The sequence below is a fragment of the Lampetra fluviatilis genome, chromosome 25 (assembly GCF_964198595.1).
Source record: "Lampetra fluviatilis chromosome 25, kcLamFluv1.1, whole genome shotgun sequence".
NCBI lineage: Eukaryota > Metazoa > Chordata > Hyperoartia > Petromyzontiformes > Petromyzontidae > Lampetra > Lampetra fluviatilis.
In genome coordinates this window covers 3,768,995-4,345,710 of record NC_136299.1, presented here as the reverse complement: position 1 = coordinate 4,345,710, position 576,716 = coordinate 3,768,995, and the positions used below count along the sequence as shown (strand labels likewise).

The window sequence follows — 576,716 nt, the reverse complement described above, 5'->3', positions numbered from 1 at the left end:
TGTTAAACACAGCTGCTATTGGCGCAGGGAACTGCGATTTGATTGACAACGCGTGAAATTTTTTTACGTGTTAAGATGCAAAAATATCAATTGGGCCAGCCTGTTCATGCAAGCGTACACGTGTACACCAAGCATGAGGCCGAACACAAACACAAATGCGTCTTAAGTTAAGCAACAAACACTCTTCCCTTCTCCCTTGCTAAACAGAAAATGTATCTCGATGGACTCCGCCATGATTGAATTGACGTTGCGGGCGAGGCCTGGCTTCTCAAACGTCAACTGCGACGAAGATCCCACAACCTATCTAGCCAGCCGTAAGCATGCTCATCAGTAAGGCGACCTATATGTCTATAGGGTGATCCATTTATAGGTACCCCACTAAAATAATTAGGTAGTAAACGTAAAAAAAATGTTCTATTTCAAATTCTTTTCCTGCCCCCCCCCACACCAATGTCGGTACACTCTTCAAATCCGTTAAGATGCTTGACCGCTGTGCTTTACGAGTAAGGCAAATGTATGTGAGATTAAGAATGAATTACTGTGTGTGAAAGAGGTCAGAGTTGTGAACATCTGCTGAAAATTAGTTAAACCACGCAAAAAAAGATACGACGCTGGGTGTTCGCGGTTAAGTGGTAAGGCAGATACGCGATATATGACGTCGTACTGTACACAATAACTGCGTAATTGTTAAGATGTGTTCAGCAGGGCTGAGTTCTTTAAGCTGCTGCCGGGTGGCATGATATTTGAGGCAGGTTTAGAATTTGGTGTACGAGACTTAAGACTGCAAAGATTTCGGGACTATATTTTTAAGTGAAAAAAAATCAACATGAAATGAACGGGGACTATTTATTTACCGTGTCTGGCTGCATGCTACAGCCGTACAGTTGTTACCGAGTGATGTAATTCAGTGATCAAAAAGTACTCTTAATTTTGAATCTATAATTCGTGATGTGGCCTGTCATTAATTTTGACAATGATTGCTCGAAGGATATACCAGGTATATTGCGAATGTCGAAAGAATCTCCCTGCTCACGTGAGTGTGAAAATTCCACATTTCTATTGCAGAGGACTCGGTTTTCTCTTTACACAGGCACAACACATCCAGGCATATTTTGTTGTTGTTGTTTTATAAATGGCTTAAGCGTATATAGGACTGTTAAATCTGATAGGTCTATAAGCACATTTTGTGACTGAAATCCAAATGCAGTGTAACAAATATAAAACCAATACTTCACGTATAAAAAAACATGTAAATTAACCACAAAAATAAGAAGCAAATAACTAACATTAAATTGGCGTGCTATTTTTAACAGTTGTCATTTTTTTCAAACTATTTTAATTAAATTAAAATGTCGGCATTTGTTCACACGTCTGTGTGAAATTATGCAAAGAATGTATTATACAAGTGACCGACAGCCTGGTCTACATGAGCATGGTTTCTGAAACTGTTGTACGAGGTGATACACTATTTTATTTTATCGGGTAAGGCCCACTGAGCTATGTAGCTCTTTTTCAAAAGCGACCTGGCCACAAATGATAGCTCAACGAAGTGGCTTATCACGTGGACATGTATAGCAGCCAAATACTCGAAACGCATGATTCTAGATGTGGAGAGAAAAACCGGATGACCCGGAGAAAAATCCACACGACCACGGGGAGAACACGCAAACTCCAAATATACAGGCATCAGGGTCGGGATCGAGCCCACGTGCTCCTGCATACCAGGCGAGGTAGTTAACATCTCGCCACCGTGGCGCCAACTAAAAGCCTCCATTCTCACTAAACTTTCCTTCCTCGAGCTCTTATTTGTAAAACAAAATATCGAAGAAGCATTTCTCTTTGTCCATGCGATCCTAAACTATTCATAAGGAATTGCATTATCATAAGGATATGAAATCAATACACTGATTACTAAGCCACCCATGCAGATTACTCCCAAAAGGACATCTGCAAGTTGCCATGCACATACAAAACATGGTCACAATCACAGCACTCTCCACTTGCTACAGATGTTTCAAATCTTCTTGTCTTTCTGTCTGATGTCATCACATATTCTATATGCATCTGTTCCACAACAGCTGTAAAATACTTTTCCGTGCCATCACAAATAAAATACCAATGCAACTACACGCAAATTGTATGTATCGCACGCAAAGACAAAAATCCCCCATATAGCATTTACAGACTGTTGGGGCAAGTGCTGTTAGTGACCATCTATGAAGGTCGGCATGGCACACGAGGTGAGTGGTCAACACGGCTGACTTTGTTTCCCGAGTGGCGATGTTTACACATCTCACCGGGTACTCATTTGAGGCTCAGTCGACCTAGGGGAGGCCCAGGACCGGTTCAGATATTCGTCACTGGTGTTAGCCGTCAGCAAGAATATAACTCGGGTCGCAGAGTTTGTAGCGTTTCGCGCTAACCGCTACACCACCGCTCACACACACGTACAAACACTGTGTGAAATCAAATATCTTGTTTTATATTTCAGTTAAACCGAGTTATATTTCCACACAAAGAGACATATTGTCGTCTGGCTTAATTCTCACATGCAGCGCATAAATCTACTGGGTCAAACCTAAACTTGTGGCGACCAGATTGTGCTGTGATGTTGAAGCAACTCTTTATACCTGCATTGTAATTGCTTTTTAATTGTGGTAGCAATGCCAGTAAAACTGAGCTGCGGTCAAACTAAAACCGTCACCTCGACAAAACACCAGGTCAAGCGCTATTAAAATGTTCATGTGAAGCCAAAGTTGCGTCAAACGTTTACGACAGCTCTGATATTACAATAAGATCTACAACCTTCAAACGATCTATAGCTCATTAACATTACTGCAGTGGTACGGATACATAAGATTTAGATAAACACCTCTAAACATTGCCTGGCACATCCCTAGGCTCAACATTGAACTTTTAATACCATGGGCAGTGCAATGGACCATAATGGTACTCTTAAAATAAAAATGCATGTTAAAAAAACTACAATGGGTTTGACAAATGTAAAGCTTACAACGCAGCATAACGGACAACTGCCAACATAGCATATTCAGAGATGAAGATGTCATTGGTAGGCCAAAGCTAATGAAGCCACCAACACGATCATCTCCTCGTCACTGCCCAACGCTCCCTACCCTCCACCGGATCGTGCAGCTGCTGCGCAGTAGACAATCATTGACCTCCAGGACCTGCTCCAAACACATGGTCATTCGCAATCGGACGGATGTCTTAAACTTTACAACGAATGCATCAGCGCTGACAACTGCTAAAATCCTTCCCCCACCCCCGACCCCAGTTTCCTTATCTCTCCATTCAAAATTACACTCGATTATACATGGTACAAGAATACAATGATGTTCAAATTAATTGATCAAACAGTTGGAGCAGGCTTTGCCTTCACTGAAACAAATTGCTGGAGAGAATTACTTTTAGATTTAAAGCTTTCGTGACTGCAGGGATTCATCTTCTTGGTTCTTTCGGTAAAGTCACGTAAAAGGGAAATAATAAAATAAAATTTAATAATGTTTTATTTTTATTATTTTATTATTTCCCTTCTACGTGACTTTACCGAAAGAACCAAGAAGAGAATTACTTGTAAAATGTAATACATTTATTGGTTACTGGTTACTCAATTATTTTAAAATGTAATCCTGTATTTTTTTAAGTTGAAAGTAATCTGGTTACTGTTAATGATTGCTTTTAAAAAAACCTTTGTAGACTGTTGTAAAATAACCACAACGTGTTGCGTAACCTGCAGGACTTGTCGCATCATTGACACGCATTGACGACTATTTTCCTCTCCATTCCATGAACCAAAAGCTCGTCATATAATTTTCCCATTTTAAATGTCATTGTATGATTTTCAAAAAAAAAAATAAGCGGCTACATTCAGAGCTATTGTTAAACCCCGAATACAAGTCTTAAAAATCGAGTGAAATTGGATTACTAATATCTGCCTTGATCATCTAATTACAATTACAGCACTCAGATGGTTCGATTGTGAAGTGTCAGAGATGCTTAATTGTAATGGGCAGCGTGCCAAAAGTTCCATTTGGTTAATACCTGACCTTCTACTGGGGCAAGCACTTAACCAAGGCAATAATTGTCTTTACCTGGTCAGGTGAAATTATGAGAACCATCGCAAATTTGTTAATTTTTGTCACAACAACAGGAGGAATTTGTGTGCGTGTACAACTATTTGTATTGTCATAACAGTGTGTGTTGTTGCCCAACATGGTTGCGCTGGATAAAGATAGCCATCCGCTGTGTGTTTTCGTTGCACCACGTGTCGTTTTCTGCATGATGCGCCTGAAGAAGGTCCCAGCAAAACACGTGCAGCGAAACGTCGGACATGGTGCCGAACAACACTCAGTAACAATCCGACAAAGACATCAACGCTCTCGCGTCGACCTTGCGGTGTCATTGTCGAGAAGCCCAATTTGCGTGCACAGTACGAGACTGACCCTGCCATACGAATGTGGATTTTACACCACTTTAGCTCAGGACTGTCAACAGAAGAAAAAACTGTCCCCACGCTTATTTCAGCATGGAGATGCTTAGACCATTTTTATTTATTCATGAGTTATAGTATAGCACTTATAAAACAGCGTAAATGTAACACAATGCTCGAGATTAATTTTTTAAACGAACAAAAATAATAGTGCAAATCTATGCCTACTTTCACTTCCCCATTCTAAAGAGTGTTGACCTCCTCGCACATTCGGTCTCTTGCTGAATGGAATTCGCCGGTGTTATGGACGGGCGCGGAGAAACGCTCACCTCCCTGCATTCAAGCGCGAGTTGGAACAACGTTTACGTGCGTTCCAGACGGCCGCAGAAGCGCATCTGAAAGCGCGCGACGCAGTGACCGCCATCGAGCAAAGAAGGTCGCTGCGTCGCGTGCTTTCTGATGCGCTTCTGCGGCCGTCTGGAACGCTCTTCTATCCGATATTAGGAAGCCACTGGAGCTATGCACTAGATTGAAAACTCATTTATTTAGAAATGCTTTTTGTATTTAGTTTGTTGTCCTTCCCCCACACCTCCGATTAGCACGTTTGGCTACATACGGTGCAAAATAAGTTCAAAATATGTACGTACTTGAACATATTTCAGCATTAAAAAAACCCTTATCCAACAACTAAAACGCACGCTCTTAACTTTACGTGGAAAACATTACACGGACGTAATTTGTTAAGCAACTATTACCATTTCACTTGATTTAAGCCACATCTCCTTCCAGGCATTTGAATTCGTTTTTTAGTTTCTTTTTCAAAAGTTTTTTTTTTCAAACAACTGTCAGCTATTATTAGAAGCCAAGGTTAAACACAGCTTAAGCACAATGCACACAGAGGAAAAAAAAATATTCCCAGCAAATCATTTCGGCCTCAATAACCCTCACAACGGCTCCCTCTTAACGGCCACAGCCGCGGGCAAGTAGTGAGTGGCGCTGCGTTATTTCAGCTGTCGAGTTTTACAATTTCACACAAACAATACGTGAGTTGTTGGCATTGTCTCTTCGGAACGCGGCTGCAATGTTTATTGCACCCATGTCAGCTATACTGGGAGCCCTCCCCCTCGCTCCGACTCATGCTAGTTCCTTCAATAACAGCTGCTTCGTACACTGCAACTGATCAGGCCAATCGGGGTGAGACCATTGTAATAATTATCATCATCAAGCGGGCATTTATTCCAGACCAGGCAGCACAGATGGATTAATTGCATGACAAGTATTGACGTCGATTAGCTTAACCCCACCACCTGTACACTTGAATTGACATTATCAGCGATAGTGATTCATTAATCACAATCGACGCTTAATCAGAAATCAAATTAAATTATAATCAAATTCAATGTCAATTCTATGCTTATAATGTATGCACATAGTTTTGCAATAATCAAATAAGATTTTTTGCGTATAGTTTCCATACCACTATATTGCCTATAGATACATAGATTTCACTTGCATAGCAAAGGCAAAAAAAATATTTGTCGAATAAATTGTGATTCTGAATCGTGATAATCCACCTCCTAGTAGAGGGGGCAAATCATTATATCCCTAGACGTTAAAAATGTTAAGTCAGAGTTTCCCAAAGATATTACAACACTGTATATATTTCCGAAAAGGTACAGTGTAAAAAAGCCACGAAAAAACTAAACTAAAAACACTTAAAGTAAATATATTTACAAAAAAAAACATCCCTCTAGGTTTAAAGATAATGCACAGAAAGTAAATGATTAGAAAGTCCTATCTCTCAGAAACATCTTAAAAGTGTGTACTAAATTGCCGCAATATCAAGGTTGCTAATGTAAATGTTATTAAAACAACGAAAGGGTCTGGTATTAATTCGATCCCAGAGTTACCCACAGAAGGAAAACTCAAACTATATTCATCCAGAATAAAATAAAGCCATCCAGTTTCTATACAAAACAACAATCTGCACTCGATTACTGCTACACCTTTGACAAGAGTTCCTGAATCACGAGTGTAGTTTTCACACTGGAGACTGGCAGATGTAACACAGTTTGTGATTGCCCTGCATTAATAATGTGCAGGTCATCCGGGCAAATGAAAGGACGGCTTGCGTGCTCTCGCAACGGCGGGCGACTCTTACAAAACCAGCCTCTCTGCAGCCTCGGCTGCGGCATGTCAACAACCCCGCCACGGACCGCACCGCTCTACATCCACACGGCTCGACATGAGCAAATGGCGCACTTAAAATCGGAACACGATGGAGCGCGCTGACGATAGATAGCCAGGAACAACAACAAAAAACAAGGAAAATTTCAACGCGCCGTAGTTCAATGACTTTGCGCTGCGCGATTCGAGCGGGCAGACAGATGCCGCCAAACTTAACCGGAGCATGAAAGCACAGCTAATGCGGTGATACCAAAGAGTGGAGTACAAATTTGCGTTTGCGGCACTTTGCTTGCGGTTTGAGACATTTTATCTCTGTGTCGGGAAGACACATGTGTAAAGGAGTCATGATGATGCGAAGGGGATGACATTAAAACCACCGCAAAGCTGGCTCGCAATTAGGGAATGAGTCTTTTTATAAACGAAGATGGCAACACATCCCTCAACAGTCACTGCCGCACTAGTTTCGTAAACGCATCTAGATTCACGCACAGACGATTGCACTCAATTCTCAGTGATTGTTTGTGTCTGCTTAGAGGCTGATGGTGAGGAATTTCACACCCGTTTTGTTCCGTGTAAAGACGGCTGCTAGCTAGTGAAGCGGATTGTGGGGATTTCAAAGACTCGCTCAATGGATGGAAAGGAAAATTATGATCCACATCGGATCATGCAGGCAGTAACCTCAAGAGGCCAAAGGTGTAAGCATATCCTAGATGCATCTGCTGCTATTGGACACAGCAGAAATGGATGAGTCTAGTTTTCAATGTGTTGTGGTTGCGCATTTATTCTAGGTTTGTAAAATCCCAAGTTACTTAAAAAATGTATATGTCACAAAGAAGCCTCGTCAGATGCACCATATGTAGTCAACCGGGGTAATCAGAGGTGCACTCACACACGTGATGTGAATGGTAGATTCAAGCAACTCCCTTGGATACGTGCACTGCTGACGTTTAGACTCAAAATTGTCTGAGAAATTTTTAATTTCGATTTAAAGCTTTCGTGACTGCAGGGATTCATCTTCTTGGTTCTTTCGGTAAAGTCACGTAGAAGGGAAGTAATAAAATAATAAAAATAAAACATAATAAAATGAAATATTTCTCACAGAAATATTTCAAAACATAATAAAATGAAATATTTCTCACAGAAATATTTCATTTTATTATGTTTTATTTTTATTATTTTATTACTTCCCTTCTACGTGACTTTACCGAAAGAACCAAGAAGATGTCTGAGAAATGTTTACCGGGCGTTAGTTTTGTCTGATTATTGAGCAATCGCCTTGGGGTTCAGAGAACTACAAACAAGTACCATATTTGAAGAACGGACGTAAATTGACACTGCTGCTGTACGCTCAATCACGACATAGGTAGACACAGAACACAAAAAAGCAGATGAGGTGTAAAGCTAAAGGCATGGAATGCAGGATGGATGTTCCATGCAAGATCGGGCCGAAACGTCATACGGCAAAAAACGAAGTGAACATCTGTAATAATTGGCTTAGCACGCGACGCCGAATAAAGACGGGCTTTTTGATTACGCACTCTAGCACTCTCCAAGCGTTTAATAAACACTCATGTCTGCTTGCAGAAGCATTGTTCCAAGACCAGAGGATCATAAACTAAAAGCACACGCACGCGCGAAACAGATGCGGCTAACCTCGAAGTGGAGACGCCACCGAGGCACGCTCAGAGCACGCGCGCAAGCACACACGGGAGCGCGCACGATAGCGCCAACGCACGCTGAGTCCACCCACAAGCGTGGCGGGGCAGACCGCACCTCGTTTGGTGATGCCACCGTTAAGTTTTTTTATATCTATTTTTTTTTATCATATTTTTTTTTTACGCGCCACATACAGAACTCGTGGCAAGTCTTTGTTCGCCCGCACCAAGGCCTTATCTCGGGCAAAGAGAGGTCGGCATCCTGAGTCAACCTTTGACCCCTCGCCCCGGGCAAGCTTCTCGGTCGGTTCGGTCGGTGGCCTAGCTGCACTTGCAGGACTTGACCACCATGTTGGAGAGGTGCTCCACCTTGGGCGTCTTGTTGACGTAGTAGAGGATGGGCAGCGGCTCCAGGTCTTGCGGCACGCAGCACGGAGACACGGACGCCTCTGGGTTCAGCGTGTTGTACAGGCTCAGCACCTGCTCAACCACACCGCCGGAAACTCGGGTTACCCCCCCCCCTCCTCCCCACTCCCGAGTACAACAAGAAAAAACACGATGAGTTATGACAAAATATTTTTTTGGAGTTAGATCGCGTAAATATTTACACGATTTAACCCCAAAACACCTTGATTATGGATAATTTTGGTCACGAAAGGCTACACGTTAAACAAAGCAGAATATATCACGGATAAAGATGCCATCGTGCACAGCAAGGTATTGAACCACAATTTTGAACCACAATACCTTGCTGATCTCGTCAAGGAACATGAACCATCACGCGAACTCTGGTCATCCTCGCAGCGGCTTTTGGCTCAGCCATCGAACAAAGACAGTTGCCGCATCGCGCACTTTCAGATGCACCTCTGCGGCCGTCTGGAATGCTCTTCCTTCCAATATTCGGAAGCCACTGGAGTGATGGACTTTTACAGGTAGGAACAACCGTTCCACACTGCCCACCAGGGCTTATTTGTCTGTCTGTCGTGCCACGCCCTCGATTTGTATTTCATAAAGCGCTTCGGGCGGGCTCAGCACCACATGACGCGCCGCCCCACGCAGCTTGCGCCGCGTGACACGAATCGCACGAATGCGCTGTCTAACCAAGTTCCTACCTGCCCACTCCGAAGGAACGTGTTAAATCGAGATTGAAAACTCATTTGTTTAAAATTGCGTTTTGTGATTAGTTCGTATTTCTCCCACACCTCCGATTAGCATGGTTGGCTATGTACGGTACGAAACAAGTTCAACATAGACAGGTCCTTAAGTGGCACCGTGCTGCGATCGCGTGGCGCCTGCTTGCCTTGCTGTGCTGGGTGTCGGTGCTCCAAAGATAAGGGCAGGGTCCGGCGCAGAAGTTGGCCTGGTAGCCACGGGGCTCGTGAATCCACTTCCAGCCAAGGTCCCTCCTGAAGTCGATGTAGAGTTGGCGCAGACAGCAGCTGTCCTCGACGTTGCTGCGGTTGCGATTTGACAGCGCAGGAGACACTTTCACTCAGGACATCGTCCGGTCGTTCTGTATTCATTTGTGTTACGTGGTACGTGTGCGAATGTGTACATGCTATCCATAGTCATGATAAACGTTTGTTTAAAAATGTGTCGTAACCCTCCACCACCCGACACGGCCAATCAGCAAAAAAAGTGTCACGTTGACAAAAGACAAAGAGTTCACTACTTTAGCCTACCGGTTGTGTTGCAGAGTGAATTCACAACATTTACAATTTTTGAGTCATCGGGCAAATTGCCCGATGATGCTGGATGTAATTACCAGCGAAACGTCATACTAAAAAATTGTAAATGTTGTGGGTTCACTCTTCAACACACCGGTGGGCTAAAGTAGTGAACTATTTGTCTTTTGTCAACGTGACACTTTTTTTGCTGATTGGCCGTGTCGGGTGGTGGAGGGTTACGACACATTTATAAATAACGCGATCTAACCCAAAAACGTTTATTATGAATAATATTGGTCGCGAAAGCCTACGTGTTAACCTGAGCTATCCATAGAGTTCTGTAATCCCTTAGGTTTACCGCCCAGATATCTGACTTGCTGGCAGATGCAGTTATTCCACTGTCAGACCACAACCAAGTTCACGATTAGTTATGACAATCGATAAAAGGTACAAAGCGATGTATGTCCTAGGGCAACCAAAATAACAAGAAGAGCCATTTCTTTCCAATTCGGTACAAAATTCAGTATTTCAAGAGCCGCAATGCATCTGAGTACATACTGTACATACGTACATATTGTCAAGAAGCAGCCCGTAAAGAGCCGCATGCGGCTCCGGAGCCGTAGGTTGCCGACCCCTGTCCTAGGGTATTAAAGGCCACTGTGTTTAAAGCTTAAAGTGTTAACCACTTCATCATAGATTACTATAGTTTATGGAAAGTTATTAAGCATGAGTTGTGGACTTTAATGATCGAATCCATTAAATATCTTTTACTGGCCATCATGTAATCAAACGAATTTCAAGAGGTTCTGTGAACATACTGCGGTCGATTTTCTTGTGCCTCCTGCACTTTGGTAAAAACACCTTGAGAAAGTCTTAGTTGGCCTGCGTTTTTGTCCGAGTATACAGGGATGTCCAATGGATGCTAAACATAAATCGTGTCGTTGTGCCCAAATCAGCATAATTCAATGAACCAGTTAGATTTCTCCACAAATCTGGCTGTCGCCTGATTAAGCTAGTTGTAACTACCGGCGAAACGTCGTACTCAGATGGTACATATTGTGGCTTGGCTCTCCAACACACCGGTGTGCTGTACTAGTGACGAATTGGCACGTTCTGTTTACGTGACAACCCTTACTAGTTGGCCGTGTCGGGTGGTGGCAGGTTTTAACGACACATTTATATATTTACGCGATCTAACAAAAAAAAAACCTCTATTATGGTTGATAAGACTTAATAACAACAAGGCACAATGTGTTCAATGTAAGCAGCCTCACAGCAGCTCATCTATAAGGGGGACAGGCATTGCCAGCTAAAGGCATGCGAAAGCAATTTTCAACAGTTTACCGTAATGGTGTGGAATCGCAACAGGATTCCACGCATTTTTAGGGTTTTACAATTTTAAGAATGGCTTTCATATGCATTGGCAAGAAGCCCCACGTCGGAGCAAACGACACCACCCCAAATTTCCATTCCTGCAATGTTTAATTTTCCCAGCATGGTGACGGAGAGTTCAAAGTATTTCAGCAACGCCGAGACTCAACAAAGCGGAGGGAAAGAGGAAAAAAAAACACGTTCAATTAAATAAAGCAAAAGCGTTTCCGTTGAATTTTTTGGCTGTTTTATTTGCACAGAAGCAAAGGCCTCCTATACCAACACAATGCCCAGAAGGCCAATAAAAAAAAAGTGCATGCAGTGAAAGTGAGAAAATAAGTGGTTTTTTTTACTCGAGCAAAAAAAAATATGTTCTTGTTTGATGTCAAGAGCACTCAGCCGAATACTGTCCGTTGATCTGCTTCAAGTTAGCCTTGTTTCATTGGAAGTGTTTAAAGTGCTTTCTGGCACGCCCGCACCGCCGTCGCGCAAATATTCAAGCCCCCCCCCCGCTTCTGCACAATGAATGCCCCCGACTTTATTTGTTTAAAAAAAAATGCGCCGAAGTCTTCCGATTGCTGCTGTTTTGTGGCATTTAAAAATGCCCCCTCCTCCCCCACCCCGAGGTTTCAAAGCTGTATTTGCTTTGCGTTCCGCGTTGCTCTGACGGAATGGGTATCTCCCTTCCCCCCCCCATCACACTTCACCACCCCCCTGCACAATGAGGGTTGTAATGTACGTACGTTTAACTTATTTTGCATCGTAAATAGCCAACCGTGCTAATCGAAGGTGCGGAGCACGCTAATCGGAGGTAACAATCACCTAGCACGAGCGTATTATCACAAAATGCACCGTTATTTTTGCCCACCCCCCAACTATGACAAATGAAACAAGCTGGGCCAGCTGCTGGGTACAGTTGTTCATGGCCTTTTCATCGTAAAATAAAAGTTGGAAACGCAGAAGGGCCTCGTCTTGTTGGAAAACGAAGCCGCCGTTTAATTACCAATAGCTTGCGCCACGCAAAAAGTGTTTTCCTCGAACGTAAGACGCTGCTACTTGTATTAAAATACGTATGGCTGCAACTGATCCGCATTGTAATTGTGGCCACGCGTGGGTAAAAAAGTCAGAGGGCACAGTCAAATCAGCTACGGGGGGGTGGTACTCAAAATTACCGGCGGTTCTGCAAAAGTGGAGGAATTTACAGATTCATATGGCAGGGATTCAATCTATGAGATGACTGCTGTGGATTTATGTCAGGTAGGTAGAATGGTAATTTACACAAAAAAACCTCTTCTTGAAAATCAACAGTATTGTAAATGCTGCATATTTCCGTGTCTTGATGTGAGGGAAAAATTGTCCACGATGGCATGCAAAAAAATAAAGTAAAATGTTTAAATGGAAGAGCTGCCGGTATAATGGTGGATAAACAAGATATACTTGAATATCTGTTGCGAAAGAAACATTGTGTTTTTTTACTTCGTTTAGCAAACACGGTCAAGAGTCAGCCAATGAGTGGCAAATGTTCAACAAGCCTGCCTCGCCTCTGCTAATGAGAGCCTGGACGTTGAGTCAAAAGTTTCCTCGCTTTAACAAATGAACCTCATGGCGAGAACCCGGGGTCCCGAATAAACGGAAGTTAAAATCGTAATACACTCATTTATTTTTGGCGACTCCGTCCCACCGCGCACATAAACGCCGTGACCCACCTGGCACGGATCATTCTGTTGTCATGTCGTGCAAGCGAGGACAGATGCGCAGAAGAAACACAACTTTGAAACTTTGATTAGCGCATCGTGTAGAGCTCGTCGAGATAAATAGATTGCTGTATCGTTCGCCTTCAACAGAAATAAAATAACGTCGCAACGCAGATTATGCGAGTCGGGGGCTTATGGGACCCCGGGGTCCCGCCATAAGGTTCAAATGCCGCTGAATGATATGGGTCTGAGAAAGTGGATAGACACGGAACACAGTTTATGCTGACGTCTTCACACATGACGCCCAACAACAACAACGCAAAATCAGTGTGACTACAATCATTTGAGAGGGATCGTTGAGTTAGCAAGCCATTTATTGGGAGGGAGTGGTAGTTATTGGCAGAGTAAATGTGGACGTTGTTAGCCTAACAATGAGTGGTACCATTGATTAAGTTAAGAATTACTGAATTATTGAATAGGTTGGTGAGTGATTGAGTGCTTTTTCTTGAGGGAGGGAGAGTATACAAGAGTGTGTATAGCACACTAAGTGAATGGCATAATAGAGCAGAACCTGTGAGTGAGTGAACAAGCGAGTGATGGAGTGGTAGCGTGAATGAGCGATTGTGTGAATGAGTGAACCAGTGATTGAGTGTTCCCATGCACTTCATGCCTTCACACCTCCACCCGTGTCATTGAATGGTTCTGCTCGAGTGAGCGTATAAATGGGTGAGCGAGTAATTGAGTGAACACTTGAGTATTTGGGTGAGTAATACAGCGTACGAATTAATGAGTGAGCAATCGTTGTTGTAGGTCCAGACTGTAAGCAGTAGGCTGTCTCAAGGAGTGAGTGAGTGAGTGAACAAACGTGTGGGTGGGTGGGTGGAAGAGGCTCACGAAGAACACTCCTGGGCAGTTAGAGGCAGTCACCCTCCAGCTACAGTGGAGGGCAGAGGGGCGACGCTCACAACAACGAGCGGAGTTCCAGGTTACTACAACGCAGCAAATTGGCACAGTGGGGAGCACGGGTGATGTATTTGCCAGTAATCTCAGCCAACCCAAGGTACCTGGGTCTGCCCGTGACCTCCTGCACGTAGCCTGACACATCAGTTAACCCATAAAACCTGAGTTTGCCCAGTGACTTCCTGCCACTTCACATGGGCTCAAGCTGCACTTAGCCAGGTGCAGGTACAATGCTGACTCCACCACTTAGTGGCGAACGGCAGTCGTTGTTTCTGGCGTAGGAGAGTGTGTCAATTAACTCTTTCTCATGATGATGACGTACGTGTACGTGCATGTACGTCATCGGAACGGAACCGGAGGAAAACCCAAAATAAAATAACTTCATCGATACCCGAGGCTTCCACAAGGCCATGCGGGAGGGTGCGTGGCACAGTTTGGCACCAGCGGTTCTCTGCGGTGAGTGCAATGTCTTCGAAAACAACGGCGCTACGCCTTGCAACTTGCAGACGTCCCGCAACGGAAGAGGCTCAACGGGTGACGTGACTGCAACGGGCAGGTACAGACCGGAAGCAGTAGGCCGCGTCGAGGGCACGTTTGCGCCGCTTGCCCTGGGGCTGAGTCTCGAGTCGATACGAGGGCAGCATCATGAGTAGCAGGTGCGCTCCCCGCACCAGACCCTGCTGCTGCTGTTGCTGCTGCTGTCGGTGTCCACCATCCGGCCCTCTCACTACCTCGTCGTCGATGCCTGAGGAGTACGACACTCATCAGAATCATCATCATAACTGTAATCTGCGCTCCTGCAGTGGAGGAGGAATAGCAAAAACTTGCACAAACTCTCTCCCTTGAAGCCCTGCCGTCCATGGCTGGCAGACCTTGGCATTTAGCTCCTGGACATACGCAACAGCGGAATCATCATGAACAACATGAATAGCATAGAGTAGAGTATTGGATATCCGACTGTCACGTATCCACCCTGGCCAATGAATTTCCCACACCAATGCGATGCTTGTGCACGGTCGTTGTAACCAGAATCTCATGTAATTTCATATTTATGAAGTGCCTTCAATCACGACGCATAACAGTAAAACAAAAACGGCGAGAAAATAGAATGATTCGAGTGGAAGGAGCGTTAAAGGGTTGAGAAATGAGTGACTGCATACATTCTAAAGTACTGTCAAGCATTTCCACACATGTAAAGCAGTTTGTGCTTTATATGTTACACGTACCTCAATTGTCCACAGCGGGTCGGATATGTGATGTAGCACCGCACTTTAATATAACAGTATCTGTAATTCTTTAGATGTTTGCTCGTGCTCCAATTTGTTTGCTTAATGAGAGCCCCTTGATTTGGTGTGATTAGTGCTGGCCGCTGGTCAATGCTTGTAAAAATATAAAATTGTCTAGACATGGTAACAGGTAAGCAACATAGGGTGAGGGAATAGGCAGATAGTAAGTGTTTTAATATCAAAATGTGCTTCCATACCATGAGCCTCAGATACTTTTCACAGTTATTCAAAGTCAAAGTTTCTTCCTGTGGAAAGCAGGACTCATTCCTCTTTGGCAGCTATTAACCCTCTTTATTCCTATGATGAGGGGCGGTCTCTTTCCATAGGATGGACACTATTTACGTCCCACAAAGACGCACACATTTTACCAACTGCGAAGGTGCTGACGGCAAAACTGGAATATACGTGCAAAATATAAAGGAAACCTGGCCGCCAATTAGCAGTAAAAAAAAATGTTTCGAGAGAAATTCCTACTGGCATTACTCTGAGAGATGAAATTCATAACTATATCGAATTAACGATGTGGAAAACAACTCGACGTAGCACGAAAGAGTGATCCTGGTGTCCAGTGTTGGGCCACAAAAGCCCCACTGAACTGGCTGAAGAAGAAACCTCAGCGGTGTTATATATCAGCGTTATGCTGTTGACAGAAGGACTGCCTGAAGGACATTGATTTAGCCTCATGTAAATATGACTTAAATGTGAAAAGAAAACACAAATTGAATGTGACCGCGTAGTTTTTTTTGCGGTTTTAGCTGCACAGCTCTCCGAAGTGTTTCGGCGTTCATAGTGGGTGTTGTTCGGCACGATATCCGACATTTCGTCCCACGTGCTGGTGCTGGGAGCTTCTAATTCAATTCCTGCAGAAGCTCCCTCGTAGGTGAAGCGAAACGTTGGACATCACACAGCACGAAACAGTACAATCTCCGAAACCACAAACTCGGAAAATTTTGGGAGAACAACTTTAAAGTTTAATCTAAACTATTGAACTATATTTATACATAACCACGTAATGCCCACTAAGATATATATCTTTTTTTCAAATGCGACCTGGCCACAAATTATATCCCAACAAAGTCGCTTATCACGTGGAAATGTACGTCAGCCAAATACCCTAAACGCATATTGATTCTAAATGTGAAGGGGGAAACCGGAGGACCCGGAGAAAAATCTACGCGACCACTGAGAGAGACACGCAAACTCCATATATACGGGCGTCAGGGTCGGGATCGAACCCACGACCTCCTGCATACTAAGCGAGGTAGTGAACATCTCTCCACCGCAGCGCCCCAAGTTATATTTTAAGTAAATGGGTGAGCAGAAACTCAAGAGACAAGGGACGAGTCTCATTTGCAATGGCTGCTTGCGTTCCACCGTTACCTGCGAACCGAGCGGCGAGCTCCTCACTCTTGTTGGGAACGATGTTGTTCGTGGATGTGACGAAGGTACAGCATGGGCAGTGGATGCTGATCTTGAGTCCCTGATTTTTCACTGTCAATGGCAAAACAAGCACAGAAACGCATTCGACTTTCAATTGTTTTACTTTTACACGTGACCAATGTGATTCTAAATTGTAAATATCGGGTCCGCTCGCGAGAGTAGAATGTGAATCGTGCACCCTCATCCACCCGAAACAGCCAATTTCTCTCCTTGCCCCCTCATCTGCGATTAGCACGATTCACTATGTACTGTGCGAAAGAAGTTCAATATGCATACATACAAACATGTTGTGGATTCACTCTTCAACACACCGGTGGGCTAAATCAGTAAACTATTTTGTATTTTGTCAACGTGACACTTTTTTACTGATTGGCCGTGTCGGGTGGTTGAGGGTTACGGCACATTTATAAATAACGCGATTTAACCCAAAAATGTTTATTATGAATAATATTGGTCGCGAAAGCCTACGTGTTAAACAAACATACAGCCAATTAATATCGTTGTCACGTGAACAATCGCGCCAATGTATTGCTGCTTCAGCGTCACCATAGTGGTGGACCCCCCCTCAAATATGACGTCACAAAGCTCTGCTTCCCCCCCAAAATAAAACATGCTTCAAATCGCTTTAAACTATTGTCATTGTAGTGCGTATTTAATGTGGCGCTGCACTCTGATGTTGTAGGAGAAAACATTTATTACACAGTCTATTTAACTAAGTAGAACGTGTTGTCTAGATTTCTTTAAAATTGCGCATTTTGATGTGATGTCACATTTCTCAAACCCCCCCTCCCCTGGTCAGACATCGTCACAAATGTCTGACCCCCTCCCCCCCCCCCCCAGGTGCGTGACGTCATTTATGGACGGCCCCTAAAACACTTGCCGCATTTGAACAATCTATCTCCCGACACGTGCCCAAGCAGCGTGAGGCACAAACCGAAAAACACGTTCGGGACATCCTCCGTGTCACAATTTGGGCAGAGAAGAACACGCGCGCGGGGATCGACCTCGTGGGAGCCAAGGTGGCTACCTCGGTGCTGGAGCCACTCAGAGACGGTGTCCGTGATGTCAAAGGAGAGCCACTCTTCCTCCGACTTGGGCCGCACCACCTTGCTGTCGATGTACCGCTGGGATGGGGCCCCCGGGTCCTTGAACTCCAGCAGCTGCACGGCACAATAATCATGATCGTCGGCTTCATTGTCATCATCATTGATCGTAAATCGCCATCATCATTGTCATCGTAAATCATTATAAATCATCATTGTTGTCGTTTCAAAAAGTGATAATCATGAAAAGCATCATCATAAAAAACCATCATCATAATTCACCATCATAAATTACCATCATAATTTTCATTAGAAATCATCATAAATAATCATTGCCGTCATAATAATAATCATCATCATAAATTACAGCCATCATGAATCACCATCGTCATTATTATCATCATCATAAAGTGCCATCATCAAAATAATTATCATTATAATAATAAATAATCACCTTCATAAATCACCATCGCCAGCATTGTAATTCACCATCAACACCAACCATCATCACCGCCATCATCATTGTAAACCATGATAAAACCCCATCAACATCGTGATAAATCACCATCATCGTTATCATCATTATAAACAATCATCATGAATCACGATCATCAATTATCCTCGTCATCGTCGTTGTGAACCGGCATTTTTTTATTACACGCTTTTATTTAACTCACTCTGTCTGTTGTTGTTGTTGTTGTTGTCGTATCCTCAAATCTTGTAACTCAATTTTAACCCACTTCCCAATGTGGTATCGACTGCAAACTTAGTATACTTATGTCATACTGATGACAATACCATATTCTATCATAAAAAATAAACAAAACAATATAAAACTATCTTTTTACACGCTTTCTATGAACTCACTCCGTCTGTTGTTGTCGTATCCTCAAATCTTGTAACTAAATTTTAACCCACTTCCCAATATGGTATCGACTGCAAACTTGTTATAATTATGTCATATTGATGACAATACTATATTCTATCAAAAAATTATGAAAAAGTATTTTTAAACATTCATTTTTATATGTTATGTTTCGGCTTGGCTCTAATTGTCCACGCTCAACTGACGTTGGCTGTAAATCACCATGGCCCCTTACGCTATGGCAAGCTTCGGGGCCACTTCCTGGAGTTGTGGAGTTCTGCAATTACGAGTAGGGTACATTTCATTAAAGCGTGTGTAAAATTAAATATTTTTTTTAATATTACTCATTTAACATTGCGCTGTAACCAACAATTTGGAGGAGTCTAAAGGAGTGCAGCGGAAAGCATTCTGCACACCCCCTCCACCATGTCGCGTTCGCTATTTGATTGTTGATTTAAAGCTTTCGTGACTGCAGGGATTCGTATTATTGGTTCTTTCGGTAAAGTCATGTAGAAGGGAAATTATAAAATAATACAATATAAAACAATGAAATTCTAACGACGTTTCGACTGCAACACAAGCAATCATCATCAGGTGTGAAAAACACAGCAAGAAAAAACCGCCACTTTTTTCAAATTTCCTTGCCGTGTTTTTCACACCTGATGATGATTGCTTGTGTTGCAGTCGAAACGTCGTGAGAATTTAATTGTTTAATATTTTTTTTATTTCATTGTTTCTTTTCTACGCGACTTTACCGAAAGAACCAAGAAAATTTGATTGTTGTAAACGAATCTCCACATTCGTTCGTTTGTCCATCTGTGGAGACAAAGGCGTACCTGGTAAAGCTCTATCCTCTGCTCGTTCTGCTTGGCTTGGTAGTTGGGAATACGTAGAATCCTAAATTCCGCCTTGACTAGATTGGAGGCATTCTTTTCCATTGACGTCACATCAAAGTTGAAGATTCGGAAGTAGTCGTTGTAAGGATTTCGCCGCACCTTATCTGCAAGGCAGAGCAAAAACATTAATCGTCGATTAATTTTCTCATTTTGCACCCCTTACTGCGTTTTCACAGCTCAAATCATACGTCCCAGAAATGATATTCAAAATGAAACGAGGTGTGAATGCATTGTGACGACAACAACTCATCACGGAAGTAATACATTACGTTTTAAAAACCCACAACCATGTCAGGATTGCACAAGTAATCAAGAGACGCCTACACACACACAGAATGGTCCCAAATAATAAAATAAAACGTACACGTACTTTATTTTCAATCAAATGCTGGATAACGGCATTCTCCCTACCGCGTCGGTTATGGAGATTTTTTGACCATACTTTACCATGCTGGTTGGTGAAAGTGATTGAACATAGATGCGGGAGCATTGAGGTACAGTACAACAATGCATTTTTCCAGCACTGCCCTCTGCTGATCCGCGCGTAGCACAGTGTAGCCGCTGCCTAGGTCAACTTGGCTGCAGTGGTCGCTCATCCAAATGCTATCCAAACTCAACTCTGCTTAGCATCTGACGTCTGATGAGATCATAGGTAACCGAGGGAAACGCGTTAATAGGAAATTGGTAAATTATCCCCAAGCGGGACCTTCCTAAAGGGCTTGGGGACTCGTTCAAAATTCCCCGGGTCAGTTTAAAATTAAACATTCAAAGAGTTTAAATTTCGATTTAAAGCTTTCGTGACTGCAGGGATTCATCGTATTGGTTCTTTCGGTAAAGTCACGTAGAAGGGAAATAATAAAATAATAAAAATAAAACAATAAAATAATTCTCACGACGTTTCGGCCACAAAGCAAGCAGCCGTCCTCAGGTGAAGAACAGGTCTGTCGGGAAGACAGACAGCGTCTTCACCTGAGGACGGCTGCTTGCGTTGTGGCCGAAACGTCGTGAGAATTATTTTATTATGTTTTATTTGTATTATTTTATTATTTCCCTTCTACGTGACTTTACCGAAAGAACCAAGAAGATGCAAAGAGTTTGTTTTGTTCCAATGAAGCAATGGCACGGCCAATCATATCTTACTGAGACATGCCACGTATTTTATTGAAGTAAACAGCCTCTCCATGGATGGCCAATGTTGACTCCCTACGCACAATTTACGATAATTACTGCAGGTCAAAGGGACTTCCGTGGTCAAACACAGGCGGCTCTGGGCCAATAATAAAAACTAAAAAATTCCACAACACTTTGGTGGGGTCCGGTCTTACGAAACGACACGAAGTGACTCGGTTTTGGCGACCGTCGGGCAAAATGCGTTCATCGTGCATACGCAGGGAGACGATTTGAACACAAAGCATCGTTGAGGTTACACACGGTTTACCACGTGCTCCTGTTGTCATTAATGGGAGCCAGTGCTGTTTTTATTTTTTACAATTTGGCGAGTGGGTTACAACCACAGCTGCTTGAAAATTACCAGGGTCGTATAACACAACCCAAAACACTACTATTTTCAGTTTGAATGTGTCATGTTAACAGCACTGCAGCTTGCCCCAGGATAAGTAATGTATAACAGCTATAGAGCTATTTCTATATTCAAGTTTAATTGCAAATAGTATTATACACATGAGTAAAAACACATGGCAATGCAAGCCGCCTTCTTATTTGGCAACATTTATCAGGTTGTTATTCAATAATGAACATAACTCTTGCTTGGCAAGCCTTACGTCAGGGGTCCTCAAACTTTTTAAACAGGGGGCCAGTTCACTGTCCCTCAGACCGTTGGAGGGCCAGACTATAGTTAAAAAAAACTATGAACAAATTCCTATGCACACTGCATATATCTTATTTTGAAGTGAAGAAACAAAACGGGAACAAATACAATATTTAAAATGAAAAACAAGTAAAGTTAAATCAACAAACTTTCCAGTATTTCAATGGGAACTATGGGCCTGCTTTTGGCTAATGAGATGGTCAATGTCCGGTTCCATATTTGTCACTGCTAGTCGTAACAAGTGATGCAAGTGTGCATCCGTTAGTCTAGATCTGGTTGGAGATTTCAAATGTTTCATTCTGGAAAAAGTTTGTTCACAGACATAAGCGCTGCCAAAGATGGTTGCCATTTTGAGTGCATGGTTCCTGAGATGAGGATATGTCTCAGAGGGGAGAAATGCATAGAAATTATGAAGGCTGCTTGACTTGAATGCGTCTTTCAGAGAGTCACAATTCTGCAGTTCAGCCAGTTCCATTTGGTAAATTGTATCCACATTTTCAATGTCAATAGAAAATGGGTTACGGAAAAGCTGTATGTCCTGTTCATGGAGATGAAGCTCTTGAAATCTAAATTGGAACTCCTTTTGCAATTTTTCCAGTGAATCCACACATGTTTTGTTTGGGAATGCAACCAATGGTTTTTCCGCTAACAGATTTTGAGTTGTGGGGAGATGGCAGAAGTTTTCCTCCTTCACTTGTTTGATGAGGAGGCCTAATTTTACTTCAAATGCTTTGACATGTGATTGCATATCACAGATGAGCTTCCCCTTTCCTTGAAGTTGCACATTGAAACTGTTGAGTAGCTCTGTTACATGTGTCAGAAAGGCAAGGTGCCATTTCCATTCTGCATCATTGAGCTCTGGTACTTCTTTGTTTTTTGAAAACAGAAAAGCTGTAATCTGTGGAAGTAAGTCATAGAAACGTTTCAAAACTCTCCCTCGACTCAGCCAACGGACTTCTGTGTGGTACAGAACATCTTCATAGTCAACATTTAGCTCAGACAGAAATTCCTGAAATTGTCTGTGGTTTAGTGCATGAGCTCTAATGAAGTTAACAGAGTCCCACTTCAGTGATTTACTACACAGCGCTTGTTGGTGGATGAGGCAGTGTATGGCTATTGGATGAGAATGGTTATGTTTGTCCATCTCTTGGTTAATGCGAGCAATTACTCCTTTCTTAGACCCCACCATGCTAGGAGCACCATCAGTTGTCACACTGGCTAGTTTAGCCCAGTTCAGCTCCAAACCATTCACAGTTTGGCAAACCTTTTCATAGATATCCTCTCCTGTAGTTGTTCCTTTGATGCTTTGCAGTGCAGCAAGCTCTTCTGTGACTTTGAAATAGTCATTCGTCCCACGAATAAAAATTAGAAGTTGTGCAGAATCACGAACATCATTGCTTTCGTCGAGTGCCAAGGAAAAATAGGAAAGTTTTTTTGTGGAGTTTTGCAAATGCTGATGGAAATTGTCCTGAAAGACTCACTGTACTAAATAAATCGGCCTTCTCTGGACACATCTCTTTGGCAACAGAAAGAAGGCATTCTTTAACAAATTCTCCCTCCACGAATGGTCTGCCAGTGCACGCTATTAGCTTGGCAACTTGAAAACTTGCTCGCAGTGATGAAATATGTAGCTGCTTCTGCTTCACAAAAGTATTTTGCTGAGTTGTTAATGTATTTTTCAGTTTTTATATTTTATCTTTTCTCACTTCTCCGACCAAACAATCATATTTATCTTTATGTTGAGTTTCATAGTGTCGACGTAAATTGTATTCTTTGAACACAGACACTATATTCTGACATATCAGACACACAGCTCTTTCCTTGTACTGCATGAAAAAGTAATCATAAGTCCACTGTATTTTGAATATCCTACACTCCGAGTAAATTTTTCTCTTTCTTGACATCATTGTTTCCTAGGGAGTCAAAATTGCTATTAGTAAAATACCAATATATATACAGCGCTACAAAAACAATATTCCAGCAATAACTTTGCCCACACAGAGACATACAGACTGCACTGCCCATCAATGCAGTCTGATTGGGGGAACTCCGCTTTTACCCCAGGCTCACACTGGTGCGGGTGCCATTAAAAAGTTAATTACACCTGCAGTTTTGTTCACAGATCGCAGCCCAATGAGTGCTCACCAGCGCAGCCCAATTAGTGCTCACCAGCGCAGCCCAATTAGTGCTCACCAGCGCAGTCCAATTAGTGCTCACAAGCGCAGCCCAATTAGTGACCATGGGCCGGATAAATGCCCTCGGTGGGCCGCATGTGGCCCGCGGGCCGTAGTTTGAGGACCCCTGCCTTACGTAATAAGTGGTGCGCTATAATATTAATATGTAAAACAATTCAGTCCAATGACCTTTACTTAATCAAATGTGAGTCCATCGGGATTCATTATCTACATCTTTAATCGAAACCAAGGGAACCACAGTTACATATAGATACATCATTATATTGAAATTCATTTCAGACAAAAATTTCACATTCGGGATTTTGGCTAAGCCACTGGCACGCAATTGGCAAACGCTTCTATTTAATGTCCAGGGTTATTTAACTTTAACGCAGAAAGACTACTTTGGTGACATCCTACAAACGGTGACAGACTGGGACGAAAACAAAAGATCGGCCCAGGTATTTGTAAACATAGCGGCCCAAATTTCTGTGCGATCTCAGTGGCCCATTTGGGCTGGGTCCAAAAAACAAATGGGCCGGTGATGAAGAATCTTTGGGGCTGCCGAATAAATAATCAATGAAGCGTGCGCATTCGAGGTACAACATTTTTTTAATAACATTTTTTTCCTCTGATCACGTTTGCAATTTCCCCACACAGACCGGCCCACCTGCCCTCGGAATGGACCGGCCCACTGACCATTTGCCCGGACTGCTCCCCTATGGCCAGTCGGGGGTCTGCCTACAAAAATTGAAGAACAGTGAGAATCAATTAAATGTTTTCATGAAATCTGGCTGAGTAGCATGTGAATAGAAAGGCAGACTATCAGGAAACCAGTTGACAGTTTAAAATGTCGTGTCTTCTTCTTCAATTGAGAGAAGGGCAGCTGTCATTCTCCATTGATGCCTCTGAGCTTGTGGTAAAAATCCCACACGAACACGGATATATGAAAGCGTTCGATATATTAACATCGAAAGAAAATGACCGTTAAACCATCCACAAACACTGCACTGGATGTGGTCGGTTAAATGCTGAAAACATGCGACAGTCAGATATGTGACGGTCAGATTCACAAACGTTACACTCTGTCTATTTTAGAATACAATATGTCACGTGACATTCACAGAGAAACCTCAACGCCTACAATGCACGGTGCAGGAATAGTTAATTATCCAGGGAGATACTTGCGGGAAACAAATCCATCACAAATCCATCACACGAACTTTGGTCTTCCTCGCAGCGGCTTTTGGCTGGCCATCAAACAAAGAGTGGCACTGCATCGCACGTTTTCAGATGCGCTTCCGCGGCTGTACGGAAAGCTCTTCCGTTATTAGAAATCTATATTGAACACTAATTTCTTTATAACTGCTTTTTGTCTTTAGTTTGTTGTCCTTCCCCCACACCCCTGATTAGCACGGCTGGCTCCCTCTGGTGCGAAAGAAGTTCAACAAAGGCATAGAAATCAATTTTGCTTGTGGAGTAGCGGCTCGTTTCAAATCCAGCACCCACAATACTGCACTCAACCCTCCCAGAACACCTTCCTAATCTCCACCAAGTCTACTCAAATACAAAAACAAAGATCCCTCGTATAGCCTGAACAGACTCTATGGGCAAGTGCTGTTAGCGAGCACCTATGAAGGCCGGAAAAGTACACGAGGGGGTAGGTGGCCAGCACCACGCTCGACCGCCTTTGTCTCCCCAGTGGCGATGTTTACACATCGCACCAGATACTCATTTGAGGTTGAGTCTACTTAGGGGAGGCCCAGAACCAGTTCAGATAATCGTCACTGGTGTTGGTCATGAGCGGGAATCGAACCCGGATCGCCGGGTTCATAGCGCAACGCACTAACTACTAAACTACAGCACAGAACTTCAGATCCATGCATTATTAGCAAATGGATCGTGTCTGAAATATTAAATACATCGCTAACCCGTCGTGTGCACTCCCAGTTCAACAAAAATACCTGAATTCACTCCCGTGCAGGACTGGAAACGCACAATGAATATGTGTTTGCAAGGAGGCATTCCCTTACGCAAACGTTGGCTTAAGAAATGCGCCATAAAAGTTATGGGCTTTGAGAAAGGGTGCTGGATCGGCAGGCGCTATACGTGCGTACGTGCTCATGACGGTAAAGTTTCCCGGCAAGCGCATTACTCAAATCACAGCTTGCCGCTGCCCTGGCGGCTCGCGGTGGAAAACTTGCCTCCTGGAAATGAGCACAACCCCTGTCCCCCCCCCCACCGCAAAAAAAAGACTGTACGTTTAACACCCTTGTTTAAAGCATTTTAATGACGCGTGCTCTGGTACGTTACAGTTTTTTTTTGTACATTTCGGCGACTCCAGAGACAGAAGTAAAATCGAGGACAATGTAACTTGCGTAACACGGCTCATTTTTTACAATGTAGGTGGAGGGGGTGGGGGGTGCTATTCCCCTGCTCTCATCCCCCCACTCACACCCCCCTCTCCCTCGTGAGAATTGAGGCTGCCACTGCTGCACGTACTGGGGGTGGCCATTCGCTCAGGTGATACCCAGAATTCCCAGCTCACAACTTTCCATTGCCCAGCTCCCAGCTCGCTCACTCATCACTTCGCCTCGTTTCAGAAACAAATTTGTACGTTGAACTGCATGTATGTACAGTGTGCTTAACTTCTTTTGCACCGTACGTTGCCAAACGTGCTAATCGGAGGTTGCGATTTTCACAGCGAAGTGAATTGTAAACCTAGTCATTTGAAGCAACTTACCTGCGGAGTACGTGTAAGCAGTAGTACTCCATTCTGTGAATAAAATGTGTTTTAGTCACTCAGCCTGTTGGCTATGCAGACCATTATTAGCCAGCATAATATTTGTAAGCAAGCACAGTCTGGACAGCAGTAGTTTCGACTTTCTGGATCTCATCAGCAGCGTCAGGCTTGTTTAACAAATTGTTGCTGGTTACCAGACGTTATTGGCAAGAGCACCCCATCGCGACTGTGGGGTCCTGTTTAACACACGAAGCAGTATTGTAAACAAGGCTCATTATTCGATCAGAGTCGTCGTGAAGAGACACATTTACGATTCGGTAGCATATATAATGCTTATATAACAAATGTTAGGGGTGGAGTGTGGTGGCGCAGCGGTTTGCACTGCGAGCACAGTGACCTGAGTTTTAATCCCGACCATGGCTAAAATCAGTGGCGAGTGGTGTTCTGAATCGGTCCCAGGCCCGTCCTTCAACAACCCGCACTGACAAGTGTGGTGAAGTATGGCCAAGGAACACGGCGACATGAGGGTGTGAACCTTGTCCAGCAATTTGCAAGTCTAATTCATGTCTACTTTGTAACATTTTAGCTTTTTGTTCGAATGATCCGTCCACGTAACTTCCTGTGCGATATTCCACCAGTGCCGGTCCCGACTAGGGCTGGACACCTGTGATTTAAAAGAGATTCACGGCTCATTGAGTTATTCCAGCTTAAATCAAATGTCTACGGCCAAACGGGTTAATGGAGGGCTGTAAAATAATTGTTTTAAATACCGTTTTTTTTATTCGCAAAATGTGATTTGATGTTCTGCTGTCCGTCGGAAAAAGAAAAATCTGGAAAGAAAACCAGGAGAACTGTGGTGTGTGACTAATAATAATGGTACGTGCTTGGAACGGCCAAAGCAATAGCCGTGTAAATTCCGTGAAAGTGTCAGATCATTTACTGATGATCACCGAGTTTCCAATGGCAGGTTTCTTGTGCACTCATGTACACAGTCCTGTGAATAGACTTTGAGTGCTGTACGTGCAGATCACAGTAGGGCATTTGAATGTGCGCTGTGAAAAATCATAGTATCAATAGACTCATGTATGCAGCACCAAGCCACACGGCAGTCTAATAATGCTTATATAACAAATGTTAAGCTCAAAACATTTATATCGAGTTTCACTGCCAAGCATCTTTAAACATGCGTATATACATTATTTTTTTTATAGTATATCAATTACTTTGAATTCATTCAGTTTTTTTCAAATTATTATTTTCATTTGGCCATTTCACCACTGGATGGGGGCCATACGGATTGTTGGGGTTATTTGACCACACTTCACCGCGCAGGTCCATGAGTGTTGGTGTCGGCGGGTAGCATAGACGTTGGACCATGGTATAGTACAACATTTATTTTTTTCTTCCGCACTCGGCCCCTGATGGCAACGCAGACCCGCGGCAGCATACATCACCCGCTGTACCCCTCGACAACCTGCACAGGACTGTATTGGTGTTGCCACATTTTTTTCCCCATCACTAATCATTTCACGTGTACGTATCACTCTCAATGTGGCCAGGTGGTAGCTGCAAGGCAGAGCGCGTGCCTCACTCGTACGGATGTGATGGAGTTCAAATCCCGTCCCAGGGAGTAGACTACGCCCATTATCGCTCTGGGGCGGGGGGGGGGGTCAATAAAATAAAGTACCACATTGTTGGAGTAAGGCGACATTAGTTGTTGTGTGGAGGGATTAAGAATGTACTTTTGTTGGTTCACCACAGATGACCACCGCCAGAATGCTTGGTTTTGACACGTAGGATCATTTGCCTTTGGACTTAGTGACTACCGAATGTTTAATAATGAAATAATAACTGAGTGTGGTACAACCAAGCCCTGGCATGAGGTCAGATTAGGTTAACATGGTGGATAGAAAGAGCCTCTATGCATGTGAATGTGCTATTGCATGACATTGTCGGTATATCTCATCGAGCCTCTTAACTCATCATCTTGAGATCCAATCACGTGCACACACAATAAACGCATCCGCTTACTTTCCGTTTCATGTCTAGGCACATGTTCGAAAATACGCGCACACGACCAAACACAATGTGCAGCGTTAATGCATCACAATCACCCACATGGCATACGAGTCTATACACCCGTAACAACGCGTTAATGCAGAAGTAATGTGTTGTGCGCCCATATCAGACGTCAAAGTTTATTGACCATATTTCACCACATTGGCTGATGCAGGTTAGTGATGGGCGGGTACCCTGGCACCATATGCTAGCTATGGCAATGCACTGAATTCACTGGGCCACCACTCCATCCACCCCCGCAGAACGACACCACGAAGCAATACACATGTGGATTTACGGGACATTAAAGGGAGAATGAACACATTGAAATGCAATAACGTAACGCATGCAGACTCACATCGAATGACGCAAATCATGCAAGTGTGCAAGTAAGCACATACGCGCGTATACTGCACAGACGTATTGTACTTCTGGAAGAAATTTTTCTCTTCCTCTTCATACCTACACCTCCCCCAAACTGTTTACATCCTGACTAAATACCTACACAATCCGAAAGTATCTTCGCATAATAACCTCGATTGATCATGTTTACCTTGCTCCGTTTCCCGACAAGCCACGGCTTGCACAACACCCTGCTTTATACGTTTCATTGCACGCTCGGTAGAAATCGGCTGATATAAATTTCCACGCGATAAGCCACTTTGTTGAGCTAAAACTAGTTTCAGTTTCAATGGACGCACTTTCTATATGTGCACTGCTATCGTAGACCACGTGGAGTGACGGTGGCCCAGTGGTTAGCGCGCCGCTGCACAAACCCAGCGACCTGGCCATGACCAACACCAACTCGCACTGACCAGCCTGTTGAAGTATGGTCGTAGATCCCCCATAACCGATCGACGCGGCGTGGGGGAGGTCTCCATCCAGCTGTGTATTGTGCATTATATAATGGTAAATCAATGGGCCCACGGTAATGAGGCTGTGAATTCTAATCCAAGTCAAGGCTGACTCATTTTCCAGAAGCCCGCAGTGAATAAAATGGGCACAAAAGTCACTTTACGACCCAGCCTTACTCTATCCACGTTTTACTTTTGGATTAACCAGCAGCCTTGGCAGCCATCACAATGAATACCTTAATGTGTAGATATTTTCCTATTAACTGCTAAATATACCGTTTCACATAACTGTGTTTTTCATGTTTGTTATTTTAAAAAATCCATATTTAAACAGAAAACATACTTTCCATTTTACTCAAGTGACTTTACCGGTAAAATAGAGGAATTCCGGCACACCTCAAAGGGCAGCGATTAAAAAACAATCTGCCGGGGCTCATGCAGATGCTATAAATGGTCTCTCTGCGTGCAGCTGACTGAAGTAGCGCCAGGCTGTGGCATTGAGAGTCCAGAGCCTGGCAGAATGGGACCTCTGTGCTGTGCGGTGCATTGCCCTGGGCGTTCAGTGACTACCGACCGTACAGTAAGACTCTTCTCACCCGTGACCCAATTACCCGCAGCGCCACGTAACTATGGGCAGGAGTTCTTTGCCGAACGAACACTTTGTAAAGGTCACGCTCAATGCACACAAGGTGCTTGCCACAAATGAACCACAATACGTTGCTGATCTTGTCAAGGAGCTTGAACCAACACGCCGCGAGCTCCGATCATCCTCGCAAGCAGCGGCTTTTGGCTCGTCATAGAACAATGACGGTCACACTGCATCGCACGCTTTCAGATGCGCTTCTGCCACCATCTGGGACGCTCTTCCTTCCGATATTAGGGAGCCGCTGGAGCTATGCACATTGATATCTAGATTAAAAACTCATTTCTTTAAAACTGCCTTGTCGTGTTTAGTTTGTTGTCCTTCCCCCGCACATCCAATTATCACGGTTGGCTACGTACGGTGCAAAAGAAGTTAAACATACATGCATGCATAAGTTCCATGAAAACTCGTATTATCCAATTTTTTCACGGAATTAAGTGGGGGAAATGTTTTGGATCATCCCACGGATACTAGGATATGTAATGTCCACATTCTACTTTCTCGCGCATAAGAGGAACTTTTCTGTGTATGGAAATGTGCGAAAAGGCCTTTGTTGTATTTGGAGGCAAGAGAAACGCTTGATGATTGATTTATAGCAATAACAGCTGATCTCAACACCAGCTTACATATGTTAACAATGTGTGTGTTTGTGTTGTGTGCGCGCGCGCGTTCGTGTGGAAAAGACGACGCATATGGCAAGCGGTGATGCAGTGTGGCTCACGCACTCTGTTGTGAACCCGGTGACCTGGATTTAATTCTTGGCGATTGATAACATCAGAGAAAAAAGTCCCTTGGCTCACTCGCACTCAAATAAGCACCTGATGCAATGTGTAAAAACTGTACCAGCAATGGGTAAACAAAGGTAGTGCTCATCTTCTTGGTTCTTTCGGTAAAGTCACGTAGAATGGAAATAATAAAATAATAAAAATATGTTTTATTTTTATTATTCGAAAGGTAGTGTTGTTGTACCAATGCCAGGTCTAAATAGGTGCTCACCGATACCACGTGTCTCATTGGTGGTTCATCGACTGATTTATAATCCAGGCAAACTGGCATTGATTCCCGACCATTTGCAACGTCAGTGGCAAATGGTGACGAAACTAACCTTGTGCTTCCCCCTGCTTGACTCAACCATGAAATCGGTACACGGTTATGGTGCATGTTAATATCAAGTTCAAGTTCATTTATTAGGTATAGCCCTGTGAGCCATTCGGCTCTTGAATCGGGTGCTACCGCAACAAACAAAAAACAAAAACATGAACAAAAAACATCTTAAAGTGAATATGTGATTGAGTGCAAACAGAAAATCCAAGAAAAGACAGCAAAATATTGCAGAAAAAACACCGTACACCAACGCTGTGTGCAAAAATCCCAGTGGGATGCAAGTCAAATAACGAACAACAACCACAAGACAACTTAGATTAAGGCCATCGGTCTAACTCTGTACTACAACACACATGGCTAAACCAATACACTTTTCGAAATCACCAAAATAAAGCCGTCCCCAGGAACCCGCGGGCAGACACCAACGGGGGGGCCGGGGGGCGAGGAGGTCATCGGGCGACGCCAACATTTGGCTGGAGAGGCACAAGTGAACTAATTCCTGCTTCGAGCTAACACCATCCTTGCACGTGCTGTCATGTCATCACCATGCGTGTTCGCTTACAGAACCTGCCCCTATTGGTCTTTGCAGATACATCGTTTTTATTCTATATGCACACACACAAATACTGGACTGCACGTACATGTTATAGTGTAATCTACGCTATATAGGTGTGCGACTTTTAGCTTTCATAAACTGGAGGGAATTTGTGTCGTTTGCGAGCACCTATTAAGGCCAGTATTATCGCGTGAGTGAGCGATGTGTCATTTCTTGGTGGTGTTTCATTTTTTTTGTCTGGCTCAACGAGTGTGAAACCTCCGCCAAGACTGAGATAACATTTTCCACTGCCATTGTGCATGGCCTGAAATTGAACTTGGCTCACTGGGATTATACTGCACTGATCTAACCATTCGCAGCACTGCCCCCATGCAAACAGATAATCCAGACAAAGATATCCCACATAGCCTGTTACATACTTTTGGGGCAAGTGCTGTTAGCGAGTACCTATGAAGGCTGGCACGGCACACGAGGGGGTGGGGGGCCAGCACCACGCCCGGCGGGCCTTTTGTTCCCCAAGTAGCGATGATTACACATCGCACCAGGTACTCATTTGAGGCTGAGTCGACTTTGGGGAGGCCCAGGAGCGGTTCAGATAATCGTCACTGCTGTTGACCGTGAGCGGGTATCGAACTTGGGTCGCCGGGCTCGACGTGCAGCGAACCCAGTGTTGACATTGACACACACACACGCACGCAACGTATACTGCAGTGTATTCCCACACGCATTACATAACCTGCTCCACATTATAAATCCTGTCGGTGAGTGGCTCAGCCAGTATCCATTGTAACTCCCCAGTGGGTTTTTTTTTTTTGAACATTTGACACAAAGAGACTCTTTATTATATTTTCTTGGTTCTTTCGGTAAAGTCACGTAAAAGGGAAATAATAAAATAATAAAAATAAAACAATCAAATAAAAAATTCGGACGCTGTCTTTCCGACAGCCCTGTTCTTCACCTGAGGACGGCTGCTTGTGTTGTGGCCGAAACGTCGTGAGAATTTTATTTTATTATGTTGAATTTTTATTATTTTATTATTTCCCTTCTACGTGACTTTATCAAAAGAACCAAGAAGATGAATCCCTGCAGTCACGAAAGCTTTAAATCGAAATCTTTATTATATAAAAAAAAATAAACACGCAAATAAAAATAAAGTTACGCAATCAGCAGGCTGGGCTTAGAGCACAGAGCAATAGATACACGGTAAAGGTGCAGTGGTGCAATTTCTCACTCACTCCACTGCTGGCGGAGAGGCCTCCACTAGATGTGAAGCTTTTGTGACTGCAAGGATTCATGTTCTTAGGTTTTTTCGGTAAAGTCACGTAGATACAGCTATCGTGCTGTGACGGTTCCACCTGAAGACGGAGGCTTGTGTTGCCTCCGAAACGTCGTGATTATTATTTTATTTTTATTTTACTTTTATTAATTTAAATTTTTTTACCTACGTGACTTTACCGAAAAAACCTAAGAATATAGGCCTCCACTAAGCTGGGGTCTCCAGAGCCCCTCCAGGAGAAGGTCTTTCGGCCTAATCCTTCACGCTGACAAGGTGTCTTGCAAGAGGTGGCGGTGCCCACACTTTACGCCACCACACGCGACCTACCTTTCTATTCCTGCTGGGTGGACAGAGGTGGCGGGGTGGTGAGCTGGGTAGGGGAGGTTAATTTTAGAAACGTGCCCATTTAATAAACTTGTCCGTCGGGAAATCGGTTCAAGCGGCAACCTCTGGATTGCAAATGCATCATCAAGATGGTCACGTTGGTGGTATAGTGCTTGTCAGCCGCTCTCACGGCTAACATTAGCGAAAATTCATTCGTGTCCAATCATTAGACTTCTTTTCAAATAATTTATCATTACAAAAAAACTACACGAGCTCCTACTTCATTCTAAAATCGAGGCTCAAGTCCTTCAATTTAGTATTGCTTACGACTGCCTATTTTAAATTTAAATATATATTTTAAAACCTCCTATTTTTACTCCGTTACCCACATGCTCCACTGTTTTGTACAGCATAGCGAGAACTGGCTGCATGTAGATGGCCCTGTGTATCCCAGTTGTAATTGAGATGCTCGGGGGAAAAATACGAAAGAAAAGAAATCACATGCGGAGATAATTTTCTTAGCGGTTAGAACACCGCATTACAATCCCAGGAACCACCGTTTGATTCTTGGCTGTGCTCAACACTGGTGGGTAATTTAATCTGATCGTTGGCCCGTACCACTTCATAGCTTGACTGCTTAAAATCACCATCTAGTTTCGGGGCAGGCATCATCGGCAAATGGAGGGAGACAAATGTGGCCAGGCAGGGGAAGTGCCCTTACCCACACCGCTCCCCACCCCCTCCGGCATGCGCCGTGCCAGCGTTAATAGACACTTGTTAACGGCGCTGGCCTTAACAGAATATGGAAGGGGAATTTTATCTTTTTGTACGTGCATGATGGAATGTTCCTTCTCTGTCGAGAGAATGCTTTCCGGTGACCCTCTTTACTAGCGGTTGAAATATTAACTTTGGTGGTTTTGTCAGCAAATTGCAGGCCGCGCCTTTGCAAGCCGCGCACGAATGTCTTCCTGAATACATCAAAGGGACCCAAATAGATGTCACAGATATGAATGTCTGCAATGTTTCAGTAATAAATCATGTTGGAAAAAAACAATTTGAAGACGATAATTGAATCAACTTTCCACTTTGAAGTCTTATACAGGGTACATATATATGGACACATATATGATGCCTGCAAATATATGGCATATTTCCACATGTATACACTCTAACTGCGATAAAATCACTACGTGGCAAGCCTAATTGTTAGTACATCTGCCAGTCGGGTTAAGCTTGCATGGGCTGGATAGAACCAATTCCCAAAGCCTCTCTCTAATACTGTAGTTCCTGTATCACATTTCAAAAGCAAGTCATATATTATTTGCAAGAGCAAATTAATGTTGGCCGATACTTAATTACAACGTTTTACAGGCAATATGTACTATGAAGTAAACCAGTTAAAGTATCGGCCTAACACATTACCTCTTCTTCTTAGGTTTTTTCGGTAAAGTCACGTAGAAAGTAAAATAAAATAAAAACAAAAATCACGACGTTTCGGAGGCAACACAAGTCTCCGTCATCAGGTGGGACCGTCACAGCCAGATTAGCTGTATCTACAGCTGTATCTACAGCTAATCTGGCTGTGACGGTCCCACCTGATGACGGAGACTTGTGTTGCCTCCGAAACGTCGTGATTTTTGTTTTTATTTTATTTTACTTTCTACGTGACTTTACCGAAAAAACCTAAGAAGATGATTCCTTGCAGTCACGAAAGCTTCAAATCTAGAACATTACCTCTTCACTATGCCTCTTTGCCCTACTTTGCCTATCTTGGCAGAACTCTTCCTTACCTAATCACTCACCCACAATCCACACCCCCCCCCCCCCCCGAAAATGAAAGGCCCAACCTCTGGAAATATACTTCTCTGCTTCGTAATGAATACATTCCAGTGGGATTTGACTACACCCATCACTGATCGGTGTCTATAAAGTGAGCACCAAGCACGTTGTGCAGCAAAGTCGCCAGTGGTCGTCATATGAACGTACTTGGCCTTGCCATGAAATGTGGAATTCCATTCCAATTGCTCATTTCAGAATGTAAGATAAATGTTTTTTTTTGCACATTAGACATATTTTGTTTCACTTCAAAACGCCGTTTACTCTGGTCATTACATTTTAACAAAAGCGTAGTATTACAATTATCCATTGCGTGACTCAAGCGAACACAGCGACTCTCATGCTAATGCAGTAGTGTAACCAGTATACCATGGTTTCTAAACGGTGGTGTGGAATCGATACCACGGCATTCAAAAGCCACCTGTGTAACTCTTGTCGCCACAAGAGGGCGCGTGTAAGAATGGATACACAGACACACAGACAATATGTAGAGATGCAGCCCTGCAATTTCTTGTTCACGCCACTGCTTGTCGAAGGGCGTCCAATTGAGGGCGATCTACAGAGCCCTCTAACGAGTACTATTGACCTACCCCTCCATACTGGCAATACATCTTGGAAAGGATGGGAGTATTTACCAGAGGTGTGGACTCGAGTCATGTGACTTGGACTCGAGTCAGACTCGAGTCATGAATTTGATGACTTGCGACTCGACTTGGACTTGCATAACAATGACTTTGTCCCACCTATGAGATGTGGACTCGAGTCATGTGACTTGGACTCGAGTCAGACTCGAGTCATGAATTTGATGACTTGCGACTCGACTTGGACTTGCATAACAATGACTTTGTCCCACCTATGAGATGTGGACTCGAGTCATGTGACTTGGACTCGAGTCATGAATTTGATGACTTGCGACTCGACTTGGACTTGCATAACAATGACTTTGTCCCACCTATGAGATGTGGACTCGAGTCATGTGACTTGGACTCGAGTCAGACTCGAGTCATGAATTTGATGACTTGCGACTCGACTTGGACTTGCATAACAATGACTTTGTCCCACCTCTGGTATTTACGCTTCACTCCTCCACACGCAATCTGTCAATCGACTAACTGTGGTGTAGCCATCGCTGGATGGACAGGCACGGGGGAGCTTAAGAAACGTCCCGTATCGAAAGATCGAACGTACAACTATCTTGGATTGCAAGTCCAGTGTGCTCACCCATTGCACCAAGGCAGCATTCCAATGGAATGCAATACTCGGCTGTAATATACACTTATACAGTATATATATAAAATGTATATTAAACATATTAAAATATAGAAATATCAATGTGCATGTTTTTTTTTACACGTGCACAGAAACACTGCGCTATATTGACCACAATTCAAATTACGCAGTCATATGTGTGCTGCGATAATTGAAGTTGCTTTAAACAAATATTGTTTTAGCCCTGCACCAGATGTGTTTTTTTTTACTTTTCAAACCAACGAACCATTTTAACGATATTTTTGTTACGTGTCAAATGATCGCCGGTCAAAGTCGGCCCCGGGTTTAAACGAATGAAATGTCAAGTTTCAACAGGCAAAGGCTGCTGCTGTAGTTGTCCCATATTCTGACTTTAAACCACTGTACAGTATATGCTGTCCCCTGATCCTGGTCTACAGAGTGGGTGGGAAATTACACACCCTGTCATAAAAAAACACTATTATGGCTTTAGGAGAGGTGAATATGAAGTGATGCACGGAGTGGGGGATATTCATCCCCTTGTAACACTAGGGCAGGGCTAAGTGCTGCAGTGGATTAGTGGTCAGTGTGTTTTTTCTCTCCTTACCATTTGGCTGCCGTTAACTACGGCTAACACCAGCTCGAGTCCACATTGTGGGCAGACATTCCTGCGGGAGATTAACAAAGTTGTGTGGCTTATCTAGTTGATTTTAAAGAGTCTCAAAACTCACTTTGCCTACCGGGGCATGTGCATCAAACGTACAGCGTATATGTAAATCCACTGCTGGATGATGGACTGCCCCCCAAAACAGTGCAGACTCTATGTGGATTACTTAACCATACTTCACCACACTGGTCAGGTGAGGGGGGTGGTGGGAAGGTTGAAAGCGGGTAACATAGATTTGAGGAGCACACAGAAGTACTGTACAACAGATGTTGCTACATTGCCATCTGCTGCCTGCTACATCACCACCTATCACAATCTGACATGCACGAGACGAATGACGCCTGTGGCTATTTTCCCACGTCGCCTACGTACACATTACTCAGTTATTGTGTTTATTCCAGCGGGCATATTATGGCGTTACAGTCCATGTTAACGTCACTGCAGTCATTTGTATCAGGAGGAAGTTCTGTGAGCACTCTGTATGTCAATTAAAGTTGAATATGGTGCATGAGTGGTAAAAGGGGGAGTCATCACACAAACATAGCCGTCTCTGTCTCCCGAGTGTTGATTTTCACACCCAGCACAAGTGGTCATTTAAGGCTGAGTAAACCCACAGGAGTCCAAAGATAGGTCCGTATACAATGACTACATACTGCTGATGCTGCGCATAGCCAGGAACTCAACCCAGATCACTGGGATTACAGTACACTTACCGCTACACCATCGCTCCCAAAACAAATACAAAGATCCCCCATACAGCCTTCAGCTGGCTGTTGGGGCAAGTGCTCCCCACACACCGACACACAGAAACACAGCGAAACTCAGGGTATCCTTAATCGCCAAAGGCATTGAAGGTTAAATAATCATCTTGTTGGTTTAAGATCAAAGTCTTTCCCAGCTCCTAATGAGGGTGGGTTGGTCCCCATTTCCATTAACAGCAGGCTTGGTAGATGGTCTAAATTCAAGATTTTTTTTTTATCGTGAGAACCCAAGCTGTACAAAATATTAATAATTGTATCCGCTTCTATAAGAATGATATACTGCGTCAACCCCCGCCAACGATTTGAACGTGTGAGCTTCTGTAAGCACAGAGCTATAACCACAGTGTTGTTACTGATCTAGGCTGATCTAGATGAGGGCTTTATGCCACAGTTAGCACGGACTCTACCGAATGAACGTCATGACTCACATTCAGAATGTTACAAATTCAAACCTCAGCCGGGAGTCAACTCAGCAAAAAGTTCCTCCGGTGTTGATACAAAAAAACCGAAACGCCACAAATTGTAGAAAGCCAAGAGCGACCATGGCATGGAGAGGCTCGCCCCTGCTGCCATGGGAAAATTTCCACGACGGTGTTGGCTCAGTGCTCGTGCGAGCAGGGACAGAGACACTGCCACTCTTTGACTTTGGCGTCTATCACGCACCCGAGAAGAGCCCGCGAGAGCCCATCATCATCATCTCTCACGCACGCGTCGCCACCCTGCTGCGACGCCGAGACGAATGAATGGGAACCCCCGGTGGGATGTTACTCACTGTCGGGACGCAAACTTATCATGTGGACCTCCTTGGCGTAGTACTCCTCCTCGCTGCGTTCTCGCTCGCACGTGGCTGCCCGCGCGTTCGCCTGCTCCACCAGCAGGTCTCGGGTGCTGTTGAAGAGTGCCAGCACCTCGAGGCTGGCCGGGTCCTCCGAGCCCGGCAGGTCGGGAGGACTCGTCATCTTGAGCTTGCTCAGGATCTGGCCACGGATGGCCTCGATCCTCTTGCGCTTGAGCAGGTCCATGTCCATCGAGGAGCAGTAGGAGAGGCACAGGCAACGCAGCACGTAATCCATGAGGACAATGCAGAGGAGGCTGCGACAATGCATGGTCTCCTCGAAAACGGTGCTCCGGTTTGTTATATTCGCTTGTCGGTTGATGCTGCTGTTCTATTTAAATTCCGTGGAGCGTTTGTTGTGTGAAATAGAGGCAGCAGAAAATGCAGTGGGCCCCTTACACAACTGGGCTGGAAGGCAACTCGCTAACCCTGATAAATCTATTGCTGCAATTATACGTCAGGCTTTATCACAGTCGAGGTAATTGCCACTGGCTGGCTGCGGTGCTATGTCATGCCAGAAAAAGTGTTTGAAATAACTTAGGGGATCAGCCGTAAAGTTTCACAAATTGTGAGGTCTATAATGTGCTACAGTATATGTACGGCGATATCCGTGAAGGGTACAGATGCCAGAGTGACTAGTGTATAGGCTATTGATTTGTACTTCCATAAAAGTTAACGTCTCAGTTGGGATAACTTATTAATGTTAAGCCTAAAGCTCGAGAGATATCCAAAACTTCCAAAAGGAAAAAAAAACCCTAAAATAACTCCACACTTTTAAGATATGATAATAATGAAAATAATAAATACAAGTCGCTGTTTTGCCCTGACCGGCAGCTTAAGTCTTCGAGGCATGGGTTTGAGCCACAGTGCGACTCATTGTGTGCGGCCGCCTTGCTGAGCAGCTGAGCAACGGCGGTCCCAGGCAATAGAATATTTCTCCTTTTGACCGGGGTCCTGAGCAGCCGCAGCAGCAGCAGCAGAGAGAGAGAGGAGGCGGCTGGGTTTGTTTGGGCTGTCGGGGCTGGGTGGAGACTGCGAGAGGGTGGCGCTTCACTCAGAAGAGAAGGCTCGCAGGGGCTGGGTTTTATGCTACAGTCGTGCGTGGATGGGGTGGTGGCAGAGTTGAGCTTTCGGAGGGAGAGAGTGTGTGGGTTTTTTTTAATCGCGTGGTCTCGCCAGTTGTTGCCAGATCAGAGGCTAGCCAGTGAATCTAGAAACTTCATTCGGGGAATTTGAGATTTTTGGATGGGCTTTTTGACTTTGAGGATTTTTGTACAAATCTGTTAAGTGAGTTTCAACAGGGCTGGATGATTTTGGTGATCGATTGACACTTTAAAAGGTGTTTTGAAGATGCATAGGCATTTTCCCCGAAGTTTTAGTTTTACATTTTCACTCCATAAACGTTTTTGTTTACTTAATCCAGAAGATTTGATTCAGTGTAGCTGGCATCGAATAACTCACAGAGCAGAAACACTTCCGAGTGTTGGAATAAATCCAACCGTGGGGCCCAGCACAAACACGCACGGATACCAGTATGTGTAATATACAGGGTGATCCATTTATAACTACGCCACTGATTTCTAACAATTTCACCATGTAATATGACGCTCAGTGATCCATCACGCTTGCAAAGCGAGAGATAAAGAATCAGAGGCATGGACATCTTCGAAAAAAAGTTTCATAGCTCATCGAATTCCTCCAGCCTAAATACAAATTCTTCTGATTCTGAACCACAGACGAGCGGGGCAAGGCAGCAGCCAGGCAAGTAAGCCGACGCTACCAAGCAATCGTCCAAGCTCTGCTGTCCTCTCTATATATACAAATGAGTGTTTACATATGGGAGGAAATCGAATAACCCAGATAAACCCCATGCGTGAGCGAGTGGGGCAACGCTTCATCCCACGCAGATGGAGTCAACATCTGCTGTACCGCCGTCTCCTGACTTGCCAGGGTATAGCAGCCAGCCTCGACGCTCATTGGAAGGGAGTTTCGCAGCGTTTGTGCGATTCGCCAACCGTCGTCTCCACAGTGCTGGGCTAAATTCCCCTCTTAGGGGCCGTCCATAAATGACGTCACGCACCTAGGGGGGAGGGGGGGTCAGACATTTGTGACGATGGGGGGGGGGGGGGTTGAGAAATGTGACGTCACATCAAAATGCGCAACTTTGAATAAATATAAACACGTTCTACTTAATTAAAAATACTTTTTAATAAATGTTTTCCCCTACAACATCAGAGTGCAGCGCCACGTTATATACGCACTACAATGACAATAGTTTAAAGCGATTTGAAGGATGATTGTTTTTTTTTTGGGGGGGGGGGGGGGCAGAGCTTTGTGACGTCATATTTGAGGGGGGGTCTGACTTTTTGTGACGTCGTGTGACGAAGGGGGGGGGGGGGTAAAAAATCGTCCAAAATAGCGTGACGTCATTTATGGACGGCCCCTTTACTTTCTTCACAACAGCCGATTGAATATTGTGAAAGGAGACAGCTCCGAATCTTGCAGAGGGCAGTGAAAAATTATCTACTCCGCATGCTAAGATTGCTGATGCGAGGCATTTAGAAATTGAAATAAACTGTTGTTTTCTTTATAATTTCTCACTTATTTTTAATGGAGTATCTGTAAATGGATCACCCATATGTATATTTTTGAAACCATGTGCCGTACCACAGATGGGATGGGGGTGGTGCTTACAGCCGTACATGTGTAATGGCCCGTTTGGATAACTCTTCACCATAATCTTAATTAGGAGCTTTCTTCACCATAACCCGAAAACAAATGGGTCATTCTACAATTTTGAGATGATAAAAATAAGTTGTGTAAAAACATGTTTGCTTTAACATTCTTTAATGGATCTCAAAACATTGCTATTATCTCATATTTATATAAAAAAAACTTATTTACAACCCAGTTCAGTGGTAGTAAATACAACAGCAATGTTATTATGTTTACATGCTTTGCACACAGTACCACTTATAATACACTTGGATTACTTGCATTGCAAACAGCATCCCTCAAACAGAGTTCGAGCCTGTGAGTGTTTTTTATGTTAATTTAACCCACCTTGTGTCCCATCCCATGAGCCACAGCGCCCCCACGTGCGAGACACATACACCTCTTTTCCACTGCATAACCGAGCCATGCCGTGGCTGTGGCGAGCCAGCCGCGTTGCGGCTCACCAGGCGTCAGGTTGTTTTTCCACTGCAGAATCCGACCCGTGCCGCGGACGTGGCATGCAATGATCGAGTCAGGGCGCGTTTGCGTTAAATTCAACTTGCAACGTGCACCGCATTATCTCACTCTTGTAGACCGAGGGCGACTCAGAGGTGCGAGGAAAACAGTGCCAACAATTGCTCAAGCTGTGGTCCTCGATATGTCAACATGTATTCACGTGGAAGGGAAACTGGAGCACCCGGAGAAAACCCACGCATGCTTGCAAGGGGGCACCAATCTATCCCAAAGAGATGAGATCCATGATAATTGTTTTTTTACCCTTCTATCTGGCAACAAAACTGACACCTTTTTTACAAGGAGTCATGTTTGCATACACCACAATACCTGCAGTCATAATGCAAACAAAAAACATAACTCTGATAATGTATGCACTGTCCTTGAAGTTGATTGGTCCACACCCGACACAATTTTTTTTGCATTATGACTGCAGGTATTGTGGTTTGTGAAAACATGACTCCTTGTAAAAAGAGGTGTCAGTTTTGTTGCCAGATAGAAGGGTAAAAAACCAAATATCATATTTTTTACTGGCAAATGAGGTTCCACTTGGTGTAGATGAGATCCAGTTTAACACGTAGTTGTTTTCGCGACCAATATCATCCATACGATAGGTTTTTGGGTTAGATCACGTTGAACCCGCCACCACCCGACACAGCCAATTAGTAAGGTTTGTCATGTAAACAGAACATGGCAATTCGTTACTAGTGTTACTAGTGTAGTGACGTACGACGTCACTACTGTGTTGGGATTATACGAGCGTAGGGACATATGACGTCACTACTGTGTTGGCTCGGTATGGGTGTCACGGAGGTCATGTCACTGCGTGAACCCAACAGGACACGTGACCGGACAAAGCGGGGCTAGGGGCCGCAAGGGGGAGCTTGGGGGTCACGTGGTTGCGGGCCCGGACCTTCCCGAAGGATCGAGAAGGGGGGCGTGGCCTGAGGTGGAGCCGGCCACGCCACGGGAGTTATAAGCGGGGTGTGAACAGAGAGCTGGGCTGTTCAACCCCGGGATGAGGATGCCATCAGCGGTCCTCGAGTCTCCGATCGTCGTCTGTGACCAAGCAGCCCGTCACCTGCCCTGGTCACGCTGTGTAGTATTCCTCGAGTGTTAGTTAGATTATGAACGGTGGTCACCACCTTATGTATAGTGTTCACGTTGGTTGTTATGTGTTAATAAATAGTGTTGCCTTCAAGTTGAGCGTGCGCCTCAATTTAAACCCACTACACTAGTACAGCACACCGGTGTGTTGGAGAGCAAATCCACAACATTTGCAATCTGAGTACGACGTTTTGCTGGTAATTACGATCTTCATCAAGCGACAGCCACATTTGTGGAGAAATCCTCCTGTTTCGTTCCTAAAATAGAGTTCTGGATGTGATGTTGTCACTTGTGAGCCCTTCTTGTGCGAAAGGGGGGTGAGGGGAATAAATGAATGCGTATCAATTACAAGTTTTGGGTTATTCATATGATTGTACATCGTCCAAATTTGGTGGCACTGTCTTCTGCCGGGAAACCAGGGTGTGGCACCTCAATATCCACTAGAAGGGAGTTCCGCAACGTTTTACTGGTAGGAACCTCCTGGTTACACCAGCCCACAGGGGATTATTGTGTCCGTCCGTCCGTCGTGCATCCAAAAATGGAAGGGGTGGGGCTGGGTGGAGAGGGGGGGTGGTGAAGGGCTGGGTGGGGAGGGTGGGGAGGGGCTGGGTGGGGAGGGGAGGGTGGGGTGGGGCTGGGTGGGGGGTGGGAGGGGTGGGGTTGGGTGGGTAGGGGCTGGTCACCCCGTGGTGCCCTTATAAAACTCAACGTTTAACCTACTCACGCCGGCTTGTGCCCGCCCTCACAGTTGGCCATATTTGCGGAATACACCACGCCGCCGTTGACCCTGGCCATTGACCGAGCAACCCAACGTGTTCCTACCAGCTCCCTCCGCAGGAATGTGTTTTCTTTTTGTGTGATCCACCAACCTTCACCCTCCACAATGCTGGATCGCAGGCGTACGCCACCACCGCAAGGCTCGTGCAGGTGACGTGGTGACGCTGTGTCCCCACAATGCACTTGGCTTCGAGACAGTTGCATGTGCCTCGTGAGCCTTAGCGTATCACAGTTTGGGTCAACTTCTTTCGCGCCGTAACGTGGCCAACCACGCTAATCGGAGGTGCCGTGATGCCATCCAGCACCCTCATTGGCCAAATGACAACGCCCAAATTGTAAACAGCAACGTGCTTGCAGAGGTACACGAAACTGGGGAAGACTGTAAATTAAGGACATCTAAGAAATTTGAATAATAGGATAGAACTGACAACTGCTTTTTGTGTTCAGTTTGTTGGCGTTTCCCCGCACCTCCGATTTGCATGGTTGGCTACGTACGGTGCGAAAGAAGTTCAACATGCATACATGAATTTAACGCGCCGATTGCTGTGGATAATAGGATAAATTTGTTTCGACTTCTGGATCACAAATTGGTGTTATTTGCAAATACAAACTGTTAAATAATGTTTTTTATCTACGTCCAATAGGACATTATGTGGAATATTTAGAGCCATGGATAATAGGAGTCACAGGTCATGGTTCTGAGGATAAGAGGAGATTCGCTTTACATAACATACATACGTTTGGAAAGGTAAATGTATCTTTGTTGAACTTATTTCGCACCGTACGTGGCTAACCGTGCTAATCGGGGGGGGGGGGGGGGGGAGTTCACAGAGGCAATACGTAGGAAGTCACGTAAAAAAATAACTAAAATAATAATAAATGAAAATAACGCAATTTAATCACATTATTATTATTTCATATTATCATTGTGACTTTACCGAAAAAAACCTAAGAGTACGAATCCTTGCAGTCACGAAAGCTTCAAATCTAGAATACGTAGTAATGTTTAGCGAGCACCTATTAAGGTCAGCACAGCACACACAAAAAGGCAGTGTGACCATTACATTCCCGGCCACGGCAGTATCCCCCCTCTTCCTGGAAGTGCACACACTGTACCAGGCCCCCGCATTTTATGCTGAGTTGACCGAGGGGAGCTGGGGTTCTTGACAGGTTCAAATACTGCTTGCCACTCGTGTTGTGCTTGGCTAGGAATCAAACACGGTTCATCGAGATCGTAGTGCGGTGTGAAATTCAATGTACAGCTGCTTCCCACACGCATAATTGCCTTTTTGGCCAAATACAGCAACCCTGAATGTGCCCGATCTCGTTGCATCTCAAAGCTAATGAGGGTCGAACCTTGCTTACTATTCGTTGGGTGAGTGACCACCGGTGCCACACCACGTGTTGTAGACAGCGGAGCTACAATGGCTGCGGTGGAAGACAGCGGGAAAGTGATGCATGCAGTCTACATACACATTTAGTCCGCTGCATGTATGTATGTTGAACTTCTTTCACACGGTACGTAGCCAAGTGTGCTCATCAAAGGTGTGGCGGAAGGACAACAAACTAAACACGAAAAGCAATGCGTTTTCAATGTACATTTATAAGCGCACAGCTTCAGTGGCTTCCCAATATCGGAAGGAAGAGCGTTCCAGACGGCCACAGAAGCACATTTGAAAGTGCGCGGTGCGGTGACCGTCTCTGTTCGATGGTCAGCAGCCAAAAGCTGCGCGGTTGAGCGGAGTTCGTGCGATCGTTGTATGCTCCTCGACGAGAGTTGATGTTCCTTGACGGGACGGACTGCTTTGTATGTACCATGTCTATGCCGAACTTCTTTGCCGCCGCACGCAGTGAACCGTGCCAATCGGAGGTGTCTGTGCATTGAACGCATCCCTGTGGAGCTTTGAGCGTTGCCCTCTCATGCGCATGTGTTGTATCCGTGTTCTTCAGTTTCCCTCCACACACAGGCCAAACACATAACACTTATTCGTGGGATTCGCCGCACGCCAATATATATAAATTGCACTGTGATATCTGTGACCTTGATTCCGATTCCCCGCCATGCGCGCCGCTGGCCCGTTCTACCCGAACCTGTCCTGAGCCTCCCCTAGGTTGACTCAACCTGAAAATAACTCAACCTCGATGCACAGTGCAAGCGTCAGCGTTGGGGAGACAAAGACGGCCAAGAGCAGTCCCGGCCACATCACCGGTCTGGTGCAGCGCTAACATCAGTAGGTGCTTGCATGCAGCACGTCCCCTTACAGTCTGCCAGAGGTGTGGACTCGAGTCATGTGACTTGGACTCGAGTCAGACTCGAGTCATGAATTTGATGACTTGCGACTCGACTTGGACTTGCATAACAATGACTTTGTCCCACCTATGAGATGTGGACTCGAGTCATGTGACTTGGACTCGAGTCAGACTCGAGTCATGAATTTGATGACTTGCGACTCGACTTGGACTTGCATAACAATGACTTTGTCCCACCTCTGCAGTCTGCTACGGTCACATGAGGGGGCTTTGTGCATTGTATGTGTGAATGGTTTTGAGCATTGTTGAACGTCGAACAACACCAACAACATCCGCCGCTTGCCGCTTAAGGGCAGTGATGTCACCACGGCGCTTGCGACAGGCGAAGTGTACTTTGAGGCCAACGTGAAGTGTCGAAGACTCAGTGGCAGAAAGTCATGGGAGAGACACAGCAGATGGTCCGGGTTAACGGACTCAGATGAATTGCAGATGCACCACCTGTGCGCTGCACTGTGCCAATTATTTATAATGTATATGCCAGGCTCTTCTGCTTATTGTTGTGAGCGTCAGTCCTTTACCACTTCCTTGTTGGAGTAAGAACGCCTACAACTGGCCAGCAGCATCCTTGATGAGCCTCCTCCAATGAGGCCGATCATTGACACTGCTCCTACCAGCTTCAACACACATTTGCCCCCAATGTGATGGGGGCTGTAGGCTGTATTTCACAAACTTGCATCATCCTATGTTCTGCCATACCACGCTCTATTCTCAAGGGAGAAGCTATGAAATCGTGACTTTTAGTCCGTTAATTCTTTTAATATTTTTTTAATAACTGTGCAATAAGTTTGCCTTGGTATTTCTACTGAACAATCATACATATGCAATATTGTGTATTTGTGTGTATTTAAAGCCCGGGCGATTCCTGCTGGAATCGTGTTCGAGTGCTGCAAATCTACCCTGACATATTACAAGTCGACCAATGGTCAGCCAGAGTGACTGCTCATTGGTCGTACAGCACGAACACACGCCAGACAACTGTAGAGATGAACACTGCCCATTGCTGATTGGAACGGCGATACATTTTGACTTGACTGCAGCGTTGTCTATGTTCTAGAGAATAAAGCGTGGCATTCTATGAAAAGTGAATTGTGAAACGCGTTTAAGAGGTTACATTTTGGAGTCTGAAAAGCCTCGAAGAGATTCAGTTCTAGAGCCTGTAACAGAGTCCTGTACCCCAGTACTCTCTGATGACACTCTGCAGACCGCACACTTTAGGCTGCAAAACATTTTAAGCCCTTGCCATTCATCAATGCAATTGTTAGCGCTTGTTTGTGGTGCTGGTTTTTTTTTTGGAGGATGGAGCGGGGGAGCCCACGTGTGAGTTATTAGGTTGGTCTCTGCCAGGCTAAACGATTCAAGCGGGCTTCGTTGCAGAAACCTCGTTGTGAAAGTGCTCCCTTGCTGGTTAGGCGCTGCCTGTTCAACGCTCATTCCACGAGCTACTGTATAGATGTCGCTGTCAGTACATATTCAACATCACTTTATCTCTGCAACAAAAAAAAATGCTTGAGCCCCCTTTCAGCGGGCGACGGAGTCTGCGCGCGTGAACATTATATACGGCGCTATGTGTATGCGTACCCAAAGGGGATATCAGTTTGGCAATTCAGGGAAATTTGTTTTAAGCGGAATTGCGAGGTCTGTACTCGTAAACCCACCGCTCTTTCGTTCAACCCAGAGGAATCAAAGGCAAAAAAAGCCTAGTTCGTTGCCAACAAATTTAGTGTTCGGCTTGAAGGACCATTAACATCGCTCTCCATAAGCAAAGGGCTATGGCAACCGTTAAAAGAATACAGCGAAAGATAGAGTTAGATTTCGGTAGGAGTTGCGGCAAAGTCCCATAATCCCCGACCCACAACGCCTTTCATTTATTTATATTAAAAGTCGCTGACGAAACGTCTAGACCCATTGCGAACACAATCGCCGCCTCGAGATGCACTGATCCAAAAATGGGAAGCGATTGACCGCAGGCGTGAAAGATTGCAAGTCGTGATCAGTTTTCGACGACAGCGGAGGGTGATGAGTTTCAGAGTTTAACAGCACAGGGGTGCAGGGGGGGGGTGGTGTGTAAGATGAGTAAAAACTCTCTGTGTTGCAGGTCAGCAGTGAAAGACAGTTTCTGCATGTCAAGATGAATAAAGACGATAATCACGATTGGGTCGACGGACACGTGCGTGGAGCACTGTGAGAGACTTCGAAAAAGTCACGCCCTGTTTTCCAGCGCTTGGAAAACCAGGCGATGCCGCAACAGATGTGTTTGTGAAAGTCCAAAAAAAACATGCTGACATGCCAAGTGGCAATGAGTAGGCAGTACAGCAAATGGATTCCGAGTGAACCTGTCTGTGTAGACCTCTGAGCGATAATCCCTCACGGGTTTTCTCCATATACTCAAGTTTTCTCCCACATGCAACACACTCCTTAAATATGGAGTTGATCAAATATCGAAATGCACAACCCACCCGAAAGTTTATTAAAACCCAACAATTATTTCCTGGATATATATATACTTTTATCATCCAGCAATGAATAGATCCACTGTTGCTGATGATGATAGCTGACAGAAGAGTAATGGCAGTAGTGCAGCAGTGATACATGTATTTAAAAGACAGACAATACTGGATGATAATGAACTAATTCACAATTATAATACGTACATTTGTTTACAAACGGCAGATGCACAAACCATGGCAGATGCGGATACCTGATGCACAAATGGAAAATGAAATAGACCATACACAACGTACAACGACCCAATGCCCCGATCCACGAATTTGACGGAGGCATCGCAGTGATACACTCGGCTGCCCCTGACGCGGGTTGTCTGGGCTTCACCACCTAAATGTGAAATTATAGTTGTTGCTCTGCATCTACATCAGCAGCCATAGGAAAGAAGACGCACATTACAGTTCTGTTGATAAATGATACGTGCTTACAACAACAAAGTGGTCATCAAATTGTCTTCCTGCTCAAATGGACATTGGTGCAGCGCTCATCTTTGTGGCAGCTGAAGAAAATCCAGGGCCAATCAGCTCCACAGGACGGGCCATTGTTGATTTCTGACAACTTTCAACTACTATTTTGTATTCACCCCCTGGAGGAATTTCGTGTGCTGCATGAACCTCTGACAATGATTTGAACTCTCAACCTTCCGATTGCGAATCGAACGAAGTTACCAACAGCGTCGTGCGGACGGATGTATTATTGTACATGCAGTAATTGGGAAAACGTTATTCAATTACTTTTTTTTATGTTGCAATTTGTTTCCTATCTCTTATTTCTTTAAATAACCTTCCCAACCCCCCTCCTCTTCCTCCGTGCCTTCCAGGAATCAGCTTGGTTCTCGATACACCCCCAGCTCATGTGCCCTGCTAAAACACACACACGCACTCTCCCACTCTCCCAGCGGAAATTAACCGAAAAAAAAACCCGCTATGAAAGAACACCCCACCTTGTTATGCCAGGCTTTCAAATTAGGCAGGTTATTAGACTCCGCATAGCCCTGCAGAGTCACGTCTCTGCTTTTTAAACCTATTATCCATTGCCAGGTGTGGCGAACAGAAAGGATTGCACTTTTTTGGGTGCACGTAAATGCGCGCACGATTACAGGGGGTTATCAGAGCTTTGGAAAACACCACAGGGTCGTAGAGTTTATTGACACTTTATTGAAACGTGCGGTTGAGACAGGTTTTTCCATTGCACGCTCATCCGTAATGTGTGGGTTGTGCCGATGTCAACCCCCCCCCCTTTCGTATCCTCTCGTGTTGTATACCAGAATCGTTTTGCGATTAAAATACTTTTGGAGAAAGGGGGAAAAAAGTGCACCCACTGTGTCAGCTCCTAGCTTCGAATAGTCTTGGGATGGTTCCACGACCCGAAAAAACACACGAGGCAGCAAGGCAGCAATGTATATTATGACATCGGCGTTGTGCTTGAACAACACAAACCATCGGGGTGGGGATATGATCGGAGCTGAGAGGAGGCAAAGGAGAGGCGGAGGAGGGGGGGAATGTGGGTAAGGGTTGGATTCCAAAAGCGAAATTATACCGAAATAAAATGGTAGGTTCCGAAGTTAATTACCAACACGTGTGCGCTGTGTTTCCCCCTCCCGCCCGCCTCACAGGATTTTACAGCATGCTTACATACTGCATGCGTAAACACTGCTTGCGAAGCATACAACATGTGTTTTTTTTTGTGGCGATACAGGCATTTGGAGTTTGCTTAATTCCCTCCAAAAAGTTCATTGTAAACATTTAAAAGTGGCGTAACTTTAATCGTTTTTTTTGTCGTGATCACATTGCCATTTATTGGTCTTTCAAATAGAGAATGCAACCTTGCGATGGGGAACGAGTCCATTGCTTTGCCAACCGCAACGCCCTGTCCAATGTAATCCCCAAACGCTGATCGTGTTGTGTAAGCCTCTACAGTATTGTCCCAACACCAAATTCCCAGTGCTTATTGTTTTGCCTCTTCGCATATGTTTCCCATCATGATTGTGTGAAATGTCTCGAGATGATGTTGCATTTTGGCGCATGCTATCTGCCTCGTGACGGATAACCACCGTCCACACACAGGCTGCCATGTGTGTGCACGTGCGCGCGTGCATCTCCATGTGTGTGTTAAAACTGCCCCGTGGGGATACGTGTGCAGATGTGTGTATATGTGCACGTGTGTGGTGCTGGTCACCCACCTCCTCGTGTGCTGTGTCGGCATTCGTAGGTGCTGGCTAACGGGGGGATCTTTGTCTTTGTGTGCCAAGGCTGTCCGGTGTGTGGATAGATTAGAAATAATGACTTGTACTCTGTGCTACATTGTGCAGCAGATATGTGAAATACCAGGGGGTACTGTGGGTTTGGGGGATACAAGCATGAAATGTGGCATGGAGCTAGGATATGGCCAACGATTTTTTTTTTATCTATTGAGCCATCACAGATTTTTCTTGGAGCCGAAGTGGCAACCATTTTTTTAAAGATGTCCTTCATCCGTTGAAATGTTGACTTCAACGCACAGTTAGACAAGTCGAAAAGCTGGCCAAAAAACAGGCAGCAGAGGTGGTGTCAGCCGACTGTCCGCCGATGTTTTTGTGGTCAGATAATTAATGGTCACGACCACGGTAAAGACACCGTTAGACAAATTGAAGAGTTGGCTATTTGCACGCCAACCAGTGATAATAGGAAACTGGATAGGTGCCACTTATCACTGTGGATCAACCTCTGCACACTTAGCAAAGGAACTCGAGCATTCTGTGCTTTTGGTAGCTTCGCCAGAGTCCACGTAAGACTGGTTGTCGTCTTGTTGTATGACCGTACCAGCAGGCAGGAGTGTGTAAACCAGACTCGCTGAGAGCTCTTCACTCACAAGAGTAGGAGCACTTGACAGCCTTCTACCGACAAATGGAGCAAACTCATCAAGCACACGAAGAGAGTTTTGCGTGTCAGGCCGGTCGCTGCTGCTGGTCCCAGGTGATGATCGCGGCTGCTGAGCTTGCATCTTCCAAGTTGAGTGGCCATGGAACGAGATTGACAGAGTGTCTCCTGGGAAATAAGCTGGACAACTCCCTCCGGGAGCTACGGAAATTTGCCGGCGAGTTAATGCCCTGCAATTGCGAGAAGGACTGTTGCAGGGAACAGTGCATCTGACGTAAGTGAGGTCTCCATTACCACTGCCCAGTGGTCATTGTACAGGGCCTCCTCTGCTTACAAACATTCGACTTACGAACTTTCAGAGATACGAACAAATCTGTCCGTATGTCCAGATGGCTGTTCGGACTGAGAGTCGTCTGTTCAATCGCCGCGCAATAGATGGCGGTGGTGGCATTAGTATCTGAAAAGCATGAAGAACCAGTGGCATCTACATCTACAGGAGATGGTACAACGTTTAAAGTTATTCTCCGTGTTTAGTGTACATGCCAAACAACATGTTTGGAATCGACAGGAGTAAAGTTGGACTTACGTCCCGTTGCAGAAACAATGCATTTAATAGTTTGTTATACTATTGTAATTGAAAAAGAAAAATAGGTTTTGCACTTTCTGGCAATAAAACCGGTGTTAAGATGTTCAAACACCAAGTCGAACGTTTTGCAAGGAATCAAATCTGCATTGACCACACGTACGTTTTGGCGAACATGCAAACAAACATGCTCTGATAATATATTGCATTGTCTTTGAAACTGATTGGCCTACACCAGAGACATCATTCTTTATGGCCTAGTCTCACTGGTGTCAGAGCAGAGAATGCCAAAAGGCAAACTGTACAAAGATAATGCATGTATTCTATCCTTATTTTTCCTACTTTGATACTGGCAAAAACGTCCCATAATACGTTTGTAATTGATGGATATACACGTGTGCTTTTGCCCCATACATTGTCACATTTCATATGTTTAAACCATAGAATACGAAATGTATCAATGATATTATCTCATATGATCCTTGTACAATTACCGTATTATTTAAATAATACAATTTAATGAAGTTTTCAACCCCACAAGCGGACCGAGTCTACCCGATTAAGGGAAACAACTACACGGATGGTGGCCCTCTTGAAAAATGGCTGCCATATCTGCCCCAGGCAAAATCTGCGATGGCCCTCTTAACTGTACATCCTTCTGAGGACATACCCCATCTCTGTGTCAAACGCAATGATTGTGTCACCACACTCCCAGTGCATTCGCATATTTGCTGCACTCAGAATCTCAGTGGCCTGGATTCGATCCCCAGTCATTCCACAACAGTGCCAAGTGGTATTTTACAAGTCTTGGGCATTCCATTGGTCAACTCAGCCTTGAATGGATACTTGGTGCAGTAATCATTAGCAATGGAGATAGATGAGGGTGGCTGGGCATTGTGCTGACCATATCACTCCCTTGTGTGCTGTGTTAGCCTTAGTAGGTGCTCTCTAACAGTCCCTACAAGTGTATGGGGCTCAAGAGTGGATCTTTGTCTTGTTTGTTAGCTCAGTGATTGTGTCGTGCACATCAAGTATAGAAGCAGGCAGACGAAATCTCACAGAGAACACGATGCCCTCTGCATCACCCACAAACTCCACGTCCAAAGTGTATAATTACAAGCACGATCCGCAACATGCATGTAATGCGAAAAAGTTGAATAATAAAGGTGCAGACCTGCAATTACTTGCTCGCGGCACCGCTGATGGAAAGGCCTCCACTATGGGATTCATATATACAGGCCCTCTTGGAAGAAGTGGTAGTACCCACACTTTACCCCTCCGCCTGCCCTTTGTCAAGCTGTAGAATACATTCTAAAGTCTGCGAATATCAATCAGTTCTCAGGAGGTGAATGCGGCCAGCACTGATGCTGCATGGCGTGCGTCCCCGTACGCGCCCCGCCGCTATTATCAGTCGGTTGCTAACACTTGCACCAAACAGTCTGTAAGCCTAAATGGGTAGGTAATCTTTGTATCCTTCTTTGTGTGTGTCTGTGTGAGATCCATTGCTCTTTTCCGAAAAGAATGGGACACCGGGCCAATGGGAAATCTAACACCTGCATGAGGGATTTCTAAGCGCATTGATGCGACCACACGGGTGCACACCCACCATTGAGTCCAAGCCGCCCCCTTAGCCAGCACTAAAACGTCTATTGGAACAAGTTCAAACGCCCGAGTTGAAGGTGCGCGTTTGGCTTCCTGGAATCTAACGTGACTGCATGACGACTGCGGGGAAACTCTTTAGTAAAAGGGGGAATTCACAACAGGCGTTTTTTTTTCGTCGTTGTAAAATCACGAACAGCTCGGATGCTGTCATTCACCTGCATTGTGTCAGAGAATAGTTCTTGCACAGGTGTCCTTTGAACATTTACAGTAATGCACTCTGTTTTGAACAACACGCAGCTTAGTGTCTGCCCTCTTCTCTTCAATGCACACTGCCGATTTGGTCACCGCATATGTGACTGGAGGCTTTGGTTTTGACTTTGGCAAAGAGAAAGGTGCATTGTTGTGTTTCTCAAGTTGCCAAAGAAAATAATACCATGATAATGAAAATGTTGTTGCATTCCTTTGGCAACCATCATATGGAAGCTACCAAAGAAATGTGGACATTTCACCCTTAGCTAAAGGTCACCAAGCAAGACAGGCATTTCCCTCCAAATTCGTTTGATCAGGGAGACAATTTATCTTGACTGTTACGTTAAGAGTCCTTAGACATAGTGTATTTGTACAGCCAAGATATCAATGTACATAAGCAAGGCTGGGAATTATTTGTACAATATTTTTCTTGCTTTCAGACAATTGCGTCAGCGCATTCAAGGGAACTTCCGACACCGACTGCGCAAACCTACGGTTACGGTAGACGCGCGTTGGCCTAACCATGTAGAGATGCTCTCACGAATGTGTCCGCGGCATTATTAACCGTGACACTAATTTTTCACTTCTCATGCCGAGCCTCCGGAATCACGCAAGGATGTAAAAATGCGGCTGTTTACAGTGAGCCCGGGATATGTGTGGCGTAGCTGTGGGTGGACAAGGGTCCGTGTTCTCAGCCGAGACTATGAACAAAAACAACAAACACACTCGAGTATGTAATTGCTGGGGTGGTGTGTTTGGCGGGGGGAGGGTTTGCTGAGTTTTCTGGCCATTGGCCGATGCAGGAAGCACGCACTTTATAGGTTCGCCTTCCGACAAACATGGGGCACCAGTTGTTGCCCGTATCTCGCTCGCTATATCTTCCAAATGCACGCCTATCTCGCTTACATCGGCATTTTTTTTTTTACCCGCACATAAATGACCACGGCATACAAATTAGCTATCCTATGTATGCACATAACGGGATAGAGTTCGACGTTTTTGGAGAGACAATTACGGGATTTTAAATTAAATGTCTCTCTCTCTCTTTAAATCGAACTCCCCGGCCTCATTGTGGGCAAGGGGCAACATCGCGAGTCAGAGCCATCTGAAAGCGATGCTCAATCGGGCTCTTGTCCACATTCATAGGAACTTACAGTCGTACAACACATTCAGAGGAAGACCCCGGATGTCAGTGGTGTCAGCAACTAGGTAGCGAAACCCCGGATAACAATAACACAAATCGCCGATGGGCAGAGCCGGCCCAGCCACTAAGCGACCCTTGCAATTGCAAAGGGCCCCGTGGCCAGCAGAGTCACTGCTAGCTAGTGGGTGAAAAAAATCATACATCAAAGGGGCCTCCAACCAAATTTTGCTTAGGGCCCCCAAAGGTCTAGGGCCGGTTCTGCCGATGGGCCACCAGGAGGCGAAGGCTGCAACCACTGGGAGAGGAGAGGCTACTCGCTCAAGCATCCAGCAGCCACCAAACAAACCACCACCGGGCGTGACACGAGCTCTGCTAATTATTTTTTTCCCGTGGCGGATGAAGCGTTGCCCACGTTGACCGGGGTCACGTGCAGCGCTGTAAGAACAGACCTTTGGGTGTGCGGTGTCGACCGTGGGACAGTTGCAAGATCTGGCACGGGGAAGGCAAGTCACGGTGAGATACAGCGGCATCGGGAGTGGTGACCTCGTTGGGGTCTGATCGATGGAATTGGTCATGTGTGCCACTGATGCAACAACGTAGAGCCGTTATAAAGGGAAGAGGGGGGGGGGGGCGTGTGAGGGAGGGGGGCGCAATCAATTAGCAGTTGTCCTGGGATCGTTTAAATCAAAATGACAGGAAGTGACACGGCATGACCACTTACTCCGTTTCGGGGATCAACAACCGTGTGCCCCAAAACTGGTGGTTCTCTCCACAACAGCCGTGTGCTAGAAGGCTGCGTGGGTGTGTGGCGATGGGGGGGGTGTGTGGAGGAAGATTGTTCCAGTGACCCTCCGGCAAGGGACAAAAAAACCCAGAAACGCTTTACAATTACAAGCCAAAGTGTGGGGGTCTTCGTGGTGTTTGCGGGGGGAGAGAGGGGGGGGGGCAGTTTTTGATTTATTGTTATTTGCCGTGCATTTTTTGTGGAACGCTCGTAATTAATCTGTGAGAGAGAGAAAAAAAAGCGCGCGATATTGTTTGTTTTGGAAAAAACGGTCGAGTGCGAATACAAGTCGATTCGAAAGGGGACTTCTTTCCACTTGTAAGCCCTTCCCATGGCAAAGAACTGTTTACATTGTCCGACTAAAACTCTCTCTCTCTCCTTTCTTCTTCTTCGAGACAGAATGTTTTCGAGACTTTTGGATGAACGCGCAAGCACTTCAGCACGACTCTGTGGCGAAAACAAACGGCGCGATTTTTTTTCAATAAGCGGCCTGCGCACTGTGCAGTGGACGTGAGCGGGGAAAGAAAGTAACGTCCAATCGTGAGCCAAAAATATATTTCGTTCGTAAAAACAACGATGGAGGCAGTGCAATGTGTGTGTGGACATTGGAGTTGGAGAGACAACTGTATCTTGGGCATAGTGCTCGCTACATCAAACCTCCTGGGTGCCACGGTGGCCTTAATAGGTGCTCACGGACAGAACGCGTGTATACGTGTTTCATGAGCGGAGCGGTGGCAAAGTGGTTAACGCACTACCCCTACGAACCCAGTTCGCGGCTACTGCCAATCTTAGTAGCAGGAGGTATCAGAATAAACGTCAACACTTGGAAGACAAAGATGACCGGGCATGGTACCCGTCACACAAAACAACAAAAACAAATATCCCCCGTGTAGCCTTGAGCAGTCTCTGAGGGCAAGTGCTGTAAGCGAGCCTTTGTCTCAGGAGCGGCAATGTTTACGCACCGCACGAGGTACTAACTTGAGGCTGAGTCGACCTAGGGGAGGCTCAGGACCGGTTCAGATAATCGTCACACGTTTTGGCCATGAGCGGGAATCGAACTTGGTTAGCCGGGTTTGTAGGGTAACGCGCTAACCGCTACACTACCTAGATTTGAAGCTTTCGTGACTGCAAGGAATCATACTCTTAGGTTTTTTCGGTAAAGTCACGTAAGTAAAAATTTAAATTAATAAAAGTAATAATAGAAATAAAATAAAATAATAAATCACGACGTTTCGGAGGCAACACAAGTATCCGGCATCAGATGGGACCGTCACAGCTAGATTTACTGTATCGGTCCCACCTGATGACGGAGACTTGTGGTGCCTCCGAAACGTCGTGATTTATTATTTAATTTCATTTCTATTATTACTTTTATTAATTTTTATTGTATTTTTTACCTACGTGATTTTACGAAAAAACCAAAGAGTACGCTACACTACCACTTCCCCTGCTTGCCAATGTGATCACTGTGGTGGCTATGATAGGTGCTTGGTAAAAACACATCCCACCAACAGTTTCTAAGGCATCGTGTGGTCCTTATTGTAGCGAATCAGATACGATTAGTTGAATATAATTCAGTCGTAAAGTGAATGTTCGAGCAGGGAGGTTATTTTTAATTGAATTTTGCTTCGCTTATATTCGCTGTTACTGTACGGTATTATATCACTGAGCCAGCACTGCTGAGATCCATCATTTGAATACACAAGCGGCTTCTGGTGATGCAGCTACATGCAAGTAAACCGGACAGATAATGACCCTAAAATTTAACTTTCATTTTATTTAGAACTCTTGGCAATGGAGGAAAACTGGCTTTTTTACAAAAAATGTATATTTATAAATGTTAATTTTCATACGGATATTTTAATACCTCTGTAGTGACATGGAATGGGTCACTATGGCGCGTAGCGCTGGTTGCGGACAGAAAGGGAATCTGCTGTTGTAGCAGCCCTGTCTGCCAGCAGGTCACGTGATAAGCCGGAGAAAGGGATGTGGGGCAAAGGTGATAGAGGGGGCACGTGAGGTAAAGCCCCGGAACATTCTAGTGGGTTCTAGCAGGGGGGTGTGGCCGAAGGCGGAGCGAGGCCACGCTGGGTGGATAAAAGGGGGGGCCCTAGCAAGATTTGGGGCTGTTGTTTTGAGTGGAACCCGCCGTGCTGCTGGAGTCTTCGTCACCGTCTTCACCTCCTTGGCGTTGTTAGTCAGGAAGCCTGTTATCTGTCCTTACCATAGTGTAGTTACTCCCTGTACTATAATAAATAGAGTGCCTCCTACTAGTATTGTCTCTGAGTGACTAACCTCACCTCTAAACCAAGCTGTTCCGTTGCCCTACATCAATAGAAATATTCTGATTCCGATGATACCAAAAAAGCAAAACCTGCATTCATTTCTATATGATGTATATATGTATGAATGTTGAACTTCATTTGCACCGTATGTAGCCGACAAACTAAACGCAACAACAAGCAGTTCTAAATAAAGAGTTTTCAATCTAGATTTAAAAGTGCATAGCTCCAGTGGCTTCCTAATATCTGAAGGAAGAGCATTCCAGACGGCTGCAGAGGCACGTCTGAAAACGTGCGATGCAGTCACCTTCGCTCGATGGCTAGCCAAAAGCCGCTGCGATGATGACCGGAAAACAGCTTGGACAACAGCGATGTGGAATTTATACTCGTGATTTATGTGCCATAAAAAAGACAGGTCTAGTTTCAAAGAGTAGGAGAGATTCATAAATATATACAGGGAGAAGGTGTGACAGATGTTATGAATAACGTAACAGAGGGGGTAAACCCCGCCAACTTTGGGTGTTCGTGCTGGGTGGTATTGTGGAAGATTGTTCGGCTCATTGTTAAAAGGTTTGCGAGTTCAAATTCCAGTCACGAGGTGACTCTGTCCATCATCCATCCGAGGCAAATAAATTAACAGTTGTAAGAACACAACAGCAGTTTGTCTAATGAAAAGAACAGCCCCAGGCCATGGGAATGTGGACTTTTAAACAACAGGCTCGTAGCTACAAAATGGAGATGGGCACTGCGGCATGCTCATTTGGTCAAATAGTAAATTTTGACTTTGACCTCTGTATATAAACCGTGTACATCTGTAGCCACTCGCTGGGACCTGCAAATTTCCCAACTAAATCAGCGGCAGTATTGAAGCACTATTGAAGTTAAACGTTGTTTGCGTGACAAATTACTCCCGTAATTCCACGGGCAGATGCAAGCCGATATCTCGCATGCTAACCTTTCCTCGTGCAAATGTGAGTAAGTTCTACGAATCGCATTGAAGGTGTGGACATCTGAACTGACAGGAAGAAAAAAAATGCAAGTTACTTTTCCTTTGTTTTGTCTCCGATTCCACACAATGATCATTAAAGGACTGCAGAGCCATCTCTGTTATGGCCAGTTTGTAAGTTCACATCTTGGTTGGGGTTCACCTGAGCCCATGACATTTCCAAGTCAGATTAAATTAGTACGGTAATATTTAATTTGGTTTAAGGCGTAGGCTTTCGCGACCAATATTATCCATAATAAAGGTGTTTTTTGGGTTAGATCGTGTAAATATATATAAATGTGTCTTTCAGTTTCAGTTTCATTTATTTGGTAAAGCCCTGTGAGCCATTCGGCTCTTGAATCGGGTGCAACCGCAACGAAAAAAAAGATGAACAAGAAAACATGTTAAAGTGACTATGCACAAGCAGAAAAATCCACCACCCGACACAGCCAACTAGTAAGGGTTGTCATGTAAACAGAACATGCCAATTCATCACTAGTACAGCAGACCGATGTGTTGGAGAGTCAAACCACAACATTTACAATCTGAATACGACTAAAAGAACACCAAATAAATATTAAATACTCCCAAATACAATTGTCAGCCGGAGCAGAACATGCGTGCCAACAAGGAAACTCAATTGATTTTGATGTTGAAGTTCTGTGCACAACTAGTTACTACTTCCCAAGACAAATTAGATAATCCATTGAAATTGAAAGAAATAAAAATAATGTTAACCCTTCGGATAGCTACCGACTTAGTGCTGCTTGGAAGCGAATCATCAAATAATACATGGTTTAAATGCGTACCTATACGCTATATATTTCTATAAAAATTGCATGCATCATATAGGCGAGTGGTTTCGCGGACACAATCTGGCGAATGCTCAAGACGCGCAGGCGTGCATTTTGCACATGCTAACGGTGTCGGCTTAACAGTGGTGCAGCTGATGTGTGGACACTATCTGGCGAATGTGCAACACGTGCGTGCGGGTGTATTTTTCCACGTGTGGAAGAAGCACTTTTGCATGTGTGTGTGTGTGCGTTACAGGAGAAACCGTCAAAGGGACGTATGAAGGGGGGGGGCGGCATGAGGTTTTGCGAACCGAATTTTATTAAATTTACAAGTCACGCAACGACAAAAAAAAACGACTTAACCTTTCAAGACTCTTAGCTGAAATATTGCACCGCGTGGTCAGTTCAAAAAGAAAAGCGGGGCTCAACAACGAGGGTTTTATTACATCAACAGGACTTTTCTTTTAGATACATAACGCTCTCGGAATATTTGCCTTGTGTTGCATTTTCCCCGTGCGCCAAAAAACTCGTGCATCAAAGCCACGTCAGATTTTCTTAAAATTCAAATAAAAGGTGACTCCTCGCTCAAACGAGTAATCGGAGCTGCTCACATCGGGTTGGGGTCCTAAGTCGTTGGTGGAGTTCCACAGTCCTGTGGCGATGACCAGACTCATCGGAGAACTTCTGTTGGCTTCCATCATCATCGTTTTGTGTTTTTCGCCGCACCTCCCATGCGGTAAGTCTCGAGGTGCAAGAACAACGTGGCATTTGAGACAATCGCTCAAGGAGAAAACGAGCGCAGATCAAGTACGATGTTTAAAGACAATACTTAACAAATAAACAAGATTGAATCGCTAAATTTAGCTTGAAACTAGATTTTAAGCTTTCGTGACTGCACGGATTCATATTCTTAGGTTGTTTCGGTAAAGTCACGTAGGTAAAACATCAAAATTAATAAAAATAAAATAAAAATCACGACGTTTCGGAGGCAACACAAGTCTCCGTCATCAGGTGGGACCGTCACAGCCAGATTAGCTGCATCAAGTGAGGCAATGCTTTTAAGGGATTACAATGCTTTTAAGGGATTACATCTTGAATCATTGACATTCACGATACATCCAAATAAAATTCACAAACCCATAATATTTTATTTCTGAGTCAATGGCATTCAAGCCATGTCTGAGCCTCCTAAAGAATACGATCTATTTTGCAAAAGAGCCGGAAGAGTGTATACGCGACTCAGATTCGTATCAACCACAAATCAGAATTGTCTATATACCGTGCGATTCTATCTCGAGTCGCATCCGTTGTCATCGTATCTCGTTCCACCACATCCTTCCACTTCATCCTCGGTCTCCCCCTCTACTACCAGAATGTCCTGCCATCTCGCCACTCACCTTGCCTGCATGTCCCCATCTGAATCTGCCACAGTATCCAAGTACGGAGCATGTTTTGAGCAAACAAAACTGCCGGAACAGTCGCCCTTCTAGCGTCCTCTCTCAAACGTAACTGCTGCACTGTTATTGCAATTCGTCAGCGGTGGCCAATGCGCGGATGGCAATCCAGGGACGGATCGCACAACATTTTGTCGTGAATCTCAGGACAAATCAGAATAAACACCAACATGTTGTGGGCTAACACACCAACGCACCGGCGTGCTGAAGTAGTCATTCATTGACACGTGTTGTTCACGTGACAAACCGTACTAATTGACTGTGTGGGGTGGTGGTGGGTGAACGGCACATTTAAATTTACGCGAACTAACTAAAAATAAACCTATATGATGATGGCTAATATTGGTCGCAAACGCCTACGTGTTCAATCAACATGAGCAGACGACAATTGTCGTCATGAGTGACGGCAAATAAATGTCCCTGACTAAGCATTCATGTTAACAAAATCACCTCTACGAACAGACGTCACTAGTTCTTGACGTCTGAAGTATATATCACATGGTTCTATCCGAGTAGTTGTCGGTCAGCTTGACGGTGGATCTTGACATTTTATTGAGGTACTACGACTGTGTGGTGTTATATTGGTGTGGTCTAAGACTGTGTCGCCGTTGTTTTTGCTGCCTCGTCCAAGATTGAACATTTGGACTTATATAATGCAACATTTATTATTTATTTAAATTGAGCGACTTGCTTACATTTTCTCTATTTTTAACAATCCAATCGGGTTTTTGTATATTTTTCTGCTGTGACTTGCTAACCCGCCACAACTGGACATCTGTGAAAACGAGCTTCAAAGCACATGAGATTCTAAATGAACATTCTGATTACGTGATCCGCGGATCACATTGCTTGGTGTATTGGCCACTGCTGCAGTATATCACGAAACATCGTTTTGAAAATTTGCTTTTCGGGAACGGCAAAGGACTTTTTTAAAACAAATTACTTCTTAAATGCCTTTTTTCACCAATTGTATTTTGAATTGTTACCACCATCATCATCGTCATCACGACACCATTGAGAACAGTTTGTATCCTGGGCCTTCCGTGCAGAATATAATATTGCGGTGCTTATCAGTGTCGTAAGACAAACACACTTCCATCTGGAATGACCGTTCTCTCACAGAAAGCAGAGAACAGCACCTGTATAAGGTTCCTTCAATGAACGAAAACAATGCATTGGATTCTTACGTATGCCAATATGGTATGAGCTAAAGGCCAATGTTGAGGTCTGTTAGCCACAGATATAGAGGACTTTAGGTTGGCTATTAACAGAGATCAGGGACCTCCTATTGTTTGAGCACATAGACGCAAATTTATTGTAATGCATAGCACATTTTTAATCTGTACTCATGGACGAATTTTAAGAATCATCAGGTTTCAATGTGAAGCAATTTTTGTTATTTCAAAATCAACACTGCCATCTCATGGTTAAGTTGGATCACTGAAGTTTACAGGATGGCAGTTCTACGTAGGAGTTTCCATAAATGAAACTGAGCACGTTCAAACAAGTTTCTATATTTATCATTAACAGTGCCTTATAATGTGCCCCTCTATATTCCCGTTCTTCTGTAATGTGCACTGATGCCTACTTTATTGAGGGCGATGTTGGCACGTGAAACACAGCTTTATTGATTTATATAATTCAGATACGAGGATGAGAAGAGAGAGATCGACAGACTTAAAGTTACATGTAAAGAATGGTACGTGTTTGAGAGGGCGTACCACTGAGGATATGTATTATGCATGTTTTAGCTTTGTTCGCATCGTACATAGCCAACCGTACTAATCGGAGGTGCAGGGCAAAGACAACAAAGAAAAGACGAAAATCAGTCCAAAAGAAATACGATTTCAATCTAGATTTAAAAGTGCAAAGTTCCGGTGGATCACTAACATTGGAAGGAAGAGTGGTTAAGATCGCTCCAGAAGCGCATCTGAAAGCGAGAAATTCAGTGAACTCGATTGCTATCAGCTCGTGTGCAGGTGCTATAGGTGGATCCTTGCATCGCAAGATAATGATCGAGAGATGCCAACGACTTGGGGAGGCCTTAAACCAGCAGCGGATAGATCACGGCTGGATATAATAATTGGACGTTACACTGTGGCTCCATAGAAAATCTGGGAATTTAGTTTTAAAAAAAGTATAAATTATCGATAGTAATTGTTGTAATGCTTAATAACTCATATACGACAACATTGGTAAATGTTTGTATTTGACGAATTATGAGAAGAAGGCTATTATTGGTTTGCTGTTTGTGATAAGATTAGGTATTTTATTGTATATGTGTTCATTATTTACATTTTGTGTTTGCATTTCATGCAAGGGTGCGTATATAAATTGACTCTTACCTCGTGAAAATGAAGACATTCCCGTCTATTGAATTGCATTTCTGTCATTGCAAACGTCAAATACTCCACAACGTAAACCGAGTGGATGCCCTCAGCGTAGAGGCTCTTAGTTGTGCCGTACAGCTCTCCGATGGGTTGCTTGAAAATAATAATCTCGAAAGCACGTGGAAACAAAGACGTGAAATATCACACCCAAAAATATGCGTACAACCCGGAGGCACCAGACGTACCCTGACATGAATGTGACGGTCCGATTTAAAGATGTTTACATCCGCAGTTACAGGATTTGTGAAATTTTATGTGGCCCTCGTGACCCATGGGATTGAGGGACAAGAGGTAAACACAGACACAGCTCACGATGAGCAGCAGCAGCAGCTGCACATGTGATGAACGTGGCCACGTCACATCCACGCTGCCCTCCACAACTTGCTGGCAATTATGTTTGAAGACGTCCATGTCGAAGTCATATTTAACTCGTGTGACACGTGACTCGGGCCCGTGATCGATGTATCCAACGTTGAACCACGCGTATTAGTTGATGCGATTATTGAACTGAGGAGCAGCCGAGAACTGGATGTGTTGCTTGAGGTGCCAAAACTCCGAGATATTATCCACCCCTTGAAAGAGCTTTACATCTCACACGCCGTTTGGCCTCTTCTGGTATAACACCGTTTGAGACTAGACTCGAAAGGAAGCTGTCTCTGGTGTGGACCAATCAGTTTCAAAGACAATGCATATGCTATCAGAGTATGTTTTTTGTTTGCAATCTGACCACAAGTATTGTGGTTAATGCAGACATGATTCCTTGTAAAAGGTTTCAGTTTGGTGTTTTAACATCTGAACACCTGTTTTGTTTTTCTTTGGGTCTTTCGGTAAAGTCACGTAGATAGGTTCAAAGAAAATAACAAAATGACAAAAAAACTACGACATTTCGATCGCAACACAAGCGGTCGTCATCAGAAAAAATGGGAAAACCTATTCTCATATTTTGGTACTGGCAAAGGAGTTCCCATGATGTAGCTTTGCATCTCGATTATCTGTTCCTACCCTGTGGTCCGCAGACGCCTGGTGGTCCACGACGCTACTACAGGGGGGGGGGGAGGTGGTCCGTGGAAAAGATGAAGAAAACAATGATAACATTCTCACCAAGGATATGTACAATTTCAAATAACTAGTAGTCGCGTGTGGTGGCCTGTGACATGTTTGAAGGTTGAAAATGGATCCGCACCCTCGAAGTGGTTGGGAACCGCTGGTCTAGATGATCAAACACATGGCATGATTTGATTAAACGTTCAGGACATATCCTTTCCATGTGTGAAATAAGTAAAAACACCCAATGGGCCGCACCTCGAATTTCTGTCGGCGTTGCTTGTGGTCGTAACCAAATGAGGAGATTTGACCTCCAAAAGCTCCATCAAGTTGGCAGGGTGGTTGATCGCCACGGTTAATAGAAGAAACGGCAGCAGCTCAACTTCACGCAGTGTGTGTGTGTGTGAAGGGACATTGTATTTGAGGGGTAATTGAGGGGCAATTGCTAAATTACACCTGAAAGAGACAACGAAGGTCACGTGGCATTTCACCGACGATGTTCTATCGCCGCGTAACTGTTCATGTGGTCATGTTGGTTGATGTTGCTGGAGCGCTCACACTCCGCGAATGTTCCCTGTCAGTTTTGCTGCTGGCGTCCTTGCTAGAGCTGTTGTTCCAACGTTTAGCCACAAGGGGGAGCCGGCCACACATTTTTACGTCAACGCTACTCGTACCTGAACTTTCAACCCGCCAGCTTGTAATGCAAACATTGGCTCATAAGCTGAAAGTCGTAGCGACTACAAAGGCTTACGTACTTTTCACGAAATGTCCCGAAAATAATATGTAACCACGTGTTTTTTGTGACGTTTATTTTTGATAAATGATTGATGAGACGTTTATTGAAATGTACTTTTTTCCCATAACCTTTCTGAAAAGGTAAAACCAAACTATAATGTGTTTGAAGAGTGACTGGTCTGTCAGTGTGTTGTCTGAAACATTTCCAGGAATATTATCGTTACAGCACGAAGAGAAAATCAATAAAATTGTAGATTTTTAATCTTTTTTTATCACTGCACTTTGCAATATTCTGGGGGATGGATAACCCCCCAACCAAAAAAAAATGATTGTGATGGGAGAAATAAATTGGTAAGATAAATATTAATCCAAGTAGAAAAGATATTAAACTGTTACATATATAATGTCAACAAAGGTCAGTGTTTCCCTGATTATGGTACTGACCATGGACCAGTGTAAATTCCACATTCAAACAAACTTCTCACAGGCCAACCACTATTGCTACTCATGTATCATCTCCATATGCATGATGGTCTGATACTCTTTGGATATTTCGGTAAAGTCACGTGGGTAGAAAAATAATAGATCACGACGTTTCGATCGCAACACAAGCAATCGTCATCAGGTGGGACAACCACAGCAAGAAAAAACTGCTGAAGTCGACAGTTTTTACTACTTCAGTATAAGCGTATGGATTCCTGCAGTCACGAAAGTTCCAAATCAAGAATGATAGTCTGAGTTAACCCTTGACCTGTGGTCATTCTGACGGCACGAGCTGAGTGCTCGAGCTACGGTTTTGAGGTTGAGAACTAATATTTGAATTAAGCTCGCAGGCTGAAAGTGCACGTCATGATACAATTAACCGCCTTAAGTAACAGCAACCCACATGCAAAGTAAAACGTGGGTCTTTCGGTGACTGTTAGTGCACAAATACATTTTAGACATTTAGGGCCGATTCCCTGCAGAGTTTTCACAACATTGCAAGCAGAGGATTTGTTCTCTTTGTAGCAGAGGTCGCAACTGGGTACCCGATACCCGTACCCTACCCGATACCCGGCTACCCGTACCCGGCCGGGTACGGGTACCCATTTGCGACCCTGGTGCGGCCAGGTACGGGTAGGCCGTGAGTCACTGGTGAGTAACCGTTTGTCACTCATTTCCCAACGTCTTGTCTCTTCTCACAATTCAAGTTCCTAGAATCAACCCACCCGCGCCTGCAGCATGGCTTCATCCCAGAGGTCGCAATCAGGTATCAGATACCCGTACCCTACCCATACCCGGCCGGGTACGGGTAGGGTACGTGTACCCGTTTGCGACCCTGGTGCGGCCGGGTACGGGTATGGGTAAGGAATCAAAACCCGTTTGCGACCTCTGCTTTGTAGTGATATTAAAAGGATCACTATGGCGTGTAGCGTCAAGTGGCGTAAGATAGGTGCAGAGGCTAACGCACCATGCAGTACCATGCAGTAGGCCACTAGGGGCATGGTACTGGGTGCTAGCAGGAGGAAGTCTGACGAGTCCTACCGACAGAGTAGGGGATTGCAGCCTCCACCAGCGCCGCAGGGAATCACCACAGAGTGCGCCCACTGTAAGAGTGTGGTGGGGGGGCGGCTGGTGGGGGGGCGGCTGGTGGGGGGGCGGCTGGTGGGGGGGCGGCTGGTGGGGGGGCGGCTGGTGGGGGGGCGGCTGGTGGTAGGGGCCGTGTGAGGACATGTAATGTGGTCCAAAGGTGAACGAGGGGGCACGGGGGGGAGTAGCTGAGTACGTCTAGAGAGTTCTCTATAGAGGCGTGGTTGAAGGTGGAGCCGGAGAGGGAACAGGTGCGGTGTAGCCTGGAACCGTCGAGAAGATTCTAGACCTAAGGCGCAGCCGAGGGTGGAGCCAGGCCGCGCCGAGAGGGATTAAAGGGAAGCCCCGATCACAGATCCGGGATGTCTAGTGTGAAGAGGAACCCAAGAGCTACGTCTTCGTCCACGTCTTCGACATCGTGGTCAGGCAGCACGTGGATGCACTGACCTGATTATAGATTGTCCTGTAACAAGAGTGAGAATAGGTGTGTTGTATTCATATGCGTTGCAAGAGTGAGAATAGGTGTATTTAGACCGGTGTGTAACGGTGGTACGTAAGTGTGAAATAAATGTTGTTGCCTCCTAAATAGTGTCTCAGAATAACTCAATAAACCTTCATAGGTCATTTGACCTTGTTCATCCAAAAAGACCAAATTAATTTGCAAGTGATGAGGGTAGCATACCCACACTTTAACCCACCAAAACAACCTCACTAATTGCCCTAATGCAGAGAAGGCACCTTACTGTTATGATGAGTGGCAATAGTACTGTTATAATGAGTTGCAATAGTGCGATTATGATAAATGGCTATAGTGATGTTATTAAAAGTGGCAATAGTGCAGTTATTATGAGTGAGAATAGTGCTGTTGTGATGAGTGGCAATAGTGGATGAAGCTGCTTGCTCAATGTTTTGACCACTTCCGTCACCTTGATGCAGTATTCATATTAACAGATTGCATATGAACACATTTCACTTGCAATAATGATGTCAATGCGAGCATTAATCATGTCAAATTAACACATTGCCACAAAAAGGAACTTATAAATATTTATGCCGGTCATTTACGTTTGGCCCAAAAAAAGCACGTGGCCTCATTACACGCTTTCATAATGGCACAACGCAGCATGTGGCTACAACAACAGCTTGAATCCTGTTGCCAGGTAGAGTAGCGTCCAATACCTATATGACAATGCATCTGTTTGCTCACGCTCAAAGATTAAATTCCTATCACTACTCTGCAATGCTGTGTTGAGTTACTAAAATGTGTCATCTATTTGTGAAGTAGATATTAATGCTACGTTCCCACGCACTTGAGAAACGGCGATGGCTAGCCCACAACTTAGGCCTTTTTTCTACCGTGCAACTAAGTGGCACCAGAACCGTGCCAAGCCAGCCAGTTGTTGTTCCACTGGAGGCAAGGTTGGATTATGGACCGGGCCAGTGGGACCAGTGCCCCAGGGCCTCAGACTGCCAGGGGGCCTCCAAGCCTCAGGCCGTGCGCGGTGCGTGGCCCAAGACTTCCGAAGGTAGTTGAACGCCAGGGCCCTCAATGGGCACAGTGCAAGCTGACCACTAGGCCCCTGGGTGCTTATAGCGTGAGCTAACAACTAGGGCCCCCCAGATCCCTCAGCTTTAACAATATAAGGGCCCCCAGGCACCTTGGTGTTTAAAATGTGAGCTCACCACTAGGGCTCCCCAGACCCTCAGTGCTTACAATGTCAGGGCCCCCCAGACCCCTCGGTGTTTAAAACACAAGCTGACCACTAGGGCTCCTCGGTGCTTAAAGCGTGAGCTACCACTAGGGATCCCAGGCCCCTCGATGCACACATCGAGCGTAACACATGAGCCCCTTGGTACATACAGTGCATGCTTAAAACGAGAGCCTCTCGGAGAGTACAGTGCTTCTGTACAACTGAGCAATGTGTTTGGCACGCTACAATATGCTGTGACATGATACAATATTCACCAACAAGTCAGTTTATTCTGCATAATAGGACAGTTTGAAGGGCGTCATTATGGCAAGCCATTCGTTATTTGACTTGCCGTAACTAACTATCCCTTTATTTTAGCTAGCTGCCCATTTTCTCTTGCTAGCTGCCCATATGATTCAGCTTGTTAACATAAATTAGTTAGCTAGCTGCCATTTTTGCCAGGTAGCTGCCCTTACAACCAAAAAAGCTGCACTAAAAAGCCAGCTAGTGAGACCGAGGGCTCATCGTTTGATGAGAGCTTAGTTAGCCGTTGACAAATCAATAATTAAAAATACACCGCGATTTTGTGAAACATTAAAAAATCTGCCAAAAGCTATATTTTTTCGTACAATAACGCATATAAAAGGGACCCGATCCATATTTAAAGATTAAGAAAAACCCCATTAAATGTTTTCTATAGACCATCTGTTTTTAGTTCCACGGAAGTAGATAATGCTAACGTTGACATGCAAATTGTCGACTGCTCTTACGAGGCCTTTTTTCCCCCTCCCTATCGATGGGGTGTGACCTATGTGCAAAGTCTCCACCAAGTCATTGTGTTTGCTCATGATTTTTTTTTTATATCTTTGGTAACCCCTGCTATGTATGGCAAGGTGATGGTTTTGATTGGGTCCTCAGATGGTTATTTCCCAACGGTTGGGGTGATAGCTTTACAAATTGTGTAGTCCGAATATCCATTCATCTTGAGGGCTTGTTGTACGTACTCTAGTTCACTGGCTGGATGGTGATGGTCGGAAATTGGTGTAGAGTTTTGATAAGGGAATTCTTCTGGGCTGGATGGTGGTGGGAGTCAGGTTTCGTTCTCGTTTTTTAACAGGCAAAATGTCTCACTAACACAGCCACCGTTGCGGTGGTTCTCTTGCATTGACATGCTAATCTCTCACAATGCAATGGCCACCTCCACAGCTTCGTAGTTATGGAGGTACATCAGCTCTCCGATTTTACATTCACACGCAAATTCCATCTCGAGCCCCACCTACTTTACCCTTGGGCTACACCCATCTCAAACCTATATAACATCCTGCTTCAGCTCTTCCGCTATATTATTTTCCTGCCTCAGCAGCTCTCCCACTATATTTTTTCACCTGATGGCGATTGCTTGTGTTGCAATCGAAATGTCGTGATTTTTATTTATATATTTTTTCTATCTACGTGCCTTTAGTTCTGTTTCCAGTAATGTTGTCACTCCCCCAGAGCCATCCTTTGAAGGCGAACTCACAACAGATAATGGTATACAAGAACCATCATTTCCACCTCAGGAGCAGTTGGGCAGTTAACAAGAATCAAATCAGCAACCAAGCCATTCCTGGTGCTATGAGGTCACTGACCCTGCATTATGGCAAAGCACTTCCAGTGACATTGTTAAGTCAGTGCTTATTGAAAGAGGAGCAGTCTCCTTCCAAAACCGCAGTGAAAAAGTACCCAGCTTCAGTCCGAGATAGAGCGCTTGGTGGAATGACTAGAAGTTTCAACAATGAACTTCTGAACTGTGTATTGCCAAATGGGCAGAAGGTTTCTAGACAGTGGCTACTGTACTCACCCTCAACAGGTTGTGTGTGTACTGTTTTGCATGCAAACTGTTCTCCAGCAAGCTCGGTGGCTTTAGTCAGGGGTTTAGTAACTGGAAGCACTCTGAAAGAATAGGGGGACACGAAAAGAGTGCAGAACACAGATCATGCATGCTTACCTTGCACCAGCGGACAAAGGGCAGTGCTATAGATGCAGATCTCATGCAGCAACGTGATGGGGAGCGTAAATACTGGAGGGACATTTTTAAAAGGGTTGTAGCAGTGATCAAGTTATTGGGTGAAAGAGGCCTTGCGTTTAAGGGAGATGATGCACGGTTTGGATCAACCCATAACGGTCATTTCCTTGGCATCCTAGAATTGCTATCACAATTTGACCCATTCTTTGCTGAACATGTTAAAAAGTTTGACGGAAAAGGAAGAGGCACAGTGTCATATTTGTCATCGACAATATGTGAATAACTGATTGAGCTAATGGGTCAGAAAACTCGCCAAACAATAGCCGATGAGATTCGGGATGCCAAATATTTTTCAATAATCGTTGACTCCACCCCAGACCTGTCACATGTGGACCAATTGACGTTCATATTCAGGTTTGTTAACAGCAGCGGGAATGTGGTGGAGCGATTCCTCGGCTTTGAGCCAATTGAGAGCCACACTGGTAAAAGTTTAGCAGACTGTGTGACTTTGATGGTGGAGGGCCTTGGGTTGGACCTCTAAGACTGTAGCGGTCAGTCATATGACAATTTAAGCAACATGTTAGGAAAATACAATGGGCTACAGGCCCACCTGAAACAAAAAAAACCCTCTGTTAGAGTATGTGCCTTGCGCACCGCATTCATCTAACTTAGTTGGTGTTAACACATTAGACGGCAGTAGCCCAGAGGCTGACGAGTTTTTTAACATGTTGCAGTCATTGTACACATTTTGCTCTTCATCCCCACACAGATGGGGGAAAGTTTTTCGGAAGACAGATGTCAGACTGACATTAAAACCGCTGTCCAGTACTCGGTGGAGTGCTCGGGCAGAGTCAACCAAGGCGATAGTGAGAAAAGAGATACTCAAATTGAGTCCACTGGACTATGTGCCAAATTGGACACCTTAGAGATGGTGTTCATGGCACATTTCTGGGACGTCATACTTGACCAGTTCCACACTACAAGCATTCACCTACAGAAAAGTGACATTGACATCTCTGTAGCAGCACAGCTTTTGTCTTCGTTGACGGATTTTGTGGCGGGACAGCGAGACCAGTTTTAGGCTTTTGAAAGGACAGCCTTAAATGTGACAGGTCTCTCAGTCATATAAGCACGATCTTCAGTTAAAGAGGAAATGCAAAACATTTGCAGATGAGAGCTCAGAGCCAGGTGTAACACTTGAGGGAAGGGAGAAGTTCAAAATAGAAACATTTTACGTGGTCACTGATAAGCGAGTGGCATGCCTTGAACATCGCTTGGACGCTTACAAGCGTTTGAGTAGTCTCTTTGGAGTTCCGTTTATGTCAGATCAGGTGTCTAACAGTGATGTCAAAGTGGAAAAGGTAAATGCACTCTCCGCTGCATATCCATCAGTCCTGGACATGAAATTTGCCAATGAACTCATCCAATTCAAATCTTTCATGTCTAACTCTGAAGGTGAGACGTTGCAGGCACTTAATCTCAATCAGTGTTCCCCAATGTTTTCGTGGCACTTCGGATTTTTCTAACTTTGCCAGTGACAAACTGCCAGGGTGAGCGGACATTTTCCCTTTTAGGCAGAATGAAAATGAGCTTCAGAGTAGCATGTGCCAAACACCTCGCAGCTCATTGTCACTTATGTCAATAGAGTCAGACCTTGTCAGACAGCTAGATTTTGACGATCTAGTAGATGATTTTTCGAGGAGGTCGGCAAGAAAGACACCAATATAGAAAAGCGGGGGGGGGGGGGGGGGTCTCCAAAAGACATGTGCCTAGGGGCCTCACGGGACCATGATCCGGCCCTGCCTCTCACGCCGTGAACGCACCGTTAGCCACGTCCATTGCCCTGCTTGGCACCAAACTAGATTGAGATGTTTTGTGAGGCCAGAGTAGCACAGTTTGGTTCTGGTTTGACTCGGAAAATAGCTGACAGGAACAGGGGCTCGGGTGTGCTGATTCTGTGCCAGTACAGGGCCAGCACCCCTTTTTAACATGCATGGGAGCACGGCATTAAACGTTCCCTCGTGAAATAATTGACAGGAACGGTTCGCTGTCGCATGGTATTAAGGCACAAATTCTTTCGATGTGTTACTTTGAATGCAAGGTGAAAGCATTGTTCATTTGGTAAAGCAGCAGAACTCCTAATTTCATCATCACCATTGTCTCTCTGGGATTAGGAAAATAAACACGTTCTGATGAGGCTGCTCCACTTCATGAGAAGTCACCAATGCTTGTTATGCGCAGTCACCAGGTTCCACCATAGACACGTGGACTTTCTAACCACCGGCTGAGCACAATCGAGGGAGATGTCCAACATCCAATGATTGATAGGATGTGAGGACACTGCCTTGCTTATTTCACCGCGTGCAATTCTATTTCCTTCTCATCCTACTGATACCAACCGCATCCCCAGTTTATTTCCGCCAATTTGGCATCCAGTTTAACGTGGTTTCATTCACCCGACAGAGTCAACGAGAGTGGCGATGAGAAGACGATTGGACACATTTGGCATGGGGATAATTAATAAATAAATCCGTGGACAATACGTCGTTTTGTTGATAAGTAATACGGCAGATTAATCCACATGCCCGTCGAAATGTCCGACCTGACGGAGGCCGACATAATCGCCCACACAAATGACTCGCGCACATTTTCACATTGGGGGGGGGCGAGGGTGAAACGTTACAAGCCACATTTGTCAAAACACATTACCCGACGATATGTGTGTGATGGCTTCCTCTGCGTGCGTGTCCCGCTCACTTTGGTACATAAACAACTTCTGACATCGATCTATGGCATGGAACAAAGTCGCCTCCTGCAACGGCGTCTTGAGATACTTTTGTATATTGACCGTGCACGAAAGCAAATCCATATTGCTTTGTACATCCTCTACAAACCCCATATAAAGCCTCACTGACTCCCAAGGCTATATTTCAGAAGGGCTACGCATTGGGTTGTTTGGCAAATCCTTCGTTGAGCGCTCTGCATGTGTGTGGAATCCCGTGTCACTGGGCAGAATCCACGATTATAAGGGGGTGTATGTATGTATGTATGTTGAACTTCTTTCGCACCGTACATAGCCAACCATCATAATCGGACTTTCGAATGACAGTCAGTGAGTAAATGAATCCCACTTGCTCTGCTTTCATCTAGTGGGCACCTCACATTCGAGCAGATTGGGGAGTGTGACAGCACACGTGATGGTCTCCGCGTGATGTGCGATGCCTCCACAGCACTGGATGACAGTCGTGCAGCGCCGTGTCCAGGCGCAGGTTGTACGTCGCCTCTCGCTGGCGCTGCTGCCGGCCAGGAGACGTGTGGCTCAGCTCTTGGTAGGGGGATTCCCACAGTGGGATGTAGCTTTTTTTCCTCTGTAAGCTGATGCCGGTGGCAATTTTGGCAGGCACGTTGACAACAACAAGAAAAAGAAGTGACCGGACCAAACGATACAGGACTCGATTTAAAGCTTTCGTGACTGCAGGGATTCATCTTCTTGGTTCTTTCGGTAAAGTCACGTAGAATAGAAATAATAAAATAATCAAAATAAAACATAATAAAATAATTCTCACGACGTTTCGGCCACAACGCAAGCAGCCGTCCTCAGGTGGAGAACAGGTCTGTCGGACGTTGCGACGGGCATCTGGATTAATCTGTCTTCTCGACAGACCTGTTCTCCACCTGAGGACGGCTGCTTGCGTTGTGGCCGAAACGTCGTGAGAATAATTTTATTATGTTTTATTTGTATTATTTTATTATTTCCATTCTACGCGACTTTACCGAAAGAACCAAGAAGATGATACAGGACTCCTTCACATTTGTTTTTAGCAAATCATTACTTTATTTTGCATGCACATTCACGAATCAAGTGTGAAATCAGATGTCAATGTGCCCTACGAACACGAATTTCAGCGAAGGCTGCGTAGTCACAGGGCCTTGTTTAATTGTAATGGGGTGAGAGATGCCTGTCTCTGGAATGTCAAAGCAGTCAAGTCAAATTATCTCTCCACTCAGGTAAGCGTGGTCGGTGCTCACTGCCATTGGCAGCCCTGTGCTCATGGTGAAACGTCGGAATTCCTCTGGTTCGGGCCACTTTATTTATGTACTAGTTTTACTACCCGGCTTCGCCCGGGACTTGGATTCACCACGCCCGGCCGCCTTTGTCTCCCCAGTGGCGATGTTTACACACCACACCAGTTACTCGTTTGATGCTGAGGCGACCTAGAGGAGGCCCAGGACCGGTTCAAATAATCGTCACCGGTGGTGGCCGTGAGCGAGAATGGAACTCGGGTCGCCGGGTTCGTAGCGCAGTGCGCTAACCACGACACTACACTGCGTTACGCTACCACATGCGCGGGTCACATGACAGATGTGACGTCACAGCTCACTTGCCGTGCAAAAAAATATGCATTATTGAGCCCCCCCGCCCAAAAAAAAAATACAAAAGTCTATTTTTCTATTTTGTGCATGGTGTACAGTCTGAAAAGTACCCACATGGCAAATTTCAAGTTTGTTGCATGTCGGGAAGTACGCTAAACATTTTGAACAGACACACAATCACAACTTTGCTTTTTATATATATGGAGATGTATGTTGAAGTTCTTTCGCACCGTACGTAGCCAGCCGTGCTAATCGGAGGTGCGAGGGAAGGACAACAAACTAAACACAAAAAGCAGTTCTAAAGAAATGAGTTTTTAATCTAGATTGATCACAAAGTGGTACACGTTTATAATTATGATTATTTACTCACCCACTGAGTCCAAGGACACATCTTCATACGGGTCCCGCGTTGGATTTTATTTGAAGATGTTTTAAGCCAATTTGTGGAAACAGATGGAGATGAGTTCACTTGTTCTTCTGCCTTCTCCTGGTGAGCCAGTGTATGGCACATCCTTGAGGCCCACGGGAATGCAGTTTCATACCATCTGTGTGGTCCACTTACCACCGTGGCGTGATGTTATCTTACTCGCCTGTTATGCAGGAGGTTGGGGGTTCGATCCCGACCCTGACGCCTGTATATTTGGAGTTTTGCGTGTCTCTCTCCACCTGATCACGTGGATGTTTTCTTCGGGTCCTCAGGTTTATCCCTCCACATTTAGAAGCATGTGTTCAGATTATTTCGATTATTTGGCTGCGATAAATGTCCACGTGATTAGCCACTTTATTGAGCTATCATTTGTGGCCAGATTGCTTCTGGAAAAAAGCTACGAGCTCAGTGTGCTATACCTAGTAAAATTAAATAGTTTTTTTTGTGGTTTGCTTACTTTTCCTATAATTTGCACTATCGTGTTTTTGCATTGTTTGTTTGTTGTAACTTCCTGAGCCACCCCTACGAGACATCTGTGAAGAAGAGCTTCATAGCTCCAGTATAAATAAAGATTCTGATCGATCAACCTTGGAGAGATCAGGAGTTGCGTTACCTCGACCGGGGATTTGACTCGAGCGCTCTGGCACAATGCCAACATTCCTGCAACTAAGTTGTGAACTACGTTGATGCAAGGTTCGTAAATGGCCTCCTCTCCCACCACTGCCTCTGTCCACCCAGCAGTGTAAATGGGCACTGTTAGTCGTGTATGGTCAGGCCAAATGCGGTTACTACAGGGCCGGATTAAGCTAGTGCGGGGCCTGTAGCGTATATGTTATGAAGGGGCCCTAAATGGAAAAAAAACAAGTAAATATTAAAACACCAATTTTTTACTTGCATAGTAAAGTAATTGTATTTTTTTCATTTGATATACAGCCAGATAATACAACAAATCGCTAACCTTAAACACCCAGTCGTTCATAAAAGTTGAAGGCAGTATAGTACTATAGTAATAGGAGCAAGTACAGAATCACTGAACCGGAATTGATAACTTGAAAGCATTTAGCGCGGGGCCCTTGAAAGTGTGGGCCCGTAGCATATGTAGCTACTTTTGCTACTGAGATAATCCGGCACTGGAGTACTACCACTTCTTTCAAGTTCTATGGCAAACATGGTTGAGTAGGCCAAAAAACATTCAGTCGACCTCACTCCAGTAAAGGCCGCACTGCCAGCAGTGAAGTGAGCTAGCAATTGCAGGGCTGCACCTTTATCCCAGCACATCTTGCATAAATAATCATCTGCAACTTCAACTCCATGGGTTTTTTTGTTTTAAGGGACCAGCCAAATTGAATGCTAGATTTGGGGAAAATGTCAAATCTAGTGAAAATGCAATGTTTTGGGACATTATAAAACAGAATGTTGTATTTGTGAAAATTCAACAAAAGGGGAATCACAAAACGAGGTTTGGTTGTGTATAATTTAAACTGAAACAAAACAAAACAAAAAGTCTGCAACTACTGTAAATTAAATATGAAGGTCCTGTATACAAACCATAACATCTGCCGTCATTGAGTAACTACGTGGCATGGCAAGAATTGGCAAGAGAAACCAGCACCCCATGGCTTACCCACTCAGTGCTCGCAATCGGTTTAGTACTCACAGTCGGTACAAACAAACGCGTCGTGCCTCTCCGTGGCTGGAGCACTGGACCGGACGACAAGCGAAAAACAAACAAAACACCACTGGCGCACATAAAACACTGACTGTCAAGGGAGCCGAGCGATACCCAGGCAATAAGCGTCACTGCTGGCACCATCTGGAACTCTCGACAGCCAGTTCTGCCACGCTGCCATCGCCACATGGGGAAACGCATTGCGATGGGAGGAGCACTGCTGGGGCAACTGCGCCAAATCCATCGTCGCAAACCGCCAAGCAGCGCGGTATTACCGGAGAAATCCTCCTTTCCGATCAGCCACAACTCCTGTCTCGCGGTGGCGAGATGGTAACTACCTCGCCTGGTATAAGGAGGGCGTGGGTTTGATCCCAACCTAGACGCTTGTATATTTCGAGTTTGCGTGTTCTTCCTGTGGTCATATGGATTTTTCTCAGGATCCTCCGGTTTTTTCCTCCACATTAAGAATCAACGTGCGTTTAGAGTATTTGGATGCTATACATTTCAACATGATTAGCCACTTCGTTAAGCTATCATTTGTGGCCAGATCGCTTCTGGAAAGATAGCCATAGCTCAGTGGGACTTACCTGGTCAAATAAAATATAGTTTAGTTTAAAATATTTATATTACCTGTGTAAGCTGTCCGCAAATACATCCAATTATTCACAGGTGTATTCCTGCTATTATCAGGAAAGCGAGTTGGTAGCACTTGAGCCCGGCAGCAACAAGGACCTGGGTTAGATTCCTGACTCATGCGCCTTTGTGTGTGGAGTTATAATGTTCCCCTTCCCACCCACCCCACCCCCGCCCTGTGCTGCATGGGTTTCTTCCAGGTTCTCCAGTTTCTAACCATGGCTAAAAGCAAACATTAAACGCAAGTGGTGTTGGTCATTCATACCTCCCAATGCCGGACCCTCAATGAGTCTTCCGACTCAGTGCGGCTTTTCTAAGAAGATAAATACTTATAAAAATAGCCAAGTTTTTTGTTTGTCCCTTTCTAGATAAGATAAGCTGAACGCCTTTAGGCGTCCTCTGGTCTAACACCATAACACCATTTGAGGCTAGGCTCGAAAGAAAGCTGTCTCTGGTGTGGACCAATCAGTTTCAAAGACAATGCATATATTATCAGAGTATGTTTTTTGTTTGCATTCTTACCACAAGTATTGTGGTTAATGCAGACATGATTCTCTGTAAAAGGCTTCAGTTTGGTGTTTTAACATCTTAACACTTGTTTTGTTGCCAGAAAAAATTGGGAAAACCTATTTTCACGAGTGGAGTAAAGTTGCAGATAACTCCGCGGATAATGGGATCCACGATACAAACCCGAATCACCACCACGGATAAGAGGAGCTCTGTTATCTGGGGTAGTGTTGTGGCACGAGTTATGTGGCAAAATAACAGCCGGGTGAAAGGTGGACGGTGTTGAGAGAGTTACCTTTAAAAAAACGAAACTGGGTGCTGCTGTGTTAGAGTGCTTGGGATCGGGAGATTGTGGATTTTAATCCCAATTGAGGATTGTATCAACCTGTCATACGTCTTAGGCCAATACATGTAAAAGAAATGTGTGCGAAGTCAACAATGTTTAATTCATGGATCAATTTCCTCCCTACTATGGGAGTGCAGAATTTGCACTGTCGGCGAAGATACATTCCACCACGCTTTTGTTGTGTCGATGGCCAAGCGTTCACCTTGGCCTTTGATGGCAGTGGCTGAGTGCGTTTGCAAGCCACCTATGTGAACATTTGACTTCCGTGCAGACGATTTATCCCTCAACATTTTCTGACCAACTCCCCCCCCCCCTACATTCGCGTCTCTGAAAGTGACCTGCCGATGTCCTCATTGTATCTCCAGCCGCTGCCTGCACCGGAGCGGCTGTTTAATAATCCCGCGATGGACAAGTTGATGCGTGATTTTACGAAGTCAGGCATTGTGACCGGAATGTTCGCCACTTTTACTGGCGCAGTGCGAATTACAGAGCAAGCTGTTTTCGCACGCGGTTTTTTGATATCGTCGTTGTTACAAGCATATTTTATTGCCTTGCTGCGATTAAAAATAAACAAATATGCACGCGATAGTTAAAGCAGCAAAAGTAACATAAAACTTGGACAATGTAGCTAATTATATGGTGTTCGTTTGGGGAAAAGGTTCGCCGCAAATACACGCAAACAGCATTAACAACGTATTCTCGTGGAATGATTTATTTAATCGCTGCATTGAAGTGGCAACACGGTGTAGCGCTGTGTTGTGCTTATATATTCGCATCTGTTTTCATAAATATTCTCCCGTTTAGAATACTAATGCATAGTAACACGCACTGAAATGTTGCCAAAGTGTCTCCCTGCTCAAGCGAAGCATGCGTCTGTGTTCATCTCTGTCGGATGTGCTGAAACCAGTGGTGGCAATCCAACGTTCTGATGGTGGCGATCAGTCTGTCTAACAGACGACTGCAACAACAACAACCTCCCCATCACGTTGTAGATTATCTCTGAATTGTGGCCATGCATTTGCCTTCTCAGCAATCTAACTAAATTCAAAACCCTCAATCAAACACTGACTTGTGGCGAGTCGCCCATTGACAAGCTATGGATAGACTGGTTCCTGCCATCGGAATGTGTAATTTCCAAGAGTAGCACGGCGCTGCCGGTGAATAAGCACGTTGACTTTGACTTCATTGAGCAGGGAGACTGGAGTATTGCTGCACTACTGCCTTATACAGCAGGGCAGCAAGGTGTCTGTCGCCCTCGACGTCTCCCTTCCTCTGTGATCTACCAATCCCACGCCGACATCACCGGAGGTGTGCATCATCACGCCACCTCTCATCATTGAAGGCCGTCATAAAGACGCCAGGAACTTGCGGCCGATTTCATGTTATCAATGCGTGGAAGTGAGCCAACTTGGCAGAACAAATGTGGGCCAGCCTGGCTCTGGTGATTTTTTGCGTTTAGTTCGTTGTTACTTTCCCCCTCGCCCGCACCTCCAATTGGCACGGTGGGCTACGTGCGGTGTGAAAGAAGTTCAACATGCATGCACACACACACACATACAGAGGTGAAGATTATCGCTTCGGCAAAAACAGCGGCGGCTTGGTTTCCCTGCACTGGCGAGGCGAGCGCTTTCCACCGGTATTAGGACAAGAGGACTTACAGAGCCCCGAGCAAGGAGAGCGTTGGTCTCTCTGGAGTAACTTCCGTGCAACACTGGCGCCTTGGCAACAAATTAAGCGGGGCATTTATTTATATTTTTTGTTACTTTTTTTTTACAGAGGGGGGACATGGTTTTCAGGGTACACACACAAACACGCACCGCAAAGACGGGTATCTATCTCACTTTTCGCCTTGACGAGCGCAGGAGTGAGCGCTGCGAGTGGGCACCTGCTAATTCCAGCACACGGGAGGAGTGCTGTCAGCACCACGCACAACTACCTTTGTCTCAGCGGTGATGCTGTTCGTACACTCCACAAAGCACTCGATTAAGGTTGAGTTTATCCGAGGGAGACCCTGGACAGGTTCAGATATCACACGGTACCGACCTTGCCACCGGTAATTTCAGCTATGTTGTCGGATTTCACGACACTTTTAACGAACTGTTACAAGGGCAAAATCAAAGATTTTACTAATTGGGCAAGTTATGTTAGTCAGCACCTATTCAGATATGAATGACACGTAAGGTGGTGGTGCGCCTAGCATCGCGCCCGGCCGTCTTTGTCTCCCCTGTGCTGATGTTTATATTTTGCACGAGGTACTCATTTAAGGCCGAGTGAACCCAGGGGAGGCTTAGGTCTGGTTCAGATATTCGCCGCTGATGTTAGCCGTGAGCGGGAATTGAACTCGTGTCACCAGATTCGTAGCACCGTAAGCTATCCACGTTCACCAAATATTCAGACAAAGATCACCCGTATAGCCTTAACATATTGTTGGGGCAAGTGCTGTTAGCGAGCACCTGCGAAGGCCAGAAAGGCACACAAGGGGGTGGGTGGCCAGCATCATACCGGGCTGCCTTTGTAGCCCAAGTGGTGATGTTTACACATCGCACCAGATACTCATTTGAGGCTGAGTCGACCTAGGGGAGGCCCAGAACCGGTTCAGATAATCGTCACTGGTGTTTACCGTGAGCGGGAATCGAACCCGGGTCGCCAGGTTCGAAGTGCAGCTCGCTTACCGCTACACTACCGCTCCCCCAGCTCTCCACATACACGTACACACACGCACTCGATCATATATTCATACAATGACAACAAAATTAAAAAGGTGAGGCTGAGCATATGCTCAAAGATTGCAGGGGTAAGCAAGCCATGTGGTAATGGGATATAAATGTCCCTTTCCTATCTGCTGACCACAATTAACCAAGGTCCAGGGAGATACACAGGTTGGGCAATGTGGGCATATTTGCTCGCAAGGGGGGGAGGAAGCAGTGGTGGGGCTGTTAGAAAAGAAGATGGGGGGGGGGGGGGGGCGGCGGGTGGGAGATGGGCATACAGAGAAGGGTTGAGAGCTTGGGAAATTACAAGCGGCGAGTTACAATGTGAAAGAGAGTGAGGGAGAGTGAGAGAAAAAGAAAGATGATGGATGGTCACAGCCTAGAGGGATGGGAGATTGGGGCAGGCCAGAGTTTAATATGGAAAACGTGTTAAGGAAATGAATAGGCAATTTATATATCGGCTCACACGTGCTTTGGGAGCTTGCTTAGGGGTATGCTTTGGGGTTGGTGAAAAGGAGGCCCAAATATTTATATATATACTTTTTTTTAACTAGGGATGGCAGAAAAGGGAACAGGGATTTGGGAGAGGGAGTGTGACTGTTGGTTTGTTGACCTGCAGGTTAAAGTGGACACAAGTGCCATTATGTTTATTGATCACAGAATGCGTTTGTTGCCCGTTGCAGGCGTGGGTTGCTGGTGGCCCGTGGAGATACCGAGCAGCGAACAGCTATACCGCTCACATTGCTTTGTGGGTGCTATTCGTTTAGTGTAGGTGCGTCTCCCTTGCGTGATTGTATGATTACCCACAATCGCACTCCATGATTGTGACTATTAGTGGGAAATACCGGTGATGTTGGGATGATGCTATGAGCATAGATCTTGGAGGTCGCGTGCCAACTGTGCAAGAGCTGTGGAAACTGGCAGAAGGAAGGTAGAAAAGGCGCGATTTCGTGGCCTTTACATACAGTATGGTGACCTTTTAACCTTGACTTTCGTCTTCATGCTTTGTGGGAAATGTTATCAGTCAGTGTATTTACTAACATCGAATCTGACAAGTGCACCGTATGTAGTGTTGCAATAAAATGTCGCTGGCACATTGCATTGTGGGAACAATTCCACCAATCAATGCATTCCTGGGCCAAATTATCACCAGGTAAGGCCCACATTTGTAGCCAGCGACCTGGCCACAATTGATAGCTCAACGAAGTGGCTCATCATGTGGAAATTTATAGCAGCAAAATATTCTAAGTGCATGTTTCTAAATGTGGAGGGAAAAACCGGAGGACCTGGAGAAAAATCCACACGACCACAGGGAGAACATGCAAAATACAAATATACAGCAGGCGTCAGGGTTGGAATCGAACCCACGACCTCCAGTATACCAGATAAGGTAGTTAACATCTTTCCACCGTGGCGCCCAAACAAAGACCATTGGCCGTAACATCACCCAACATATATATATTATTTTTAGGCCACAATGTTGTAGACAAATGTGTTGAGTTCTTGTTATTGTTGTTGTTATATGTAGTGTTGAGGCAGTCAATTTGTAAAGTAGACATGAAATTCCCATTATTTGATTACAATTATTAATTCTAATTAACATACACTCGGTTAATTTTCCCTGATAAATAACATCATTACATTATGATTGTTGGCCTTGTAGTGTGATTTACTGGATACACACTTTGGCTAATATTATCCTCACATTAACCCAAGCTGCTGACATAATCATTTTACGATTAAATGTGATTTGACTCAGTTTGAATAAGCGTCCATGTACAGCTCTTCATCAATTCACTGCTGTATGAGGGCCTCCCCATGCCATGCAAATCATGGGGGCTCTTGGACCATACTTCACCACTTTGGTCAATGTGTGGGTTGGTGAAGGCGTTGAGCGGAGTAATTGGGTTAGCACTGCCCTCTGCTGGCAGTGTCGTCCCGCCGGAACCTATCGCACCTGTTATGTATTGCATGATGGTCACCCATCCTAAGTCGTCTCCAAGCACAACTGAGATTGGGTGCATTCTGGGTGATTTGTTCATTTGCGTAAAAAAATGTCAAATTAGATCTTCATTTTACTTTGTATTACTTTTTGTTTCAACAGGAAAGGTCCACTGAGCTATATCGCTTTTTTTTTAGAAGCGACCTGACCACAAATTATAGCACAATTCAGTGGCTTATCATGTGGACATTTACAGTAGCCAAATACGTACTCGAAACGTTGATGGATGCGTGACACCTAGTCTGATTTCCCACTTAATCTGCAATGTGCCACTTTCTTGAAATAATATCAGTGTGTTTTTTCTTCTTATATGACTGTCCATGGCTTTTATTGAATAGGAATAGGTTTTATATTAAGCCGTGGTTTGTGAGAGCTTGGATGACTATAGCAATGCAATTTTTTACCAAGTTAAGTGAATTTTCATCATGTGCAAAGGCTAAGGTATAATGCCATTTGATATTCATTGGTCTTTTACAAAATGAGATTGATAGCATGTGTGTGGTCGATGGCAGAAAAAACTTTTCATGAACCCTGGTATATATTTGGACGCTATCAAAGAAGAGGGGCCAATTGGTGTAACAACGCGAGCAAGACCTCTTCAGTAAACGTGTACACGTACATTAAATACCTCAATTGTGGAATGTGCCTGCGATGGTTCCTCTACTGTTGAATGGTGATTAAAAGCTCACTTGAAATAACTGCAGCCCATTCGACCCTCATCACACGTATACAAATTTATCGCGAGGATGATGCATTTAAACATGCTAAACGATTTTATGAAAATGTGGCGAGTGAAACAGCGTCAACTTACGTGGGCTACATTTGTACGCAATATAGGCTAAAGCAGAAATAACGGTATACATGAGCTGAATGATTGTCTCAACCAATCATCACTCTCTGGGGTTAATAAAATAAATACCAATTTTTGGGAGCGACACGTAAGAATGTGGAATTTCCGCGACAAACTTGATCCTGCAAGCGTGGCCAGCACATCTCATTGTTTAAGCTGGGAGAAAGTGACCTCTTTTAACTTAAATTACTCAGGGGCCAGATGCATATCTTGTATGATAAATAGCAGTGTACGTGTAAAATCATGATCTTTTTTGGCAAGCCATCAAACAGAGACGGTCACCGCACAATGCGCGTTCAGGTGTGCTTCTTGAGCCGTCTGGAACACTCTTCCTTCCAATATTAGAAAGCCACTGGAGCTATGTATTTTAAAATCTAGATTGAAAACTGATTTATTTAGAACTGCTTTTTGTGTTTCGTTTGTTGTCCTTCCCCGGCACCTCCAATTAGCACGGTTTGCTACGTACGGTGCAAGAAAAGTTCAACATACATCGTCATCGTCAACCATGGTCAATCCACTGCTGGATGAAGGACTCCCCAAGCCACCGCTACCTATCACAACCCTGCGATGCAACCCACCCAGCGCCTGCACACCACTAGCTGATTTCATGGCTCCATCTCCTTAGTGGACGTAGCATTGGCCGCGTTCCCCATAGGATAGTGCACCTAACATTGTAATTTAGCATAACACGTATATATATATTGGACCCAAAAAATAAACAAATAACATTTGGACAAAAGCTTCATTGATGTAAAATATCATGCAAATGACGTACAAAATATCATTACACATATAGTTAGGATGAGATCAGGCTATTAAATCAAACATCTGTGATGTCTAGGCGTTTTATATTAATGAATACAATTTCAGCGTGACATTTGCCATTTTATCAGGACGTTTAATGACAACTTAGGCACATATAACGCCATACAAAATATTCTTATCACAGCTCTGTGATAGGCAGAACAATCAATCACCTGCTTCCTTTGCCTCACCGGCCGAGGCCCATTGAGATTCATTATCTCTTTTGCATGGAAGACATAAGTAACTGTTGTAATGTGGGAAGATCATTTTTTTTGCCAATTTTACAACCGTGAAATTTCTGGCTTTGACAACCGTAGACAATCATCCACGGATGCAAACGGTACTACGGGTCCCGTCAACAGCGGCACGCCCATGGCAATTCCTTTGAAAAGTGTCGAAACTAAAATCACTCTGCATGAGGTGGCTGGGCAGCTCAGGGGGGCTAATGTGTATGAGTGTGTGGTGTTAAAGCTCCGCGTCAGCACCCAATGAGAACGAGGGTTCAAATGTGGGCAGCCACCCGAGACGTTGACTACCTCGCCTGGTATGACGGAGGTCATGGCTTGGATCTCGACCCTGACGCCTGCTGTATATTCGGAGTTTGCGTGTCTCTCTCCGCGTGGTCGCGTGGATTTTTCTATGGGGCCTCCGGTTTTTACCTCAATATTTACGGAACGTACGTTTAGAGTATTCGGCTGCTGTAAATGTCCACATGATAAGCCACTTTGTTGAACTTTCATTTGTGGCCAGGTCGCTTCTGAAAAGAGCTATATAGCTCAGTGGGCCTTACCTGGTAAAATACAAAAATGGTTTTAACAACAAATAGCAATCATTGCAGGCAAATACCAAATTTTCTTACATATCTCCATCCTGCATCTGTAAATGTTTTGGCCATATATGAACATACCACCAATGTTCGTTCACTCATCATTATTTTATTTCTTTGTTCCATTTCATACTTGCCTATATTTCTCCTGTAATAAGACAATAACGTTGCACTAATACAATCTGCACCATTAACCATGGTCTTCAAAACATACAAATATTACCATTGAATTATGTGGCAGGGTGTACTACAGATAGAGTATGTTGACCAGGCTTCTGAAAAATAGCAATATGGCTCAGTGAGCTGTTACCTGGTAAAATTTAAATAGTAAGAGTCATTTTACTAGTTACTCTTAGTAGTACATAGTAAAATCACATTCTCAAGTGTGGCGAGTTGATGTTCTCAGCTCGATCACCGACGAATGCACGAAAGAATGACCAACATACGTTCACTTTTCTTTTTTACTTCATTTGATCCGGCACAACCTCATAGGTAAATCGTGATCACACATATCGGATGAGCGATATTTCATGGAACAGCTCTTTGTAGGAGTAAACATCAAGATTTGGCAATATAGTCCTGCCAAAAGTGTCTTTCAGAAACATGTTTGTTGAATAATCACCGGGGTTATTCCCCCACGCTGGCTACTGCACACTGATGGAAGTGGACGTGCCAGGACCAGCTCAGATATCACTCGTCAATTAAACGCCGTGCAGCTCGCTAATCGCTGCACCACCACTCTCCCCCCTCCAACCCACTGATCTAACTAGTGGTGAATATACACAAATACACCACTGAGTATGTGTTCGAGGCTGCGCATGTAGCTTTGCTACTCAATGTTGTTTCCTGAAGAAGCTCCCAGCTCGTGCGGCGAAACGTCGGGCCGCCGCGTTGAATGGCGCGCGACACAACCCGAAGAAAGAAAAGAAAACAAACAAGATCGGAGAGCTTCACTGCGCGAATATACCTTAAAAAAATCCGGAAAAAAAATAAGTGATGGCAAATTTTGACGTAAAACTTTCGTGACTTCGGTACAATCACGTAGATAGAATATAAAAAGAACAAAATACATTTTTTAAAAATGAAAAAAATTTGTATTAATAAATTAAAATGTCATTTATTTTATTTTTTATTTTATTATTTTAATTATATCTACGTTACTTTACTGAAAAAAATCAAGGATAAGTGATGGCAAACGACCGCCTGCACCAACATTGTTGTTGCCCGGCCTCCAAAGGAGAACGGGATGGGGAGGTGCTGCGGCTCCTCCCATCTGACAGCTCTTCCCGTTTGACCTCGAGCACATAATTCATCTTCATTTACCCCCCCCCCCCCCCCTTTGGGCGCGCTCTTGCGCGTGCGTGCGCGCGCGAGAGGGAGCGCGCGCGTAGCCCGGGCGAGCTGCTTCGTGAGCCTAAACGGACGGGCGCCCCGCCGGCCCAGCTGGGCGCCTTTCGGGAGCAGCAGATTTCCCGCTGCTAACTTTCACGCGCAACCTCTGAGCGATCACTTTCTGGCGCGAGGCAGGTAAACGACTTTACGGCTGTGACGCCTGCCTGCTCGCCTGCCCGGCGCGCCGTTTGCGCTTTCGTAAAGAGAGTCCGCTTTGAGAGAGATGCTTTAAACAACAACAACAAAACACGCTTTGTTTTAGCGGCGCTTGCGAGGTGGAAGAGGGGGGGTATGTGTCGCAGTAGAAGGCGGACAGCGAGGGAGACGGTCGCCGATTGAAGGAGGGAGCGGTGGGGTGATGGGTCTCGCTTCATCGCCAAACTGCATCTGCTCAAATTGTTTGTCGCTTCTGACGGCGACGGCCCCGTTTCGCCTCGACGTCGCGCGGCTCGAAGCTTTGAGCTTCTCGGCGAACGGAGATTGATTCACGGCGCTCAGCGGATGTCACAGCGTTTAAGCTTCCTCCGCGGTGGCGTCGCGTCCTATCCAACTGTTTTGCGCGCAGCGTTTGCAAGCGCTGCTCCACGCGTCACCGCGCTGCAAAGCGTTGCCAATGGAACTCAACCCCTTGCAAATAAATAAAGCGTTCCGTTCAGGCGAATGTCGTATTACGTGCGCAGTCGCAGTCAGCCACCGTGCGGCAGCAGCAGTGACACATGCACTGAATGTTGGGTTTCGGGTGAGGTGTGCAGAATTGTTGAGAGGCGAGCACGATTTCTGATGAAAGTGCTGCCGAGACATTTTAATGCGCCTTGATTTACATATGTTTAAATCATGATTCAGGAATTCGATGATCAGGCTCAAAAATTATGTCTCCCACCACGAGGAATGTGAAATTTTCACCACTTACTCCTGACCACCAAATGGAAATGAGGACTTATCCCATGGTCTTTGCGGAAGGACATGTGAATTTAGATTTTTATATTTACATTGTCATCGTAAATGCAGACAGGCCCCTGCCATGGGAATGTGGAGTTTCCACCACTGCCTCAGGGTGGCTAGTGTCACCCCATTACCAATTTGAGCTCGGAGACACATTGACTTTTGACTTTTAATTATTATATTTTGCATTTAATTTGGTCCAAAGTCTACCAGCGTCTGATTTAACAACCACAATGTACATCAACTCAGGGATTTTCCCAGTAATTCACAGGAATTAACAGCCCAGCATCCTTCCTCCAAAAATACACCCCAGAGTTTAGGTTATGTTGCTCTACATAAAAACAAATTAACATTAAACCCTTTCCAATCACAGCAGTGAAACAATGTTTATCCGGTAAAGTTTCATTTCTTCCATTTGTAAGTGGAAACATATTCATCACGTAAAAAAGGGTTCAGAATAAATTACTGATTAAAGTCTGTGTAATAAGTGTACCTGCTTTCTGACGAAAGTTACGCCGAATGCCTAAAAACGTGTTGGAAGTTTTTTTTTTTCTGAGACTTATTTGTAATAAACTAACCCGATTTTTTTTCAATCAGATTTAGTTGTCTAATTTAACATACAAAATAAAATTAGATGTTGCAGTCAACACACCCTTTGAGGCCTGGTGAGATTAACTGTAAGCGGCCAAGGTGTAGCCCTGGCAACTGCTTGCTTATGCCATTGCTGATGGAAAGATCTCCCCTCGGCCGGGCTCTAGAGAGCCAGTCTAGAGGAGATTTGGTCTACAAATTCCACTCTGGCTAAATACCTTAAAGGAGGTGGATGTACCCACAATTTACCCCACCCACTCGTGACTTGCTGGGTAGACAGAGGCAGTGGTATTTTAGAAACAATTCAAATGTTGTGCCGGGAGATCGATCCGGCGACCTCTGCACAGTTACACCACGGCAGCATCCCCACTATGTCGCTCTTTTGTTCAGAAGCGACCTGTCCACAAATTATAGCTTAACGAAACGGCGTATCGAGTGGTAATTTATAGCGGCCAAATACTCTAAGCGCATGTTTTTAAATGTGGAGGGAAAAGCCGGAAGACCCAGAGAAAAAAAATCCACGCGACCACGGGGAGAACATGCAAACTCGAAATATTTAGGCGTCAGGGTCGTGATCGAACCCACGACCTCTGGCATAGCAGGCTATGTTAACATCTCCAATTTTATCCTTCTTTAGATGCACGCATTACGTAAATATTTGCATTGCCTTCCAATTGCTGAAGGAATACTCTTATATTAGCGCGCAACTTTATCTGTGATGAACGCTACACTTTCCATCGTTTTCATGCAGGGGGCGCTGCAAACCTACTTGCCCCCTGCATGAACGACGGTTACGTTGGAATCGATCTGCAGACGGCGGTCTTTTCGCACGGCCAGCAGCTCCATGTCGCCTTATCTCGATCCCGCAATCCCAAACAGGTGAAAGTCCACATCGAAACGAACCCCCAGCAAGGCCATCTACTTAAAAACCAGAGAAAATTCACACGAAATGTCGTTTTCAATTAAGTCTTCCAGATGTAAAATGATATAAGCTTCATTGAAGAAATGCAATTATCTAATTAAAAACAAAATACATTTCTAAGATGTTTAATTTTAAAACTTTAAAACGGAGCATCGGGTGCTTGCGTGAATGCCTTGTTCGTGTGCAATCTTTTTAGTGACTTTCCTGGCCGAAGGCCGTAACTGGTTGTGATCAGTGCTACAGGCACCCCCGAACAACCCCAAGTACACTATAAGGTTGCAAATCATAGCACACAAAGTGCTCCCAACAAATGAAACACAACACCCAACTGATTTCATCAAGAGGCAAAAACCATCACGCAAACTCCGGTCCATCCTCACAGCACATTTGTTTAACCATTGGAGAAAGACAGGTGCTACATCGCGCACTTTCATATGCGCTTCCGCGGCCGTCTGGAAAGTTCTTCCTTGTTATATTAGGTAGCTACTGGAACTGTGCACTTTTAAATCTCGACTGAAAACTCATTTCTTTAGAAATATTTTTTGTGTTTAGTTTATTCTCATTCCGGTGTGAAAGAAGTTCCACGTACATACATTATTCTATTCTTGCGCACGATTGCAGAAATGTTCAGGAGTGAAATAACCAATGTCGAAGTCTGCTATTCATGAGATGGCTTCAGGAGAGAGTTCGCGTTGTTCTGAAGGAGTGCAAACTACAGTGGTGTAAATCTTGATTTAAAGCTTTTGTGACTGCAGGAATTCATACTCTTGGGTCTTTCGGTCAAGTCACGTAAATAAAAAATAATAGATCACGACGTTTCGATCGCAACGCAAGCAATCGCCGATTGACCGGAAGACCCAAGAGTACAGTGGTTTACTCTAAGATCCATAGTTTGGGTCGCGTGGCCACAGCCGTAACAACTGTGGTTTGCCTTTAATTCATCATTCATGATGGAGACGTGATGTTCTGATGCAGTTGTCTTCAAGGGAACGTCAAAGCCAGGATGAAAATTGTGAACGTTCAAAGGTAATTGCAAACGGCCGGTCGCACACGCAGCATACAGGGGGTTCTATGAAACTCCCGTTTGCCCATGCAACCCGAAACCGCCGCCGTTTACGTCAATGTTCTGCCATCGGGAAAAGGAAAATGATCGTGGAGACATCTCGTCCTCCTGACCGCTGGCTGGGATGGGGCTCAGCTTCTGTTTAGCAGCCACTGGCTGCCTCTGCGACACGAGCTCACGCTGGCATTTTAATTGGAAAGGTGGGTTCCTTCACTCTTAACACTTTTGCACGTGGCACTGCTGTCGGTCTGGCTGCTGTGTCTCTTATCCATGACTGGTAAGTCACACTGCAGTCCTATCAGATGGCCCAGTCGAGCTCAATTGAGTATCATATCCGAGTGTTATATTTAGCCGCAAAATAAACACCCTCGAATTCTTTATTAACAGGTGAACAGACAGCGAGTTTTTCTTTTGGACAAAATTAATAAGGCTGTGCATTTCTGTACTATGGCTTAGTCAAAAAAAGACTTTTTACACAGAATGGAGGAATTACATGCATTGCATTACTTTTAAAGTATTGCTGTATGCATGTTTATGACAATGTAAAGAAATTTGGCTCTTTTGTTGTTGTTGTTGTTATGAGTCGATGTAATGTATACATTATTGAGTGTATGAATTACAACAACAAAATGTTTAAACTTGACCTCTCAGGAATGCAAAGAAGTCGACTGTATTTAGTTTCGCGTTATGCTTGATACACACAAAGACAACGATTCCCTCGATTAGCATGTAAGAGATTGTTGAGTTGGTCAATTACTGTTAGCAAGCACCGATGAAGGCCGGGCACGGCACTCACACGCACGCATGGACACACATTTAATTGTGCTTTGCCGTATTTTTCAGGATTGTTGACGAATGGGTTAAGACTGACCACTCCCCCTCATGGGTCCTGACAAACGATTAATTAAAACATGAGCGCCGAATAATATAGACGAGTCTGGCTAGCCCAGAGGGTCTGCCAGGGATAATAATGCAGTTTAATGCACGTGGGAGTCGGTGATGGAGGGGGGGGGAGGCAATGGGTGGGGGGGTGGGCTGGAGGGACACGGGGAGAGAAAGAGGGCAGGTCACACTTATTTCCCTCGCACAGTAGCACACTCACCAAATTACGCAACGCTCGGGGTAGCGATGCCCTCCCTCATTGTGGCACGGGGCAATCGTCACATTGTGATTTCTGCTCTTGCGACGCGGCGCAAGTCAGTTTCCGCTCTCTCTCTCTCTCGCGTGGGCAGGGAAATAACCCAGAGGCGTTGGCGTGAGTCGGTGTCAACAATTTCCCAAGCTCTGCCGTCCTCTATACTTTAAGAGTTTTACCGGCCAATTAGTGAGTGTTTGCACGTGGAAGGAAACCAGAGCGCCTGGAGAAAACAGCACGCGAGTGAGGGGGAAACAGCGTCCTTCTTGGAAGAGATGATGTTTGCCCGCTGCTGTGGGTAATCTGCAAGGCAGAGTTTGACCGAGGGAAGGCCCCACGACACGTTGAGATACCACCTGCCACTGACGGCGCAAGGCCAGGAGTCCGACTTGGTATACGCATGCGCGCTCAAACAGAAGCCCACAGTACCAACACAGCGTTCCTCTCTTGTTTTTTTTTCTCTTACATTTTTAAGCAAAACAGTGCATACATAATTTGCCGTGAACAGAAGCGTGGCGTTAACAGCAACGTATGCTGCTAACGGCAAATGTGCTTTTGGCACGATCGGTTACACAGTCCTCATTGGCAGAGACTGTACCCTGGCAAGAGTTCCCAACGGTCATCAGCGGAGGAGGCAGGGGCAACGTTCGTGTGTCACAGGTCTGGCTCGTTTCAATGAACTATACGACGTTTTATTTTTATTTGACCAGGTAAGGTCTATGTAGCTCTTTTTCAGGCGCTACCTTGCCACAAATGATAGCTCAAAGAAGTGGCTCATCATGTTGAAATGTATAGCAGCCACCAAATCACCGAAACGCGCGTTGATTCTAAATGTGTGACGGGAAAAACTGGAGGACCCGGAGAAAACTCCACACGACCACGGGGAGAGAGAGAGACGCGCAAACTCCGAATACACAGCAGGCATCGTTGGTCGTGATTTGAATCCACGACCTCCTGCATACCAGGCGAGGGAGATAACATCTCGTCACTGAGCCCCGCCAAGAGCAGCGTTCGACGAAACCCCACAAGGAGTGCGGTGATTTACTCTGCAGCTCTCACAAAAGCCCGTGGGCAGCCCGGGAGCCCTTTGTGAAACAATGCTGCACCTTCTTGGTTCTTTCGGTAAAGTCACGTAGAAGGGAAGTAATAAAATAATAAAAATAAAACATTTTTATGTTTCGATTTAAAGCTTTCGTGACTGCAGGGATTCACCTTCTTGGTTCTTTCGGTAAAGTCACGTAGAAGGGAAGTAATAAAATAATAAAAATTAAACATAATAAAATAATTCTCACGACGTTTCGGCCACAACGCAAGCAGCCGTCCTCAGGTGAAGAACAGGTCTGTCGAAGAACAGGTCTGTCGAGAAGACAGACCTGTTCTTCACCTGAGGACGGCTGCTTGCGTTGTGGCCGAAACGTCGTGAGAATTGTATTTTATTATGTTTTATTTCTATTATTTCCATTCTACGTGACTTTACCGAAAGAACCAAGAAGATGAATCCCTGCAGTCACGAAAGCTTTAACTCGAAATGCTGCGCCTGTTTAGCATGACCGCTGGCACAATTTGTCGCCTCCAAGATGACAACAGCAAGTTTACCCGGCGTAAGATGATGTTGATGATGATCATCATCATTAAAATGTGCTCGATATGTTCTCACCAATATAGGCAAGTCCTTGATGTGGAAATCACTAAGTGGACCTCCGATTGTCGCAAGAAAAATATTTTAAAGTGATTTAAAATGTCACTAGATGATTTTCGCATGCTCGTAACGAAGAAAAACGGAAACAGAATCATTAAGAAATATTAGAAATCGCTATCAAATGTGGATCATATGTTGAACTTTTTGGCACCGAACGTAGCCAACCGTGTTAATCAAAGGAGCGATAAATACAATTATCTCAAAACGTTGATAGCACTGGCAGAGCCAGTGGGGGGGGGGGGGGTGGCACTTGCCCCCCAATGATCCGATCGAAATCCCTAATTTCGATCAGATCATTGGGGATTATTAGTAATAAATCGGCATTTTGCGACCCCCACTGCCACCGTGTTGCATATTAGTACGTGCCAGGGACTCTATGAGATGATAGGACAATAGTCTGAGTCCATAATTTGCAATAAGTGACGGCAAAGCAGTTATAAGTGACTCAAAGAATTGTGCGCAGTTGCGTATACAGGACACGACTTCCCTGAAGACATTCACCTTCAGCGAGCGCGATGCTGATCACACACGATACGAATTCGGCCCTCGATCGATGGTTGCACCATCGCCGCACACGCGTCGAATGAAAAGCAAGGGACTAGTCCTTACTTACTAACAACTCCTCTATCATTTTTCATTGCTGGAGGGGTTGCCCCCCCTACCTGAAAATCCTGGCTCCGCCGTTACTTGATAGGTATGTCGCTAGGAGCTTTGATACACATGTTGCCGTTAAATAAATACCAAACCATCGCTCGACCTGGCACCAAAATCTCTGAGTTGTCAACACTGGTGTATTACCTGGCTTAATGCTGCGTTTACCTACCTACATATCCACACATCTTCCTGCCGTGTAGATGACGAACTACTGAAACGTTGTGAGTTGAAATTACAGTCAGAGGTTAACTCAAATCTTTGTCTCCTTCTGGAGTTATCAGTTTGTCGAAAGTCGGGAATTGTTGTCCGAAGGAGAGATGGGCACCCACGAAAGGGAATATGGAATTTCCATCGATAGCCCTGAAACAATAAGCACGCATCGGCATTGCCCTCCTGCACTCATTTGGACGGGGAGACATTTTGACTTGTGACTTGAATTTAATTTTAGTTTCAAAATCGTTCACGAGTTGCAACAAAAGATCCTGCGGAGCAAATTCAATGCAAACTGGCGCTGCATTCGCTTTCATCGCCCTCTTTAATGTAAACTTTTTAATAATCAGAAAAGAAAACTATTTTCTCACCTCTTAACACTTTGCCAAATTAGTGGCCAGCCCTCCTTTAATCTAAAAGAAAAAGTCGAGTGGTTCATTCCTTGATTGTGCAAAGCTACTTCTATATAAAAAAAAAATGTCCTCTGTAGTAAACCGCATTGATGATAGGTGTATGCAAAGGACGAGAGCATATGATCATACACTCCTTCCCTTCTTTGCTCGTCGAGTTGAAGCGCATTGTGCCCTCTCCTCCCGATTGATTACCGATGTTATATGTTCTGCAGTCACCACCTACTGTCGGTGGGATGCCATCCCCCGTTCACGCCTTCACGCGTGCGCGTGCAATAACACAACGAGGGATGAAAAGAATCCGAAATCAATTGGTCACCTTCATCAAGACCGGGTGTCTGCCACCAAGATATTTACATTTTAAATGTCTGGGGGCCAGTGGGTGTCACGAGACATACCTTTGTTGATTGGGGGTAATAAGACCACACGGACGATAATGTGTGTTCTGCTTCAAATAACATTTCTTCGTGATGTGACGAGACCGGAGCTAATTAGTAACCGAGTAAACTCAGCCTCGTGTGACTGCCTGGAGTAGCGGTGGCGCATTTGCACTGGACAGGTAGAGGTGGCTCGTTGGGTGTCTGGGCAAGCGTGGGGTGTTGGCCACAACACGCATCTGTGTCACATGTACCTGAATAGGTGCTGGTTAATGTAACAAAAACAAAGTCAAATTGATTCCTTGCTGAAATGAGCAGAGGGAATATGATCGTCTCTTCTGCACAGCGCTGAGGCCAGTCGCGGGAATTACACGTCCCTGTGGAATGTTGACGTTGTCACAAAGGTGGTATTTATTGTATCGACCTTTTGCGACCTTGGAGGGATGATGGATCGAGTCAACCACCCAAACCATAATTTGAACTTGAACCCTTCTGATTGCGAGCCGCTCGTACAGTGAACGGTCTTTGGTAATAAAACAGGAGGTGTCAAGATGTTACAACACCAAACAGAATCCTTATTCAAGGAATCCTGTCTGCATTAACAACACGTGCTTTTGGTGAACATGCAAACAAAAAAGACATGCTCTGATAATATATGCATTGTCTTTGAAGGTCTTTGTATTTGTCAGTGTGCTGCTATGTGATCGCGCGTGTATGTGTGCATCTCCATGCATGTGTGTGTGTGTACCTTTAGTATTAATCATAAATGGCCTATTACCCCAAAAAATCCATACAATTATTTCATCTGTTGTTATTGACTGTCATTAAATATGAAGTCTGGCTTTTGGCAGAGTATTAAACTGGTGTCCATATGGATTGTAAATGTACTTTCCATATTTATTTATTTCGCCAGACAGTCATAAGTATTGCTCTTTACAAAAGCGTGGAGATTAAGACAGCTATTTGCTTCACATTATCTTATGCCATATTCATATGCCTTCAATGCTACTTCCATTTATATGCCGTTTCTTTTCGGTGGTTAAATATTAACAAGTGTAGAAAGGAAAGAAGATGAATGACTAAGTCTAACACCGCCGCGCGGATTTAGTGAATCGGATGTAGGCATCTACCTTGAAAGCTTTGTGCAATAAAATCACTCACGAATAATGGTAAATACGACTTAATGGCTCGCGTAGAATGAATAACACCGGGCTGAGTATTGAAAGACGGAAAGAGTGGCCAAAAGTTCTGTTGCGAATTTAGCCCGCTCCCCTCCTCTGAACGCAAATGTACTCTTCGCTATTAGCAAACACACGCACACACGCAATTATTCGTCACATACTGAGTCATATTATAACTGGCGGGACGATGTCGCTCGGCTGGCCTGGGAACGCCTGGGAATTTCCAAGAAAGCACTGGAGGCTGTGTATAGTAGTGTATAGTGTAGTGTATGGTATAGTAGTGTATAGTGTAGTGTATGGTATAGTAGTCTATAGTGTAGCAGTGTATAGTGTAGTGTATGGTATAGTAGTGTATAGTGTAGTAGTGTATAGTGTAGTGTATGGTATAGTAGTGTATAGTGTAGCAGTGTATAGTGTAGTCTATTGTATAGTAGTGTATAGTGTAGCAGTGTATAGTGTAGTGTATGGTATAGTAGTGTATAGTGTAGCAGTGTATAGTGTAGTGTATGGTATAGTAGTGTATAGTGTAGCAGTGTATAGTGTAGTGTATGGTATAGTAGTGTATAGTGTAGCAGTGTATAGTGTCGTGTATGGTATAGTAGTGTATAGTGTAGCAGTGTATAGTGTAGTGTATGGTATAGTAGTGTATAGTGTAGCAGTGTATAGTGTAGTGTATGGTATAGTAGTGTATAGTGTAGCAGTGTATAGTGTAGTGTATGGTATAGTAGTGTATAGTGTAGTAGTGTATAGTGTAGTGCATGGTATAGTAGTGTACGGTGTAGCAGTGTATAGTGTAGCAGTGTATAGTGTAGTGTATGGTATAGTAGTGTATAGTGTAGCAGTGCATAGTGTAGTGTATGGTATAGTAGTGTATAGTGTAGCAGTGTATAGTGTAGTGTATGGTATAGTAGTGTATAGTGTAGCAGTGTATAGTGTAGTGTATGGTATAGTCGTGTATAGTGTAGCAGTGTATAGTGTAGTGTATGGTATAGTAGTGTATAGTGTAGCAGTGTATAGTGTAGTGTATGGTATAGTAGTGTATAGTGTAGCAGTGTATAGTGTAGTGTATGGTATAGTAGTGTATAGTGTAGCAGTGTATAGTGTAGTGTATGGTATAGTAGTGTATAGTGTAGCAGTGTATAGTGTAGTGTATGGTATAGTAGTGTATAGTGTAGCAGTGTATAGTGTAGTGTATGGTATAGTAGTGTATAGTGTAGCAGTGTATAGTGTAGTGTATGGTATAGTAGTGTATAGTGTAGCAGTGTATAGTGTAGTGTATGGTATAGTAGTGTATAGTGTAGCAGTGAATAGTGTAGTCTATGGTATAGTAGTGTATAGTGTAGCAGTGTATAGTGTAGTGTATGGTATAGTAGTGTATAGTGTAGCAGTGTATAGTGTAGTGTATGGTATAGTAGTGTATAGTGTAGCAGTGTATAGTGTAGTCTATGGCATAGTAGTGTATAGTGTAGCAGTGTATAGTGTAGTGTATGGTATAGTAGTGTATAGTGTAGCAGTGTATAGTGTAGTGTATGGTATAGTAGTGTATAGTGTAGCAGTGTATAGTGTAGTCTATGGTATAGTAGTGTATAGTGTAGCAGTGTATAGTGTAGTCTATGGTATAGTAGTGTATAGTGTAGCAGTGTATAGTGTAGCAGTGTATCGTGTAGTGTATGGTATAGTAGTGTATAGTGTAGCAGTGTATAGTGTAGCAGTGTATAGTGTAGTGTATGGTATAGTAGTGTATAGTGTAGCAGTGTATAGTGTAGTCTATGGTATAGTAGTGTATAGTGTAGCAGTGTATAGTGTAGTGTATGGTATAGTAGTGTATAGTGTAGCAGTGTATAGTGTAGTCTATGGTATAGTAGTGTATAGTGTAGCAGTGTATAGTGTAGTGTATGGTATAGTAGTGTATAGTGTAGCAGTGTATAGTGTAGTGTAGTGTATAGTAGTGTATAGTGTAGCAGTGTATAGTGTAGTCTATGGTATAGTAGTGTATAGTGTAGCAGTGTATAGTGTAGTGTATGGTATAGTAGTGTATAGTGTAGCAGTGTATAGTGTAGTGTATGGTATAGTAGTGTATAGTGTAGCAGTGTATAGTGTAGTGTATGGTATAGTAGTGTATAGTGTAGCAGTGTATAGTGTCGTGTATGGTATAGTAGTGTATAGTGTAGCAGTGTATAGTGAATTGTATGGTATAGTAGTGTATAGTGTAGCAGTGTATAGTGTCGTGTATGGTATAGTAGTGTATAGTGTAGCAGTGTATAGTGTAGTGTATGGTATAGTAGTGTATAGTGTAGCAGTGTATAGTGTCGTGTATGGTATAGTAGTGTATAGTGTAGCAGTGTATAGTGTAGTGTATGGTATAGTAGTGTATAGTGTAGCAGTGTATAGTGTCGTGTATGGTATAGTAGTGTATAGTGTAGCAGTGTATAGTGTAGTGTATGGTATAGTAGTGTATAGTGTAGCAGTGTATAGTGTCGTGTATGGTATAGTAGTGTATAGTGTAGCAGTGTATAGTGTAGTGTATGGTATAGTAGTGTATAGTGTAGCAGTGTATAGTGTAGTGTATGGTATAGTAGTGTATAGTGTAGCAGTGTATAGTGTAGTGTATGGTATAGTAGTGTATAGTGTAGCAGTGTATAGTGTCGTGTATGGTATAGTAGTGTATAGTGTAGCAGTGTATAGTGTAGTGTATGGTATAGTAGTGTATAGTGTAGCAGTGTATAGTGTAGTGTATGGTATAGTAGTGTATAGTGTAGTAGTGTATAGTAATGTAGTGCTGGAGTCTGTCGCCAGAGACAGGGAGGTCTGGACCGCCCTACTCAACACGCTGCCGCCGCGACCCTCACCAGGACAAGAGGACTGTGAAACGAACGAACAAACGAATATATGTACAAGCGGGAATTTTATATATTTAGCATTTCCACAGGTTACTCGGTAACTTTCTTCATATTAACAACAATTAGCAATAGGGGTGCAATAACTCACGATTCCAGCCAACCTGTGATGATGATGCTGGTTGGAAGCAGCAGCGAAACGTCGTGAATTGCTGTCCAACAGACCGGTGGTGCTGAAGCAGCACAAAATGAGCCCGTTCGTTGATCACGTGACAGCTTTGTTAATTGGCTGTGTCGGGTGGAGGAGGGTGTACGACACACATTTTACTTACTCACGCGGTGTGACCCAAACATTAATTGCGATTCACGACTCAACCCCACTCCTGACTCAATTGTCACAACTCTGGGTCGCGATTCGATCCAAGAATCAATTACGATCGAACACATTGGTGATAATATTATTAAGCGATGATAATTTTATTTTATATAGCGTCATCCATGTTAATTGCATCCCACAACGCTGTACATTAATTAAATATATATGGGCCAAATGCTACATACAGCTTCGAGCAAGCAAATGAAAACACTCGAAAAATAAAAATGAACAAATAAAGAAATGGCACCAACGTATAAGGCGCAAACATCACAAAAACGCGATCACGACATGTCTGGAGGGGCCAGCGTGAACCCATTGCACAGTTACAAACAACATGCACCAATCAAATGTGTCCTCACGCATACGTGACTCGTCGCACAAATCGTGACCTTAAGAATCGATATTAATTGATGCGTTTTGCCCTCGAGTAAATAATACATCTGAGCTTGTCCGTGTGTAGGCAATAAGTCGTGGGTCCCCGAGACCACTCGTCACCCTTGAGCAGGGTTTGCGTACAGAGCAAGCCCAGACAGACCTCTCGGTCTATTTTAATATGCAGCGTTATCGAGGGACCGTGTGTTGTCTTGGTGTGGTCTGAGACTCATTCTAGATTTGAAGTTTTCGTGACTGCAAAGAATATGCTCTGAGACTGTTGTTTTACTGCCTTGTCCAAGCTTGCATCGGCAAGAATGTGTACCTGTGCAATTTGTTCTTCTGTACTTTATTAATGTTTATTATTTACGGTTAGAGATTTGCTTACCTTTTCTCTATCTTGCTTTTATATAGTCTCTGTATTGTTTGTTGATGTAACTTGTAGACCCGCCCCGACTGAACATCTGCAAACAAGGGTTCCATCGCTGATCGGATTCCTCCAGTCTAAACGAAGATTCTGATTCTGTCTTTCAAAACCGCGCGGTCAACCGTGAGGAGGTTGAACCCAGCTGGGGCCGCCACTAGCGGCGGCTTCTACGGGTAACGGGTTGACCGCTTTCGACAACGCTGGCGCGTTTGAGTCAGCGAGGGCCCGTGTCCGTGGGGTCTGAACTCCCACCCCCAAGCGCTCACGTGAACTGAAGTGTGCGACCGGCATTGGCGGGGGAGTCTGTGCATTGCATCCGAAAGGAGCATCTCACTGCCGGGGCGCCTCGGTTGACTGATGTATTCTCACCGCAAAGTGCCCTTTAGAACTTCCGGTCACCACATTCAATCTTAAAAAAAACACGGCCTCTTATTCCTGAGCAGTGAATCACCACCTGTTCGCGCGGTTCTTATAAATGGTTTAAGCATTAAATGAAAGTGGAAAAAAACATCTATGCAAATGGCCCTGCGCATTGCGCTCCTTCCACTGTGTCTGTAATGGTTATGATACGTCTTCGGTGGTCGGCTGCCTGGGTCACCCAGTGGATAGAATCCTCAACTCACAATAGGAATTCTAGATTTGAAGCTTTCGTGACTGCAATGATTCATCTTCTTAGATTTTTTCGGAAAAGTCACGTAGGTAAAATTTTTAGATTATTTTATTTTACTTTTATAATTTTTAATTTTTTACCTACGTGACTTTACCGAAAAAACCTAAGAATATGAATATCACAATAGGAAGATTATCATTTCTGGGTTTTGAGCATCAACATAAAATACATTCAAGATTGGTTGATGAAATGGTCCACTGTGTGCAAAGTCAACAATAGTCATCCTGTGGATAAATTAGCCCCCAGCTCAAAATAATGGAATTTACACCATCGGATTAGGGCTTCCATCACAGTACTGCCCGTGCTTGTTAGAGTTGGATTTTAATTTCACCGGGAAACCACGTAGAATCTCGATGTGCCTGCCATATGTGCTATGTTAGGACCTTCTCGAGTCATTTGCGTGAGTAATATTTGCTTGAAAGACAACATGGCAATAATGTGCTTTACCCGTCACTGGGCTGAAAAGGTACCTGCCCACTAGACCGCACAGTACACAGTACTGAGTTTCAAAGTATGTTGAACTTCATTCGCACCGTACGTAGCCAACCGTGCTAATCGGAGGTGCATACCACTGTGCCCCCCCCCCACAATCCTCCCCCACTGCAAAAAGGCTAATATATTAAATAGAACGTCTTATTGAGAGTTTAATTACACCCCACTATCTGCTTAGTTGTAAACATGCTCGTTGGATTTTTCTAAATTTTACACTTATCTCTCCATCGATTTCCATCTGCCTGCGTGTACGGTCCAATCATTAAATAGAGTGAGAGAGAGAAAAAACTATCATTCATCGTATATCTACCAGATTCTTGTCCAAAGCGAGAGGTGCAAATATGTAATGCAAAGGGAATTGGTGTCATTTGGTTAAATTGCTGTAATTATCATATTTACAATTCCGTTTGCAAATAGTTAAGTGATTTGCAGGCATCTGCTAACAGCATCTGCTCCAATAGTCAAGCACATTTGTCGCACTTTGTAAAATTGCATTCCCCCCCCCCCCTTCCTTGCAACAGCACAGTGCCGGCAGTGACTGGGCCTCCTGGCACGGTGCATCAAAGCCACAACGCTGTCCTCGCATGCTTTATTATGATCATTACTACGACGCTTGACTACACAGGTAACCCTCGCTGAGTGTCGCGACTCTTTTTTTCCAGCAGGATTCTGCCAGGTAGGCGGTGATGTTTTCACTCTCGGAGGCGATGCCACGTGTCATCTCAATCGAGTCATTTGCAGGTACATTTCCAGCGTTGGGATGTATGGCCAATAACAGTAACATTGTTTTTCTTTACTGTGGGAGTAAAACCGGAAAAGCCAGAAGAAACCCATGCAGAACAGGGGGAGAACATACACACTCTACGTAGAAAGGTGTCCGAGTCAGGAGTCGAACCCAGGCCATTCTTGCAGTGAGTCACAAGTGTTACCACGATGCTGACTGCCCTCTCTAATGAGGGGTTATGCATTTGCGATTCGTGTGAGGTCATTGGGCCACTTAAGCTTGTCGGATTGCTCCAAGGGAGCGACTCCTGTTATTCAGAAAGTAATGACAAATATCTAGAGGTTTTTTCTTTTTTGTTCAGCTCATATTAATGCATATTATTAACTCAAAAAGAACAGAGACCGAGTGACCAACTGGGATCAAATTGCACTCTGCTGCCAACTTGTATAAAAGGTAAATGTCCAGCTCTGAAATTACTTGCTCATATCATAGCTGGAGGAAAGTCTCCCCAGTAAAGGGAGCTCTAAAGAGCCATCCCAGAGGGAAATTTGGCCTACTCTTCCGCGCAGGCCAGATTTCTTTATTCGGTGGGAGTAACTACACTTCACCCTACCACACGTGAACTGCCGATGGACTAACAGCCGTGAATCCATCAACACTGCTGGCTATACCGAGGCGGGGTGGATTTAAAAAACAAAAATGTCCCATTGTTTCAACTGCGACTCGAGCGTGCTCACCATTACACCGCGGCAGCATTCCCAACTCGCGTGTGGCAACCAAAGTGGCTCTTCGCTCGGTGTCGGCAAAGGAATTGAGCAAATGTTGTCAACTCCAAGGGGTAATTCTCTCCACGGGATTATCATGGGGGATTTCCCAGAGGGTGGTGAAAAGTCAGCGGCGTCTACAGGGAATCCTCTACTTACGAACCTTCGAAATGTTGAGAGATACGAACAAACCCGTCCTGGACCGAGAGTCATATGTACCGCCGCACAATAGATAGTGGTGGTGGCATCTCCATATGCAGAACATGAAGAACCAGTGGCATCTACATGTACAGGAGATTATTCAACTGTTTAAAGCCATTCCTCGTGTTTAGTGTACATGCCGTACAACATATTTCGAATCGGCAGAAGTAAAGTTGTAAATTGACTTACGAACAGACCTCTGGAACCGAACTCGTTCGTAAGTAGAGGAGCCCCTGTATCGGTGTTTCTGAACTAAAGTCCTTGTGCCTGGTCAGACAAATTGCATGAAAGCAGCTCATGCCCACGATCAAATCACGCGGAATGTGCCCGATGCCATCAGTTCTCTGAAGTTAAGCTAGGGTTTGATCCTGGATCGTGCTTGTATGGTGTGACCACGATGGAGAACATGTGCTATAGGCTGCTGCTGGACTGTATTATGGACAGCAGAAGGCAGTGCAGCATGGTTCGCCAAACCCACACCCTGAGCGGCGTGACAAGGTATGGTCAAATAACTCCCCTTGATATGCACGCTCCCTTAATATTTACATCGAGTTAAGTTAGAGGAGCAGATTTACATATCTGACGAAATGGCTGAATTGTCAGGCTTGAGGATTTTTCCCGACCATGATGAAGATATTTGTGGTTCCACATTTTTTTTTTTGCTAAAATCAGACAAAACCCATCGTTTGTCAGCATGTGAATCGGGCAAAAAAGTGGTCTCTGGTCAAACAAGTATAGGTGGTGGGCATCTCAGTTGGCAAGCTCTTAGGCAGTCGTTTTGGCAGTCCCTCCACGTCGACTTCACGCAAGATTTGGCTCTGGTTGATCTACCCCGAAAGGAATCCTGGGCTGAGTTGATCCCGAAACAGGATTTGAACTGAAAGTCAAATGCTCCAAGCACCGCAACCAGCCGTGCCGATTAAAATACCCCAGGGGCATAAGAATAACTCCGTTAAAACACAACTGTATGCTTGTCTGCTTCCGAATGATGAATTAAAAGCTTGCTCATTTTGGAGCTTGGCACGTGCGGCCTTCATCTCGTCCAAGAAACTGATTAGAATCTGGCTTTTCAGGAGGGGTTTTTTTTTTGTTGGATCAGGGACTGAAAACGGCAGTCCAAAAATTTGGAGTAAAGGGGACACTCTACCATTCCATCACCTCTTCCCCCCCCCCTCCCACCAGCATCCACCCCCCCACAACCCAACCGTGGCACGCGCCACCGTGAAATATGTGGCTTTATCGCACGCCGCCACATCACGGTAAATCAGCAACGGTGCGGCAAATTACACGCGATTTTTCACTGACGATGGGCAAGATGCCATGGAAAAAATGACAACATACCCATATTTTTGCTCCTCGGGGGAGTCACGAGTCATTTTCATATTGCCGCACGGAGCATTAATTGTTCTATAAATCTGCGAAACTTTTCCATTTCCACTCATCTGTTTCCAATGAAGGCAATTTTTTTTTCTCTCCAAAGCTTGTTAACTCTGTGTGTGTGTAACAAGTGATTGCTATGTTACAACCAGATGCGTGCGAGGCATCTGGTCGTGTGGCGCCGAGTTCAGATCACTCAACTGGAAGGTTGGCGAGTTAAAACCCTGGTTGGGTGTCGAAACGGCCTTTCTTCCCTCGACAGTCAATAAAGGGAGTATCCGTTTACTACTGCGGAGGAGTTCGTGCCTGTGCTGTACTGGTGCGTTTTTTGCGTCGTATTGTATTGTAGTCTGACGTGATGTCCGACGTTTCACTTTACACCCTTGGAGCTTCATCAATAAATGTATTGACGCTCGTTCGCAACGTGTGCAGTAAAACGTCGGACAACCTGAACACAGATTGGAGAGGATTATCTGTTTGTTCGAAACCCAGCGGTGGTTGGTCCTATCTAGAGACTGGCTCACAGAAATTTAGATTTTTCTCCAACTGCACAGCATTGTTCCATGCTTATTTGACCAGGGAGGCATTTCAACTTTTTTGGGCTGCTGTGGTGTAGGTATGAATGTAGATTAATTTGGGAAAGCCACGAGTTGACATCTTAGAACATCTTTGTGATACTGTGATGGCCAATGGTAGAGCCAGGATTTTCAGGTAGGGGGGCAACCCCTCCAGCAATGAAAAATGATAGAAGTTGTTAGTAAGTTAGGAGTTGTCCCTTGCTTTTTATTCGACGCGTGTGCGGCAATGGCGCAGCCATCGATCGAGGTTCGAATTCGAACCGCGTGTGATCGGCATCGCGCTCGCTGAAGGTGTTTGCCTTCAGGGAAGTCGTGTCCTGTATACGCAACTGAGCACAATTATGTGAGTCACTTATAACTGCTTTATCTTTACTTATTGGCAATTATGGACTCAGACTATTGTCCTATCATCTCATAGAGTCCCTGGTACGTAATAATATGCTACACAGTGGCAGTGGGGGTCGCAAAATGCCGATTTATTACTAATAAACCCCAATGATCCGATCTAAATTAGGGATTTCGATCGGATCATTGGGGGGGCACGTGCCACCCCCCCCCCCGTCCCCACTGGCTCCGCCAGTGGTGATGGCAGTGTTACTTAAGTACAAATTAACAAAAAAATCAACACATTCGTTAATAACACTGCCTTAAAATGGAAAATTTAAATGTACATATTGACAACCTTGTTGGGCTATGGCCCCTCTCTATAACATACGCAAGCAGGGTTTGCACGATATCGATGGTGTGCTATAGTTTGCGAAATAAAATCACTTGGAGCCGGGTGTTTTTTCACCCAGTTATCCAACTCTCGTGAGCTGATTCATTGCTGATTCAATTGTGCGTGAATGCCTGCCGCTGGCAAACAGGTAACACAATCCGCACACTTGCATGCGGGATGTAGGAGTCACGGTTGTGCTTCTGGTGTGTGCCACGCAGACGCCTCAGCCCACACACGTGCGGCGAGGGATCGTGTTTTATCGTAATATCGGCCTCTATGATACGCATTGAGCAAGGCGTTCATAAAAACACGTTGGCTTGTTTGTTTAGTGTTTACTCTTCTTAGAAATTGCTTGTCTGATCATCTCGGGTTAGTTTTTGGAGGCAAGCCTAATCGTTTGGCTTCACGGTTGATTAATGCATGGGTTCCTCCAGAAACAAATCTATGCCACTGCGAGCGGCCACGTGGATTGTTCGAATGCTCACTGTGGAGGAAAGGTTACCACTCCTCTGTTGAGAGCTGTACCGGGACCGCCTGGACCTCTGTGGAATACAGGAGGTCCCGAGACTGGTTCTGGCTCCAGTCATCATGACGGGTGGACAGTCCTCCACTCGGGGCAGAAAACTGCCATACAGGCGTGAACATCTGCTGAACTGTGCAGAACAGCGAATGCGGGCCCGTGTCCTTGACACCAGGACCTACTTTAGAGGTGATCTGGTCATGTGACCATCGGCTTGTCTGTCAGATGTGCTTGTCATCGAACACTCCACCCCCTTAACTCCCCCTGAGTGATGCAGCAGTTGTGTAGAGAGTGGAGAAGTGTCCGTATCTGGGCAGTGTGTGCTTGTGACCAGCTCCAGTTTGGCAGCAGACGTCTCACTCCGATTCAGTCGAGCGGCATTATCTTAATCAGCTATTTAACGCTGTGCGGAAGCTACCTGATCTGACCTTCCAAACGAAGCTTCAGGTCTTTTCGGCCACTGTTATGCCCTCCCTTCTATATGCTTATGAAACACGGACTCCTCTAATTGAACAACTGCGCCGATTGTTTCAGGCTGACCTTAACTATGATGCGTCCTGGGTTTAACCAGGCTGGATGATGAGAGGAGCTCACAAATCTGTGAAAGATCTGGACACAGTCCCATCATTGATAGTTAATCAAATATAGATTTATTAGAGGTATGTTAGTAGTATCTTTCTTAACCCTTTCCTCTTCCGAGACGTCTGCAAGTTGCAAGTTACGTTGACCGGTGAACCTCGGAACGCGCAAGCGGTTTCCATTAATTTGATTTAGAGAGGGCATAGTGCTGCTGCTAACAACCTCAAGTTGCTGGATTTAGTCTCTAGAAAAACGCCGTTACCCATTTACACGTTGTGAGGTTACTCTTCAATAACTATGCCGGTGCTGCCACTGCTGAATGAGTAATATCTTGGCATGTTTGATTCACGTCTGCAAGTTGCAGGGTGGGTGTTCCATTAACCTCTGAAAACTTTGGACACACAAGGGGCTCAGAATTAATTTGATTCAGAGAGGCGTAGTGCTGCTGTTTAAAAAAAAAAACATCGCACTCACCATAGAGAACTGTAGAGACACGACTGCACTCTTTGATAGCTGGCGACAAACTGTGCCACACGCACTCCCGCATGACCTTTTACTTCCGATTCCGTTCAGTTGACGTACACGAAAACGTACGTGTACGTCATTGGAATGGGAAAGGGTTAAAGGGAAAGAGTAACCATTGCTGAAACATTAACCTGTCTTCCATTGGTAGCCAGTATCCGATTGGTAGAGATGTTATTAGTGGATTTGATTTTGCTTCGTCAAAAAATGAATGCACTATGCTGTGTGAACGATTACGGACAACCATATCCCTTAACTATTCTTGGTTCTTTCGGTAAAGTCACGTAGAAGGGAAATAAAAAAATAATATGCTGTATTGTTTTATATTTATATTACGTGACTTTACCGAAAGAACCAAGCATATGAATCCCTGCAGTCACGAAAGCTTTAAATCAAAATTTAAAATATCCCTTAACTGTTTAATTTATTTTGTTGGGGTAGTTCACTGTCTTTTAGTGGTCTATCAAATACCATGAGCGACATCAAGCACATCCTTTATGCTGTGGCGAGCATTCAAATCAAGTCGAGATCAGCTTGTGCCTTCTCTAAACAAGCAGGGATGGTGCTCAACTCTATTGGAACCAGCTCCAAGACGGGGCCAGTTACTCCCTAGAACAACCACCGTTGACATCCCAGAACGTGGTACTCACTTAACCACCATGAAGGGATGATGTGCCAAGTCGTACCATGATCATTGTTTATCCTGAGATGAGCACGTGTTTAATTCGTACCTTTTAAATTGAATGAATGATAACGTGCAACGTGCTCGCACGTAATTTGCCCATTAAAGCGTCAATGTGTTGTTTTCACACGTGGTACAACTTGCAACGCGATAAGGATTCGTAAGTAATTTACATATGACCACACCTCAAGACACGACGTGTGGTGAAGGTGACATAAAGACACTTCATAGAGAGAGAGATGGGCATAGGGGTATAGACAGGCGATAAAAAACCCGTGTTGTACCTAGATTTGATCAGGCCCTACATTATTTAACCCCAAAGTGGAAGGTTCATTACGGTAAAATTTGACAGACACCCTAAGGAGAGAAATTTTATTTTTCGATGCCACTTTTGCCAACGTTGCTTTCTGACGTTTTCGCATGTGAGAGATCGTGTAGAGCATCTCAATACTCCCTGTGGGGGCCAGAGTTCCAGGAGAAAACACATGTACGAAGGGTTTACCACGTAATGATCCAGATAGACTGTTCAAGAACTTCAGACAAAACAAAAACTCAACTCTTTTTTAATTTTACAAGATGTGGCCCACGGGAGCTATGTTTTTTTTCAAAAGCGACCTGGCCACAAATGATAGCTCAACGAAGTGGCTTATTACGTGGAAATGCATTGCAGCCAAATGCTCTAAGTGCACATTGATTCGAAATGTGGAGGGAAAAACCGGAGGACCTGGAGAAAAATCCACAAGACCACGCGGAGAGAGACACGCAACCACAGGCGTCGGGGTTGGGATCGAACCCACGACCTCCTGCATACCAGGCGAGGTAGTTAACATCTCGCCACCGCGGCACTTTTGCTGTTCCGGCATACCATGGCTACATCACAGCGCAGTAGGTATAGGAACATCGCAGGGAACATGATGCTCTCTGCATGATTCGCAAAGCCCACGTCCAAAGCGTGTGGTTATCGGCGTGATCCACCACATGTCTGGAAAGTTAAACGCTAAAAAGGTAAAGGAGCAGTTCTGCAATTTCTTGCGAATGCCACTGCTGCTAGAACTCCCCTCAACAGTATTTGATCTACGCTTCCACACCGGCCAGACGTCATGGCATTGGTTGGAGTACCTTACAATTCAACCCACCACCGTTTCAACTGCCGCGCTGGGAAATCGAATCGAACCTTCGACTTCTGGATTGATACTCCAGTGTGCTCACCGTTGCACCACTGTGACAGCATCCAATCTCTCAACACACTCATCAATCAGCAATAGAGTTTTTTTTCTCTCACCAGGAAAAGTTTTAATACAACATTCATTATTTATTATTGTAAAACTTTTTTTCGTAAGAAGCGTATATATTTTACTGAATGTCTCACATGTGTACCGCATTATGGCCTGGTTGCTCACTTTGATGTGTTACTAATACGGAAACGGGGCCGCCGACAGCTCTCGCGAGTGCACGCCACGGCCATCTGTTCCACCTTGTCTGAAGGATAAAGCTGCTCCCCTCGGGATCGCTTGACAGACATGTACCGCTCTCCCAACCTCCCTTCTCTGCTCGCCTCCCTGCTTCCCTCCATACCCCTGACCCCCTCCCCCGACTGCCGCCCAACTCACTGGCCAACGTCCCCGTACCATGCGGAGGAGTTGAAGGCAAAGGCAAAGGTGCAGCCCTGCAGAGGAGTATGTGGGTTCAATCCCGACCACTGACGCCTGTATGTTTGGAGTTTCCTCGTCTCTCTCTCTACCCGTGGTTGCGTGGATTTGTTTTTGTATTCGGGTCCTCCGCTCTTTACCTCCACATTTAGAATCAACTTGCGTTTCGAGCATTTGGCTGCTATGAAGTTTACACGTGATAAGCCATTTCCCTGAGCTGAAATAAGAGCTATATAGCTCGTGGGCCTTACCTGGTAAAATAAAAAAAAATAGTTTAGTTGTTTTAGTTTTGATATCCTGTTCACGCCTCTGCTGGCAGAAGGGCTTCTGCTGGAGCGAGCTCAAGAGAAGCTGCCGCAATGGGACATTTGGCCTACTCTTCCACCCTGGTTAAATACCTTGAAATTGGTGGATGTACCCACACTTCACCGCACCACACACGACCTGCCGATCGACTAACTGTGGTGTACTCTCCACTGCTGAATCGACGTGGACATCAGAATTCAAGAAACAGTCTCATTGCATTTCTCAGCCAAGGAGGAGTTGTCTCGCAGAGCACATGATCATCCACAAACCTCATGCCAAAAGTGCGCGATTGCGGGTTTGTTACATCAACTATCTCTTCTTGTTCTTGAACCAAGAAGATGAATCCCTGCAGTCACGAAAGCTTTAAATTGAAAAATATATCTTCTCGATAAAAGCTGAAGTGGCCAAGGTGCGGCCCTGTAATGACTTGCCCATGCAGCCACTTGTAAGAAGACCCTCCAAGCCTGCCCCTCTAGAGGAGTTACAATTCACGCTTCTAGTATTGCCACAAGGCTGGTGATGTAGCTGCTGTTGGCCATGGCTCTCGACTCACAATCAGAGGGGATCCTGGGTTCAAATCCTAGTCAGGAGTCAAATTCAACTCTTTGGGGGGGGTGAATAACGAGTCAACCACTCCGTGGAAAGTCAACGGTGGTTGTCGTCATGGACAGCCTGGCCCACTGTCAGAGGAACGAGGAATTTCCACCGCTGGCTCAGAGCTAACAGGGGAGATGAGCACTGCGGCTCCCACCCTTCGGTCGTTTGAGCAGGTAAACTCGTTGACTTTGCATTGTCCCCAAATTTCTGCAACTTATTTTTGGTCCCCACCTACACAAGAGCTAATTAATCTCAAAGGGATTTCGCATGGTTGATTAGAGGACATTGAATTGCATTGGATGCATGGTGGCCGATGGGGGAGGGAAGAGCACGAAACATTCACATGTATACGATTACAATAAATCATGGACAAATATGAAAAATGCTAGGTTTGAAAAACAAAACAACTTAACGTTGCTGCAATGGCATAAGCACAAACGCATCTTCAAAGTCTCCGTATATAGATGGAGCTTGTGCTGCTTGTGTGGCCTCCTTCTGTCTTAAGGCATACGCATGAGAGACAGTTTGAACCCCTGCCAACAATTGACACTCGCTCAGACCGCACTCATTTGAAGTAGGCAGTAAGCCACACTCGCTCACTCGCTTCTGCCAGGAAATGCTCGCTTTACTTCAAGAGTTATCAATGTGCTCCAACTACCCCGGGGAGACGAGAGACACTGTAGACGAGTCTGGAGGTGAGTCCAGTAGATGAAAATAACTGGTGGGTGGAACCCGGGTTTGGATACTCACTCGGACTGGCATGCTATTGCATTCACAAACAAATATGCACAGTTGCTCTGATGCTCTGTTAAATGTAGGCTGTTAGATATACATGCAGAGTAAAGGCAAATGTGCGGCCCTGCAATCTCTGTACAGGGACTCCTCTACTTACGAACGGATTAGGTTCCAGAGGTATGTTCGTAAGTCGATTTGTCTGTAAGTCCAACTTTACTCCTGTCGATTCCAAACATGTTGTACGGCGTGTACACTAAGCACGGGTGATGTCTTTAAACGTTGTATAATCGCCTGTAGATGTAGATGCCACTGGTTCTTCACGTTCTGCAGATATAGATGCCACCACCGCCATCTATTGCGCGGCAGTTGAACTTACGACTCTCAGTTCGAACAGGCAACTCGACATACGGACAGGTTTGTTCGTACATCTGAAAGTTCGTAAGTTGAATGTTCGTAAGTAGAAGAGTCCCTGTACTTGCTCACGCCACTGCTGCAGAACTGCTTCCAATAGAGGTAGCTCGAGTTGAGAATGTTTGACCACCTCTTCAATGCTGGCCTGACCAGACATCTTAGTACACCGCAGTTAGTTGATTTGGCGGGGATGTCGCGCGTGGTGGGGTAAGTGTGGGTATCCCCCCCCCTTCAAAGAAGCCTAGCTACCGTAGAAAAGTAGGCCAATACCTACTAGAGGTGGGGGGGGGGGGTCTCTAGAGCTCCTTCGAGTTTAAGGTCCTTCCTCCAGTAGCGGAGTGAGCAAGTAATTGCAGGGCTGCACTTTTACACGTATTTATTTATCAGCATTTGGTGGCTCATAGCTGCAATCGCACACTCTGTTTGTGTGTCGAGGACCATGCAGAGCGCATCGTGTCCTCTGGGAGACTTCCCATACCCACTGAGCTGCGAGTTCGTCAGGATATGGCAGTAGAGCAAGTAGGTTCGCATCATAACTATTCACATAAATTACAAGGTTGCTACAAGAAACACATTGAAGGGCTCACTGGAGGGTGTGCTGACCGTTGTGATATAAGAGCGTGTTTGTGTGCGTTTGTGCATCTGTGTGTGCGTGAGATGTACATATATGAAACAAGCAGCGTTTCCTTAAGTGCAGGGAGGATGGAAAAAAATGTAAAATGTCAACATAAGCCTGGCTGTCAGAATGTGCATATCTGAACATGGGCAGCAATTTAAGCAGGTATATCAGAAAATAATAACAACTTGCAGCAATATACAACCTGTCAACAGAAGCATATGCACATGCACACAAACGGGTGCACTTTTCCAACATTTAAGTGGCGTAATTCCCTTTCCATTTGCTTACAGACTGGGAATGCTTGCTGGCCCTCATACATAGTCCCAATTTTCATGTTTTATCATGAAAGTTGGAATGTCAATTTCCGTGTGAATAACATACTTATACTGTGTATAAGATAACAAGTCCATCTTCTTGGTTCTTTCGGTAAAGTCACGTAGAAGGGAAATAATAAAATAATAAAAATAAAACATAATAAAATACAATTCTCACGACGTTTCGGCCACAACGCAAGCAGCCGTCCTCAGGTGACAGCGTCTGAATGAGCAACACCAAGCTTGGCAGCGTATATTTAAGCTAGGTTAGACGGGGAAGGGCGCCTTGACAAGGGCGCTTTAAATCGAAATATAACAAGTCCAGTAAATATGAACGTATTGTCTTCAAAATGAATATTTATTCATTGTCATCACCAGCAGTAGCCATGCTCAAGCCACTGGTGGATGAACGTCACCCTGAACTGTCACGATCCTCTCCTTGTCCTACGATGTAATCATTCACCCAGCACCTGCATCAGCATCATCAGCATCATCACAATCCATCGGCAGATAGTAAGTAGGTGTCCACAGCACATTTCGTAATTTTTTTCCACTTTCCTCTGTCTTTGTCAAAATGCTCAAGTGGTAGTGGCCCACATCTTTGTGGCACCAATCTCTTATGTCTTCGTCAAGCCAAGCTCTGTTTGGTGTTCCTCTCTTTCCGGTCGCTTGCATTTTTCTGAAAAAAAAACGCACTTTGAATGGTCCTGTTGTCCATCCCACGCGTCTCCAAGTAGTGCCAGCTCCTGCACGCGAACTGATTTCATCACTCCACCTACTCGGTGGACATCCTCTCGGATAATAGTTTTTTTTACCCTTTTTTCTGGCAACAAAACTGACAGCTTTTTACAGGGAATCATGCTTGCGTTAACCTCAACACCTGCGGTCAGAATGCAGACAAAAAACAGCACACTGATAATGTATGCATTGTCCTTGAAATTGATTGGTCCACACCAGAGACAGCTTTTCTTAGAGCCCAGTCTCATATGGTGTTCGACCAGATGACGCCAAAAGGCGCACAATTCAAAGATAACGCACCATTAGAGTAATGAGGGCTCAGGGTAAGCATTTACATCATGATGCCTCCTCTCGGATGTGTCCCATCCATTGGCTGCCACTCCGTTATTATTCCCGACCTTCGGGCACAATCCCGTCTGGCCATGATATTGTCCTGTACAAGCCTACCCATTTTACTTTTCGCAACACTTTAAATGACGTCACTAACCTGTACAGTATATATATATAAAAATCATCGTGTTCTTCTTGCTGCATCTCAATGTCATTCCAATTTCAAATATGCTTAAAAAAAAACTCACAGCAAATAATACGCGCTAATTAAGTTGCTTTTCATAGTCAAGTTCAACTTAACAAAATCACACCAACCCACTCTCATCCGCCTCTTTATTTAATCAGTTTGACATCGGTCCACCTTCAATAGCTGCACAAGGTTCACACACTCTGCTGTGTCTCCCGGTTGTGTCCCTCTTACCAGAGGTGGGACAAAGTCATTGTTATGCAAGTCCAAGTCGAGTCGCAAGTCATCAAATTCATGACTCGAGTCTGACTCGAGTCCAAGTCACATGACTCGAGTCCACACCTCTGCCTCTTACAGATACCGCCGATTGTTTAGCGTACACTAAACACGGGGGGTGGCAGTGTTCCCTCGTTATTCGCGAGGGATAGGTTCTGGAAATGCACGTGAAGAGCACATTTTTTGCGGATGATATTGGCCGATGAATGAATCACCTTAAATAAATACGTAAATAAGCTATTAAATACGTGAACATTACCATCATCATTACACGAACAAATGGTTATCATGAATATAAAGTAAATCATAATAATAAATATTAAAGTACTAAAAAATACTTTATACGTGAATTTACTTTCAATCATGATAATGCATCATCACTTTATCTCATCACATTCTCTCTCATCATTTCATCTAATCAGTGTATTTATTTCTCTCTCTTTTTCTCTTTCTCGATGCAATCGTGTAAAGTTCCCGGAGCGATTCGCAGATAGCCAAAATCGCGGATAGTAAGTTTGTGAATATCGAGGGAATTGTTTTGCTCCTATTTATCATTTCATTTCGCTTTTGGGACGTGGACCAAAAGTCTCCGACACGTCTCCACTCGAGCATCACCACTGCTCTCGGCCTCGTCACCGCGTCTCTCAAATAGACGCATGAATGTGCTTATTATTATTATTGAGTCCAACTCTACAACCTTCATTCATGAAGTTCTCATTACATTCCTTGCACTCCAGTTCCATTCCAAAGTTTGACGACATCAGCAATTTTGAAATGGTCAATGTTTGCACCTTTGATGTTAACGTCTGAGTTTCCCCAATCCAATGATCTACATATGTAGTTTAATTTTAACACGTAGACTCCACTCTTAATGTCTACGTTGATAGTATGTAGGTTGGCCCAAAAGTCAGGACACATGGGGTTATTTCGTTTATTTTAACACTGGCATTAATATATTTTCATTGGTTAGTCTTTAATTTAACATGCTCATCTATTATCATTATTAATGTCTAATTTTCTTCTTCCTGTGGGGTCATCTAAAGTCAATCGCTTACAAAAACTCGACCAAAAACCCTGAATGTATTGAAACTAAACATAATTGAAGAATGTTCAAAGATTATACCTGTAATCTGAAAACGTCCCAGATGCATTTCAAAAGAGAATGTATGCATGCATTCATGTAAATGGAAGTCCGTTGTAATATTTGTTAAAATAGATTAAATAACCTGATGCGATTTGTTAAAGTGAATATAATATCAAAATCTGAATATGTATTTATAACCCTATATGTCCTAACTTTTGGACCACCTTGTATATAAACTACTTTATCAGCGTAAATATATTTCAGTAATTTGTCAAGCTACTGTTGGATGAAGGCCTCCCCGTGCCTAATCAGTATTTTTGGTGGTTTGACCATAGAGTTGCTATCGACCATAAAGTAAATCACTGCAGCCTGCACTCATTAAACCAACGATTCCCAAAACTACACAAACTTTCTTCTAAAGCCCTCTCGTGGCCAGCAGACCTCGCCATTGGCATGTATCTCCTGAACATATTATTCCCATCATGCACAAGAGTAGCATGGAACCACACTGGCCACTGCTGGTTGATCAAAGGTGATAGTGGAGGCCAGGACGGGTTTAGATATCACTCTGATTGCACCTCCAATTAGCATGGTCAGCTACGTACGATGTAAAAGAAGTTCAACATACATACTCTACACCGAGCTTAAGCTTGCAGGACTTAAAGCTCAGTGAGTCACCCACGGCACCACACGTCCACCCGTAATCATGTATTATATTAATTATTATGTATGCTTTTATTAAAACTGGCTCATGGGGTCTTGCAATCCTGTACTAATTAGGCTTAGAAGTCATATTTGTGAATATCCATTTTCTCTGCAAGTGCATAATTATGCACTTATTGAGCGTGTTTACACTCAGTGTCATATTCACATAAACAAGCATGTTTACTCGGGGAATTAAATGCTCATTTACTAAATGCAGTTTAATTACATAATAAGCTATCCACAATTTTGGAGCATGCAACAGAGATAATTCGCGTGCTCTCTGCTAAGTTAAACGATCCGGCTGGGTGGTGCTGTGGCGAGACATTTGACTCAGCATCAGAGGCCTCGAGTTCAATTCTGAGATGAAAGGAGGGGGGGGGGGTCAATGCAACCCATCACCTTCTGGCGGGGTTAGTTGGGGGTCAATAAAATAGGTACCATTTTGTGGGACGTCAACAACAGTGAGACTGGCCTCCATAATAGGAGCGCCAAAAATATGTTAATCCTCTTAAATGCTGTAATAATGCCGCAATCACAATAAGAAATACAGAGTCTTAATAAAAAACACATGAATCCACACACCAATTACTGCGCGTTTTTAATTTGTCTGCACACGAAGGTATAGCTGATTTCACTTGCTTGCTCTTTCACGGTGTGTGTACACTCTCCTAATTGCGCTTGTATATTTATTCATGTTTCTTTAATTACTCGTTGCATGAATTTGTTTTCCACCACAGTATAACGAGACACGCGCATGTTCGGGGCTGCTTAAGGCTCCCAAATATTGCGGCCAATGCGAGGTCCCATTACCACCACCCTGTGAAGTATGACGAATCTGTGCACCGTGTCAGCCGCGCGCATTTGACTTGGCGGTGAGTGTCAGAGTGGGTGGCTCGCGCAGGGACGCAGCCACTGCGATCGTCGTCCATGTCCAGACAAAAACCCCAACATGTTAAAAAAAAATGAATCTCGACACACTCGTCGACAACATCATATGTATATAATCGACGATGCTTCAGGCAATGTCCCGTCTTCAGAGCACACAGACAGAGAGATCAGAGCGGTGGGGTTAATAAGGGTTGGAGACTGCACGTAACAGCACGTGGACACGAATGTTGATATTTCTGAAGAGCCTATGGTTTGATGGGAATTTGTTTTTTTACATACGAAGACGAACGTAAGTCTGTATATATTCATATTTTTTTCCAGCCACTTCAAAACGCTTTGCCTCTCTTATCCAACAAGCAGACAGCGCTCTTTCACGCCGTGTAAATAATCATTCACCAGCACTGCATGTCGGTCACCTGACATTTATATATTTTCATATCTGCAAATGATATCCCTCAACAGTAATATGCTGAATCAGTACAGACCTGTACCGAACATCACCAATTCCTTTTCTCCTTGTAGTCATTTGTGACGATCTAGCTGCAGTGACAAGTTCCAGAGGGCACTTGACTCTCAATGAGAAGGTCATTTTTTCACATTCTGGCTGAGAGCTCAGCTCATCGACCATTTCTGTGGCCAAATAAAGGGAGTACCACTTCCTGGGCAGTTAACAGTTGTACGTCTCGTGGGGAAATATACCCCCACCCACCCGCCCCGTCCATAGCAATGTGGAATGTCCACCCAATTCGCTCGAAAGTGATCACTATTCTTCTCTCGCTTGAGCGGGAAGACACTTTCCCTTGACTTTGATACTTTTGAAGGCAATTAACTAAGGGTAGGGTCTCATTGGCTACGCTGTCGTGGGTTTTAAAGCAACACAAAAACGGGGACGTGGGGGGGGGGAAGGTTGGAAAAAGGCAGCTGGAGGCTGGGCCACCTTTGTGACGGGGGAGTGAAGGTTGCAAGGTGCATTGTTCGATACACGCTGAGGATACAAGGTTACGGGAGCCTTTTGGCCGCATGCTGGCTCGCGAAAGGCACCCGCGGAGAGGAATGCGGCTCCCTGCTGCGCGATCGTTCAGAGTGGAATGGTGATTAGTTTGTACTTGGTAACACGTTCCCGGTATGAAGGCCACTTAGAGTTCATAATGATGCAAAGTGTAGTTAATAGAGGTTTTTTTTTGAGCGTGTTAAATACGTTTTTGAAGTGGATCCTTTTTTAAGGTTGAGTGCTCTCTGGTACGTGAGGCTGAGCGGTTGTTGTCAACGCCAATTCGTCAATGATCACTTCCCAGCGAAAGTGGACGTCTGATCGTTTTGGGTGAGACCGAGTCCATGGCAATACGGAGCCTATGCACGTGGCTTGCGGATTCTCATGATCTTGTGGCGAACTTATTTCGCACCACACGTAGCCAACCGTACACATCGGAGGTTCGGGGAAGGAGAACAAGCTAAACACAAATTACGGATACCAAGGCGTTGGTGCACAATAATCAAATGCCATTCCAATTAGACAATTAAGTTTGAATGTTCAATGGAATGGCCAACAAATGGCAAAGCAATGTTTCTAGTGTATACATGTGTTTGCACTTGCACATACTGGAAAACGTATCATGGCTGTGGATTAAGAAACTAAATGGATGATATTTTAGTTTACACTCTCATCGTTCGAGAGCTTCATTCACATTCAGAAAGTTGCAGGTTCAAGTCTGGGTCAAGGGGCAACTTAGCTCTCTGAGATTGATAATACATGGAGTATTCTACATACGAACGAGTTCGGGTCGAGAGTTATGTTTGGAAGTCGATTTGTTCGTAAGTCCAACTTTACTCCTGTCGATCCAAACATGTTGTACAGCGTGTACACTACACATTAGGGATGGCTTTAAACGTTGTATAATCTCCTGTAGATGTAGATGCCACTGGTTCTTCACCTTCTGCAGATGTAGATGCTACGCTTGGTCCGAACAGGCAACTGGACATACGCACAGGTTTGTTCGCATCTCTGAAAGTTCGTAAGTTGAATGTTCGAGGAATCCCCATAGAGAGCCACCATGTGGCATGTGGACCGGTGGTCTTAACAGTTTTTTTTCAGAAGCGACACCTACATTCTTTTTTTTTAAAGACGTTTTCATAAACTGGTCCCTGCCACATGAAAAGCCACTTCGCTTATGAAAACGAAACCAATCACTCGGCGAGCTTTACCTGGTAAGATACCAATAGTTTAGTTTTCTTTGTATTTTTATTTTATTAATTTGATTACCTTTCCTATACGTTGCACTCCTGTTGTGCTTTTGTGTTGTTTGTTGTTGAAACGATCTGACCCAGCCCTACTGGACATCTATGAAAAAAGAGCTTTATAGCTCATGGGATTCCTCCAGTAAAAATACATATTCTTATTCTGAATATAGAATTCACGGAGGCAATAGTGGACGAGTGCCATTACTAGGCCCATTTCAGAAGGTAAAGCGACTTACTTTTGCCTTGAATTTGACGAGCATGAGTAGTTCGTTATGCGAGAAACTTCATGCTACATTCCCGAGCTATCGTTTAACATTTTGGTAAACAAAAAACCCAGCGCTATAAAAAAGAAAACGTTAATTTTTTCACCGGTAAAAAATAATAATCGTTCTTTGTATGTTAAACTTTTTTCGCACCGTACGTAGATGCTTCAATATCACTATGAATATGTGAACGCTTGCACCGAGACTCTCACGCAACCGCAACGTTCATTTCCGAAACGGGGATGAACAAAGAGAAACGGTTTCAAACGCAAAGCTTCGTGGCGGCGACGGTGACCGTTCGAGCCGCCTGTCAGGATCCCCCCTCATCGCTTCGCCGCATCTGCTCCTGCAAGCGCGGCGACGCAAGCACAACGAGCTCTGGCAGAGGAATCAGAAGTCGCCCCGGTGACCAGCCCCTCAGGACTGCGGTGCAGCTGGGCTCGGTGACGCAACGGCAGGAGACAGATGTCGGGCCCGTTAAGGACCGGTGTCGCGGCGTTTATTAATTTTTAATGGCCATGCCACCCCCTTCCGGGCAGAGCTTCTGCCCGTTGCACTTTGGGGGTGGCGCGGTGGCTCGGATTGAGCACTCGGCGCACGCATGCTAAGGTCAAGAGCTCGAATCTTGGTCAAGGTGTGGACTCGGCCGATCAAAACATTGTGGGTTGATAAAACAAGTTGCGTTGTGTAGGAAGTCACCAGCGGTTGCCCTGTGTGGATATTGAATCCTGCAACAGGAATGTGGACTTTTTTGTGTTTACTCTGAACCAACACCGCTGATCTCATAGATTCGAATCCAGGTAGACAGAGCACAAAATAGGCAGTCAAGGATGAGCGTCTCCAATAATTAAACGAATGTCGAGTGCGACTCATTGCCAGAAGCGCCCAACGTGTTCCGATTGCGCTGCTGAGATCGTCAGAGGAAGAATTCATTCGGCGCGCCGCGGGTCACAGCACATCTGCCGAAGAGACTTTTCACAACAATTCTCGCGAGCAAAAAACCTCCCAAGTGGCTTTCCTATCATTTAAACACGAGAGGTCGCACTTTCTCACACGCTCTGCAGCTATGAGAGTGTTTTTTCACGTGATACAGCGAAACCGATGTTTTTAATTCTCAAAGATATTCGCCAAATGCTGTTGAAAAACCCAAATTTGATCACGGCATATGTTTTTTCGTGTGCAGCCATTGGTGCCTGGGCTGCGATCATCAACCCACTACACATCAGAACCCAGTTGAATCCCGGGAGTTCAAATGTATGCGAAAGCAGGAGATGAGCAATTCTGACTCAGATTGAAGTGTCACATTTCTATGGAAGTGTTCAACATCTACAAAATAAAACCCACTGTCGACTTCCTAAAAAGTATTTATTCAAACAAACCACAATGTATGATAGCGTGTTGTCTCATAACCACACATGTGTAATTCTAGTCTGGGAAAACAGCGGTGTCTGCTTTCTACCTGTTATATCTTAATTCCCTTTGGTTCTTTCGATAAAGTCACGTAGGCATAAACAAATAATAGATCGCAACACAAGCAACCGTCATCAGGTGTGAAACAAACACAGCAGGAGGAAGAACCAAAGAGTATGGATTCCTGCACTCACGAAAGCTTCAAATCAAGATTATATCTCAATACTCCTGCATTAATGTTGCTTCGTTTTTTTTTCTTCCAATAAACGAGCACTGCCCGCGCATTCGTGCTGGATACATATTTGCGATGGAGGGTGGGTGGTGGTGGAGGCGTGACGTCGGGAATGCCATCACGCGGATGTGCGCGGTGACGTCACTCGTAGGCCAGCCAGCCGGCAAAACTTTTTCTTTTTTCTCGTATAGTGTGAAAGAATATCTGTTCGTACAATTTGGACGGTTCCTTCAATGAAAAGATGCTCAATCGATTGTCCAATAGGCCTTGGTGCAAGGCAGTGTCAGCAAAGCATCTTGCAATACGTTCGTGCATTTTTGTGTTTAAAGACTGTCCGTTTTCTACAGCCAAAGAATTGCACGGATGTAGCTCGGAGCAACCATGAAGCTGAGTGCATCTGCCTCTGCTTGCTAGCAGCAGTTCCAGGATCAAGCCCGTGCAGAGGAAGAATGGTGATTGATGCTATCGGGCGGCTGTCACTAGCTACCTGCTTGGTATCAAGTTGACAGCGGAAGAAGCACGCTCACGACATTGAAGCGACACATTCCGCAGATCAGCCTCGGAAAGTGGGGTGGTTGGGGGGGGGAGAATCGTCCGGTCATCTGTATACGTAAAGAGCCTGTGTCCCTGCCTTGAGCAGCTGTCAGCGAGCCTGTGCAACTCCGTATAACTGTGCTGAGCACCCATGTGTGGCATTTGGTATCAATGTTTGGGCACATCGCATAATAATGGCGAATGACCGCTGTGTGGATCACGTGCGTAGATTTGTTATTATAAAACCTCTCAAGTTGTAACTCGCCGCTGCCCAGTATTCTTTAAACTAAAACTGAACTATTTGTTTCTATTTTACAAGATAAGGCCCACCGAGCTATATAGCTATTTTTTCAGAAGCGACCCGGCCACAAATGATAGCTCAACCAAGTGGCTTATCATGTGGACATTGAGAGCAACCAAATGCTCGAGCAGAGGACCTGGACGAAAAAAACACGCGACCACGGGGAGAACATGCAAACTTCCAATATATAGGCGTCAGGGTCAGGATTGAAACCCACGACATCCTGTATACCAAGTGAGTTAGTAAACATATCGCCACTGTAGCATCCTCATGCCTCTGTGTCATTATAAATGACACAGAGGAAACCCACGTGTTCCAGAGGGCAACACAATCTCACTCAGGTGGGAAAGATGCAGATTGGTCGACACTTTGCCTTCTCCTGGAAATCCAGGTCATGGCATCTCGACGCAACATTTGCGTGGTCCACCAACGCTCGCCTCCACAGCGCTGGACTACAGGCATGCGCCACCACTGCCTGGTGTTGGAGGGGAGTAGGTCAGGGGTAAACGGTGACACGGTGAGTATTGAATTGTTATAATCCCAGCACACATGAGTTGAATTCCCAGCCATGGGTAACTGCACAAGCAAGTGGTATCTGAGCCTGCCCTGGGCCTGAAATGAGGATGCGGGATAGTATATGAATGTGTACTGTATGTATGTTGAACTTCTTTTACCCCGTACGTAACCAACAGCGCTAATCGGATGCGTGGGGGAAAGACAACAGACTAAACACAAAAAGCAGTTTTAAAGAAATCCGTTTTCAATCCAGATTTAAAAGTGGATATAGCTCCAGTGGCTTCCTAAAATCGGAAGAAAGAGCATTCAAGACGGCCGCAGAAGCGCCTCCGAAAGCACGCGGTGCAGCAGACCGTCTTTGTTCGATGGTCAGCCAAAATCTGCTGTGAGGATGACCGGAGTTCGCGCGACATCAGCTCATGGGAGAGAAGAAAATGGTGCTGTGCCAGTCTGGGCACGTGCTTGATAACAGCCTTTCCCCCTCTTCATGGTGGTTAGCACACTGCTACAATCCCAGCAATCTGCATTCAATTCCTGGCTGCGCACACCCCTTGAAAATTGGTGTCTGATCCTCGCCTGGATCTCCCCGAAGTGAACTCAGCCAAAACAAAAGAAAGTGGTTTCTGCTACAGTGCATCAAATGCAAACGTGAAATTTGTGTTCGGCCACAATCCTTACAACCTGTAATTGCGCGAAACAATTTTTTTAGAATTTTACCTGGAGGGGCCGAGACAAAAAAAATGTAATTGCGCCTTGTTTAAACACTGATGCACCAAGCGACAATTCCATTATTTGGCAGGTGGTGGAGGGTTTTTAACGACACAGATTTGGTCAGATTCTTGCCTAGTGGCCTAACCCCCCCCCCCCAAATTTTTTTTTTATAAATTATAAATCTCGTAATACCGACCGGCCGGTTTCAGTGCATCTAAATTACCAACGTTAGTGCAGGCGTGACACAGGAGGCTGTGCACGGTTCTGTCCACACCAGCTCTTCTTCGTACGTCACGCCTGCTCGAATAGATGCACACTCATCGCCATTAAATGAACAGCCTACAAACCTACACGTGTGATCACTAACTTCGTACATGTGCGTGTGCTTGCGCGCATATAAATGTGCGACACAGACGCATCACCAGGGCAAAGACACTACAAAACCGCGAACACCTTTTTCTGCAACCATCCATCAAAAGTTCGGACATTTAGAATAAAAACTGATTGTTTAAATGTTTCGAGTGTCGCCTGATGAATGTGCTTATATGCAAATGAGTGTTTAAAAAATCATTGATGAATGCAATCTGTTTTCATACAAAAACAAAGACTCATAATTGATGGGAAATGTTAACAAGTCTTGTAATCGTGTACAAATGGGACACGCTGCACGGTGCTTGATGAATGTCTTCCAGTACATGGGTAATAACTTATAATGCTTGTTGATCAACAAGGACTTAGGTACTGGCGTTCTGCGAAGACATTGTTCAGGTGGATTATTACATGGCAGGAGCATGAGAGTTGTTAACAGCTTGAGGGGGTGGGGGGGGGCTTCATCCAGCAGTGGATAGAACGCGGCCGATGATTATGATGATAAAGACAAGAGTTCAAATTAATACAATTTTGCTGAACTTCTTATGGAACGCGAAATGAAATTTTTCCGTGGCATCTCTTGAACTCGAGAAGTTTGTGTTTGACCTAGTTGCAATCTGATTGACTGGTCCCATCATCCCCTACAAATAACAAATTGGTATCACTTTGTTGGGAATTGAACAGTTGCTGTAGCTGTCCAATGTTCAATGTACTCGTTACACACAAAGTTCTCGCCACAAATGAACCACAATACCTTGCTGATCTCGTCAAGGTGCATAAACCATCGCGTGAACTCCAGTCATCCCCACAGCGGCATTTGATTAACCGTAGAACAAAGACGCCCACTTCTCAGGCCGTCTGGAATGCCTTCCTTCCGATATTTAGAAGGAATAAAACAACTGGAGATTTGCACTTTTAAATCTCGATCGACAACTAATTTCTTTAGAAGCGCTTTTTGTGTTTAGTCTGGTTGGCTACGTACGGTTCAAAAGAAGTTCAACACACACATATACATACAATGTAAAGACAGGCTTTCCCATAGGCAATGTAGAAGTTGACCCTCTGGCCCAGGGTCACCAATGTTGATAAACAATTTCCAATGCTCGTTTGAGCGGGGATATACTTCTTTGAGTGGAGGTGATTGGAGAAATCTTCGATTCTGCCTGACCAAAGGTCTAATGATCTCTCTCCTTCGGTGAGTAATGGATCAGCACTCATCTCCATTCGCAGCGTCAGCCAGTGCTGCAAAGAAAATCCACATTTCCATGGCAAGCTAAGGAGATTCAGGTATGTGATCCTGTAGGACATGTGTTTAAAATGTATTGGTTTTTATGCAAGGAATGGAAAATATATTGCAATGTGTGCATGTTAACAACGTGGACCCATCTATATATATATACTTTATTTTATTTATTTTTAAACCTTTGCCCCACAACCGTTGTATGGCCTGCATTGATTATTTATATTGTAGCCAATATAAGTTATGTAACAGGTCCATTTCTTATTGCATTTTAAACAATATAATTCTGTTCATGTAATATACTGTTACTGCATTTCAATACAGTGATTAATTATGAAAAGGTAGCATTGTGCAACTGCATTTTGATGAACATTTAGAAATGCATCTGGCCGCTGCTTTGGTCATACGCTCGACTCAACATTTTATCGGTGACGCTGACTGGAGGTTAACTCGGCCCATCATCTCTCTACGGTTGATACATTGCATACCGCTTTGTGAGTGGCCAACAGTGGTCATTCTATGGATTAAGCTGCCCGTTAGGATTAAGAGGCGAAATTTCCACCACTGGCCCAGCGACAACAATGACAGAGCATGGATACGCTCTGACTTGAGTTGAAAGGCTGCGTTGACCTCAACCATAATTTGGATTGGAGGTTAAACTCACAGACTTCTAATGACGGTACTACCCAGCCATACACTGCGTTAGTCGAGTTATTGGAAGTTATTGGATTGTTATTTGAAAACTGTACAAGGAAGAACCTCCCACTCGACGAAAGTAAGGCTCGTCACATGATAAGTGAAAACAACATTTGAACTCTCAGAGGTGGAATTTAGCCAAACCCAAGTGCAGAGCGATATTGCGTGCAGCCATTGGTGACCGGGCAGAGACCATCAACTCACTACACTTGAGAAGCTGGTTAAATTCCATGCAGCTGCATGGATTTCAGCGGTGTGAGCTCAGTACTCTTGAACCTCACCGCGGTGGCGAGGCATTAACTACCTCGCCTGGTATACAGGAAGTCGTGGATTCCATCCCGACTGGAGTTTGGGTGTCTCTCTCCCCGCGGTCACGAATCTTTTTCTCCGGGTCCTCCGGTGTTTCCCTCCACATTTAGAAACGTGCGTTCATAGTATTTGGCTGCTACGAAATGTCCATGTGATAAGCCACTTCGTTAACCTATCATTTGTGATGGGCAGGACGCTTCGGAATCAAAGCTCTATAGCTCAATGGGCCTTACCTGGTAAAAAAAAAATTTTGTTTAAAATAGACCTCCGTGCCACCCAATCACCGCTCGTGTTTTCTCATTAAGGACTGAAACTCCAATTTCGTGTTCCGGCTCATACTTTATCTGTTCGCATTTACCGATCAGCCCACATGTGTGATGCGTGTGACAATGATTTGCAAATATACTGGAGGTATGTTTGCAAAGATTGTCTCTGGGGAGTCATAAATTTCAATTTCAGAGGCGATATACTTGTTCATAATCAACGATTTTTGGGTTTAGATCGCGTTATTTATAAATGTGTCGTAACCCTCCACCACCCGACACGGCCAATCAGTAAAAAAGTGTCACGTTGACAAAAGACAAATAGTTCACTGCTTTAGCCCACCGGTGTGTTGAAGCGTGAAACCACAACATTTACAATTTGAGTACGACGTTTCGCTGGTAATTACGTCGTACTCAAATTGTAAATGTTGTGGTTTCACGCTTCAACACACCGGTGGGCTAAAGCAGTGAACTATTTGTCTTTTGTCAACGTGACACTTTTTTTACTGATTGGCCGTGTCGGGTGGTGGAGGGTTACGACACATTTATAAATAACGCGATCTAAACCCAAAAAATCGTTGATTATGAACAATATTGGTCGCGAAAGCCTCGCACGTGTTAAACTAGCGATATACTTGCGTTATTTAAATGAAGATTTCTCAAAAGAATCAACCATCCTACGCACCCATAAGATGCACGTTGCCAAGCCTTGTGTCACCATCGCTAATTATTGCCGCACATCCCCCATTACAACAAAACGAGCCCGGATACATCGACTTAATGAATTCGTTTATTTATGTGCGTCAGTTGACTTAGAGTGTATATTTTTAAACAAGACACCTTGGTATGAAATGTAGGATCATTCTGGGGGGTAATGGTTGCTTGGCTATGAGCAAGTGTGTGTAATATTTAAATTAAGCTAATAATGCAAATTTGTAATTACAATGCATTTCAATTAACCAGACCGTGTGATAAAACCGCATTAATTTATGCTGTCATAACCACATATCCTTTCATGCCTGTTTACTCCATGTGAAAATCATTGGCAGATAAATTACATTAATTGCACTGAAGTGTACATTGACGATCATACGATATAATTTCCAAGAGTAGGATGCTGTGTCTTGGTGTCATCGCCGAAATGAATAAAAAAATAAATCTAAACAATTAAGCAGAAATAATATATCTGCATACCGACCTGTTGACTCAGTGGGAGAGCGGGTGGCTTTCAATCGAATGGCTTGCGAATTAAAATCCTGGTTGAGGGTTGACTCGACGCATCATCCCTCCGGGGTCAATAAAATGAGTGCCACTTCATGGGGAAGTCAACCGTTGTTGTCCTGTGGATAGCCTTGGCCCTGACATTAGTGGGGGGAGGGGGTCGCCGTGGTATTTTAACTCCCTCGCCTGGTATTGTGGAGGTCGTAGGTTCATTCCCGAACCTGACGCCTGTTGTATATTTGGAGTTCGTGCGTCTTTCTCCTCATGGTCACGTGATCACGTGGTCACGTGGATTTTTTCCGGGTCCTCGGATCCCCCCCCCCGCTCCCCCCAGATTTAGAATCGAGGTGTGTTTTCGAGTATTTGGCCGCTATAAAATGTTAACGTGAAAAGCCACTTCGCTATGCTATCAGTTGTGGCCAGGTTGTTTCTAAAAAAGATCTATAGAGCTCAGTGGGCCTTACCTGGTAAAAAACAATCTCAGCTAGGTTGATAAAGGAACTACCAGATTGTGGGAATTCAGTAGGAGTGTCCCTGTAGATATTTTGGCCCCACCATAGAAACATTGAATTTCCACCAATGACCTTCTGCCACCAGCAGAGATCAGTCACTGCCCAATGCCCGCTTGAGAAAGAAGACTTTGACTTTTGAAGGGAATTGTAATAAATTATGAATGCTGTTGAAACTTTCAGATGCCCCAAAGTTCTTGTGTGGTCTCTCTATCCTCATACCCACTCTGGGCACAACAATGCAGTCTGTATGGCAAGCCGATGAGGCATTATAATACAAAATATAGCAAGATCTCCTATGCTATGCTGCCGATTGCCAAGTGCTTTTCTGGATGATCAGTTGTACACAAGATTTAACAGTATTTGACAGCAAGTAAGAGCGAATTTTGTTGATCTGTGTCAAGATTCGAGAGATGAAATGAGAGTTTCCTGTTTATTTCGCGATGTTGCTGCCACTGCATTTGCCGTGGTGCGCGCACACAGATAACGATCAGCTCAACACACTCGTCATCAACAATGCTGTAGCTTTAAAATGAAAAATATTAAATACGTGACGTTTTGGGGAATGACACTTCTTCATAGCTCATGACTCAATTCACGTGCTATGTAGAAGGTTTTTTTTATTTTAAGGCAGTATCATTGACGAATGTAGTTGCGTGTTTTTTTCCCCTTTTATTTACGAGAATAGAGTTCAATTACAGCATTGCCAATATCGCTCCGATGCGCTTCTGCGGTACCGCTCGTGCAGTCCCACTCCTGTGCCCAAGCCCGCAGTTGCTGATCCGTCCGAGACAATGGATGGGTGAGGGATGGCGCGTAATCCTAATTCTCTGTCTATCTCTCTCGTTCTCCATCCCAAGTGTCGTCTTTGTTCAGGAGTTGACAATGCTCCCAGCAGAGCATGGCAAACGCTTGAGAGAAGATATGCTCAACACGCGGCCTAACCCTGAACGCCATATGCTTGTATTTAGGAGGGGTCGCGAAAATCTGCGCTTGAAAAAACCCGAATCTCTCCTAACATTGCCCAATATACACTCACTTGGAGTCTTCACTCAATGTCTATTGCTTTTGTCACTCGCAGATGGCAGTGAGGCAGAGGCCACCCAGCTGCAAATTCTCTATATTATGCATTCTCCAGTTCAGATAACGCCCCATTTAAAACAAAAACGTTCATTTTCGATAAGTTGATACTCTTATCAGATAAATATATATATATTTTGGTGTATTACACATCTCCTCGTATTACCTTTAATTCTCGAGCTGTAAGCAGAATGACTGACAGAGGAATTTCAAATCGTGGGATGATACTGAGGTCAAATGACACCCGAATTGCGCTTGCATTGCATCTTTCCTTCAAGCAGGGGAGCAACTTTGTGGAGCAACTAACAGCGGTTGGGCTAAAACGCTTGATGAGGCAAAGCAGCTTGGCATGGTGCGATGTTGATTGAGTGATTCATGACTCCGTAGGCTAATGGCTTGTTCATGCAATAGCTCCCAGCTGAGCACTGGGGTGACATTAACCGAGCTCTTCTCATTCGTCCCAACCACTATTCCTCGCTACGAGACGTCTCATTTGCCTCCAACAATGCACCAATGTCGTCTGGCAATACTAACGATGCATGTTATATCACGGCCCACACCGTGTGCATGCCCAAAGCTCCCCGCGAGTGTTGATTTTTGGTATGTTAACGCACGTTAAACCTGTCGGCCTGAGTTTTGTCCGTGCATGGACATCGTTTCTGTCCACCGACCTCTCAAGCAAACGGATGACCATTATTGAATGGCTTGCAGCTGCAAAGGGGTTAACCTTGCCAACATTCAGGTACGTGGGATTTTGCCGTTATGATGCGATGATTTAATTGCGAAGCAAACACAACTTAAATGATGTGAGCGAGGGCGGAGAAACGTCCAGAAATAAAATAATGCACACCGAATAAAACACAGAGTTGTTGAAGCGGCCCTGTTCTTGTTTTATTTTACATAGTGGCCAAAAGGTGTCTGTTTGCAGATGTAATTTGATACAGAGCGACAACTGACTCTCATGTAATTTAAATGATTTCACGTATCGCTGCTTGAATGCAATCGGTGAACGATAAAGCCATGCCGCATATGATTGCCCAATTTTCAGGACGCAATTGGATTATAAATCACTTAGAATGTCATCAATGTAAACAAACAAAAAGAAAAATTACTGAACTTTGACAGTCCTGCTGGATGAAGGCCTCTTCACACCGCGTTGGCTTCTGGGACTTTTGACCATACTTGGCCACGTTGGTCAGTGTGGATCGGTGAAGGTAGGCAGCACTGGTTCATATAGCAGTAAGCACTCATGTTAACCGTGGCCCGTAATTAAACTCAAGCAAATATATTCGTAAATTGTATGTAAATTGTGGTCAAGTCGCCTCTGAAAAAATTGCTAAAAGCTCATTGGGCTTTACCTGGTAAAATAAAAAAAAGTTTGCCATGGCAGTTGAAATAATAAGGAAAGTTTCTCAAATAACCTCCCCCAACATCTGTCCACCCAGCACTATAAAGGGGTGCACGAAGCGTGGTGGGATTGTCACATACACTGGTCAATACACTTTATCTGGTATAAGGTATTCCAACGGTTTTAATGTAATTTTAGGGTGCTGATTCCAAATCTGGCATCAGTTTTTGTGTATCACATCAGGTTTTTGAGATATCAAATATTGCATTTTCAATAAAAACTGCAGAAGAAAAATATTAAATAAATGTGGATATCTACATAAAATGATATTATAAACACACTATCCTAAAAATACAGCACCATATTTTAACACTAAAGCAGTCACTGACTCGCAACAACTTGCAATCATAAGTGACAGAGTTAATTTCGGGTAAATTCAATGAAAATGGGGTATGCCGATAGCATAAAAATGAGATGTGATAGAGCAAATCTGAGATCAGATTTGGAATCAGCACCCTGAAATTAGTCTAAAACAGCTGCAAAAGTCCAGGCCAGAAAAAAATGTGTTTTTTTTGTTGACCATTGATATCTTCCAATACGTCTGGCCAGCATGGAAGAGTAGGCCAGTTACCCTCAAGAGGAGCCTCTCAAGAGCTCCTCCTAGTGGAGGCCCTTCTCACAGGAGTGTCCTAAAATGAGCAATCCCAGGGCTTGCACCTTTGCCTTATTAACGTGATTATCATTCAGAAGTAGAATATGTGTTTAGAGCGGGTGAATCTGATGATCTAAGAAGCTCTTTTTCACAGATGTCCAGCATTAAAAAAATCGAAGAAAGCAGTTAGTGATGTAACCACGCAATCCGATTACATTACTTGTGAAAATACCAAACACGAGACGACACCGTTACATTATTTACACGCCTCGGGTAATCGGTAGAGACCCATTACTCTTCCGAATCAGCCGTCCCACCGCAGCATTGCATTAGCCGGCCTTGACTCTCCCTCTCTCTCTCCCTCATTGCCACCAACACGGCACTTATTCCCCCCCCCCCCCCCCCGTTCAACAGTACCCTCCATTGCCGCCGCTTCGGCTGTCGTCTCTTCGGATTTCAAACGGTCAAACAAAACACACTTTTCCCTTTGTTCCTGTTTCCCTAATAAAGAGGCACGAGGCAAAAACAAAAAAAAACTGTTCAATAGCCCTTGGCATCAATATGCCCAGTTTTTGATTATAAGCAGTCGCCGCCTGCAGGCTTTAAGCTCTTGAACCCTGGCCACGTGAGAAGATTGCTTTTTTACCCTTCACTTAATTACTTGCTGCCTCTGTTCCTGCGCCACATGTGTGAGCTTGCGAGTCCACTCCTATTAAAGCGAGACAGAAACAATTTGAGTCTGCGCGCCACCTAGGGATGGTGTCTCCCTCCCCTCCGCTCACACGCGTCTCTATTGTTGCTGCTGCTGCTGGAGGCATTTCTCCCTCTCGCTCTCTGTCGACACTTACCCAGCCCAAGTTGCTCAGTGGCTCCGGTGTTGCCAAGAAAAGCAGCTGTTGATTCCAGCATTTGTATAAACACACGAAAATAACACTTCGTTTTTGACTGTGCCTGGAAGAAGTCCTTTCGAGCAAGTTTTTTTTTAATTTTAACGTTTAAATGTTTTGAATATCCATTACAGATTGAGCTGCGAGCCTGCGAAACACATCCTCAATCGGTGTGCGCTTGTGTTATGTGTCCACCTCCCCCCCCCCTATTAATCGGTTAACGATTCTGATACGCTCTGACATGTGAGGCGGTAACGCTCATTAAAGGTTCAGCCCTGCAGTTTTTTTGCGCGTGTCAATGGTCTCCTTCCACACCGGGCAGATGTTTTGCACCCCTCCACCTTATTAGGCTGTCGCCATCCTTCAACCTCCTTTCGTTCCTCTCTGAGAGTCTCGCCTCGTCTCCCCCCCTCCCTCTTCCATCCCCTCGCCCCTCCCCTCCGCCTCGTCCCTCCCCTATAGCCCTTTCGTGACCCACACGTGCCCTCTGCTACGGTCACTCACTCCTCGGCCCTTGCACCGTCCCTTGCCATCTAAATCACTCTGTGTTGCCGCTTTTAAACGATGCAAAATGCCTTGCGGTAAGGCGCTCCGTGAATATCAAATGAAAGGTGCAAGTTCCCCACATGTTTACAGCACCACGCGCGATCTGCATCCATCTAAGACGCTGGATGGACAGAGATAATGGGAGCGGTTTCAGAAACTTGCACTATTTTGTCCACGGTCGGAGATTTCAATTGTGACAATTGTTTTCCTGGTTGCCTTGCTCGATGGCACGCACGTATAATTGTATACCGTGCTCTGCGTTGATATATTTGTTATTGTGTCAAAACACGTTCATATATACCTTTTTTTAAATAATCACCTGGCAAATATTACTGCCATAATGTTTGTTTGCGGACAAATCATTTTCTGTTCCTTGCTTCTTCCGCTAAACTTGTGTACATTGAAAGTGTGTGTAAGTCGATGTGTGTGTCTGTCTTTTTCGCCCGGACAACGCCGGGTACTTACCGCTAGTAATATATATCACATCATCAAAAAGAGTAGTGCCCTTGCACAAATGCACTTAGAAGAGCAGTGAGCCGTGCGTTGTGTTTGTAAACAGGTGGCGAAAAGACGAGTTAAGTTCATCGAATGATGAAAAAATGGTACGAATGTTACCAAATTCCCTAAAGTTTCTCGACTTATTGAAACATGCTCGTGTACGATGCTTGCACACAGTCATTGATAGCTGAGCCGTTTGCACTGCTAACACGAGAGGACCCAGTGGGTCACAATGGACTGCTCAGATACATAACCAAAGCCCTCTGAGGCATCCAGCAACCGTGAGTTGCTATTAAACACTTCTACACATTGTAATGAATGAATAGAGAGTACGTGAACACGTGTGTATTCACGCTATTACAAAATAGAATGTGCAACATTGAAATTTGCTAATATGAAGAACATAACCTGTCTCCTCCTTACATCACGCTTACCCGATTGTGACAGCACACATGGACTTCGTTACATATCATGATGTCATGATTATTGAATATTTGAGTCGAGTTGCTAAATTGTAACTATTCAGTGGTTGGGTGGCTCAGAAAACTAACGTCATCCCTGCATTTGGGTGTTGAACTATACATTGAGAGTGTTGGCTAATCCCACGAGACATAGCAATCTATGTGTCGTGGGTTAAACGGTCTTAAAAAATAAACCGCAATTGTAATGATAACAAATTACGGTCCTTTGTCAATCCACTGCTGGAAGAAGGCCTCCTCACACCCCATCAGTCCTGGGGGTTGTTCTACCAAACTTCAACCAAGCTTGGTGAAGCAGAAGCCCAGGCCTTGTTCAGATATCAGTCACCCCCCACTGATGTTGGCTGTGGCTTGGAATACAATCAAGGTCACAGGATCAGAGAGCACAGTGGAATAGTCGCCGTGCCACCGCCCTCCAACCAAATGGGAAATAATAAAATAATACAAATAAAACATAATAAAATAATATAATAACATTTACTATTTTATTATTTCCCTTCTACGTGACTTTACCGAAAGAACCAAGAAGATGAATCCCTGCAGTCACGAAAGCTTTAAATCGAGGTCTAAACCCAGTCGCCAACGACCGGGCTTTTCAGTCTCTTTAGATTAAGCCCGGTTTTGTGGACCATTTCGCTGGGTAGGCACAGAATAAGCAAGCAAACTTACTCCTCCCTAGGTGTTCGCAGTAGTGCCGTACATCTCTCCGACGTTCGGGTCGTACCGCGTGTTGTTCGGCACGATATCCGGCATCTTATTCACCTCCTGATGAAGGACGCTGAATGTGGAGTGAAATGTTGAACATTATAATGAGTAGCCGGCCCTGTGCGACTGAAAAACGCATCCGAGAGGAAATGGTTAAAGGGCACGTCCGAAGCATGGTTGGCTACGTACGGTGCAAAATAAGTTGAACATACATACGTACGTACGTACTTAGCTGTATGTATGTTTAAGTTAAGTTTGCTAGTCCAAAATAGGATGACCACCGGTCAAGTGGTCATCCTATGGAGATAATGGCCCCCATCATAGAAATGTGGAGTTTTCAACGACATACTGGACTATCCCATTGATCGGCTAAGCAAGAAGATGCTTTGACTTTTTTACTTTTATTTCGCGAGGCGAATGCCATGTGAGATTATCGTATGAGAACCCGGTTATTTGTCGGTATGTAGGGACTATCCAAAAACGATGAAATAATCTAGTTTTAAAACAATCGGCTTCCTTTATTTAGCCGGGTGAAAACAAGTTCAGATGCATTATCTCCTTTACAATAAAGAAACCGATTGAGAGTAGCTCCATAGGGACCGAAACGAATTTGCAATTCAGCTATAGGTAATTTTACAATTTTTGATTTGGGCCACGACACGAGCACATGATGGCCCACTCTTGTGAACGAATGAATGTAAATGCATGCTTCGGAAAGTAAAAAAAATATAAATATGCATTAGTATATGAGAAATTCCTAATTGCATCGCAAAGTGATTTATTACCTGCAAATGAAAAAAAAGCACAGGAGTTTAATACGATTGGTGGAAACGCTTCATTGTCCATATCTTCTTATGCCTCGGAAATGCCCAAGGCTTTGGAAGGGCCAAATCGGGTCCCTCTTTAAATTCGCTAAAATAGCCGACCAATCAGCCCTGCTGTCAATCTCGCAAGCATAGCTGTATTTATCAAATGGCCTATTTAAAACGTATTGACTATACATATTATATGCGCCTATATATGGCGAGGTTTATTAAAACATGCGAGCATAAATTTTGCATGCACCACATATTGCTGCAAGTCTGCTTAATATTAGATTATAACCTTAAGCATTGGTCACGCAATCATTTATACTCTATTTATTATTTATATATGTCTCAAAAATGCTATTTACATCATCACTGAGTTTATGTTTATTTTAACATTTCAACGTGGAACGTTAAAACGATCGCGAGACGCAGGCAATTGGCTGAGTTTGTGTCACTCTGTGTGCTCACTTTTCCGAGCATTCGGAAGACGCCCGTTGTCCCGGCTTATTGCGATTCTTTTTTTTATTCGTTGTAGGAAGAAGGGGATATTTATTTTTTTAAACGTAGAAGACACTTTTTTCCTGAAAAATCATAAAAAAATATACGTCTATTTATTTTAACACAAATGTAAAGACATTCAATTGTTTTGTCTGTAGCCCTCATATCACTACATAGCAACGTGTCTATCATTTCCAAATATATCAATAGACTGCTGCCCATCACAGCGATATGACATTTCTACGATTGGCTCAGGTCTACAATTCATTTTTCTCATGCCACTGCTGGGGGAAGGACCTCCAGTAGAGGGCGCCCTAGAGAGCCCCTTCTAGAAGGGGGCCTTGGCCTACTCTTCTAATACGGGCCGGAGCATGTGACACTCGACAAAATACTGTCGTTTTTTTACTACGTGAAATTATTACGTTAATATTCATATTATCGCATGTATTTGACACCAAACGAACCTTTGAAAATAATGCGAAGAGTTATGCCAGTACATTAAACAGAAATAAACCGTCGTGTAAATAGATTGCGTGCTCAGCTATGCAACCGTGATTCAATTTTGTGGATTTAAATTGGTTTATTTTCTAATTGTAATCCTTTTACATTTGTGTATTTTCAGCTATTACAGTAATTAGAAAGGTTTGGTTACACTTGAAATCTGCTAATATGAAACTGTTCATACACCGTGTCTCATAACACACACTGTCTCATACATACTAATAGAATTGTGTTCACATATCAACTGCCTTCACATGTCCCAGTGTATTCGAAGGGCCGCAATATATAAATTGTAGACACCACCTATGCAGCTGTCAAACTGGAGGCTCTCTATCTGCTCTGAACAAGGGCCATTCCTTACCCGCACCTCCGATTAGCATGAACAAACATACAAACTCACCACCGAGACGAAGGTTGCAGGGCTGATAGCGCAGTGAGCCACCCACTGCACTACACCTCCACCCTTAATCGTGTATTATATTAATTCATACGCATGCTTTTATCAGAACTGGCTCATGGCGTCTTGCAATCTCGTACTAATACATGCATACCATTTACATTTATGTTATAAGGCTTTATCATTGCCAGAAGTTTTTTTTTGTTATTGCATAACACAGTAGTCTATTTATTAAAGAGGAACTGCGTTTGAACATTTATTTAAGAGGTGGCTGTGTGACTCGGAGGTCTAGAGTGCAAAGATGGCACTACTCAGAATCTGGATTCGAATTGTAGAAGCTGCCTGTGGATTAAACTGGGTTAGCAAGTTCAGCGAGAAGAGGTGACTCAGCAAAGATCATCAACGACTGCACGTGCACACTTACGCACAACATCGAATACAACATTGGTTCTGCACGTCATTTGGCCATTTTCCAGCCATGAGAATTCAAATATCAGTTGGACTGTCGTGCGTCGAACATTGATCTCGTATGCACAGCGAGTGGGAGAAGCGGTGCCCACTACTGTGTGGACCAGAGATAGCTCTGCGATTTCCACTTCAGTGGGCCGTTCTCTATGCACGAAAGGGTTGCAGCGATGTATGGGAGACTCGAATGAATACTTCATTGCATGACATGATGCCCATCAGACAGTTGGGGTAATGTTGGTAACAAATTACTCCAAATGTTGAAATAATAAGCGGCAAGAAAAATGCTGCTTTAACTAAACCGTTACATCTCCATGAGGTCCCAACGTTTCCACGAACTCTCTGCAGTGCACGAGTGGTTTGCACGAAACAGGTTGCTCCTTGATCCAGGACAACTGCAGTTTCTGCTGATTGGCACTCAGACTCAGGCGGAATCATTTTGCGGGAGGATTACGCGTGGCGGTCGCAGACTCCAAGATTCAGTTGTCGACCCACGGTACCACACTCGACCAGAATACGTCGCTGCAAAATATAGTCATGTCCTGCAATTTTCATATCAGTGCTCCACTACACATTTCGTCATGTAGCCAACCCGGTGGCGTGTAGCATAGCATCGACAGGGCTCGATTATTGCAACTCACTACTCTTCGAAACGTCTGGCAAAAAACACCATGACCAAGCTGCAGCGTGTATGAAATTACTTTGTACGTCTCGTGACGGGCCCGACATCGAGTGCTCGCCGAGCTCCACTGGCATCTGGCTGCTGGACGAATATGTGAAGAGGTCGCGCTCATTACACACAAAGTGCTTGCCACAAAAGAACCACAACACCTTGCTGATCTCGTCAAGTAGCATAAACCATCAAAGCGAAGTCCGATCATCCTCGCAGCGGCTTTGCCTGGACATCGAACAAGGACGGTCACTGGCTTGCGCCCGTTCAGATGCACTTCCTTCCGATATTAGGAAGCCACTGGATCTATGCATTTAAAAAAATCTAGATTGAAAACTCTGTTATTTTGGACCGCTTTTTGCGTTTAGCTTGTTATCCTTCCCCCGCACCTCCGAATAGCACGGTTTGTCTAAGTACGATGTGAAACAAGTTCAACATCACGAAGATACGCCCGTGCCAAAACCTTAGCTGACGCATTTCACCCATAACGGCGGCAAGCAATAATAGAAAGGGGGTAAAATATTTTATTTTTGTGTTGTTGCATACGTGCTAATAGGTTTTTAACATTGTCCTGGTGTCTTACTAAGTTTCTCGCTTCCCACGCAGTGGAGGTGCGTTCGCGTGCGTCCCGCGTCGCGCGCGTGCAGCTGAGGGCAAATGAGCTGTAAAGTCGTCATTACCAGCAAGTCATAAGCGGCATCCTCTTAGGATATGGAATGGTATTATCGCACCAGGCAGGAACACACAGTTATAAACCCCCTACTCCGTACTGAGACCACGGCGACCTCCAGTTTGACTCCTTTCATAATGTCACCTTGCTTAACTGCTTAGCTTAGGGATACTTATTTAGTTTCTCGTCCATCTCTGGAGAATGGACGAGACAATATGATAATTAATTGACTTATTGTGGGGGGGGGGGGGGCGGGGATGGGAGTGCTGCGTGCACGCGTGCGTCCGGCACTGATCGACACGTCGCGGCACCACTGCCACGAGTAACTCATCGCTATGTCGACGTGAGCCGCGGTCAATCCACTGCTGGATGAAGGCCTCCCCAAGCCTGCCACCACCTCTCAGTTCAGTTCAGTTCATTTATTAGGTATAGCCATGTGAGCGATGCGGCTCTTGAATCGGGTGCAACCGCAACAAACAAAAACATGAACAAGAAACATCTTGAAGTGACTCCAGTCACCCAACACGTGCAACTACGCGAGCCGATGACCTCGCTCCGTCCGACCTCGGCGGATATGACTATATTGCGCTGCATTATGCATTTCAAAGTCTATTGAATTATATTACTGTTATATATTTTTGGGGGGGCTAAATAGGGTCGATTAATCTCTTCACTGGCCTGATTGCTGCCCCCTGTGGCGTAGGATCCTATTCGTGTCGTCAAGTTAAAGATTTCAAATCACAGCAGTTGAATTGATTCAATTCATCGTATTTTTCTGAGGTCGATAAAGTAGGTACCACTTTGATGGTAAGTCCGCTCGTCACTAGGATATGCAGCTAATAACCTCTAGGCAGCTGTGTGTGAATGAAAGGCACTTTAATGCTTAGGGTCAATGTCTGATGACAATTGAACGTAGATTAGTTGAGCAAAGGCAGGCTTCAGATGACCTTTTCAAGAAAATAGGGTCTGTGCGTGTGGACTCCATATAAAAAAGTGACAATACAGCAGCAAGTCTTTCTGTGGGTAATATGCTTATGCATAATGCATTCTAATGGCCCACCCCATTTAATAAATGATTCACATATTAACAAAAAAACAGAAACGTGAATGAACAATTTGATCGAGGCCGTGCATGCATCTAAAAGTAATAAAATGCTCTTTTTATAAAGTTATCGGTTATTGACTTGTGTACGCGTTTTACGTTGTTGCGCACTATATTTAGATACGAGATCGATGGGGGCGGGTTTAACACACGAGTCTATTCCGTCGATAAGTTGCGGCGTGCATTCTCAACGACTCGCATTAAAATGCACATTCCAAAGTAGCCATTCTTGAGTGATAAACGGGTAAATTATTTCGCGGGCAATAATTTCAAGGCATAAAAATGTCATTTAAGTGGCTGAAGCGACAGGAAATTGGAAAAGTGCAAAGGGGCCCAAAATGTTCACGCTACGATTTGTTTCGCCGGAACGCGTCTCGTCCCTTCTCTCTCGCTCTTTTTTTTGGTTGCAATTACTGGGGAACGAGAAGGCATCAACGGACCGCAGGTTGTGCAACGTCGAAAGAGGGAATATCCATTTAGTGTCGACCGAACGGCCGTGTTGCCCAAGTGAACCGACGGCTCTCGCCGCCACCACCAACACCGCCGTCGAATGTTGATTTACATTAATTAAGGTCACCAAATTGTAACACGCTTTTGACAATGACACGACTGAAAGTATATTCAGCCTTGGGTGGCACTGTGGGGTAAAAGCACAGTGCACACGCACGCAGGTAGGAGGGTCAAGAGTCACGAGATGCAGTATGATCATCCCTCTATATTACTGGAGGTCAATTACTTTCTGATGCTTTCCCGACTAAAGGCTTGCAACTGTGCATGCACTCGCGGTCTGTTTGTTTGTATTTTTGTTTGCCTGTTTATTTGTCTGTTTGTTTGTCTGTCTCTCTGTCTGTTTTTGTCTCTATTGTTTGTATTTTTGATTGTCTGTCTGTTTATTTGTGTGTTTGTTTGTCTGTTTGTTGTTTGTCTAACTGTACAGGGAGGCGGGCGGGGGGGGCACGCTGATTCTCAATTAATAATAATTTCTGATAGAATGTGAAAAATATGTTATTTTGTGTTGCTGATATTGACTTATCAGCACAGAAAACTGGGGTAAATTGATCAAAGAATACGCCAAAATCTGAGCGATGAAAAAAATAGCGACTTCATAGCAAAGCCTTTGTGATGGCATCACATGTACGCATGTACGTACGTTGAACTTCTTTCGCGCCGTACGTAGCCAACCGCGCTAATCGCACATCCTGATGGCACCATTCACCAGGGCGTCGCGTGCCGCGTGAAGCCATCTCGTTACGGGAAGCGAACATTAGTAATCGCGTTGAACCGTGACGAATCCACTGCTGGATGAAGGCCTCGCCAAGCTGCTGACATCTAAATGTAACGATCCACCTAGCACATGCACTGATTTCATCGCTCCATCTCCCAATGGACGGTAAAATTCTCAGACACGTTCCTTACCGTGGATGCGACTCCATCATTATTCTTGACCATCGAGCCTTCTAGCGACGTGTCCTGCCCAACACTTGTATACCTTTAAGTAAGTTGGGGCATTTTGTTCATAGCACTATGCAGTGTTCCCTCGTTATTCGTGAGGAATACGTTCCGGAGATGCTCGTGAACAACACATTTCGCGGATAATTATATTGGCCTACTAAAACCTATCTTTTTAATGAATGGCCTTAAAATATGCAAATAATCTATTAAAGACGTGGAAATGATCTCGTAACTTTATCTAATAACTTTATCTCTCATCACGTTCTTGCATCGCATTCTCTCTCATCACTTTATGTCTTCGCTTTATTTATTTCTCTCGATGCTGTCGTGTCGAGTTCAAGATGCGATTCGCGGACAGCCAAAATCTCGGATTGCAAGTTCATGAATAACGAGGGAATACTATATGTGGGTATTATCATTAAAATCTGGGATTCTAGCTAAAGACACTGGCACAAAGAGGTGACGATGATTTAATCTTGCAAATTGTATATTTTATTAATCTACCATATTCCTAACATCAAATATGTTCAGGCTGGTAAGTGCAAAAAAGTCCAATGAATGGTTTCTGAAGAAACAAAAATGAGGAATTAATAAAACCACTCGCAGATTATAACAAAATAAATTGTTACAATTCAGTTCACAAGAACATCTCACCCATTAATGTTCACGTCCTCCAAGAAAGAATAAAATACAAAGTTAAAGCGAGGGACGATACCAAGTGTGGCCTTTCGGCATTCGCTGAGACATCAATGGCCAGTAGAGGTCAGTACAGATCTGTGTTGGGTCAGTCAGGTCCAACCTATATACAGTATATAAAGAGCAATGCATGTGTATCTGTGCTGAAAATATTGAAGAAAAGTAAAGTTGCCACCAGTCCTGCTTTTCCCAGAATTATTCTCTTGTTGAGGCACCACTCCAGACAATGCATTCACACCTGTGCCGAGCTGATGCCGGGTCAGGAAGCACTGGGTTAGTTTTTCTACTGCGCAAGCCGAGCCGTGCCACCAACGTCACGTGCTAGTTGTGACGTTGGTGAGAGTCCATTTAGAGGGTATTTGGCCTACTCTTCCATACCGGTCAGACGTATTGCAAGACGTGAGAGTACCCACACATTGCAACGCAAACTCCTAAGCAGTTAGCTGTGGTGGCGTGCGCGTTTATACTACTGAGTGAGATGTAGTAAGAAACTTGCAGCATTGTTTTAATTGCTCTGCCAGGAGATCAAACCGGTGACCTGTGACATGCAAGTCCAGTGTGCTAGCAATGACACCTTGACAGGTATAAACAAGAATCATATTTTATTTGGATGAAAAATCTGATTCAATGCCAATGCAGGTAAACTGAATGCAGCCTTTTCACCGCACGCTTTCTTTAGAACTGCTTTTTTTTATTTCAGTTTGTTGTCCTGTCCCTGGAACCTCCGATTCGCACGGCTGGCTACGTACAGTGTGAACGAAGTTCAACATACATTGTCCAGCAGCATGCCTCAGGGCATCCCTCGAGTGTATGTCTGTGTGTTCAACTTCTTTCGCACCGTACGTAACTAACTATGCTAATCGGAGGTGTGGGGAAAGTACAAGAAACCAAGCACAAAAAAGCAACCCACTAGCTTCCCGTGTTATCATAGATCGTCCCCCCCCCGCACCACCCATTCGTTTACCACGATACCAGAACCTTCTGGGAATTCCAGCAAATCGTGGGAAACGCGTATCTCCCCATCCACAAAGGGTCTCAATAACGTCCCTCACCACCGCCGCTTGAAGCCACGCAAGCCCCCCCGTGGACCGACGCGCTTAACCTTCGACAACGCAACTTGAACCCCTGGCGAGGATGCTTGCAAAGCCGAACGGGAGGTTCACGAGGAGTCTGCACACCAACGCCTGCTCGTGAAAGACCCAACGGCGTAGAAGATCTCTGGCCTAGGTCGTCTGGGCCGGCATCCACTGCACAAACCCATGGCAATGGCAGCCGATGCGGATGTTTGATGCACACGTGGACAATAAAAAAAATTAACCCGTAAAAACAAAGTTTTTCACTATAAATCCTTTATATGCGTGGCGGCTAGAGTCCTCTCGTCCTCTGGCTTGAGATGGCTGCCACCTATGGGTCAGATGATTGCCTGCCACCATTAAGCAATTAGTAATTAAATATTTAAAAAAAATTCCTAAAAAGTGTAAAGTTATGGAAAAAAAATTTCACTAAAATAAATTGTCACGCACAACGAGTCTGTGTGCAAAATGTGAGCTCGATTGGATCATGGGAAGTGGGTTAAAAAACGACCGAAAGATTTGCACGGTCGTAAGCGCGCAAGCAAGTTAACTTAATATAAAGGATTTAAAAACTCTCCTGTCTGCGACTGTTGTCACGCAGTACATAGAAGGACTTAATGCCTGATTCACAATGCAAAGGAGGCATTGTCGCGGCGATTCACTCCACTAACATCTCACCACAGTGGTGAAATTTTAACTACTTCGCCTGATTTGCAGGAAGTCGTGGGTTCGATCCCGACCCTGCACGGCTGTTGTATATTTGGAGTTTACGTGTTCTTCCTGTGGTCACATCGAGTCCTCTGGGTTTTTCCCTCCACATTTAGAAAAATACGTTTCGAGTATTTGGCTGAGATAATTGCCACACGATAAGCCATTTCATTGAGCTATCATTTGTGGCCAGGTCGTTTCTGAAATAGAGCTATATAGCTCAGTGAGCCTTACCTGGTAAAATAAAAGAAAAATATTCATAGTTTAATAAACAGTTTTACTCCTGACACAAATTATCTGGTACAATCACCTGAATGTTAAAATTATAGCTGTTGCTCTACACCTACATTAGCCATACGAAGAAGAAGAATACCGCACAATCGCAATAGCCCTCCGATCAAACGTGTGAGGAACACAGCACTGACGTTCGCCCATTTCACATACGTTCCTGCGCTTGCTCAAAGGTTCGCGAAGACTAACTGACGCGAACATGAAACTTGCTCGCACGTGACGAGTCGCGGGGGCGAAAGAATGCATCTCCGCATATTAAATTCAAAGATTCATCAGTCCAAGCCCGTGATATTTTAGAAGACCACGGCAGAATATTGCATTTTGCTCATTGCTGCCTGACAAACACATTCTCATTATTTGTAGATTAGTGTGAAATTACATTTCTTCCCCCCAACCCCCCACCCCCGACCCTAATACCGGTCAGCACATCTGGCTGGTGACAAAGTTACATGGAAATCTATTCGTCTGCGATTATGTTAACCCAGGCTTGGTGTTTGTCCGAAAGCACAATTATTAGTTCACAGGTTTATATATATACACTTCCCACCTCCTGTTTTTAGAATTTGCTCCAGTCGAAAAACGCCTCTCCCAAATCCCCGACAAAACAGACACCGATTTCTCATTAAAAACTCCATTAAGTAGGCGCCAACAGCATTGGAAACAGACTACACAGTATAGCTGGGGATTTGTGTGATACAATCTAACATCCAAATGGTCGGCAGTGCATCATGGTCGGTAATGAGCTAGATTACTAATAGCAGGTTGTATGCAGACGCCAGGCCAGTAATAAGTGTGCAATAATAGGGCACATTTTAAATCATTGCCTCTCACTTTTGGGCCAAAAACTCGGGGCTGTGCATGATGAAACGCTTTACAAAAAATTAAAGGCACGCGCATGTGTGAAATGACTCGGTCAAGACAGCGTCGTATTTATTTCTTTGTTATGACCGCGGTGGAGCTCAGGTGGCAGAACGGCTCCGAATCCCTCGATAATGAGTTCAAATCCCACTTGTCAGCATTGCAGTGTTGTGTCGCGTGAATGAGGTGCGATGTCGTGGTTTACCGCGCTGGACTCTTGATCAAGAGTTCGCCGGTTCGATCTCCCAGCGTGGCGGTGAAATAGACGGTGCCAGCTTTCTTAATCTACCCGCCTCTGTCAACCCGCGGTATAAACGGGAACGCCACTATTGGTCAATTGGCAGGTCGCGTGCGATGGGGTAAATGCGTGCGTACTACCAACCCTCCCAAGACGTATGACTACCGAGAAAGAGCAGGGTGGACTGTCTCTCGAAGTTTCTATGTTGGAGGCACTTCTGCCAGCGGCGCTGTGAGCAAGCAATTGCAAGGCTGCACACATTCAAAATTATCATGCCACTAAACAGGAATCCAGAAAAAGCTAATGGAGATGTCAGTGGAAGGCAACAGAGGCAGAGGACGATGTAGAAAAAACACGGACCGGTGGAAGAGAATGAGGTGGTGGTGGAGGAGGAGGAGGGGGGGTGAGGATGAGCGAGCTAGCATGGAAAGGAATGACACGAGAACGTCAGCTACAGATGGGACATCGGTGATCATCTTCTTCTTTCGTATGACTGATGTAGATGCAGAGGCTACAATTTCACATGCAGGTGATCAAGCCAGATCAGCGGAGTGTATCGCTGCGATGTCTCATTCGTACTCTTAGGTTTTTCGGTAAAGTCACGTAGGTAAAAAATAAAATTAAAATTAATTAAAGTAATTTTAATTTAACTTTTTTACCTACGTGACTTCACCGAAAAAACCTAAGAGTATGAATCCTTGCAGTCACGAAAGCTTCAAATCTAGAATGTCTCATTCGTATTTGTGGATCGGGCATTGCGTCGTCATACGTTTTAAGGTCCATTCTTGATAACCTCAGTCACACACCGGGGAGTTTTTAATTTTCCATTTGTGCATCAGGTATCTGCACCTGCCATAGTTTCTGCGGATGCGTAACCCGCATTGATGATCCTGATTGAAGATCATGATGATGACGATGATCGCCAAAAGTAGAGAATTGCTGTGACTGCTGATGCCGGAAGTTCATGGACCCAGCAGCCTCCATAAAGAGGCTGCATTGGAAGGAGATGTTGAGGACCTTGGGGCAGCCAATGGGGACCTCGCACAAAGTAACGGGGACCCCCCATCCCATTACAAATGTCTCACCTACAAGTGACGTTATTTCACAGAGCACACTTCTTCGTCTTCCCATTGCAAGCAGCAGGAGGCTTCTCCCAATTGACGGTCTTCAGTAGGGCAGGTATTTTTAGAGCTACAGATAGACAGCTGCGTTATTCACAACATTTCCTCCGTGGCACACAAGAACGTATGTTTCACATTAGAATGGTGCATGCCCATAATTAGACGTGAGGTGGCGGCAATGCTAAATACCCCCCCCCCCCCTCCTACATTAATTGGTTTGTGCCTGCAATTAGTGTTGCCTGTATCTGTCCAAAATGCCTGAGCCATAATTGAGCGGCAGAGGCGCGAGCCACCAGTTTGCGGAACGGTCCATTTCTGGTGTGGACCAATCAGTTCAAAGACAATGCATATACTATCAGAGTATGTTTTTTGTTTGCATACTGACCACAAGCATTGTGGTTAATGCACACATGATTCCTTATAAAAGGTTTCAGTTTGGTGTTTAAACATCTTAACACCTGTTCTGTTGCCAAAAAAGGGGAAAAACCTATTCCAATATTTTGGTACTGGCAAAGGAGGTCACGTGATTGTTAACTCAGGTAACCTCGAGGAGGTTCAGAATCAGTTCAGTAACGACGTAAGAATCACTCATGTTGGTCATTACCGTGAATCGAACTCGGGAAACTGGGATAATCGTGCAGTGTACAAACCGCTACATTCACATTCTACTTGCATGTATTTGCATTTAACTTCTTTTACGCCGTACGTAGCGAACGATGCTAATTAGAGGTGCGGGGGAAAGACAACAAATAAAACACAAAAGCAGTTCGAAAGGAGTGAGTTTTCAATCTATATTTACAAGTGCATAGCTACAGTTGATTCATAATATCGCATGGAAGGGTGTTCCAGATGGCCGCAAAAGCGCATCTGAATGCGTGCAATGCAGTGACCGTCCTTGTTTGATGGCCACCCAAAGCCGCTGCGAGGATGACCGGAATCCGAGTGAGGATGGATTCTTTTTGACGGAGATCATCAAGGCGTTGTGGATCACGCGTCAGGACGACAGTCGCCATTCACCAACAAGTGGCGGTGGCAGTAACCTGCCATTTTTTTTAAAGCCACTTGGAGTAGTGAAGGCTCATCGATTGGAGGCCATTGGATGGGTGTTGTCGGTTCACACGGAATGGTGACTGTTCAACTCCATGCAAATTTACAAAGACAAAGACAAGTTCAATTTCAATTATTAGGTATAGCCCTGTGAGCCATTCGGCTCTTGAATCGGGTGTAACCGCAACAAGCAGAAAACAAAAACATGAACAAAAAACATCTTAAAGTGAATATGTGACTGAGTGCAAACAGAAAATCCAATAAAAGACAGCAAAATATTGCAGAAAAAAGCACCGTACACCAACGCTGTGTGCAAACATCCCAGTGGGATGCAAGTCAAACAACCAACAACCACCACAAGACAACTTAGATTAAGGCCATCAGTCTAACTCTGTACTACTACAAAAAAACATGGCTAAATCAATACACTTTTCGAAATCACCAAAATAAAGCCATGAAAGCAATGAAACAGTGATCATAGGAACTGTGACGGAATTTTCACAATAAATGCCATAAACAACATGTACTACCAAAACCCTGCAGCCATAGCTGGCTGCAGGAGTCACTCCACAACAGCAGAAGCATCAATCGGAGTATTATAATTTTTCAATGCACCTTTAAGATCAGCACACTAAATCAAAACACAGGGCATACTTTGTAGCGATCAAACGGAGCGAAACATTTAATTTTAGGCCACTGAATAGCACTGGCAGCTAGGGGTGTACAACTCCTCTAGAGCAGTTTTGAGTGAAGATCTCATAGGTAGTGACTCAAGTTTCAATGTATTGGCGACAGCATTCCAGACCCTGGGGGCATCAATAGCAAAGGCCCTTCCTCCAGTATATGTACGGCAATAGGGAATATGAAGCTGGTACACACACAACCACATGCAAGCATGCATACGCACAATACACAATCAGTGTCTGCCATTCAAAAGTGAAATAAGTACCCTGTGAAGAAACATTCATGTGATCGAGTCAAAGCTGGCGACAGTGGCCATGATTTTTATTCAGTGTTATTCCTGCATTATCGAATAGGTCCTGTACCCAGAACATTGCAATGGAAATTCTTGGTATTTGCTGGCCTAACAATGGGCCCTTGAATTCACACTTAAAGAAACTTAAGATAGTGTTTGGAATTTGTTGAAAATTTCTCTCATGTCTCCTACTTTATTGATTTAAACTAATTCAGATTATAATCAAACAAATAACCAGGTGAGAGCTCATTGAGACCGACTGTATAATTAAAGGAAGACTTGGGAAATATCGGTTTTAAAATAACACTAAATTGTAGTGGTGAATGCCTGAAATTGAGTGTCTTGGAGGCACATTTGTTGGGTAACACAAAGATGTAGATGGCATCACGTTTCTGGCACTCTGTTTTTGCTTGCTCACATCACGGCTGGCAGAAGGGCCTCCAATTGTGTGAGCTCTAGACTGTCCCTTCAGGGTGTATTTTGGCCTACTCTTTCACGCTGGAAGAGGTGGGAGAACCCACATTTGAGTCTACCATATGCAACCTGTCGATTGACTAATTGTGGTAGCCTATCAATGTTGCTGGGTGAACCGACATGGGGGGTGGGGAGATTTAATAACTTTTGACCGATATTCCAATTGCCGGGGCCAGGAGATTGAACCGGTAACTTCTGGATCACATGCCCAGTATGCTGACCATTAACACCGGGGCAGCATCCCTGTGTGCCTATTAGAACTTGTTGAGACCTTTATACTTAATAAGACATGTTAAAACCCTAACACCGCAGTCTCGTCGCATACATTATACAAATGAAAATGTAATTGATTTATCCAGGAAAGCATCGCCTCGTCTCGAGACTCGATTTCAGCTGCAAGCCGCGTTGAGATTTTTGTTTGCCAATTCCATTCCACTGAGCGTTTTGTGCGCCCATTGTTGTAAGAGCGCACACCGTCGTCGTTGTTATTGTTGGTCGAAGTTGTGGTGGCGTTACCGCTGTTGTTTATGCACCTCTTTGTTCCTCCACCTCTGTCTCTTTGTCTGTACGCATCGGCTCCCTCTGCCTCAGTCCCTCCCTGCTCTCACTGTGTCCTCCATGCTTGGCCATCCGTCTTTACGTTTCATTAAATGAGCATGAAATAATAAATGATTACCGCTTGAAATGTAATATTTGCCACATTTGGTCTTTGCACAATTCTAATAGCGCAAGGCTATCACAAAAGCGCTGTGTTCCACTGATGAGCAATGTCTACCGTGAAGAGTCAATGTCGCTATGCAGTGTTACCAAAGTAAGTACTTTCGCAGGCATTTTATTTATATTTGTCAAACTTGAACACTGACACACAGGGTTGACTTTTTTTCAAAGTTATAACTGGATCTTTAACGCTAAACAGCAATCTATTTTTCATGAATACAGTTCACCCACAGTATTGACCAGGGCGGCCAATGGGTTGAACCGTGAATCTCAGCAAAAAATTGCTTGGCCGTGCCACAAATTGTCAAGTTATATATATGATACGATAAAAAAACAAATAATTAAAACATTAAAACATGTAATATCCGAGTATATTATAAAGTATTCAATAATTATTATTAAATGCGCATTTATTTTTAGTTAATGCAATAGATAAATATTGCACCGTGCTAAGGAAGTTGTACTCTAGTTGCCAGGCAAGCTGTTGACGGGTGTCACAACACAGGATTCCGCATGGTATATAAGAACTTTTTTTTTGCAGCAGAATTTTTTTACTGATAATTTGCACAAATTATGTGCACAGGCAATCCTCTTTACCAAATCACCTGGACTAATCGAGATCTTTCATGAGATTTCAGAAGCTCAGTTGTGGTGAGCCATGATAGTTCTTTGATGGGTGACCACCATGCGTGCCATGTTTTCATAGGCAGCTGTGGAGTTTTGTTAAAGAGTAGACCAGAGGTGCCGCAGTGGCGAGATGTTAACTCCCTCACCTTGTACAGTATGCATGAGGTCGTGGGTTCGAACCTGATACCGACCCTGATGCCTGTATATTTGGAGTTTGCATGTTCTTCCCGTGGTCACGTGGATTTTTTTTCAGGGTCCTCCGGTTTTCCCCTCCCCATTATGAATCAATGCACGTTAAGAGTATTTGCATGAGAACTAGATTCGAAGCTTTCGTGACTGCAGGAATTACTCTTTGGTTCGTTCGGTAAAGTCACGTAGGTACGAATTTGTGTCTCTGTGTGTTCTCTCTATATTTGTGTGTCTGTCTATGTGTCTCCGTGTCTGTGTTTTGTCTCTCTCTAAAAATTAGCATTCTTTGGAAGAACGTTAACCGATTATCTGGGTTGTATTGCAATAGATTTCTACGTTTGCTATGCTTTCTTCTCATTCGTTCGTACCTGATGATGGTTGTTTGTGTTGCAAACGAAACGTCGTATTCTATTATTATTCAATTTATTTTCTTTCTACGTGACCTTACAGAAAGAACCAAAGAGAGATATTTGCATGCTAGGACGTTTCCATGTGATAAGCCAATTCCTTGAGCTGTAATTTGTGGCCTGGTCGCTTCTAAAAAGAGCTGTATAGGTCAGTGGGCTTTACCTGGTAAAATAAAAAAAATGTTAATAATTGTAAGAGTGCTGCCATTGTGGTCCAAATTTTCCTAAAAAACGATTTAGTTAATTGGAAAACGCATGTTAATCGTCCCCACCCAACCCACCTCCCCTTACTGCGAAAACTTGGCAGGGCCCACCTGAAAAAGAGTATTGGAACTCGCTGAGCCTTTCCTGGATAACCAAGCGTAATTATAATAATGGACCGATCCCCTACAATTAATGAATCTCTGAAACTTGAATGATGATGATGATGTTCCCAAACCCCCATACAATTATTGACGAGGTCTTCGACACCGGAGGATATCGGCGTCATGCTTTGAGTCCATCTGTGTCTGTGGCAGCACTCCCCGAAGGAAAGAGGTGTGCTCATCATCACAGCAAAGGCAGAACTCAAGGCCTATGGAATACAAAAACAATCCTTTCTGACTGCTGATATAAGTACAGCCAGGTGGCTCAGCGACAGAGTGAGCGATTCGCAATCGGAAGGTTGCGAGTTCAAATCCTTGTTGGGGTTGACTCAACAAATCTCATCTAAAACTATATATTTATTTTACCAGGTAAGGCCCACGGAGTTATGTAGCTCTTTTTTAGAAGCGAACTGGCCACAAATGATCGCTCAACGAAGTGGCTTGCCATGTGGACATTTATAGCAGCCAAATACTCTAAAGTCTAAACACACGTTTCAAAATGAGGACGGAAAAGCCAGAGGACTCGGAGAAAAATCCACACGACCACGAGAAGAGAGAACATGCAAACTCCACATATACAGCAGGCGTCAGGGTCGGGATTGAACTCCAGACCTCCTGCATACCAAGCACGGGAGTTAACATCTCACCACCACGGCAGCCCTGCGGACCACTTTGTTGGAACCACTTCGTGGGGAGGTGAACAGTCGTCGCGCTGTGAACAAACTCGGCCCTGTTATCGGAATGCAGAATTTACAGCAGTGGTTCTGGGCTGTAAGTGGGAGATAGAGACAGCCTCAATGCTCACATGAGTAGAAACATATTCATCAATGGCCCTTCTTCATAGCACAGGAGGAAGGGTCATTGGCAGAAATGCCACCTATTATATATTTTCTTTAAAGTGGTGTTATGGACAAATCTGTTGAGTTATTTGTTATATGAGTTTGTGTACTGCTGCCAAAGCAGCATCACCATATAATGTTTCATTTGTTAAGGAAAGTAAGTGAGCCTGGGCAGGACAAGGGAGGCACGAGACTGGTGACAGAAAGTATGTATGTTGAACTTGTTTCGCACTATACCTAGCCACCAACCGTGCTAATCAAAGAATGGCAACCAAAGGAAGGGATTGCGCCTGAGATGAATTGCGGCATCTCTGTGGGATGGAGACGGCACGGGGAGGTCTTCATCCGGCAATGGATAGAACATAGCTCCTGTTCACGATGTTGTTGCTAATGCACGCAAATGCTTTCCTGTGTGATCTTTTCTTTCTTTTTTCCACAATGACCTATCACCGTCCATCAGCAAAGAAAAGCATGGGTGCAAGTGGCAACGGGCATGGGTACACGAATTTAAAAAATGTACTCGAGAAAGCCCACAGGGAAACGAAGAAAAGTCACCGGAAATCTGCGGCCACCGATGGAAACATCGCCGCCGTAAAGCACGAAAATAACCTCCAGCCTTACGAAATGAATCGGCTGGCGATTTGGCATCGACGTGTCATTTACATCCCACGCCCGGAGCCTGAAGACTTCGAGTAAATCGATCCGACTGGCAAAAACGATTATAAGAGATGAAATTATTTTTTTTTCCCACCACCACAACAACAACAAAAAAAACCCACCCAAGTGAACGAATACGCACCCGTTCATACATTCGGCCACAAAAAACCGCACTTTGAACGTTCCAGAAAGATTCAACACCCGCGGGAGCACCGTTACACACCACGGTGCTTGGCCGCATGAAGCGAGACCAACGTGGGGGGGGGGACATCATCTGTGCAATTTGACAAGAACAGCGAAAGCAACACCCAACACCCGCACGATGCGCATCCAACAGAGTTCGCAACGGGCAAGAAGCCTCCCAAGTTTACATAGTCTCCGTGCCCACAGCCAATCGGCCATTAGATACACACACACACACACACAAGTGTCGGATTCACGTGGTGATCGGCTTTGCCGGTCCCGCTTTACAGCCAATGGGGGGAGAGCCTGGGAGCATGGCCTCGGCGTGATCACGGGATGTCAGCTAGGTGATTGGTTTCGCTGGTCTTGGCCTCGGCCAATGGGAAGACAAGTCGGGGGCGTGGTCCCGGGAGTTGATGGGGAATCTGGAACATTCGGCGCAGGCTATTGAGGATTGGCTGGAGTGTACCACGTGACCCAGGCGTTAAATAAGGGGAGAGAGGAGAGACACGTGGTCAGACACGGAAAGAAGAGAGAGAGAGGCCACGCGCGAGTGGGGCTCCGGGTGCCACGTGGCGGTGTGTCTCAGGTGGATGTCTGCCCGCTTCCCGTTGCCTGCCAGCAACGGGGAGTGTTTGTGAACTGCAAAGAAGTGAAATAAAAGGACCGATTCCACAAGCCGTCTCCAGCGTGTTATTACACAAGCATAGATATATATATACGCAAAGATCCCCTGTATAGCCTGTAACAGACTGTTGGGGCAAGTGCTGTTAGCGAGCACCTATAAAGGCCGGCACGGCACACGAGGGGGTGGGTGACCAACATTACGCCCGGCCGCCTTTGTCTCCCCCGTGGTGCACCGGCTACTCATTTGAGGTTGAGTCGATGTAGGGGAGGCCCAGGACCGGTTCAGATAATTGTCGCTGGTGTTGGCCATGAGCAGGAATCAACTCAGCTTTTCCATGTTCCTGCGCCTACAACAGAGGGTGTGATGTCATCAATGTCGACCACAAGGGAGCGAGAAGTGGCATGACGTGATACCTAGATGTTCATGCATCAAATAAATGACGTTATTTTCTTATGATAAAATCTATTAAATATGGGTATCGGGTGAAACAGAATAGGCAAAATAATAGTTACACGACATGGTTGTGTTAGATTATAATACATTCTGTTGGATGTTATGAAATACAGTACACATTTCTACATGGTAATAGAGGTGAGTTATAGTTAATTCGTTATACAAAATGTGTTGTCAGAATGTTGTGTTAGTGTTCACTTCTAAATACACTTTTACGGTTAGGGGGCATGATTATGGTTTATGGTAAGGGCTAGGATCATTAAGTTATATTTTCTGATTGTGTTCCTCCAATAATTAGTTTGTTGTCTTTTCCTACACCTCTGATTAGCACGGTTTGTCTACGTACGGTGCGAAAGAAGTTCAACACCATACATCGGTGCAAGCTTTTGTTTTCTTTAACACACTTGTTGTAGACGACACTTGCTTTGCTCGTGTGTATCTTTGTCCCAGCTTTGCAGATCGCTCTGTTAAGTTCTTCCATCAGTTCCTTTACAGTTTATGGATCGGAGACAAGGACATTGACCAATAAAGTTGCATCTAAATCTGACAAAGTACACAAGAAGATGTGCATGCTGCGAGAGACAGAAAGATGCAACGCAATCACGCGCAAAGTGCTTGCCACAAACAAAGCACAACACCTTGCTGATCTCGTCAAGGAGCATAAACCATCACGCGGACTGCGGATATCCTCGCAGCGGCATTTGGCGAAGCAACGAACAAAGACGGCCACCGCATCGCGCGCTTTCAGATGCGCTTCTGCGGCCGTCTGGAACGCTCTTCCTTACGATATATTAGGAAGCCACTGGATCCAATGCACTTTTAAATCATCTAGATTGACAAACGCATTTCTTTTAGAACCGCTTTTTGTGTTTAGTTGGTTGTCCTTCACCCCGCACCTCCGATCAGCACGGTTGGCTACGTACGGTGTGAAAGAAGTTCAACACACACACATATGGGTCAGAGAAACACGATCAGCGATGCAGTAATGGCTGTTCATTCAAGTAAGTGTGCATGGACATCAAAATCAGAATATGTATTTATACTGGAAGAATCCGATGAGCGAGAAAGCTATTTTACACAGACACGACCCCTACCTAGCAGAATATGTGACTGATGAATGAGACTGGTGACGGAATGACAGCCAGGGCAGGGATTTTGCCCGACAAGATCACCACTCTGGTGATGGAGCAATGAGATTAGCTCATGTGCTTGAGCATAACGGATTGCAACATCGCAGGGCAGTCGAGAGCTGTGACGATGTGGGGAGGCCTTCATCTAACAGTGGATAGAACATGGGTGACGCTATTGTGATTATGATATCAACACGCAGTGTCAAGAGGCGATGATTTTTCTATATTAAACTTTCACAGCGGGAACATTATAACGCAGAACTCCCTTTTTAGGTCGCTTCAAATGGTTTTTACCCAACACCAAGACACTAAACGATACGTATTTCCATACACCGAAAAAAGCGTTCATCCTATGACAGCGAAACCATGTTTTTTAACTGATAAAGATGGGGTTTGGTGAACCGAGCAAGTAATTAATAATTTAACTTGAGGGTTTTTTGTGAAGTCATTGGTGATCACGCTAAGATGATTATCGCTCTCCACTTGAGAGCCCATTGTAATGACAGGCGGCTGAATCCTGGATTCAAACCGTAGGACTTAGCGTTGCCAACTCATCCGTCTGATGTATCAGCTCACCGAGCCAGCCAGCCACCTCACTTCTACAATTCTTAAAGCTCATTGTTAATGTGAGGTCTAAAGAGACAGTTTCAAGAACAGCTTGGGCATGAGCAACCAGCACGTGTAACGCAATTAAGGTCAAGGAGGACGGACATTTAGACCGTTGCTGTTGATGACACATGTAGCTCGCCATTGCATCATTGCTTCTGCGAGAGCAATCAGATGTTGTCCAGTCAAGACCCATCTGCTCTGGCAGTATCCCACCGTCAGTTTTTTAGATAAGCAACCAGCCTCTGCGTGTCACGCCAATGCCCTTCCTCCTCCAGCCTATAAAACAATTGCCCCACCCATCACAACCTCCTCTTCCCCGATTGCATCCGCAAGGCTTTCGCAGCGAATTCCATTGTGAACTTCTACGTCGCTTATACCCCCCCTCAGCCCCCCACAGTCCCCCACCCCTGTCCTGCCACGAAATTCCTATCATCCTCAGCATCCCAAAAGGTCCCTTGCTTAGCATCGTTGCCGGTCTCTTAGCGAAGGTCCATCTCCGTGACCCCGCGCAGAAACTCGCACTCCCCCCCCCCCTACCTCCCCGCCCAAAGCAGGGCCCGTCTGTTAGCGGCAGAGGAACTAAATAAATAAATAACCGTGCACCCCCCCCCCCTTCCCCCCCCCGTGCTCGCGAGCCGCTCCCGGTCTCTGAGAAATCTGTCGACGTCCGTCCGTCTGCACGGCGGAGGGAGTAACGGGAGCCAGGGTCCGGGATGGCTCCGTCCGTCGTCGGCCCTCGGAGCGAGCGAGCGAGCGAGACACAGGCCAGGGAGACTCGACCCCCGCGTCTCCTCCTGTTGCTCGCACTGTGGCGATTGTCCGAAGACAAGTCATCCCAAACGTCAGATAGCTTGGGTGGCTCTTCAAAGGGAAAGGCTACACCGCCGCTCCTTCTGACGCATGCCAAGCGGGTAGAGTTTTTTTTTCGTGCGGTCAACTTTTTTTCGTGTTGTTGGTTCGTTCCCCCCTACGAAACGAGTATTCGCTTTGCGGGACGTCACCGGCCTTTGTTCTACGGTCACGCTAACACATTCCTGCGGAGGGAGCTGGTAGGAACGTTGGGTTGCTCGGTCAATGGCCAGGGTCAACGGCGGCGTGGTGTATTCCGCAAATATGGCCGACTATGAGGCCGGGTACAAGCCAGCGTGAGTAGGTTAAACGTTGAGTTTTATAAGGGCACCACGGGGTGACCAGCCCCTCCCCACCTAGCTTCACCGCTCCCACCCCCCACCCAGCCCCACCCTCCCTCCCCACCCAGCCCCTCCCCACCCTCCCTCCCCACCCAGCCCCTCCCCACCCTCCCCAACCCACCCAGCCCCACCCCTCCCATTTTTTGATGCACGACGGACGGACGGACGGACACAATAATCCCCTGTGGGCTGGTGTAACCAGGAGGTTCCTACCAGTATTATTCTACCACCGGCTCGGGGCTTTACAATGTAAAACTAACACCGCGGCATACGCCTTCGTACGACGAGGGTGGCACTTTTGCCTTCCGACTTTGTAACAGCGGGAGCGGTGGCACAACGGGGGAGTTGCGGCACAGTGGTTGTTGTTCACGCACTGCGCGAAGAAGCCGGCGACCAGAGTTCGATTACTGGCCACGGCAAACATCTCCGACAAGTGATATCCTGGTCCTGGACCCGGACCCCCCCTCCCTTCTCCATCCCACACTGAAGCGCTCATTACACACAAAGTGCTTGCCACAAATGAACCACAATACCTTGCTGATCTCGTCCAGGATAAATATAGGCAAATATAAGTGAAAAAAAACCGAACTAAAATAATGATAATGAATGAACAAACATTACGACTCGCGTGATATGTTCATAAATGGCTCAACCATTTACAGATGCAACGAGGCTACAACAGGATGGAGATATGTAAGAAAATTAGGTATTTGCATTCAATGATTGCTATCATAAACTAAGACTATTTGTTGTTTAAACATATTTTTACTTTACCCGGTAAGGCCCACTGAGCTGTATAGCTCTCTTGCAGAAGCGACCTGGCCACAAATGATAGCTCAACGAAGTGGCTTATCATGTGGACATTTACAGCAGCCAATTTGTCTAAACCCACGTTGCTTAATGTGGAGGGAAAACCCGGAGGACCCAGAAAATAAATCCACGCGCCTATGGGGAGAACGTGCAAACTCCAAACACACAGGACTCAGGGTCAGGATCGAACCCACGATCTCCTGTATATCAGGCGAGGTAGTTAACATCTCGCCACCGTGCGATTTGGCCCTAATGGTTAGCACAGCCGACTTTACATCACAGGTGCGATGCGATCACACCTGGGACCCCCACTGCCTCTTTCCACCCAGCAGCGTCACGCACCTGGGGGGGGGGGGTCTGACATTTGTGACGATGTGTGAAGAGGGAGGGAGGGGGGTTGAGAAATGTGACGTCACATCAAATTGCGCAACTTTAAATAAATATAGACAACACGTTCTACTGAATTAAATATACTTTTTGATCAATGTTTTCTCCCACAACATCAGAGTGCAGTGCCACATTAAATATGCACTACAATGACAATAGTTTAAAGCGATTTGAAGCATGTTTAAAAAAAAATGGCGGGGGGGCAGAGCTTTGTGACGTCATATTTGAGGGGGGGGGGGGTCTGACTTTTTGTGACGCCGTGTGACGAAGGGGGGGGGGGGGTCAAAAATCGTCCAAAATTGCGTGACGTCATTTATGGACAGCCCCTAAGGTGTGGGTGCTCTCTCCTCTTCCAGAGTAGAAGAGTAGGCCAAATACCCTCTATAGGGGCTCAAATTCAGCTCCCTCTAGTGGAGGTCAAGCCCAAACAACCGCGTCACGTGCAGCGGAGCGTATCGCTGTGATGCCTCCTTCGTATGTGTGGATCGTGCATTGAGTCGTCATACGTTGTACGGTCTGTGGATGACCACAGTCGCACGCTGCTGGATAGTTTTTTTTTACTTTCAATTTGTGTATCGGGTGTCCGCATCTACTGCCATGGTTTTGTGCAGGGCATGCGGTTTAGGGTGGAGGCACTAAACCCCCATCAGCAGCGTGAGCATGGGATATCGTTGCGTCACCGTTACCCGTACTCTTGACCTAACCGTAAAAACACAGGTGTGATCGCATCACACCTGTGATTAGCTTGATTGAAAGTCCGCTGTGCTAACCGTTACACCGGGTACCGAATCCCACGGTGGCGAGTTGTTAACTACCTCGCCGGGTCTACAGGAGGCCGTGAGTTCGATCCTGCCCTCGGTGGTTTAGCACTGCAGCGGACGTCGCTTCGCATGCTCGTTAAGAGACACGAAACTTTTGGTGGGCACTCACAAGTAATTTGCTGCTGGTTGAGCGAGGATCAAGCGCATGCACAAACTGCGTGGTCCTGTGGTGTACCGCGAAGGTAAATAATTAAAGTTTGGCTATATATCTTCCTAACTAGTTTATTTCATGCAGAGGCTGCACCATTAGCCTTTAATCTCTTTGTGCTAAATTGGTTAGGATATTTACTTACAACAGCTGCAGGGTAGAGTGCTCACGCTAATGATACACTGCCGTTTTCGCCGCTGCGTTTTAACCCTCTTTCGACTCGCGAGCATCATCTCCTCCCCTCTCCTCCCGCCCGTTGAAAAGCGCGTCGACCCCGGCCAACAAAACCATGGCAGCTCGGTGGGGGGACCAACGGCCCCCCACGGGGAGAGCGGCGACGCGCACACGTGACACAGCGACACGGGCAGTCGGTCACTCGCTGTGAGCAGTCGCGGAACGGACTTCGGGGGAAAAACAAAAAAAAATGTGGATCAGACCGTCACGTGCGTGTGCACGGACCAGTGGCGGCGGTTAAAAAGGGTTAAACATTTAAAGCTGTTCATTTGCCTTTTAATGTTCTATTCATTAGGTGGTAATTCCGACAACCTTCTTTACATGCCTCTTTAACGCCTGACACAGCACTGCCATTGCTCTAGGCATTACGCCATTTCCGATACGCGGAGAGGGGACTCACGGATGGATATGCCGCTCCGTGCACCGAAGTGCTTTCACTCTCTTTTAGTCTACAATAAAAAAGAAACTTTGTGTAATGATTATTCACATCCCAAAAAAGGAGGCAGCTGCCTGCAAAAATAATATTCGTGCGAGATCTGTGCCATTTGCTTCATGCATTTCGTCAAATTATAAGCACGTTTTATCACCTGTTCAACGTACGGCTCTCTACACACACACACACAGCAAAGCAATTGTAGTATCCGGTAAATAGCATTCGTGCTCACATTGAGTATGGGGCAGTTGCTTGGCCAAGTCGGCTTTAGTGATGTAGCCGAGCAGCATCACGTGAGCAATTTATTGCAGAGAGAGGTACGTGGTTCACACCCATGGGCCGCCCTGGTTAATACAGAAAGTTAAAAACCAATACAAAAAAAACAACGCACTATCTGCTTGACAGTGGACGTTAAATGTTCGGTGATGTTCTTAATAAAAGAAGTCGGCCAAATGTGCACACACTTAGTAAATATTTAACAATTAATCTAAAACCATCACATTGGGTAACACCCAATGCTGATGGATTATATTCGTCGGGAAAATGTGTGCCTTCGCCTTGCGCTACAAGAATTGCGTGAATATTAACGATGCCAACAATTGGATTGGATTAGATCTCTGTTAGCAGCATTCAACCAGAGTCAGAAATTCCACATTTCTATGGCTTCAAATCAATCTCTCCGCTGTGAGATCACGATTATCTTCTTACAAACCGGTACCTATTTTATGAATCCTGGGTGTAGATGATGGGTTGAGTCGACCCGCGTATTTCTTTTTTTACCCAGCTTGACATATGACGTTCACGGACAAATTAATGAAATCCCGAAAAGTTAAGTTTTATATCTCTTTTTTTTAAATAACGACCCATACGGTCACGGGATTCATTGTGACAATTGCCGACTGTTCACGATGACCAACTTGGCTGGAGTAAAAACGTGGCCCTGTATTTGTGTTGAACGAGTTACCTACCCAGCTCGGAGTTTGGGTGCACAGTATCCGATCGGTTACATCAGTTCACTTTAGTCCAGTAAATGATTATTGACTTCCCAGCTCTTGCTAAAGAGGCGGTTTGCCGGTGAAATTAATTTTACGAGCCAAATTATATATATATATTTTTTTCCCCGCGCGCATTCTTTAAACGCGCTAAATCACGTCAGGGGAAACTTTATCACCCTCATCTCCAGGGAAGTCGCAGCTGTAATTTGATTCGAGGCCACGACAGACTCGTGTTTATGGACACCAGTATATCTAAAACTACAATTTATTTTGAAAAATCCTCTAGCCATTTGTTTTTTGTTGTTGTTTGTCGCGAGCCTAGCATGGTCTCATTTTAAGCCAATAAAAGCACAATAAAAAAAAAGCTGGTTATTTAATTTAATCGAAATGTGATCCTTTGTACGAACGTGTGTATACATTTACTCATGGGGTTATTTCTTTATTTCCCATGTTGTTCTTGTTTTTATTTAATAACTGTACACGCTTCTGGTGATCACGTCATGGCCCCTGTAATGTACGTTTAAAAACAGGAGTAAATTGGAAATCATTTACGAACCGTGTACACACTTGCGTTGCAAAAAAAAACAATTTTCACAAGATTTTCACACATGGGTTACCAACCTTCAGAAATTGCGATGGGAATATACATTTTCTGAGAAAATGTGCCTCCTCCGTGGCTCACGGTCCATCAATGAGGAAAGCCCCTAACGTGTAACCGATGAGCGGTGTGTGGTGTGTGCATGCGCATTAGGCAACTTAATATATATATTTTTTTTTGTGTGTGTGACTCATGTTGTGTTTTTGAACCGATGGGCCACAGAGTTACCGCAGGTTAAGCGTGTGAAAAGCTTGACATGTATTGCGTTAATCATTTAAGGTTTGCCTCTACACACACACATGTATCAGTACGAGTGTGCAGAATGTTTCCAAGATATATGGATCGTTCATATACCTTCAAAGTCAAATAGGTTTACAGCTGAATGACAATAATACTGTCTGAACTATCATCGTCATCGTCAGCCAGAATCACTCCACCGTTGGATGAATTCCTCTCAAGGCCGTCACCATCTCTCACAATCCTGCGATGCAACAATCCTCGTCGCTCCATCTCCTCGGTGGACGTTCCCTCTCAGACGCGTTCCATTACTTGGGTGTCACTCCGTAATTTACTCTTGACCATCGTCCGCAATCCCCTAGAGCAGTGGTTCTTAACCTTTACTGCAGCCTTGCAATCCCATTGGTTCTCAAGCGTTGAACAGATGTATAATGTGAATAAACAAGTTGGGTTTGATGAAACAAAGTAAGTTGTTACTCACGAGCCCGTGCTTAATTTGTGTTTTCGACGATTTGCCTTTAAAAAAATAATCTGGCCCTGTCTCGCACCCCCAGAAAGGGCATCTCGCACCCCCAGGGGGTACAACGTGCACCCCAGGCTGAGAACCACTGCCAAAGAGCGACGTGTCCAGCCCAAGCCCACTTCATTCCAGAAGCAAATTGAATGGTGTCTTTAACCTGTACCGTATATCTATGGGACCTCTGTTGCCAGTATCAAGAATGATGAAAAATAAGAATAGGTTTTATCCTTCCTGGTAATAAAACAGGTGTTAAGATGTTCAAATACAGAATGGATTCATTTTATTTTCCAAGACATCAAGTCTGCATTAACCACACATACTTGTGGCAAAACATAATGCCTTGTAAAAGTTATATTATTTGGTGTTTGAACTACTTAGCACCTGTTTTATTGCCAGCAAGGGTCAAACTTAGTCTTATTTTTTGTATGTATTACATATGTTGAAGTTCTTTAACACCGTAAGTAGCCAACCGTGCTAACCGGAGGTGCGGGGGGAAGGACAACAAACTAAACACAAAAAGCAGTTCTAAAGAAATCAGTTTTCAATTTAGAAAAAAAAGTAAAATTCTCTAATCCACGTGTTCCACTTTGTGGGTCTCATTTGTAATTACAACCATTTTATTCGCGCACCTTTACGTTTCTTTTCTGCGTGTATATTTCTAAGTATGCATGTATATGGCTTGGTCTTAATGTGTGCAGAGTATTTGGCTCATGACATAAAGGCTGTGAATTCAAATCATGGTTGGTGTTCAGCTGCTCATTCCTCCAGAAGTCATAAAAATGAGTACGTAATCACTTTGTGGATAATCAGTAGAGGTTGTCCTATGGAGAGACGAGGCCCTGACATGTGAATGAGGAATTCCCACGACTGCTTCACAGAGCCATCAACAAAGATGAGTTCAGCCATGAACTAGTTTGACCATTCAGACGCCTCGATTTTTTTTATATATATTTGTATGTATGTATGCGTGATATTCATTTGTGAAAAATATGTTTGGTTGCAACCAGACTAAAAAACAAGGAATAGAAATAATGTAGTAAAATTAATAACAATCATAACAAGTATCATACACCTTGAACATACATTACAGAAAGTAAACAGTATTTACATTTAATTTTAAACGGTTAATTATCTTAAAATTACTTCACACAGTTCAGCTTGGCAGTAGCGATAATGCATGCATGTAAAAGAGTGCCACCATTGTCATTAACGGGGTTCTGTAGCTGATAAGGCTTCTTCAGGCTATAGCCATGCTCTTCACGGAGTGCCTGTGCACATAACACGAACACACGTTGCCTTCTTACACATTTTATATTCTCCATCGGTCTGCCTGCGGTGGCACAGTAGCTCGAGCGCGTGACTCCAAAATGGAAAGGTGTAAAGTTTGAATGCTGGTTGCTTCGTTGATTTATCCCATCATGCCACCTCCTGGGGTAATAAATGAGTAACCACTCTGCACAAACTCCGTTGCGTTTGATAATTGGTTCTTTACCCTTCTATCTGGCAACAAAAACTTGCCAGATAGAAGGGTAAAGAACCAATTATCATATTTTTACTGGCAAATGAGGTTCCCATAGTGTAGATGCTTTCCCCGAGCTCTCATACTCTGATGGTGCATTGTCTTTGAGTTGTGCGCCTTTTGGCGTCATCTGGTCCAACCCATATGAGACTAGGCTCTAAGGAAAGCTGTCTCGGGTGTGGATCAATCAACTTTAAGGACAGTGCACATTATCAGAGTTATGTTCTTTTGTTTGTATTATGACTGCAGGTATTGCGGTCTATGCAAACATGACTCCTTGTAAAAAGGTGTCAGTTTTGTTGCCAGATAGAAGGGTAAAGAACCAATTATCATATTTTTACTGGCAAATGAGGTTCCCATAGTGTAGTCCGTTGCGTTTTTTTCTTCTTCTTCCGATGGATGGACTGCCCCCACCAAAGTAATGTGGAACTTACGCCACTCGTAACACCCAATAGGCCAATACTCATTCGAACGTGGGACTTTGACTTTTTAATACCGATGACGGAGGTTTCGGTAAATAATTTAAGCCTGCGCTCGCATAGAGCTTTGTACTGCAGTATTCTATCCCTCACATTAACGTCTCTGATAGAACGCATAAGAAGGCCCCATCTCGCACATATATAAAAAAAAAAGTCAGTGACAGAATTTTACTTAAGCGCCAGATTTAGGGTTAATAACAGAAATCACAGCTGCGGCAGCCACTAAGGCAATGCCCAACCACCGAACCAGAAAAAGTCATTTTGAGAAAGAAATCATATGCAATAAATATTTAACTCTGGCGCCGACCGAGATTTTATTGATTTCTGCAATTTCTGGCCCTGCGCTTGATTGACCGCTGCTTTGGTGCAGGCGCGGGGGTTTTAAATGCACGCGGTTACGTATCGAGCAGGCTCACTTGAGCTTCAGGTTCATTTTTGGAAATGTATCTGATACGGAACTTTAATTGCGTTGTTTTTTCTCCCCGTGTGCTGTTGTGCTTGATTCTCTCTGCGATGAGATGTGTCCAAGCCACGTTTCTCATGCATGTTTAAAAGTGGCTGAGATTGCTACGAACGGGAGCAACTTGTTCGGAACCCGAAGGCTTTTCGAACAAATTAGATTTTTTTTGGGAAGACCTTTTAGAATACCAGTATAGCTTGGGACATACTGTAAATATCTTACCTATATAAGTCATTTTTTGTATGTCTGTGTGTCCGTCTGTGTGTGTGTGTGTGTCTCTCTGTGTGTGTGTGTGTCTCTCTGTGTGTGGACGAAATTTGCAATGGATTTAACTCGCGAACTGTGGGGTTTACAGTAAAAATAAATACCCAGGTACCACGCGATAAGCCCCGTGGTGGGCCGGCGCTATTCGTATTTAACATCCGTCAACTTTAAAGTAGTTAAATTCACTATTTAGTACTATGAATTATCATATTACTACGTTTGGTCGTACACATCGCGGACATCACGTATGTAGCGACATCGTGCATGTCACTGGGTAATGCCGGCTCCAGTGAAGCACGGCGTGCGATGTATTGCCATCGCGGACACCCCGTATATATGGGTGTAGTACCAGCCCTGGAGGGGGCTCGGTGAACGCTGAGCGACAGTGCTGAGCAGAGGTCGCAACCGGGTACCCGATACCCGTACCCTACCCGATACCCGGCTACCCGTACCCGGCCGGGTACGGGTACGGGTACCCGTTTGCGACCCTGGTGCGGCCGGGTACGGGTACGGGTAGGCCGTGAGTCACTGGTGAGTAACCGTTTGTCACTCATTTCGGGTAGGGTACGGGTACGGGTAGAGAACGGGTACCCATTTGCGACCCTGGTGCGGCCGAATACGGGTATGGATAAGGAATCAAAACCCGTTTGCGACCTCTGGTGCTGAGTGGCACCATGCTCTGCGTGTAGTGCTGACCCCTATAGGGTAGGGTGTGAGAGTGCAGGCCACGGGAACGAGGTTACTGTGGGCCATGGCACTCTGGTTGACCCCGAAGGACACGTGACCAGTAAAGTGTACATGGAGCCCCCAGGTGGGGGCTAGAGGGTGGTCACGTGTCGGGGGAAAGATCCTACGGGAAGGGTCGAGATGTGACTAGAGGTCTCTCGAAGGTGGGCGTGGCCAAGGGCGGGGCCAGCCACGACCCGGGAGCATATAAACCGGGTCCCCACAGAGACCGGGGTTCAGCGTTGCTACCGTCACCTGAAGATCTACGTTCTACGTCCAAGAAGAGTCACCAACACGTGGACCTGTACCCGAGCCGGGGTCCGGTCCATTGTAGCTAACTCCCAGTGTGTTAGCCTGGTGGTCCACCAAAATAGGCTGTTATCTGGTAAAGGGACAGCTACCCCTTTGTGTTTATGTGTTGGCACAAATAAATGTGTTGCCTCCAAGAAGTACGTCTGCGACTCAGTTGAATCCACCACACTACACTTAGAGTCAATATATACTACTATAGAGTCAGTAGAAACTACTATAGTCAGTAGATACTACTATAGTCAGTAGATACTACAATAGAGTCAGTAGATACTACTGTAGAGTTAGTAGTCACTGCTATAGTCAGTGTATACTACTATAGAGTCGGTAGATACTACTATAGAGTCAGTAGAAACTACTATAGTCAGTAGATACTACTATAGTCAGTAGATACTACAATAGTCAGTAGATACTACTGTAGAGTTAGTAGTCACTGCTATAGTCAGTGTATACTACTATAGAGTCGGTAGATACTACTATAGAGTCAGTAGATACTACTATAGTCAGTAAATGCTACTGTAGAGTCAGTAGATACTACTATAAATTCAGTAGATACTACTATAGAGTCAGTAGATAATACTGTAGCGTTAGTAGGTACTACCATAGTGAGTGGATACTACTATAGAGTCAATAGATACGACTATAGATTCAGTAGATACTACTATAGTCAGTAGATACTACTGTAGATCCAGATACTACTTTAGAGCCACCGAGGTATCTGAGGACACGGTTATTGTTGTCGTGGCATTAAGGGGGGGGGGGGGGGGTCGTTAAGAGACATGACAGGTGTTAGGGGTGACGGAGGACGCAGGCCGGTGATTGGTCAGGAGGGTGAGTGGTTAATGACCGACGCCGGCCTGGCGGCAATAACATGGTCACGTGAGGCTGGGGGCCTGGGGGCGAGCAGCAAAGCGGGGGATGAGATAATTGATTGGGACTGATTGGTGCGGGGATATAGGGCACAGCGTAACGGAGAGACGGGAGTCTTGGTTGGGATTGGAGCTGGAGTGGTTGGTGCCCGGGAGAGAGACGGAGCAGCAGTGAGCAGGGATAGGTAGGGTAGAGTGGATAGAGAGAACACAGTGTACGGTTAGCAGTGGATAGAGAGAACACAGTGTATGGTAGAAACGGGGAGACATGGAATGTTGTTAATGGCGAGTTGTGCATCGGAGCAAACGGAGAGACACGGAGCGATGATGAGGTGTGAACTCTACGCGTGAATAAACGAGACGAGAAAGACAACGAGAGTACGAGTCCTACATATACACGCTAAATGTCTCACTAACACCGCCACCGTTGCATTGGTTTGTTTACATTGACATGCTAATCTCTCACACTACAGTGGCCACCTCCACAGCTGCGTCGTCATCGTGGAGGTACATCATCGATCTTACATTTACATGCAAAGTCCACCTCTAGCCCCGCCCACTTACCCTTGGGCTGAGCCCATCTCAAACCTATACAGTATAACATCCTGCCTCGGCAGCTCTCTCGCTATATTTTTCACCTGATGACGATTGCTTGTGTTGCGATCGAAACGTCGTGATAATTTTATTATTTTTCTATATACGTGGCTTTACCGAAATACCCAAAGAATATGAATTCCTGCAGTCACGAAAGCTTCAAGTCAAGATTTAGCAAACCAATGTTGACTTCCCACAAAGTGGGATGTTAGTCTGAGTCCGCACACAGCTGGGATGTGACTTTGACACTTCATGATTGCGAGATTAACTGTCATGTCATCCAGGCTGATGCTATCATATTCACCAAATTATGATACCCCCCTCCCCACGCCCGCCCCCCGTGTATTTTAAATACAGAGTCGGTGCATCTTATAATGCGGTGTGCGTGTGTGTGTGTGTGACCAGATTTGTATAACTCTTAATGACGCTGGCCACAAATGTGTTGTTCGGTTTTACTTTCCGGAGCATCATGTCATCTGGACATGGAGAACACGGTACATTTAAGGGGGTAGAAAATTGAAATTGCACAATTTATGATGCCACTTGAGATGTACTCTCCCGTAACATGCTGAGTTATACTCAATGCACGTGTTTCTCACTTCATGCTGTCGGGTTTATGCTCAGCCAAACGAAAAATCGGAGTTCCCTTGAAAAGTTGGACTTGTCGGAAGGAGCATTTAGGGGGCTTCCATAAATGACGTCACGCACCTAGGGGGGGGGCGGGGTCAGACATTTGTGACGATGTGTGACGATGGGGGGGGAGCTTTGAGAAATGTGACGTCACATCAAAATGCGCAACTTTAAATGAATATAGACAACACGTTCTACTTAATTAAATGTTTTAATAAATGTTTTCTTCAACATCATCAGAGTCTAGCGCCACATTAAATACGCACAACAATAACAATAGTTTAAAGCGATTTGAAGCATCTTCTTGGCAAGAACAGGTCTGTTGGGAAGACAGCGTCTGAATTCAGACGCTGTCTTCCCAACAGACCTGTTCTTCACCTGAGGACGGCTGCTTGCGTTGTGGCCGAAACGTCGTGAGAATTATTTAATTATGTTAGATTTTTATTATTTTATTATTTCCCTTCTACGTGACTTTACCGAAAGAACCAAGAAGATGAATCCCTGCAGTCACGAACGCTTTAAATCGATTTGAAGCATGTTTTATTTTCAAAATGGAAATATGGTTTTGGGGGGGGAGGGGGGGCAGAACTTTGTGACGTCATATTTGAGGGGGGGTCTGACTTTTTGTGACGCCGTGTGACGAAGGTGGGGGGGGAGGTCAAAAACCGTCCAAAATCGCGTGACGTCATTTATGGACGGCCCCTTATACCAACAAGCTTGGCGCCTACGGTTCTGACAAAGAGACACCCTCTCGAACGTCCACACAGATGGGTCACGAACCCACTTTCCGCCGCTGTCATTTTCCGTCCACCTCGGAGCCCAGCAAAGTGGGAATGTCACACGCACTGTGGAGCTCGTCGCAATCCCAGCCGCAACAGCGCTGCATTGCAAGCATGGCGCTGCACCTTCAGGCCCCGCAAACAACAAGTTTTAAAGGTGCAGCTCTGCAACGCACCGCTGCTGGTGGAAGGGTCTCCACTAGAGCCAGATCTATGCGGTGTTTGGCCTACTCTTCCTTGCTGGTCAGATGTCTTGAACAGGTCGGGGGGGTGTAAGGGGGTTGGGGGGGGGGAGTAACACAATCCCCGCCGAATGCTACCTGCCGATTTCAGGAACTTGTTTTAAATGCCGCAGAGGGAGATCAAATGGACCCGTCAGGTCCAGTCGGCGAACCATTGACACCACCACGACGGTGTGTCCCCCAGCTCTGTTAACGGTCCTCAAACAGCAGCGCCATGGGCGGCAACCCTTTACCATCTTTAAAAGGGACACCGGTGGTGATGTTAACTGGGCTCACGGCTCGCGGGCTCACTGCCCCCAACAAAGACAAAGATCCCCCGTATAGCCTGAACTGACGGTTGTGGCAAGTGCTGTTAGCGAGCAGCACCTATGTAGGCCAGAACATGCCCACAAGGAAGTGGGTGGCCAGCACCACGCTCGACCGCTTTTTTTCTCCCCAGGGGCGATGTTTACACACTGCACCGGGTACTCATTTGGGGCTGAGTCGACCTAGGGGAGGCCCAGGACCGGTTCAGGTAATCGTCACCGGGTGTTGCCCGTGAGAAGGAATCGAACCCGGGTGGCCAGTTTCGTAGCGCAGCGCGCTAACCGTTACACCACCGCTCTCAACTGCCCCCAACACACACACACGCACTTGCGCGTGTGTGTGTGTGTGTTTACGCCGCTGGCACAATCTTTTTGCCGTACAACTCGCAGTCTTTTAACTCGCAGCGCTCGGTGTCTCCGCGGTTTTTTTTGTAATGAAACGTTACCAAACGAAATTACAAACGATGAAAGAAAAAAAAAACCGACCGCGTTCAAACATTCCCATCACTTGGACCAATGTCCGGTGGGAACACGTAATGTTCAAAAGAGGATCTTCAGGGAAAGCGTTTTCTTCTTTTCCGAGTGTTAATATTTTATTACAAGATGTCTTGCGCGTACTGACAGAGTGCTGAGTCATGGGGACCCATCTTTGCTTTACCATTCAAACAACATTACATTCTAGCACAAGGGCATTATTTAATTTCCCCTAGCCTCCGCTGTGGTACACAACACTGACACAAAAGCCTTTTTTTGGGAAGCCACACGCGCTGCACAGGAACCTGTAATAATCCTGCCCTGTGGTTAGGATTTGGCTGCGTTTTTTTTTTCTATAGGTGACAAAAACAGCCCCTTATAAAAGGGGAATCTCAGCTCATCCTGTCACAATTATACGTCACAAAGATGTCCTGCCCTGTCAAACGATCAGTTTGTAACAATGTGCCTGACCCCTTTACCCGAAATAAAAAAATCATCTGGACAATTTGGTGGTCTAAGGAGCAAAGGTGGGCTGGAACTCGTCTACGCTCGTAGGCTCTGAGCTGGTGATGTAAATTCCAACAGCACCATGGCATTTCCGTTTCTCTCCGTGAGGAAGACCCGCAAATTACATCTCAAAAAGCAGTCTTCATTTGTTGACCGCAGAGGAATGAGGGCCTGAGTTGACTACAAGACCGGAATTTGGGCTTGCCAACTTTCCGATCGTAGTGATTTAATGTAGCAGCTCCACTTGACCCTAACACTTTATTCAGATGTATTTAAGGTCGCCGCGGTGGGGAGATGTTAACTCCCTTGCCTAGTATACAGGAGGTCATGAGCTCGATCCTGGCCATGACGCCTGTATATATTTGTAGTTTGCGTGTCTTTCTCCGTGGTCGTGTGGGTTTTTCTCCAGGTCATCTGGTTTTTCCCTCAACATTTTGAATCAACATCCGTTCAGAGTATCTGGCTGCTATAAATTTCCACTCGAAAATCCATTTCGTTGAGCTCTCATTTGTGGCCAGGTCACTTCGTAATGAGAGCCATATGGCTCGGTGGGCCTTACCTGGTGAAACAACAAGAGTTTAGATTTAAGTGTTTAAGTGATTGAATGGAAAAACCCCAAAAAAACTGGCACCTTCTGAGCCGTTCCAGGCATGATCCTGGTGAAACTCGGTTGTACAATAGCAATATCTGACCTGAGAGCATAGAAGAGCAATTGCAGACCTGAGTTAATGGTAACACGGCAATGACTAATGTATTGATGGAATACTAAAGCGACTTCCTAGAGAGCATCAAGAATTGCGATGACTCCTTTGTCAACCATTCAGAGATCATGCATTGTGATACCTTAGTGGGCTTACACGTCCAAGCTTCAACAGTTGCATCCTCACTGTTCAACATAATTATCGACACGTATAATGGGGCCTTAGCCAAGGGATGCCCTCTTGGTGTAATCGTGAGCACACTGGCCTTGAAATCCAGAAGTCGACAGTTCTCCGGGCATGGGAAGGTTAAACAATGGGTACGTTTCTTAAATAACCCACCCGCTCCCCCCTCAAAGACAAAGACAAAGATTATCCACATAGCCTTATCAGACTGTTGGGGCAAGTGCAGTTCGCAAGCATCCAATGAAGGCCGGCACGGCACATGAGGGGGTCCGTGGCCAACACCATGCCCGGCCGCCTTTGTCTCTCGTGTGGCGATGTTTACACACCGCACCAGGTACTCATTTGAGGCTGAGTCGACCAAATAATCGTCACCGGTGTTGGCCGTGAGCGGGAATCGAATCCGGGTCGCCAGGTTCATAGCGCAGCGCTAACCGCTACACCACCGCTCCCCGCCCCACCTCTGTTCACCGTGCCGTTCGGTGGGGTAAAACGTGGGCGATCCCATCCCTTACGAGACGTCTGTCCCGCAAAATAACCCGTTTATAAGGAGGGCTCCTGTGAGCTCCCTCGAGTGGAGGACAACACATCTGCTATTTCCCTCCAATGGAGACCCTTCCACCAGCAGTGGCATCACCATGACATTGCAAGGTTGCACCTTTATCGTTCAGCTAATGGTCAGTGGGTAATGCAGTGTGTAATGGTCACACACCTATATACGTGAGACAGACATGAGTCCAAACAGAAGCGAGAAACAAAATCCCTGCTGGGACAAAAATGCTTACGTGTTTAATACGTATTTTCATTACATGCCTTTTGTAGCTATACCCAGAGGATACGGTGGAAATTAGAGTAATTTATGGCTCATTTTTCTTGACATATGTTATTTACCGTGGAATTTCATTTTTAGTTCTTTCCATAATGAGATGTCTGCTATGCTTAATTGCATTTATGTGTGTTTGTGTGTGTGTGTGTGTACATGTCTGTACGTGAGTGTGCATATGCTTGTGTGTGTGTGCTTGTCTTTGTGTGTAACTGTGCGTATGTGTGTGTGTATTTTTGTATGATTCTGTGAATGTGCGTGCTTGAGTATGGTGTGAGTGTATGCGTATTTTGTACATTAGTATGCAGTTGTGTATGTTTGAGTGTGTGTACCTAGCCTGGAACAAGCACTGTAGTACATAATCAACGTTTTTGGGTTTAGATCGCGTTATTTATAAATGTGTCGTAACCCTCCACCACCCGACACGGCCAATCAGTAAAAATGTGTCACGTTGACAAAAGACAAATAGTTCACTGCTTTAGCCCACCGGTGTATTGAAGCCACAACATTTACAATTTGCAGTGAACTATTTGTCTTTTGTCAACGTGACACATTTTTACTGATTGGCCGTGTCGGGTGGTGGAGGGTTACGACACATTTATAAATAACGCGATCTAAACCCAAAAAGTTGATTATGAATAACATTGGTCGCGAAAGCCTACGTGTTAAAGCACTGTAGTAGCATGACCACCACGTCGTGGCATAAGGCGATTTTTGCATGATGTTGAACTTCTTTCGCACCGTACATAGCCAACCATGCTAATCGGAAGCTGTTGTTGTTGATGTAGTGGTGTGCATGTGTGTGTTTGAGTGTGTGTGTTGTTGTCATCTCAGTCAGTGAACCCATAACACCTGGGTCTGTCCCGTGACCTGCCAGCGACCCTTTGACAGTTGACATAGCCTGAAGGTGCACCTAGCCTGGCACAATCGCATTGATGACGTCGCCACCACTTAGTGGCGAACGGCGGTTGTTGTTTTGTTGTCAGGGAGCGATAGTATAATGGTTAGCGCACTGCACTACAAATCTGAACCGGTCCTGGGCCTCCCCTAGGGCGGCTCGGCCTTAAGTGAGTAAAAATCAGCATTGGTGGGAGATAGCTGGTCGATTTTGTTGATGGCCATCCACCCACTCGTGTGTGCGCGAACCGCACTTGCCCCACGACACCCTCTGAAACGAATTATGGGAGATATGTTGTCTCTTTTGGTATTCATGAGGGGAGTGGTAGCATGGTGGTTGAGGTAATTATGCTCTGATCCCAACTACGAGATGGTCAATTCTCTGGCACCCACAGCCACCGCCAAGTGGTTACAAAATGAGCATCTCCTGAAACTCCCCGAGGTCAACTCGGCCTTCAACCGCTACCTGATACAATGTGTAAAACCTTAGTCAGCACTGGACTGGAAATAAAAATAAGTCGAAGATATTCCTTGACTACACCTCCTCCGCACGAGCTCGATAGGTGCTCGCTACGAGTGCTTGCCCCAATGGTCTATATGGCTAGAATGAGGGGGCTTAAGTGACAGGAGTGGGAGCAGTGGCAATTGACATCGAAACAAGCAAACCTGACGTAAGTTGACAAGCATGTGGTCTTACTCTCGTTAAGGTTCCTTTCGACTGCAGAAGAGGGAAGCGGGGCAGTGGTGGTGCAACTATGAACCCTGGCCGCAGAGGTTTGATTCTTGGCCATGGCGGACATCGGCATTGAGTGACCTCTCAAAACTGGGCCTGGGCCATCCGCTCCACCAACCAGCACTGACCAGCGTGAGGTCCAATGTTCAGATACCCAGTAGACATGTCAACGTTGGCCCAACGTTGACATGCGGTTGCAACAGCTGGACCAACGTCGACTCAACGTTCCATGTTTACCGGGTTGAAACCCACGACCCACACGGCATGGAGAGGGCCCTCATCCAGCAGTGTAGTGACAGCGAGGCCTGTGCATGTACACGTGTTGCTACTTCCCATTTCTTCGAATAACGGATAGGACCCATTTTCCAACTGTCGCCCGTACTTGACCTTGATGGACAAACGGTTAAATTGCTTTCATTTGCGGATATTTTAGCCCACGTGGCACAAGTAGATTACTCGCTTGCTCTGCCCAATTACCTTAACTCAACAGGCCACTGATAAATCCGTACATCAAATTAACTGGCACAAACAGCAGGCAGCTGCCTGTATCTCATCCAGCCTTTCAACTGCATTTGCCCAACTGCCCATTACCTTGAGGCCCTAAATAAACAACCTACTCAGGCATACAAATCACCGATTCAACCGCTTAATATGTGGAGATAAAATTTATTTCAATGGCTCTCCAAGCTTGATTAATGAATGACATTCTACCTTAAACTACCCTTATCCATTCCGAGTACAGTCTCTGTGATTAGGATGATAATTCATCCCCAATTGTTATACATTTTGAATGAGTCCTTTTTTTCCAATTCCGGCTGACCCGTTGAGCCCTTTTCCACCTGCTATTAACTCGCTCCCATCATCAGGGAGCTTCTCGATCGTCCGCCAATCATCATCAAAGTGAACACTTGTGCCCTTTGCGCCGGTCTGGCCCATGGAATCCCCAGTTATTCCCAGCTCGGCGCGCACTGAGTGTCCCACTCAAACATTCTTAGGAGGCACAAATCAGTCGTACATTTGAGTCATTCTCACCAATGTTACCATGACAATGCCATACACATTTAATCCACGGCATGCAGTCAGTGTTGATTAATAACACGATGTAAGACAATTTTTGATCCTGTGTAGTAAGTGTTATTTCCTAATTGCGTATGTCTAAAAATATAGAAAATGGCTATTATTCCCCACAAACTCTGCTTTTGTGACCAGGACATTGATATTTTGAAATTTACCTGTTTTCAATGAGAAAACGGGCGAATTTGTGTAAAAAAAAAACTACGTATGAATCAAAATGAACATGTATTTATAATAAAGTAATACAAAAATGACTACAAAAGGTTTAGAAGTGAGTAGTTTTTCGAGATTTACGATTATACTGTAAGTCACTTTCACGAACCAGCCCCCAAATGTAGTCTCCCATCATGGTATCGTTATATTGTCCTTGGTAGCGCCGTTCAAAATCCAGTATATCATGGTGGAAGCGCTCGCCTTGCTCCTCCGAGTACGCTCCCATATTCTCCTTGAATTTATTAAGATGAGCATCAAAGATATGGACTTTGAGGGATATCCTGCAGCCCATTGTGCCGTAGTTCTTCACCAGTCTCAACCAGCTCCACATGGTTTTCGACCTTGTGATTGCCCAGGAAGCCACGAACCACTGCGATAAACCTGTGCCAAGCCGCTTTCTCCTTACTCGTGAGCTTCTTGGGGAATTCATTGCACTCTAGGATATACTTTATCTTTAGCCCGATGAAGACACCGGCTTTGACCTTTGCCTCAGACAGCTTAGGGAAGAAGTCTTGAAGGTACTTGAAGGCCTTCGACTCCTTAACTACAGCTCTGACAAATTGTTTCATAAGGCCCAATTTGATGTGCAGTGGTGGCATCAGCACCTTCTGGGGGTCCACCAGTGGCTCCCACTTGACGTTGTTCCTCCCCACAGAGAACTCGGTCCGCTGTGACAAGTCCCGCCTGTGGTAGTGCGCCTTGGTGTCCCTGCTGTCCCAAAGGCAAAGATCGCAGGGAAACTTGGTAAAACCGCCATGGAGAGGCATCAGAAATGCCACCATTTTGAGTCTCCGATGACCTCCCAGCCGAACTCATCATACTTCAAGGCATCCAGCAAGGTCTTGATGCTGTTGTAATCTTCTGAGGTGCACCGAGTGAGACAGGGTAAGAGATGGGTACTTGTTACCATTATGGAGCAGCACGGCTTTGAGGCTCCTGTGTGAGATGTCAATGAAGAGGCGCCACTCATTCTGGTTACAGGCGATTCCGATTGCCTCGCACAGACTGGTCACATTGTGGCAGAAGTAAAGCCCATCTTGATAGGGAAAGAAGCTGCAAAAAGGTTGGTGACGCTTCCTCTAATCTGCGACTTGCACACTTTCACCCAACAAGTTCCACTGCTTGAGTCTAGACGTCAAAAGCTCAGCATTGGACTTGGTGAGACCAAGATCTCTGATCAAGTCGTTGAGGTATTTTGGTTTGGGTAGTATGGGTTTCTCTCCTCAGCTCCACCTTTGAAATTGTCATCTGGATCGACAACGTCTTCCTCACTCTCTGACTTGCTGCTCTCTTCTAAAGACGGCTGCTCTCTCCGGAGGAGTGGGTAAGGGGAGCTCATGGCAGTGTGGCACCAAGGCGATGGATGAAGGAAGGTCCGGATGTGATAGCAGGTACATTTTTTGCCAGTCCAACGTTTGGAAGGGTCCACCATGCAGAAGTAGCAGTTGCTTGAGTGGTCAGTAGGTTCCCGCCAAATTATTGGGATAGCGAACTTCATGGCTTTTTTTCCCCTCTGTACCATCCTACAAAATTACATTTATTTTACCCATGACTAATTTGTAAGCGATCCTCGCAACATTTTTTTTTCAATAAAATTGAAAACTGTAAAACATTTAAAAATCAAAATCTTTTACAATAAAAAAATGTTGTAACAAATTTTGTCATAGAAAATTCCGAGCAACAATTGTTCATCTTACCTTCCAGAATTGTTTTGCATTGGTCGCAGGTGAAATTAGGTGCCCAGGGTTTGTCTTGATCCCCGAAAGGCATGTCGAAATATGCCTTGTAGGCGTCACACATCTTAGCAGATGCTTCCACAGAGTACTCTTTCGCTCTTGTCTTGATAAATTGGCAGACGTAGCAAAATGCATCTGCCGGATGTTTGCAGTCTCTTGATGCCATCTCAGAAAAATGCAGATATGTATCCACTTAGGAACTAAACTGAACTGGTGGGCTTAAGGCCCCTGTATTTATACTACTATTTATAATACTGGAAAGTTCCAGACTGTTCTAGAAATTACTCAGCACTGAATCTATCTGGAATCACCTGAGTACGGCTGCTTGCGTTGTGGCCGAAACGTCGTGAGAATTGTTTCATTTTATTATGTTTTATTTTTATTATTTTATTACTTCCCTTCTACGTGACTTTACCGAAAAAAACCAAGAGGATCTATCTGGAATGTTCTGGAAAATTGTTCAATTTCAAAATATCATTGTCCTGGTCACAATAATAGACATTTTCTGTACTTTTAGGCAAAAGCAATTAGGAAATAACATTTACTACCCAGGAACAAAAAATTAAAAAAATAATTGTTACGCAGTGTAATCCAAGAGGCACTCAATCAGTCTCAGCGTAAGAGCAATAAGAAAGTTTCGTGTTCCAATCCGAGTTGGGCATTGAGTCCATGATCCCTCCGGGACGCAAATAATGAGTATCACTTTGCGTCAACAGCGATGGTCTTATAGATAGATTTACCCCGCCACAAGAATATCTAATTCACACCACTGTCTCACGGCTGTAAAACACGAGATTAGCACCACATCAATAGCACATTTGGGCAAGAGATCACTTTGACTTTTGATTTTCACTCACTGATTCACCCCAGCCATTCATCCCCTTACTTCCTCGTCACTCCACGATAGCTACTACAATGGCAACTACTGTGTCTGTGGACTTGGCTCCTCCACCCATGTTGAGGACTCGGTCTGCCTACACTGTTTCCTCTCATCCGCACTGTGTCAGCCACCGCACTGCAGGTTACGACATGCCTCTTTCCACGTCTTTCCATCACACTGCTCGACTTTGAAATTCCCTCCCATAGTCTCTTTCATTCCCCAGGTTCTAGCAATCTTGCTCAATTCAAGAAACAGTGTGAACGCTTACCTATTGCACCTGCGATGGTGCTGCTTGTTGCTGACCACCTGCCATTGTTTGGGCCATCGGGCCTGCGCTCAGCCACTGTCATTGAAATGCAAGACAAACAAAGACAAAGGTCCCCTGTATAGCCTGTAACAGATTGTTGGGGCAAGTGGTGTTAGCGAGCACCTATGAAGGCCCGCACGGCACACGAGGTGGTGGGTGGACGAGACACCACGCCCGGCCGCCTTTTTCTCCCCAGCAGCGATGTTTTTTAAAATTAATTTGAGGCTGAGTTGACCTAAAGGAGACCCAGGACCGGTTCAGATAATAGTTACTGGTGTTAGCCGTGAGCGGGAATCGAACTCGGGTCTGCCGGATTCATAGTGCAGCGCGCTAACCACAATACTACCACTGACAACACACACGGACACACATACTCCTCTCTTTAAGAGAAGCCTTGTGGTGACAGCGTTCTTCTCAGTCACCAGAGAAAAATGCACATCTGCTTTGGGACTGGAGGCTCTACGTGTTCATAAGACTGCACCTAAAATATTTTCAGCGGTACACACTCGTTTAAATCAAACCCACTGCTGGTATATTAAGACATACCCCTACAATCTGCCTCGAATCGCTCCAAATTATAGGGGTGCATCCAAATCCGACCCTCGTGTTTTAAAATTTGACGGAATCCTAGTTGGATGTTTGCCAGTCAACAGTTGATTTGACACCACCTTTGAAACTTTATGGATCTTAAATGTCAAAGTGTTTGTTTCGACAAATAAAGGATAACAGCGTTGATTATCAACGTAATCCAATGTCATATTATTCACCTATCCCCGTCCACATTATTTCAACTGTTTATTAATATCCTGGAATTCATCCTCTATTTGGTCGGTAGAAGTAAAGCAAAAATCCAAAACTCAAAAAAAAACATCGCATCAAATAATAAAATAGCCGATTTAAAGCTTTCGTGACTGCAGGGATTCATCTTCTTGGTTCTTTCGGTAAAGTCACGTAGAAGGGAAATAATAAAATAATAAAAATAAAACATAAAATACAATTTTGTATTTAAAATACAATTTTGTATTTTTTTTATGTTTAATTTTTATTATTGTATTATTTCCCTTCTGCGTGACTTTACCGAAAGAACCAAGAAAAATAAAATATTCCTGAAATAGGCTACGGCAAAACTCGTAATCACGGTCGTGACTCCCACAAATTCCTGGCCCGTGACTATCAAAATGAATATCGAGTACCACTCGGGGACTACCAATACCCATCCCATGACGACCAATGTCCAAACCCTTGGCCACCTGCGACCACCACGAACACCAGCTCCGTGACGAAATAATTCTCACCAATCCCGAGTCTCGTGACTAACAAGAGCATTTTCCACGACCAAGCTGGGGCTATTAATACCAGTGCCGGTGACTGCAAACTAGCAGAGCTACGAACACCAGGATTAGCCAGCACCGTGATAATCCCAGTTGTGTGTACGTGCATCTTTACCGGTGGTGTCCTATTATGCAGGGGCGGTTTCTTCATTAGGGCGATTGGGCGACGCACCACCAATGTCATTCAACCACAGAGGCACGCTAGCCGTCACTGTGCCTCCGGGTATAGTCCAATCAGCGTCATGCTACGTTCTGTGGAGTACCGCCTCTTTTTGGGCGATTTCCCTCCAGCTGAGAATCGCCCCGAGTGGTCCCATAGACTTACATTCAAAGATGTTTTTTTTCGAACGGGGGCGGTGCAATGCATTCTCTATGGCTTCCGGGAGGGCTCGCCCTAACGTGCTTACGTCATCATACGTAAGCACGTTTCATCCAACAATATAATTTGTCGCCACCTAGTGGAATCTTTAATAAAAGAAACTTGAGTGGTTTGTTTTAATAGTGAGTATAGAAACAAACAAGATGTATTGTAAGAGTCACTTTATTTTTCATTAATATTAAAGAAGTGAATTTGCCTTTACATGCTTAAGCTGTTAATTTATCCATTGCATGGGTGGACCTTATCCTTATCAATCATCCAGACATTTGCCCCCCCTGAGAGATTTTGCAGGAGCCGCCACTGCTATTATGTAATGTTTTTGTTTCTTTTCTTCGCATTGTTATGTTGTTTTCTGAAATGTTTTGTAAGTCGCTTTCAGATGTACCAGAACATGCAAACGTAACGGCGGTAAAGGTACAGCCCTGCAATTGCTTGCTCGTGTCACTGCTGGCAGGAGGGCCTCCACTCGTGAACATAGCCAACACGGTGGCGTGCAGCAAAGTAAGGCTCGATTATTGCAAACTCACTACTCCACAGGACGTCTGGAACAAACAAAAAACATTAGCAAGCTGCAAGGTGTACACAATTATTTGGCGCGTGTCGTGACCGGTACTGCAAGATCCGCCCATGTCCGTCCAGTGCTCGCCGAGCTGCATTGGCTTCCGGTTGCCAAAGGAATATATTATAAGGTTGCACTCATCACACACAAAGTTCTCGCCACAAATGAACCACAACACCTTGCTGATCTCGTCAATGAGCATAAACCATCACGCAAACTCCGGTCATCCTCGCAGCGGCCTTTGGCTGGACATTGAACAAAAGACGGTCACTGCGTTGCACGGTTTCAGATGCGCTTCTGCGGCCGTCTGGAACGCTCTTCTGTAAAATATTTTTGAAACCACTGGAGCGATGCACTTTTAAATCTGGATATCAAACTGATTTTTTAGCACTGCCTTCTGTGTTTAGTTTTTTGTCCTCCCCCCCCCCCGCACCTCCTGATTAGCACAGTTGGCTACGTATGGTGCAAGAGAAGTTCAACATTCATACACAGAGGTATCTCTCGAGAGTAGTTCATCTCGTCGTGCTAAGGAAGCCTAGGTTATTGAACAAACGTGTTGGAAGAGATGGGGAGTACCCACACTTTATCCCACCACACGCAACCTTCCGGTCGACTAACTGTGGTGTGCCTATTTAAACTACTGAGTGGACAGAGCCACGGGGGATTAAAACGCAAACATGTCCCATTGTTTAAACTGCCGTGTTGGGTGATAAAATAAAACAGCCACATCTGGATTCTAAGTCCCAGTGTGCTGACCATGAACACGGCAACAGCAGCAGCAGCATCCTCACGATTGAAATGATCCATTCGAATTGATGAACTGATTACTTGTTACAAGCCCGCATTGAATGTGTCGGTAGTCATTTATTTCATTGGCCAAGACTCGAAAACGTGGAGTGACTCATTCGCTCGTGCCGCACGTTTGACGGCAGAGGAATTTTCCACTCCAGCAGTGCGCCAGCCAGAGTGCGGTAGTAATCACGAGCACTGCCAGGCCACTCGTTTAAAGAGTTAGGGACCAACCAGGTGGATTACGCCGAGCAAACTGCGCCTGATCGACGCAGCTTTCATTCCCAACATAGAAATAACACGGACGGATGTACAAAAGTTCCACTGACCTCTCAGTGCTCAATTAAACAATTACACAAATCAGGGTATTCATATACCCAGTTTTACACGTTGACATCTGTTTTGAACTGTCGTTAAAGTGCTTGATCACAATGATTATGTTTTTTAATTCGTGCTGTTTGCGAGAGGTGACAGTCCATTACGCCCACAAATATAGGGACCACTTTGTGGAAGGCGACCAACGCTTGTTCTGTCGGGAAACTGATCCCCACTCTGGAAATGTAGAATTTCCACCACTGGGTGAGGGCCACCAATTGGCATGAGCACCACGCCAATCGCCGTCGTTTGATTAGGGATATACTTTGACGTTTTTCGTCTTTAACATCCACTCGTTATGTTAGAGGCTATTGTGATAAATGCCCTCTCAAACAGGGGTCGACATTCAGTGTCTCTTAAGCAGAGGCATGCTTGCTTGAATCAATGCTGGTCAAATGCCTCGTGTTGTTAGGCAAGGAATTTTTTTGTAATAAACGGGATACACATTACATGGAGTTTCATGGAGCCATCTTCTCTTTGTAAAGTGCCTTGGTTTGGTCTATCCGGCCGTCTTAACATAAAGGGCAGACGTCTATACACCTAATACGATGCAGTATTAATCAAAAAAGAAAGTACACGTTTGTGCTGTTATTCATGAAGCCCGGTATGGTGCTGTAGTTTGTCTGGGTGGAACTGTGGCAACAGCACTTGACTCACAATCGCAAAGCAATACAAGTTCAACTCCTCAGCCCACCATTTTTCGTGGATCGAATAAAATAACTGCTACCTATTCACAGGAAGTCAACAGTGGTCATGCCATCGTCACCGAGGCTACCACTAGGGACATGCACAATTTCCAATAATGGCTTAGGAGCCATCAATGGGGATGAGCAGGGAGAAACACTCCAAATTTCTGAGTCCGCATTGAAGTGTCGCGAAGGATATATTCGCCCGGAATACACGAGACCTTGTCACATCTCGGAAGCCAAAGCAGGCTTGAGCCAGGATCGTGCTTGTAAGGGTGACCAGCAGGCACAAAGGAAGGGTCTCATAGGCGTAGCGGGCAGCCGAGGGGCAGTGAAGACATATCCTGTTGTTGTTGTTGTTGTTCTGCACGCCAGCCCGCACCTTCACGAACCTGCACCGACCAGCCTGGTGAAGTACGGTCAACTATTTCCTCACAGCACCCCAAGGTGTGGAGAGGCACTCAATCGTGCAGCAGTGGATTGACAAATGGGCCGATCATTTTGCGTGTGCATCTGTAACCTGTTAAAACTGTGTGAACCTGCAGGCCAAAAATCCGGACTTTGTTTTATTCTTCCCTTTGTAAACAAGTCTTATCTCTATCTTTGTCACTCTTCTCCTTCTCGCCTTATCTCGCCTCCTTTCTCCCCTCCTATCTGTGGGTGACTTTCAGTGGCAGAGCCCACTTGAGGCATTCGAACAATTTTTGGTGGGATATTATCTAACTTGTAACGCTTATCATAGTTTACACACGCACACCACCTGTCTTTATTGACGCTGTCGGGGAATGACAAGAGAAGTTGTGCAATTTGAATAAAATGTTAGCCATTCATAAAGCCTTGTTTGAGTAAAGGAAAGTTTATTTTTTATTTAATACCAATGTGGTATTACATAATAATGACGATTCCAATCTCAAGCCTTCTGACTGTGGCTTTGATCCAGTGGAAAAATACGGGGCTAATAGGTGTATGCTAATTTGAGCGACGGCGTGTTAAGGAATTCTAAAAATATATATTGCAATAATTATACATGTCCGTTTCATTCATGTTGTTGGTTATTCATGCTAAAATTATTCGCAATGCGTGAACATTGTGCATTGTTTGTCTCATTGTATTAGGTGGTCAGAAGCTTATTTTCAGTAGATCAATTTAGCACCACCTGAGCAGCACGATTGCGAATGAACTTGGCCCTGCCATAGGAATATGTAATTGTCCCCAACAGCTGACTGCCAAAAGAATGGAGCACTCACCAGTTGCAGGCTTTTTCTCTGCATGATGATCAATCTGGAATATTTCGCACTCAGCTTTTTTGTCCTCTTAAAAACTTTATTCCGTTTCTGGAATAGTCAAATCATAAGTGTCTCCTCGTTTAAAGGTGCTTATTTTTGACATCTCTGAGTCAGTAACGAAAAAATCCACATTTCTACGGCAGGGCCCAGGCGAGTAATGAGGATGATGATGATGGCCTTTGAGCCATTATCATCAACTATTGGATGAAGGCCTCGCCTGGTTTCTAGGAGGTCGTGGGTTCGAACCCGTCCCTGATGCCTGTATATTTGGAGTTTGCATGTTCTCCCCGTGGCCGTGTGGATTTTTTCTCTAGGTCATCCGAATTTTCCATCCACATTCATAAACGTGCGTTTAGAGTAATTGGCTACTATAAATTTTCACGTGACAAGCCACTTCGTTGAGCTATCATTAGTTTATAGGTCGTTTCTGAAAAAGAGCTATGGTGAAATAAAAATAAATAGTTGAGTTAGTTTAGTAAACCAAATGCCATATCTTACGGCTTTGCAATTGGAACAATTCACATAGCTCCTACATATAGGTTGATTTCATCACTCCATCTCCGTGGTCCATGTCCTTTCAAGATTGTTTACTTCTTTGCCTGCGACTCCATCATGAGTCTCGACCACCCTTGTCACACTTTCTAACATGTCATAATCCATGCGTCCTTCTTCGTTTCTTATGGCAGGAGCCAGTCTTTCGATATTACCACCAAATTGTAAATTCCACAAGGTGGTGATAATGTAATCAAGCTCAGATGAATGCTATCTGAGTCAAAGCAAACCTCAACGAGAATTTGAACTCACAACTTTACAAATGTTCATCAATTGTTTTAACTTGAGCACCCCCCTGTTCATCAGAAGAAATTGTTCATTGGGTGACTGCTATAGAGGGCTCGAACCTAGGTTATCTGTAACACTGGCATGGTGCATTGACATGGGCATTTTTGTCTGATGAGTCACACAGCAATCCTTGGTCGTCACAACTTAAAGCTTGGTATTTAAAATCTACTCTTTGGTTTTTTCGGTAAAGTCACGAAGGTACACATTTTAAATACATTAAATCACGTGACTTTACCAAACAAACCAAAGAGTATGAATCCTTGCAGTCACGAAAACTTCATATCTATAATTATTTAAAATATGTTTGTATCCGTCTATATATATAAAACATTGCTTGTCCATGCATAAATGTGTACATGTACAGCCCTTTATCAATTCACTGCTGGATGACGACCATGCAGGTCATGGGAGTTAATTGACCAAACTTTACCACACAGGTCAGCGCGGGTTGGTGAAGGCGGGGCGCATAGAAATGGGCGCATATATAAGTACACTCCAACGATTTAAAAACGTGCGCTGCCCACTGCATACTTCCCACAACCTGTGATAACAACCCATTGCTTCGTGCATGCCTCTAGCGCATCCGAGCTTCATCCAGCCTCAACCCTGCTCAGGCTTTTTGGCCACGATAAGCTGTAGTGACTGTCACGTGTGGAACAGCCGAGTGTAAAAATGAACACGCGCGCGCGCACGCACCACACACGAATTTAGACCAAACACCCCTCGAGATGGCCTCTCCAGAGCTCCCTCTACTGAAGGTCTTTCTGCCCGCTGTGGAACGAGCACAAGTTATACGAAGCAACGGACCAACCATGCACTCACACAAAGACAAAGATTCTCCCCTCCCCCCATGTAGCCTTAACAGACTGTTGGGGAAAGTGCTGCTAGCGAGCGGGGGTGGTGTGGCCAACACCGCGTCCGGCCGCATTTGCCTCCCCAAGAACGACGTTTACACACCGCACCAGATACTCATTTGAGGCTGAGTCGATCTAGGGGAGGCCCACGACCGGTTTAAATAATCGTCACCGGCGTTGGCCATGAGCGGGAATCGCACTCGCGTCGCCGGGTTCGTTAGCGCAGCGCGCTATCCACGACGTTACCGCTTCCCCCCACACTCGCACGCCCTCTCGACACGCACGCGCGCGCGCGCGATTGCGATTGTGCCGTTTGACAATGAGCAGCACGCGCGCCGTGCGGCCACGCGCCTACATGGAGGGGGGACGGGGGGCGGGGCTGGAGAGGGAGGGGGGGTCACGGAGCGATTAACCCGGTAAACACGGCTGAGCCTACAGATAGCGCGGCCAAGATTTGGAGCAGGGCTGTTTAGACAGCATTAACCATCTCCGGTTTCTCACCCGAGCCAAGCCTACGGGCGTGCGCCAACCGTCCCCAATTGCACGTAATCCCGCCACCACCTGTTGGCGAAGCATTCGTGATGCAGACTTTGCGACGGGGGGGGGGGGCTGGAGGGAGAGAAACCTCGCCTCCCTCCTACTCTCCCCCCTCCTAAAAAAAAATGATTACAGAGACAGAATCGCTGGTGTGAATCTGTCCAGGGGTGGATTGTTTGCTCTTTGCAACGACTGAAAACATTGGTGGAAATAAATGGAAGGCGCTGATAAATGTGTACAAACAACATCCTAACCTCTGTGTGGTGGCGGCGTTTTCTTTCTCATCTGCTGCTTTGCTGTTCCCATTGTCAATGCGTCCAATTGTGTTTCATTCGCAACAGCTAAATACGATTTAATGCCCCTGTCTCATCATCATCATCAGCCCTGGTCAATCCATTGCTGGATGAAGGCCTTTCGAAGCTACCACGTTTGCTCGTGACCAGTGAAGGACTGGGACTAAGCATCGGCCCAGGCATTTGTAAACACGCCGGCCCAAATTCGGGTTTGGGGCAATTTGGGGCCGTCCATAAATGACGTCACGCACCTAGGGGGGGGGGGGTCAGACATTTGTGACGAGGAGGGGGGGGTGAGAAATGTGACGTCACATCAAAATGCGCAACTTTAAATATAGACAACACGTTCTACTTAATTAAATAGACTTTTAAATACATGTTTTCTCCTACAACATCAAAGTTCAGCGCCACATTAAATACGCACTACAATGACAATAGTTTAAAGCGATTTGAAGCATGTTTATATAAAAAAAAAATTGAGGGGACAGAGCTTTGTGACGTCATATTTGAGTGGGGGGGGGGTTTGACTTTTTGTGACGCCGTGTGACGAAGGGGGGGGGTCAAAAATCGTCCAAAATCGCGTGACGTCATTTATGGACGGCCCCTTTAGATTTTTTTTTTTAATGAGTTGTTGCGACAAATGTTATACTAGTAGCTGGATTTGCGATGTGTGACGACGTATTAGCGTGCCGTGCGATCTCATTGGCGCATTTGGGGCTGGGCCCAAAAACACAAATAGGGCCAGTGAGAAACAATCGTTGGGAGCTGTCGAATATGGCAGACTTAATGCCAGACTGAGGGCGTAAATAAGCAATGCAGCTTACCCATTAGAGGTAACGAAATCTTTTCATTGAAATATTTTTTGTTTAACACGTAGGCTTTCGCGACCAATATCACTCATAATAAAGTTTTTGGGTTTGATCACGTAAAGTATAAATGTGTCGTAACCTGTCACCACCCGACGTAGACCAGAAGCAGGGTGGATCTCTTCACAATTCTCGCAAATCGCCCGATGATGCTGGATGTAATTACCAGCGAAACGTCGTACTCAAACTTCAAATGTTGTGGATTTACTCTCCAACACACCGGTGGGCTGAAGTAGTAACTAACTGCCACGTTTGGTTTACGTGACAAACCTTACTGGTTGATCACACAGACTGGCTCACCGGCCCTCAGAATGCAGTGGTCCACTGGGCATTTGCCCGGACTGCTTTTTTATGGCCAGTACGGGCCTGCTCGCGACACTGCAATGTGAAGCTCCTACAGTATAATTAATTATATGACCTTACATATGTAGTGGGTTCCACGGAGACACACACTAGAACGTGGAGGCAAGACGTTTATTATAACACCCCAACAGGGTAACTGCATGAACGTACACTTGGTCAACTAGACCACAACGGGGTAACTACATAACCGGGTTAGTCAGCAACATTTTGATTGGCCCACGATGCCGAGCGACGACCAAAGATCGAAGAGACGTAGCACCGAGGGTTGATTCCAGATAACCGCGATCGCTCTCGGGACTTCCCCTTTATGCTCCCGAGTGTGGCCTCGCTCCGCCCTGGGCCACGCCCCCTTCTGGATCTTACCAGAAGGATCTCGTCCAAGCTTCACGTGTCCCTCGAGCCCCTTTTTGGGCCCCCTTGCTACCCTGCTCCGGGCACGTGCCCTCTTGGGTTCACCCAGACTGCCATGTCCTCTCTCAGACCATCACCAGAACTATGCCCCCTTGGGCACGCTTGCATGACATACTTATTCTGGTGCCAGAGAGAGGCTCAAGACACACAGTTCCACTCTTGTGGCAGTAGCTGGCGTTACGCACCATAGTGACTCCATTTACGTCACTACACATATGCTACCTTTCAACACTCTCCACGTTGCCATTTGTCACCATCCTTAAATGAGCATTAAGGGTGGCTCTCATTTCCATTTGTCGCTCAAAGCCAATAACCGTAATATTTGATCTGTGCAAGAAAGGACAGTCACATCAATCACACACACATTTTACAATCATATGTAAATCCCATTATGGGAATGTGGAATTTCCACCACCGTCTCGTGGCCACCAAAGGTTATGCTCACTGCTGAATGCTCGTGTGAGCAGAGAGACTCTTTAACTTGAGATGTATGGCTCTTTAGCTGCGCAAGTGGCACTATTCCAGAGCGCTTAACTCACACTCGGAAAGGCTGCAAATACAAATCCTGAAAAGGGGATTAAATGAGCCAATCAACTCTCTGTAGTCGATAAAAATCGGTACCACTTTGTGCAAAGTCAAAAGTACCTGTCCTGTTGCAGAGACTGGTCCATGTCATGGGAATATTGAATTTCAACGAAATGAAGCGTCACGAAAAATTAACACCACCGTATAATCTAGATTAGAAGTTTTCGTGACTGCAGGGATCCATATTCTTTGATTCTTTCGGTAAAGTCACGTAGGTATAAAATGTAATAAATTAAATCACGACGTTTCGAGCGCAACACAAGCGTCCGTCATCAGGTGGGACAACCACAGCTGTGCCCTGCAATTGTTTATTTCTGTGGTTGTCCCACCTGTTGACGGACGCTTGTGTTGTGCCCGAAACGTCGTGATTTAATTTATTTTATTTTATACCTACGTGACTTAACACCACCGATTGCTTATTGGGAAATATTAACTTTTGTCCACTCAGCAGCATAAATAGGTACAAGTACAATCAGTCGATCGACACGTCACATGTGGCGCGGTGCCGTGTGAGTACTCCCACCTTTTCAATGGTGTCTTGCCAGCATGAAAGAGTAGGCCAAAATATTTCTCTACAGGACCTCTCTAGAGTAGATGCCCTTCCCCTAGCAGCTTTAGGAACAAGCAATTTCAGGGCTGCACTTTTACTTGAGCTTACACGCGCTGCAGTTTTGACAACTGTGAATTTGCCAGAGTAATTTTACCTTTCTTAGCATCATTGTTATCTCTGTCTGCTGTCACATATATGTCTAAATTATTCTGTTGATGTGTTTTGAGTTTACGTACGTTTATTTCATCTCTAAACCCGGTAGTTTTCCACTGTTGCCAAGCAGCTTTCGGTGGGACAGCTTTCGGCTTGGTTCTTCCAGCCTCAATAAAATGTCTCATGCAGCGCTTAACGGCCAGTGCACATGAACCACATCACATCTGCCCACGTGCCACAGTTTAGGTGGCACTCGTAATTGGATGCCAACGATTAATGTGATCACTTATTCGAGGTTGCCAGCTTGGATTTGCATGTGCGCAAAAGCTGCTTATGCCGTAGTGGTTTTAATATTGGTGGTGGGGGGGGGGCTTTATTGGGCATCTGATGTACCCATGCGGCGGGTTGAAGCTGCATTATCGTGTCGTCATGACGGCTGTACAGAGGATGTTGGCATGCGTCAGCCGCGGCTGCTAATGAACCAATGGCCTTCTGTCATTTCGGTTAATGAGGTGTTCTGAGGTGATGGCCCAAGGAGGTTATGAACTGAGGGGGCCAGGAGATGGCGTTTCCGAGTGTGTAGGTTTCTTCCTTCCCACATGAATCCAAACTCTCATTAATTGCATTGGGCAAACATCCCAATGCGGGACAAGGTACATATTATGCTGGCCAGGACATCTTGGAATAGGTGGGAGTACCCACAATTCACCCCACTGCTGTACACGTGGCCTGTTGATGGATATGTCTGTTGTTGTACCGTATGCTGCTTGGGTTGAAAGAGGCAGCAGGGTGGATTTGGGATTCAAGACGTTTGTAGTGACGTGGAATGAGGCACTGGAGCACGTGGCGCTGGGAGATTGGTAGACGATAGAATTAGTGGTAACAGCTCGTTCTAGTTGCACCTGTGGCTGTGGGCAAGGCACGGAGCCATCTGGGGGATCCAGAGGAGTGTGGGGGTGCCGAGGGCGGAGCCTGGTCGCGCTGTTCAGGATATAAGGCGAGCTCGGACTAAAAGTCGAGGCTGCTGCGATCTAGAGTGAAACGCGTTGTGCCTCGTCGGCGAGATGAGCGAGATGAGGCAGCTGAAGGATAAAATCTCCTCGGCGCTGGAAGAAAGTCCTGCGCAGCTCGTTTTTAGGGCAGTGGAGGAGGGGGAAAGATGCACAAGGTTAATTTCCAAAGGAAATGAACAGACGAATTCAGATGGAGAAACTAGATGAGGCGATGAGAGGACTACGTTGGCACAAAATGCCAGGGCATGACCGGATACCAGCAGAATTCTATATCACATTCTGGGACACCATCAAGCACGATATGCTGCGGATGTATAGAGTAATCTTGGAGGGCCCAGTGCCAGAATCCATGAGTAGGGGAGTGATGATAACCCTTGTATAAGGGGGATCGCAGCAACCTGGGGAGCTGGTGCCCGATCACCCTGCTAAACTCGGACTACAAGATCTTGGCTAAGACCATCGCGGCACATCTGGGGAAAGTGGTAGGGGAGGTGGTCGGACCCGATCAGACGTGTGCAGTCCCGGGCAGGCGAATTTCGGACAATCTTGTCCTGTTAAGGGAGGTCCTAGAATCCGAATTGAAAGGGGATGGACCCCTGTGACTACTGAGCTTAGACCAGGAGAAGGACTTTGATTGCATCTCACACGATGTCTTGTTTTCAGTACTGATGCGAATGGGGGTAGGGGAGCAATTGGTAGGCTGGGTATGACAACTGTACCATAAGCTCACAGGCAGACTGTTGATAAACGGGGTCCTTTCGGAGGTGATACTAGTTGGGTCATGAGTGAGACGCGGGCGTCATATGTCATCGGTTTTATTCATAATGTGTATGGAGCCCTTTGCCCAGGCAGGCTGGCCAGATGGACGAACAGTTTCCTTACAACGGAAGAGATCCTGGTTATTAAAGAGGAAATGCTACCAGCACTCAATTATCTGGCCTCCGTATTCCTGCCGGGCGCGCTAATAGCGAAAAAAAAGAGACAATGTTCTTCAGGTTCATCGAGGGAGGTGGGATGGACCGGATGAAAAGGGAAACAATGTACAAAAGTGTCACGAACGGTGGGAGGGGTGCCCCAAATGTCACGTGTACCCTCACCACGATTTTTGCTTGTGATACATTACGCTTGTTTTTTTCCAATGGGTCCCCGGTGAAGGCCTATTGTTTAGAGTACAGACTGGCATGGCTACCTGTGGAGACTAGGGATGGCCTCATTGCTGCGCGGCATGCCCCTTGCTTGGATGCAGGGATGGTTGAGTGCCGTGGTCAACAAATATGTTACAGAATATGAGCCGGTACGGGAGTCATGCCCAAGAGGAGTCCTGGCCGAGATGAACAAGAGGGAGGCTTGTGCAGAGGTGCCAAATGCATGGACTGCCATGCACCAACGAATTTGGAAGAATATGACATCGGAGGCCCTATCAAAAAGGCAATGGGACTTATCCTGACTGGTGGCCTGGGACAGGTTGGAATGCAGGATGTTCTTGTATTCCCGCCATATGGCCCGTACCCCCAAATGCCTGAGAGGCTGCGATTTGGATGAGTGTATGGATCGCGCCCTTGTGCAGTGCCCCTTTGCACAGGAAGTGTGGGAGCTATGCCAGCCTCTACTGACTCGTTTTTATTCGGTTAAGGCTACAATGCCAAATATTATTTGGGGAATATTCTGACAGAAGGCAGGAGGGGCTTGGGCTCAGACATAGGCCGTCTAAGGGGCCATAAACGAGGCCCTGTGGAAGGTGCGTGGACGGGTCATTAAGGGTGCCTATATGACACCCCTCGAAATATGCCACCTAGCCAGGAGGCTGATCGATAGGGTGGTGGAGGTAGAAATAGAAAAAATAGGCAGTAAAGCCGCAAATGAGAAATGGCGATGGCCTCCACCCACAGGTGGCACGGGATGAAGTGAACCAAGCTTGGGAAAGTCCTCCGCCACTGAGAATAGACGAATTCGTGTTTTTGATTCTACAACGACCGCGAACTCTTGCTCCAAAATGTTGTGGTTAATTTTCCTCCTTTTTCGTAATCGGTGCACTTGATGTGTAGGGGAGTGGTAAGGGCTCCTGATATCGCGGAAAGATCCCTTGTGCGGGTTGTGGTCATGTTCTTATTGGCTGTCCAGGACTGTGGACTGTCCATGGTTGAGAAATTAATTAACTTTTAAATAGTCGTGATCCTTACCCTCTTCAAGCTGTGGGTATGGCAGCATGTTGACTGTCCAGACCCGGTGTGTGGTTATCCCCGAAGGCTGTGAAGGCTGGGATGAAAGATAGAGAGAACCTCCTACTAGTGTCTGTGAATTAGCACACTACACATTTACTTTCCCATTGTTTAAAACTTTAGACTGCCACATCAGGAGACCTATTGGTGTCAAACAATATACAAACAGCCTCTGTGCATATGCAAATGCGATCAGCAGTTCCTGAAAGAAGTGCATTCTGGTGCGTGACGATTGTTTTTTCTCGTCGTTTACAGATTTGACTTGGTTTGCAGGTTGTGTGCGAACCAACGCACCACGGGGAGTGTCCAATGTATACGGTATCGTTGTGCGTGTTTTACTCATATATATGGTACATGTGTGTCCATTCAAATCTCACGTATTTATGGCAGTATTTAGAGCTATGCGCGGTGATCGTGCTTTAGCGAATTATAACCAGTGTGAAAAATAAGTGTGCCCCATAGAAAATCAACTCGTCTGAATTAGGGGGGTGGGAGCAGGAAGTGGGGGGTGGGATTCTAGAAATATAATCAAACGCTCCTTATGCACAGCGAGCGAAGCCGGCTTGAGCCCCCTCTATGTCAGCTCAGCATAGCCTGAGTTAAATATGGATATGAGGACACATATAAGCACAGTGCTTACTTGTAACTTCTGATAAAAGCACACTACTTCGATGATAAGCACAATTGACTATATTCTCTAGGGGGATGCTTGTATCCGGCTCCCAATGTATCTAAATTCATTGGTATAGAGTCCTAATATGCCTGTTATTTATTACCTATACCCAAAGCCTTTGCACCACCCACCCTTGCCCAATGTGAGGAAATAAAAATGCGATGTGCAAAGCAGCGCGTCAAGGTTTAGCGTTAAAGCGATCAGAGATTTTGCAAGACCAACCGGGATTTACAACTATGGGGGAAGCTGCTTAGAGTGATGTATTAATATTGCGGATTTATTGGTGGGGGGGGGGGCAGGGGTGGGACAGGTCAGCCCAGCTAGTGGACACAAGTTGCAGGGCAGTCATGCGTGCAGATTTCTAAGAGTCAGCATTTGAGTCATCAGAGAGGCCATGGCGAGGTCAAGCAGGGTCAGCCGGCTCACGCAAAGTGACCATCCCGTTTGAAATCAGGGGAACGAGTATACACGCAATGTGTCACTCGGTCACGGCAAACGGCAGTTTGTTGTGCATATAAATAACACCCACGCAACTAAGGGCGTTCGGTGTAAGCGAGGATGCCGCCGCAGCGTATTGGTTAACTGAACTTTGCAATCCCAGAGGTTACCGGTTTCCAATCTCCCGGCGGCGGCGGCAGTAGATGCACCGTTGCGAGTTTCCTCCATCGCCCTGGCCGCCTCTATCCACCCGGCATCGTGGTCACACCACAGTTCGCCAATCGGCAGGTTGCGTGTGGCGAGATAATGTGTGGGTACTTCCAACTCTTCCAAGATGATCCTCTCGAAGGGGCTCTCTAGAGCTCTATCTAGTCGAGGCCCTCTCACCAGCAGTGGCGTAAGTAATTACATGGCTGCACCTTAACATCTGTTCAACTATATTTTGTATATATTTTTTTGATTTAACGAGGTAAAGCCCGCTGAGCTGTATAGCTATTTTCAGAAGCGACTTGGCCACAAATTATAGCTCAACAAAGTGGCTTATCACGTGGAAATGTATAGCAGCCAAATGCTCTAAACGCAAGTTGATTATAAATGTGGAAGGAAAATCAAGAGGACCTGGAGAAAAATCCACGCTATCACGGGGAGAAAGACACGCACACTCCAAATATACAGGCATAAGGGTTGGGATCGAACCCACGACTTCCTGCATACCAGACGAGGGAGGTAACATCTTGCCAGAGATGGTATATGATACAGATACTATACTATCTGTCGAAAGTAGATGGGAATTTTGGCCAGGTGGCAATGTGGTTGGGTCATTTGCCTCACAATAGTTGAATACCCGGTTTCGGCTCAACTCAACCCATGAACCCTTTGGGATCGAACAACGAGTCCCCATTTTCTGCGAAGTCGTTGGTGACCATTATGCACTTTGTGAGAACTGATCATCCTACGGTGCGATTGGCCCCAGCAATACCAGTGATTGGGCATCTCCCGAAACCACTCACTCAGGGCCACCAACAGAATAACACATTCCTGCGGAGGGAGCTGGTAGGAACGTTGGGTTGCTCGGTCAATGGCCAGGGTCAACGGCGGCGTGGTGTATTCCGCAAATATGCTCGACTGTGAGGGCGGGCACAAGCCAGCGTGAGTAGGTTAAACGTTGAGTTTTATAAGGGCACCACGGGGTGACCAGCCCCTCTTCACCCAGCCCCACCCCTCCCACCCCACACCAGCCCCACACAGCCCCTCCCCACCCAGCTTCTCCTCACCCTCCCCACCCAGCCCCACCCTCTCCACCCAGCCCCTCCCCACCCTCCCAGCCCCTCCCTCCCCACCCAGCCCCTCCCTGCACGAGATGATTATCCTGAAGATTAAAAGCCATCCACAGAAGACAAGGGTTAATGGAGTTTATCCAAGACTTGCTACTACAATTGAAACGACTGTGAGCCAGTTGGTTCGTGAAACGATGTTAAGCAGCAGAACACTTGACGAACAGTTTCTGAAACGTGCTGCATCTTGGTATCTGTAATACAATTTAGGAGACAATACAATTCAGATTGAGTTTCCATAAAAAACACGAGTTTATCAAAAATACTTTAAAAAATGCATTCGTAAATACCTTTAACGTCCGTGCAAAAGTTATTTGACCATTGTGGTATTTGACATACGATTGTAAACAATAGCACAACTGGGGCAGTGCTGCGATTAAAACACTTTTAAATCTAGATTGAAAGCTAATTTCTCTAGAACTGCTTTTGTGTTCAGTTTGTTGTCCTTCCCAGCACCTCCGATGAGCATGGTTGGCTACGTACGGTGCAAAAGAAGTTTAGCATGCATACATACCCGACTCGCAGTCAGAAAGTTGGAAGCTCAAATCCTGGCTGGGGTGACTAGACCGACGCGATCATTCCATTGTGTAAAGTCAACAATTGCCAATCGATATAGAGAGACTGGCCCCTACCATAGGAATGTGTAAAATGCTTCACCAATTGGATATCACCATGGGGCCCTATTCTGATGTTTAAGCAGCGACGACGCTCTTTGACTTTGACTGTTAAAGTCAAGGCATGCTTTACGGAGATGGTGACGGTGATTACCCACTCTTGTTATGACGATTGCATCTTGAAACCAGCATAAACGCTCATCGTTTTCGTTATAAGCGTGCCTTAACAACAGCGCAAAACATTGATCCCATATGTGGCCACACACTGTAAAATTCCTATTTGCCATCGACTCAGTTTATGGCACCGTGCGTCACCCTGCATGCGGCATCCTGGCGATCGGATGACGCCGAGAGATCGGATGACAGGGGACCACAGAGCGTACCGGTCACACCTGGCAGGGCGAGGAGGGGGGGGCATCAGGGCATGGCACATGGCTCCTTTGCCGGGTGCAGCCGTGGCAAGCCAGATTTGTGCCAAAGATTGTACGCAATCGGGACCTCATAATGGTTGCAATATCAGCAGAGATATCAAAAATACTTTGGAAATGTACACAAGTGTATACCAAAACACACATACGATGTGTGTGTGTGTCAAAATATAATGGGGAATAGTAGTGCAGGGGTCAGCGTGCTGCGCGTCGAACCTGGTGACCCGAGTTCGATTCTAACTCGCGGCCAAGGTCGACTCGGCCTCAAATGAGTACCTGGTGTGGTGTGGAAACATCGCCACTTGGAAGACAAAGGCGGCCAGGTGTGGTGCTGGCCACCCACCCCCTCGTGTACTTTGCCTTCATAGGTGCTGCTCGCTACGAGCACTTGTTTCAAAAGTCTGCTTTATGATTAATTTTTGTCTTGTCCTTGTCTTGTGTAAAAGTATAACAACAACAAATAAATAATTTACGGGTGTTTGCCAATCCACTATAGGATGAAGGCCTCCCCTTTACGCGTTATTTCAGTGTTTGTTTGACCATATTCTCTTCTTGCGGTACCAATATGTTCAGGAGCTAAATGCCAATGTCGAAGTCTACTCGCTTCAGAAGAGAGTTTGTGCCGTTTTGCTATTCCTCTGTTGGCCATATTTATAATTATGGACTACGCACTGACATGTATTTGTGAACTGCATCATCCCCAACCCTCGCCCAGCTTCGATTCCTGGAAATGAGTGCGTGGTGTGATGATTTGTCAGCAGTGGGGAGACAAAGGTGGCAGGACACTGTTCCTACGTCTTCTATGGCTTCATTCTAAATGTCACAATACTGTTTAGGAATTATATGAACAAATATGTGCGTATGAAAGTAATACCAATGTGCTCATGCATTTATATGTTTTAGGAATGAGTTTCTGATTTAAATCTCAAAAATGTTGGTTTTACAGAATTTCAAGGACAATTTTGGATATTTTTTCAGATTTTAGAATAATTTACATTATGTGCTCATTTAAAACTAATTTGTAGTTACAATAGAGACATCACCTGATGCTACATGTAAGTCACATCATAGTACTAATGTAACTACTAGCAAGTGAAAAATGTGAAATCGGTTTGTATGCATTGGAAATTCAGAAACGCAAAATATGTCGTACTACTAAATGACTGAATAATACAAAGGATATCTTAAATAAATAGGAACAGCTTTTGCGTTTTATAAATAACTCGTGGGAAATACCCGGCTTTGCACGGGGGTAAAATATATTTATAAAGTTATCTTAAAAACATAACATATACATACACAAATACTAAGCTATTGTGAAAGCCCGGTGTGCCATTTGTCTGTCCACATGTCCGTCAACAGAATTATAAGAAGCTTGCAGAAGTCCAAAAAGTTATAGAAGGTGGGGGGGGGGTAAATAGTTGATCTAAAAGGGTTCCGAAAAAAGTCAAACTCCCCCGCCCCCCTCAAAAAATAGTTTTACCCTCCCGTAGGAATATATACCTACACACCCTACATACAATAGAGTGAGTAGTATCTAGTGACTCTATAGTAGTATCTGACTCTACAGTAGTATCTGGCTCTACAGTAGCATCTACGGACTCTATAGTAGTATCTGCTGACTATGTAGTTGTATCTACTGACTGTAGTAGTATTTACTGACTGTAGAACTATTTACTCACAGTAGTAGTATCTACTAACTATACAGTAGTATCTACTGCCTCTATAGTAGTATCTACTGACCGTAGTAGCAGCTACTGACTGTATTGTAGTATCTACTGACTGTAGTATCTACTGACTCTATAGTAGTATCAACCAACTCTATAGTAGTGAATACTGACTCTACAGTAGTATTTAATGACTATCGTAGTATCTACTGAATCTATAGTCGTATCTTTTGACTCTATAGTAGTATCCACTGATTATAGTACTAACTACTAACTCTATAGTAGTATCTGCAGACTCTATAGCCGTATCTACTGACCCTATAGTAGTATCTACCGACTCTATATTAGCATCTATTGACTCTACGATAGTATCTACAGACTCTATAGTAGTATCTACCGACTCTATAGTAGTAACTAGACCAGGGGTCGGCAACCAACGGCTCCGGAGCCGCATGCGGCTCTTTACGGGCTGCTTCTTGACAATATGTACGTATGTACAGTATGTACTCAGATGCATTGCGGCTCTTGAAATACTGAATTTTGTACCGAATTGGAAAGAAATGGCTCTTCTTGTTATTTTGGTTGCCGACCCCTGAACTAGACTCTATAGTAGTATCTACTGACTATAGTAGTAACTACTAACTCCACAGTAGTATCTGCTGACTCTATAGTACTGTTGTGAGTTCAACTGAGCCGCAGACGTAGACTTGGAGGCAACACATTTATTTAACTCCAATACACGGGGTAACTTCCCCTTAACAGAATAACAACCTATGGTGGTGACCACCAGGCTATCTACACTAATTACAACGTAACTGCCACTACGGACCGGACCAACAGCTCGACTCCAGGTCCACGTGTTGGAGACTCATTGAACGGAGAACGGAGACCTATACGAAGCTTTCTTCCAGGATGAACAACAACCCTGGCCCCTCTCGGGACCCGGCTTATATTCTCTGCGGCGTGGCTGGCTCTACCCTTGGCCACGACCACCTTCTAGAATCCTCGGGAAGGATCTGAATCCAAACCATGTGATTCCCCAGTTGAGTCTACAAAGGGCCCCTTTGTAGACTCAACTGGTCACGTGTCCTCTCGGGTCAACCAGAGTGCCATGGCCTTTAGTAACCTCATCCACGGCAGTCAATCCCACGCCTTGTCCTGTAGGGTTGGCACTGCATGCCAAGCATGGTGCCATCCAGCGCTATCACTCAGCATTCACCGGGCCCCTCTAGGGCTGGTACTACACCCACAGCCTCGTGGTATCGCGATGTCGTTACACCGCACACCGTGCCACTCTAGGGCCAGCACTGCATGTTGACATCCCACGATGTCACTACGGTAGTATATGCAGACTCAATAGCAGTATCTGCTGACTATAGCACTATCTATCGACTCTACGGTAGTATCTACTGACACTATAGTAGTATCAACCAACTCTATAGTAGAAATACTGATGCTACAGTAGTTTTTAATGACTATAGTAGTTATCTACGGGATACTTAAGGGGGACCTCGTGACGAAAGTGGGGTCGTTGTGGGAGCCCAGGATGGTGAGTGTCTGAAGGAGGTCTCTGCTGCTCATGACCAGACGGTGTTGGCTGATCTCCCGTCCGGGTTCTACCAGTAGGAGAGCTGAAGAGATAGCCAGGGGTAGGGCTCAGAGAAGTCTGCAAGAACCGGCTAGGTTAACCTGGAATGCTGCTCTCCTCGTTCGGGCGATGTTGGTTGAGTCCCCGTCCAGACCCGAGTGAGAGAGCCCTAAAGATAGCCAAGCTAGTGACAGATAGAACCTGAGGTCCGAGTGAAGGACCGAGTATAGTGACACCTATCTCTGGTGTGTATTGTTACCCCTTTTGTGTTAATAAACCGGCGTAAGCCCTTACTAGAAAATCTGCCTCCGAGTCGTCGTGCACCACACAACAATAGTATCAACCAACTATATAGTACTAAATACTGACTCTATAGTCGTATGTATTGACTCTAAAGTAGTAGCAACTGACTATAGTTGTAACTATTAACTTTATAGTAGTATCTGCTGACTCTATAGCAGTATCTACTGACTGTAGTAGTATCTACTGACTATATAGTAGTATCTATTGACTCTATAGTTGTATCCACTGACTATAGTAACTAACTCTATAGTAGTAACTTCTGACTCAAAAGCAGTATCGTACAGACTCTAAAGCAGTATCTACTTACTCTATAGCAGTATCTATGACTCTACAGTAGCAACTAACGACTCTGCAGTAGTATCTCCCGACTTTACAGTAGTATCTACCGACTCTACACTAGTATCTACCGACTCTATAGTCATATATACCAACTCTATAATAATATATATCGACTCTATAGCAGTTAACTACTAACTTCACAGAGTGCCGTGGTGAGGCCTAGTCGTGTGCAGAGCCCACGGCCTCGCCTAGATTGCCCAGCCGGCTGAGGTGGCACATTTGCAGGCTGGGCTGCTACGCCCGCACCACCCCCCCCCCCCACCCGCTCTACAGTACTATTATCTAAGGACTATAGTAGTATCTACTGACCTATAGTAGTCAGTGCACACATTGGGGTGGGGGGGGCATCACACTTGGAAGAATGTACTCCCTCAGCGTTGTACTTTTTTGCATTTTTAACGCGAATGAGAATTTCCCCCTCCCCCCACAGATCACGTATGTGCATTGCTATGGGAACCACGGGTCAGTGTTCTCGAGCATGCGCAGATGCGTGCTTTGGCGCGTGCTTTGGCACGTGATCAGCGTAGTAATATAATAAATAGTAAACGGTTAATTAAACTACTTTAAAATTGATGGATAGGAAATATGAATAGCGCTGGCTTACCCCAGAGCTTATCGCATGGTATCTGGGTACTTTTTTGAAACATTAACCCCACAGTTTGTGAGTTAAAAGCTTCGCAAGTTGCGTCCACACACAGACACACAGACAGACAAAAAATACTTTTATAGGTAAGAAATTAGCATTTTATTCAACGTGGCGTGGTTGCTGAGTTCTTTCTTCGTGGAGTCCTTTAATGTGAAACAAGAATGATGATATTATTCTCCTGAAAAATGGTGTCAGAACGAAACGTTGGACATCATGCTGAGCAGCACAACCCATAAAAAAAACATCGTAGGTGGTGGTGATGTGGTCAGAATCCTCGGTTCACAAGTCTGGGTACCACTCAGCCCACTATCCCTCCTCCTCTGTGGTTCACAAAATTAGTACCACGTTGTGGTGAATGTCCCGTCCTCATCACCGGATGAAGACCACCAGCCACTTCGGGTGGTGAGGACCACCTCAGGTTTACTAAGCAGAGATTCAGTTTATATATGTACTAAAAAGGAGACGTATCGACGATGTTGCCATGGTTGTAATGGTCAGTGCACTGGGCGTGCAACCCAGAGAGCGTCGCTTCGATCTCCACGTGCGCCAGTTGAAACAACGGGGGTAAGGTTCGAGAAATCCTACCCCAATCTTTGTCTACCCAGCAGTATAAACATCGGTAGGTCGAGTGTCGCGGGCTAAAGTGCGAGTACACTCCCACCTCTTTCAACACGTCTGGTGAGCATGAAGAGAGTAGACCAAATCATCTATAGAGGGGGCCGCTCCAGAGCTCCGTCTCGTGGAGGCCCTTCCGCCGGCAGTGGCAGTGAGAAAGCCGTTGCAGGGCTGCACCTTGACCTTTGATTTCTTTCCACATAACTACTTAAGAAATCTCAACGTGCACTTAACTTGTTGGACAAAGGTTACTGCTTGATTGACACACTGTATAAACAAACACATAGAGCAGGATTTGCATAACCTTTATAGTTCCACGTTGAACTTTCGAATTTTGTCAGCATGACATACCTGCAGTGAGTGTTACCACACGACCTATTTGCAATGCATGAAGGTCATTCTATAACAACAACAATTTCTACCAAAACAATAAAAGCACTAAGCATAACTATATAAACTTGCCTTCGTGCCAAATGGATGTGAACGGGGGCCATATACTCATTGAGGGAGAGCTGTGTTGCAAACGTAGCAAAATGCAATTGAAAACCGCCAATGCTCTTTCTTTGCGTTCACGTCTCAATTTTGTTCAACCAAAGTGAGAACCCAAGATACCAGGATGAGTCGCATTTGCGAGAGTGACCCGGGGCGTTAGTCCGCCAATAGGGGGGTGATGATCGCTGCTGTGTGGATACAGTCTAACCCCTCTTAACGACCACCCCTGTTCACGACTTGTCGCTTATCACGTGTAAAGGACTCCGAGATGCACCAGCGTAAAGGGCGACATTTTAAAACAAATCAATCCCATTAATGTTTATATTATTATCATAATCAGTAAACAGGATGGATTATACATCTCTTGGATGATGTATTCATGTGCCACCTAAGCGTGATGTCTCATGTTTATCCCATTCAATTGCTGCCAGCTAATATTCAAAATCCTTTGCTTTTGTGCAAATTCGTACAATGCAGTGTGGGCAAACACCAGAGCATGAAAAAGGAAGCCTTTGCATGCATTGGGAAACGCTGCAGAGACCTTTACAAATGTGTTAGTAACCTACTTTCTGTACTGTCACATTCTGTTTAAAAAAACTCAGATCATCTGATTTGACTGTGCCTGACGGTGGTGAAACTATCACTGTCTCAAATAAGGGGATAATTTCATAATTTGGAATGCTGCCATGGTATAAATGGTAAGCACACAGAGGTCACACATTCAATCCCCTGGAGAAGCAGTTGATATAGAAATAGACAAGTTTAAAAAAATCCCTTAACCTCTGTCCACCCAGAAGCATAACTGGATACACCACAGTTAGTTGATAAGAATCCATAATATAAGTTTTTTTTTAGTTAGATCGCGTAAATATGTATCGCTAAACCCGCCACAACCCGACATAGCCAATCAGTATGGTTTGTCACGTAAACAGAACATGCCAATTCGTGACTAGTAGAGCACACCGGTGTTTGCGAGAGTAAACCCACAACATTTAAAATTCGAGTACGACATTTGGCCAGTAATCAGAATCCTTTTTTAGACTGCAGGAGGAATCCCATGAGCTACAAAGCTCTATTTCACAGATCTCCAGTTAGATCGGCAGGCCGCACGTGGTGGGACTAAGTGTGGGCACTGCCACCTCATCCAAGACCCCGGCCAGCTTGGGTAAGGAGGCGAAATGCCACCTAGAGCAGGGCTCCCCAATCCCCGGGCCACGGACCGGTACCGGTCCGTGGCCTGTTAAGGAACCGGGCCGCACAGCAGCAGCAGGTGAGAGCGGTGAGTCCGCGCGTGGAACCCGCCCCCATTGTTTTATTATTCACCACTTCCATCCGCGCCTCTTTCCCGCACTGTGCACTTGTCTCAGTCACAGTGTTGGTAAGCCCACAAGCTCTAACCCCTAGTAGCCAACATGAGTACAAAACAAACGTCGCTGGAGAGCTTCTTTGAAAAGGGGGAAAGACCCAATGATGACCCTCCCCCCCCTCCCCGTGAAAAAAATTGTCTTCCACGAAACCGGTCCCTGATGCCAAAAAGGTTGAGGACCGCTGGTCTAGGAGGTGCTCTTTCCAGCTTCCCATGGTGGAGTCCCTTCCACGAACAGTGGCATGGGCACGCAATTGCAATTCGGTTTGACCCTTTCGCTTGCAAACAGCCAGGACAGGTGACGCAGTGGACGAAGCAGGCAACCTCGAGTGCAATCTCTGGGCGCGAGAGGGGGGAGTTGACGCAGCCCGCCATCCCACCTGAGACTGGGAAAGTGAGGACCACTTTGAAATAAAACATCTGAATTGGCCATTATTCTAGGATACTGGCCCCTTTTATGGGAGTGTGGAATTTCCACCGTGTGCTCGAGGTGCACCAGAGGAGAGGGGAATGCTTCCCCACGCTTGTCGGAGCAGGGCCACACTTTGACTTCTTTTGACGCGAACTCTTCCGAGCAAGTGCTCACAAGCTTGCAACACAGGCTTGCAACAGCACAGGCTTGCAGCACAAGCTTGCAACAGCACAGGCTTACAGCAACACAGGCTTACGACACCCATTTTCAACACAAGCTTCAAACAATGCAGGCTTCCGCAAACACAAGCTGACAACACAAGTTTACAAGAACACGAGCTCGCAACAAAAGCTTACAACCACAACAAGCTTACAACAGCGCAAGCTTACGACCACAGCTCACGGCACCCGGAGCTTGCAGAGCGGCCCACACTCACTGGGAGAGTCTGCGGCCGAACAGCGGAGCCGCTCAACCAATTTGCGTCGTCACGCCTCGCGATTTTCCAATTCGATGGACCAGATGGGGGGCGGACGGGTTGGGGGGGGTTTGCACCGATAAATGATGCGTGCCACTCTCCCGTCAAATAAATCAGCGTTTTACCAGCTGCGGTTTTGCGATTCTTCCAGTCTAGAACAAGAATTAAATAGAGTGATAATCACCATAAAAGCGGAGTCCACGTGCTGACGTTCAGCATAGCCAACGGATGGAGACGTGCACGCGCGTGGGTGTCGATTCTCTGTCGGATGATTCGCATGGTGGACACTACCCATGGTGGACACTACCCATGGTGGACACTGCCCATAATGGACACTGCTCATGGTGGACACTGCTCATGGTGGACACTACCCATGGTGGACACTGCTCATGGTGGACACTGCCCATGGTGGACACTGCTCATGGTGGACACTACCCATGGTGGACACTGCCCATGGTGGACACTGCCCAGGGTGGACACTGCTCATGGTGGACACTGCTCATGGTGGACACTGCCCAGGGTGGACACTGCCCATGGTGGACACTGCCTATGGTGGACACTACCCGTGGTGAACACTACCCATGGTGGACACTGCTCGTGGTGGACACGGCTCGTGGTGGACACTGCTCATGATGGACACTGCCCGTGGTGGACACTGCTCATGGTGGACACTGCTCAATGTAGACGCTGCTCGTGGTGGACACTGCTCGTGGTGGACACTACCCATGATGGAGACTGCTCATGGTGGACAGTGGACACTGCCCGTGGTGGACACTGCTCATGGTGGACACTGCCCGTGGTGGACACTGCTCGTGGTGGACACTGCTCATGGTGGACACTGCTCAATGTAGACGCTGCTCGTGGTGGACACTGCTCGTGGTGGACACTGCTCGTGGTGGACACTCATAACATGCCCCCCCCCCCCCCTGACTGACCCCTTTGGCTCATGCGCCGACAGCAGCAGTCCACGCGTTGTTTATCCGTCGTGAGGTTCAAACGCGCAGGCACATTGCTATCCAAATCATCAAACGCGTGACGAGCGACGTTGCCCGGGCCTCGAATGCCTGCAGTAGAACACTGAGCCAGCCACTGCTGATGCAGAACGGGTTTGAATTCTCAATGTGTTCAAATGTTCAAGTGCATCTGTTTGTCCAGTTGAGAACTCGGGAGACCAGGACGACCTGGGTGCCTTGCCTCCCGCCTCTCCCCCCAGTGGACAAAGCTGCGAGTTGAGGCCCCATTGACAACCACCATGAGGTATAAACGTAGCAGGCTTCATTCATAATAAAGGTTTTCTTTGGGTTAGATTGAGTACATATAAATGTGTCGTAAAACCCGCCACCACCCGACACAGCAGCCAACTAGTAAGGCTTGTCACGTAAACAGAACGTGCCAGTTCGTGACTAGTACAGCACACCGGCGTGTTATAGAGAAAATCCACACCATTTACAATCTGAGTACGACGTTTCGCCAGTAATTACGACTAGCATCATCAGGCGGACAGCCCAGTCAGCTTCATCAGTTGGTGGTGGAGAGTTTAACGACGCAATTATATTAACGCGTTCTAATCCCAAAAAAAACTTGGCTTATGAACCATGACGTGTGCTTCCAACACCTCCTGAGCTGATAGTGTAGTTACACCACTGGTGCCGGTAGAAGTAAAAGTGATTCTTACTCAAATGAGCATGCAGGTGCGTGATCATCTCCCACTCGCAGCCCTTAGCCAGTGGTAGAAATTCCCGCATTACTATGGTGGGGTCGTGAGTTTCTCCAAAGAACAATCACTTGACTTAAAGCTTTCGTGACTGCAGGAATTCATATTCTTTTGGGTGTTTCGGTAAAGTCACGTAGATAGGTTCAAAGAAAATAACAAAAAACTATGACGTTTCAATCGCAACACAAGCGGTCGTCTTCGGGAAAAAGGGCGACCGCTTGTGTTGCGATCGAAACGTCGTCGTTTTTTTGATATTTTATTTGAACCTATCTACGTGACTTTACTGAAAGACCCGAAGAATAGAACAATCACAACTCTTTGTTTTTTTTCGGTAAAGTCACGTACGAAGAAAAATATACATTTAATATAATTATTATTTTATAACGGACTTTACTGAAAGAACCAAAGAGTATGGATGCCTGCAGTCACGGAAGCTTCAAGTCAAGATAGGACAATCACAGTTGACTTCTCCACAAAGTATGACTGATTTAATCTTAATTTAGGAGCTTTCGTGACTGCAGGAATTATTCTTTTGTTCTTTTCGGTTAAGTCACGTCTAAAAATCAAATAATAAATTAAAATAACATATTACGACGTTTCGATTGCAACACAAGCAATCATCATCAGGTATAAAAGAAATAGCAACAAAAATCTAACTAGAAAACTATAGACAGACATACAAGCAGACAGACATCACAACGGCACACAGAGAGAGGACACAAATCGGCACAAAGAGAGGGGTCGTTTCTGTGACGGTCCCTTAAATATAGAGAGGGGGGGGGGACGGAGAGAGGGAGGGGGAAGAGAGAATTAGCATATCAATGAGTGTACGGCAACGTACTGCTGTTGCAAGTAAGATGACAATGTGGAACGGGCACGCAAAATTGAAAACGGGCACGCAAAATTGAAAATTAGGAGACAGGCACACGAAAATTAAATAACCTAGCAAAATATCGAAATGTGATGTAATACAACACAGAGAGTCGGTTAGCACACAATTAACGCATAGCCTGGTTGATTACGTGTTTCAAAATTTGCTAAGTTAGAATTTTAAGTGTGAAAATTCCAAAGAGAGGACACAGGCAGAGAGAACAAATAGCCAGAAAGAAAAAGGATAAGCTTAAAACTTCCCCGTAGAAGTGTGTCTATAGTTTTCTAGTTAGATTTTTGTTGCTATTTCTTTTATACCTGATGATGATTGCTTGTGTTGCAATCGAAACGTCGTAATATGTTATTTTAATTTATTATTTTATTTTTAGACGTGACTTAACCGAAAAGAACAAAAGAATATGACTGACTTTTAACGACCCTCCAGGGATGATGGGCTGAGTGAACCCTCCCAACGAGGATTTGAACTCTACCATTGAGCCCACCTGTCTGGTTTTAGACAACATGGCAAGTAGGTTGCTGGGCTATCTGTTGGCCAGCTCCATTTTATTTTATTTTTAAAAAAAATTATGAAAAAATTGAAAACGGCCAAAACATCCAGAGCAAAACCCTCCTGCAGAAAACAAAGAGAATTGACACTCCGGGTAAACAGAGCAATGATTCTTCTTGGTTCTTTCGGTAAAGTCACGTAGAAGGGAAATAATAAAATAATAAAAATAAAACATAATAAAATAATTCTCACGACGTTTCGGCCACAACGCAAGCAGCCGTCCTCAGGTGAAGAACAGGTCTGTCGGGGAGACAGCGTCTGAAATCAGAATTATTTTAATTGTGTTTTTTTATTTTATTATTTCCCTTCTACGTGACTTTACCGAAAGAACCAAGAAGATGAATCCCTGCAGTCACGAAAGCTTTAAATCGAAAAGCAATGATTGTTTAATCAAGCTGCCGACCCATTGTGTCGTGTTCATTTTAACCACGCGTATCGAGTGCTCCTAAGATTAAGAGATCACCGCGCGTGCCGGCGTTAATATTGTACACACCGTTCATTGAAACGTAAACCGTAAGCTAAATACATTGTAATTTAGCTGCAAATAAGTTCAACAAATGGACGGGAACAACCTGTTTTCCTGTGCTCTGAAAAGTGTCACATATCAGTGGCAGGGCAATTATGTTCTTAAGCCTGGCTTTCCAATAAACTCGTGCTTCCGATGAAATAGTGAAGCAATTACGAGGTCCTATATGCGCATTCTTCTGTAAACTGATCGTCACGCTGGGTATCAAGAGCTTTGTAATCAAAGTCTGTTTATTCAGGCGCTGATACTTGAACGTACACCGATCCGCGTCAAAGTGTGTCCAGCTACGATTCACAGAGACAGCGCCGGGGTTAGAGAGACGCGCTCGCGATTGAGATGTGCGCGAGTTAAACATCTTCGTCAGATCATGGGACCTAACTTTGCCAGCACCAAAATATAAGAATATAACAAAACAGGTGGGCTAAAGTAGTGAACTATTTGTCTTTTGTAAGCGTGACACATTTTTTTACTGTTTGGCCGTGTCGGGTGGTGGAGGGTTACGACACATTTATAATAAACGCGATCTAACCCAAAAACCTTAATTATGAATAATATTGGTCGCGAAAGCCTACGTGTTAAACAGGTGTTCAGATGTTAAAACACCAAACTGAAACCTTTTACACGGAATCACGTTGCATTAACCCAGGATGTAGCTGCTCACCCCGAGCTTTCATTACTCTGATAGTGCATTGTCTTTGTGCTGAACGCCTTTTGGTGTCCTCTGGTCGAACACCGTTTGAGACGAAGCTCAAAAGAAAGCTGTCTCTGGTGTGGACCAATCAGTTTCAAAGACAATGCATATACTATCAAAGTGTGTGTTTTGTTTGCATTCTGACCACAAGTATTGTGGTTAATACAGACATGATTCCTTGTAAAAGGTTTCAGTGTGGTGTTTTAACATCTCAACACCTGTTTTGTTGCCAGAAAAAAGGGGAAAAACTATTTTCATCTTTGTTAGAGCTGATAAAACGAGTACCCTGCTCTGCTGGAAGTCAATAGGGTATCGAAAGTTCACATTTAAGGTGCAGTTTTTATTCAGGGGACTGTGTGCTGTCTTGGAGTAGTCTGGGACTGCTTTTTTGTCATGGTTTTTGCTGCCTAACCCAAGCTTGCATTAAGTATTGAAACATCGGCAGGAATCTACGCACTGTACTTATGCAATTTGTACTTTAAATAATGATTAACTTTATTTGTTTGTATTTATTTTTCGTGACTTGCTTAACGTTGGTCTACTTAGCACTCCTTTCATTTGTATTCCATTCTTTGTTGCTGTGACTTTGCTGACCCACCCGTTACTGGACATCTGTGAACTCATCGGATTCCTCCAGGATAAATACAGATTCTAATTCCGAATCGTGAAAGTTAAAATGGAAAGGCTGGTCCCCGTTGTAGAGTATGTGGCATTTACATAGCTGGTATATCCTCGTATCGGATTTTGGCTCACCATCGAACAAAGACGGGCACCGCATCACGTGTTTTCAGATGCGCTTCTTTGGCCGTCTGGAATGCTCTTCCTCCCGACATCAGGAAGCCACTGGAGCGATGCGCTTTTAAATCTAGATTGAAAACTCATCTCTTGATCACTGATTTTTCTGTTTAGTTTGTTGTCCTTCCCCCGCACCTTCGATTAGCACGATTGGCTACGTACGGTGCGAAATACGTTCAACAAACATACATACTGTCCACACATCGAGATCACTACTGCCTCAGCGTCCATTTGAGCTGGGCCACATTTAGACCGTAAATGAACCAAATAATATTCATTAGCAAATCTCAAGAGCATCACCCACTATACCTTTGCAACAACATCTTGGCTACATCAACAACAACAAAAATAGCGGACCTTTAAGAGCAACAGCCCATTCGTAGACACATTCAGACCACGTGCGTCCATGCACATTTTGTCAATTCAATGCCAGATGAGGTCCTCCCCACACCATGTAGGTTGTTGGGATTATTTAGTTTTACCATACTTCACCCCCGCTGGCGAATGCGTGCTAGTGAAGGTGGGGAGCACAGACGTTCAGAACAACCGTCGGGTTTTTGCTGCATTCCCATCTGCTGTTCCACCTCTTGCCATTACCTGTTTGCACGTGGTAGTCACCCATCCATGCCCTACCCAGGCTCAACGTGTTTATTTAGACGCCCGGCTCAAGCCCGCTTAAGTTCCCTAGATCTGGTGAGACATTGCATGCAGGAGATTTGGTCATCGGCCAGCGCCATGGTGATGATGATATCGATGTTGCAAGATGATGATGTTGTTGTTGTGATGATTGACGATGATGATGATATCGATGTTGCGAGATGATGATGTTGTTGTTGTGATGATTGACGATGGTGATGATATCGATGTTGCGAGATGATGATGTTGTTGTTGTGATGATTGACGATGATGATGATATCGATGTTGCAAGATGATGATGTTGTTGTTGTGATTATTGACGATGATGATGATATCGATGTTGCAAGATGATGATGTTGTTGTTGTGATGATTGACGATGATGATGATATCGATGTTGCGAGATGATGATGTTGTTGTTGTGATGATTGACGATGATGATGATATCGATGTTGCAAGATGATGATGTTGTTGTTGTGATGATTGACGAAGGTGATGATATCGATGTTGCGAGATGATGATGTTGTTGTTGTGATGATTGACGATGATGATCATATCGATGTTGCAAGATGATGATGTTGTTGTTGTGATGATTGACGATGATGATGATATCGATGTTGCGAGATGATGATGTTGTTGTTGTGATGATTGACGATGGTGATGATGAGGCGTATGCAGCCTCAATTTACAAACCCTTTCCTCCCTCGCCACATACAAGCACAGCGATTGAATAACCGAGCTCCTGGCCTTCCGTGGAAAATGCAAGACCAGCACGTGAGAGTGTTTTCATTTTGTTTTAAAACCCATTGGACTATAGCAATGATTTTATGGCTTATTACAGGAGCAGACTTATTTTTTACTACAGCCGAGTAGATGGATTTGGGCGGTCGTATTAAGAGTCAATTTATTAGCGGCGGTGGCGTCGTTATCAGAACAGATGCAATAGAGTGCACGTTGCACAATTTATTTCACATGGCTTAAGGGGCAAATTCTAATAGAAAATATAGCGGAAGAATTGCATAAGGATATTGTGCAATTATACATGTGTACGTTATAGCATGTTTTGTAAAATATATGACTCCGTGCATAACTATGCAATTATTCATACAGTCATGAAAAGCTCTCTTCCTTAAAAAAATAATTATAACAATCAACATATGCATGTTCTGCTCAAACCTTTTATTTTGTCAGGAAATGAACACCACTTCATATTTCAAACAGTGTGCTCGCCTCCTCAAGATAAGGTTCAGCGCAGTGCTCACATCAGTTGGCAGTCCTAAACAAGTCGCGGACATTCCACATTCCTATGGCAGGGTGTCATAATCATTGACTGGGCTTTGATTAATACCGCTCTGTGAGACGTTCTGGGCAGAGACCTGGCCCTGTCACCGCGCTGAATGGGAACCGCCCCACTCGACATCAGCAGGAGAGCGGGTCACGAGCAAAACGGGACGACCATGACAGGTGGAAGGCACCAGACATCGGCTACATGGCCACTACGTTTGTTGTCCTTACTCCGATTAGCATGGTTGGCTACGTACGGCACGAAAGAAGTTCAACATACGTTCGTAAATACACACAAAGCCGCCTGCAAGTCACCGAAAAAAGCTTACTAGCCGCAATGGAACCGCTTCGAGAATAATCGACGGCCACACGACTGGAAATGTTGGAGAGCGTGTCTCGACACGCTGCCGTTATTGCCAAACGACCGGCCGCATGTGTGGAGAACGGTCGTCGGTCGACGCCGAGATGTTTAAACCCCTTTTCTCGTTCCGAGACGTCTGCAAGTTGCACGGTGTGGGTCTTCCCGCTCACCGCTGAATCTCGGAACGTGCAAGCGGCTCGGCATTAATTTCATTCAGAGAGGCGTAGCAGCGCCGTTGTTTTGAGAGACTTTGCACTCGCCGCAGAGAACCGTAGAGTCACGGCCACCGCAATCTACGATAGCTGGCCGCCAAACTGTGCCACACGCCCCCTCGCGCATGGCCTTGTACCGATAAAGCACCGATAAAGTTAATTTATTTCGGTTTTTCTTCCGGTTACGTTCCATTGACGTCATCGCACGCCGTCATCGCAAAAGGAATCGTAAGAAAAACGTACGTGTACGTCATCGGAACGGGAAAGAGTTAAGGAGTTACGCAGTTTGCGAGTCCGTGGCTCGATCCGCAGCACTCGAAAGTGGGTGCTGCTCTCGCCCCACTCCGATGTGCACAAACTGCGGTGATACGCAGGCCAATGAGCATATGCTGGTCTCAGCCATGAGCCGTGGAGGACCTCGCAGAGGTTGTCAGACCAGCCCACATCATGAACCATGGTCTATCCACTGTGTGCCCAATACTGGAGAAGCCTTAGTGGAGCAAATAGAAATTAAAGAGCGGTCCCTGCGCAGGGAATGTTACATTTTCACCACGCTGTGTCAGGACCGGAAACGGAGTTGAGCATGCCCCAAATGTTGCATAAAGAGACACTTTGCCTTTATACTGAGACCCCTCTTATATTCTAGATTTGAAGCTTTCGTGACTGCAAGGATTCATACTGTTATGTTTTTTCGGTAAAGTCACGTAGGAGAAAAATAAAAAAAAATAAAAAAAATATATAATACACATACTATAAATAATAATAGTATTCTTTTATTTCTATTATTATTTCTATTAGTTTTATTTTAAATTTTATTACTTGTTTTTTTTTTACCTACGTGACTTTACCGAAAAAACCTAGGAGTACCCCCCTTATAACTCTCACAGCGTTAATAAAACATGCATATGGAGCTCACGCTCATTGGCGAGATGTTAACAACCTCACCTGGTATACAGTGGGTTCGATCCTGACCCTGACACCCGTATATTTGGATGTTGCGTGTTCTCTCTCTCTCTGTATTTTTCTCCGAGTCCCCCGATTTTTCCCTCGACATTAGAATGAATGCGCGTTCAGAGTATTTGACTTGCCTTGCATCTCCACGTGATAACCCACTTCGTTGAGCGATCATTTTTGGCCAGCTAGCTTCCGAGGAAAAAAGAGCCACGTAGCTGTCATTACTCTCGACTCTGTTAGGATGCTGTACATTGTCCCGAAATGCATTCTACCGTATTTGTATTTTGACAAGAAAATACAACCAATTTGAGCCCAGTCAATGTCACTCTTATTGACTTGTATCACACGCACAGCACAATACCAGGGTCCCAGGTCCACCATGCTATTGCCACTGCTGCATGGGGATGTTCAATCGCTGATCTTATTTATCTCAAAGGCTCCACATTATTTCGTCAGCTCAGAAGGGCGTCTCCATGAGAATCATCACAAAAAAAAACTTTTCAACGATTCACGCGTGGTACTTTTAACTGAAACAACTGCTGTGAACGAATGTCAAATACAACACAGCGCTGTATCGCCCGCATTTTTGTACGACACTTGTAGTGGTTGGCTTTGTTGGGTTTTTTTTCTGAAATACGACCATACGGCCGAAAACGCCACATTTGTTTCGCCTCTTGGTGATGGAAACAATTCCAGGTTTTTTGAAAATCATCTTTGTTTAATCAACCTGTACATGATTGTTGAAGCGGCAACAATTTAATTTACCACATATATATATAAGAATGGGCAAGCAAGCACGAAATGGCAAAAGGTGGAAAATAAACAAAGGGCCAAACATAAAAAAATAACCCGTAGGGCTTCCTCACGTTTTACTCCGCGGTTATCGAATACAATATTTGATATTTTTTATATATAAAAAAAAAACATTTACAGATATTTTGTTCAGCCATTTGTCAATCCACTGCTAGACGACGGCCTCCACCTACCATATTGATCGAAGGGGAGGGGTTTGTTTAACTATACTTCACCACACCGGTCAGTGTGCGTTGGTAAAGGGGGGGCGGGGGGTGGAGCAGGACTTGTTATGATATCACTCGCTACTCACGCCAGCTGTGACCGGAAATTTAACTCAGGTCATTCATAGTGTGGTGCGCTACCCACTGCACTGCCACTCCCACCCCCCAACTCTCCACAATATGGTTTGAAAGTTGAGGGGCGGGGGGGATATGAGCTGTTGTTCTTCTCCACTGGTGGTCAGAGGCCAGCGGTGGAAATTCCACATTCCAGTCGCCGGGGCCACTGTGAATGTCTCACTGTATTATCGTCATTTGGGTGGGTCATCCCACAACCGCAATTTGAAATCGCGACCTTCCGTTGACTGGACCTCATAGCACCCGAATGGCAGCGCCACCTGTCCAGCTGATGAAATTGAGTAAATTAGTCGTGAACTCTTCCCAGAACAACGATCGCTGCTGTTCAAAGACAAATAATCCCCGGTATAGCCATAAAATACATTTGTGGCAAGTGCTGTAAATGAACACCTATGAAGGCCGGCACGGTATATGAGGTGGGGGCAGTGAAGCCAGCAACCCGCCCAGCCGCCTTTGTCTCCCTAGTGTCGATGATCGCAGTAGGTGGTAATTTGAGGTATAGGGGAGGCCCAGGTTCAAATAATCACAACTGAGCGGGAATCGAACTCGGGGCACTGGTTTTGTTGCGCAACACGCCGACCACTGCGCCACCGCTCCCACACCCAGATTTGCAAAATACTCATTAAGGAAGTTATCGAACATCCCAATGCAGCAGTGGCATCACGTGCTGGACCTGGGGCCCCCGGTGTAAGGAATTAAATGGGGTCCCTTGTTCAATTCCCCCCCCCGCCCGTCGTAGCCCAGAGCTCACACCCCTCTGGCCTATGGGGCCCAATGCAGTTGCACCGCCTGCACACTCGATAGCCTCGCCGCTGCAATGCAGAACTTTCCTGGCGTAGCGTAGGATTTGTTCGTTTCTATTTGGCCAGTTGGTGATGTAGTTACATGGTGCTTTAGGCACATTGGCCAATTCTGAGTCTGATCTTGAGGTCCATTTAAATCTTGATTTGAAGCTTTCGTGACTGAAGGAATCCATACTCTTTGGTTCTTTCGGTAAAGTCACGTAGGTATAAAATAAATCGCGACGCTTCGGGCGCAACACAAGCATCCGTCATCAGGTGAGAAAGCATGGTCTGCTGCTGAGGCGTCGTGATTTATTATATTTTATACCTACATGACTTTACCGAAAGAACCAAAGAGTATGTCAATTTAAATGTTTCGTGAATACAAACGGGTGCATTTCATTGAGTTCAAATTCAGGTGGTTTGGGTGTGAATCGGTCACTCATCCCTCTGAGGTCAATACAGCGAGTTCTAGTTTGTTTTTAGTCAACTTAAGGTCACCTTGCGAATAAAGTAAGAGCTGGCTCGGCAATATAAATGATCCACTCCTGTATCGGGGCCACTCGCAACACAAGCGTTCCGTTGCGCACGGTTCAAATTCGACTCATTCTCGCCATGCTTATTGCTGTTTAACAATTGGGCTAAACCACTTGAGTAATTCCCCACCCGATAGAACTTACTGGGGCAAGAATCAGACCTTAAACTCACCGCAAAACTGGTTTCATTGACGACGATCGTGCTGCCCACTTTTAGGCGACGCCTGGGGCCACTAAGAGACGATCCTTTCTTCCCCCCCCACTCCGTATTCCCTGCGCTTTGGTTACTTCACAGCGTGGCAAGTTCCCTGGTAACATCACGCGAACGCCGGTCATCCCCGTGGCAGCGGCTTTTGGTTGGCCATCGAACAAAGACGGTGGTCAACGCATCCATCGCGCGCTTTCGGATGCGCTTCTGCGACCGCCTGGAAAGCTTTTCGCTTCCGGTATTAGGAAGCCGCTGGAGCTATGCACTTTTAAATCTAGATTGAAAACTCATTTATGTACAACTGATTTGTGTGCTCAATTTGTTGTCCTTCCCCCGCACCTCCGATTAGCACGGTTGGCTACATACGGTGCGAAAGAAGTTCAACGTACATACATACTTATATGCAGCGGTACACAGAAAAGAGGTCACGGACACGCGCCTTTGTATTTCAACGGAAGGGCCTTTTCAACAGCGGTGTGGACGATCCAAAAATGCGGCTTCATCGGGAGACACGAAGCAGGTTCCTATCGCCCGTGGGCTTACGTTACCGCAGCCCTGCCAACAGCAAATGTGACCACGTTTCCTTTCTTCCTATTCCACTCCTTTATTTTCGTTCTCGCGTCTTTTTTTACGAACGTCAATGAAAAATGAAGTTTGTTTGGCCGGGTTTCGATGCAGTTGCAGCACTTGGCTGGCAATTGAGAAAGGTTGTGAGTCGAGATCCCTGTCGGAGGTCAGCCTATTGTCACGAAAGTATGAACACCACAATTAGTACCAATTTGTGTGAGGTCGACAAGTGGTCATACTACGGATAAACTGGCCCCGTACATGGGAATGTGGAATCTCCTCATTTGGTTCGAAAGAGATCACCACAAGCAGCAAGTCAGGTAGGCAGAAAAGCAGACAAACACACAATGCAATTACAAAAAAAACACGTAACTGAGTGCTGCACAGTATTGCCAAAATACAGAGTACTCTTTTGAACGCGAAGTATTTAATAAGAAACAATAAGATACGTAAATAAATTAATACTAGTTGCCAAAGTGACAAACTACATGTTTACGTGAGAATGGGGATGTATACTTAAAATATAAAACATTGAAGTTAAGAGTCTCAGAATCTCCAGGCAAAAATGAGCATGGGGCAGCAGTAATATCCTTTTGAGTTCCTGAGCCCAGTTCTAACAATGTTCCACGTTCTTACGAAATTAGCCAGGATATTCAGAGGGTGACCAACGTTCCACAAATTTGTTCAATTTTTATCAAACCCAGAGGTATGATAGGCTGAGTCGGCCCCTTAACAGGCTTTGAACTTGCCAATTTGTCATCGAGATACAAAGAAGATTCCATTGTAAACTCCACTATACCTACCCGGCCAATGTATTAATACATATACAGCATTGGCAAGACATAATTTGGCTAAAGAAATAATACACAATGCGTAGCTGCTATTCAGTTATATAAAAGGTCAAATTAACTGATTAATTTACATGTACATAATGTGTCAGTTTTCACTTGGTACATACACCTTCTGTAACATGTGGCTCTGAAACACGGACATGGACACATCACGTGGAACAATGTCTGAAAAGTGCACAAAGGGACGTGGAGAGAGGTGCAAGCTTGGAATCGCTGTGAGAGACAGCACGAGGAACGCATGGATTAGTGAACATAACCAGATTAATGCCACATCATTCAAACTATGAATACACGTAAGTGGGCTTAGCCTAGACGTGTGCCACTTGGAGGGATGATAAACCATGGTCAAGAATAATAACGGAGCAGCAGGGAAAAAAAACGACCAGGACGGCCAAAAACGACATGGCTCAGTAACATGAAAACATGGCTACAATTAACAACAGCAGCACAAAGTCTACACGCCGTGCGAGACCGGGACCAATATCATCGTGAAGTGGCACACGCCGTTAGGCAGCACTAAAGAAGAAGAAGCCAAATAATGGGATTCATCCCAGAGTACGTACATCCAAAAGATGGAGCGATACAATAAATTAATTCGTAGATGTAGAATTACATTACAGGCTCTGCAGTGGCGAGATGTTAATTACCTCGCCTGGTATACAGCAGGTCGTCGGTTCCATCCCGACTCTGACGCCTGTGTATTTGGAGTTTGCGTGTTCTCCCCGTGGTCGCGTGGATTTTTTCCCTCCACATTTAAGAAACACGCGTTTCGAAAATTTGGCAATCATTTGTGGCCAGGTCGCTTCTGCAAAAAAGAGCTACGCAACTTAGTGTGGGCCTTGCTGAAAAATATCTAGTTTTTTTTACAAACAATTGATCAACCCTTGAGTGAATATGGGCTACGCCAAAAGCACAACTGTGAACTCGCAACCGTAGGCGAAGCGATCCGTGGCAGCAGGCGTTCAACGTAAGCATTATGCGGGGGAGCATCAATAAGGAAATTCACCTAAATTGCCAAAAACCGTGTCTCACAAAAAAAAAGCTGTTTCACTTAACATCACTGATAAGCGACTGCTGCTGAAATGCCACCGGTGGCATCCGAGCGACGTTCCCGCGGCGTCGCGCCGACTGCCGATTCCGGACGTTTGACGTGGTGCGCTGCGAGTGGCTTTGTCTCCACCCTTGCAGTGGCCGCTCGCCTTTCTCTCCGTCCTCACGTCCATGCTGCGCCCTATCAAAGAACAATGTGTTCCGGTGTCCGGGACCTTTTTATTTAATTTCACTTTGAACGAAGCGGAGACTTTCAAGAGCGAAGTGAACCGTACGCAGCAAAGGCTTTTCTGTGCGCTGAATACGCCGTTCCAAACATTGTCACATATGCTGTTTATATTATATTTTACAAGTATATATATTCTGCGCGTGTGCGTGTGTGTGTCAATCTTTGTATGTGGATGTGTGTGAGTAAGGAGCAGTGTTGGGGAGCGGTGGCGTAGTGCTCAGCAGACTGCGCTACGAACCCGGTGACTCATGCCCGCTCATGGCCAAAAACAGTGACACTTGTCTGAACTGGTTCTGGGCCTCCCCTAGGTCGACTCAGCCTTTAATGAGTACCTTGTGTATAAACATCAGCACTGATGGTGCTGGCCACCCATGCCCTCATGTCCTGTGCCAACCATAATAGGTCCTCACGAACAGCACTTGCCCCCCAACCACTTGCCGAGGCCCTATAGGGGATATTTGCCTTCGCGAGGAGCAGCTGCAACAATAGTTTCACACTGAGCCTCAATTCTGGCAAGCTGGTTCAATTAGCAGCTGTATAAATGTATTGCGGGGTAAATATTACCATAACTTGGGTCTCTTTTTTCTGTATGTGCACTGAGTTTCCGATGAGTGCCTGGTGTGGTACCAACGAGCATGGGTCGTGATTCATCGCCTTTCCACGTGCCACACTAGCTCTGAAAGGCGCCCACTAAACTGCAATTGTACCGAGCACATATGACACTCCATTCATCAGCATTGCTGCTGCATGGCACTGTGGACACATTTTGAGGAAATTCACGGGTGAGAAGAGTTCTCATCCAGTCATTTGTAAAATCAACGCCACTCAACTGGCCAAATATCCAGATTAATGAGGATAATATCGCCATCGGACTCCTGTTATCTGAAACAAAGAGGATGATTAGCGTGCCCACGGTGAAGAATTCCCCATCAAACCTCTTGCCTGCAAAAAATATATGAATAGGGATAATCCATCCGCAAATAAGAATTTGGATCCACAGATAAGAGCAGTCCTGGATAACAGACATTTCATTGAAGTCCATATGATTACATGTACAATCTTTGTCCGCATGTCCACGCATTAGTGCATGTGTGAAAGACAGACCTTACAAAAAAAACATCTCCGCTGGATATAATCATTCATAATAACTCATCCTGGGTGTATTCAGGTGGGATTTATTTAGGAGCTCACAGCGGTTATAAAAAAAAATCTGAGGAATAGTATTTATTTCCATTGGTTATACAAAACAACATAATCAACAGAATATGAGGCATCAATACCACCATCACTCAATAAGCCAAACTTAATATAATACATCTTCAAATTTGCCTTTCAATATGGCAGGGGTATTTTATACTCTGATGAGAAAACATAGCTCATCTCAATCTTATTATCCAAGTATATATGGCAAAAAAACCCAGAATAAAACAACACTAGCCAGGAAGCAATCTGGTCAAGTGGTTTTATGAGAGATAACGCAACTCTCAATGAAAAGGGTCAGGCATCAACCCATCATCATCTTGGGAAATACAATAAGTAACATTTTTGGATTTATTTTGGAAGTGGTTGTCTAAATGAAGACACGAACATCCCAGCATAGGAATGTGGAATTTCTACCTTTGGCTCACCAGTTTGGATAAATACCAGCCAGTGGTTTGTATTGTTGTACAATCAAGGAACACTTTCATTTTTCTGAAAAAATGTTAGCGGTCCATTTCCACAAAAAAGCCATTAACCCCAAGCGATGTACACATTTGGTGACAATTTTCCCCGAGATGCGCGTTTGGAATCAAACTAGCAGACAGAAAGAGAATTATATTGATCAGGTGACAAATGCAAATCCATAGACACTGTGTAGACAGTACGAAGAGGCCAGGATACATCGCAAAAAGACAGGAGATGGACAAGAACGGTGATGAAGGGCAACCTCAGGAGAGAATGCGCCTGAGAGGTCGACCATCGTAAAGCTGAAGCAGTGGTCGAGCTCGGTTCATCGAGATGGATTGCAGCATCAAATGATCAGGCGGCAAAGCTGGGGGGGGGGGGGGGGGTGGGAGGGAGTCTTCATTCATCAAGCAGTGGATAGAAAATGACTGACGATGTTATGACGGCCATGGAAACGACACTATCTGCTCCTGCAGGTAACGAGAAATTGTTTTACAAACGCTCTGGATAAGGAGGGCATCAGGGTCCCATCTACAAACTGACCCCAAATGTCTCGCGTGTTGCAAAGACAGCAGCAGCCGGCCAGGCCAGGTGAACACTCCCACAATCAGCAGCGACATCAAGCCGCGGCCCACAAAGGGCAGTGGAGGCAGTGCCTTACCGGGGCAGCAAAAGGTTACCCCACCCCCACCTCCACCCCCTTGCGCACATTCGCGCCGCACCGAAGCGTTTCCATCTCCCCTCCCACCCACCCCAGCCGAGAGAGAGGCAATTTTGGACGCTGAAAATCTTGGCGCGGTAAATAAAGCGACTCAATAGCCACCGCCTCCGTCCAGCCCGGCCCGCCCCGCCTCTCACGCCCCAGCCTCGCTCGCTCCGTGCGTCTGGGCACGGGCGATACAATATTACATCCACTGGCGCGCCGTGTCGGAGAATGACAGTAAATAATCTATTCATTCCCTTTGTGTCTGTTGAATTATCTGATAAACGACGGGTGCTCCGACAGCTCGTTCTCCAAGACGAATGGGCAGCCCCGAGATTTTTTTTTTTGCTCGAACAGCCCCGCACCAATCATCCCTCTCCCGTGTTATTCTTATTATCTTTTTGATTGAAAATTGTTCTTCCGTGTAATCAGAATTATTTGAAATTAGGTCGGAATTTATGGGTGCTGTTGGTAGCCCGGGCTTTGCGCGTGGATTATTTGCTATGAGGGTGCCTCTTTGGTAAATCTGGCGATAAATAACACGAACTTGCGAATCGCGGCATCTTTTTTTTTTGTTGAGGAGCTCGTGAACGAATAGGGAAACTTTTTTTTTCTCTCTCTCTCTCTCCTCTGTGTGCATGAGCACCCTTTGACCCCAGGCAGAACTGCAGACGTACGGTGTTGAGTGCTGACCCCTATCAGTCACATTAATAAAACTGTAAAATTGTTCGCAATATGTAGTTTGGCAAAACGAATGGCCTGTTATTTGTCTGTTGTTTAACTGTGTTTATGTTTTCCTGATAGTGTTGATGATAATAATTTTTGTAATCTTGTACATTATTTATCATCGAAATACGTGCTTTGAAAATTCGATTTCATTAATATATTTGTTTTATAATTCATGTTTTTTTTTGCTGGAGATGTTTCATGCATATACATTGTTCATGAAGAGAGCTCATGAAAAGATTTGGCAAATTAGACGACCAGTTACAGTCCTGCAATACCTTCATGCTACTTGAACTGAAGCTCCAGCCTGCTGCTCAGTAATTGGTCGAGGTACAACTGAAATGAAATGAGTTAAAACCCCAGTCAGTGGTCAAGTTTGCACGCCGTCCGTCCACGGCTGCTAAAATCAATACTACTCCGTCGGAAATCCAACAACAGTGGTTGTCCAATCGTAGAGAATGACGACGACTATTATAATATGGAATTTCCACCGTTGGCTCCGAATCGACATGAATATGCATTCGGCGTGAAAATTAGCGGGGCTACTTTGTGGGCAGCATCGGGCAGTGCGGCAAAATACATTGTTATACTGCACTCCTATGCTCCCCTCTCGTCCACCCTGGACTGAGCCACGCTGAGCAGCGTGAAGAAGTTTGGTCAAACCACCCTCACGCGATGAACACGGCAGCAACGGATGTGCTTTTATCAACGCTATTATAAACGCTAGGCTTATTTCATAATCCTCATATTTATACATTCATCAGATAGCAGAAGAGAATAGGTTTGCTTATGTCAGGCGTGCATACGCTGCTTTAAAATGGGCACAATGACAATAATGTATCCACTGAAGTTTACTTCTCATTTCTAAAATATTACTGATCCTCATATGCTAGGCAATGAATAAATAGAGCATGTATAAATGTATATTTATAAGATACATTCCATCGTATTTCCCGGAAACTGCACCTTTGAGTAGCAGTCGACTCACTTTGTGCGTGTATAATCCAGCAGTGGTGGAAATTCCACGTGAGCATGGTCGCATCCATCGGTCCATTATCGAACAACTCGACTTCGCAGAAAGTAGTAACGTACACTCATTCGTCAACCCAAACAGGGTGAATGGCTGAGCCGATACCTGGCCAGAAATTGAATTTGTGGCCTTCTGACTGTGAGTTGATCGCTTTAGCTGATGCCAGATAATACTCTGTATATATGCGTTTATACCACGGAGCCTGTATCACTGCACGTATATTTTTTGGCTTGTCCGACATGGATATCCTCCGACCGTAAGTCACGTTTATAGCAGAGCATATAATAGCAGCGTTGATGGAAAAGTCTGTCACCTAACATAGGAGTGTTTGCCGCAGCAACGACTACATGTTCGGTTAAGTGTACATTGTTTACTGGGAGGATTAGCAAATGTAATTATCGGTGCCTACACTTCACTCAACCACAAGTGACCTGCCAATCCACTAACTGCTGGGTGGACAGACGCGGGGATGGGGGGAGGGGCAAGGTTTAAGATCGACCCTTTGACCTCTGGATTGCAAGGGCAGTGTGCTGACCATTACAACGGGGACGGCATCAAAAACATGGATAACAGAAAGCACCCCGAGTGGTGCTCGCAGCCGTAGCGTCATGACCCGTGTGGATGATGACCATGCGCCGGTGAAGTTAAACCGACAATTGCAGACTGCTCAGAGATCAACTGCCAGTGTCCAGTGTGCAAACATTTGACCATTTTTTTATTGTGCTAACACGGCTAATGTCAGTGACGAGTGATATCTGAAGCAACATGGCATCCAGTGGTGGATTTGCAAAGGGCTGTTATTAATTAAAACGATGAAAAAGGGTTTCATTTTACTAGGTAAGGCCCACTGAGCTATATAGCTCTTTTTTCAGAAGAGATCTGGCCACAAATGATAATTCAACGAAGTGGCTTATCACATTGACATTTACAGCAGCAGAATACATTACACGCACGTTTCGAAATGTGGAGGGGAAAACCGGAGGAGCCGGAGAAAAATCAACGCGATCACGGGGATAGAGACACGCAAACGACAAATATACAACAGGCGTCAGGATCGGGATCGAACCCACGATCTAATGTATACCAGGCGAGGTTGTTAACATCTCGCCACCCATTATTACTCATGATAATTTTTCCCGTGATATGAGGGGTGTCCGAAGCTCCGTTGAATGGCTGCACTGCTGCCAATAGTGGTGCCAGCATAGCCACGTCCCTCTGATGGGCACACAAGCACAACACATGCAACTCTAAATACGTAAATAAGTAGTCGGTGCACCTCTGACAAACACGAGGAGACAAAATGTGGCAGGGGACAGATGTGTGATGAGACACTACGTAACTTCTATCAGTTCCCAATCAATAGACCTTTCCCCCGATAGAGGGGGTCTTTTTAATAATGTATACCGATGTGTTGACGGAGACGCGGGTAGGGGATGGATTTAAGAAACTTGCCCACTGTCGTGATTGCCACGGCGGGAGATCGAATCGAACCGGCCACCTTTGGACTGCAAGTCTCGTGTGCTCAACATTACACCGCTGCAGCATATTACCAGATCATAACATGTGTGGTCAACAGTCGCGAAGAACACTGTGTGTTGTGTATGTATTCTGGCAAAGCCCGAAACGTCGATTATAGAGTTATTGACCAATGTGTTGAGGTTTTTGTTGTTGTTATTGTTTGTAAATCGTGTGTGCGCAACACTGCCAACGCAGCAGCAGCAGGCAGAACATCAACAAATAATAAACATAAGATATGAACGTGAAAAAAAATTCTTTGACACGCAATTCAATGCTCCGTCGTTCGTCTGCTGTACGCATTTTATGCCCTGTAGCTTAAAACGACCACTAGAGGTGTGTATGTGTGTGTGGTCGTTCAATTTCGTGCAGGACAAAGGCTGGAAGGGGACTCGACCACGTGTCCGAGGAAACGCGGCGATTCACAGGAACAGCACGCTTCCATCCGCGACAGCTCCATTGCATCAATCATGCGCGTCGTTTACACGTTAGATCCACTTGATAACAAAAATAATAACAGCAAAAAATATTCACAACAATTCGGAGCTCTTTGTCAATCGGCTGTTCAGGTGGCGAAGGCTTCCCTACGTTTGAGCAAACCTCACCAAGCGGGTCATTGTGAGTCGTGAAGGGCGCCAGGAGAGGGCACGACGGGCTCTCCGTGTCACTCGTCACTGATGGCGAAGTGCTGTCCGCTTCACCTCCTATTTAGCACGGCTGGCTGCGTACGGTGCGAAAGAAGTTCAACGTGCATACATACCGACCACAACTCGCAATAATTTAACTGAAAATCAGCACATTCCTGGGCAAGATAATATAGTTGCCAAATATAGTTTACCGAATAAACTCAGATTTGTATAAAGTTTTTGACGATGCAATACAAGGGTTATCTCCAAAGTAATTCCTGGAAGATTTGCTGGCTTATCCAGGAGGCTTCTGTTGCGCGTCGTCGCTTTAAGATGTTCTCTGTTCATATTTTGTTTGTTGCGGTTGCACCCGACTCAAGAGCCGCCTGGTTCACAGGGCTATACCGAATAAATGAAACTTATATTATTATTTTAGATGTTGTTTTGTACGGACGTATAACTGTGGTATTTTCGAATATCGAAACATCCGCATAGAATTCAGAATTGTTGCCTATTTGTCTCTTGGCCTTTCAGACCTGTTTTAATCAGCGGCATGTTTGAAAACACAACACCTGTACCAGCTTCGGCCGCTTGGAGCTCATCAGCAAGGTTGGCACCTCCGATTAGCACGGTTGGCTACTTACGTCGTGAACGAAGTTCAACATTTCAGTTTAATTTATTAGGTATAGTCCTGTGAGCCATTCGGCTCTTGAATCGGGTGCAACCTCAGCAAACAAAAAACAAAAACATGAACTAGAAAACATCTTAAAGTGACTATGCGCAAACAAAAAAAACCAGGAAAAAACTGCAAAGTCTTCCATAAAAAAGCACCGTACACCAACGCTGTACAAAAATCCCAGTGGGATGCAAGTCAAACAACAACAACCACCACAAGACAATTTAGGTTAAAGCCATAATTCTAACTCTGTATTACAACAAACAAACATGGCCAAACCATAAAACGTTTTCGAAATCACCAAAATAAAGCCATAAGCAATGTAACAGTGATCATAGGAACCGTGACCGAAATTTCACAATAAACGACATAAACAACATGCATACATCGGCAGAGTCGGTGTTTCGGTAAATACAGGCAGACAGATGGAACAAACAGGACAGTTCCGTGAACCGTATTTCAAAACGGCAGCACGCGGCACATCGTGCTGTTGTGTGAAGCATAGAACAACGATCAGCCTCTTTATGGTGCAAAGTGCAGCCACTGATCGGGCATTCGCAACCGCGTGACGCCGTTATTGCCGCTGATTCACGCGTTAATGCGATCTAGCGAACCACGAGAAATGTATAAATACCTGATTGAGGAGTAATAAAGGTAGGTTATCCAATCGCGAACATGTTATTTGGCAATCAACTGCTGGATTACGAAGGCCCTCCCCGTGCAGTTTCTTTCATTGGGGGGTGGGTGGAGGGTGAGTATTTGAATATGCGTCGCCAATTTGGACGGGCGTGGTTTTGTGAGTTGAGGTATCGCTCACCGCTGAGCCACTGCTCGCATTAACAAATTAAAGTGACACACAAATGTTGCCTGCGCCGTACAACCCCAGCGCTGTGTTAAAAAAAAAAAAACGTGCGGCCGTGCTTTTGACAAAGCGCAGTTATGCGCGAGTACCAGACGTCTCGTCGTGGGGGCCCCACGAGAAGAACTCCGAGCGCACATACATCACGCGGGCGACATCCAGTAATGCACCTCATTAAGATAATTTATAAGCAATCTTATTTACGTCCAGAAATTATCCCCCCCCGCCGCCGCCGCCAAACATACGCACGGAGCGCCGAATAAATCTCCGCGACAATGGAGTGATTGTGTGACACGAGCCCTGTGCTTGCTGCTCATGAGCGCGCGTGTTTCAGGGAGGGCTTTGTTTTTTGACGACCCGTGTGTGGAAGGCATGGCGGAGCCGTGCGCGCTGCACGCTTATCAAGCCGCCTTATTAAACGCCAGAGGTGGGCCAAAGTCATTGTTATGCAAGTCCAAGTCGAGTCGCAAGTCATCAAATTCATGACTCGAGTCTGACTCGAGTCCAAGTCACATGACTCGAGTCCACATCTCATAGGTGGGACAAAGTCATTGTTATGCAAGTCCAAGTCGAGTCGCAAGTCATCAAATTCATGACTCGAGTCTGACTCGAGTCCAAGTCACATGACTCGAGTCCACATCTCATAGGTGGGACAAAGTCATTGTTATGCAAGTCCAAGTCGAGTCGCAAGTCATCAAATTCATGACTCGAGTCTGACTCGAGTCCAAGTCACATGACTCGAGTCCACATCTCATAGGTGGGACAAAGTCATTGTTATGCAAGTCCAAGTCGAGTCGCAAGTCATCAAATTCATGACTCGAGTCTGACTCGAGTCCAAGTCACATGACTCGAGTCCACACCTCATAGGTGGGACAAAGTCATTGTTATGCAAGTCCAAGTCGAGTCGCAAGTCATCAAATTCATGACTCGAGTCTGACTCGAGTCCAAGTCACATGACTCGAGTCCACACCTCTGTTAAACGCCGCGCATTTACCACGTAAGCTTGCCGACATACGCGCAGTAATCATGGCGCGGTATGATGTGCGTGTGTATAACATGGGATGGGACTTGCGCATTAATCGGTCGTTACATAAATGTCCACACGAGCCAACATTTAAAAGTTAACTTTCTAAATTGTGGCTATAATGTTCAAATAAAATCCCACGATTTCTATAAGTGGATAAAATCTGTGCAAACCGTGGCAGATATTGTGCTTCTTTTTATGCATCGGCTATCACGACCAATATTATGATTTATAATTGGTTTTCTTTTGTTTACATCGTGTAAGTATAACATTTCAAATAACTATAACCCTTCACCATCCAACAAAGCCAATCAAATCAAGGTGCCAATTCATTATAATTCTCAGCAAACGGGAATGTCGCAAAGCAAGCAATATATGTATACCATATACATGTAGACGGCGTTTTGCTGGAGATTACATCCTGTATCATCAGGTGTTAGCAACATCTCAGCTCTTGCTGATAAACCCAACACAATTGGCACGTTTGCCCACGTGACAACTTAAGGTGATTGTGTCTGATGTTGGAGAGTTGCAGTAAAATATTTGATATTATACCTACAAAGTGATCTAACGCGTTAGCACGGTTGGCTACGTACATGCAGCCATACAAAAGAAGCCAATTAGAAATCGAGATTGGGCTTAAGTTGTGAATTCCTGAATTTAGGTGCTCATGCAAATGTATAAGTGTTAAATAAACTGTACGTGCATATATGTGTGCAATTCGTCAAAGATACTGTAGCCATAAATGTATAAAACATATACAGTATGAGACTACGTCTCGGGGGATAGTCCTTGATAGAACATAACAATAGAGACCAGAGAGATAAAGTGCATGATAATAGTTGGAGACTCCACTTATTTACACCATGATGAGGCGGGATGAGAATTAGATTAAACAAATGTATTTTCGACTAATGAGTTTTTAAATTTGCATTTCAATTGTTATCTAAAAGTAGGCATTCATTACCAGCCACACCTCTGAATAATAAAAAAAATGTTACGAATATCTACGGGACCTTTTTTGTCAGTATCATAGTATGAAAAACAAGAGTAGGTTTTACCACTCCTGGCAATAAAACTGGTGTTAAGATGTTCAAATACCGAATAGGTACATTTTTCAAGGCATCAAATGTTACGAAATAAACCAATTTGTACTAAAAGTTAAATAATAATAAAAATGCTGGCAAAAAAATATAATGTTGCAATATCCCTATATAGTATCGTTGCTTAAATTAAGTTTTTACTTAATTAGGAATTTTCAAGAAGTAAAAATTGCCCATTATCGGATACAATTAAATAACAATCAACGTCCTGTACTAATGAACTTTAAAACGTATTGGGATTCATTATTTATTTTGTTAAAAATATATATGGGTAAACAACAGCACTCAAACTATCGTTTTGTGGAAAATCAACAATGGCCGTGATATGGTAGAGAGTGATCGTCATCAGAGGAATGCGGAGTGAGGAATTTCCAACACTCGCTCAGAGGTGAGTGCCGTTCAACGTCAAATGGTTAACTCTAAACTAATCTTTATTATTTTATTTTACCAGGTAAGGCCCACTGAGCTTTTCGATTGTTTTTCAGAAGCGGCCTGGTCACAGATGACAGCTCAACAAAATTTATAGCACCCAAATACCCTAAACGAATGTTTCTTAGTGTTGAGGGAAAAACCGGAGGCCCCAGAGAAAAATTTATGCTACCACAGGGAGAACATGCAAACTCCAAATATACAGGCGTCAGAGTCGGCATTGAACCCATGACCTCTTGCATACCAGGCGAGGTAGTTAACATCTCGCCCCAACTCTTGACGCCCCAACTTAATGAAGGGCAGTGAAAATAAAAGTATCACCATGCTCAGACAAACAGTGGGTGGTGGTTATTTCGGCTCTGAAAATTCCACATTGCTGTGGCAAAGACCGGTTCAACCGTTAGCACAACCGTCGCAGGACTTCCAATGAACGGATGACATTTGAGTTCATGATCTTAATTATGTCGTATGGTGGCACACGTGATCCAGTACTTTGGATCACACAAATATGTAAAACTTAGAAACCTGCTAAGACCACAAGATGGCAGGCGGAAGAGTGCGTTAATAAACCAATTTGTGTGGTACCTTGAGTGTCAACCTTCTACCGTGGCTTCCAGTCACGAGCAACACAGCTCCCCCCCCCCGCCCCGACATCCGATGGGAATCATCTTCTTGGTTCTTTCGGTAAAGTCACGTAGAAGGCAAGTAATAAAATAATAAAAATAAAACATAATATTTTTATTATTTTATTATTTCCCTTCTACGTGACTTTACCGAAAGAACCAATAAGATGAATCCCTGCAGTCACGAAAGCTTTAAATCGAAATCCGATGGGAAGTTCATCAAAATGCACGTGCCCACCGCGATCAAAACAGCCGCGCCAGCACTGCTTGGGAGAGACCGGCTGGCGCGAGGAACGGAGCGCAACATCAGCACCAAACCGGTTCCTAATCGGGGATCCCACCTGCCTTCACACTCTGCCGCGCCCTCAGTGGGCCTTGCTGGACAGGTTCCCGGACAGGGCGAGGTCTCTTGTGTGACCAGCGTCCAACGTTGGGGTCTCGACGACAGCCCGAACGGCAGCTGTGGCACCGTACAAGCACATGTCGCGTGCTGTTGATGAGTGTCCGCGGACTAAGTTGCTCAAAGTGGATGTCTACGGGAACCTCACGTGACCACCGAGGTAGCGATCGCACGCCTCGGTGATTACGCACTCGCCGAGTGAATGCGTGCGGTGGGTTTGCTTCAATGGGCCCTGTGGTTGCCTCTCAAATGTCACACACTCAACGTGCGACTCGTGTTTTGTATCAGCGCTGACCTGCGCAGCGGAAAACAAGCACAGCGAACAGAAACAGAGGGGAAAGTAAAGTGCAGGTGTGGTGGGGAAAGCTTCAAGGAACTGATTTAAAAGCATTAAAGGGAAGAAAACGCATGTTACCAACACAACAAAGGCGAATTGCATGGGAAATACAGGGGGAAAAGACCGAGAGACTGTGCAAGAATTTTTTTTGTGAAATGTGTAGGTTGAACTTCTTTCGCACCGTACGTAATCAGAGGTGCGCGAAGATAGCGGCAAGGACTGGAGAGTGGTGAGCGGAAGGTGAGCATCGCGTTTACCAAGCCCAGTGTCACGTGCAGGGAGGATAAGGAGAAATGAGAACACTCCGTACAATTAATTAGCCAACGACACTTCAAACGCAGCGCGCTCCCGGAAGAGCCTCGAGTCTTTCGTGATGATTTCTTGGCCGAATGTTTATTATTCCGTTGTACAAGCGGGAGTCAGCCGCGTTACCCTAAGCAGCTGAGTTACAACCTCGGCAATAAAACTCCAGTTTGGGTAATTTAAGCCGTGGGTTATTTTGTGGCGGGGGGTGGGGGTGTAGAATTGAAAGAGCCAACGTCGCAAAACGGTCCATTCTCACGGACGACGATTCATCAGACATCGTTTGTGTTTGGGTGTTACGGCCGTGACAGCGGCGCGCCGATCTCGGCAACCCGAGTTCGAATCCCTTTCACGACCAAGGACGTTGGGCGATATTAGAACTGGGTCCTGTGCCTGAAGGAGACACAAAGGCGGCCCGGCGTAGTGCTGGCCTGTCCAACCCCTTGCATCCCATGCCAAGCTTCATAGGTGCCCACTAACAGCTCTTGCCCCCACGAGACTTTAAGGCCATACGGGGTATCTTTGTCTTTAGCCACAATACTTTTCTTAACTCTTTGCAGGACTCCGTTGGAAATGCATGACACGCCTCATTCCAAGCTAATTGCGGTTGTCAAAAGGCCGTTCAACACAAACGAAAGAGAAACATCCCTCCGATCGCCTTCGCGTGCTTCTTGGGTCAGAGTGCTGTCAGCAAGCAGCTATTAAGGCTTGCCTGGTGTACAACGGAGCGGTGTGGCCACAATAGTACCTGGCCGCCTTTGTCTCCCCTTTGCCACTGTTGCTTACAAACTGCGCGAGGCCCTGGACTGGTTCAGATCTCACGTGATGCTGTTGTTGACCATGGCCGTGAAATTAAACTGACGTCATCAGGTGTGTAGCGTAACGCTCTCACCACTCCACCCACCACTTTCCTCTCAAAGATTCCCCCCATATAGCCTCAACGGATTTGCGGGGCAAGTGCCGTTAGCTGGTAGTTTTGGCCACCCACCCGCAGAGTGTGGATGGCCAACACCACGGCCAGTCATCCAGTGTCTCCCGAGTAGTGATGTTTACATATCACACCAGGTACCCATTTAAGGCTCAGTCGACCTAGAGGAAGCCGCGGAATGGTTCAGATAATCAGCACTGGTGATGGCCGTGAGCGGGAATTGAACTTGCGTCTCCGGAATCACGCTAACCACTGCGCTACCGCTCCTAACACACATTTTTAAAACGCATATACCAGAAAAAGCTTAGAGGTGCTTATGCACGTGAGCAGAATCTTCTGTATTTCAATGTGTTGCGATGATTACCACACCGAATGGTATTTTTCAATGAGCCAGTTGCATTCGTCGCAACTTTTTCACGTATAATGATCTGTCAAACCAACACGATATGCAACCCACTAGCGTAGATACTGAACCATTACGATATATATATCAAACCGCAATCTCCCGAACGTTAGACCCATTCCAATATTTGTTTCCCGCATCCTGAGCTGCGCGTAAACTGCGCGGAATAAATTGTGAAACGTGTTTCTTTTATTGCGTTCATTCTGATAACTGCTCGAGCTTCTGTAATCATTTGGCTCTCACAGTTTAAATTATAGGTCTCATAGGCCACAGTAAATATATGTGTGTGCGTGTGTGCGTGTGTGCATAAATAACCATAAAATCACAACCGCGGTTCAACGATTTCAAAACACACGGAACATTGTGATAGTGCTCCAGTTAAGTATTTATTATTGTATGGCTGGATTAGACCGGTCACATTTGCACTGATCCTATGAGAATGCATTTAACGGTTAGATTCAAGCTCCAAAATGTATTGTAAAAACAACACAATTTGAATTGATGTAGCGTCTAAATGTGACCACAGCTCAAGATGCTGTACAGAAAGTGTGCATTGCTTCATTGAGCTACGGTTAGTCATAGGCAGAGAGTGGGAAGAAAGTATGATCTTGAGCCTCGATTTGTGCTGGGGCAGGGGAGTTGACAGCACGAATGATTGGGGGAATGGGCAACTTCCCACTGATCAGAGATTGTCTGGTGGACTTGGCAGTGTGAGGTAGAGTGCATGGAAGGGAGCGGAGTGGGACGGAAGCAAAGAAGCAGGAAACTAAACTAAAACTAAACTTTTTATTTTATTTCGCACAATCAGGCCCACTAAGCTATCTAGCTCGTTTTCAGAAGCGACCTGGCCATAAATGATATCTCAATGGAGTGGCTTATCACGTTGTGGATGTTGAAGGCAAGTGAGTGAGTGTGATCTTTGGTATTGATCCAGGATTGGAGTGGGAGCCATTGGAGGAATGGGAGCGTACTATTGAGGCAGTTCAACACGTAGGCTTCCGCGACCAATATTATCCATAATAGCGGTTTTTGGGTTAGATCGCATGAATATAAATGTGTCGTGATGCAGTTCCCTTTCACGAGTGCCAGTGAGAAGTAGCATGCTGGATCCTCTGGAGTTTGGGGATGAATGACTCGGGAAGGCCATGTTATGTTGCAGTAGTCGGGTCTTCGATGTGACGAAGTCACGATTAAGGGCGGAACACGTTGCTCGAAAGGATTTAATGCCGATGGTCAAGAATAACAATAGAGTCGCAGCCAAGGAATTGAGCAGGTCTGACACTATGATGGAGTGAATAATTTCGTGCACATTTTCTGGATGGATTGTTGTATCGCAGACTCGCGAGGGGTGGCGACGGCTTGGGGTGGGCCCCTACATCAAGCGGTGGACTAACTATGGCTGACGATGACAATGATGATGTGCAGGGGCTTTGAATTGATGCGTTATTTCACTATTATGACTGCCATTAAGTTTAATGGGGTGTCTATACATGGATCGCCCTGGAACTTAATTTGCACGATTAAGGAGATTGCACCCTGAGAGCGAAATCGGTTAGAGCCGTGAACTAAGTCATCCCTTCAAACGTGGGCCCCATCAACTCATGCGTGTTGAACACCGCGAGGCACAGAACAGCTGCGTTGGTCACGCCATTGTTGTTTTTTCTGCAATATTTTGCTGTCTTTTCTTGGATTTTATGTTTGCACTTAGTCACATTTTCACTTTAAGATGTTTTCTTGTTCATGTTTTTTTTTTATGTTTGTTGCGGTTGCACCCGATTCAAGAGCCGAATGGCTCACAGGGCTATACCTAATAAATGAACTTGAACTTGTGTTGTTGGGCAGGGTTAATTGTGTACGCGTCTGAGCTCGAACCCTCACTATGGAATCATAACGTGCAATCGGCAGAAACCTTAGAAGCATTATACCTTTGTTGCCAGAATTAAACTATAACAATAGTTGTTACCCTTTCTGACAATAAAACAGGTGTCAAGATGTTAAAACATCAAACAGAATCCTTATTCAAGGAATCCTGTCTGCATTAACCACACGTGCTTGCGTTGAATATACAAAAAAAACATGCTCTGGTGTGGACCATTCAGTTTTAAAGACAATGCATATATTACCTATTGTTGTAGCGTTATTCATACCCGTCACGATGCACATGACAAGTTTTTATGACTCGAAAAGTCCGCATTGCATTGCACGTTATAGATGACCGATGTATGAAATTATTATGTATTGTGATTATAGTGCGCTGCTACTGCTATTTGTTAATCCGGCTGTTATGGATTGACTTATGCAGCTCGCGAAGGATGCTAGGTTTAGTGATGTGTGTTGTGTATGTCGCTATTGTAAACTTTTAATCACATTTGTTGGGATAACTGTTACGTTGTTTATAAAGCATTGTTTTAGTAAGTTTTAGAGGGGTTTGGTTTGGCCCGATTTTTTTAATTTAGTATAGATTTATACTTAAAATGTTGATCTGTATTGTATTATGATTGTTATTGGGATCAAACATCGAAATGGAATTTTTTGCACTTTTTGTGCAAAAAGTTTTTCTGTAGGATTTCATTGTTTACATATGTGATGTTTAGATTGTGTACAATTCATTGTAGGTGTATCTTGTAATTGTATTGTTTGTTGCGGTTGAACCCAAATCAAGAGCCGAACGGCTCACAGGGTAAATCCGAATAAATGAACTGAACTGAACGCCGTGTATCCTGCATTCCAAAACTCCAGCCTGCGCGACGCACTGTGGTACATCTTTCTAAGTTATAATCGTTGGTCGACGTTCAAGTGAAAGCTTTGCACGGTATTCCCTCGATATTCGAGACGAGGGATAACGTTCTGGAGATGCTCGTGAATAGAAAAATTCGCTGATACATAATCATATTGCCCAACGACAACCTACATTTCTAATGAATTACCTTTAATAAATACGCAAATTAGCTATTCAACACGTGACAGTTATCTCATCACTTTTTCTCTCATCACTTTTTTGCATCACAATCTCCCATCACGTTATCTAATCACTTGTTTTTCCTCTCTCTCTCTCTCTAGATGCCCTAGTCGTGCACAGTTCCAGATGCGATTCGCAGATAGCCAAAATCGCGGATAGCAAGTTCGTGAACAACGAGGGAAAATTGTACACATCCTTACAAGCTGCCCCGTGCCCGACGATTGATAAACACGGTTGTCATCCAAATTCACAGTCACGTCTATGTCTCGTGGGACGCGCATCTACCCACTCAATCTCAAATCACTCTTGAAATGGGATTACAGTGATCCCTCGTTTATCGCGGTTAATGGGGACCGGAACCCCGTCGCAATAGGTGAAAATCCGCGAAGTAGGATTGGCCCCCTAGGAATTTCCGTATATGTGTGTGTGGTTACCAGAATGTTTAAAATATGTATATTTATACTTTATATATATATTTTACTTGAATCTATTTAATTATAAAACCTTAATATTATACATTCTCTCTCTCTCTCCCTCATACGATACGTATTATGGTGTTCTACACTCACCAATGACAGTAGCATCTTGAGACTTGACTCCAGTAATGACGACCACGACGATGACAATAACGATGACAATGACGACGATGACAGACCTGTGCAGTTCGATGAATGTGATGATGAATGATGATGATGATGGTGTTACTGCACAGGTATAATGAGGCCTTTAAATCAGTTCGAAAAATCCGCGATGGACTGAGGCCGCGAAACTTGAACCGCGAAGTGGCGAGGGATTACTGCAATCATCGCCACCCTACCGGTAGACTAATGCCCGTTTGCAGGTCCAAATGCTGTCACCTTGTGCCGCACAGGGACAGCTGCCACTGGGAGAGCCCTTTCAACAGATGTGTTCAGATGAGTTGTGGTGACATGAAGCCTTCTGAGACACCCCCAGCGTTGCGGAGGGCACTGTATCGCAAGCAAATCGTGATCTCGAAGTGAAGTCAGTTAGTCGGTGATGCTTCGTTGGCGCTGGTGAACAAGGGCGATTAACAACAACAACAACAACAAACCTCAACACATATCTTCAAAAACACCATGGCCTTAAAATTGTAATATATAATCGGAAAGTTTTGGGAAATTACCCTTTGTTGTTCATTTATCTGGAGATGCACGCGCTATGAATAAGGGCCATTCCCACCACGTCGCCGATTATATTGTTTGTTATTTTAAGGTAGGGTGATTGACAAATGTGTTGAGTTTTTTGTTTGTTAATCGCCTCTATATGTGTATGCGTGTTGAACTTCTTTCGCACCGTACGTCGCCAACCGTGCTAATCAGAGGTGCGGGGAAGGACAACAAACTGATCACAATCAGCACACTCGTGCAACATGTAAGGACTTAATTGTTATTATAACTTTACAAACGGGTGAATATTTTAAGGTGGACCATGGTGGCACACAAGATATGGACTTTGGGAAGCTCTACAATACCTCAGACACGACAATTTATCTATTAAAGATGACTGCAGTTGACTGATTCATTTGTCCCTGATGACGGTTGCTTGTGTTGCAATCCAAACGTCGTATTCCATTATTATTTAATTTATTTTCATTTCCACGTGACTTCACCGAAAGAACCAAAGAGTGACACAACGTATTATAAAAACAAAAAACCCCGTCAGATTGTTTTGCTGCTCAGCAGTCCTGAACCAAAGTGAAAATTCCACATTGCTATGACGAGAGCCTCTATATCAAATTGACGGTTAGTTCAGGCCGATCGACTTTCGGAGCAACTGAGTTGGAATGAGGTAATGCACTAAGTTGCCGTGAAGTTCCACATGGTGTCTTGTGGTTCTACTCCTGCATTTGACAGGTACAGTAGTACTTTATTCTACAACTGGGTTTGCATAACTTCAGTGCTCGACGTGGAAAGAATATCATCTGATGATGTAATGAATCATAAGCTATAAGAGGCGGATATCAAGTGGTATAAATATCGCAATGCCTTGAGCTATGAACCCAGCGCCCTGTGTTCGATTGTGCGCCTTGGCTAATAGTCATTTGCTCAATGGGCCATACCTCAACTGGTTCTGACCGCCCATCCCCACTCCTTTCACCAACCCCCACTGACCAGCGTGATGAAGTATGGTCAACAGCACCCATGACTGACATGCCGAGGAAGGATCTACATAGCCCCGAGCCAGCTGTAGAAATTCTAAAATCCCTATGCGCGGCTCAGTCTCTCCATGTGACAACCACTGTTGACTTACCATCAATTGTTAGCCACTATATCCACACCAGTGGTATGAGAGCGTGAGTGGTATGATGGCTCGAGTGGTATGATGGCACATCAGTGGAATGATGACCTTAGTGATGTAAAAGCTTGAATGGTATAATGGTTTAAGTGGTATGATGGCCTTAGTGGTATAATAGCTTGAATGGTATGGTGGTTTTAGTGGTATGATGGCCTTAGTGGTATAATAACTTGAATGGTATGATGGTTTTAGTGGTATGATGGCACACCAATGGTATGACAGCTTGAGTGGTATGATGGCTCGGCTGGTATGATGGCTTGAGTCGCGACTCCTGACTGGTATTTCAACCTTGCGACCATCGAATTGAGTCACAACGCCGTGGGAATCTAAATAAAGTGTAATACGCTGCCGTAACAAACGGGGCGCTACACCCAGGGGAAAGTTTACTTACGTGTGGATAAAGTTTCCATCCATTACTGTAGTTGAATAATTGCAGCGTTTTACCACAGAACGTGCAATCAACAGCTGATGGTCCAATTGAAAAGCATTGCCGCCATGAGAATGTGGAATTTCCACAGGTGGAATTGGGATTGTGCACATGGGACGAGCAACGCCCACGCTCATTTGAGCAGGAAACCATGGACTTTTTATTAGGACTTTCAATCACACAGTTACCCACGATTACGAGTTTCGTCATGCAATAAAGTATCCGAAGCACAGTAGGTAACGCCAGAATAAAATTCAAGTCGGAAGTTTGATTATAAGTTTGCAAAACCGACTTAGTAGGTGCTTAATAATATTTCTAACATTTACACGTCATGCCACAGATCGAACTACACGGTAATATCTCTGGGTTCAGTGTGCTAACAACCGCGCCACCGCTCCCCGCCATGTGCCAATCAAAATGTATTTTTATAGACACCTGTGAGTTATATGATTTAATGGAACTCATTTCACCTGCAGGTGAGTAGCTTTATACATTAGTATAGCTCTATAAAGATAGCCGTATGATAAAATACACAAAGGCCGTCTCTGACTGATGTAAAACATAATGATTGTATAGAAGTGCTAGACACCTGACATTTGGTACAAGTTGAGTCAAAGTTCGCATGTGAACGGTTTAAAGGGTATTGAATTCAAATATGTAATATTCGGATTTTCAATAAGTTTTTTATGGTCGATGTGTGAAGAGTGTGACGCTGAAGCCGCTAGAAAGTGGAGTGAGAAGACTTTTCGTTAGGAGCTATATATGTCAACCCTAAACTATACATTTCGTTACAATTACAGTAGTTGCCATGCATCATTGCTCATGCTGCGTGTGGCGCTGATGCGGTCTACAGCGGTCGACTTAGAATCGGGATCTTAGGGGGTTCAGCTCCAGGTCAGGTGGTCGACTTTAGCAGCCAATCATCTCCACATGCCGCTGGGGCGATAAAGTGAGTGAACACACCGCTTCGTGCGATCTCAACAGCGGTCGTCCAGTGGATGGATTGGCACCCGAATGTCAACACGCCCCACTCGGCGCTCGTTTGACCAGAGAGACGTTGTCACCATCACTTTTAAAATACGTTGCGATCATTGTCCAAGCAGCGACATTACAGCGGCACACAACGATTGTCTACTTCAGCAGAATTATTCATTATTTAATCGCTTCGTTAATCATTAACGGGCCGTTCACCAGGACGTATAGAGGCAACCGTCGGTGGATGTGTGTCTGTTGAATTTAGTTCGCAACGTACATATCCAACCGTGCTTCATCGGAGGTGCGGGACACAGACTTGGGGAGCGGTGGTGTAGCGGTTAGCGCTACGGTGCGCTACGAACCTGGCGACCCGGGTTCGATTCCCGCTCGCGGCCAACACCCACTGACGATTATCTGAACCGGTCGCCACCGGGGAGACAAAGGCGGCCGGGCGTGGTGTTGGTCACCCACCCCCTTGTGTGCTGTGCCAGCCTTTATAGGTGTTCGCTAACAGCACTTGTCCCTACAGTCTGTGAAGGCTATAACGGGGGATCTTTGTTGAATTTAGTTCGCAGTGGACATAGCCGACCGTGCTTAATCGGAGGTGCAGAACACAGACTTGGTTAACACAGATTTGGTCAAAATCCCCAAAATCGCTGCTGCATGGGATGCGAGCAGGTGGGACGGGTAAGTGGTAGTTTACATAGACCACGTGGGTTCGTGAACCCGTCTGTGCGAACCTTGGGTTGAGCGGTCTGCCCTCATGTAATGCGTATTGTGGGTTTTTTTTCCTCTCAGTAACTCCAATGCCCTCTCTCGCCCAATAAGTTGAAGCCATGAATTGGCCCGAACATCCGAAATTAAGACTCGACTCATAACGAGTGTGAACAGCGTGGATAGATGATGCATCTCCTCCCAGAAGTGTACATTCGAGGGAATCCAACCGTGGTCCAGCGGGGTCAGCGGCCAGAGCGCCGTGCCTCCTCCACAACGCGCGGCAGCGGCGCGTATAAACACAGCAACACGCGCGCGTTCCGTGTGTTTGGCGACCGATGATTGACAGCACGTCACGTACACTTAGTTCTTTCGGTAAAGTCACGTAGGTAAAAAAATGAAATGAAAATTCATGAAAAAAATAAAAACAATAAAATCACGACGTTTCTTTTTTATTAATTTTAATTTCATTTTTTTACCTACGTGACTTTACCAAAAGAACTAAGAGTATATGAATCCTTGCAGTCACCAAAGCTTCAAATCTAGAATGAAGCACGTCACGTACCATCTCGCGCGTGCGTGTGGCCACTTCCCTGTTGCCTTTGATTCATTAGTGAAAGCCGTGTTTTTTCGCAATATGCATAGCCTGTGCCCCGTAGAGAATTGCATTTGCTTTTGGAAGAAGGGAAAAAAAACACAGTGGGCATATGCGTTCCATTTTTCAATCCCGTATAATTCCCTTATAGAGAACGTGCGGAGCATTGTTTAGCAGGCGCGACGCACGTTGGATGGCTCGCATACGCTTAAGCGCGCAGTAAACGCACGATTTATAACCGTACACAATTATCGCCATCCTAATTTAGCACCCAGCCAGGGTGGTCTCCCCCCCCCCACACCCCAAATGAGACAATATTTCTCCTTTTTTTTGCAAAGTAGACCTTGGTCGAATTCACCATGAATACATTGGAACGACGAAACAAATGGAAAGAAATCGGTGCAGACATGGGAGGGGGGGGGGTAAACATTTGTGTTACGGAATTGCTTTATATATATCTGTTCAACCGGGTCCCATATTTTACATGGAGTGTATCTTGCCAACAACATCCGGTAATTAGGCAGATTTTTTGTCGTTGTTGCGACAAGCGCCGAGTCGGCTGGTGAGACCCGCAGGTTCCGGACCGCGGTGCAGAGTTTTCTTGGTTGAGCAAGTCTTGCTGGAGAACAGGAGGCCAACAGGCTGATGGACTATCTTGCACGTGTACGTGTTTGTGTGTGCAACAGGCAGCAGTGGCATGTTTGTGTGCCTTCTATGATAAAAGTAGTGGCTATTTGACACGTGCATTATTTAATGGGTTTAATAGAACATGGGTTAATCCTTTGTAAAATTAGAAATGGATGTTAATTGCCTCTCGCTTGCTCATTGAAGTGTAGAAAGTCTTAGAGTATATAAGGTACATGCACATATACGTTTTCGTGTGCCAGTACCCATACAACACAAGCAGTAAGTTATAATGTGCAGTGCTTTCAGTTGCGTTACGGTTTGTTTAACGAGCCTACAATGTCGTGATTGCTTCTCTCTGTTTAAATGTTTTACCCCGTGTTTCTCACCTGGTTGTAAAGATCAGGCACACGCGTTTACGTATTGAATACCAAAGCACATTATACACTTGTATTCGAATATACACGTGTAGTGCATGCCCGACAAATGTATGTGCATTCATGTGGTTGTGTGTGTATGTGTATGCGCGTGTACATATTATATCGTATGGTCCAGTGGTTAGCGCACATCCGCTACGCAAATTCCGGCGACCTGAGTTTGGTTCAACATCAGTGACGAATATCTGAATCGGTCCTGGGCCTCCCCTACGTTGATTTAGCCTAAAACGAGTACCTCGTGCAGTGTGTAAACATCAGCACTGGGGAGACAAAGGCAGCCGGGTGTGGTGCTGGCCACATACAACTCCTCTTGTGCCGTGCCGGCCTTCATACAGGTGCTCGCTAACAACAATTGCCTCAACAGTCTGTTCAGGCTATTGGGGGATCTTTGTCTTCATCCTAGTATAATGCATAATATACTACATGGGCGGGCAACGCATACACACGTCTTACGTGTAAACCTAATGTGCAGTCCAATACTCAATAAATGTGTGCGTACTTGATACGTGTGTTATGTTGATATGCAATGTATGTCTTTTTGTACATGCTTGTGCATGCGTGCCAATGCATCTACTGCACACGTGCATTCCCAGTATATCCACTGCGCACACAACTTGTGCGCAGTGGATAACACTTGTACGTGACCTGCTAGTGTCCTTGTAGAAGTACTGCACGCTTGTATAAGTACTTGTAGAAGTACTGCACGCGTGTATTGTCGATACATTGGTGGACGGGTGGCGTCGTGATGCGCCCCCTAACCTAGAGTGATCAGAGCTCGATTCCTCGTCATGATACAAGAAGTAGCAACTCATAATAATAGTTTTTTTACCCTTCGATTTAAAGCTTTCGTGACTGCAGGGATTCATCTTCTCGGTTCTTTCGGTAAAGTCACGTAGAAGGGAAATAATAAAATAATAAAACATTAAAAAATGAAATTATCACGACGTTTCGGCCACAACCCAAGACAATGTGTCAAGTGGTTGGTAAGCAAGACCATACCTTTGTAGTGACATAGAATGGGCCACTCTGGCACGTAGCGCTGGTTACTGGCAGAGAGGAGGAGGGGGTCTGAGGGTGTAGCAGCTCGGTCTGCTAGCAGGGCACGTGATAGGCCGGGGAAAGGGGATGTAGGGCAAAGGTGACGGAGGGGACACGTGGGGTGAAGCCGGGAAACCTTCTGGTAGGTTCCAGAAGAGGGCGTGGCCGAGGGCGGAGCCAGGCCACGCTGGGGGGGAGGGGGGATAAAAGGGAGACCCCGACTCAGGGTCGGGGCTGTCGTCTGGAGTGGAACCCGTCGTCCTCGTCTTCACCTCCTCGGCGTCAGGCAGTGTGTCGGCTGCCCTGACCAAGTTATCCCCTGTGCCTGTGATGGCTAGAATAAATGAGAGGGGCCGTCCATAAATGACGTCACGCGATTTTAGACGATTTTTTACCCCCCCCCATCCAGTCACACGGCGTCACAAAAATCAGACCCCCCCTCAAATATGACGTCACAAAGCTCTGCCCCCCCCCAAATAAAACATGCTTCAATTGTCATTGTAGTGCGTATTTAATGTGGCGCTGCACTCTGATGTTGTAGGAGAACACATTTATAAAAAAAAAAGTCTATTCAATTAAGTAGAACGTGTTGTGTATGTATTTAAAGTTGCGCATTTTGATGTAACGTCACCTTTCTCACCCCCCCCAACACACTTCGTCACAAATGTCTGACCCCCCCCCCCCCCCTAGGTGTGTGACGTCATTTATGGACGGCCCCTATGCCTGTGGTGGCTGGAATAAATGAGAGTGCCTCCTACCACTCGTGCCTCCGAAGTGAGTCACGACACCTTCAAGAGAGGAATTGCACACGCACGTATCCGAAGTACAGGACTTTAATTCCTGAAAAAAAACGGATATCGTGAGCCTGTCCGGAAAAAAAATAACAACACAAAAGTAAACAAATTCAATTGTATACAATGTCTTCTAGATTTGAAGATTTCGTGACTGCAAGGATTCATACTGTTAGGTTTTTTCGGTAAAGTCACGTAAGTAAAATAATAATAATAATAAAATAAAATAATAACACATGAAAATAACTAAATTAAATCACGACGTTTCGGAGGCAACACAAGTCTCCGTCTTCGGGTGGGACCGTCACAGCCAAATTTACTGTATCAGTGATACAATGTCATTTTATACAATGTAATTGTATACAATGTCAAATAACATTAATAAATAAACGAAAAAGAGCATCATTGCATCAACAGTGGATGCTCTATAAAAAAAAAACTCGCACCGTCATAGGAATGTGGAATTTCCACCACCAGCTCGTTTGGTCAGGGAAACACGTTGTCTTTGCATGTATACTGGATGATATGTACTGCCATGAATGCTTGTAGACTATATATATACCGCACACGCGCATTAAGATAGCCCATTGTATGCAATATTAGCGGTGTATTTGTTGATCCGTTGACAAGCGTGAATTTTCAGCCAAAGATATCTCGCGAGCACCTATTGAGGCCGGTATCGGTAGGCGCTGGTGTGTTCAGTACCACAGCCTGACCGCCTTTGTCTCCCTACCGATGTCTGATAACCAGCATCAGCCACGGTGCCGTACTCATTTCAGACTCAGTCAACCTAAGGAAATTCGTTTGGACGGGTACATAGATTCGGTTGAGGTGGACAAACGTAGTTAGTGACTTTACCGAAAGAACCAAAGAGTATGGATTCCTGCAGTCACGAAAGCTTCAAATAAATATTGACCGAAAGTTGTTTGCACAAAGAAACTAGGCTCAAAAGAAAGTTGTCTCGTGTGTAGACCAATCAGTTTCAAAGACAATGCATACATTTTCAGAGTATGTTTTTTTTGTTTGTATTCTGACCACAAGTATTGTGGTTTAAAGCAGACATGATTCCTTGTAAAAAGTTTCAGTTTGGTGTTTTAACATCTTAACACCTGTTGTGTTTCCAGAAAAAAAGGGGAAAACCTATTCTCGTCTTCATTTGCACAAAGCAAAGGTGATCCCTATATATATACAAAGACACACACACGCAGACTGCTGGAGCAAGAACTGCTAATAGCGAGTGCCTGCTAAAAGTGGCAAATCACCCCGGGCCACCTTTGTCTCCATCGTGCTGATGTTTACACACAGAGCCGGAATGCAGTGATACCTTTTTATTTGGGGTTCAGTCAACCTAAGGGGGGGCGGGGGGGGATTGACAAAGGCAGGTGACCGTGGTCACGTTCGGCACAGTTTCCACGTGCGCATTGATGTATGTGGCCGGGCCAAAGACAAAGATCCCCCGTATAGCCTTATCAAGATAGTCGAGTCAAGTGCTGTGAACGAGCACCTATTAAATGGCTGGCGCGGCACACGAAGGGGTGGTGATTGGTCAACACCACTCCCGGCCGCCTTTGTCTCCCTAGTGGTGATATTTTACACACAGCACCAGGTACGGTGGTGCTCTTTCAAGGCTGAGTCGACAAAAGGGAGGCCCACGACCGCTTCAGATATTCGCCACTGTTAATGATCGCGAGCGGCAAATCGAACTCGGGTCGCCGGGTTCGTAGCGCAATGCGCGCTAACCGCTGCGCCACCGCTCCCTACAAAAACAAAGATCCCCCGTATAGCCTGTGACAGACTGTTGGGGCAAGTGCTGTTAGCGAGCACATATGAAGGCCGGCACGGCGCAACGAGGGGGTGGGTGGCCAGCACCACGCCGCCCGGCCGCCTTTGTCTCCCCAGTGACAATATTCACGCTGCGCACTCAGGCACTCATTTGAGGCTGAGTCGACCTAGGTGAGGACCGGTTCTCGATGATCGTCAACTGGCGTTGGCCCGCGAGCGGGAAATCGGAGCTCGTGTCTCCGGGTTTCGCAGCGCGGTGCGCGCTAACCGCTGCGCCACCGCTCCCCCTGGGCACAACAACACAACAACAACAACAACACAACAACCAGCGCACGTCAGGCACCAATGCCAGTCAATCGCCGGGCCCCCGGAGTGCTGTTTCCAAGGACGCCCGGGGCGTTACTTAAGGCAGGAGCGAGGCGGTCGAGAGAAGAGAGAGGAGGAGGAGGGTAAGGGGAGGGAGAGCGTGAGAGGTAGCAGAGGAGTCGAGAGTTGTTGTCGAACGGAGGCACCGCAGAAACACTTTTCTCTCTCTCTCTCGCTCTTCACTCGCCGCAGAACGCGCAGAGTCAATAAGTACGGGGAGACACACACTCACTCTCACACACGCAGACTCTCTCTCTCACACACAGACACTCTCTCTCACACACAGATACTCTCTCACACTCACTCTCTCACACACACTCTCTCTCTCTCACACACAGACACTCTCTCACACTCATACTCGCTCGTTCACACCTCTCGTGTCGCACGCATCACACCACAGCAAGCACAGTGAGTACACACACACGCACGCACACTCACTCACACACACTTACCCTCACACACACTCACTCTCACACACACACTCACACACACACTCAGTCACACACACACTGTCACACACACTCACACACTCACTCTCACACACACACTCACATAGACACTCTCACACACACACACTCTCACACACACACAGCCACTCTGTCTCGCACACTCACTCTCACACACTTTCACACTCACACACTCTCACACACTCACACTCTCTCTCACACACTCACTCTCACACAGACACTCTCTCACACACTCTCACACACACTCTATCACACACACACACTCACACACACACACACTCTCACACACACACAGACACTCTCACACATTCACTCCTCTTGTGTCGCACGCATCACACCACAGCAAGCACAGTGAGTACACACACATACACTCTCTCAAACACACTCACACACACAACACACGCGCGCGCGTCGCAATATTCCACGTACGATTTTCGACATCGTGCGGAATGATCTCATCCGTAAGCCGATTCCGCAACTGTGATTCCTTCACCGATTGGCGGTTTGCGTTTGTTCTGCGTGATTGTGCTACTACCCACCAGCCATGGGTGTTAAGTATTCCGCGCGTGCGTGCACGTGGAGTGTGCACGTACGTGGGCGCTTGCATGTGGAGTGAACACAATGCGCTTGTTGTGAGCAAACATTTATTCAGTAGCGCCCTGTGTCACTCATTCGTATAGACCGCACACTGTAATTGTATTGACGTTGTGTGCTTCTTCTTGTGCTCACTCGATGACTGTATCATACAGGCTGCTTGTAGTCACACCGCACCATCTGTGGCTTTAAGTATTCACTCTTCGGACGATGGGATCGTGCGTCACACACACCGCCACTCACAATAGCGTCGCTTTCGCCGCGTGTCCTGTGCGTTCACTCGATTCTCCATGTACGTGGTATCAATGTACAGCGTCAATATCTGGAGAATGGTTCGCCAAAAAAATTCTGAGTGCAAAGATCTTAACGTGTGCACGCTTGCGGCCACGCACATGTTCTCGAATCGATGCCCAGCATTTGCATTTTTAAAAAAATATAAATGTGTTATTCAGGGTATGTGTATGCCCATAAGCACGTGTTATCATTTAATCGATACATACGTCCTTTGGTACAATCGCAGTTCACCGCGAGACATGTAGGGGAATGTTCTCTGCATACAACAGTACTCACTGCGTGCCTACAGATGAATTCTCATTTTTTTAAAATCAATTTTGGATTTAATTTTTTTCGTTTTCTAATTAATTTCCGTTTGCCCCCCCCCCCCCTATCCCCCTTCTCCCCCTACAAGGCACCGTGTAGAGAATTGTCGTGAGTACAGCGACGAAGCACTTCTATTACTAATGAGGCTTCCGTGAACGTTCGAAAGCAAACTTCTTGTCAGACATCCACCTCCCTTGCGCCGAGTCCAAGACGGAACCCCGAACGCGATTCCTCGACTGACGAAGCGCAGTGAGAGAGAGAGAGGTAAGTGCTTCAAGTGTGTCTTCTCTCTGTCCACGACGAACGCTTTGCCCTGCACAAGTGAACATCTTTGAATGAGGTGAATGCATTGGCAGTGGGGGTTTTTTCCCCTCTTTCTCTCATGCCGTTTCAGTAATTTCACACAAAAAAAACAGAGAAAGTTTTTTTTTACTTGACTCTTGACTTAAAGCTTTCGTGACTGCAGGAATTAATGGGTCTTTCGGTAAAGTCACGTAGGTAGAACCAATAATAGATCACGACGTTTCGATAGCCAGATAAACTCTCTATCCCACCTGAGGACGATTGCTTGTGTGGCGATCGAAACATCGTGATCTATTATTTCTTCTACCTACGTGGCTTTACCGAAAGAACCAAAAAGTATGGATTCCTGCAGTCACGAAAGCTTCAAATCAAGTTTAATTTATTTGAACCTACCTACGTGACTTTAACGAAAGACCCACAGAATATTATTTAACTTGAATAGGTCCTAAAGGGAAAAGATCATGTGGCTCTCAAGCCAATGCTTGTCAGAAGCACACAACCGTATAACTCAAACGCATATCTGGGTTTAATCTCCTAAGCCAAAGCTTAAACTTAGTTTGAGACCTGCCTATAGTGTAAACCATAAACGTCACCTTCAATGTTATCCCTAAACCAAGTCTCGAGGCTTAGTTTATAGCACGAGATACCATTTTAAATATAACCCTCAAAACTAAGCTTCAACCCAATCCAACGTTTCTTGCACTTAAATACTCAGCAATATTAATTCTAGCCGTAATCTTAGCTGTAGCAATACAAATAGCAATACTACACACGTATTCAGTGATACTCATTGAAGACGACACACTGAACAATATTTGCCAAATACAACGGCTGACCTTTATTATGAATGGCACCGAAGCGTTCAGAAATCTGATGTGATTACCACTTCAGCGAATGTGGTACAGCGATGGCTATGTTCAAGAGCACTTTTGAATGTTGCTCTCTTTATTTGTTTGACCTCACACCAGTGTGCCTTAATCGGGGGACTGCCAAGGTGTCGTTCTTATAAGAGCTGTCAGAAGCATTCGAAACGTCACGTGAAACGTGCCTGCACGTTCGCATTCATGGCAATGTGTGTATGTCTTTATTTTCCCTTCCAAAGTAGCCGCTCTATTAATACTGCGTGACGTTACAGTTTATTATTCGTGCAGATGGGAGCCTCGAATGTTGCACTATAGATCAGGGAGTTCTTTATTTCACGCATCTCCTTCTAAAAAAAAAGCTTTCCGACAGGGACATTAAATTTGGACTTTAAATAAATGCCCACGAAATATACAAAATAGGGCACATTCCATTGGTAAACATACACCTCAAGATAACTAACCCGGTTCGAAATAGTAAAACGGATCCCACTGCAGTATACTTACGATAAATTCGAAACTTCAGTGTGCAATCTGCGTAAATCCCCAGTCAAAGTGATAGGAAACCGAGAGAAAGAGAGAGACAGAGCGATGTGGAGATCAGCTTATAATGACTTGTATCATGCCGCAGAATTTTCCATCGCAATGTCATGTGTCATTATTATTGTGTTAAGCCGCGCTCTGTATTTCGAAGGCTAATTGTAAACGCGCCTCCGTTCACCAGAATGCGCGTTGGCCTGGTTGACCGAGTTGATTTCATTGATTGGGCCGCACGCTGGACGCACAGAAGACGATGCCACCGTTTAAGCTGCGGCGGTAGTTTCTTCAAAGGAGGGCCGCATACTTTTTTTGACATCGTTTGAGAAAAAAAAAGAATCGCTTTTTTTTCCCCTCCTCTCTTCCGCCGGTGACACGCGCGGACGGGAAAACCTTTCGGTGCGCCGCGCTCGCGTTACACAGCGACCAATATCATCCATAATACAGGTTTGTTGGGGCTAGATCGCGTAAATATATAAATGTGTCGTTAAACCCGCCACCACCCGACACAGCCAATTAGTAAGGGTTGTCACGTGAACAGAACGTGTCAATTCGTCACTAGTACAGCACACCGGTGTGTTGGAGAGCCAAGCCACAACATATACACTCTGAGTACGACGTTCCGCCAGTAGTTACAAAGTGTGTGCGTGGCCTTCTACATTGGCGGTATTAGAATGCGTTAAGTTTAACCCACTCCAAAAATGTTAACTAAAGCAAATGCATGCCCACTTAGCTTTGCAACTTTGAGTCGTGTCTTCAGTGCAACGCAGATTGGATTTACATCAACTAATTGGTTTTCATTATACTCGAGCTGACTTCTCCCACTGAGGTGGGCTCCTTGCCAGGATATACGTATCGCCTGCTGTGTAAATAAATAGAGTATCTCTTTGTTAGCTTAGATAGATCGTCTCTTGGGGTCAAGTGCTGTTAGCACTCCGTATAGAAGTTTGCCGGAGTTGCTTTAAGTGAGGGCCCTAATTACATTTCTAATAAATTACGTAATTAAAACTAGAATGCAGTCCTTTGTCAGTCCACAGCTGGATGAGGTCCTACTCGTGCCCTGTTGGTCATGCGGGTTGTTTGACTATACTTCACCCTTTAAAGTCATCGCGTGCCACTCATGCTCGCCATGCCTGGGAATCAAACTCGCAGTGCGCTAACGACAAAGCATTCAATATGTTCACAGATACATCGCTATCCGTGTGTTTACACGGTGAAACTCCACTGAGCCTCATGATATATTTCACAAGGCATTCACGGGCATTCACAGTCATTTTAACAATTTCGTTTTGCGTAATTAATGTATTACTTGGCATCCAGACGATTACACCAGCACACATTTTCCCATTCTTGCAATTGGCGATTGTTCCGGAGTACTTAATAACTTAAATAATTTACTCTCCTTTGTAAATCCACTGCTGGATGAACGCATTCTGCTAACTCTCAGTCACGTGAGTTGTCTAAGCTTACGATACTACACTGGTCATTGTGGGTTGAAGAAAGTTGTAGGACAGTGAGTGTTTGGGTGGGATCAGGGGGTGCGGTGGAGCAGAACCAGTGCATCTGTCACTCGCCACTGATGCTTAGCCATGGCTGGGAATTCAACTCAGGTTACGGGGTTGACGGCGAGGTGCGTGCACCACTGCATCACTCCTCCATCCGTCAACACTCGCATCAACTGACCTTGAACCAGGTTTGAGAAACGCCAAGGTTTACTCGTTGTAGAAAGTATACGTAACGTGATGGTAAGGGGCGATAAGGGAGGCTGGGGCAATTACCGTCCTGTCCACAACATGCCCTTTACGTGCGAATGTGGCCTTAGTAGGTGCTAGCGAAGATACCTGAACCCAACAGTCTGTAAGGCTCAACTGGGTTGTTTGCCGGGCGGTGGTGGCTATGCATGCCTGTAATCCACTACTGTGGAGGTTAGGCTTCATGACGCAGGTGTCCAGAAACTCCCTTCCCATTGGGACCTGTGGTTGTCATACCCTGGCTTACCAGGAGATGGCAGTACAATTTTGGACTAATCTCCATCTGTTCCATCTGCACGTGATAGGGTGTTGCCCCGATGCCTACGTGGGATGTATCTGGGTACTCCAGTTTCCCCGCACACATATACACACTTATTCGCTGACAACACCTGAATATATATATATAAGGATGACAGAGCTTGGGAGGGAATTTGGTGCCAGCTCGTAACGTGGCTGCTGCTTTACCGCGTGTCCTTATTTCCTCGTGGAAAATCACCGGTGGTTGTCCTGTGGAAGAGATGGGTCTCAGGTAATTGGTAAGATGCATTGATCGAAAATCCATTGCAAGGAGGAAGCTGGGGTGCAAACAAAGTATGGTATAAACATATAATTTGAATGAAACAAAATAAAACCTGCTGCAGTGTTTTCCGTGATCATCCGTATCATCTTGAACCAGACGCTCGAGAGAGAAACCTCACAATTTACATCGCGACAATTTTGTGGATTAAAGTTGTCTGCCATCTTATCCTCGCCAAACAACTGCTGCACTTAGTGTCAGACTAAATCCGCGTCATTTGAAACGCTTACAAATAACGCCCTCGCACATTTGACGTACGTGGAATGACGTAAGGGGCGCACATTTGGTGGTAGGGAAAATAAATTGCGGCTGCGCCAGCGCTCGACACCTGTCATCACCACAGTGTCGTCCCCGTGTCAGTCTGGGTGTTGCCTCTGTAAACCCCAACTCGGGGTCAAAGTGTGCAAAGGGTCACCGCGCCGCCCGATGCCATCGATGCCGCCACACTCCTCTGCCAACGTTGGCACTGTCGATTACCCAAGGGTCGGCCCTTCCACTCTCTCGCCATCCAGGCCGCGGTGTCTCACTTTGGTCTCCGGCCTCTGGGTGCCAGGCCATTAGCCGCGACCTCCGATGACCACGGTTGGCTGCGTACGGCGCGAGAGAAGTTCAACAGCAACAACAACCGTCATTCGCCAATAAGTGGTGGTGACGTCGCCACGGCGCTTGTGCCATGCTAGGTGCACTGTAACGCCCGCTGGCAGGAGGTCATGGGACAGACCCAGGTGCCATTGGTTGACTCACCGTGATGACTGGCAGATGCACTACCTGTGCCCCCTACTGTGCCAACTCGTTGTGTTTTAGCCGCCAGGTGCTCCGCAGTTATTGTTGTTGTGAGCATCCCAACAACAACAACAACACCTGCCCTCCTTGTCCGGCACACGTCTTGCATCCCATCGCAATCTCGCCGATTCGGTCAAAGGCACTATTCTTGCCGCGTTGTGTTACGAACTTCCAAGTTGCTTAAACTATCTTGTAATGAGATCCCGAGCTAATTTTTGGCCTGCAGTTATGTTCGAGAAAGAACAAGGGGTCATTTTCTAGTTGCTTTGTTAACATTTGATGATGACCTATGTAACAACACAAGCATTACTCCTGCATGAAATATCCCTTTCTCGTTGCGAACGTTGACCTCTGCACGTTTGAAGCGGTTTACGCAGTCCACTGGAAGCATACAAGCGGATTTAAATATATACGTCCCTTAATGTAAAAAAAAAAGATCCCAAAAACTATTCCTACTTTCAGCCCACGTAGATTACCGATGCAAGTCCCGTGAGAAAGAGCGTCAATTGAGACGGGTAGGGCACACAGTATGGAAGATAAGAGCGAGCAACAAACCTCGTTGAGAGTTATTGATTTTGTTAGCTCATAGCTCCAGCGAATGCTACTTGTTTTAGGCTGAGTTCACATAAGAGAGGCCCATGTTCATATGATCGGACATCAATAGCTACAGTACTTGTTTTATGGCCAGGAATCAAATCTCGGTGGCTGGGTTCAGAGAACGGCGTGCCAAACACCACGACTCTCAACAGTAAACAAAGACAAAGATCCCCTATATAGCCGTTAACAGACTATTGGGGCAAGTGCTGTTAGCGAGCACCTATGAAGGCCGGCATGGAACTCGAGGCAATGGGTGGCCAGCACCACGCCTGGCCACCTTTGTCTCCCTTGTGGTCACGTTTACACACCGCACCAGGTACTGTACTCATTTGAGGCTGAGTCGACCTCGAGGAGGCCCAGGACCGGTTCAGATAATCGCCACTGGTGTTGACCATGAGCGACAATTGAACTCGGGTTCACGGGCACGTAGCGGAGTGCGCTAACCGCTGCGCCACCGCTCCCCACTAGGCACTCACACGCGCACACTCGACGTTTTCATTCAGTTTAGCAAAAAAGAGATAAGCAGACAATACGTCTCCTTCATACACCTGTCTGTCCACGTGACATAAATCACACTCTTCTTTACACAACCCATTGGCCACCGCAGCCTGCCGAGAGCGAACAATTTCGACAGCATTGATTCGGTACAAGCAACACTCTGGACCCGGTTTCCACAAACAGTGTCTCATCAGCAGAACCACGCTTTGCTTGAATCAATGTGGGTAAAATATGCATTCAGTTAAGATGAGCACAAATCGCACGCGCGAGTTTGTGCATGCGGGCGGGCGTGTGTGCGTAGCTTGTGTGTGTGCGTCGACTCAGCCTCAAATGAGTACCTGGTGCGATGTGTAGTGAACATCGCCACTGGGGAGACAAAGGCGGCCGGGCGTGGTGCTGGCCACCCACCCCCTCGTGTCCCGTACCGGCCTTTATAGGTGCTCGCTAACAGCACTTGCCCCAACGGTCTGTTAAGGCTACACGGGGGATCATTGTTTGTTGTGTGTGTGCGTGCACGTGAATGCTTGCAGTTTATTTTCAGTTTTAATGCACAGTTGGGCTAACAAAAGTAGCTTCATACAGTAAATGAATAGCTGAACAGCACCCTGTACGTGTTTGGTGCTTGTGAATGAATCGCGTGTCGGGGCAGCCTTTTGTGTTCCGTTGCAATGTACAGCGTTGCCTCTTTGTTCACAGATCACTCACGGTGTTATGCTATTCGCAATGCCCGAACGGCTAAGCGGCACGCATTAGGAGCTACATTAACTGCTGCCGCCGAAGGCTGCCGACGTTAATGTTCAGGTTCCACCGTCATCAAGCCTCTGCGTATAATGACACCTGCAGTTAAAATCCAGAGGCTCGAAATGGCAATGTGTCCATTAGAAGTGATACCCTTATTTTATCGTCAAAATAATTTGGATTTTTTTTTTCGTCTTGGTGTGAAGAGGTTTTTGTGCTTTTAATTGTCATCGACAACGATCCTCTGCATAGTTTTACGAAGCTGTAGAGACCAGACTGTTTGTGAGCATCTATTTAGGCCTGCACAGCACACATGGGGAGTGGGTTATGGCTAGCATGACACTCGGCCATCAATGTATCCCGATGCTCACACAATACACCAACTACTTGTCGGCTGTCAAGCTATTTCAATGTAAAACTACATGGCAGCAAAAACACACGTTACATTTGGTGGTGGAGCGGGTCTTTTTTAAATCCTTTATATTAAGTTCACTTGCGCGCTTGCTTGCTTGCTTGCGCGCTTACGACCGTGCAAATCTTTCAGTCGTTTTTTAACCCACTTCGCGTGATCCAATCGAGCTGACATTTTGCACACAGACTCGTTGTGCGTGACAATTTATTTTCGTGAATTTTTTTTTCCAAAATTTCACACTTTTTAGGAAAAAAAAATATTTAATTACCAATTGCTTAATGGTGGCAGGCAATCATCTGACCCATAGGTGGCAGCCATCTCAAGCCAGAGGACGAGAGGACTCTAGCCGCCCGTTTCAAAGACCAATGTGGGCTGGGTTGTGGCCCATTGAACACGCATATAAAGGATTTATAGTGAAAAACTTAGTTTTTACGGGTTAATTTTTTGTTTGTCCCCCTAACCTTCATATCAAACGTCTTTACTTGAACAACCTTCAGAGTGGGCAGAGGTCAAATTTGGTTAAGGTGGAGATGCCACCACATCAGATGCTCTTGCTACCACCACACCTTTCCATCACTCCGTTCCTTCTGCCAGGTCCGATGCATTTCTTAGAGAATCCAAGCATAGAGCTTTGGGACAGTGGTCCTCAATATTTGAAAATATAAATTGTAAATGTCGTGGTTTCACGCTTCAACACGCCGGTGAGCTAAAGCAGTGAACTATTTGTCTTGTCAACGTGACACTTTTTTTTGCTGATTGGCCGTGTCGGGTGGTGGAGGGTTACGACACATTTATAAATAACGCCATCTAACCCAAAAACGTTGATTATGAATAAATTAATTAACTAACCAAACTATTTCTTTTTAACCAGGTAAGGCCCACTCATCTGTATAGCTATTTCTCAGAAGCGACTTGGCTACAGATGATGATAGCTCAACAAAGTAATTTATCACGTGGACATTTATAACAGCCAAATACTCTAAACGCGTGTTGATTCTAAATGTGGAGAGAGGACCCAGAGGAAAATCCACGCGACTATCACGGGAGGAGAACACGCACATTCCAAATGTACAGGCGTCAGGGTCGGGATCAAACGCACGACTCCCTGTATACCAGGTGAAGGTAGTTAACATCCCACAATCAAGACCTCTGGTATACACAGCACAGCCTTCGCACCTCCATCAGCACCGGCCACCCTTGGTTTGAGAACGGCTGCTTTGGGTTATTCCCTACCGGCACACCAAAACACGCAGGGCCCTTTCCCCAAAGCCTGACTCGGCAAAAAATATTCCGAATCCCACCCACCCGAAAATTGAGGGCAAAAAAGTAATTCACGTTGGATATTCATTTCCACGCAGTCATTCATGAAATTTGTCACGAATGAGAACGTGCCGCAAACCTGAGTTAGCTTACCAATTTCAGACTCTGGTTGTTCGCAGTGGTGGCTCAAGTACAGTGGCGCAAGCATTAGTTCCCACCCGTACCACCTCAGCCTCTTCTTACATGTTGCCCACGTAAGCGTGCCGTGCATTGTTATCATTATTGCGCAGGTGTGCCCAGAGTGTGTCAAAAAAACAAACCAGCCAGCCTTATTCCATGACGACCCAACGCAAGAACTCCGTGTTCGCAGCTAGCTGCTCTGGACTATCTTGGCATGGTTCCACAGATAGCTAAGGTGTCATTAAGCACCCACTGTATGACAGCATTTGTCTTGACGACGAGCCAACTTTTTTTCTCCTCATATCTCTAAACCCTGCAGACCCTCATCATGCCCCCTCCGTAACATCTCCCCCATCCAGTATGACCTTGACTCATGCTCTGCTGAAAACCGTATCCGCACACGAGTAACCTTTTGCTTGATGTATTACGAGGACACGATTTCCCTGTTGCACTTCATGCTGACCTCCATCACCTTCAAACTCCAAATCAAGCGAATAAACATGAATAACAGAAATGATACGTTTGGTGTTTCACACCGTTTTTATAGCCAAAGGCAATCATACAAGTGGTGTTTGTGCTCGGTCTCGTGTCCGTCCCCGCACCTCCGATTAGCACGATTGGCTACGAACGGTGCAAAAGAAGTTCAACATGCAAATGTACGTACTTCGTGAGACTTCCAGCCTGCTGGGTAAAGAGGTGGCCATGAGGTGACAGTACAGCGAGTGAGGGTACCAAGATGGCGTTGCAGATTTCCTTACAAGTGTTATCCCCATATATATTTTTTACGGGTGAGTATATGGGGGTGGAGATCGTAGTTTCCTTCCACATACAACAACAAAAACCAAGTCCAGGTGTCTTCCTACACCTCTGTCGGTGTCTCTTTGCCAATGGTGGAAATTCCACATCCCTCGGCTGGGGGGTCAGCGTATCCATAGGACAACCATTAGAGACTCATACGAGGTGCTGTGCTTCACAACGGCTATTGTCTGCCAGTAGGGGGGGGGGGCGATGTTGCCCTGTGGTTTTACCCAGTTAGGACATTTTCGAGAGCTTTTTTTGTTATTTTCTACTTTTTTCTTTCGAATGACGTCATGGGATCTCTAACTTCCACTGTGTGAAGCAGACGGTGTGGGTGTAAGTTTTCGCTAATTTCTAGACTGGCAGTATTCGCAAGGGTGGCCGCTGAACTCGAACCGCAAAACGCGCTACCACGTGGCTATGAATGATGCTGTAAGGAAACTGTAATTGGTGCACAGGGGTCGTCATCTATGTTGGGAGCCCCTAACATCTGTGAAAAAGAGCTTTACAGCTCATCGGATTTCTTCAGTAAAAATACTATGATTCTGACGGTGGTGGAAATTCCACATTTCCAATGGCGGATAAAACAACGACATCTGTTGACTCCGAAGTGGGACTTCTATTTTTAAACTCCCGAAGCGATGATGAGTCAATTCATGACCAGGATGTGAACTTATGTCCAAGAGAGCACTGCTACTGCAGTGCCGCTCGGCCGGTGATAACCATATTCTTAGGTTTTTTTCCGGTAAAGTCACGTAGGTAAAAATATTAAAATTTTAATTAATAAAAGTAAAATAAAAATAAAAATAAAAAAAATCACGACGTTTCGGAGGCAACACAAACTTCCGTCTTCAGGTGGAACCTTCACAACCCGACAGCTGTATCAAGTAAATGAGAGGTTACAAGAGATACCACTCCGTATATATAATGGTTGAGGGGGGGGGGGCAGGAACGGCCCACTTTTTATTATTATGGTAAGGTGCGGCTTGAGACTACGAATGACTACATAACAAATGACTGAGCCTTTATTATGGAGAGGTGCGGTTTGTGACTACGCCTAGCCTACGTAACAACATGCTGCATGATAACCACGTTGATTAACACTCAAAACGTCTCAATGTTTTACTTACGTGAGCAAAAGTGGCAGCACTTGCCTCCATAGACAGCCATGAACATTTGCTGGAACTTTACATAATCCCATGGCGGAGGTCAGTTCCTCCATTAGGATAGCCACTATACTCTTTGGTTCTTTCGGTAAAGTCACGTAGGTAGAAAAATAAAACTAAATATAAATCATATATCACGACGTTTCTATCGCAACACAAGCGGTCGTCCTCGGGCATAAACAAAATATCATCCAGCAGTCGAACTGCTGAACCAGCGAGAGAGCTGTTACAACAACGTTATATAGGTTATACATATACGTTATACATATATAATCTCTTGTTGGAACAGCTCTTTCGCTGGTTCAGCAGCTCCACTGCTGGATTATTTTTTTTCATCCGAGGACGACCGCTTGTGTTGCGATCAAAACGTCGTGATATATTATTTTTTATTTTGTTTAATTTTTCTACCCACGTGACTTTACCGAAAGAACCAAAGAGTATGGATTCCTGCATTCACGAAAGCTTCAGATCAGGATAACCACTATTATAATTCACGATAAGTTTCCTTTGGGTTAAGATTGTATAGGCACAATGCAATTTGTTAACGATACCAACACGATTTAGCCCAAACAAGATCATTAAGAAGCATAATATTGGTCATGAAAGGCGACGTATGAAAAAAAATAGCACTAATTATTTCGTTCACAATATATACTGTACGATACTTGAAATTGGGTTTGTAAGCATCACAAAATCGTCTGCTGATATTGACGTAACGGCTTATTCAATCGAATTACGCACACATTTCCTCTTGGAACAATTACATTTAACGTTCGAGGAGACATTCCAATTGTGCGTCGTTAACCGACAGGCGAGATACAATCGTAGAAATACACGGCTTCCCCTTCTGACGCTCCGCGCGTTAACTGGCGGTGCATTTTCCCCGCGACGATTGTCACCGCGCGCGTTCCCGTTTGTATTCGTCTTGAAGCATCATGCTTCAGAGCACTTGCCCCCTGAAGCTGGCTCGCAGCCAACCAGAGAGATGAGACGCTGAAAAGAACAACTCACTCGCGACTGCTTTTTGCTTACCGAGTACGGACGCCTTAGCCGTCAGGTTAACATCTTGCCACTGTGGCGAGATGTTGACTCCCTCGCCTGGTATACAGGAGGTCGTTGGGTCGATCTCAACCCTGACGCCTGTATATTTCCAGGTTGCATGTTCTCCCCGTGATCGCGTGGATTTTTCTCCGGGTCCTACGGTTTTTCTCTCCACATTTAGAATCAACAACACGCGTTTAGAGAATTTGGCCGCATTCAATTTCCACGAGATAAGCCACTTCGTTGAGCTATCATTTGTGAGCAGGCTGCTTCTGAAAAAGAGTTTAGTTTTAGTTTTAACCATCATGAGCTTCAAGTGGGGCTTTCCTTCGCTAATTACTCTGCAACGAAGTGATTGGAGGAAATGTACGCGACTTGTTAAATACAACTAAGTATGGATTTTTTTTTAATCGGGTGTGATAGAGTGATGCTTCTGATGGTTATTTTTTAAGGTAAAGGTGCAGCCCTGAAATTCCTTGTGTCAGGCCACGCCAGCAGAATAACTCCCCACTTTGCTCACAGTGCGTGCTCGAAACAGATGTTGCCTCTTTACCATCTGTAATGCAGCCCTGCAGCTTCAAATTGACACAGCCTGTGCGCATTTAATGTAAATCAATTCATGGATCTGTTTTTGACCGTTTTCTCCCCGGTATCCCTTCATAGAAAAAATAGTTTCATCCATCAAGTGTCAACACATATTCCCTGAGTTTGCAAGCCAGCGCATTGGAAAGTGCAGTCTCTAAATATGTCATTCAATCTGGCTGCCCTCTCTCTGCCCTGAAGAAGAACAATTGCATCAGATATTTCATCCTACTTTATTTTCGTATAAGGCATTGGTGATGACGTGTAGAGGTTTTGCGTTTGGCTTTGTGCTTGTACAGCAATGGCAACACAATATCTATGGAAACATTATTTTTATTAACTCACATTGTTCTGTACATTTGGCATGAAATGTTAGTCGATGTCAGTAACTGCTGGGTTTCTCAAATTTTAATTGGTACGATAGGGATGCGATGTTAAGCCATTCTGCTATCGGTCAGTAAACTAGCAAGCGCATTCATATACTGTTGCTTTTTTCTTTTTAAAATGAAGGCATTTATAAAATAATCATCATTTGCTCTCTGCTATTAAAATGTTCATTAAAGATTTTCCACACTTTGGGGAGAATGTAGGTGTCATGAGTTTAATTGCAGAATTAACCAAGGCATTCTATAAGGGTCATGCCTCACCATGCCCACCACTGTCAATTACAAATCAAAGCATCTCCCTGCCCATATGAGTCATTGGGCAGCACTCCTTTCCATTGATGGCTTTGAGACAGAGATGGACATTTCACGTTCCCATGGCAGGGGGTCAGTCTCTCAAGAAGGTTACCACCGTTGAATTTCTACAAAGTTGGTCATTCATTTTTATCACACCGGGCCGAGTTGATGCTCAACTCCAATGTTAGCGTGTCGCCTTCCGATCACGCGTCGAATATGCTTGCCACTTTAGTAATAATTATAATCCAGTGCACTTCGTATTAGCACCATTCTCATAGTGGAAGGCAATCAGACTGCACTCGCCTGCTTCAAAGACACGCATAGTCTGACAGTCGGAGGCAATGCCGCTATGTGCTTTCACCGAATAGAATTACTTTTTGATAATTGTTTTTTTACCCTTTTATCTGGCAACAAAATTTACACCTTTTTTTACAAGGAGTCATGTTTGCATAGACCACAATACCTGCAGTCATAATGCAAACAAAAAACATAACTCTGACAATGTATGCACTGTCCTTGAAGTTGATTGGTCCACACACACAGCTTTCCTTAGAGCCTAGTCTCACATGGTGTTGGACCAGATGACGCCAAAAAGCTCACAACATGACTCCTTGTAAGAAAAGGTGTCACTTTTGTTGGCAGATAAAAGGGTAAAAAAAATCAAGCATCATATTTTTTACTGGCAAATGAGGTTCCAATGGTGTGAATTACTTTTTGTTTGTTTTCAAAATGCAGAACATTTTGAGGGTCGTGACGGCCGGTACCCTTGTCCGAGTCGCGTCGCGGGATTTTCGGCGTGCGGACGGCGCGCGGCATTGGCGTGGTCGGTGCAGCCGCCGCATTAACCGGGGTGGGCCCCCATGGGGTGGCCCCGGGTGGGCCCGGGTGGGCCCTCCCGGGGCTCCCAGGTTGGGCCCCCCCTTCCCCTCCGCGGCGACGCGCGACGAAAATCACGCGGCCACTTCGGTCCGCGCCACCGCCGCTGTGACGTGCAGGGCGATGGCAAATGCTCGCTCGCTCGCTGCCTTTTTAAATACACATATATTTGCGCGAGCGGGGCACAATTAAAAAGTTAATGTGTGAACCTCGAGTGCTCGTTCAATGTTGCACTGTGCTGTCGTGCGTCCGTGCCAACGGTTTATTAATGGCACGTGAGCGAAGAGGCTCTTATCGGCCCAGGAACCAGCGTATGGAATGCTAATTCTACCACATACTTGCCGCCGTATCTGCCTAACCACGAGACGTGTGATCGCCACCGATATGGGCATTGTAGGTAGATAATGGAACCCTCAAAGTATACGACTGGTTGTGCAGAAACGAAGCAAAAAACACTTAAACAAATCGCGCGAGATTGATAACGTCAAGTCACTGAAGAGTTTTTGACTGTTTAGCAAGCTCCCTCGTTTTATTGTTTCAGAAGAGGAAAGTGGATAGAGACGACTGCAATTATGAGAGAGAGTGGAGAAAGTGTGTTTGGGTGCGTGTGGCAAGTCGTGCTCACAATAGCGCGGAATATTTTGAGCAAAAACAATTTTACTCAACGAACATGAGCACAGCGTTGGTGCTCATTTTCACTGGTAGCTATGGGTGGAAATTCCACATTACTAGGGCAGTAGGAAAAAAACTAAATAACCAAACTTTTATGGGGGGGTTTTCCCTACATGCAATTATTGGTGTGCAGAGTGAAACGATGTAAATCCACAAGGGATCTATTGAGAGTTCAAATGTCATGTAAGGAAATCACGGGGCAAACTCCACAAAGTCTTCACATTCAAATCTGGATATAAGCCTCTTGCAAGCACAGTTCTTGTATAGCCAACACGAGTTTACGTTACACTGGGGAGGGGAGGCAAAGGGCGAATTCTGATGTAAGCACACCTCTTTGGATATATAAGCACAGCTGGCCTTGTTCGAAAAGAGGGTGTTCTTTTTTTCAAATTCTACTGTGTTCATTGTGTAACGACGTCTAAAACAATCTAGATCGAAAACTCGTGTCTTTCGAACTGCTTTTGTGTTTAGTGCATCGTCCTTCCCCGCACCTCTGATTAGCACGGTTGGCTACGTACGGTGCTAAAGAAGTTCTACAAATGCACGGACTTCGTGAGACTTCCAGCCTGCTGGGTAAAGAGGTAGCCAGGAGGTGGCAGTACAGCAAGTGAGTGACGAAGGTGGTGTTGCAGATTTCCTTACAAGTGTTATCCCCATGTGTGTTTTTAGAGGTGTGTGTGGCGGGGATAGTAGTTTCCTTCCACATACTATAAAAAACAAGCCCCGGTATCTTACTACACCTCTGTCGGTGTCCCTTAGCCAATAGAGGAAATTCCACATTCCCAGGCTGGGGGTCAGTCTATCCATAGGGCAACCATTGTAGACTTCCCACGAAGTGGTGCTGATTTTATGGACCCTTGTACGAAACCCCCCACCCGCCGATTGCGAATTGAGGGCCCTTACCAACCGTGCCAGCTGACGGAATTCACCATCTATGACGAGAGACGGTACATTTACACCATCTGTAGAGCTTGTCAGGAGAAGCAACCCGTGGGTCGATTCCTGAGATTCCCTGCAGCACAACAATGCACTACTCCTCAAGATCAGGCAATGCCAACAGCGGAAGTGGTGGCCTGTGCAGAGTATTGGGTAAAGACCCGCATTGGGTTGAACAGGAGACGCGACAGAGAAGAAGATCTATGACAATGGGCTTAATGCTGGAATGACATTGAGAGACGGAGAGAGGAGCACGCGGGTTGGAAGAGGCGATGGTCAAGAATAACAAGGGAGTGGACTTCCACTGAGCACATGGAGCAATGAAATCAGCTCATGCGCAGGTGCCAGTTGGATCATGCAATCTAATAAGATTGCATGATTATTGGGGGGGGGGGGATTCATACAGCAGTGGGATTTAGCATAGCAGATGATGATGATGATGACAGGTGCAGTATTTTAACTACACAACAAAACATCCCATTGCAGGACATTCCTTAAAACAACACAAAACCTCCATCACCCAGCGAGGATTAATAATGACTATGAATGATTATTTAAGTTGTCTATTTTAACAGTTCACGCTCGGTTTATAATAAGCCACGGGGTGGCTTTTTTCGTAGGTTCCATTCTCTGCGCGTGACCTTCATCACTGCCAAAATCCTGCCTTGTTATTGTGGTACCCCCCAAAGACAAAGATCCCCCGTATAGCCTTCAACAGACTGGTGGGGAAAGTGCTGTTAGCGAGAACAACAACAACCGCCATTCGCCACTAAGTGGCGGTGACGTCACCACGACGCTTGTGCCAGACCATGTGCACCTTGAGGCCACGTGAAGTGTCGAACGCCCGCTGGCAGGAGGTCACGGGGTAGACCCAAGTGCTACAGGTCGACTGACTGAGATGACTAGCTGATGCACCACCTATACACACACACACCTCCACACACACACCCGCACACACCCCCACACACACACCCCCACACACCCCCACACACACACACACCCCCCCCCCACACACACACACACCCCACACTCGTTTCACTCACGCCCACCAAGGTGCAGGAATTTCCGCCCGTTCCCGCGTTCGTTCGCCTGTGCCTGCCGCGTTAAAGCCCTCCGCTTAATTCACGACGGCATCCAGGGTCAGCGCACGTGAGCTTTTGTTTTAAGTCAATGAGCAATGAATTTACATGAGTGTTTTCTTTGACGTAATTGTATGTGTATATATTTTTTCCAAATTAGGAGAGGCATTTGCGTGAGCCCGTAAGTGCACGAAGTTAGTATTTTTGCCTGTCCTCTGGAGCAACATAAAATAAAAATTAACCTTCAAAATCTGCCTGCCATTGGCACCGCGGGTTAATAATCCACAGACTAAACTACGCAGTCCCTTTGGACGGCGGGGCGGCGGGGAGACTCGGGGGAAATGGTTTAAATTCACGTGAATGGTAATGCGCTATCTTTAATTATTAACAGGTTTCATTTCAAACCTAATAACCACCGCGAATGCCGACTCGGATTGAATGAGGCGGTGGAATTTTGGACCGAACCGTGGCTCCGGCCGCTGTCTCCTCCACGCAATCGCGAGGGTTGGATGTCCACTGTCAGATTACAAGTCCACTAAACGACTCGTGCAATGGGAAGCCTACGAAGAGGCGCTTCGTGCCGTTGCATTGCTAGTTTACCCCCCCCCCTCCCGTACAATAATTACATAAGCACAGGACAACTCAACAATTCATTTTACCAGCTGCAACAGTAAGCACGGGAGAATGCGCTGCATGGTAAATGCGTTTCCACGCCCCCCTTTCAACCAAAGCTTAAAATTACTTGAATCCTGCACTCTGTCTTATTACGCGGTGCGATTTGTTCAAATTAGCCCTTTATTATCGCCTAATTGGACAAGGCAGTATCTGGGTTTTTTTTTTTTGGCGAATAAATTAGGAGCGCCAATGATTTTTGTACTGATGATTTAATGCTCGCACCCTTTGGGAAGCTTAAAGTGGCAACGTATGTGTCACGACAAAAACAGGGGGGCCACTGTTTGTGCCGAGCAACTTTGTTTTGCATGCCCTCCCTCCCCCCCGTTCTCTAATCAGTTGCGTTTTCCCGACGATGGCGTAATCGTCTCCTAGATGCGAGGCTTTCGAAACACGAAAGCAGACAATTGCATAATTATACGTGAATCGTCGCGAATTCTTTGTCGTTTAATGCCGAGGAGTGTTCTGAATAAATTGCCCACAGATGTATGGCTGGGAAAAGTGTGTGGGGGGGGGATGTGCTGAAACATACAATTTAAATCACTCAGTTTGTTTTGTATGATAAGGTTTTATGAGTTCTTAAGCCATGCCATCGCTATCAATTAAATATTGCTCCCATTGCGCCTGTGAATCCCAGACAAGCAAAGCAGTAACCAGCAATTACGGTTAACAGCACATGCACGTGACATGCTCATTCAAGCTTGCATGGACTGTTTCTTGCAAGTGCAGTTCGCAAAGTCCCGATTAAGAAAGGCGTATTGACGCAACACCTGTGCTGATGTACACACGCAAAAGCACACAAGGTGCTCAGTCTTGGCTTGGTTGACTCGGGAGCTGGGCCTTGGGTCAAATTTAATTACAATTTGTCATTGGCTGTGTGGCCAGAGATTAAACTTGGGTTAATGAGATCATAGTGTTCGGACCAGAGCTGGAAATGGGAAGGGATTACTGGCGGAACTCATAAATGATTGTCTCCACCCCCAACTAGATCTGGACCATACACGAGGTCTGAGAAGGAGAAGGACCTTCGCTCCATGTATGGGTCTCTGTGTGTGTCTGTGGGTCTCTGTGTGTGTCTGTGGGTCTCTGTGTGTGTCTGTGGGTCTATGTGTGTGTCTGTGGGTCTCTGTGTGTGTCTGTGGGTCTCTGTGTGTCTGTGGGTTTCTGTGTGTGTCTGTGGGTCTATGTGTGTGTCTGTGGGTCTCTGTGTGTGTCTGTGGGTCTCTGTGTGTGTCTGTGGGTCTCTGTGTGTGTATGTGGGTCTCTGTGTGTGTCTGTGGGTCTCTGTGTGTGTCTGTGGGTCTCTGTGTGTGTCTGTGGGTCTCTGTGTGTGTCTGTGGGTCTCTGTGTGTCTGTGGGTTTCTGTGTGTGTCTGTGGGTCTATGTGTGTGTCTGTGGGTCTCTGTGTGTGTCTGTGGGTCTCTGTGTGTGTCTGTGGGTCTCTGTGTGTGTCTGTGGGTCTCTGTGTGTGTCTGTGGGTCTCTGTGTGTGTCTGTGGGTCTCTGTGTGTGTCTGTGGGTCTCTGTGCGTGTCTGTGGGTCTCTGTGCGTGTATGTGGGTCTCTGTGCGTGTCTGTGGGTCTCTGTGCGTGTCTGTGGGTCTCTGTGTGTGTCTGTGGGTCTCTGTGTGTGTCTGTGGGTCTATGTATGTGTCTGTGGGTCTCTGTGTGTGTCTGTGGGTCTCTGTGTGTGTCTGTGGGTCTCTGTGTGTGTCTGTGGGTCTCTGTGTGTATCTGTGGGTCTCTGTGTGTGTCTGTGGGTCTCTGTGTGTGTCTGTGGGTCCCTGTGTGTGTCTGTGGGTCTCTGTGTGTGTATGTGGGTCTCTGTGTGTGTATGGGGGTCTCTGTGTGTGTCTGTGGGTCTCTAAGCATATCTGTGGGTATATGAGCCTGTCTGTGGGTCTCTGTGCGTGTCTGTGGGTCTCTATGTATGTATGTTGTTCTCTATGCACGTCTGTGGGTCTTTGTGTGTCTGTGCGTCTCTGTGCGTGTCTATGTGTCTATCTGGGAGTCAAATAAAAAAGATGAATCCCTGATCCCTTCCGGAATGCAATAGGCTTCGCGTTTTCACTCTCGCCACGGCATTACGGGGCGTTTCGGTCCATTTGCACCACTGGTTAGGAATACATCTAGTCCCATACGCACTCCTGTATAGATATTCAAATATACGTACAGGGAACCCCTTTGGCCTCATGGGAAGTGCAGGCGTGGCAAATGCTGTGAGCGACCACTTATTCAAGGTCTTCACGGCACACGAGGAGGCGATGTTATAGATTCTAGCAAATACGCATTGATGGTTGAATTGACCTCGTCGCGGGACAGATCGAGTTTCCTCTGATTAGCATGACAAGCCGACGTACGGTGTGAAAGAATTCCAACATACGCACGTGCATACATTAATGCACACGGCCTACACATTGAATGCAAATTCTCAGTAATTATGGCTGAGTGTGCTAACCAATGCGCCACCGTTCCACACGTATCGACACACTCGTACACACAATATATCACTGTGCAAATGTTGCCAATCCGCTATTGCGGATTGGCAACATTTTATTAAAACATCTGATCTATATACGTATACCTTCTACCTCGAGATAAGTATTAACATGCTACTCGTAATCAAATTAATTAAATTACTCCAGCAATTACGTCTGTTAAATGATTATATCACCTGATGTAGTTAAAAATGAATTATGCTTGCAGCCAGCATCTGCAAACATCATTGTGGTAAATCACAGACACCTACGGGACTCAAATGAGTGATGTGCCTGTACAATATTTTAGTTTTTTTTCTCTCTCTCCAGGAGTTTAAATGAAAATGCAACGGCAAGAATGCACGAAGCACAATTGGACAAATTGTGACTTGGAATCCCAGTCGAGGGTTGCCTTCCATCATCCCTCCAGGGTTGATAAAACGACTACCGCTTTTGCATGAAGCCGACCGTCATTGTCCTATGGGTAGACTATTCCCTGCCGTATGAATTTCGTAATTTCCACCACTCACTCGGGGCTTTACACTCAACGTTGAGCACCATCTCATCCTCGTTTGAGTGCGAAACCAACTGAACTTTTCGACAGGATCTTAAATGACAGTCGACAGTATTACGTTATCAATGTTGCAGTGTGTCAACCGGTTACACGTTTCAGTGGATTGGCACACGAGCCAATGGACCGGTATTTACAGAATGTTAAGAACCCGGTGAAAACATTCAGAATCAGAATCTTCATTGAAACTGGAGGAATCGGATGAGCTATGCAGCTCTTCTTCACAGGTGTCCAGTAGGGGCGGGTCAGAAAGCTTCAACAACAATCGTAATTAAAAAAAACAATGATAGGAGTACAAAGCATAGAAAAGGCAAGCAAATCACAAAAAATACAAACGTAGAATAAATAAAGTATATGAGTATAGTCACAAGAGAAGGGATGCCTGTATCAATTATCCTTGCTTTGAGGAATCGACAAATGTGTAAACTTTGAATGCAGCGCTCTCTCTCTCTCTCTCTCTTATCGCAAGCGTTGCTCTCTGCGAGCTAGAATGAGTGTTGCATCTCAAAATAACTTTTACCTGGTTAAATGAGAAGGTGGCCAAAAAAATTAAACGACGCACGTGCTCCCGGAGACCATTAATGTGCCTGAGCATTGCACGCATTCAATATGCAGCTAATCACGCGACTGTGGTGCGGTATACATTAGCGGTTAAACGCGCGTGAACTTTGCATTAATTAAAAATAAAATATTTCCTTGCGCCCGCGCGTGCATCCCCGCGGGGGTTGTGGACAGATTTTGCGAGCGATGGAGGCGGCGGTGGGGAGCGAGGTGTTTGGGAATAATCGCGCTTTCTTAGCGACAGGTCTTTGCAACGTTGAGGATTTCACGCGCCGCAGGAAGATCGATTCGCGCACAAGCAACGTAATCGGGGCAAGAAGTGCGCGCTCTAAAGTTCCACTCCCACGACTTAGTGAGCATCCTGAGAACGATTGTTGAAGGGCGCTTTATACATTTAACTTATTATAATGATGTACAAACCCAGCTGGGTGGCCGTCGTGCTTAGGACACTTATACTCTTAGTTTTTTCGGTAAAGTCACGTAGGTAAAAAATGAAATTAAAATGTATAAAAATAAAATAATAAAAATCACGACGTCTCGGAGGCAACACAAGTCTCCGTCATCAGGTGGGACCGTCACAGCTAAATTTGCTGTATCAAGTGAGGATACTTGAATCGTAATTGGGAATCCGCGAGTTCAAATCCTGGCCGATCATCCCTCTTGGGGGTCGAGACTGGGCCCTGCCACAGAAATGTTAAATTGCAATAATGCCTGGCCTCAGGGAATGTGAATGGCGATGAGCGACCAAGCAAATGCTCACTTGAGCTCGGACCACACTGACTATGCCATCCATTGTGTTTTGCCTTTAATAGCCGTTTCAAATTGACGCTAAGAAGCGTTTGTGATCACACACAAGGAGAGAATAGCGGTTCAGTAACGACTGTACATAACTACAGCTCCTTACGATGCTGTTCGCAAGCTCCTGTTAGTGGGAAAGTGTAATCTGATTGCAGACTGTGTGAAAACGTCCGTCTAAAAGCTTAAAATGGTTCTCGTCTAGGTTGACTCAGACTGAAGTGAGCATCTTGATGCAATGTTATATTAATATCAACACCGGACGGACAAAAGTGGCTGGGCATGGTTCTGGTTCACCAGTACCATCTGCTTACTCTGCCACCCTTGATAGGGACTCTCTCACAGTGCACGGGGTCATTTCATCACAGTTGCTCCGGTGACCATGTGGGTGGAGCGGTGGTGCAGCGGTTAGCGTGCTGTGCTACGAACCCAGCCACCCGAGTTCAATTCCAGCTCATGACCACTAACACCAGTGACGATTATCTGAACCGGTATTGGGCCTCTCCTAGGTCGACTCAGCCTCAAATTATTACCTGGTGCGGTGTGTAGTAAACAGCAACCACTAGGGAAACAAACGCGGCCGGGCGTGGTGTTATCCACCCACCCCCTCGTGTGCCGTGCCGGCCTTCATGGGTGCTACTCGCGAAGAACACTTGCCCCAAAAGTCTGTTAAAGGCTATATGGGGGCAATCTTTGTGTATCTGAGTAGCAGACAGGCAGATGGAGGAGAGATTCTCACAAGAACGAGCGGCGTGCTGGGCGGTTCAAACAAATTGATTCAAATCATCCCTCTGGGGCCAATACAATGGGACACCAGTCTTTCGGGGAGGTGGGTTGTCAACACACACTCGCCTCCACCGTAGCAATGTGGAAGTTCCACCACTGGCTCACGGCCAGGATGCTCATTTGAGCAGAACATCACAAATCACTGTCGTGCAGTGGAGGAGTGGTAGGAGGAATGGTGGACAGTTGCAACATCTGCCAGTCACTCCAGCGTCTTAAAGCATCGTACCACCTGATGACTGTCCCGTGGCCTCTTGCTGCCGGCAAGCCTTCTCCACTCCACATCGCCTTGAGGTGCACCTAGCCTGGCACGAGCGCCACGGCGTTTGGTGTCACTTCCGACAGCCCCCCGAAAAAATTGCAAACGGTAGCCTGCTCTGAATTTCGTTGCTCTGCACCCTCCGATTGGCACGGTGCGAAAGAAATTCGACGTAAAACATCCATGCGTAGGTGATGTCAGCTCGTGACCATGCCGCCACGCTGCGCTGCTCGTCTCCCCGATCGCGTTTAAATAAAATCCATCAATTAGTTTAGATCCGAGAGCGACGCTCGTCATGCCTATTCGTTAGTTTCCCCGCATAATTCCCCCGCCACCCCCACCCCCCCCCCCGCGTGTGTGTTTTGCCGTGCTCAGCAAGTGCCACAAGGAGGGCCCCCGCTAACTGGTATCTGATGGGATATTGAGGCCGGAGCTGCGTCTGGGTGAGGTCAGGGCGTTCTGCACGTCAAACCGCCCATTGCTTTTAATTTGCCTACCGTTTCAGGCCGCACTTTAAAAGCCCCCCCCCCCTAACCCCCGAGTATTGACCAACTTGCTTTAATTACGTGTGAAATCAATTAATGATTTTCAAACTGCCAGCATTCCAGATCAATGGCAGTTGTGCGATGCAAGTGCAAGAATGCATAAGAGAAACGCAAAGTTTCAAAGGACCGCAATCAAATTGTGCGTCGTATGTGCACTCGCACGCGCGTGTGTGTGTGTGGGGCGCGGCAGTGTAGCGGTTAGCGCGCTGTGCTATGAACCCGGCCACCCGAGTTCGATTCCCGCCCATGGTCAACGCTAGTGATGATTATCTGCACCTGTCCTGGGCCTCCCCTGGGTCGACTCAGCCTTAAATGAGTACTTGGTGCGTAAAACATCGCCACTAGGGAAACAAACGCGGCCGGGCGTGGTATTAGCCACGCACCCCCTCGTATGCCGTGTCGGCCTTCATAGGTGCTCGCTAACAGCACTCGCCCCAACAGTCTGTTAAGGCTATACGGGGGACCTTTGTCTTCGTGTGGTTAGCACCATGCCCAGCCGCTTTTGTCTCCCCAGTGCTGATGTTCACCCATGGTACCAGTTACTCATTTGAGGGTGAGTTGACCTAGAGGATGTCCAAGGCCGGTGCAGATTTCGAGCACTGATGTTGACTGTTAGCGGGAATCGAATTGGGGTCTCCGGGTTCGTAGAGCCTGCTATCTAACTGCACTTGGCCCAACATCCTGGAGGCTATATGGGGGATCTTCGTCTCTGCATGCCCATGCTTGCGTCTCAGATTTTTGCTGAATATGTCGTGTTAAAAATCTCGGATTGATTGATTGATTGTGAGTGGCGGTACGGTGATTGCTGTGCTGTGTCATGAACCCATAATTCTGGTGATTTATGAGTTCATTGCTATCAATCTGGATACTTGTTATCGCGGACTCTTGCAAGTCCAAACCAGCTAGGGCAGGGGTCGGCAACCTACGGCTCGGGAGCCGCATGCGGCTCTTTACGGGCTGCTTCTTGACGATATGTACGTATGTACAGTATGTACTCAGATGCATTGCGGCTCTTGAAATACTGAATTTTGTACCGAATTGGAAAGAAGTGGCTCTTCTTGTTATTTTGGTTGCCGACCCCTGAGCTAGGGCCTCAGCGAGCAACACTCAGCCAAATATGACGACAACATGAGTTCAAATCTCACTTGCGGCCGATGCAATGGCCTCATAGGGACTACGGGGCCAGCAAAAGGCTGGGAGCCAAAGTATTACGGCATGTGCAATGCATAGCTGTAATAGTATTGCTTGGGAGGACACATTGAACAGGGGCCTTTTAATGACAGCGAGAGTTATACAAAAATATATAGCCCGCCACTGGCACATCTACGCTAACGAGTGGCACGGACAAATCACCGTCGCGCAGCCTTAGGCGAGCGAGAGAACGCAACGGACGCCGCGTCTTGATTGACGTCGAGAATTGCGTCACGCGTCTCAATCAATATGACAGCCTCGGGAGTGGGGGGGAGGGAGGGGGAAATCCATACTTCTAAATATGATTGTTACATAATTTACGAACGCTGGTCAGCTTGAGGGTAACCTGACACGGACCGACGTGGGCATGGGCCGTGACGTGCACGGAGAACTTTGCAGATGCTCCTGGCGCCAGGTCACTCCTCAAATAAAGCCACATAGCTCAGTGGGCTTTACCTGGTAAACCGGGCTAATTGGAGGTTCGTTGTATACTCTTTGGTTCTTTCGGTAAAGTCACGTATAAAGATAAAATAATAAATTAAATAATAGCATACTACGACGTTTCGATTGCAACACAAGCAATCATCATCAGGTATAAAATAAATAGCAACAAAAATCTAACCAGAAAACTATAGACAGACATATAAGCAGACAGATATCACAAAGATACACAGAGAGAGAACACGCATCGGCACAAAGAGAGAGAACGTCTCTGTGACGAGGCCTTAAATAGAGAGAGGGGGCGGGGGCGGAGAGAGGGAGGGGTCAGAGAAAAAATTAGCATGTCAATGAGTAGGACGACGCTTGAAAATTAGGAGAACGGGAGATAGACACACTAAATTAAATAACCTAGCAAAATATCGAAATGTAATGTTTTTTCGTTGTATAGCTACTGTTGTTTTCGTGGTAATGATATCAACTGACTTCTCCTGCCATGGGAATATGGAAATGCTACCACTGGCTTAGGCCTGCATCGAGTACTTGCACTCATTGCTTATTGATACAGGGAGACACTTTTGACTTGAAGAATGCTGCATTTGCATATTTGTTGGAGTTCCCTGTGGAAAAAAAGGTGTCCATCTCGTTTGAGAAGTTTTTAAATTCACGAGACGTGTTCTTGTTTCGTACGGCAAGGCAAAGTTTGCAACGCTACACGTGGGCATCGAGATTATTACGCCGTTGGCAGCCTCTGCGGAGGCTTGGTGAATGTCTGCGATATTGCCTGCGAAAGGGAGGCGTGGGCAGTGCGGGATTACAAAAACCGCGGTCTAAGCTCACGAGGAGACAGCCATTCCCAGAGAAAACCCCATGCACATGAGGGGATAGCATCCAAAATTTACACGCACAGATCAACAACCAACGTTTTGTACTTCACTGTGATTATTGCTTTCCCACCCACACCTCCGATTTGCACGGTTGGCTACGTACGGAGCTCAATAAGTTCAACATGTATGTGCGCTGTATGTATATTGAACCTCTTTCGCACCGTACGTACCTACCCGTGCTAATCTGAGGTGCGGGAAACATGCGTACACCCTTCCACCATATGCGTGTCCCTCTGTGCGTACGCGTTCACGCGTGTCTAGTATATGTGCTTACACGCACGCACGGTACATGCGCGTGTGTTTTCTGTACTCTGTGTGCATAGGAAACTATCGCAGAAGGCGTGCGCGTATATTGACTCTCTGAACATATCGCGTACATAATCCTGTTGACACATCACGTTTGATTTAACACGTTTAATTTCCACCCCATGTAAATCCATCCCGCAATGTATAATTTGTCATGGAGCTGTTGTTGTGTGTTTTGACTTAGCCACATTGTTTGCATTATTATACATATTAAAAAAACAATTTCCAATCCAGCTTCATTATCTCGGACGCTCACTTACGTATTTACAGTATTTACACCTGTACATGAACCTCGCAGATACTTTACATCACAATTCAACGAGCCACACATCGCATGTGAAAGCCAGCTATTGTGTTTGCAACATAAGGCCACGTGCACGGACATTTAAGAACACAATGAAACGCAATGAACGCTCTATGCAGCTACCCACGCTTGTTTCAACAGCACAATGCCCCATACTTGACTCGCTGGTGACCGTGGTACAAATGCAGATATGCGACAAGGTTCAGTTTTGTGAACATGTAAAACGACGGCCGCGTCGCGTAGGCGCAGACACTGCACTCTGTGTGCGCGGTTCAAAGGTCATTCTGGATATGTGACGGTCGGACAAGCGGCGTTGTACCGTATGCCATTCATATTCTTAGGTTTTCGGTAAAGTCACGTAGGTAAAAAATTTAAATTAATAAAATTAAAATAAAATAAAAATCACGACGTTTCGGAGGCAACACAAGCTTCCGTCTTCAGGTGGAAGCTTGTGCTGCCTCCAAAACGTCGTAATTTATTTATTTATTTAACTTTTATTAATTTTAATTTTTTACCTGCGTGACTTTACCGAAAACCTTAGAATATGAATACTTGCAGTCACGAAAGCTTCAAATCTAGAACCGTATGCCATTTTTGCTCGGAGATGCCCACGGTGAGTGTGCTCGTCTGACAATTGATAAATTCACGAGATCAAATCCGGGCTCGGAATCGCCTCGCCCTATTCATCCCTTGATGGGTCGTTGAAGTGCCACTGAAACGGGACGTCAACTGCGGCTGTTTTATTCAGAAAATAATCTCAGCAACCGCGGGGATGTATTTTTTTCTAACAACTCACTCAGGACCATCGACAGAGATGAGTCGCCACCCCATTGCTCATTTGAGGAGAGATAAATTCACGAGCGAAATTTGGAATGCACCTACAACACACCGAATACATTTTATAATTTATAATGTAACCCTTGAGGATGTTTTTAATGATCCAAAATAGCCTCCTTTATAATTGGATTCAGCAAGGCAGCCTACACATATGAAACTACAAATGAGTGAGAAAGAGATAACACAGGAATGTGAGTGTTTTGAGCGAAGATCTAAGCTGGGTGATGAGGTAAACTGTCCCTTGCTATCATATGCAAATGAGCCACGCTGACCAGGTGTGACTAATTTAAATTTTCTACTGCAAATCTCAACTCCGTATCATTGAGATGCTTGGGCTTACAGCACTTAAGTTTTCGAAAGAGGTGGACATCTATAATTGACCTTCCGAAATGATTTGATTTGCTAATTCGATTCGAACGCATACGGAATGCATTGGTAGAATAATTATTTTTTGTTTGAATCAACACGTTTCCCCCAAATGAGTTCACATCGTTTTCATGGTATTCACAACCACAACGTCGTCAGTCTTGATGTATCCACTTCTGGATTCAAGCCTCCTTGTAACGCTGCACATGCTACCGGGGCTGCACTGCCGTGCCGTGCGTTCTTCGGCACGACGCCCGACGTTTCGCTCCGCACGCTCAGGAGTTTCTTCAGAAACTGGAGAAGAAAAGTTACTCTCAAAATTCCCGCAGGGGCACGCAGCCATGAGGAGCAAAAACGTCTCACATGGCGAGGTGCTCGTGAGAAAGTAGACTGGGGGAAGAAAATTCTAGATTTGAAGCTTTCGTGACTGCAAGGATTCATACTCTTAGTTTTTTCGGTAAAGTCACGTAGGTAAAAAATGAAATTAAAATTAATAAAAGTAATAATAAAAATAAAATAATAAAAATCACGACGTTTCGGAGGCAACACAAGTCTCCGTCATCAGGTGGGACCGTCACAGCCAGATTTGCTGTATCAAGTGAGGCAGGGATTCCAAGATGCAAGTTCTTAAATACAAGTTAAGGGGGAGGAGGGGGGGGAGCTTATCAGAATGTGGTAGCCAATGAATGGAACGTATTGGGAGGGGGGGGGGGGCTAAAAGAGAGCACGAGGTGTACGTGTTTGTGCACAAGCCCCTGTTGGTGCACATGATAACGTATTGGAAGGGGTAGATGCAACGCATTGACCCTGATGCAAAGTGGCCTTTGAAAGGACACATTACTTTAAGGGGCCACGTCTAATGGGCGAGATTGGCAAATGAAGTGGCAGCCAAAGGAGAGAAGATGCTGATGATGCCCACTGAGGACATGGAGCCATGAGATCAGCTCCGTGCAACTCCACGCAGTCGTACGATGGACCGCGGCATCACAAGACTGCCTGGGGAGGCCTTCATCCAGGAGTGGATAGACGATGACTGACAATGATGGATGATGATGATGATGTACATTATGAGGGCTACAATGATGCGAGCTGTGTGGGAACGTGGTGCCTCTTATACATTTACAAGAGGGTGGAATGGGACAGCTGCCGTAATACGGAGGGGGTGGGGGGGTGGAAAGAATCCGAAACTGTAACGGGAGCTGCAAACATTCGCCCTGAGATGGGAAAACACTGCACGTACGAGGCACGATCAGAGGGAGGGCGAAGTTGCGGACTTTCAAAGTGGCGCTCGAGGAGAGGGTGAACGATCACTTTCCAAAGGATCATTTATTTCAGGGAAACTAACCTTTATAGAACTCTTTGGTTATTTCGGTAAAGTCACGTAGGTCGAAAAAAGAATAATAGATCACGGCGTTTCGATCGCAACACAAGCAACCATCATCAGGTGTGAGACAAACACAGCAGGAGGACTGCTGATGTGGGAGAAAGAGCTGCTGCAACGAGATTTTTTAGGATTTTTGGTGGGCCCAACCCAAGGGTAAGTGGGCGGAGCTAGAGAAGGAATTTGTACGTAAATCTTGATTTGAAGCTGTAAATGTGAGATATTAGCATGTCAATGTGAGTCGGCCCAGCCACCGGAGGCGTGCCAATTTATAGGAATCTGTTGAACGGCCCGATCCCTTGAAGGGGGGGGACAATCTGCATTTGAAATGCGATGACATAGAAAGACAATAGTTTGCCTACAGAGGGCAGCACAGCAAGCAGGCTTCTGTGTTTGGATATTGAGAGTTATTTTGATGAAATTGTTATCTATATTATGTTTAAGAATGTGATTATGATAAGTTTAGACAATTTCAGCCAATTTAACACGTTGGTTTAAATTATTAATCAAATATTTTTCGTTCGCTCTTTATCCATCCACTGCTGGATGAAGGCTTCTGCATGCCACGTTGGTCACAGGGGGTTGTGTTTGGCCATACCACATCATGCGGTCAGGACAGATTATGAATATTATACATTGTGCATATCGTCAAAGTTTACATTGCTATGAGTATTATTCTATTTTATTTACACTGTTATCGTATGTATATACGGGACTTTCCGCAAAACAAAACAAAAAACCTTTGAAAGCCTCAGCAAGGCTTTCATGTGAAGATATTTCATCATATTCTGTCTGGGCTAACGGATCTCACTTGCATCAGCGGCTACTGCGCTGCGTGTGAATGAGATCTAAGCAGTGGCGGCTCCTGCAACATCTCTCAGGGGGGGCAAATGTCTGGATGATTGATAAGGATAAGGTCCACCCATGCAATGAATAAATTAACAGCTTAAGCATGTAAAGGCAACTTCACTTCTTTAATATTAATGAAAAATAAAGTGACTCTTACAATACATCTTGTTTGTTTATATACTCACTATTAAAACAAACCACTCAAGTTTATTTTATTAAAGATTCCACTAGGTGGCGATAAATTATATTGTTGGATGAAACGTGCTTACGTATGATGACGTAAGCACGTATGATGACGTAAGCACGTTAGGGCGAGCCCTCCCGGAAGCCATAGAGAATGCATTGCAGCGCCCCCGTTCGAAAAAAAACATCTTTGAATGTAAGTCTATGGGGCCAGTCGGGGCGATTCTCAGCCGTAGTGAAATCGCCCAAAAAGAGGCGGTACTCCACAGAACGTGACATGACGCTGATTGGACTATATCCAGAGGCTGACAGTGACGGCTAGCGTGACTCTGTGGTTGAATGACATTGGTGGTGCGTCGCCCAATCGCCCTAATGAAGAAACCGCCCCTGGATCTAACCTGGTCAGCATAGAATAAAAAAAGCTTAATTTAAAAATACTTTTTTTAAACACACTTTTATGAAATGTACATAGCAGCCATCCAGCATTAGATCGATCGTCACATCGTAAAACATGAATGTTCTGTAGTAATGGAAGAACTCCACGACTCCAGGAAGCTTGCCAATACGTAAGGGACCGTGGGCAATTAGAGCCAACGTCAGTTGAGCGTGGATAATTAGACCCAAGGCGAAACATAACATATAAAAAATGATGTTTAAAAATATATATTTTATATTTCATGATATAATATAGTATTGTCATCAGTAAGACGTAAGTATACCAAGTTTGCAGTCGATACCACATTGGGAAGTGGGTTAAAATTGAGTTACAAGATTTGAGGATACGTCAACAGAGTGAGTTAAATAAAACAACAATCTGCGCTTGACTCCCCGCAACGAGATCTTTGCACGTCCAGAATCCCAGTCGAGGTTCGTTTCGGCCCCGTCGTCATCCCTTCGGGTCCGACAAAAATTGACAACACTTTGTGTGAAGTCAAATGTGGTTGCGCAACACCTATGCAGGTGGCTGGGTCACCGCCATAGCTATGCATGTCGACCCCAAAGGTGTCAAACTCGGGAGATCCCAACTGAAAAACCTTGGGATTAAACCCAAGAAGCCGGGGCACAGAAATACTATTTGAACGCACGTATGTTGAACTTCTTCTGCACCGTACGTAGTCAGACCATGCTCATCTAAGGTGCACACAGCAGGCAAGTTAGAGTCTACTTTTGTAGAAAGGAGGGGGGTGGTTATGGTTACTAAATAGGTTTGCCTACCAGTAATATACGAATCCACGAAATGCATTGCACTGCTTAGTGAACACCCTTATAGAAAATGAAATAATAACAATCACGGTCACATCCCGTGCATCTTGTAGAGAGACTGAGAGTAGAGACACGGCAACTGGAGCTCACCCTTACATGAGCTATGTAAGACCTGAGCCATTGGCAACAGCTGCCAGTGGACTGCGATGAATCGGGGTTAAGTGAGTTCTTCTCAGGGTAAACAACAACAACAAAAACGTGAACATTCATTGCACAGCCGTGAGATACTCGAAATTGCGTAAAACCGAGAGTCTCAATTGTAATCCTTGAGACTTGACATGCATGCATAGGAATGTAGAATTTCTTCCACTAGCTGACAGCCACCAGTGGAGATGAGTAATCGCCCAGCACTCGTTTGAGTACGGTAACTCTTTGACTCAACATTAACTCTTTTGTTTGTATTATCATGTAATAATCGGTAATATATATACATTACGTATTTATCCAGGAAGTCTTTCAAGAGCGTCCAACATTGGGTTATTACTTCAAGAAGTTTTCGGCCGGTTAATGAGTGCGTATGCACGTGAGAGGAAACAGGAGCACCCGGAGAAAACCCCCACCTGTGCGAGGGGGCAACGCTCTATCCCCGTACAGATGGGAAACTGATGGTGATTAGTCAACTTGCTGTACTGCCTTCTCCTGGCGAGCCAGGGTACGGCGCCTCGACGCCCGCGAGATGGGATGTTGACAACGTCCGTGCGATCCACAAACCCTCGCCTCCACAGTGCTCGATTGTGTTTGGCGATCACTGGTTGACTTTCAAAAGCAAAGTGGCACTGATATTATTGCGTACATGTGAAGTAGCTTGCTCGCACAGCGTCCTTCTCTCATGATCTCCTACGGCAATAAAGAACCCTTCTTTCTCTTCCATGCATGCACTGCAAGCCATAGTTTGACTGTGGCCATATAAGCCAAACTATCGACCACGCAGTAAACCACTGTAGTCTGCAGACCTTCACCGAAGGAGGAACGGCACAACTACACTCTCTCTCTCTCTCGTGATGTGCACGTCTTCTTCGAACGCTGGGGAGCCGGAAAAAACTCTCTGTACTGGCGTGGACGGCACCCTCGTGTTCACCTTCTGAAGCGCTCGCTCGTCACTGTGACTTTTTTTTTGTATTGTGCGCGGTGCTTTTAGCGCCACAGCGCGTCGATTTGTAGCGTTTATTTTCATTTGTTTGCTGGTGACTGTATTTCCTATTGAAATTGCCTCCAGTGCTTTTGCTGCTGGCGGCAATAAAAGTTGTTTAAACGTCAAAAGTCTCTCTCTCTCTCTTGAAGCACTCTCGTGGCGAGCAGACGTCTACATTGCTATTTAGCTCCTGAACAGCTACGTATGTTGAACTTCTTTCACACCGTAGATAGTGAACCACACTAATCAGAGATGCAGGTGAAGGACAACAAATAGAAGACAAAAAGCAGGTTCTAAAGAACTGAAAGAACCAAGAATATAGTTCTAAAGAAATTCGTTTTCAGTCTAGATTTTAAAGTTGCATAGCTTCAATGGCTTCCTAATATCAGAAGGATGAGCGTTCTCGACGGCCGCAGATGCGCATCTGATGCAGTGACCGTCTTTGTACAACGGTTAGTCAGAAGCAGCTGCGAGGATAACCGAAATTCACGTGATGATGGTTTGCTTATGCACCTTGACGAGGTCATCAAGGTATTGTGGTTCATTTGTGGCAAACACTTTGTGTGCAATGAGTGCGACTTCCTCGTAATGTACTCGTTCCGCAACTGGAAGCCAATTCAGCTCGACGAGCATCGGACGGACACGGTCGGATCTTGCAGTCACCGTCACGACACGTGGCAGACAATTTTGTACACGCTGCAGCTTGGTCATGTTTTTTTTTTTGCCATACGCGAGAATAAAACAGATTTACACGCTGCATTGAAGCCCTCGCCTGCCACTGCACTTTTGGTTGCCTAGGCTCTGAGCATTGAAAGCGAAGCTTCACAGTTTAAGCAGCTGCAGCCGACATTCTACACCGCCCCAGAAAACGCTTCAGATCTCTCGCTCGCCCCACCTCCGAGTATTGGACAGCGAGGAATATTCGCTTCGGTCCTTTGTTAAAGCATCTCGCGTCTCGTGCTGGGTGCAAAACCCACCCGCAAAAAGTTCGGGTTGGCCACACTCTCCGAAAGGTCACGATCACAGAGGCAGGCGCCCCCACGGTCTCTCGGAAACACGAGCGGTGACGCGTGCGCACACTTGGCAAAGGCTGCTCGATTCATTGAAACCCGCCGCAGGACTGCACTTGTGCGAAATAAATAAGTGAACAGATATTGTTAATTAACTCTTTGTAATTATTAATACAGTGTTCATATCGCGAAACGTTGAAATGGACTCAAAATAAACCCCGAGGCGCTGGCCGTAGCCGGGAGCAATAGCAGCGGCAATATTATCCATAATCGAGGTTTTTTGTTGTTTAGATCGCTTAACTACAAATGTGTCGTTAAATCCGCCACCACCACCCAGCAATGTCATCGTCGGCATCTTCGGCCATTCACGCGGCTCGAATGGAGGCCTTCTTCCCACACCTGTCACGCCACTTCTCACAGACTCCACTCCACCGCCCAGAGGAAACTCGGGAGGCACAACACGAACACAGAGGAATGCATCTGCTTATATTGCACCGAAAGCCTGCGAGTTGACCAAGTTGCTTGCTATACATAAAACTACAAGCAAGACACCAAGTACATCCATTGCACCGGAGATCACACAATACAGTACCTTGTTGGCCTTCTTTCCTTTTGACACGCTTTCATTTAACTCACTCTGTCTGTGATGTTGTTGTTGTCGTATCCTCAAATCTTGTAACTCAATTTTAACCCACTTCCCAATGTGGTATCGACTGAAAACTTGGTATACTTATGTCATACTGATGACAATATTATATTCTATCATAAAAAAAAATGTACATTCTTTTTTATATGTTATGTTTCGCCTTGGATCTAATTGTCCACGGTCAACTGACGTTGGCTGTAATTGGCCACGGTCCCTTACATTATGGCAAGCTTCGGGGCCACTTCCTGGAGTCGTGGAGTTCTTCCATTACTAGTACATTTCATAAAAGCGTGTTTAAAAAAAGTTGTTTTAAATATTACTTTTACGTGTCATGAGTTGTAGGCAATGCCACCTTCCCATCATATCCATCCATCCCTGTGCTGCTGTCCATCTTTGCACATTTCCATCCATTCAATAAATGGGCCACTTTGTGCCATTCTCTGTTCAGCAGTCAAGTGCTGACGTTGCAACTGCTCGCGATGAGCTGGATCTGGGGCAGACCTCTGTAGCTAAGCGAGTTCGGGACCTGGATGGTGCTTGGGCGGGCAACCACCGTGCGGAGCAAGACGGGTGGCAACAAAGTAACGGGCAGTCGAGGGGGGTGCATCATCACTCTCTGTTGTTCTGCAAAGTGCTTCCCTCGTTATTCGCGAAGTCGCTATCCGCGATGTTTGGCTGGAACTCTGCACGACTGCCATACATCTCAATAGATTTGAATGTGATTTGTTTCAGCAGGAAGGGGCCCAATTAGATGTTAGGCTCTATTTAATGGGTATCCTGCGATGGTACAGATGTAGTGGGTTCCATGGAGACACACAATTGAAGTTGGAGGCAACACGTTTATTCTAAGACCACAACGGGGTAACTACATAACCGCGTCAGTCAGCTAACACACTGCCTGACCCACGATGCCGAGCGTGACGACCGAAGACCGAGGATCGAAGAGACGTAGCATTACGGGTTCCATTTCAGCAGACAGCCCGGATCGAACCTCGGGACCTCCCTTTTATGCCCCTCAGCGTGACCTGGCTCCGCTTCGGCCACGCCCCCTTCTAGAACTGACTAGAAGACTCTGGACCTTACATCACATGTCCCTACGGTGACCTTTGGCCCACATTCTTACGCTGTCCTGGTCACGTGCCCTCTCGGGTTCAACCAGACCGTCATGTCTTCAAATGCCCTCTCTCTGACAGTCACCAGAACCATGCCCCATAGGGCCCCCTTCCATGCCATAACATACTCTGGTGTCAGAGAGAGACCCAAACACTCGCAGTTGCACTCTTCTATCAGTGGCTGGCGCTAAACGCCGTAGTTACCCAATATACGTCACTACACAGATGTTAAACAGCGCTGATCTTAGTTAGAATCGTGGTTGCTGCTAACTATTTTTATTTTATCAGGTATGGTCCACAAACAGTGAGTAACGTGCGTTCTATGGTAACAGGAATAGGAAACCGGTTGAGAATGTAAAGAAGAAAGTCACTACTTTATTTTATGAGCTAAAATTAAAAAGGGGAAGAAAATGTTACCTAACAAAGCAAATGCAATCAGTAATGGGAAACTTTACAATCCACACAGACTCTGGCTCTCGCGTCTCTGCCAATTATTTCTTGCAGCTAATTGATTGCCATTGTGCCGTGGGATATTGTCATTTAAAACCTTAATTTTCGCTTAATTTTTACTTATCCTACTTATAAATCTCACGTCGGGGGACTTAATGGCCGAGGGAGCAGCGCTGAATAGACCTATTCAACCCCCAACTCAGACTAAAACCCTAAATTTGAGTCAATATATTTTATTTCTCATCTTTTTCATAGACGTTTTGTATCTCTCACCTTCCCCTTCCCACATAAAAGTATCCCCCCTCCCGCCCGCACGTGGTGGGGTAGCAGAAAGCCCAATCCTCCCCGCCCCCCTTCTCTAAACTCAGATGCACAGCGTTTGGGATTTGTGTCCGTGGAGTTTTTGCAACCCCCCCACACCCCCCATGTCGCGGTTTATGCTCTGTACCAGGCTCCTCCTCCTCATCATCAAGATCCATGGGCAGGTAGCCCCGTATTCGGTGTCCACTGCACATGTCGTCATTTGTTTCTACTTTTCATCTGCCTTGTGCCAATATTTGAGAATATTTGAGAATATTGGCATAAGGCAAGATAATATTGGTGCAATATTTGGGAATATTGGCACATCTTTCTGGCACCAACCAATCAGTTACGTCGTGGCCAAACCATTCTCTGTGCAGTCTTTCTACTGAAATATAAAAAAAATTATTTAACGTTAATAAGACATAAATAAGAAATGTCACGTTTGTGCCGGCGAGGAAGTTTGATGCCGTGTGCCGACTCACCGCTCCCAGGCCGTCTCTGCACCCTTTGCCGAATTGTCACGTCTGTGAAGCTCGTCCATCGCCGATGGCAGTGGCAAACACTCGGGAAACACAAGTCGGCTACATAAAAAACAGACGTCTTCACGCTGTTTAGAGTCTATGTAAAAAAAAATGTGGATGCTGATTTTACGGGGTTAAGTTGTTACATTTCTTCGAGATGCTTCCGTACGTCTGATGTAAATTTCCCAAGCCGTGCCATGAAGTGAACGTTAACAATGAGGACTCCTTCTTATCTTCTCTCGTTTAGCTTCATGTATATGTATGCCTAGTTCCAAAATTGGAAGACAAAGACCTTCCGTATGACCCTACAGACTGGTCGGTCAAGTGCTGTTAGCAAGCACTCCCAAGTGCTGATGTTTACACATTGCACCAGGTACTTATTTTCAGGCTGAGTCGACTTAGGGGAGGCCCAGATCTGACTCAGCTAATCGTCAATAATGTTGGCCATAACCGGGCGTTGAACCCAGGTCGCCATGGTTCTGCGCACAGTGTGCTAACCACTGCGTCACATCACTCCCCACAAAATGATCGTATGGGAATAACACATGCATGGGCACACGAGAAAGGGAACAACACAAACACTGAGGTCAGCGAGCCATCAGCATTCGGTACAAAAGGTTAGATTATTTAGCACTGCTCTTTTACACGTGACGCCAATCCTCCTTTACATTCATCAAATCTCAACGGTGCCAAATCGCGCGGTTACTGGCCTCGGTGCGGTGCGATGAATCGTACCGATCCGGAGAGGCACGCTGCGTTTGTTTTATCCCAATCTAAAAATATATATGACAAGCCTTTCTGACAACGCCATCCTAACTTCTTCTTGACTGCTGGTGTAGATATCTCAATCCCCATAAAGCCACCATAATCCAATGCTTGGGGAGATAACGCGAGCCGTATAAATTACACTCCCTCCGCAGACTGTGCCTTTCACTCAAAGTGAACATCCGATGCTGCACGATGCTGTAAACACGTGTGCATTGGTGCGTACGAGTGAGTGTGTGTGTTTTGTTGCGTGTGTGTGTGCCGTCGTTCATAGGTGCTCGCTAACAGCAATTGCCCAATACATTTGCTCAGGCTATACGGGGGATCTTTGTCTTTGTGCGCGTGGCGGCCTTAGTTTGATTCCTGGCCACCGATGATACCATAACCGGTTCTGGGGCTCTCTCTTCCCCTTCCCCACCCACCCCTCTCGATCGACTCAGCCTCAAAAGAGTACTGTGCTCACGATCTCGTTTTAACATCGACACTGGCGAGACAAAGGCAACCGGGCGTGATGCTGGCCACGTCGTGAATGCCGTGGCCTCTTCATGTCGTGCGCCGGACTTAATAGGCGCTCACGAACAGCACTCTCCGTTGCCGTTTGTGTAGGATGTACGTGGGAGGGTGATCATCTAGTTGTGTGTGTGTGTGTGCGTTGTGAGAGTGTACGCGTTGGCGTGTGAATGGAAGCTCGGATAAGAGAGTAGGGGGGGGGGATGTGCCACAATTGACCACCCCCCCCTGTCACGCCACCGTCTGTGGACTCAAACAAATCCAGCAATGGCTTCTACCTCCAGCGCAAATGTACAACGAATCAAACCCGGGGTGTCCCTTGCTTTCGGGCGACATGCGCACGTGGTTAAAGGATAACGAGGATACTCTTTGGTTCTTTCGGTAAAGCCATGTGGGTAGAGAAATAAATGATGAATCACGACGTTTCGATCGCAACACAAGCAATCGTCACCAGGTGCAAAGATACAGCAGTAGAACTGCTGAACAAGTTCTGCTGTACCTTTCCACCTGATGACGATTGCTTGTGTAGCGATTGAAACGTCGTGATTTATGTTTTTATTTTCCTACCTACGTGAGTATGGATTCCTGCAGTCACGAAAGCTTCAAATCAAGATTGATAACGAGGATAGTAAGGCGGCAGCAACAGCAGCAGCAGCCCTGGGCGCAAATTTGCTCAGAAACTTTGGCGGCCCCAATTTGATTCCTGCTAAGGGCCAATGTTGGTGACGGTTGTATGGGACTGGTCCTGGGCCACGCCTCGGTCGACGCAGCCTCGAACGAGTAGCTGGCGAGGTGTGTAAACGTGAACATCGGGGAGACAAAGGCGGGCAGGCGTCTTGTTAGGCACCCACCATATCGTGGGCGGTGCGGACCTAATTTTTTTTTAGCAGAACGTTACGTCACGTCTAATCAAAGCACAGAAGTCAACGCCGTGTGAGTGACATCACTCCACTCACAGATGTAATCAGCAGCAATTGTCATCATAAGCAAATCACACCAGTGATGTCACATTTTCGCATCAATCCAAATGTTTTTTTTCTTCTGTCATCGTTAATTTTGTATCTAGGCTCTATTTCAGATTCATCCGAAAATCTGGAACACATCCCGAGTGTGTATAAACACCAGGTTTTTTTCTTCTTGCGGTGCATCAGGGTAATTTGGGAATCTCTTTTCATCTTTGCCTCCCCTCCCTCCTAACCGCCCACTCCGGCGAGCCCCACCTTGTTGGGACCAGAGTCAGTGGTGAAAATTCTCCATCGCTGTGGCGGTCACAGGTATCTCTGTGGGACGACCAAGCGGGAATTATTTCAGCCGAATGTTAATTGATGTTTTAGGAATATGTTTGATTTCCACGGGAGCATTGCAGCAATAACTCTTCCAATGGAGAGTCGGTCTCTTTTTGCCATGGGGATGTGGAGTTATCACTGCTGGCTGAAATCCACCAGCAACAGTGAGCAGGACCTCGTGACAAGCTCACCTGATCACGTGGACACTTGACTTTGACGAGCAGCCGTGGACTGTCTACACTGACCTTACATGACCCTCGCCAAACTCATCTACAGGGCTTAGCAAGTCCACACTTATTCTCATTACCGACATCCAAACGCAGTCATTGTTACGCCAACGTTCAAGAAAACGTACTTCAAAGACGATCAAATAAACTTCAACGGAGCTGTGATGGTATCTTGAAGTAGGCCTTATTGTGCGGAGTGCCGCTATTAATAACACTCGCTGTGCTATTGACATCTCGGCAAACAGCAACAGATGTGTTTACACGAACAGACATCATCATCGTCAGCAATTGTCATCATCATCAGCAGCAGCAGCAAATCCCCTGCTTGATGAAGGCCTCCCTCCGTATGCCGTCACCATCCCTCACGGCCCAGTGCTGCTGCTACCATCATCATCATCATCATCCATCTCCATGACTTGCTGCGGAACAGATCTCATCGCTCCACCTCCACGGTGATGGTCCTCTGCAAATGCGTTCTCTCCTCTGGCTGCCATTCTTGCACCAGTTCCAATCCGTGTGACCCGGTGCCATCTCCAAATGTGTCCCGTTGATGCCCATTTATTCGTCTTCATTGTCAATGTGTTGCCTCTCGTATCGATTTTGTTTCTCGGACCCAAGTGCTCCCTTTTCTGTCTCTCAGCGCAATGCGACGCGTGCACCTCGCTCCATTCTCTCCCTTTGTGCGCTATTAAGCTTCCGTTCATTTCATTTGCTGCCGTAGGTGGCAGTGGCGCAACCGATTTAAAACTTTTCAGTATAGTCGTTAGAACAAAATTCACGATTTTTGACGTTGCGTTACGAAAATGGACGGCACATAATAGCCGACTCTTGTCATCGTTGCCGCACGCCTTTAATATCCATTCTGCAGCAAGCAGCAACACTTTACGCTAAACCAAACTGTCAGTCACGGGGAAATTGCCCCATTGGCAAGCGTGCAAAACGCTGGGCTACACGGCCATCCTATGCAATAAACGGTATCGTCTATGTGAATACAAAATTAATCTGTGTGTCTCAGGAACCTCTAGGGTACTTTCCGACAAGGTAGAAAGCTGACATTCGGTACATAGATAGCTTTTAGGACACAAACAAAAGGACAAGTCTGAAAATCCGACATTTTTCGCTTTTAGGCCCCGTGACAATGTTTTGTGCGTGTCATTCAGAAACCGTTCAAAACATAAGTTTGCGGGTTTCTTTCGTTTGATAGAGCGCTAACAGCAAATACAATTGAAGTGAGAACCATTGTTCTATCTTTTATTGTTTTTAAATAATATTTCAGAATCAGTTCGAATGAAAAAATACGCATTTTATGATGTTCAAATATGAATAATTCGAAAATGGTAAAAGATAGCAGCTTCCCCTCATACAGTATTAAGTTGATTCATTTTTCTTATTTATAATAATAAAAAAGAATATTTAAATTGAGTGGTTTCCGATCGATACGTCATTAAATATAATAAGTTGAATCAAGTCGTCAACATTCTACGTATCAGGTTCATTATTATTTTCATTTAAAACTTTTGCCCGGCGAAGTCAGGCTTTATGAACGAGTAACAAAACAAAGTTGATTCCTTGCAAAATGTATCTACGTGGTGTTTTAACATCTTAGAACAACGGTTTTATTGGCAGAAAGGGCAAAACCCTATTTTTCATACGAAATAAAGTCTTCACTGCTGGGAATTTCCTTTGCCTTGTGGCAAACAGCGGCGTTCGGTAGCATCGCGTGATTTAAGAACATTCCAGTGCCCCGATAAGTGATCTGATGTCTAGCGATCCTTTTCAAATGGCCCATGCTTATAGTCACGCGGAAAATTGCATCCCACCAAATGAATCATACATGAAGCGGCGGAGAATGGAGTCTGAGAAAATTACATTTGTCCGCCTTTCTATTACACAGCCCTCGTCACTTTAACAATTTATTCTCTCTTGCGATTGGCTGCGGTTGCTTCTACGCTTCCCCCACAGCCTGTTCATTCTCGCCTCTTTCTTGGCTCGCAATTTTAAAGTCAACTTCACGTGCACGCTTTCCAAAAAAATGTTGTGTAGGCTATTTAAAAAAATAAAAGCTGTAAATGCGCGTTGATCGATAATCGTTTCAGAATTACGTATCGGTTGCCGTTTACCCCCTTCTGCTTTTCTGTGTGCCTCACTCTCGAACGCTTTTATTGTCGACGACACTGTCAGCGTGATGATGTATTTGGTGGTGGCTGCGTTTCGTGTAACGCAGTGGGGAGGCACTGGTCACATGGAGCTGGCTGACCTGCACCGCTGGTTCCATTGTGAGAGAAGCAAACGGGGTCTGCTCTTGTCAAGCCCCACAGCCTCGTGGCGAATTGATTTGTTTGCAAGCAGATGCTTCCAATCGGGCTGGGGCAATGATTAACCAGTACAGGCACTCCTCTACTTACGAACGATTTAGGTTCGAGAGGTCTGTTCGTAAGTAGATTTGTTGTAAGTCCAACTTTCCTCATGTCGATTCTAAACATGTTGTACGGCGTGTGCACTAAACACGGCGAATGGCTTTAAAAGTTGTATTATCTTCTGCAGATGTAGATGCCACTGGTTCTTCACGTTCTGCAGATGTAGATGCCACCACCGCCATCGATTGCGCGGCAGTTGAACTTACGACGCTCGATCCGAACAGCCAACTGGACATACGGACAGCTCTGTTCCGTATCTCCGAAAGTTCGTAAGTCGAATTGTCGTAAGTAGGGGAGTCCCTGCACAATAATGACGTCAGCGGCGACAAACGAACGCGGCTCAACGCTGCGTGATGCGGGTGATGTCATCACGCAGATGTGCTGCATTGAAGTCGCTACCTACCACGCGCAACACTTGGCCTCGTGCCAGCCAGGAATCCAGGCATGAATCCAGGCAGCAAACGTTTTGTTCTTCTAATATAGTACGAGTATGATCATGCTGGAGTAAAGCCATCGAAGTCTCCGCACCTCCTTAACGGCTTCTATGTATGACGCATTGACGCAAATGTTGTGATTCAAAAAAGTCAAATCCAAATTTTTCGCAAGGACTGAAAGCGTTCGATTGTAATGATAGTTGTTGCCATTTCCTGACTTAGCAGTGGAAATTCCAATTTTTTTGTTAGGGGCCGTCCATAAATGACGTCACGCACCTAGAGGGGGGTCAGACATTTGTGACGATGTGTGACGAGGGGGGGGGGTGTTTGAGAAATGTGACGTCACATCAAAATGCGCAACTTTAAATCAATATAGACAACACGTTCTACTTAATTAAATAGACTTTTTTACATAAATGTGTTCTCCTACAACATCAGAGTGCAGCGCCACATTAAATACGCACTACAATGACAATAGTTTAAAGCGATTTGAAGCGTGTTTTATTTTCAAAATGGAAATATGGTTTTGGGGGGGGGGGGGCAGAGCTTTGTGACGTCATATTTGAGGGGGGGTCTGACTTTTTGTGACGCCGTGTGACGAGGGGGGGGGGGCGGTCAAAAATCGTCCAAAATCGCGTGACGTCATTTATGGACGGCCCCTTATATGGTGGGAAGCGGTCATATTAAGACAAAAACAAGGTCATATTCACTGCCCACCAAGTGGCATGCATTCACGATGAACACGTGCAACGTGCCTACACCAGAGCATTCACGATGAGCCGAGTGGTTCCTTGACCTGCATTTGAACTCGCAACCTTAAAAGCCGCATCGTAAGTACCCACTGGGGATACCCTCGTCATTCTTTAGTATAGAAACGCGCTTGTAATGCCGTTGTAAAGCAAAAAAAACAGATGCAAATCTCCGAGATTGATGCGACGCGCGTTTAATCTAATCAAAACCACAGCTCGCCGTGTCTACACGCGAGAACTTCGTCAACAATTTACTCGCTCGACACGAGCTTGGCCGCCCCGTTTTGTTTTGGCCGCCCGCCACGCGCCCGTCACGTTCCGAGCGCCTCGGCCCGCGAAGACGCGCACGTGTCCGCCCCACTACGCCTCGGCCGTCACGTTGAGCTTCAACATACGACACCGAAACGCGCCGATGAAAAAAGAAATACGTGAAAATAACATCTCGACGCCGCGGCACGAGGCGTTTCGATCCCACACCGCGGACACGGTTATCGCGCTGTGCCAGAATTATGAAAGGAAGCGGTGGAGGCTTTGGCAGCGTGCGTGCTTGAAGAGCGGCCTGAGTGGGTAGCGTAGGGCCACTTTTGACGACACTTGAGCCACGAACTCTGCGAGAAGCTGCTCAAGGATGGCCGCTCGCTCGTCTCTCTCCTTGGTGGTGGTGGTGGTGGTCGCCGTGCCCCAAGAGGGCAACGCTTGCTACCAGTGGTGGATTCCTCTCGACCGAGATCATAGAAAATCTATGTTTGGGTTCTCATTTCTATTTCTTTGTGGCACTGTGGCAGAGCTCTCAGTCTGTTTGTTAGTTCAGCCGTCAGTTGGGGGATGTCTGGATAAGCCAATCAGCAGATTAAATTCGTGCCAATTTGTGGATGGTCATGAATCGTCATCCTTTGGTGGAGAATGGCACCACTTGGCATCGGACTGGACCAGGGCTGCGACTGGTGTTGAGCAGGGCCCGACATTCACTTGGGCGTGGAGACATCTCTCATTTCACGTCACAGGTAAATGAGAAATAGTGAGACTAAGCAGGTTACATCTTAATCACGTTGAAGACCAATGCTGATTTTCCATTATCGTTATTTGTGGATGGGTGAAATAAAAATAGGATACAAATACGTTTTTTTTTTCATTGCCTCTTCTCAGTAGTTAAACAATGCACGCCACAGCAGGTCACGTGCGGTGGGGTAAATTGTGGGTAATCCCACCTCTGACCAGTGCGGAAGAGTAGGCCAAAACACCCTCCGTAGAGGGCTTCTCTAGAGCTACCTACAGTGGCAGTAATTCCACAAACAGTGGCGTGAGCAATACGTTGCAGGGCTGCGCCTTTTCCTTTGCACACAATTCTCTCTGATGTACAGTCACCGTATCTGCACGTGTATCGTTTCACATTGCAAATAATTATCCAGCAATAATACAAATAAAAATTCGAAATCGTCCTCGCGACATTTCCGTAATCGGTTGTGCGTGTATTTGAGTCAACCCGTGATGACGCGGCCAATGTATGCTATAAGCGTTCTATATTTGTTATCATTGTATTGTGCTGGTATCATTCCCAAATCTCCGTGAGTGCGAGTGGAATTTAGAGAAGCCAAAACGCATTATCATGAGCATACGTAGTGTGCACTGGGAAGTCAATTTCGGAGCACAAAAATGCGTCACACCGTCTCACCCTTAATTCCTAAAGGCATGCACGTGCAATTGAGATAAGGATGATATATCTCAGCAAAGATGTGAGCTCGCTACGGTAATCCTAGCAACCTTTGCTGTGCATATGAAAGTGCCACGTTGTTAGGGAATCTAGAGAGGATTGCTTGATTTTGTATCGTATTCAGAATGGATGGGTGGTAGCGATATTATATGGGGGGGAGGGGGGGGGCTATGCAAGTGCGTACGTACGTGTGAGTATGCGCGCCCAGATCTGTTCTGCAGGTGTGTGCATGTAAGTATGTATTATGTTGAACTTCTTTCGCACAATACGTAGCCAAACGTGCTAATTTGAGGTGTGGGGAAGGACAACAAACTAGGCACAAAAGGCAGTTATAAGGAAGTGAGTTTTCCTTCTAGATTTAAAAGTGCATAGCTCCAGTGGCTTCCTAATATCGAAAGGAAGAGCGTTCCAGACGGTTGCAGAAGCGCATCTGAAAGTGCGCGATGCAGTGAACGTCTTTGTTCGATGGTTAGACAAAAGCCGCTGCGAGGATTGTCGGAGTTCTTGTGATATCCATTGCTCCTTGACGTGATCAGCAAGCTGTTGTGGTTCTTTAGTGGCAAACACTCTGTGTGTAATGAGTGTGGCCTCATAATATATTCGTTCGACAAACTGAAGCCAATGAAGCTCGGCGAACACTGACTGGACAGACGTGGCTGGATCTTGTGTTTACATCAATGCCGTAGTGTGGTCAAGTTAACGCGCTGTGCTACGGAACCCGGCGATCCGAATTCAATTCCCGCACACGGCCAACAACAGTGGAAGCCGGTGGGGCATGTAAACATTGGTGACCGGTGCTTGGTGCTAGCCATGCCACCCCCTCGTGTGGTGCCGTGTCGGCCTTCATAGGTGCTCGCTAAAGGCACTTGACCCAACAGTCTGTATTTCTTACACGTGGGGGGGTGTGGGGGTGGAATTTTTGTCTTTGTTTCTGCTTTGTGTGGGTGGTGTAGCGGGTAGCGCGCCGCGCTACGAATTCGGCGACCCGAGTTCGATTCCCGCTCACGGCCAACATCGGTGACGATTATTTGAACTGGTCCTGGGCCTCCGCTAGGTCGACTCAGCCTCAAATGAGTACCTGGTGTGGTGCGTAAAAAAAAACATCGCCAGCGGGGAGACAAAGGTGGCCGGGCGCAGTGCTGCACATGTGTGTCAGCCATCTCAGCCAGTTAACCCACAACGCCTGGGTCTGTCCCGTGACTTCTTGCCAGCAGCGAGCCTTCGACATTTCACGCGATGGCCTCAAAGTGCACCTAGCCTGGCACAAGCGCCGCTGTGACGTCCCCCGCCACTTGGCAGCGACGAGTGGCGCTATGGTTGTCGCGTGTGCGCGTGTGTGTGCACACGCATGTTTGTGTGCACACGCGTGTGTGACGTTATTTGCAGGGTGGAGGGCGATGGGGAGCGGTGGGGGGGACATTTGTGTCTCGTGTTAGTGGGGGTTGAAGGGAGTTGGCGGTGGGGGGGTTAGTCTTAGGTGGGTGTGATAAAAACGTGGGACGCAGACCTCAATCTCCCCGAGTCACTGGGGATGATGGCCTTTTGATCCAATCTGCCGGGTAAACACGAACCACCGGACATGTCTCACCCGCCGCGGCCAACCCCCCCCCCCCCCCTTACATCACCTCCCTCCCAGCGCACACTCACGCCAAACCATCGGCTTTACAGCATCCCTCCCTGCCACTCCGAAAGGAGTAGCGCACGAATTGGGCTCTGGTCCAGCCGGTCCATCACGGCTTACCATCGGCAGCTGTATAGCGCAGAGGCGCCGATTAATTCATTAAACGTCGCCCGCCGAGTCGGAGAATGCGGAGGTCAATTGGGAGCCGGAGGCTGGAGGGTTAATTCGCTGGAGCCAGAGCGGCGAGAGTTTTAGGCTCCGGGAGTCGCGTGGGGAGGAGCTGCACCGTCGAGGGTAAGAATTGTTTCTTTGTGCGTTCGTTATGCGCGGCTAAGTCACGAGATATTTGGGCATTCTGCCGTAAGACCAGCCTCGAGACGGACGGCAGATTGAACCGCACGTCTACGTCAACCACCGCAATCAGCAACACCGGAGATCAATTTTCCTAATTTAAAGCGAAAGAAGAAGAAAAATAATAACATTACATTTTCTAAGCACGAAGTGCAGCCCCCCCCTCACCCTCGCCCCCCCGTTCGCCTGCGCGGTCACACAGAAAGCGATGTCAAACTTGTCGCGCGGCGATGCACGTTTTTCGCGTTGAGGCTCTTATCTCGGTGATGCTCGTCGCCCGCGTTTTCCAAAAAGCGCTGCCCATGGCTCGCCGAGGCGTCCGCCAAAGCGCGAACGCTCGCACGTCCCGTGGCACACGAGCAGCGGGCGGGCAAGCGCTGTTCTCTGCCATTTGTCACGTTCCACCTGCAACTACCCTCCACCCCCCCTCGCTCTCCCTTCCTCCCTCACTCCCTCCTCTTCCTCGCCCATCCGCCACCGCCGTTAGACGGTCGCAGGAGTGCTCTGCTGGGAGTGCCTTTTGCAGGGATTCCCATTGCCGCCCACGATTGCCACTCCCGCTCAATGCTTCGAGCCGTTGTTGCGCGTCCTGCTGCTTCTGCTGCTGCTCGCTTGCTTGTCGACGGCGCACCGATGTTGAAGATCCCGATATGGTATTTGTCACGGTCGACTATTTTGTCTTGCGCATGCTAAGTTCCCATCATGCAACTGAAATTATTCGCAGTTACGTTGTAGATGGCGTCTGTCCGTTTCGACTGGTCACCGCCATGCGAATGGGGAATTTCCATCGCTGGCTCGGGGCGACACATAAAGATGAGCGATTATCGAAAGCATTTTTGAGCTGAGACACTCTCCCTTTTGGCACTGCTGGTATCCAAATCTCTCGAACGTTTTACAAACCTGACCAAGGCTGAGTCTCGTGACGGGAGGCCCATCGGCTCCTGCTAACAACGTCAGGATGCTGGATTTAATCTCTCGCGAAGCGCCGTTACCCATTTGCACGTTGTGAGGTTACTCTTCAACAACTGCGCCGGTGCTGCCACTGCTGAAGGAGTAATATCTTGGCACGTTTGATTCACGTCTGCAAGTTGCAGGGTGGGAGTTTCGTTCACCTCTGAATCTCGGAACACGCAAGTGGCTCAGCTTTAATTGTATTCAGAGAGGCGTAGTGCCGCTGCTTTTAAAGACACTGTACTCACCGCAGAGAACGGTAGCGACACGACCGCACTGTACGATAGCTGGCACCTAACTGTGCCACACGTCATCCCGCATGGCCTTGTGGGACCTTCTGTACCGATGATGTAATTTGATTTGAAATTTTTCTTCCAGTTTCGTTGCGATGATGTACACGTACGTCATCGGAACGGGAAAGGGTTATTTGCCTGTGTCGGGTAGCGGAGAGTTTACGACACATATTTTTTACACGAATTGACCCAAAATAAACGAATTATGGATCAGATGATGGGTGTTGGCACCGTGGCCCGGTATCGAACCCAGATATCCAAGATGGCGATAGTGCACTCACCACTCCAAGGATAAAGATCTCATTTTAGCCGTATAGACGTTTAAGGTAAGTGCTGTTAGTGAGCACCTATGAAGCTGACATGGAGCACGATGGGTTGATGGGGTGCCACGGTGGTGAGATGTTATCTCCCTCGCCTTGTATGCCGGAGGTCGTGGGTTCGATCCTTGACGATCTCTGACGATCTCTGACGATGGCTGTATATTAGGAGTTTTTTTCTCCGGGTCCTCCGTTTTTTCCTTCCACATTTATAAACATGCGTTTTGATTACGGCTACAATACATGTCCCCATAGTAAGCCACTTCGTTGAGCTATCATTTGTGGCCAGGTTGCTTTAGGCAAAAAGAGCTATACACCTAAGTGGGCCTTACATGGTAAATAAAATAGTTTAGTTTACATGAGTTTGATGTGTCCAACAACCCATTCATGCACCTTTGCCTTGCCAGTGGTGTTGGTCATATGTTGCACCAACTCCGAACGTCTTAATAAACCCTGAAATTATAATGTTTAAGCATCAAGCTCTCCGCAACTTTCTCATTGCACCTTAACAGCAACCACAACAACGATAACAACAACATTCCCTTGTCTTTTCGCGTAATCTAATTGCGCAAGCTGTCTTCTTTTTTTTTGACAGCGTCTTGAGTTTGCGGTCACATTTAAATTATTTACATGAATTCAAATTGTAATTCAATCAATGGAGAGGACACCCAGGACAGATTGGGACGATGTGTTTTTCACTGATGTAGTTACTACACCACGACCAGGGACTGAACCTAGGTCACTCTGCGATGCCATCACTCCTACCAGAAGACAAAGATCCCCCATATAGTCTTCACAATCTGTTGTTTTGCAAGTGCTGTTAGCGAGCACCTATAAAGGCTGGCACAACACATGAGGGGGTGAGTGGCCAGCACCACACCCGGCCACCTTTGTCTCCCTAATGGCGATGTTCACACACCACAACAAGTACTCCTTCAAGGCTGAGTTGACCTAAGTGAAGCTCAGGACCGCTTCAGGTATTGGTCACTGATGTTGGTTGGCAGTTAGCAGGAATCGATCTCGAGTCCAGTGTGCTAACCGCGAGACTACCGCCCGAGCCCCCAATAACCACCACAGCCACCGCTAGCCACGCACACATACGTCCACGTGTGTGCAAACGCGCGCGCGCGTGCACGCGCGTTTGCACACCGCACGTAACATTGCAGAGTATTTTCTTCAAACGCTGGAAAATTGCCGCCGTTTAGATGTGGCGATGGCAGTTAGAGCACGGTACGGTGATTGCTTTGATTGAGGGGGGGGGGGTGATGGGAGAGGTGGCGTGGACCGGGTGATGATGCCGCCGGAGTTCGCCCCAAAATAGGTGAATAATTGCGCGCTGCCCCTACAGAGTGTCGCTGACACCGCTGGATGTGATGTCTCCTCCTCTGTGGCTTCTTGTGTGTGTGTAGCGGCATTGGTGGGGGGGGGGGGTGGAGGTTTTGGTGGAGGGAGGGGCGAGTGACCGAGAGGTTCAATGGGTTCATTGGCTCCGTGGCCGTGTATCGCAGCCCTTTGTGCCCTTTTTGCCCGACGCTAAAGGCCTTCGTCGCCTCTGCCACGGACCAAACCCGGACACATTTGATGACAAAAAAAAATAGCAATCGGCTTCAGCCTTTTCTTGCGATAAAACAGGTGTTAAGATGTTCAAACACCGAATAGATGCCTATTGCAAGGCATCACATTTGCATTAACCACACGTACCTGTGGATAAACCTGGAAACATGCTCTGATAATATATGCATTGTCTTTGAAATTTAAAGGGTTAAAGCCTATTTGTTTTTTTTTATAATTTTGATTCTGGCAAAATGATCCCATGGATATAACTCAGCCCGAGCTATGCATACTTTGAAACTTGCATTGCCTTTGTCCTGTTCGCCTTTTGGCGTCCTCTGCTCTAACACTGATCGTGAGACGAGGTCACAAGGAAGGATGCTGTCTCTGGTGTAGGCCAATCCGTTTCAACGACAATGCCCATATATCATTTATCAGAGCAATGTTTGTTTGCATGTTCACCACAAGTACGTGTGGTTAATGCAGACTCGATGCATTGCGATATGTTTCTATTTGGTGTCTGAACATCTAAACACCTCCAGCTGTATTGCCAGAAAGGGTCAAGCTTATTCTTCTTCTTGGTTCTTTCGGTAAAGTCACGTAGAATGTAAATAATGAAATCATAAAAATAAAACATAATAATGGAAATAAAAAATATAATAATGGAAATAATAAAATAAAAAAAATAAAACATTATTAATAATTATTTCCATTCTACGTGACTTTACCGAAAGAACCAAGAAGATGAATCCCTGCAGTCACGAAAGCTTTAAATCGAAATTTAAGCTTATTCTTATTATTTCTTCCATCATTTTGATACTCGCTAAAAGGTCCCTTAGACCGGACATATTTCTCGGTCGGCTTCAACAACGTCCAACACAATGCAGTTTCCCCAGGCAGTGGTGGCTATGAACATGGCCTGCTATACAGCTCTGTGGAGGCAAGGTGGATCACACACACACACACACATGTTGTGAATGCTCCCTTTCCATGGGCATCGAGGAGGTGCCGTGCGCCGGATTGTACAGCAGAGCGTGAACCAATCTCAACCTGTCTTTTCTGTATGGGATAGAGCGTATCCCCTCGCACGTGTGCGTTTTCTCCAGGTGTTCCGGTTTGCTCACAGATGTAAACACTCACTAAGTGGTCGATAACGCCCGAATATATAGAGGACCGCAGAGCTTGGAGAATTGTGGGCAAGGGCTCATCGTGTGGCTGCTGCCTTTCCCGCTCGTTAGCGATTCCTCCTCACGCCCCCGAATCGTTCTCTCTCTCTTCGAGAGCGAGCAAATACATTCAGTGCCCGTTACAAGTTGAAATTAACATTATTGTTCTCACGACATTACCGATACCAGATCTCTAGTCCAAAACAGTTGACCGTCACCCGAACGCAGATGCCCAATTCCCGGACAGTCCGGGTCAAAATTCCCAGGACAGCCGGGGTCAGAACAGCTGGAAACCCTCACGCCGCTCGCTCCCCCCGCGAATCTCCGCCGTGGCGACAGGCTGCGGAGACGCGGCGCGATGTCCCGCGGGCGGGATGTGCCGTCTTGCTTTGCAAGAGGAACAAACCTAATGGGATAACTGTGTGTGTGTGTCACAGGGGAAGCAGTGGTGTCGTGGTTGGCCACGCTGCACTGCAAAGACGGCGACCCGAGTTCGATTCCCGCTCACGGCCACCAACACCGGTGACGATTTTCTGAACCGGTCCTGGGCCTCCCCTAGGTAGACTCAGCTTCAAATGAGTACCTGGTGCGGTGTGTAAAACATCGCCACTGGGGAGACAAAGGCGGTCGAGCGTGGTGTTGGCAACCCACCCACTCGTGTGCCGTGCCGTGCCGGCCTTCATCGGTGCTCGCAAACAGCACTTGCCCCTACAGTCTGTTAAGGCTATACCGAGTATCTTTGGCTTTGTATCGTGCGACCGTGCGTATCGTGTCTCGGGAATCGAACGTGTCTGGAAATGTATACTCGGCGGTTAGAACTGGCCCTGTGCATATTGAGCAGGTCTTTCTTGCCAATGAGCGGTGTGTGTACGTCTGTATGTACGTAGCCAGCCGTGCTCATCTGAGGTATTGGGGAAGGACAACAAACGAAACACAGAAAGCAGTTCTAAAGAATTTATTTTTTAATCTTTTTGCTCCAAGCGGCTTGCAGAAGCGCATCTGAGCCCAACACGAGTCGCACTTTTCTCTCCGCCTGATGAAGACCGCTTGTGTTGCGCTCGAAACGTCGTGTTTTTTTGCTTTTATTTTGAATTTATTTTACATTTTTATTGTATTTTCTATCTACGTGACTTCACCGAAAGAACCAAGAATTTAGTCGCATTGCAATTCACCGTTTCGCCTCTGGCCACTGGGTGGTGCTGTGCATAGAGCACTCGACTCGCAATCAGACGGGTGGGGGGGGCGGTCACGAGTTCCAATCAGATGGGGTTACCGCGTCCCATCATCCACGTGGAGGTTGATAAAAACAAGTAAACGTGTTTGGAAAGTCAACGGCAGTGAAGTGGAAGTTTCACTATTGGCTCAGGCTCACCAATGAAGGTGAGCATCACTCCATTGCTCCTTAGGAAATGGCATTGTCCCCTGGAAAAAAAAATATATAATCGTGAGCATCCGTCCGTGATCCTTCTTGAGTAAATCAAGACGCGTCATTGAACAGCTTAAAGTAATTGTGTCGCCTGTGAGAATGTTGACATGATTCATTTGGAGTGATTTTGCCATTAACCTCTGGCAATCCTGCAGCATTTGTTGAACAAGCCTGTGTGACCCCGTGCCCACCGTGCCTCGCTTCCTCCTGGCCGTGATCGTCGTCCTGGGCACAGTGCCGTTGGTCAACAACAATGAACAAAATAAAGAACCGACAGTTCTCCGGCGTGATCCTCTTGCTCTCCACGCTTGGACACACGGTGTTCCAGGAGGAGCCTCCGTTCACACGCAGTGGCTTTATTCAACCAGCCTCTCCAGCAAACACGAGTATGCTGGACCATCTGAAACGACCCAAATGCGCCCCACGCTTCACCAATCAAATCCCTGCGCCACGCCGAGGCGATTCGAACATCGGTGGCGTAAAACGGCCACCCGGTCACACCGAATTGAATCGATCGGTGATCGTGGTTCACGTGAAGTCCCTGCATCACGCTGGTCATCACATGAGCACTTTTGTCAAAAAGATTTCCCAAAGAAAATGACGAGGTTCTCCTTATAATACTGAAGCGTGAAAATATGCACCATTTAACAAGTACATAACCACACAGGTTACACCTGCCGCTGCTCATGAGAGCCAACAAAGAAACCGGTCCAGCGTTTGCTTCCTCAAACAAATGCTGCCTGATAATATTGGTCTGGGACGTCCTTAGCCCGGCGAATTTAAACGCGCGTTTAAGTTAGTTCTGCGTGCCTCCTTTAGCCAGTTGACAGGGCATTCATAGGCCGCCGAGGACGTTCGCTGCTAAAGCTGCACGCACTTTACTTTAATTAGCATAATAACTTCAATGGCAACGCCGGTCCGACCACCGCGTAACAGCACGGAGGCTTCTCTGCTGACTTTAAATCGTCATGTTTGAGACGTCTTAATTAGAAAGTATGCGTGTTCTCGTGTTAATTGATTTAGTTGTAATGACCGGGATAGTCGTGCATCAGCGGCAAGCCATTTATCCCAGCAGGGTGGGTTATGTCATTTTTAGTTTCGCTCTGCATGGGAAATACAAATATAGTGTCTCTCACACGTACATCCTTGCTATGTGTGTGTGTATGCGTGTGTGTGTCTGTCTGCCTGCGGGGAATGGTTGTTGTAGGGAGTTAGCGGACACTGCTGCGGATCACAGCGGCCCGCGTTCGATTTCCGCTCAATGCTAATAACAGTGACGAATATTTTAACCTGTGCTAGGCCTCCCCTCGGTTGACTCAGCCTTAAACGTGCTTGGTGCGACGTGTAAATAATGCCAATTTGGAAGCATAGGGGATCCTGCAATAAATAGGTGCTCTCAAACAATAATTTACAGAGGCGATCTTTGTTTTTGTGCATGTGTGAACTGGTCCTCAGCATGCCTTAGGTTGACTCAGTGTGTTAACACCAGCATTGGGGAGACAAAGGTGGCCCGGGTGCGGTGCTGACTACACCACCTCCTCGTGAGCCATTCAAGTCTCAGTAGGTGCCTCTCCTGTTTTAATAGCTGCTCACTTGCTCCGATAATATATATGGGCTACACACGAGATTGTGTGTGTGTGTGAGAGAGAATCAGTGGTGTAGTGCTTCTTGCACTGCGTGCCACTTTCCTCCATTGACCTGCATCTGATATCGACTTTGTTTCGGCCATTGGCATCAGTTGCAAGTGGTGCCTGGACCAATTCTGATCTGAGCCCCCCCCCCGCCACGTTGACTCAGCCCTAAATTAGTGCCTGGTGGGTTGTGTGTGGGTGCGTACATTTGCAGGGAAAGACAACAATGTCCACTTCGCGCGTATCCATCTCTGCACGTAAAGACACAAAGCATTTCTCACACAGCCCATCAAGCCGCACGGCCTTCTGGGAACGCGTTGCTTTCAGCAGATTTTGTCAAGACAAGCAAGCCAACTGCAAGCTCTGACTCGCTAAAAAATTAACCCGTAAAAACAAAGTTTTTCACTATAAATCCTTTATATGCGTGGCGGCTAGAGTCCTCTCGTCCTCTGGCTTGAGATGGCTGCCACCTATGGGTCAGATGATTGCTTGCCACCATTAAGTAATTGGTAATTAAATATAATTTATTTTTTCCTAAAAAGTGTAAAATTTTGGAAACATTTTTTCACGAAAATAAATTGTCACGCACAAATAGTCTGTGTGCAAAATGTCAGCTCGATTGGATCACGGGAAGTGGGTTAAAAAAACGACCGAAAGATTTGCACGGTCGTAAGCGCGCAAGCAAGCAAGTGAACTCAAAATAAAGGATTTAAAAATCAACGCTGGCGAACTGCCGATCTCACGGACAAGGACCCTTTCTCTCTGTTGTGCCATGCCTGCTTCAGTGGACGCGAGAGCACAGTGTTTACCCCCTTACACGAGGCACAATGGGGACGTCTGGCTTTGTTTTGTGTTTGTGCGTCTTGGATAGAAAGCAAGCGCAGTGATTGTGCGTCACTGATTTTACTCTCCAAGCCACGTGCGTTTTAAAGTTCTGCTCGTGTGCAACACTCCTAGGGACGTGCGTTGTCACACTGAGAGTCATTGAAACTGTTTCGTTTTGCATGTATTTATTTACGCTGAACTTCTTTCACACCGTACGCAGCCGACCGTGCTAATCTGAGGGTTTTCCATGCCTGCACTCATTCTATGTTTGATGGGCGGGGGGGGGTGGTATTCTCAAATCATTTACAGAGTTGGCTTGCGCCGCTGTTACAGAAACTTATGGAAAGCAGTGACGACGAGTTGGTGATACAATAGGTAGAGGAATACACACAGCATGCCTCGCTGTGTGTCAGCATCTGGACCTGGCACTAGCTGCAGCCACGGGAATGTGGAATTTAGGGCCGCTAGGTTTGGTGGCCACTGCCCAATGCTATTTGAGTAGGGAGACCCTTGTACATAATTTGTATGCCCAAAGGTGGCGAGGATATGTTATATACCTCGCCTGGTATGCAGGAGGTCGTGGGTTCTATCCTGACCCTTACGATGCCTGTTGTGTATTTGGAGTGTACTTGTTTTCCCCGTGGTCGCGTTAATTTTTCTCCGGGTTCTCCACATATAGAAACATGTGTTTACATGATTTGGCTGCAACTATAAATTCCCACGTGTGATGATATGAGCCACATCAATCAGCTATCATGTGTGGCCAAGTCACCTCTGAAAAATAGCCAATAGCTCAGTTGGCTTTACCTGGAAAAATATAATAGTCTACTTTTAACATTTGTGAATGTAAGTGGTAAGGTTGTAAAACCATGATTAACCATGATCCCTTCAACATGCAGAGTCATTACCAATGGATGCCCCAATCCAATTCAGTGCCAAAACAATTAAGTGGACATTTGAAGACAGTGTTCGCAATGAAATGAGGCCAGCATTTCCACATTGGGCCTGAATCTTTGGATAACAGTTCCCTTTCATTACTTTAAACATGACCCTAATTGCATCAACATCTTGTTTCGTCTCGTCGCAAAAGCAACTACTCAACAATATTGCGTTTCATGGAGATGGGAGCCAAACAGACCAGACTGTAGCATTGGGTTTGCGAGGGTCATCATTTCATCACCACCCACCCCGGCAACCCGCAACAAAAAAAAAACCCAGGTTATTAAAACCTCGTGTCAGCTGAGCTTCTAAATGGGATCCTTCAATGGGTCATTTGTCCCTGCAGTGATTCCATTGGTTGGGTTCGCTTGGCCAATCGATGATGCTCTCACTGGACAGTACTGCTTTGTGTGCCATTGTTTTATGAGACGCACGGGGCTTTTGAACACCGCGCCGCAGGTGAAGCCGCGCTCGGCTAGAGACGTTTCACGCGTAAATTAAACCGGCGCGATTTTAGTTTTTTTTAACATTCACGACGAGGGTAACACCGCTTCTGTCAATCCACTGCTGGGTGAAGGCCTCCTGACCCGACGGCCATTTGGGACCATGGGGGCTTATATGATCATACTTCACCACGATCATATTGGTGAAGATGGGGTGGCATAGATGTTGGGGACATCGTGCGGTACAACAACGGATTTAGCAGCACTGCTCTCGCTGTGACAGCAACATAGCCCTGACAATGGTAAAGTTGACGTGAAACTGCTCCACGTTGCGGGGATATGTGAGCATGCATGGGAAGAGATGCTTCCTATGTACCCGGTGATTGGTTAGCACACTGGACGTGCAATACAGAGGCTGCCGACGTGGTAGTTTAAACGATCACTCTAGTTTCTGGAATCCCTCTGCCTTTGTCCGCCCAGCGCTATAAGCGAATCTACATTGCTGTTTTTCAGAAGCAACCTGGCCACAGACAATCGCTAAACAAAGTGGCTTCATCACGTGGGAATTTACAGAAGTCAAATACTCGTGATGTTCATCCTAAATGTGGAGGGAAAAACAGGAGGACGCCACCACGGGGAGAACACGCAAACTCCAAACATCAGGGCATCGGTATCCGGATCGAACCCACAACCTCCTGTATACCAGACGAGGGAGATAAAATCTCCCTACTGCGACGCCCCCATAGGCACACCATAGTTAGCCGATCGGCAAGAGGCAACGTGATGGGTACTCTCACCGCTTCCAAGACAGCATGGAAGAGTAGGCCAAAATCGCCTCTAGAATGGCCCTCTAGAGCTCCCTCTAGTGGAGGCCCTTCCACCCGCAGTGGCGTGTGGAAGTAATTGCACGGCTGCGCCTTTACTGTTACCATTCATAAGCAAAACAAAAGTACACCAGATATATAAAAAACAAGGCATTTTTGTAAAAAAGCAAATAAACGTGCAGGTATATCGACAACCAATTGATATTCCGTCTTCTATAGGCCATGCTACGGCCCTGCATCAGGGTGCATTGAATATCATTATTTGTTTGTGATCTCTATTAACATGGAAACGTCAGCGGTAAAAATGCAAGTGCCACCCTGATCAAAAGTGCATTCAAACAGTGTTTGTTTTAATTCGACGCCGCCCTGAGCTCCTGGTAAGATGTCCACATGCCCGTGGCAGTGCCTGGCGCACTGCCCATTGCGGTGAAAAGTGGTTAAATCCCTCCCGTAACCGACGTGGACGCGAGGGATGCCTTCATCCAGCGGAGGATTAACTCGTTGCTGTAAATGATAATTATTTCATTGCTTATTAGTTTTTGACAGCTCTCACCTCACTATGAGATCTCCTTTACCAGTGGCAAAATATAGTAATAGGTTTTTACCCTTTTAACTGGTACAAAATCTGACACCTTTATACAAGGCGTCATGTTTGCAATAACCTCAACACAAGAAGTCAAAATGCAAACAAAAAGAAACAACTCTGATGATGATAATGATATGCACTGTCCTTGAAGTTGATTTGTCCATACCCGAGACAGCTTTCATTTAGAGCCTAGTCTCCATTGGTGTTGGACCAGATGACGCCAAAAGGCGTACAACTCAAAGACAGCGCACTATCAGAGTATTGAGAGCTCGGGGTAAGCATTTACACTATGAGATCTCCTTTACCAGTGGCAAAATATAGTAATAGGTTTTTACCCTTTTATCTGGTACAAAAGCTCTCACCTCGGCCACCCTTTGGAACTGTCTTCCTGTGCCACGAGGCAAAACATTCAAAGCTTCAGCGTTTCTCAAGGTGCCGGAGTCTGCCTGTCTGACGCTGTCGCTAGAGTTGGTGCGTGCAATCAGCTATTGTTCACGTCCAGTGGTTCACAATTAGTTTCCCTGGGTTAGACCGTGTAGGTATAATGTCAGTTTTTAATTATATCCTTCCAACAGCCAACAGAGCCAATCAAATCCAGTTGTCACGTCCGTGGGCAAAGACATGAAGAACCAAATGCAATGGCATATTTGACCACGTGACAGCCTCAATTGATTGGCTATGTTGGGTGGTGGAGGGATATTGTTGAAATGTACATTATACCTCCACAATCTAACCCGAGAGAACTGTAATTATGAATCGTAATATTGGTCGTTAATGAATAAAGCGGTAACATACGGCCTTTTGTGAGTCAACTGCTGGATGAAGGCCTCTCCACACAATGCATTGGCTTCTGGTTGCCGAACCAATACATGGAAAGGTCGCACTCATTGCACACAAAGTGCTGGCGTCAAATGAACCACGATACCTTTCTGATCTCGTCAAAAAGCATAGACTGTCACGTAAACTCCGGTCTCCCTCGCACTCCGGTCTCCCTCGCAGCAGCTTTTGTCGGTCCATCAAACAAAGACGGTCACCTCATCGCGCGCTTTCAGATGCCCTTCTGTGGCCGCCTGGAACGCTCTTCCTTCCGATATTAGGAAGCCACTGGAGCTATGCACTTTTAAATCGAGATTGACAATCATTTCTTTAGAACTGCCTTTTGTGTTGAGTTTGTTGTCCTTCCCCACATCCGATTAGCACGGTTGGCTACGTACTGTGCGAAAGAAGTTCAACAGACACACATACATGTAAATCAATGGAGAGGTTGTTGTTTGGCCATTCTTCGCCGTAGTGGCAGTGTAACAGGTCGTGATGGTGAGGGGACACCCAGGACTGGTTCAAATATCACAAAATGCCGTCATCGGGAATCAAACTCAGATCGTTGGGGTTCGTGGTGCGGTGCGCAAGCCCCTCCACGGTTGTGCGAATTTCAGCCATGGTGGTGACATCACCATAAGCATAAACCTCGTGATATTTGACGTGCCCTCGACTTCGTACTAAAGCCTTGCACCTTGTACTGATGAACAGAATCTCTACCCATCCTTTGCACTTGACCTCCCTCCCTGCAACGATTTCCCTCCCACCAAAATGTTTAATCTGCATCCAGAATACATTTAAGTTTATTTGCTTGCAAGCCCAGTTCACAAAACTGTCTCTATCTATCATGGAACATTTCGTGTTTTTCTTATTTTTCTTTGTATTCCAAGCAAAGTAAACTTTTTCGGCCGCAACACACTCATTCGGCAATACGTTGCGTAAGTGGCATTTGCATAAAAAAAGGGACCAACTGTTTCTCGGCCGCTTTTTAAAAGCGCGTTACCGTTTTGTAAGCATCCGTACTCGTGTGTGCCATAAATCTCTGACGGGTGGCCCCCCTTTGCTGGCCTGTTTTCCTGCATTACGACCTCTTTGTTAATTCGGGCCTAAATCTTGAGCTAATTAAAATTTAAATTTGGGCGTCTGCTTACACACGTGAATACAATTAAAAGGCGTTAATTATGCGCGCCGTCCGAGATAACATAAATCCTTGAAATAAAACTGCGATGATGAGCGCCGTTTGCCGTCCAATATTTATGCAAAAACTGGCGCTGTGGTACACATGGGACGAAGGGGGGACATCTGCTACGCGAGCATAAAGCTCCGCCGTTTGTATTGAGCACGCGGTTTTGCATACCGCCGCACATCGGTGCCTTCACCACTGGCTGCCTGGCCCCGCGTAAACTTCTTGAGAGCTCAGCGGAAAATGTATACGGGATGTGAACAACAACAACAACAACAACAGAGAAGGAGTTCTAAGCAGAATAGCATCGGGAGAAGAGAATAATAGACAGTTCTTGCGATTGTAAATCTTTCGTACATGTTAAACGTTGCGCGGAAAACGTGCGCGGCACACTTTTGGTGTTTCGCAGGGTTTTTGTATTGTTTTACTATTTAATTCTGATACATTATTTCCGCTGGCAGCATCTCCAACTGGTTACATTCTATGTTTTTAGTTTTTTTTAGATAAAATATGACTTTTACTTGCATTCGTTTCGAAGCGTGCAAAATCATCTTTCCTTACGACGATAACACAACGACGGCATCCAAATTGCAAGTCGGTGTTGCACGGTTCTGACCTTCCCCGGCAGTCCTGAGCGAGTCACGAACATTCCACATCTCTATGATGGGGACAAGTCTCGTCTCGGAGAGGACCGCTGCTGTTTTCCCACAGCGAAAATTCTGAAAGCTGCAGCCCTGGAAGTGCTTGCTCTACGGCACTGCTGACAGAAGGTCCTGCACTTAGCAGGAGCTCAAGGAAGCCCCTCTATAGGTTACTTTTTATGCAATATTTTGCTGTCTTTTCTTGGATTTTCTGTTTGCACATAGTCACTTTAAGATGTTTTCTTGTTCATGTTTTTGTTTTTTTGTTTGTTGCGGTTGCACCCGATTCAAGAGCCGAATGGCTCACAGGGCTACACCTAATAAATGAAACTTGAAACTTAATTTGGCTAACTATTCCACAGCTAGCCAGGCGCATTGGAAAGACGTGGAAGGACCCACACTTTAAGCCGCCACACGCGACCCACCAATTGACAAGCTGTAGTGGGCCCACGTACATGTTTCTAGGTTGCACGGAGACGGACGGAGGATTTAAGAAACTCGTCCCATCGAGTGAACTGCCGTGCAGTAAAAGCACGGTCAAACAACGCCCACGACAGAATACGGCCCGGGGAGTCGTGGCCATCCAGCAGTGGATTGTCAAAGCGCCGTAAATAATATTAAGTCATATGAATGCTCTGGCACCAATTACTTGATTGCAAATACCTCTCAATACCGTACATTGCCTTGTTGCAGAAATTGTTAGGGGGTCTGAACACTGGCATGCGTGGTACATCACTAACTGGGTGTTGTTACAGCTCTCAATTACTTGACTGAGGGCACGGTGGCCATACAATAGAATCGCACTAAAACCACATTGCAGTATCGCTTATATCAACACAGATGAATATTCCCCTTTCTAAACTGTTGGGGCAACTATGAAGGCCGACACGGCACACGAGGGGATGGGTGGCCAGCACCAGGCTCGGTCGCCTTTGTCTCCCCTAGTAGTGGCGATGTTTACAAATCACACCAGGTACTAAGTTGAGGCTGAGTCGACCTAACCACTGCGCCACCACTCCCACAAAGAAAAAAATATACACACACACCACAGAAGTGGGGGAACAACACCTCACAGTTATTATACTGGGGTGGGGGGGAGGGTTAATATATTTAGTGGAAAACAGCAGTGGACGCCAATTGTTAATGACAACAAAAACTTGCTCAGTCGACTGAGAGGAGGCATGAGGACCGCTTCAAATAGTCTCCGCCGGTGTTGGAATGGAACTCGGGTGGCCGGGTTTGAAAGCGGCGGTGACCCTACCCGCTCCACGACCGGCTCCCCGCATTGCTTACGTGTGCGCGCGTGCATCAACCAGACGGCGACCCAGATGAACACAGCAACTGTGATCTCCTCACAGGTGCTGAAGGCTGAAGTGGAACCGGCGAACTCTCGCGACATCCGAGGAGAAATCTCGCCGATCGCCAGGCTACTCCCGCGCCCATCCTTCCTGCACGTACGTACGGGACTCTTTTATTTGTTAAGCCACCGCACACGCAGCTGCTTTCCCCGTTTCGCGGCAAAACGAAGCGTCTGAGGTGCATCTGCGTGACGGGTAAAACGCACGCATGCAACTAAAGCGACAAGCAAGACCGATTGTAAAATAGTGCGCTGATGAAATGCGGCAGGACATTTATTGCACCATAAACCCCTGGCTTTGTGTTCTTAATTGAATATGTTTATGCAGCAATGCAAAGCCTTGCGTGTACTTCAAACATTTATAGCGCCCGCACGCACGCGCTGCATAGTTCGATATTTTGAAAAGATAAAGATAAAGGTGCAGCCCTGCGATTTGCTTACCCAAGCCACTGCTGGCGGAGGGCCCTCTAGAGAGCACTTCTAGAGGGTTTTGTGGCCTGATCTTCAGTTTCATTTACTTGAAATAACCCTGTGAGCCATTCGGCTCTTGATTCGGGTGCAACCGCAACAAACAATAACATTACAAGATACATTTTAAATATTTACTGTACGCAAATTGAAACATCCCCTACAAAAACAATAACATCTTCCAGAAAAAGCACCGTTTGTTTATGCTGCGTACAAAAAATGTGCTAAAAAAAATCCCATTTTGATGTTAGATCACGATAACAATCATAATACAATATAGTATAACTCTGTACTACATCAAAAAATCGGGCTAAACTAAACCTTTCTAGAAATTAGTAAAATAATGCTATAAAACAATGTAACAGTGATCATAAGAAATGTGATTGAAAGTTTACAACAGCGACATACATAACATATATTACTAAACCTAGCATCCTTCGCTAGCTGCATGAGTCAATCCCAGTGTTGCCAGACGTCTCGGGATAGGTGGCAGTATCCACACTTTACCCTCAGCACACACGACCTGCATGCATATCGACTAATTGCGGTATAGCCCAATGTATGTTGCTGGCAGGCAGAGGGAATTTGAGAAGCTTGCATCAATGTTTCAACTGCCACTTCAGGAGATCAAGCGAGCAACATGTGGATTACAGGTTCAGTGAGATTTTTTGGTCTTAGTTTCACATCACCTGCAACTCACAAATTGCCCCCTTTCTGTAGAACTATTTACAAGCTATTTAAACTGTGAACATTTGTTTATTTTACCAGGTAATGCCCACTGAGATAGGCAGCTATTTTCAGAAGCCACCTGGCCACAAATTGATCGCACAATGAAGTGGTGGCAATGTGTAGCAGCCAAATACTCCGAACGCGTGATGGTTCTAAACGTGGAGGGAAAACCCAGAGGAACCAGAGAAAAATCCACGTGACCAGAGGGCAACATGCAAACTCCAAATATACAGGCGTCAGGGTCGGGATGGAGCCCACGACTTCCTGTATACCAGGTGAGGTAGTTAACATCTCGCCACCATGGCACTCTCACTCATTAGACCTATTTCGGTAGGCTTCCCACGTAATTCATTGCGGAAAAGTCGAAATAAAAGTGTCTGTCTGCTCCATATTTGTCTATTTATTCATATTCAGTGACTTGCATACCCTTTTCTCTATTTTAGTTTTTGTATTGTTTTTGTAATGTTTTAATCTTGACTTGAAGCTTTCGTGACTGCAGGAATTAATATTCTTGGGACTTTCGGTAAAGTCACGTAGATAGGTTTAAAGAAAATAAAAAAAAACTAGACGTTTCGATCGCAACACAAGCGGTCGTCTTCAGGAGAAAAAAAAACGTCGTAGTTTGTTTGTAATTTTTTGTTATTTTCTTTGAACCTATCTACGTGACTTTACCGAAAGTCCCAAGAATATATATTGTTTGCTGTTGTAAGTTACTGACACACCCCTACTGGACATCAATGACAAAGATCTTCAAAGCTCATCGGATTCCTCCTGCAGTTTAAACAACGATTCTGATTCTAAACGAGAAGTCGCGCTCCGCTCATCTTCGTTGACAGTCACGTGAGCACACTGGTGGAAATTCCAAATGTCCTCGGCAGGAACTTGTCCCGACAGGGCGGCCGCTGTTGACGCCCCCACAAAGCGGTACGAAGCGTTTATCCGCCTCAAAGGCAAGATGGGACGAGTGATTCCCCAGCGAGGATTCGAGTTCGTGAGTCCGCGATTGTAGCTTTCGAGAAACAGTCGCGGCTGTGCGTACGTGGCCAAACCGTGCTGATCGAAGGCGCGGTTCAGAGGTTTCCTCGGTCCCCGCGCTTCTGGGAGAGTGTTCAACCTGCTCACGTGCAAAGGCTTCAGCTGAGCTTTGCACAAAACATCAACCGATCCTGGGAACATCGTGGGGAGGAGCTCCCCACCCCGCCCCCGCTGTGTTTAACGAGTGTTAAATCGCAACACTTTCAATCAGAGAGCCATTCATTACTCCTGGTTTTTTTTTTTCTTTGTATCAGAGCCACAGGACCGCACATTACATTTACAAACACTTGTCGAGGCAGCCATTAGTGTCATTAGTGTGAAAATTTAGTTTTTTCGCGCACTCCCGTAATCGCGGCCCTATGAATTTCTGAAAATAAGCGTCGTGAATAAAGATGTAAGTGGGCCGGTGCTGGGAATCAACATTGGTTAACCCCTTCTTGGGACGGAATTATTCATATTTTTGCAGCTTGTTAATTATCAATAACGTGAATGAGTTTCAGCAAGGGTAGTCTAAAAATAGGAGATTTCCTCTTACAGTTACAAGAGTTAATCGCGGTTCAGGTGCCATTGTTACCACCACATGGAAAAGCTAGATGTGAACATGAGTAAAGGGATGTGTTGTATGCATGTATGTTGAATGTATTTTGCACCGTACATAAACAACTGTGCGAATCCGAGGTGCGGGGTAAGGAAAACAAACTAAACACAAAAAGCAGTTCGAAAGAAATTATTTTGCAATCCACATGATTTCAAAGTGCATGGCTCCAGTGGCTTCCTAAAATCGTAAAGAAGAACATTCCAGACGGCCACAGAAGTGCATCTGAAAGCGTGAGATGCAGTGGCAGATCGGTTCGTTCACTGCATTGCGACCTCAGTGACCAACGTTGAATTTCTGACCATGGACAACACCAGTGTCAGCTGAATCTGTGTTCCGCTTTGAGCATCCTCCGTGTTTACTCATCATGAGATGAGTGCCAAATTTTGTTTGAAATACTTATTCATTTTTTGTTGCACTGAGTGTATATACAGAGAGAGAGAGAGACGGGAAGGCAAGAGCAACATTGAGCGAGCATCCTGATAATCAGGCCCCGTGGATAATAATCTAGAGACCTCATTATGACAGATCATTAAAAACTCGAAACTCGCGAGGAAATTTGCGCACTCATCCCGGCATCAGAAGCTCCATGCCACACATCATCCTTAATGGGCTCAAGCCCAAGAACTGGCAGTTGTGGATCAATCTGAGCAACCCTCACACCCACTGGCCCACTCCACTCATCTCGCCCGCTGGAGAATCTCCGATCGGCCGTGCCCGACGCTGCCGCCTTGATGCACTCAGTGGGCTTTGGCTGGTAGGATGGGGATGGTTTAGTTGTATTTGTATGTGCTTGGGTGATTGCTTTACCTTGTTTGCACTTTGCACTAATATCATGCTCTGCTTGGTTTTTTCGGTAAAGTCACGTAGAATGGAAATAAAAAAATAAAAAAATAAAACATTATAAAATTATTCTTACGATGTTTCGGCCACAACGCAAGCAGCCGTCCTCAGGTGGAGAGCAGGTCTGTCGAGAAGGCAGAGTCTGAGTCTGACTGCCTTCGGCTGCTTGCGTTGTGGCCGAAACGTCGTGAGAATTATTTTATTATGTTTTATTTTTATTATTTTATTATTTCCATTCTACGTGACCTTACTGAAAGAACCAAGAAGATGAATCCCTGTAGTCACGAAAGCTTTAAATCGAAATTTACTATCATGTTTTTGTGTTGTTTGTTGTTGTAACGATAATACCCACCCCGACTGGACATCTGTGAAAAAGAGCTTCATAGCTCATCGGATTACTCCAGTATGAAATAAATATTCTGATTCTCACTAAGAGCAGATGGAAAAGTAATTCGCACCGTCAAAAAGTCAAATCACGGCGCCTCCCTGTTGAACGAACTCTAGGATCCAGAATAGAATCGTGGAGAAATCCTCCTGTTTCGGTCTTAAGTAGAACAGTAGGATTTCTCTACAATTCTAGCTGTCGCCTGACGATGCTAGTAGTAATTGGTGGTGAAACGTCGTACTCGAATTATAAATGTTGTGGGTGTACTCTCCAACAGATCCGTGTGCTGAACTTGTAACGAATTGGCATGTTTTGTTTATGTTACAACCCTTACTAATTCGCTGTATCGAGTGTTGGCGGATTTAACGGCACATTTATACTTACGCGATCTAACCGCAAAAGAAAGCCACCAATATTATTACTTATATCCATTCGTGACCGTGTACAATGTTGGAAATTAGATATTGTCATGGCGAGGCCAGTCTATACACCGTGATGGCTAATGTTACTTTCCACAGAGTGGTACTTGTTTGTTGACTCTGGAGAGATGATTTGTCAAGAAGCATTAACCATCACGCAGCGGCTTTTGGATAACCATCGAACAAAGACGGTCACTGGATCACGAACTTTCAGATGTGCCTCTGCGGTCTTCGGGAACGCTCACTCTTCCGACGTTAGGAAGCTACCTGAGCTATGCACTTAAAATCTAGATTGAAAACTAATTTCTTTAGAACTGCTTTTTGTGTTTAGTTTGTTGTCCTTCCCCTGCACCTCCGTTTATCACGGGTGGTCACGTACCGTGCTAGAGAAGTTCAACATACATATGTGCATACATGATGAGCCCATGTTGATCACCCGTCCAGAGTTTGATCTTGCAACTTTACCGAGCGATGCGTTCTGCACCACTGCAAGGCTATGTGTCCACAAAATCGTGAAAAAAAAACCTTCATATAACATAAGCAACTTATTTCACGTTGCGAAACAAATAACATTATATGACATTTTTTTAAAGGGTCTGTTTTATTTTCACGCACACACTGTATCATTTCAATGTACAGACGTGCAATCCGTTCACTGTAAGGCTCTCCCACCGGTATATTGGGTGAGCCCCGGGAGCCAGAAAGGGTTGAATTAAGCGAAGAACTAAATTTGTATGATGGGTTTTTTGTGCGGTCATCGGTGACCGCGCTGAGATTATTAAACCCTCTGTGCATGAGAACCCAGTTTAATCTCAGGTTTGTAGCCCGGGATTTAAACCCAGGATTTCAGCAGCCCTGGCCTATTCGCATGACGTGAACGCAGAATTATCACCCCCGCCCCTCACACCCTCCCCCCACCCAGCCGTTCCCCCCACGTCAGCAAAATCAAATTTCATTAACCGAGTTGACAACTTCGCAGTCAACATAATTAGCAATCTGAATCTCACCGTTCTATCCACTGCCTGCAATGGTGAGACGATCAAAATCGCGCACGTGCCCGGGTGCTGTCACGGCGCTTTACGTCCGGTTATTACATATTTGACGTCCACCGTGCCTTATTTATATGCACAGCCGCACCACGTCTTCGCGTTCCTTTAATCAGGGCGCGCACATTGTTTTAAGTCAATACCCATAAGACGAAGCTCGATATCGACAATGTGTCGGCTTTACCACGCGTGTCTTTTTTTTTTTTAAGAGTTGACGTTTGACATTTGTAAGAAACGTGAAAAAGACACGACGATAGTTGACGACGGGCCTCGTCTGTCATGGGTTTGAGGGGCGACGTGAATATTGATCAATTGTAGCGCAGCGTGCGGTAATAGGTTCTAGATAGTTACATCCTATGGCTGCGGCTGCAGCCTGGGTGGCGCTGTGCCCAGAGGGTTCTCTCCATTGCAGGAAGGTCAGGAGAGTTCAAATCCCATTTCGAAGGGGTATGGGTCAGGGTGGGGAGGAGCAACTCTGGCCATCATTTCAGCTCTGATGCCAATCAAATAAGTACCCACTCTTGCGGGACGTCAACAGCGGTCATCATACCATTACCCTGACCCTGCTCAAGAAATGGGGAATTCCCACGACTGCCTCGCGGATGTCATCCACAGCGGAGACGAACGTGGTCCCCGATTTTAGTTTTCTCGTTCGAGTTCAGAGACCTTGTTTTTTTTTGCTTTTGACGTTCAACTGGGCAGTGCTCATCCCAATTGTTTTATTTTTTTAAATTCCACATTTCCTCCATGGGAGGCCATTCGCTCCATCGGACGTCTACTGTGTGGGTTTTCAAAAAAAGACTCGTGTTTACATTATCGACTCGGGATGGGTTATGGCCCGAATCGACCTCTGATCCCTCAGCCTGCCGATCGCATGAGTCCGATGAGCTAATGGCAGCACCAGCTGACCAGCTGGTGACGCATAAAATATAACAAAAAGATAAAAGGAATTTAACGATACTGTGCCGTATTATATATATATATCAAAGTAAGAAGCAGGTCGCGGCTGGAAAGGCTCCAGGTGATTACGCAGCTGTACGTGGAGTGCTGCTTCGTGCAGATGGTGCCGTCAAATAAACGTGGAATCGGCAGAAAGGCCCCAAAGCAAAGGAAAGTGGGCCAAATTGCTGTACGTATATAAACACGTGATGGGCTTGATGGCACATGCCTGTACAATCCATCGGCCGACTGTTTAATCTCATCCGTACAATTTTTCATCCATTCTGCAGGTCGGGTCCGTGGTGGTGAGATGTTAGCTCCCTCACCTGGTATGCAGGAAGGCGTGGGTTCGATCCCAAACCTGACGCCTGGATATTTGGAGTTTGCCTGTTTCTCTCCCCGTGGTCGTGTGGATTTTTCTCCAGGTCCTCCGGTTTTTCCATTCAGCATTTAGAAATATGCGTGAAGAGCATTTGGCTGCTATAAATGCCCACGTGATGATGAGCCAATTCATCGTGCTATCAATTGTGGTCGGGTCGCTTCTGAAAAAGAACTATATAGCTCAGTGGGCCTTACCTGGTTAAACAAAAACAGATTAGTTTTTAGGCCAAATCACTTCCCTTATCACTTTTTCCTTTGCGCTGCTTGATTAGGAATTCCATCCCTACTTCGTCTTACCACCTGGCTCAATTTAAGAAACCTATTCACTCCTCTCCAGTGCAACGTGAACTGCCCGATGTTTTTTTGGCCGTGGCGACTTGGGCATATTGGAGCCCCTCTGGCCTGTGTTCAGCGAATTGATAGCAAAAGCAAAAACAAATTCCCATAAAAACGAAAGAGGAATCGGTGGATCCCACGGAAATCCTCAAAGTCAAGAAACAAACTCGAGGCGCCGGAACAAATGTAGCCTTTAAAGAGCGGCATAGTATAGAAAACAGGTTGTCAACGTGCGCGGGTGATTTTCTCTTGGCACTGCGGTTCTTTCGCATGCAAAATGCTCAGAAATAATTGGCGAAAAAATGTCCCACCTGAAAATGCTCCTTGACACTGTGAGGATTTTCCTGGCTATGAGGAGGGTTATTAATCATATAATAGCGCAAGTCAAATTCAAAGTGTCTTGCTTGCTCAAATGAGCAACACAGCTGTGTTGTTGCTATCAGTTTGTGGTGCTGAGCCAGTGGTGAAAATGTTACATTCCCATAGCAAGGCCATTGCACAATATATATAGTTTATTCTTAAATTAATAATTCATATATATATACATATACGTGATGTGTTTTAACAACATATATTGTCTTCAATCCATCACATGGGCCTTGACTCGTCTTATCATCCTTCTGGGGTCAGATTATTTGACAGATTACTGTACTCATGAATATTATCAACGCACCCGGAATTAATAAGTCCAAAACGTTGTTTTGTATCTTGATGATTCGAATGCGGCAGGCAAAAGAGAGCAGTCTCAAGTGCATTTTTAGAATTTCAGTTTTTTGTTCATTCTCATTCGCTGTGCACATTTCCACAATGATCTCGTCTTGTAATGTGCACCGTGTGCACGGGAGAGAACGACTCGGAGGCCAGAGGAACCACACACATGCGGGAAAGTCAGCAGCCACGTGGTCAGAAGGCAATTTCCTAAGCTCTGCGGTCCCCTACATATTAAGGTGTTATCAGTCTCCACTCGTTCACAATGCGCTTTTGAATTAGGCCACGTCATGATCTGAGAAAATTTGTAGAATTATGAACCATCCATCACCCAACACAAACAAGCAAATTTAAATTTCACTTGCGCCAGTGTTTAACGTGCCAATCATTATCGTATCGATTACCGCTAAGTTGAAGAACAATCCTTACGACTGAATGCAGCAATTAGATGCGGCGTTTTGTTCCGAATATTTTCCTGATGATGCTTGATGCTACAGCCTTTGCAATTTCTTTCTCGTGGCACTTCGAGCAGATGCGCATCCATAAGAGGAAGCTCTAGAGAAACCATCTTGAAAACATGGGAGCACCCACATTTTACCCCACCACACACTGCCCGCCTATTGACTCACCGGTGCTGCATCCATTTATACTGCTGGGAATTTTAGAAACTTGCCAAACTGTTCCAATTGCTGCTCCTAGTATATTTAGAATCGCAGTGACCACCTCTGCATTGCAAGTCTACTCACTGTGCTATCCATTGCTCTAAGGCAGTATTTCTGTTGTTAATATTCCGGTCAAATTCAAAGCGTTTTTTTTTATGACACGTGCTAAAATTTGGTTAACTTGACAAATAGACTGCACCCTCTTCTGGTACCCAGGGGATTGGGTTGTTTTATTTATCCGGTTTTAATGTTTTCACCGGGGAAAATGCCATTTTTGGCCACACAACGCATGTTCAGAGGCGGCCGCGCAATTTACATTCTGGAATTCAAGAGGCTCCTGTAAATTTTGACAAGTGCAGCATTCTAAGTAGCCGTCAAAGTGGCTGGATGTACAGCCAGGTTTCCGCGGTGCCTCTCGAGACACGCGCACACATTGTTTTCATTCCAGCGTTATTTATTTAACCTGCTGAGATCGTATTCCGGTAGATTGTTCTACAAATGAGACCTCAGTACCCCGTACTTAAAGTGTGAACCGTTCTTCTCTTGTTTATCCGGCTAGATGGTGCTCTAGTTATGGCGATCGACTCACAATCGTGTGTGGGTATTCCCATCTCTTCTCAGATGTCGAGCCCATAATTAAAGGGGAGGCCAAACACCTTCTCGAGGGGTTCTCTAGAGCGCACTCCAGTCGAGACCCTTCCGCCAGCAGTGGCGTGAGTAAGCAATTTCAGGGCGGCACCTTTACCTTTGGTTTTACACAACATAGAACTGTGCACGACGTGCGTGCGATGCCTAAACAAATTTAAAGTGCATGCAAGCTCTATTCTATTCTATTTCGGATTCATATAGCAACCCTTTCCAGAGACACAGCTGCAAGCAGTTTTCACGGCCGCATCTTTACCTGTTGTGAAATGTAGTTTGCGATGCTACGTTGCCACCGCTGGGAAACGTCTCAATGATTCGATAGCTCGTCATGCATTTCATAGCAAGTGCGTGGACTCGGCCCCTCAAGCTCACTCCCGCTCTCTCACCCTCCCCATCCCTTCATGTTGGGGAGGCCACGGTGGCGAGATGTTAACTGCCTCGCCTGGTATACAGGACGTCGCAGGTTCGATCCCGACCTTGCGGCCTGCTGTATATTTGGAGTCTGTATGTTGTCCCCGTGGTCGTGTGGATTTTTCTTCGGATCTTCCGGATTTTACCTCCACATTTAGAATCAACGTGCGTTTAGATTATTTGGCTGCTGTACATTTCCACATGATAGCAATTTCTTTGAGCTATAATTTGTGGCCAGGTGGCTTTTGAGACAGAGCTACAGAGCTCAGTGGACCTTACCTGGTAGAATACAAAGTAGTTTAAATATCTTCTTGGTTCTTTCGGTAAAGTCACGTAGAATGGAAATAATAAAATAAAATAAATAAACATAATACAATAATTCTCACGACGTTTCGGCCACAACGCAAGCAGCCGTCCTCAGGTGGAGAACAGGTCTGTCGAGAAGACAGAGTCTGAATGAATAAATAGTTTAGCTTATACTGCTGGGTGGACGGACCCAGAGGGATTCAAGAGACTTGTGGACCTTACTCGGTAAATAAAAATAGTATAGTTGTTATAGTTTATGTTCAGAAGGAAGCAATCACATTTCCGTATATATATAATCATTAAACAAGGTTTAACACACGCTTGTCTTAGGTTACATTATTTGGAATGAGAATTGATAATTGTAATTTTAAGCGTTTTTTTTTCATGTAAGCGTGGTCCCAAGGCAACCCTAACCGAGAGACGCGGTTGACCACGTGTTTCCCGTCAGCGTTGACCCCCGTGACGTCACAGCAGGGCGCCCCAACAGCATCGTAGCTTTCGATTTAAAGCTTTCGTGACAGCATGGATTCATATTCTTGGTTCTTACGGTAAAATCACGTAGAAGGGAAATAATAAAATAATAAAATAATGCTTTATTTTTATTTATTATAAGCATCGTAGCTGTCCCTTGGCAGAGTGAGCCATGCGGCTTTTGCCCTGGTTTAGGGTGCCGTGAAAATTTGGGTTGAGACAGATTTCCACGGCAGCCTTAACCGGGCAAAACTGGGTTAATCTCACTTGACCCGATTCATAAGCTGTACCAGCTCGATTATACGTGGTGCTGGTGGTGGTGGGAAACTTGCAATGTGAGTTCCCTTAATCCTAAACTCAGGCCCCTGATATAATCAGTATTGCTTTCTGCAAAATTGTCAGTTAAGACTCTGGTTTTCCCCCACCATAGTAATGTGGAATTTCCACCGCTGGCTCATTATATAACTGACGGGTGGTGTGCATGATTACGCTCAACGCTGTAGCCTTTTTTTTGTTTACAAATGTTGTCGTGGTGTCTTCGGCATTCGACATACAGCGAGGGAAAGGAAGCTTTTGCTCATTTTGCCGTGGAAATTTGTGGAAGAAAAACTGGCTCGGTAGCAAAGCGCCGACGGCACAGAACTGTCCAGCGCCCGCAGGACTCAACAAGCGACTGTGATGATGACGATGATTTGCAATTCATTTTTAAAACATTCGAAAATAATTCCCGAAACCATTATCAATGGGGGAACGATCGTCGGGGAGCTTGGCTTGATGCAAGGACAGCACCGGGATTCGCCACAAATCGAATAAAATTATGAGAGGGCATTTGGCATTCATGCCATCCCGATAGCACAAGGCCAGCACGGATGCGTCGTGTTTCACAGATGAGCATTGTACGCTGTACGTTCGCAGGAGGGGGACTACGTTGCACCTCCGAGTAGCACGGTTGGCTACGTACGGTGTGAAAGAAGTTCAACATGCAAACGTGCAGTGTGGTTTTACCCAAATAGCAAAACAAACTTTACGAGTCATCTTCTTGGTTCTTTCGGTAAAGTCACGTGACTTTACCGAAAGAACCAAGAAGATGAATCCCTGCAGTCACGAAAGCTTTAAATCGAAATTTAAACTTTACGAGTGTTTTCAACAACTTGGAAATATTCGGACCGTCATGTCTGCAAAAGCACTTTGCTGGATATTTAACATCCACAGTGAAATAGACGGGTGCATATGTTAGATTCTTGCACAGTATTGACCGGGGCGGCCGAAGGGCTCGAACCACAAACCCCCGCAATGAGTGACAAACACGGCCGTGTCCGCCGCTCCAAAGCCGGCAATGTTAGCGGAGCGACGTTAAATTAATATAATATATATTTTATCTTTCATTTTTTTATGTTCTTTACCTACGTGACTTTACCGAAACAACCAAAGAGTAACATGATATATATTCATCCGAAGAAGGTATTCATTGAATCAATGATGTTACTCTAAAGGAAGCAAGTTGCAGGATTACACTGAGTTACTTTTAAGGCCTCGGGTAATCAAACATCTAAAGATCGATTACTTATACAAAGTAACTCTTAATTAACTTACACCTAATGCGTGTGCGTGAGCACGTGCCGTGCACACCCATCCGCCTGACCGCGTATTACGTTCATTTCATTTCTTTAGAACAGTTTTTTGCGTTTAGTTTGTTGTTCTTCCCACACACCTCCGATTGGCACGGTTGGCTACGTACGGTGCGAAAGATCAACATACATATTACATACACACACACACAAATTGTTCACCAACTAACAGGAACTGCAGTAATTTATGTCCAAACTGCTGTACTTGTGGAGTGATTGTTTTTATGCGTTCATAAGAATAGGAAATATAGCTAGACGTTTGGCATGATGTCCGACGTTTCACTCCATGCCCTCGCAGAGCAATGTATCACCCCGCGTCAGAGTACTCAAAACAGCAATTTGCGTCGTTGTGGAGAATGTAAAGAGCAAAGCAAATAAGCAGTCTCCCTCGTATCCATCTTGTGACGTAAAAGTTAAAAGCATTCCGTGAGGCACGGTTGGCTATGTGCGGTGCAGAAGAAGTTCAACATACGTAGGTGACCCCGCTTGCGAGTCGCGAGCATTTTACGGGCGCACGCGCGCCCGTGTGTATGTTAATGAAGATGCACCCGGCGTTATTTTTCCCCGGCGGTGGACTGACATTTCAGTGCGTTGCCCACGAGCCTCCCCACCACGACACGACACGACGACACGCCCGTGTGCCCGTGTGCCCATTGAGCTACCCCAGGCTCGGGAGGCGGTGACGTCAAAGGAATCTCAGCGGCTGGGTGATATTTCCCCCCTCGACAACCCTCCCACCCCCCAAAAAAAAAAATTCGCTTTTCCAGCCACGTCCTGCGGCAGAAAGGGGTTAATAAGCGTGGCAAATGAAGTGAGCCAGCCGCACATTACCGGGCTGAATTAGGGGCCGTATAAATCAATTTGGAGCTGATTGGGCCGGAGTAGACCGAAGGCAGCCAATTTTCTGCTGCATTGCTCTCGATAATCTGGTCAGTATTTCACGGCCGATTTGAGGGGATCCTAAGCCACCAACCTTAACTCTGACCACCTCCTTTGCCCCCTTCCTCATCCCTCCCCCGAAAGCCCCCCCCCCCCACCGCCCCCACCACACACTTTTTTTTTTTCCCTCTGCTCTTTCTCATTTGTCATGTCTGAGCCTTGCTTGCAACATGTCGTCATTTCCAACACGACTCGACCAACACTTCTCACTCCATCTACACTGCCCCCCCCCCCTCCAGCCCCCCCCCCCCCCCCGCATCAGCCCATCGCTCTCTGCTACAGCCACCGCTCCGATGTGCGCACAACATCGACCCTCGGGGCCTCTTCTTACGCGCGCGCAGGCCCAGGTATAATACGCGTCACCATCTTTTTTTTTTGCACCGCACAAAATTAGAGCGATTAGCTCCTGCTGCTCCCCACTGGCCGGCCGTCACATTCCATCAGGTGCAATCATGCAATGCGCCTTTGCTATGCCAACGCGATTCCACAGCGGCGCGCGCGCTGCCGCGGTGTGCCACCACCGCTGCTGTTGCTGTTGCACACTCCGCTAATGGATTCTGAGGTGCGCTGGTTTGCCGACAATTGGCACTTGTCTTTGGGATGTGTGAACCACTGCCGCTGCACGTGGACAAGACGTGGCTGGATTTGGCGGACCGTTGGCACGGCTATCTCCGTTGGCACGCTGGCTGAAATGCATCTCGATGTGAGGGCATCTACTGCCGGCCACAGCGGTTTGGGGGGGGGGGGGGGGTCTTCTGCGTCAAGAGAATTGACCCGGCACAGGTTCGAGTTCTGGGTTCAAATCCTAGTCTGCCGCTCGAGATGAAACCAAGTTTTTTTTCGAATTGTAGACAAAAAAATTATAATCGAACAGCCTTCTGGCTCAAACGAGCTTGGGGCAAGCGTTCATCTGTGTTTCGTGCGTCTGACCCCCAGTGGGAGATACATTCCACATTGTAATTGCAGTGACCAGTCACCCTGCAGAGCAATCATTGTTCGCTGCTGACAATCTGGTACTGTACTCGATTTATCGAGTACTCCATTTATCGAGTACAGAAGGATGATGCGCTGAGGTCAATGCTTGACCGGAATTGAACTCTTGACCTTCGTATGATGGGTCAAGTGCTCTCACTCACCACAGTGCCAAGCAATCTTAATTTTAGAACTTTCGTGACTGCAGGAATTATTATTTGGTTCTTTCGGTTAAGTCACGTCTAAAGATAAAATAATAAATTAAATTAAATAATAGAATACGACGTTTCGATTGCAACACAAGCAATCATCATCAGGTATAATGAAATAGCGACATAAAATCTAACCAGAAAACTATAGACAGACATATTAGCAGACAGATATTACCAAGATACATAGCGAGAGCAACACAGGTAACAGAGAGGGGTGATCGTCTCTGTGGGGTGGACTTAAATAGACAGAGGGGGGGGCGGAGGCAGAGAGAGGGAGGGGGGTTTGAGAAAAAATTAGCATATCAATTGGTGCTGCAAGAACGATTACACGGCAAGCAAGCCTGAAAATCAGGAGAAAGACACACTAAAATTAAATAACCTAGTAAAATATAGAAATGTAATGTAATACAACACAGAGGGTCGGTCAACACACAATTAACGCATAGCCTGGTTGATTACGTATTTCAAAGATTGCTAAGTTAGAATTTGAGTGTGAACATTCTAAAGAGGACACAGGCAGAGAAAACAAGTCGCCAGAGAGAGAGAAAAAAGATAAGCTTAAAACTTCCCCGTAGAAGTGGTTCAATCTTAATTTTAGAACTTTCGTGACTGCAGGAATTATTATTTGGTTTCGATTTAAAGCTTTCGTGACTGCAGGGATTCATCTTCTTGGTTCTTTCGGTAAAGTCACGTAGAAGGGAAGTAATAAAATAATAAAAATAAAACATAATAAAACAATTCTCACGACGTTTCGGCCACAACGCAAGCAGCCGTCCTCAGGCGAGGACGGCTGCCTGAGGACGGCTGCTTGCGTTGTGGCCGAAACGTCGTGAGAATTGTTTTATTATGTTTTATTTTTATTATTTTATTACTTCCCTTCTACGTGACTTTACCGAAAGAACCAAGAAGATATTATTTGGTTCTTTCGGTTAAGTCACCTCTAAAGATAAAATAATAAATTAAATTAAATAATAGAATACGACGTTTCGATTGCAACACAAGCAATCATCATCAGGTATAATGAAATAGCGACATAAAATAGTGGCAAGCAACCCATCCCAAGTGAAACCCACATTCTCCCACACGCTGCTCACCAAGCAAGTGCATTCTTCACCCAGTTACGAGAGAGTGTGTGTCAATATTGCGGAGAGCCGGCCGGGGAGTGTTGTGTTTAGCGCTCCGTGCTGCTGATTCACGCTCATTTCCACATCATTAGCGGATTTCTGAACCGGTCCTGGGCTTTTCGTAGGTCGACTCTGCCTTCGATGAGTTCCTAGTGCGGTGTGTAAGCATCAGTACCGGAGAGACAAAGGCGGCCGGGCGTGGTGCTGGTTACAAGAACCCATCGCGTCTACCCTGTTAGCCTTCATAGGTACTCGTGAGCAGCACTTGCCCCAGCAGTGTGGAAAGGTTATTGGGGGCTTAGCCGGGCAAATGTCGCCCCCCCCCCCCCCCCCCCTTGTGGAAGTGCCAGAGTGCATGCGAGCCGCGTTTGTAAGGGCACCAGGGCATTTGAGTGTAATCGTGCTTAATGGTCACAGGAACGCACGTGTTGAGGATTAACATGCATGGGAAGATCAATTAACGCACAATTAACACAGCGTAATGGGGCAGACGCGTCTGCTGAAAAATATATATATATCCCACACCCCCAGTGACTCGAACCACGCAACCGAGATTCACGCTTTTTTTTTTCAAATCAGAAATGCCCTAGGAACGGAGCTAATGTATCGTGGAAACTTCGATGTGTGTATGTGGGGCTCGCCCGAGCGTGTAATTACGTATGCATTTTATTACGTAACGATGGAGATGGATACAATTGCTCTTTGGTTCTTTCGGTGAAGTCACGTAGAAATGTTTAATAAAATAATAATAGAATACGACGTTTCGGTTGCAACACAAGCAGCCATCATCAGGTAAGAATTAATGATAAAACACAGATACGGAAACAACATAGGTAAACACACACGTGCAGAGACACACCGAGCGAGATACACACCAAGACAAACAGAAGATGTTTTTATTTTTACCGAAAGAACCAAAGAGTAATCCCTGCAGTCACGAAAGGTTCGAATCTAGTACGGATACAATTGTACATAACAAAAAAACCACTTCGTTAGAATTTCATTAACTTGCTTTCGCCCATTTAACTCTTGGTATGAAGCCAAATACTGTTTGATCGAGGCACAGTTTGTAAGTGTTTGTGCCCTGCCTGCCTTCATAGGTGCTCGCAAACAGCATTTGCCCCAATTCTGTTACATGGGGGGGAGGAGTTCAATTCTGCTCAAAGCCAACACCAGTGACGATTATCTGAACCTGTCCTGACCCTCCCCTAGGTTGACTCGGCCTCAAATTAATACCTGGTGCAGTGTGCGAACCCTGCCACTGGGGAGAGAAAGGCGGCCTGGGCGTGGTGTTGACCACCCACCTCCTCGTGAGCCATGCCGTCCTTCATAGTAGCTCGATAACAGCACTTGCCCCAACAGTCTGCTCAGGCTATATGGGGGATCTTTTTTGTTGTGTGCTCATGTAGTTTTGCCGTGGTTGTTTGTGGAGTGGGGGGGCGGTAGATTAGTGAATTTGATTCCCAACCATGGCTAACACCAATTGTGATTGGGGTGACATCCAAACCGGTCCTGCCCCCCCGCCCCCACCATCACCAACTCGTGATGGTGGTCAAACTTCCCATGTGATCGACATGGTGGGGGTAGTCCTTCGTGCAGCGGTGCAATGACAAGTGACGGAACTGAGGACTAGTTTCATAGTCATCTGGTCCACCGCACTCGAGATTTTACAGCCGTGGTTTGATTCCGTGACCATGATGCCGCCAAGGACGGGATATTCACCGGCGCTCACCGTAGCTGGGGAGGAGGCTGCGTAGACAGAGGCAGCCCGGCCATGATGACATCCACATCATCCGTCATCTGCCATATACGCCAGTCTTCACGTGTGTTTCCCAACAGCTCTTGCCCCCATTGTTTATAACGCTCACCAAGCGGTGGGGGGAGTGGGGTTGTTTGTCCCTCTCTGTGATTGCCTGTACGTATTGTTAGCTTGTGTATTGTAAGCAGCACACGAGAATAAAAGTTGCATCGGTCTTCAAGAGGAATTACAGCTAAACCAACGTAGTTTGTATATAAATGAAGCCAATTACGTAAATGGAGATGCACATTGGTAGTTCACTGTACAGCACTGTACTCCATATGTGTTACGGGACGAGCACACATATACCCATAGTTGTGATTAACTAGTTTAAGTGCGTGTTTTTTTCCTTCTGGCTCTTCGTTTTTTATTATTTTACCTTTAAGACTCCCTATAATTATCCACAAATTATTATGGGCCAAGCTCCGTTAGTTTCTGACTGCAAGTATATTAAATGTAGCGGCTTTTAAGTTGCACCGCATTACATATTAATAGGCTCCTCAGCCATGTGGCACATTGTAATTTTGTTTTCAATTAAAAGCATACTTCTTTTTCATTGGTGAAGTAATGGAGAAGATGAAACTTTTGTGTTTCATTTAACGCGACCGTAGTGGAATTTGCACGACTTGCATTCCACATTCCTGTGACGGGGAGCAGTAGGTCTGCTTCTGTCTTCTGTCTACAAAGCGCTGCTCATTTGGTGAGCTGTGTATCTATGACAGCCTGAGCAGCTACAGTCATTTAAAGTACAGTTATATGGCCCAGTAACTGAACGGTACAGGGCACTTCAAATCCCTGGTTGGGTGGACGGGGTTGTGACTCAACCCATCATCCTTCTGCGGACCTAAAATGAGTACAACTTCGTAGGTGGTTATCATTGGGTTAGATTCACTCTCTGCTACAGCAATGTGGAATTCCCTGCACTGCTCAGGGCTGTAAATGGAAGGTGACCACCCTCGCATTGTTGATTAGAGTAGGAAATCACTTTGACTTTTTTGCCTATTTATATATACAACAGACGTTTACACGCGTAGAGCATTGTAGGCAAAATCCGACTTGTAAATGTGAAATGAGAATTAGAATAAAGGAAGTCTTCTTGCGGTGTGGGTGACGCATCAACCAAATGAAACGTAATTTTTTAGCGCATGTGCAATTACCATCTGTTAGAAAGCTAATGTGTGTGTGTGTGTATTCGCTCCCTGCACTCTGGCTAACACAGCTTGTTTGTTGTGCTACTTGCCATCTCTTGCCTTTAGGCGACATTAGCATAGATAAAGGATATCTGCCAGAATCTTAGAAGTTGCCCCGATTGCTGAGAAAGCACTTATGTCACGCGGTGGATTGTGCGCGCACTATATTACGCACGCGTAACATAGTTTATTATAATTTTGGAGTAACACAATAAAATGCATTTGCGGAGGTCAAACCGCACAATGGAAAAACTGGTTAGGGGGAGCCCATCGTCAAAATAAAAGTCCCCGTTGCTTGGCAGAATTCGCTTTTCAGTGGTTAATGCAATGTTTCTCGTTCCGCCGGGACTATTACTTTTAAAGGGCTCCTGTCCGAACCAGTTTGACGAGATATTGCTCGGACCCTTAATATATTGTAATGAAATGCAATACAATGTAACACGGCACATTGCAATTTAATAAAATGTGATGTAACAGATCGTAAGCTGATACATTTTCTAATTCCTCGGAGGCGAGAGGGGCAAGAGAGCCGAGCGGCAATTATTCAAATTTTCGGCGCGCCTCGCTCCCAAGTGGGAGTCTGATGTTTTCTGCGGCGAGTGTGAGCATCGGACACACGCTCGTGCAGGAACACACGCGTACGTGTAGAAACACACACGCACGCGAACGCTCGTGCAGGAACACACGCGTACGTATAGAAACACACACGCACGCTCGTGCAGCAACACACGCGTACGCATAGAAACACACACGCACACGCGCACTCGTGCAGGAACACGCGTGTACGTCTAGAAACACACACGCGCACACACACTCTTGCACGAACACACGCGCACGTCTAGAAACACACACGCGCACGCACACTCGTGCAACAACACACGCGTACGTCTAGAAACACCCACGCACACTCGTGCACGAACACACGCGTACGTATAGAAACACACACGCACGCACTCTCGTGCACGAACACACGTACGTCTAGAAACACGCACACGCACGCTCGTGCAGGAACACACACACGCACGCACTCTCGTGCACGAACACACGTACGTCTAGAAACACGCACACGCACGCTCGTGCAGGAACACACGCGCACGCACAACGGGTGCCAATTGCGCACACAGCACGAGTCACCAAGAGCAGGCGTGAGGCCAGACCTCGGTCTTCAACACGTCGTGGCGCACGCTCGTGCAGGAACTCGACTTGTCTCCGCGCTGTCTCGGCGCGTCTTGTCCACGTCACATCGTCCCCTTCATCCTGTCTCATTCGTATCGTGGCTACCACATCGCTTGTACCGTGCCGTCCGTGCTCTACCCTATTGTCGTGTTTATTCTCTCAATGAGCCTGAAACGGGGGGCGGGGGGGATGCAGCGAAAACGAAACCTCATGTAAAAATGGAAGTTAAACGAAGAATAATCGATTCTTATCATTCAGGTCGTTATAATGCAGTACAGCACAATGTATATTTCACAAAGGATTCACAGTCAATGCTAATCGATGATGAATCCACGTATTGGTTACACGCCTACCCACTGTGCCGTGAAAAAGGGTCATTGCCCGAAACGTCGGCTATTATATATATTTTTTCCTTTTAAGGCAGTGTCATTGACAGATGTGTTGCGTTTTTCTTTTTTACTTAATAGCTGCTCGCTGACTACATTCGCTGCGAGCAAGATGGCCGATACAAATTACAAAGACCGCGTAGACGTAAAATACAAGAGTCACATCATCATCATTATCAAGGAGTCAATCGTAACGACACGTTCATTTGGTTTATTTGTTGCAGGCAAACTCTTACATTTGGTGAGGCGGAGGTGGGTAGGGAGCGTGGGGGGGGGGGTGGGGAGGTATTTTCCAGATCTCAGTCCCGGGAAGCTCCAACTATGGTCGGTGGGGTCGTGCATCAAGCACTTCCAACCCATGGTGCAATGGTGGTTGGCTGGGAAGCATCCAGGGGGTACAGTACAGAAAATAGGTTGTTACGGCCTGTGCAGACGTTCGTTTGACCCCTCCCCCCATCCTTGCTGTATCGTGTCGGTTTCCTGTGGGGTCTTTGGTTTTCTGTGGGGTCTTTGGTTTTCCCTCCCAGAATTCTCAACGATGTTTTGAACAAAATCCACCAAGTTTTGCGAACATAGGGACCCTCCAAAAAAACAAAACTGAACTCAGCGAGGCTCTCCTGCATAATTGCGTAGAATCTGCGAGCGTCACCTCTTCTCCTCCATCGCCCATCCCCTCCCCTCGCCCCTCCACTTCGTCCCGTCCCTCCCCTTGTAGCCCTTTCGTGACCCCCACGTGGCCCTCTGTCACGGTCACTCATTCCCCGGCCCTTGCAATGCCCCTTGCCATCTGAATCAATCCATGTTTGTGTTGCCGCTTTTAAACTATGTAAAGTGCCTTGAGCGAAGGTGCTCTATAAATGTAAGGTTATTATTATTATTAAAGATGTTTACACACTCCATCAGGTACTCATTTAAGGCTAAGTTGACCTAAATAGACCTGCCCAAGTCAATTTAAGGCACATGAAATTGGTTTTCGGTATGGTGTATTATTATGTTTTATTATCCATATCTCCCTTGGAAAAAAAAGACATTTGTTGTCAATGAGCACAAATAATCACGGGGAGATGCGCACTTGAAATGACTTTGAGAGGCAGAGAGATGAACGCTCGCAGTTTGAAGACGCCATTCTAACCGTCAAGAAAAGTAATTGGGGCTTAGCGGGGACACGTCGCTCGGAGCGATGATGACTGTTGGTCAAGACTGGCGACAGAGCGGTGGCCAAGCGATGGAATGTTGCCTGAGAGGCAATGGAATCTGTGTTACTTAGAAGAGTTAACTTTCTAGTTGCTTTCTAGATTTAGAAGTTTTCGTGTCTGCAATAATCCATACTCTTTGGTTCTTTCGGTAAAGTCACGTAGGTGAAAAAATTATAAATAAAATATTTTATTTTTATTTTTCACCTACGTGACGTTACCGAAAGAAGCAAAGAGTATGGTTTCTAGTTGCAGTTAACAAGAGGCTTTGTGGGATGGGTGTAGATGGGGGCGGGCTCAGTTACAGACGCTCGTTTCCCGTGTGTACGCTTCTTATTGGTGCACAATACAACTGCCTGCTTGTAAGTGGCCAGCTAAGGCGGCCGATGGCAGAACGGCCTCCGTTTACGAGGGGAGCTCTCGACTTTAGAGGCACCCTTCCTACCTTCTAGAGCAGGGGTAGGGAACGTCTGGACCGCGGGCCGTATAAGGCCCGCAAAATCATTTTATCTGGCCCTGCCAAGGCAACCGCAGGCGGGACTCGAAATTCAATAAGTCTAGGAGCAAACCTGGCAAAGCAGTTGCGAGTAGCGACATCATCAATACCAGCTAACATCACACGCCTCGCCAAAGAGAAGCAGTTCCAGCCATCACATTAGGGGTGAGTTAATTAAATGTTTAACCAAATATAACGGACAAATTTTTAAGTTGATAATTTTGTATGGCCCACGAATGTTAGAAATAGCCGCACCAACTTCACAATAATAATTATATCCAGGGGCCTGCCTTGGCTCCTCCCACCCTCAACCAGTATATATACAAGGACGGTTTTCTTGGAATTTATCTTACTTGATGCAGCAATCGTGCTGTGACGGTTCCACCTGAAGACGGAAGCTTGTGTTGCCTCCGATACGTCGTGATTTTAATTAAATTTTTATTTTACTTTTATTAGTTTTAATTTTTTTACCTACGTGACTTTACCGGAAAAAACCCAAGAATATGAATCCTTGCAGTCACGAAAGCTTCAAATCTAGAATCTAAATGGCCCTTGGCAGAGAAAAGGTTCCCCACCCCTGTTCTAGAGGCTCTTTAGCCTCCCCTTCCACACCGGCCAGTGGCCTCGAAAATCGGCGCCCACGTGTGAAACGTGCCGAGTGTCACACCGACAGTGCAATGACCGCGTGCCCGGTGGCAGTGGCAGTGACCGGGGAGAGACGGGGGGGGGAGGCGACCGACCGCTGGCGAATCGGAACTCGTTGCACCGTCGGTCAGTTGGACGGCAACGCATTGAGTCCATTCGTCCAGCAAACTCGATCCGACGGTGACGAGGCCACGTACGTATCTCTGCGCGCACGTTGAACGCCTCTCACGCCGTGATAATCGGAGATGCGCGGGGTGGGGGTGATGCCCCCCCCCCACCCCTGCCTCTCCCTTGCCCCCCAAGTGGCTCTTTTTCAATTCCGCGGACGCGACTAAGTCTTGTTCCTCGGACACACACACACACAAAATAAATATTTAAAAAAAACGCCGATACGCACACGCGCAAGCATTAGCACCGCTTCTATAAATACGCGAGAGATATGTGTTTTGTTTTGTTTATTATTTAAAATGTAAATAATAATAAAAAAAACATTTTGCTTGGTCCCTAAAGGTTTCTTCACTCGTCTGGTGTTTAAAGAAATTCGAGGCTCGTTCACGTTGTCCCTCTCTTCCTCTTCCTCTCTACTGCTCTCTTCCTCAATACAAGTAATTTTAATAATCCAGCATAATCTGTTAAATTGCTTTTTGAAATTGTTAGGATTAATAGGGAGGGTTAAACACACAGCAATTTGCATATTTAGCGATAATTGTGTTGTTTGCTTGTGAAATAAATAAACGTGTAAGTTAATGAACGCCCACAATAGCACTGCATTGTTTAACAATTGACAGACCTACGGCTCTCCTGTGCCGTCGTAGTCGCTATGTGAGGAATGGCTCCTGCCATGGAAATGTGGAGTGTCCGTCACTGGTTCAGGGCTGCCAGTAATCACTGCCACACTTGTTTGCATTTTCTTTTTTCATTTTAAGAGGTGCTCGGGAACATTGTTTCATTACATACAGATTGAACTGTAAAAAATATTTTTTTGTCATGCTTGCATTTTTATTTTTTTACAGAGGGGGGGGGGCGATATTTCTGCTCTGTAATCTAAATTTAGTAGTTTTCAGGTTATTTTTCAGCATTGGGATATTTGGCAAATACGAGTTACGTTATATGTTTTTTTTTTCCAATGGGAGGAAATCAGAGAACTGGGAAAAAACCCATCCAGAACGGGGGGGGGGGGGGGGGGGGTTGGGGGGGTGGATGTATAAGCACCACACAGATAGGTTCCCGAGTCGGGAATCGAACCCAGGCCTGCCCTTCTTGCCACCCCCTTCATTCCATTATCTATGGAATTGTCAGATGAGTCTTAGGATTATTTTCATAACATTTATCGAGTGTATTGCGAGTCGGATTATCCTTGGAAATTAAAGGGAAAGGTAAAGGTGCAGCCCTACAATTACTCACTCACGCCACTGCCGGTGAAAGGGCCCCGAATTGAGGGAGCTCTTGAGAGTCCCTCTTTGGCACGTGTTTTGGCCTACTCTTCCACGCTGGCCAGACTTCTTGAAAGAGGTGGCCGTACGCACATTTGTTTTCCTGACCACACGCGCCCTGCCGATGGCCTCGCCGTGTGGCAACCACATTTATTCCCGAGGAACATCTGCGGATAAACAAAAAGCTTCATGGCTCTTTGGATTTCTCCAGTACGAATACAGATCCTGACTGGCCTGCTGGCTCGACAGAGGAGGGGGCCGGGATTTAATAAAGTCGCAACGTTGTCTCAACTTCCTCTACCGTTGGCCTCACTGGCGAGCACACTGGATCGCATCATGGCAGCATCAAGTGCAGCGCAGTATTTGCGAACGGGCTCTCGAATGATCCGTACAGAAAGGTCAAAATCCCACTTGACGTTCTGCCACCTGCTGGTACCTTATTTACCCCCTTGCGGGTCGAGGCGTCTCGCCGATTGGCACTCCCCGTCTGCAAAGCACCGGATTTCGGACGTGCGGGACATCGAGCATGAAACACGTGATATGCATGTGTGTGTATGTGCGTTGAACTTCTCTCGCACCGTACGTGGGCAACCGCTCCAGCAGGAGGTGCGGGGGGAATGGCAGCATAACATTTCGATATTTTGCTGGGTTATTTAATTGTGTGTGTTCTTTCTCCATCTCTCCTAATGTTCAAGCCTGCGTACTTTACTACGCGTCTCTTCGTACTCATTGACATGTACATTTTTTCTCTAACCCCTCCCTCTCTCTGCCTCCGCCCCCCTCTGTCTATTTAAGGCCACCCCACAGAGACGATCACCCCTCTCTGTACCTGTGTTGCTCTCTCTATGTATCTTGGTGATATCTGTCTGCTTATATGTCTGTCTATAGTTTTCTGGTTAGATTTTATGTCGCTATTTCATTCTACCTGATGATGATTGCTTGTGTTGCAATCGAAACGTCGTATGCTATTATTTAATTTATTATTTTATCTTTATACGTGACTTTACCGAAAGAACCAAAGAACAAAAAAAGCAGTTCTCAAGAAATTAGTTTTCAATCTGGCTTCCTGATATCGAAAGAAGTTCAAGGTACATACATGTTGGATGATTAGAAACACGGTTGCAGAGCGCGTATCTCCTCTCCCCTCCGTGCCTATCCCTCCGAACGCGGTATGCCGCACGACACTGGACAGCTCGCTGCCTTTGTGCCGCATTTCTTAATCTATTTTTACAAGTGTTATTAACTTTTATTTTTAGGCTCCGGGAATCAATATGCACTTTCAATTATATCTGTGTCTCCTCGCCAGCGCGGGCGGGCCACGCCATGCCTACGAAATGACTCGAGGGGTTTGCGAGGCTTGTCGTGATTTTGTAAACATTTTATCGGAGGCGCCAAAACGAAATGCCGAACATGAATAAATAAGGGAACGCACGAGTCAATAGATAATTAGCGCTTAAAATGATGCACTTATTTGTATGAAAAGCGCCGTGCATTGTCAACGTTATTTAAGTTTTGTGCAGCCTCCCTACTTAGATTGAGTTTTCATTTTTAATTTGCAGTTCAATTGTCATTTTTCTCTCTCTTGTGAGTGGCAACACAGTGCAGAAAATATGTTTCTGGTCTTGCTGTTTGGATTTGAGCGTGTGGGGTGTTTTCTTTGGTGAGCCCGGTGTCTTCCCATTCACAAAACAGAACCTCAGGAGCTCACTCAGAAAAGCCTTCATTTTCAGTGACACTTTCATGGATACAAAATAGATTTAGCTGACAATACGTCTCCTTCATATGTCTCCACATGAAAAAAATATATATTTAACATTCTTTTTTTAAACACAACCCATCAGCCCCCCACTGCCTTCTGGGAGTACATTATTTCAGCAGCATTGATTGAGTATCGGTGGTTAGGTTAAAAGCGGAGCAGCGTGCTAATCGCTGCTTCACCACTCCCCCACATTATTTATAAACCGTAATCAAAATCATTAGCCATTATCAATACACTGTTGGATAAAGACCTCCCCAAGCCCCCATAACCTGGCTATCACAAATGATAGCTCAACGAAGTGGCTTATCATGTGGAAATGTATAGCAGCCGCATACTTGTGGAGGATAAAAGCCGGGGGACCCATAGAAAATCCACATGACCACGGGGAGAACATGCAAACTCAAAATGTACAGGCATCAGGGTCGGGATTGTTATCGAACCCACGATCTCCTGTATACCAGGCGAGGTAGTTAACATCTCGCCACAAAAAATTCGGCTGATGTAGGAATCGAACCTTTACTCCTGCACAAAGTGAGCCAGTTGTATGCACGCAGACAGCTGAGGCATGCGTTTTTTTGCCATTTAAACATTTCCCACCCCCCCCCGCACATTTTCGGCATCACTTTCAGTATTTCTTTTTCCCATTTTCAGATTATAGATTCATTATCACTCTTGGTGTAGCTGATGCCAGGTTAAATAACAGCATGGCGGCAGTGACTTGTGTGCACATTTTATGGCTTGCATTGGCAACAGGCCGCAGACAAAATGCCAACTTACTTTCAGTGCATTGATACAACAGGAATCTTCAGAAAGCACGCCAACTTTCCGTGAGTAAACAAAAGATGAACAAATCTTTTTTAAAAGTACAACGCTGTTGGAAAAGAAATCAATTGCACGGGGCATGGCGGTGCGTGCCAGCAAACCACAGGCTTGGAATGAGGGCTGCTGGATCACACGAAGAGTGTCGCTTGTGTGAGACGCTTACTTGTGTTGGTAACGAGGTGTCTATAGAAAGCAGTACAGCAAGTAGAGACTGGCAATGTTATTCACTTGTGCGTGTAGCGTTTTCTCTGGGCACATTAGCTTGCACCCTATACGTAGAAACAAGTATTTATTTCCTCACCATATTAAGTTTTGACTGTCATGAAATCACGGACGGTTTGGCTTTTTGTTTATATGATTGAAATCGTACCCTATTTAAATACCTTAATGTGTAATCGTTGTTATCATATCGCATCAAATTGTTTTTAAATGTAATATATGTCTATGTTTTAAAATCGTGTTGGAACTAAACCGTTGTTCTTTCAATCTTTCAGTTAATATATTGGTGCCACATTTTGAGGTTTACGTTTTACTGACGTATTTAATACAAATCTAACTGTTCATTTACATGTTTGTATTTTTAATGTAGCAACTGGGAATACAGTTGCATGGTACGGAATTCAAACACCATGTAGAAGCTGACTCAATCCATCATCACGTCTGAGTGAATCGTACGAGTACCACTATTTTGGAAATTAGACACCTGGCATCATAAACCATCACACGAACGCCGGTAATCCTGGCAGCAGCCGTCGAAAAAAGACGGTCACTCTATCGCGCACTTCCAGATGTGCTTCTGCGGCCGTCTGGAACGCTCTTCCTTCCAATATTAGGAAGCCACTGGAGCAATGCACTTTTAAATCGTGTAGATTAAGAAAAAAAATCTTTGGAACTGATTTTGTGTTTAGTTTGTTGTCCTTCCCCCGCACCTCCAAAGAGCATGGCTAGCTACGTACCGTGCAAAAGAAGTTCAACAGACATATGTACGTAGACATACATCTGTCATGAAAAATGTGGAACGTCCACCATTGACTCAGGGCCATCGTCTACTCTTGTTTGTTCCGGTAAACTTTGACATTCAATTGGTTGGATTTGTTGTTATTTTGCTGAATTTTATTTTAAACACTATTTTATTCATGCATTCTTCACTATTCCAACTTGAATGCAATTGTGTTATGATTATGCTCTCCCAGGTCTCCCTTTCAAATGAGTTTGGGGTCCCACCGGGCTCTTTCCCGCTTACAAATGAAGTACGTGACTGTAACTTCCATCCATTGGTTTTCAAGTGGAAAATTGTTTTGCTCTGCGGGATATTTTGTGTAACAGGGGGAAATATTATGTTTTTTTAAATTGCTATGTGGGTTTCACACTGCCTAGCATTGGCTGCCAATGGAAAAGCAGCAGTAACATTTCTTCAGGGAAACTGTTTGGCAGAGGCTTAGTCAGTTTTTTATTATTATTATTACCAATTGGCATCCACTGCTGTTTTCGACTAAATCTATTACCTTTGCTAAAAGCCCCCCCCCAGTAGAATAAACGTGAGGTTTGTTCTCCCCTCCCCCCCTTCTTCGTGTGTGTGTCTATGGTGTGTGTGTCTATGGTGTGTGTGTCTATGGTGTGTGTCTATGGTGTGTGTCTATGGTGTGTGTGTCTATGGTGTGTGTGTCTATGGTGTGTGTCTATGGTGTGTGTGTCTATGGTGTGTGTGTCTATGGTGTGTGTGTCTATGGTGTGTGTCTATGGTGTGTGTCTATGGTGTGTGTGTCTATGGTGTGTGTGTCTATGGTGTGTGTCTATGGTGTGTGTGTCTATGGTGTGTGTGTCTATGGTGTGTGTGTCTATGGTGTGTGTCTATGGTGTGTGTCTATGGTGTGTGTGTCTATGGTGTGTGTGTCTATGGTGTGTGTCTATGGTGTGTGTGTCTATGGTGTGTGTGTCTATGGTGTGTGTGTCTATGGTGTGTGTCTATGGTGTGTGTCTATGGTGTGTGTGTCTATGGTGTGTGTGTCTATGGTGTGTGTCTATGGTGTGTGTGTCTATGGTGTGTGTGTCTATGGTGTGTGTGTCTATGGTGTGTGTCTATGGTGTGTGTCTATGGTGTGTGTGTCTATGGTGTGTGTGTCTATGGTGTGTGTCTATGGTGTGTGTGTCTATGGTGTGTGTCTATGGTGTGTGTCTATGGTGTGTGTGTCTATGGTGTGTGTCTATGGTGTGTGTGTCTATGGTGTGTGTCTATGGTGTGTGTCTATGGTGTGTGTCTATGGTGTGTGTGTCTATGGTGTGTGTGTCTATGGTGTGTGTCTATGGTGTGTGTCTATGGTGTGTGTCTATGGTGTGTGTGTCTATGGTGTGTGTCTATGGTGTGTGTCTATGGTGTGTGTGTCTATGGTGTGTGTGTCTATGGTGTGTGTCTATGGTGTGTGTGTCTATGGTGTGTGTGTCTATGGTGTGTGTGTCTATGGTGTGTGTGTCTATGGTGTGTGTGTCTATGGTGTGTGTGTCTATGGTGTGTGTGTCTATGGTGTGTGTCTATGGTGTGTGTCTATGGTGTGTGTCTATGGTGTGTGTGTCTATGGTGTGTGTGTCTATGGTGTGTGTCTATGGTGTGTGTGTCTATGGTGTGTGTCTATGGTGTGTGTGTCTATGGTGTGTGTCTATGGTGTGTGTCTATGGTGTGTGTCTATGGTGTGTGTGTCTATGGTGTGTGTGTCTATGGTGTGTGTCTATGGTGTGTGTGTCTATGGTGTGTGTGTCTATGGTGTGTGTGTCTATGGTGTGTGTGTCTATGGTGTGTGTGTCTATGGTGTGTGTGTCTATGGTGTGTGTGTCTATGGTGTGTGTGGGAGCTGCAGTCCAGTTATTAGCGTGCTGCACTACGAACCCGTCGGCCCGAGTTCAATTCCCGCTCACGGCCACCTTCGGCAGTGACGATTATCTGAACCGACCCTGGACCTCCTCTAGGTCGACTCTGCCTCAAATGAGTACCTGGTGCGGAGTGTAAACATCGCCACTTGGGAGACAAATACGGCCAGACCTGATGGTGGCCACCCACCCCCTCGTGTGCCGTGCCGGCCTTTTCAGGTTCTGCTCGCTAAAGGCACTTTCTGCAGTGCTAAGCGTACTCCACTGCTATCCTGGTATCCTGGGTTCAATTCCTGTGTCTGTGCAACGGTAGATACATTTGGTATATTAATAAGTTGTGGGGCCTACCCAGGGCCGGATTGAGGCATGGGGGCTTTAGGGGCTGCAGCCCAGGGGCCTCCGACAGCTGGAGGGCCTCCAGAGATGAAGTGAAAAGTTATTTCACTTGTGAATGTTGGATTGTATTTGTTGTTGTTAGACTTGTAAAAAATACATTTTCTTTTTCCTTAACTTAGTTTTTCCTCTTGAAAATATTACCGGGGGCCTCACAGTACCTGTAGCCCAGGGGCCTACACAATCTTAATCCGGCCCTGGGCCTACCCGAGGTCAAATCACCCCTGCATGAGTAGCAGGTTCGGTGTGGGGAATATACGGTGTGCATATGTATTGTATACGTTGGCGAAGAAAGCTGGGTCAAGACATTTTTAGATTGAGGCATATTAATCGAACAGACAGACTAAAAATAACATCTCTGGCATAGCAGAGAAGTTTTGTAGCAGTTGGTAGATCCCGACCTGCAGAGTGACACTGTGAATTCTGGAATGGAGTGCAGCAAGTCACCCTATCGGTACGGATACTTTGCGGGCCATCACCGTGTATTTGTGCACTTTTCCATGGCTGCACTCGTTTTCCTTTTACAAAAACACGACAACGCCGAAGAGGAAATGGTCCCAACGTGCCTGAGCAGGACGCTGCTGAAGACGATTTGTTGGGACGCAGCGAGGCCGTCACAGAATGAAGGCCCAGGTGCCTCCATGCCCCTCGTGAACTTTGTGGTGGTTCTCGATTCTCCATCGGGCAAAGGTGCAGCCCCCAATTCCTGGTGGCAGGGCCTCCACTGGAAGAAGCTCCGGGGATCCCCAACGTACTTTTGGCCTACTCTTCCACGCTGGCCAGACGTGTCCTGTACGTGTGTTGAACTTCGTTCACGCCGTACGTAGCCAACCGTGCTGATTGGAGGTGCCGGGGGGGGGAAGGACAACAGCAACAACATCTCGGAAGAGGTGTGAGGACCCACACTTTACCCCACCACACGTGACCTACCGATTGGCTAACTGTGGTTGTACCCATGTGTACTGTTGGGTGGATAGAGGCAGGTAGGGGGGAGGTTTTCAGAGACTTTCTCACTGTTGCAACTGCCATGCTGGGGGGGAATCAATCTGGCGACCTCTGGATTGCAAGTCCAGTGTGTGAACGATTACACCACGCACATCACCTTAGGCTGTGTTAACCGCCCTGAAACAGTGGTGCGAACTCGACTTTTTTTTTCGCAATGTGGTACCGTTTGTATCGACCCCCAGAGATATGATGGGCTGAGTTATCCCTTGACCAGGATCTGTCCTAACAACCATCTGGTCTTGAGTCGGAGTTTACCGCCAACAGTGCCAACCTATCGAAAACATTTAAAACAAAAATCTGTAAAAAAAAAAATTACAAAAAAATTTTGTTAATTTTTTTTGGCGTACCAAAGTGGGGGAAAAACGGGACAGCTTGTGGGGCCATTTCCTCCAATCAGAGAGGGCGGTGCGTGGGTTAACGTAACGCCCCGCATCACAGCGAAACAAGTGGAGCAGCAACAGCTTGCAGCGTTTGAAGTGCACGGCGAAAAAAAGAATGCTGTCGTGGCACATTTCATTTTATTAGTGAAATAAAAAATACCACACAATGTATTTTACCTACTTGCTAACTCAGTTATTTCAGTGTTTTTTCAACACAAAAAAAACTCCGTCTCGAGGCTACCTTGCTCGCATAGGCATTTTTCCTTCTCATAACCCTGACAACCTGATTAAATCCTGGAATGTGACCCTCGCAGTTAGCTGACATTGTCTGCATTGTCCACACGAGTCAATGTGAATTCCCATAAACTGTACAACGTACATCTACAGTCCGAGATAAAATATCAAATTTGATAAATAATGCTGACGTATTCAAACGCCGGGGATGCTGCCAGCTGTAATGTAACGGTGAGCACACCTCTGTGCTTGATATCTGCGCGAAACGCTTTGACTTTGATTCTGTAGTACACTTGCCATTTGGGTAACTACCTCGGTGGCGAAGTGTTAACTACCTCGACTGGTATACAGGAGGTCGTGGGTTTGATGCCGACCCTGACGCCTCTATATTTGGAGTTTGCATGTTCTGCCCGTGATCGCATGGAATTTTTCTCCGTTGAGCGATCATTTGTGGCCAGGTTGCCTCTGAAAAATATCTATTTAGTTCAGTAGTCCTTACCTGGTAACACAAATAAAAGTAGTTTCATAAAGAATAATTCGTTAAGACTCAATAACTGAAAGTCTAACTTCACCACTCTTACATAAACATAGGTTTTACCCCAGTTAATATATCTATACTTTAAATCCCTTTCACATTCTCAGTTCAGTGGGTTTTAAAACCTGGCTTAAAAAGTGGAGAAAAAACAAAGGGGGCACATTTAATTGCGGTTCTGCGGCATTAACGCCGCGAAATGCCAACATATTTGCACCTCCCAAATGGAGTGGAGCCACGCTGGCAGATGTAGCCACGATGCCGCTCTGGAAAAAAAACAAAAGTGAGCACGGTTTTGGCCCATGCTTATTTTACCCACCATAAATCCTCTCGCGTATTAACGTCGCCTCGCCCCAGCCCAGTGGCAATGTATAAAGCGGGAATCCTGAGGAAGCCGTTTGTTCGATAAGAAACCTCAGCGACGGATGAACGCGTCGACTGCCAACGTACCCGGCCAGGATCTGGCGCGTCATTGTTCGAGGGAGCATTGATTCACGCGAATCTGCGATCACTCAGACACAATGTAGCTCGATCTGCCCCGCAGCTCGGAAATTACAATCACTTACAAATCTCCCATCTGCGTTGACGTACATTGTCATTTGATTCCACTAATGGAAGCGTTAAACCCGTAGCCTAGTAAGTCAGAAAGTCCACTGCAAATCGTCGTCACGTTATCAGCTGCAGCAGTCATAATCGAAACGTCTTGCATCTCGAACATGTGCATATCAGAGAGCAGCAATTCATGATTTGTTTATGAGGACATACACTCACTTCGCTACATTCCTGGAAATAAGAATGAGACGCGTGCAACAACACATCCGCTCTCGTGCCGAGTGTCTCGAGTTGTGCCGTGCGTTGTTGGAGACCCGATGGTGGCGGCAGCGGCTAGTGGAGTGAAACGTCGGACATCACGGTGGATCGCACAGACGTTGTGATCTCCACCGCTCCCGTTCCCGTGGGCGTCTAGAAAGCACAGTACAGCAACATGTGGACTCCAATGTGCAGGCATTATGGTTGTTCATCGCACATGCGCGTTGTGTCATAGAAATGTGGACTTTCCATGATTGCAAGTTGAACGCCGTTTAGAAATGAGGCACTGCCCTTTGCTTAACTTGTAGGTAAAACTTTAAATTGATTGGACAGACAACAATCTCTAATTAGGTCTCACGATTGAACGCGACTTCAGCATCAGTGTCGACCAGCAGGGCAGAAGGGTGGGTGGTTTCGCCAGCATCGTGCTCGACAATTTTTTGTCTCAGCAGTTCTAATATTCACACTGCACCACCTATGGCATTTTATTGTATTGGTTGAGTCAACTTAGTGTAGGTTCAGGTGACATCTCATGATGGCGAGATGCTAACGACCTCGCCTGGTATGCAGGAGGTCGTGGGTTCCTTCCCGACCCTGAACGCCTGTGTATTTGGAGTTTGCGTGTTCTCTCCGTGGTTGCGTGGAATTTTCTCCGGGTCCTCCGGTTTTCCCCTCCACATTTAGAATCAACATCACGCATTTAGAGAATATGGCTGCTATAAAGGTCCACATTGATAAGCCACTTCGCCGAGCTATCATTTGTGGTAGCCAGATCGCTACTGAAAACATACCTACATAGTCTTCTTGGCTCTTTCGGTAAAGTCACGTAGAATGGGAATAATAAAATAATAAAAATACAACATAATAAAATAAAAAAATAAAACATCATAAAATAAAATTATTTTATTGTTTTATTTTTATTATTTTTTTATTATTTCCATTCTACGTGACTTTACCGAAATAACCAAGAAGATGAATCCCTGCAGTCACGAAAGCTTTAAATCGAAATAAACCTGCATAGCTTTGTGGATCTTACCTGGTAAAATAAAATAAAAACAGTTTCTAGTTTTAGTTTATACCTAGATCACCGGAATTGTGCCGCCCAATTCCCGTTGCGCTCCCCCGCTCGCTGTTCAGCGAAAATATGCAATCGTGTGGAGGGGGCGGTGGGTTTTTGGAGTGCGTTATTTACAAGCTCTTGGCGGTCACGATGCAGATTTTGTTTTCTTGCTGACGTGTGGAAATCATCCCGTGTAACCTTGCTGCGCCATTCTACGATGCACTCAGGTGATGGCTAGGAGTCACGCACTCGCCAAAGCGGTGGTCGGACCCAGCCTCCAATCTAATTAGGGTTTCTGCACCGCACGTATTAGATAGAACCATTACTAAGTCATTGTTTAACTTCTTAATTTTTCCAGGAATTTTTTGTTTTTTCTTTCACGAGTGGGTCTGTCTTTGTTTTACTTTAACGATGTAGGGGCACGAACAGATGTGCTAATTCCTCCTTGGGAATATCTTAACAGCCCGTTGTTTTTTGTCACACATATTCCATATATGGTTTGGAATTAGCTTCCTTACTTTTAATTGTTTGTATTGCTATGTTAGTCATATGTCAACGTGTAAGTGTGTTGCATATAAGGCATATTTTATTAATTTTCATGTGTTTTGATCTACTTAAGCTACTTGGTGTAATATTTACGATCTATGTTCATCGTACATTTTTTTGTTATCAAATGCAAATTTATCTCTATACTAAATCAAGCATTGCAGCATATATACAGTAGTGTAAATTCCACGTTACTATGGCAGACGTCTCTGTGGAACAGCCACTGTTGGAACTCAGTTTATTCACCTTGAAAGGATAATAGGTTGAGTCATCCTCAGAAGTGGGATTTGAACTTGAACTCTTTCAGTTGTGAGTTGAGATCTCAAACCACGGTTGCTACCCGGCTGGACTTATGAACTGATGTATTGCATGCGCAAGTTGTAAATCACTGTGCACATGTTCAATTCAACGTGCTCACATTTTTATTCTTTGCACCTCACGCTTCTAACTTACCAAGTTCCCATCCCACTCATCACTTGATAGAAACTCCCCACAGTTAATTCTAATCAAGTACAGCTGAACAAAATTGTACATTTTCTTATTTATATTGAGAGCTTGGAAAGGTTACGCGTTTAAAGTAATGTCTACGAGTCAGAATAAACATGCTTGTGCTTATCAAATTAAATGAATAATTAAAAAAGATATAAGTTATACTGATTAACGATTTTTTACATGTGATTTTAATTTGGTGGCTGGCTGAGTCGGGCTGGCAAGGGTGTTTCGCCACTGAGCCAGATTATATGGAATCACTGAATGGATCACGTATATGCTATAACGTGAACGGTAAACATGATATTGTCATTCACAAACACAGTCTGAATTATTAACATCCTACTTTAGAAAAAAAAACATGAAGACCGGCAATTTTTTTTTATCCCAATTAACATCAATTTGTTTTATTAACATGATATAGTGTACCAGATATTTCTATCGAGATACAAATCTTTACGGCCTGGCACTTGGCTAAATCACGGCCATCGATAAGTATGTGAAAGTCATCCATTGCAGATTACGTATTCAGGCGAAGTGTTGCGAATGTGATCACCCGTTGTGGATTTGAGCAAATGTGCCTTCCGATGCGGAGCACTTTCAAAAAGCTTTCTAATCCCAACTGCAGATTAAAATGTTCCCTTGGACTTGACTTTTAATGTCATTTTGGTGATCAAATGTGAGTGTGCTCCCTTTTCTTTGACCTAACCCGAGCGGGGACACACTGAGTCATTCGGATTTCTTGTGCATTTTCTCCCTCTCATATCAGCAACTTTCAATGCTGAAAATGAGCCAACTTCATCTCTTCTTAAACAACCAATGAGAAATATTTTCCTACTCATTCAAACACCGTATACGTCGTCGTCGTTGTTGTTCTAGGACAGTGGTTCTTAACCTTTTTGGAGGTACCGAACCCCACCAGTTTCATATGCGCATTCACCGAACCCTTATTAATTGGAAAAATAAAATATGATTTTTTCAAATTCAAAACATAGGTATATGTTTTACTGGTGCACAATCATATGAGTCGGGTGTGTGTCTTAACCTCCGCCGAACCCCTGAGACTGACTCACCGAACCCCTGGGGTTCGATCGAACCCAGGTTAAGAACCACTGTTCTAGGAGATTGCAACATGTTTATAAAATAACCAAAGCCAAAGAGGCTTCACGTGTAAACTTACAACATCCACCTCAGAATCACAAGACGTATTCATACTGGAGGAATCCGATGAGCGATAAAGCTCTTTTTCACAGATGTTCAGTTGTTGCACGGATGTCCACCTGCATTGGCGGCCATGAGCCAGCAGTGGAAATGGTACATCTCCCTGGTGGGGATCCAGTTGGTCCTGAAGACGTTTGACTTCCCACAAGGTGGTACGAACATTATTGAAACTGGAGGCCTTGATGGGCTAGATCAGCCTCCTGGTTGGGATTCGAAATCGCGACCTGTCGATCGTGAGTCGAGCAGGCTGCCGCAGTGCCTAATTGTTTCGCTGGAACGCGCTTGTAGCCGGTTATTGCTGTCAAAGGTGCTTACAGATCGAGTGATGAACTAGGAGACGGACAGACACGTGTAATTTTTAATTAGGGCGGGACGCTCTGTTGGAGCGAGTGTTGTTATCAAGCATCTGTTCAGGCTGTCAGGACAATCCAGAGGGTGGTGAAGTCAGCATCACACTTGGCTCTGACCCCCATTGTCTCTCCAAAGCGGTCACGTGAATGCCACTCAGGTACGTGACCACACTTTTTTGGCCGAGTCAACCTAGAGGAGGATCACATCAGGCTCAGATATCACTGCCACCAATGTGCATTACTAAGGCACGAGCACAACCCACTGACGCACTGCACACTGAACTCTGATTGTGTATTGCACGGCAAATTCAACCGTCTTGTTCATCCACAAATACAGAGATTCCCAGTAGCATAGTGGGCTATCTGGGCATGTTCGAGCAACAAACTTGATCTCCTTCATGTGGCGATGCTGATGACCCCACCATACCAGGTACTCATTTTAGGCTGCTAACTTGGGTGATGTTCGATTTCACTTTCTGAGACTAATTTGCAATGGTCTTGTCCACGTCTCCCTTTTGCTCATGGGTAAACACACTTATGGGGCAAGCGCTGTTCGCGAGCACCTATCAAGGCCGGCACGGCACACGAAGGGGTGAGTGGCAAGCACCATGTCGCCTTTGTCTCCCTAGTGGCGATGTTTACACACTGCACCAGGTACTCATTATTTTTAGGCAGAGTGGACGTAGGACCGGTTCAGACAATCGTCATTGTTGTTGGCCCTGATCGAGATTGGAACTCGGGTCGCCAGGATCGAAGCACAGCGCGCTAACCACTGCGCCACCACTCCCCGCTACATGTGCTGCACACACACACACATAATTTATAACGTAGCACGACCATTGCTGAGCGACGTTGACTCACACTCTGCAGTGAAATGCACAGGTGTTGCCAGCGCCGCAACAGCCTCGTAGTTTGCCAATTACTCTGCCCATGTTTGCCGAGCTGGACCAGTGCCCATTGATCAAACTCACTAAGGGCGCCCGTGTGTTTTCTCACTTGACATTTGACCATTCCATGCATGGCTTTATATCGTTTTATTCTCAGCCCATTTCTGCACCGTCCCTTTTTGCCGCTCGGCGTGTATAATCGTACGACGAGGACCGTTACAAATGTACTCAAGCCGCTTTACTGAATGTGTACATTGACGCATACGCACAGCGCTTGCTCTGCTGAGATCCAGCCATGTGGACTTGTCGTGTCGAGCGCGTGACTGGCATTTGTAAAGACGAGGGATAGAGATGTGTTGAGATGAGAGGCGAGAGAGACACAGGGTTCAAACAGAGATGGAGGGAGAGGTATAGACGAAAAAAAATCTACGATGGAGTTATATGAGAGAAGAGACAAGATATGAATAGGAGGGCTTAATTGGCTTTTTCATGTTTATTATGATTTTAATTTGATCTGATATTTGTTTCACCCGTATTATTTCATGGTTCTGAGGCCCCTTGAGCTGCTAGGGATCCGAAGTATTTGCTACATTTTTTTGTGCCTAGTACCACTCTGCGAGGCTGAAGGTGATGAATTTTGTTCAACTTTTAACAAGGTTTAACAATGCACACTGGAGGATACAGTATCTCGTTCGCATGGAATAACGATTAGTTACGTTAACGTATGCATTGAAAACAATGAGCATGCAACCATGGATGTTTGGCCTTGTAACTTCGCTTTTGAACCCGGGGAATCGTAATGATGTAATGATGCATTAAATCCCGTTAGAAAAACCAGTCGGGAACATTTCCCCCTAGGATCCAAACGATGCCCGAGTTTGATTCTCTGGGTCTCGGGAACCGAACACAGAGCACATCGAACTCTACCAATGTCTTAGCCCGACCCGCTGAACTTTACAAGTCTCGCCCATCTTCGGGAGTGCCATTGCTGCATGGGCGTTGAATAATCAAGAAAATCCATGGAATTTGTCGCAATACATATTTTGGAATCCATAGGTCCTGACAGGTAATACGCACTGATTGACAACATACTTATCGAGGGCATATTGGTATGTTGCTTTGCACGAGCAAATTAAATGTTCTTGAAAGCACCGTGCTACTCTTGTGTGCCTCTCTTCCTTCATCATTTTTTTTTTATCTCAGTCTGGCTGCAATACTTGGCGGAGGTTTCTCACAGATTGTGTCGTCTTTTCCAGCTCTATCTCCAACCATTGTTTCCTTTTGTTCAGCGAAATTGTACACGGCCTTTTGTTTTGCTTTTCGTCCAACTTCTGCGTGAAAGTTCTGCAATCATCGCTTGTTACAATAAGCATGCTTTCATACAACTGAGACGATTAATCTCGTCCCGAAGTCATGTTGATTCCTTTACCTCTCCAGTAAAATTTTTTTTTAGAAAATGTTCCTATCGTTGCTGCAAATAGCCTCGGTGAGAGCACATTTCATGGTCTCACTCCTCCACGTATTTTGTTACTTTCTTTTACGTAACCCTGTTTAGACGTGCAATGAATTACCAAAGTGCATCGTTGATCAAAGCCACACGGTGGACAAACAAAAGTTTAATAATGAGACTTACATTTGTTTACTATTAATAACTGTCCCCTGTGCTCACCTTTGAGAAAATAAAAGATAATGGATCTCAATGTCACCTGTATAATTAAGTAAATGACATTGAATTGATTGATGTCACGTGGCGTATGCTATTCTCGTTTTATTATTAGTGAGACTTGGGGTATTTTTTTTATTCTGATCAGCAGATATTGTAAACACGTTTTAATTTAACCTCTAAAATAGGCACATCGGCAATTTGTTGTTTATCTCTGTCATTGATTTGCACACATTATTATGAATGTTATTGTAAACTAAGAATGTATTATGACAGCAGAAAATATTGGTCTGACATAAATTCTGCAATTTTCATTAATGCTGACAATTAACAAATGCGGGAGTGTTTTTTTTCACCCAATGGCAGATCGTTTACCTGCCATAGAAATGTGGAATTTCCACCACTGGCTCATGTCTATGAAATTTTTTTAAAAGTGAATCGCGGCCTGAAAGAGCAATATGGAATATCTACCAATGACTCAGATTCAACTCTCGAGAGATGACCAACGTAAAATGGTCTAATTTTGGGTTTTGTTTAAAAACAAAAAAAACGTTCGCACGTGTATCACGAAACCAGAACAAAACTCCTCCAAACGGAGATCTGTTCAGAACACTTGGGTTCTTCACCCTACCACAGGGGGGGGGGGGCAGCGATCGGGAGCAGCAGATTAACGGAGAAGGGAGGGGGCGGAGTAATATGAACAAACAAAGCTAAAATACAAGAACATAAACACGATGTCCAGAATCGACTTGTCTTGTTCCCACCTAGGAGCAACGATCACCAGGCTCTCGCGTTAATGTTTCCCGCGCCCGAGATCGGCCACGGGCCCCGTTTCAATCTGGACGATTCACTCGAGTCAATGGTCACAGACGACCTCGGTGAGTATTTAGTTCATAATCGCTTCAGTTCCGTGTCTTAATCATCGCAGAGCCCCAGTCTATAGACTCCACTCTCAAACGACAACAAATTCAGACACATTCAGAGCGCGTGGGGGGGGGGGCGGGGAGGGGGGGGCGTATTAATGGATTCGAGGCAGGGCGTATTGGCCGCTCTGTTAATTAACGAGCGGCAGTGGGGGAGCCGGTGTTAAGCACAGGACAAAGCGGTCAGTGTTTGCCTGGGATGCGTGAGAGTTTGCGGAAAGAGACAAAGAGGGCAGAATACCAACTAGCGGAGAGCGCGAGCAACACAGTTGGCGAGCCAACCACCCCTGCAACATCGGGGGTTTTTTTTTGGGGAAGGGGGGAGAGAGTTAGTGACATAATAATTTAATTCGATCCATTTCATTACAGGACTTGCGTGTGTCCCAATTGCGTCACGATACAACAACAAAAAATTACTGTGGGTTTTTGGTTGTTGTTGTTGCTGTTCGTGTGTTTATTTGTTTACACATCAGAAACACGTAGACTCACCAATTAATTCCCGATTCGGTAGTCAAAAAAAAAAACTGACGGTTTCAAATCCTGACTCAGTTCGTAGGTATCCTGTCATCTTCTCTGCGTCAATAAAATCAGTCCCATTTTTTTTTCGTGGAAGCTAAAACAGAGGGATGGGTCTCCGTCATGTGAATGCGACATCTCTCCCACTGACTTCCATGGCCACCAACGTGCGTGTGCGTACCGCTTGTTTAAACAGGGAGACCCCGACGAGTTAGTTGTTGAATAAAGTGGTAAATGTTGCAGTCCTGCAATTACTCTTAGGTTTTTTCGGTAAAGTCACGTAGGCAAAAAATTAATAATAAAATAAAATAATAATAAATGAAAAGACCTAAATTTAATGTATTATTTTTGTATAATTATTATTTTTACCGACGTGACTTTACCGATAAAGCCTAAGAGTATGAATCCTTGCAGTCACGAAAGCTTCAAATCTAGAATTAAGTCCTGCAATTGCTTGTACACGCCCCTGCTGGCAGAAGGGCCTTCACGAGAAGTGGGTTCTAGAGAGCCCCCTTTGGAGGGTTTTTGGCCTACTTTTCTAAGACTGTCCCAGGCGTCTTGGACGTGGTGGGAAGCACCCACAAGTGAACCCACCACACGCGGACCTGCCGGTCGACGAACCGCGCCGTGCCGATTTATGCTGTTGGGCGCACACGGGTGGTGATTTCAGCAACTTGCTCCGTTGTTTCCGGGGTATCGAACCGGGAACCTCTGGCTTGCGCATCGTTTCTATTTCGCCAACAATTACACCACGGGAGGATGCCTTTGCTGTCGAGTCATGGAATGTAAAATAGCTTTACACATTGATCCGTGGTAAAAAAAAAAACTGTTCAAAATTATTATTTTGAAAGCCGATTTGCTCTCGTTTAGGAATATATTTGTTTTTTTGTTCATATATCTCAATGCACGTTTCCCTGGTTTACGAACTCTACAATGTGCTTATTTGCATTGACTACTTTAACTTGACTCTTGACTCACTCGATCATCAGGGAATCAATTTGACGGCACTATTGGCCATCATCCGCCACTTCACGCACTATTTTCCTTAACTGCATCATGTGCTGTTAAAACTTACTCCAGTATATTGCCCAAGTGACCATTTGGAAACTCGGAGTACTGAACATTTTTCCTCCTATCCCGCACCTCCGATTAGCACGGTTGGCTACGTATGGCGCGAAAGAAGTTGAACATACATGTACATATTATTTCAGTGAATATCTATTCACTGCTGGATGAGGGTATTCCTTATGCCATTTCCATGCATCATGGGTCATGCGAAGCCAGACTGTATCTCACTCCTGCGCACATTATATTTGGCATAGGTCAAACGTTCAAATTTCTCACCTTTAAAAAAAAATAGAAGCCAGTCCTCACTTTTCACCTCCATCGGCTTCCCTGAGCCGGCGTTGGAATTTCCACATGGATCTGATAGGGACCAGTCTCTCCTTAGGGCCACCGACTGTTGATATCTGTGTGCACAGGCTACAAGCGTGGGACGATTAATGTTACATGGCAATGCAAATACGTGTCTTGACCTTCCAAAGTGCTTCTCAGCTAGCTGTCCCGTCCGGGTTAACTATTCTCACTTAGCTCAGGACTCCAGCTTTAACATCCACGTTTTGCTGTGGCGCTGCATTGGGAATTAACACAATTACAAAGATATCACGTATAGCCTTCACGTACTGTTGGGGCAAGTGCTGTTTGCGCGCACCTATGAGGGCCGGCACGGCACACGAGTGGGTGGGTGGCCAGCACCACGCCCGACCACCGCCTTCGCCTCCCCAAGTGGCGATGTTTACACATCGCACACCTGGTACTTCTTCGAGGCTGAGTCGACCTAGGGGAGGCCCGGGACCGGTCTAACCGCTGCTTGCCACGAGCGGCAATCGAACTCGCGAAGCAAAGCGCACGAACGCACAACAACGTCAAAGACCCCCCCCCCACCACCATTTCCGGCCAACTCCCCCCATCGCGGGCCCGCCGAGGCCAAGTGCCGCTCCATCCACGCACGTGAGTGCAATTGTGGTAGCAGTGGTCGTAGCATCGTCGCTCTCGCACGTGTCAAGCGACAACGGCGGACTCGCTCCCCGTAGCCGTGCGCTCATCCGTCCGTCCCACCCAGCATCCGTCCGTCCGTCCCACACAGCACCCATCCGTCCGTCCCACACAGCACCCATCCATCCGTCCGTCCCACACAGCACCCGTCCGTCCCACACAGCACCCATCCATCCGTCCCACCCAGCACCCATCCGTCCGTCCGTCCCACCCAGCACCCCAGTGCGGCGTTTGTGCCGCTCTCTCCGTCGGCCCTGGAACGTTCCTGGCAAGAACGGCGTTCAAATCCCCCCCCACCCCGCCTCGAAACGCGCGTTCTAATCTCCCCACTTTGCTCTCGGCCCCCTATCAATTAAGTCGCCCTACCTTCTGGTGAACGGAGGCGGGCGAGCGGGGGCATCAATTAATGCATCTCTTTGCCCGATGCGCAACGCTTTTGAGCACCTTTGCAGAAAGGCGCTGCGCGATTTGACAATTGACAAACACACAGGGAGCTATTTACCCCTTGCACGCGTAAAGAGACACCGCCAACTTGCTGGGGGGTTCGCTGGGGGTTGCCACCACCACCCCACCACCACCACCGCCACCACGAGGCGAGCAGATTTCGGTCTCAGGCGGTGGCAGCAGCCGCGGCGGTGAGGAGGAGGCGGCCGTGAAAACGTCGGGGGCAAAGCGGAGCGCGTGTGGGGGACGCCTGGGTGGGGACGGGATGTGATGGTGCGGGAGGGGTAGTGGTGGTGGTGGGGGGTGGTGGTTTGTGGTGTGTGGGGAACAGGGCTGTGAAGCGTCGGCTCGACCCCAGCCCTAATTAACTCGGTCAAGCCGACCACGTCGGTTGAACCGCGCGCGCCCGATCTCGCTACAAGGAGGACTGGCGGTCGTCTTCCTCGTGGCCTTTTTGTTTGTTTTTGCTGCTGCTGCCCGGATTCCTTTGCTCCGGTCGCACGGAAGGTGAGGGGTGGACCTGTCGCCAACCACGCCGCACGCGCGTTCACGTGCGTGCGTGTGTGTGTTCGTGCGTGTTCATGCGTGTGTGTGTTCGTGCGTGTTCGCGCGTGTGTGTGTTCGAGCGTGTTCATGCGTGTGTGTTCGCGTGTGTGTGTTCGTGCGTGTTCATGCGTGTGTGTGTTCGTGCGTGTTCGCGCGTGTGTGTGTTCGTGCGTGTTCATGCGTGTGTGTGTTCGTGCGTGTCCATGCGTGTGTGTTCGTGCGTGTTCATGCGTGTGTGTTCGCGTGTGTGTGTTCGTGCGTGTGTGTGTTCGTGCGTGTGTGTGTTCGTGCGTGTTCATGCGTGTGTGTTCGCGTGTGTGTGTTCGTGCGTGTGTGTGTTCGTGCGTGTTCATGCGTGTGTGTTCGCGTGTGTGTGTTCGTGCGTGTTCATGCGTGTGTGTTCGCGTGTGTGTGTTCGGGCGTGCGTGTGTTCGTGTGTGTGTGTTCGTGTGGGGAGCGGTTGTGTAGCGGTGAGCGCGCTGCGCTTCGAACCCAGCGACCCGGGTTCGATTCCCGCTCACGGCCAACAACACCGGCGACGATTATCTGAGCCGGCTCCTGGGTCTCCCCTTGGTCGACTCAGCCTCAAATGAGTTACATGGTGCGGTGCGTAAAACATCGCCACTGGGGAGATAAAGGCGGCCGGGCGTGGTGCTGGCCACCCACCCCCGCGTGTACCGTGCCGGCCTTCATAGGAGCACGTTAACAGCACTTGCCCCAACCGCCTGTTACGGCTACACTGGGGATATTTTGGCTTTGTTCATGCGCGCGCGCGTGCGTGCGTGCGCGTGCGTGCGCGTGCATGTTCGTACTTCAACTCATGCCACTTCGCACTGCGCGGGTTTCACTATCGCTGCCTCCCCACCGTCACCTCGCACTGTCGCCTCGTCCCTCGAGTCCACAGTTCGATGCTCTGCCCATGCGCAGTTTTATCGAGGGGACTTTGCGTGTCTGCGTGTGTCTCTGTGTGTGTGTTGTTGTCTTGGTGGGGTCCTGCACTGTTGTTTTTGCTAACTTCCCCAAGCTTGGGGATTGATGTACGAATGCAATTTGAACTTAAATGCTGTTGTTATTTGCTTAAGGGGCACCACGGTGGTGAGATGTTCTCTTCCTCGCCGGTATGCAAGGAGGTCGTGGGTTCGATCCCGACCCTGACGTCTGCTGTATATTTGCAGTCTGCGTGTCTCTCTCTCCCCGTGGTCGCGTGGTTTTTTTTCTCCGGGTCCTCCGGTTTTTCCTTCCACATTTAGAATCAACGTCACGCGTTTAGAGTATTTTGCTGCTATACATTTCCACGTGATAAGCTCAATTTGTTGAGTTATCATTTGTGGCCAGGTCGCTTCTGTAAAATAAACAAATACCTCAATGGGCTTTATCTGGTTAGATTAAAAAGAAAAGTTTAGTTTAATTTGTATATATTTTTTGCGATGTGTTTACCTTTGCTATACTTTGCACTCCCATCGTTGTTTTTAATCGTATGTTGTTATAATGTCCGTACCCGCCCCGACTGAATGTTTGTGCAAAAAGAGCTTTCTAGCTGATCGGATTACTCCAGTGTGAATACAGATTCTGACTTTAGAACGGAACTCACCTCGCCTCTCACTCACGACACCAACTCACACCTCTCTCGCCTCCTTTCCCAACGACTGCGATGTCTCGCTTCATAGCGGCTTGTAACTTTGATACTGACCTGTGCATCGATAGCTCAATGTTACTGTGCCATTGTGTTGTGAGACCACTCCAGTGCGGTGTTGTCTTGGTGTTGTTTTACAAACTGCTCTGTATGATAATGGTTTTTTTTACCCTTCTATCTGGCAACAAAACTGACACCTTTTTACAAGGAGCCATGTTTGCATAGACCGCAATACCTGCAGTCATAATGCAAACAAAAAACATAACTCTGATAATGTGCACTGTCCTTGAAGTTGATTGGTCCACACCCGAGACAGCTTTCCTTAGAGCCTAGTCTCACATGGGTTGGACCAGATGACGCCAAAAGGCGCACTGAGTTATGTTTTTTGTTTGTATTATGACTGCAGGTATTGCGGTCTATGCAAACATGGCTCCTTGTAAAAAGGTGTCAGTTTTGTTGCCAGATAGAAGGGTAAAAAACCCATTATCATATTTTTACTGGCAAATGAGGTTCCCAAACTGCTCTGTAGTTGTTTCTACTCACGTAATAATTTTTTTCGTATTTATTTAGTGACTTGCTCACCTTATTATCTATGTTGAACTCTAATCGTTTTGTGTATTGATCGCTCTTGTCACTTTTGCTGACCAGTCCCTACTGGACATCTGTGAAAAAGAGCTTCATAGCTCATCGGATTCCTCCAGTACAAATGAAGATTCTGAGTATGCTCCACACGCACGTGTGTGTACGTGCGTGCGATGTGCACGCGCAGTAACGTGTACGCTATTATGCATGCCCATGTTTGCATTCAAATGTGTGTTAAGTATGTGTTTGTGAACGGTGCGTTCATATATATATTTACGCCGTAGGCGAGTGCTTGTGTTCTCACGTAAATTGCTCTTGTTGTCATGCTCATATGTAAGGCACAGAAGTGCTTACTATGTGGGTTTACTACTACTCCTGTGCATTCCTGTTTATACTCAGCATACTGCAGCCACGATTGGTGCGCAGTGCATGCTACACATAGTTATCGTCATGTACAGATGCCTCTACAATATATCTATCTTAGTGAATACACACGGACGTATAGCCTTATGTAAATGTCATAAACAACGTGTTTTGTGCCGTATCTGCATAATATATATCCCTCGTGAATATTGTGTATTCCCTTTGCTAAATTATTGCTTACATCAATAACAACAAACAACGCCATCACACCGCTGTCTGTGGTTAACCTCGTCACAGCAGCACCCTAAACCGCATCTGCAACGAACACAAAACCGTGGCAGGTTCGGATACCTGATGCACAAATAGCAGATGAAAAGCTTTCGAGCAGTGCGCGACTGTGGCCATCCAGGACAGCCCGTACAACGTGTAACGACGCAATGTCCCCGTCCACAAATACGATGGAGACGTCGCAGCGAAGACGCCGACGACGAAAAACTCCACTACTGCTACTGACGCCGTTATCCGGCTTGAGCACGTGAATGTGACATTGTAAGTCGTCGCTCTACGTCTACATCGGCCGCGCAGAAGAAGTTGAAGAGGCCATTATGTGCAGACTCCACGTGCCGTGATCTGGCGCGAAGCTATTGCTAGGAGTCAGTCGGAATCCGTGGTGCCGATTGTGTTGTTTTACGCACCACTGCAGGCACTACTGCCGTTGTCCTCATCCCTTCGCTCAGTCACTTAGCACGTGTACTCCGACTTCCACGCGATTCACTCCAAGTACAGCATTTCATTAGATCAGTCGAGCCTCTCTGTTGTTTTGTCGTGTGTGTGTAAGTGCGCATGACTGGTATTCAAATTAATTTCGGCTATCTTAAATTGTCCCCCCGAAGGCGATCCTCTGATTGAGATCACGGTGCAAGCGTTTGTTTATTTTCATATCACATCATCCTGCCTTTGAAGTGTTTTTATTATTATTACGGTAATGGTAGCTGTTTCTCTTTAGTATTATTATTATTTATTATCAGTATTACTGATTTTGGTTGCAACGCACGCACGCCTGTGAGCCAGTGACTAGTAGATGGGGATTGGCGGCTGATAGGGAGACAATTCCTGCATGAGACACCTACCTTGAGTCCCATGGGGTTTCCGTAGGAGGTTAGTGACGAAGTAGGTTTCAGATCTAACCGTGTGGGGACTCTTGACCCTTTCCCGTTTCCGAGATGTCGTGCAAGTTGCGGGGTGTGGGTGTCCCGTTCACCGCTGAATCTCAGAACGTACAAGCAGCTCAGCGTTCGTTTAATTTAGGGAGGCATAGCGCCGTTGTTTTGAAAGACATTATACTCACCGCAGAGAACCATAGCGACACGACCGCGCTCTATGATAGTGCACTCCAAACTGTGCCACACGCTCTCCCGCATCGCTTTGTCACAGCCTCGGTATGTCTTCCCGCCTAAAGAATAAATATCGTTTATGTTTTCTTCTGATTCCATTCCGATGACGTACATCATCGGATGTCGTACACATATGTGTGCCATTGGAATAGGAAAGGGTTAATGTGTGCTGCAATGAACACGAGGCAATTCTAATCTCTGGGCCAGTGATCGAACATTCCACATCGCTGTGACGTGAGCCAGTGTATACTGCCTCCAAATGTTGGTGCTCGTGTTGTCAACCTGAAGGAGTAAATGGGCTGAGTCAACCCACAACCTGGATGGGAATTGGCAACATCCCTGCTCCCTGTCATCGTGAAAATGTATACAGAACAATGGAATTGGGAGAGAAAAAAACATCCCTAAGAGTGATCATCCTGAAAAAAAGATTCATGAGACTCGGTGAGTTTGTTTTCCCCTGAGTGAGCCCTACACAGTACTTTTTTCAATATTATTTTGCTCAAATAATCTCACAATTTCTCCACATACGCTGGGAAAAATCACAATAATGATCATTTGGTTCTGGACTGTTCCCCATTGCTGAAACATTCATCAGTGAGTTAGCGCCAGCGGTCATTGCCGCACAAAGGCTGGGAGACATATTGGTTCTTCATCGACACTGTTAGATTGCCAAACAGTCAGTAGTCACATTCAAGGGTAAATTTAGTGCATAAGTGTGGCCTCAAATCAATGACTGCAGTTAGTATTAAGGCTGTTTAATTGTTGGCTTATGGGAGGGCTGGTTTCTTTGTGGGGTCGAGATCAATGGGTGGGGAAAAATAGCTGGGTGAGATGAATGGCTTTTCTCTCACTACCTTTGTGTGCTTCTGGAGTGGTATGCGATTAGATGTAGACCCATTTGTTTCAGCTATAGTTGCCTTTGTACTCCAGTGAGCGCTGGAAAGTGCTCCTAATGCTCGCGAACGCCCTCGCGTTTTGTGTTGCCTCTGCGGTGAGCTTATAAAGTTTGTAAAAAAAAAAAAGTTTAGCGGCGATAATTGCGCGTACAAAACTTCGTCAAAAATATACGCCGTATCTTTTGAAAGCTCTGTTTGCATGCATGTTAATTAGGATGGTGCTGGGTGAATAATAATGTATCAATGACTTTGGTTTGTCTGAACTCTAAACTGGTGGGTGCTGCGGTTTGAGCAATTCCTTTAAAACCCCACGGTTCTGAGTTCAAATCCCGATGAAGGTCATTAAGATGAGCACCACTTTGTTGACGTATCTGACCAGGTAGCGCATTCGGCTGGAATACAAAAACTTGCAAATTCAGTTTTGTTCACATTTTTTTTTGACAATCACCTGAGCAGGGATAGCCCTTGAGGGTTGCAAGTTGAAACCCGAGTAACTTCAAAGCATAAGTGTTACATCATGGAACCTCCTTTGCCAGTACCAAAATATGAGAATAGGTTTTCCGCTTTTTTCTGGCAACAAAACAGGTGTTAAGGTGTTAAAACACCAAACTGAAACATTTTACAAGGAAGGCGTCGTCTGGTCTAACACCGTTTTAAGACTAGGCTCAAAAGAAAGCTGTCTCTGGTGTGGACCAATCAGTTTCAAAGACAATGCAAATATTATGATCAGAGTATGTTTTTTTGCCTTCTGACCACAAGCACTGCCGGAGCCAGTGGGGGGGAGGGGTGGCACGTGCCCCCGCAATGATCCGATCATTTCGATCAGATCATTGGGGTTTATTAGTAGTAAATCGGCATTTTGCGACCCCCATTGCCACTGTGTATCATATTATTACGTGCCAGGGACTCTATGAGATGATAGGATAATAGTCTGAGTCCATAATTGGCAATAAGTAACGGCAAAGCAGTTATAAGTGACTCACAGAATTGTGCGCAGTTGCGTGTACAGTACACGACTTCCCTGAAGGCAAACACCTTCAGCGAGCGCGATGCCGATCACACAACGCGGTTCGAATTCGACCCTCGATCGATGGCTGCGCCATCGCCGCACACGCGTCGAATAAAAAGCAAGAGACAAGTCCTTACTTCCTAACAACTCCTCTATCATTTTTCATTGCTGGAGGGGTTGCCCCCTTACCTAAAAATCCTGGCTCAACTATTGACCACAAGTATTGTGGTTTATGCAGACATGATTCCCTGTAAAATGTTTCTGTTTGGTGTTTTAACACCTTAACATCTGTTTTATTGCCATAAAAAATGGGGGAAACCTATTCTCACCATAAGTGTTCATCACCTACGCGAAGTGGGCCGTGAGATTGGTTGATGGTGCCCATACCATAGGAAGGAGGAATTTCCACCCCTGGCACGGGGAACCGGGATGTGAACACTGCTTAATGCCTCTGAGAGCAGAAAATAACTTTTACCTTGTCAGAATTAGAATTGAGCAGTTACTCCGAATTCAGGTAAACCACTGCCAATGCAAGTGCACTGCCAACAATGATTATTCACCGGAATGATGTGTTGTCACTCATAGACCCACACTCCTGTTTAAAAGCCTTCCTCTGCTCTTGTCCTCATGTATAATAATCAATGTAGGAGCACACAAAACAGTACCGTTTGTTATTGCTTTATCGATTGCACCATTTCACAATACAAGCAGTAACACTTGCAACATCCTAAAAAGCGACGTTCACTACTTTGTGCTGAAAACAGTAATTTATTAATGTTCGTCACGTCATGGAGATGCCATTTTGCAATTACTGTGGTCGTTGGCCAAGCATGGCATTGTGGGAAATGGCCTTGGAAGATCCCATGACTGGAAGGGCTTTTGGAGTCTTCACGAGAGGACTCCTTTAAACCACTCACTGGCACTCCTTCACCCACTTTAATTACAGGAGAAACTCTTCTTATCCGAGGCTCCAATTATCCACGGAGCCGATACTTGTCTATGACAACTGTTATTTAGCCGTGTTCCGAATTAATCTTATCTAAAAAAAATTTACGCGGATAAGTGGAGTCACTTTTTGCAGATAGCAATGCGGAAATTAGGATGTGCGGCATCCATCCCTCACAGGAGTTCTACTGCAGCGGCATTCCACAATTTTTGCCAACATCTAGGCCAAGTGTCTACGTGTTCAAGCAAGCAAAGGGGCAGCACTCATCCTCATTGCCATCCCGGGCCTAGTGGTAGAACATGCTCAATGTGCATTGTGGGGCACGGCTTGTTTCGAGGAGAGAGGATATATGCACATAATGGCTATTATAACTACTATTACTAACTTTTTTTTTTACTATTTTTCTTTCACTAGATAAGGCAAACTGAGCTATATATATATATGTATTTTTCACACGCGACCTGGACACATATGATATCTCAATGAAGTGGCTTATCACGTGGCAATTTATAGCAGCCAAACACTCTAAACGCATGTTGATTCTAAATTAGGGAAAACATCGGAGGGCCCAGAGAAAATCCAAGTGTCCACGGGCAGAGAGACAAGCAAACTCCAAATATACAGGCATCAGAGGAGGGATCGAACCCACGACCCCCTGCATACCAAGCGAGGTAGTTCACATCTTGCCACCGTTGCGCCCCATTATATGTTTTGCCCTGGAGATGGAATGGCATGAATTCGATAAAAAAAAAAATCCAAATTGTGTTTGTGTGTGTGTGCAGTCATTAAGTGTTTGTAGTGGAGTGGTGGTGCAATGGTTTACGCACTCCATAATAACCCGATGATCTTAGTTTGACTACTACCCCCCACCCTCCCCACCACCTTCACAAACCCTCACTGACCAGCATTGAGGAGTATGTTCAAACATTTCGATTTAAAGCTTTCGTGACTGCAGGGATTCATCTTCTTGGTTCTTTCGGTAAAGTCACCTGAAGACGGCTGCTTGCGTTGTAGCCGAAGCGTCGTGAGAATTATTTTATTTTATTATGTTTTATTTTTATTATTTTATTACTTCCCTTCTACGTGACTTTATGTTCAAACAATCACCATGACTCACAGGTGTGGGTAGGCGTTCATCGTGCTCGTCAATCGACAAAAGGGACTGTGTATTATAATGATTGAATCGTTGGCGACTGGGATGAAACGACGAATCTAACCACGCGTAAGCACTCGGCTTAATTATGGGAAACTGCCCGGATCGAAGCCAGACCTCAGCAAATGCTGGACTCGGTGCCCTGACACAGAGGCATCAGCCAGCCGCAACGCACTCACGAGCCACGTTGCATTAATGAGCTTAGATCGAGGCACCGACGCTGTTTAGTGGCAAGCCTAAAATGAGCGACATTTGCAAATGAGCTCAAACGATGAAAAGTGTCCCTTTCAAATGCGGCTGGCCCAAAGTGCTTTAAAGCAATTAGCGATCCGCGTTGCGTCTCCCCGCAGCGCTGCCCGTGTGCTTTGCGAGGCGTAATTGTCATTCTGTTTGGGACGCGCACGTGATGCACTCATGCAAACTCATTAACCTTTGAAAAATGACAATTTAATTGAGAACATTGAAATTTGCCCCCGAGCAACGAGATGCACGCGCGCAAGGCGCCACCCTCATTAAAAGAACAGCGCGTAACAAGTTTCTCGTTGTTTTTTTCGGGGAGGTTCCGAAAGGCGTTCGTTAAGTAGAAGCCTCTTTTTTTTGTTTTGTTACAAACAGCACCGCACTCGGTTGACATCGTCGAGCAGACGTTTCTTTGGCGCGTGCGGGTTATGTTCCACGGGGTGTGGTTGTTGGCAATGGGAGCTATGAAATGTAGTAGAGGGTCTCCGCTACTTACGAACGTTCGACTTACGAACTTTCAGAGATACGAACAAACCCGTCCGTATGTCCAGTTGTCTGTTCGGACCGAGATTCATAACTTCAACCGCCACGCAATAGATGGCGGTGGTGGTATCTACATCTGCAGAACATGAAGAACCAGTGGCATCTACAGGATATTATAAAACTTTTAAAGCCATTCCCCGTGTTTAGTGTACACGCCTTACACCATGTTTGGAATGGACAGGAGTAAAGCTGGACTTACGAACAAATCGACTTATGAACAGACCTCTGGAACCTAACTTGTTTGTAGGTAGAGGAGTCCGTGTATACTGTGGCCGCTGTTTGGCAAGCATTTTTTAAAGGTTATACGTGTATTGCTGAGGTGGATAATGCTGTTCCGGTGTTACTGCGTAGCGGCAGATTCTACTCAGGTCCTGGGTCTCATTTCTGAGCATCCATGAAAGCTAAATGAAGACTTCTTGGTTCTTTTGGTAAAGTCACGTAGAAGGTAAATCATAAAATAATAAAAATGAAACATAAAATACAATTCTCACGACGTTTCCCTTCTACGTGACTTTACCAAAAGAACCAAGAAGATGAATCCCTGCAGTCACGAAAGCTTTAAATCGAAATCTAAATGAAGACATTCATGTAAATAGTTAAAGTTGTAGCCCTGCAATTGCTTACTCTTGCCACTGCTGGAAGAAGAGTTACATACAGGGCCCATCTAGAGGGTTGTTTGACCTACTCTGCAATGCTGACCAGACATCTTGACATTTTTCGATTTAAAGCTTTCGTCACTGCAGGGATTCATCTTCTTGGTTCTTTCGGTAAAGTCACATAGAAGGGACATAATAAAATAATAAAAATAAAGCATAATACAAAAAATTGTGAGAATTGTATTTTATTATGTTTTATTTTTATTATTTCCCTTCTACGTGGCTTTACCGAAAGAACCAAGAAGATGAATCTTGACATTTATGTAGCTCTGTATGGGCTCGCCTGAGTCACTGCTGACTGTATATGCACCCAAATAAACTGTTGTGATGTGTAATTTTGTTCTTAAATCATTCATGCCCAGCTCTGAGAGTGTATTCAACTGGATCGCAGTATGCGACCAGATATTTACTCACTCATTCGCAGAGCTGAAGAAATCCCTCTGGAGTTTTGGAGTAACAATTGGCCCATGAAGTTTGTCACGAACAAAAGCCCTGGCGTGATATTCCTGTCAATTGTCGCTGCTGTTCAAGAGATTACAGAAGGAAAATCAAATGGCTTTTCCGTGTGCTCAGTAGATATCAGTGGCGCAATCGATCGATATATAGACCGTAATTGGTATAAAATGCAAAAACAATATTGCAAAACGGAAAACAGAGCCTCATCTTTATCGTAACGAAACAATCCCACAATTTGTGAACATGTGCCAGCCGTTAAGCAAGAGGGGGGGAGGGCTTCAGACACGGCACACGCGTGAATGGGCCACTTGATTTTACTCGGAATCGGCGAATGGAGAAGCCCCGCTTATTTGTCCCGGGCGCGCTCCGTCTCGAAGCAGATGTTTGCGATTTCACCCCTAATTGTTTGCCCAGAGAGCAAGGTGCAACATTTGCAAAATAGCGGAACGCGTACCAAATGCTCTGCAGACGTCAGTCAGCGTTTTTTTTTTTTGGGGGGGTGGTGGGGACGTTTGCCTGGCACGCGCGCCCCCCTCCCATCCACCCGCCGTGTTGATTTCGTTGATAAAAATAACGTCGACTGCTGAATCATTTGATGGCTTCACGATATTGGTGCCCGCGAGTTAATAAAAACGTTTAGCGGCCGCGTGACGCGCGGCTGAGTTACGGCCCTCTTCGTTCTCTCTCGTGTGCGCGTGTTTTTTTTTTGGGAGCGAAGCTTTGCAAACACTCCCCTCCCCACCCTCTTCCATCGCCGCGCCGTTCGCTGTTTATGATCAGGGCCGCGCCCGTCTGTGACATGATACTGCTGTTGTTGTTGCCGCTGCTGTTGCGTGCGCCGTCAGTGTTTTTTTGTTGCGCATCCCAAACGCGTCAATGGACGACGGCATTCGTGGTGCACGCGGTCTGTGAAGGGGTTTTTTCTTCTTCTGCTGCTGCTGCTACTGCTCACCACGCTGTTCGTTTCGGGCGCGCTCTCGCGCGAGGGCGAATTACGCCGATGAATGGGAAGGGGGGGGGCTGAAACACAAACAAACGCAGAGGCGTCCCAATTTGTTTCGGCTGGGAGAAGTCCCAATTGGAATTGTCGATGGCCTCCTAGGAGGGCTACCCACTGAATCAGGGCGCTCTGCGTGTACGTTGGAGTGCTTTCGCACGGTACGCAGCCAACCGTGCTTGTCCGAGATGCTAATCGGAGAATGTGTGTATGTGTGTATGTACGTTGAACTTATTTCGCACCATACGTATCCAACCGTGCTTCTCGGATAATGTATGTGTATGTATGTATGTTGAACTTATTTCGCACCATACGTAACCAACCGTGCTTATCGGATAATGTACGTGTATGTATGTATGTTGAACTTATTTCGCACCGTACGTAGCCAACCTTGCTTATCGGAGGAGCTAATCGGAGAATGTATGCATGCTGAACTTCTTTCGCACCGTACGTCGTCAACCGTGCTAATCGGAGGTGCGGGAGAAGGACAACAAACTAAACACAACAGGCAGTTTCAAAGAAATTCGCTTTCAAATTAGATGATTTCAAAGTGCACAGCCCCAGTGGCTTCCTAATATCGGAAGGAAGAGAGCATTCCAGACGGCCGCAGAAGCACATCCAAAAGCGTGCGATGCGGTGACCGTCTTCGTTCCATGGGGAGACAAAAGCCCCTGCTGCGAGGATGACACGTGTTCGCGTGATGGTTTATGCTCCTTGATGAGACCAGTAAGGTGTTGTGGTTTATCTGCGGCTAGCACTTTGTATGTGTAGAGAAGTTCCCACTGACGTACTCGGAGACGAAGGTATGTTAAGGGCTTTCGCCAGGGTTTATTAAAGCTTATCAATAATACACATGGTACACAGCTCCCAGGGGCTAGGGGTCCTACTCTGAGTCCGGGTCCCTGCCGGCTAGCTCCGGTCTCTCTCTCTCGTGTCAGATCGGGGACTCTGCCGACTCCACCGACCGGAGAGAGAAGCACCTCTACGGCTACCACCGGCTTCTCCCCAGACTCACCACTCGATCCCTCTCTCTACCCCTGGTTCCCTCTTCACCCTGCTTACTCTACCCGTTCCCACAGTGACCCCGCTTACGTCACGGGGTATCCCTTAAGTACCCTAGGAGACGTGACGTCATCGCACTGAACGGCACACCTGACGTCACGTCCCCATATTACTCCTCTACATATGTAACGAGTGTAAAAGCGCAGACTGAACGCACCGACCAATGAGTCGCGTTGGCTGGGCAATTGGTGCAGTCGCAATGTGGTGCAGTTTTTACATGGTCGTAGAGAGAGAGCTCCTCCAATTAGCACGGTTGGTTACATACGGTGCGAAAGAAGTTCAACATACATGCACACATGCTACGTACTTACATAAACTACGCGGTACATTTCTATACTGGCAGTGCGAGAGCAAGGCCTCGTATTTGCTTTCGGCCGGGAACCAACTCCACATTCCCACAGCTGGTGCCAGTCAAGATTGCTGTTGGACAACAACGCTTTATTTACAGCAAAGCGGTGCTGGTTTTTATTGAACCCAGAGGGGCGATGCCCAGATTCAGCCCCCCCCACCCCCCGTCACTAGAATTACAATTCATAGCCTTCCGGTTGATTTTTGGACAGTGTTATTAATACAAACTAAAAACACGTGTAAGACAATGTTCGCGTTTGTGATTGTGCCTGGCGCAAGAACAGAATATAAAATATATTTCGATTTAAAGCTTTCGTGACTGCAGGGATTCATCTTCTTGGTTCTTTCGGTAAAGTCACGTAGAAGGGAAGTAATAAAATAATAATATTATAAAATAATAATATTATTTTATTACTTCCCTTCTATGTGACTTTACCGAAAATAATAATATTATAAAATAATAATATTATTTTATTACTTCCCTTCTACGTGACTTTACCGAAAGAACCAAGAAGACGAATATAAAGAAGAATATAAAATAGTTAACTTCAATACACATATCTGAAAACAAAATAGCACATATTTTACAGGAACACTCTACTATCCGTATTTGATTCAAAGCATATGGAGACATTAAACGCGTGTAATACTTTACGCCCTGTCACAGTGGAATGTTAACTTGTGTGCAACAATGTATGATGATATGAGACTTGGGCCCTTTCCGAAGCTCATTTTCAACGGCGGATGTTCCCTTGTTTGTCCCATAGGCTGAACAAGCCTCTAGTACCCCATATAAACATGCGTCTCTGAATAGCTCTCTTCATACGCTACAGTAATTTTTCTGGAGCAGCCACACCTGATGACGGAGGCTTGTGTTGCCTTCGAAACGTCGTGATTATACTTCGTTTTTTTATTTATTTACTGTTTTACCTACGTGACTTTACCGAAAAAACCGAAGAGTTTGAAGCATTGCACAGAGTGGGGAGCGGCAGTGCAGTGGTTAGCGTACCCCAGTTCAATGCCCGCTCACGGCCAATAGCAAATGTTTGGACCGGTCCCGGGCCTCCTTTAGGTCGACTCGGCCTTAAATGAGCACGCGATGTGGCACGTAAACATCAGTACTGGGGAGACAAAGGCGGCTGGGCGGGGGGTTGTCCACGCACCCCCTCGTGCACCATGCCGGCCTTGTGGAGAGATTATGGCCTTGGGTTGGCCACAAATCAGGATTTAAACTTGCAACTTTAATATTGTGAGTCGAGCACTTTTACCACTGAAAAATGTGAACACTTTCGATGTTATCACCCATCACAGTTGACTTATAAGGTTAATTTCAGACACTGCAGAGTGTTATGATAGAAATAGGTGTATTCTGTATGTCGTCCTTACGCATTATACGTGAAGACAACGTATCGTCTGATTATTTTGTCACGACCCAAGTGGGTTGCCACTCACTCCCAGCTGTTGCCGCTGTACATTAATACGCCCTCTTGTGTTCACTATTTGCACTCTGCACCTCCCGAACTCATGGGGTCAAGTTAACTTGGCCGTCTTCTGCCGACCCTACGTAAACCTTCATGGGTACTCGCTAACAGCACTTGCCCCCACAGCCTGTTAAGGCTACACGGGGGATCTTTGTAGTATATATAATTGGTGGAGACCGGTGGCACAGTGGCTAGCGCACTGTGCCACGTTCCCAGCGACCACTGTGCGATGCCCGCTCATGACCAATAACAGCGGTGGATCTCTGAATTTGGGCCTGGGCCTCTCCTAGGTTGATTCAGCCTCAAATGAGTACCTCGTGCAGTGTGCATATGTCAGCACTGGGTCGGCAAAGGTGGCCCGGGCGTGTTTTTAGTTACCTACCCCCCTTGTGTGCTGTGCTGGCCTTCGTTGGTGTTCACTTCACTAGTAGCACTTGTCCCCAACAGTTTGTTCACATCTTTGTTTTGAGGGTCTGGCTTAACGAGAATCACGTGTCGCAATGGGATGTGCCAAGCTGTTGTGGCTCAATACTCTTCTAAGTTACACATTTGTGAAAGCGCTTTTGTCGTTATGCAGTAATTGGCACACAAAAAACAGACTTTATATCATCAAAATGTAGTTTGACAACAGCCATTTTAAACAATTGCGTCTTTAGAAATATTTATGGTTGGTTATTAATTTGTATGCAAATGGACTATGTCCTTATTCGAATATCTGGTTGGGTGGCTTTATTTTTTGAGCGCTTAAATCACAATTCTGAGGTAAAATGTTGCTCTGAATTTGACTTCGCATGTCAGCCCTCCGTGGCAGCCATGGAAATGTGGAATTTCCACCACTTAGTATAAATGGGTACACCAGGTAGTAATCAGGTAAACTTATTTTTTTTCCAAATAACATCAACAGATCTTTCACATCCACTGCGAAGCAGGCGGCGTGTGGCATTTGTGGTCAGTACACCCGCAGCGTTGACCAGGGTGGCCGCTGGGCTCATACTGCGAACCTTCCAGAATGAGCCATAAACCACAGCCACCGTCACGATATGCAAATCGCACTCCGCGAGCTCCACACCTCTACACCACCTCGAGGCGAGCAATCATTCACTGCTCCCCCCCTACCCCTCTCACTCAATTGCATGAATTGCTACGATTCTAGGTCATAATTCTGTTTAAGAATCATTTCACTTTTGCCGTGTTTGTAATGTCTCATCCGCTCGGTCTCGTCTCTGTTTTCTCCTTCGCACTGTCTCGTCTGTACTGCCTCGCTCGTTTATTGTAACGCCTCTCCCATTTCCACGCTCTCTTTCTGTCTTATCTCATGCATTCTTCGCTTGTACTCTCTGATTGTTTGCTTTGTGCTGTCTCCTTTGGTCACGCTCGTTCTGCCTTGTCACCCACGTCCGTAAGCTAAACATACAATTCGCATACCGTTTGCACGGATCAAAATAATACACTTTAATCCGCGCGTTTCGATGTGTTTTTTTTTATTGTGCGGCTTAGGGTAGCCAAAGGCGCAGTCCTGCAATTGCCAGCTCACAGCACTGCTGGTGGAAGAGCCTTTTACCTAGAGGGAGGTCTAGTAGACAGCCCCCCATGAGGGAATAGCGGCCTACTCTTCTACGCTGACCCGACCCTACTGGACGCCTGTGAAAAAGAGCTTCATAGCTCATCGGATTTGTCCAGGATAAATACATATTCTGATAAAGATACTAATGCTGATACCCACACTTTATCCCACCACCTGCCGATCGACTTACTGCAGTCAGCGTACTAATCTAATTTAATTCTAGATTTGAAGCTTTCGTGACTGCAAGGATTCATACTCTTAGGTTTTTTCGGTAAAAGTCACGTAGGTAAAAATAAATAATACAAATAATAGAAATAAAATAATAAATCACGACGTTTCGGAGGCAACACGAGTCTCCGTCATCAGGTGGGACCGTCACAGCTAAATGTACTGTATCAAGTGAGCCAAAATTCTAATTTAATCAGAATCAGAACATTTATTTATACTGGTGGAATCCGATGAGCTGTAAAGTTGTAATTCACAAATGTCCAGTCGGGGCAGGTCAGAACGTTATAACAGCTAACAGTACAAAAAGACGATAGGAGTGAAAAGTATGGGAAAGGTAAACAAATCACTTTAAAAGATATATACACAAATTAAATAAACTTTTTTGTATTTTACCAAGTAAAGCCCACTCAGCTATTAGCTTCTGTTTCAGAAGCGACCTGGCCACACCTGACAGCTCAACGAAGTGGCTTATCATGTGGAAATCTATTGCAACAAATTAATGTAAATTGCACGTTTCTAAATGTGGAGGGAACACCAGAGGACCCGGAGAAAAAAATCCACGCGGCCACGGGGAGAGAGACGCGCAAATTCCAAATATAAAGAAGGCGTCAAAATAATCTAAATCATTTCGACGCATGTTTTTCACCAGTGAATGGATCGATTACCCATTCCTCAGCTCACTTCCTGCCTTTCCCAAATGCCTTCTTCATTCTGATGACCAGGCCCAAGGAGGGACACACGTTCACTGAGTAGGAATCTACACGAGGTCCAGGCAGGGGTGGTGCTCAAGAAGCAATGGACAGAGTTTTATTTTTGTCATAACTTAGGCTAAGTAACAAAAAATAAAAATATATGAATTCCTGCAGTCACGAAAGTTTTAAGTCAACATTTAATAGACATCTCTTGAAATGTTCTACCTGATAACCATAGCTGTAAGGCTAACAAGACCAGATGTGTCTTGCTGCTGCTGCTGATTTGACCCCCAAGTGTCTCATGACTGATTGGGGGGTCAGCCCGGTTTGAATCCTTTCCCATTCGAGTTTCTCTTCCGATACCATTCCGACTACATCTGCGTACCGTATTGTCAGAACGGAACCCATTTTTTTTTTTACCGGTATTGGAACTCTCACGAGGCCATGCAGGAGGACGTGTGGCATAGTTTGGCACGAGCTATCATGGAGGTCTGGTCGTGTCGCTACAATGTTTCTAAAAAACAATGGCGATATGCCTCTGAATATTTCCCGTGAACCGCTTGTGCAACTCGCAGACATCTTGGAACGGGAAAGGGTTATGGAGGTGGCAAGAGCCTAAAACTGAACAAGCAAGCGGTTGTTATGATCAAGGTCCAGTGTGAAATTTGTGGAATCGTGGCAGGACGGGACAGGTTCCGGCACAGCCTCGTTCTGGAACGGTTTGGAGTAGCCGTGGGAGAGAGGCTCTGGTGAAACTGGAGCTCAGCAGCAGCTTGCAACAACAAGGCTTGAGACAACGCTAACAACAACAACAACAACACGGCCGCCGAAATGATGACCGCGCGCAACGGTGAGGCAATTGCGGAGCGTCGGTACCGAACAAACTTATTGCCGAAGAGGACAGACAGCACCTTCCAGTTGTTAGTGCAGTCAGGTGCTTCCGAATCATTTCACGGAACACTGCAGCTGATGAAGAGTCGCAGTGCGCGTTCTTGCGGCGGCACCTCGTGTATGCGGCTGAATTCCCGATTACTCCGCGCGCTCCTAAATTCTGCGCCGGGGGGACAGGTCCCTGCGTGTACTCGTTCTCGTACTGTAATTGTGCGAAGTGAATTTATCTTCGAAATGGGTGGCTGTGTAGCGGCCTCCGCGCCGGAGTCTTTGTCACAAGGTCGAACTCGAATGCGCGAAGGAATGAAATGTTTTATTTTTTAAACGGTCAGCCTTCGTGTTCCCAGGAGCCAGTGGTGGAGTTCCCCGTCGTTCTGTGGCGGGGAGTTCAGGCTCCGCTGGACAACAACCCATGTTGACCTCCGACCCCATTGGTGGTGCCTCCTGCTGCGTTCGTGCTTATTGTACCAGGGTGACGACGATGGGCTTAGTTGACCACGGCTGGGATGGGAACTTTGTTGCGACTCAAAACATGATGGTGCGGCCCAGTCTCATCCCTACGGCCGGTAATGGAGATTGGGGCACTTTTTTTCTGCGCATACCGGAACGCATGCAAGTTTATTCATTAAGTTACGTGAACAAACAAGGTGAGAGTGGGGAAAAGTGTTGTTGGACAAAGGCAAGGTGTTTTGAAGGATAGTGGTGGTTTGAGTGAGGACGTGGCAGAGATAGGCAATTGTACATATACTTGGCAGAACATTCCACCTTAATGTGCATTGTCAAGGATGTTGTGAGACTTGGGGATTTGTTCAGAGGACATTCCCCGTTTAAATGCTGCATGAGCACACATGCAACAGCAGCAGCAGCAGAAACTCTTAATTCTCTTGGAAGCTATGAATCCATTTGCACGCAGAAACGTGCCACTGTGGGGCAGATGCAACAGTGGTGGACCCAAGGGGGTGGGGGTAATGCCCCCCCCGCCCCCCCCTCCATCACCCCACCCCCCTCCATTCCTCCTCATCCCTATAAATGTACACGTGATCTTGCACTTTGTTGAGCTATCATTTGTGGCCAGGTCGCTTTTGAAAAATAAGTTAACACCTCAGTGGGCTTTGTCTGGCAGAATAGGGATGGTTCAGTATTGTGTTTGGGTTATTTGTTTACCTTTCATGTACTTTGTAATCCTATCGTGTTTGTGTATTGTTTACTGTTGTAACGTTCTTAGCCGCCCCGACTGGACATCTGTGAAAAAGGGCCTTATAGCTCATCGGATTCCTCACCTATGATATTCTGATTATTATACTCTCTCTCTCTCGCCCCGCTCCCTACCGTATAAAACACGCGGGGAGTTGTATTATTAACGTCGGGCCCTCATTAAAAAAAAGCGTGAAACTTTCCGCCCTGGCCCTTAACCTCCATCGTTAACGTGATAGATCCACCTCTGCGGTGGAGTGACACCTAGCTCTGTCCCACTCCAGTATTTCCACACCGTGTTAAGACGGCGTCAGGCGTCAGCATACTTCAAACATGCCTTATAACTGCAACTGATTTGCAGCCAGCAGTTTTGGCCGCACACCTCAGCCTTGGCCTCAGCCTCGGATGGATAGTCGGTGGTCGAGACTGGTCACGGAACGGTCACGGAACGGTCACCGCCCGCGGAGAATTCTTGCCCCAGAGGATGACGAGCGTGGAGATGGAGTGATGAAATCAGCCCGCTCGCAGGGGCGCGATTGAGTTTAGCTTTGCAGGACTGTGAGGAATTGCCAACACATGGGGAAGGCCTTCATCCAGCAGTGGCTACATAGTCGAAGGTGATGATGAAAGAAGCTATTGGATATTTGAATTATTTTAACTGTACGCGTATGTTTAAACACAATTAGACGATTGCTTTTGCAGTGGTGGACACAACGGATGAAAAACATTCATGAATCGGGCTTCTCTGTAACATGAAAAAAATTGGTTAATAAGAAGGCTATTGGCCCAAATGTGCCTGACTTAATATCCAATTGTTCCGAGTTTAATTACCAGAGCTGTTTTTGGACAGCTAGCAGCGATTGTACCATGCATATCAATTTCCCTCGCCATAGCAAGGTAGAATTTCCAACACTAGCTCAGACTTCCACATTTGGCCCAATACTCATTTGAACTTCATTGTTTGTAGATACATCTGCAGCAGAAATCAATCGCTTTCAAGTTAATCAATCGTGCCATCTTAAATCTGGTCCCACCAGTAGACCTGCGTGATTCATCCTAGCGGTGCCCATTCACCACTCACAACTCCCCTCCCCACCGCCTCCTCCCCCCACCCCCCAAGCCACCTTGCCCTGGCCTTGCATTGACGGCATCGACTGAAGCTCGTGCCCGCATCCACCCAGCGCCTGGCTCAAAGGTGCCGCATCAAATGCTTTGCGGTATCTAATCCACGGGGCTGATGCGTTCCCGTTCACGGCGAAACGGTAGCCACGCTCGCCGCGGGCTTAATTATTGATGGCCTAACGAACGGGCTCGCATTTGCGGCGGTGAGATCGCCAGCTTTTTGCGAGCGCGAGGCTGCCAAGAGAAGTGAGTCAAGGTTTCAGAAACGCGGAGCACGAGACTCAGGCAGACCGCTGCGCCACAGGGGGTCGTCTCGTGTCTCGGCGTGACCAGCCGCAACGTAGCTCACGCTTTGAAGGTGGTGTTGGTGGATCCTGTCATTTTTTTTATCACCACCGTGGTGGCGAGATGTGAACTACATCACCTGGTGCACAGGAGGTCGTAGGTTTGAGCCTGACCCTGACGCTTGTATATATTTTGAGTTTGTGTGTCTCTCTCCCCGTGGTCGCGTGGTCCTCCGGTTTTTCCCTCCAAATTTAGAAACAGGAGTTTGGAGGATTTGGCCGCTATACATTTCCATGTGATAAGCCACTTCGTTGAGCTATCATTTGTCGGCAGGGTCACTCCTGAAAATGGGCTATATCGCTCAGTGGGCCTTACCTATTTTAGTTTAGACTGCCAAACTGCTGTGCAGCAAGGTGGAATGTTGGGAGTTATACCGATGTAAACATAGCTTTTCTCCAGGTAGCCCGGCTCTTCCTCCATATACACATAAAGAAAAACACTTAAATTGGCGTTTTCAAAGCATCCAAGAAGTGGGACTCTCTCAAACTGGGGTCCTGAGATTCAGTCAGGCTTTCTTGGATTCAATGAAGGACATTGTTGTTCGTATGGTGAATCGTTGGCACACAAATCATCCAATATTTCACATCTCAATTTTTTTAGGGTATTAAAAAGAATTCAGAAATTAGACTTTATTTGTCACACAATTGACATGTCCATCCTGAGCATGTTCAATCAGCAGAGGATTATTCCATTCAGGGAAGGGACTCAAGATTTTGACAACTCAAAAATATTGTCAGTGTCACTTCAGCAAGCCAATGTAATGCCCTCTTAATTAAAATGTATGTATACTCTTGGTTCATAATATTTATATTTTTGGTCGAGATTGCGTGAGTAATATGTCTGTCCTACACCCTCCTCCACCCGACACAGCCAATTAATGAAGTTGTCACGTGATGAACAAACACGTGACAACTGATGATGCTGTTTGACACTATTTCAGCAAAATGTCCGTACCCGAATTTGTCTAATGTGTGTGGATCGCTCTTCAACAACAAGACTGGTGGTGCTGAAGCAGTGATAAATGTGCACGCTTGTTCTGGTGTCTCATTGAGGAGGCTGTACCACGCACGTTTTACTCATGCAATCTGACACCAAAAACATCAATTGTGAACAACAAGCAAGCCTACGTGTACAAAAACACACGTAACTTTAAACTGCATACAGGACTCTCTTATTCATGATCAAGATTTTGGAGTAAGATCGTGTCAGTATGAATGTGGCGTAACCCTCCACCACCTGGCACAGGCAGTCAGGTTTGTCACGTAAACAACGCGCCAATGATTTACTACTTCAGCCCACCGGTGCGTTCGAGAGCAAATCCACAACATTTACAATTTGAACACTCTCAACCAACAACACATGTAACCCTTAACCAACAACGCATGTGACTTTTAACCCACAACGCATGTGACTCTAAACAAACAAGACGATAGCTCTTTATGCCGTGTAAAGAGACATTTGTTCCGTGTCAGTCATCAAAAATGTTTCCACTTTTTATCTCTCGGAGTTGGACTAAGAAAAAAGCAAATTTACGTGGCGGCCTTATTCTCGTGCACTGTCGGCTGGGCTGCAGCTACAAACGCCTTTTGCTGGTTGATGACCCGATGACGTTCATTATCTCTTTGCGAGAGATCGTGCGAACAGTGGCCATCACATGGAACAGGCTTGCCCTGACTCTGAGAATGTGGCTTTCGCAAATAGAGGTGCTTGAGATGGCAATGAATTCGACTTCACTTTTTCTGTGGTACTGTGATGTTTTTTTTTTTAAAGAAGGATTTCAAATTCTAGATTTGAAGTTTTCGTGACTGCAAGGATCCATACTTTTAGTTTTTTTCGGTAAAGTCACGTAGGTAAAAACATATAATAAATTAAAAATGAAAACAACTAAATTTAATTTATTTGTTTTCATTTTAATTTATTTTATTTTTTTAATTTACCTAAAAAAACAAAAAGAAAGGAAGGATTACCACTTTGAACAGCACTATATTAACTTGATCACTTTCATTGTAGGTGTTTTAACTGGCATTGCCTGTGCGCTCAATGAAAACATTGAGCGGATATAATAAAATAATATAATCTGGGGAAAAGACCATACTCAACAGACCTGTCTCGCCGTTACTTCCATATGCTTTTAAGAATTCATAATCACTTACATGAAAAGCAGTTTTTTGGTAATTGACAATGAAGCGTTGCGTTTGCCATGAGTGTTTTGACCAGTGAGATTAATCGTTTTTCGGTATGGGGATTACATCCTTACAGATATCAGTGGAGCAAGTGCCTTGCACTCGAGGGAGCCAAGCTGAATAATTACCGCTTCATCATCACTTTCGACGTCAGTTCACAGACTTTTGGATCGCCCCTCGTAAATCCGTCTGGAAATTGATTCCACTCGAATGGGCGCCCAGCGCTGACTGAACTTATCGGAAGAACACCGAGCCTTCATCAACATTATCACCGCCAGCAATAATAGCCAACAGCAGTTATCCTTAGGTTGGGATGTGGAATATCCACCACTCTGCTCAGGTCTGCCAGTGCATATGAGTGCTACACATCACTAATTAAAAAATTAAAAAAGATTTGCCACCCCGTGTCAATCCCCGACTGGACGAACGCCTCCCCATGGCGCCTCTTCGACCGAACGTACTCTCCCGAGATCTATTATGAATGATATTGGTCGCGAAAGCCTACGTGTTAAACTTATTTGCTCTCCGCTACGCTATCGCAGCGATCATTGTCGTCACCACCTCTCAGATCATCGTGAGCAGCAGCAGCAGCAGCAGCAACAGCGAATGCACGATCATCATTGCCCGAATCGTTTTCATCTATTAAAATGAGCAGCAACAGCGAATGCACGATCACCATTGCCCTAATCGTTTTCACCTTTTAAATTGCGTGCAAGAAAACTGCACGTGGCCATATGTCACATCTCTATGGAGTAGTTGTTGGCACTCAATAAAACTGTTATTTACCGTCGTAAATCTTGGGGCCATTTGTAAAGCCTTCATTGATTACACGCAAGGCACTAAACATTGTTCCGAGTCTTCTGTAAGAAAATATCTTGCTTCAAAACGTGGCCACACACATCGCCCGCAGGCTGCTTATCTCTTCCATTGTATTTGGCAGAGGTGTGGACTCGAGTCATGTGACTTGGACTCGAGTCAGACTCGAGTCATGAATTTGATGACTTGCGACTCGACTTGGACTTGCATAACAATGACTTTGTCCCACCTATGAGATGTGGACTCGAGTCATGTGACTTGGACTCGAGTCAGACTCGAGTCATGAATTTGATGACTTGCGACTCGACTTGGACTTGCATAACAATGACTTTGTCCCACCTATGAGATGTGGACTCGAGTCATGTGACTTGGACTCGAGTCAGACTCGAGTCATGAATTTGATGACTTGCGACTCGACTTGGACTTGCATAACAATGACTTTGTCCCACCTATGAGATGTGGACTCGAGTCATGTGACTTGGACTCGAGTCAGACTCGAGTCATGAATTTGATGACTTGCGACTCGACTTGGACTTGCATAACAATGACTTTGTCCCACCTCTGGTATTCGGCTCCTCTGCCAGGAGTGTTTGCGCAATAGTTGCGTCAGTCCAGTATATTATTCAGTAGAGGCTGCTGCTGCTGCTGTCCGCGGTGATGCGGGCAGTCATTTCCCACAGTAATTATTGGGCGGTATTGGGAATCGAACTTTCGATCCGGAGCAAACTGCCCCACTGGCGAGCATGCTAACCACCGTTCAATCCATCACGTCCCGGTAGCATTGCAGGCCTAAACGAGTTACATTTTCTCATTTGCGAGAAGTAAAAAAAACAAATATCCCGTCATGCACACGAGCATTTTTCGTTTCGATGGGATGCATTGACAGGCGTTGCGTGTGTGTGTAACATATGGGGCACGCTGGTAGTTGGGAAGGTTACTTTAGGAAAGTGATCGGTATGGTCACTGATTGGTCGAGGTGTTTAGGAGGCAATTTAACATACTCCCGCATTTATTATTTTAATTAAAAAATATGATTGATTGTCTGATGGAGTTACCTTCTTCACATTAGCATGTTTCATGGCGATGCAATCTTGGAAATGGAAAGAGCAGCACCACACCTTGATGCAATTGCTATGTCGCGTGATGTAAATTAATCGGTTGCTGCTGCCCCGCTCATTTGTCTGGCCTCAGCAAATTAGTTCCTGATGCTGCGTTTGGCAGCGGTGCACAAGAACAATTAACAAAAACTAAATCAACACACTCGACAACACCGTGGTCTTAAAACAAGTACATACTACTTACGGACGAATTCGAGGTTCCAGAGGTCTGTTCGTAAGTCGATTTGTTCGTAAGTCCAACTTTACTCCTGTCCATTCCAAACATGTTGTACGGCGTGTACACTAAGCACGGAGAACGGCTTTAATAGTTGTATAATCTCCTGCAGATGTAGATGCCACTGGTTCTTCACGTTCTGCAGATGTAGATGCCACCACCGCCATCTATTGCGCAGCGGTTGAACATACGACTCTCGGTCCGAAAAGGCAACTGGACATATCTTCAAAAGTTCATAGGTCGAATGTTCGTAAGTAGAGGACTCCTTGTATATAATCGGCGACGCTTTGGGCAATGGCCCTTCTTCATAGCTTTATTCATCTAAGCTTCTCACGTGACGATTTCTCCCACTCCCCCCCCCTCCCCTATTTTACTGATTTGGAATAATTTTCAAATGTTTAATACAAAGTGCAAAAGTTGTCAGCCAGCGCACGCTAAACAACGGCGCTCTGACAACTGGGCAACAACAACAGCACAGAAAAAATGTCACAAGTGTATACGAGGAAAATATGGCACAATGAAAGGGGTTAGGGTAAATCATCTCTTTGATATCTGTATATGATTGTTAGGACAGTACTTCTAACTTTTTGATACAGTCCCGTTTGATTGTGCCGTTTGTTTCCTAGTTTTCACCTGTGCCATTTTTACCTGTGCCATTGTGAACGTGCCATTTTTACCGACCGACGATCGGGTGACAACACACGCTTGCCAACGCACATCATTCGTATTCTGATTACAGCGGCACGTTGCCCCAAAACACACGGACAGACATTCGATCGCGTTCCACGTGTGTTTCTGTTCAACGCGAGCCCGATGCGTGAGACGCGATCTTGTTGTCGTTGTTATTGTTATATCACGTCACGCGTGGAATGATGGGGTCGACTAACCAACACAGCCTTTGCGAGTGCTATCCAGAGACCAGGGACCACAACTGAAGTCCTAAAGAGAGGCGGCGATTGTACATTATAAGAACAGACGTTGGAGTTCAACCGTGCAACCGTGGACAGTGTCTTGTGGACGTGAGCACGGATGGGCGAGGTGCGGTGTGCTGCTATCTATGCCACCGGTCACGATGCCTTGTCTAACGCGACTTGACGTCCCCCGCTTAGAAGCCAAACAGCCGCGTTTCTTGACTAAATTCTTCCTGGCGCATCTTCTTCTCACGCCGTGCGTGAGGGCGGGGAGGGGGGGGCATTGTTGAGAGGGCATGAGTGGAGGGGTGAGTGGGGTCAAGTGGGAGGTGAGAAGCAGGCGAATAGGATGAGGATCGTTGTAAGAAGGGGACGCCGCCGCTGCTTGCGAACGCACGTGGTTGCGTGTCTCCCTCCCCGTGGTCGCGTGGATTTTTTTCACCAGCTCCCTCCGGTTTTTTTTTCCCTCCGGTGCCACACGTTTCGAGTATTTAGATGATTTGGCTGCTATGCATTTCCACACAATAAGCGACCTGCGGCCAGATCGCTTCTGACAAATAAGCTTAATAGCTCAGAGGGCTGAACCTGGTCAAATAAAAAATAGTATTTTTTTTGTGATTTGCGTACCTTTCCTTTAGTTTGCACTCCTATTCATGTTTTTGTATTTGTTTTTGTAACTTTCTGACCACGTGCCCCTATTGGACATCTGTGAAAACAAGCTTTATAGCTCATCGGATTCCTCCAGTACACACAAAGATTCTGATTCTGATTGCACCTGGATGCAGTGTGTGATTTCCTTTGATTTACCCCGTGGTGTTTGAACGAAACAAGCTTGAACAGAATAGCCTACATTCATGTATGTCTCGCTCACGCCACTGCTAGCAGAGGAGCCTTCACAAGAGGGAGCTTTCGAGAGCCCCTCTAGAGGGTATTTGGCCTACTCTTCCACACTGCCCAGAAGTCCTGAAATAGGTGGGAGTGGGGATTTAAAAAATAAACGCGCCCCATCGTTTCAACTGCTTCGTCGGGAGAATGTACCAGCAACCTTTGGATTGCAAGTCCACTGTGCTCACCATTGCATCACCAGCAGTAGTATCCCTCTGTCCTGTTTTAAATGTGTACGGTTAATGTAAACGTGATTGTTTCATTAGCTCAATAATGAAACTCATATGATGGTTTCATTCATTTCATCATTATTCTTTTTTCGCATTGCAATTATATTTAATGAATACATTTAAATTTTAGTTGCGGAGGCAGAGCAGTGACACGTTGTTTTGCCACGCCGCACGATAAAACTGTTGGCCCGAGTCAGTTTCCTCGTCACGGCTCACATCAGTGGCGAGTGACACCTGAACCCGTCTTGGATCCCCCATTCACAGACAAAGGTCCCCCCCCCCCGTGTAGCCTTAACAGACTTTTGGGGCAAGTGCCTTTGAGGAAAGTGCTGACCAGCCCATTGCTGGACATCTGTGAAATAGAGCTTCATAGCTCATCGGATTCCTCCAGCCTAAATAAAGATTCTGAGTCTGAGCGAGTAGGACATATGAAGGCCGGGAAGGCACATGAGGGGGTGGGTGTCCAGTACCATGCCCGGCCGCCTTTGTCTCCCCAGTGCTGCTGTTTACACGTCGCACCAGGTACTCATTTGAGGGCTGAGTCAACCTAAGGGAGGCCCAGGGCCATTTCAGGTAATCGTCACTGGTGATGGTGGCCGTGAGCGGGAATCGAACTTGTGTCGTTGGGTTTGTAGCACAAAGAGATAACCACTGCGTCACATGCACAAATAACCCCTATGATCTGCATGGTATAGATAGGCCTCTGTCCAACGTTGCTTTGACAAAGAGCTGTGTATTATTATTATCATGAGTATTCGTAATGTCGTACTATCTATACAGGTGGGGCCGTGTCTAAGTACCTGATCCATTACACTATGAGACCTACTTTACCAGTAACAAAATATAGTAATAGGTTTTTACCCTTTTATCTGGTACAAAAACTGACACCTTTATACAAGGGATCGTGTTTGCATTAACCACAACACAAGCAGTCAAAATGCAAACAAAGAAACAACTCTGATAATGATAATGTATGCACTGTCCTTGAAGTTGATTGGTCCACACCCGAGACAGCTTTTCTTAGAGCCTAGTCTCCATTGGTGTTGGACCAGATGACGCCAAAAGGCGTACTACCTGATCCATGATTTGAGGTTGAGTTCAAATCCCAGCCGGCAGTTTGCGCAGCCCATCATGCATTCAGGGTGGATAAAATGGGTGGAGAGAGAATGGTTATGAACCTAATGAGTATAATTTCCCTCTCATAGGTACATTTAAACACTCGTTTTTTTTTACTTCCCAGTTATGTTTTAACAGGTGACGGTTATGATGGTGACAATGAGTGTCGTTTGAAAGTTATGATTATAATGATGTAGTTACAGTGCTATAATATTGCTTTCTGCACAATGAACTCAACTGACTTTGAATATCACGGACATCATGAAAAGTGAATATAATTATCATCACCACCAGCCATGATCTGTCCACTGCTGGATATCTCACGGGCCTCGTGACGCGAAGATCCATCTCGCTCCTGCACATGATCTGAGGCCTCATCGTCGCTTCCGCCTCCACGCTGGTGGTCGTTCTCTCAGCCGCGTTCGATCGAAATGGCACCAATTCATCAGTCACTTCTTTTTTTTTAAAAAGCCATCGTCACTTGCAGCCAAATCAAAATTAACATCTCCGCTTTTCGCGCGGTGACTGCGATCCGATATCCCAGCAATAGCTCGCCGCGCTTGGAAAACGAAACTGTCTGAGGACAGGAGCCGTGTTAGTTCGTGCCTTGTTTTTTTTGCGTCACTAATTTATTGCTGTGGCTTTTCAAACCCAGTGGGCAGTTCAGCCTGTGGGCCATTTGGCTCTCCTGGGGATTGCCCAAAGATGAGAGCGGGGAATTCAGGCTGCTGCGGAGTGGTTTTGTCCTCGCACGATTGAAAATGCATATCTTTTGAGTGAACAGGAGCACTCCCTATCAAACCAATTAGGACAGCCGCCCTTCAAAATAAAGGACCCCGTCCAATCGCCGCCCATGTTAATAACGGCGTACAGCAAAAGCTTCTCAATGAATCCCTGGGGACGTGTGGCTACGTTTTCAAGATCACTGGTGTGAAACTCGGGTTCTCTGCAAAGAGAAGACCGGGATTTGGGCTACTTACAAGGATTAGAATGAGTTTGCTTTTGATTTTTCGTTATCATCATTCAGAGGGGTTTTGTGTGGCTGTGCCAATAATATTTGAGGATTTAAGCACCCTGTTTGGCTCGTCAAATTCCGAGAGCGTGTCTGCGTCAGAACACCATGCAGACAGTGCAGGTTTTTTTCCTCTGGTGCTACTACCATAGTGGAACAAAAATAAATCCCGCCCCCCCCCCCCATCAATTGTGCTTGCTGCATCGATAAATAGTATTCCTGTTACGCCGTTTGAACAAAGTATTTACGTTCGCCACATCTATTGTTGCAGCGCTCTTATATTGTAATAACAAAGTAAGGATTGTATTTCATTACGTTTTCTCTGATGCTCGTAGATCATTCCAGGAATACGCGGAGTTTAAAATGAGGCACGAGCACAATCGGTTTGGCAGAGTGTTGCCAGTGTATTTATTGTTCCTTTGTTGTTATTTCCACAAGTTGGGAAACGGTTGTGCAGAATTGTTGTGCGAGAAGTTAAATACTTCGCCTGGTATACAGGAGGTCGTGGGTTCGATCCCAAACCTGATGCCTGTATGTTTGGAGTTTGCATGTTCTCTCCGTGGTCACGTGCATTTTTCTCCAGGTCCTCCGATTTTTCCCTCCACATTTAGAAAAATACGTTTAGAGTATTTGGCTGATATAAATGTCCACGTGACAAGCCACTTCGTTCTGTGGCCAGGCTGCGTCTGCTAAAGAGCTATACAGCTCAGTGGGCCTTACCTGGTAAACTAAACAGCTTAGTTCAGTATCTGCATGGCGCTTGTTACAAAATGAATACGAAAAAAACCCAAGCAACCAAAGGAAACTCTTACAATGCTGAAAGCGTTCTGTCACTACCCTTCACTCACTGTGATATGCAACGCCACGACTGCCGCGTTTTAACAAACCACTCCGAAGCACAGCGAAAGCGAGCCAGGTGGGACTTGGGGCAGAATCCCGCGTGACCACAGAGTGGGCCCACTTTGCCGTATACTGTGCCCTGCCCGTGCCAAAAAACATGTGCCCACTGCGGTCTGGGAGTCATTCTACGTTTGCCGCGAGAGTTTGTGTCCCAACATTCCGGAGTTTTCAGTGGAGTTGGGAACCTTCATTTTGAACCAGGTTATTTCTTTAGAAAAGCTTTTGTTGTGTTTCATTTGTTGTCCGCACCTACGTACGGTGCCAAAGAAGTTCAACATGCATACAAATTGTCCCTTTCGACAAAAGTTCTGTCTTCAACTAGGGAGGCCAAGGTAAGAAATGAAATATTGAAAAGCAATTTGTGAGTGTATGGTCCACATTAATGCGGAACAAAATCAAACGGTGTGTAACAAATTATTTTTAAATATGCATTAAACTGATCATAGGTTTTTCCCCTTTTTTCTGGCAACAAAACAGGTGTTAAGATGTTAAAACACCAAACTGAAACCTTATACAAGGAATTATGTCTGCATTAACCACAATGCTTGTAGTCAGAATGCAAAAAAAAACATTCTCTGAGAGTATATGCATTGTCTTTGAAGCTGATTGGTCCACACCAGAGACAGCTTTCTTTTGAGCCTCGTCTCAAATGGTATTCGACCAGAGGACGCCAAAAGGCATACAGCCCAAAGACAATGCACTATCAGAGTAATGAGAGCTCGGGGTGAGCATCTACATCATGGGACCTCCTTTGCCAGTACCAAAATATGCCAATATGTTTTCCCCCTTTTTTCTGGCAACAAGCTCTCATTACTCTGATAGTGTGTTGTCTTTGGGCTGTACGCCTTTTGGCGTCCTCTTGTCTAACACCGTTTGAGACGAGGCTCAAAAGATAGCCGTCTCTGGTGTGGACCAATCAGTTTAAAAAACAATGCATATACTATCAGAGTATGTTTCTTTGTTTGCATTCTGACCACAAGTATTGTGGTTAACGCAGACATGATTCCTTATTAAAGGGTTTCAGTTTGGTGTTTTAACATCTTAATACCTGTTTTGTTTCCAGAATAAAGGGTAAACACCTATTATCATATTTTATTACTGACAAAGGAGGTCCCCATGAGATACATTAAACTGTATTTACAACATAGTGCAAAGACGATGCATTGGTTCGACTGGGTTGGCTGTTCGTGATTGTGCTGGGTCTCTGTCGGACGTATCGGACAATGTGTGCGCGATTGTGCCGAACGTTGTCCGACTCTGCTCCGCTTTCTTGGAGGAACGTCGGACATCGTGCCAAACAACACCCGGCACGACCCGGAAACACATCGGAGAGATGCGCAGTGGTTGTCCCCATGGTTAGACTGGCGCTTGCCATGATAATGAGGAATTTCCAGCACTGGCTCAGGGTTTGATGATGAAACTCGTTTCAGCAGAGGGAGATGCTTTGACTTTTATTTCCAAAACTAACATATTGCAGAACATCTGAAACATTGAGGTTATGATAATATTATGAAAAAGAAATTGTATTTTGTGCAATGTGTATTTCTTAATGAGTGCAAGAAACAGATTGCTGATTAAAATAATAGATGCCAAGATGAAATATATGAATGTGGTATGGTTTTCTGTGTATAGGTAGCACGACATTATGGTAAATATCCGATAATACATTGCATGCCCTCTTTGTACATGTACACACAGGATACATACATTAATATTGCTTTTTCTTTATGAGAACCTTTTTACAACTCTATGATGAAATTATATTTTGCAAAATGAATGTTTGGTATGCATATTGTAGGAAAAAATCACAGTTTTTTTTTGTTTTACCAATAGCAACATGCCAGGAAATATAACGTAGAAACAATGAAAATAGATTTCCATTAATACATTAGAATATTTTGTCAAGTAAATATGCTCGCCCCATAAGTCTTTACGGCTATACGCGGGATCTTGGTCTTTGTGTGTGTGTATGTGTACATCTTCTCTCTATATATAAAAGGGAAATTTGTGATTATGTGTGTCTGTTCGAAATGTTTAGCATACTTCCCGACATGCAACAAACTTGAAATTTGCCATGTGGGTACTTTCCAGACTGTACATCATGGAAAAATATAAAATAGACTTTAGTATTTTGGGGGGGGGGGAGGGGAGCTCAATAATGCATATTTTTTTGCACGGCAAGTGAGCTGTGACGTCACATCTGTCATGTGACCCGCGCATGTGGAAGCGTAGCGCATTGTAGTGTAGTGGTTAGCGCGCCGCGCTACGAACCCAGCGACCCGAGTTCGATTCCCGCTCACGGCCACCACCGGTGACGATTATTTCAACCGGTCCTGGGCCATCACCTAGGTCGACTCAGCCTCAGACGAGTAATTGGTGTGGTGTGTGAACATCGCCACTGGGGAGACACAGGCGGCCGGGCGTGGTGAATCCAAGTCCTGGGCGAAGCCGGTTTGTAAAGCTAGTCAATATATAAACGCAGCACGATCGCACGGGTGGTGCATCTGCTGGCCTTTCAGTCAGCCTATGGCACCTGATTTTGTTCCGTGACCTCCTGTCAGCAGCAAGCCTTAGCCATGTCAGGTGGCCTCAAACTGAACCTTGCCTGGCACAAGCGCAGTGGTGACGTCTCTGTCAATGAGTGGCGAAAGGTGGCTGCTGTTGTTGTTATGTTTGTACGCACATATATATATGAGAAGCTGTGGGCATTTGCATGCGAGTGTCAGGGAACTCGCGAGTGAGTGGAGCGAGCCGCGTGTCCGTGATTAATTCAGCAATTCAGCAATCCGGCACACATCGACACGTATCGACATTTTGTTTTAAGGGAACATGACAAATGCAACAAACAAATGTCGATAAATAAATAAATTAAACGGAACAAATAAGCATAATTAGTTCCACAACAGGCGTGGGTCTGCACAGAGTAGACAGCGAGATGTTAACTACCTCGCCAGGTATACAGGAGGACATAGGTTCAATCCCGAACCTGATGCCTGCTGCTGTATATTTGGAGTTTGCAAGTTTCTCCCCGTGGTGGCGTGGATTTTTCTCCAGATGCCCCGGTTTTTCGCTCCACATTTAGAGTTTTAGACCCAGGCGTTTTAAGAGTATTTGGCTGCTGTACATTTCCACACGATAAGCCACTTTATTGAGCTGCTATTTGTGGCCAGGTCACGTCTGAAAAAGAGCTATGAAGCTCAGTGGGCCTTACCTGATAAAATAAAATATGTAGTCGATTAGCTAAAATTGCCGGTCCCACCATATGTACGCAAACGATTAGCACGACTGGCTACATATGGTGTGAAAGAAGGACAACATACCTACGCGCTAGCAACACCACCTTTCTAAATTGTAAACAAGACTAAATGGTAAGTACCGCGTTTTGTTCGTGGCTTATATTTTACATCAGTTAAATCCCAGTCACAATATATTAAACATTGAAACTTGTAAGTTTTCTAAGACGGGATAGCCATTGCAAAATAATTGTGGAACAATTCGCATTTGGGGACTTCACTCTGCTGGATTAATTAATCGACCAGCAGTGGTTCACGCAAGACCTGAGCGTGCTGATGAAACACTGGATGTCAAAATCTAGTCCAGAGTTGTTGCATTTGTTGAACCGATGTTGTGCAACAAAAAGAATGCAATCCCAGAAGGCCATTAGGCTGATGGGATGTAATTAATGTATTTTACCCATGGCGTAATTTGCGAGTAGTTTTTCTCACGTGCCAAATGATGACTGCGACGTTTGGCACCCAAGGGCCCACCCTCTCTCGCGTAACGTTACGGGATATTTTGAAGTCCAACGTGAAGCGGACGGTGCGTATTGTCCGATGAAAAACACCCGCAGCGTTCATCAGGGCGGCCACCGGGTTCACGCCGTGCCGTCGCTTGGCCAGGTCGTCAACCACTTGACGATCGTTCGGCCTTGAACGGACGTGTGAAACGCTCGTGCCAGCTCGAGTCAAACGTTCGTGGAAAAAGACAATGGGGACGTCATCGCGTGGCGGCCATCACTCGTGTACTTCTACCGATAGGAAGCGGTTTTACCCTTGCCGGCAATAAAACAGGGGGTGTTAAGATGTTAAAACACCAAACAGAAACCTTTTGCAAGGAATCCTGTCTGCATCAAGCACACAGACCTGTTGGTGAACATGCAAACAAAAACATGCTCTGGTAATGTATGCATTGTCTTTGAAACTGATTGATCCACACCAGAGACAGCCTTTTTTATGGCCTCGTCTCAAACGGTGTTCGACCAGAGAATGCCAAAAGGCGAACAGCACAGAGACAATGCACATATATACAGCTCGGAGCGAGCAGCTACAATATGGGACCTTTCTTGCCAGGATGTTCACCACAAGTACGTGTGGTTGATGCAGACAGGATTCCTTGCAAAACGTTTCTGTTTGGTGTTTTAATATCTTAACACCCCCTGTTTTATTGACAAAAATGGTAAAACCTCTTCTTATATTTTGATACCTGCCAAAAACGGTCCCATATTGTACTTCTTCTACCTGCCGGTCTGTCGTCCTGCCGCTGCACGGCTGCTTTCCGAGCCCCGCTGTTTTGCTGCGCGCCGCGGCAAATAGGCGACGCACGCTTCGGTCCACAAACGGCGGCTCAACGTTCCGAGGGCTTTTAGATTTGACCAGCCGGGTGGCGGCTGTGGCCCCGGTGGCGGTACGGTCTGGCGGACGCGCAGAAAGCTTTGACAGGAGCCATCAGTTCACATTAGCGCACCGCGGCGGGCTTGCGTCTCCCCCGTTTAGCTCAGCTGTGCGGCGCCGGCACAGCTGAGCGCTGCGCCGGCGCGCATCTGCCGCGCGTTGGCCCCAGCCCACGCCCTCGTCCCATCGAATACCTTCACTTGTCCGCGTCTCTCTTACGTGCTTCTCTCTCTCTCTCGCCTGCGTCTCTTTCTTTCTCTCTCTCTCTCTCGCGCGTGCGTCTCTCGCTCTCGCGCGTGCCCGCTCCGCGTTCACGTATTTCGTTTTACTCAGAATCAGACGTTTATTATCCGAGTAAAATAGAAAAGACCCATTGGGCTATGCGGCTCTTTTTTCAACGGCGACTCGGCCAGCAGAGAGACACGACAGCAGACAGCAAGGGTTAATCGACACAATGTCAAAAATGTGAAATATTAATAAAAGCAATTAACACTAAATGATCTTACGAAATAATTACCGTACGCACGTTCACATTTACATTGTTTCGACCTCAATAATGTTTGTGTAAAGGAGAGCACAGAGATGGCAGAGTTGTGATCCCCAGAGGAGAGACAATTTGGTTCCAAAACCTCCACACGAACTGCGGTCATCCTCACAGCAGCGGCTTGTGGCTGCTAGCCATCGAACAGAGACGGTTACCGTATCGCACAATTTCAGATGCGCTTCTGCGGCCGTCTGGAAAGCCATTCCTTCAGATATTAGGCATCCGCTGGAACTATGCACTTTCAAATCATCTAGAATGAACACTCATTTTTTTTCGAACTGCTTTTCTGTGTTTAGTTTATTGTCCTTCCCCCAGCGCCTCCGATTAGCACGTTTGGCTACGTATGGCGCAAAGACAAAAGTTCAACATACACACGTAACTACATAAAACCGCATTGAAACCGAGTGGCGTACGAAATCCAGGAATGTGCCGCCCTTCTCGTTGCAAGGCAACGCTGCCGAGGAGAGGCCGATACGATGCCCCTGTCTTGTCGCGAAGGCCTTTAGCCGTGATGCCCTCGTGGTGACGGACGAGTGGAGAATCGCCAAGGCTCGGCCTAGTTAATGTTAGCTTTGAATGATCGCGGATTGTAATTTGAGACAAGTCTGCCCTTGCTCCCAAACGAGCATTGGACAATGTTCGTTTCCGCTCGGAGTCCTGGGTTCTTTATGTTGCAAGTCGTGAGGTCAGCTGCTCGGAAATGTCTCCATGAACTTCTATTCTACGCCTCTTCTCGAATGCTCTGTCCTCGAATCTCACTCTACCATACCCTTTCAGTCTTGAGTCTGGGGGTAAAAAAAACAAAGTTAATGCTCCCCGTGGTGTTATTTAGCCATCCCTTTGCTCGTCTTGATAGCATCATTGTAGCTCGCTAATAGCACGCATCCCTACAGTCTACGTGGCGAGACAGAGTCATCTGTGTCTTCGAGTACACTAATGACCTTTGTGAAACGTCCCTGCCCGTCTGTGTTTTCATCTCCTTGTCGTCCATTTGTGTGTCCACGTGCGCCCCCCTCCAATCCCGTCACGAGTCTGCTCAGCCATTCTTCTTCCTGACCCCCCCCCCCCCAACACACACGCGCACAAAAAAAAACCCATCTGTCTATTCGTCCATCCATCCATCCATATAACAAGTGATCAATAAAAGCAATCTATCCAAAGTTTTTGTCATCAACAAGGAGCGGTGTGACAAGGGGTTTTGGGCTGGATATTGAAAGCACAACAGCAGTGGCCACTTGCGCCGCCGCGGCGCGTGGGGTGCGGCGCTCTGATTCAATCGCTCCGCGCACCCCGTGCAGAGACTCAAGCAAAGGAGGAACCGAGTATTTCCATTTGGTGCCACTTGCGAAAGAATTTCTCAACGCAGTGTGCCGCGTCACGGGTGCTCGCTCGGCCAGGTCAGCAGAGATCGTGTGGAGACCACGACTTTGGCCCCTCGCCGTCGTCGCGGGCAAGTTCCACCGCTGGGTCCGGCTGTCATTCGGACCGAGCGTCGCCCAATGCTTCTTTGAGCGCGGAGATGCTTAGAATTATTTTTTTTTGTTATTAGATTTGGGCGATGGATTTGTTTTAATCGCAATGATGGATTGCAAGAGCTGCGTAATAATTCACCACCGCTCCCTGTGTAATTCGATGCATTAGCATCATTCATCACAATTCATCGTGGTGATTTCATTGTAAGGATCGCATTTATTTGTCTGTCTTTTTAACCGTCTCATTTGTATTGGGTTTTTTTTTTAGTTCTCATGTCATTTCAATAGTCTCATTCACTCCTCAGTGTAAAAATTCAGCAGCATATAATTTCCATAATTTGCATAGATTGAGCATAATGTATTCATACGCGCATGAGTCGTGTGTCTGGCTATGTAGGGAAAGGTCTGATTTTAAACCTACGAATCGTGATATTTGTATATTTCAGTACATTATGCTCGAAAGCTACAAAATTGCCTATCCGTATCAGGGGCATCATTTCGATAATGGGTACGTATGAAGAACAACGCATACATCGCAGCAAATTCCCCCCTATCACCCATTCAAATGGATAAAACGGTGAAGCAGTGGAGGATCTGCCGCCGTATAAATGGTAAGCACGCTGAGACTCGCAATCCAGAGGCCGCCGGTCAGATTCACGAAACAGCGGACAGAGTTTCTCAAATACCCCTCCCGCCCCAAACCTTTTCAATGGTCGCACTGGAGTTAGTCTATCGACTGGTCGCTTTGCGGTAGGGCAACGTGCGGTTACGCCCAGGCTTAACCCGAACGACAAGTAGGTGATAGAGAGGCACATGTTGTGGATATTGCCCGTATCGTCCGTTGAAATGAAAAGTGATGTGTTGATAAATTGCTCTGGACTGGCGTGACCCAACATGTCAATGGGGGTAATAAATACCTAAATTGAGCTTCTCTAATTGAGATAAACTGATGGATAAATTCAATGCCATCGATAAATAAATTAAAACATATCAGTGTATCACTTGTGTCACGTAAAAGCCCAGTGATACGTTACTGTAGTGCAATTCTCGTGATTTGCCATCCCATAATCACCATGTAACGTGATGCTCTGATTGGAATCCAGCAGTGGATTGACAAATCATCACGGCCCATGGGCAGATCGCCCCGTAGGTGTCCACTGCACGTTTCGTCATTTGTTTCCACTTTCCTCTCTGTCTTGTGCCAATATGCTCACGTAGTGCGCACATCTTTCAATCGTCGGCTGTAAATTATTGTTTCGTAATCCTGCAAATGAGCACAATGACAGAGGATGCATCTCGCCGTTGGAGGATAGAAACGTGTAAATCACGATCGGAGATTGACTCAGCCCATAATTTGTTCGTGGTAGATAAACTAGGTACAGATATTTTTTGGAAAAAGCAACGGTGGTTGTCCTATAGAAATAATTTATCTCAGAAGATCACTGGCGCAGTGCATGTTTGTGTATATGGAGACACTTTCAATTGTATGCATTAGTATTGAGGATTTAGGGTGCTTGCATTAATAGTACTCTTGCCAATACGACGTTGGTATTACTAAACTTGCAGGTAGTGTGAGTCTTGAATTAATTTATAATAGGCATGACTCAACCCTCTTACCCACACCTCAAGTTCATACACAAAGACCCCTGTATAGAATAAGGTAATCATATCACGTGGTAATTAAAATGCTAAAAATAAATACGCAAAAATAGTGCCAAGGTTTAAGCGAATGTCCTCTTGCCCTTGTTTTTGTATTTGTCCTTCTGCGACAAGAGAAGGACAAGTGACATAAATGCTGATGCTATTTTACTAAATATATTTTTGGCAGTTTAAATCACCGATGACATTGCTCAGAGGTGTGCGTGCGTGCACACTGAAGGTGTATCTGCCAATGCAGCTAAAACCCCGCATGTGCACGCGCACGTCTGTACGCATGCAGCAACCATGTCTACAAAATACGCTGCGGTAGAGCGACTCGCAATAAAGAAAGTTAGGTGTTCAAATCAAGATTGTGGATCGGTTAATCTCATCGTCCCCATGCACGGTAAAGGTGCAGGCCTGCAATTGCTTGCTCGCACCACCGCTGGCGCTAAAAATGACCTCCACTAGAGGGAGCTCTAGGAGGCCCCTGTGGAGGGGTGATCTTTGGGTGTCCCTTTCATTGCTGGTCAAATGTTTTGGTAGGGGCAGGAATACAAACACTGTACCCCGCCACATGTGACCTACTGCTAGGTGGAGAGTGACAGAGAGATTTTGAGAATTAAAAAAACTGCCATGCCAGCGAATCCAACCGGCGACCTTTGGATTTCAATAATAATAATTATTATTTATCTATCAGGGAGAGCCACACTGAGTCTTATGACTCAGGAGGGTCCTGCATTGGGTTTTTATTTTGAGATCTTTCAGCCAATTAATGATGAGCATTTATTGTACGAGTTGGAGGAAACCAGAGCACCGGGAGAAAACCCACACACGCAAGGGGACAACACTTCAATTTCCATACAGATGCAAAGAGATGGCGATTAGTCCACTTGCTGTACTGCCTTCTCCTGGCGAGACACGATATGGCACCTCCTCAACACCCACAGAAAGGGAGTTTCACCACGTGCGTGCGATCCGCCAACCCGTGCTGCACCCACAGTGCTGGATTACAGGCCAGCTGCCTGGCGAACCGTTGCACCACGGGCATGATCCCAGTGGGCTGAATTAAATGAGTACCACTACTGTAGCTAGTCAACAGGCATTGTCTCGTGAGGAGGCTCGCTTATCCTACACTATTTTATATTTATAGGGCGCCTTAGCTCAAGGCGTGAGTGATTTAGATGGCAGGGCCGTGCCAGGGCCGAAGAATTGGTGACCAGAGCAGAGGGCACATGGGGGTCACGAAAGGGCAGGGGAGGGATGGGGAGGAGTGGAGTGGCGAGGGGAGGGAAGAGGGAGAGCATTTGCATGTTAGCCACGTTCCTAAAATGAGTTTCGGGCGGCGGTCATTTCTGCGCGTGGGTGAGGCTCAGGGCCAGAGCCAGAGATGGAGATTGTGTATTTCGGTGGCAATGGCCAGGCTTCGCATAGAACAACCGATCGGTACTTATTCATATTCTTAGGTTTTTTTTCGGTAAAGTCACGTAGGTAAAACATCAAAATTAATGAAAATAAAATAAAACAAAAATCACGACGTTTCGGAGGCAACACAAGTCTCCGTCATCAGGTGGGACCGACACAGCCGAATTAGCTGCATCAAGTGAGGCAATGATTCAAGATGTAATCCCTTATAATTTATTGACGATCGGGGCGATGATGGTCTGCGTTGACCCCACTCAAGCATCCTTTTGAAATGCAGTGCCACAAACTAAGGTTCGTCCCAAACTCCAGTAAACAATGTTGAAAAGCGAGGTCCACACACCATGCATTTCCATTAAAGTCTGAGACCACCACAGTGTGGCAGGTGGGAGTCACTGTGACAATGAGCGCTGGCCGGCCCAATGCCGCTGGTTCTGTCAGAGAAGACAAAGGCGGCCCAGGGCTCGTGTGAGCTCCACAGCCTTGTGGGGGGATTGACTCTTATCCAATCGGGCTCTGCGGCGATGATGCAATAACAATAACAATTGCTCACCTCATTGGTGGGAGAGGGCATTCATTACCCAAGGGGTAATTGGCTTCAGCTGCTGCTGTGTCTATATGAACGGAGGGGGGCTGTCGACGCGAGCGAAGGGAGAGGAAGGCAGGAGGCCGTCGTTGTATGTTGCGTCTCCTGATGCTGTTCATGTCGGCTGATAACGGTCACGCTGCAGATGGTGATGGTGGTGATGCTATTGGGGGCCTCTTGCGGGGCTGAGAGTTGTTAAAAAAAAGATTGCACAGCGAGCAGTGTTGTGGAGTTCCCCTGATGTTTGAAATCCATTTTTTTTTACACGCAAAATTGTATATTTCATGAATACAAACCGATGCATTTTGCTTTTTGCAAGAGTCAATGGGAATACTGCCACCTATTGACATTGCGAATATGGACTTCATAACCTGCGCATGCGTTGTCGTCTGTTGGGTTCAACGCACTCCGTAGAAGCAGGCTTAAGGTTTGGTAGGGTCCCCAATGGAAAATTCGAATCGGGTTCCTCTGCCATCGCACATTATAATATGTAACTTTCATGGGACGATGGCGCTAGCACTGAATTGAAACCGGCTGCTGAATCTAAAGCGACGTTCAGAGCCACAGTTTCTCCCCGACCGTGTGTATCCATCGGCGGCTCTAAGCCGGTTGTACGAATTCCACATTGCTTTGGTGGGGATCGGTTTATCCATCGGATAAACAACTGTCGGTTTCCTGCAACGTGGTATTTATTTTTAGACCGTGGTGGGATGATGGGATAAGCTGTCCCCCCACCCCCACCCGTCCAGGATTTGAACTCACATCCTTGCCTGGAGTATTCGAATCGCAAGTGCCATTTGGCTGGTGCATGTAAAACGAAATCAAAGCGAAGGAGTCATTTTTCTGCTCAAATGAGCGGTGCTCATCTCCTCTTCAAAGTTTTGAGCCAGTGGAAAGATGTTAACTCCCTCGCGCCTGCTTTACAGGAGATCTTGGGATTGATCCACCACATCGACGCCTGTATATTTGGAGTTTGCATGTCTCTCTACCAGTGGTCGCATAGCTTTTCCCTCCACATTTAGTTTCAAGATACCTGGTAAAATTAAAATAGTATATTCACGTGGTAGGAGCACGCCTATCCAGGAGACAACCTCTGTTGATTTCCCCCACAAAGCTATACTCATTGTAGCCACCCCAGCGCAGGAAGATGCGCTGAATCATTTCCGACTAGGAATTTAACTCACGCACGCTCTGCTGCTCGAGGCATCCGGCCGCATGAGCGTTACCAAACCGTGCCCAAGAACAGAGAGCGCGCCTCGTGGGGGGCCGCTAATTCATTTACGAACGGTAAGCACGACCGTCGACCGATCACCGCCGTGACTCACGTGATCAACGTGGACATTGGGCGAGGAGAGCGGACGTTTTTAGGACCGGCGATTGTTGCGTTGAGCCAATAATGCGGCACGCCGAACGTTAAGTCATCGCGCATTCATTCGCGAGACCAAGTTCGAAATCCACATCTGCCCGCCCGCGAATGTTTGCTCGAAGGTGTCACGGTGCCGCGCGGCAATGCTCAATGCGGTGCACGCCGTGTCTGAAGATGTGAGCACGCCAAGCGCTTTGTAAAAATGCGCTCGGAGGATTTTCTCAATTCACTCAGCTAAAGCCCCGATTTGTCACCCTCGTGACTTGCATCACATCTGCCCGGAATTACGCTGCGTCACAGTGCTCCTCTCAGAGTCGGAGGGCGGTTGCGAGTTCACGTTGTAGCCAGAGAGTCGCTCAGCCCCATCGTCTCTCATGTAGAGATGTGGGAAGTCAACATACATTTACAACAGGGATACTGGCCTCTGCGTGCGACACCAAAGCGGTACCCTTGAAGTGGAGTACCACCCCACACTCATTTGTGCAATGGGCACATCGTTTCTTATTTGCAAGGCCCACGGAGACTCTTGATGACGCTAAGTGTCAAAGCTCTGATGCTGTGAATTAATGTCTTGAAATGGTTGCTTATTAAATTCTTTGGTACATGGGTATACCATGATGAGATAAATGTAGACTATTATCTCTGGAATGTGCGTGATGGGCGGTGGAACCCTTTTTAGGGGGCATAATTGTTCACCAACTAACACTAACTAGATTAATTTCATTCTAAACTACTGTACTCACGGAGTGATTTTTTTACGTGTTCATGTGCCCCGTGTCAGAGAACTCAAAATAATGATTTGTGTCCGCAGTATTGATTCAAGATAAGCAAACAAGGAAACTTTGTACTAGTTTGAACGTATTTTCAGGGCCTGCGTAATTTCAGCAGCGTTGGTTCAAGACAAGCAAGCTATCGACCGGTTTCGACATACTGCTTCTTCCGAGCAGTCAGCCTTGATTGAATCAATACTGATAAAATGCACTCCCAGAAGGCCGTGCGGCTGGTTTGTTGTGCAAGAAGTGCTTTTATCTTGTATGTGGAAATACGGATTTGTGAAGATGACAGATTGCCCGCTTATGAGTTCGGTACTTAGAGGGACATGTTACAGAACATCTTCATGGTCACGATATGTTAACTACCTCGCCTGGTATACAGGAGGTCGTGGGTTTGATCCCAACTCTGACAGCCTGTATATTTGTAATTTGCATGTTCTTCCCATGGTTGCGTGGATTTTTCTCCAGGTTTTCCGGTTTTTCCCTCCACATTTAGAAACATGCGTTTAGAGTGTTTGGCCACAGTACATTTTTACATGATAAGCCACTTCGTTCGGCTTTCATTTGTGCCCAGATGGCTTTTGTAAAAGTCCAACATAGCTCAGTGGGCCTTACCTGGTCAAATAAAATAGTAAATGAAATAGTTACTTCTGAAATCTCTCCAAGGAACTCCTTACCCACACCCTGCCCTGCTATAGAGATATATCTTCCTTCCACAGCAGGCAAAACCGACGCGTTTAACTTCGCCAGGTTTAGTGCGGAGCGGGAACTTAACGTGATGGCTTCGTGGAGCAGGTGGTCACGGCAGAGGCCATCAACTCCAAGGTTTCACCAGTGCCAGATCCGCATCGTGACCCGAGCCACCCGGCCACCTGGCATGCGCATCACCGTCGGCGTCATCTTTCATCCCCTTTCGCCAGATTATTAAGCGGCAATGGAGCCGTGTGAATGTCCACCCGTGGTTCCCTTTGCCGGGCCCAGTACGAATGCTTCGCTCGAGCTCAGTCCCTCTGTTTTTCTAGATCTCTCATGAGTGCCTGCATCTCTCCACCCAGTTTGTGTTTGTCTCCCCCTACTTATATTCCCTTTCACATCTGTGTCACACCGTCAGCTGTGGGATCCTGGCCGGGTTCATTGTGTAGTTTTATTCCCTTGACTTTGTCTCATGAGGTTGTTTTCAGCCCGAACTATCTACTGCGCTCCATAATAGAGGTTTTTTTTTTGTTAGATCGCGTAAATATAAACGTGTCGTGAAACCCGCGGGTGGTGGCGGGTTTAATGAAACATTTATATTTATGCGAAGTATCCCAAATAAAAGCCCCTCCGTTATGAATATTGGTCGCGAAAGCCACCGTGCTTAACGTATCTACTAGACTACCTCAAGTTCTTTAATTGCCATGTAATATCGTACGGCACGCTTCGATAATTCCTTACAGAAACCAGCTGCAGGCTACAGGAACTGGTTGGTCGGTGCTGTTTGCTGGAATCACGGTCATAAGGTCAGGGACTGTGGGGGCTAATCACGTGGCCTGTAATCCAGCACTGTGGATGCAGCAAGGGTTGCGAAACTCCCTTCCTAAGGGTATCGAGATGCATGAATCGGTCCGTAACAACTTGATGTGTCGAGGACGGCAGAACTTGGGCAATTCACGACACCGGGTGCTGCCTTCCCACTTTTCTTCGTTCCCCCGTGCCTTTCAGTTGTTCTCACAGAGACGCTCTGAATCTGACTCGGTGGAGAACATTGCTGACCAGCACTCTTAGCTATCAGGCTGCCTGAATGGTTTAACGGAGTTAATCAGCTTTAGTAACCCACCATTCACCTAAACTTCCATTGTTAAACAATGACAACATTAAATGCAAACGATGCTGGAGTAATGTATTTCGGTAATTAACTACGTAAAGGTTTAGCTGAAACGGAAGATAGATATTTAAATATGTAGCTTCTGGAGTGTTTGGATAGTTCTTATGATGATATATTTGCTTGTATGTACGTACGTGTGCGCACATGCCGGGGGCAATCTAAGTAACCGGAGAATATCCACACAAACGAGGGGGATAACCCTCAAGACGTGACTGTGAATATCGTCGCCAGATGCCATCGGTTGCAAAAGGAATTATCCAAACGCACCCGAGTAGAATTTTTCTTTAAACAAAAAATGTTTTACAGCATCAACATCGATTCGTCAACGTAACCTGTCCTTTTCTTTATTTAAGTCGTGAATGCGCCGCAGTTGATGACCGGCAGAAATGTCAACCCCTTGCGCTCGTCACATTGTCGTCTCAGCTTACTAACAGAACTCAGCATTAACGATCACACCGTCTTATCTGCAGATGAAGGGGCGCGCTCGTCATTTATATATAAAGCGGGCGAATCCGAGACGCGCTTGGATGATGGCTATAGGCGTGCGCGTGTGGGTAGACGCATTGATTTATGGATGGGCGGATGGACGGAGCGAGAGAGATTTGCTTACTTACCTCGGAGTAATTACTGCAAGCCACCCTTATTGCTCACTGCCTCACTTATTTATAGATATCCATACTCGAGTATGCCTGATGCTGTCGATTTCGCAGATTGTCAGTTGACTTCCTTTGACGGTGCCGATGTGTAATTTCAGCAGAAGTTGGTTCATCTAATCAAATTAAAGATTTGCCATCCCGTGACTGTGACTGTTAAGACAACGGGGCGTCATTCACACACATCGGCAACTGCGATTGTCATCGCAGATATGTGAACATTACCTGCAGTTGTCAATTTATACGCAGTCCCTACTTTCCTTGATAGACGCTCAAAATCACTGGTCGCAATTTAAGTGAATACACGATTTGATGCAAGGCCATACGTGTCTACGTACCCAGATGATTTATGTGGCAATGTTCATCTGCATTGGCAGCCCTGTGTCCCCGTGATGGAAATTCCACATTCCTCTTGTCGGAGGCCAGTCTATTACAAAGGACAACTGCTTTTGAAATAAAGGATATCGATCAATATATACTGTATAAAAGTCTATAAACCCTAAATAATTGTGAAAAAATAAAAGTGAGCTCTCATTGAGATAAATTAGTTTGCATACAAATGATTCATTGATAGGATATTAGAGTGCACCATTCCATATTGATATAGCAATAGCATAGTACAGTGTTGCGTGTTTCTGTATTTGGTAATTAAACAATGATCATGCAATGGATGGACTCACCCCCGTCATACGAATGTGGATTTTACCACGATTGGAGCAGGGCTGTTAACAGACGATGAGCACTGTGTAACCGCACCATCGCAAGCTGTTGACACGCAGTGCTTTATTCCCATTGCAGCATGCTGTATACAGATGCAATCACGTTGGGCATGGGGGACAGTGTTTAAGGAGCGATAACACAATGTAATGTTACCATTACCAATTACCGTGATGTATATGTTTATTGAATAACGTTACTAATATTACAGAGCATTTAATGAAGAACATGTCCCTAATGGTGGTAGTCACAGGCTGTAACGTATTATTATTACGCACATTGTGATTACCCCAGCCCGCATGTCCAAATATGTAGGTCAACAGTGAAAATGAACACAGTGGTCCTGCATTATGGACAATGGATATTCGCACAGCGTGGGGCTAATAAGGTTAATTGGCTAGGACTCCCAAATGTCTGCTCCCCGCTAACGGATACTCCGGCTCGTACACTTAACGTGCGTGCGCTCCTTGGGACGCGGACGCGGTGCAACGGTTAGCGGAGGTCGCCGGTTTTTTGGAGCGGATCTCCCCGCGCAGGCGGCGAAGAGGCGACGGCGCAAGTTTCTTGAATCTCTCCACGCACCCTGCCTGCCAACGCCGGCTCTGTCCACCCAGAATATATTAAAAAAAACGGAAACAGCACAGTTAGGTGGGGTAAAGTTCGGGTACTGCCACATCTCGCAGGATGTGTGGCCATTGTGGAGGTGCAGGCCAAACTGCCCTCCGTAGAGGGACTTTTTTTAGTGGAGACCCTTCTGCCAGCAGTGGCAGTGAGCAGGGAAATGCAGGGCTGCACCTTTATCTTGTATAAGGTCCAAAAGTGGATTGCATGCTGAGGACGTATATTGTAGCACATAGTGAATTCGTTTAATTCAAATATTTGTATGTATTCTAGATTTGAAGCTTTCGTGACTGCAAGGAATCATCTTCTTAGGTTTTTTACCGAAAAAACCTAAGAAAATTTGTATGTATGTTGAATTCCCTTCGCACCGTAATATGAGCAGATGCATATTGTATACAATAACAAACTATAGATGCTAAAATGAAACCCAACAATGTATTTATTTTAGTGGAGTCCTACATTCAGACTATTGGACAATCCCTGAATGAGTCTGTTGTGCATTGGAGCAAAACAGTACGTAGAGAAAGCCCATGCACACAAGGCAATAGACACTCGTCAAAAAAAACCTCGACCTACTTGCTGGACTGTCGTCAATTGGTCACCACGTATGCCAACGGATGGGTTGGTGTCTTGTGCATTCGAACAAACTCTGTGCGACTCATGAATCCCAATCTCAAAGTATGAATCCAGTAGCAGCGTGGATCTTTGTCAGCTTCTATCAGCTTAAGTATAATAGTACTGCGCTGGGGAGGGCGAGAGGGTGGGGGGGGGGGCTAACCGGGGGGGGGGGATTCATCACAAGACTCCAAACTATTTAAAACGTTTGGCTGATCCTGCCCTTTGAGTGGAACCATGTATCCTTGAGGCCATGCCTTTTGGGGGCCCATATTCAAAATCATTGGTTTTGGACTATGTTTGTGCCACAGCTGAGCTTTCTGGCCCCTTCTAGAACATCATTGGAATTGGCATGAGACACTCCCAGTCAGAATGTCTTCATGTTATTATTGTCCATGTACTGACCGTGCTTAACTTAGATGTGAAATGTTTTATTGAAATATCAAATGGAGAGAACTTCGGTTCTCTTAAATGGAGTGGGGGAGGGGAGCTAAAATTCGTATCAAATAGTGAAAAATATGAATTGGGCAGGATGGAAATGTGGAATTTCCAGCACTAGTTCAGGGCCACCATCAGAATTGAGAAACGTGGCATTGTACACGACTCAGGGGCTTGTAGTCCACCACGCCGCATTGTACGCGCATTTACACATTCGGTACACACGCTGCGTTGCGTCGCCGTTCACAGGGGAAGAACGGACGCCACATATATATGCTCTGCAAACCGTTACACGGAGGACATTAGCAGAGCACGTTAACACTCCCAACTCGGCGCGCGGCTCAACGCGATAAGTCGTGCGGCGGCTGCGATCACACCCCGGCACCAACCCAACACGCAAGTCAGCCCTCCCTCATCCTTCCCCCAGCGCAGCCAGCCACCCTCCCACCCACATCGCCACCACCACCCCGTGTCTCCAGCCATGCACACCCCCCCCCATCCCAATCCAAAGCCAGAGCCCACCCCCACTGCTATCCCACAACACCACCACCACCCCCAACCTCCAGCGCTGCCTGTCATTCTCGCGAGGAGCGCGCTCCTTTTGCCATTGCGCGAGTCGCGGGCTGCCGCTCCGGGCTTCAATAATAGCGACGGATTCGCAGGTGGCCGTGCAAGGCAGCAGCACCCGGGTTCCCTTCACACGCGAGGCAGCAAACGCCCGTGCGGGTCTCACGGACTGGACGAAGGGGAGAGAGTGACCCGGGGCAAGCGAGCCGGCCCGCAGCAGCAGCAGCCTTTAGCCCGCGGGACTGCCCAAGCCACCGTGCGAGTTTCGTGAGCTCAGCGAGACGAGGAAAGAGAGGAGAGAGGAGGGGGGGGAGCATCGATATCTGCAGTGAGGTTTTTAAGCAGCCGGTTTCTCTGCCAGCAGAACTCAGTGGAGACACAGTGGTAAGAGAGAGAGAGAGAGTGGAGGAGAGAGGGAGGGAAGGGGAGGGATAGCGTTAACAACTGGCCTCTATGCAGTATGAATTAAACGGCTGCGAGTTTGAACAACGGCAGCTGACTCGAATGTGACAACGCCTTCAATCCACTGCAGCCAGGAGTGGAGTTTGGAAGAAAAATAAATCGAACGTCAAGATAGAGCAGAAAACAAGCAGACAGTCGTGTTCTTCTCTGTGCGTCTTCATTCAGACCGACGTTGAGTTGCGTAAAAACTTCTGAAAGTCAAGCACTTGCACGTGAGTTTTTTTTCAAGGAACCTTTCGTTGCTCTCAATGGATGTGTGTCCGTGCTGTGTTGTTTTTATCATGACAGTGGTAGTTGCGTGGAACGCGGTGCGTTTGCTTGTCAATGATTGTGACGAAAGTGTTTAATGTGGGTGGTAATACGGACACTTAAATTTGATGCAATTGCTTTGCTGTTTCGTAATCATTCTGAATTGAGATTGCACTAGCAATGAATCAGAGGTTACGGGCAAAACATACGAAAGAGGCGTTAATTTCGGGAAGAAACAAGGAATGACTGTTACCTGCCCGTAAATGCCATCGATCTAATAATGGCAACCATGCGATGAAATCACGGCGGGCAGTGAAGTTTTTCTTGACATTGTCTCATAACGCGTCGTATGTATTTATATTGGACTTCTTTCGTACCGTACATAGGCAACCACGCTAATCGTAGGTGCGTTCTATCTGTTAACATCTGTTCATGTTCGCGTATGATACTGGTACGGAATGAAATCTTGCAATTAAATAAAAAAAACACATTTTTAATGCGTGCAAATAAAATTACTGCTTGCAATTTGTTGAGTGGGAGAAGATTTTGAACATGATCACTGTGGAATCGTAATCGTGATGCCTGTACTCAACATGAGCGAACAAACATTCTTATTTTCTTTCTACAAATTGTCATTGTTTTGGTTATAAGCCGAGTATAATATAGCCACAGTAATGAGCGCCAACCGTGTCCCTTATTCGTAATGCTGTGTTCTTGTAAATATTTACAAATGTAATGGTGCCGAGTGCATTATACGAAGCCTCTTATTAAAGAGAGCATACGCGAAGTTCTGCACACGAACGCGTTTAAACAAGAAACTGAACCGTTTAGTTTGATCAAACACGGGGACCACAGCCGTAATGAATGTGAGTGGATACGATCTAGTGTACATTCCTATTCCGCGTAATAGCCATCGCTGAGTAAAATGTGAATCTCAAACTCACGACATCCACTTTTTTGGGGAAGTGGGAGAAAGGTAAGATTTTTATCTCGGTGGCTTTTCGACTATTTAAATATTTAAAAAATGTGTTTTACCATTCTGGTCTAATGCACTTCATTCCTTAGTGACATCCTCTCCAGTAAAAGAAAACAAGCACAAACTAGCTATGTTAAATGCACCGATAACAAAATACAGTGATAAAACATAATGTCGTGATAACTCTATAATGTAGGCGTTTTTTTTCTTCAAAAGTGCTCTCCATTGTAATGATGCATTTTACTGAGTGTGTTAATATCGACGCTTGTGCCACAGTGAAAATAAATACGTAATACAACCCAACACGCTCCTCAACAACACTGCCTTCAGAGAAATGAACCATGTATGATTGGCGACGTTTCGGGCAATGGCCCTGAGGCAGTGTTGCTGACGGGCGGGTTGAGTTTGCGTGTTGATTGTGCTTGCTGCACCACTGCGAAAGTGGCGGCAGCAGCATAGCCAAATAATTCGTGAAAATAAAACGCGCAAGCGATTGTGTGTTCTATTGTTGGTCTCAAACCCGCGAACCTGACGTGTAAATGAATACACATCCTTCCTGTTAATTACCATGTTATATATGTACACACGCAGCATACATTTGCAATGTGCTTCTACAGTATTGTCATGCCTTAACGTTATCCAATAGGCTCTATTATAATAATAATAATTATATAGTAAGACCGTGGCTCATGAGCACATGGTCCAAAAGTGTATGCAGATACATCACTGTAAGTGTACACACGCACCGCGCCACCACTGCATGATTTTTTTTTTAAGAACCCTCTGTTTGGCATTGGTGTAATTGCACTTTTTACAACCCTTATTGCAAATCTTGCAATGTATGAATAGAACATTAGTGGTGTGATTTTTTTACAATCATGTTTATTAGCCCAACATTAAGTATATTCACATCGTTACACAATACGATTTAAAACAGCCACATCGCGATCATTAAATGTGGCATTACTACAACGTGCACGATGTTAATCTTACGCACGCACGCGGTATTCACAGGTCATCATCGCCGCTGTAGCAACTTGCCTGGCCATACGCTCGTAAAAGTCGCGAGCTCGCATCCCAGTCAAGGGTTGAATCGTCCCCATCATCCCCTGAGGGTCAATAAAGCAGGCATCGCGGTGGCAATTTCCTCTGGGGAGGACTGGTCCCGGCCATTGGAATGTGTAATTTCCCACTCGTTTTCGGCTCAGTGTGTCCACAAAAGGCACGGGCCACTGCCCATCTCTCAGAGGTCGCAACCGGGTACCCGATACCCGTACCCTACCCGATACCCGGCTACCCGTACCCGGCCGGGTACGGGTAGCCGGGTAGCCGTTTGCGACCCTGGTGCGGCCGGGTACGGGTACGGGTAGGCCGTGAGTCACTGGTGAGTCACCGTTTGTCACTCATTTCGGGTAGGGTACGGGTACTGGTAGGGAACGGGTACCCGTGCCCAGCTGGGTATGGGTACGGGTACCCATTTGCGACCCTGGTGCGGCCGGGTACGGGTACGGGTAAGGAATCAAAACCCGTTTGCGACCTCTGCCATCTCTCTCGCACTTGAGCAAGAGAGACGCATCTCTTGACGGCTCAACTTCCACACAGTCCGTGTCGCGCCGCGCTTGCGCGTTGCCGCGTGGCTTTGACGTTGCCGAAAGAAAATAAAAAACAGTCCCTGCAATTGTCGCCTCTTCGAGTCAAACGCTTCATGAACTCGCTCGAGATGTACGTATATATATATAAAATAGCAATGTCCGTCTGGGACTATTAAATATCCATCATTATTCCATACGCGCCAATCTCTGTAACGCCACCGGTAATTGTGTTTTATGCCATTCCGCCCGCGAGGGTATAATTGCTTTCTCAGCGCGAGAGTTTGCTCAGAATTAGAACGGGGGGGGGGGGTGGCGGGCAAGAGGAAGAAGGGGGGCCCAAGTGCCCTCCGACGGCTCACGCCACGGCGCGCTGGCGGTCCGTTTAAAGGGAGCAATCACAGCACGTGGCTAAAGCGATGATTACTGGGGGGGGGGGGGTTACCCTACTTTATTCATTTTTAGCAGCAGTTTTTTTTATATCCCCGCACAGCCAAACAGATTCACACGCCTGGACCAAAACCGCTGCTCCCCCCCCCCCCACCGCGCTCTTTAAATAGCCCAATGCCCGATTGTGCGTAGCTCCGAGTCAAATGCGGCGAATTGCCTCCTTTAAAAGCCGGTGGGGCGACCCTCTGCTGTGCACGGCTTAATAAGCACACGGATCGCCCCGCGCAGGTGAACGCTCCTTGGGCCGTCGCGCCAACGTGCCGAGACGATGCTCGCGCCCAGCGTGGAATTTCACCAAAATGAATATTGGGGGAAGCGGATCCCCCGTTGTCGCAGCGTGTGCACGGCGGACGGAGTTGTCGAATTATCTAAACCGCGGGAAAGGCACCGTTGGCATCGAATGTCGTCGGTGTGCCGTGCCTGATTTGGGCCAGTTTGAGGATTATTTTGAATAAGAATTGCCGCCCCGGGGCGGTGTTCTGACGGCATTGCCCCCGTCACTCGAAATTAGAAGGTTGTAACTTCAAATCCTGCCCGGGTATCATCTTAGCCCATTGCGCAGAACGTTAACAATGAATGAGGTTCGGAGAAACAAAGAATAATCCTGCCGTGGGAACGTGGAAATTCCATCATCAGTTCGGGGCCACAGATAAATTACAAGCAGTTATTTTCTTGTTTCATTTCAACTGTCGCGTTTGTATTCTCACGTTTTTATATCTGATGTCATCTCCTTCGTCTGTACCATTATCCAAAAAGTACCCAATAGGATTTGATTACCAGATATCAAATCTTGCATAATACCTTCTTACACCACAATTCAGTTCATGCAGCCCTACCATCACAATTTAATTTCATCCAGAATTAAGGTGATGCTAAAATGTTATTCAGTGGACATTCACTTAATCAAATGCATTCTCTGCTTCTTTGGTTACCGCATGAAAAGACAAGTCCACTGCAATGGGAATGCCATAGTAATGTGGAATTTCCATGACTGGATAGTGTTCATCTCTTGCGGGCAACTACAAAAGTTCAACGATGCGTCGTCGTTCACAGGCACGATGTTCGACGTTTCGCTTCACAGCCTTTCTTCTGGAACTGAATTTGCGGTATAATCGGACAACCCGACAGAGGGCTTATCCAGCGCGGCCGCGATAACCAACGCAGCAGCCGCAAGAGATGAGCGCCACCCAACACGGAGACGCCTTGACAAAGTTGCAGTGGTCGTCCACACACATAGATATGCAAAGACAAAGATCCCCCGTACTGCCTTGAACAGACTGTAGTGGCAAGTGCTGTTCGCGAGCACCTAAGAAGGGCGGCACGGCACACGAGGTGGTGGGTGGCCAGCACCACACCCGGCCGCCTTTGTCTCCCCCGTTCTGACGTTTACATGCCATAACAGGTACTCAGTTTAAGGCTGAGTTTACCTTGGGGGAGGCCCAGGACCAGATTCAGATATTCGCCACTGTTATTAGTCGTGAGCGGGAATCAATCTCAAGATTGCTGGGTTCGTAGCGTTGCTAACCACTACACTACCGTTCCCCACCACATATATCACACACACAGACAGACCTTTCCTTTGCAGCTCAATTAGCCAATGTATCTGTGCCACGATTCTCTCTTTGTTCATTATAGGTCTATAAATAAGGGTTCCTTTACACCAACAATTAAAAATAGACTCAGATTACAGCGAGTACGCACGATAGGCCTTTCCACTAAACGTATATAATCATTGTTGTTCGGCAGATTAAAGGGAATCCTTACGTAGTCACTTTTATCTTTGTTTGTGCGTTCTTAAATCGTAGATGTCTAAAAATATCAAAACAGAACAGTCACAAATGAACTACGAGTTAGTCGTGTATCCAGTCACGTTCAAATTAAATTCTGTTTGTGGTTCAAATAATCAAATCTTTTTACGAAGATTTCATCGGTTAACGCTTTGAAATGTGCACATTTATACCCGCAGTGCATGCAAATGCACTTTGTAGCATTGTACAATAAAGCGTCACCCGTTTTAGGGAAAAAAACAGGGTCTTCGTCATTGATACCTCTTTGCAAACGGAAACGTTAATTTCCACGAGCTTTGTCCGTGCAATGTTGTGTCGAACAGGCTTCAGTGCTGTATATTTAATTTTTTAAAATAACCTAATACTGAGTCCCAGTTGAGCTATTAGAGTCGAGGGATTTTTTTTCGTAGCATGTCCCTCCGATCGGTCAGTATGATATCACGTTGTGTTGCGAAACGACGCTGGAAGATGGTTAAACGGCGATGAGATGTTAACTACCTCGCCTGGTATACAGGAGGTCGTGGGTTCGATCCTGTCCCCTGACGCCTGCTGCGTATTTGGATTTTGCATTTTTCTCTCCCCAATGGTCGCGTTGATTTCGCTCCGGGCGCGCCGGATTTTCCCCTCCACATTTAGAATCAACATCACGCGTTTAGAGTTACTTGGCTGCTGTAAATGTCCACGTGATAAGCGACTTCGTCGAGCTATCATCTGTGGCCAGGTAGCTTCTGTAAAAGAGCTACGTAGTTCAGTGGGGCCTTACTTGGTAAAATAAAACAAATTGTAGTTTATAGATGGTTGTCTCTTCAGAGAGCCTTTCCTAAGAACAACCGCTAGATGGCAGATTAAGTGGTCTAGATCGCTAAAGTATATATCAATACGTGAAACAAACAGAGCTATGAAGTGTATAGTAATGTAGTGTCATTCCCTTGTTTGTGTACCGACTATCGTTATAATAACTCACTCGACATTCTCACAGACGCTGCGGTATGTGGCAACATTTGGCAAATTATTCCGTCGGGAAAACCCCATGCAATAAAAAATATATATATATGTAAATGTGTGTTGTGTGTATTACGCGTGAAGTCAGATCTTAAAGGTGATCTGGTTAGATGGTATTGTGGTCATACCACAGCTGATAATCGGAAGGTTGATAATGAAAACCCAGGTCAAGGCATAATTCGACCTATCTTCCTTATTGACGTATAAAAATGTGTACAACTTTCGGAAAAGTCTACATTGGTTGTCCTGTGGAATGACTCGTCCTCGTCACAGGAATGTGGCATGTCCACCACTAGCCCAGGAGCACAAATGGATGAGAGCACCCCACAAAGCTCATTTGAACTGATTTGACACTGATTTGTGGCTAAAATGCACGGAACTCGTAGCAAAATCGTATTCTCTCAATCATTCGCCGTGAGTAACAAACATAAGGGCTCATGAAAAACGGGTTTATACCGGTGGCCATCCGATATTCAAAACCCAGGATCTTGTGTGGTGCATTTTTTAAAGTGCCGACTTGGGATATAAGCCCTCTGAGCTGCCCGGCCATCTCAATGTCCCGCAGGCGTTGAGCTCACGCCGTATGCACGCTCGCCCACTCGCCCGATCGCTCGCACACACGCTCGCCCACTCACCCGCTCGCCAGCACACCCACTCGGCCGCACAGCTGCTCACCCGCTCACCCACTCACCCGCTGGCCAGCACACCCGCTCGCTTGCTCACCCGCTCACCCACTCGCCAGCACACCCACTCGCCCACACACCCGCTCACCCGCTCACCCACTCACCCGCTCACCCACTTACCCGCTGGCCAGCACACCCGCTCGCTTGCTCACCCACTCACCCGCTCGCCCACTCGCCCACTCACCCGCTCGCCCACTCGCCCGCTCGCCCACACACCCGCTCACCCACTCATCCGCTGGCCAGCACACCCGCCCGCTTGCTTAACCACTCACCCGTTCGCCCACTCGCCCGCTCACCCACTCACCCGCTCGCCCGCACACCCGCTCGCCCAGCCGTGATTCCTCTGCACCTTGTCACTTACCGCCTCGTTCTTGTGTTGTCGCTGCAGATTCTTCCACGTGGGATGCATGGAATCGGCATCATCGGCAACCCTGTAGCCAATGCAGATCACTCCATTTCCGCGTGCTCCAGGTCAGACGGCATTTCCTTTGTGCTATTGTGCACACATTATGCTCTCGTATAAACGCACCTTAATAACCCTACACCGCCAGGGCACCTGCTAAAGATCAGCAGAGCAAAGGAGGGAGGATAGTGTGGCTGGTTCCGTACCGCACCCAGCCAAGCTGATTTTTGCACGCACCTCACCAGGTATTACTCACACACTAAGTCGACTGAAGGGAGGTCCAAGCGATATTCGTATTTTTCTCATGTATGTGTTTATTTTCTTACATCCATGAATGCATACATACACAGACGCAACATACATGGATGTGTGTCTCCCATCAATTACTACAATGTATCTTGCTGATACGTATTCGTTCATTTACCCGTGACGTCGTTCACCATTTGATCTGCATTGGTATGTATAGCGTAACGTGAGCAAAGTTGGACAGCTCGTTTCTCCAGTCGTGGTCCTCCTGCTCATAAACCAAACGGCTTTCATGCAAAATAACAAGTTGAGCCTTCAATGCGAATTCTACATGCCCCATATGAATGCAATATTCAGTTGTGAAACATTTTTTTGGAAAGTGTCATTGAGTCTGAAAGACTTGTACAGAATTATCCTGAAAACGAAAACTACTGAGCTATACAGATTTTTTTTCAGAAACAACCTGGCCACAAATGATAGCTCTACAAAGTAGCTTATCACTTGGAAATTGAGAACAGCCAAATACTCTAAATGCATGTTTCTAAATGTGGAGGGAAATCCCGGAGGACCAGGAGAAAAATCCACACGACCACGGGGAGAACAGGCAAACGCCAAATATACAGGCGTCGGTTGTTTGGCCAATTCCTTTAAAGATTATGTTTTTGCAAGTGGGAGAAATCTGCAGGGACTGGAGAAAACCCAAGCACACGACAGAACATCTATTTTTTTCAAAAGTAATGGCATCAGGAGAAGGACAACGGAAAGTTGAGATGACATTTGGCTGTTGAGATTTGCATTCGGAATGATAAAATCGAGATGATGTTTTCAAAATACTGGCCCACCTGGTGAAGGGCATTCATTCATTCACTGGTTATTAATAAAATACCACTAAGCACCGCTGAAAACGAAACTGGCGAACAGACCTGCCATTGCAACATAGACAGAAAGCACAAAATGAAAGGTGAGTTGCATAACAGTAATATCACCTCGTAATGACAGATGTCAAGGACAGTCACTCTGTGCCATTGTGTGGAGGAAAAAATTAAATATCTGTTACAGATGCAATATTGTTTGGTAATTAAGATATGTCGTCCGTTATTCAACAGTGCGAGATAAGCATAACCTCCAATTCCCAGTGCCAAATTGAACCACACCAGACTCTTTAACTCTCTACAAAAATGTTGTAGAGTGGCGAGATGTTAACTACCTCACTTGGTATACAGGAGGTTGTGGTAAATTTGAAGCTTTCGTGACTGCAAGGATTCATACTCTTAGTTCTTTCCGTAAAGTCACGTAGGTAAAACATTAAATTAAAATTAATAAAAAAATTAATAATAAACTTGTGTTGCCTCCGAAACGTCGTGATTTTATTTCTTTATTAATTTTCATTTCATTTTTTACCTACGTGACTTTACCGAAAGAACTAAGAGTAGGAGGTTGTGGGTTTGATCCCGACCCTGACGCTTGTTGTATATTTGGAGTTTTTGTGTCACTCTCTCTCCCCGCGGTCGCGTCGATTTTTCTACGGGTCCTCCGGTTTTTCCCTCCACATTTAGAAACATGCATTTGCAGTATTTGTCTGTGAAACATTTCCATATGATAGGCCACTTCGTAGAGCTATCATTTGTGGCCAGGTCACTTCTGAAAAAGAGCTGTACAGCTCAGTGGGCCTTACCTGGTAAAATAAAAAGTATACGTAGTTTAACGTGTTATACGAATGTGTTATGGCTATTCAAGATACCTACTAGGGATGAGTTTCAGATTTAAACAGTGTAAATCATGTTGGCATTTGAAGGTAAATAACATTTTTTTATTCTTTTCAAATTCGTTAGGTAATCAACATTATACAATAATTGAAATTGTCTTCCTGATATAACACGATTGATGTTGCCCGATGCCTCATGGCAACACTTTATCGGATTGTCTGAAATTTTGGTGTCGAAGACTGATTTTTGGATCATTTGGATTTATGGGAAAAAAATCTTGAACCCATCGCGGATACCTAAATGTCATAGCTTTCAAACATGCCGTCATCATCATGTTAAAGGTTTCTAAAAATATGTTTCATCATTCAGCTATCTGTTATTATGATTCAGTCAAGTCAGCATTCTCATAGTTAGTAATAAACGTAAAAATATTGAAAAAACGGTTTTTATTTTCCCCAAATGGCATATTAGCTGAAGTATTGACTGACGTACATTTTTCTTTTTCAGTGTCATTTCAATTCCCTCAAGGTTTATATTTAGCATAATGTTTGGGGCTCATTAGTATATATGTTTTTTTTATCATTTTCAGGCAGTCATCACATTTCTTAGCAAACGGATACAGACTCACCCAAAGCTTTTGCGGGGAACTTTGAATGTTTACTTCGGTAAATTGTTGGCATTGTGAAGCCAAAATTCGGTAAAATTATGCATTTTATAACGCACGTATATATTTTAGTTCGGTTTTCATTTTCTTCCAATGAGAAAACGTCGTGATATGTTTTCTTTTCTTTTCGTGGTGGCAATTTGCTTACGACCATTGCGGAACACATTTCACCCGACTGCAAACGCCGTCCGATCCAATCGCACGCAAGAATTTGCAATCGCACGATTTCACCTGCCCTAAAAAGGATGGCCATCACGGCAGAATGGCCCACAAATCAAACTCGCCCTGGAAATGCGCCCGTTCCCTTCAGATCTCTGAAGCTAAACCGGTTCGAGCCTGGCCAGTGCTTGGGTTGGCGGAACACCATGCACAAAGCGGATGACGATAGGCTGCTACGGGGCTACGTGGTGGAGCAGCAGAGTGCAATGCAGCGACAGTTATTTTTTTGGAACTGCACATCGATGCTCCCTGCTTTTACCAGCCAAACACTGACAAGTGTGGCGAACGATGTTCACATAACCCTCGCGACCCGTGTGGCGTTTGGGAGGCTCTCATCCAGCAGTGGATAAAAGAAATCACCACGTGGCTTGTAAATGCTTCTTAGAAATTTGCTGCACGATCAGCGGCAGCTCTAACCCTCACGCCGACTACTCCGCGCGTGTCCCTTGCGTTCGATTCTTATTTTTTATTTCACCTGGTAAGACCCACTGAGCGATGTAGTTCTTTTTTTCAGAAGCGACCTGGTCACAAATGATAGCTCAACGAAGGGGCTTATCGTGTGGAAACGTACAGCAGCCAAACACTCTAAACGCATCTTTGTAAATGTGGAGGGGGTCAAACCGGAGGACCCAGAAAACAATCCACGCGACCACGGGGAGAGAGACACGCACACTCCAAATGCACAGCAGGCGTCAGGCTCGGGATAGAACCCACGACCTCTTGTGTACCTGGCGAGGTATTTAACATCTCGCCACCACGGCAAGGATGTAGAATTCTTCGTAATTTCTCAGTGAAATTCGAGTACCCGCAGCATGCGGATTATAATGCAGTGTAATTGCACGTTGACTGCAATGTGTCGAACATCCTGCATTTTGTATAATTCGATATAAACTTTCAGCAGTTTTTTTTTCTCTCTTTGTCAACGCACTTATGAGTAGTAATCGATACACATAGATGGCATAATCAAAAAAGGCACGCTCACACTGGAGGATAATTACTGTTATTACCGGTACACAATTTGTTTATTGGCTTTTATACAAACGTTAAACCAAATACGGCATAACATCATTGAGTGAAAATATATGAGGGTGGCGTTACGCGCACTCGCATATACTCATCGAATTCCCAGACACCCCCTTAAGCTGACTATACAAAGGCATCAATCTGTTACTGAAAAGTGTTGCTCAATAGTATTGTTCTGCTTTCAGACTTCCTCACGCAGTGTTGGGTAAAGTCAATAATTATCTTCTGCGTCTCATTACCAGTGGAAAGGATATTATATTCTAAGAGCTGGATGCATTTCTGTTAAGACACCAATACTCATAGACTGGACTCAAAAGTCGATGGGCAATGAACAGTGTTCAACCCCATTGACTTTCAGAGTCATTGGTAGAATTATTATTTGTTTCTTTCGGTTAAGTCACGTCTAAAGATAAAATAATAAATTAAATTAAATAATAGAATACGACGTTTCAAACGTCGTATTCTATTATTTAATTTAATTTATTATTTTATCTTTAGACGTGACTTAACCGAAAGAAACAAATAATAATTCCTGCAGTCACGAAAGTTCTAAAATTAAGATTCATTGGTAGAAGTTATACATCATTTTTTATTGCATATATATTTATATATAATCAATACAATTTGTGTTTGTAATGTATGGACCCAAAACATCGTGGACTTATTGTGAAACGAGATCGCTTTGATGTTTTTAAAAGTGAAAGTGTCTCCATTGTGCTACTTGAAATCGTTTGCACTGAGCCAATTGTTAGGGATTCCTCATTTCTGCGGTTTAGGACAATCTATCTATTGGGCAGCCACTGCCGACTACACACGAAGTGGTACTCGCTTTATCGACCCTGGAAGGATGGGCTAATTCAACCTTGAGCGGGACTTGAACATACAGCCTTCTGATTTTGAGTGACAGCCTCTAACTCCAATACCACTTTGAAAGACACGGTCATAATGATATTCTCAATTTCTTTAGATATTTTACCAAATTGCCTAAAAGACGGCTTTGCAAACTGGAAGGAAACCATGCGATCTGTAAGAGACCCACACAAATGACAGAATAACACTCACAATATCCAAACGATAGGTCTGCAACTGGCACATAGTGGCGGTTCACGTCTCCTGTTTGTGAGTGTCTCAAACATAGCGTGGCTCCATCTGTGTACGATTCACCAACCCCCACCTCCACGACGCTTGATAACAGGATGGCATTGGCACAGCACCCAATTATATACAATGATATCCAGTAGAACCCCTCTTAACGAACACCCCTGCTAACGACGAATCGCTTAACGGCGGGCCTCCATACAGCCCAGTGTGTTCGCTTACCGACCATTCCCCCTGTTAACGACGGGCTTACGACGAGCACGTGACCGCCAATTTCGGCCAATCGGCGAGCTCCAAAGTGGTCTGACCAGGTCTCGGCCAATCAGTGACGGCCATTCATGAGCGTTGGGGCATTGTTTACATTCGGTGTCTGCTGTACTTTGATGTGGAAACATCTCTTTTGAATTCTTGGTGTACTGTATTTCCTAGACTCGCTTAACGACCAAATCACTTAACGAGCTGCTTCATGGAACCAATTACCATCGTTAATCGGGGTTCTACTGTATGCACATGTCTGTCCATACTGAAATATAGACCATTTACCATGCGTGTATGGCATGCTCAAAATGTTTTGGCCACTCATGCATTTATTTTCCCACGTTAACATCAACTGTTTTCAGAATTGAACATGTCACGACGAGTATTCAGGGCTCTTTGCTCCAAAAGTATTTTGAAATTTCTTATCAACCCGGGTTTCCTTTGCGATACCAAAGCCTGTCACATCTCTTTCCACTCCCATCGCATCTGGAATTTGTCCGTATGAGATTTGAACAACTATTCACTCGCGGTTTTCATTGAATTTGCTTTTCTTCTTTAAAAACCTATTGCCAGGCTTCAGCTGCAGATAGCTGGCCGAAAATTTGAGCGACGGTAAGGCCGCTTGCCACACAGCAGGTGCAGTGGCAGTAGTGGCACTCGCCCACACCTTCATTTGGGACTACCAGTAGAGGGCATTCAGCCTTAGGAGAGTGGATATTGCACCAGCCGCAAACATCGTTGACCTTACAGGCATCGCGTTTGTCAACACAATTTCCAGTTGTGCGTGTTTTTTTAATTTAAGTTCGTTGTGTTTGCATTCTCCCCAATAATATTCCAATGCCATCTCCATCGCGTCGCGAAGTGAAATTGTCAATTGGGAATTCCCGCAACAGCAGTGCATCTCTGCCGTGTTGAAGAACGACCCACGAAGGGAGAATCATCGCTCACTTACTTACGATATCCTCTAGAATGAAGTTATTGTGTATTCACGCTAAGGGGTGTTCCATCTCATTAGCCCGAGTCCACGGAGAAATGTCCATTGCCAGGCTAGAATTTCATCAGATGTACTCATGTAACGAAATGCAGTAAAACGCATTCTGTGCAGTCACCGGTGAACGGCCTGGAAACCGTGAGACCATCAACTGACTACGCTTGAGAACGCAGACGAATCACGGATGGACACCCAGGCTTTAGACCCAGGATCTTGGCAGTGCTGGATCAGTACTGTGACTCGTCTGCTATCCAATGACCTCTTCAGTTTCAAACAAGACACAAAATTAGGTAAACAGCACACGGCCATTGTGCATTATGCAAAAAAAAAACATCGGCATACTGCATCTTGAATAAATGCATTGTGGTCCCTCCTGCCTTGCATCGTCCTGAAAATAAATTTGAGCAAATGTGATGACTAAGTGACAGCAGCAGTGATGCAGTGATAGACCACTGCGGGCCAGTTTCATCTCGGCTCATCACCACTGTACAGACACCAATGCTCAACTACTGCAAAGTTTTCCTCTGGGATCCACATTTGAGGAGTCGCCGCATCTCCGCTATGGGGCCCATTAGCTTGGATAATGGCAACAACAAAAAAAATCGGCAAATTATGATAAAACCTCATCCTAACAGAGTAATAGCGCAGGCTGGAAAACCATGAGTTTCAAGTAAGAGACACAAATGTCAAGGCCACTGTGCAATTCTTCAGGCAAAGCTGATGGGGTTTTTTTGTACATGCACAATGGCGTTGTGACTTTGTACATATTTTTGGACAATCTTTGAAGCTAATAGTTTCCAGCCTGCGTTATTGCAAGTATTTTATTATGATGAGGTATTATCATCATTTGCAGATTTGACCTCTGCAGTGTTTACGATAAAAATAAAACGTTACTTTTGTATCTGTTTGTCTAGCGTTTTGGCATTTTCCGGAGTAGCTCATTAATTTTGAATGTCGTAAGGCAAAGGCATCTGCACATCATGACATCCTTACGTAATCATATGAGTAGATATCTTCAGCCCATTGTCAATCTACTCGTGGATGAAAACCTCCCCCGCATTGGGGGGTTGCTGACCATACTTCACCAGGCTGGTCAACGAAGAGGGACCGATTCAGATTTCGTCACCAATATTCTTAGGTTTTTTCGGTAAAGTTACGTAGGTAAAAAATTAAAATTAATAAAAGTAAAATAAAAATAAAAATCAAGACGTTTCAGAGGCAACACAAGCTTCCGTCTTCAGGTGGAACCGTCACACCGATGTTAGCGACGGCCGGAAATTTAATTCCACACCGAAACCTCACCTGTTTCGAGCCATACCTGTGTGCATATAATAGCGATGGTATTACTGGTGTTGCTCAAAATAATAACCCGACAAACTTAGCAAGCGGATCGACAACGTTCATTAACCCGGGATGGACAATGACAAGGTCTTCTGACCACGCTCAGTCCATCTTCCATTGCCTCGAAGTTCTCCGTTTTTGCTTATGAATTTTGTAACGAGCATTATACACGCACACCTCGGTTGACTGGACGTCATGGGTATGTGTGCTATGCCTGGCCAGGAACGCGTGGAAGCACACATCCCTGTTATAAATCATGATAAATTAGCAGAGGATGTTGCCGTGTAATGATTAATAATACTAATAACTGGACGACGAGTCAAAACACGATTGCCTACTCTGATACCCAATTTGCCTTCCTGCTGAACCCAGTAAATGGAAATTCCACATTTCCATTTTCGGCGGTCAAGGCTTTCTATAAAGTAGTCACAATTGTATTGATGCTTTTATTTCGTGCACATTTTTACGAAGTCAGGCTTATCAGGTGGTATTTGTTTTGCCGTCTTCGATGACATTAAGATGAGAACTCACGATGGTACAGTGGGGGATTCCCACTGATATACCAACAGAACGATGCCGCAACAGAAGATCGGATTGAACACTTATGAAGTGATGCTATTTATATGCCCACACACATGCAAACCAAAACAAACTAAACTACAATGCTTACTGCAGTACTGTGAGTTGGTGTGTTTGTTATACCATTGGAACCTCATTTGCCAGAAGAAAAAAGTTGTGCGCCTTTTGGCGTCATCTGGTCCAACACCATGTGAGACTAGGCTCTAAGGAAAGCTGTCTCGGGTGTGGACCAATCAAATTCAAGGACAGTGCATACATTATCAGAGTTATGTTTTTTGTTTGCATTACGACTGCAGGTATTGTGGTCTATGCAAACATGACTCCTTGTAAAAAAGGTGTCAGTTTTGTTGCCAGATAAAAGGGTAAAAAAACAATTATCGTGTTTGTTATAGTTCAGATACATTGTTTAATTGGACCTTCTGAATCTAAATTATTAAGCTCAACAATTTTTTTCCATTACCAGGTAAGGCTCCTTTACTTTCCAAAGGCGACCTGTGATATGAAAGGCACATGTCCTACCGAATGCTGCCATCGCGCAATGATTAACCGACTTGACTTGCAATCCAGAGGTCATGTGCCCAAGGAGCGAATGCCGAATTGGTTACAGCCGGGATTCCAAATGACTCAAACATCCGGGTAACCAGCTGATTAAAATCGGGTTCACAAGTGTTGCGAGTTCATCACCTCGTCGTCATCGGCAATGACTGACTGCATTGAAAGAAAACACCACATTTGTCCTTTCGCTTGCTTGAGCCGAACACCGTGTGAAATGTTAAATATATATTGGGTGATTTACATAAAGCAAACACCGTGTTTACAAAGCTTAAACAGAGCTTAAACAGTGTCGTCTTCTTCCTGGTTCAGCAGTTACACTGGTGGATTATATATTTTCCGCCTGAGGACGACCGCTTGTGTTGCGATCGAAACGTCGTGATATATTATTTTTATTTTAGTTTTCTACCCATGTGACTTTACCGAAAGAACCAAAGAGTATGGATTCCTGCAGTCACGAAAGCTTCAAATCAAGATTGTCGTCTTCTTGTTGGATGAAAGATATATTGTGTAGTGGCTCCAGAGATAGTTCTGTTGAGTAATCTTCCAGAGATACTGCTTAACTTCTTGAAAATATCTGCTGACTGAGTTTTTTCAAGGAGAGCTCTTAACATCGTGTCATTACTCCCGATACTGATAACACAATTATAATGTGCAGTAGAGTAGTTGGTCATGAAATATTTTTTTTAAAACTCATATTTCGACAATGACTTGTGTACATCATATTTTCATCTTGAGGCGTCGTCGGACGTGACACTTTTTAACTATTAGTTCCTTTTCATTATACTTTTTAATACCACGCATTTGCATATCTGGGCCAGGTGGAACGGTGTTCCCTTTACAATACGAAGGTTGCAGCGATAACCCCTCGAGGCAGGGGTGGCTGAAGCCCAACATCCATCTCATCCCTATTGAGTACCACGTAGTGGGAGATCAATGGCAGTCTTCGCATGTGTCAGACTGGCCCTGCCACAGTGCGACTGTGGAACGTCCACCGTTGGCACGCGACCACCGATGAAAACGAGCGGAGCCGCGTTACGTTTTTTTTTTGACTCGTGAGACGCTTTGAGTAACGTCATACGACTCCGTAACGATTTCAGCATTAGGTTGACGTGACGTTTTTGTCTTGGCTTGTGCTCAGCATCTTGCCTGCCTCCTCGTGCAAACAGCACCTATGTATGTGTGAGTGTGTGTACGTAGTTTGTTTATATGAGTGTGTGTTTTAATACACGGACATAATGTGGTGAGCAGTTTCACAGCTGTTAGCGGACTGCACTACGAACCCAGCGACCCGTTCGTGGTTAACGCCAGTGACAATTATTTGAACCGGTCCTGGGCTTCCCCTAGGTCGACTCGGCCTCAAAATTTGTACCTGCTGCCATGTGTCAACTTCGGGAGACAAAGGCGGCTGGGAGTGGTACTGGCCACCCACCCCCTCGTGTGCCATGGCAGCCTTCATAGGTGCTCCTCGCTAACAGCACTTGCCCTAGCATTCAGAGTAAGGCTATACCCCCGGGGGGTCTTTGTCTTTATATGTATATAGTGGGCCACATCTTCAACCAGAACGTGCAGATTAAAAGGTCGCAAACCCTGTTCCGAACCACAGCACTCCCCGTGACCTCCCTGTGCACAGTGTAATGGAGTTCAAATAACGACCAACGAGCTTTGCATTATATTCATTTGGGGCGAGTGCAATAAATAAATAAATCGGACAGAGAAGGAAAAGAAACCCGTACGGAGCGTTTCCGCGCGAGCCTCTAAAACAAAACTATTGAAACGCACGGCTCCAGATGCCGCGGAGTGGTGAAACAGGTAATACATTAGCCGGCAGGTCTTTAATCCCACGTGTTTAGTCAGCAGTCTTTAAAAAAAAAAAGCTGTGTGGGGGCCTGGTGAGGTGGCGTGCGCTAATTGGGATTGCTTTGTCCAGCATTAGTGTGTAAACCCAGCACAGCACAGAGGGGGCGCAGACGTGCCAACATGCGCACTTGTGAGCTGGGATAGTTCACGTGAAAGGAGACTCTCGTGTGCTTTGTATGTAGAACTTCTTTCGCACCGTACGTCGTCGACCGTGCTCATCGGAGGTGCGTTATCGATGAAGGGAATAAGACAAATCTGTGATTTAATCACGCACCAGACGGATTGGTTGCGTCGCCACCGTCATCATCATCATCGTCACCATTATTGCCATCATCGATAGATGCAGCAGGAAGTTGCAGAATCATCATCAGTGGAAGATAGCATTACCATTAGTATCACCATCACCACCAATATTATTATCATCATGAATACAAACAGCAGTGTCATCATCAGCAATACATGTACCAACAATATATGATTGGCAGCAGACATCATGATCAGTAGCAGCAGCCGTAGTTTAACGGCAGACAGTAGCGGTGATCGTAACCGTTATCAAACTTCATTCACACCAAATTAGATTCGAAGCTTTCGTGACTGCAGGAATTATTCGAAAGTTCTTTCGGTAAATTCACGTGGAGAGAAATTAAATTAAATAATAATAGAATGCGACGTTTCGATTGCAACACAAGCAGCCATCATCAGGTACAAATTAATGAGAAAACAAACATAGTAAACGTGGATATATAATGCAAAACAACACAGAGAGTCGGTCAACACCGCAGTCAACACCCCGCCTGGTTGATTACGTTCCTCCAAAGATTGCTAAATTTGAGAGCGAGACAAAACACAGACACACAGACAGACACATTCACACATTCATTCACACAACAACAATGGTAATCGAGGGCTATTATTTCATCATCACAAATCACCGGGTGGGGAGGGAGGGGGTGGATTTCTTCTCAACAGGCTCTCATTGTCCGTGGTCACCGTCGGTGTCATCCTTATCAAAACTCATCGCACGAGGAATCGCCAAAAACGCGAGCGCATACGCGTTGCTTAATGCATTCGCCCGAAAGCATTTCGGTTTCGTGTTGAATAAAACGGGGACGGGGGTGGAGGTGGGGGGGGCTATTGCATGTTAATCCGTCCGCGTATCCAGCATCGTAATTCACTTTCCATTTGTAGCGTGTGCTTGATCTTCGCACGGCGGCTTTCGCGAGCGTTTCTGACGCTTTTTTTAAATATTTACCCGGGCCTCTGCCAATAACCACGCAGACACACATAGATCCTAGATTTGAAGCTTTCGTGACTACAAGGATTCATATTCTTAGGTTTTTTCGGTAAAGTCACGTAGGTAAAATTTTTAATTAATACAAGTAAAATTAAATAAAAATCACGACGTTTCGGAGGCAACACGAGCTTCCGTCTTCAGGTGGAGGCAACACGAGTTTCCGTCTTCACTTGATACAGCTATCGTGCTGTGACGGTTCCACCTGAAGACGGAAGCTTGTGTTGCCTCCGAAACGTCGTGATTTTTATTTTATTTTTATTTTACTTTTATTAATTTTATTGTTTTACCTACGTGACTTTACCGAAAAAACCTAAGAATATGAATACACAAAGATCCCCCGTGTAGCCTTGACAGACTGTAGGGGCAAGTGCTGTTAGAGAGCAGCTATGCAGGCCGGCACGGCACACGATTCGGTGGTGGGGTCAGCACCACGCGCCCGGTCGCCGTTGGGGCCGTCCATAAATGACGTCACGTACCTATGGGGGGGGGGGTCAGACATTTGTGACGATGTGTGACGAGGGGGGGGTTTGAGAAAGGTGACATCACTTAAAAATGCGCAACTTTAAATAAATATAGACAACACGTTCTACTTAATTAGAGAAGCTTTTAATAAATGTGTTCTGCTACAATATCAGAGTGCAGCGCCACATTAAATACGCACTACAATGACAATAGTTTAAAGCGATTTGAAGCAAGTTTTTTTTTTTTGGGGGGGGGGGCAGAGCTTTGTGACGTCATATTTGAGGGGGGGTTTGACTTTTTGTGACACCGTGTGACGAAAGGGTGGGGGGTCAAAAATCGTCCAAAATCGCGTGGCGTCATTTATGGACGGCCCCTTTGTCTCCCCGGCTGTGATGTCGATCACGTTTCATGCTCACTTGAGGGGGCCGAGAGTCACTCTTATGGGAGCCCCCCAGCACTGGCTCACAGACGCGTGACTCATGATAGCCGTGAGCGGGAATTGAACGCGAGCGCACCCACGCACGCACTGGCACCAAATAAAAAAAAACATCGCTTTATTTGCCACGTCCACTTAATTCCACATATTCCAGCTGTGTGGGATTCCAGCACTTTCGGTGTGATTGCCACGTGGCGGAGCGATCTACGCGGGGTCGTAAATTAACAAAATGCTGCGCCACCTCGTGCCAGTGAACAAAACGAGAGAGCAGCTGCTGCTGCTGCTGTTGTTGTTGTTGTTGTCATCGTTCCGTGGCATCCTCTTCCAAGGGGGCCAGGCTCACACACAGCGGCAGCACCAACACCGCTCACTCGTCTGTCCCTTGGCTTTGACGCGCACGGCGTCTGGGGGAACAGCGAGCAGCAAAATGCAACGAGCGGTCGCCACCCGCCGAACCACCACGTGGCTGAGCACGGCGAGGGATGCGCGAAGAAATCCGCGGAAGCTCCGCGTTAGCCGCTTTACGTGCGTTAACGACATAGTTTGGGGGGGTCCCCCTCAATTCGATAACCCACAAAGCACCACGTGGCCTTGCAAGGCCAGGTAAGCGCCAAGAAATCCGCGGAAGCTACGAGTTACCCGCGTTAGCCGCTTTACGTGCGCTAACGATAGAGTGGGGGAGGTCCCCGTCAATTCGGCAACCCACAAAGCACCACGTGGCCTTGCAAGGCCAGGTAAGCGCCAATAAATCCGCGGCAGCTCCGAGTTAGCCACTCACGTGCGCTAACGACATAGTGGTGGGTCCCCCTCAATTCGACAACCCACAAAGCACCACGTGGCCTTGCAAGGCCAGGTAAACGTGAAGAAATCCGCGGAAGCTCCGAGTTACCCGCGTTAGCCGCTTTGCGTGCGTTAACAACATAGTGGAGGGTCCCCCTCAATTCGACAACCCACAAAGGACCACGTGGCCTTGCAAGGCCAGGTAAGCGCGAAGAAATCCGCGGCAGCTCCGAGTTAGCCACTCACGTGCGCTAGTGGTGGGTCCCCCGTCAATTCAACAACCCACAAAGCATCACCTGGCTCAGCAAGGCCAGGTAAGCGCGAAGAAATCCGCGGAAGCTCCGGGTTTCCCGCCTTAGCCGCTCACGTGCGCTAACTGCTTAGTGGGTCGCCCTCAATACGACCCCCACATTCCATCCAATCTGCGCACAAGTTCCAAAACGTCTTATTTTCAGCCCAGGCTGCTCGTTCCTAAAAGAGCTTCTACTCTTAATTGCTTTCTAAGATGTTCATTAGTTATCTTGTGTTGCCAATGTTTTCTCAACATAATCCACTAATGCTATCAAATTGGGCATTTGCAAACGTTCAGATTTATCTGTAGCTGCGCGTTTCTTTAGGGGTTGTGTTGGTTTTTTTTGTCTCTCCCTCTCTCATACCCCACGACTACATTTTGGGCCCAGTTCAAGCACGAAGTAACGGGAAAGAGTTAAAATGTTAAGGCGTTCAGTCAGAGTAATTGATGTTTGAATATGAATGCATTAATTCCCGCTGCTGTGTTTGCACACTTGACTGCTCAATTGAGATATGCAGAACGTACACGCAGGAAGGGGGCACAGCCATTTAACCCTTTCAGACGCGCTATCGCACGTAGCCGTCAGCGACTAAAATTCAGGAGTTTATTCATAGTAAATAGTACGGCTGAAAAGAGGTTGAAAGCATCTTGTGGTTGTTACTTTCATAATGTCTATTTATGCCCCCCAAACAAGCCGTAGTGTTGTTGTGCTCAAATGAACCTACCTTTGGCAGTTCTAATTTCCATTGTTTTTGTCTCCTGGCAATAAGTAAACAAAGAAACAAACAAAATAAAATCCACATCACAGTGACAGGGGTCAAACTGTATTCAGAGGGACTTCATAATAAACGCGTTTGTAAGAAATTATTGGGTCTTTAAAAAATAAATATATTTATTTTGGTGCTGTAGTCATGCCAGTTTTCAAATAAATAAATATTTGAATTGCTTTGTATTCGCAGCAGACACATTGCATGCCTACTACTAGAACCCAGCAATGAGCCAAAGCCATTTCTGAGAAGTCAGGAGGTTAAACCAAGTTTTTTTTTTTACAATGCTTCTTAAATACATGAGAGAAAAAAAACGTACTTTTCAGCACGTATACATGTTATATAGATGTATGTAGAAATACATTCAGTGCTGTTCAGAAAATAACATTTCATTCCCATATTTTCAGGTGCTTCTCAATAACCGCGGTGCCCTATTTTGAACAACTCGAAAAAAAGCCCCAGCAGAGCTGTGATTCATTCTCGCTGTTAATATAACAGTTAAATAAACAAAACTGGAATCTTGTTTAAAAATAAACGTGTTTGCCGCGTGCAATGTAATTTCCAATTTTTTCGTACAAAGAAACAATATCGTAGGCCCGAAACCGCTGCGAATATATACACAGATGTATACGCTACCAGACGCACAAAATAGAGTTATTCTTAAGAATTACATCCTTTGGTTAATTTGTCCGCTTAAAATCATCGGATATGTAGAATAGTTGGAGAGTTTATCTCACATTGAAAGCTAAAGAAATGTATCCGCTTAAGTTGCTTTCGGAGGCCCAGAGTGGTGGTGCAGTGGTTAGCCCACTGCCCTATGAACCTGGTGACTTGAATGCGATGCCCTGCTACGGCAAACATCGGAGGCATCTGCACCTCTCCTGCACAACCCTCTCTTCACCAACAGGCACTCACCAGCACGGTGAAGTATGGTCTACTATCCTCACGACGGACACGATGTGGGGACGACCCTTATCCAGCACTGACGTTGACGAAGGGCTCTATATGAGTTGATTCGTTTATACCGCATGCACAGTAGAGCTTGGCGACTCCTGCAGGAATCATATTTGTACCATTTGATTCCATCCATGTTAAAATTTTCATCTCAATAATAATTGTTATGACTCTTTTTCAGGTGGGTCCTGGGTTGGGTTTTTTATTTGAAGATGTTTTCAGCAAATGATCGAGTCTTTATTGAATAGAATTGGATTGTACCTGGCAATATCGCCATCGGATTGCCACTGACACGCATGCCGTTCACTGCAATATGTTTCAATAGCAGTTCATGTCGATTGCCCAAATGGAGCTCTTGGTCTTTACCAGACAGCCGATGTCAGCCAAAATCGCCATTGAATTCTTCAGCCAATGCTCATGTAATGCATTTCAATGGCGCGTCCACTGTGCCAGCTAGGCCCATGAGCCCTCCCTTCTTGCCTGAATGCTATGACCCATGATTCACAAAGCACATCCCCTCCATATGATTCCACGATTTGGCCGATCCCCATAATCCCGTCAGGAATCCAATTCTATTCCATTCCAAGAATTCCGATCGTGATTCCAGGGTTTTTGGATTGCGAAAATATCCCACAGCCATAATACGTGGTGTGTATGAATATTCAACTTTGTATTTAAGCACGCGTTTATATCCCAATAGTTGAATCAGATTGACGTGCCGAGGTGATTAAAAGTGTGGAACACTGGGACGTGACATTGCGAAATTACTTCTGGAGCCGTGACATGATACCATCTAGTCTTGAACATCACACAAAACTTGATGCTATGCCTTCATTATCTTGAGGGAATTGTTGGCATGTGTCAGTCATCTAAGATAGATGGATAGATATAAAACAACGTTTACCTTCACAGCTCGGCGAGGACAAACTCCTCAGCAAATAATGGCATTTGTAAGTCGTTGTGTGCTCGGTGGAGACCATCAATTTTCTGCACAGGAAAACCCAGTTTAATCATGGGTGACTGCCTTGGGTGGCTGCCTGGATTTGAAGCCAACAACTCAGCTTTGCTTGCTGAGATAACTACATTCATCAAGATCTTCATGAAAACAAAATATGTAACTTTCAATGGGCTCCAGGCTGATTATGTAAGAGGCATTGGAATGAGTTGGGTAGCACTATCTGTCAGGCCAGGTTCAACAAAATATATGTGTTAGCAACAAACGGCACATTGTTGTCGAATGAAATGCCAACTTTTGCCAGTACAGTTATGAGAGCTAAAGAGTGAGGCACTCGGTCGTAAATGTTGACAGCGCAATATTGATACTGACACCGATAAATGCATTGCATCCTGCGGTTTGCCCACAAAACCCAAGTTGCGATATTATTATTGTTGTGAGTTGTCAGGCAGGCAGTTTAATTAGGTTTAGAGGGAGGGCTTGTACGAGACATTGATTAAATTGGTGGGGAGGGGGGGGGTGGGGTTTGGAATGTATACAAATCTGGATGAATATAAATTTACATGGCACCGTATTTACATGGATACAGAATATGAATGGGAGACCAAAATAGTCGAGTGAAAATGGCTCGGCTTTAACAGCGTGACTGCCCGGCCCTAGCTTGACAATGAATTGCTTGTTAAAGGTATAGAGGTGCAGCCCTGCAGTGGCCGACAGCACTGCTGGCGGATGCGTATTTTTGGCCTACTCTTCTACACTGGGAAGACATAATCGAATAGGTGGGAGAGCACCGTTCAAATTAATATTGCAAATACCTGTAGTGCATATTGTACTGTACAGAGACGCAGCCGTTGCCTCACAAAAAGGTAATCACGTGATCCGTTAACAGTGGGAAGCATTTGCAGGATGCCTATTTTGACTTGCACCTGCCTACATAGCAATATATCGTACCTGACAGTATTTTTTTTTTTAAAAAGTCTTGCCTTGCATAGCATGCTGATGTGCAACTGTTTGCACGATCGACACTGACGCTGCAGTCATGTACTCCAGTGCTGCTAAATTACTGCATAACACTTTACAGGAAGTCAGCAATGGTTGACTCTGTGACTTTATTTACCTGAAGCTGCATTAATGTAATGCAGTTTTAAATAGTTTATAGCCTGACATTGCTATTAAATACCGGACGAAAGAAGGAAGGTGCAATTTATATATGTGGCCAAGTGAAGAACTAAACACCAGCCAATTGGCTTTTTACCTGAGCAGATGTTAACTACACGAGGTTGTGGGTTCTATCCCAACCCTGACGCATGCATATTTGAAGTTTGCATTTTCTCCCCTTGGTCACGTAGATTTTTCTCCAGGTTCTCCGTTTTTTATCTCCGCATTTAGAAATATGCGTTTAGAGTATTTGGCTGCTATAAATGTCCACGTGATAAGACACTTTTTAAGCTATCATTTGTGGCAAGGGCGTTTCTGAAAAAGAGCTCCCATAGCTCATGGGTCTTACCCAGTAAAATATCAAACAGTTTAGTTTGAACTTCTTTCGCACCGTACGTAGCCAACCGTGCCAATAGGAGGGTGGGGGAAGGACAAAAAAACGTAACACAACAAGGAGTTCTAAATAAATTAGTTTGCAATCTACATTTGAAAGTGCATTGCTCCAGTGGCTTCTTAATATCGGAAGGGAGAGTCTTCCAGACGGCCACAGAATCGCATCTGAAAGCGCGCGATGCAGTGACCGATCATGCGATGCATAGCGTTTAACAGGAAATAAAACTAAAACAGTTTAGTTTTAGTCTACAATTTAATGTCGCGTCAACATTGGCTCTTCCATTAAGAGCAACACTCCTTCCTTGCACCCACCCACAAGTTAAAGCCTTTGAAAATGTGTCTTTTGATTAATTTGCCTTTAAGCTAGTTGAATTAAAAATCAAACACTACACGCGCAGTTTTCCATTCCAGTGGCAGAAAGTCAAATTAAATGCATAGCACATCTCTTTCATAGAATCCACACGGACCTTTTTTTTTCGTTGTATAAGCTTGTAGATTAATTCCGAGCTCGCTCCCCATATGCATACTTACTGCATTCGGATGTTCTCAACAAACGACCACATGTTTGCAGCATGTCATTGAAGCTATTTGGATATCCGTGCATAAAGGTCCACAACCCACACCGCAACACAGGGTGTTGTGAGGTCGGGATAGGTAACAGGTTAACTGGGTGGCTGGAGAGGACTGATGGTTACGAGAGAGATAATATTGTACAATGATAATTGCTGGATGCGGGAAATTAGTTGTGCTCTATGATTGCATAGAGTGGATGGGCAATGTTATGTTTCGGCAGATGTATATATGTTAAACTTCTTTCACACCGTACATAGCCAACCGTGCTAATCGGACGTGGGCGGAAGGACAAACGAAACACAAAGAACAATTCTAAACAAACAAGCTTTCAATCTAGATGTCAAAGTGCGTAACTCCAGTGGCTTCCTAATATCGGAAGGAAGAGCGTTCCAGACGGCCGCAGAAGCGCATCTGAAAGCGTGCAATGCAGTGACCGTCTTTGTTCGATTGCGAGCCAACAGCCGCTGCGATGATGATGACAGTGTATAGGCAAGTGTTGCTAACAAGAATCTCGTTATGTTGTCGCAGTGGTGGTGTGTGGCCACCACCGCACGCATATCAACTTTGTGAGTACAAATATTAGTAGGGGCCTGATCACTTGACACATTTTTTGGCTGAGTTAACTTAGGGGAGGCTTAGTACAGGAACAGATACTGATCATCACACACATTGTACATGGTCAGGAATCAAAGAAAATGGTGTTGGGGTTGTTGCGCAGTGTGATAACCACTTCACTACTGACTTCACAAACACAATCACACATCCTGTATGTGCACACACATTCACTATGTTTATGTATCTTAACACACATACAAATACGCACTTCCACACACACACCCATGTGTACCTTTCCCACACAATGCATGGAACTATTGATCACGTTTTCCATCACAGCATAAATGGATATTAAGTGCCTCTAAATCCATTGCAGAAAATAGAAAATAGATATTGTCAAATGCTATTTTAGCCACTCTCTTGGCTTAATCCCATATTCCCTTAACCCCTTTGCATCCTATCCAGGGCAGCATTGGGAACTCCCGATGATGGCCCTGCTAGGCAGCAGCACACTCACGACTTCTTATTCATTCGTACGCCCGATGTAGACACAGAGCAACAACTACAATTTCACATTCAGGTGGTCAAGCCAGATAACCGCTTCAAGAATAGCGGAGTGTATTGCTGTAATGTCCCCTTCGTATTCGTGGATCGGGCATTGCGTGGTTTTACGTCATCCAGAACAGACCGCAGTAGCACACTGCTGGGGAGTTTTTCGTTTTGGATTTGTGTATCTGGTATCCGCATCTGGCATGGTTTATGAGGATGCAATTTTAGGGTGGACCATGAGCTTCATGGAAGACCAGGGATCTTTTGCGTGGGGTCTTTCACACAGGGGATTGTTTGCGAGTTCTTTTGAATTCCATTCTACTCACGACTGAGCAAGTGGCACACTGACGCACATGGCCACCCATTGACGTCCACGTAGGATCATAACACGTGATTGTGGATTGCAAAATAATGCTCTTATCTGATGCCAAATTAATGTTTGAGAGCCCTGTGGCATTATTTTGCAAGAGAAGCCATTGTACGCCCACTGTTGTCATTTTCAGGAGTTAAACTTAAAAAAAGTCTAAACTTATTCCTGTCCAAGCACACGTCTCATTTGCTGATCCCGATCCAATCACGAAAATTTGACAGTCCTATGGCTGAGTACAGGTTATCCGTAAGAAGACGATGATATTGACTTAAAGCTTTCGTGACTGCAGGAATTCATATTCTTTGGGTCTTTCGGTGAAGTCACGTAGATAGGTTCATGGAAAATAACAAAAAACTACGACGTTTCGATCGCAACAGAAACGTCGTAGGTTTTTGTTATTTTCTTTGAACCTATCTACGTAACTTTGCCGAAAGACCCAAAGAAGAAGATGATGAGTATTGCTGATGCCCTGTAAGGTGTCAATCGTAGAATTGGCACGGAAGGATGACAGGCAAAGTCGATCTCCGAACTGGACTTTATCTTTGTCGAGTGCTCACATCACAGCACTGCCTTACCACGTGTGCAGTGCTGTAAACAGTAAGGCAAAAATGGTATAACTTCACTCTCTTAAAGTAATGCGCTATCGGCACACATCAGCTTGGCAGTACGTAGTGTATCCATTAGAAAAGTGTGCGATAGACAAATTGGGCAGTTATCCACCGTTAGAAATGAAAAATATAAAACCCCCAAGCCCCATCGACCTACACTCGAGACTCCATCCAAACAATCCTTTTAATTTCATTTTCATTTTTCTCAGAAAGTTACTGAATTGAGACAGATTAAGGGCAAACTTCCGTCATGGCCTAGTGCGCGTTCGGTTGAAATTAAGCTTTGTGCTTCTAAAAATAAAAACGGTCTTAATGCAGGTAGTGATAAGAAGAAGAACAGTAATTGCAATAGTCATGTAAATTAGTCGGCCGTGTTATGCGAATGCTGGGTCGTTTTTAGTTGCAATGCTTGCATCGTCGTCGTTTAATGGTAGTTCTGGCTACTCTCGTTTTGATTCTTAAAGGTCGAAGTGGCTCATGCTTTAATGTCTTTGGCCAGTACTGGTTGCACAGTCTTAACTGTTGATGGTCTAAACCAGGGTTTTCAAAACCGCCGTCTTAACGACACACCACCACGCTGCGTCTCTCCGCATTCACCACTTTGCTCCTCCCCATTCCAATCAACTGGTGCCGCGCTGAACGCGCCCGATGATTGTTCAACACGTCCCACGTGACGCGCTGAGCAATTAACGCTGCCTGCGTACGCGTCTGTGTGCGCACGCAACACACACACACACACACTGAGATAGCAATCTTCATTCTAATCGGCTGTATTAATGTAGACATTGTTAATTGCTGAGCGTGTCACGTTGGACGTGCTGCACGCGCACGACGAGTTAATTTGTATTTGAACGGGAAGTAAATTTGGTAAAGACGGTAAGATGCATCGTGGTTAGTCACGAGGACTGGGGGAGCACCCAGTGGTCTGTGAGGCAGTGCTAGGTGGGTTAGTGGCAGTGCTGGTTGTCCGAGTGGTCGTGATGGGTGATCGAGTGGTGGTAGCCCTGGGGTTGTAAGATTTCAGTGCCCCGGCAGTCTGAAAGGGAAAATCAAGCACTCTAGAGCAGTGGTTCATAATAATAATATATAAGACCAGAAGCAGATGGATGGCTTCACTATTCTGGCAAATCGCCCGAAGATGCTGGATGTAATTACCAGCGAAACGTCGTACTACTCACATTCTAAAAGTTGTGGATTCACTCTTCAAACACACCGGTGGGCTGAAGAAGTAACTAATTGGCGTTTTGTTAACGTGACACATTTTTTATTGATCGGCAGTGTCGGGTGGTGGAGGTTTGCGACGCATTTATAATAACGCCATCTAACCCAAAAACTTCATTATGAATAATACTGGTCTCGAAAGCCTGCTACGTGTTAAACTAGAGCAGTGGTTCTTCGCCTTCACTGCAGCCTTGCCCCCCTTTGGTTCTCAGAAAGGGCATCTCGCATCCCCAGGGGGTGCGTGCACCCCAGGTTAAGACCCATTGTTCGAGAGGGTAACAGTCCACCTCTTCGTAATGTTCCTGTCCGCGGATTAACGGTGGATTGTCAATGACTATTCTTATTTTCTGTAGTCGCGTGCCATCACCGGAGCTTGTTAAAGATACGCCATGTGCAGTGCGCGCACGCTCGCCTTCGAGAGCACAACCAAGGGCAAAGTGCGAATCAGCCGTGCATGCCTTGAAGTGGAAACCCCGTGTGAATGTATAAATGACGCGCTCGCAACGCGCTCGGTTTATTGCCGAGACATTTGTTCTCGTGCATAGCTTCTTAAGTAATAAAATACACGCTTAATAAAATAAAAATTTCAACCAATTTACAAGCTGGCTATTAAAAATCTCTGAACTGTGGTCGCGTAAAAAATAACTTCCAGTGGTTATTTCGAGAGAGTAAAAGAACATGGCCACCTTTTCGGCCTTCATTTTAAAACCCTCTTAAGAGTTTTTTTTTGCGCGCAAGTTGTTAGGCACGCTTTATTTATTACAATTCCCTCCGCCCGACAGCAGCGTGCAGACATTTGTAATGCCGTAATAGAGCAATAATATGAAGAACGGCCTCACACGGGTGCAATTTAATTTGTTAACAAAACACCGCTGCAAAGTTGGGTCCTCTCTGAAGAGCGTTTGAAATTTTAATGAAACAAGCCGGCAACATCTGTGCTCCGGTTCCAAACATCGCCAAAGCTTCGCGTGTTATGGTTATTTATTATATTTATTTGTTTATTCCCCCATCACCCCCCCCATTCCCCTGCCCCCCACTTATATGCCAATTGTAACCCTATGTAAATAGTAAAATGCGTGCGCAATTTCTGAATTTCTCTTCGAACGGCAGAGCCACAATTCACGATGTCAGGTGAACTGAAATCGATTGGCACGAGACTTGAGTCCAACATACTTGAAGGGACTATTCTTACGCGGACTGCAAATTATTTCAGTTTAAGTGGGAACATGGGACCACTTTGTTTTGGCTCGTATCGCGACGTTTCTGCATTGAAGAATCTGTTTGTTTTTGACCGGTTGGGAGTAGAAGTTTATTGTTAACACTTTCGATTAGCACGGTTTGCTACATATGGTGCTAAATAAGTTTAACGTAGATACATTCATACACTATGTAATGAAGGGTTTAGCACTTTTTCGACTACAGCACCGTTTTCCTATAAAACATTACATCCATACTGCTCCTACATGTTCGCAAGTAAAGTAATTTCATTTTTAGTATACAACTCTGTCAACCTATCGATGTAGGGCACGTTAAACTGCATCAAGTTTCCAAGTGAAAATATTGGCCAACATCCATGTTGCAGCCAAAAATGCAGTTACCTTAATTGGTCATGCCGATGTAAGTTTCCAGTGCATCCTGTGACATATATTCCAGTTCACAATCGGTTTTACATACTGTGATGTAAAACTGCATATTATGCATTTCAGTGCATTGATAGCAGAGCAAGGATATCCGATTATGTAAGCAATAAATTAATATATTGATTACCCAGTTATGTTACTTGACTTGTCGGATAACGAGAATATATATTTTTCATACAAAGTCTTACTTCTGTTCCCAAGTGTGCCACTGAATGGGAGGTAAGGGGCGGGGCTCAGTGACATCATCAGATGTGTCAAGCTGGGCGTGGCTTGTTATGGGGGTTTCCCTCCTTTGGCAGGCATGCTGTGTAGGCATCCAACTTTTTTTTTTAAGTGGGCTCGAGTAACCACCACAAACAAGTAGGCGATTACAGTGGATTAATCAACTTAATTGGCCAAAACGTCCCAGCTCTAATTGACGGTCATTTAAAATTGTCTCTACTCAAATGAGCAATTGGCAGTGCATACCTTCTTTATCAGCCCTGGGACTAGTGATGGACATTCCACAAGCTGATGGTGGGGGCCTCAGTACCTCCGTACGATGACCGCTAAAGACTCCCCACAAAGCAGTACTCATTTAACTGACCCCAGATAGTATGATGGGCCAAATCGACCCTGCAACATGGATTTGAACCTACAATATTAGTATTGTGATAGGTGCTCTTAACCATGGTACCACGTTGCCAAATAAAATCATATCATTACAGTATATTGTTAATTGTAAATAGGTATTTATTTTCATTTTCCAGGACAACTTGAACTGAGTCTTAGAATTTTTTTTTTAAAGAGGGAAATGTTTGACCTTTTATTATGAGTGTTTAAGGCAACGAAGCATTCAACTTTATAGTTTTGTGTCATGAAATGAACTGTTGAGATCCGTGCTGATAGCCAGTTAAGGCCATCTTGGCATGTAATGTCATAAAACCAACACTATGCCCGGCTGACTTTGTCTTCCCATAATTGTTGGGGTAGAAAAATGCTCAAAAAATTATGTCCCCTAAACTGCGGTTTCAAATTCGAGCAGTGCTGAAATAACAAGAGCATTATCACCTGTCCTGATTTTTTTGTGGGAGCTGTTCTGCGGAAAAGTACGTAGCTCTTACCAACACGTAAAAACTCCTGTGTTTTTTTTTTCATCAGCAGTGCAAAATAAACCACTCAAGATAACGAATGTAATACGTAGTTCTCCCCACTTTGTGGTCTTGAGAGATATTCCGGCTGGTTATTTATAGCTCTAGGTGATGAGAAAACCATGCAAATGTCAAATTCCTATGATAGGGACCGGGTCATATCAGAACCAGCGGCGACCACTTAGTTTATCGACCGTGGGCAAAAGGATGGGGTAAGGACAATCGTGTCTAGAATATGAACTTATGAGCCCATGGTCGTGAGCTCACCTGTACTAAGGCTTTAAGCTACTCTGGTTGATATTTGTGAGAAAGTGTCATGTAAATTGCTGCTGAGAAGACAGAAATACAGAAGATATAAATTAACAAACGCAAACCGAACAAATTTAAATTGCTTGAGAGCATGAGAGCAAAACATAGCAGAGGTGACACACACAACCCTGGCATTGCTAATTTAACTCCGTTTAGAACAAATTGAAACTAAGGCTCGTATTGATTTAGCTTTCCGTGTTTATTACTACAAGTAGGCTGTCAGTCGCAGCTGATCAATAGTAATGTATGCGCTACTTTGCACCAGCCTCGCGACAAACCAGCGCTGGGCTGGCGATGGGGATGGACGTTTATTCGCGGCGCAAATTCAGTCACAACGAATGCCAAACAACGGCCACAAGAGTTCTGTAGAGGCGTTGGGTCGGCGAGGTCAAGGAAGTGGGCAATTTTTGCGGAGGTTACAAGGGTTTAACAGGTGTTGCCGTTGAAGGTGTTAATTTTGCCAGGGTGGCTTTGGCTATAAAAAATAGCACGTGGCCCAGGGTGAGCTTATGTTCTTCCATTCGCTTTAGTCCATCGCCAGGTCCATAGACGGCAATTAATAGAGTGTTAAATACCGCTATACCCTCCCTGCGAATGTGGGATTTCCATTGGATCAAAATACGATGCGTGTTAATTATAATTTCACATGGATACTCTACTCACGTGGGGATAGAGTTTATTTGCAAAGGGAACATAAGGAATTAAAATGAAAGCACAAACATGCTCATGTTCCGCAACATTAACTGATACTGCAAAATTATATACACGCTATTTTACCAAGAAATCAAAACACCGATCTCTGCAACTGTTTACTCACTTCAATATCTACTAAAGATAATATTTTCTAAATTATAAGAGGTCTCATAAAAATCTGGTGTGTGTGTGTGGGATCAGATTCGTGTCACTGTATTGATACTGAGCACAAGTTTGTGCCGTGTCTTACTTCCAGAAGTGTCTTATATTCCAGAGATTATGGCAACTCTGTCTTTCTCCCTCTCACTGACCCTGCATACTTGCTATGCTGTTTTTCTGCAGCCAGTGCAGCCTGGAGTTTGACACGCTCTCAACTGGCTCAAACGATACATGGCGTCCTATCACAGTTTGTATTCGGCTGCAGCTCTGCTAAAACTGAAGATCACACAAACGCATAGCCAATTCAAACTCCCCTTCGAACGCTGAGCTCTGGGACTTTGAATCCACTTCCTTCAGGATGTACTCAACCTTCCAGGACATGTTAACACCTGAGCACGTGGCGCCTAATTCATTGACAACCTCGCATCGAACAAAGACGGTCACTGCACTTCTGCGGCCATCTGGAACGCTCTTCCTTCCGATATTAGGAAGCCACTAGCTATGCACTTTTAAATGTAGAACTAATTTAATTAGAAATGCTTATCTGTGTTTCGTTTGTTGTCCCTCACCTGCACCTCCGATTAACGCAGTTGGCTAAGTAGGGTGCCAAGGAAGTTCAACATACAAACATTTGCACAAACATAACATGACCCATCCAGCAACAATCAATGTCCAATACTCGCTCTCTCTCTCTCGTAACCAGCAGCCCTCTCCTCGCCACCAGGTTGACCTGTGTTACCTATCCCGAGCTCACCGCACCCTGTGTTGCAGTGTGACTTGTGGACCCTTCCCCATGGACATCCAAAGAGCGGTTGGCTATGTAGGGTGCAAAATAATGTCATCACACACACACACACACAATACTTATGTCAATGAATTGCAAGAGGTGAATGTGTTTACGTTGCGTATGTTCACATTCTAACGTGCAATAATAGGTACACACTTTCCCAAGGCTTGGCTAACAGCCAAATTAATCATTCAATTAACGATAAATTACTTAATGGGTTCATAATCGCAAATTCACGTTTAAACAATTGCCATTCAAAAAGCCAGGCGATATGGAGCACAGCTTTGTGCTACAAACGATGCATGGGTATTGCCGTTAGCAGTGCTCACATACCACGTGTGTACGTGTGTGTACAGGTAGGGAGTGGTAGTGTAGCGGTTAGCGCACTGCGCTACAAACCCGGCGACCCAAGTTCGATTCACGGTCAATACCGGTGACGATTATCTGAACCGGTCCTGGGCCTCCCCTAGGTCGACTCAGCCTCAAATGAGTACTTGGTGCGTTGTGTAAACATCGCTACTAGGGAGACAAAGGCGGCCGGGCGTGATGTTGGTCACCCACCCCCTCGCGTGCCGTGCCGGCCTTCATAGGTGCTCGCTAATGGCACTTGCCCCTACAGACTGTTCAGGCTATACGGGGCGTCTTTGTTTTGTATGTACATTATGAGCAATGATGTGTTTTACGTGTTCTTGGTAAACACAGCCATTCATATCACGAGCATGCCGTATGTGAACCTGTCCTGGGCCTCCCTTGACAATTCACAATGGCTTTCTGCGTGCCTTAAAAACATCTCTCATCCTTATAAGAATAGTTGAAAACCACCAGTTCCTGAAGAACTGCATTCTGCTTCATGCAATTGTTCTTCAGGAACTGGTGGCTTTGTATCCATGCTGTTGCATGTGTTTGGTGTGGTGTTGAAACTTTAAATTTTCTGGCCTGGGCAAATGTTTCTGTTGTGGTGCGTTTTCTTTGTTAATTTTACCTTCAAATTAATTTACCATCATAAACGGGGACGACACAAAGATGGCTAGGCATGATGTTGCCGATACCACCATCTTGTATACGAACGCTAACCCTATTAGCGGCCTCCACGGTCTAAAAGGCTGAGCAAGGAATATTTGCCTATTTTTGACATTTACGTTTTCATCAGTTCTTAAAACATTAACCACTTTACCAAAAAAGGGATAAATTACCCACTGGCTAAGTATATGTGATCGAATGCTGCACTCATGATCACAATCACTGTCCCCCACATTCTAACGAGCATCTCCAATGGTGGCCCCTGAGCTCGTGGTGGAAATTCCACATTCCTATGGCAGGGGCCAGTGACACAAGATGACAACCCACTGTTGACTCCCCACACAATGGTTCTAGATTTGAAGTTTTCGTGACTGCAAGGATTCATACTCTTTGTTTTTTTCGGTAAAGTCACGGAGGTAAAAAATTTAATGAAAAAACAACTAAATTAATACTTAGCCAGTGATTTAATTTGGTTGTTTTTTCATTAAATGTTTTACATACGTGACTTTACCGGAAAAAAAACAAAGAGTATGAATCCCCACGCCATGGTCTCCATTTTGTTTGACGCCCGTAGGCTTGATTGGATGGGACGATAACAGTCTGGGATTTAAACTCGGACAACCTGAAAAGGAGTCTCGTTGGGCCCCTTGTACCGCAGTGCCACCTGGACAGATCAAAACGTAAAAACAAACCGTAGAACCATTCACATTCCCTGCGACAGTTAAAATGAGTCAATCGCCTTCACAAGATATTTTTTGCAGCTTAGCCATGTTAGAAAAACTAACATCTTAACGCACTGAACACATTTATCAATAACACTGCCGCATTAAAAAGGAAAACATCAAGATAATTAATCGGCAAAATTCTGGGTACTTTCCCCGTATTCATAGATGTATTTATTTAAGGGTTATTGCTATGAAGAAACACCATTGCCCAAATCATCGCCCATTATATATATTTGTTCTTCTCTTTTAAGGCCGCAGTTTTATTGACGAATGTGTCGAGTCTTTTGCTATTCGTGTACGTGCAACGTCGCCAATGCAGCGGTGGCGGCAGCAGCATCACCGAATAATAATTTGTTTAAATATTTTTTTTTTCTTTACGTGGGCTATCGACTGATAATTAAGGTACTTTTTTGCATCCAAGTGCTGTGACGTCTTCTGCCACTGCGCGTGGCCCTCTACGGACGAGTTGACCGACGGACGTGGCGAGAGGGAGAGTTGTTGCGGAAAAAAGTGCATCGAGGCCCAGGGCCTTCGAAAGTACAATGCGTGCTCTTGAATTATTAATTGTAATTTTAGATTAATTAGTTGCGTCTTTACTCAGTCATGAAATCACAGCTCCGCACTTAATGGCCATTTAACGATTGATAATTTCAACATACACCTGATTGCCTTAGTGCACTGCCACCGAGATGTTCTGATAGGAGCGTTAACTTGGGGGATAGCAGAGGGTGGAATTAGAAGTGGGCGGACTTGACGCAAACAAACACATAATTAGAAAATTTAAAAACACGCCTCTTGCGTTCGTCTTTGAATGCACGTTCTTGCCGGTATGATTGGGTAAGCGACTTGTGGGTTTTGAATACGCCGTGACGGGAAAGCAACGTGATCTGACGGAGAAGGGTGCATGCATAAGGCACGCACGTGACAACTGCCGAGAGACGGCGTGGTCTGGTGGTGGCAGCACGTTTGCCGCTTGTCGCAGAGGTTCACAGGTTCGAATCCAGCGGCCGCCCTGGTTATTCCTGCGTGTGTATTTGGCCAAATTTCGAAAAACGCACCCGCACATTTGCATTTGCTCAATTGGGGATTGTACACACAGCAGCAATCATCGCCCCCCCCCCTCCCCTCTACTTGGCAGACTAATGCCTCAGGTGTCTTGCAAATGAGACTCATCCTGGTCTCTTGATTTCTCACTTGGTTAAACTAAGTAAACTTGAAACATGTGCCAGAGAGAGGAGGGCGCGTTACGGCAACCAACACTGGAGTGGCACCCAGAGGTCAGTAACCAAGGGAAAGACCCAGAGTCAGACGGTTGATGATAATGATACGCTTACGGGGCTGTCATAGTGTGTGATTTGCTGTGTACTGTGACTCGGCTATGCGATCCAACACAAGGAACGTCCAAACCTTACTAAACGATCTGCTAAACTGTAACCCTGAAGTCATACGAGCTATTCTGGAGTAATAGAATTATCATATTGCATGTAAACCCGATGATTATTCACAGCACAGCTGAGCATGATATGTTACCGCAACAGATCTGATACATCCACCTTAGGTTTCGAATCATGTGGAATCGTTGATATTAAAATATAGCGTTCATGTAGATACATTCCGCCATTCTCAATCCACTGCTGGATGAAGGGCTCCCCCACACCATCAGAGTCATTTGATTTTTTTGCCATACTTCACCACGATTGGTACACTGGTTATCGCGCTGTGCTATGAGCTCGGTGCGCTGAGTTCAATTCCTGGTCATGGCTAACATCGGTGAGACGTGATGACGGAACCCCAGGCCTCGTCCTTCACAAACCCGTAGTGACCAGCACAGTGACGCTTTGACGTGGGCGATCCTTGGTCCATCGGTGCAGATAGTGTGTCATCGTTTAATGAATACAAAAAATGTTCGCGAAAAAAAAACGCAACATCAAAACAGAGAACTTAAACAAGTGACCAATAAATGTTTTTTCCATCAACGGGGAAGTGTCAAATTTAAGGGAAAGAGCGTTAGGCAAACGTTGGCTTAATTCATGAGTTCATGTAAAAAAATATATACCGTGTAAAAATAGAATTATTTAAGTATATAGATATAAACGAAGACAAAATTATACTTTTCATCCTTTTCGTAATTAGAGTGCAAATGAAATTGTTACTGAATATCATATGTACCATCGCAGGGCGCCCATCAAATAAGAGCCTTATCATCTTATTGGGCCCTTCTTGCGCAAATAAATATAATTTCAAAAAAATATATCAACTTGTTCAGGCTGGAATACAACACAGGGTTTGGCCAGGAGCACACCCTGGCCGCCTTTGTCTCTGCAGTGCTGATTGTTTTCATTTTTTTTTAAAAAGGGCACACAAACTATTTATTTTGGGACGAGTATAACGAGTGATAGGAGACCCATGCTAGCTTTACAGTAGACAGCCCGTGGTGTTACAGGAACGAAAGCCGAGCTGCCAGGAGTGAAACACAATACTGTGGGCAGAGGAAGCCTCAACCCAAAACACGGAACATTGGACTGCACTGTAGCTCTCACGTGTAGCAGCAGTAGCAAGCGTCATTAATGAGGTGGGGAGGGGGGGGGGAACTATATAAAGTCTCATTCAGGGGTAATCAAGTGATGTCATTGAAGCGGTCAATGGACGCAACTATACGGCGCAGTGATGTCATCATTACAGCGTGGCGTTGTGTCTTAGACTGGGACGCACGGCGCCTCCGTGCTTATGTGAACAATAAGAGCTGTTTGTGTTTTTTAGACGTTGCGTCTTCCTTTAGCAATGAGGCGGTAGCGCGTTCGCTGCTTGTTGCTGAAGTTCAGGGTTCGAATCCAGCGGCCGCCCTGATTATTCCTGCGCGCGTACGTGTGCACCTATGTTGAACCTCTTTCGCACTGCACGTAGCCAACCGTGCTAATCGGAGGTGCGTATTTACCGCAATGAGTGCTATGCACCGTCGGCTTCACAGTGGACGTTAAAGACCCACTGACGTCATTCGCAAGAATAAGCCACTGTGTGTGTGTGTCAGCATCAGAGTCGAAATATGCCACATTCAAAGTTTACCCCGCAAATTTACTCAATTGGGATTACACACAGCAGCGATCATCACCCACCTACTTGCAGGCTAATGTCCCAGGTCACTCTAGCAAATGAGATTCATCCTGGTCTCTTGAGCTGGGTTAAAATAAATGAACCTGAAACTTGAACTCACTCACTCGTTCAGTCACTCATTCAGTCACTCATTCATTCAGCCACATTGTAAATGAGACTATCCTGGTCTCTTGAGGTCTCGCCCGGGTCTAACAAAATAAACCTGAAACCTGAACCCGCACTAAAATGTTACCAATGCGAACAGCCAGCATTCAGGGGGCATTGACGTCACCATGTTCACCAATTCTAGTGGTATGCTGGCCCGTTTTGAAACCCCCTTTTTTAAATCACATTCCGATTTTCAAAGATAATCACACGGTGGAAAAACAATGTATGCAACATTTGCATTGAAAATCAGAATGCGGTAAAAAAAAAACCCAGTATAAAACCAGCAGCGATGGGTCGTCTTGGCAAGTTTGAATCACTAAGGTACTTAGGGCATGCTATGTGCACTTTGAGGCCATGTGGATTGTTGAAGGCATGCTGGTAGGGAAGTTATAGGACAGTCCCAGATGTTACGGGTCAAAAGAGCAGGGTGAATGGCAGACGCGCCACCTGCGTTCCCCACTGTGCCAACTCGCCCCTATTCTCTCCACCTGACGCTCCGCTCCCTCGTCGTCCGGAGAGTCGTTCTCCTGCAGCGCCCGTTCGTTGCGGGAGGGTGGTAGCAACACGTAAAAAATTAACCCGTACAAACAAAGTTTTTCACTATAAATCCTTTATATGCGTGGCATCGGGGCGGCTAGAGTCCTCTCGTCCTCTGGCTTGAGATGGCTGCCACCTATGGGTCAGATGATTGTCTGGCAGCATTAAACAATTGGTAATTAAATATTTAATTTTTCCCCCCTAAACAGTGTCAAATTTTGGAAAAAAAAATTCACGAAAATGCATTGTCACGCACAACGAGTCTGTGTGCAAAATGTCAGCTCGATTGGATCACGGGAAGTGGGTTAAAAAACGACCGAAAGATTTGCACGGTCCTAAGCAAGCAAGCGAACTTAATATAAAGGATTTGAAAAAGAGACAAATATACCCCGTATAGCTTTTAACAGACTGTTGGCGCAAGTGCAGACAAGGGGTTGTGTGTCCTGTACCATGCCCAGCCGACTTTGTCTCCACCAGTGGCGATGTTTACACATCGCACCACGTGCTCATTTGAGGCTGAGTCGACCCTAGGGAAGGCCCAGGCCCGATCGAGATGATCGTCACCGGTGTTGGCCTTGAGCGGAAATCGAACTCGGGTCGCCGGGTTCATAGCGCAGCGCGCTAACCGTGACACGGGTATAATTCAGTATTCTTTAATTGCTGCTGGCCGTTAACTGCTTTTATGTTATAGGACAAAATAATGCACGTACATTACAAGTTAACGTAAATCAAGAGAATGTCTCCCTCTTGCTCAAAGTAGTGGTGGACGGTGCTCATCCCCATTGGTAATCGAGAGCAGGTCTTGGAAATTACACATTCCTCCGGCAAGGATCTGTTTGTAATTTTCTCATTTTTTCTTTCTGTTTATCCCGATTGGCTCACTCGGAGGGCAGTGCGCAACCGTTCGCGTGAGAGCACGACTCACGGAAGCGGAGCAGGTCCAGTTTATTTATAAAACTACCACTGCTGACTTGCCACCCGCCAGGAGGCGCGACGTTGTTCCAACGCCGGAGGAATTACGAGGGCGAGTCACACTTTGAGCCTGGCCAGGATTCAAACCTCACGCCGGCGACTGGGAATCGCTGCTTCCTTCAATCCAGCGAGCTTCAGCCCTTGCCCATATATGAGGGTGAGAGAAAGGTCGGCGGCGTCTATTCCACAGCAGCTGCACTCCTGTGGAAAGTGAGACGCGGAGCCTTTGAAATCGCAAATTTGTGTCCTTCCGGGATGCCACCGTGGCCGGTGTCACCGCGCTGGACTTGCAGTTCTGGAGGTCGCCGGTTCGATCTCGCGGCGCGGCAGCTGAAACAACTCCCCACCGCCCCTGTTCAGCCCAGCTGGTGTGAATCGGTGGCTGCGTGCGCGGAATTCCACACGTGGGATTTCGCGACCAGTTATTACGATTCATAGTCGATTTCAGGGGGCAGGTCTACGCCGCGGTCGACAAGGCAGGTTGCGCTCGGTGAGGTAATGCGTGGACACTCCCCAACTCTTCCGAGACGTCTGTCCAACGTTCAAAAATAGGCCAAATAAAAATATGTTTTTTTGTTCTTATTCATATTTTTTTTTTAGCCAGTAAAACCTCGATGAGTCTAAATACTATTTTACTGCCAAGTTTGTTGTTTTTTTCAGTAGGGGGTGATGTTGCTAGGTGTAATCATAATTGAGTCATGTGCAGGCCCTCAGCTGTGGGATGTTTGACCGAATACCAGTGACACTGTATGGCTTGTTTAGCTACGGGGAGGAAACCAGTGAACCTGGAGGAAGCTCAATCAGAACAGGGGAAGAAGATACAAACATAATACCCTGTATAGGGGCGCTGCAGAGCTTCCTCTGGTTGAGGTCCTTCTACCAGCAGTGATGTGAGCAAGCAGTTGCAGGGCTGCACCTTTACATTTTATGTGCATGTGTGTGTGTATATATACTGGAGTGTGCTAATCAGATAAAATATGTCACTGCTCAAACGAGTATAGGGTGGTGCCCAATCTTCATTGTTCCCCGGCGGTGGACATTCCACATTCCTTGGTGGAGGGGCCATGCATTTCCAATTGACAGCGTCTGTTCGATCTCAGTCGAGAGATGCCGTGACGAGACCAGCAGGCGAGTGGGAGACACGAAGGGACGGCGGATGGAAACGGCCACGTCCCAAACAGCCAAAAAAAAAAAAATACAACTTTAGTCAACTTTCGATAGAGTGGTACTTTATTTATCAACCGCAGATGGATGATGACTCGAGTTCAACGCCTCCTCCACCAACTGGGATCCGATTCAAGCGCCCCAACACCACGTCATCATCACTCCGTGGGGAGTGAGGGGGGGGGGTGTAATGCGCAGTGCACACACAAAGAGCGCACGCGTTCCAATACTGGCGCTCCGCGGAAATTTCCCCTCTGCGATGTTAGTGCTTCCGCACAATCCTATTTACTTTGGTGACGTCTGAATGGGGGATTTGAGAGGCGGATGGTGGTGATGGGGTGGGGGGCACGGTGGGCTGGGTGGGTTGTTGGTGTTGGGGGGGGGGGTAGAGAGGGAGGCCAACACGGCTCCGCTATTTTTAGGCGCCTCCAAAACGGTCGCGTGCAGTGGGGATCGATGCCGGTGGTTGCGGCTGCGATTAATGGAAATGATCGGGTCAGCTTTCACAGCGGTAAAAGGGGCTGTGGAGGGGCGTACGCACGCAGCGGGACTCCCCCACACCAACAACACCGACACGCACTGATTGATGGGGGGGCGGGGGGGGGGTGTACACGGGCGTGTGTGTGTGTGCGTGTTCCTTTGTACGTAGTGGGGAGCGGTGGTGTAGCGGTTAGTGCCACGCTGCGCTACGAACCCGGCGACCCGAGTTCGATTCCCGCTCACGGCCAACACCCAGTGACGTGTGGTTCGTGCTATTTTACACCCGCCCTCCCCCCACCTGCGTACGTACGCTTGACGCACCCCCCCCCCCACCGAATCCTATAGAACGGCCGATATTTAATCCACGCAGAAACGATGAAGGATTAATAATAATAATGTGTTTAAGCAAACAGATAGTCCACCGCCGGACTATCTAACTCATTTGAAGGCCAATGTAGACAAATTATTATCGAGGCTTCACCCCTTTCCCCTCCCGTTTCCTATGCGTACGTACATTGTCACAAACACCCCCCCCCCCCATACACAGGCGTACGCATCTGGGTGAACCCCCCACTCCATGAGTACGTCCTAAATTGATGTCCCCTTTCCTCCCCGAGCCGTCATCGCTTCCACGCGCACCAGGAGAACCATCAGAACGGGCGAGGGGCGATAAACGTCGACAAAAGGGAACGAACATCCACCCGCAATGCAATTCCCTCGCCACGCAAAACCTATCTCTCGTGCGCCTTAATATGTGCTCGCTAACAGCACTTGTTCCTGCTGTGGTCTGTAAGATTGTTTAAAGAAGTTGGTTGATTGGTAGGTGTACAGCCGTGTTGTCTGTCACTCCTCTGCGGCGTGAGGGAATGTTCGACCATACTTCACCATTCCGGTCAATGCGGCGAGGGGGGGGGGTAGCAGAACTGATTCAGATATCACTCACCACTGCCCCCCGCCTCCCCTCCTAGCACCTTCGGCAGGGTCAACCACCGTCGTGTGCTCGTCCGTGTGTGTGTGTGTGCCCATATAACAAAGATAACAAAGACCCCCCGTATTGCCTTAAGAGACTGTAGGGGCAAGTGCTGTTAGCGAGCACCTCTCCATATAACAAACTCATGCACACTCACTCATACACACACACACTCATACACACTCATACACACACTCATACAGGCCGGCACGGCACACGAGGGGCGTGAATGGCCGACCCCACGCCCGGCCGCCTTTGTTTCCCCAGTGACGATGTTGACACACCGCACCAGGTACTCATTTGAGGCTGAGTCGACCTAACACTCACACACACTATCTCTCTCGATGTGTGTGTGCCCATCTAACACACACTCACGTTCTCTCGACGACGAATAGACGGAGCCCTCCCCCCCTCCGTTGCTTTCGTGTGCGCATCGCATGGCGACAGTCGCCGACAATCTCTGCCATGCCCAACTCGGGGATTCCGGGGGGCTGCGATTTGGTTACGCGATGGTCTACAATGGTGAACGGTGGCGTTACGCGGGGTATCTTGGGTCCATTTCGCAGCCGACTTATACACAAAACACACACACACACTTTGGTTTATTTCCTGGCAGAAATTGCTGGGCGACTGTGAGGATCAAACCATCGACTTTATAACACGCTGGATAATTGGCACTTGCGCTGTTCACGCGCGCGCGTGTGTGTGTATCTGTATGTGCGTGTGTGTGTATGTGCGTGTGTATGTGCGTGTGTATGTGCGTGTGTGTGTGTGTATCTGTATGTCCGTGTGTGTGTGTTTGTGCGTGTGTATGTGTCTGTATGTGCGTGTGTGTGTATGTGCGTGTGTGTGTGTGAGTTTCGCCCCTTTGAAAAAAAATCCATTTTTAAATACATCAGTGCAGCAAAGGCATTAAGCTCTTTATCAGCATGAGTGGTAAGTGCAGGTGTGGTGGGGAGAGCTATTGTTACCAAAATACAGCACTTGCACACACACGTACACATGCACACACACATGCACACGTATACACATTTACATTCCAAGCCCTATTTTGTATTTCAAACCTTAACGATTTGCTGGACCGCTTTAACTCGAACGTGTTGTTTGCTAAACACTGTGTGATGCCTTTTTAATATTCGTTTGTTTTTCCAACCAATAATGTTCTAACATATTTAAACACAAAAACGAAAGAAACTAAGATCCCCCGTATAGCCTCACACAGACTGTTGGGGCAAGTGCTGTTAGCGAGCAGCACCTATGCAGGCCGGCACGGCGCACGAGGGGCGTGAGTGGCCGACCCCACGCCCGGCCGCCTTTGTCTTCCCAGTGGCGATGTTTACACACCTCAACAGGTACTAATTTGAGTCTACCTAGGCGAGGCCCGGGATCGGTTCGAATAATCGTCACTGGTGTTTTGCCGTGAGAGGGAATCGAACTCAGGTCGCCGGGTTCGTAGCGCAGCACGCGAACCGTTCCCCGTATTTATACATTTTTTTAAACACCCATTGCAAAAAATAAACGTGTACAGTAAAATAAACGACACGTTCAACAAAGCGTTTACTTGAAAAAATCACTTACACAGTGTAATAACGTAGTGAACGAAACGCACATCACTTAAAATTGTCAACGTCGTCGTGATCAACAAAAAAAATCATGCGATTATCATCGGTCGAGGGTGGATCAATGCTGCTGGCGCTGTGTCGTCCATGCCGAAGATCGGACGGAGCAGCGACGGCGTGAGTGGCAGGAGGTTTGAACGAGCTGTGGACCCGGCTTCGAACTGGTCCACGCCGGAGGAGTTTTGAGTAAACTGCGTTCCTCGGCCGTGGCTCCCACGTGTTGATTGTGGAAGCCGGGGGTGCTGGCCGGCATGCGTTAGCCCGTGTCGCATTAAACGGGGGTAGCAGTGGGGGGGGGGGGATTTAAGGCAATGACTGTGCCCGGCTATTTTGGCATCGGAGCTCACCTCCCCTTGTATGGCAAAACGTGCGGCGAGTATCAACAAATGTTGTTTTGTGACACGTTAACTGGCAACACGCTGTGTGTGTGTGTGTGACTGCCTTGCGCGTGTGCATTGTGGGGAGTGCTGCGGTTAGCGCTACGTTGCGCTACGAACCCGGCGACCCGAGTTCGATTCCCGCTCACGGCCAATACCGGTGACGATTATCCGAACCGGTCCTGGGCCTCTCCTAGGTCGACTCGGCCTCAAATTAGTTCCTGGTGCGGTGTGTTAACATCGCCACTGGGGAGACAAAGGCGGTCGGGCGTGATGCTGGTCACCCACCCCGGTGTTGAATATTTAAATCGGTGATTGGCTTCTCCTGGCTCAGCTTGGCCTCAAATGAATACCTGGTGCGGTGTGTAAAACATCAGCCCAGGGGATCTTTGTTTTTATTAGCAGCCAACCTCGGTGTGATTTTTGGCCATACACACACCAGTGGCGAGCAGTATCCAAACCTGCCGTGGGCCACCCGTATGTTGATTCCATCTTCAAATGGGTGCCTGCCGCGGCGTGTCAACTCCAGCACTGGGGAGACAAAAGCGGACAGATGTGGTGCAGCCCACACAATCTTTGCCCGTATGTAGCGCTGTTATTAAAGTGATAGGCGCTTGCTAACAGCACTTATTCCGACAGCTTATGGGACTTAACCGTGATATGTTGGTACGTTATTACTATAATGGCATGTGGTGGCAGTGATTAGGATAATGTGAAACAGTCCCAGTTGTCTAGCATTCATACCAGGCTCTGTGTCAGGCAAATAACAATTGTTACATGTGCCTGACCTGGACCTCCCGTGATTTTGGTATAATAGTTTAGTACATTTGATATTTGCGACATCTTTAGAGCGTAAGTGCAATCACAAAGGTGCTACGTTTCACAGACCAGTCGAGTCTGCCAATGGGGAGCGACGTTGCAATGTGGTTTTAGCCAATTAAGTAATTCAAATAAATGGAGACGTTTCAAATGTAGACCAATGACGTCAGCACACGTGACCTGCACTCTTTTAAATAATGTTGTGGGATCGTTTAACGTCCATTGTTGAGTTACTGGCCGGAGAGTATGTTGCGACGATATCATTTGTGGGCAGGTCGCTTCTGAAAAACAGCCCCACGGTGACGAGGTGATAAGGGGCCGTCCATAAATGACGTCACGCACCTTGGAGGGGGGGAGGTCAGACATTTGTGACGATGTGTGACGAGCGGGGGGGGGTGTTGAGAAATGTGACGTCTCATAAAAATGCGTAACTTTAAATAAATATAGACAACACGTTCTACTTAATTAAATATACTTTTTTGATGTTTTCTCCTACAACATCAGAGTGCAGCGCCACATTAAATACGCACTACAATGACAATAGTTTAAAGCGATTTGAAGCATTTTTTGTTTGGGGGGGGGGGTGGGGGGCAGAGCTTTGTGACGTCATATTTAAGGGGGGGTCTGACTTTTATGACGCCGTGTGACGAGGGGGGGGGGGGTCAAAAATCGTCCAAAATCGCGTGACGTCATTTATGGACGGCCCATAACTACCTCGCCTGTTGTACAGGATGGGACGTGGGTTCGATCCCGACCCTGACGCCTATAGATTTCGAACTTGCACGTCTCTTTATCTGTTGTCGCGTGGATTTATTTTCGGGTCCTCTGGTTTTTCCCTCCATATTTAGAAACGTGTCTTTAGAGTGTTTGGCTGCAAGGAAGTTCCACACGATAAACCACTCCTCTGAGCTGCCATTTGTGGCCAGGCCGCTTCTGAAAAACAGCCGTACCACTTTTAAAAAGTTTAGTTTATATAGCTCAGTGGGCCTTACCTGGTAATATAAAAAAAATGAAACACTGTCGTTCAATCGTTGCTTTTTGTGAAGCAGACAGCGCTGTTCATGGTCAATACGCCTGCAGTATTAACCAGGGTGGCCGCTGGTGCTCGAACCGCAAACCTCTACACCGAGCGCAAATCGGCACTCCCGCTCTACCACGTCACCGCCCTATGTCGCGTTAACGTCGGCAGTAAGGCAGTGTGCGGTGCTAGCTGCATCACTCCTCACGTGGGTTGCTTGCCAGCCCTAATGGGTGGGTTGCTGTCACGTGTGCCAACGGTGTACAGGCATGAGCAAATTCACCACAAGTTAAGCGACATTAATTAAAGCTAAAATTTCCTTGAGGAGGAAATGTAAGCCACCCACCAGAAGCTGTCGTGTTTCTCTTTTTCCCTCAGCGGTGGAACTAATGTTTGTTTAGTTTATCATTTTCACATTATCTTCGTACGTTATTTTCAGATTTTTGCTCATTAAGTCTGGAGATTGAATGCTTGCAACAAAACCCCATCGAGTATTGTTTGTTTGTTTTGCAAGATAGATGAGTTTTTTTTTAAATATCATTTTTAAGTTATTGTTGCATGCTGAGGCACTCGTTCTTTTATTTAACCACGAAAATGCCCACTGACATGGACACATCCATTTTTACAATTTTATACATCTCTTTAAAAAACCCAACGTCTTTTAATCAATCAGCTCAGAGCCAATAAAATGACATCGCGCTTACAAAAGGAGAGCTTTGCCTTTATCATTCCCTGTACAGTTATCTCTTTATTTAATCAGGGGCAGAGATTATTGAGAACTCTATATTCTACATATGTATAGACAGTCCTCCTCATGTACACATATGCATTCACTCACTTGTGGTTAAATTCATAAACACTTCATGGGACCTCCTTTGCCAGTACCAAAATATGAGAATAGGTTTTCCCCTTTTTTTCTGGCAACAAAACAGGTGTTGAGATTTCGATTTAAAGCTTTCGTGACTGCAGGGATTCATCTTCTTGGTTCTTTCGGTAAAGTCACGTAGAAGGGAAGTAATAAAATAATAAAAATGAAACATAATAAGATAATATAATAATATAATAAAATAATATAATATATTTTATTATGTTTTTTTATTATTATTTTATTACTTCCCTTCTACGTGACTTTACCGAAAGAACCAATAAGGTGTTGAGATGTTAAAACACCAAACTGAAACCTTTTACAAGGAATCATGTCTGCATTAACCACAATGCTTGTGGTCAGAATGCATGCTGACCACAAGTATTCTGACCACAAGTATTGTGGTTAATGCAGACATGATTGCATTCTGACCACAAGTATTGTGGCTAACGCAGACATGATTCCTTGTAAAAGGTTTCAGTTTGGTGTTTTAACATCTTAACACCTGTTTTGTTGCCAGAAATTAATGGGAAACCCTATTTTCATGAACGCTAACGAAGAAAAGAATGGTCTTGATGTGCCTTCGAACGATTGCATTAAATCCATTTCACGTCCCTTTTGTGTCTTTCTCTCTTTGAAACATCTCTTTATTTGAGCTTTAGTTCTGGCGAGGCGAATCGTAATGGGAGAGTACAGTGTCACAGGAACTTGATTAACATTATGGGTATCCAGCTGACAGCGACGATTAATGCATTTCCCCCACATGTTGGCTGCCATATGTGAGATGTAAAACTAGACCTATGCTTACACTATGCAAGGGGGGGGGGGAAGTACATTTGCTGAAATAATTCTGAGCAGTAAAACCGCAGTCTAAAGCATTTCACTTCTCAACGAGGGTGTTGGCGTCCCCGAAGACACGTGGAGGGGAAATGCCACATTCCTATGACAGGCCAGTCCACTCTTTTTGCGCAGCGTCTTGATGTGTGGGTTGCATTTTGATAACTGTGTATCCTGCACATCCGATTTGCATTGTATCTTATGAATGTTGACAGCCACTGTTGACTTTCAACAATGCGGCTTAAATATACCTTATTAGCAGCAATTAGAGTTGAGACCTACATGCAAAGACAGGAAATTCCCATGCTCAAACAGGCATGGCCAGTGCTCATATCCGTTGGGAGTTCAGAGTCAGCGCTGGAAATTCCACGTTTATGTGGTGGGCAGCAATTGCTCCATTTGGACTATCACCCATCTGTGTCCTGCAAAGTTGTACGTATTTTATTGACATGGATGGATGATGGTACAAACAACTCCTCCTTACCAGGATTCGGAATGTGAGTGAAGCGTCGTACTAAACTAAAACGAAAAGCTATTTGGTTATTTCGGTAAAGTCACGTAGAAAGAAAAATAAATGTAATAATAGCATGACTTCACCGAAACAACCAGAGTAATTCCTGCAGTCACGAAAGCTCCAAATCAAGTTTAAGACGAAAATCTTTTTTTTCATCAGCTAAGGCCCACTGAGCTACGTAGCATTTTCTTCAGAAGCGACCTGGCCACAAATGATAGCCCAATGAATTGGTGGCTTATCATGTGGAAATGTACAGCGGCCAAACACTCTAAATATACCCAAATACCCATAGTGCCACTGTCACGAGATGTGGATCTAAAAACTTCTCAACGGCGAAGGGATGTACATTGATGATGAAAAAACTATTTATTGGGAAAATATTAACGTAGACTATTTTTACGAACATCCCTGCGACCTGCGCTTGGATCTTGATGATGAAAAAAAAATTATTGGGAAAATATCAACGTAGACTATTTTTACGAACATCCCTGCGACCTGCGCTTAGATCTGCCACCGCGTGTCATTGTTAAAGCTGCTCGTCATTTGTTGGAATTGACAGAGACATTTGGTCAACGTATTTCTCTCCCTGTGATTTATGTGGAATGCAATTTGGTTTCCTATAGTGGCATAAAATGCAGGATATGTCGCTGTGCAGATGGGACAAGTTTAAACAGGTTTACGGAGTGAGATTTGATACAAGCGGATCAAAACACAAGCATATTTGAATGCATACAGCAGTGCGTTATATGTGTGTATACAAGGTAAACCAGCTATACATATGGATATTGAATATACGTGAATTGTATGGAGCACAGGAGAAATAGAGCGATGAGGTCTTTGGTTTTTATTAAAATGTAATCTGCTAGTTGGATAACATAGTTGAGGAATAGATGGATCCATGTCCCATAGATAAGTGTTCCATGGATATGATCAATATTTCTGTCCATAGGGACGCAGTTTAAGGAACCTGTACAGCATGCCTCACTATGATGGATCATGACCTCACCGCTGAAATAAGACAGACCCAATCGAGACACACGCCACGGTCAGTTTTACGAAACACAAATTGACTCAGGCAAGGTTTCCGTCGCTCCACAGAAAAAAAGCGACTGATGGACAAATCTAAAGAGTCAATGTCGGGGGGCCAACTGGGTCACTTTTCTTAGCAACTGAGTTTGGTAGCGACGAGAATGCTGGGTTAGGAGTCTAGACAGCCAATTATTAAGACACCAGGTTTGCAGGGCAATCAAGTTGTTGGTCTCGGCATGGTCAGCATCCACGGGGTTTCTTTACTTGATTCACATGCCTTGATAATAGCAGCACAGTAGTAGGAGGATTGATGTATATGTGTGAATGTTGAACTTCTTTGGCACCGTACTGAGCCAAACGTGCTAATCGAAGGTGCGGCTTAAGGTATTGACAATACCATAATTTTTCGATTTAAAGCTCCTCCCTCCTACGCATTCCACAAGTAGTGACTAATCCCATATCTGCATTTTCCATAAATATGCTACATTCCTCTGTTGATATGCAAATTTATTTGTCAATGCACTCTTCCCCCTCCAACCCAGCTTAAATATACGCTGCCAAGCTTGGTGGTGTTCATTCAGACGCTGTCTTTCCGACAGACCTGTTCTTCACCTGAGGACGGCTGCTTGCGTTGTGGCCGAAACGTCTTGAGAATTGTATTTTATTATGTTTTATTTTTATTATTTTATTATCTCCCTTCTACGTGACTTTACCGAAAGAACCAAGAAGATGAATACCATAATTGTATTGATAATACAGCTGTGGTGACACAGTGGTCAACGCCCAGTGCTGTGAACCAATGTGACCACAGTGCCTCTTCTCGGCCGCTGCTAACATCAATGATGAGAGACATCTAGCATGGAGAGATAATTAATCCAGCAGTTGCTTTGCAATTTGGCTGTATATTCATCTTCTTGGTTCTTTCGGTAAAGTCACGTAGAATGGAAATGATAAAATAAAAATAAAAATAATTATTATTTTATTAGGTTTTATTTGTATTATTTTGTTATTTCCATTCTACGTGACTTTATCGAAAGAACCAAGAAGATGAATCTCTGCAGTCACGAAAGCTTCAAATCGAAAAAAAAGGCTGTATATTGTCAATAACACTGGTCAACAAAAAAACTTATTCTGGCCTGGACTTTTGCAGCTGTTTTAGACTAATTTCAGGGTGCTGATTCCAAATATGATCTCAGATTTGCTCTATCACGTCTCATTCTTATGCTATCGGCATACCCCATTTTCATTGATTTTACCCGAAATTAACTCTGTCACTTATGATTGCAAGTTGTTGCGAGTCAGTGACTGCTTTAGTGTTAAAATATCGTGCTGTATTTTTAGGATAGTGTGTTTGTAATATCATTGTATGTATATATCCACATTTATTTAATACTTTTCTTCTGCAGTTTTGATTGAAAATGCAATATTTGATATCTCAAAAACCTGATGTGATAGACAAAAACTGATGCCAGATTTGGAATCAGCACCCCAAAATTACCTTAAACCCGTTGGAATACCTTATGCCAGAAAAAGTGTGTTGACCAGTGTAATCATTATTAGCAACACAGTAATACAACTAATATTGCTATAGTATGAAACACGTTGGATGAATGGTAACACGGCAGCCCACATTGTACACGCTGCCTGCTGCTGTGGGCCCCGAAGTCGTCTGTGGTTGTCCTCTTTTAGGGCTGCTCCCGTAGGCAATGACTGCGGGTTTCCATAAATACATTTCTCACCCCGATAGGAGGCTTCCATTAGCACAATCGATCATATGACGTTAACATATACACTGGCACCTGAGCCTGTTATGTTGTGTGAATGGGACAAGCAAAGAGGGAACTTAAGCTATAAAATCAGTTTGCACCCGTGTTTCAGATTTACACCTCGGGGCGTCTAAGATGGGTGGGGGGGGGAAGGTGAGAATGTTCACATCGAATCTCGGTTTGGTAACTAAATGAACTCGCGGTGTCAGGGCAGAGTTTCTCCATGCTCATATGAGTGTGAGGCAGTGCTCATATTGTCCGGTACGGTGATATGAAATTGTATGATTTGAATTTCGTTTGAATTACGTCTTATTTTATTTTTCATTGTAGTTCTTTTTTTTACTTTCAGTTATATTTCAAGAGTACGATTCCAATGTTTTGGAAAATGTGTGAAGCACATCATCTACGTTTGTTATCGAGGGGCACCACGGTGGTGAGATGTTAATTACCTCGCCTGGTATGCAGGAGGTCGTGGGATCGATCCCGACCCTGACGCCGGCTGTGTATTTGGAGTTTGCGTGCTTCTCTCTCTCACCGTGGTCACGTGGATTTTTCTCCAGTCCTCCGGTTTTACCCTCCACATTTAGAATCAACGTGCGTTTAGAGTATGTGGCTGCTATACATTACACTTGATAAGCTACTTCGTTCAGCTATCATTTGTGGCCAGGTCGCTTCTGAAAAAGAGCAATATATCTCAGAAGGCCTTATCTGGTAAAATAAAAATAGTAAAAAAAAAGAGTTTAATTCCTTACATGTTTTGATTGCGTTTCTGTAGTTTTAGCCTTTTTTAACGTACGAATCACGTTTTTTGCCATAAAATAAATTGGAATTTAGAGTTACCCTCACTGGCAGTGGAATAACAGAGCGCCGGGACGACTACGTGCATCATCCATTATCCATTATTTTAACAAAAGCAAGTTTTGAAATAAATAAACAAATTATTGGGTGGATTGTAAAAAAACAACCGCCGTTGCGAAAGCCGTACACAACCCAACTGAACGAGATCGTGGAGGAATAAGGCGCGCTCGCGTTGATAATATCCGAGACAAGAAAAACACGTGACATTCAATGCGCGGTTGGGGGGGGGTGGGGTGCGTTTTTTTCGGAGTGAGCCGGAGCGATCCAGAGTCAGACGGTTCGCACCCCCCCCCAAACCCTGTGGTCAGAGAGCCCTCCGTGTCAAGTGGCTGACAATTATGAAGGGTGCGGCCTCTTCGGGCGGCCCAAACACAAGCTTTGTTTAGACTGATGACAAAGGACATGCGTAAGTAAGCACAAACGCGGACCGCACTCTGGTTTTTGGCACACGGGACCGCTTCTCCTCCTTTATACTACTGCATTATGATCACGGCATGTTTTTCATACTTGGCCAATTTTTAGCGCCTCCCCGTTTAAATGAGCAAGTGGGGATACAACTCGTTCCCATTTCGTGGCTTTGAGCTACGTGTGGAGATTGCACACCGCAATGGCAGGGGTCAATTTGATGACGGGACGACGGTCGGTTTCTGGCAATATGGTACTCCGTTTGCCAGCTGTGGATGAATGAGTCAACTCCTAAACGGGATTTCAAATTCCAACACTTCCCATTGAGACTCAGCACCCGGTCTATCACAGTGTCGCCCTAACAATGTACACACTATACAGTACAACGTCTGCAGAACTTTGTTTTCAAGGTGCTCTTTAAAGAGGTTTATTTTTGGAATTGCTTGGCAAATTCCATATTAAATGTTTCATTGCGTGTTTATTTAGCCAATACTGACACATCTCATTAATTTATACCACTTTCGCCTTGTATTTGTATGTATGTGTATATAACTTTATTCGCACCATACGTAGCCAACCGTGCTGCCTGCTTCCTGCAATGACATGTGAATCAGAAACGTGGACATTGATGGAGAAGATTTCAACAAAAACTGAAAAGTGCGCAAAGAAGTACGGAGAGATGTACGTTTGGAATTACGCTGAGAGACAGCAAGTGGAGCACGTGGATTAGAGAACAAACATAGGTGTGTAGGCTTGGGCAGGATGTGTCCCTGTTTTTCTTATTTTACCAGGTAAGGCCCACTGAGCGATATAGCTCTATTTTAGAATCGACCTGCCTATCACAAACTACAGCCGAACGAATTGGCTTATCACGTTGTAAATGTATAGCAGAGAAAATACTCTAAACGCGTCTTGATTCTAAATGTGGAGGGAAAAACCGGAGGACCCGGAAAAATCCAAGCGACCACGTGGGGAGAGAGAAAACTTGCAAAACGCAAATATCCAGCAGGCGTCAGGGTCGGGATCGAGCCCACGGCCTCCTGTATACCAGGCGAGGTAGTTAACATCTCATCGCCATCGTGGCCCCAAGACGGGATGATGGCCCGAGGGCGAGATTCACGACGGAGTGGCAGCCACAGGGAGGGAACGGCTCCTGCAGAGATGGAGCGACGAAGCCAGCTCGCTTGTCGGAGAGGCGCTAGGTGCCATCGTTGCATCGCGGGAGCGTGGAGGGATGGTGGCCTGGGAAGGATGTCATCTAGCGGTGGCTTTGTCACGGCGATGCGGATGAGGAGCCTCTTTCAAGCGTTGCATCTCCTGTTGTGTCAAAAGTAAAACAAAATCATGTTTCTTGTTACGATTCACGTTCGATTTTTTTGGTTTGTTACGCTGGCGCATCGTGAATCGCTCCCCGTGAAATTTGCCACACAGTCGTACAGGTAAGGTGCACGTCGCACTTACCGTGGGAAAAAAATACGCAAATCGCCTTTGTCGAATTGCCTCGCACGCAGAGCCTTGCCAATTCACTCGGTTGTGAACAACGTGACAGGGTCATATCCATGCTCGCTTTAGAGCATATGCCACACTTCGCTTTTGACATCACAGCACCCCCCACCATCACAACAGAAATGACCAGGCATCTGTTTTCGGACTCAAACTGTTGATGACCCCGTGGCTTGAAGCTGCGAGAGGGGCTGACGGAGGTGTGGGTGGGAAGGATGGGTGGCGTGGTGAGTGGGATGGGTGGTGTGGTGAGTGGGATGGGTGTGGTGAGTGGGATGGGTGGTGTAGTGAGTGGGATGGGTGGTGTGGTGAGTGGGATGGGTGGTGTGGTGAGTGGGATGGGTGTGGTGAGTGGGTTGGGCGGTGTGGTGAGTGGGATGGGTGGTGTGGTGAGTGGGTTGGGTGGTGTGGTGAGTGGGATGGGTGGCGTGGTGAGTGGGATGGGTAGCGTGGTGAGTGGGATGGGTGGTGTTGTGAGTGGGATGGGTGGCGTGGTGAGTGGGATGGGTGGTGTGGTGAGTGGGTTGGGTGGTGTGGTGAGTGGGATGGGTGGCGTGGTGAGTGGGATGGGTAGCGTGGTGAGTGGGATGGGTGGTGTGGTGAGTGGGATGGGTGGCGTGGTGAGTGGGATGGGTAGCGTGGTGAGTGGGATGGGTGGTGTGGTGAGTGGGATGGGTGGTGTGGTGAGTGGGATGGGTGGTGTGGTGAGTGGGATGGGTGGTGTGGTGAGTGGGATGGGTAGCGTGGTGAGTGGGATGGGTGGTGAGTGTGATTGGCAGTGTGGAGAGTGGGATTGGTGGTGTGAGTGTGAGTTGCAGTGTGGTCAGTGGTATGGGCGGTTTCGTGTGAGTGGGATGGGTGTGAGAAGGGGATTGGAAGATCGCTTTCATTGCTTTGCCTGCTTGAAGTGCCTCTTGGCGCGCTGCCAGCAACAAAAAGGCAAGAGAGAGAGAGAAAAACCACGCGCGCACACACAATGCGGAGATATAGAGACGGAGCGCTGAAAAAAACCGCGTGTTTATTAAACGACGCGAGTTTGCGCTGTGCAGCCACGGGATGTGCGATGGGATGGGAATACCGCCAGCCTCTCCTCTCTAACCCCTCCTCCTCCTCCTGCCTTGCCTCGCATCCACCACTGAACTGCCTGGCTTGCGGGGGTCCCCCCCCCTCTTTCCTACAAATGCCCCACCCACAGCACCCCCACACCGCACCCCCCACACCCTCCCCCCCCCATCGCGCAGCACCTCTCACATCTATCCGCGCGGTTACTTTTAATCAGTGAATGACGCCCGCCTATCTCGTCTCTCCCACCGCGGGGGGGGGGGGTACAGCCCCCCCCCCTTCTCACTCGCTCGCTCTCTGTCTACCCACCACTGATGCCACTCCTACCGCTACACAACAAGATAAAGATCCCCCAGATAGCGTTAACAGACTGTTGGGACGAGTGCTGTTAGCGAGCACATATCTATGGAATCCAGCACGGCACGCGAGGGGGGTGGTTGACCAGCACCCACGCCCGGCCACCTTTGTCTCCCCCGTAGCGATGTTTACACATCACACCGGGTATCATCATGTGGAGGCTGAGTTGACCTAGGGGAGGCCCAGGGATACTCGTCACTCGTTCAGATAATTCGTCACTGGTGGTGGCCGGGTTCGTAGCTCGGCGCGTTAACCGTTTGCAGTACCGCATGCACTTACATGCACACATCTCCCCATACCCCAAAGACAAAGATCACCCGTATATCCTTCACAGACTGTTGGGGCAAATGCTGTTAGCGAGCACCTATGAAGGCCGGCACGGCACACGAGGGGGCGGGTGGCCAACACGACGCCCGGCCGCCTTTGTCTCCCCAGTGGTGATGTTTCCACACCGCACCAGGCACTCATTTGAGGCCGAGTCGACCTAGGGGAGGCCCAGGACCGGTTCAGATAATCCATCATTGGTGTTGGCCGTGAGCGCGAATCGAACTCGGGTGGCCAGGTTCGTAGCGCAGCGCGCTAACCGCTTCACCACCGCTGCCCCCATACAAACATCTTACCCCATACCACTCCAACACACACACACGCACATCTCCCCACACACACGCAGACGCATGCACGCACGCACACGCGCATGCACAAATACACAGCCACCCTCCCCTCCACCACCACTCCCCATCACTTCCCCAAGAGTCCATGTACCAAAGCCCCGTGTCTTCCCCCACCCCCCACTCACCCAAACCCTCCCCCAACCACCCACCCCACTCAAAAACCCAGCCCATATCAAGACGAGTGATTGGTTTTTATTTTTCTAGATTTGCTCGGCCCAGCCTGGCTATTAACCACTCACAGGGAAAAAAATAACCGCCGTGGTTTTTGTTTGGTGCGGACAGCTGCCGACGTTGTCATTTGCTGTGCAGAGCGCAGGGGAGCAAGTCCGTCCTCTTGGTTCGAAGTCAAACGCAGAGACACAGCGGCACTGCTTGGCGTTTTATATTCGCAACACTCACGCGCGCGCACGCACGCGCGCGCACGCAAGCAGACTCGACTTGGCGACGCCGCGTTCGAGTGAGAGGTTGTGAGCCGTACAGAGGGCCTCTTTTTGGAATTACTGAAAATGAAGGCTGCAATTTGCTGTGAGTACACGCGCAAGTGACGGGTGGTGCTGCGAACGTGTGTGTCTATATTTAACGCACCGTTTATGTAAGACGTCATAACTGGGCTGTAATTAGAGCCGTGGCATTTTTCGCTAATCGCCTTTGATACGAGTTTGAATAACCGACGACGAAATAAAAATGTACACGAGACATTTTCATCGCTAATGATTTGTTTTAACTACAACATTCATGCGAAAGAGGCACGATTGCCTTGTCAAGTTTATTATAATTACAATATATGTGTGTGTGTTTGTGTGATTACATATATAAAATTGTTAATGGCGGTCATAAAGTTTTAGAATTTAATTCATAAATCTTCGACCCAATATCTGCTTTATTCTGAAGTTTCAATTATTTCTGTGATAAAATGTTAGTAGAGGGGGGCTGTCAGAGTGTATGCACGTAGAAATATCCTTCTCAAATCTCTTACTTGCCATTTAGAAACACACATATACGTACACACACTTCATATCGAGATCTTGTTTTGGCTTTCAAACTGAAGGAGCAAATGCTGATCGTGGTAAGTACTATCTATATATGTTACTGTGTCTGCATCTCTGTGTGTTAAAGTTCCCAATTTCAGACTTCACAGGGCAAGCAATGTCTGTGAGCACATATTAAGACTTTATGGGCCATATGAGGTGATGGCGTGGACAGTAACCACACACATTCAGCTGATTGACATCACTCATCTACATGACATCTCCCAATTGTTGATAGTTATATTCTACATGTTTTGTGCTGAGTCAACCTAGGAGAGACAAAACCATCTTGCAAATATGACACCTTCTATGGGAAAAACCTGCAATAACTTTATTTTCCATGACCATAACTGATTGGGCTCATCACTATGTACTACGCGTGCACATGTTAGGCATCGCCATAAATGTTAAAACAAGAGTGCGTGTTTTAACTTGCGTCACGCACTACCATCGTTCGGTTTTGCAAAATGCTCAATTAATTCACCCTCTCTCGCTCTCTCGTGAATATTAATCAGGTTGAAATTAGACTCCCGTCTGTAGCTTTTTTTCTTGCGCCTTGATTGCGGGGGTCGGGGGGCGGGGGGGGGCATGAAGACACAATGGGAATCCCACGCGAGGTGTCTCGCACATCTCCCACTAGTGTCGAGGATTTTTCGCGGAAGGTAACCGGGGAGAGAGGGAAGAGAGAAAGAGAGAGAGAGCGGATCGCGCGCACGGCCGGACAAGACAGACTCGGAATAGTTCACGACCCCACTCATCAATCACGTTATAATAGCGCGCCCGCCACACGAAGCGGCAGAGAGAGGCGGCACGAACAATCGTGACTAATTAGGGTCAGCTTGGCGGAGCGCAATTTTTTTTTTAAAAATGTGATCCGAAATTGTGACCGCGTCTTTGCGCGCGCGCGTGCGTGCGTGTGCGTTTCTTCTTCGTACGGGGGCCGGACGCATGGGGAGCGGTGGTGTAGCGGTTAGCGCCAAGCTGCGCTACGAACCTGGCGACCCGAGTTCGATTCCCGCTCACGGCCAACACCCAGTGACGATTATTTGAACCGGTCCTGGGCCTTCCCTAGGTCGACTCAGCCTCAAATGAGTACCTGGTGCGGTGTGTCAAACATCGCCACTGGGGAGACAAAGGCGGTCGGGCGTGGTGCTGGCCACCCACCCCCTCGTGTACCGTGCCGGTTTTAATAGATGCTCGATAACAGCACTTGCCCCAAGAGTCTGTTAAGGCTATACGGGGGATCTTTGTTTTTTTTTATCTAAAAAGCAGTTTGTTCAATGAAATAATAATACAACTTTTGGCCAACATGCATTCAAATCACTGGCAATATCCTTCTGGTAAATGTGCAAAGCGTTAGCTTTGCCCTGGTTTTTGTGTACATTTCCACTCATCAACAAGCAAACAATTTCTAAAGTCTATGCCTGTGTGCGTATGTGTATGCATACATTGCATTTAGGGGGAACTGGAGTACAGTCTGGTTAGAGCACAGTGCTACTAACCCGTCAATCCGACTTTGATTCTCGTTCACGACCAATAACAGTGGCGAATAATCGAACTGGTTCTGGACCCCCCCTCCCCCACCTTAGGTTGACTGCGCCTTCAATCGGTACCTGATCCGGTGTGTAAACATCGGCACTGGGAAGACAAAGGTTGTGGTGTTGTCCACATACCACTTCGTGTACCGTGCCGGCCTTAATAGGTACTCGCTAAACACACTTGCCCCAAAAGTCTGTAAAACTGCTTTTTGTGTTTAGTGTGTCGTCTTTCCCCTGCACCTCCGATTAGCACGGTTGGCTACATACGGGGCAAAATAAGTTCAACGTACATACGGAACATACGTACAAAGTCTGTATGGGGGATTCGTGTCTTTTTACATTTCAGTCCTGTTTTCTACAAATAATTTATTTTTCCAGATTGCGCTGCAGTTAGAGCACATTACACTCGCTTGGAAGGTCACGAGTTCAAATTCGTTTGAAGGAATGAGTACTTTTTTTTTAAGGCAATTCAAGGTTTTCCTATTTATCAGCTTTGCTCCTGCCATGGGAATGTGGATTTCCATCACTGACTCAGGGCAATGGAAAAAAAGGAGATCAGCATTGGCCCATGGTAATATTACCGCAAAAGAACCACCGGTATATTGTAGATGTATGTATCCCTTTATTTCTATTTACACTACTTGGGTTGGAGTGGTGGCACAATCGTCTGAGCATTGTGCTATGAATCCGTTGACCTGCAATTGATTCCTGAATCCTGATGTGGTGCAATTGAGTCAAACAATCCTCATGACTGACACGGCTTCAGGAGGCCTTCATCCATCAATGAATTGACAACGGGGCTATACATTTGCATGAATGATTTTATGTTTTCTCAGTGGTTATTCAGGCTGGTGGCACTGCGAGCTGAACATTTGGCTCGCAGAAGTCGGAGACCTGTGGGTTAAATTTCACCGAGGACCTAACTCAGCACATCTCTTCTCCAGGGTGAATAAAAACAAAAATACCTCTGTGTGTCTTAAGTCACGAGCAGTCATCATACGGAGAGTCTGATCCCACAACCGTAGCCACGAGGACTTTCAACCGCGAGATTAGTACGGCCAACAGGGAGAGAGCTGTTTGTTCATCGCTCCGAACGCTCGCGTGAGTACGGAGGCATTTAGAATTTACGTTTAGATGTTTTATGTCGGCTACATGGTTGAAGTGCTGTTGATATGGGCGTTGTTGAGGTGCCAGTGCCTAATGGACAGCACAATTCACGGTTCGGCGACACAGAGCAATGATCGGCGTGCATCCGAGTTGAATTGGTGCTTTTTTTTGTTGCACGCCACATAAAGTCAAGCTGAGGGGGCGTTGAGGTAATGTTGCGAATTCGCCCCGGCTCTACGCTACACGATGCGTGCAATGCACATTGCATCGCTGCGTAGCGTTGTGAAGTCCCTGGCTCTGATTGGTTGTTATCAGGTTCCGTACACTGCAGCTCTACTTCAGTTCTTTTGCCGGTTTTTTTTTTGTGTGTGGTTTCATTTGTGATTGGCCACAATATAAAGTCTGGAATTTTCTCTTCCATTTCTGCAGTTTTTACACAAGCCTTTTGCTCCAATGTCCCCAATATATGTTTGTTCATAAAAAAAAAAAATCTGTTGTACATTTATGAATGAATGTGTTCGCGTGATGAATTTGTTTTGCTACTTTGGCAAATTAATGTAATGAAACATAAATGACAAGGTCGCAGTTTAATCACTGAAAATAATAACTGGTATCCTAATTAATTGGTGTAATGGCCTTTCAGATCGATATTTTTTTCAGTCACATTTGGTGAAATAGGACAACCTTGGAATGGTATCTACTTTACTGTGTCTCATCAGCATGGCTGTGGCCTGTTAATCCAATTGTTTTCGATCCCAGGCCTGAGCCCTCACTAAGAATGATTCTAACCCAAGTGCCTGGTGCCAGTGAGTGAAAATCATCACCGGAGAAAGGCATCCGTAATAGGTGCTCGCTAACAGCACTCGCCCCGACAGTTTATAATATAAAATATAATCATGTCCATTATGGCATTTAAATGTGTCTGGAACGTTATACACCTTCTGACCGTTTGGTATGTAAAGTGTTTACGTGTGCAATTTATGAATGTAAGCAATTTATGAATGTAAGCACGTGGGGAACGTATATGTACGCAAACGTTGAAACGAGCTCCTGCCTGTGAGACCCCAGCCGAATTATGAATGGGGTGCGTGCAGCGGTCGTCAGGAGAAGGCAGCAGACGCTGACGTTGCCGTAGCCAGCGCTGATTACAAATCGGCAGAGCCTTTTAAGTTCACAGAACTCCACGGAAATGCTTTAGGCTCGGACCCAAAGTGAATTCTAGACCCCCATTGGACCCCCGAAGAGCGATTGAATGCCCAATTATTGAAACATCCCAGAGCGAGTTAAAACGCGTTGCCTCCGTTGGTATCGGATCTATATATATACGACTGTTGTTAAGCAGGAATAAAACGTTGCAATGATTGGGGCCACAAAGTGTAGCGGTAGGGTGAAGCAGGGGCAGCAGTTACCAACACTGGTATCGGAGTGGCACCCAGAGGCAAGTGATCAAGGGGAAGGCCGATGCCCCATGGTAGGAAGGCTGTAAGAGCAGACGTCGGAGGCCCAGATGTCAACTACGTAACGGTTGCAGGATCTTAGCATGGTCACGGAAGTGGTAGCGACTTTTACTTGTGTAGAGGAGTAAAATGGAGACGTGACGTCAGGTGTGCCGTTCAGTGCGATGACGTCACGTCTCCTAGGGTACTTAAGGGATACCCCGTGACGTAAGCGGGGTCACTGTGGGAACGGGTAGAGTAAGAAGGGTGAAGAGGGAACCAGGGGTAGAGAGAGAGAGATCGAATAGGGAGTCTGGGGAGAAGCCGGTGGTAGCTGTAGATGTGCTGCTCTCTCCGGTCGGTGGAGTCGGCAGAGTTCACGATCCGACACGAGAGAGAGAGACTGGAGCTAGCCGGCAGGGACCCGGACTCAGAGTAGGACCCCTAGCCCCTGGGAGCTGTGTACCCTGTGTTTTATTGTAACAGCTTTAATAAACCCTGGCGAAAGCCCTTAACTTACCTCCGTCTCCGAGTACGTCCGTCGGAACTTCTCTACACTTGCATCAAAGGCATTCGGCAGATGAACAGAAATATGAATTAACTACTTTGTCGGTTATCGTTTCCTCTTCAGAATTCTGGCACGCACGTCTTGCTGGTATAACTGCATAGACCGTGTGCATACTTCTTACATATATGGTGGTTTTCCTCTGGATAAACTCGCTCTTGCCATCCATAGCAATATGGAATTGCCACAACCGGGTTCAGCACCAGCAGTGTGGCGATGAACACAGACCTATCAATGCTTGTTTGAGCAGGGAGACACTCACATTTTGATAAATGTGTTCATACTATGGTGGATTTGTTAATTGTAATGATAGATTATATGTACATCATAAAATATATACATTCAGTATACCCACCTCGTACTCACATCGATGTGTAAGCACGTTAATCTGGGTGCTGTACACCGTTATCCAGTGCTTTAGAGGCAAATGTTGGTGGATCACACCGATTTATAAATCTCAAAAACCCAGTGGGGCCAAGAGATGGTAGTCCAGCAAAGTGGATTCATGAACCCATTTTTGTGTGCATGCTTTTTTATTCCACGTACTCTGATTTCCGACCGCGTCCAAGCAATTGCTTTAATAATGTAATGGGCCAAACAGCCTCCCAACGTAAGACCCTCTTTAAAAAAGAGCCTGGCGACTTGGCGAGGCAGGCGTTCTTGTGAATAAATAAAAAGGTGGGGGCATTGCCTTCGTTAAGAACCCCTAAGCATAGTTTAGAGCGGTGCTTCTTAACCTGGGGTGCACGCATTCCCTGTGAGACATGGGTAGATTTTTTTTCGAAGATAAATAATCTAAAAGACAAACTTTTGCACGGGCAAATCAGTACACACTACTTTGTTTCATCAAACCCTATATGTGTGTATTAACATTATACATGTTTTTACGTTTGAGAACCAATGGAGTGCAAGGCTGCAGTAAAATGTTAAGAACCACTGCCTTAGAGTAAATTTGCTCGAATAAAAAAAACACGTTAAAATCGAGTGCATTTCTCCAGCGCACCTGCTCGCAGCACAAGGTAAAACATGAGGCGGCGAAATGGATTATCCCAGCGATATTCTGCCCAACGGCTCGCAATGCCTCGCCGACGCAGAGTGGCGTCGTCACGAGCATAGCTTCCGTACGTTGCCGCCGTAGCCCAACAACTGCAAGTGTACATCTTCTTGGTTCTTTCGGTAAAGTCACGTAGAATGGAAATAATAAAATAATAAAAATAAAACATTATAAAATAGTAATGATTTTGTTATGTTTTATATTTTTTATTTTATTATTTCCATTCTACGTGAATAATAATTATTTTATTAAGTTTTATTTTTCTTATTTTATTATTTCCCTTCTACGTGACTTTACCGAAAGAACCAAGAAGATGAATCCCTGCAGTCACGAGAGCTTTAAATCGAAAATGCAAGTGTACATTTTACGAATACCTCTGCATTGATGTATCTCTCAGCCGCACAGCCCCCCCCCCTTCCCGCTGCCCCATTGCTACTTAGTATTAATAACGCAGTTGATGTAGCTGTCAAACGCAATTCCATCGCCAAGCGCAGGCGCGTGACCGTGCGGGAGTCCCGTGCCTGATGCAGCGTTTGGTTTTTAGCGCATTCCCCAAGTCAGGTGTGGACAGCCCGGGCTTTGGCTCCGTGCCCATTTGTATGTACGTTGCGGCCTTCTTGGTCACGCCTGGCAGGCTGAATGCTTGACATGTATTGGAAACAAACAAAAAAAACGTGTAGCAGATTGCGCATATACGGAACGTTTAGGGAAACAAGGGCGCCAACTGGGGTCACAGTACGCGCAATCTCGTGCTCGTTACTGTGCATGTCCGTGTATTTGTTTTATAGCCTCCCCTTATTTTATTGCACGTTATGCTGTTACATTACGTAATGCTGTAGTACACAAACGTGAGGTTTCAAAGTGTGCCTGGTTTTCTTTGTTCTTGCTATTTCTCTATCAAAACCGTTTGACCAGCTTTCTCGCGCATTAAATTTTTACTTTGGCCATGACGATTGAATTTCCAGATCCCATTTTTTCAACAACAACAAAATACTGTAAAATTCTGAAGTTTAAAAGTCACCATCTCCACGCTCAAACAAGCATTTGGCTGGCACGTTTGGAGTCACTGTTGCACACTCCACATTCCCATGGCAGTGCTCCGTGTCTCCACAGGGCTCTAGTCTCTCCACACTTGTGTTTCCACAAGGTGGTACCCATTTTACGGAACAAGGGGGAATGATGAGCTACCGTTGACCTCTAATCGAGATTTGAACTCGCTGCATTTGCTGATGAAATTAACGCTTCAATGTGCAGCGCCGTGTAACCGAATACCAGAATACGGAGGCTGAGCTCATACATATCCTCAAGTCTTTTGGGAAGGGAATGCCGTCTGATATTTGCTTCTCTTCTGTCTGAATACGCCCATATTCATACCAATACAATTAATCTCTTTACTCAAATGGACACAGCGTGGTGGTCATATCCGATGGCGCTGAGTCTAGAGCCTGCGGATGAAATTCCACATTCCTATGGCAGGAGCATTTCGTCCATTGAACAACCACTCTTGGCTTTCCACGGACCGGTAACTCATTTTCTCAACCGGGATATATATTTTCTGTGTTTTAATCGATATTCTTTATTGAAGGCAGGTGAGAGAGCTAATTGAGATAAGTTCATCATTTGCAAGGGGAGACCCAGATAAATACAGAATATCGGTAGAGCGGCACAGGGTTAGGAATAAAGCACAACATTACAGGATTGGTGAAGTATGGTCTGGCAACCCCAACGACCAGCACAGCATGGCGAGGCATTCATCCAACAGTGTAGTGATGAAGGATTCTAATGTTTTCAATAGAATCGTGGTCACTAATAAAAAGCAACAGAGCAAAACAAGTTCTGCATCAGCGTAATACAAATAACTCAATGAAATTAATATGTTCTAACAAGTATAATTACATTTTCATGTTTCTATACAAAGTGTTGTAAAGTACTCAACAATGTATTGTTATGCCACACACATAGGATGTATTTTATATAGTACAGAAAATATATCTGGTCTTTTTTATAAGGCACGCACTCACTCACTAAGATGTCGCTGGGTTTTTTTTGTGTTGTTTTGTCATGCTGTAAGTAGAGTATAGCTTTTAACAAAAAGAACTATATAAATAAAAGATGAAGATGAGCATGATGCGATGGGCGATAGGCCACTGAAATGTAACCGGGACTAGATTGCACCAGAATCATTTGCCAAACCAGCTCTCGAGAGCGACACGGTGGACCGGAGCAAACCGGAAGAAAAAAATTTTGCCAAATGCTGAATCAGAAGGAGAAGAGAACGGATGAAATGAACGCCGACAAGAACTTGCATGTTAGAGAAACAGAACAGAAAAAATAAAATCCCATCGTCTGGTTTGCCATTGTAAAGTGTGCTGTCTCAAAATCTTGAGTTCAATCTTATCTGGAATTGTGTATCTTACACAAATGCCCTCTTCCCCCCCCCCGCCTCTTCTTTCTCACCCATTGCAGCTCAAATCTCTACTCCAAAGTCGTATGCCCCCCACCCCCCTTTTCAACCGTGTAAAGATTACAATGTATTCAGACATGTTCTAAATTATAATTGTTTTAATCTTTCTATTCACTATAAAAAAAAACTCAAAAACCGTTGGAGCAGTGCTGGCTCTGGACAAATACACGCGTCTGTGGTTGGAGCCAGCCTGCTGTATATTCCGAGTCTGCGTGTCTGTCTCCCCGCGGTCGCGTGGATTTTTTTTCTCCGGGTCCTCCGGTTTTTCCCTCCACATTTAGAAACGTGCGTTTAGAGTATTTAGATCATTTGGCTGCTAGACATTTCGTTGAGCTATCACGTGTGCCCAGGTCCCCTGTTGAAAAATTAGCGAATAGTTCAGTGGGCTTTATCTGGTAAGATAAAAAAAAAACACATCGTTTATTTTCATTCGTAAAATGTTTACATTTTCTATACTTTGCACTCGTATCGTTTTCGTTTTCATTGTTGGTTGTTGTAACGTTCTGACCTGCCCCGACTGGACATTTGTGAAAAAGAGCTTTATAGCTCATCGGATTCCTCCAGCATAGATACATATTCAGATATTGTACAGTGGGATGGCAACTGTTGATTTCCCACAAGATAAAGGTGCAGCACTGCAATTGTTTGCTCACCACTCCTGCTCCACAAGTCGGAACATTGCATTATCAGTAGCGCCATGGTGTTGGATCGTACAACTAAATTAGGACCTCCACGGTTTTTTTAACAGGTACGTTTGCGATTCAACATCGTCGGTGAGAGCTTGAGAAAATAAATGCTCGATATGTGACCACAGCAGGGAGAGCGCACTGAAAACACCACCACAGCTTGGCGTGGCTAAGAGCTGTGGGTTAACGTGGGCTCCGTATAAGCCTGAGACATGTACTGCAGGATTATTACAGTGTAAAAAGCCCTCCAAGACCGTGTGTTCTTGCGCGAGTAACGTATGTACGTACGATGAACTTCTTTTGCGCCGTACGCAGCCAACTGTGCTAATCGGTGGTGCGGGGAAAGGACAACAAACTCAACGCAAAAAGCAGTTCCAAAGACGTGAGTTTTAAATCTCGATTTAAAAGTGCATACCTCCAGTGGCTTCCCAATATCGGAAGGAAGAGCGTTCCAGACGGCCACAGAAGCGCATCTGAATTCGTGCGATGCAGTGGCCGACCATCTTTGTTCGATGGCTAGCCAAAATCCTAAAGTAATGCATTACTGTAATCAGATTACGAAAGGCGGGTAACCATTAATCCCACAGTCCTCTGTTGTCACCATGTAAATCAGATTTCTCGTACTCGGCACGTGCATGTTTATTACCTTCCACCCCACCCTCCCCGCCCCCCTAATGTATTTGATTTGTGTAATTTTACATTTATTCCACAAAACAATAAAAATGGGAAAGTGATCATGTCAGCATCTTAAGTCAATGTGAACAACAGCAGCAGAAGCAGCCGATGTGTGTACACCAAGTTATGAGCGCAGCACAGAGTTGCTAATTTTTGTTAGGTAAAATCACCCTAATTTCAATAACATAATACTGGTAGGAACCTCCTGGTTACACCAGCCCACAGGGGAGTATTCTGTCTGTCCGTCCGTCGTGCAGGGAGGGGCTGGTTGGGGAGGGAGGGGCAGGGTGGGGAGGGGCAGGGTGGGGAGGGGAGGGGAGGGTGGGGAGGGGCTGGGTGGGGAGGGTGGGGAGGGGCTGGGTGGGGAGGGGCTGGGTGGGGAGGGTGGGGCTATACTCAATGTTTAACCTACTCACGCCTGGCTTGTGCCAGCCCTTACAGTCGGGAATATTTGCGGAATACACCACGCCGCCGTTGACCCTGGCCATTGACCGAGCAACCCCACGTTCCTACTAGCTCCCTCCGCAGGAATGTGTTAAACGTAACCCAGTAATCACACTACATTGCTTTGAAAATGCCAAACACCAGACGACGTTATGCGAAAATGTACTCAATTGCAATTGGAGACGACTGATTATTTTTCGCAAGGAACCCTCCCAAAGCTGACCATGCAAGACTGGAGGAACAGTTCCAGGAATCATTTTGGCCACATACATCCAACCCGATTTGGTATTTTTTTGTTTGCTTTCATATGAACCTGCTCGTCGGATTATAAGTACAATTATATCACATTGTCATGGGCGGTGGTCCTTTAGAGCAGGTGTAGTACAGATCTGTTGCCGGAAATGTCACAAATTAGATATATTTATTTCTCTGAAGTCCACAGTGGCGTTGACAATTGTGCTGAGTTTTTTTTTGTCGCTCTCAATCGTGGCTGTGCAACACTGCCAACAGTAATTTGCAGCTGCAACAAAATAATAATAATCATCATGTTTTTGTTGTTGTAGGACTATTATGGGTAGGTGTATAAGTATGTCGTACTCTCGTAGTATAGTGCCCTAAGTCAGGTAATCGCAGCCTCGCAGCGTTCCGGAAGCCATCGAGTGAATAACGAAACCCTGCGAGTAGCCCCCTCTAGAAAGAGACAAAATCTTGTGCGGGGGGTTGGATAGCGGGTAGATTTACCCAAGCAGCCGCCGTGACGACCGTGTGCTCACTCCGATGTGCGGGCTGTGTTCCACATCTTGTGCTTGATTTCGTGGTAAAAACGTGCCTGAGTTTCCATTAGGGGCCGTCCATAAATGACGTCACACACCTGGGGGGGGGGGGGTCAGTCATTTGCAGAGGTGGGACAAAGTCATTGTTATGCAAGTCCAAGTCGAGTCGCAAGTCATCAAATTCATGACTCGAGTCTGACTCGAGTCCAAGTCACATGACTCGAGTCCGCACCTCTGGTCATTTGTGACGATGTGTGACGAGGGGAGGGGGGGTTTAGAAATGTGACGTCACGTAAAAATGCGCAACTTTAAATAAATGTAGACAACACGTTCTACATAATTCAATCGACTTTTTCACAAATGTTTTCTCCTACAACATCAGAGTGCAGCGCCACATTAAGCATGTTCTATTTTTTTGGTAGGGGGGGCAGAGCTTTGTGACGTCATATTTGAGGAGGGGTCTGACTTTTAGTAACGCCGTGTGACGAAGAAGGGGGGGGGGGGGTCAAAAATCGTCCAAAATCGCGTGACGTCATTTATGGACGGCCCCTTAGTTCCGGTCACGTTTCATTAATCGGCCCATGCACCGCTTGTTCCATTCTCCAAAGCCCGTCGTCATTTTGTTTCAACCCTGCTTCATGAAACGTGCAGCCAGAGGCACCTCCCCGCCCCCCCACCCCACCACCAAACTCCCAACCCCCCCTCCCCATGAACAACTCATGGCAGGCACACACAAGGTGCTTGCCACAAATGAACCACGACACCTCGCTCATCTCGTCGAGGAGCATGATACACCACGCCAACTCCGGTCATCCACGTAGCGGCGACTTTTGGCTCGGCCATCGAACAAAGACGGTCACCGCATGGCGCGCTTTCAGATGCGCTTCTGTGGCCGTCTGGAACGCTCTTCCTTCCGATATTAGCAAGCCACTGGAGCGATGCACTTTTAAGTTGAGATAAAACATTAATTTCGTTAGAACCGCTTTCTGTGTGTAGTTTGTTCTTCCACCGCACCTCCGATTAGCACAGTTGGATATGCACGGTGTGAAAGAAATTCAACATACAGACAGATACACAGGTTCCCAGCGGGTTGCGTGGCATCTTTGAGCAATATGACACAAACAGATTCAAACGCATGGCAGTTTGTGTAAAGTTGTTTATGAATTGTAAAATTTCACGTTCAGTTTTACTTAGATTTCAGTGCAGTTTCATGTAAAAAAGTATTATTTTAGCTTTAAAACAACAGTGAACTTCAGGGTAGCCACCGTGGTGTAACGGTTAGCTCACTCTGGACTTGCACGCGGCAGTTGAAGGAGTCGAACCGCCATCCACCCAGCTGTATAAATGAGTTTAGCGCAGTCGATCGGCAGGTCGATTGTGGTGGGGTCAAGTTGGGCTCTTCCCACCTCTTCGGAGAAAACTGTCCGGCGTGCAAAAGTCGGCCACCGTACCATTTGGAGGGGACTCTTTTGAGCTCTCTCTAACAGAGGGCCTTCCGCTGGCAGTGAGCAAATTTAAACTATACAAAAACAAACTAAACTATTTTTATTTTAATCTTGATTCGGAGCTTTCGTGACTGCATCGGCCGCTTGTGTTGCGACCGAAACGTCGTGTTTTCTTTCATTATTTTTCTATCTACGTGACTTTACCGAAAGAACCGGAGAGTATTTTTATTTTTACCAGGTCAGGCCCACTGAGCTATGTAGCTCTTTTTCAGAAGCGACCTGGCCACGAAATAAATAATAGTTTAACGAAGTGGCTAATCATGTGGAAATGTATCGCAGCCACATTCTCTAAACACACATTGATTCTCAGAGTGGAGAGAAAAACCAGAGGACCCTGAGAAAAATCCACGCGGTGACCACGGATTGAGCATGCAAACTCCAAGTACACAGCAAGCGTCAGGGTCAGGATCGAACCCACGACCTCCTGTACACCAGGCGAGGTAGTTAACATCTCGCCACCGTGGCACCCGCGTAACAAAGTAATTGCGAGGCTGCACCTTTACCCTCTGCCTATTTTTTTATTTGAACTCTATTTGCCTCCATCCTCAAGCAAGTGTCGAGTCGCGATCATCTCTTGTGGCCACCGTGTAGGATTCAGCGGTCGCGCCGTGTAAGCCGCATCAGCCCTCCGTTGTGCTTTCTGATTTGCACCCGTGAATTCGGTCCCTGAAGAAGCTCCCCGGCATGCAAATGGTGCTTCTCCATCCTCTGGTTCTCTCCTTCTTCTCTCCTTGTCGGTGTACGCAGACGTCATTTCTCTGTGTACTACTCATCTGTGTGTTTTATCCCGTACTTCTTTGGCAACCGCAGCGATCATCGGCTTGGTTCGCGCAGTTTGTCAGCGTTACACAAAAGAACCGCGCGTGTATAAATGATGCACTTTCCCCCCCCCCCAGTGAGTTGTTCATTTTTAAAAATATATATTTTGGCCCAATTTATTTAGCATATACTACGTAAAGCAAAGCTCATGTCAGACTGTGAACTGGAATATAAATAAAATAAACTAAACGTGTATATATATTTTATAATTTTTATATACATAAGGTAATGTATGTGTTTTGTATCTATTTGTATGCGTTCGTTGTCCTACGGACTCACCATGTGAATGTGGAATTTCCACCACCTGCTGTGGTTGTGAACATGACATGAGCACCTCCCCACCCCGCCCATTCTCATTTGAGCGGGGAATCCTGTGATCACCTTTGATCATGCGTTTCTTTTCCATCTAACTTCTGGTCAGGACTCGCTGTGAAAATTCCACACACGATATAAACCATACTGATTATTATAAGAATATCTGTAACAGGTAACAAGTATAAATATAAATGATTTCAAAGTAAAAACAATGCTAAAGAGTCTCTCTATACTGATTCCTCCAGTCGAAATGCATATTCTGAATCTAAAACAACAGTTATGGACAGCTCTCCCAGCTGACGCCTCTGAAATTAGTTCCTGAAGAAGCATCCAGCACCTGGAGTGAAACGTCGGACAGCGAAATTGGTCGAGACCCTCAGCATAGTCTCCCATCTATCGGGTATATTCAATTTCCAATTACAGTCACGCTCGGCATTGATTGCATTTTTCCAACGACTACCTCTTCCATTTACAACTCATGATGCCTCGCTTTCCTTGTGTTGGCTAATAGGCGTTACCCCCTCGGCATAAGGCCCACGACTTAAGCTTTAGTTTGCCAATTTTCTCCGCAGCTCAACTGCGGAAGCCTACACGGTCGTAATTCTAACGCGTGGGTTTTAGTCGCCGTAATCACCTTACCAGATTTGCGTCGCTAAAACCCAGAGGTGGGACAAAGTCATTGTTATGCAAGTCCAAGTCGAGTCGCAAGTCATCAAATTCATGACTCGAGTCTGACTCGAGTCCAAGTCACATGACTCGAGTCCACATCTCATAGGTGGGACAAAGTCATTGTTATGCAAGTCCAAGTCGAGTCGCAAGTCATCAAATTCATGACTCGAGTCTGACTCGAGTCCAAGTCACATGACTCGAGTCCACATCTCATAGGTGGGACAAAGTCATTGTTATGCAAGTCCAAGTCGAGTCGCAAGTCATCAAATTCATGACTCGAGTCTGACTCGAGTCCAAGTCACATGACTCGAGTCCACATCTCATAGGTGGGACAAAGTCATTGTTATGCAAGTCCAAGTCGAGTCGCAAGTCATCAAATTCATGACTCGAGTCTGACTCGAGTCCAAGTCACATGACTCGAGTCCACACCTCTGCTAAAACCATCCACCACCTGACATGGCCAAATAAGTTAAGTTGTCACGAGTACAAGCGGTTGACACACCAATTTATTATTATTATGAATGGCTCAGCTCACTGGGAAGTGGAAGAACAATGTTCACGATCAAATCGAGCGTCAATGAGATGCGACATTTCTCTTTGAACTACGTAAAAAGGCATCTTCAGTTCAAGGTCCAGGGAGTCGGAATACATTTCAGGAACCCAGAATTCTGTGATGAAGCGGCGTTAATAGTGATGCACTGCTCATCTACAAGGGCACCGCGAGACCAGTGGTGGAAATTCCACATTGATCTCATTATCACCATCACCACCACCATCGGAAACACGTGGGCCATGAACGCCACAATGTACTAAGCACAGTGTTCAGGTTTCACGGCCTTGTAGAAGGAGGCTTCCTAATAGCGTTAGTCCGGTGTCACCACAGATCTGGCGAACCCACGAGTCCCTCGTGACGGCCGACTGGACCGTGCCGTGATGGTGGTGGGGATAGATTTTGGAGACGCCAATCTTTCTATTGGGTGACCGCTGTTGACTTTACACCCCCCCCCGACCCCCAGGGATGATTGGCTGATAATATATGAATAGTCGAGTTCGAGTGCAAACATTCACGCAACAGCTTAGTCCAACGGTAGAGACTGCACAACAGCATGCGCGAAACCAATTCCAGTCGTTTGAGCGGCCCAGCTTGTTTTATTACCAGATTATGAGAATGCCCTGCCCCCTCCCCTCCACATTCTGTACATTTTTATCGCTGCCGTGAAGTGTAAAGGTAATTGCTATTAGCTTCCTACCAATAAAACGGAAGTAAATTTCACTAATGCAAAGTGCGCTACCCATGCGTCCGGTCGGAACCGTGGCTTTGGGAGAAAAAAATGTTTTGCAAACAGCAATACTTTTAGGAAAGGTGACGTATTGTGCACGAGGGATTAATTTGGCCGTGACACGAGCAATGTGTGACCTTTAGTCACCACCAGTTGGTTTTTTGCCCATCAGAGGAGACGGCAGATGTGACGCAACCAAATAAAACGTGCGATACGGTTACAATGTTTCACCAATCGAACCCCTATTGTGCCTTTGTCATGTATACTTTGGAGAAAATCGTACAGTGTTATCAATTTTTTTGCAAGCATTAACCCAACATCCTGTGGGGTCTATTTTTCCAGCTGTCTTCAGCGGTTGGCACATTTGTAATGTTTTGATTATTTTCAAATTGCTGGATAATTCTCCACGGCTGTGCCTCTTCGAAATAAATACGAATAAACTCGTAAAATATTATTCTCATTTTGCACATTCATCGGGGAATGGGCTGAAACAAGAGCGAAGGTTGTTGGGACAAACAGCCCCGTGCAACACGCATCGAACGGGCAGGCTCTCGTATTCCCAGCGTTCCTTGATAGTCGTTCCATTAAAGCTCCGTCCATCGGTGGCCATGAACTGGTGACGCAATTGCACATTTTCTTAGCAGATGCCAGTCCCTCCGTTGGACAACCGCCGGTTCATTAAGTCACGGTTAAGTGGTCAACATGCCAACACTGCCAAAACTGTCGGCACGATGACCGCTTATCACACTCTGCCACTGCTTTTTGTCTTTCTGCTAAATCACCCAGATGTTGCGCAGATGACATCCCACCGCACAAGGTCTTTCTGTGACAGTATCACATCGTCTGGTTTTAGGTCTTTTTCTTGCTGCCTGCCCTCTGTGGGCGCATACCCATTAGATGGCACTGTGTGTATCTATATATATCATGACACTCATTGGCCATGAAAATATTTGGCTTGTGACCACTTTTCCTTTTTAGTTTTTTTTCCCACAGGGGAATGCTAATTACTGTTGGCCACAATTACGTGTTTTTTTTTTCTTTCTGTAGCTTGATATGCTCCATATGAAGGCCCCGCTGCTATAAATTTGACACCAAATGGCAGCTAATGAGTGTTGTGTTTGTGCCTCGTAGGAAATTAAATTGCCAGCGCTAATTGCTTATTGGGAAGTAGCCGCTTAAATGTTTTCACGTGAAGAATTATATACGTACAAAAGTATGAGGTGAAGAAGGAGTGATCTTATGTTGTACTTAATCTTGTTGGGGTCGGTCAAGACAAAGCAGAAAAGGGTCTCCACGATCAATCGAGTATTGTTAATTCCACATTTCTATGGCGGTGGCCAGTTTCACCAGAAGATGACCCGATTGTTATCGTGGCAAGCCAACTGAGAAAATGCATGCCCACTTTGCTCAGAGTTGACTTTTAATTCATATATGCTATATATATATACCATACTTAATGAATATGGAAGCTCAATACGTAAATTAAATCTTACAACCACATTTTTGCATTGATAAAGGGGTGAGAACTCCACAGGGAAACAATATCAAGATCAAGGGTATGGGGGTACACACGGCACGACCTAGGCAGGGCAACAGCAAACCCTCAAGCACCCAGCATATAGACGGTTCAGTCATTTTTTTGTGCAGTCTCCTGCAAAAGTAAGACTTTTAAATCACATCCCCGGTGACAGAACTCACAGGAGTAGGCTATGGAATTCCGCCGTGACACCCCAAAACTTACGAGATGAAATAAACTCACCCGCAGCCAAACTACATGAAAGCTGGATAAATATATAAATAACATCGGCTGCCTTAATTTTTTGTTTAAAATATCATTCTGTTCTCCCGTCCAAAAAAAAATGATTACGTATCTCAACGATATGGCCCTCACCTGGATACATAAAGAACAATGAATAGATTTATCAACTGCACCTGGCACCCTGGAAATCCCATAGCCAACACATTTGTCTGAGCCCAGGATGGAGTGTGGGTTAATCCCTGGACAAATAACACGAGCTCGTGCATGCGAATGTGAGCCCCAGGGTTATGTAGAGAGAGAGAGGGTGTTTTTCTTTTTTTTTCTCTCGCTGGGCAAGGAGCGTCTGCCCTTTAACTCTCAAGTGCCCCCTTATGCCGTTGCCCTCTTGACTTTGTATTTGTGTTTTCAGCAACCACAGCGACACCAACTTATACGGGGAGGGGTGGGGGTGAACCAACAGAACCAGAAAACGCAATATCAAGGCGACCGGGATAAAGTGAGGAAGCTGTTGGGTGTCCCCGAGTAGTATGCGATGAAAACAGGAGAATCGAATCAGAATCGTTGCGTTCCACGGTGGGACGGAGGCTTCTGCATCCAGGCTCCGCGATTGGGGATTTCTGAGTCTGTGTCACTTTTGAAATCACGTGTTAAAACTCACCACTTTGTACTTGCGGGCTTTTCCTGTAACTTCAGATAAAAACAACTATTCGGTTGTCTGATTTGAATACTTTGCAATTATTACGATTAATCACTTTTATCATAGTACTTGATTGGGGGGGGGGGGAATTTCACGAGTGGTCATTGATATTCTTATTATCGGCTTTCTATTTCTCTTAGATTGCATCTATACTCGTGAGTGTAGTTTTATTTTTACGGACAGCACTTTGAGATACTTCAATATGAAAGGCGCTTTATAAAATAAAAATTATTGTATTACTTATCCTGCAGAAATACGATGAGCCATGAAGCAAATTTTTGACAGATGTCAAGTAAAGGGGGCGGGTCAGAAACATCCCAACAAAAAAAAATGAATTTAACAACAAAAAACGATCGGAGTGCAAATTGTAGGAAAGGTAAGAAAATCACTTCACAGAGGAGGGAGAGGAAGGAGCGAAGGGGAAGACAGAGACGAGGGAATGGAAGAGACAAGGGCCATGGGCAGTCTGTGCGCTCAGCGGGGTGAACGGACGATGGATCGGTAAAAGGATCGCCAAGATGAGAAAAGATATTTGCGCGCAGCGATAGCGAACCCTGCGGACGAGCATTGACCTGCGTAAATAATTGTAATAATGTTAAATAGACACAAGGCAATGAATTTGGCCAAGTGGCATTACGGTGAGTGAGTGAGCGTGCGCTGGACTGATTCCCTCCCACCGCAATGTGATGCACTTCCATGAATTGACTGTATTTTACATTGTGGTGAATGTAGCATCTCTTGCCGCTGATAAATACAATATATACAAAGTTAAGATAATCGATGCTTACGTTCGCCAATGTCGGAGCACGTGCAGTGAGCATAATCATTTATTTAGCTTGACGAATCGATGCACCGTTACACGCCCGGTGTTTAAACCCTTGACTCAACTTATCCTATCAACCTTCGACGGTTGATTAAGTGTGTAATCACTTTGTAGAAAGTGAATGTACTCTTTGCTGTTGAGAGACTGACCACCTGGGCGTTGCACTGTTGAATTCCCACTACTGGCCTCAGGCCTGCCTATGGAGATAAGTGCCACCACACACTTGCCTGGGATAAGGAGACCCTGAGTTGTTTGGCAAGACGACGTCTGTAGCTATAGCACATAGCGAGGTATATTTTTGATTCTTGGCATTCAACTTAAGTGTATGTGTACTGCCATGGGTTAGGCAAAGGCTATGACCATACAGCATGCTAAGACTTTACAACACGTTTTATTGAGTTTGCTAAGCAGTGCGAATCCATTCTCATTTCACGGTACTAACATTTAGCAGACGAGCTAAATTGCAGAAGTTTTGCCGGAGCTTTGGGAGAGAAAAAAAAACATATTTTGCAAACAGCAATAGTTTTAGGAAAGGTGATGTATTGTGCACGAGGGATTAATTTGGTCGTGACACGAGCAATGTGTGACCTTTAGTCACCACCAGTTGGTGTTTGCCCATCAGAGGAGACGGTAGATGTGACGCAACCAATTAAAAGGACGTGTGCTGAACCGTCACAAGATTTTTCACCAATATCTTGTGGGGTGCATTTTTCCAGACAATGTGCCATGCCGTCTTCGGCGGTGGGCGCATTTCGCTTTTTTTTTTCTTCTTATTTCCTTTTCAATTGCTTGATAATTCTCCACGGCTGTGCCTCCTTGAAATAACTACAAATACACTCGTAAAATAATATTCTCATTTTGTATGTGCATCAGTGAATGGGCTTAAACAATGCAGCCGACCACACCTGATTGTATGTGGGAAGGGAGCACAATATCACATTTCATAAGTGGAGATTTTCAGCATTACTGGCACTCCACTGGAATATCATTAGCTTGCCTTAGCCACCATACCACCATATTTCTCGGGTTACGTGACGTACACTGGCGATCTCTTTTTCCCATTGAATTAATGGGTGAGTGGATTACTTTAAAAAGTTAACTACGATGGTGAATATGACTGTGATTATGGCAATCCCACGCGCAAGTCTTCGCGTGGGTGCTGTTATAGCTTGGCAGTGGGTAGAAACAAGATCATCTATGTTTTGCTTGAAAAGCTGTGGATGGGTGCTCTTTGTCCTGAACAGATTGCTCATTGAGAACAAGTCTGTTAAAAACAGATGCGGTTGTGGTAAAAGGTGTTATCGGAAACCACTTTTCCGCTAATTTTACGTGAAAAATAGCAGCTGTGTGGAGTTTTTTCTTCTTCTAAATATTGGCAGGAAGTTCCAACGTGCGATTTCAACATTTATACTTCCAACAAACACGTATGCATGAATGGAAACGCAATGTTTTCTAAACTACATAGCTGCAAACTTGTAGACAAAGCAAGATGGAAAGTTAGTTGTTTATTTGTAGCCAATAATGCGCTATATCAAGTAGCATATACGTTTCCATTACTGTATTGTCATTATTAAATGAATCCCACGATGCTTATTTATATCGCTGGTAAATTAGATTATGTAGATCATTAATAACAGAAGGATCTGACTCCGCTATTACAATTTATACAATTAGATAAGGCCATGCTACGTTCGATATTAACGTGGCAAGTACTGTAAATTGATACAGATCTTGACAAGTATTTATTTTGGAATCTTCCCACCCCACGTGTCTGTAGACGCGACACACAGCACAGAATGCGTTGGACTTGCGAATCTCGGCAGTGAACTCTCCGCCGGTGATGAACCTTGCTCAGCAAAAAAAAAAGGTCAAAGTGTGGGGTCTCTGGTCAAATGAGTTGTGGGGCGGCCATAAACCGGCAGTGACAGTTCCTCATCTTCATGGGATGGCCACGACAACCTTCCCACAATGTAGTACCTACTTTATCGACCTCGGATGAGCCAACCCCTGACCAGCATTTGAACTCGCAAACTTCCGATTGCGAGCCTCGTGATTTTACCACAGCGCCAGCCAGAGCGGCAAACGTAGACCATTGCATGCTCTAAGACACCTTTCAAGGCACTTTTTATCAGATCATCGTCATTATGATCCGCCGTGGTCAATCCACTGCTGGATAAATGCCTCCCCAAGTCGCCACCATCTCCTGCGATTCCGCTTGTGCAATGACCCATCTGTCGCATGCGCATTGGCTAATTTCGTTGCTCCATCTCCTTGAGGGATCTGATGTCAGACGCGTTCCATTCCTTGGATGCCACTCTGTTCTTATTCTTGACCAATCGGTCATGACTTGTCCTGGCCAAAGCCCTCTTGTCTTAACGCCAGCTCTGCTTGACACGTCTATACGAGAGGTAGAAGTCTGCAGTTTGACACGTAGCAGGCTTTCGCGAGCGATATCCATAATGAGAGGTTTTTTTGGGGCTTAGATGGCATAAATGTAAATGTGTTGTTAAATCCGCCACCACTCGCCACAGCCAATTAATGAGGTTTGTCACGTAAACGTGTCGGAGAGTAAACCCACGACATTTACAATTCGAGTACGACGTTTCGCCGGTAATTGCAACCGGCCTCATCAGGCGACAGCCAGAATTGTGGAGAAATGCTCCTGTTTCGTTCTTACATTTTTAATAATTTGATAAATGTGGTGTCGTCACTTGTGAGTCAATCATTTGCGCAGACCAGAGGGGATGGGGTGTTAATGTTTTCATAACTGTGTTCGGCATTACCTTTGAATCGCCGCATCTTTTGAGGAACGCGCGGGAATACATCACGATGTCCGAACATAAAGCAACAATTTTGACTGGTATGGTTTAAAAGTTACCCACATGCGCATTTTAAATACTTTGTGCACTTTCTTATTCAACTACTGTACATGCATCCAGGGCTTACTTGCCTGAGAAATATTGAATATCAATGGTGCCTTACTTTTTTATTTTAAAGGGTCACCGTTTTATCCTAAACACAGGATAGAAACAACTTCTCTCTGAATAGTAATTTAAACGTTTAACACGTAGTAGGCATTCAAGACCGATATTATTCGGAATAAAGTTTTTTTTAAGCTTAGATCGCATAAATATAATGTTGTGGGTTTACCTTCCAACACACCCGCGTTGCTGAAGTAGTCACCAATCAGCACGTTTAGTTTACGTGACAAACCTTACCGATTGGCTGTGTCGGGTGGTGGTGGGTTCACAACACATTGATGTTCACGCGATCTAACCCCGCAAATAAAAACCCTTTGTTGCGAGGAAGTGAAACATTAAACGTGGAATACTCAGGTGGTTCAGTGGCTCAGTGGTTCAGAGCAGCAGTGAGCTGACTGCTGAGAGGCTGTGTTTGCATTCGCACAGGGGCCTGTGATGGCACCAATTGAAGCGAGCCGATGTTCCCAGAGTTGGTCACCAAACGACGGAACGCACACACGACAAAAAAAACATCGCGTTAAATTTGGCTTCAAGCTTTATTTGGCGGAAAATCCGGCTCTGATTTTTACAAATATAAATTGTTACCTTCACGCAACGAACCTTTTCTGTCAGCTTGTTCGACAGCACTGCCCTCAAGTGTAGATACGAGGTCACTTGAAGAGATTTCCGAAGTTATTCTGTGATAGCTGCTTCTGTGGACTGTTGTCTAACACGGGCTGATTTCGTTGCCCTACGTGATTGCCAAATGAAGTCACCGTCACATGGCATGACGCTGCTATAGCACGTAACATTGAAAATAAAAAAATAAACATGTATTGCAATGTGTAATACTGAACCGTTAAAACATTGAGTAAAAAAAAAACATCAAAAAGAAACACAGTAAGTGTAGGCTCTTAGCCAAAAGCAAACAAATTCCCAGGGCCTGAAATGTGGTTTCGCATGTAATTGATGTTAGTCATACATTCTCGAATGTGTGACATCTGCTACCACAGCCAAGTGTATTATGTATTCACATATATGAGCATGGTTGCTGTGCAGGGTTAAGAGGTCCATCCAGTTATTCTGCCATCGGACACCTGCTTCAGCCTGAACTGCTGGCGCTTAGCTTGCAGGTGGCGCTTTGGCAAGCCGACCTGCATTCAGTAATGCGCGGTAGCTTCCGAATGTACTGTCAGGGCAGTCTGAGCTCGAGTCTAAATCTTCTTTCGATATCGTCGCAACCGAATACAGATTTTTTTTTTTGCCTGTTGAGCTTTCAAAGTATTGAGAATAGATGTCCCTGCGTGCACGTACACACACACAAGCAACACTTGCAGCCTGTGTGGGCTGCACGTGCTGGTCTTTGTCCTTTTCGCACCGAGTTCATGCCCACGCTGAGTTGCAATCCGGCTGACCGTGGGTTCTTGTTCCAAGCCACGAATAATATCAGTGCTTCGTGGCATATGAACCTGTTGCGGGCATCCTCTAGGTCGACTCAGCCGTTGAATGGGTACTGTGTCTTTGGAGCCGTGGTGAAGTGGATAAGTCCACTGCGCTCACAGCCAACACCGGTGACGATTATCTGAACCGGTCCTGGAACTCCCCTCGGCCGACTCGGTCTCAATCGATTTCCTGGTGTGATGTGTAAACAAAGTTGGTCATGGCCTTCATAGGTGCTGCTTGCTAATAGCGCTTGCCCCAACACTATGTTGAGGCTACACGGGGGATCGTTGTCTTTGTACTTGATGTGTGAAAATGTGAACAATTAGAGGGTATACATATTATTTTTACATTTAGTGGAAAAAAAAGCCAAATTTTCTGGGGCTGTGCTTATTTTCTTTTGGCAGCCCTGAGTCAGTGATGGAAATTCCACATTTCTATGGCAGCGGTAAATGCCCCTTCCCCACAATACTTGACTTTTCAACAAAGTAGTGGCCGGGGAGGGACGGTGAAAGGTATTAAGACAACCCTTGACCACTCTCTACAGCAGTCGGTGCCGCACAACTGGATTTATTTTTTTCTTCTTTACTTTACACGACACGACCAAAAAAAGAAACTTGTTACATTAGAAATTAATGACATGGAAGCCTTTCACGAGCAATTTCTCCAGAGTATTCATTCCCATTGACATCCAACTCGTGTTTGTTCGGAATGGTAGAGACAAGTGATTTACAATGCCACAGCTGCCCTCCCCGCCACGCGCGCTCACGACTGGTTCAGGCCTTCGCAATGCAACTGGAAAGAATTTGTTGAAACACTGAAAGATCGCTCGTGGCGCTGTGCTGGTCAGCTCGTTCTATGTATAGAGGTGCGTTAAGAACATTTTTGATCGGGCACGAGGTTCCAAACCCACGTGCCGTGGCCATTGAATCTTCACGATAGACACACGTGCGCTGAATTTCGTCCGCATCGTACGTAGCCGACCGTGCACATCGGAATTTGCGGTTGAAATTTGAGGTGCGGGGGACTACCGGCGTGTCGTGAGTTACGTATATGCATGCATGTGTGTAGGGCATACCCTAGGCCGACTCGGCCTTAAACGAATACCTGGTTTGGTGTGTGGAAATCAAATCGGTAGTGTGGGGAGACGTGGAGGCAGCTGTCGGGGTGTAGAGGCTGCTCATCTTGTTCGCAGCGCTGACCTTGTTCAACGTTATTCATGCCATTTGCCGTTGATCTGTGTTACGAAACAATGTTTAAAGCATTCAAAGTTTAACATGTTGTCCGCACCTCGGAAATAGCACTTCGAATGGTCTTCCTCCAGAGAAGGAGTTTGTTAAAACAAAAGTGATGCTTTGAAAAAGCGTACACATGCTCGGCTTCAACCCTCTCTACGATCACGCCGTCTGCGTGCTCACTACAAGTGTCGCTAAATGATGATGCGATCACTTTAATAGGCGCTCGCTAACAACAACTTCACATATCGTCTATCAGGCTAAACGTGCATTTCTTCTATTTTGGGTAGCATCTGTACAGTACTACCAACATGTAAACTAAACGAAACTATGTTTTTTTATTTAGCCAGGTAAGTCCCACTGAGTTATGTGGCTCTTTCTCGGAAGTCACCTGGCCCTGGAATGACGTCTCAAGGAAGTGGCTTCTCGCGTGGAAATGTATCGCTCGCCAGGGTCGCAAACGGCTACCCGTACCCGTACCCGGCCGGGTACGGGTAGCCGGGTATCGGGTAGGGTACGGGTATCGGGTACCCGGTTGCGACCTCTGCCCTGAACGCGTTCTATCGAACACGTTCATATCACGTGCACAAAATGTGTGTGGGCGCGCGAGATCACACTGTTGCAAATCTTTACGCGACAAACCTCAATAACCAAATGTACACGGGCGAATGATCCTGCAGGCGGTGACGTACCCCGTGAGCATAATGACACCCCCCCCACCACCACCACCACCACGTGCACACGCCACCAGCCTCGCCAAACACACGCGAGTCAAGCCACCCGTCTTTCCTCGCGGTCGCGCCGGTGCCCACTGCCGGGCACCTCCGATTAGCGCGTTTGGCTACGTACTGCGCGAAAGAAGTTCAACGTACGTGCGCCTACATCGCTGACGTGGTTGTGGGGATGCATGGGTTGGTGGGTGGGGGGGGCATTTTTCTGTGTCCACCGCAGCGACCCCCCCCCCCCCCTTACACCCCCCCCCCACACCCTTCTCACCATTCCCTCTCTGCCCTCCCCTCCCCTCTGTCCTGCAGATCAGCTGCTGGTGAGCTGCTGCCTGTGAGTTCCACTTCGCCCGGGCTTCTGGCAGCCCATGGCAGGATGAATTGCTGGTTAGTGAGCTCGTCAGATAGCAACGGCCTCCTCCATCTGTCTTTCCTCTGTCTCTCTCTCTCGCTCTGCACAAGGTCTAGTTCGCCCCGGCGGAATTTGGATGTCGATTTAATGCTCTGCTCGTCATTGAGCTACCTTCTGTCGTGTTTTCAAGAGGACGTGGCCGGTTTTCGCACAATCATTTAAAATGTCTCGCTGCAATCGGTAGATTATTTCGTCAGGCGAATCTTAACGTTTGGACGCAATATAATTATTGCTATAAGCGAATTGGATGAAAGTTATGTTGACCGGCGCTATGGTTTTCGAGTGTTTGACTCGCGGTTAAAATCTTGAGAGGTAAAACATCCTGGATAGTGATTGACTAAAAGCCCATCATTTTAATTTGATTACTACTTTGTGGGACATCATCATTAGTTCCTGATGGAGAAATTGTCCCCCGCAATGGAAATGTGCATGTTCCACCTCTGAATCAGTGTTGCTAACTCGCTTATTTTATCCTCGTAATAATCATAATAATAATTTGAACTCGTAACATGCCGCACAGCAAACTTTCCCTCTCATAGATGAGAGCGAGAAAGACGCAGAGGAGCGAGCAACCGCGAACGAGCAGTAAGGCGGCCAAGCGGTGAGCCAGCACCGGCAATTGTCCAAGCTCTGCAGTCCTTTATGTTCTAGATTACCATATGAATAAAAAGTGTGCTGTACTTGGCCCTTCCCCCTCTCCAACCATTATATAAACGGAGTGGTAGCTCCTGCAATCTCTCATTTACTTGATACGGCTGTCGTGGCTGTGACGGTTCCACCTGAAGACGGAAGCTTGTGTTGCCTCCGAAACGTCGTGATTTTTATTTTATTTTACTTTTATTAATTTTAATGTTTTTACCTACGTGACTTTACCGAAAAAACCTAAGAATATGAGTCCTTTATGTGTTAAGGTGTTATCGCCCAATTAGCGGGTGTTTACATGTGGGAAGAAACCGGAGCATCCGGATAAAAACCCACGCGTGCTGAGCGTTGGAAGCTTTGCATCTTTTTGTTATTTTGAACGAGCCAAATTCCACTGCGTATGTTTTTCGCTCCGTCGTTCCACGTGGTATTGCTCTCGGGCGCGTGTTTTGGAACCTACCACCTGTTGCCCGGCATGATGTTCTTGACGTTTTGCTCCCAGCACGTGGAGTTACGCTGAAGCCATCCGTGGGGGAAGCTCGCAGCGCGTTGAGCGGAGCGCAACTCGTCGGCTCAATTGGTCAATCATCTGAGCGTAGACTCAAGCCCATTTCGGCATCAGCAGATTGTATTATTCAACTTCAGCAATACCCCGGTTTACATTGGGGATGCGTTCCTGCATGCGTCCCAACGACATAAATGGAAGCGATATGCAGGGTAGGATGTCGAGGCGAAGGCTGAGGAGCGACGCATAACGAGAAAGGACGGCCGATGCAGTTAGCGACGTGGGAGTGGGTTGAGGCGACGCAAAATCAGGTAGTGGTGTTAATAAATCAAGTGACAATGTAAAAGGGGGAGACATGAATCGGGGAATTACCATATTACATTTCCTTGACAACTTATACAAGTTCGTGGTTTCCTTGTCTTGGTTAATCAACCTGTCTTAGCCATAAGAGCAGTTGCCATAGCATTACGAACGGGCAAGACATGAGTAGGTTTCGATTGTTTTGTTTTCAAATCTTCGCAATGATGCTTGCGAAATGATGGGAAATTACCTCTTATGTTATAGCTGTAAGCTTGCACCTGGCATCACCACGTAGAGTTCTACACACTGTGGGTGTCACCAAAGTTCAAGGTTCAAGCAAAGCTCGCAAGTATTTTTTAAGTTTCGTCATGCACGTGAATAGTTTTTTTGAGGTTGCAAGAATGCCTCGCTACACAGAGGCAGGGTGTAATGCTGACAGCAACCCCCGAGTTAGTGAACGGGTCTGAAAAAAAAAGTCCCTTTTCATTTTGTTGGTCAAATGCTTTGCTATTAACACGTTGGAATTTCACTTAAAAAATTAAAAATTTCTCAAATTGTAATACTGATTACTTACATCAATTGGATCAAGATAGACATCTTAGATGAATAATATGTGTAAGACTAGATAAATATCCCCCATGTTACCATTCTGTAGGGGCAAGTGCTGTTAGTGAGCACCTATGAAGGCCGACAAGGCACACGAGGGGGTGCATTTCCAGCACCACACCCGGCCGCCTTTGTCTCCCTAGTGGCAATGTTGTGTGCAAAACAATGCACTTACACTCATTATTTGTGCTTCTCTGAGACGTTTGGCTGAATGAGAGTTAGATTCCCGCTCACGGCGAACACCAGTGACGATTATTTGAACCAGTCTAGGACCTCCTCTCGGTCGACTCAGCCTCAAATAAGTACCTGGTGTGGTGAGTAAATATCGCCGCTGGGGAGACAAAGGCGGCCGGGCTTGGTACTGGCCATCCACCCCCTCGTGTACCGTGCCAGCCTTCATCGGTGCTACTCGTTAACAGCACTTGACCCAACAGTCTATTAACGCTCTGCGGGGGATCTTTGTCTTTGTCCCTTGTCTCCCGGGGACGAAACGCCGTTAATCTCATTGTATACTCATTGGTATTTTATCTTTGTCAGTGCACTTTTTCAGCTGTTAGGAATTATTGTTGGCTGGACATATTATATTCAAACTTTTGATTGTTTCAAACACTGTTCTGTGACTGCCTTCGAGATATTCCTGGGTGGCTTCACTCAATCAGAAGGGCTCCGAGTCAGAACTCTCAGCACAGGGTTGAGTCGGCACATCTTCTTCGTCAGGGTCAGTAGCACGAGTGCTGCTTTCTAGAATAATAAACATGTATTGCCACTTTAATCGACTGAACCTCGTGAATGCAACGTGGAATTTCAACCGCCGACTCCGGACCACCACCAGAGATGATCGCCGTCGCCATTGCCTGTTAGCTGAAACACACTTTTAATTTGCGTTGACTTCATGTGATTGTGAGAATATACCACACTATTGAAAGGGCTCTCCAGTGGAAGCCTATTTTATTTAGATTTGAACATATTTTTCCATTGGTTGCATAATAGGAAAAAAAATCATTGGTAAATTATCTTTTCCAATGCCAACCGCTTTTGATTGGGATCCTTAGTCCTGTGCCATTCCTTCTCTACCTCGCTGCCCATTTCCACGTTTCTTTTTTATTCATTCCGCCCATTCACCAAAGCTGTTCTAACCATAATTAGTTAACCCCCCCACCCCCCCCGCGTTATATAATCAGGCGGGCCCCACGTATCCTGTCGGTCGCAATTGTAATTGATGTAGCACCCATTTAATTCACGATGTGCACATACGGGAAGCACGTGTCTGAGCCGACCACAAATTTCGCAACAGCTGGAACGAGGCCCAAGCGAGAAATAGTGGGGGCTCTTCGGTCGCGCAGGGAATTGGCTCTGCCAAAAGCGCTCCGGTGGCTGGCTTACGATCCGTGTTGGGTAGGGGGGGGGGCAGCAAACGTGCAATGCAATCACCAGAGCAAAGACAGAGAGCGGCCGAGTATCCCGAGTCTCGGTAACCGCGCTCCGCTCTGGCAAGAGGGGAGTGGCACCAGAAACACGCAGAGAGAGAGAGAGGAGACAAACAAAAAAAAACGTAACGAAGAAGGTCTCTGTCTATTTTTACTGGCAAATGCAAACTGGAGTAGAATGGCTCCTGTCTGTGCCCGCGACACACAGTGTGTTATATATATACCGAGACCGCCGCACTCTGTCCAACGGTGTCTGTCCGGGAATATTTATATCCGCCCGAAGCCGATAACAGCTGCAGCTAAAGCATCACCAGCGGCGTGTATGCGAATAACGGAATCGCAGCTCTTGCGCGCATCTTGATTGTATTGTGTTTGAGCGCTCCTAAATTATCATCTGACACCCCGTCCATATGTTTGCTGGACTGTAAAGTTGTCCGTGTGCCCTGTGTGCGCGCGCGTGTGTGTGTGTGGGCTTGGCTTTTTGTTAATGTCTCTCCTGCCTTGCGATAAAACGGCACGCGGTGGCACTTAGCTTGGTCGCCAAAAACTTGCTCTGGGTTGGAAAGCAAAACACATCCATGTGGGCATTGTTGCTTTCACTGCAGGTGTTACCATCTGCTGTGAAACTGATGTTCATGTAATTTCGCAAGAGTTGTTAACTTGTGTCCGGTCGTGTTCAGCTCCATCCAATATCTCAACTTGGAAAATCACCTACAAATTAGCACTTAGATTAATAAAATGCAAAATAATAACTTCATTTCTCCTTCCACAGCTTCCGTTACGAAGAGGTAAATACTCTTAATGCGCTGTCGATAGTTGAAAAACAACTTTATTTTAATTTGGTTATGTGGTCATTATTTGAACAATTACAAGATGTAAGCACGTTCACTTTCGCGCGAGCATGCATAAATGCGTAGTTTAAATACACTTCCAAACTTATTCAAACCTGTTGTTTTGGTTTCATGAACATAGCCATCAGGCTAAGATATCTTATTGATTTAAGATATAGCCGATTGAATATTCGATGGGACCCATTTTAAGCGGTCATCTCATGAAGTACTGATCCCCTCCACAAGAATGTGGAATTTCCTCCGCTGACTCAGGACTTCCAATGTAAATAATTGCACACCCGTTGTTTGTCGGACAGATGAGACGCTGGGACTTGGCTATTTTTAAGCAGTCTATACGTTTCAAGAGGTCCTATTTGTCATCGTTATATATCGAGACCTGAACTTTGAGTACAGTGCGTGCAGCAAGAGGAGCCGGTGGTTATGTGATATTGGACGCTCTGTAAAATAAGAATCCAATAGTCCACTCTGAGACAACATGCACAAGAGCATACGGTGCAAACAAATGCTCAGTGTACCGTGTTGTCGTCTGCAATATGGTCTTTGAATATCTGCAAGTGGCACCGTCGCGTTATGCAGAGGAAGTTTGGCATGCCAGGAAATTAGGAAGATAACAATCACACCTGCAAGAGCCGTGCATTGTCCAGCCACATCCAGGTTTTCTTTTTTTTACTAATTGGCCGTGTCGGGTTATGGTGGGTTTAACGACGCATTTATATTTACGCGAACTAACCCAAAAACCTCTATCGTGGATAATACTGGCCGCGACAGCCTACGTGTCAAACTGTTGTTATTCTTTTCGGTATAAAATCTGTGCACAGTTCATATTTGTTTCAGAGCTCAGAATTTGGACATGCAAAGTCAATGAGTCTTTGGTGAGCATTGGGGCAGATTTCACCTCCATTGACGGGGTTGGGAGTGGTGGGTGGCTGACTGCCTGAGCCATCAGTGAAAGGTCTAAAAACCCACATCACGGGGCCAATATTGCATCTCCGTAAGCGTGGTGCTGCTCACGATCTGCGTTTCTGGAGGCATTGTGAGTTGACCCCCCCCCCTCCCCGCCCGGCCATTGTTTCAACTGGAAATCTTCCCACTGCGATTCAAGCTCTCTCAGGCTCTCGATCCAACCACAGCGTCAGCCGGCACCGCTGGATAGAGCATTGCGCGAGAGATAACGGATCTCCTCTGGGGTAAGGTAAAAAAAAGAGAATAGCGGCGGGCATTTGATTGATTGGTGAGAGAAATTCCGACGCAATATTACTCTCACAAATCCGCCACTTCACACGCGGACCCTAATGCGTCCTATTTCCTTTGGGGTACCAGCAACGTTGATCCCTCCTGGCAGCCGCCGGCAACCTCCCTCGTGTCGAGGATTTCTTTTTTCTTTTCCCGAAACAATAAATGCAGCGAAACGTGATGGCGAGCTATCAGGTAATGGATATTGAAATCATACGCGGGACGTATTTCACAAGGGCAGTAATACCAAAAGTGTATCACAAATGTACGAATTAAATCCTTTTAGGCACGGTATGTAATCCTTAAGTGCGCTGTCGCAAAAAAAAAAGAAGAACGCTATCAAAGAATTCCACGGTGGAATTCCTGGGAGGGCGCAGTGTGGCCAAGAGAGGCAGGGTGCGGGATAATCCTTGAGTAAATATGGACTGGGCGTAGGACACGTGCCGTACACAGCGCGGGGTATCGGGTGCGGGTCGCGCGCGCGAGCTCGTGTGCGCGCGACCCGCACACGCGCGCGCGCTCACGAGCACGAGCGCGCGCGCGTGAGCGGTGTGCAACGGCGGCGCTGTTAAGCGCACGCGCGCGCGCGCGCTGTCTCCAGACGTGCGCGCGCTCGTAAGCTCGCCCCCCCCCCGCCCGCCCCGCCACCCTCCTCTGGCGCGTTCGCGAGCTGCGGGCGCGCGTGCGTGTGTGTGTGTATGGGCGCGTGCGTGTGTGTGCGCGTGCGTGTGTGTGTGTATGGGCGCGTGCGTGTGTGTGCGCGTGCGTGTGTATGGGCGCGTGCGTGTGTGCGTGTGTGTGCGCGTGCGTGTGTATGGGCGCGTGCGTGCGTGCGTGTGTGTGCGCGTGCGTGTGTGTATGGGCGCGTGCGTGTGTGTGCGCGTGCGTGTGTGTGTGTATGGGCGCGTGCGTGCGTGTGTGTGCGCGTGCGTGTGTGTGTGTATGGGCGCGTGCGTGTGTGTGTGCGCGTGCGTGCGCGTGCGTGTGTGTGCGCGGTTTTGTGTGTGTGCACGTTCGCGTGTGTGAGCGTGCGTGTGTGCGCGTGCGTGTGTGCCATTGTTCTCAACGGGCACGGCCGTGATCGCGGCGTGCATGATATGGGGCTTTGAACGGCGATAATTAATCTGAACTGGTGCTACGACGTACGGAATGTGGTGTGTAGCAATAAGCGCGCAAAGTGGTTATGTAAACTGGATTCATATTGAGAACGTCCCACTGTGTGTGTGTGAGTATGCATAGGATTTAGGGGGGGAGCGGTGATGTAGCGGTTCGCACACTGCGCTACGAACCCGGCGACCCGAGTTCGATTCCCTCTGACGGGCAACACCGGTAACGATGATCTGAACCGGTCCTGGGCCTTCCCTAGGTCGACTCGGCCTTAAATTAGTACCTAGTGCGGTGTGTAAACATCGCCACTGGGGAGTGTGGTGTTGGCCACCCACCCCTTCGTGTGTTGTGCCACCCTTCATAGGTGTTTGCTAACAGCACTTTCCCCAAACGTGTTCTATGGGGGGGGGAGGGGGTGTCTTTGTTTTATAGGGTGAGAAAATGTGGCTCGATCATTGGCTTCAGTAGAATCTGAACCAGTCCTGGACCGCTCGTATAATTAATCTGGGGTGGCGTTAACACGGCTGAAAGCATTGCACATGCGCTGTATTCGTCACCTGACATGCATGCGGCATGATGGGAGCCAGTTTGGCCTTCCCGCTGTTTATGAGTTCACGTTTGTGCGTTGTTAAATCTGCGCGATTTTAACACTGGAACTCGGAAGGCTAAACATGGAATATTTATGTTAATTTGTATGATAGATGAGAGTCATAAAGTGTGGTTAGCATGCAAAGATACAACATTCAGATTTCAGTCTCTACTATGCATATTAGACTGTAACTGCTGGACCACAATGATTTGGTAAACAACTTCCCATAGGTTAAGATCATTAGATCATCATAGTCAATGCTTTTGATGCTAACACTTGTTTCTAAGCTTTTTTTGCAAGATCCAGCAAGTGTCGCATAGTCAACAGCTGACCTACAATGTCAGCTCTAACAGTGTCCCATAATTCTGGCTTCGGGTCTAGCGACTGATCCCTGTGTGTCCTGTCGCAGGAACCGGCATAGCTCCGTCCTGCGCGTGGCCCACTTAATCACGGTCCCTCTCTGTATAGACCTCAAAGGAGCGCCATCCCACGTAGAGCAGTGTTCTTCATAAATGTTCAGAGATTGGGGATACTTTCGCCGATAAGACATCATCAGTGTGAAGGCCGCCACACTGCCCGCAAGGGGTGTTGTCATCAAGGGCCGCCAGTCACCCACGGGACTTGCAATGAAGAACACTGACGCCAATGAAGAAAGGTTTTTGGCTTAGATCGCGTGAATATATGAATGTGTCGTTAAAACCCTCCACCACCCGACACAGCCAACTAGTAAGGGTTGTCATGTAAACAGAACGTGCAAATTCGTCACTAGTACAGCATCACCGGTGTCTTGGAGAGCCAAGCCACAACATTTACAAACTGAGTACGACGTTTCACCAGTAATTACAACTAGCTTCATCAGGCGACAGCCAGTTGGCTGTGTCGGGTGGTGGTGGGTTTTAACGACACATTTACATATTCACGCGATCTAACCCAAAACCCTCTATTATGGATGATATTGGTCGCGAAAGCCTGCTACGTGTTAAACTAAAGAAAGGCCTGTTGCAGTCACTCGAGAAGTAGTTCTACAGTGTCTTCTTCTGAGCCTATTTGTCGACATTGTGTGACGCTCTGCAGACTGTAGGCATTCCGGAAGTGAGCGTATCGGCCTCGCCACGTAACTCCAGTGGCACATTTGGGATATAAATTGTTTGGTAGATGGAGCACGTGGCATTCAAGTAGGATGGTTATAAGTTAAAATCGTGGTTGGGAATCAAATCAACGGCCATCCCCCTAAGAGCAGAACTGTCCAAAACGCGATCCGCGGGCCAAACCTCTGCCTCAGCCGACTCATTTAATCCGACCCTGCGGCATCATTTAAACTTGTCGTTAAAAACCGCCCACCAAGGCTTTGAAATGAAATTAAATTAATAAAGTTAATTATTCACACGACGGTGTGAAATAATTATCTTAGTCATCCTTGTCAGGGTAGGAGGGGCGGGCGGGCGGGCCGGGGGGAGGGGCAGTTCGGTGGGGATGCGGCACAGCACTCCCATGTGCTGTACATCTGTGAAAAGAGCTTCATAGATCATCGGATTTGTCCAGGATAAATCAAGATTCTGATGATTCTCTCTCCGAAGATCTTTCCTATCGCCCAGTCTCTTCTCATTGCAACTCTCGCCTGTCTCGGTGGCGAGAAGTTAACCCTCGCCTGGTCTGCAGGAGGTCGTGGGTTCGATCACGACCCTGACGCCTGCTGTATGTTTAGAGTTTGCGTGTCTCTCTCTCTCTCCTCGTGGTAGCGGGGATGTTTCTCCGGTCCTCCGGTTTTTCCCTCCACATTTAGAATCAACGTGCGTTTGGAGTATTTGGCTATTATAAATTTCTACAAGATATGCCACTTCGTCGTTTGTGGCCACAGCGCTTCTGAAAAATAACTTTATAGCTCAATGAGCCTTATCTGATTAAACAAATAGAAGAAAAAAATCCCATTTAAATATATTTACCTCTCTTAACCTTTTCCTGTTCCGAGACATTTTAAATTTGCAGAGTGGGTGTTCTGTTTACCTCTGAATTTCAGAAGGTGCATGCGGCTCACCGTGCATTTTATTTAGAGAGGCATAGCTCCATTGTTTTTTTTAAAGACATTGCACTCACTACAGAGAACTGTAGCGACACGACCGCATTCAACGATAGTTTGTGCCAAACTGTGCCACACGCCCTCCCGCATGGCCTTGTGGGAGCCTCGGTACCCGTTAAAGTGATTTTATTTAAGTTTTTCTTCCGCCTTTGTTTTGATGACGTATACGCACGTCATCTGAACGGGATAAGCATTAACATCTCTTCTTAATATGACACCTCTCCATCTCTCTCATATATCTTATCAACAGGCCAATGTGCACATGCCCTTCATAGATTGGAAATTAAAGACCAGCCACAGATGTGCAGCTGTGGCCATGCAACCAGAACTGTGGACCATATAGTACACCTACAGAGAGACACATGGAGACAAATAAGGAAGCATCGGGATTCATTAAAGACAAGCCACAGTGGTGTGATTGTGGAAATGCATCCCAAACTTTGACCGTACAGTGAGTCAGTGTGGTCTGCGCTCCTTCAACGGAAAAACAGCAAAACTGCACGGATTCTTTCTCCTGAAGCCCTCACGTGGCGAGCAGACCTCGACATTGGCAATTAGCTCCTGAACATATTTCCACGCACAAGAATAAAATACAATCTATCTTACGTTTCAAGTTTTCAAGTTCATTTATTAGGTATAGCCCTGTGAGCCATTCGGCTCTTGAATCGGGTGCAACCGCAACAAATAAAAAACATGAACAATAAAACATCTTAAAGTGACTAAGTGACTATTTGCAAACTGAAAATCCAGGAAAAAAACTGCAACAATTCCATATCTCTGCTAAATATATCTATTGCCTCGTTTCTGTCTTGCGAATACACCCCTCTTCAATATCTCTTAAAGGTCTTCTGAATGCATCTCATTCCTGTAGCTGTATGGACTTGTTGGCAATGTTTGAGGCGCGTGGCTCTCTGCTTGTTAGCCAATCCACCTCCTCAATGCAAAACATTTAGACATCTCCATACCTGTCAACCCATACGGTTTACCCATATTCTTGTACAGGGAAATTGCGTTTTCAGGTCCATACGGCGTACAGCCATTTTAATACGGGCAAAAATGTGTCTATTTGTTTGTGTTTCTCCCTTGTGGTGGGACTTTGTAGGGTGACCCTTGAGATTGATAAGGGGCACGGGGTGACCAATAAGGTCTGAATTGGTCAGTAATAAGGTAGGGCACCGACAAGGGGTTGACAGGTATGCATCTCTGCTCTAGAGGGGTAAGCAAATGAGTTCCACCTTGTGGGAGGACATCACTTCTGGCAAAGGAATGTGGAATTTCCATCATTTATTCAAAACTCTGAACACAACGTGACAGGGACTAAGTCACGTTCGCTTGGGTATGAAGGCATTTCGACTTTGAGAAAGAAAGTTAATTGAACGCAAAAAAAATCCACCTTATGCAATTATATCTTGGATGGGAGGTTGGGATTTTAACCCACGATCTTGAGCCGTTATTGGTTTAGTGCAGTCGTGTGCTTCGTCACTGGCATTTGCTCTCTCACCCCATGCAGCCACCTTAAGTACCTGCCATTAGCCGTGACTCAAAAAAATCCAGCTCCATTCCATCCGGAACTCGTGTCCTGCCCTGGGCTTCGCAGCAAACCGGAGTGCAGTGGCACGCACAGGTGCATTCCTAATTATCATTATATTTCACGGGCGAACAAAGAGCGCTAATTGGAGGCAAAGGATGATGAAAAGGATGATTAGGGTAGCACATGTTCACCACAGAGCACACGAGTGCATGTGCAAAGAATGCAAGTTGCTAAGCCACTCCAGTCATGGAGCCTCCACATTTTTTGGGGAATGTTCGCAAGCACCTATGAAGGCCAGAACACAGCACACGAGGAAGTCGTAAAGTCATCACCATGCCCGGCTGTCTTCATATTCCAGTTCTGCTGTTTGAATATTGCGCCTGGTACTCAAATATTCAAGTCTGAGTTTAATTAAAGGAGGTCTAAGACCAGCTCAGTTGTTCGCCGGCGATGATTGGCCGTGAGCAGGAATCTAATTCTGGCCAATGGGTTCGTAGCACAGCACGCTGTCCACTGCGCTACTGCACCCCAAAGGCACACGGACACACACGCGCACGGGTGCATGAAAACACAAACGTTACCTGCGTAGGTTACGAGTGAGCGATAGCGCTCTCCGTGGCGAGGGGTGACGCTTCGACGCGGGTGGAAAACGTCTCGAGCATGGTCTGTCGGTCGTCTCCACACAGGAGTCGATTTTTCCTCAAAATCTCTCCGAGTGTGGACATTGGTGTTGGTAATTACCTGTGAGGCTCTTGGGTATGAGTGAATCCGAGTCGTCACCTGCAGTCGAGATATAAGCTTCTCGAGTATAACACGTTGGTGGTCCTAGTCCGGTCACCAAATGTTGTAACGGCCACCAATCCATCTTCCTGGAGGTACGAGGGTTCTGTCTAGTGCTGCCCAACTATGAAAACAGTGGCGCAGTGCCATCTCCGAGGGTTGACATGACGCGGCAACTTGTTTGAGAGGCGCCATCATAACACATTCCTGCGGAGGGAGCTGGTAGGAACGTTGGGTTGCTCGGTCAATGGCCAGGGTCAACGGCGGCGTGGTGTATTCCGCAAATATGCCCGACTGTGAGGGCGGGCACAAGCCGGCGTGAGTAGGTTAAACGTTGAGTTTTATAAGGGCACCACGGGGTGACCAGCCCCTCCCCACCTAGCCCCACCCCTCCCACCCCCCACCCAGCCCACCCTCCCCACCCAGCCCACCCTCCCCACCCTCCCCTCTCCACCCAGCCCCACCCCTCCCATTTTTGAATGCAGGACGGACGGACACAATAATCCCCTGTGGGCTGGTGTAACCAGGAGGTTCCTACAAGTATAAACACGTCATGTCACCCGCTGGAGACTGGATATTAATGTTGCAAAGGAGGTAGCAAATGACCGTGTGTTCCTGTGACCGCGTGAACGCATATCAGAAGCAAGCCAGAGCCGTCGTGCTAAAATGAGTAATGTGTCGGTGCTCATTTCTGCTCAGGTTTTGTTAACTTCGTGATCATCAGTGTGGGGTTCGGTCAAGCAGGTTCATCAAGTGACCCGGGTATCTTGAGTGACCTCTATGTGTGGCTTGAGTATTGCACATGTATTAGCCCTTAATATCTCTAAGACATTTGTTTGTGTCTGGCATTGGATTTCGGAATGTAATCTCTACATTCTCGTGGCAGGGCCTTAGCATTTGGTTGGCCAGGAAAGCATTGGTATGAATACATGAACAATGCCAACCGATTCTGGCCATAAATATATGTAGGCACATTGATCTGCGACAGATCTTTTTTACAATTTCCCAGCATTAATGGAGCTGTTATGATTGCATCGGCGTACTATTTAATGACAGCTATTACCTCCTTCAAGTATTTGAATTAATATTGTACTGTGCTGCAATTACGAAAAAAAATGCGATACGTCTCTACCCGAAGTTGTTCTGCTTAGTAGGCTTGGCTCGCAATCAGAAGGCTGTGAGTTAAAATCCCAGACGGAGCGGTTGAATTCAACTCATTGTCCATCCAGCAGGTAGAGGAACCAATAAGTTGCATGTTGTATGAAGTCAGCAAAGGTTGTCTTTTGGGGGAAAAATGCCCTTGGCAATAGGAATGCGGGACCCGAGTGTTGGCTAAAGACAGCTGTTGAAGATGAGTGCCACCACATTGCGTGTTAGCATCCAGGGTACCTCTGCAACGTTTGTCCGTGCCCGCAGCGGTGCGTGCGATGTCACGGTGAAGTTAACTCCCATGATGCACGGCTGCTTGCAACACGTGTCATAATCACTGATGTGCCAGCAGCGAGGCAGATATCATTTCGTTGCAACCCTGAGTTTTGATTGCCGGCGACGGCTATCATCAAGTGGCGGGTTCACCACCAACACGGAACTGACCAGCGCGGCGAAACGACCCTCATGACGAACGTGTTGCAGGGGGGGGGGGGTCCTTTCTTCAGCAGTGGATTGGTGAAGGGCTGCAAGTTAATATTATCATCAACATTACAGGCAGTGGTCCTGCTCTTTTCTTCATCCAAGGGTGCATTGCCCATCGTGTTATTCTGGTATCATGTAGGGCAGTTTTAATGACGGAGGTAAGGTTTTATGTTAGCGATAGCACACAACTGTCACTAGCAACTTGGTCCATAAAAAAAATGTGTACATGCATTAAGTAGTCAGATGTCATTATGAATGCTAAATAAATCTATGTGAAGGAAATTGACAATCCTGTTAATGATATTCATGTAAATGTATGTGTTTTAGGGATGGCACTAAGTATAATAATCTACTTTGTACACTGATTGTAAGGCGTGCTATTATTAGCTTATTGCTCATATGCATTGAATCTTGATATCAAACGACATTGCAGTGGTAGCCGCAAATTAGGAATGTATTTATTACAAACATGAATTGCAAATTCCAGCAAATACGCATACATTGGGATGCTTATTTGGGCTAACGTGCATCTGTGGACAGATTTTATTAAATAACCATTTTGTCACTCGTAAGATCAAAGAGCACGAGGAGTAGAACGACTGAGCAGGTGACGTACTTCCTGCCGAACGGAGTCTGGGGCTGATGGATTGGTCAAAGATGGGAGAATTGTTACGAACACTGCCGATTCAAGTTCAAACCGGGGGGCACTTGTCTAAGGCCGGATGTGTTGATCGTAGGGATCGAATGATTCACCCTCCCCCCCAAAGCAATTTAACTATCGCAAATTCAGGGTCATTGTTTGAATCAAGAATGTATTAATTTTGCATCTGTACCATATCATGCAATATGAGTGCTGCTTTTGTGACGTATGCGTGTGCCTTCTCGCACGTGTGTTCTATCAGACTGGAACTGCTGGACTGAAATGATTTGGTAAGCCACTTCCCATAGTCACGTAGAAGGGAAATAATAAAATAATAAAAATAAAACATTTCCCTTCGACGTGACTTTACCGAATGAACCAAGAATACTAATCCCTGCAGTCACGAAAGCCTTAAATCGAAATTTCACTTCCCATAGGTCAAGATAAAGAGATCATCATAGCCAATGCGTTTGATGCTAATACTTGTTTCTAAGCTTTTGCAAGATCCTGCAAGTGTCGCAGAGTCAACAGCTGACCTACAATGTCAGCTCTTAACAGCAGTGGCGGCTCCTGCAAAATCTCTCAGGGGGGCAAATGTCTGGATGATTGATAAGGATAAGGTCCACCCATGCAATGGATAAATTAACAGCTTAAGCATGTAAAGGCAACTTCACTTCTTTAATATTAATGAAAAATAAAGTGACTCTTACAATACATCTTGTTTGTTTCTATACTCACTATTAAAACAAACCACTCAAGTTTATTTTATTAAAGATTCCACTAGGTGGCGACAAATTATATTGTTGGATGAAACGTGCTTACGTATGATGACGTAAGCACGTATGATGACGTAAGCACGTTAGGGCGAGCCCTCCCGGAACCCATAGAGAATGCATTGCAGCGCCCCTGTTCGAAAAAAAACATCTTTGAATGTAAGTCTATGGGACCACTCGGGGCGATTCTCAGCTGGAGGGAAATCGCCCAAAAAGAGGCGGTACTCCACAGAACGTGACATGACGCTGATTGGACTATATCCAGAGGCACAGTGACGGCTAGCGTGACTCTGTGGTTGAATGACATTGGTGGTGCGTCGCCCAATCGCCCTAATGAAGAAACCGCCCCTGCTTAACAGTGTACCATGATTCTGACTTAAGGTCTAGCGACTGACCCGTGTGTATCAGGTCTCAGGAACTTCCATAGCTTCGTTCTGCAGGTGCCCCACTAAACACAGTCCCTCTCTGTATAGACCTTGAATGGGGACTACTCTCGCCGACAATTTAACGATCGCAAATTCTGGTCATTTTGCAACTGTGCCGTATCATGCGATATGAGTGCTGCACTTGGACGTAAGCGTATCCCGTCTCGCTCGTGTGTTCTATTTGGTCTCCTTTGTATTGCCGATCCCGGTTGTGCTGTCTCCTTTGTATTGTTTCTATTTGGACTGCATCCCTCTGTCTCATTTGTACTCTCATTTTGTCTCCTTGTCCATAATAACGTTTGTTTTGGGTGAGATCGCGTAAATGTGTCGTTGAACTTGCTTGAATCATCTGTCTCGTATTTTTTGGTTTGTATTTTGTTGTTTTTACGTTTTGTGTCACCTGTTCTGTCTCATTTGTATCGGCCATCCAATGAAATCACACGAGCAAATATTTTACATTAGACTCTCACGTGCATTATTTGATGCGTCACGAGCAAATAATCGAATGTAATCGATGAACTGAGACATTGTATGCTTAGTTTAGTGTATCATCGCTGGTTTGCTAAGACAGCGTTGTTGGCCTTTTGTGTCCTAATAATGTGTATCACGACGAAGATGATTCTGGGAATTTGATGGCAGAATAGGGCAAACAGCGTTGAAGTTTGGAATGAAATGTGGCTCGAAAGATCACAGTGGAACAAAACGTGATTTACGTGTTTCCATTATGTATGAATGTTTCCATCGACTAATCCAGGCAACGGATTTAATTACGGTATTTGTGTCCTACCAATTTCAGATTAGTTTAGCTGGCTGATTTTTTTAAATTAACAAATTTTCGCGTGGATGAATTCGTTACATATTTTAAAGTATTTACGGTAATACATTTATTTTCAGTTTATTGCCTGACAAACTTCTATTTAAACGGTTGCCATCGTTCAAGAGTTTGGACCAATGTGGAATGGAACCAATCATTGTTTTGGTTTTTTTACGCGGGAACGTATTTGTAATCTCGCGAACACTTGCTTGCCTCTAAAAGCACAGGACAGCATTTCCTCACCTCAGGACAAGCGAGAACTTTATTTATGTCCGCTGACCTATTTGTGCCCGTTGTAACTGTCATTTAATATAGGCCTCTGCGCAACCTTTTCGCGTATATTGGCTTACACGTTACTTCGGTCCCCCAGCGAGTCAGATGTGGGAGACTTACTTTTTTTTCCATCGATTTGTATATTGGCGGAAAACGTTGACGCCTCTCTCTCCCGCTCCGCCCACTGGAGGCCATCCAGCCAATGGCGCAAACCGAGTGGTGGGGGCTAAAAATATATGGGTGGTGCATTTCTTGTGGTGGAATCAATCGCGCACGAATTACGCCATGCGGCATCCCCCCCTCCGCCCCCCCCATTTTAAACAATGAAAACGGCCCTAAATTCAAAATCTCTGCAGATGGCCTCGTTCAGTTCTGTTTTTTTTCATTGCCTACGCTACAAATGTGATGAACGCACGAATGTGTTCCGAGCATTCGATTGATAATTGGTTTGTTTCGGGTTCGGTCATCGTGTAAGAATGTGTCGTAAAATTATCGTCCACCCGACGGCAGCCGAAGAGTGTCACGTGACAGAAACGTGGCAAATTTATTACACGAAACATGTATGTAGCGCCACGGTGGCGAGATGTTAACTACCTCGCCTGGTATACAGGAAGTCGTGGGTTCAATCCCATCCCTGACGCCTGTATATTTAGAGTTTGCATGTTCTCCCCGTGGGTCGTGTGGATTTTTCTCTGGGTCCTCCAGTTTTTCCCTCTACATTTAGAATCAACATGCGTTCATACTATTTTGCTTCCATACATTTCCACACGATGATATAAGCCACTTTGTTGAGCTGTCATTTGTGGCTAGATCACTTCTGAAAAGGGGTTATATAGCTCAATGGGCCTTATTTTGTAAAATAAAAATAGGTTCGTTTTCAGATTTTAATTACTACTTCAACACATATTTACACGACCTAGCAGGGTTGGCTACGTATGGTGCAAAAGAAGTTCAACATACATACATCGGTCATAGCCTACATATAACATTCCAATACTGTTTGGCATGTGTAATACTGAACAAAATAGCTACATGAATTGGGCACATTGACTTTTACTTGAAAATGCTACTTTTTCCCCTTTAAATTATTTCCAAAATTGGTTTGTGAAATTCTGTTCACTTTAAATTTTAAAAATAAATATGATGAATGGTTACGTAGAACCACACATTTAACAAATGCACACACAGAAATCCATATTTAAATATTGAACCCCGTAACTAAACGTAGGAGCGTATAATGAGGGAAATAACACACAAGGGCTAAATGAATTAATGAATGATGCCGTGAATTAATGATAAATGTGGAACTTAATTGCCTCTTAAACGTTGTGTCTGTAAATCATGTCCCAGTTCTCTCTCGCCACCTTTACTGTCTCCAGCGTATAATGTATTGAGGATCCACTCGTGACTCTGCGTGTGCGTGAACACAGTGTATGATGCAACCAATCAATGCCCCTTATTTAACCACGAGGAAGCCGCCCCCCTCTTAAACCTATTCTCCCTTCTAGATTTGAAGCTTTCGTGACTGCAAGGATTCATATTCTTAGGTTTTTTCGGTAAAGTCACGTAGCTGTATCACTTGATATCACTTGATACAGCTATCGTGCTGTGACGGTTCCACCTGAAGACGGAAGCTTGTGTTGCCTCCGAAACGTCGTGATTTTTATTTTATTTTTATTTTACTTTTATTATTTTAATTTTTACCTACGTGACATTACCGAAAAAACCTAAGAATACCTATTATCCCTGTTTGGGATGTGTACAATACAGTACTGACATCAGCTCATTTGCAGATGGATCGTTACATTTTTGCAGGACAGTGATAGGCGATGGTGGTGGCTTGGAGAGGCCTTTTACCGATGTTTTTGCCCTCACATGGTATACAGGAGGTCGTGGGTTCGATCATGACCCTGACGACGCCTGTATATTTGGAGTTTGCATGTTCTCTTCTGGAGTCGCGTGGATTTCCCCTCCACATTTAGAAACATGCGTTTGGAGTATTTGGCTACGATTAATGTCCACGTGATAAGCCACTTCGTTGAGTTTTCATTTGTGGCCAAGAAGAGCTATATAGCTTAGTGGGCCTTACCTGGTAAAATAAAAATTATTAGGATTTAACATGGGTTATGATGATGATGATGGTTATTGGCGGCCTGTGTTTAAAAACCCAGGAATCTCAGTTTGGTTCCCGTACACGGCTTACATCGGGTCGTGAGTAGTATTTAAACTTGTACTACCGCCCCTTCACCAACCTGCGCTAACCCAGCGTGGTGAAGTATCATCAAACAATTCCAGGGAGGCCATCGTCCATCGCTGGATTGACAAAGGGCTGTGAATTATAATCGTTATCATCATGAAAACAGTTGTGTATTTCGGTGTACAACTGAGTAGGAGTCATAATACATTTTTACAATTGTAAGGCGCATTTCATCCTTGGGCTGGCTAAGTTTAAGAAAATGTTTGGTCCCCAAAACAAGTGTAGGTTTTCTCTCAGTTATTCATTAACTTGACCAATTTTTTTTTGATAAAGCATTTTTGCTGTTGTATTATAATTTTATCTCAACTCTTTTCAAGAAAGAAGGCCCACCGGGCCCCATTCTTTGACGAACAAAAGAAGACGGAGAAATGAAAGTAAAAAAATAGAGCATTAAAACAGGGAGAACCAAAGGATTCACTCTATTATTGTAAAGTGAAAGGAAGTCCTTTAATTAAAAATTACAAAAAAAAACTCGACGGAGGAAAAAAACATTAAATTGCAAGCTTTGGCTTCATGAGACCGAGATAACATTTCTCTAACAGCGCCGCCTGTACAAAGCAGCAGCGCCCTCTGATCAAGCAGACAGAGGGGAGTGTGACGGAATATACAATTCGTAATGGCTCTGTGACACCCGCGCGCATGAATCATGCGCGGCATTAAAGATCTTTAATGTAGCCACTTAAAAGGATCTATATTAGGTGTGAGGTGGGGTGCCGAGGTGGGAGGCACTGAGGTGGTGGTGGTGGTGGCAGTTGGGAGGCGGTGGTGGTGGTGTAGCGGTTAGCGCTACGCTGCGCTACGAATCCGGCGACCCGAGTTCGATTCCCGCTCACGGTCCTGGGTCTCCCCTAGGTCGACTCGGCCTCAAATAAGCACCTGGTGCGGTGCGTAAGCATCGCCACTGGGGAGACAAAGGCGTTCGGGCGTGGTGCTGGCCACCCACCCCCTCGTGGTGCCGTGCCGGCCCTCATAGGTGCTCGCTAACAGCACTCGCCTCAACAGTTTGTTGAGGCTGTCGTGGGGATATTTGTTTTAAGTGGTGATGGTGGTAGTGGTGGTGTTGGTGGTGGCTATGGGGTGAAGGATGAAGTGTTACGTTTGTGAGAGAAAGAAAGGGTGGCAGCGGGGGGGGGGGTGCAAAGAAAATGGGCAGAGAGAGTTCGTAATGTGAGGGGGCTTCCGTGGGAGGCAGGAGTTCCATTTTGTGAGGGGGGTGGCGTTGGCATGGGGAGGAGAATAAAAAAAATACACAGGCGAGAGAGAGAGAAAGAGAAAGGTGCAAGGCACTAAAGTAGTTTAATTTGACATTTTCGGCTAAGGGGGGGGGGGGGGGATAAAATAAAAGAACGGAATTCAGAAATGCCAAGCCAGCCCCTCCCAACCCCGCCGTGTGTGAAGTGCCCTCGGTTGCCTCCCGGCAATATCGCTAATGAAGTTTGTAATTAATTGCCATATTTAGGGCTGCTTTCTTTATTGGGCTCTGGGTAGCCGTTGACGATTAAACGGGTTCTGCGGTCCATTCCCCGCTAACCCGGCGCACATTTTAATTGCGACTCCACGTGAACAATGCAGCGTGGGGCCGCTCGCCCGCTCAACTGCCGCCGCCACCGCTACACTTTGCCGGTGCCGCTGCCGCTGCTGCTGCACCGTAATTACCCCGCGATGATATCTTCAGCACGGGGAAGATCTCCTTTAGTGCCCGCACACGCACTGGCGATCTCTCTTGACAGGTCATTGGCGTCGAACATTTTTTGGCGTTGTTGCTTTTTTCTTTTTGCTCGTTGTGGGGTTGTTTGTTGTTGTTGTTGTTTTTTTTTCTTCTCCTCCCCACCGTACGTTTAATGGATTTCCGCCGTCGTTTTTCTTTACGCGTACAGGATTCCCTCGTTATTCGCGAGGGATATGTCCGGGAGATGCTCGCGAATTGCAAATCTCGCAGCTAATGATATTGGCCTACGAAAATCGATCTTTTTAAATTAATTACCTGAAATCAGTACATAAATAAGCTATTAAATGCATGCGAATTATCATAATAACACGACAGAATAAAAATCGGTTATCATAAACATAAAGTAAAAGAAAATGAATGATTAAACTATTACATAATAGTTTCTGAATTAACTTACTTTCATCTCATCTCTTTATCTCATCACATTCACATCACTTTATCTCTGATAACTTTATCTCATTACTTTCTCTCTCTCTCTCTCGACGCAGTTGTGTAGAGCTTCAGATACAATTCGTGGATAGCCAAAATCGTGGACAGCAAGTTCGTGAGCAACGAGGGAATAGAAAAAGAAAGTGTTTGTTATGTTAATATTACTTCATTTAGAAAACACTTGTCAACAGCACTGCAGCCTTAAAAGGAAAATATAATCGGCTAAGTTTTGAGGCGACGGCCCTTCTTGGCAAGTTTTGTTGACTCGTGTTTCTGTTGATTGTGTTTTGTGCACCACTGCCAATGCTGCAGCGGCATCACCAAATAATGTATGCTATTGAGGTATTGTTTTTGTTTAGGTTAACCGTGTTGTTTGTTATGCTGTGGCTTAACATATTTATGAAAAAAGGTCGGGAGGTTATTATGGGCAATGCCGTTGATGCCTCTACGCACCAGTTTTGACAGATTCAATGAGGTAGTTTATCTTTTTTTCCACTGAAGCAGATGCGTATTCAATCATCAGGCTTGCCAGCTTGTTTTATTATGTAATGGTGAAGGCTTTCGGGACAGCACTGCGGTTCACACTGGGCATATGCGTTGCTTATTCCTGAGAATGAGGCTTGCAGGTTCATGCCCTCTCTGTTTGGAGAATATCAATTATGTGTCACAGACACGGCATTAAAATAGCCGTCCACTCACATGCACAATATCCCACCACACTCTCTTCAAGAGCGCACCATTGTGTCGCATTTTCACGCCACATTAATCATGTGCAGGGGATAGCATTTTCTCTCAACTTTCTGCCAATCAATACTGCTCATACTCACTACCCCCTATCATTCAATTTCATTCTTTCTCATGCCCTCCTATCAATCTCACTCCTCCCTCCCTGCTGACCCTATCGCCTGGATTGACTTCAGGGTTTCCCTCGCTGTCATATTTCCCACTTTATCCCTCTGTTTGAGGTTAGTATAAATAAGTAGCTACGTTTGCTGTGCCGTAGCACTAAGCAGGCACCACTGAAACGCTGGCTTCAGGTCTGGCCAACCTCCAATGATGCAACCAAGTTTCCAAGTGTAACAAGTTAATGGCTTCTGTCAATGACGATGGCTTCTCACTGGTGAATTTGAAACAAAAATACAAATGTTTGTGTTATTCAATCCATGGCCAGCTCAGCCTAGCTCTGATGGCTGATTTATGAATGCTCGCATTATTGACATGGGGCAAGCCTCTTCTTCACAGAGCATGAAGAGTCAAGCATTATCCACCATTGGCTACAGAATTAGCTCTCACGTATCTTCATTTGATATGACGTGATGCTGGTTTGAACGGGGTTCATGCAATGGCTTTGTTGAAGTTTTGAGACGCCACTTCTGAAAACCTGCGCCGACATCCTGGGCTCCCGTCTGAGGTTCGTTCGCGTGGACAGCAAGGTGGAAATATCTGAACCCAGACGCTGGTAATTAATGGCGAAATCATTCGATTGTCAGCTCATATATTTACGTATTTATGAGCTGTGAAGAAGCCGAGAAGACCATCCCCTACCCTGAGAAATATAAGCAAAGTCCACTTTGATAGGTCAGAAACCCACTTTACATATACACCATCCTGCAGGCACCTAGTTTCATAGCCAGGTGGATGCACGACGCATACAGTTGCTCTATAGCTGTGGGCTTGTACATATGCCACCAGAGTCAAATATCAGTGGAGGCATTGACATTGCAGCAGCACGTGGAACCATTTCAGCAATCATTCCTCGTGGACAAAAAGTGTGTGTGTGTGTGCCCTTGATAGAGTTACATCATTCATCACAACCTTTAATAATGGTCTTGGCTGCTCCGGGGTGTCAACAGAGAACACATCAGCTGGGCCAAAACTAGTTTCAATCTGTCGGTGTAGGCACATAACTGAAACATATTGATGGGGCGTCTGATAAAGATGCCCAATGGGTAGGTGAGCTTTTGAAAAGTGTCTTATTTTCTGTCTTGCCAATTCACTCTTGACAAATGTAACTATCTGTGTCCTGACAATTTGGTCCTGGACTAACTGCAGAACTACTTCACGTAGCAGTTTTTTATCCTGGACTGTGCTGCAGAAATATGTACAAGGATTTTGTTGAATAAGTGAAAACAAATATTTCGTGTTCAAATGAGCATTGAGGCGGTGCTCATGTTTGAGCCACTGGGGGAAATTCCACAAACCTATGGTGGGCGCGAGTCTCTCCATAGGAATTCCCCACAGATTAGTACATGTTTTATCGACCCCAGAGGGATGATGGGCTGAGTCAATCCCCAATCAAAATTTTAACTCACAACCGCCCACATTGTGCATCTCTCTCACTCTACCCGCTGAGCTCACCTGGGTAGGATCTGGATGTGCGGTGTATTTTTACTGAAAGCTCACTAATGGTTGAGCTCCTCCGTTTGGCATGGTTGGCTACGTAGGGTGCGAAAGAAGTTGAACACACACACGTACAACACTGGTCCTTCTGGGGATCACCCTAGATGGCCAATGTGTTGATATGCAAAACATGAATGGTTCAGATAAGAAAAGCCTTTATTTTTAAACTTTGCATGTTCCCTCTCCATACTTTGCTGTACATCACAAGGCTCGGTATGGTGGGGGGGGGGGTGTTAGCTCTTTCGCCCGAGTGATTTACCAACCCAAAACTCGACTGTTGTTTAGATGGGTCTCCGCTTGTAACAGGAGATTCTTGTTTTTCACATTCGGCCATGTGCGAGACCGGCATTTGTCCCAGGGGAACCGTGGGACAAATGATTAAATGGCGCGAAATTAAACTCGGTACAGTTATAAATACGCGCGCGTAGATTAACTGAATAAGGTTTGGCACGTCTCAGGTTTACATTGTAGAATGGACATTTGAAAAAAAACAATAACTAGATAGAGATTTATTGCGCTCTTGTGTGTGTATATATTTAATCTGCCCTCAATCAAAGCGGTGTGCATCTGCTGCCTAAATGTAGGCGTATTACCTTTCAGTTTGAATCCAATTTTTTGTGTCCGCTGATCAACGCAGCCAATCATCCCCTCCAGAAATGAATAATGAGTGACTTCGTGGAACGCCAACAATAGTTGCCCTAACCCGAGACCGTGGACAGTTTCCATCGTAGGAACATAGAAGTACAACCGCTGTTGGCCCAGGCTCCCCGATTAATATTGACGGCCAATCTCCCACCACTGTTCTCATCCACACATTTGTCAGAAGGTATATAAACAGAGAGAATGCGTTTGCTCACCATGGTCAGTGCACTGGACCTGCAATCGACGGTTCTATCTCCCATTGAAACGATGGCGCAAGTTTATTAAATCCCACCCACCTCTGTCCAGCGAGCAGTATTAACGAGTGCGGCACAGTTAGGTCAGGTGTGGTGGGGTAAGGTGTGGGAACTTCCACCTCTTACAAAGACATTTGGCCAGCGTGAACGAATGGGTCAAATCCTTGCTATGGTGGGCTATTTGGAGCTCCCCTCTCGTGGAATCCCCCCCACCCCCTCCCCCCAATCGGCTCTGTTCACCCAACAGTATACAGTATAATCATAATTACAGCTTTATGTAATGTCATTCATCATGCAATCTCAAGGCGCTTTACACCAATAGCAATGGGATGAGGAAGAATTGGCCCGAGGCTAAAATAAGAAACGCTTTCTGAAAGAGGAATGATTGTCGGTGGTACTTGAAGGTCCCGACCGAACCGGACTCCCAGTCTTCCTTCCGCAGAGTTCCACACGGAACAGGAGGCCCAAAGTTCGCTGCCCATGGACTTGGGCATCGTCCTGGGGATGCCATTCATCAGTTTAACACGTCGTAGGCTATCGCGACCGGTATTATCCATTACAAAGGGTTTTTACTTTAGTTAGATAGCGTAAATGTCAATGTGTCGTAAATGTCTGCCTTTCGCCTGATGAGGCTGGTTCTTGTGATCACCAGCGAAACGTCGTACTCGAATTGTAAATGTTGTGAGTTTACTCTCCACCACACCGATGTTGCTGAAGTGGTACGTTTTGTTTACGTGACAAACCTTACTAATTGGCTGTGTCGGGTGGCGGCGGGTTTAACGACACATTTATATTTACGCGATTTAACCCAAAAAAAAACATTTATGATGTCCAATCAACAGTTTATTGATTGTCGGATTGCATGCGGTGGGGTAGATTGTGGGTACTTTCACCTCTTGCACAACATGTGGCCGATGTGGAAGAGTAGGCCAAAAATTACGCCCCAGAGGGGTTCTCTAGAGCTACGTCTAGTGGAGGGCCTTGCAGCAGTAGTGGCGTGAGCAAGCCGACCGCAGGGCTGCACCTTCACAATGCACACTTTACGGTCATTGCACTTGGACGAATATTAATTACGCATTCAAGATTCTTTAACCTTAATTGGTTCCCTACGGTTGGGATTGAACTCGCGCCGTCAACGTCATTGACAGTCGCTTAGCGCCCGTACCCCCCTCGGCTGCAGCAATCTCGTGACCGGAATAGTCCATCGCAATCGACGCACTTCAACAATCTGCAGCGCGCGCTGAATGGTTACCGTGTTCTGCAGACGTTCCCATCCACGTTCAAATTAGCCACTCGGACGTGGTCCTGATTAGGGTCACATTCAAATGGAAAATTAAAAACTCTCCAGTAGCGTGCAACTGTGGCCACCCAGAACGGACCGTGCAACGGGTAACGACGCAATGCCTGACCCACAAATACGAAGAAGGCATCGCAGCGATACAACTCCGCTGGCTCCTGACGCGGTTATCTGGCTTGACCACCTGAATGTGAAATTGTAGTCGTTGTTCTGCATCTGCATCAGCCATACGGAAAGGAGAAGGGTCACATTCTGAAGTCTGCGCACTCGTCCTGATCACCCGATCCTAACCGATTGTAAGCCTCGATTATTTATGTAATGCAAGTATTGCGTAATAACTTCCTACGGAGCAACTCTCATCCAATACCTATCACGATTGGGCACTGCCATCAGCTGCTCCGATCTAAAAAATGACTACGGATAATTTTTCAGCTGGGAAGCGGATTTGGATAAAAACGATCAGAGCCCACAGAGATCTGAGCCATGTTCCTCTCAAGTCTAATGCCATTCACTCCACGCTGTTGGATCAGTGTTGCTGACGTTGACTGGCTTCATAATAGGTCTCGACCTCTCATCAACTTTCAATTTCAAATAAAGTGGCCGGATTATGAGGCATGCATCACTGCACCCACTCTTCTTCAGCCTCCCGACTACCTCCTGGGAAGCCCGAGATAAAGGTGCAGCCCTGCAATTTCCTGCTCACATCACTGCTCGCTCACACCACACCGGTGGGAGCTCTGGAGGGAATTTTGGCCTACTCCACACTGGCCAGACCTCGTGGCAGAGGTGGAAGTACCCACACTTTAGCCAATCACACTCGATTTGGTTATCGGCTAACTGTGGTGGAAACATTTCTACTGTTGGGTGGACAAAGAGGGAGCAAGTTAAGACGCTTGTACCGTTGTTTCAGCTGCTGCACTGGGAGGTTGAACGTGGCGCCATGGTGGCGAGATGTTAACTACCTTACCTGGAGGTCATGGGGTCAATCCTGATTCTGACGCCCGTATATTTGGAGTTTACGTGTCTCTCTCCCCGTGGTCGCGTGGATTTTTCTCCGGGTCCTCCGGTTTTTCCCCTCCACATTTAGAAACATGCGTTTCGAGTAGTTGCTTTCTATACATTTCCACGTGGTAAGCCACTTACGTTGAGCTATCAAAACATCCAGTGGACCTTACCTGGTAAAATCGAAATAGTTCATCATTTAGTTTAGCTGGCGAGATTGCAGCAGTGATCCCAGAGATCTTTAGGAGAACGGAGAAGACGTTGCGCTGAGTTAGGCGTGTGTAGCATGCAGACTGCCATGCGAAGGGGCTCAAGGGGTGTTTTGCATTTGCAGAGCAAAGATTTGACGGACTACATGAGCCACTTACAAAGAGAGAAGAGGTCAACGGTAATGCTAACATGATGCGTATGTTAGGATCTGTGTTAATATAATATGTGGCAAAAAGAGTTGAACTTTAACAGAATCAAAGCTTCCAACCTTTGGCATTAAGTGTATACAGGAGATGCTAGGAACGTCAATGCAGGATGGGGTAAATAACTTGGGCGTTCATAAAACAATGCGGTACACAAGCTCTTGTGGATGGTAAGCAAAATAGGAAATTGTGATGGGTGGGATACGTGGGCAGAGTAACGGAACGAAAGTTATCAAGAACAGGGGAAGACCTAAACCCACGTGGGACGAGATGAGACAATGAGAATGAGATCAAATCTTGCAAGTTGGGTGTCTGGTGTGCAGCCTGCTGGTGAGATGTTGTGCCATGAACTTAATTTGCCCATGACGACCTCTTGACTTACCTTTCAGGATATTTAATTTAACATTTATACATGTATCCAAACAACATTTTAGATTTCTGCTGCGAGGTGGTTGTTTTGCTTCGATGTTAATACGGTCTTTCCTCGCGATGTTTTGTTTTGATTTCATCTTGTCATTTCGGTGACTCTTGCAAACGAGACTATCCTCACCTCTCGACTTCTCGTCTACTTAATCGTCTCCGCGCGTATGGGAAACACGTGTACAGAATACGTCCAGGTTTAGGGGGAGAGAGCCGTGCGATAGCTTCGGGAGTAGCGCGACTGATGCTCTACAATCCCACGGAGCACGTGGGCGTGGAACGACGCAGTTGTCCACGATGCCGTCCCATCGTTTGGTTCGGGTGGCCGCAGTCACAGTCGCCGCACTGTGCGGGAGGGGGGGGTCCTCTTTATTTTCCCACTCGTGTAAGAGGCGCGTGCAGCGGCGAGCGGTCACTGTAAGCGGTTGATGGTGGGGGTCCCCGATGAAACTTTCATTTGTAACCTCGGCAGAACTCCACGGTGCTCGCCAGTCGTCATCGGTTGACCCGCTTCGTCCAACTGTCGCGAATGGCAATCCCAGATTGTTTTTCTGGATCTCAGACGAGATCGTTGGATGGCCGAGCAGATCTTGGTGTAACAGGGAGGTCTAAACTTCCCCATTTGTTCTTCTTTGGTTCTTTCGGTTAAGTCACGTCTAAAGATAAAATAATAAATTAAAATAATAGCAACGTTTCGATTGCAACACAAGCAATCATCATCAGGCATAAGAGAAATAGCAACACAAATCTAACTAGAAAACTATAGACAGACATACAAGCAGACAGACATCACAAGGACACACAGAGAGAGGACACATATCGGCACAGAGAGAGGGGTCGTTTCTGTGACGGTCCCTTAAATATAGGGAGGGGGGGCGGGGACGGAGAGAGGGAGGGGGCAGAGAAAATTAGTATATCAATGAGTGGACGGCAACGTGTTGCTGCTGCGCAAGTAAGATGACGACGTGGCACGGCACGCAAGCTTGAAAATTAGGAGAAAGACACACTAAAATTAAATAACCTCGCAAAATATCGAAATGTGATGTAATGCAACACAGAGAGTCGGTCAACACACAATTAACGCATAGCCTGGTTGATTACGTATTTCAAAGATTGCTAAGTTAGAATTTAAGTGTGAAAATTCCAAAGAGAGGACACAGGCAGAGAGAACAAATAGCCAGAGAGAGAAAAAAGATAAGCTTAAAACTTCCCCGTAGAAGTGGTTCAATCTTAATTTTTTGAGCTTTCGTGACTGCAGGAATTATTCTTTGGTTCTTTCGGTTAAGTCACGTCTAAAGATAAAATAATAAATTAAAATAATAGCGACGTTTCGATTGCAACTTAACCGAAAGAACCAAAGAATAATTCCTGCAGTCACGAAAGCTCCAAAAATTAACTTCCCCATTTGGTTTGATGCCGGGTTATCAGAAGCTAACGAACTAATCGTACTAAACAAACACCCTTTTCCGCTTCTTGCGCCTCTGCCCGCCCGCCTCTTCCCCAGGCCCCTGAGCAGCATGTCAGCCAAGGACCGTGGCTCCCTGCCGTCTTGCGGACCCTACATCAAGACGGAGCCGTGCAGCCCCTCGCCGTTGGGCGACTCGCTGGCGCAGCAGCACAGCCCCAGCGGCTCGTCGGACACGAGCGGCAGCTACGGCGTCGGCATGAGCTCGTCGGCGATGCACGGCCGCCCTTACCGCCACCACACCTCCTCTTCCGCCGCGGCGGCGGCGGCGGCGGACTCGACGCACGCGCGGAACAACGGCCTCGACTCGCCCTTCTCCGCCGCGGCCGCGGCGGCCTCCTCCGCCGTTTCTTCGTCCGCCGCCTCATCCGCGGCGGCGGCCGCCGTGGCCATGGTGGGGCCCGGCGGCCCCAACGGTCGCAAGCGCTACGACGACTCGCCGCCGGGCGCCGACGTGCAGACCAAGTGCGAGTACATGCTCAACGCCATGCCCAAGCGCCTGTGCCTGGTGTGCGGGGACGTGGCGTCGGGCTACCACTACGGCGTGGCGTCCTGCGAGGCCTGCAAGGCGTTCTTCAAGCGCACCATCCAGGGTGAGGGGGCTTCTCGCCGGCGCTTCCACGTGGGCGGGGGGGCGGTTCACGCGTTCGTCCGCTGATACGGTACCCAACGTTTTGCCCCTCGTGCCCAAGGAGACGCGCTGGCAAGGTTGAGTTCGGTTGTCACCCGTGGCCGTCTGTGGTCCGTCACTCATCGTGGTTCTTTCCGGATTTGCACGATGTTCAAGGTGCCAATCAAGGCCAGCGAATTGTTTTCTGCTGCGATTTGTTCATTTATCCAGGGTATGTATGTGCGTTGAACTTCTTTCATGCCATAAGTGGTCAAACGCGCTAATCGGAGGTGCAGAAAGCCTCATGGAGTGTTAAGACCCCCCAAGACTCTTCCAGAGAATCCTGCATTGTTGAGAAGTTGGGCCTCACTTCCATTTGAATCGAAGTTTTCAATTGTGGAGTAAACTGGAGAATAACACGTAAAAGTGTGCACATGTTATTCGATCAAGAGCCCACTTTCTGTACTGCCGTCCTCTGAAGATTTCATAATTTGTTGTATTCTGTGAGGCTCCCGTAGAAATGTTCACGATCCGGGCAACCCTGCCTCCAGATCGCCAAGGTGCAGGCGTGTTTTATCATCGCGCTCAATGATCAATTAACAAAAATAACCAACTCATTGACTAAAATGTATTACTGATGCCATATTTCACTTCTATTTCACCCCAAAACAAATTTCATCAGGGAATTTTTTTTGTCTCCTCCTCTGCTACCTGGACCCCCTTTTGTTTCTCAGACATCGGTGTCAAATTGAACGACGACACCCTCTCAATTAGTCAAGTTTGTCAATGCCAATTATCGCTTTACAAAGTGCGATTAGCTTGGAAATTCACCATCAAACAAAAAAAGAGAATCACCCGAGACCGGCTTCCCGTGCGGCCCGAGAGTGAATAGCGTGCAACGTTTTCAAGCGGGTGCAGAATCCTTCCCTCGTCTTGAGAATGAGTGAGAGCGGGACAGGGGGAGGGCACGGTGAGGGGCTGATCAACAAGTCTGTGAAGCCTGACAAAGGAGCGGCGATGCGACGGAGTGCATCGGCTTTCCTTGAGGTTGCGCCGTACGGCTCTCCGGACGTTGTCCGTCGGGCGCAAGCATGCGTTTGTTCAGCACGATGTCCGAAACTAGTGGTTTATGGAGGAAATTAGAGCTTCTTCAGGAACTGAAGCTGCTGGAGGCGAAACGTCGGACATCAGGCAAAACGACACGCTGCCCAACCTGAAAAGAGCTGCTGCAACAAAGATTGATCCGTTCTTGAATAGGAATTTACCTTCATGATTCACGACCGTATTTAATTGCCGTGGATTAATTCAGACACTTTCGTGGTGCTTGTATTTGTGTTCGTTAAATTTGAGAGCTCTGGGGTGGAACAAAAATATCCATATGAATCCGAATAAATCAGGAGAAATCTGGAGAAATCCATACCCATTCGCGACATGGCTACCAGTGACTTGTACATGCTTCCACGGTTATTCATTGATTAACTCACCACAGAGAGAAAGCAATTTTCCAGTGACAATAAAGTGACACCTTGTATCTGTGGCCAGCGGTTCACAGTCTGAACGTTGTAAGTTTAAATCTCGGTTGGGAGTCATTAATCCCTGGAGGGTCGATAAAACAGGGAACCACTTTGTGGGGAAGTCAACAGGAGTGATCCTGTGGTCAAACTCCACCCTTACGCTGCGGCGATCGTCGTTTGAGTCACAAGTCACATTGGACTTCAGCTTGTGGTCTCGCGGTTTACGCAGCGATTCATGCAAACGGCTGTTTTGGGGAAAAGATGAGCGAATGCCTCGCAACGCTGGAGCATCAGTGTTGATGCTCCAGTGTTTATAAACGTGCGTTTAGAGTATTTGGCTGCGATACATTTCCACATGATAAGCCACTTCGTCGGTCAATCATTTGTGGCCAGGTCGCTTCTGAAAAAGAGCCTTATCTGGATTCGAATCTTTCTTCACGGCAGGAATTTATCTTTGGTTCTTTCTTTACCGAAAAAAGAGTAAGAGCCTTACCTGTTAAAAAAAATGCATTTTGTAGTTAAGTTTCAGGTCATCAAAATGCATTTTACCACAAGGGGACCTCGCGTAAAAAAATTGTGGATTCATTGGGACACGTTGCCGTGTTTTACGTGAAGCCGCAAACTTTTCGATGGCCCCCTCTCTCGCCCGTAATCAGGGCGGCATCCCTCAGAACATCTCGTCCGTTTATGAGCAGAGCACTCATGCGCAGACAGTAATGGCAGCCCTTTCCATTCACAATCACGGGACATTATAAGTGGGCACATTCTCAAAGGTCACCTTTAATTACTAATTATCCAGAATGCACACAGCTGGCTGGCTATTTGTATTATTGCACAAACCGTTACAATAATGAGTAGCGTGTACAATTACGTTTGCGCTAATAATGTTAAAAAATAACGTTCAACAGAAGAAGAGGAAGAAAAAAAAAATTGCTCCCTCAACAAAATTAGCACAACCGCCTCTTTTATTTATAATGAGCACATTTGCAAGTGTGCTATTACCGCGGATTAGCTGATCGTCGTACACCAGATAGGATCTCCCTCACTCTTTTAACAGGGACAACTGGCAGTTTTTGCTTTAAGCAACTTTCCATTAGCTGAACGCTCCCACCAGATCTTAAAAACCTTTGCCGCGCGCGACTATAATTGGGCACAAGGCACGACGGAGATGGTGCGGCACGTTTGCAGTGTTAAGTTGCTTACAACAGCTGCTGTGATCACCTCCTTTGTCTGTAAACTTTGGTCATCTACACCGGCGCACCCTGTGAATGCCAAGCGAAGTGTCCGGAAGGCTTAAGTGAGAGGCTCATTTAAGCCGCGGAAAAGCAAGGGCTCTCCTGAAATAGGTGACACTTCAGTTCTGGGAGACGAGATTGTAGGTTTTTCCTGCCATTGCATGGGCATAGGACGAAGAACTTGCAGGGCCCAATGATGGACGTAATTTAAGGTTTCGAAGGAATCTGCACTAATGTAGTGATTCAAATAAAGCTAGCACTATTACACGCATCGGACGCAAAAGGTTGCACGTGCATTTGAATTACACGTTAAAAATAGAAATGCCAAATGCTGTATTTATACCCGCTACTGACTTAATAATAATATAATTTTCTATTCATTGAACACTGAAAACAGTGAACCATCTTTGTCAGTTGTATAACCAAAAAGGCCTCACTGGGTTTCAGGACCCCTTTTCAACAGTATTTCCCCCAAAAAAAAGTGCGCTGCAAATGCACAAATATATATTCGTCATGCAACCCCAACTATAGACCGTACAGTCAACCACAGTAGCCTGTGCTCCTTCAACAGAGGAGGACGAACGGCAAACCCACACGAAACTCTCTCTCCTCAATCCCTCTCTGAGTGGTTAGCAGACCTGGACATTGGCATATAGCTCCTGAACATACATTTTTTTGACAAAGCCAGTTTTAGTTAAAAACACAGCTATTTCCATACGAAATAATAGAAATTCGCTCAAAGGGGAAAAAAAACAACAAATATTCAGTGTCGGTGACCTTTTGGGTAATGGGCCCTTCTTCCTTTCAGGATGCCGCTCGAGAATGCATCGCCTCGCTCTCTGTGTGGCTAAAGGCAAAGCATCGGCCACTGTCATAACAGAGCTGGGAAGTTGTGGTGCTGACTGTGCACCAATGGCTGTATCTGGCAGAAGGGAGGAAGTGAAGGCGAGCTGCGATGGCATCAATTGCATTGGCCGTGGCGAGCTCTTGATGATTGTGTTTTCAAGCTCCGAGTGCTGAATGTTTGATTTCCTAAGGGGTAGAACTCTATACTTCATTAGCTGCCGTTTGATGCCAAATTTATCGTGGCGTGCAAGCGCTGCAGTTAAGCAGCCTCGGCAAATGCGGACGCGCAGTAACACGTGACCGGCAGTGATTGTGTCTCTCTGCAGAGGAGACGAATGGTGGCCTTGCAATGCAGTCACTGGCGTGACACATTGGGTTGTTGTACACAGAAGTTTTTTTTTCACTAAAATAAAAATGAAATACATTAAGAGCACTCTTTTTATCCACCAAACACGAGTGTTTTATCGGCCATGTTATCCGCAAATTGTTTCACCGTTAATACATGGAAACAAATCACGGACATACGTAAATAGTAGGATGAGTAGGGGCATGGATAATAGGAGTTTTCACTGGCCCTTGACTTTTTTCTGATTGTAGGAGTCGCGAGTAATGGGGTCGTAGATAAAAGGCGAGTCTGCAGTAGAGAAATATTGTTGTTAACCCAACTTACCTCGATTTGTCTGCAGTGAGAAAACTCAGGACCAGGGTAAATGTGAATCTGGCTTATTGCTGCCTTCGTGACCCTGATAGACCTACAGCATGGCTTGGAAAGGGTCATTTAATTAAAATAAATTTCTGAAATAATAAGTTCAAAGGTTAATGAGCAGCTTGTGCGTGGTTATTTGTCTTTATTGACTATTTGATAATGCTGCATAGATGATGGAACATAGAGTAATATTGACATTGTTGTCATTGTAGAAACCGCTAAGAAAATTATATTTTATAGACAAAGACTAAGATCGCTCAGCTGCCTTTGCGTCCCCGTTGCTGATGTTTCCACGTCGCACCACATTCTCGTTTTATTGCCGAGCCTACCTAGGAGAGGCCCAGGAACGGGTCAAATACACGCCACTGATCTTGGCCGAGAGCGGGAATCGAACTCGTGTGACTGGTCGTTTTCGCACGCGTGTGTACGCACCCACAGACACGCACAGCGTATAATTTTCTGTTCTACAAAACATGTTTGTGGTACATATCTGTATTTGTTTACATGTACACACTTCGATTGTCTACACATACACATATTTTACACGGCTTCTTATTTACACAATGATGGAAAAAAAAACACAGCCTCCATTCATGTCTCATCAGGTGCTGTGGCAAGACACCTTTAAAGGCTGAGTTCACCTAAGTGACGCCCAGGACAAGTTTATCCAAAAATGTGTGAATATATTCCCATGTGGCAGTGATTGTAGTACAACGCACCGAACCACAAATGCATCAAATTACTCGGCTACTAACATTGACTCCCACGTTCATTGGTACCCATTATATACGGAATGTTGGGTCGACATTAGCCCAACGTGTTGGTCCAACGTTGCATGTCTACTGAGTACGTATCATCGTGATACATTAATCTAAGGATTTGGTTGTTATTTTTTTATACGTCTGTTATGTTGCGTAAATTACACACTCGTGCTCATTTGGACTCATGTGGCGAATGAACTGGAATAAACGCTGCTGTAAAAATGAAGCCGTAGCAAAAACGAGACTACAGCCCAGCCAAAGATTACTCGATTATTTTTGTTCCATCTAATCGCTGGTGGGAGAGGTGAATTATTAAAAAAAACACTATGACAAAGATCGCGTGTATAGCCTTTAACAGACTGTTCGGGCAAGTGCTCTTAGAGACCGCCTACAAAGGCCGATTCGGCACACGAAGCGGTGATGTGGCAATTACCGATGCCCGGCAGCCTTTGTCTCCCGAGTGCTGATTCGTATACACACACTGACCAGGTGCTCATTTAAGTCTGAGTCGACCTAGGGTAGGCTCAGAACCTATTCAAACATTTGTCACTGACGTTGGTCGTGAACAGGAATCGAACTTGGGTTGTCCACAGACGGCACACGCCAGCGCAGTTGTGCATGCATCCGGCAGTGGTGGAGTCTTTCCACTACACATTATATATGCGCACACATTCATTGTTCAAGATGCACATAACAGCGCACATATTTACATATTTACTGGGGGTGGGTGGGTCGTCTAGTTACTACAGAGCCAGCCTCCTGCTTCACAGTTCGCTGGCTCAAATCTAACCGAATTCCCACGGTAATGTGCTTTGGGAACATCGTCAAACAAGCATGCTGTCTGCTAATTTGTGTGGACACATAAAAAAAAAGCCACCGTTCTCCAGAGTGCTTGATTGTCTGCTGGTGTCGGGACCAAATTGGGAACATTAGCCACGATGAGTGGTTGCGTGGCCTTGTAAGTCAATGTGCTTTTGCCGCTGAGCGAGTTTGCATGGGAGACTCGAGGCTTTGATTTCTGCCCATTGGCCCAGTAGCTTGTGCGTTTAAATACCCAAAGCACGCCGACGTTCATCACAGCGGTAGTCAAAATTGGGGCCAATTTCGCCCCCCCCCCCTCCCCGCCTTTTTTTGTATTCTCCTACAGCTTAGGGAGGCACCAGGGTTGTGGAGTTGATCGGAGCAGTTTATTTAAACGTGCTGTTTAGACAGGTTTCCATTGCACTTTAATCCGTAATGCGTTTTCGCTGGTCTCAACGCCCCCGTTCATAACCTCTGTGTGTACCTGAATTGTTATGTTAATAAAACATAATGTTGGGGGGGGGGGGGGGGGGAAATCACACCAATATCCGTTTTCAAGAGCAGGTCACCGGGCAAAGCCATGAAAAGCCATGGCACCCCAATTCAACATTTGAAAATGAAGATAAGTGCTCCTTAACCTAGATGACCACTTATTGAGTAAACATCCCAATGCAGGAGCATAAATTGCCCGGACAAATAAATGCCACCACCAATGTTAGTTGGAAATGTTTCATCCCATTGGCTATTGTCGAGCATAGCGATGATCTTTATTCTGCTGCTCTGGTAGTGCTATGCGGCTGTATTGTTCTACTGTGCTGTTGTTTGGCACGTTGTCCGACACTTCACTCCACGTGCTGAGGTAGCTTCTTCAGAAAGTAAAGCAATTATATCCAGCAACGTCAGACATCGTGCCGAACAACGCGCAAATACGATCCTAAAAGACATCGGGGAGCTGTACAATACATCAACTTGATTTCGCGTGAAGTTTCACTGCTGGGTCACAAAAAAGGTTTCGGAACTCGTCGCCACGACACTGGGCTTCTCAGTTTTGCGTTGTGCTGTGTCCCATCAACCCAGCGTCGTCAGACCGACGAAGGGCCGGTTGGGAGCACAGGCCCGCGCATGGCCAGTAACCACCAGCGGTGCTCCTGATCAACAATTCCTCTCGCACCATCGATACTTTATCGATGCTTATTTTTTTCCCCCGCACACCTCCAATCAGCACGGTTGGCTACGTACGGTGTGAAAGAAGTTCAGCATACTTACATACATACATACACACGTATGTACTCGCGTCATCGCGAGCACAGCAGTGCGGTCCGCGTGCCCTCGTGCGCTCACGTGCGCCCGGTGTGTGCGTGCGCGTGCGTGCGTTTCTGTGTCTTTGTGTCTCAGGGAACATCGAGTACAGCTGCCCAGCGTCCAACGAGTGCGAGATCACGAAGCGGAGGCGCAAGGCCTGCCAGGCCTGCCGCTTCATGAAGTGCCTCAAAGTGGGAATGCTCCGAGAAGGTTAGAGGCACCGGCCGCCGGGAGATTCCCTCGGTCGCACGACACGCAGCTGCTCCTGCAACACGCGTATGTTGCGCGCGTATGTTGGTACGTCTGTGGTGCATCGGCCGGTCATCTAAGTCGGTCAACCCATGGCACCTGGGTCTGTTCCGTGACCTGCCAGCGGGTGTTCGACACTTTCACGTGGCCCGAAAGTGCACCTAGCCTGGCACAAGCGCTGTGGTGACGTCACTTAGTGGCGAATGGCGGTTGTTGTTGTTTGTTGTTTTAGGTATGTATATGGAAATGTTGAAGTTTTTTCGCATGATACTCAGACAACTGTGCTAATCGGAGGAACGGTAATGTCACGTGCCTCCCGCCCTCCCCCCACCCTCCCCCCGCCCCCCCCCAACCGTCTCTCTCTCCCCCCAAACTGATGAATTGTGAATTGATTTCCGACGTAGGCTTTCACGGCCAATATTCTGATTCTTAATTAGTTTTTATTTGGCTTAGGTCGTCATGTAGGGTTTAATGTCCCTTTGTTTTTAAAGCTGAGCTTTGCTAACACCTGGGCTTTTTGTGCGTGCCTGATGATACTGGATGTGATCTCCAGAAAAAAAACTTCGGACAAAATTCTGGTCTGCTGACAAGCTGGATCGGTTGCCACGTGACAATCCGATTCAATTGACTGTCGAATTGTTAATTGTCACAGTTTGGGTGTTGTGACTTCACAAGTTTGTACCGTCTTGCTTTACAGTTTCGTTCCCTGCATTAGGCTGAATATAAGCGTCTTAATTGCTTAAACTTTGTGCGATAAAAAACACACACATTCTTGCGTGCATGATTTTCTTTTAATAATTAAATCGGTTACATGCCTACTAAGTTACAGGTCTAATAAGGTAAATTCAATACGCATTTAAATTCAGCACATTGTCTATAGAAAGTGCGCGGTGCGTCTTGTTCCGTACGAGTCCAGTGTTGCCATCGCAGAGATTTCCGTACCGGGGAAATCCACGGGAAAATTAATGAATTTCTTCAGCAAAATGCCACTGGGCATCTTTGCTAAATGAGCTGTGTTCTTCTCAATGGAGCTGCCCTTTACGCAAGAGAGATTGAAAGAAATAAACATTCTTTTGGGGCACCCCCCCCCCCACCATGCTGGGCTACTAAAGGGTTTGAGTTTACGGTTTGTTTGAAACAGCAGGGCATTGTGAATGCTGGTGGGTTAATTTATTTCAAAATTACTAGAGGCTGGGCTGGTTGGGTGGGTGGCATCACAGCTACGGGGCCTACTCATTCCGGCGTCGCAGAATCGTGAGATTTGGCAGCGGCAACTTGAGGATTCCTTCATCCAGCAGTGGATTGACCACGGCTGATGATAGCGTGGTATTAACCCTTTCCCGTTCCGAGACGTCAGCAAATGTTGCAGGGTGGGGGTCCCATTACCGCTGAATCTCGGAGCACACAAGCGGCTCAGTGTTAATTTTATTTAGAGAGGTGTAGTAGTGCCGTTGTTTTTAAAGACATCGCACTCACCGCAGAGAACTGTAGTGACATGACTGCACTCTACGATAGCCGGCGCCAAACTGTGCCACACGCCCTCCAGCACGGCCTTGTGGGAGCCTTGGTCCCGATGAAGTTATTTTATTTTAGTTTTTATTCCGTTGACCTACATCTATGTTATCTTGAACGCGACCGGAGGTAAAACGGATAATGTATATACATGTACGTCATTGGAACAGGAAAGGGTTAATGTGGGCTATCCAGCTTCTAGTTTTAAAAGCGTCAAACGAAATGGGGAGTATACGCGTGTTAATCCACAGATTACGCGACCTTTCATCGAAGAAGAGCCTTAAGATGATTTCATAAGGAATATTTACTCTTAAAATATTCGCAACAAATACACACGCATATGAGTGCGCGCACATATTCAACCACCGTCGGTCTCATAGATGTGATTATTGTATCTCTCAGACGTGCGTGTGTGTGTAGCAGTGACATGTTGATGAATGAACTACATACGGGTATGCAGATATGCTTCAATGATGTATAATATTAGTGACCTGGGGTCACCCACTAGCCATACACATTAGTGGCAATTGTAGCCTGGCCTGGTGCTTGGACTTCCCTTAGATCAACTCAGCATGAAATAATTTTAAGAATATGGCATAGGTTACTTTACATCGTGACTAGTCGTGGTGCAGGACATTCCACTCGTTTGTGTAATATATACATTTGTGTATGATACGGTTCGTGTAATGTACCTTAACAGGTGCTCCGCTGGTCCCAAGCTAAATGGAATAATCGTATATCTTAGCATGTCTGCTATCGCTGAGTGCATGCACTTCGACATGACATGGTTGCATGCATGTGTGCGATTACACGCATGTTGGGAGTAGTCAATTGGGAGTGGCAGTGTCGTGGATAGAGCGCTGCGCAATAAACCCAGTGACCCGAGTTCGATTTTCCACTCGTGGACAAGACCAGAATCGAATATTTGAACTGGTACTGGGCCTCCCCTAGGTCGACTTAGCCTCAAATGAGTACCTGGTACGGTGTGTAAATCGTTGGCACTTTGGAGACAAAGGCGGCCGGGCGTGGTGCTGGCCACCCACCTCGTTGTATGCCGTGCCGGCCTTTATCGGTGCCCGCTAACAGCATCTGCCCCAACAGTCTGTTAAAGGCGATATACGGGGGTTCTTTGTGTGCGTGTATGAAAGCATGCACTTGTGCATGCATGTGTGTGTGTGTGTGCTCTCTCCCATGCTTGTCTGTCTTATTTACTCAAGCCTCAGAGCCTATTGAACCATGCCTGTGTATATTGTCCCGTGCAAATAGAACCTTGCTCACGAATAGCAATGGATCACCACGTTGAGGCCATCCTCTGTGATTCCACAACAAAGCCGGCGTTCTCTTCAAGATTACCAAGCACCGAACAAAAACATCAGCCAATTACATCCCAACACAGGCCGTGTAAATGCAGCGATTTCCAGCGACACACACAGGGAGATCTCAGGCTCCCCCTTAGCATGTAGCCATGCCTCAGCTACTCCTGTACGCCTCCACACCTTAGCAAAAAGGGGAATTAATTTAATATATATTTTTAAAATCACTTGATGGATCACTCCGTGCATTCATGTGGAGTATGGAGCCAGCTTGCCTTTCTCGCCAGCGCCACGCATTCCCTTTGTGCCGGGAGATCAATGGCAAAACATGACGCATGTCAAAGGCATAGCTGTGCGTAACATATGGCCCTAGTTAACGAATCAATGGGGTGATATGCCACGTTCACTTGAAACAGTCAATAACTGGAATTAGTTGGCTCTTAATTGTAATATTTCTTAATTACGCTACGTCCACTGCTGGCCTACGCCTGCAATATATTAACAAGGGGAGTCAATCGGATGTGCTTGTAAGGGGCACTGCGTATGTTGACGCAGTAAGATTTCGGTGGTGTTGAATATGCACTTTTAGTGCTGTGTTGCAATGAAAATGGAGAGAATTTTCTTTTGGCCAAAATGTAAAAAAAAAGTTATCCTTCTGCCTGGCACATCTTGAGGTTCAGCATTGAAAGTGTTCACACGAAATATAAAGTACATTATTTAATAACTTTAGCCATCTCCGTGTGCCATTGTCCGTTAATGCAAGCCCCATGAATGCTACAGAGGGCTGCTGTATACAACAGAAAGCTTCGCTGGTTGGGTGACGGGAATATTCAGCGATGATGACTACTTATGAAAGTGAAACGATTGAATATTTATCATACCAACAGTAAAAAAAAAATCATACATTTAGCATTTTCATTTGGTGGCCAGACCAGAGAAGCTATGAGCTTGCAATGAGCCACAGGCTCTTTTCCCATGTGTGCCTTATGTACGTGTACAGGACATGCCATATCAATACAGTTTCTCATCATGGGACATCCCTTGCCAGTATGAAGGTCCCATAATGTAGCTCCTCAGCCCGAGCTATAAATGTCCCAATAGTGGCATTGTCTTTGTGCTGTTCGCCTTTTGGGGTCCTCTGGTCTAACGCCGTTTGAGACAAGGCTCTATAGAAAGCTGTCTCTGGTGTGGACCAATCAGTTTCAAAGACAATGCAAATACTACCAGAGCATGTTTTTGTTTGGTAGCATGTTCACCACAAGTATATGTGGTTAATGCAGACATGATTCCTTGCAAAAGGTTTCAGTTTGGTGTTTTAACATCTTAACACCTGTTTTATTGCCAGAAAGGGTTAAAAAACTATTCTTATATTCAGTTTCTCATGATGCCATGTGACCCGAATTTCTTCACGTGCATTTTAATACGGCGTTAACTCGAGATATCCTACCGATAAGAGAAACAAAAAATCACGTGGAACGAGTTTTGTATATTTGGAATTTCAAGGGGAAATTTCAGATATTGATCATTGACATGTTATACTAATTTTAAGTGTCCCGAGTGCGAACAATTATGACATCACCATGTGAATTACACCTTTGGTAGAAAGTTGCCTTGTATATTTTTGCACTACTGGTGGGGAAAAGTGCAGAAGCGACGTCGTATTACTGACTTCACCGCTACTTTTGGATTAATCGGAAATAAAATAAAATTGGATAATCCGAATTGTCCGCATGTAGGCTCGATTTTCAGATCTTTTCTTTAGTTTGGTAAGAAAATTGACAATATATCATGCCTATTTTTATAAGTGTTTATACACTGACTAATATACACACACATGCCTCAGGTTTTCAAACTTTGTAGTTTTTTATTGAGATTTTCCGCAAGTTTATATTTTAGAAGAAGAATAAAAATTCATACACACACTTCTACATTCAGATACTGAAACTATTTAACACTCTGACCCCCTGGGCACAGGGCCTCTGTAGGTTTTAACATTTACTCCCACAGAATTATATCGGCCCGGTTGCACCCCCTGTTTGTTTTTAATAGAAACCTGCTCTGGCGATATATTGAAACGCTTTTAGGGAAAGATTAATCCTGTGTTTGTTTTTTTTGTGTGTGTGTGGCGGCGTTTTCTTTTGTGTACAAATAGCTGCGGGCGGGCGAGGGGGAAACAGCGGGGACACGGTACAGTGGGTAAAATTGTAAACCCACCTCTCTCTTAAAATAAATAATATACTGTATAAATACAAGTTGGTATTTACTGTGCTTTAAATTGGGTGAGCCTGGATTTGGCGATGCTGGTGGACGAAGAAGAAGAAATGTTTGAAGTTTTATACACAAAATGCATTAGACGTTTCAAATTGAGGTAAACCTAGATATTTTATTTGCAAAACACTTTCGTTTATTTAAAGTTCATTTGGCGTACTAAAATGAGGTTTTTTTTGGTTCGCAATAGTTGTATTCCTATGTTTGAAATGTGCCTATTTCCAATCCACGGTGTTTCCGTATTGCATAATGCACGGTGGAGCCTATACACAACATTGAGATTTTGATTTAAAGCTTTCGTGACTGCAGGGATTCATATTCTTGGTTCTTTCGGTAAAGTCACGTAGAAGGGAAACAAAAAAATATATATTTTTTATTATTTCATTGTTTCCCTTCTACGTGACTTTACCGAAACAACCAAGAATACAATACTGTGAGTGTATTGTTTGTTTACATTTCATAGTGTGTATGTTTTCTGGTTCCTATTTCAACCTTGTTCAATCATCCTCATCCTCCTAAATCAACTAGTATTGCCTTTCAGTCGTCATCAGTTGCGTCCAAAATGTCGGCATCTCTCCCTTCTTCATGAGGGAATTGGGGGCATTGCTCTTCTCTTGAGGAGGCCCAGAGCTCGTTCGTTCGTTTGTCTCTCAGTCCGCTTGTCCTGGTGAGGGTCACGGCGGCAGCGTGTTGAGTAGGGCGGTCAAGATCTCCCTTTCCCTGGCGACAGACTCTAGCACTAAATTACTATTCACTACTATACATTACATTATACACGACTATACTAAACACTGCTATACGCTACACTATACACTACTATTCACTACACTATACATTACTAGACACTACACTATGCACTAGTATACACTACACTGTACACTACACTAAACACTTCAATACACTACACTATACACTACAATACATTACACTATAATACACTACACTATACACTACACTATACACTACACTATACACTAATATATACTATACACTACTATACACTATAATATACACTACAATACACTACACTTTACACTGCTATACACAGACTCTAGCTTTTCCTGGGGAACTCCCAGGCGTTCCCAGGCCAGCCGAGCGACATCGTCCCGCCAGCAGCAGCAGCGTGGTCCTGGGCCGGCCCCGGGGTCTTAACCCAGTGGGACGCTGATGCTGCTGCTGCTGCCGCCCGGTAGAGTTCCAGGGAGAGTCGACCGGGGGCCCCATCCTCACCAGGTGGCCCGAACCACCTCAGTTGGCTCCTCTCGATCCGGAGGAGCAGCGGCTCGACTCCGAGGCTCCCCCAGATTACCGAACTCCTCCACCGATCACGGAGAGTGAGCCCGGCAACCCTGCGGAGAAACCTCGTTGCATAGAAAACCTAATTTCGGTGGCCCAGAGCTAGTGGTAGAAATTCCATTTTCCTGTGACAGGGGACAGTCACTCCAACAACCGTTGTTGCTTCTTCTTGGTTCTTTCGGTAAAGTCAGGTCTGTCGAGGAGACATTCAGACTCTGTCTCCTCGACAGACCTGTTCTCCACCTGAGGACGGCTCCTTGCGTTGTGGCTGAAACGTCGTGAGAATAATTTTATTATGTTTTATTTTTATTATTTTATTATTTCCCTTCTACGTGACTTTACCGAAAGAACCAAGAAGATGAATCCCTGCAGTCACGAAAGCTTTAAATCGAAATTTAACCGTTGTTGCCTTCCCACAAGTGGTACTCTTTTTTACATATTCCCGTGAGATGATGGTTTGAGGGGACACCATGGTATAGGGTCTGTGTGGTTAAATAATGGGGTTAATGAAGATAGACGTGCAGATTTGTGTTGCTGTTTAAATTATAGACATGGCAACATAATTCTAATGTTCAAGTGGTTTCGCAGTGAAATGAGCATGGCACGATGCTCATTTATCCTTTACAGCCCTCTCAGAGTGCTGCGATTGCCACAATAATATGACAGGGGTGAGTTGATCCAACCTCGTGGGTGAAGCCGCTATCAAAACCCCATTGCCTCATCCTGCACTGCGTCCTGCTGCGTGTCTGGTGCCAGTGCTATGTTTTGAATGCTACAACAGGACAAACTCATGTTGGGCAGCATTACAGAATCCACGCATGTGCATGGTTTTTCTTCCTTGATTTAAATATCCGTTGAAGGTATGTATCGCTTTAACGACTTCATCGGCAGTATTTAAAAGATGATGTTATCTTCGTCATCGTTTTTAATAGCGCTTGTTAATGAAGAAGTTTCTTAAATAGATTGTGCATGCGTAACATCCCGTGATTTATGCCATGTTAAAGGCGATTTCGAATGTTTTGTGAGCGCATTATGAATGTATCGTTCAACATAGCAACCGCTACCGTCAACGCACTCATTCTATGACAATGGATCGTTTGAACCTCCACTCATATAATTGTTGAGTGCGTATCCCTTCGCCTCGTTATGAAGAGATACATGTGCCTGGTGCACTGGATCAGATCTGATTTGCAGAGTAAATTGAGGCAAAGTGAAAACACAACACGACACTTCCCCACGTTTGCCCTTTTAAACTGCTCCAAGTTACGCATGACAGTGCAACATTACTGTACGCGTGTACCGTGACATACTCTGCAATACCGTGGAAAAATAAACCCACATATTCACCGGTAGTATCGGTAATGTAACATATCTAGGTATATAGATATTGGATATCATCGTGGGGAGCAGTAGCAGAATGGTTGGCGCAATGCACTATGAACCCATTGACCTGAATTCGATTCCCGGCCACGGCTATCATCAGTGGTGAGCAATATCGGAACTGGTCCCGGCTTTGTCGCCTTCGTTGAACCGCACCAACCAGTCCGGCGAAGTATGGTTAAACAACCTTCGTGGTCAAGGTGTCTTTCATCCCTCAATAGGTTGACAAATAACTGTAAGTAATGATTAATTGAATAGTCATATTATTATCATGTTTATGTTAGTGTGTCTAAACTCGCACTGACAAAGCTACACACAGACCAGTGTAATGCAGCAAGGTCAAACAGACCCCATAACCTACACAGTGTAATGGGTGGCCTTATCATGGCAATGCATTGACAAAGGGCTGAATTTTTTATATATATATTAACTCCAGATGTATGTATGTTGAACTTCTTTTGCACTGCACGTAGCCAACCGTGCTAACTGGAGGTGCAATTAATTGTGTGTGTGTGTGCGTATATGCAGCACAAAACCGTGATATACTTTATTTTACGATTGTTAAACCCCACCGAGAAGACGTCTTGCAAAAGAAACCTGGGATAAAAAAAAAGCAGATTGCACCAATAATATATATCGGATACAAAAAAAATTGAAATGCATATTTTAAAACCAAAAATATTGACATACACCGTGTGCGAAGAGAGGCATTGTCGAGTGTACGTGTACTGCATAGAGAGAGACTGTGTACCGAGTGCAATATTCTGTATTTACCTTTTCATACGTCTGCGCTTTAACATTACAGTACTTTTTTCCGTACGTATGTACGTTGAACTTATGTCGCACCGTACGTAAGGCAACCGTTTGAAGCAGAAAAAATTGCCTCTTATGTAACCAGACACTATATATATGCATTTATGTATGTATGTTTATAAGTGTATCGAGTGCTGGTAGAAGATCAGTCAATATCACAGAACCCCGTGGCTTCTCAGGCGTTGTTTAGGATGCGCTTATCAGTACAGGCTTTCTTATGTGCGCTTTTGGTCATGTCGTAATACAGAGCAGCGATCAGAAAGAGATTTATACGCGCGACTCTTTCATTTAGCTTGCCGGAACCCAGGAAATGCTACATCTGATATAAATATGACAGCAGATATCCCGTTTACATAAATCTAATTTATTCCGTGGCTTCTGAATGAAATGAATAAGATTTAGGTAAAGTTTCCCGGCAAAACCCCGGAGCCTGCTCTTGTCAGAAAGACATTTGTAAAATGAGAATCATGTCCTATTTAAAAGATGGATTGTTCTGGAAAACACCTCCTCCATGCAACTTTTCTCAAATTTTTTAGATTGTGTCATTTTTTTCCCCTCCTCAATTTTTATTCAATCATTCTGTTAGCCAGAGGTTTTTAAAAAAAAATATATAACGTTGATGTAAATATTGCATTAATACTGGCATAAATTGTTCGAATTCTATTTTGTATGCAGTAACTGGATACCAAAAACATCTTAGCTATGTTCAGGTTCTGTAATGCAGTATTACTTATGAGGAATTAAAGTGTAACCCTTAATTTTATACGTAGGCTTTCATGACCAATATTATGATTCATAACGAGTTTATATTGGGTCAGATTACCATGTAGGTATAATTCCAGTTTTTTTTTACTATAACCCTCCACTGCCTGACAGAGCCAATCAAATCAAGTTGTCACGTAATCGTTTTTTTTTGCAAACCGGTTTGGCCCTGAAGCAATGGAGGAAATTATACATTTCTATGGCAGGACCAGTTTACGTATAATATGATCGCTGTGTACGCCACATTAAGTGGGCTCATTTTCTAACAACAATAATAACAACAGCACTCTTTATTTATCCAGGAATGCCTCGCCAATTATTAAAATATCTCCTGAATTTGGGCAGTTTTGCCAGTTCCATACAACGAGTGTGTGACACGTGGAAGCAAAATGGATTATTACCCAGAGTAAGCTTGACACAGATGGATTCAAGAATGTGTGTGTGCTGCATCTCTTGGCTATCTCGCAGCCCAGTGAGCTTCGGAGATTCGCAATCTTGCCCGCGTTCCACCAACCCTTGCCTCCAATGCTGTCTCACAGATGTGCGGAGCTGCGTCAACCCTCAAACTTGATTTTAACTTCGCAGCCTCGTGCTTGTGAGTCAAGTGTTCCACGACATAATTTTACTCGACTGGCCTTGTATTATTACGATCGTTATTCTACTCCGGCAAGCAGTGAAATTAATGTCGTAGAGCAGCCAAAGTTTACATTTGTGAGATCGTTCGTTCAAGTTCTGACCACAGTCGTATCAGCCCATAATTCATTTTTGGTCAAGACAATTAATACTTTATTCTGGGCAGATACGTGAATGAAGTGTTGTATTTAGAGTAACTACTACAACTATAATAATGTGGGATCTCCACAACGGGCTTCGGACTGCCAGCAGGAATGAGCGGTGACCCAATGCTTTCATAATAGAGGATTTTGGGTTAGATGGCGTAAATATAAATGTGTCGGTATATCCGCCAACACCCGACACAACCAATTAGCAAGGTTTGTCACATCAACAAAACATGCCGAACCTTACTAATCGGCTGTGCCGGGTGGTGGCGGATTTAACGACACATTTATATTCACGCGATAGAACCCCAAAAACCTCTATTGCGGATAACATTGGTGACGGAAACTGTGGCGAGCCCATTTACACTGCTGGTTGCACAGAGGTGGAGGGGATTCGATAAACGTGCCACCGATATTCCAACTGGCGCACCAGGATGTCAAGTTGAACCACCAACCTCCGGATCGCAGGTCCAACGTGCTAAACATCGCACCACGGGAGCATCCCTGTTTGAGGCAAGGCAATGATGAGCATAGGGCGTTGGTGGAAATTCCAAATTCCTATGGCTTCAGGTCAATTATTGTATTAGATTAATAAATACATATCCATATGCACATTTTACGGATCCCAGTCATATTTTATTTGTGTAAGCTCTCGGTTGGGAAAGTTAGACCCTAAAAGTATCTGCAGGATTGTAAAAGGCATTTCAATGAAAGTTAAACATTAATTTGGTGTGTAGAGTCTTATGGAATGAGTGGGATGCATTTAGTAGTAAAACAAAACTGAATTGAAACAGATTTTACATGTTCTTGTTCAATGAATGTAACGGATATATGCATGTGAGTGCAGGGAATATTAAACTTGATTGCAGAGGTTTGTGCGTACCATCACATTCGTGAATACTATAGTGGAGCAGGATTATAAGAAATGAATGTTAGATTGATGAAAACATAAATGCGTAGATGGATTATCATCATGGTGAAGCGGTGACCTCACCACTGATTTCCTTCCAACGTTCTAGTAGGTGAGGGCACTCAGTTGATTATCAAACACCATATACCTGCATGCGCAATGTTAACCAGTATATACACAATTATTGGCAATGTCTGCATGTATGTTGATCTTTTTTCACACCGTACGTAGCCAACCGTGTTCATCGGAGCTGCGGTGCCAATATATGCTTTTTTCCACGTTTCGCAGTTAAGTCACAATATTCGTGATATTCATCATACCGCAAATGCTGTGCAATCATGAAAAGCATTCGACTTGCATTTTGTATATAACTATTTGTAGCTTCATCTTGTGGAGCAGACAAGTATATGCGTACGTGCGTGAGACCCCATGAAACTATTGAACCACGTGCAAATGTACCTGCAATTCACGAAGTAAACTTAAGGGGTGGTATGGTATTAAAGTAGGGTGCCGCTTGTGTAAGGTAGCTTCACCGTTAGCACTCATTACTACTGAAACAATACGACTGCAATGCACCTAACTGACTCGCTCGTGTTATTGCATCCCACCATGGCCATTTGCCGCACAAAGACACAGACAAAGACTCCTTGTTCAGTCGTGTAAAACATAGGGAGGACAGTGTCGTTAGTTTGCAAGACAAGCCACCGTTGTCGTGCCAGTACCAGATTTTACACATTTGCACCAATTGCTCGTTTGAGGCTTCATTGGCCTCGGGGAGGACCCAAGATTGGTTTAAATGCCACGTGGTCAGGAATCTTATCAGCCATCGAAATTCAGCACGCAAAGCCACTGTGCTGGTGTCCACCAAAAGACAAGGGCAAAGGTCACCCATGTAACATTATTCACTTGGCACGGCACACGACGGGCTGGGTGGCCAACACCACACCCAGCCCGCTTTCTCTTCCTCGTGACATTGTTTTTAAAAACATCGCACCAGGTACTCATTTTAAGGCTGAGTCGACCAAGGCGAGGCCCAGGACTGATTCAGAGAATCGTCGCTGGTGTTTGTCGTGAGCTTTAAACGAAGTCGGGTCCGCCTGGTTCGTAGCGCAGCGCGCTAACCGCGACACGACTGCTCACTTGGTGCTTAATCAGCCTCGGGGAGATTCAAGATTGCTTTGAATACCACTTGGTCAGGAGTTGTATCAGCCATTTTAGCACGCACAAAAACCACTGTGCTAGTGACCAGCAGAAAAAAAACAAAGATCCCCCGTGTAGCCTTAACAGACTGTTGGGGCCATTAGCGAGCACCTATGAAAGTTGGCACGGCACATGAGGAGGTTGGCAGCCAGCACCACGCCCGGCCACTTTTGTCTCTCTCGCGGCAATCCTTTTACACATCGCACCAGGTACTAATTTGAGGCTGAGTCGACCTAGGGGAGGATGCCCAGGACTGGTTCAGATAATCGTCACTGATGTTGGTCGTGAGCGGCGGGAATCGAATTAGGGTCGGCGGCTTCATAGCGCAGTGCGCTCACCGCTACACCACCACTCCCCAGCATACACACATTCTCACACACACACACGGGGAAGTGGTCTCATAATCATTAGCCTGCACATGCCCTCTGTAATGCTTAATCCACCCTGGGCCACGAGCAATGAATTCAAGTACCTCCTGAGGGAATTGGGTCCAGTGCAACAGCCTTCATTCTATTAACAGACACCCCTTTCGGCCCTTTGTGTATACACACCCTAAATCGAGAGGAGCTGGCACCACCCACAATGGACATGCCGTGTGCACTACATTTACCAAAGCAAATTCTAAATGAAAGGGATTGATTCATCAAGAGCGCCCCCTGACTAAACTCCGAGCACTATCTCGTAACAAACGACTGTGTTACACCGACGGTGGCGGGCGCATTGCAGAATACACTTCGACTCGCTTGTGCGTCCTGAACAAGCACCCACTCCCCGTGACAAACCCTTTGGACCAATACTGCGCGAGTGAATTCAGAGAGCCTGAATGCGGTCGTGCGTGTATGTCATTGATCGGAGGTGGAACTGGGTTGTGAGCGTTTCACTCGAAAACTGAAAGGTTGCGAGTTTGAATCCTGGTCGGAGACGGATTCATGGAACGAGCTTCCGCTTTGTGGAAAATCAACAATGGGCATTCCTTGGATAGACTGGTCCCTGCCACGAGAACGTGGAATTTTCGTGTTTGGCTCAGAGTGTTGCCCCCTTTTGCTCATTTTTATCAGAGAGATGGTGCAACTTTTGATTGTCATTTACGCATATAGCAGCCGCAAATGCACACCTGTAATTCATCCCTTTGGAGGTGAGCTTTGGTGGGCCACACGGATTGGTGAGACTGTCAAACCCACTGTGCTGCCAGGTGACCACGAGACAGCAGTACAGCAAGTAGGTTTTAACCATGTAACGTGGAGCTTTGTGCATTATTCTCTTGTACACATGAAAATTTACAGGATAGTCTGTTTTTTTCCTACGTGCAGCCAAACATGCATTGATGGAACTGACCAAACATCCCAATGCTTGACTGTTGAAAGAGAGTCATGAGTGACCTGTTTAAGAATAAACAGAGGGTATTAATACTGTGTCTAAGAGAAACATGCTTTGTTAAATAGTGGTTTTGAATAGGAATAATAGTTGTATTGTATCACAAATGCACCCTGGAATACCTAAGCTAAATTAACTAAACTATTTAAATTTTTCCGGGTAAAACCCACTGAGCTGATATCCGTTTTTCAGAGGCGACCTGGCCACACATGATACCCTCTTGAGGTGGCCGACATCACCACACGTGGAAATGTGTAGGCACACCGAAATAATCTCAACGCACGTTTCTAAATTGAGACGAGCCTCAAAAGAAAGCCGTCTCTGGTGTGGACCAATCAGTTTCAAGGACAATGCATATATTATCAGAGTGTGTTTTTTGTTTGCATTTTGACCACAAGTATTGTGGTTAATGCACACATGATTCCTTGTAAAAAGGTTTCAGTTTTGTTGCCAGAAAAAAGGGGAAAACCCCTATTTTTGAATCCTTTATATTAAGTTCACTTGCTTGCTTGCTTGCGCGCTTACGACCGTGCAAATCTTTTGGTCGTTTTTTAACCCACTTCTCGTGATCCAATCGAGCTGACATTTTGCACACAGACTCGTTGTGTGTGACAATTTATTTTCGTGAAAATGTTTTTCCTAAATTTTCCACTTTTTAGGAATTTTTTTTTTCATATTTAATTTAAAATACCAATGTCATAAAAATGAAACTCTTACTCAAGTAAAACAGAAATGAATAATAAAATAAAACCAATACCACGCATATAAAGGATTTATAGTGAAAAACTTTGTTTTTACGGGTTAATTTTTTACGTTTCGAAAAGTTAGAGCGAAAAACAGGAAGTCCTGGATACAAATCCACGAGACCACCGCAGGGAGAGGGATCATGCACACTCCAAGTATACGGACGTCGTCAGGGTCGGTCGAGATTGAACCCACCACCTTCTGTGTACCAGGTGAGGGAGATAACATCTCAACCATCGCGAGAAAAACTGTGACAAAAAAAGGTGGACAAGATTCCTACATATTGGTCTGGAGTAGGGTGTGTTACAATTAATCTGTTTGCCGATTTCTATAGATTCTTGTGTTCAGAGTATGTGCAACAAATCGCTTGGGGTAAAACTCTTAATTATTCGTGTGTGTGTGTTCTGTCGTGGGTTCACATAACCCCATCCAGACATTAGTGGCTACTACACTCACCACATTGTAAAAGTAAACAAAAAAAAGGAAAAATTATAATCCAATAATGACCATGAAACAAACATCGCATCAGCATCATATAACGACTGATCCTTCGGGGTTAATAGACTACATGTTGTATGAGACGGGCAGAGGAGATAAGTCTCGAAATTATGTTCACAATTGGAATCAGAGGGGTTCTTCAGTTTCGATTTGAAGAGAGACGCATCAAGTCCACAGAGCACGGGAGGAGGAGGAGCAGCAGAAGAGGTGGGGTAACCTCCCATTGTGCAGAGGCAGATGGAGGGAACCGGCAATTCGGAGGGTGAGATGATACTCCGCTGAAGAGGAAGGATTTGGGAGGGAGAGTAGGAGACGAGAACATTGAAGCAAGCAGGGGTGGAGGTCACGGCGAGTTTCGAAAGGAATGAGATTTGAAACACATTTGAGGTTGTTACGGAGAGCACGGACACAATTGTGAGGTGCATTGCACAATGTTGGTGAACAGTGCTTCACTCTGGGGACATAGTAAATGATCAAAAGGTAAAGGTGCAGCCCTGCAATTACTTCATCACAGCACTGCTGACAGAAGGGCCTTCAATGTAGTGACTGCCTCTTGGGATCATTGTAAATGATGCGTTTTTACATCTAAATTGCACATTCATTTTGTTAGAATTACTTTTTTGTGTTTAGTTTGTTGTCCTTCCCACGCGTCTCTGATTAGCACGGCTGGCTACATACGGTGCAAAATAAGTTTGACATGCATAAATACGTACACTGAGCCTTCAAGAGGCAGAGACACAAATTCGTTTTGTGTCTGAAAACACACGTTCTGGAAACACAAGGCAAAACTTCAAACTTTCCTTCCTACATATATTGATAATACTCTGTACTGTAATGAATTACCCAACTCTGTCTTCTGATTACAACTAAGCACTTTTTTCTGACCTACCATCAATCGTTCAGCACTTTGTAAAATGTGGTATGAAGAAAAAGACTGTCAAATCTTCGTGGATTATTCTACAAAATATTTGTATTATGATTTGTATTATTTTCTTTAAAATATTGACAGAAAAAGCCAAGAATACACGTTTAAGATGGACACTTTAAAAGCCATGAGCTGTCACTAAGATTCACTTGCCTTGAGTCACAGGGACATCAATTAACACGTGAAACACAATTGTTTCTGCTTCGCTGATGTTGAGACACGAGCATTTACTCTTGAGGCCCTAACCATGGCCTGAAGCCTCCTGGTCTCCTGCAGCTGAGTTTCAGCCCTCAAAGTGGCTTAAACACATTCCTGCGGAGGGAGCTGGTAGGAACGTTGGGTTGCTCGGTCAATGGCCAGGGTCAACGGCTGCGTGGTGTATTCCGCAAATATGGCCGACTGTGAGGGCGGGCACAAGCCGGCGTGAGTAGGTTAAACGTTGAGTTTTATAAGGGCACCACGGGGTGACCAGCCCCTCCCCACCCAGTCCCACCCCTCCCACCCCCCACCCAGCCCCACCCTCCCCACCCAGCCCCTCCCCACCCTCCCCACCCAGCCCCTCCCAAACCCTCCCCACCCAGCCCCTCCCCACCCTCCCCTCTCCACCCAGCCCCACCCCTCACATTTTTGGATGCACGATGGACGGACACAATAATCCCCTGTGGGCTGGTGTATCCAGGAGGTTCCTACCAGTAACAAACCCCTGTAGCTGCTTCACTGCCATGAGACTGAATTTCAGGTCTTCACAGTGCAAGGCACAGTGGCTAGTACTCATTGATGCATCCCGGCCAATAAGTCAAAGGCATTTTATTAGTTTTTTTTATATCATAATGGCTCGTTGCCAGTATGGCATGGTTTTTGAGATACCATTTTACTGAATGCTCATTTTGAACCTAATTAATGTGCTCAGCGAAAGGTGGTTACTATCAACCTTTGCGTAGAACTTTTTCCAAATTGGCAGGAAAAAAATCACAGCGTTTTCTTTAATCTTTTAACTAAATTTTAGCAAAATATTCCATAAAAAAAACATGCTAATTATTTGTTTGAGTTTTTCCCAAATAAGACGATCAGTCATGTAAGCATCAAAGTGAGGGAAGCATGGGAACCATGATACAACGTACAGAGCAGTGATGCCGTAGTTAGCACATTCTCCTCTGAAATGGATGACCTGCGTGTCATTTCCTGCCATGGGTCACTTAATTGATAACTGAAATCCGAACTGGTCTTGCATCAACCCCATTGACCAACGTACACTCACCAACGTGGTGAAGTATGGTCATACAAACCCCATCACCACCACGTTATAGGGAGACATTCGTCCGGTTATCGTTATTAAAACTAAACTGTTTTTATTTTACAAGGCAAGGCCCACTAAGCTATCGCTCTCTTTCAGAAGCGACCTGTCCACATTTGTCAGCTCAACAAAGTGGCTTATCACGTGCCTATTTGTAGCAGCCAGATATTCTAAACACACGTTTCTAAATGTGGAGGGCAAAAACCAGAGGACCCGGAGAAAAATCCACACGACCACGGCCAGCACACGCAAACTCCAAATATACAGCAGCAGGCATCAGGTTCGGGATCGAATACATGACCTCCTGTATACCAGGCGAGGTAGTTAACATCCCGCCACTGTGGCACCCATTGTAACTGTGTTAACTGTAAACGTTATAGCAATTCCAAGCTCACATTGCTATGTAAAATCCTGGGATGGTCATTGGCTAAAGTTGTCCAGTCACCCCACTGATTATCCCAAAGGCAGACTTGTGTTCGTTCGTCAATATGGCCCAGTCACCTGAAAGAGAGTTCCCACAGCCCCCCCCCCCTTGTTTTCAGGCCGGACACCTGCACTGTGTTGGCCTGTCCATTCCGGTCTGATGAAATGGCAGCGGGGGGCTCTCAGTGGCCAAAACAGATAACGAGACTCCACCGACCGCCCTCTTACGCTACCCCCCCACCCCAATCCAATCCTCCTCCCCCTTAAGTCCATAGAATGCCTGCCAGCGCCTAATGCGAAACTATCGGCGTGCATCACTTGTGTCTCCTAAATGGGAACGCTCCGGATACCGATTGCCGCAACCGCCGTCGGATTGATAAGAAGCCGATGGTCCAGTCTCCCGAGCTGCGCCGCCATTCCTGGGCGGCCGCTGTATCTCCCATTGTCATCGGCAGAGCCGAGACATCTGAAGCCCCCCCCCCCCATCAAGCCAGCATCCAAGTGGAGATACAATATCCGCATTGATTTTTTTTGTACCTGCAGTTGTCCCGTAATCTCTCTTTACTTGTAATGTTCCTTGTGTTTTTTTTGAGATGCTGACTTTCACTGTGTGTGTGTTTGTGTGTATGCGGGGGGTTGGGGGAGGGGGGGTTCGGTTAGCTTTTCCAAGTTTCATTATTTTTCTCGGGACATTTTGTTTCACGGAACGAGATGGCACACACAAACGCGCGCTCTTAATAATCCAGAGCTTTGGAAGCATGATTGGGAGGATCACGCAGAGGCATGCACCAGGCAGGGACAGAGAGGGAGAGGAACTAGTATATGCCAGTACAGAAAACAAGCTGCCCACATCTGAATTAGCATTAGATTAAGTAGAACCCTGTGTCACATGACCATTTCATGGCTATAGATGCGCAGAATGCATTCGGTGGGTCTGTTACAGGGACACACGCGTCGACAAAGATCTTCCGTTCAAGCTTATAGACTATTGGTATGAGCGACATTAGCAAGCACCTACAGAGGACAGCACAGCACATGAGAGCGTGGTGTTACCAGCATAATGGATGTCTGTCTTCCCATTTCTGATATTCACATGCCGTGCAAAATATTGATTTTAGGCAGATCTGGCATACATGAGGCCCCATGATAGGTTGAAGGTCTTGTAATCAAGCCCAGGCAATGGAGTTCACAGCGCATAGCTCTCAACACTGCACCAACGCTTCTCTCTTCCCTGTACACTCACGCGTGCGTGCGTCCGTGCGAGCAAGCAAGCGCCCGCATTTTACTGCCAAGGCAAGAGCAATGGCAGATTGTTCTGGTGTATGGACAAAGATAGTGAATCTGTCGTCAATAGATAGGCCTTTTGCTGGAAATAGTTTTATTGCTTGCACTATCTCACTTTAAGAATGATCAATATTAAATCCATTATTTAAGTCAATAGACGGCGGAGAACAGAATGGGGGGGGGGGGGTAAAGTGTCTAGGTGGAGCTAAACGTTTGAAGACACTTCGCCTGTAGTTGGGAGAAGCAGTTTTTTTTTCACCACCTGAGGGAGAGAGGGGCCTGCTCGCTGTAGGCTTCCTAATTTCACTGTACGCGTAATTACAGGGAGCTAAGCAGAGAAATTCTCTAGGCAGCCATTCATGCCAGCAATATCCCGTGCGAGAACCAGCCATTTCCCTCTAAATGCGTACTATTTCTCAGCGGCAATTGATTATTAGATTAGCTCGCCGCAAAAATGTGCGCTTCAGATAATATTATGGCCCATGCTTTATGCACTTGTAATTATTTCGTATCTTGAGTCAATACTGTGTGGGGTTTCCCCCCCCCCCTCACTACCGACCACATATCTGTGGTTTCGGTTTGTTAAAATGTGAATTTGAAAGAAAAAAAACCCGAATAAAAATGACAAGTTCTGCCCACAGATAATTATCAGGAACAGACATCGTTTGATACCAGTTACATTTTATATTTGTATATTTAAAGCTACTTTTCCTGAAACTACATTCATAAGTCAAGTAGGTAAAAAAATATACTAAAATAAAAAATAATATATCTATTTTATTTTACCTACGTGACTTTACCGAAAGAACCAAAGAGTATGGATTCCTGCAGTCACGAAAGCTTCAAATCAAGATGTAACATTCATAAGGTCTCGCCAGTTCACAATCTCGGTTGGGATTCAAATCAGGCCATCGTCTCACCTCTGGGTGGCCAAGGTTTTGAGCGCCCCATCTCCGTTGAAGTCATCGGTGGTCCCTCACCACCGTGGAGCCGCTTCGCAGAGCCATCGTTTGTGATAGCCTGGTCGCTTCTGGGCCTTACCTGGTGAAATAACACATTCCTGCGGAGGGAGCTGGTAGGAACGTTGGGTTGCTCGGTCAATGACCAGGGTCAACGGCGGCGTGGTGTATTCCGCAAATATGGCCGACTGTGAGGGCGGGCACAAGCCGGCGTGAGTAGGTTAAACGTTGAGTTTTATAAGGGCACCACGGGGTGACCAGCCCCTCCCCACCCAGCCCCACCCCTCCCACCCCCCACCCAGCCCCACCCTCCCCACCCACCCTCCCCACCCTCCCCTCTCCATCCAGCTCCTCCCCACCCTCCCCTCCCACCCATCCCAACCCTCCCCATCCAGCCCTTATAAACTCAACGTTTAACCTACACCACATTTACACTTCACCGCACTTGTGGTGGGGTGAAGTGTCGGTACTGGCAGCTCTTCCAAGACGTCTGTCTAGCATGGAAGAACCAGGCCCCTCTTGTGGAGGTCTTCCGCCGGCAGTAGTGTGAGTAGGCGCTTGCCTGCAGATTCATGATTTTTTTTTCATGTTTTCATTATATTTCATTAGGAGACCCGATGCAGAGCACGAACCGTGATGTAGGGGAGTGGGAATACACAAACTCCGCGGACATAAGTCCCAAACGCTGCGCTCCAATACTTGGAGGAGGGAGGAGATGTGGGCTCCCTGGCCTGCCGAGTGGGTACTGCGAGTGGGGTGTGTGTACCTTTATGTGGGGAGAGGAAGGTGAGGGGAAGAAGAACTTCAGTAATAGAGTAGAGCAGCAGTCCCCAAACCTTTTTGTCACCAGGGACCGGTTTCGTGGAAGACAATTTTTTCACGGACCGGGGGAGGGGGGGTTCATCAATGGGTCTTTCCCCCTTTTCAAAGAAGCTTTCCAGCGACGTTTGTTTTGTACTCATGTTGGCTACTAGGGGTTAGCAGCTTGTGGGCTTACCAACACTGTGACTGAGACGAGTGCACAGTGCAGGAAAGAGGCGCGGATGGAAGTGGTGAATAATAAAACAATGGGGGCGGGCCACTCGCGCACTCACCGCTCTCACCTCCTGCTGCTGTGCGGCCCGGTTCCTAACAGGCCACGGACCGCTACCGGTCCGTGGCCCAGGGGTTGGGGACCCCTGGAGTAGAAGGTGCGAGGGGAAGGAGGAGGGGAGAAGGGGAGTGGGGGTGGTTGCAAAGTTCTGATTCAAAATCCCAATAATAGGGTGGTCTCAGCCACAGCAATGTGAAATGTCCACCCCATGAGAACGTATCCAAACTTCTGAGTTGATTACCCATAAGGAGATGAGTGTTCGACTTATTTCTTGCTGTAGCTGTTCGTATTTCTTGTGTCCCCTCTATGGATTCCACAAACAGAATGCATACCATTGTAATATCGGTCTCAAATGAGAGTTATGAGGTCCTTCTTGTAATTACAAAAGTTTGGAATGGATGACTCTGGCATTAAAAAAAAGACAAAATATTAGGTGATCTCATTTTATCCTGGGGGGACAAAAAGGTGCCTTGGAGGAATGTGTAAATTATTAAATTGCACGTGTAACGCTCATTCACTTCTACGTAAGCCTTTGTCTGAGGGGTAATGTGGCAGTGACGTCACGTGCATGCCACGTGAACCATAAGTGGCCGGTTGAACAACGTCTTGAGAACCCATGCATATTCAAGATGTCATGTGGGAATTACATCATGCATGTCGTCATGAATATTAATGACATTTCCCCCCATATAAGTTCTATTCTTTTTTTACACAATTACAATACAATTTGGGTTTATACGGCGTGTAAATGCTATATAAAAGCGGTGGCAGTATCCACGACTCAATGAGCCAAAATCAGGTGAAATTACGTGGAGAAATGCCCTGCCCTTTTCTGCATGACTACTTCGCTTTATTTAAGCATTGGAAGCTTCGACACGTACCTGACATTAGGCTGGTGCAACTTTATTATAGTGTCACATTTCAATACGCTTTGAGCCACCTCTTCAATGTAATTCTCATTTGCTCTTCCGTGGGGAGGGACATTGCACTTTGAACCCACTCATCCGAGTTGGACTCCTGGACTTGGCTAACATCAGGACTGGTTGATATCTAAACCAGTCCTGCTCCTCCTCATTCACAAATACACACTGGCCGGTGTGGTGAAGTATGGTCAAACAACCCCCCCCCCCTCCTTGACAGATATGACATTCATTCTAGATCTATCCTTGGCTCCGCCCCCCCTCCCTCATCTATATAACCCCCTGTTACTAGCAGCTCTTTTGCCCACTTCATCAATTGTTTTTGCTGTGGTTGCCCCACCTGATGACGGACGCTTGTGTTGCGTCCGAAACGTCTTGATTTAATTTATTTTTATTTTTTACCTACGTGACTTTACCGAAAGAACCAAAGAATGACATTGTACGGCCTTCATTGGTTTTACACAGGACCCTATATAATCGCATTGCCTTATCTCTTAAGAGTGCTTGCTTTCACCTTATGTTTTTCTATCTCGTTACCAATGATATCCCAAACGTGGCCTTTGCATCAAGAAAATTAGGCTCAATATTCGAAATATTAAACATGCAGTCAGTTGAGTGAACATGCATCTTCTTTGTCTTGCAACGGGAGCCCACAGATCGGAACGTACATGTGCACTTTATCGGGTAGCGGGAATGGCCATTAGAAAATATCCTTGCGTATTTTATTTCCACCAACCTACCCTGTGTACTCTCACTCTCTCCCGTGAGCCTCAGATGTACCTCCGTGTTCCATGCTAAAAAAAAATCCAATTGCTCAAACTTAATGTGGTAGAAAGTCTTTCTACGTTGCAGCTCCACATTTCTGGAATGCCCTCGCCAGCTCATCTACAGCGTGGTTGCCTCCCTTCTCTCCCCCCCCCCCCTCTTTGCCTCCCGAGTAAACCAAAATGCACAGCTTACTGGCACCTGTCTGCCTCACTTATTCTGGTGCCTCTTGCTGCAACGCGCTTGCGCTGTCTTCTTCGATGTGCGTGCGTTCATGTCACTGTTAGACTAGAACGTAGAGCTTCCCTCCACCTGCAACTAAGTTGTCACGTGACATCTGCATTGTTTTTTTTATTCGCCTGTGTTATTGTTTACGACCGTTGAATGCCCCGTCCGTTAGTTGTCCAACATCCCTTAAGGACCCTGTCCCCGTTTCTCTGAAATATCGATGTTTTTTTTGTCATTCCTTTGTTGCTGCTGCTGTGCTCACGCAACGGGGATCTCCCTTGGAACATAGCCGGGCAGCTAGCTCAACGGGATCTTCGGTGTCACGAGATAGCCTTCAAGTTACACCTGAGCCAGGCTCACTGGCTCTGCGCTGCACGGTGAGGCCGAGCAGCGCACGTGCGCGCATATTTCAGTTGAGGAGTGAGGTCACTGTTCCGGCACACGCTGCGCCGTGATGCCAGCCACCCAGTTTGCATTCCCGGCCATGCATTCCAGTGGCATGTTTTGGTATCTGGACTTAGAATGTGTCTCTCCGAGGTCACCACAGCCTACAAGGAGTACAAGAGCAGTTGGAAGTGTGTGTATTGCTGGCATCATTACCCCGCTGTGTTCTTAGCAGCCGTAATAGGTGCTCACTAATATCATTTGACCTAAGAGCAGTATATATATAGCCTAAATGGGGGACATTGGAGTGTGTGTGGGTTTGTGTGTATGCGATTGTCGGTGTGTGCGCGTACGTGCATGCGGTTTGTGTGTGTGTGTATACAGAGAAAATACTGACTTTTATACTAAACGCTGTCATGCTATTGCTTTTATCATTATTGAGCGTTTGTTTATTTCCAGTTCTGTTTTTAGAAAATTCGTGACGTGAAGTCAATATTCATTACCAGGTATTGAGTTTTTACTCCATATGGCACGCTTTCGCTTGATATTTACGATCGATATTTCACTTTTAGTCAATATATTGCACTTGCGCATAAATTGCTATTACTGAACAATACATCAAGATTTTATTGTTGTATTGCGATTTCTTATTATCAAAAACAAATGACGAACGCTTACGTATATACATTGCATTTACAGCCCAATTTAAACATGTTACGCGCCACGTTGAAGCAATTTTACAGTGGGAATAACACATCACCGCGATCGCCGTTAATATGTGCTTCCACAATCGATAAGGTCACGCGTTCAAATCTCGGTCGTGCGGGTTGACTCATCCAATCATATTGTTGAGGTCAATAAAATCAGTACCGTTTGGTGGGAAGTCAAAAGTGATCATCCGATGGAATCTCGACTCATCCGAGCATGAAACCGCACACACAAGCGCCGCAACCTTTTGCTCGTTTGGCGAGAAATTCGGTGACTTCTGACTTCAGCGAAAGTGTTCGAGTTTCAGGATGACTTTGTTTAACCAGGTGACAAGTCAAGGATATATGGAACAGAAATAACCGCATCACATCACGAGGAATCGAAATAAATTTCAAACAGAAATCTTCCCCACTGTGGCAAAAATCAGCTTGAAAAGTGCGTGCTATTAACTTATTTAATTGTGTAACAAAAAATGTTTTACCGCGTGAAAGCCCATTGAGATTCATCATACCTCGTGCAAATGAGAAGTAGGAACGGGCACTTAGGTAAATTATATTCTGCCGCGATGTGTAATGGTTAGCAACGGGGACACTTCCAATTCGGAGGTCGCAAGGTTTGATCTCCCGGCGTGGCAGCTGAATCACTGGAGGATAGAAAGTTTCTCAAATCACCGCCCTCCCCCCTCTGACTCTGTCCACCCAGAAGTCGACATGGGATAGACCACAGTACTTCGGAAGGCTGTGTGCAGTGGAATAAAGGATGTATGTTTGTTTGTTTAACGTCTTCTGAAATGATACGGAGCCGTGGTGGGGGAAAGTGTGAGTACTGCCGTCTTTTCCAAGGCGTATGACCGGTGTGGAAGAGTAGGCCAAATACCCTGCGGAGGGGGCTCGCTTTGGGCTCTTTGTAGTGGCGAACCTTGCATCGGTAGACTGGCGACAGAGCTGCACCTTTACCTTTGCCTCTTACAGAACATAATTAACCAAATATAATGTTACGTGCACATTTGTGAGAATGTAAAAACGAATTACATTTTGGTCTGGGACCCAGTTGAATAAGCGGCCCACTGTTGTAAATACTGCAGAGTTTTACGTCATCTTTAATGGTCACTTCATAGCAGATCATTTGCTTTGGAAATTTGCGGGAGATATCATTTTACTTTTATGGGAATATAACCGTTGATTCTGCGAAAAGCAGCCTTGTGATATTTGCATATTTGTGTATAACCTATGTGTGTGTGTGTGTATATATTACACAGTATGTTATTTATATGTAACACGTCATATTTATCTGGCTAACGTGCAAAACGGAATTATGGTATCGAGTGTATTTTGAAGTGCATTTGCTTAGCTTGAATAAATAAACGAATCATTCTCCCCCTTAATGCCAGCAGGCACAGTGGCTCTAAACTCAAATAATTTCCTTTTGAAATTTATCTGAGCCTCTTTCCTCGGGACTCCATGAGAGCCGGAGGATTAAAAACCCCCTGTCCCCCGTGTACATTGGCAGGATCTGAGGAATTTCGATCGAAGGAGCCTCAAACGGTGTTAAAAGCATTAAATAATTCCTCGTGTGAAACGTTTCCGGCGAAGTCTAAAGTGGCCGTGGCCAGACTGTTGGTGATGTAAATCACGCGCCGCAAAGGAGCGTGGGGCTGGGCGGGCGGGAGAATCAGAATAAAGGAATGAAGAAGAATTTTCAGTGCCTCATGACGGTTTCCCCAGCAGGCCATCCTTTTAACTTTAATCATCTGTGAAGGCTTCTACAAACATTTAACCCTTATAGGGGCAGCCCCTTTTGCCCAATACACAGGGGAAAATTCGGGTTCTTTTTTTTTTGGGGGGGGGGGGAGGGGGGTCGAGGGGGGGGGGGCGACAATAGTAACCGTGGCTTATTAAATCCTTTATATTAAGTTCACTTGCTTGCTTGCTTGCGCGCTTACGACCGTGCAAATCTTTCGGTCGTTTTTTAACCCACTTCCCGTGATCCAATCGAGCTGACATTTTGCACAATTACCAATTGCTTAATGGTGGCAGGCAATCATCTGACCCATAGGTGGCAGCCATCTCAAGCCAGAGGACGAGAGGACTCTAGCCGCCACGCATATAAAGGATTTATAGTGAAAAACTTTGTTTTTACGGGTTAATTTTTTTTTATTCTCACCGTCATTCGTGAATCGCTCGACTCGGGTCGCTCCTCTCGGCCCGCGCGACACATGTGGAAGGCCAGCGCTCGCGTGACCAAATCAGAGAATCGGAAATCATCAGAATCGGTATCTACATTGAGACGTTAGATGCTCGGTGCGCTGAGCCAAGTCGCTGCAAAGGTTTGAATCCCAGGCTCTCGCTTAAGAGATATTTATATATTATATCTTCATAGCGGAATATTTATTTATACCGGAGGAATCTGATAAGCTATGACGCTTTTTTTGCAGCCCAAGCCTCCCATAAATCACGTGACTTATGTGTGGCTCCCACTCTGAATCCCTCTCGTCGCCCCGCCCCCTGTGAAAACACACACCTCTACGTGCAGCTGCGGCGCCAAGGCCCTTCTATTGCCTCTTCCTCCCTTTCCTCATCTTAAAGCTTAAACGCACTTTCAAACGTTCGATTTGTTTTGCCGGGTGAGGCCCTACTGAGCTGTATGAGCTCTTTTTCTCAGAAGCGACCTGGCCACCACAAATGATAGGCTCGACGAGGTGGCTTATCACGTGGGCATTTCTAGCAGCCAAATACTCTAAGACGCATGTTCATTTTAAATGTGGAGGGGAAAAAAACCGGAGGACCCAGAGGAAAATCCACGCGACCACGGGGAGAACATGAAAACTCCAACTATTTAGGTGTCGTCAGGGTCAGTATCGAACTCACGACTTCCTGTATACCAGGCAAAGGAGTTAACATCTCACGCCCCATCTTTCCTAACCCATTGGTCCCGTTTCTCTGTTCCTTTTATATAATATTCCCCTGTTCCCCATTCTTTCTCTCCTTTTTTTCCCCATTCATTGCATCCTTGACTCGACTCTCTTTCCTGGTCGTTTGTCACGAGTAAACAGTTGCTGTTATATTCTTGGTTCTTTCGGTAAAGTCACGTAGAAGGGAAATAATAAAATAATACAAATATAAAACAATAAAAACTAAATTTCGATTTAAAGCTTTCGTGACTGCAGGGATTCATCTTCTTGGTTCTTTCGGTAGTCACGTAGAAGGGAAGTAATAAAATAATAAAAATAAAACATAATAAAACAATAAAGTAAAAACTAATTATTGTTTTATATTTGTAATAAAAAATATGTTTATTGTTTTATATTTGTATTATATGTATTATTTCCCTTCTACGTGACTTTACCGAAAGAACCAAGAATATGAATCCCTGCAGTCACGAAAGCTTGAAATCAAAAGTTGCTGTTATTTTTTATATTTATATAAGAATGAGCCCTTTATCAATCTACTGCTGGATGAACGCCTCCCCAATCCATGTTAGCCATGAGAGTTATTTCATTACATTTCAAGTACAGTACAGTACAGTGTGTTGAACTTCTTTCGCAGCGTACGTAGCCTGCCGTGCTAGTCGGAGTTGCGACAATGGCAGTGACGTCACCACCGCCGGTCCAGTGTGAGTCGGTGAACGTAGCCGCCCAGACTCCGGCTCAGACATCACTCGTCAGTGACGTCAGCTGTGGTTTGCCTTGGTCGTAGCACGGTGCGCTAAGCGCTGTGCCAGGATGGTTTTTTTTATGGATCGATGACCTTTATAATGAAGCGAGAGCCCATTGAGACATGGAGACGTTTTTTTTTGTTTTTACCACCAGATTCAAAGGAGTACTCAGCCGTTTAGTTACAGGAGGTAACGCACGTACTGCATGTACGTTGAACTTCTTCTGCACCGTACATATCCAACCGTGCTAATCGGAGGTGCGGGGGATGGACAACACGTGGAGCACAGATCAGAGTGAGCCCTGATATCCTGGGACTCTATCATTTATACACCAATCCTGAGCCTTCTCGAACCTTCTCAACTGATTATATCCCTTTAGCCAATCAATTCATTCACCCCCCCCACCCCAGCGGGTCTCTAACCGAACCTCAGTTTCTGCTTGAATTTGCCAGGCTTTGAGCCCTTAAAACAGTGTACTAATTATAATTATCAGCGTTACACTAATCAAGGCCCACCGATCCGGTGTGTGCTAGTGAGTGGACAATCGCCTGACTCGAATCTTGCGTTTGAACGTTTCAGGAATTTCAGCTTGACAGCACAAGCATTTGGCCACAAGCGGTATCCGTTCGAACGGCACGACTGTCGTTCCTTTGCCGTACGTGATGGCAGCTATGATTAATACATAAGATATTCTCACGGCGTCTGTTATGCACGTGTTAACTGGGTTCAAATGATAGCAGAAGCATTGCCTGAATCGGTAAATATTGGCCAAATATACAAATAGAAAAGAATGGTAAATACACGTTTACCAGAGTTTTTGTACATTTAAGGAGAAAAAAAAATAACTCCAAGGTGCTTTACAGTAGTGCACATCTTTAAAATATCTTATACACCAGCTTCCTCTTATTATTGACCAATGGCCAATGGTCGAGACGAATGACTGAGTGGCAGCCAAGGAATGTAACGTGTCCAAGAGGACATGCCCGTCATGGAGGACAGGGCTGCCACCATGGAGATGGATCGAGGTGGAGCGATGGGCTCAGCCCGTGCGCCGCTGTTAGATGGACTGTTGCATCGCAGTATCGTGAGGGACGACGTCAGCTTGGGAAAGCATTCATCCAGCAGTGGATCGACCAAACAATTAGTATGCCGATGGCTACATTCAACTGCCAATCAAGTGCAGTCACGCACTCTTCTCGTCAACCATGTTCAGAGTATGTATTCTGCGAGAGCCATGTGTTTTGGAAGGCTGACTTGTAAAACTTCACGTCGGAAAATGCACGGTCAAAGTTGTAATGCTGGAATTGTGTTTGCATGATGATGGAGCAACTTTGCCCAAAACCTCTGTCATTGGTGGCAGTCGGATGGCATAGCAGACCTTCATGAGATCGTTGTCCACTGAACCTCGTTGGGTGCTTAAGATGGATTTACGGCATGACAGGTTAAGCCCATCAGCAAACGCAGATCTGCAAGTGGCGAGCGATTGACAGAAGCCTTAAAAAAAAACACGAACACAATTTGTAATCAGGTTGGGAAGACAAGAGGCGGGTAATGAGCTCCAGAGTGTGTAGCATGTACGGTATGTCAAGGAGGAGGAGGAGGAGGCATAAGGCTTGGTACGGCAGCTAAAACGCGATCTGCATGCCGAGACGAAGTGATGGTTGAGTGCTGCGAGTGGGTCGACACGCAGGCGCAGTCGTGGGTCGTGAGATGTTAACTACCTCGCCCGGTATGCAGGAGGTCATGGGTTCGATCCCGACCCTGACGCCTGCTGTATATTTAGAGTTTGCGTGTTCTCCCTGTGGTTGTGTGGATTTTTCTCCGGCTCCTCGGGTTTTTCCCTTCACACTTATTAAACACGCGTTTGGAGCATTTGGCTGCTTGACATTTCTGCATGCTAAGCCACTTCGTTGAGCTATCGTTTGTGATAGCCAGGTCACTTCTGAAAAAAAGAGCGACGTAACTCAGTAGGCCTCACCTGGTAAAATAAAGAATAGTAAAAGTAGCAAGTAGATATCAGAACAACAGTGGCCATGAGAGTACTTGTTACAGAGAGGTCACGTGGTGCAGATGAGACAGAGACAAGAGTGGTAGACAATGCCGTGAAGCGGGTGAGAGCCTGTCATTAATTTACTGCACAAAGAGGAAAAAAAAACTATTGTTGAAAATTCGATGGTGATTTTTCACTTGCCGTGTGTTCGGGCTTCATTTGGCAAATAGGTGAGGGGTGAACCATTGCGCTTGCCTACGGTAAAGTCTGGCGGTTGGCTGTGTTGTGGTAAGATAAACGCCTTAAAAAGGCAACTAGAGAGCAAGCCGCATTTATGACCTTTAGGCCGCTCCACAATGTGATATGTCACCGTGAGTTTCTGCCAATAACTCAACCGGGGTGTAATTAGCGGAGAAATTTAATCATAATAATGAAAAACAGGGGTTAATAATGAAAACATGCCGGCGCTAACGTGCGCCCCGCAAACGCGAGTGCACTTTGTTCACACTCACTGCTACTCCCTGACATGTGTCTGTCACATGATGCAGTAATTGCGGCATGCATTACCCACAGTGGCACAAAGACATATTCATGCGTTATTAAACACGAGGCCATGCAAGGAGAATCCTTACATTCAAGAGGCTGGTGGAAGGAAGGAGGGGGGGGTTGGGCGAGAGGGAGTAGATGGAAGGGGGGGTAGAAGGGAGAGTAAGAAGAATAAAGGAGAGAGTGGGTAAAAGAGTAGCGGGGAGAGAGAGAGAGTGGGGAAGGCGGGGTAGTGGATGGGGAGGCGAAGTCACATTTCTCGAGTTTATAGCCTCACAGAGACGTGAGATTCAAGCATTTGTGACATATACATACGCGTACACTGCAAACACACACGGTTGTGAGCCAACATATTTATGCATGAGGTTAGTTCACAAGTTACTTCACACATACGTTGGAGAAAAGATCTCATTAGTAACACTTCCCCCTCGCCCTCCCCCCCTGTTTTGACTGTCATAATAATGTAAATCTTCATCTGGGTTTTGTGTCAATGCTGAACTTGTTGGTCAGAGGTCAACGCCGTCTATCATCTCTTGGGGTTCAATGCATAAGGGTACTTGCGTTGTGGCAACGCAGTGCTGATTGACTGCTGATCGAGGCCATTGTGAATGGCTGCGACGTGATCGTGAAGCATTTCCATCGTGGTCTAAGAGCCCTCAAAGGGTACGGGGCACCACCCAACTTTTGTTTGAGTACATTGATAATAATCCTTAGTCTAACTTCACAATGAAGGAAATCATCACAAAATTTAACGATGCACGTGCGTGTTTTCTTTTCACTTTCTCGCATCTACATTTAAAAGTTTGTTTCTGAACGCCACCAATCCTGACCTCCTCCTCAGCGTAACCACGCTCGAGGTTTTGAATCCTGGGGTGACCACCACGGGGCTTTCGTCCGTACAGCATCCAGGCTCTGTGAGTTCCCAGCCCTTGGAGGTCAGGAGCTCGCAGTAGTGGAAGACCCCCACCACATCTGTTTAGTATGGCCTCTATTTCTGGTTCACTGTCTGTCTCGTTAGTCTCTCTCCTCCGGTTGCTTCTCACTTCATTTCCTCCTTTACCTGCACGGCGCTCTGAGATCCAAGGTTTAAGGGCGCCTTGTCCATTATTATCACGATTTTTATTGAATTTTGTTATGCAAAAAATATTATCTAACTCGTAGTCTGCACGGAAATACTTACCCCGAAGAATATATATTTTTTATTGCATAGTTGTTTACAGAAGTGAGCATACCAATATAATGTTTTACAATTGATATTGGTACTAAAGTACTGACGTGCAAAGGGCTGCACCTTGCACAGTTTCTTAAACAGACTACTCTTGATGATGATGATGATGATTTTAGGGTAATTGCAAGTTTTTATTCTCGCTAGCAGCCCTGAGCCAGTGGTTCAAAACTCCACATTCCTATGGAAGTGATCTATACGGCATACGCTATACTGTTAAATCGACGTGGCTATCCGCTCGGAATAAAAGTGCGAGCGGGAGATCATGTCCATCGGGGTCGCTAAGCCCGTGGTGGAAATCACACAATGCTCTGTGCAAACCAGCCATGGCATGGGGAAACTGTTGCTGACAAAATGGTACCAATGATAGACCCTGGAGGGTGTGGAGTCAGGATGGTAATATGCAACCTTAAGAAATCTATAATGCATTTATCCTGGTCCTGTCAAATATTATTAACTCTTTGAAACGGTATCATTGCAAAAATGCTAAATTAATTTGATGTATCAAAAGCTATTGAGAATATATTCTCAGTGTACACCGAGTGTAGAGTTACAATTAAAATAAAGACCCACATTATAACTTAATTTCCATTCCATCAAATATATCAGCTACTCTACTAATATTTATTATAAAAATTACAATGAATGTTACGTTCAATCCGCCTGTTTTCGTAATAAGCGCAATGAATCACTTACTGCTGACACTTGTATAAAATGTTAAATCTCCAATTAAATATTCTTAAATGTTCTACTCCTGCAATTTATGGTCTGTTCGTCATCCTAAAAGAGTTGGAAAACGCTTTCCACCAACACTTTGCGCTAACCAAATGGTAATATTTTGATTCACTCTGATGGTTCCTCATAAGGTCAGTATTAAATTAATGAGGTGTAAAATGTTAGTTGCATATTTAATTATTCGGTAATATTTTTTATAGCTGTTCACAAGGAAAAAAAAAATGAAATGTGAAATGTTTCACTATTCTTAACCCATTTCACTCTGGTTTAATTAATTCCTCGGACAGAGTTGGGGATTTCTGCAAACGTTGTTCTGTGCCCGATCCGTTTCACTTTTCACTCCGGGTCAGGCAGCCAACAACCGCTTGCTTTTGTCAATGATACATCTCATTTTCATAACATCTCACTTATTTAAGCAAATTATTCAACGTTTCAAGTCCAAAAATCGCACAACCTGCATTTCATTATAGTTTACAAGAAGACATCGAACCCACACAACCCATATGAGATATCACAAGCCTTAGTCTTGTGTCCCTCAAAGGTTTATTTTGTACATATGCAAGAGAGCACTGGAACCAGCAACAATTCACTTTGTGCCTCTGCTAAATACGCCTTCAGGGTTGGTCTGGGCCTATTTGAGTGTGAAATGTTGTATCGGTTTCATATACAACCTGTTGACAAGAGGTTGAGACCTAACATTATGATATAAGACAACTTGTGTGTGTGTCCTTGTCATTTCGTGTAGGAGCCAAGGATTCAAACTCAGAATCTCAGCTCTCGCTGGTGCATTGCTTTCAATAGTTTCTAGCATCCAACTTCTTGAGATAAATGTATTTATGATAGAAAAAAACAAAACCAGGCGCTCTCAGTGACCAAATTGGAACCATAATCTCTCCGGGGTTGATAAAATGAGAAACCAATTTTGTGGGATTTTCACGTTGGCTCCAAACTGCACACAGTGATGGTGAGGGCTACCTCAGGCACGGTGGAGATGCAACTCACTTGAACTCATATTCTTGGTTCTTTCAGTAAAGTCACGTAGAAGGGAAATAATAAAATAATAAAAATGTAACAATAACATTTTAATTTTATTGCTGTGGTTTTCACAGCTGATGATTATTGCTTGTGTGGCAATCGAAACGTCGTGAGAATTTTTTTTTTTCCCTTCTACGTGACTTTACCGAAAGAACCAAAAATATGAATCCCTGCAGTCACGCAAGCTTTAAATCGAAATTTCTCTTGAACTCGTTTTTGACTTTGGCTTTCTGCTAAGTCGTTTTAATTCCGAAAATTGATTGTTTTAGAGGTGAGCTTATTCCATCATTTTTAATTGTGTCATCCGAGTGGCGTTGCACTCTTGACTGTCAAACAGAGCTTACAAATAGAGAAAGTGTGAAAGACGTTATACAATATGAATCGTGGAATGCTTCTTTGACCCAGCACATGGACACGAATGTAATGTATTTTATTAGGTGTTGGTAGAGGGCTCTACTCATGAGAATCTTGACTTCGAATCAGGTCAGCGATGTTGTCCGATGGATGTTGTCGATGTTGTCCTTTGGAAACATCCCAAACTTAGAAACGTACAACCTTAACAAATGACTCAGGACCACCTAGAGAGTGGAGCAATACTCTACACTCATTTGAGAAAACACTTTCATATTCTTGGTTCTTTCGGTAAAGTCACATAGGTAAAAAAAAAGAAAAAAAAGATTTAAAAAAAATACATTTAAATCACGATTTAAATTTATTTATCTTTTATTTTTATTTTATTACTTACGTGACTTCACCGAAAGAACCAAGAATATGGATCATTGCAGTCACGAAAACTTCAAATCTAGAAAGACACTTTCATATTATTATTATTGGAATTTCCAATATAAAACTTTTTTTTTACCCGTGGCACATCACGGGAATGAGAACACCGTCAAGGACATGGCGTAGATATCAGGGAAGAGAGTGCCATAAGAGGGGGGGGGGGCAGAGAGTGAGAGAGAAGGGAGGAGCGATCAGCAGTGAGCTACATGGAGGAGGAGCGGCGTCTGTTTTCACAGGGGGGAGGGGCTCAGAGTGAGGATGACCATACACAAGCCACGTGGTCTACGGGAGACCTTGGGGTGATTTAAATGGATAGACGTTTGACAGAGCATTGTACTTCATCACTAGATTCAAGGCCGAAACAGGAGGATTTCTCCATAACTCTGGCTGTCGCCTGATGAGGCTGGTAGTAATTACTGGCGAAACGTTGTACTCGCATTGTCAATGCTGTGGGTTTACTCTCCAACACACCGGTGTGCTGAACTAGTTACAAATTGGCATCTTTTGTTTACGTGACAAACCTTACTTATTGGCTGTGTCGGGTGGTGGTGGGTTTAAAGACGCATTTTTATTTAAGCGATCTAACCCAAATCCTCTGTTGTTGAGAATATTGGTCGGGAAAGTCTACGTTTTAAGCATTGTACTCGTTATCAAGGTTAAGGTGTAGGGCTGAAATGAATTGCAGGGCGGCAAGGCCTCGACTAGACAGATATCTTGAGAGCATATTTGGCCTACTCTTCCAAGCTGTCTAGACCTAGACCAAGCGACCTGCCGACCAACTAACTTTGGTGTTACCCGTTTCTACTGCTGGGTGGACAGAATCAGAGGGAATTTCAAGAAATGTGTCCAATGTTTCGACTGTCACTCCTAGAGATGATACTGGTGACCTCCGGATTGAAGGTCCCTTACACTACGGAATGATCCCCATCATCATCATGATGCAGTGTATTGAAGCCAGCATTGTGCTCGTCAACGTTGGGGCACATTGGCGTGGGGCAAACGTGGCGTTCTGAATCCCCTGAGGTTTCTTCTCACTCCCGGCTCTGTCGCGGTGCCCCCCCCCCCCCCCCGTCTAGGTGTGCGGCTGGACAGGGTGCGTGGCGGGCGTCAGAAGTACAAGAGGAGAATCGATGCCGAGAACAGCCCTTACCTCAACCCCCAGCTCACGCAGCCCATCAAGAAGCCCTGCAACGGCACTCTGGGTACGTGCGTGCGTACGTGCGTGTATGTCGGAGAGTGGCGGCGTAGCGGTTAGCACGCTGCGCTACGAACCCGGCGACCCGAGTTCGATTCCCACTCGCGGTCGTCAACGCCGGTGACGATTATAATCTGAACCGGTCCTGGGCCTCCCCTAGGTCGACTCAGCCTTGAATGAGTACCTGGTATGGTGTGTAAACATCGCCACTGGGGAGACAAAGGCAGCCGGGCGTGGTGCTGGCGACTCACCCCCTCGTGTGCCGTGCCGGCCTTCATAGGTGCTCGCTATCAGCACTTGCCCCAACAGCCTGTCAAAGCTATGCGAGGGATATTTGTTTTTGTATGTATGTAGAACTTCGTACATAGCCAACCATGCTAATCAGAGGTGCGGATGAAGGACAACAAACAAGAAATTCCAAGTATACGCCCCTATATTTGGAGTTTGGAAGTTCTGCCTGTGGTCGTGTGGATTTTTCATCGGGCCCTCCAGTTTCTCCCTCCACATTAGGACAAACATGCATTTGGAGTAATTTGACTGTTATAAAAAAATGATCCACATGACAAGCCACTTCGTTTATCTATCATTTGCGGCCAGGTCGCTTCTGAGAAAAGAGCTCAATAGCTCTATGGGCCTTACCTGGTAAAGTAAAAAAAAGTCGTTTCAGTACTACTTCTTTTGCTAACATTGGCAATTTGGACACTTTACGCGCTTATTTCTTGAAGTAAGTCAAGTAAAAGTAAGCAGAATAAAGCATGTCAACGCACTCGTCAACAACATTGCCTCATCAAAAGAGAGAAACAATATATAAATATATCAATATATATATCATCGGCGACATTACATCGCGTGACAGTGTTTACACTTGCCGAGTATGCGGGTCAACAGAGTTGGCCGGGGAATGGGACGTCAAATTATCCCGTCCAGTCTGGGAAGTGGTCGTCAAATTGTCCCATCCAGTCTGGGAAGTGGTCGTCAAATTGCCCCATCCAGTCTGGGAAGGGACCACCAAATTGTCCCGTCCAGTCTGGGAAGTGGTCGTCATATTGTCCCATCCAGTCTGGGAAGGGACCACCAAATTTTCCCATCCAGTCTGGGAAGTGGTCGTCAAATTGCCCCATCCAGTCTGGGAAGGGACCACCAAATTGTCCCGTCCAGTCTGGGAAGTGGTCGTCATATTGTCCCATCCAGTCTGGGAAGGGACCACCAAATTGTCCCATCCAGTCTGGGAAGTGGTCGTCAAATTGTCTCATCCAGTCTGGGAAGTGGTCGTCAAATTGTCCCATCCAGTCTGGGAAGTGGTCGTCAAATTGTCCCATCCAGTCTGGGAAGGTGCCACCAAATTGTCCCATCCAGTCTGGGAAAGTACCGTCAAATTGTCCCGTCCAGTCTGGGAATCGGCCACCAAATTGTCCCATCCAGTCTGGGAAGGTGCCGTCAAATTGTCCCATCCAGTCTGGCAAGTGGTCGTCAAATTGTCCCATCCAGTCTGGGAAGGTGCCACCAAATTGTCCCATCCAGTCTGGGAAGTGGTCGTCAAATTGTCCCGTCCAGTCTGGGAAGTGGTCGTCAAATTGTCTCATCCAGTCTGGGAAGTGGTCGTCAAATTGTCTCATCCAGTCTGGGAAGTGGTCGTCAAATTGTCCCATCCAGTCTGGGAAGGTGCCACCAAATTGTCCCATCCAGTCTGGGAAGTGGTCGTCAAATTGTCCCGTCCAGTCTGGGAAGTGGTCGTCAAATTGTCCCATCCAGTCTGGGAAGTTGCCGTCAAATTGTCCAGTCCAGTTTGGGAAGGGGTGCCAACTTGTCCCGTCCAGTTTGGGAAGGGGTGCCAACTTATCCCGTCCGCTTCATTGTACCCATTGCCTGGTGCTTGGACGCCGTTCATGAGTAGATGGGCCCCGCGAGTTGAGAGAGATGGGGGGGGGGGGGGTGGGAGCGGTCAACAGCGTGCCGTGAGTAACATTTTCCCTAACGCGCGTGTAATTCTGATGGCTCATGAATTTCGTCTGTTAGCGCGGTGAAGACTTCAATGAGGCGGATCGGTAAAGACACGGCGTGCCTGCAGGTCTGCATAAATTACCTTGACGGATGGGGCTGGGGCTGAAGGAGAGAAATGGAAGCTTTAAATGTCATAAGGATGGTTAAAATGCCACCGAGGGATGGGACGGGGGAGGGGGGGGGGGCTGGGCTTAAGGGCCGGGGCCATTGGGCGAGTGTTAACGCTTGAAAAATGCATTCGGCAATAAACCACTTCTCCCCGCCCCCCCCGTGCCACTTTACACGTGCCCTTCTGGTGTGAGCCCTCAGCTGTCTAGGTGTTAAAGGCTAATGCGCTGGGCACGCGATCTAAAAAAGGGCGCGGCGTTCAATTCCCGGTCAAGGCGCACGTTGGTGAAAGTCATTTGGGAGTCAGTTGTGGCTTGGCTCTCCAACACACAACCGGTGTGCTGTACGAGCAACGAATGGGCACGTTCTGTTTACGTGACAAACCTTACTAATTGGCTGTGTCCGGTGGTGGCAGGTTTAACGACACATTTATATATTTGCGCGATCCAGCCCAAAAAAATCTTGACCCCCCCCCCACCACTCTCCCAAACATTTTTTAGTCCCTCTGTCTACCCAGCGGGTGATCCGAAAGGCAAAGTGAAGAGGCCAGCCGTCGAACCTTGAGGAAACTACCGAAAATCATTGCCTTTGTGATTTGCTCCTTTCAAGGCACTGGAGATGTCGGCACGCTTTTGCCGGGCAATCGGACGCAAAAAGGAACATTCTCTTTCACGTTACAAAATTTGGCACAAATACCCCTTCTGTTTTCACTCTGTCCAACCGACCCGTACCGGGTCTGTGCCAAACCAGCCCGATGCAGCCCAGGGAGGCGCCAGGTTCTTGTTTTTTCTGTTGCCGAAGCCGAGCCGAGCCGTGCTGCCAATGCCGCGGTTTTTGGCAGTTTGGCAATTTCACAAGCGGGAGTGAATGACACCGCGCGATGAACATGTCATCCGTCACACTCCTGGCGATGCTTGATCCCGAAATAGATGCAGACGTCTAACTATTGTGAGGCCCGCATATCGCAGCTGGTTTGACACGAAAAATAACCAGCGAAATAACGACCCGTACACATGACCTCCCCCCGCCAGCACTTGCTTGGCTGTGCCAGTGGATAAAGTGGTAACCTTGCGGTGACCCCTTGCTCCAACGAGCAGCGAAGTGGCCCATCGTAAGCGGTGCTCGCAGCAAGGACGTTCACAATGATGGAGTGGAGGTGCAGCGAGTAACCGGGTCTCCCTCGCAACTGTCCAGACGGCACCAAGCCCAATGACTGGCGTGGCCAGGGCCCACCGGACGGCTCCTAGAGAAGGCCCGCCTCACGCAACGATGCGGGTGATGGAATCGTTAAAAGTACTGAAACTATATTCTTGGGTTTTTCAGTAAAATCACGTGACATTACCGGAAAAAACCCAAGAAAATGAATCCTTGCAGTCACGAAAGCTTCAAATCTAGAAGTACTGAAACTACTTTTTTTTTTTACCAGGTAATGCCCACTGAGCTATATAGGTATTTTTCAAAAGCGACCTGGCCGCAAATGATAGCCCGACGAAGTGGCTCGTCGTTTGGAAATTTCTATCAGCCAAATTCTCTAAATGCATGTTGATTTTAAATGTGGAGGGAAAAATCGGAGGACCCCGAGAAAAATCCACGTGACCACGGGGAGAACACGCAAACTCCAAATATACAGGAGTCAGGGTAGGGATCGAACCCACGACCTCCTGTACACCAGGCGAGGTAGTTAACATCTTCTAGCCACCGTGTGGGATGTTATTTTGTACAGCATCCCACAAAGTCACGTCTCGCAGTGTACTCTTATTTCATTAGCCCTGGAAGGATGCTTGCTTGAGTGTGTAAGAGTAGGCCCGCCAAAAAAGAATGCGAAGTCCTATACCTGTCATTGTGTGAGCGTTGTTTACGTGGCTGAAATTTACATCTTTGTTGCTTTTAAGGCTTCACTATCTATCATTTTTTGTTCTTGTGTGGTGACAATCTATTTTTTACATTTAACGATTGTCATAAAATGTGCTATTTTCCGTTTACAGAGGGATGTATTGTGTCGTGAAATGTAAATGGTATCACATGATCCTCCTTTAGGCCCATGCTACACCAGGAGATGCCCTTTGCTGTCCACATAGAAACACTCAGGTGACTGCCCGACTTGCAAATCCAGAGATCAACCGGTTCCATACTTTCCCCCAGCCCAGCAGTTGAAACAATGCTGCAAATTTCTTGAATTGGTACACTGCAGTAATTTGATTGGCAGGTACCATTTTGTGGTGGGGTAAAGTGTGGGCACTCGCACCTCTTCCAAAACATCTGGCCAATTGAGGAAGGAGTAAGCCAGAGGACACTCTTTATATATCTCTATAGAGGAGGACCTTCTGCAAGCAGTAGTGTGAGCAACACATTACAGGGCTTCACCTTTACTCCTTTTGTAACGAAATCACCTTTACTCCTTGTGTAACGAACTCAACTGGTGGCTCAACTGGTGCACGCACCGAACACTAATCTACCAATACATACACTTGAAATATTACACCTCTTAAGTGTAATCAATTTCAGGAGGATGCAGTTAAAATTTGCATTGTTAGGTTTAGGGCTTGGAATTGAGAATGTTTACGTGGTCATTGTGTTAATCAAGGAGACAAAGATCCCCCGTGTGGACTGAACAGACTTTTAGGGCAGGTGCTGTTTGCGAGCACCTATGAAAGCCAGCACATCACACGTGGGGGTGGGTGGCCAGCACCATGCCCAGCCGCCAGTGTCTCCCTTAGTGGTTGTTTACACAGCGCACACCAGGTACTCAATTATGGCTGAGTCAATCTACGGGAGGCCCAGAACTGGTTCAGATAACCGTCGCTGGTGTTGGACGTGAGCGAGAATCGAATTCGGATCGCCGGGTTCGTAGCGCAGTGTGCTAACCACTGCACCACCGCTCCACACACGCACACATGGACGTGTGTCACACTGCCACTCTTACCGGAGTTTTGAGCGATCCTGTCTGTGGCGCTTTTAAATTTGATGTCCTCGTCATGATTTTGAGCACAACGTGAACATGAGGCGACGCAACTTGGTGGTGCCGTTTGCCACAATTTGCATGTTCACATTTACCAAGTGGAACTTTAAAATTAAGTTTAGTGAAGTCGAAAGTCAACGAGTCTCCCTGCTTGGACACCACTCCCCAGTCGTTCAATTCATCATCATTCACTGCCATCGATTTCGCGCTTTCACCGAATTCACACAGCACAGATTTGCCCCGATTGCTTCCTCTTTCTCAATTTCGTTCACCTCATCTCCACCGTCACATCCGTGTGTACCGTTACTCATTCTGTGTAAAGCGCCTCGGGTAAAGGGCTATATGAATTATTTTAAGATACGATTTAGGTGGCACTCATTCTCACATCTGTGATCCTGAGAACCGTGATGGAAATTCCACATTTCCATGGCAGGAGCGTGTTATTTTCATCGACTGCCCCACAATTAGCCATCTTTGAAAGGAGAGAAATACATTATTGCTTTAAACTCCCCTTCCCTGATTCCGATCTGATTGAATAGGCAGTGGGCAGTATTTAATCCTTTAATGATTAATGATTAGATTTCTATTTGCATTTAGGGCTGGGGATACTAAACCTCTGATCTATTGAAAAATAACCCCTTACGTACGTGCAACGATGCGGGGAGTGGTGAAACAGTGGTGAACATCCTGAGTTCGATTCCCCACTACCAAGGCCGCGGTTAGTGTCTCTGTGTCTATGTTCGACTTCTTCTGGACCGTACGTAGCCAACCGTGCAAATCGGCGGTACCACCCCTTCACCACACGGGGCTGCCAACGTGGTCCAGCATGGGTCAAAAACAATCCTCTTGACTGACACGGTACAGGGAGGCCTAGTTGCAGCAGTGCATGGTATGGAATTGTGCCAGTCCGATAACAAAGTATCACCGAAAATGCAGAGAAGTGCATTCTAAACGCGTGCATTCGCTTCACTCAACGTGCGCGCTCAACAGCAGCCCCTGATAGATGTTCGCGAGCGACATTTGGCCCCCCGCAGCCGACGAGGCCACGTGCGTCGGTGCCTCGTGTTTCAACGCCCCTACTCGGGGAGACGGCGGTGGCCAGGTGCGGTTGTTGGCCACGCCACCCGCCCCCTTTGCGCCAAAGGTCTCCGCGGGCTAAAAGGGGACTCATTGTCTCTGCGAGCGCACAAGCGAGTGTATACGCGGTTGTTCTGTCGCACCAGCCAAACCGCCCGGAGCCGAATCGAGAGAGAAGGCTCGGCACTCGCTTTGCATCTCGTGTTGCATACAACATTAGGCTCCCACTCCGTCAGGGCTGCTAATGGTTGTGCAAAAAAAAAAATTCTGTTGCTCATCTGTGCGAAACAAGCCCGACAGCCCGACAGTCGATATGGGCTGCTACGGAGAATATCTCCGTGTGTGTATTTGTGTGTGTGTATACGGCACACAGAAAGGATGCGTGTGTGCCAGGCGACTTGGTCGCGTAACGGCCACTGCGTTTGCCACTGGGCTGGCTTGTTTGGGGTCGATGTTGTGGTTCCTGTGGCCAGCGAGTAATAATTGGCTGTGAACAAAATTGCGAACAGGGCATTGACTTGCTTAAAATGGACTGCTAAACACAAGTTCAGTCACACACATGAGTGTAAGCAATTCACATCCGATTGGCCGCTGACTCGGGCTATCATCCCACTGGGAGGGTGGGAGTGCAATACAATATACCATACAACAATAAAAGTCAACATCAGTCTTCCTATAAATAGACTGCTCCCCTCCATGGCAATGTAGAATTTCCATTCCCGGCTCGGGAACCAAAGGAGATGAGTGCCACCGCCGCTGCATGATTGATCAGGGAGACACATTTTGGTTTTTTTTAGATACACAAGCGTCTGGGATATAGCCCAAGTTGGAAGGGCATCAGGGCTTCTAATTTTGAGCCTTGAGCTAGCTACCATGCCAGGGTCGAGTCGACCCAATTGTTCCCCTGGGATCAATAATGTGAGCACCCAGCTGGTAAGGATGCTTGCAGAAAAGCTTGCAGCCTCTGATTACTGATTGTGTGATTACTGACTGTTTAGAGTTTTTGGCTGCTTTTATACATGTCCACGTGATAAGCCACTTATCTGGCCTGGTCGCTTCTCAAGAATAGCTGTATAGCTCAGTGGGCCTTACCTGGTAAGATATAAAACATTTTTTAGTTTTAGTCTGTAGCGTCATGTATATTCCCATCTTTGATATTGTCTGAGCAACACCTCATATAAACTATTAATGGATCGAAGATAACTGACGTATATAACGTTAACTTCAGAAATAATAGCGCTACACTGTGATCATACTTCGATTTGAAGCTTTCATGACTGCAGGGATTCATCTTCTTGGTTCTTTCCGTAAAGTCACGTAGAAGGGAAATAATAAAATAATAACAATGAAACATAATAAAATGTAATTGTCACGACGTTTCGGCCACAACACAAGCAGCCGTCCTCAGACGAGGAAACAGAGCTGTCGGAAAGACAGCGCTCCAATGAACACTGCTAAGCTTTGCAGCGTATACCAAGCTTAGCAGTGTTCATTGGAACGCTGTCTTTCCGACAGCTCTGTTTCTTCACCTGAGGACGGCTGCTTGTGTTGTGGCCGAAACGTTGTGAGAATTTACGTTTATTATGTTTTTTTTAATCATTTTATTATTTCCCTTCTACGTGACTTTACCGAAAGAACCAAGAATATGTGATCATACTCTTTCTATGATCTATATGCAACAGCAACCAATGCATTTCAGATCATACACAGCTTGTGATCAGAGTAAAGAAGAGTCTCTACAGGAGGGAGCGTGTGAGAGCCCCGATAAGGAGAAGATTACTGCTGCTATCCTGTCATCACCCCACGCTGCTTACACGAGCCCCTCCCCTTATTGGTGTTTTGTGAAACACTTAAAAAGTAATTTTGGTAAAAAAAAAGAACGCAGCCATGAAACGTCATCAACGGGCACGTGCCACACCAGTGGCAATCTCGTTGGCATACTGAAAATGAAGCGGTGCAAGATCAACGGCTCTTGCCAAAAAGTTGGCCACCTTGCGACACTTCGCCGGTGGTTGGAACTCGTCGAGAAACCCAAGGCCCCCCGCTACGGTGAGCGCGGACGTTTCGAGCGCGAGCGAAACGCCGCAGCGGCCGCAAAAAAAACAAATCTCGCGTCCCCCTGCCTCCCGCCGCAGTGAACAAGATCGTGTCGCACCTGATCGTGGCCGAGCCGGACAAGATCTACGCCATGCCAGACCCCACGGTGCCCGACAGCGACATCAAGGCGCTCACCACGCTGTGCGACCTGGCCGACCGCGAGCTCGTCGTCATCATCGGCTGGGCCAAGCACGTGCCAGGTCAGTCGGGCGGACGTGGTGCGGCGGAGAAGGAAGTGACGCCGGTCGCGGCTGCAGCGCCGGCGTCAGTTCAGAATCGCACGCGCTCGTGGCCAGGGCCCTCGGAGAGAGAGAGGGGCCTGCGGCAACTGCGAACTGGTTTCCCGTAACGGGTAATGTGTGTGTATGCGTATGTACGTTGAGCTTATCTTGCACCGTGCGTAGCCGACAGTGCGAATCGGAGGTGCCGGGGGAAGGGCATAAAAATAAGTTCTGAAGAAATTAGTTTTCATTGGAGATGATTTTAAAGTGCACAGCTCCACTGGCTTTCTATAATCGGAAGGAAGAGCATTCCAGATGGCCACAGTAGCGCACCTGAAAGCGCGCGATGCGGTGAGCGTCTTTGTTCGATGGCCAGCCAAAAGCGAGGATGACCGGAGTTCGCGTCGTGATGGTTTGTGCTCCTTGACGAAATCGTCAAAGGTATTGCGGTTCATTTGTGGCGAGCAAACTTTGCGTGCAGAGGCACCGACGCTGATGGTCTGCACACCGAACCGGGTTGTCATTTCAAGCCTTAGACAGGGAACGCCCCAGCGGCAGTGAAACGGGCTAGCGCACCGGATTTGCGTCACGAAAGTCATCGTTTCAATTCGATCTCCCGGCGAGGCAGCTGCAACGATGGTGCAAGTTTCTTCGTATTTTTAGTCTATATTTTTTATCTTACCGGGTAAGGCCCACTGAGCTGCGTGCCTGTTTTTCGGAGGCGACCTGCCGATCACAAACGATGGCTGAACGAAGCGGCCTATCGCGTGAATATTTGTAAAAACGGCCAACAACTCTGAACGCATGTTGATTCTAAGTGTGGAGGGAAAAACCGGAGCAGCCAGAGAAAAATCCACGTGACCACGGGGGGGAGCATGAAAACTCAAAATATACAACAGGCCTCACCGGCGGGGTGGAACCCATCATCGCTTGTATACCAGGGGGGGTAGTTAACATCTCGCCAACGTGACCTGCCTCTGTCCACCCAGCAGAACAAATGGGTAATGCAACAGCTTGTCTGCCTTGCAGGTCATGTGCGATGGGGTAAAGTGTGGGTACTCCCACCCTCTTTCAAGGCATCTGGCCAGAATGGAAGAGTAGGCCAAAATAGCCTCTAGAGGGGCTCTCCAGGATCCACTTCAAAATCTGCCGCTCAAATTGTCTGCTGACCACCACGCTACTCAGCCGTATTTTCATTGTCGTGAGTGAATGACGGTTGGAAAGACCCACGTTGTCTGAAATGTCATCAGGCCTTGCAGGAAACAAATTAATTAGCATCAAATATATTTTCACTAAGATTACGAATGACTCCCAATGCCCGCGTGTCTCCACGTGGCGCGTGTGATTGCTCCAGTTCATATGAAAGTGCATTACATTTGATTAAAATATCTTCACACTTTTTGCTGATTTCTGTCGACACCTCTGCTGTTATTTCTCATGGGAACTTCTAAAAATGTCAGCATTTGCCTGTGAAAAGTGAACGCTTGCAAGACAAATTTTGTTCACTACTCTTTCTCCGCACGTGACGGGCCATAGCATAGTTTTTAATTACGCATAGGTCAAGATAAGCGTTTGTCATAGCCAACAGTTCTGCCACACTCTTGAGATCGCTTCCTTCCTTCTGCCAGATTCGACGGCAATTGCACTGTTGACATCCATTTTCCAGTGTTTACGTTTGCAATGCTGCATTTCGTTATCTGGCATCCGGTGCCACCTTCCTTGTTGTGAATGTGTACGCAAACTTAGATCTGTGTACACATTCACGAATCGTTGCTATTTCGTCGTACAAGACACACGAATGCACACAGTCAGCGCATCTTCACACTCTATTCCATTTCGGATTCATGCGGCGTCCTTTGCAGGGCCCTTTAGAATGCGAGCCGACGGCAGTTAGTGTAGGAGGTGGCGGAATGGATGGAGGGACAGGGGCTGGGAATGGAGTTGATGTTGCTGGGGCAGGTACGGAGGAATAAGGTGGAATGTCATGGTGAGTGAGGGTGTCCGATGGGTACAGCGTGGACGAGAGGCAGCGGGGTGTGGGGTACGTTGCGTGAAGTGGTGACGTCGGCACGGATGAGGGTAGGTGAAGGGTGGTGGGGGCAGAGGTCTGGTGGCCGGATAGTTGAGCCGATTGGGAGCGCGGCGTAGGGCTGGGGGAGAGATGTTGTTTGGTGCACGTGGAGAGGGGCGACGTCGAAGCCGGGTCAGGAATTAGGGTCGTAGGAGGAAGAGGACTGGGGATGCTCTGTGCACGTGCACAGACGGGTATGTGCACGCGCGCACACGGCAGCGAGCTTCGGTTACTGTGAATGCACGCACGAGGTGACACTTAACGTGAGTGAAACAGCCGTCTCGCACACACGCACGACAAACAGATGTCTCCTGTTAAGTGTTTAGAACCTAGGAGCTAAAGAACATCCAAAAGTCAACAGTGCACACGTTGGGGTGGCCGATACGACGGCCGGACCCCGTAACTACTACACCCTGCTGCCTTCATGTTCCCAGCAATGATGCTTAAACAGTGCATTGGGGTAAGTCGAGATTTATGTTTGAGTCACAATTGCCTGATGATGACTCTGGTTGTAATTATCAGCGAAACGCCATTCCAAATCGTTAAATGTTACGGATTGCCCTCCACTGCACTGGTGTGCGATAAATATCGTCGCGTTTTTTCACGTGACATCCTTTATTCAACCGTGTCGGGTGGAGAAGGGCGTACGACACACCGTCGGCGTTGTGACTCGTGTGAACGCTACGATGAAAAGAATCATTTCTGAATTGTGGCATTGGTCACGGAAGCACCTCCGATGAGCACGGTTGGCTACGTGCGGTGTGAAAGAAGTTCTACATACATACAAATAGTGCACCAGGTACCCATTCAAGGAAGCACTGACTTCGGATCCCATTGGCCACCGATGAGGTGCGCTGTCAGGGAAATGAACCAGGTAGCTGTAAACGTCGTAGAGACGTGCTCGGGCTAACATCCGGATTTCAGACCGGTATTAACCATAATAGACTTGATGCCCTTTGGGGTGCCTTGCGCATCACACGCGCCATCATCCTGGTATTAAATGCCGCACATTCGACAAAGCACGTACAAAATAAACTGAATTTCACAGTGTGCGATCGCCTTCATTTTCGTGAAGTTGTGTAATTGCCGCTGTTAGATTTATTTTTATTTTACGGCCGCTTTTTTATTCCCCGCTTTCTTTTTTCCGTAACCTGCCGTCATTACCGGAAGGCCAATTCTTTCCCTCGGTAGGGATTTGATAGATTTTTTTTCCCCCTCTGTCTCTTTATTACGTAGCATTAGAACGTTGAAAATGTACCTAAAGCCCCCTTAAGTCCAACAAAAAAAAAAATAGGAGTCGGGGATTTAGTAAAGTGCTGTCAACTCTCGGCTTTTTGGATGGCCGTCATCCTTTGTCTGCGTCATCATTACCATAATCACAATCCAGCATTCGTTTGGTGTTGCGGCACCTCTCGACGTTCAGTCACCTGCATCCCAAAGTTCGCTCTCGCTGCAAGCAAAGCAGCCTCGTTTGTGCATTCGTTCAAAAGTTATCGGTGGGTAGCGCACTCACCGTGGTGTTTTCCGCTTCACCGTCGGGCTGGGCGCAACGCGTCGCCCTGTTGCGTCACTGGGGCGACCGGTGAAGATGCCGTCCGCTTGATGATAACGTCGGCTCATTCCGTGGGGGTGCAAAGCCGACCCGGAGAAGAAGAACAAAAACACACCGGTTCGTATTTGTCTCAAAATACCACCCAGCTGCATGGACATTGTAGCATGCAGACTAAGGAGTCTTGTAAAATAAACCCTTAAAGCCCTTGATCTCACATTTGAATCAATAATGGAGGAGGGTCTTCTGTAAATGGAAAAATATGTATATGTTTTGAACAATTATCAGGGCTCTTTTTCAGCTGGAGCTGCCTGGGTCTGAGCTCCAGAAAATATGTGATGCTTTCATCGTTTGAATGGGTCGAGGTCTTTCACGTTATTGTGCGAGGTTTTGACCTGGCTTCAGGCGAAGGATTGAGATACCACCAGCGCTGGCTCAGTCTCTCCGCTGAGTGGTGACAATTCTACATTCCTGTTGCTAGAAGCCAAAGTAACAATTTAACAACAATGATTCCTGAATCAGGCGTGAGAACGGGCCATTATTTCCAGCTGTGTGGGACATTTGCAGTGGTATAAATTGTTGACTTAAATATATATTGTTTGGATTCGAACGGCATTAATACAAAACAGTTGAAATAGCGGTTTCATGCAAAAATAAATGTAAATTGAAAATTAGCCTGACACGTGCGACTTGAAAAGCAACGTTGAAACACAATGTAGCCTCCTATTAATTTCAATTAAATTCAACATTAAGCCGTACCTGGGGGGGCCTTCTCTCTGCGCAGCTGTGCCACCTCCGGTGTTGGGCCTGATTTTCAAACATTGAGGATTGAGAAGAGTGAACAAGGGGGGGGGGGGGGTACTAAAATCCTTGGGAGTTTTTTTTATTTAATTGGTTAAAGGGCAATCAAGAACTTACAACCACTGTGCAGACACCTCACATTTATGGCCAAATGCTGCAATCCTTATGGACGTACATTGCAGCATATTTCAAAAGTGAATGATATATCAATCTGCATATCTATTACACGTTTAGTTGAAGGTGCAATGAGATTCATTATCCTTTTCTTTTTTAGGGAGCCCGGATAAATTGTAGGTACATATCGTTCAGTCAAAGTGTCACCCTGCTGTAGCAAGAATAGTGCCCACTGCTCCACTCCTCCGGGAGATCCAGAGCCAGTGGCATACATTCCACATTCCTATGGTGGTGGCTAGTACATCCAGAGAAAATTCACTGTCGACTTACCCACAAAGCGGTATAATATTTTATCAACCATTTGGAGAGAGGGAGAGAAGGATGATGGGCTGAATTAACCCCCCCCCCCCACATCCAGAGCCGAACGATCTAAAGCTGAGCCACCCGGGCCAGTCCTTGTCCTTCTGCATCGACAACAACAGCACCCCGAGTGTGTGTGTGAGCGATTCCTTCACACGCTCGGGCCAGTCTCAGTAGCCCAAGACTCTCGACTAACGACTCCGTATCGGGATATTTATCAGAATCAGAATCTGCATTTACCCTGGTGAAATCCGATGAGCTATGAAGATCTTATTATAAAAAAATGTAACAGATGTCCCATAGAGGTGGGTCAGACGGTTACAACGAGATGTGAGCTACATCACTGACGGTGGATATCCAAGCTGCGATTCGGTGCAAGTCATCTCGGTGGTGAGCACGGTGACCACGTAGGTTACCCCGGCAGCCCAACCCTTTTGCAACACTCGCCACCGACATGCTTGGCCGTTTCCACGATATTGCTCTCTCCCGCCGTATCGATTCACTCTGCTCGCGGACTTATCGAAAGCTGCCGCCGTTCCTTTCACTGCTAAAATAAGAAACGTGGAGATTTTTTTTTTGCTTTGTTTACGTCAATGTATATCCCCCTCCCTCCCCCCCCCCATGGTAACCGATGACTATAACTACTGCCACGGCAGAACACTTGCTTACGGGAAATCCGCTGGGTCCTTGTAATCTCTCCCACGTGACAAAGCACCGTGCCGCGGTGGAGGAGGACGTGGGGAATTCCTGTCTGCTCTACATTTGGAACTGTTTTGCAGGAGGTGCAAATTCAGTGCGGATCGTGACGCTTTACTTATACGTTCAGTGCCATTTTTTTATTTTAAAATTGCATTTTGGTTGTTGAAAAATATAGCAATTTATTACAGGTTGCATACCATTTTTAAATAGGCACACGATTATTCTTATTATGATAGAGGATGCAATTGTTTTATTAGTTTTAATGTCTACGTGTATTTGTTTCATTGAGCATCGCTCTAAAGGGGCCAAGGGTTAGCGTCACGGGAAGAATATGTTTAAGTAAACGGTTAATGATGATACCCAGAGTCATTCTAATTAATGTCCCTGTTTTTAATCAAGTGCAAGTCAATACATATTTACTTCGACGGCACCCTTCCGTCCCTGCGAGTCTAGGTGCATGCGGGTGGTGCTGGAGGTTTCACGGTAGGGCTGGGACCAGAGTTTGTAACCTTGCAGTTCAGCTTCGAACCCGACAGGAAATCAGGGGGAGGAGAATGAAATGCGCGGTCTACACATGCAGGGCGGCGGAGGAGGACGACGAGAAGGAGGGCACGTTACAGAGACAGGCATTGGAATGGCACTCAGAAGTCAAGTCACCAACAGGCAGAAAACCTTAAGCCAGATGGCGCGATCCTGTCTGGTGCGGATGTTGCAACAGCTGCATGATCTAGCAGAAGGGGGGAAGCCGCAGCGATGTGTGATGACCTCTTCGTGTTGATTGATTGTTGTTGATGTCAAAATTCATTTTTCAGACGTGAACGCTTTTCCTTTCCCCAGTGTGCAGCGGCTTGCCACCTGCCTTAGTCAGGACATGAACCTAACAATTTATAGTCACTGGCTCACTACCACCGAACACGTAATGACCCCACGATTCATCCAACTACTGCGTAACGTTCATCCCAAAAACAAACATCCCCCATATAGCCTGAGACTGTTGGGACACACGAGGGGGTAGGTGGCCAGCACCAATGCTGACGGTTACAACACCTGTACCAGGTACTCTTTTTAAGGCTGGGTCGACCTAGATGAGGCACAGCACCGTTTTAGATATTCGCCACCGATATTGACAGAGAGCGGGATTCGTACTCGCATCACCAGGTTCGTAGCACGGTGCGCTGACCACTGCACCACCGCTCCCCCTTCGTTCATCACGCACGCAAAGAGTGCACTACTTGCACATTTATTTTCATTAAACGCCGTTTCCAAGTAACGGCAAGATGTTCTCGTTGTTGTTGCACAAGCGGAGATTGTTTGTGCCCTTTTCACGATAACGAGCTTGACTGTCCTCGTATGCACGATCAGAAGTGGGGCGCGTTGAATGGGTTCATTAAGGGCAGTTTAGTTAAATTGAATTAATTGTCTTTTGCGTAATCAGGTAAGAACCCGTTGAGGTTCATTAGCACTTTTTCAAAAGAGTCTTTTGAAACCATTATAAGTAGGACGGTTATTGTCACCTATCGTTTCGCTCAAGGGTTTAGATCAGCCCACCAGCCCTTGTACGGTTGACTACATGGGCACGCGTTGTCTTACAGGGAGACTGACCCGTGCCATGAGAATGTGGAATTCACGCCACTGCATCGGGAGTGGCAAACAAAGGTGGTGGGTGCAGCGCCATCCTCATAAGCAAGGGCACGTTTAGCCTTTTTGAATTAATCGTGAGATTAGCCAATTCCATCATATGACAGGAACTTCCGGGGTGCATTTGTTTATAATTTCATCGCCTATACATGTTCAGTTTTAGCCATCAGAACTGAGTTATGTGAAAACTAAGGCATAAAAGAGTATGTTCAATGTGATTATATTATTATTATTCATAACTAGACCGACATCAATCTAATACATTTTAGAGTCCGGTGTAAGATCGGGTGAAGATCCCAGAATTCAAAGTTGGCATCACATTCACCACAGTGCTCTGACAAGGGCATTTGTCGCACAACCCCAAGAACAATGAAATATAATAACATCAACCACTTGAGATCCAGAGGTTACCAGCTCGTTCTCCTGGCAACGGCGGATTGAAACCATGGGGGCAAGTGTCTTAATTACGCACATCGCCTCTGTCCATCCAGCATTATTAACGGCTACAGCAGAGCGAGTTGAATGGAAGGTCATGTTGGTGGGGTAAAGCGCGGGTTCTCCCACCTCTTTCAAGACGTCTCGATGCATTGAGGCATTGTGAACAATAACTTTACAGCTCATCGGATTTCTCCAGTATAAATACATCTAACTCTGATGACTCTGAAGTGTGTCTCTGTGCTTAAACGAGCATTGGAGCAGCATCATCTTGGCTGGCAGCCCTGAGCCACTGGTATGAATTCCACATTCGCATGGCAGCTGCTCATTCTTAAAAAAAAAACAGTGGCACTCATCTTAATAACCACGGGCAATGACCAGAATGCGAAGTCACAGCCTTACAATTGTGAGTCACGCTCTCTTATCACAGCACCATCCAGCCAGTTAATATAATCCAGACCCTATTTTGTAGCCACTTACGTACGTCATCTGTTTAGTAATCCCTGGGTATGCCACAGGACCTTTTAGCAACCTCGATTATTTTGTATCAACGCTCAGGAAATCAGATGTTGGCCGCTTTCACCAGATATCTGCGTGACTCCAGAGTGTCTGGGATGGAGTGTAATTTAGCTAATTTACCTCCTGTCTCCCAATCTGTTCTAAAGAGGCAGTTCAATCATGAACTTTGGCTTTCAGGAGCAATAAAAGCTCGCAGTAGATTCTCGGGCAGACATTTATAGCTCAGTCATTGCTCCCTCTGGGTGTGTACGTTAGCTAGTGGACGAGGTAAAAAAGGAGGAGAATTAAAAAAAAAATCCCAACGTGCACAGGCTAACGACCGCTGTTACAAGCAGAGGAATTTGTGCCGGGAAATCAATTGCGTGCTCTTTGTGGGATTTACGCAAAATGCAAGCTTTACAAATGCATTAGCCTATAAAACATAGATTGTAGGTTTTTTGTTATTTAAGTTATTGAATGGACTGCGCTTCATTGCAAAACAACGCCTAGAGTAAACACAACCTTACACACTTTGTTTTTAGAATAGACCTCAGTAACCCTTTCACGTACTGAGGAATGTGTGTGTGTGTTTGCGCCGATGTATGCATGTGGGGAGCGGTAGTGTAGCGGTTAGCACGCTGCATTACAAACCCGGCGACCCGAGTTCGATTCCTGCTCATGGCCAACACCAGTGACGATTATCTGAACCGGTCCTGGGCCTCCCCTAGGTCAACTCAGCCTCAAATGAGTACCGAGTACGGTGTGTAAACATCGCCACTGGGGAGACAAAGGCGGCCAGGCGTAGTGCTGGCCACCCACCCCCTAATGTGCCGTGCCGGCCTTCATTGGTGCACGCTAACCGCACTTGCCCCAACAGTCTGTTAAGGCTATACGGGGGATCTTTGCATTTGTTTGTTCGTAAAGTAAAAGTAATGTCGACAGCTGGATTCAGGTTTCCCCCCTCCATGCCATGTCGGTCGTGGAGATTGTTTGACCGTACTGCACCATGCTGGTCAGTGCAAATTGGTAGAGGGAGAGGGGGGGGGTGTAATCCCAGGACTGGCTCAGATCTAACATTGCCACAGATGTTGGCCGTGGTCGGGAATTTTAACTCAAGTCACCTAGTTCATAGGGCACGAAGCACCACTCTGCCCCGAACGATAAACGTGTTTATTCAATGAATTAGATTTGATTATGCGGTGCAATGAATTACTGCAAGGTTAATTATATCCTTATCAGCACTCCAGCTAGTTTAAACCTCTTTAAGTTGCAAGCCAGTAAATGGGATGAGTAAGCATCGTATGGTCATGTATGTAACTTGTGTGTTCAGGGCTGTACAATGCGAGTTTATATTTTCCGGAGTACTGCCATACACATTTCTCGCGGCATCACTGCACGATGCCTTCTGCACATCTTTACACGCCCGTGCCGCAAACGCTGAATGAGTGAAGAGAGGGAGGGAGCACTACGGTCACGTGACGCGGTGTCGTGCACGATTGTGGAGCTCGCCTGGCTGAGTCCGTGGTGGCTCAGGGCCGAGCCGGCACCGCTGTGATCCTGTGTTCGAATCCAAGCCGTTTCAAGTGATTCAACAGGGTTCTCAATTGGAGTGAGTCCATGGCCTCGGCCATGCCACCAATGACTTTGCACACACACACATAACAACAACAACATTCAACTTAAATGAGTTTTCTTTGCTTAATTTGGCAAAATTCCCACTCTAAGAATCAAAATATCCGTTTTGATGGTCGTGCGTCGAACATTACACGCTCGTATGCAGAGCACATCTATGATGTGGACCGGAGGTCAAGTGAAGGGATCTTAGAGGTAGTTCTGTGATATCCGCTTCCTTGGGCTATTCTGTTAACATGAAGGGTTGCGCTGACTCGATGCTGATCGCATAAAAATGCCAAACAAAGTCAAACTGAGCAGACTCCAGCGAATAAAATAAAATGTAAGAGCGGTAATGGCGATGATCCCTCAGACAGTGAGACGAATGGACAGCGTTTTAAAAGCGAAATCAGGAGTTAACTATTTACCGTGGGATATTCTGATATTGTTGTTGTTGTTGTTTTGGTATCAGAATAAAACAGCACCACCCGTTTTAGTTACATATATTGTGTCTTCCTTGAAGCACAGCCTTTGCAATCAATCCGTGATCAATTGTTCAGCCGGGTAAGTAAGCGGCGTGCATAAACCCCATTGGTCTGATTGGGATTGCCGGTTGAAATGTTGGCAGATGGAAGCAAGGGGGGCTCGGTGGTGACGTGAGGAACCCACCGCTCCCTGGCACAGATCCATGGCATCTGGTGGTGGTGCGATTGCGCATTCTGCTTTCCTTTAAACCGATTTCGAGTGAGTTGATGATCTCAGCCCTGCCACCAATGACGCCACAGAGGTGAGATGTTAATTACCTCACCTGGTATACAGGAGGTGATGGATTCGATCCCGTCCCTGACGCCTGTTTATATTTTGGCGTGTCTCTCTTCCCGTGGTCGCGTGGATTTTTCTCCGGGTCCGCCGGTTTTTTCGCCCTCCACATTTAGAAACCTGCGTTTAGAGTATTTGTCTGCTCTAAATTGCCACGTGATAAGCCACTTCGTCGAGCTATCATTTGTAGCCAGGTCACTTCTGGAAACGAGGTATGTCATTGGGTCTTACCTGGTAAAATACAAAAATACTTTTAGTTTTTTTAGTTTAGATTTAAAGGCCGACCTGACAAATCGGTCCAATGGCAATTGGTGCCATGAATCCGTCTGATGCATCCTATTGAAATAAAATGTTGCCACCTATTGCATTCAATCACACACACACAGACCTATAAATGCATTATTTGCCACTTCCATTCAAGTGAAAAGTTTCCCCACTCAAATTAGGTAATGAGGTGGCACTCAACCCCCCCCCCCCCCCCTCTGAGCCTCTACTGGTAATTCTACATTCCCATGGCAGGTGACTGTTGTTCAATGTCGATCGCCATTGACTAGTCTGCAAAGAGATTACTCACGTTCATCAGGATCAAAGAGATGGTGAGCAGAATCGACCAACAAGTCGCGGTTGTAACTTGACCATCTTCTGCTCGTGAGGAAACTGCCCCAACCGCATTGCTACCTGGGTAAGGTATATTCCACCACGATAGTCGCCGCTCGCAGCTTATGGACCCCTCTTGAAACCCACTCTCTCAGCCCTGGTCATTAACATTGAATCCTAATAATGGTGTGGATGTCAGCTGAGTCCTCGGAGCATTTGGACATTAACGCTGAGCCATAAGAATCGTCGTGGTGCCTCTTGCCGTTAATTTAGTCGTAGAATCCGTTTTTTTGCGGCGTATTATGGCTTGTAATACGTCGATGAGAAGTCGTATTGTGGTCCTGTCCGCTGTGGTTTTGGAATTGTGTCCACTTCAAAAGTGCATGATGCTGCTGCTGTGGCGTAACTGTCAGCAAACTGGTCCTGCAATGCAGAGGTCACCGGTTCGATCTCACGGCGTATGCAGTTGAAACAACGGTGGCAAGTTTCTCAAAATCATCACCTGCCCTCTCTTTCCACTCCCGCGCCGCTATCCACACAGCATTGGTAAATGGGTTACACCGTGATTAGTCAATCGACAGATTGTGTGTGGTGGGGTTTAAATTTGTGGTTACTCGCGACCCTCCTGAAAAAATTGCCTTGTGGCTCTCCAGCAGACTCGCTTGTGAGAGTGTTGACATCTCCTTACGCATGGTTCCCCAGGGCTCCCCTACCCTCAAACCCGTTCCATCTTGCGCCACCACACTCCAGACGTTCTCTTCTTAATTTTGAGTCGCGATGCGGAGTACAATTCCCATTATTCGTGCTCATTGTTAATTATTCCGATTCAATGGTGTGTTTTTTTTATCAAATGCATTGTTGTATTTCAAAAAAATATATCTTGGGTACTCCCACCTCTTCGAACAAGTCTAGCGAGCGTGGAAAAGTAGGCCTCAAATACCTTCTAGGGGAGCTGACGAGAGCTCTCTCCGGTGGCAGGGAGACCCTTCCGGAAGTGGTGGCGTGTGAGCAAGCGATTACAAAGGTGTTCCTTCACCTCGGTTACTTAAAAGGCAATTTGACCGTCCTAAGCTCTGTTGAGGTACCACAAATATAGGGCACGGGAAGGCCGCGATGCCGTAATTTCATTTGTGGCTTCCTTGGCCAGCGTTACCCGCTAACAGATGGACGCCCGATGCTCAGCGGTGAGGATAGGAGCCCGACCACAATTGATTCATGTCCAGTTGTTAAATGGCTTTGCTGGAGAAAAATAAACCGGTGGCATGGCGGAGCACTGCGGCCATGGCGCTTACACATCCGCCGAGAAGAGAGCAATTTCTCTCCCGGTGTTCCACCACAATGCCACCTGGAAGTTTACAGCGCCCGGTTGATATTGGTGTTTCTGCTTAATGTCTGAGGAGGTTTCACCCCCCCATGGGGTGTAAGTTACAAAGGCACTGGTGTCTCTCCATACTCAGAGGGGTATATAGGGCAGGGCAATGCTCGTATCATTTGGCGAGACTGATCCACCGGTGTGCATTTCACATTGTCATGATGGTGCCACGCTTTCAATATAGGACTGCTGGTATGTATGTACGTACGTTGAAATAATTTTGCACCATACATAGCTAACTGCTATTTGGATATCCATGGGTAAGAGTCACACTACACCACAGGGTGTGTTGAGGTCGGGATAAGTAACACAGGTCAAGCTGGTTGCGAGGAGAGGGCTGCTGGTTACGAGAGAGAGAGAGCGTTGGACATCGAATCTTGCTGGATGCGGGAAATTAGGTGTGCTCGATGATTGGATAGGGTGTATGGGCCATGTTTTGTTTGTGCAGATGTATATATGTGCGTTGAACTTATTTCGCATCGCATGTAGCCAACCGTGCAAATCGGAGGCGCGGGGCGGGGGGGGACAACAAACTGAACGCGAAAATCAGTTCTGAATAAATTAGTTTTCAATCTAGACCTTTCAGAGGACAATAGTCCTATTCCAACATGCCTGTCGCGCGGAGTGTGAACAGCATCCCATCTGGTCACATCGAATCGGGCACAACAGTAGCCACGAGCCGATATTGTCCCCCCGAAAAAGAGCCACAGCCTCTATCTGACGCCATCACACGCTGATTGACTGTGACAAACGTCGAGTTAATCCTGCCCGTAAGTCGTATATCTACTGTGGATTAATAAGCAGCTTAGCAAGATGTTCCACTCCCGGGTCGGCTTCAAATGCCACCCGCACGAGAGTTAAGAAACGGTTGATTGTGACAGCTGCCTGGATGGGGATCCATCTCATTTTCCACTTGATGTTCGTCTTAAACTCGTGTGTGTGTGTGTGAGCGTGTGTTATTGCTCCATTGTCAGATGTATCATACGTAATGCTGATTATTTACGGTGCTGTGTATTACTGTTGCCTTGTCGCTGTGCAATGGATTTACCTCTCTCGGTGATTGCGTTAATTTTCACGATTCATGGTCACAATTAAATTTAATTCAACTTTTCGTGTCTCCTTTTCACCATCTCATGCTTATTGTAGCTGTCTCATTAGGCTCTGTCTCATTCACTCTGCTAGCTTAGATGAGTATATATATTTCGATTTAAAGCTTTCGTGACTGCAGGGATTCATATTCTTGGTTCTTTCGGTATTTTATTATTTCCCTTATACGTGACTTTACCGAGTATATATATGTTAGTTTATAATTATATTTTTTACATTTATTTTTACGTGCAAAAATCGATGCTTTTTATAAGTCAAAATCAGGAATGCATTTGAAAATATGAATTGTTAAATCCATCTTATTGGGCTATTATATGGTTTCAAAGCGTTTTACTTAATTTAATGTATTTGTCGCTCGAGCGTTTAAATTAACAATCGCATCGTGCACCCTCGCATCCAACCTCCGGGATGATAAACTTCACACGAATTTGTGGGACTGCAACCGGTGGCTGTTCCATGGATATCGGCTGAACCCCACCACGAGGGTGTGGAATTTCCCCCACTGGTCACCGACAATGATCACAGACGCGTCACTCACCGGAGCATAGACTTTTGATTTTTTTTATATATATAAGAGGTAAAGAAGGTGCAACATTGAAATCGCTTGATCACGCCCCTGCTGGTCGAAGGGCCTCCACCCAAGAGCCCCTCTCGGCAGGGTGCTTGGCCTATTCTTCCACGCTGACCAGACATTTGGATGAGGTGGAGGGGTGGGTGACCCACACTTTACTCCACCACACGCAGCCTGCCGATCGAGACGGACTGTGGTGAACTCACTTATACTGCTAGGTGGACAGAGGTCGGGGGGGGGGGGTGGGAGTAAAACTTATTTTGACTGCCTCGCCGGGAGATCACACCGATGACATTACATCGCAGCAGCATCCATGGTGTATAATTGTCGGCTCCACGGTGGCGAGATGTTAACTAACCTCACCTGGTATTTAGGGGGTTGTGGGTTCAATCCCGACCCTGAAGCCTGCACATTTGGAGTTTGCGTGCCACTCTTCCCGTCGTCGCGTGGATTTTTCTCCGGGACCTCCGGACTTTCCGTCCACATTAGCAACGTGCGTTTAGAGTGTTTTGCCGCTATAAATGTCCACGATGATAAGCCACTTTGCTGAGCTATCATTTAAGGCCAGGTCGCTTTGAAAAAATAGCTACATAGCCCAGTGGTCCTTACCTGGTAAAATAGAAATGGTTTAGTTTAAATAAGTCGTTTTAGTTTATAATGCCATGAATTTATTTGATAGAAATCCTGTTTTCTCACCAACTACATTGCAATTTCACGACTGATAACAAGACACAAAGTCGAGTGAGTGGTCATCAATCACGGAACCCCTTCCAGACAGCAGAGCATTGCCTGTGGAAGAGGCACCCAGAGCAACTTTAGGCCCTATCTGTCTTTGTTTGCAAAATTGTCTGGCTATGTTGAGTGGTTTGCTTCAGATCCATCCATAAATTCATGCTAAGATCCGAGAGTTGGGATGGACTAGATCAAGGTTGCATGCTGCACTACGAACCTGGTGACCCGAGTTTAATTCCCGCTCACGGCCAACACCAGTTACGATTATTTGAACCGGTCTTGGGACTTCCCTAGGTTAACTCGGCCTCAAATGAATACCTTGTATGGTGTGTAAACATCGGGAGACAAAGGCGACCGGGCGTGGTGCTGGCCAACCACCCCCTCGTGTGCCGTGCCGACCTTCATAGGTGCTCGCAAACAGCACTTTGCTCCTACAGTCTGTAAAGGCTATATGGGGGATCTTTGTCTTCGTGATGGTGGTGGTCGAATGAATGTTTAAAACATTGGGCACCATTGTACTGTGGAGGAGCTCATTTACATTTGAAGTATTGGAAAATGACGGCAGGAAACTCCTTGACGGGAACACACTTCTTTTATTAAATCTTGACTTGTAACAATACAACGCGTGGCCTCTCTTCTTCACACCGCACTTCTCTTGACTCAGGATTCTGTGCTGCCGGCTCTCTGTGCCTCGTGTAGACTCCGCGCCTCGGCTACACTCCTCTCGCCTCGTGTAGACTCTGCGCCTCTGCTACACTCTCCTCTCTCGCCTCGTGTAGACTTTGCCTCTCTCGCGCTGGCTACACCGTATGCATACTCGGCTCGTGCAGACCGTTCTCTCTCGCTGGCTACACCGTATGCATACTCGGCTCGTGCAGACCGTTCTCTCTCGCTGGCTACACACTACACATTACTCAGCCCGTGTAGACCGTTCTATCTCGCTGGCTACACACTATACATTACTCAGCTCGTGTAGACCGTTCTATCTCGCTGGCTACACACTATACATTACTCAGCTCGTGTAGACCTTTCTCTCTTCTACTCTCCATTACTCTCCTCTCCGGGCTCTATCTCTACACCTTCGTCTTCATTCTTAGATGGTTCCACTTCTGCCCCTTGCTCCTCTGTGCATCACCTTATATACCCCTTCTTCCCGGGAGACGGAGCGGATGCGGACCTCAACGTCGGCACCGCTCCTCCGTTACCCAATCCCCACGCGCTATCCCCACGATCCGGTTCCGCTCAGCGCGTGTTTCCACTCTCCGACCAATCACACCGCGCTGCTACCCGATCACTCCCTCTGGGCGCGTCACCGGCACACAGCCAATCAGCAGCACTACCCCCACCCGCGCACTGACGCCTGCTCCTCCCCGTCAGCGCGCGTCACCACACACACACCCGTACATACGCGCTGGCACACGACATATACACCCAGCGCGTATCACCACTACATCACCCCCTCCCACATAGCTCGCAGCCGGCCCGGCTGCTAACAACAACCAACCACGACGATAAAACGACAACCAACAAAAAAAAACCCCATAACCCCCCGAGTGTGCCCCGTAACATAACACAACAACAACAACAACAAGAATAACTATGTACAGATTGACAATGAACGCGAAAAGTCAACAATAACACGATACGAGCAAATTCGAAACGAACGCGCCCCACGTCCCTGCGACTACACGCAGTGACGAGGCGCTCCAACTGCCCCGACTCCTCACGAGGCAGGTCATGCAAAGTAGCACGACCTGGCGCGAGTCCGTCTGGCTGGTCCATCGTATGGGGCGGGACACTGACGACCGTCCGGCGGTTCCGGCCGCCGGTGATCGGCAGCTGTCAGTTCCGAGACACCTGGGAGCAGATCAGGCGACAATACGTGTGGATCAGGCAGAGACATTTCCCCCTCTGGGTCGCCGGTCACGTCACACGCCCGGCCATCACGACACAAGGGGAGGCCATATGGAGGCGAGAACGGTTTCAGTCGGGAGGGGTGAACGTACCACCGGCGCTTTCCCCACTTTATCTGAACGCACTGGGGCCGTGCAACGCGCACGACCTCCACGGGTCCCCTCCACGGTCTCAACAATTTAGGCGACGTAGCCAAGGGTGCCTGAGGGCAATGCAGCCAGGCCCTGTCACCTGGTTTCCATTCGTGCATGGACACCTTCCGTGCCCGCAACCGTTCATTAGCAATTTGGCGAGCCCGCGAATTAAGCCGTGCGGCCTCCCTCGCCTCTGTCAGCTTATGAATATTAAACTTAATATGTTCTGCCAAATTAGAATTAGTTCGTGGAGCGGACAGGCCAAGTTGCGTTTCTATTGGCGGGTCAGCTTCCCGACCGTACATCAAATAGAATGGGGAAAACCCCGTAGCTGCATGGGGGGCCATTCTATACGCGGCAAGGACTCCCGGGACCTGCAGGTCCAAATCTACATGTGCCTCGCACACCTGCTGGCACAGCATGGAAGTCAAGGTTTTGTGGAGTCTCTCCACCATCCCGTCAGTCTGCGGGTGGTACGGGGAGGTACGCACCTTCTTGGTACCCAACAGATCGCACACCTCTTGCAACAATTTACTC

The 576,716-nt window shown here is 45.8% G+C and overlaps 2 protein-coding genes across 2 annotated transcripts; one reads left to right on the top strand and one right to left on the bottom strand.

Moving 5' to 3' along the window:
* Nucleotides 1-8,582: 8,582 nt before the first annotated feature.
* LOC144941668 (transforming growth factor beta-2 proprotein-like) lies at nt 8,583-38,895 on the bottom strand. Its single transcript, XM_078868029.1, has 7 exons — nt 38,338-38,895; nt 19,455-19,618; nt 17,738-17,870; nt 16,651-16,761; nt 14,549-14,729; nt 9,593-9,746; nt 8,583-8,772 (listed from the first exon to the last, which is right to left on the bottom strand). The coding sequence occupies exons 1-7, from the start codon at nt 38,669-38,671 to the stop codon at nt 8,614-8,616; spliced, it is 1,236 nt and encodes a 411-aa protein (XP_078724155.1). The 5' UTR covers nt 38,672-38,895; the 3' UTR covers nt 8,583-8,613.
* Nucleotides 38,896-305,481: 266,586 nt separating this feature from the next.
* On the top strand, nt 305,482-559,285 carry LOC144941609 (estrogen-related receptor gamma-like). Its single transcript, XM_078867929.1, has 7 exons — nt 305,482-305,607; nt 403,291-403,373; nt 479,060-479,137; nt 507,715-508,268; nt 515,544-515,660; nt 550,576-550,701; nt 558,975-559,285. The coding sequence occupies exons 1-7, from the start codon at nt 305,482-305,484 to the stop codon at nt 559,283-559,285; spliced, it is 1,395 nt and encodes a 464-aa protein (XP_078724055.1).
* The last annotated feature ends 17,431 nt before the right edge of the window (nt 559,286-576,716 follow it).

Excerpts from the sequence above, each read along its gene's own strand:
- LOC144941668 (XM_078868029.1), bottom strand. The coding sequence starts at position 38,671 with ATGCATTGTCGCAGCCTCCTCTGCATTGTCCTCATGGATTACGTGCTG. Across the intron at positions 17,871-19,454 it reads AGAGGATAGAGCTTTACCAG|CTGCTGGAGTTCAAGGACCC; the intron begins GTACGCCTTTGT and ends TGTGCCGTGCAG. Across the intron at positions 9,747-14,548 it reads GACGCGGCCTACTGCTTCCG|CAACGTCGAGGACAGCTGCT; the intron begins GTCTGTACCTGC and ends TCGCAACCGCAG.
- LOC144941609 (XM_078867929.1), top strand. The coding sequence starts at position 305,482 with ATGAACACAGCAACTGTGATCTCCTCACAGGTGCTGAAGGCTGAAGTG. Across the intron at positions 305,608-403,290 it reads CGCGCCCATCCTTCCTGCAC|ATTCTTCCACGTGGGATGCA; the intron begins GTACGTACGGGA and ends TTGTCGCTGCAG. Across the intron at positions 515,661-550,575 it reads AGTGGGAATGCTCCGAGAAG|GTGTGCGGCTGGACAGGGTG; the intron begins GTTAGAGGCACC and ends CCCCCCGTCTAG.